Source organism: Megascapheus bottae, chromosome 10 (genome assembly GCF_031878675.1).
Source record: "Megascapheus bottae isolate mThoBot1 chromosome 10, mThoBot2.hap1, whole genome shotgun sequence".
Lineage (NCBI taxonomy): Eukaryota > Metazoa > Chordata > Mammalia > Rodentia > Geomyidae > Megascapheus > Megascapheus bottae.
Genome location: NC_143518.1, coordinates 61,035,666 through 61,612,381, shown reverse-complemented (window position 1 = coordinate 61,612,381; position 576,716 = coordinate 61,035,666). Strand labels below are relative to the sequence as shown.

Below are 576,716 nucleotides of genomic sequence, written 5' to 3'. Positions count from 1 at the left end.
TCTCAAAGACATTCTTTACTGAAATAGAAGATGTAATCCAAAGGTTTGTATGGAATAAGAAAAGACCTAGAATAGCCAAAACAATTCTAGGCAAAAAGAGCGATGCAGGTGGTATTACAATACCAGACTTCAAATTCTACTATAGAGCCATAATTACAAAAACAGCATGGTATTGGCACAAAAATAGACCAGAAGATCAATGGAACGGAATAGAAGACCCAGAAATAAAACCACATACCTATAGTCAACTTGTATTTGACAAAGGAGCCAAAGATATACAGTGGAACAAACACAGTCTATTCAATTATTGGTGATGGCAAAACCGGGCAGCCACATGCAGAAAACTAAAAATTGACCCTAGTCTTTCACCATGCACAAGCATTAACTCAAAGTGGATCAAAGACCTCAATATCAGACCAGAAACCTAGAAACTGTTACATAATAGAGTAGGAGAGAAGCTGGAACTCATAGACAGGCAAACACTTCCTGAACAGAGTTCCAGGGTCACACAGATAGGAGAGAGACTCAACAAATGGGACTACCTGAAAATAAAAGGCTTCTGCACAGATAAAATCATAGCTACTAAAGTAGAAAGACAACCAACTGGGAAGAGATATTTACCAATAATGCATCAGACAAATTGCATAATACCCAGTATCTACAGGGAACTCAAGAAACTAATTCCCCCCCACCCCCGCAAACCCAACAAACCATTCACTAAATGGGCAAGGGAAATTTCAAAAGAAGAGGTTAAAATGGCAGAAAAGCATATGACAAAATGCTCATCATCCATGGTCATAAAGGAAATGCAAATAACCCTGAGACCATCTTACCCCAATTAGAATGGCCAAGATTCTGAACTCAGACAACGACAAATGCCTGCGGGGTTGTGGAGAAAAAGGAACCCTACTGCACTGCTAGTGGGATTGTAAACTAGTTCAGCCACTCTGGAAAGCAGTGTGGTTTCTTTAAAAATTGAAAATTGACCTTCCCTACGTTCCCACCATGCCACTTCTGGGCATCTACCCTGAACATCATAACCCAGGATATGATAAGGACACCTGCTATGTTTATCTCTGCACTATTCACAATAGCCAGGTGATGGAAACAATCCAGATGCTCTACTACAGATGAATGGATAAAAAAAAATGTGGTACCTATATACAGTGGAATTCTACATAGCCAACAGACAAGATAAAATAATGGCATTTGCTGGGAAGTGGATGAAGCTAGAGCAAATCATGTTATGTGAGACAAGTCAAGACCAAAAAAAAAAGGCGCATGGTATCCTTAACATGTGGATATTAGATCCAAACAGTACAAGAGCGAAAACTCAATATTTGGGTACCCAAGGTTGTGGACATGGTCTTGGAGATGTAAAAATAACTACATAGACATAAAAATCTCTGATGGGCTATATACTCTATAGACATAATATTTTATTAACATAGATGAGTATGTATCTACAACATGCATACCCTCAGCCTAATTTTAATTATGTTCTAAAATCTAAGTGCCAGTGATTGTATATAGAAATTCCCTTCTTGAATCCTTGTTTGTTAAACATGACATTTGAAATATGATATAAAATCAATGTTAATAAATTTTTTCCATTAAAAAATTCCTAACCTAAAATAATTCCAGATCCAAGAGGATGTGGTGAAGATGACACGGGCTCAGAGAATGCATCTCCACGCTGGATTAACAATGTCGAGACACATTCCTCCCCGCATCTGTGTGGAGAAGAGAAAGAGCGTTCAAATCCATCCAATCTTCTAGAACTTTATGCACAGGCTAGTTTGGATATGACCTGTTTTGTAGAGAATAAGCTAGTGGATGAAGATTTTTCCTGAAGATTCTTCACAGAACGTAAAAGAGCTAATCAGTTTTCTTTCAGAACCGGAAATTTTAGTTAAAGAAAATAATGTACGTCCCATACCTTGTGATTTGCTTGGGGATGAGCTGCTGGCCGGAAGCCCTGCTCTACATGTACTGTCATTCTCTGACGAAGAGAAAACAGTGTGCTTAAAAAGTACCTTGTTGATGGAATCAGCTACTTGCTACAGATGCTAAATCGTCGTTGTCCTATCCAGTTCAATGAAGGAGTTTCTTCCCAAGATCTGGGCACAGCTAAATTACTAAGCGCAGGAGTATTTAGTGATCTTCACTTGCTGGCAATGATGTACAGTGGAGAAATGTGCTCTGGGGATTGAAGGATTGTGCAGATTAACACGCAGAAAATCATGAAGTGGACGTCTCTGTTTCATACATTTAAAATTTCTATTTAGGTATTCAATACAATGTTTTCCAGTGATTTTCTTATTTTGTTTAAAATGAAATACATAGTTTCTCAAACAATGCAGATAAAAATCAATTCATAGGGCCAGGAGTTTGGCCTAGTGGTATTGTGCTTGCCTAGCATGCACAAAGACCCGAGTTTGATTCCTCGGTACCACATACATAGAAAAAGCCGGAAGTGGTGCTGAGGCTCAAGTGGTAGAGCTCTAGCCTTGAGAAAGTCCAAGGACAGTGCTCAGGCCCTGAGCTTAAGCCAGGACTGGCAAAAAAAAAATCAAGTTATGTTACTACATCATTAGTTGCAAAGTTTTTAGAGGATCTTTTCATGTAGAATTGAAATTTCCATATTTTCTGTCTTTCATACTGGAGGTGAAATCTTAAAGGCCACAGAGCCTCATATGCTGTCCTACTTACTGTCTTTCTGCCTACCTCACCTGTTGTCATCTTGGGATGCTCTGCCTGCTTCCTTGCTGATCTAGTGGATGTCTGTCCCAGTGACTTCAACGCATTCCAGCAACTCATTTCCAATGATCCCCCCACAGGGAACGTTAACGTTCCTACTTTTGCTCTGGAATTTCAGTAGCTGATAGTAATTCTCATCTTTCCACCTTACCTTTCTTGGTTTTGTTGTGCTCTTTTTGTTCTTTTCACTCTAGAACTTTAGTGTTTTTGCAGCCTTCCTTTCTTGACTTCCAGCCTTACACCTGGAGTATTATATTAATCTTTTTCAGCTTCATGGACACCATATGAATAGAGGTTAATTGTTGTTTTCCTCTTCTGTCATTTTTTCACTCAGTCTTTCTGTGAGCCCTTTATGTTGAAAACTCCTGTTACCAAGTTGTGAATGCTAAGTCCATGGGAAGGTCATGCATCCCTTCAGAGTAGAATCAATACAAGAGTGTCACTTGACTTTAAAGGACCCTTACTGAAAGCCTTTTGTTTTTTAGTAGAGTGGTCTCTTCCCCCCCCCCCCGACTTTTTCTGTACCATACTTTCTGATCTTCCTTTCTGCAGGTCCTTTGTCTTTCCTCCTGTTATATGGAAACCTGACACCATAAAGAAGTCAACCAATGATTTCCAACCTCACTCATTTTCTCCTGTTTTAGAGGAAAAGAAGTGGCTTACTTTCTATGGAAGACTAATCAGTTCTACAGGTTTCATTCCTGATATGTCACTCGTTTGTGATTTCTCTTTTTTTGCCTAGTTTTCTTGTTACTGATCTCCCCAGAATTCTGTTCTTCATTCTCTCTTTTCCCCCCTCTATTCCTTTTGCTGTAAAATATTATCTGATATCATTCATAACCATAAGCATTACTTCTAGCACCATAGCAGAAGGTTGGGTTGGACTATAATCTTCCTCTTGCTTTCTATTGAATGTCTTCACTTAGAGAAACATTCCATAGTAATTTTCAATTTGGTATGTACAAATAACATCTTCATCTTCCTAAAACGTTTATATGTTCATATTTTCTTGTTTTCTGGTCTTTCATCAAATAAGGAAACACTCTGTCTTCCCAACTTCATTTATACAGGCCTTATGTTCAACTTTATGATCCTCACATATCAAAAATAACAGGTTGCCTTCCTAAAATGTGCTTATTGTTTATTAACCTTAATACAGTTGTACAGTTTAGTACTTTCATGTTCTTTTGTATGGAAAGCAAATTCCTACTTATTTTTGAGATACAGCTTTCACATCCAGTGGTTTTGTTCGCTCTTGTGCTCCAAATCAAATGCTCTTGTTATGGTCCCTCATTCCGCTTTCCCATTTTATTGAACTTATCCCATTACTTTATAGTTAGTTTCCATACTACTGAGAAAACTTCATATTTCCAAAATTTACTTTTAATGCCTAATGGGTGGTAGGCCCCTGGTAGTGATTTTTGAATTAATGAGGCAAGATTTCAACACCAAACTGCACAAAAGGATTTCAAACTGCCATCCCCTCTACACCAGTGGCTGATGAGGCAAATAGCGATGTGTACAGCCTTCCCAGGAGGCAAGTGTTATTTGTGTTCCCAACCCGGGATACCAGCTTCATCGGAAGAAGCAGGGAACTTGCCTTTATGGCCCTGTTGGTTGGTATAATAATAAGGGTGTTTCGGGTGCTTTTCGTATAGCACACAGTCATCCATCCTACATCCTGGGAAACAATTTGTAGGCCATTGTAGTTATAATGTTTTTTACTCTGCTATATTATAAACATGTTTTTGTGTGCATTAAAGCTCACAAAATAAATTTTCTCTCATTTAGACAAAATAACTTCAAAACACCAAGTATTCTACGCAAGGAAACCACTATAATTGATTCATTCAGCATCTACAGTGGTCCTATATGTCATATTTTTTCTTAGGTGCTGAGGGATGTAGCTTTGTCAGCACTTTCTCCTTTTGGAGCTTATATTCTAGTACAGGAGAAATATGCAGTGTATCAAGTGATGGCTGCTATGAAGAACGGTGCAGAGAATAAAGGGCGAATGTGACATAGGGATGGGTGCTTTTTTATTTCCAGAGGTTGGGAAGGCATATCTCAGGACTTGTCTTCTGCTTTAGCCTGTATGTCTTTATGTCTTCACATTACACCTTGTTGCGTAATGCCATTAGCATTCAGTACATTAAGTGGAAGTTCTAACAGTGACTTATGGAATGAGTGGTAGTTTTGACCTCCTGTTTGCTATATATAAAGGTAGGATTTATTAGTGTGTGTGTGTGTCCCTCAAAGACCTTGTTGCATTTTTTTAAATTCTTTCTTCTCTTTCTCTACTTTCTTGGGACCTATTCCTACCCGCCCCGCAGTGAGGGTACCCCATTTGTCACAGACTTCCTACAGGACTCTGTAGCTGTCCAGTGTCTATACTCTGTCTAACCATATGAGGTAGCATCATGAAAGTATTAAGATACATTTAATAAGGCTACAATCAAGTATGAATTATGTATCAATGTTGATTTTTTCTACTTCTAGTGAAAATCATTTTTTTGTCATTTTGAATGATGTTTATTAAAATTTAAACTCTGCTAAAGGGTTTCTATGATGTTTAAATTTGTTTGATTCATTACTGGAAATTTTCTCACGTGAACTATGTTGTATGACTTGGTTAAGGACTTTTCTGTTTGGGCACGTTTATAAAGTTTCTGACTACTATGAATAAGTTAATGCTGACTACAATGAAATTATGACCTTTTTGTGTAAAGGGATTTTGTATTGTAATTAATAGAAGTGTTACATTATATCTGCCAGATAGAAGGTGCATTAATTCACATACATTGATACCCTTTCTCATGACTTGGTCCCCATTTCCCTCCCCCCAACCCCCACCTCTCATCTTGGTTTCCCCCCTTCCCTATCCAATTTCAAATAACCAAATACAAATATATCCAATATATCAGATAACAAAGTGAGATACTGTAACAATATGAGACAACCAAGGGACAGCAAAAGGGATGAGAGATAACATAGTACATTACGGACAACAATCACTCATTATATGGTTTTTTGTTAGGAAATGAAAGACTTAGAAAAAATCATATTAAGTGAAGTAAGCCAGACTCAAAGGAACATAGGCTCAATGGTTTCCCTCATTTGTCATAATCAGTAGAAACCTTGGGCTCTCCTAGCAGAGACTTGCACTAGAGCAAAACCTAGATACATAAGGCCATATAGTATGACACTAAATGAAAGGACCTCTAGGATATAGAAATTATGACCTTTTTATGTAGTCCTCTGAATACAGTAGAGTGAGATGAGAGTCATGACTAAAAAAAATCTTACCATCAAATTACATTCCTAGCTTTGTAGTCCTATGAATTCTCTGATGTTCATTCACTTGTGAGCTATATCTAAAGACATTTGATGGCATTAAAAAACCAACTCTAACATATTTTAGATTATTGTTGTTCTGTGGCTATGAGGTACTCGTATGCCACAGAAACCGCATTCTCTACTTCTTTAGTATCCCTTCCCTGTAAACTTTGAACACAGTATGAAATATCCTGTTACTGAAGATACATTCAGTATAGCCACAGTTAAAGTATCAATGATGTGTTTATCCTGGTTTTAAGTATCTAGGGTTTTTTTTCCCCTACTTTGACTTAAAATTTCCATGTCAAATATTTTAGAACACATAATTTTTATTTAAAAATGAGATCATAATGGCAAGTTCAAAGCCTTTGTCAAAATCTATGAAGTTAATAATGTGGTCCTTATCTGTATGTCTTCTATGTCTGACCTCCTTCACATCCTTCACACTATGCTTGAGATATGAACTACATTTTAACTGCATTCATGGAGCAGACTATGTATTTTTTTAATTGTATTTAATAAAAGGATTACATGATATTTGCCAGATAGAAGGTGCATTAATTCACATACATTGATACCCTTCCACATGTCTTGGTCCCCATTACCATCCCCCCTTCCCTGTCCAATTTCAAGTAACCAAATACAAATGTATCCAATATATCAGATAACAAAGAGAGATATTGTGACAATATGAGATAACAAAGGAACAGCAAAAGAGATGAGAGATAACATAGCACCTTAAGGACAACAATCATTCATTATATGGCTTTTGTTTCAATATCCTAGAGGTCCATTCATACTATATGGCCTTATGTATCAAGTTTTTGCTCTATTGCAAATCTTTGCTATTAGAGCCCAAGGTGTCTACTGGTTATGATGAATGAGGGAAACCATTGAGCCTAAGTTCCTTTGAGTCTGGCTTACTTCGCTTAATATCAACAGGAGCAAGGACAAAAATCACATGATTGTCTCAATAGATGTGGAAAAGGCATTTGACAAGATCCAACACCCCTTTATGTTAAAAGCTCTGGAGAAACTAGGAATCCAAGGAACATCCCTCAATATAATAAAGGCTGTGTATGACAAACCCACAGCTAGTATTATACTTAATGGCGAAAAGCTAAAGCCATTCCCTCTAAAATTAGGAACGAGACAAGAATGTCCACTCTCTCCACTCCTCTTTAACATAGTATTAGAATTCCTAGCCAATGCAATAAGGCAAGAAGCAAGCATAAAGGGGATCCAAGTAGGGAAAGAGGAAGTAAAACTATCCCTCTTTGCAGATGACATGATTCTGTATTTAAAGAATCCTATATACTCTACTCCTAAGTTCCTTGAGCTGATTCAAAACTTTGGAAGGGTATCAGGCTATAAAATTAACCCTCAAAAATCAGCTGCCTTCCTCTATGCCAATAGTGAGAAGAACCAGACTACGTATTTAAATGAACAACATTGAGTGATTGTTGTCCTTAATGTCCTGTGTTGTCTCTCATCTCTTTTGTTGTCTCTTGCTTATCTCATATTGTTACAGTATTTTACCTTCTTATCTGATATATTGTATATACGCTTATTACTGAAATCAGATAGGGAAGGGGGAAGACAAAATGAGGGGTGGGGTCTAGGGGAGGGAAATGGGGACCAAGACATGAGAAAGGGTATCAATGTTTGTGAAGTAATGCACCTTCTTTCTGGTGAATATAATGTAACCCTTCTATTAATTACAATAAAGATATATTTAAAAATAAAATAAATCATATTCCCCTAAAACAAATATGACATCCTCTCTACATGATGAGCAAGTAACAAAGTTAATAGATATTAAAAAGGATTTTTCCTCTGAGAGCAGGGTGGGATGCCTATGACCCCCTTTACTTCAGAGGCCAATCTGGGAAGCATCAGAGGTGCATGCCAGCCTCTGGAAAGACTGGCTGTGTGATCTCTATCTCAACTAGAAAGCCAGAAGTAGTGGCGTACATCTGTGTTTCCAGTTGCATAGAAAATCTAAGTCAGAAAATCTCAATCTAAGTCTGGCCCTTGGTAAAATCACAGCTCCATGACAGAAAAAAAGGAAAGCTGCCAATAATAAAGAAAAGAAGAGAGTGAAGGAGAGAGTGAAGGAGGGAAGCTAGTAATCAAACAAACAAGAAGGAAACAAAGAAGAAAATGATTTATTTACTAAACCATCTGTATCGATCATTGGAAACATTTTATTCAAAAATTTGATATTAACAATGTTTTATTTGTACCATGATAGATTCAGACTGTGCTTCTATATATGTATTTATGTTCATTAAGCTGGGAACTGGTATCTTACACCTGTAATCCTAGTTACTCAACTGAGGATCGTGGTTCAGTCAATGTAGGCCAGAAAGTCTGAGACTCTTATCTCCAACAAACTAGCCAAGAAAAAATCTGGAAGTGAAACTGTGACTCTAGTCGTGAACATAAAAGCTCTGGGACAGAACCTAGACCCTGAGTTCAAGTCCCAAAACAGTAGCAAAAGCAACAAAGAACGCATACAAATTGTAGTTTGGAATATATTGTGTTTCCAAAATCTTATAAGCAAAAATGCCTCTGCCATGTACAAATGAAAGTGACTTGAAATGCTAACACTCACAGATACATCAAATGACAAAGCTCACTAGCTGGGCCTACAGTTACAGAATTCAAAATCTGGCTTAGTATCCTTCTTTGTAAACCAGTGCTTCAAAAGAGAGAGATTCGAGGTGAATCTATGAACATAAACTGTATAATAATACATGTAAAAATCATACAAAGTGCCTTGCCTTGGTTATCTCATATTGTTACAATATTTCACCTTGTTATCTGATATATTTTATATGTGCTTAATTGGTTATTTGAAATTGGATAGGGAAGGGGGAAAATCAAGATAAGCGGGGGGAGGGTGGGAGGGAAATGGGGACCATGTCATGAGAAAGGGTATCCATGTTTGTGAAGTTATGCACCTTCTATCTGGTGAATATAATGTAACCCTTCTATTAATCACAATAAAAATATTTTAAAAAATCATACAAAGGGGGCCGGGAGTTTGGCCTAGTGGTTAAAGTGCTTGCCTAGCATGCATGAAGACCCAGGTTCGATTCCTCGGTACCACATACATAGAAAAAAGCTGGAAGTGGTGCTGAGGCTCAAGTGGTAGAGCTCTAGCCTTGAGAAAGTCCAAGAACAGTGCTCAGGCCCTGAGCTCAAGCCCAGGACTGGCAAAAAAAAAATCATACAAAGGCACCTATTCTTTGTAAAATATAGTACTTTCTCTTAAACCACAGATTCTTTACCTGAAAATTGGTCCAAATTGCCTACGACATACACCAGTAATTCTTAAGGAAAGAGGGAACCATGATAAGTATCAACATCTCCATTATGCTGAAAGAACCACAGCTTCCCAAAGCTCAGTAGAAATGAAGAAAGCTCAACATCAACTTGATTCTTTTTTTGTAAAAATTACGTGCTGACGATATGGGAAGATGAGTTGCACTTTCAGGTTGAAGTAAGTTTTGGGTTTCATTGTAATCTGAGTGTGAGGGGTCAATCTGGGCATGGTGATAAGGATGAGAAAAAAGATTTCAGAATCAGGAATAAATAATCATGGAAGGAGCATGCATCACCCATAGGTAGACACTATCTCTCCCGCAGTGTCTTTATTATTTTTAAAACATGACACCATATTCCTTTTTAACCAAATTTGAAAAGCACTCTACTTTACATACAATGCCAAATAAAATGGTTCCTCTGGCCCTTCAAGTTAAACAGATATATTAATAAAAGAAAGGCACATGTTTTGCTTTACATTTCCTGATTCTGTCTGGAACAATCATACCCATAAGTACTTTAAGAAAATATTATGTGCCCAGCTCTTCCTGGACCATCTGGTAGTCTTTTTCCACACGTGCTGTCAGATTATTAAGAGGGAAAATCATAGAAATGAAGGAATAACCCAACTAGTACTAAGTAAGTGACTATCTCCCAGTGTTTAGCAAATATATAGTGTTCAATTTCTATTTTAAAATTATATAAATAAATACCTATACATTTATTGACCAAGAACATTCTATCTCCTGTGCTCCTCTTATTCCTCACAATGGTGGTTCCAGAAGAGGGGTCATACCTTGCATAGCCACAGGACCAAAAAAACAGTTCTTCTATTCACATATCTATGGTCAAGCTATTTTAGGATATTCAAAAAAAAACCAGAGACACACACATGAAATATTCTTTTTTGTTCATGTTTATTTGTTTTTTGCTTGCTTTGTTTTTACCCAGTGATATCTGTGAGGAATTAATTTCTCTATTTCTAAATGACAACCAGGACACTGGAGGACCTAATGGAGCAACACATAAATATTAATGCTTCACTCTCCAGAAACACTAAAAATAGATAGTCATAAATATTATGACATAGAAGATTCTCATGGTGATGTGGTAATGTCTAAGCAGAGAGTAGCACATAAGATTTGAATTTCTAGTGGTTAATTTGACCAGCGCAGCTTCTCAGTAATCAGTAAACCCGGGTGCAGAAGGTGTAGAAGTTGGGTGAGAAAGCGTATTTGTCCATCTATGTGGAATCACAAACAATCTCGCATCTTTTGACAGATACTGCAGGTTAACTTGCAACAGGCTATTGCACCAGGACAGCCCCGAAACTGCCTCAGAGAATCACATGACAGATACAAAAGTTGTCCCGTTAAACATTACAATGGTGTGCAATTTCTCTAATCTGTAGAATTAAAATGGCAAATGCATATTAAAATGTCATTATTATGTTAATCAAATTGAAATCAACAAATTATCTATGCTTTGTAGGAGTATAGTGACTATCAAAATAGATTGAGCATTGTTTTATGGCGTATAAAAACCCACTATGCATCATAACTTCATATACTGAAACATCAATTTTATCACCTAACATAAAAGTCAATTTTGCAAGATTAAAAAATTGATTAAAAATTCTTTTTATTGGTTTAGGAGCTGAGAAACAGAATGTAAAAATGAATCAAAGTTCATTAGGAAAATAAAACATTTATTTTCCCATCCCCAAATGTCAAATTGAAATTGTGGAGCTCTTTTCTGTGTATGATTGTAGTGAAATTAAACAGGCACATGAATTCTCCAGGGGCATGCAGTGGAAGATGTCCAAGAATATGAGATGATTTCCAAAACTGAATATTTAGAAAAGGGAAGAGTGTTGACAATTTAAGACAAATCATTGGAAGTCTTTATTTAACATTGGAGATCCTATTTCATGGAGAAAGATATGAATTTATACTATATTTTTATGTCAGATTCTAATGACCAAAGGATTTTGAAGAGAAATCAGAACTGTTGAACTATTTCTGTCTCTTCTTTTGCTTTAGGAATAGTACTTCATGCTCTACCTGGCCTCCGTTGAAATTCTAATATCAAACTGCTGCCAAATTCTTACTACTGCCTCAAAATGAACTCTAAAGCTTTTCCCTCATACCTACAAATCCCCAATGGGTTTTGCCTGGCTGCCCTCTTTTCCCACTTGCACGTGTTTCTCATAATTGCTTACTGTTCTCCAGCAACGACATACTCCTTTAGAAATTGGTGCTGAGTCTCTCCCTGAAATTCTGATCAACCCAGGGTTTAAAAAGCAAGATCCATCTTTCCATTGTGTCAGCTCATTATTAAGATTCAATGTCTTAAGAAGACTCCCCCGACATTGCTCTTCTCCCCCGAAGGGGTCTCGTTTTCATTTCGCACTCCGCCTTATCACAGTACAATGCTTTGCATTTATGGCACTGAAATTCTCTTTTTCTTCATAAATCTAAACCTACAAGATGGAAACTCAGTCTGCTTTGCTCAGGGCTGAACAGCAGCATTCCTCAGGAATCCTGGAGGTGATGTATCATTGAATGAATGTGTGAAAGTCTACCATAAGACATGGGAGATGAGTATGGTTGGAAAAAGATCTACTAGGAAAATGTTGAACAAACATTTATGCATGTATACAGAAGTAAAAATTGAATGACAAATACTATATGTTAATGACAAAGACAACCAGCAACATAAACATGCACCTCAGTCAACAACCACCTAATTATTTAAAATCATCAATGTTAGAGTCCATATTTATTATATATAATATGATATATTGTTAATATATATTATATATTATTATTTTGAAGGTGATATACAGAGGGGTTACTGTTACATAAATAATTCAGGTAATGAGTATATTTCTTTGTGAGAAATGCCACCTTTTCCCTCTCTTTCTTGCATATTTTCCCCCGTGCTGCACCCACATACCACAAGGTATAAAGTTCACACTCCACAGTGTCCAGAGAGCAGCACTGACATATTTGTTCACTCTTTGTACCCCATTTCTGTGCTACCTCTCACTCTCCCCAAACAGATAAACTGACAACCAAAACAAAAGGTACAGAAGACAAAAACACCAATAAATAAAACAAAAGAACTATGCTCTCCATTTCTTGAGTTAATTTTAATAAAAATCATTTTATATGATCATACACACATAGCTCTTGATCCTTTCTGATCCTTTCTCTTAAGAATATCCACCTTTAGTCTCACTGCCATGACCAAATGTATTTAGTAGCTATGTCTAAGACAAGGTCCTCATATCTAAAATATACTTAAGAGCTCAACAAATTAAACTCTTCCAAAATAAACACTCAAAGAAACAACAACCCGATTAATAACTAGGCTAACAACTTAAAGAGAGATTTCTCAGAAGAAATAGTAAGAATAATCAATAGACACATAAAGACATGTTCAACTTCTCTGGCCATCAATGAATTGCAAATCGAATCCCAAAATATCAATTAGAATTTTCCTTATCAAGAAAATTAACAGTAACAGATGCTGGCAGGAATATGCCAAAGGGAGCATTACTACATTGTTGATGGAAAGATAAACTTGTTCAACAACGTTTGAGAGCAGTATGGAGGTTCCTCAAAAGACTAAACATAGAAAGCTTCCCCGTGACCCAGCAATCCCACTCCTGAGCATTTATCCAACTGACTACAACCAAGCTATACTAAAGCTACCAGCACAACAATGATCATTTAACGTAGCCAAGACATGAAATCAACCCATGGAATGCAGCAAGAAAATGTGATAAATATAAACAAATGCATAGAAAATTCACATTGGCAACATAATCTATACTAAACAATAGGGACTGAATGAATCTAACGTGTAGAAGAGGGCAAACACAAGCAGTGTTATAAATTAAAAGAAAAGGCTAGTGCAAAAACTAGCTATAAAAGTCAACACTTGAAATTTGAAAGTTAAAGTCACTTTACGCCATTTGCTTTGAAAGGAGTGAAAAGTTACAGAAATCATACATGATCAGATCATTTGCTCTGATGGGCAGAGAATTATGAAAGACATCAGAAGTCAAATGAAAGCCCAGCTCCTGAACTACATGTGGTTGACTGTGTTATATGGTGTCTTCTCCAAATTTTCCAGAAGTATGCATCCAGAAACAAATTTAAGAAGCAATAATACATAATTTATTACCTAGAATGAAAAGGTACTAGTGATTCCTTATTCTGTTTCAACAGATGCTCCCTGAGAATTCTAGATATTTGGTAGGACAGTTAAAGCTGCTCAAGCCAGAGGCAGCATGGTGCCTCAGTTTTGGGAATCTGGAGCTCTTTTGGGCTAAGGTCCTTCTTGTCTCTGCACTCACACAGAAAATCAGCAGCAAACAGAAGAAGGAGTCTGTGAACTTGAAGATGGGTCTTTAGAGAAGACTTCGGGGAGGATAAAGAAGGAAGAAAGAGTCAGGAGAACATGAGTGATTCAGGAGTCACCTCTAAGTGAAATCATTTTCACATCATGGAAATTTCAGAATGGGAGGGACCAGAGAGAGTGGCAGGCAGAAATGTCATCTAAGTATGCCAAGTAATTGACAATAACTCTTGTCTCGTGTGAGATGCAGACAAGCATGACCCATTAAATGCAAACACCCTTCCAAATGTGCAGACTAACAAGATTGCTCCCAAGACACAGTATAACCAAACTAAAACTCCAGAGAAGAAAAGGAGAGAAAATGCTATCAACAGTTTAATGTATACCCTATAAAATTAGCAAAAATGAGGGAAAAGGTGGGTTGAGAGAGATGGGGAAGATAACGAGAGGAGTAACATTGACCAAGAGGCATTGTAATCATAAACTGCTGTGATGCAACTTTTAAAGATAATAAAAATAAAAAGACATGACCTTTTAAGTATCCAGAAAAGTAATTAATTCAACTCTAGATGGTCTATAATATGTGTAGACCAGTGAGGGAGAAAGAGGCGATATATTCAAAAGGTTTGAAAACAAAATGAACTACTGCTAGACAGAAAAGAAAATACTATCATAAAAATGCAGTTTTTCAAAGAAAAACCACAACCAATAAAAACCTTTCTCAAATAAGAAAATTCTGAAGGTTATCAGTGTCTTAAAATCTGCCTTCCAAGAAACACAAGACAGTTCCTCAGGTGGAAACCAAGAGAAGGTAATTAATATCATGAACATTAATGAAAGTAGACACCTGAAATCCAGAATACTATGCTACTGTAATGGTGGTGCTTGAATAACACACCACTAGCCCTGAGGCAAAAAGGCTAATCAGTGAAATGTAATTCAGCTATAATAAGTGTGGAATAAATATACATTATAAAATATGTAAATGCTGACATTCAAACCGTAAGTGTAGTAAAAGTCTGAAGCTGTTGTACACAACTGCAATTGAATGATTGTCAGCCTAAAAGAGTAGATCACAACTATCAAGTGTTTGATGTAAGCTGCATGTCCTCCTGACCAAAATGACAGCAGATATACAAACATGAAAGCACACACAATCAGAGCTAGGAACTTAAAATTACTTTCTTAGAAATGCTGAAAAGGAAAGAAGCATAAACACAGCCACAAAGAAATAGAATTTAAAAATAACCAGCAGTAAGTCCTTGCAATAAATCACCTTGAGCATAAGTGGCTCAAATTCTACCATTAGACCATGTAAGGTAACACAATGGTTATTTTTATATATTTTATCTTTTGAATTTTTTTGTGCCAGTCCCAGGGCTTGAACTCATGGGCTGGCCCTGTCCTAAAGCACGGTTCCACCTCCAGCTTCTTGGTGGTTAATTGAAGAATCTTTTTTTTTTTTTTTTTTTTTTTTTTGCCAATCCTGGGCTTAAGCTCAGGGCTTGAGCACTGTCCTTGGACTTTGGACTTTCTCAAGGCTAGAGCTCTACCACTTGAGCCTCAGCACCACTTCTGGCTTTTTTCTATGTATGTGGTACCGAGGAATCGAACCCGGGTCTTCATGCATGCTAGGCAAGCACTTTAACCACTAGGCCAAACTCCCGGCCCCAATTGAAGAATCTTATGGACTTTTTTTTTTACCAAAACTGATTTCCAACTGAGGTCTGAATTCAGATCTTAGCCTCCTGATTAGTTAGGATGAGAGAATTTAGCCTCCAGTGCTTGGTTTGTTTTTACCTTAAAGTGAAGTTTACTATTAGTAGTAATTGTAATATCTTTAAGTGAGATTGGTAAAGCCAATGTAAAAAAAAAAACCACATGAAAAGAGAATTTTCTAAAGGAGCTTTTAAATTACAGTTACCATCTAACTTAGCAAATCCTCTTGGTGGGGACCCGGAGAGGAGCAACATGTGACAAAGGAATTGAAACATTCCATTGTGTCCTATGGAGTTGATTTCAATAGCAGAGACATGAGAATTTCCTCAGCGTCCCTCAGTGGGTGAACTGAAGTAACGGGGTGATGTGGATGTGGGAAGCAGGATTTCTCGGCCCCGGGATGGATATGCTGACATTTACCACACTGTTGCTGACTGTGTGGACACGATGCTAACTTAAGTGGGGCAACAGAGAGAACAAGGCTGCAGGAGCTCATTTAAGCAAAATAAAATCCGCAGCTTGGAAAACTGTAATTACCAGGCCGTGAGGGGTGGATTAGGAAGTCGGGTTGATTAAAAGACACAAAGTAGCAGATCCATGGTGTGGGCGAGCCTTAGCAATAATGGGTGGTGTAGGAGGAATCCATGATAAACGAATGCGTTTGAGCTTCTCTCATCACACATTCAGGCAAAAAATGAATAACCACGTGGGATGATGAACATCCTCATTTGTTTTACTACAGAGACTTCCTACGGAGCACATTTCTTAGAGCATTTTGTTACATGTCTTAAACATGCACAACAAAACATTTTAAGAGAAGTAACATTAAAAAAAGAAACCAAGGAGAATAAATTCCCCTCACTGAAAACGTCTACGTGACAAAGGATCCTCTAGAAAATTAAAGCACAATTAGAAAAATCTTTGCATATCTTTCAAGTAAATTTCAAAGTTTCAAGTAAGGAACAGCTAATACGGAAAGTAAAACCACCACAAATAAAACCTCCACCTGGGTGCAGAATACAAGCCACAAACACTAACTCCCAGGAAATGTTAAAAAATGATTAAAAAAAACATAAAGTCAAAAAGAGGGTATTCACCCATTTGCAATTGATGACAAACCACGTGACTCAATGAAGTCAGGCTGGAAGCCTCGCCTTAGCAAGGTGCTGGAGCTGGGGCTTAGGCTTTGTCCTCAGCTTGTGTGTCCAGTCCAGGGAGATGGTGGAGCGTTTAGGAAGCAGCTGATGGAAGCATGTCCTGGCTGACCAGCTTCTTAAGGAGAGACTGAGAGGTAGCCCTTCCCTCTCCTCTCCAACCACCTGCATCCACCTTGAGCTGAACAGTCTCCTCTCTCTACCACATTCTCCCAAGGAAAAAGGGACCTTAGGAGGAGGCCTGAGAAACACCTTCTCACAAACACCCTTGAAAACAGGATAGCCAGGTACAAGGAAGAGAATACGGAATATTTCAGGACAGGGCATGATTAAAAGGGTGGAGTGACTGGTAATAAATCATTTCCTATGTTATGCGCCATAATATCTCGGTTTAAACCGTTTTTTCCTGTGGTGAATTATCGTGGTAGGCAGTACTTACCCAAGTGTGAATGTGTTCGGATGGAATTTAATTTGTAGATAGGAAATGTTAACGCCACGTAGTTTTCACATCTGGTGAAGTATACTTTGATCTTTCACAGAGTTTAAAATTTTACAAGAACATTATTAGTTCATGACTACAAAGCATGGCAGTGTTTCTGATTTGTCTGCACCGTTTCTAGCCTTATTTAAGATAGAGTCAAGCGGATTCAGCCCATACCCAAAGGCTGAGTGTTTCTGTAGATCACAGCATAGCCCACAGGGCTCCTTGGTGAAATCCAGCTCATATTCCTTATTTTTCATATGGCTACTATGAGGAGTCTGTTTTCAGTTCCTGGTGTTGCATACACTGATGCAGGGTTTTGTTTTGCATTCAATGCTTGTCTGAAAATGCTAAATAGTTCTGAAGGATGTTAACTTACAAACTTTTTATCCTGTACCTAATAAGATTTTATATACTCCATACAATTCATTTGTAGCTCTATTAAAATAACATACCCTTTAGGTTCCCAGGAAGTAGAAAGAAAATGATAAAAAAAATACTGCAGCACTTTTTTATCTCTTATTTAAATGAGTGTACACAACCTACTAGGAGCTTCTAATGATTTTGTTTGGCTTTGCTTATTCTCGTCATTTGAGATATTTCAAAGAGGAAATTCTAGAGTCTAATTTGTGAGCTCAGAAGCTTCAGACATAAAAACTTTTGAAAATTTTCCAGAACTATCCTCTAAGCATCTTTCACCACGGACTATATGCTAGATATGCTTTCTTCTGCTCCTTTTGCCGCCTTGGTCTTTCCCTGGGAAGTTTCTGTCTGGTTCTGCACTGTGCTTCTCCCATAGGAGATTTCACACTGTTGAAGCAGAGAACGAGTCCGTAGTATTTACTGACCTTTAGCCTGAGGGCATGATTCCTTTTCATTTTGTTTTCAGCTGCTTTATATTAATTGCACATCTATGAGGCTCCCTGAGATATTTCATTACAAGCACTCAATGGGTAACAATTCAACAGTGTGAGGATGCTTCTCATTTTAATATGCATTATTTCTCTGTGATGGGAACATTTCCACTATTACCTAGCCATCTGAAATTACCAACGCATACAATTCTAGACCAACAATGTTATCCCCCCTCCTTTCCTCCCTCTTTCCCTGTCTCCCCTGACCCCTCTTCCCCAAGTTTTAAAGTTCATTTTCAACATAATGAGTATCATTCTTGCATTGGGTCACCTTGTCCTTTGTCTCAGCATTTCTAATCCCCCTTCCCCATTCCCAAATCAGATAACCTTACATACAAGACAAGAGTACTAGAATCAACAAAATGATCACAGGGGTACGCCAAATGAAGCAAAAAGAAAAAAGAAATAACAGCAAACACCACACATACACACACACACACACACACACACACACACACACACACTTCTCTCGTTTCCATATATTCTAGTTTATTTCAATTAGCATCATTTTATATGGTCTTAGCTATTGAGCTATTGTAATCCTCTGCTAGAACCTATCCTAAACATATACTAATGATTACAAATGAAGGAAACCATGGAGCCTATGTTTCTCTGGGTCTGGCTTACTTTACTTAATACGATTTTTTAACAAGTCCTTCCATTTCTTTATGAAGAGAACAATGCTTCTTTCTATTGGAAGCATAGTATTCCATTCCATATATAAACCACTTTTTCTTGTTTCCTTCATCTACTGGGGGGCATCTTGGCTGATTACATATCTCAGCAATGGTAAATAATGCTGTAATGGGCATAGTTGTCATTTCCTTATGTATGTAGCATAACCTTCTGTACATCACCCTCACAAAAAATTAAAATATACATAAAAATAAAAAAGAAAGGGTAGGTCAGATTTAACAGTGATCCATCAACATATAAGATTCCACATATGTATGAAAACACACCATTGGATTTTCTGTGCCTAAATAATACCATTTTAACATGATGTCTTCCTGAGAAATCCAGGTTGCTCACAAATGTTAGCATGACTGTAAGATAATCTACTGTGTATATACACTTATTTTTTATTCACTAATTGTTAGAAATTTAGTTTGATTAATTACCTTGCCTATTTTGATATATCAATGACATATCCAACAGAGGAATCGCTAATTCAACAATAATTCTCTTTCTAGTTTTTTTTTGAGGAACCTTCATACTCGCTTCCATTATGGCAATACTGATTTACATCAAGTCCAAAATGCACAGATTTCTCATTTTCTGCATAGCCATTCAAGCATTCACTCTTTTCTTTTTATAAAGGAACCATTGATTAAGGGTAAAGTAACACCTCACTGTTGTTGCAATTAACAATTCCCTGATTATGAGTGATGCTGAACTGCTTTCCTACACCCACCCAGTGATCCTTTTTGTCATTTATTTGTCCTCTTTCATAAAGGTCTATTCTGGATTTTGTTCACTGTAAATTGGCTATTTTGTATTTTGAGATTGTTTGGGACTCTTCAAACTGTGTAAGATATATGTTCTCACTGTAAAAAAAAAAAAAACACATGCAAGACACAGACCAAATATGGCCCAAACATGCCATAAAGTTGACATGCTGTGCTCATGGAATGCCAGAGTGCACTGGATATCCACAGTTCCTGTCCTGGAAGCTTGTTTTGATTCATCTCAGCCCATGAAATAGGGGGTCTGAATTCAAAGTGGTTATTCAGAGATCCATCCTCCACCGCCTGCATCATTCCAAAGCAACTACTAACGTCACAGAAATAGTCTGATTTGAAACTAATGTGATCTCTCTGGTTTTCCTTACCCATTAGCATGAATAGGCAACTATTTTTACCTGGTGGCAGTGCCTTATTTTGTAGAACTTCCTTCGAATTTTTATAACAGCTTTCAATAGTGTTCTGATTTCTGTTCATAAGGAACTTCAAAAGGTAACTTAGCATCGTCTTGTTGAGGCTGTGAATGTATTCAATTATAAGTTAATATGTAAATTGAGGAGCTATCATCAAAAATGGGAAATGGGAAATATTTCTTTTCTCATAGTACTAGAACCTAATTCTGGATACATACAACTCACATTCCTTTATTACATTCTTCCTCTCAGCTGAGAAAATTTTCACAATCTAGATGAAAATCAATCCCAAGCTTTCAGTCAAAGTCAGTCGTGGACTATATCCAGTCACCTCTTTTTATCTTGTCACTGAATTCAATAAAATAGCAGCAGAAGTTCAAGTCTCTTATTACTGCGTGTGCAAAAGAACAGAGGAGAGAGCAGGGCATTAGATTTTATTTTTAGTCTGCATTGCGCACTGGAGCGTCCTACATGTCTTGTACTATAATAAGTGCTTTAGAATTTAAAAAAGTTTTTGTTTCTATGTGAATGGCTTGCTGTTCCCTCCAGCATTGTTCTGAATATGCCACTTACTCTAATTATCAGCTTTCAGTAATTAAGTGACTGTTATGTAACTATCCAACACTAATGGAATCTGCTTCCTGAAGAACTTTAGTGATATTACCTATAGACAGGATGCATGACTACATTCAGTAGATGAGGAACAAGGCGATGCATATACATAAAACAACACAGTCCAAAGGGTTGCCAGCAGAGCCTTCCCCAGCTGTCTCGGAAGGTTTCAGTTCTTAAGGACACTTCCACTCTGTGAGAGTGTTACTCTTCCATGCCTATGCAGTACCTATTTCTCCTCACCTTTCTGCTGTTGTTACTCCCCTTCTACCTGTCTATTCTGTATCCACCAGACTATGTATTCCTTTTGAGTTTGAATAAGGAAAGATGCTCTTTTCATTTACTATGTCCAGGGACTACTCGCAGCTCAGAGGTATAAGAGAATGGAAAGTGGAATACTGAGTAACAGGACAGGGAGGAGAGCGGAGTGAAGAGCAAGGAAAGGGAGATCCACAGAGACTGACTCAACAACCGTTCTTCCATGAAGCATCATAATCACCCATCACTCTGGCACTTATCTTTTATTAGAATCTAGTAAAAATTCTACTCCCACTCAGGGGGAAGAGAAAATACAAGGGAATGAACAGGAGAAAGCCTGTCTCCCTGAAATTATGTAAGACAGATTAAATGATATAGTCAGATAAATGGTAGTTAATTTTTATTTTTTTTATTTTTATTTTTGCCAGTTGTGGGGCTTGAGCTCAGGGCCTGAACTCTGTCCTTGGACTTTTCTCATGGCTAGGGCTCTACCCTTGAGCCACAGCACCACTTCCAGTTTTTTCTTTTTTTTAACTTTTATATTTTTTATTGTATTTAATAAAAGGGTTACATGATATTTGCCAGATAGAAGGTGCATTAATTCACATACATTGATACCCTTCCACATGTCTTGGTCCCCATTACCCTCCCCCCTCTTGGTTTTCCCCCCTTCCCCGTCCAATTTCAAGTAACCAAATACAAATGTATCCAATATATCAGATAACAAAGTGAGATATTGTGACAATATGAGATAACAAAGGAACAGCAAAACAGATGAGAGATAACATAGCACCTTAAGGACAGCAATCATTCATTATATGGCTTTTGTTTCAATATCCTAGAGGTCCATTCAATTAGCTTCATACTATATGGCCTTATGTATCAAGTTTTTGCTCTATTGCAAATCTTTGCTATTAGAGCCCAAGGTTTCTACTGGTTATGATGAATAAGGGAAACCATTGAGCCTAAGTTCCTTTGAGTCTGGCTTACTTCGCTTAATATGATTTTTTCTAAGTCTTTCCATTTCCTAACAAATGGGCGATGTCATTTTTTTCTGACAGCAGCATAGAATTCCATTGTGTACAAATACCACAACTTGTGGATCCATTCATCAACTGAGGGACATCTAGGTTGGTTCCTTCTACACCAACTTATCAAAAAATTATACACTATGATCAAACAGGATTCATCACTTCCAGCTTTTTCTATGTATGTAGTGCTGAGGAATCGAACCCTGTCTTCGTGCATGCCAGGCAAGCACTCTGCCACTAGGCCAAACTCCTGGCCTGTAATTACTTTTTATAAAGATACTGTGATGAAAAGATATGAATCTAAAAACTTCATTTTCTGGCTTTATTTCTCAGCTTTGCCACTTAGCTATGTAATCTTGGAATCTCCATCCAACTCCATCATTAACTCTATAAATAATTTTAAGATTATGATGATTTGTAGCTTTATTACTTCTGTTTGAATCTTTATCAGGAACAAAAATATGAGCCAGGTGATGGTGGCTCACACCTAGATCTCAGATGGCTGAGATCTGAGGGTTATAGTACAGAGCCAGCCCAGTAATACAAATCCTGAAATCCAAAAGACTCTTATCTCCCAATAACCAGCAAAAAGCTGCAATCAAAAATCTGTCTCAACCACATTGAGAAAATTCAAAAAAATTCGAACCAAGTGAGAATCCAATGCCTTGAGTTCAAGCCCCAATATAGGCAAAAAAAGACAGAGACAAAAATTAAGATAGCAACCACAAAAAGGTCCCATCCACATTAATATTGCTTGTTATATTGTCAAAAGAAAAAGTAAGATGTTATATCACTATCATAATTTACACAAAGTAAAATGCACTAGTGTAAAAAATTTACACAATTATCAGTACTACAGAAAACATCATAAGGCAAATAGAATTATTGCTGCAGGCAGCTTTTTCTGTTATGTGAATGTTGAAATCTTTTAAAACATTAAGCTATAATTTGGGAACTCGGTTGTAAGAGAGATCACGCTATATCGGCATTCTACAGGACATCCCCTCCCCATTATTTTATCCATGAAACTTAAGGACAAAGATGAAGCTTAAGCAATCTCCTGCTTAAACTTGTTTCTTACTCATAACACCTAGGAATAATGTAATTGCTGCTATAAATACTCTGTTGTGCCTATTACTTACATCTCTGATTTATAATTCATAGGACTAACTTGATTTGTATGTTTTGTTACTTATTTAGGCTGTGTAGTAAGTTGCCACCATTAAGGAGACATAAAAATTAAGCATTAAAATTCCAACACTTACATTTTAAATATTTCAGTGATTCAGAAGAATCTGAATGCAGACATGACACTACGTTAAGGGAATGACTCACTGGGTATAAACAGAAATGTGAGAATAAATCCATATTGCTTTAAATCATTAATGATATATATGTTGGTGACATTATACATCTTGAAATCCTTGATACCCTCATATTCCTAATACATGGAGTTCCTGTATATAAACTTTGATTTGTGGGAGGTGGCTAGTAGCTGATCCTACACCCCTTTAATAATTCCTTGTCATTATTCAGAATATGTTGACCAAAATATATTCTCTTGTAGAGATGATCAAAGTTTAATTTTAAGATCATTTTATTTTTGCATTAAGTGTGATGAGTGCAGTGGTTATGAGGAAGTTTCAGTTCAGTTGTGCATGTGAGTTCGTAACTATAATAATATATCTTGAACAGTGTGCCTCCCACCCTTTTCATTCTCCCCTTTTTCCCAACCCCCCCCCCCCATCCCTTCAAATTCCCTACTTCCATTTTCACATATGTACATTGAATCTTGGGCCTAAATTCTCCCACGCTTTCTCTCTTCATTTTCCATCCCCTTCCCCTAGCCCTGAGCTTCCCCGGACACCCTGTTTTCCCTCTTCCTGGTACTCACTTTTTAGATGAGAAGTTAGGCTTTCAAAGGAGTTCCATCGCTGGAGTGTGACCCTGCAGGCACCCTGCATTCGGGGATGTTTGTGCTCATGTGCACACATAAAACCTAATTAAAAAACAGTTGACGAGAAGGACCTCCACTCCTGAGTGGAAATACCTTCACTTAGGTCACTTGCAGTCTGGGGACAGAGGCTGGTGGAAACATTAAGATGCTCAGAGGTACAGAAGGAGACCGCCATGTCTTTAAGGATAATGATCCACACCTGGCTTCAATCACGACTTTCCACTCGAGCACCATCCACCCTTGAATACAAATGTCCCCTCTGCACAGCTGGAAGGCTGCACTGCTTTGCAGACAGTGGCCGGGCATTCGGGGCGTGCCAATCACTTCAGTAGGATTTTGTGAGCTTGTGTGATAGAACCGAGTGAAGGGTGGGACAGAGGCACATTTTTACTTTGTCCCTCATCACTTTTCTTGAGTAGCCTGGAAGGAAGTATATAGATCATCTCATCGCCTGTCTGTGACTGATTTACAAGGAGATTATGAACACAAGAATGATTGCTGTCTCCTGTGGAAGCTACTGCTGCTGAACAAAAACAAGCATCCCGGTGTGGCCCCGAACAGGAGATATTCTGCTACCAAGAGACAGACGCCATTTCCTACTTCTCCTTTAATGGCTTCCTGCAGGCAACAACCAGAAGCCAAATCCTAGCAAGAGCTGTTTGTTGGTATGGGTCTTATTTAGTAACTCAGTACTAGGAAATTATTTGATATTTGTTGGCACTGGGATTGTACAATGTGATGTTTTGCAACAGCTAAGTTATAATGCTAGAGCAATAAACTCTTGTCCAACTCTCATTTATATACAACATCAGTTGAACAAATGATAGAGGATCATACCATTTATTTGTAGATAAGCACTTCTCAAAGTTCACATTTATCATGAATAAATGCACGGAAGAAAGCTTAGCTTTGTCATTTTAAATCACATGTGATATTTTAATGATGAAGGGCACTTGTTATTGCAATTTATGCAAACACTGTAGGTCACTCTGCAAAGTGTTTTACTCTTCTGATATTTACGTTTGAGGCATTGTGATCTTTCTTTACATAAAGGGCTTTTAACCCTGAAACAAATAAATAGGTTAAAAGCTAGTTCAGATGATGGAAGTCTTAGGAAAAATCTCTTATTAATCTCTTTGAGCTTCTCTGTTGTGGAGATAATGATATTTATCTCAGAAGGTCATGGCAGCAAGCGAATGAGCTCATAGACATAAAATACATAAAATCAAGGTCTGGGTAATTATTTCTAAACTCTTCCATTGCTTGTGGGAAGTACATAGTTCTAAGAATACATACAATACTTACAAAATGCTGTCTAGCACTGACAAGCAATTCAATTTCAGTCAATTAAATGCCAACATATGTACGTGGGTTTACCCTACATGGTAAGAATATTGAAGCACTTACAATGTGAAAATATTTAATTATATTTGCATATGTTTAAGTGTGTTTGAGGAGTGTTTATAGTGGATTGAAAAATAATATCCTGTATCATGAATTATGTGACTAATTTGGTGATGTTGAAATGAGAATGGCATCCTGAATAATTCAGATGGGCCCTAAAGGCAAACAACCAGAAGGAGGGAAGACAGAAAGCCTAGCAGACAGCAGAAATGAAGTCACACAGAGGTCACCGAAGAGAAGCCTACATCTCCAAGAAGGAAGAGGTTAGAGTGCTGTGCCTGCAAGCCCAGGATTGGGGCAGGGGAGCACAAATCTAAGAAAACAAGGATAAGATAGCCCTCCAAAGACTGTAGATGTTTGACCCTGATGACCTCTTGATTTCAGCCCAGCAAAAACAGTGATTTTGAATTTCTTTTACCCCAAAATATAAGAAAATATTTTTTCTTATTTTCTACTCATTCAATGGAATTTACTATAGAAATCTTTAAAAATGAATGCATTGGGGTTTTTTTTGTCATTTTAATCTCTTCTTTGGATAAGTCTCTCTTTAGTTCCCTTGCCCATTTAGTGATTGGTTTGTTGGGTTTGGGGGGATTAGTTTCTTGAGTTCCCTGTAGATACTGGATATTAAGCATTTGTCTGTTGTATTATTGGTAAATATCTTTTCCCAGTTGGTTGGCTGTCTTTCTACTTTAGTAGCTATGCTTTTATCTGTGCAGAACTTTTTATTTTTAGGTAGTCCCATTTGCGAGTCTCTCTCCAATCTGTGTGACGCTGAGACTCTGTTCAGGAAGTTTTTGCCTGTGCCTATGAGTTCCAGTGTCTCTCCTATTCTATCATGTTTCAGAGTTTCAGGTCTGATATTGAGGTCTTTCATCTGTTTTGAGTTAATGCTTGTGCATGGGGATAGATTAGGATCAATTTTTAGTTTTCTGCATGTGGCTACCCAGTTTTCCCAGCATCAATAATTTGCTCATCATCATAAAGGAAATGCAAATAAAAACAACCTTAAGATGCCACCTTACCCCAACTAGAAAGGCCAATATTCTGAATGCAGACAATGACAAATGTTGGCAGGGATGTGGAGAAAGAAGACCCTTACTGCACTGCTGGTGAGAATGTAAACTAGTACAGCCACTCTAGAAGGCAGTTTGGAGGTTTCTTAAAGAACTGAAAATAGACTTTCCCTACCATCCCACCATACCACTCCTGGGCATCTATCCTGAGCAACCCAGGATATGATAAGGACGCCTGCTCAGCCATGTTCATCTCTGCACTATTCACAATAGCCAAGCGATGGAAACAACCCAGATCCCCTACTACAGATGAATGGATAGAAAAACATATAGTAAAAATATACAATGCCAACAGACAAGATAAAATAATGGCTTTTGCTGGGAAGTGGATAAAACTAGAGCGAATCATGTTGAATGAGATAAGACCAAGGAACAAAAGGCACATGGTCTCCTTGATATGTGGATATTAAATCTGAGCAGTACAAGAGCGATTACTCTGTTATGGACATGGTCTTGGAGATATAAACATAACTACATAGACATAAAAATTTTGATGGGATATACACTCTATAAACATAATGTTTTATTTCATAGATTAATATGTATCTATGACATACAAACCTTCAGCTTGATTTTAATTATGTTCTAAAATCTATGTGCCAGTGATTGCATATAAAGATTTCCTTCTTGAACACTTGTTTGTTAAACATGATATTTGAAATATGATGTAAAAAATGTGTTAATAAAATCTTTAAAAATGAATGCAGTATTCTTTAATAATTTATAGATAAATGGGATTAATTATCAATGATCCATGAGTTGGATGGCTTACCAATAGATGACTCAAATGCTAGAGGGCCATGAGGGGATGTCAGCTGAATAATAAACAACCCTTGTCAGTGCACTATTTTAAGGGATCACAAGGAGAAAAAAAGAAAGGAAAAGGCACATTGTAAATGGATTACAAACTTGAAGGAAAGACATGGTGGAAATGTCAAATAAACACTTGCATTGATTTTTATGTGAAGTTCTTTCACTGAGATGGGGGGCTGGTGAGAGGAAATTTAGTTCTGAAGCTCAATCATAGAGAATGTAATGGGAACACCTCTGGGGCATTGGAGTGAGGTACTAGCAAAGATACATGTGTGGACAAATGGAAATTCACTAAGCTGAAGAAGGGGCAACATATATATCCTTCACTTCTGGAATACGACCTACAGAGATACTTTTCTCCATGTCATGTGGTATAAAGGCAAAATAGAACCTTAGCTTCTTCAGGGGCTGAGATGTGGAATACAAACTTTAAAGGTCATAAAGAACTGTAAAGTCATCTCTAAAATAATTAGCAGAAATCCAAGCTCGAGGAGCGTTGAAGCAGTAGAATGCCATTGCGGCGAATGAGGTAAGTAGTTGTCTGTCCTGAGCTCAAATCTCAGTATTGGCTGCAATATTTTTAATGCAGATAAATCTGGAATAGTGCACAGAAAAACTGTAGTTGTAACAATGCCTTGTAAGAAGTCAAAAGAGGCCAAGAGTGATGTGAAATGCAAGGAAACTTCTGGCAATGTGTTCTAGCTTCACTCAAGTAAAAGAAACAGAAAGACTATGACACTATTATCTTTTTATGCATCTGTTCATATGCTATTCCCATGTGATGACCAGGAGTGAATAATAATATTTCTTACTTAACTTTAATAAATTAAATTTATTTCATTGACTTGCACATTTTGTTTTTCCTGACAATTAATACCCATCAAGTAATTTAAAGTAGAAAAGACTATTTCTAACAGGATAGAAAACATCACACACACACACACACACACACACACATACACACACACACACCTTAAATGAGAATGCACAAAAATATTCTGAACCATTTTCACACTAAAAGGAAATAACATTTTTGCCAGTCCTGGGGCTTGAACCCAGGGCCTTAGCACTGTCTTTTGACTTTTTTTTCTCTAGGCTAGTGGTCTGCCACTTGAGCCACAGCACCACTTCCTGATTTTGTCTATGTATGTGGTACCAAGGAATCGAACCTGGGTCTTTGTGCATGCTAGGCAAGCACTCTACTACCAGGCCAAACTCCCAGCCCTGAAAATAACATTTTAGTCACAATATTTAAACTAGTGTTCTTTCTTCCTAATTTTTAGGGCTTACTCATGTAGGGAAAGAATACCTTACAGATGACAATTAGGTGAACGGTTCTGCTAAACATTTTAAAGGAAAAAAGCCCAAGTAATTCATGTAAATGTTGAGAAGGTCTTATTGAACAAGATAGAGAATTAAAGGCAATGTATTTCAGATGAATTAATTGTGGGAAAACTGGAGAGTTGCCACACAAGATTATATAACCTAAAATCAGAAAATAATTTTACAAGAGAACAAAGGTCACGAAATCAAGACAAAGCTAAAGTAATAACAACTCCAAAGAAGGACATGTTATTTTTAATATAAGGAGATAATTTTGAAAACCTTATTGCATGAGAAAATGAAACAGCCAATTCTTCTCCTCATTACCTTCCCCTCAGCATAGTTCCTTCTTATTATTCAGATAGTACTCAGATCTCTAGGTTTCAATTTATCAAGCATTTACAGTATAGGTGACTTTAATATTAAAAATTTAAGGCATACACAAGGGACAGAAATCAAAATGACAATCTACACAAGGCGAACTTCTTAACTATCTCAGCAAAAAATGTAACTCAGAAAGGGTATAGAATTCTCTAACATAAAATTATTCAGTAACTATTGCCTCTTGAAGACAATATTTAGTAGAGATATCAAAGATGATGTTTCATTGTAATCCAATCCAAGTTGAAAGGAAAAACCTCTTTCAAAAGCCAGGAGCATGGCGGGAGTATAGAGTAGTGGTAGTGGGCTTGTTACCCAACATGCATGAAGCCCTAGGTTCGACTTCTAAGTACTCAAGTGGACATGGGTAAGCACTGGAAAACAGATAAGTGAGACATATTTTTGTGACTTCACTCATTGGCATTGAATACAATTTAGAAAAGAAAGGAACCTGTTTATTGATTTGGGAAAAGAATAGCAAAAGTATAAATAAAAGTGTCTGTCTCTTTCAAAATAGAGATTTTATTCATAAATGGCATAAAATTCATTATTCTGTTAAAATAGTTTACTGATTTCAACAAACGCCATTTGTATTAGCTGTATAAAAAAAGTCATCAAAATTAAAGCAGATTGTTTCCAACTAAATGTAGGTAGAAAAAAAGCAATTGGCTCTGGAAATAAGAAATACTGCCTCTCAGCAGGCCATACATATCCATTTTGAATACTCAGACAAAATAATTTAAAGATTCCATTTCATTTGGTACAAAACTCACAAGATAATACAGCTGGATTGTTTATTTTGACTAATAAAATTTTTCTTAAACTTCCTAACAAACATCTTCACTGGTGAAGTTTGATAAATATATAATATAAAATAATTACGTTGAAATCAAAATGTACATTGGAGTTTTTATATCTTCTTAAATAAGACAGTTGTTTGCAAATATTCCATCTAATGTTAAAATATGAAGCTTCTGTGTGGCAGTTCATAAAAAGCCGCTCGGTCAATATACAACACAGATTTTGATTTTGTTTCTTAGCAATCTGAAAGAAGCTTTTTTAATTCAAAACAGAGTTGTCACTTGTGAAAGTCAGGCTAAGGACCTTTTCTTAGCCCCTAAACCTGTGTAGAGTCATTGATTCATCCAGGCCAACTTACTATACCTAATTTGTAACCTTTGATAGATTGATCAGTCAGTACCATGTTAATTGTAGCTTCTAATTATGCTTTGTCAAAGTCTCTTCTTTGATAGAGAAATTTAAGTTGTCACACCTTTTCAACCAAATTGAAACAGTTCCAACCTCACAGCCCAGCCATTGCCTCACTGAGTGTGTCAACAGGAAGCTGAACCAAACTCAGAGTCTGTTTCTATTTCAATGGGGCTATTATATACCTGTATCTCTGATATAGAGATGGTATAGATGATAGAGCTACATCTCTCTATGAATCTCTCTGCATTAAGAAAGCAACAACTCCATGCCATTTCATCATGGCCCCCAGCTCATGGGGCCAGTAGGAGATAGTGATGAAGGGAAAGCTGATCACCTGAGCTGCAGGGATGATAAAAATTGGCAACTCTGCTGTGCCCCAGATGTTACACTTTGTTCTACAGTCTAGTATCTCCAAGAAATGTCTTCAAGGTTAAAGGGTTTTATTATGAGAATTAAAATGAACTATATAATAATTTTATTCCAGATTATACTTAACTTTCAATGAGACAGATTAAGATTTGTTTAGGCTGGAGAGATATTGAGTTAAATATCTTGTTTGCTTTTATTCAATCATGTAAGCAAATAATTCATTAACGTTAAAGAACTTCCTCTACTAGAGTGTTAAAAGTAATTAAGATATTTTATGAAATGCATATAAATGTACCCATTCGAAATGTGTGCTAGTCTATATTTTTATAAATCGGTACATAAGTTTCAATTTTTTATAATTTTTTAAAAGATGGTGTGAGGTTATTTTTTTGTAATCAACCTATTAAGTAATAATGCAATACGAATACAGCCATATAAAAATCTAGCCACTCATCTGCAAGGGTACGCAGCATTGTGTTCTTAGAAAGCACACTGGCTGGTAGTTATAAAGATGCTGTTAGATGTGAGTGAAGATTTTCAGTGTGCTATTTCACAGTACATTGAGTATAAGTAGAAATAATATATAGCACACTTGGACAATCCAGAAGGAAAAAGAAACAAACATTGAATGTAAGATGCTATTTGAAGAGAGGGACAAATCCTGATTTTAACATGACATAATGTACACATTTATCCAAACATGGCATTCCTATAAACATCTCCATTTTTAATGTGAAAATGAAAACAATAAATATGAAGAGCAGAATATTCTCTGAGGTGGAGGTTACACTTCTGAGGCAATTGGAATGCTAGCACACAGCTTCTGAACATTAGATTCTTGCTTAGTGGCGTCTGGTCCCTTCTGAATGGCAGCAAACCTTCCCCCTGTCACATGGGATGCAGCTGGATTGTGTAACTGGAAGAAGATCCCTTAGCACAGCAGATGTTTTGTAACCTGAGGCTCTGCAAGTATTTTCAAATTCTAAAAGTCAAATTTTGCATAAAATGGGAGCGCTCAAGAACTTTTTACTAGGGTCCTATAAAAAGTATAACCTGAAATTCAGAAGAAAAGATCTGTGCTTTTCTTTACCTGGGCTGTATTTACTCCCCTAAGGCAGAAAATACCAAGGGAGCTGAAAATCACGTGAGGATGGGCGTATAAAGGAATGACACATGAAAGAGCATTTCTGTCAACTACGCTCACATATTATGTTGCTCCACTAGCCCCAGTAGATTTAAAAACAAAAACACAAGATCTTCACAAGAAATTGTAGCAAGACATAAAAAAATAATTGAAAGATCCAAACAAAAGCTTGGCTCAATAATTTGGTGATAGAAATATGAAGCAAATGCATGTACATTTTGTACAAATGGAAAACAAAAATTTGAATCTAGTCTACAAAGCAGGAATATTTACTTATCTCTGTTTCTTTCTAGAATTTAAATGTATAATTTTTTTCTATTCCAAAACATTCAAGTATGATAGTAACTATATATAAAGAGATGCCAGAATTTGAACACAGAGATGACAAATATAAGATTATAAATTACATGCAATTTATCATGGATTGTAGCGCATAGTATACTATTGTTCCATTTAGGATATTTTGTAACATTGGAGAATATTACAGCAACCTAACACAAGATTCCTAAAGGCTTAGAAAAAAATATAAAATTCTTGTGAAAATATAGCCTCTAATTTTTGTTCTATGCAATGCCTTAAATGCAATAAGATGATATAACCCAGAGCAAACATCGTTCATGGTGTACACTCTGAACTAATGATGCGCTTCTAAATAACTGATTCTTCCAGCAACTTGTTCTAAAGGAACAATGTTTCAAAGGTCTACGAATTGTTCAGCACCTCTGAAAGCCTCAAATATCTCAATTTATATTTTTCCTTATTTTAGATAAGTACATACAGGTGGTCCTTTAAAACTGATGCAAAATAAAAAAAAAACTTTTTAGATGCATGCAGGAAATCTGTGAGTGGGTCTGAAGCGATTCATTTCACTCCTCTACAAATTGAAGAAAAACAAACGGGAAGGAGCAGTAATTCAATTTAAGGCAGCAGTTTTGTGAGGCCTGCTCTCTACTGCCGAAGCAAAAGTAGCTGCTTGGATAATGTGACAAAGACTTTCTCTTACGAGACCAGCAGAAAATCTCTTAAGTGAAAACCAATGAGTGCAGTAAGCTTAAAATATCTATGGATAAACAGCCAAGTTTAATTTGAACAAGAAGAAATAATGTGTTAAAATTATCCCAGGTTGAGTATCACTCATACTAACTGCTTCAGTCTAGATACTAATCAGATTTTGTGAAACATTATCGTTGATAATAGAGTGTTTGCACTTAGATAATGGCATACATCAGCAATAAACCCCAAAACCAAACATGGAGTTTACTTGTGTTTCAAATATATCTTATACACGTAGTCTGAATGTAATTCAGGCAGAATCTTTAGCAAGTGTGGATTTGGGCTTTAACTCAGCATGTAATGTCAGATGTGGAATTTTCCACTTGTGGAAGTTTTTGCCATCAGAAAATTTAAGATTCTAAACACTTTCAGAATTATGATTGGAATGTTCACCCTGTATTGCCATTAATTGTTTCTTATACATTTTCAGTTATAGCACTAATTTTTCAAGCTCTCTATTTTCTTATTGCTGGCACAAAATGCAGTCTGAGAACACATAAATACTGAATATAAAATCTAAATCTCTAACATAGGTCAATAGGTGATGCTAACAAGTATTTTAAACTTATTTTCAGATCAAATCTCCTGCAACAATTTCAAAATAAAGTACCTTATCTAAAAACTCAGCACATCTTTTATTTGAACTTGAACAACTTCCAGCAGAGTCACTTTTCTCTGATTAAAGCCTTAGCAACCACCACTGAGAGCTTGCTCTGGAAATGTCAGTTCACAAAATCCAATAATTGTAAAATTTTTGTGTAAAGTTCACTGGGAGTTTGACAAATAATTTTCAATTCCAGGTAGAAATGGCATCAAAAGGATCTACTTAAGGATCATCTCCTTTCTCCTATTCGTTACTGCTATTGAAAAACTGGTAAGTCAAAAAAAAATTAAGAAAGAGACTGTGATAAAGAAGAGTTCATCAGAAGGCACAGAAATGAAGGGGAAAGGGATAACCAAATGCAGCAGTGGCAAACACTAGACTCTCTGTGGAGATGGAACTCTGCATCTTGAGAGTGGGGATTGGGGTGGGGAAACTGGAAGAGAGTGAGGGAAGGGGTGACAGTGTTCAAAAAGAACCACAAAGCCTCGGTACATCACCCTTACAATAACAATAAATCCATTTTTAAAGAGAAGAGTTTATCGATGTGTATTTGACTCCTCTCTTACATCTTCAGTGACAAGTACAGGTTGACATTAGCACATCAGCGCTGCACCAGTCACTGCAGCGAGTAGGGATGGTTTGACAGCACCAAGACTTGAAAGTGGCCCTTGGAAACCTGGCCACGATGTTGAGTGCTGTGTGGCCAGAAAGGCTGAGAGCTGGGAAGTAGACCCTTCCACTCCAGGTGTGAAGGAGGTGGATGAAAAGATTAAAACAAATTAGACCTGATTTGCTGGACACAGAGCTCAGGAGTTTAATCAGAGAGGCCTGGAGGGTAGCTGAGAGTTATAGGACACAGGCACCAGGAAGGTCTCTAATTCACTTAAGGACGCCCCATGCTCCATGTGGCTCAACTTTACCCAGCACATAAACCATGGGGCACTGGTGGCACACCATCAAATAGGGTCCTTTATGGAAAGGTCAGTTCATTACCTGAGGGTTTGTATGAACAGTGAAGGACTGATACTGAACAAGATGCACCATGCTGAATTGATAGCCCTCGGTACAACTACTTAAAGATAATTTTAAAAAATCTTAAAAATTCAACTGATAGGGGAAGGCACAGAGCAAAGGAGGACCTCTTGCCTTGGGTGTCTTCACAACTAGATGACAGCAGAGTCCAGAGGGATAATGAAGAACTTGTCAGTGAAAGGGACGGTACAGCTGGACAGACTGGCACACAACTCACCATTACGTCTTCTGTTTCACTCAATCCTCCACCCATCTCCATGTCATGATTGTGGATGGAAACTTGTCCGTAGTGAGGTGGCATCTCCTACTCTAGCCTCCTAGTCCATGCAGAATTCTTAACCAGCCTATTTGCTTCTAGAGAATGGAAAAGGAGCCGCTCACCACCTTGACCAGAATGGGGTGGACTCATCGTAATATGGCCACAAATAATTTCACACAGAGAGGAGGAATTGGTGTTTCCTTTGACCTCCTAGAAAAAGTCATCTTCCAGAAAGACACATCAAGACCATCATACCTGGACCTCTGTAATCTGGAATAGGCACACACTCGGGCCTGCTGGGTAACAGAGGCTTTTCCCTGGTCATTCCAGGGCTCTACCGCACAGTCAGAAGAAGGACTGCTTTCCTTTGAGGACCCATGGAAGGGCCCAGAGCGCCAAGATTTGCAGCTGTTTATTTCTCTGGTGATGACCTGGGAGCCATTAGAATCTGCTACCCAAAATGAATGCTAAACAAAGGGTTGGAAGTGGGTGTAGTTTCCATGCATTCCACCTCAATGTTTCACATGGATTGGAAACTTGAATCTCCAGAGTCTTAGAGAATAGTATTTGAATTTTTGAGAAGTGATTCGGATTAAAGGAGTTAGTAAAGGTAGGGCTCAGGAAACGGCTAAGGTTGTGGCACAGGATACTGTGGCCTGGGGTTACCTGTCATGGTCTCTCCCTCACTGCAGCAGATGTCTTCCCTGGGGATTCACTGGTAAATAGCAAACCTGCTCTGTGAAACTCCAAAATAAAGTGGCATGACTTTCTTTCAATGCAGGATAATCTTCTCAAATATTTTGTATAGCTTTTCTCTTTGCGGAAACTAAATAGTCACAGACCTTCTAAAATGCCGTTAACAGAGTAGACTCAGGAAATGAGTGCTTTAGCGAGGCTACTCCACATCCAAAACCAAACTCTTACTTGTGGGGGATTCTCCATGACAGCTATCCAGAACTTACTTTTTCATTTATGTACCATGAATAACGGATTTCTTATATGGCAGCTAGTACAAAGTGCAACGTTAAACAGGATATTTTTAAAAATCAGAGATGCCGTCACTCCGGGCATAAACTTATAGAAATGGACAAATGAAGTTATCAGAGCAATCAAATAAAAATGGTAGCCTAAATTTTCCCCTGAAGGCAGATTTATTTCATGTTAGTGCAGTTTATTCAGTAAAATACCAGCAGGAATTCAATGGTTTAAATACTTTCCAAGAGAAACCTTTTTGATCTTATCAATGAGAAGGAAAGAGCTGTCTCCACAAAACAGTTAACAATGCTACTTCACCTTTAAGTATCATTTTTCCTTAGGAATGATGTCTTGTGGGTGAAAATTCTTGTTGAGAAAGTGGCGTTGATTGTGCTGTTGGCCTTTTGTATATTTAGGGCATGAAATCAGTTGTTTAGGTAGACTTTATCCAGCTTACTAATAAATACTACTGATAAGAAGAATATTTCTCCCTAGTTAAGTCATCCAATCACAAGCTTATTGTACATCATATAAATTTCTATGCATTTTCTAAGAAGCAGTTGAACCAAAAATTAATAATTTCCTATGTCACTAACTTCCTCACTAACTTTATAAAAGTATCTATCTTTACCAGTTTTGGATTAAAATATGTAAGAAAGAACTTCAAGAGAGCAAAATTCAAATTGTAGTTAAGATATCGCATGCACTCTCTGGATTAAGTAATGATAAAAAGTTATCAACGTAATATCCTTCTTATTTTTCTCCAACTGTCATTCTCATCTGAGTTCCTGAGATGGCCTCCAGAAAAAGCTCTGATGATGGGATGGAGACGCGAACATGGCAAATAGACAATATATACATATAGGATATGAGTTTCCCCTTAGGCCATTAGGTCAGGGTACATGTCTTAAATCCCATCACCTCAAACGCAAAGGAATGATTGTGAGTTCAAGACCAGTTTAAGCTATAGAACAAAACCTTGTCTCAAAAGGGAAACAAAACAAATAACAAACTAAATACCTAAATCACATTAAGTTAAGAAGAGTGCTTTCAGTTAAACTAGTTTTGAGGCTAAACAAGACTACCAGGTCCTTCAGTAGCAGGAAGCAGTGTGGTGCCACATATATTGCTATGAACTGTAGCCAAAAACTTTTCTTCTAAGGATAAGCAATTTTGTCCTTTTATGTGTTGTAGAAAATTAGTACCTTGAGATGAAAAATCTTTGGCTTGTGAGTTAAGTCTTGGTTGAGTTCAATTCTAAATCAAGAGTATTCTTGGAAAACAATGAGAAATTCTATTACTTCTAAAAATGCATTATAACCTTCTATGATGGTCTGACTATAACTTCTTAAAATGCTAGGAAGCACAAATGAGTGTCTCACACAAAAGCATTTGAAAAGAAAAGATTTTTTAAAAAAACTTTAGTTTGTGCTGATGGTTTTTAATCATGATAATAAATTTTCCATTCAAAAAAATATGAACATTTGGAAATTCAGAACTTACAAGATTCTAAGCAAGTACTAAGATATTTATCTTTTTTCATATATTTTTTTGTAATTAATGGAAGGGTTACATTATATTTGCCAGATAGAAAGTGCATTACTTCACATACATTGATACCCTTTCTCATGTCTTGGTCCCCATTTCCCTCCCTCTTCTTGTTTTCCCCCCTTCCCTATCCAATTTCAAATAACCAAATACAAATATATCCAATATATCAGATAACAAAGTGAGATACTGTAACAATATGAGATAACCAAGGGACAGCAAAAGAGATGAGAGATAACATAGTACATTAAGGACAACAATCACTCATTATATGGCTTTTTTATAATAAATGATTTAACTTACTATGGCCATCACTAAATTATATAATAAAGAAATTTCCAAGAGTTAGCGATGTGAATTCAATGAAAATTTTAATACGCAGTAAAGAATGCAAGAGTCTTAACAAGTGAGAGTTAAAACAAGTGATTTGCAAAGAGATGTTTTTGGCTAAAACACTAATATAAGCCATAAAATATATACAAACTAAAATGTTCCATTGAAGCTGATGGAGTTAATAATATATACCAATTGCTTTGATAAGAAACACCTTATGTTCTGGAGTTGACACACTGATCCTGTGACATTCTTATGTATTACGAACTACCCATGTATTTTGATCCTGCTTTCTCTCCAGTATAGTTGCTAAGCACTTACAATTGGTAGTAAGTGACCTGAACCAGTACCCCCACCCCTTCAATCAAAATATCTGAGCCTTTGTGGGATGGCCTTCCCTTAGGATGGGTTGACCGATGGATTTCTATATAATGTAAGGAATATGAAAAATGCCACAAGAAGGTCACCCCCAGAGACCAGGCTGCTATCCTGTGTACCCCTCTCCCTTTTATTTGCTGGTTCTTTAATTGTCCTGTGGTAAGCTTCATGGAAAAGTCAAAGATTTGGGACCTGAAAAGAAAGGAACCATGAGACTGAAAAACAATGGCAAGATTATTTTTATCATGCAGTGTGACACAGAGATGCCTGTTAGGACATGTGAATTACAGCAGTAGACCTTAAAATAGAGATGGACGCCCCCCCCCCAGAGCTGTGAAGAACAGACCCCAGGAGAAGCTGGCCCCAGAGTCTTGAAGAAAATGTTCCATTGTCTATTCCTTCCCATTCAGTTAGAAGAACAGATCAGAGAGCCGAAAAAGGTAGCAAATCCTGAGGGATTTTACAAATTTAGGGTACATTGTCATGGAATAAAGGCACTATATGATTCAATGCTTGTTACTAGGGAAATCAGATGTTGGGAAATGTGAATTTGTTCATTTTAATACCAAGAAAAACTCAAGAAGATGTTTGGGTCAATATTCATCTATTCATCCAACTATTAGTTTTAGATGTTACTCTACCACATTCTGTGATCTCACATAATTTCCTTATGGGTTTTAAATTTTCATTTGTAATAAGACAATAAAATGTCAAAAATATTAGATGCATAATTTTTGAAATGGCAGGAAGCAATCAACACTCAACAAATGGTGAAAATGATAGTGAATATTTAAAGCAATTAACACATGCATGATATAGTCTGGACATCAGAACAATAGACTTTAAATGGTTATTCTCTTTTCTGGTAGACATGTAATTTTATTATCTATTAATAAGATTGAGGTTTGAAGAAAATGTACACTGACCATGAATCCTATTAACACTCTCTGCCTTCTTTTATTTTTAACCACAATTATATCATTCATGTCTACAAAAACTAGACAGGGCTAAGACTCTGTCCTTATGCATCCAGGAAAAATTAGACTCTTGACGTCTAAAAGAAGTGTATAATTATGTATTATGTGAAAGCTCCATCTACCAGACTAGTTCTACACAAATAAACACAGAAGTGGCAAAAACATTTAGAACAAAAACAACATATTTCAGAGCAAGGTACAGAAACCAAGCTGTGGAAAGTAAATGGAAAAGGACAGAGCAAACAATTCATGAGACAATATCAGTTTAAGATATATGCAATTAGCATCCAAAAAGGGAAGGATGAAAATATTTTAATAATATATGAGGTGATTATGATTATACTGGTTAATTTTAGATGACAACTTGTCTGGCTTGAGAATGGCCAGGCTGCTGATGTAGGGCTTAGGGGAGGAGGGCACTTAAGGAAAACTAAACAATGAGCTTAAGAGCCTGCCAATTCTACAATTTCAGTAAGTATTAGACATCTTTCCATTGGTAAAGTTCTATGTGTCCTTGAGGGATTTCAATGAAGAGGGAAGTAATTGAGTTCACAGCAATTGAGTATTCTTTTATCAAATGTCTTCTGAGTTTTTCATATCCATATTTTAAAGCAGAATATTACATATTTAAGTCGGACATGTTTGACGTTTAGATAGCATAAGGTATATGATGGGGAAAATGCATGTGGTTTTTGTCTAATCCTCCGGTTCTGATGAACCCCAGTGTAATTTAGACTGTTTAAAGATAATTTCAAGATCTTAATAAGAAGATCATATGGAATGATCTCTACTTCTTCTTTTTCTATGCTTCTTTCAGATATTCCCATTATTTGCTCTTCTCCAAGGGACATAAATTCTTTTATGATTTGAGTTTTTAATTATGTTGTTCCCTCTGTCAGAAATACCTTTCTTTACAACAGATTATAAAACTCACAGGGCAGGGACTATTCTCTCATTTATATTCCTTGTCTAACTCGATGAGCTGCTGCATGATACACATAAGTATCCCTCAGGAGAATCCCTTCTTTCTTAAGCCTTTTCTCAAGGTATGTTTATTCTCCATCCTTGGTGAAGCCTAGTATAACTTTTACAACAATGTGCAGAATATTTCTTTCATCCTTTGAACTACCAAAGCATCATATTTTTGTGGCTAGTGTAATATTTAGGATCAGATGGTGAGTATAGGAAAAATGCAAGGCAGAATTAAACTCTAAGAAAAATGGTTACGATTTAAGAAATATACATAGTAACGCCAGGACTCATACTTTCAGATTAAGAAGTCAATATTCTCAGGCTCACTTCTTGTGAAGTTGAAGTTTGTTATTTGTGACATAGTCTGTGACAAATCATGATCTTCCTAAACAAACCCAACTTTCTTCAAATTGAACTGTACACAGATTTTAATTAAAACATGCCTTATAATAGATGCTAAATATTTTAGTAGATCCATAACAACTGTAAGTCAATGCACTAAAAACATGATAGCTCTACTTGATTTTAAGCATTAAGGATTCTGGTTATCATATATTCTATTTTAAAGTGTTATTTAGTAATCACAAATTGAATTATTTATAGAAAAATGCAATTAGTTTATATATAATGATAATTTCACTAGTGGGAGAAACAAAGGCAAAATAGAAAGTTAACTCAATTACTGCATAATGGCAAAGCAGAAGTTTATAGCAGAAATTAAAGGCAATCATACCAACTATTTCTTGTTCTTCTGAGAAGATTATGATAAGCAAATGTAACTTGGAGTTTTCAACATGTGCTAAATTGGTCAAAAGAAGCTCTTTCTACATTCCTATGCATCAGACATTTTGTAGATAGATTTCCTTTTCCATTCTGAGATCAGCAATTAGAGGTAAATTGGTCAAAAGAAGTTCTTTCTAAATTCCTATGTATCGTGCACTTTACAGTCAGATTTCCCTTCCCATTTTCAGCTTAGGAATTAGAGGTAAAATGCACTGCATCTTGAAATCCTGGTCATCCTCCAGGGCTTCATATTAACTTCATTAACAACATGCCCCAACTCATTATTGTCAATGCTTGTTTTTAAGAACTGTTGGCTAGAGTCTGTCATCATTGGTGTTAGGGTTTTCTGAATTAATTTAGATCCTCTGTGCTACCTCTCCATGCTTGTCTCTGTCTTTCATTTCAACTTTTCCAAACTGTGTAGGAAATGGCTTGAAAAAAGTCTGCACAGGTGAGCTGAGGGGCCTGCAGCCATTCGTCACCCTGTGATTTCTTTCTTCAGGCTGCAGTAACTTTACAGAAGCTACAAATCTGTGCACTGTGGAGCAAGGAGGAAGTGAGAGAGAGGCCATTACTTTTTGAGATTGTAGGATAAGAGTTTTGCCTTTGAGCCCTTTCCAATTTTTCATTTGAGAAAGGCTTTTCTTTTTTATGTATGTGAATATTAGAGTTTGGTAATTGTAGCAAGTACCAAGAGATTTATTTAACTCAACTGAGTCCTAAGTCTGATTGTTCCTGAATAATTTTCTTATTTTTTTCTGCCAGTGTTCAGATTTGATTTACATCATCTGCAGGAAAAATACTATTCAAAACAAATTATTAATGTTTAGCCTTCCTCCTATATTTGTGCCTTTTATTGTGGACATTTTAAGTGAATTTAGCCCTAAAATAAGGAGCAACTTGTCATTTTTATCTCAGACATTTTCATTTTCTATAACTTGAGATTTTTGGTTATTTTGGGTTCTTTGTTGAACATTATTACAAAAGAGTATTATTGTTTCAATACCAATAGACAAAACTGGAATGGATTAATCTTGATAACTGAAAATCTCCCCTGAGTATAACATGATATTTTATTAATCAGAAATACTATTGAATAATCACAGAAAGTAAATAGTAAAGATAAGCCAGTTTGTTTTTTAAATCCATATTTAAATTAATAAATAACTCATGATTAGTGAAGAGTACCTCTAAAAAGCATTGTTTTATCAAAGAAACTCATTGAAGCATTTCATTAGCAATATTACAAATAGAATTTTAGTATGCCTCATAGTATTTTAACCCTCAAATTAGATTTTAGAATAATAATTTCCAATTTTATAGCAAGTGCTTAAGTCTTTAGGGGTGCATTACATCGAGGATTATCACAATATAGTCTATGTACTCTTTAAATCATTTTAATCATATTAGTCTAGTAATTTGGGGTTTATGGCTCATCAAATTTGAGTCAGTCACCAAAATTCAATTAGATGTCTCATATTTCCATTAATAGCTCATATACGTATTAAGCTTCTGAATTCATTAGTCTAATTTCTTTCAATTATATTTTCCTTATTTGCTTTTTACTCTGAAACTGTTTTATAAAAGTAAAAACATGCAGACAAAATACAGCAGCAAATTTAATCCTCTGTAACACTCGTATTTTTTCTACTAGATAAAAGCCCTTAGATGTATCAACTTATGAGCAATTTTCTATTCATATATAAGCACATACTTTGTGAGAAGTTGTTATCCTCCTAAGCATATATAATCTCTCTGTAACATGCCATATATTAACAGAAAAAAGTGAACAATTTTATGATGCAATCATTTGCTAATTTCTTCTTAAGGGTGGACTCCCAGCTGATGGCAGCTACTCTGGGTCCTTTCCATCCAACTCCCCCTTCTGTCTCTCTGTCTCAAACATAAACAACACGTGCTGTGTAAAATGGCTGAACATCTCTGATCCTAGCAGATACTGGATAAAGCTCTCATTCAGTGTGAGATTCTATCAAAAAAAAGCTGGAATGATGTTGTATATCTATCATCCAGATTTTTAGGCTAAGAAGAAACAGAAGTGTCAAAAGGAGGATTGCAGTACAGGCTTGCCTATGAATAAATATTAAAATGTAGCTGAAATTTAAAATCAGTGAAGCTCTTGATTAGCAAACAGAAGTTTCAAAGTTCAAAATCACATCGTTACCCACAACCAATATTCCTCACACTTTCAGTCTGATGTCTTCTAGCCAGAGAAAATCTCAGATACCATGTCACTAAATCAAAAGAAAAAATTGCCATAATTAATATCAACCACTGGTTAACAAAGTATAACTCTAAAGCATCTGTTACATGAACCTCACGTAGTCACTGCAGTAACACCAAAGGTGGAAGGTTATGACAACTCTTCATGCCACATCTGTCCACACTGGCACTGAGGAGGGAGCAGTAGATAGCTGGTATTTTGGGAATGTTTCTTCTTAATAAAGACTACTTTTTCTTCGCTTTTATTCTAGAAAGCGGCATAAAATATTGTTAAAGCAAAGCTGGTTCCTTGATCTCTCAATCAGCTCTGTGCTTCTTCCAATAGATCTATCACCCTTACATCTCTACAAAGATCTTGAAGAAAGGCAAAGCCCTTAGTTTATAGAGGCAATTAAAGTTCAGGAAATTCTGTAGTGTCTATAAATCTGTAAAGCATCAAGGAGGAGTTGAATTAACGTTTATGTAGAAGTTGAATTAACTTTTATTTCTACTTATTGATTTTGTGAATTTCTCAGATTTTTTTATCTTCAGCTCATTTCTATTTTACATTCCAAAATAGAATCAGAGATGGAAACAGTGGTGTGCTTTTGTGACCCCGTGCACTTGAGGACTTTGGTGTGAGGCCAGCTTTGGAAAAATCCAATTTTAAATAAGCCAAACATGTGGGCATATGTATGTGAGCCTTTCTTTGCTTTTGGGAATACTTTATAGAAGAAGATCAGAGAGTGTTGCCAGCCCTGAGGAAGAAAAATGCAAGAGTACAAGATTCCACCTGAAATAAATCAAACTCAAAAGGGTGGGAAGCATAACTCAAGTTGTAGAGCATGGGCCTAGCCAAGTGTATGACCATGAGTTCAAGTCCCATTACTACCAAAAAGAAGGAGGAGGAGGAAGAGGAGGAGTAGGAAGAGGAAGAAGAGGATGGGGTGGAGGAGAAGAAAGAAGAGGAGCAAGAAGAGGAGGAAGAGGAGGAGGAAAAGGAGGAGGAAGAGGAGGAGGAGAGAAGGGAAGGGAGAGAAAAGCAGCTCTAATTTTGTTCTGGAGGTTTTCTTGTGCATTGCCTAACTTTTGATTTTTAGTTGGAGTGAGTGAAACTATGAGCTCTGGGTCCCATGAGATAACTGGAGAATCTGCGGGACGCTCTTCGGATCTTCGGATCGTTTCTGCTGGGCACAGGTTACAGAGAATCCAACCTTTCAGATACTTGGTTTCTTAGCACCTTTCCAGAGCCAGGCCCATGTAGCTCGAGCGCCATGGTCGGGTCCCCCTTCCCGTGGTCCCTGAAGCCCTGCGCACCGCCTCCATCCACAGAGCTGTCCCTAGCACTGCTCCAGTTGTGACATGGTGGGAAGCAATGCGAAAGCCTTTCTCCTGCCCAGGTCTGCGCGGGGACTTCCAGAGAAGACGCAAAAACCCTCAAAGAAGACGCAAAAACCCTTCAAAGACTGCAGATAGCCGTGCCTGACAGCAACTGCTTAGAGGAAGCCGCCAGTAGGGAGAAGAAAATTGGAAAGAGAAGGATGCTAGGAGATTTTCTTTCTTTCTTTCTCTTTCTTTCTTTCTTCCTTTCTTTCTTTCTTTCTTTCTTCCTTTCTTTCTTTCTTTCTTTCTTTCTCTCTTTCTCTCTTTCTTCCTTCCTTCCTTCCTTGCTTGCTTGCTTGCTTTTTCTTTCTATTTGATTTTTATTTCTGTCAGTCCCAGGGCTTGAACTCCGGGCCTAGGTGCTGTCCAGAGCCTCTTTTGCCTCTTTTTTCTACTTCAGCCACAGCATCACTTCCAGATTGGTCTGTGGTCAGCTGGAGGTAGGAGTCTCACCGACTTTCCTGTCCAGACGGCTTTGAACCACCATGCTCGGATCTCAGGCTCCTGAGGGTTATAGGTGTGAGCCATCGGCGCCTGGTTTAAGATTCCACATTTTTGTGGCTTCTACAATGAGACCAAGAGAACCGATCACTTTATACCATGTAAGGAGTCCCTGGCTGCAAGAATTCCTTTCTTAGGAATCACAGAGTGTGTGGGGGGGGGTAAATATCTTCATACTGGTACAGAGTGCAAACTCCAGGAGGTAGGGAGGTCAAACTAAGCTATGCCAGAGAGAGAGAGAGAGAGAGAGAGAGAGAGAGAGAGAGAGAGAGAGAGAGAGAGAGAGAGAGAGAGAGAGAGAGAGAGAGAGAGGAGGGAGGGAGGGAGGGAGGGAGGGAGGGAGGGAGGGAGGGAGAGAGAGAGAGAGAGAGAGAGAGAGAGAGAGAGAGAGAGAGAGAGAGAAAGAAAGCGAGATTGAGCAACAATATGAACAACTGTAAATTTCTACTTTATATTTCCCAAGAATATTGCATACTTCAAATTCATCTTCCTTAGCGATTACAGAGCATGCATACAGTTCTGTTTTCTTCTGCAGATGGAAACTCCATGTGTTTAATTGAACTTTCCTAAAATCAAAGGCACTTGAGATAAATGAGTAGTAGAAGCGCATTACCCAGGTTTCCATTGTGTGTTGTTCCCCAGTGGTTCAGTTTTGATTATGTGATGGGATGTGGGCCCTCAACTCTTCAACAGGTGCATCTACAATTCATGTCTTGAATGAGGAAGTCAGTGATGGTAGTCAGAAGGGATTAGAGTGGCCGAAGGGCCACCCCAGTTCTGGAGGCTCTTAGTTCTGGCTCATTGTCTACTTTTGATCTTCCCATTTCCTTGGCCAATCAAAGCTAACTATTCATTTGAAACTCTTCAACTGAGTCAGACTTAGTTCCAAGAACTTGTAGACATGTTCTCTCTCAGGGCCTATTGATGCAGCTGCCACCGGCTCTATTGTAAGTGAACATTCTGCATTTGTGAGAGGCTCAGTCAGTAGTTGTTCAAGTACCACAGGAAGAAAACATGTGAATTGAAGCCTGTTACCTTCTTTCTAGTATATAGTGCTGTGCTTCTAACAGACTTCTGAAAATTGTGGTGTTCATTTGCAAGAAAATGCAAAATAAGGAGAATCACACAAAGAAGGAAGAATTTTTCCCTTGAACTTATTTAAAAATAGTTGTACTAAGTAGGCCAGGGGCAATTTTCTTAATCAGGAAATTATTTTGTGGGAAGGACTTTTTTCAACTTCTGCTTTCACTAATATCTTAATACTGGTCAATCAGCTCCAAAGTAATTTCTGATATGTACAGAGGAAAGAGCTTATTTAATATCCCAAATATCTCCAAATATCTCATAATGAGTTAAAAATTGGAATTATACAAATGAATTTGTAATTACTGAATTAAATTTCTTTCATTTCAAAAGAAATTTCACCAAAAATGGAAGCTTTTAATAATTCATTCTAGCATTTTTAACTGTATTTTCCCTGTTAATGGTATTCTCTGCATTTTCCCCACTGAGCTCTCTAGCTATCTTGCTTGTAACAACTCCTGCAAGAAAAAATAGTCGAAAAATATCCATTCCCTCATTGAGATAAAACCAAATTCACAAGATTTTCCCTTATTAGAAGTAAATGCATCATGATAGACAATTCTCTAATATTAGGCTTGCCTTGGAACCTGAGCTGTGGAAGGTAATGTGAGGAAATGGAAAGACTTAGAAAAAATCATATTAAGTGAAGTAAGCCAGACTCAAAGGAACATAGGCTCAATGGTTTCCCTCATTTGTCATAATCAGTAAAACCTTGGGCTCTCCTAGCAGAGATTTGCAATAGAGCAAAACCTAGATACATAAGACCATATAGTATGATGCTAAACGAAAGGACCTCTAGGATATAGAAACAAAAGCCACATAATGAGTGATTGTTGTCCTTAATGTACTATGTTATCTCTCATCTCTTTTGCTGTCCCTTGGTTATCTCATATTGTTACAGTATCTCACTTTGTTATCTGATATGTTGGATATATTTGTATTTGGTTATTTGAAATTGGATATGGAAGGGGGGAAAACAAGATGAGGGGTGGAGGGAGGGAAATGGGGACCGAGACATGAGAAAGGGTATCAATGTATGTGAATTAATGTACCTCCTATCTGGTGAATATAATGTAACCCTTCTATTAATTACAATAAAAATATATGAAAAAAATGCAAGTCTAACACTAAATCCACTGTGAAAGAGAAATAAAAATATCTGCTCTAAAAATTTCCTATAAAGAATGATGAACACACATGCCAACAGTTTTTCCTTAGTGAAAGAAACTGCCTTAAATAGATTCTCTCTTACCTTTGTGATAATTTTAAGGGTTTTATTTGGTAGTAGTTTAGCACATTAATAGTAACTACTATGGCATAACTATTGTACTTTCCCAAAGAACAGATGTTGGAAAAACCTAAGAATTTGTCAGCATTTAAATCTCGGTACTTCCACGGTATTCATTGCAGCACTATTTACCATAGCAAAGATATGGAACCAACCCAGATGCCCCTCAGTAGATGATTGGATCAACAAGATGTGGTATTTATACACAATGGAACTCTATGTCATCATCAGAAAGAATGGCATAGCCTCATTTGTAAGGAAATGGAAAGACTTAGAAAAATCATATTAAGTGCAGTAAGCCAGACCCAAAGGAACACAGGCTCAATGGTTTCCCTCATTTGTAATAATTAGTACACATCTTGGACTCTCCTAGCAGAGGATTACAACAGCGCAAATCCTAGGTACATAAGACCATATTGGATGAGGATAAATGAAAGGATCTCCAGGATATGGAAACAAGAGTGTTACCTTGTGTGATTGTTGATCTTAATGTACTATGTTATTTCTCTTCCCTTTTGTTGCCTTTGGGTTAATCTCATATTCTTACAGTATCTGACTTTGTTACCTGGCATATTGTGTATATATTTGTTTATTTGAAATAGGAAAGGGTAGTTGGGGGAAACAAAATAACTGGGAGGGTTGGGGGAGATAAATGGGGACAAAAACATGAGAAGAGGTATCAATGTGTGAGAAATAATGCACCTACTATCTAGAGAATATAACTGTAACCCCTTTATACATTACAATAAAAAACATAAAAAAATCTCAGTGCTTACATTAGAGTTTTAATAGTCTCAGTTAAACTGGAACTTGAATGTGAAGATTACTTGTAACATCAGAGAAATTTCAAGCCACTCTTCTTATTAGCAAGTCTTTACAAGCGGACAGATGAGCTGTGTTGCTCAGCTCCTGATAAACCTTTAAGAACAAGTGAAATATTCATTTTTAACCTTAACCATAGCTTTTACTCTCATGTTTTAATATTAAGTAATAGTAATATATAAAAGCTGTCTAATGCAATGAGTTTGCACAGATTATATTTACTGAACTAAAACTTGCAATTTTCCAGTCACCAGAATAACATTATTAAATGTACGAACACTTAGTAGCGCTGAGCAGGAATTCTGAAAATGAATTCACTTTTTTCCGGCTCATTTATCATAGCTTTCCCAGTAAGTCCTAATGTTGGAAAGAAGTATGGACTCTCCTGTACGGTAAGTTCATGTTGCAGCCTTAATTCCCCAAATTTCATTCTGAAACTGTGAGTTCAACAATGCTTCACGAGATTAAGTAATGTCATATTTCTAAGTATACATTCACCATTCTCAAATATTAGCCCATTATTATAATTCAATTCATGAAGATGTTTGTCTCTGCTGTGTGTGTGTGTGTGTGTAAAACATTCTTGAATTTGAACTCATATCCTTGAGCTTGCTAGGAAAACACTTGAACCATGCCCCTAGCCCTGATGCTGGTATTTCAAAGAGTCAGTTATTCAATGTGTAAATTATTTAAATATTTTAACTTCTTGAAGAGGGGTGCTGAATTGTGGTGCCACATTGCATTTTATCTGATGTGTGATAAAAATTCTCGTTTGATGTTAATTGAAGAAATAGATCACAAGAACAAGGAAATTATGTACTGTGTCACTTTAATTTTCATTGAGAGAAAATACTTTTAGCAAAGGACTGAGCTGTGGTTTTTATCTACATCTTCTTCCTTTCTTCCCTGTCAAGGTTTACCCTGACTCATGTGATCCATTTCATGGTATGGTTTAGAAATGAGGAAATATGTTTTCAAGGCATTTTTGTGTATTATACTTGCCTTATACTAAATCCTACTTGAAAACTTAACTGGATCATGTCTTAATAGGAGAGGAATAATTTGACTGGTTTAATGTATGCTAAAATTACTTCAGAACTATAGCATTGTATAATAATGGGTTGGAATCTGCTAATATTTTAAAGTATTACCTCCTAAGACTTTGATTTATATCCACTCTGGGCATCAACTCAGGGCCTTCCACTGTTCCTGAACTTATTAGACTAGTGTTGTTCATCCACGCCTCCCGGGGGCACTTCTTCACACATGCTCTCTTCTTTCTAGTCTTCCATGTTTCCAGTGCAAAGGTCCAACTGCCATTGGAGGACAGTCCTGCACTTGGCATCTCTTTGGCTGGCCATGGTCACAGCGTCTGCTGGGCAACGGCCCTGGAGTCTCCCCGGCCCACACTGTCCATGGCGAAAGCAACGATGCTTTCTTCTGCACATCACGGGGTGTGGTGGAGCTGTATCCCGTCCTGCCAGGTGCAAGATCCATCAAGTCTGCATTTTTTTCTTTACTCTTGCCTTCATTAACCATAAGAAACACCTAAACTATCTCAATTTCAGTTTCTCCAGTGCATCAGAGGGAACTGTATGAAAAAAATCTTTTTTTGAGGAGAATTTGGAAAGAAAACAAAGCTTTCTGTTGTGCACAATGGATAGCATTCTGGGACACCTCTTCTGTCTCAAGAAACAAAATGCCCTGTCATGGACTGTTGATAGCCTGGCCATGGGCTAGTTTAAGTAATATGCGAGCTTGGTGTGAGGTTCTTGTGAAGTACCTTTTGAGACTACCTTCTACATATGAAAGGATGCGATCAAAGTTAGAAAGTTTGACCAATTTTCCTATAGACAGATAGACCGAAAGAAGAGGATGAGAAAGAGAGCAAGAGAGAAAGAGAGAGAGACTGACAGAGAGAGAGACCGAGCTGAGAACTGTAGATTCAGCATCTCTCCGCTTAATTACTCTATTTTGTCTCTATTTGTGAATCACCACTGACAGATGCGGGAACCATAAATGTGTTTCCTTAGCTTCTGAGGGCAATGTCTTTCAGGATATATTTCATAATTAAAGTTTCGTTAACTAGCCAGCATTTTCTTCTTTCTAATTCAAACAGATGATAATACATGGAATAGCAATTGATGAATTTAGCCTGTCCAAGTGCTTAGAACAAATGAGAGCAATTTGTAACCAGGACTGAAATTTCTAGTTATTCTTTTTCTCAAATTTAATAATGTTTGCTTTGTAACTTTACAAAACTTGCCCAGAGTATATTATTAATGATGTAATTTATGAATTTTCAGGGTATGTTATTAGCAGTTTATGTTACAGTTATTTTAGCAGAATGTGTTTGTTTTTGATGTTCTGATCATGCATTTCCTAAATTACTCTACAAATAAGTATTAATAGAATTGTTCCTCTACAGTGGCAAATGTGATAGGCAAAATACTTTATTTTTTATTTATTTTACTTGTTATTGTAGATTTGATATACAGAAAGGTTAGAGTGACATGAATCAGGTATAAGCCCAATTCTTTTTGAATCATTTCTTCCCTTCCCACACTCTCTCCCAGTTTTCCCTCCATCCCCACCATAACATATATAGTTCATTTTCTCTATAGTGTCTAGTGAATGCCATTGTTGTGTTTGTTCACCAGTATTCCACCTTTTCTGAGCTCCTACTTTCCTCTGCTGACTATAAACTAACAAACAGAACAAATGAAAAGGAAACCAAACTCAGCAGCAATGGCATCTAAAAGTAAGTCTTGTTCTCTTTTCTTGGAGTCTTCATTTCATAAAATATTATTTTATATGATCATATGCACGTAGCTATTGAGCCTTTGTCATCCAATTCTATACATACACTCCTTTGGCCTCAGTGTGAATGTCTAGAGTCCTATATAATTTATCGTATCCCAATGTGCGTGTTTGTGTGTGTATTTATGTACATATACATGTACATATACACATATATATACATATGTACATATGTGTATATATATAAATCACTCCATGTGTTTAGTCATGGCTTTATAGGCACATTCTAGTTACCAAAAATAAGGGAACCCATGAAACCTATGTTTCTTTGGCTTTGGCTTACTTTGCTTAATGTTATTTCCCAAGTCTTTTCATTTCCTTGTGAATGGTGCCATATCGTTCTTCCTGATGGAGTAGTTGCAAACCACATTTTCTTGCCTCATCCATTCACAAGAGCTGTGGCTCAAAATGGTAAAATACTGCATTTTAAATATGATATTTTTTAAGTAGATGGAAACTGGACTTTAAGGAATAGGCCAATGTAGGATAGTTTAGAATATTATAGCCTGATGTGATGACCATTCTCTAAACTTTCTAGGAATGGTCACCATAAACTAATAGTGAGATCCATCTGGTAAGGAACCATATTCGCCACTCAGGAAGTAACCAGATGGCTTAGGAAAGTGAAGTACTGACTGATCTGTTGATGTGATACACAGAATCAAATTATTTAGTAATGTAAAGCTGAATGTTATGTGACAGATAGGGTTACTTGGCTTGTGTCTTTAGGAATTGTGTTAGGTTGAAGAGTTTCCCCTGAAATAGCCATGTCTTAATCACTCAACCTAAAAAGGTACCTGATGTGGCACAGATTCAACAGCCATCCCAACAAACCTGAATCCATAATACAGCTAGTATTCCTCTCATTTCAAGTTGTGGACTCTTTCCTGCAAAAACTGACAGAATCTCAATTTCTACCTTTTTCCAAAAGTATGTTTTATGTAATAGGTGAAAAAATGTAATCAAGTATTTTTTTAAAAACTTGATACATATTTGAATGAATGATCAATGTAGTCTATTTTATTTTAGAAAAAAAGGGCTTGATTCATTGGGAAGAAATAAGGTAATGTCATTACACATCCAGATTATATATTCTCAATGCTGATTACAGAATGCAACTGTGATGCTTTGCGAAATATAAATTTCTGATGGAACACAGTCCATTCAAGTGCAATTTTCTTCTTGTGGAGAGACAAATTTACTCACTAAAATGTTGAAGATGAGGCATAAATATTTTTCATTTATAATAGGCTGATTATAAACACTATCTGACTCTTTCCATGGTAATTCCATTTGCTGACAAAAACTAATCATAATTATAATCATTTATGACAGTTGTTTACATTTTAGGATAACTCCACTCAGATAAAGTATCTGTTGAATGAATATAAATCAGAATAGATTTTATTGTAACTGCTAATTCATTGAAGCACTCAATTATTGTCACAGATATTCATGTGATCTGATTGTTTCGCTAACAAAAAGTAAAATATTATCTATATGAATAGCTTCATATTGAATGCCTGAATTTCTGCCTTTTTAATCTGTAACTTTTAACAACTAAATTGCTTTGTATAACACTTACTTTTATTAATTTTAAAAATGTGCTGTTAGATTTAACAACAAAATATAACTTAAATTGCCTGTTACCGATTTTGCCCATTAGTAACAGCTTTATAAAGTAGGGTAAATGGAGTATATTAGAAATAATTGAGAATTTCTCAGGTACAGCGTATTATAAAAGTGGTGGTGAAAGATTTCCTTGCTTATTTTCTTTAAAAATGCTGCTGTGAATTACTTTGTTTTATTACAAAACCGATACGTGAGAGGTCAACTTCCAAGGAGGAAAGACGGGCAGTTCCTCATGGTTTCAGAGGCTTCGTTCATTTGAGGTTGGCGCGGTCTGTTGCTGGTGAGGGAGAGCATCATGGTGGGATGGGGAAGCTTAGGGCAAACTGCTTCCCCCACTCCTCCTCGCATGGCAGAGAGGAGTCCTTTAATGCACACACCCCCAACACTGACATACCCTCCAAATAATCAGTACTTCTAGACATTTTCACCATATTCCAATAAAGCCATCAATTGATTCCCTCTGTTGATGCAGACAGAACCCTCCAGATACAGCTGCTTCCTCACGCCTCAGCTCTGATCACGGCCTGCATCAGGGACCCATCCTGAAATCTGTCACCTGCAGAGTAGACGCTTCATGGTAGAACCATACCAGAACATGCACTTGTACCCTCTACACACCTCATGCATTTCTTATCTTTCTCAGGAGGGACGCATGGAAGTTTAAAAAAAAAAGATCCTATTTTTACATTAAGGAGATTCTATTGGAAGTGGTTTGGTGCAAAGAAAACTAAATCTACTTTTGTGATCACTAATCTTAATTTTCACCTTGAAACACCTAAGAAAATAGTAAGGGGTTAAGAAACACCTAAGAGGATTATAAGAGGTTACCTATAGGTCACTGTGAATTTGTGAATGAATTATTGGGATGTGGCAGGTTCCAGTTGGAGAGTCACTGGTGTGTGTACTTTAGGGCTAGATCTTGCTCTAGCCTGGTGGAAGGTCTGTATGCTGCTGTCTAATACTTTTCAAGTAGCCAAATACAAATAAATTATTTCTTTAAGTTTTGGCTATCTCTATGGGGATAGTAATGTTTTTTTTGCAAGTCTATCATATTTTTTCCAAGTTGGGCTGTCATTTTCCCCCAATGCCTTAATGTTGAAATCACTTTCCGATGATTTTAACATCTCATTCTTTTCATTGATCCTTCTCTCTGACAATATTACTATTCAGATACCAAAGCTGAGCCTCTTGAAATTCAGTCCCAGATTTTCTCTGGCTGGTAATCGTTGTACTATTGGAAATGAATCTTTTTCAAAAAATATTTGAAGCTATCATCTCTTATGAATATTATTGCTTTTTATTGGGCTCTCTTTTGAGAGAGAGAAATGAAACTATGCTAGGCAAAAGGCAATTTTTTACTGATTTTAGGAAAATTATAGAATAAGACTTGGAAAGTCTGATGTTCTTGTGGTATTTTTATTGACATGTTCAGCTTAAGTACATTAATTTCTTTGGGAAAGCATAAAGGGCTTGTGAAAGGACAAGTAAATTTTGAGACATTGTCTCAAAATAAATTTCCTTTATTTTCCCACCTTGTAGATATAGGATACACTTGTCTTGTTTTAGGGCTGTTTGACAAAATTATTAGCTCTGTTAATAAAATGCATTGTATATATGTCTATTTGAATTAGGGAAGGGAAAGGGAGCAATAAGATGATGAGACAAAGGACAAAGGAGGAACTCACAAGACAATACGTTGGAAATGAGGTTTAAAACTTGGGGGGTGGAGGGAGGGAAGAGGGGGAAAACGTGGCAGAGGCAACAATGTTCAAGAAAAAATGCACTCATTTCCTTCCGTATGTAACACTAAGCCCTCTATACCTCACCCTGACGACAAAATTAAAATGAAAAACATAGGAAGATAATCGTTTAATTGGTTAAACATAAAGCCAAATGGGGTAGAACCTTTACACAGGTGTATGCACAAGTGCAAGGGTTCTGTTTTATATATAAATTATATAACTTCCGATAACATAATCCAACCTCCAGAATTTACAATCAAATACATTATAGTTTGTCGCTAGAGTCTCCATAGCAAACAGTTCTCTCTCAACAAATGTCCCCAGAAGTTCATATTTGGGGTTCACTGAGCTCTCTTGTGTCCTCCTAGCACAGGGTCATTTTAACGGTGGGAAGAAAGTGTTGAGATATATTTAAGTCGTGTTCTCCAGAGATTTCTATGGTCATTCCTCTCAAGTGCTTTGCGAGCATCTAATAACACGGCTTGCAATTAATGGCACTGGGTAAATTGTGTGAGCTCTGGCAATGCTCAAATGGCACTATGGTAGAAGCCTGGATACAACTCTCTTACATCCCTGACCCAGATCTGTGTAAATCCATCTCCCCTGTTGCCGTGACCCACTTTGACACATTCATCAGCCAGTACATGTAGCAACTAAATACATCCATCTCCAGCCACCCATATGTTCCAGCACACACAATTCTATTCATAGCAAAATGATGTGTCAAGTGGTATATTTCAACTAAGTGGTAGCCTTAAGGGCTTTATCCCTGTGTTATATGAGTGATAGACATCTATGTATCAATTGTAACTAACTGTACCTAAACACCCAAGGCCTAGTCTAAAGAGGAGCCTTTACTAGGCTTTCTGAGTAACTGTGGGAACCAGTTGTATTTCAAAATTCAGGCTTTGGTGAGGGCTTCATTAAACAATTTCCTCATAGACATATACATAGCAAGTCATTATCATGTCAATGGTCTCTGAGGATATGACCCTCACAAAACACATTTATACTTGTGTGCACGTGTTCCTGCTCACAGACATACATCCAGTATGCACAGATGTGTAACATACAGAAGTATGCATAGATGCATAATATACAGAAAAATGTGTAGATCTATAGTCAAACTCACCCATGATGTGTACAAAGCCCAGAAATACAGCTCACTCCCTGCAGCTCCAGTCAGTATCTGCTCAGATCGGGCCTTGGTAAACTCACCACATCAGACACCCTACCTCCTGGGAGGAAAAGCTAGTTTAGAAATTCTAGTTCTGTTTTAAAGCCAAGCTGTCAACTCTTTCTATTGCAAAAGGGTCAAAAGCTTCTTTCCCCTGCCCTTGGGCAGTAAGTCTTTTGGTCTCACCTTATCCAGGACAGACTGCAACGACATTATGTGAAAGGGCAGTGAAGTCGCCACAACTTAATATTTGTCTTCTCTCCTGTAGACTCCATAAAGTTGAGTTGAACTCTTGACTCACACTCTCATTTCTTTTGCTAGAGAGCAGTAATCTTAATCACTGTGTTGCTGCTCAAACACAGGCGAACTTTCCTTCTGCCTACATTATTCTCCCTAAACCTTCCATGAGTACTTGGTGATCTAACCCCACAATGACTTTAGAGGTTATTCTTATCAGCATTTCACAGATGATGAAAGGTCCCAGATTTGAATTCACAAATCACATCATTTTTTCTGATTTCTCTCATAATGGGTCCATGAGTCTAGTTGGAAAGCATTCAGAAGAGAGACCACATGAAATGAGGGAGCAGTAGTGAAGAGTTGTAAATTGCTATGTGCTAAATAGAAAGCACTCATTATCAGTGTTGCTTGCTTTATTTTTGGTGATGATTGCACTTGAAGTAAAATATTTTCTTTTGTGATGTTACCTAGAGATACCTCAGTCTATCTTTGTTTCTCTAGCCTGTCATGAGACTATTGTGTGGCATTGAACCCTCAAGACACAATGGAGCTGGTAGAGGATAAAGAATAAGTAAATGGTATTAATTAAATAAGATGCTCAGGTCTCTTCATTCCAGATTGTCCCTGATGGCTCTCAGAAAGCTTTCTTGGCCTAAACTTTATTTAAGATCAGCCAAGCATAGCACTATATCCAAAGAGAAGAATACATAGAGATAATGTATAGAGGTATCAAATTTTCACTCCTTCCTTCATTACTTATGTGCACTTGTACAAACTGTTTCACAAAGGATTTACAAATTTTTGATGGAATTCAGGACTAAACATATAATGTACATTTAAAATAAAATTATATATACACCTATGTATACATACATACATATACATATATAACCAATGTGCATAGATGCACATGTGTTGCAGCCAATGTCCAATTACTAATTCTGAAGTTAAAATAATCAAAAATTATTATTGTATTCTAAAGCCCTTGAGTTGAAATATGAGGTATTCAAGCATCAAAATATGTCTTTAAAGTTTGCTCATTAATTTCATTGAGTGTCAGGAAGGGAAGAAACTTTGCAGTGGAGATATCTAGTGCATGTCATCTTTAAAAAGTTTTCAGAACAGTAGTATCAATCACAAGCACATAAAGATGAATATAAGTTGTGTAATATTCTTTAAGAAAAAATGATCATCATTGTACAGTGATGATGATTGTTAATGAAAATATATTTTAAAGCTCTTAAAAGACTGAAAGAGAATAAAAAAGAACTTGATAATTATATGCATAATTTAAGGCACCTGGATTTTTAAACTGTAAAATATTATTAAATCCATATACAAATGAAGCATACCTGCAAAAAATTCACAGTAGTTGAACTCCCTATAAAAGCATAGAAATATTGACTAACTCTTAAAAAATATTCTAGTACAACAATATCTACATAGATTATATATACAGAATGTCTTAAAACAGATAAAAATAGATTCAAATTTAAATTGATTCAATGAAGGACAAAGACATATGTTTGTAAATGAGAAAAATGAATAAAAAAAGAATAAATGATTAGAAAAATAGAAAGAGGAATCAGACAAAGATAGCAAAATGATCATTGGTAAATATACTAGAAAGGGATGTAGGTGATTATAACAATGTTCTTTCAATCAAGTGAATGTCACTGTAAAGAGCCAATGTGTATTTATGGTTTGGTGAAAAGATTTTATGAGGCCTTTAGGCAGTGTGGGCTTTAACTATATAGTGGTCATCTTTCAGCAGAAACTTTCCTCCATTTCACATTCTTTGTTAATCATGTAAGCTCCAGAGTTCTTTTTTTTAGTCTAAAATTTTGTCAATGCAAAATATCACATTTGAATTAGTTAATACAATTCTGAGAAAAACACAACTGAGGGAAACATCGAGCCTTGTTCACTGTGGCAGACACAAGATCTAAAAACAACTGCCCTCCTTTTAGGAACAAGGGCAGGAGAAAGTACAAGCTTGCTCTGCCTCTATTCATTATTTTCACCTTATATTCCTCCATATTCCCTTGTGAAGATTCTCATTCAAAACTTACTAACAATAAATGTTCATCTTTATGAAAAGTATTTTCCAGTACAAACTTGTCGACAGCATAAGAGAATGCAATATAAATCACTGATGTTTTTCTTGCTTACAAGAGACAATATGGAACCCAATTTCAATACACCTAGATAAAATATTCAGATCATCAATATAGAGTTTTGAGGCACATTAAAAAAAACTCATGAGGCTCAACAGATCTTCATGCTACACCATAATAGATTGATTTTTATATAGTGTGCTGATTAGTCTCAGAATAGAATTACTGACTGTAATTAGTTTTAGTGACTTAGAAAAAATATTATCTGTGGTGATTGATGATTCCATCTGTGGATGTGAAAGTCAATAATTAAATTAAATTGGTTCAAAGCATGGAGGGACTTTATGCCATTTTATTTACTTACCATCTATGGCCCTTTTCTCTGATTTTTTTTTTTTGGTAATACTTTAGGCACTCCCAACTTCTTTTCTCTCTCATTTTTTTTCTCATGGATTATTATAATATGAACTTATACATTAACTACTCATTAGTTGGAAATTTTCAAATTTAATGTGCTTTGTGGCTTCACATAAATATTTTTGATAGTGTCTCCAAATAACTATTTTTATCCAGAGAGAAGTTTGCAAATTTCTCCTATTGCAAATCATCTTGTATTTTCCCATTTTTTTTACCCTTTTGAGACTGGGATTATATTTGTGATCAGTCCATTGCTTTCCTTGATTCATATTGCAGAAACTGCTATCAAACATGGGAAAATGGTATAATTTATTATCTAAATCTAATCTGTATTCTGGTTACCGATACGATAAACTTCAGTGTGGTGCATTTCCAAACTTACGTGTGATCACATCTCATCTCCCTTCACAGACTTCATACATAGTTTATGTTCGAGACAGAGTGATTGAATAAAGAAAAAAATATTCTAAAATACAGATGTGATCATGTTCTCTTTCTCACATTCTCTTCATTGTGCTTCACATTCAACCAAGGGGAAGGGTAGGAGAGGGAAATGGGGACAAAATCATGAGAAGGGGTAGCAATGATTGTTAAGAAATTTACCTTCTATCTGGTGAATATGATGTAACCCTTCTATTAATTACAATAAAAAATATTAAAGTAAAAAAAAAGCAGAACTTGATACTCAGTAATGAAAATCTGATTCTGTCAGATGTCTTACTCTAACCCAGTGCAAACATGAGGTTCACACACCCAGAAGTGCCATCCTAGGACACTCCACATTCACAGGTAAATTCTTTTATTTGGAATGATTCCAGTAGGCTTGTAAGTGTACTTGGTTACCTCTTTTTGTAAGAAAATGACAAGCATGAACTTTAGTGCTCCATTTCAAGAGAAGTATTGGCATTCGATTTACCTTGGCTACGCAGACATCAGTAGAAGTACACTGATTTCAGGAAAGCAAGTCAGAGCCAGTCAGGCACTTGCTATATTCTCTTCCCTAATCCAGTGCTCCTAGAGGTGTGTGTTGCAGTTGTGTAGAAAGGAGTGGAATTTATGTAAGAAGTTAAGTAACATTACAAGCTGTATACATGATGACCTTTTTTTGCTTGAAGCAGCTCCACACTTCCCCTAGTAAGCCTGATTATGCTCACTTATCATGAATACCTCTGTAGGAAATGATTGCCTGTGCCTATAAAGTCAGGGAGAACACCTGAGAAATAATTGTAAAACAGAATAAATGACCTATGAAGTGTTGCACATGCTGAATGATGCTTAGTACATCAGCATTGGTTTGAACTGTCCTCACCGGCATTCTCAGGCCATCATGGCACATGCGCCCTCAGGTGAGAACCAGAGCTCCACTTGTCTCCATGTGATAGTTGCGTCTCCTTCTACTCTCACTTTCATCTGTTTTTATAACGGTAAGAAGTCTACCTTGCTTACTTAGATGAAGCATCTATGTGTTTATCAGTGAAACATGGACTATAAATGTGCACATATTTCTTATGAGATCAAGTCAAGTAAGAAATGAAAGTGTCAATAATTAATCAGGGGAGAGGGAACAAGGCCTAGAGGAAGAGCGCTTGCTTAGCATGCATGAGACCCCGGGTGAGACTCCTGGATACCACATACATCGAAAAAGCTAGAAATGGTCCTCTGGCTCAAGTGATAGAGCGCTGGCCTTGAGAAAGTCCACGGACATGCCCTAGTGCTGAGTTCAAGTCCCAAGACTGGAATAATAATAATATTGTAAAATTCAATACAGTCACCAAATAGTGTAGTCTGTGTTGAAGGAAAACAGAGCTCTGTTTCAGATTAAAGAATAAAGAGTTAATCAAGTTTTCTTCAAAGCTACTTTATGTCAAGAAAAAATGAAAGGTAAGAATTATCTTTCCCCGCCTCCTGTCAGATATGTGATAAATGTGTACATGGAAGAAGTGGTGAGAAAATGTTGCAGAGCCCTACCCACTTCTAAAAAGAATAAGCTCAAGAAGCTGTGGTCATTTTGCATTTAAGAAATATATTAGATCCAATTGAAAATTTAAAAAAAATATATTAAAAAGAAATATATTTACAAGATCCACAGTCAAGCACTCTTCAAGTAAACATGATTTGCAGGACATTACTCAGCTGGAAAAGAATAAGCAGGGGAGTACTTCAAAAAAGTTTAGAGAGGTAATCTTAAGGACTAGGAAACATGAGATTTTTTTTTTCTCAAAAAGACTTTGGGTTGCTGATGTGAAAGATAAAAGTTTGCATTTCTCATAAAATAAGGCAAGTAAATATTAAAACTAGAGAAAATCACTTTTCCTTATAGGCTAGTAAGTTGCAATCAGTGTACCACTTGCCTAGTAAGTGCAATATTTTTATTAATTTATCTGCAATTGCTAAAGGGATATCAAGCTGGGGTAATTACATGTTGCTCCCATTTTCTGAAAAGTAGCATTTTGTCCACTAGTGCTGGGATATATCTATTAGTCCTGCACAGATTTTTAATGAAATCTGTGGACACTACTGAAGGAAATATATTAGGTTTACAATTTTCTTCCAGTGATGACTATAAAACAGCTATGCACAAATGATGGACTAGGTTAGTTTTCTTCTAGCAGCATCTCTGTGGTGGTCTTTACTTAAGATACCTTAACTTACTTTTATTGTCTGAGATCTTTATTGCTGCTTGCTTTTGTTGATTATAGACCTTGCATTTTAGATCCATATATTTATAGGTTATTTTTTCTAGCAAATAAAGACAGTATTATGAGTGGCATTTATAGGTTATTTACCATATGCCAGGTGCCCTTGAGTGGATATCACTTGAATTATCTCATTTGGTTGACACATTTGATCTGGAAATAGATATTTTGCATCACTTTAGGTGGGCAATAGAGAAGAAATAAAGCAAATATTGTTATGTTCTACTTTATAGAAGCAGCAAGCAGATCTCATGCTAAAATCACTGGCTGCTCTGAAGGCTGGTGCTCTACTGCATGGTCATATTCTGTCTATATTTTTCTCTATTTCCTTTGTTATAAAATACCCATCTATATCAAATAATGCTTTTCAAAAGGAGTTCTAACAACCTTGCCAGAAGCCAGAAAAATGTAACATGTAATGTAAATAAGTAAAAAAAAATTCTCATAAAGTAAGGACATTTTATGTAGGCCAGGAATAAAATAAAAGGCTAGGCATACATATATAGTTCTCGCATTGTGCTCAGGGACAATAGACTAAGATTTTCCCCCCAGTCTCAGTAATGTCATTGCTGGTTCCTATATACTATTGCATGAAAGTACAGTGCATCAGTGTCTTGACAAATGAAACATGATTGCCCATTTGCTGTGCTAGTGAGTGGGTGGGATGCAAAAGAAATTATCACATTATCATTTTTCCAGTAACTACAGAATTATTTGTTGCCATGCTACAGTATATAATTATTATTTTATGATGTAATGTTTAATACTGAGAGAAAAGCAGTAGAAACACACACACAGTAAACACTAGAGTTTATAGGAGCTTTTAGAACTGCAGTTTTGGCAAATATTGTAGTTCTAAGGCTGAGAGCACCGCTCAGTGGTGGGAACACATTACTATTTCAAGAAGGAACAGGAGCCTGCTCTGAAATTCTCCTGCATGCACATCTCTTCCATAAACTGTCCATGCCATTTTTCTTTGCCTGACTCTTTGTTTTTCCTCTTTTGCTTTCTGATGGTTGCAAGCACAATAAAGACAATAACATTAACTTTTAGGAAAAAAATGTGATACAATTCTGAATCCTGAGGAGTACTGATGATAAATAGGATAAATAGGACAGATTATATATGCGTATCTATATAGATACATACATACACATAAACAAACACACATATATCTATTTATAAAGATTGACAAAGAGATGATAGAATGATGGATAGATAGATAGATAGATAGATAGATAGATAGATAGATAGACAGACAGACAGATAGAGGCAGACATATAGGCATATCTCCACCTTCCTGTCTATTGTCCTGTGGATTAAGAGGCCCATCTACAGACACAAAGTTTAAATATTACTGAGAAAACATGTGTCGTCAAATTTCTGTGTGTTTGATGCTGGAGGGTAGTGATGGTGGCATACATAGTTGGAAAAAGAATTTAGATATAAAGTAGAACCATGCAAATCTGAAACCCTTAACTCAACCTGGAGTTAAGAGCTTGTGGACACCCCTGTCAATTTTCGTTGCCCTTGGCCCTTTTGCTTGTAGGATTGTTCTGCAGAATGCAATGACGTTGTCTTATAGGTAAATATCTTTCCCTGCCCAAGAACTAAAGAAGATGGGAGAAGGCACTGTGCTTGGCAGGATAGACAGGCACAAGTACTAACACACAGCGGGCTGCCCTGCACACTCCTACTTCAATGAGAGAGAATGAATGTACAACGTGGGTTTTATTTTAGAACATTCTAGGAAAGCCTGTAGAATTTATGATTTTTTTTGCCAGTCCTGGGCTTGAGCTCAGGGCTTGAACACTGTCCTTGGATTTTCTCAAGACTACAGCTCTACCACTTGAGCCTCAGCACCACTTCCAGCTTTTTTCTATGTATGTGGTACCTAGGAATCGAACCCAGGTCTTCGTGCATGCTAGGCAAGCACTCTACCACTAGGCCACACTCCTGGTCCCCTGACTTCTTTATAACTTTTAAGAGAAGAAAAAACAAGGATTCGCAGAACTAGAAATCTATTATATGGAATCCAAAGAGACACACACAAAAGAGGGATGAATTTAGATTTCCTTCAGTTTAATTTTTGTCTTTCATGTTCTTAATCCAGATACTATACACAATTCTGTCCATGGTACTTAAGATTAAGGTGCAAGCGGTACTTTCAACAACTAAAAGGGCTGCTATCAATAACATAAACATGAGCTATTCTATCCGATTAAGAACCTCTTTCCTTCGTTGCCGGGTCCTTCGCAGCCTCCCAGCTGGGTCTGGTCCTCTTCCCGAGGCCTCCCCGTGGTCTTCTCCTTGGAGAAGCCCTCTTCCATCTTGCACCCAGGCCAGCAAAACCCTGGCAGGAACACGGAAGAGGAGCTGCCAGCTCCTGGGCACCGCAGGCGGCAGCCAGCCGTGTCACAAACAGGACAAATGTGTCTCCCTCCCATCCACCAGAGCTATCCTTGGGTGGGGGAAATGGTGTGTTTTTGCCTTCTTCCAGAGTTCAACAGTTTATGGAATCTGACAAAAAGGAGCACACAGCAAAGTCCTTTGGGACACAGCAAAGGCAGTACTCAGAGGACAATGTATAGCTCTGAGTGCCTACATTAACAAATTGGAGAAATCACAAACCAACAATTTAATGGTGTGCCTTACGCTCTAGGAAAAAGGGCAACAAACCAATCCCAATTTCAGTAGAAAGAAGAAAATCACTAAAATCAAAGTAGAATTAAATGAATTTAGAATCCAAAAAAGCCTTAGAAAGAATCAACAAAACAAGGAGCTGGTTCTTTGAAAAAATTAATAAAATTGACAGACGCTTAGCAAATCTTATCAAAAAAAGAAAGAAGGGAGCATTCCCAATTAAATGGACAAGAATGGAAATATCATGATAGAAATGACCAAGATCCAGAGAATCATAAGGGAGTACCTTTCAAAGCTTTCTGCCAAAAAATTTGAGATCTACAAGAGACAGATGAATTTCTAGCCAATATTATAACATATTCAAACTGAATCAAGAAGAACTAGACCAACTAAACAGACCTATTTCAAATATTTAAATATTTTATCTTAACACACCATCGGTAGGAATGTGGCAAAATGCTAGTATGGGTATAATGCAAAGTAAAAAATAATGTGTATACAATCTTGAAAATATGGACCAGTAGTTTTGCCTAGTGATAGAATGCTTGCCTAAGCATGCACGAAAACCTGGGTTCGATTCCTGGGTACCACATACATAGAAACAAGCCAAAAATGGTGCTATGGCACAAGTGGTAGAGTGGTAGCCTTAAGAAAGTCCAAGGACAGTGCTCAGGCTCTAGGACTCAAGTGCTAGGACTGGCAAAAATAAATAAATTAATTAATTAAATAAAACCTTGAAAATAAGCAAATATTACTTCCAATAGGTTAAAAAATCACATGTTACCACATACCACACATGTTCTTCATATCAGTCATAAATTCTAGTGTCTCCACTGATGTATTTGTTTTCAACTGTATAAACTGACATCAAATTTCTGTGTCGCATTTTTAAAACTACTAGTTCCTTAAGATATTAAGTAAGGAGGATGAGGATGGAAAATAAATACATACATGAATAAAAAAATAAGCCACAACAAGTTCTCCTGAACTGCTGTAGGATTTGGGAGACATTTTTTTTTGCTAGTTCCCACTAGCAAGTCAAAAGAAAAAAAACAAAACCATAAGAGAGGGGAAGAAAGGTAGGAGACAGAGACAGAGAGATGAGTGAGGAGAGGGAAAAGAAAAAAAAAGAAAAGAGAGAAGGAAGAAGAGGAGGAACAGAAAGAAAAGGAGGAAGAAGAGAAACAAAAATAGGAGGAGAAAGAGGGGAAAGAGAAGCAAAAGGAGGAATAATAACCTTTTTAAGAAAACTGAGAAATTATATGTTGAATAAAAGATTAAGCCATGAAAGCTTTGCTTTTCAGAGATGGAACAGTATAAAATTTTATTACAAAATAAATTTGGCCAGATACAATGGTGCCTTTTTAGGTTCAATAACTGCCAAAGATACTTTTTCTCATTTCAAAGGTTGCTTCTTATTCCTGGTAATTGTCTCTTTTGCTAAATTCGATGCAGCAGCATTTGTCAGTTTTCATTTTTATTTCCTGAATAATTGGAGCCTTATTCAGGAAATGATTCCAGATGCATGGAACTTCCAGAAATTTCCCTTTTATTCTAGAGCAAAATTAAGGTTACCTGTCCTTTGCTCCCTGCTGAGTGGAGTAGTGTTCCCAGTTGAGAGCTCTCCAGTTCTTATTTGGCATTTTGATTTCTGTAATCTCGGTGCAGTTGAAACGAAAAGTCTTTTCATGGTGGCTGAAGTACAGTTTGATTAATTAAACCCATAATTTATACTGAAGATCATAATCTCTAGAATAAATGATTAAAACTTTTATATCTTCTCTAATGTTTATCATCAGACTAATAATATGAAGGGATTCATACAGTTTTATCATTTGGCTTAGAAGTAAACTGTAATACTTTAAAACCATATACATGGCTTCTAATGAGTTATCTTGATAAGATAATACAAATCTTATAAGGAAAAGTACTAATAAAATCCCAGTGCACAGCGGACCTCTGTCATGAACACTTCCACAAAAGTCTCCTCTGAAATATATAAAAGACCCATTTATAAAATGAGCTCTATTTCAAATGGTTTTTTTAAAAACAGTATCTTCTAAAAACTGGCTACTTTTTCCACTTAAGAAGAACTTAAGAGTAGAAAAAAATGTTGCAGACTAAGTATTTACTGAAGATAATATATGCATTAACTGAAATTTACAAAGTCTGTTAAGATTTCCAGTTAGTATGTGATGGGCATTGAAAAACAAATATTAATTTCCATTACATGTCACTTGCTAGTTTCGTTTCAGAAATAGAAGTTTTGTTTCATTGGTTTTATTCTCTTAAGGGGAATCAATCTAATTCATCACATTAACTCTTTCTTTCAAGTTAAACTCTATCTTAAAACTATGCTACATAGAAACCTCCAAGTGTGGTATGCATTTAATGATTACAATTATATGTTTTTTTAATTGTTTTCTTTTACTTTGTTTTCTGTAAAAGCCACCAAATGTTTAAAAATAATGAGGCATTGTATTCTGGAATCAAGCCCCATAGGGGTATGGAGCCCTCGCTGCTGGTGGCTGTTGGTCAGGCCCAATTCAAGATGGTGCCATTACAGCATTTATAGTGTGGACATCCATTTGCTCTCTGCACTGTGTATGGAAGAGCATCCTTCTTCTTGCACAGCCCTCACTCCTATGGTATCAGGGGAACTCTGGCTGTCTTCTCAGTGCCTACTCTTTTGCAAGAGGACACTAGGCTTTTCTCTTCCAAAATGTAGTGTGTGCATGTCAGTTTTCTTGAATATCAATCTATTGTAGGTCCTAACTGCACTCACCTCCTGGGATCTGGGGTCTGTATGAGGGGCTTATCAGCATCTTTGTTTCTCTAGTTATTTGAGGGAAGAAAACCTCTTAGTATGTCCCTCACTACCAGCTTCTATTTGCAAAGTAGTCCTGACTTTGATCCAGCATCTTCACGACCCTCTGGATTGCCACAGAGACTGGAGGTAGCAGTCCATGGCAAACTGTGGATTGTTCCTTGATCTCTTTTTAAAATCTTTCTGGCATGTTGCCATTCCTCTTCTCGAATGAGTGATTATTTAATATGATTTCCAACATAGAAAAGTCAGGTAAATCTGTGAGACAATGGAGGAGTTATCTAAAGAATTTAAATTGCAGCAGATCTTCACAGCTTCTCTATGCTATGACAAGACAGTGCCCTGAGGACAGGAAGTAGCTGATCTAATATGTAGCATCCAAATGGAAGATGTTTCAGAAAGCCAAAGGCAAATTTCTAGAATCAATAAGACTATTCTACAAAAATAGCCTTATCAGCTACATAAGATTATCAGTGTATGGTAACCAGAATTCCACTCGAAGTTCAGGGCAGCGAAGCTGATTTCCAGGTTCATCATTTATCAGAGCATACAAAGACACTCACCTCTACTGGACTGTTAGATTGATTCAGAGAGGACAGTGCATGGTGAGGTTCTTCAGGTCTTGATTAATGAGACAGAATGAGGCAGGGTCTTTTTCAGGAAGTAAAAAAGAAACATTTTATTCCCCTCACTGCATTTCAAAAAAAAGATGAGTTGTTATCATTCATGTGGCTTTTCAAAACAGGGTTACCATGCAGGCAATCCTAATACCATTTCCTAGACTACTGTCATCATCTAGGCTAGAGAAAGATTAGTAAATGTGTGATCAGTTAGAAAAGGGCATTAGGGAGAAATATCACCATTTGGTAGCTCCATGAACTGTGACACATTTTCACCAATCTCAAGGAACACTGACTATGCTTTGGATGCGGTGTCTCTCCAAAATCATGTGCTCAGATCTTTCTTTTTGATTGTAGTTTATTGTTGGAGTAACATATAGCGAGGTTACAGTTATATTCATCAGATAGTGGGAACATTATTTCTTAAACATTGATAGCCCTTCTCATGTTTTTCTCCCATTTTTCCTACCCTACTTGTTTTCCCCATTTTCTTCCCTTTTTCAAATAAAGTATGTATATACAATATACCAGGTTCCAAAGTCAGATTACAGTAACATTGTGAGTTTAACTGTAAGGAGAAAAAAAGAAAAAAGAAATAGCTTTGCATAGTACATAATCAACAACAATCACAAAGGTAAACCTCTTGTTTCCATATCTGCTTAGTTTCCTCCTATATGGCCATATGCACATAGCTTTTGAGCTATTAAGATCCTAGATGTGTAATGATTATTACAAATGAGGGAAACCATGGAGCCTATGTCTCTTTGGGTCTGGCTTACTTCACTTAATAAGATTTTTTCTAAGTCTTTCCATTTCCTTACGAATGGGGCCATGTCATTCTTTCTGGTGGCAGCATAGAATTCTATTGAGTATAAATTCCACATCTTCTTGATCCAATCCTCTACTGAGGTTTCATATCTTAGCTATGGTAAATCAATGCTGCAATGAACATCATTGAACTAGTGGCTTTGGCATGGCCTTGTTTCTAGACATTTGGGTAAAGACCCAGAAGTGGGATTGCTGGGTCATAATTCTATGTTTCATCTTTTTAGGAATTACCATACTGCTTTATCTTTACTGGCAGGCTGGCAGGTAACAGTGCCAGGGAGGGAGAGTTTGGATGTATTTCAGAAGTGATATGGCTATACAAAGAAAAGATGAGTTCTTACAATTTAGAAAGGTATCATTATGAAAGTCTGCAGTGAGTCATGGAACCACTTCTGCCAAGTGAGGACAAAGCTAAAAGAAACCGCTCTGGGAAGAGGAGGAACCTCACGTGACCGAAAATCCATAATCCTTCCCAAGTCTGTCTGTGGCTTAATAATCTCTTTCTTCCTCCTTTTGTTGTCTGCTATTCCCAGGAAGCTGCTCAACTGCAATCTGTTATTTGTCTACAATTTCACATAAAGAACCATACCTTTTTAGTTCATAAGATCTGGTTTCTTTTACTTCATGCAACAATTTTTCAGGTTTACCCTGTACTGTGCCCATCAGAGGTCATTCTGCTGCGGTATGGAGTAGAATCCGTGGCATGGGGGCGCCATGACTGTTCTGTTCAGCTTTCCATTTGTCAGTGGACTTCTGAGTTTTTTCTAGGTGCAGAATTATCATTCTTCAGGTTGCTACGTGCACTCAGGTGTAAATCTTTCCATTTCTTTTGAGGAAAATGCATTTGTGAATCCTAAAGTAAGCAAAAGTTTAACTTGTGAACTCTCAATTTTTTTTACAGTCATTATATTCTTAAGCAATGGAGAGTTTATTCTATTAATTGTCAATATGCCTGGTCAGTATCTCAATCTAGTGAGAATTATATTGGCATAAGAATATTTCTAAATGTTAATAGCTCTTCTATGGTGCTACTATAGTCTTACGTTACAACAGCTAAGCTAAGTGTTTTAACATTGTAAGAAGATCAGCATGAGGGGATTTGAGTAGATCTGCAGGACTGAGAGAAAATAGCTACCTTTCATTTCCACTGTATAATTATTATAAAATAGAATGAAATAAAATGTTTCAGATATAGTATGAATTGAAATTATAGAATATTTGCAAGAACTTGTGTTTCGTGCTATATTGTACCTTGGGCTGGGATGTAGTTCAGTGGCCACATGCTTGCCTATCAAATGCAATGTCCTGGGGTTTCCCTGTACCAAAAAAAGAAAAGAGAGCAAAAAGACATATTGTACTCTATCCAAATTTTATCCCAGATGTTTACAACTGAAATGAGCATTTGCCTATAAGTAGTCCCTGCCACTTTGAAAGCTCCATCTTTTGTATATGATTCCTGTGCTTTAGCAATCAAAACTATTAGCTCTACCTACATTTTCCCATCAGAAATGAAAATGTTCCTACAGCTAATCCTCTGCACTTTGAAAGCTCCATCATTTACATGTAATTTCTAGGCATTAACTATCAAAGAAATTTGTTAGCTGTAGCACTGGAGCTATAAAATAGTGAGAAATTCTGCAGCACTGAGTCTGTACTTTGTTCTTTTTGTGTGGAAGGTCATTTATCCAGCTCCAGGGGAACCATAAGTCATGACACATACCTTCAATAGGAATATTTCAGAAATCTTCCATACTGAATATTAATTTTAAGTATACCTTGAGCCTCAGTCCTTTTACCACTTTAGGTTTTAAAATTATCCACATCAATAGAAATATAAAGACAGAAGGCTTTAAGGAATTTAATATAAAACAATTTTGGGGCCTTATCCTGAAATAATCTTAGTATTAATTATTATATATTTGTGTATTTTTTCTAATAGATCAGCCCAGTTTATACAACTTACTTGTATTTGTCTTGGTAAGGGAGCTAAGAGTTATATTAAGAAATATTTAAATAAAAATGAGTTAATGGCTGGTTTTATTTATCTATGTTTTGAGTGGTCTGGTAAAACATTTAAAATTAATATAACTAACATGATAATTCAAAGATGTATCTACAAATAATTATGTGATCTAAATGAAGTAATAAGCTTCTTATTTGTTAATGGAAAACTACCATTTCTTAAGTGACTGTTTTAAATGGTCTTGTAATTTTCTCTGATCCTCTCATGGTGTGTTCTTGTCTCTGTTCAATGCCCAGATTTAATTAAAAAGTTCAAGACTTGCTTATCATGACTAAACAGTTTCTGATTTTTACATTCTCCCTTTTCTCCAGGGAACTTGCTACAGCAAAGAATGCAACTGGGGCTGCAAAACAAAATATGTTCATGATTCTTGTCCATCACTGATTACTTGAGCAAATTAGCTTATTTCATCTCTGCCACCATTTTGAATCTAAAAACGCAGATAGCTAAAAACATTCTAAACTTAAATTCAGAATTTTGAGAACAAAATTGTTAATTATCTGCCTCCCTTGAAGTTTTTACTAAATGTACCATAACAGAAGCATTCTGGTAGAAAAAGAATTCGACTTCAGATAGTATAATTTTGGTTTCAGTCCCCACAAAAGCAATCACTGGATATTTGATTTTTGCATATGACACTTCTGAATGCCTGTTTTCCTCTTGATTAAATTCAAAGACAAAACCCTCCCAGCAAATCTTTGAACACCAAAATGAGACATTGTAAACAGAAAAGCATGGAAATACAGAAAAGCATGGAAATACACAAATGCAATGAAGGTTTCTCACCTGGTAACCTCTAGAGCTCTCCTCAAAACATTCATAGGGTCATTGCTTGGCCAAGAAAATAGTCAGAAAAGAAGGAAATTGACAAAATGGGCTGGAACTAGCCAGGAGTTCTCCAAATGTCTGAGACAAACATAACTGTTCTTGTTCTTAATTTGGACCCAGCCTAACATAGTCCAGATTCTTTAATGCTTTAAATGTTACCAAGGGTAACAAGAGTTGACAGATACCAGCACCTATGTTTGTTGGTTAGGGTATTGCACAAAAGGGCTGTCTGCATTCATACCCTGTTTTTCTTTCTATGATATTATATTATTTTACTTACTAAGAAAGTAATTTTATTCCATTAACAGAACAATAGTAATTTTATTTCAGTCTATGTTGGCATAACTTTAAAGGGATGTGAAAGGAAGATAAATGTGTTTTCCTCTTGAAAACAAAACAGGTGAGTCTGCATGATATCCTGTCTAAAATATTTTGTGTGTATTATGTGTAGCCTGTGACAGTTGGTAACTGCATAAACCTGCAGAAGAAAATGAAACAGAAATGAAAGTAATTTTAATGTTTTAAATTATTGGTCCTGATAATGTCCTTAAATTTTTATGTCCATATGAAAAAATGGTAAAGGAATAATAAATTTCTCCATCCTACTTTGCATTACTGCATTAATAAACACATAAGCTAATATCATGGACATATTCTATTTATTAAAAATGAGGGAAACCAAGCAACCTAGATTTCTTTGGGTCTAGCTTGTTTTGCTTAATATATTTTTTCAAGGCCTTTCCATTTCCTTAAGAATGGGGCAGTGTCATTCTTTTTGACGAAAGCACAGAATTGCATTGTGTATAAACTCCACATCTTCTTGATCCATTCATCCCCTGAGGGGCATATGGGTTGGTTGCATATTTTAGCAATGATAAACAATGCTGCAATGAACATGGTTGTGGTGGTAGCTTTAGTATGTCCTTGTCTCTGGACATTTGGGTAAATGCCCAGGAGTGGGATTGCTGAATCATAGGGACGCTCTATGTTTAGTCTTTTTGAGAACTTCCATACTACTTTCCATGGTGATTGCACCAATTTACATTCCCACCAACCAATGGGAGTAGAAGCATTTCCTTTTGGCCACATCTCTGATAGCAACGGATTTCTTAATAATAACCATTCTAACTGGGGTTAAATGGAATCTCAAAGTTATTTTGATTTGCATTTCTTTAATGGCCAGAGAAGATAAGCATTTCTTCATGTGTCTATTGCTCTTTCTTATTCTTATTTCAGATGAGTCTCTAAGTTTTTAGCCCACTTGTAAATGGGGTGATAGTTCCTTTGATGGTTTGTTTGTGGAGAATTAATTTTTTGAGCTCTAAGTATATTTTAGATATGAAGCCCTTGTCTATTGTATGGCTAATGAAGATCTCCCAATCTGTGGGCCTTTTATTTATCTTACTAGCTATATACTTTGCCATACAGAAGTTCTGTAATTTGATGCAATCCCATGTATCCAACTTTCCTTTGAATTGTGCATAAGATCTTGTATAATAAAGTGTATCAAAATAAACGCTAAGAATTGGAAATGAAGTTCTTATTATATCTTGTATGCAGTTATTCCCATTTTTTCTTTTAGTTTTCTGTACCCATTGTCTTATGCATAAGCTTATCTTATCTGTGGAAGGGAATGGGAATCACAGAAACAGCAAGACAAAGAATGAACTAATACTCACTAAACATTATGACAGAAATGAACTGTACAACTTAGGTGAGAAAGGGAGAAAGGAATGGTAAGCAAGAAGAAATGAGGGAGGGGGTAACAGTGTTTAAAAAGAAATGTACTCGGGGCTGGGAGTTTGGCCTAGTGGTAGAGTGCTTGCCTAGCATGCACGAAGACTCAGGTTCGATTCCTTGGTACCACATACATAGAAAAAAGCCAGAAGTGGTGCTGAGGCTCACGTGGTAGAGCTCTAGCCTTGAGAAAGTCCAAGGACAGTGCTCAGGCCCTGAGCCCAAGCCCAGGACAGGCAAAAAAAAAAAAAGAAAGAAAGAAAGAAATGAACTCATTACCTTATTTATGCAACTGCTCACAACTCTTACAGTAAATTTTTGAAAAAATAAATCTATAATTGTGAATTCATGCACACACAATGTCAAAGACTACCCTCACTATTCTACATGATGAAGTTTATTCACAATATTGGATTATATTTTCAAAGGAAATGCGTGGATATTGTGTTTCTTCTAGTTACGTGTTGCTCAAAATATTCTATGGTTTAAGTTTTGTTTCTTAATTGATTCTTAGAAAGTGAAGATGAGGGGGAAACATAAATTTAGATTGAAAGAGATTTAACTGAAAAGGAAACAGTGAATTTCTCCCTAACTACTTCCTAAAATCCCTATGGTGTATTTATGAGACATTTGGAATTATTAATATTCAGAAAGTCTAAAAGGAAGTACGCACTCACAGTCAGATTTAAAAATAGATTTCTGAAAGGAGTATCTCTAGGGACTTAACACATTTTGACTCTGACCAAAAGTGAATAAATGTGCGCTTTCCTGGGCATTGTAATCAATTAATTCTAAATCATTTGCAGCAAGAAGCATTTCTGAGGGCATCAGGGTAATTAGGAAGAAATATCTTTTCAGACAAATGGTTTTTGGTATGCAATACCCTGTCTTTGCTAGTACAAGTTTATAATAAAGCATTTATTGAAGATTGGGGAGAAAGAAAAAACTTAGGAATTGAATATATCAAATGTTTGAACATCTATCATAGCAAATACCTAAAAGAATCAAATAAAATACGGTTATGCTACAATGGAATTCCAGTACTTTTCACTGTTTTGTACTACTTATATGTAGCTTTCTAATTTTGGTGTCTTTATATGAAATTGCAAGGCTCATTTTAAATCTCCAAATAAAATGCAATGCTTGCTTTCCAGTAGATGCACATATTCTTTCCTTAAGTCTCTGTGAAATCACATTTAAATACAACTGAATGAAAGTATAAGTACTGCCACATTATAAAAGAATAAGCACCAAACCTTCGTGAATGATTTCACAAAGTCTTAGGATACAACAAATGTTTTATCAAAATTACTATTTCATTGTCTTGGAGCTGGAGATTAGTAAAACAAAAAAAATTATGCACAATAAGATTTTGTAATTTATTAAATGATTTACACACGCAAGACTATATAAAAACTGAGAATAAAAATTCAGCCCTTGGTCTTAATCAACCTTGATTTGATTTTGTGCCATACCATCAGACTTTGAACACAGAGCCTCTCTTGCTCCTTGCTTGGACATCTTGAGCATGGCTAGGACTTTACAACTTGAGCACACTTCTAGTGTAGAATTTTGCTGGTTAACTAGAGATTGAATTCCATACTTTTTCTGCAAAGGCTGGCTTCCAACTGCAACCCTCCATGTCCCAGCCACTTGAGAAACTAGGGCTGCAGATGTGAGCCACAAAGTGCCTGAAGCATTTTCAAGTGATCACAAGATGTGCGGCTGCATTTCCTCAGTTTTGTGCACTTAAAATGACCACAGGTAACAACACTTTCTTTAGAAAGATATTTAATTTTGTGGGGGAGCTACATTTAGTCTTTGGAGGAACTGCCATACTGTTTTCCACAGTGGTTGAACAAGGACATACTAAATCCCCTAGCACAATGATGTTCATTGCAGCACTATTTACCATAGCAAAGATATGGAACCAACCCAGATGCCCCTCAGTTGATGAGTGGATCAACAAGATGTGGTATTTGTACACAATGGAATTCTATGCTGCTGTCAGAAAGAACAACATCGCCCCATTGTAAGGAAATGGAAAGACTTAGAAAAAAATCATATTAAGTGAAGTAAGCCAGACTCAAAGGAACTTAGGCACAATGGTTTCCCTCATTTGTCATAATCAGTAGAAACCTTGGGCTCTCCTAGCAGAGATTTACAATAGAACAAAACCAAGGTACATAAGGCCATGTAGTATGACACTAAATGAAAGGACCTCTAGGATATAGAAGCAAAAGCCATATAATGAGTGATTGTTGTCCTTAATGTACTATGTTATCTCTCATCTCTTTTGCTGTCCCTTGATTATCTCATATTGTTACAGTATTTCATCTGGTTATCTGGTATATTGTGTATATGCATATTTGGTTATTTGAAATAGGATAAGGAAGGGGGAAAAACAAGATGAGGGGCAGGGGATGTGGGGAGGGTAATGGGGACCAAGACATGAGAAAGGGTATCAATGTTTGTGAAGTAATGCACCTTCTATCTGGTGAATATAATGTAACCCTTCTATTAATTACAATAAAAAATATGGAAAAAAAACAAACTGAGTTTCAGGATAAATTGCATTAAAAACTGTAACCAAACTGCACTCAACAGGTAAAAATGGTAAAATTTTATGATACATACACATTATCATAGTGAAAGAACTCAGCTGGCTGGGTTAGAATAGTTCTATCTCTTAACTATCTAGAACGTTCTACAAACTCGTATAACTTCCTTTATGACAATATCATTGGAATCTTACAGTAAGTTCTGAAATCAGTAAATTCAAGTGTTCCAATCATTTCTCCTTATTCAAGATGATTTTGACTATATTAAAATTTTCATATTTCAAAAAAGAAAGATATTTAATTTAGGACTGCGTGCACTGTACTTATTGCCTATAGAAGTTCAGTAACTCCCAGTTATTTATTTTTTACAAAAAGGGTAATATTTAGCTCCTCCTGGAAAATGACCAGTACTTCCTCATGGAGAGGAGGAAGATTCCCAAACCCCAATTTTAGAGAAAATTAGTAAGGAAGGAAATATGCACTCTCACATGGCTATGAGCTGTGAAGATGCTGGGTAGAGAGTCTGGAGAAGCAGACTGGGTTCTGACAATAAGAAGCCAAAATGTCCCTTTTCCAAGTGTGGCTTGCCCAGAATAGATAACAGGAGCCAGGTTAAAGGGAGAAGAGCCAGAGCTGCCAGTGAAAGCCCTGAGTAGCATGGGAATAAAATTTAATGTTCCTAATGATTAGTTCTGGCAGATCATGGTGTTATCATTTACCTCTCAAACATATGCTTTGCATAAAGATATAAAACAAATCAGCCAGTATCCCGATAAAAAATATTCATTAGTGTCTTACTGACCTTTTGGTTATATAAGATTATAGAATATTATGAAAATAGAAATTATGAAGAAAATATCAGATCATTTAAGCTAAACGCGATGATGAAAGTGAAAATGTTATTGCCTTCTTACTTCATCTTCACTAGCTTGCTTTCTGGAGCACTACCAATTGAACCAAGTTTCCAACGCTACATTTTGTTAGTTATTTGATGATGGATTCTTGTAGACATTTTTGCCTCTGCTGACCAAGAACCATGAACCTCTGGCTCTCAGCCTCCTGAGTGCCTAGGATTACAGGCCTAAGCCCCAGGGTCTGGCTAGGCATCCTCATAGCTTTTACATGAGCTATAGAAACAAACACAAAAGCAAAATTTTATGTTTAAGTCAATCATAATTGCTTGGTGACGTTTTCCACAGGCATATACGCATGTCAAAATTACTGAACTATGTGAACTTATTTTAACTAATTTATGAAATGAACTCAATAACAATAAATTTCCAAAGGTGCATCCAGCAAAAGGTATGACACCAAAGTCTGTTACTTCTAAAATAATATTTTAAGGGAGTAATTGGTCATTGAAGAGTAAATTTATTCCATGCCCTTGCTTGTAGAACAATTTGTTGCTAGAGCTGTGACCTTTGAAATCCTCAATTACCTAATGGTAACTGAATTTTATCTTCAAGTTCCTTTACAGAGCTTGCTCAAGAACTCCTTTCTGAGCAAAAGGTCAGAATGTTCTGCCATGTAATGTGGGTTTTCATTATTTCCTGTAAACTATGACCTTTTCAAAATGTCAGCATTGCAAAAAGTGAATATTCTTCATTCCTCCTTCTGGTTATATGCTATGAACTATATAACATGGAATACATATGAAATTATTATTTATAAGGGATGACATGCAATAAGCACTGAGAAGTAGTATAAAGTACTTAAAGGATTTTTCTTTACAGAATTTAGAACAAAGTAAACATGCCTCTAACTTACATAAGAATGTTGATTGCATGAATATCATCTAAAAAAATATTTGTCACAATAGAATATTTCTCAATTTTCTGTGAAATCTAACATTTCATAAGCATAAGTTAAATCCATCATCTTAAAAAATAGAAATAGATAAATATGCTGTATTATCTGGAACAATTATGTATAAATAATGTTTTCACCATTGTAAAGGAAAAACACTTTTAGATGTTTTCTTTCAATAGATAAATAACATGTCTTAATCTATTGGATTGATATTAATACATACCATTCCTGATATTCACTCAGTATAAGTTTCTAAGTATGATTTCCTTCAATCAACTTTTTGTCACCACCTGCTATTGTTACAGTGCAGCAGTAATAATCAGTCAGAATACCAGAGGTAAATAGAAATAAAAACACATCGTGGTGTCCATGAATCCACTCATCTGCACAGCTCACACAGCTAAAGCACCGAATTCCTACCACTGCACAGACTGACCCAGGGGAAGCAAGTCTGGTTTTTATCTCAAAGATGGCCTTGCCTTCTCTTGCCTAGGGCACCTTGCAGCACCATGGAGAACGACAGAGTCTGAACAAACACATTGCACTGTGCACTCAAGAATCATTTCTACAGAGGGATTGGGATGTAAGGACTAGAGAAAAATACCCCACACAGAGCGGGATACAGATACCCCATGGGAATTCTGCATGGGCCTCACGGGAAGACATGGGTATGACATCAAAGGAAGACTTTATGATGACCACTAAGCATGGCTGCTAGGGTTTGGCAGCCAAGGGGAAGTGAGAGGTAACTTAGCACAGGGGAATGCATGCATAGGTGCAAGATGCTTGTAAAATTAGTTGGAAAGGACATGGGGAGCCCTTTCTTATTACTAGTGACAAAACTATATGAAAAGTCTGGGAGTATAGCCCAGTGGTAGAGTGCTTGCCTAGCATACATGAAACACTGGGCTCAGTTCCTTGTTACCTCATACAGAGAAAGCCAGAAGTGGTGCTGAGATCAAGTGGTAGAATGCTAGCCTTGAGAAAAACCAAGGACACAATGTATTTGCAAAAAGTGGGGAAAAATACCATCCTGGTAATTAACATGAGAAAAAAATGAGTGGATTTATTGAGATCAGTCAAATTAAAATAAGATATTAACAATGACAAAGAGGAATATTTTATAGTTACAAGAAAATCATTTATCAATTGTAAAAATGCATCTAGTATTATTACAAAATTCATAAAACAGAACCTTGCAAAATTAACAAGAAGGAAGGAAGGAAGGAATTAAGGAAGGAAGGAAGGGAGAGAGAAAGGGAGAAATGGAGGGAGAAAGGGAAGAGGAAGGGAGGGAGGAAAGGGAAAGGAAGGGAAGGAGAAGGAAGGGAGGGACTGTGATAGTTAAACGTTTCATTGCTTCTTAGAAATTGACATTCAAATAAACAAACTATGACTTACACAGATCTGAACCACATACTTTCAGCTATAAGTTCAAGTTCCAGATTGTTTAGACTAAGTAAATTATGTCAGACCTTTAAGGAATTATACATCAGGTATTGAAAGAAGAAAGATAACAATGCTAGAAATGTAATGTGGCTAATTGGTTCTATTTAGTAAGAATATTCCACACATATTTCTGGTTGATCTCTTTATTACAGAGAGGAAAGAAGACATTAAAATAATAACCCTATGCCTCCTGTGAAAGCTACTAGCTAGTGACTTTGCAGTACTAATCTATCTTGAGGTCATTGACATACTCATGCACTGATTTCTGATGTGAATAAGAATTGAATCTTTTTTAATTCTTTTTAAAATTTTTATTGCCAAGGTGACGTATGGGGGTTATGCTTACATACGTAAGGTAGTAAGCACATTTCTTCTTGAACATTGTTACCCCACACACATTTTTTCCCACTTTCCCTCCCTTTCAGCCCCACCCCCGAAAGTTTTAAAGTTCACTTCCATGATATAATGGGTATCGTTGTTGCTTTGGTTGAAGCTTTGTCCTTTCTCTCACTATCTTGTTGCTCATCTACCCTTCCTAATTCACATAAATATATGTACAATACAGCTGGGAAATTTGCACTAAGCTACTGAGATTTCGAGTTTGTTCTATAGCATTTAATCCATCTGAAATAAAATCATCATCATACTTCACTTCCACATGCCAAATATTGTAATTAAATACAGACTTAAGAAATTACTAGTTGAGAGCTTTTAAGTCACGCTATGGTCATCCTAAATGAAGGAGACATTTACTTACTGAGCTAGAACTCAGACTTCTGGCTCTTTTATTACCTCTGTTTCCATTTCATCAGAAGCAAATGACCTTCCTTCTCTCTGAGAAAAGAGGGCCACATTCACAGAACCATTAATGTCCCTCTTTCATACAGTTTCACAAGTTTCTGTGCACAAGGAACTGTGTGCAGCTATCACTTTATCTTAATTGTTGATCGTGCAAGAAGACGACTATTTCTAAATATAGGTTATTTGAGAGCTAGTCAAATGCATAGAATCTTACAATTCTGGTAGAAATGCAAACATGTGTTTGTATGTATTCATACTCATTGAGAAAGAAATGAATAAACAAGAGTGAGATGACAGGAGAAAGACATTGGTCTCAGATTCTGAAAATTAATTAATAATTCTAGCTTTGTTCATAAAACTGTTTCCTGAGGCAAGTGTTCTTAACACAGAGATTCCTCTGGGTAGGATAACATTTAGTGAGATGCGAGCACTACATCACACTAGGATCTAAAAAACCAGCATCAATAACCTCAGTGTCTATGTCACTGGAGCCCAAGCATCCTAGAACGAGCCTGATGTATGCTCGTGATGCTCTGCCTAGAAAATTTCCTCCTCTCCTCTCTTTTCTAGACAACAAACTGTGGTGCAGCCTGGGAAAGACAAGAAACTGAGTTACTAAGAAATCTCACTATAGTGCATGAAAACAATGAATGACTTCATAACATGTTAATGGAAGTAAAAATTACCATCTGTCAGCACACCAGACTGATGAATTGTTTCCTCGTGCCAGTAACAATTAGATGGCACACATATCAGTGCATATCAGAAACATCAGTCTCAAGCCTATGGGACACAGCAAGCCCAGTAATTCCATCAACTGTCTTACCCAAATTAGATGAAAGGAGGAACTCTGAGCACTGAGACACACACAAGGCACACAGTCAGTCACACACCCTATGTTCATGCAGCATGATTGTGGGGGGTGGCCAAGTAATAAACTCTGTGTTCCTGCATGGGTTAAAACCATCCAATAGAAAAGAGTGAGCTGGCATGACATCCAGAAAGTCCGTTCTCTCCATAACCTTCGACGAATAGGAAACCAACGAGAAGACCTAGTTGTTTCCTGCAACCATGAAATCATCTTGCAAGGGTATTGTAAAGGTCTCATGGCTGCTGCAGTTCTTGTCTAGGATATATCTCTTGAGTGGGGATCAATGGTTTAGCATGTTATGCAAATTAATGACTACAATCTTACCTAAATGAATGAATAGAATCTTCAGTTACATAAATTAACCAATATCATATCTATGTAAATTAACCCACGTGATCTTCTTATCCATTCTATCGGTATGAGAAGATAGGTAGGTGTAATAAGAGAAGGCCATCCAGACCCCATTCCAGCTCTCCGTGTTAGACACTTTTCCACATACTCTCATTAAAATCCTAGCATTGAGTTCAATATTTGCTAGAGACTGTTAGAAGTGTGCAGAGAAAAAAGAAGTAGAATTTTGTGTTAAGGGAGTAAGATGTGTAGTTTAAAAAAGGCAGTCTAAGGAGGGAAGGGAGCCAAGCAGTAGGTTAGTTCAAAACTCTGTTACAAGAAGTAAGACCCTAAGTAATGTCCAGGTGAGAAGAAAACTCAACAGACTTGTCATAACCTTCAGACTTAACCAAGGGTCAACAACTGACCGCGCATGTGCAGGGAAGAGACGGATAGGGCAGTGGCCACCCAAGAAGACAGCTGATGGTGGATTTGTTCCTCTGAGCTAGTGAGGAAATAAAAAGGAATATTTCAACTGCAAAATCACAACCCTAAGTTATCAGAAGAGAGAAATAAAAGCCATGTAGGATAGGCATTAGCAATAGCCTTGAATATTAAGATACAAATAAACACCCTGGAAAGCTCTGGCAGCTCATCTGTGAAAAATATAGATCAGAGGTGGAAAGGGTTTATGATTGACCTGACACATGTTTTTATTATCTGCAAGGAGTTTGGGGGTATTTATAAATGAGTCAGCAATGAAACCTTCAGCAACACCCTGCTGCTTCTCATATAGACAGAGAACCTTGATAGTTGAACTATTAAAAAGTGAACCAATGCCAAAATTCCAGACTTTTACTAGTCTCTTTTCAAAATTAAAACAAGAGATAGGATTCATTATTTTTATGATAGATTGCCATTTTCAATGAAAATCTCCTCTGCTAACTGCGAAACAATATTAACATGGTAACAATTCTTTCAAACATACCAGGATGGTCTCATGCCTTTTAAACCCATGTTTTACAAATTAATATAGCAAATTTAACTAGGCAATATTATATAGTTGCTTAATGCTATCAGTCTACTTCTTGGAAGGAGTTATGTTTTGATCTGTATTTTTAAAAATTGTAGGAAATGTTATCTGGGCAAATTATTTAATTCACCCAAAGTTTGAATATCCATAATTTATATTATTTTTCCTAAGCTGAAGTATGTATTTTACTAATAAAAATATTAGATCTGCCTAATATTCTTTTTCTTTCCTATCTTCATCATATCTGTATTTTTAAAAATAATTTGCTAATGCTCCTTTAAAAGAGATATGGTATGAATATCTCTTATACATAGATACAATCAAAATGATGTATTTCCACAGATATTTGCCACCAATTTCTTAGCATTTATATTCAATGAATCAGTAACAAATTCAGTATATGTTTTAAATCTGTGTGTGTGTGTGTGTGTGTGTGTGTGTGTGTGTGTGTGTGTGTGTTTGTATGCTAGGCATGGCAGAGGTGACTGATGAGCTTCTTCAGGTCATCACGGAGAGGAAACAGGAGAAGGAGCTACAGGAGTGGAACTGGACAGGAGAGGAGAGGATAGAGGGCCCCTGGAAACACATCCCAGTTACCTGCTCCCCCCCCACTAGGTCCCACCTACCACTCAGCATCTTCCACCAGTACCACAGTGATATTCATGCATCAAGGGAATCACTCCCTCGACTCAGTCAAACGCCTGAGGATCCCACTTCGTAAAGGACTATCAGCTGATACTCAGGCCCCCCAAAACAACACCTGTGCACTTTCGGTGGAAGCTCAGCAAAGACTAACAGGCCTTCCGGCAATAAGAAGACTAAAGGTTTTCAATGTAAAATACAATCCTTGCTTTCAGTACAAGAATTAAGTAGAATTCTGAAATTTGAATGTCTCCAAACTATGGATAGTATGTCATTTTATCACCTGGTAAATGGCTCACAGTTATATGCATGGAATGTAAACTATCAAGAGTCACCAATTTCTAGAAAATTACAGCACACTCTGTTATTAACACAATCACTAGACTTCCTTTCCAGTACACAACTGTAGAGTGCTTCTTTATTATCGCCAGCATTTGGCTTATACTTCTGGCATTTCTTGGCATAGATCTTTTTTATGCTTACGCTTCAGAACAGACTAGACTTCCTTTTTTCTTTGAATTCTCAGCAGGTGGGCCAGGGCTCACTCAGTGAGAGCTCCTTGGCTGTCTGATGAGACTGATACCAGCCTACACTCTGATTTGATGCCTGTCCCTCTGAGCCGCAGCAACCTACTCAACCTCTTTGGAACAAAATTGTTCATAGAAGGTCAAGTAGGACAAAATGTGTGAAATCAAGGATCCATATACTTAATAAGTTTGAAAATGTGCTCATTGTTGTTGTGTATTTAGAGTTTTAAAAAATCCTGAAAAAATGAATTTGACAAAACTTAAAAGGTCATAAACATTCAGTGGAATATGTAACGTAGAAAAATAGAATGGGAATGTCACTATAATATTCTTTCAGAGGATGGTATGTCAACATTAATTAAGTTAATTGATAATTTGAATTAATAGTAGTGACAAATTAATGGATCATTTCTATCTATTCCTTTCAGTGTAATATTTATTTGTACTATGAACCAAGTACCAAGATATCAAAACATTACACAAGAAAACAGTTACTACAGTCATTTTTATTCCAAACAGAAATCTACTCAATTCCTAGCACAATGCCAAGATGACAGACACTAAAAAGTATTTATTGGAAAGATAATGAAGGAAATATTCACTAGTGAGTAAATTAACCAGTAGCCATTCTGTCTTCTAAATTTTAATAGCATGTTCATATTTTAATTCAGCAGACATTGGATAAAGGTTAAACAGATAACAATGAACTGCAAAGAAAACAAATCCCCCAAAATATGAACTTTGTAAATTCAACTGCAAATTGAAATAGGTTAGAAACGTATAACCAGCTAGAGCCGATCACGAAGATTTCTTGAGGTTTCTGTACATATAGTAAATGTTAATGAGACAACAAAGTAGAAATTTGAATATGTAAACAAAAATGAGATGATGAGTAATGGGAGAACCAGTGTAACAGCGATATTCACGAGATGATATATTGGAAAGGAACTCTACAACTTGGAAAACGGGTAAGTGGGAGAAAGACATGAGAAGGGGTAACAATGTTCAAGAAGTAATGCACTTACTACCTTATAAATATAACCATAACCCCTCTATACATTACTCTGATGAAATAAAATTTAAAAAACAAAAAATATTTTGAAATACCAACTATATTTGAAAAAAATGGCCAAAGGGAAGTTATGAAATATGGTACACATATCAAAATCATGAGAACTTACAGAAATACCTTTGATATCTATTTCTTTGGCCTTTGTATTTATAGAAACAAAGAAAGATAAACATTGGAAATAAGATAAAGACTAGACTGATGGGATACAATACTGGAATATTTTACTGTGATTTATATGCTTCAAAATCTATATTATATGCATAATATAATTGCAAGTCATCTTGTGTATTGCACATACATAGTAGATAACTTATATTCTCCACAGACAAGATTGTTTTAACAAGGTTCAATTCTCAGTAATAATCACTTCTTAACGTTCTTTTGAAACGAAGAACATTTTTTTGAAATGTCAAATTTAAAGACTTCACTCAAGCTCACTAAAACATTTCGCATACATATTCCAGTAGGTTCAAACTATCAAAAATATTATATCTTAATGCCATGTAATATTTCATTATTTTATAACTTAAAAAACTACCTCCAGGGCTGGGAGTTTGGCATAATGGTAGAGCACTTGCCTAGCATGCACAAAGACCCTGGTTCGATTTCTCAGTACCACATACATAGAAAAAGCCAGAAGTGTTGCTGTGGCTCAAGTGGTAGAGCTCTAGTCTTGAGAAAGCACAAGGACAAGCCATGAGTTCAAGCCCCAGGACTAGCAAACAAAATTTAAGAAGAAAAGCTCTATCCTTATTTTAATAAAAAAAAAAACCAGGTGCATAATTTTATAAATGTCCAAAGTCTTCAATAAAAATGTCGTTTTCTATGATGAAAACTTGATCTTTAATGCTTTTTTTTCTCCAGTACATTTCTGGAAACATATGTTCTGTCTTGATTTGTAGTCCTCTGTGCCCTGACCACATCCCTTCACTATGTGACCCAGGCTTCTGAGCACAGTTAGTTGAGTGGACAGTGAATGAATTTGTGCTAATAGGTTCTTTTTCAGCAAATTAGAATGGATACACATTTTCTTCTCAGAATGGAACATTTTATAAGGTAGAAAGAAGTTATCACAAGCAATTTTTTGTTGCTGTTACCGAATTAAAGCAGTTGACTGAAAGCTCAGGTTGAAAGAAAGGAGGGTGAGCTAGGGTCCTCTCTCCCAGGGTCTCTTCCCAGACCTGGACCCTTTGTATCTAAAGCCCAACTGTATCCCCTCTGTTGATTTGTAGAAATGGCCCTGAAATTTTCTCACTTTGCCATCACAGTGTTCCAAAATTGTTTTTAAACTACCAATTTAAAGATGTGGACTGATGACTGATAGTGCTTACACCATTTTCCCAAGACACAAGCCAGGAAAGAACAGAATCAGGGCAGCTGATTGTGTGGAGTCCAGCTTTTTTCTGCTCCTATTTGTGAGTAGAGTGGGTTCCAGGTCCACAGTTCACCACATGAAGAGGACATGGCTACGAAAACATACAGGATTCACGGAACTACAAGAGATGCTTTCATGTCAATGATTTTAATAAACATTCTATTAAAGCACACATGGCTCATGACATTCATCTTCAGGCTTACAAAATTCAAGTTGCTAATTATCTGAAATATATGATTTTTACAAGAAGAAAAGCAATATATGTTCTCAGCCTAGGGGAAGAAGCCCACAGGCCTTCGTCTCAACTCAGTAGGAATCCAGGTATGGTGACACCCACTCGTCACTCAGTTATGTAAGAAGCATAAATCTGATGATTTCCGAATAGGGTTATCTGGCAATAAAAAGATAAGATCTTCAAAAAGTAACAAAGGAGAGCACAAAGGGATGGAGGCATGAATCAAGTGGCAGAAACACCTGACAAGACCCTGCGCTCAACTCCACTGACAAAACCTGCAGTCACTGGTTTGTCTCTATGGAGATAACTGACTCAGGCTGCACATACTTGGCGATGACAGACTGTGTGGTGATCTATTCAAGTCCTTGATTTAACTAAGCCTTTTGTACTTGAAAAAAAAAACAGCGAACTCAGTGTGGTTTACTAACAGCATCAGCTAAGGCCAGAAGAGAAATCATCTTGAAGATGATGATGGCACAGGAAGATCTGGTAAATGAAGCGTGATGACTAGGTAAGATTTGAACAGCAATAACTTAATAACCAGCACAATATGCCTAAATAACAATGTATAAAATATACCTGAGTACATGTTCCAGAAAAACTCATGGGATGCCATACCTATATGACTATTAGCTATGTGTATATATAAACATGTTATGTGTGTATATCTAAATTTATAATGCACGAGTGAGTGTTTATGTGTATGTGACTACAGGTATTGGGTGGCTACACATGTATTTCAGAGCTCTGGAGTATAATTTTTAATTTTTAGTCTTTTTTATTGTAATTAATAGAGAGGTTAGAATTATATTTGCCAGATAGAAGGTGCATTACTTCTCACACACTGATCCCCCTTCTCATGATTTTATCCCCTTTTACCTCCCTTCCCCTTCCCCTCATCTTGTTTCTTCCTTCCCTTTCCTGTTTCAAATAAACATATATACAATATCCAAGATAACAAGATCAGATACTATAACAATATGAGATTAACCAAGGGGCAACAAAAGAGATGAGAAATAACATACTACATTAAGAACAACAATCACACATTGTAAAGCTCTTGTTTCGACATCCTGAAGATCCTTTCATTTAGCCTCATCCTATATGGCCTTATGTATCTAGGTTTTGAGCTATTGTAATCCTCTGCTAGGAGAGTCCTAGCTGTGCGCTACTTATTACAAATGATGGAAACCATTAAGCCTATGTTCCCTTGGGTCTGACTTACTTCACTTAGTATGATTTTTTCCAGGTCTTTCCATTTCCTTACAAATGGGATGATGTCGTTCTTTCTGATGGCAACATAGAATTCCATTGTGTATAAATACCACATCTTGTTGATCCACTCATCAACTGAGGGGCATCTGGGTTGGATCCATACCTTTGCTATGGTAAATAGTGCTGCAATGAACATAATCTATCCTTGTTTCATCTGGAGTATAATTTAAAAGGGAAAAAATCCTTTTGACATTTATCTCTCTTTGAGATGAACCACTTATTAAAATGGTTGCACTAGCTGTGCAGTTATTTCAATATCTGTTTGGCTGGCAATGCCACCTTACCTTTAGTAATCTGATTTAACATTCAAGTAAAGTCTCTGATGCGTGATAGCAGGGAGAAACAGGCCCACTGCAGCAATAAAACCACATTGTCCTTAGTCAATGGAAATATGTGTTCATTCCTGGCTTATGCCTCCTGCCTCCTTGTGGGAGGAAGCACTGGGCAGGTGTGCCTCCTCCCAGCATTTCCCATCTCTCATGCACTGCTTCCTCCTTCCTCCTGCACCTGTAAGCTGAATTGTCAGACACAGCTTCCTAGGATGAACACATTCTGCTTGGAATCCTGTGCACGAATGCGTGGTAATCCCTGTTCTAACTGTCTTAAATCCTACGGTTTGTATATTAAAATAACTTTTCATTGTATATTTATTCATCAAGCACAAACGAGCATCCTTTTCCCCTTTAATTCAAATTTCTACTCCCTGGAGTGGAGGTAAAATGGCAATATTTATATGCATATATCAAAGCCATCAGTAGAACAGAGAAGGGAAAGAGACAAACACTTAGGTTATCCGAGTAATTTTATTTCTCAAGAACTTAAGCTGTTAGACACAAAGCAGGGTGGATTCTATTGAAATTGTGCTCTATGAAAGGAAAAAGCAATAAAAGCTTTAAAGAAGTAAATCTCTCAAAAGAATAATGCTATCTAAAAATGAATTTTTATTCTTCAGCATTAAATTTACTCACAGGGCATAAATAATGAAGTGTTGCCATAGGAAAGCAGACCAACAGAAAAGATGTATTAAAATTAAATTAAGTTACATATATCTTGTTATCAGCCTTAATATTTTAGTATTTATGTACCCCAACAACATTTCAGATCTTGAATATATATTAGCTCATATCAATTCATCTTAAAATGTTCCACCGGAGACAATCAGACTCACGTGCCTAGCTATTTACTATTATTTTTGAGTCAGTCTCACTAAAATGCTGGACAGTCACACAGAAAAACTGAAAAATCAAATGACTTAAAATTAGTTCCATGACAGAATAAGGAAGAAAAAGAGTGTAATATTTAGCGCTTATTCATACTAGTTCTTCATGGGGTTTTAAATTTTATTTAGGGAAACACTGCATTTTGATCATGATCTCTTCCAGTTTCTTCCCCCTCCCTCCCCATCCCAAATCAGGCCCATCAAGTTTCCTTGTTCCAGCCCTACAGATGTGCATAAATAATCGATGGAGCATTGCCAGCTCATCCCTCAAAGCCTGTCTACTGAGAAGATAGAGCTGAGGATCCGAATTGGAAGCCAGCCCCGGCACAAAAGTCTTTAAGACTCTTAGCACTAATTAAGGACCAAGAATCCAGAAGTGGTGCCACAACTTAAGCACTAGAGTGCTAGCCTTGAGCAAAAGAAGAATAGGGACAGCACCCAGGCCCTGAGTTCAAGCCCCATGACTGATTGTTTAAAAGAGGAAACAAAGAATTACAACTCTTGAAAATATGGAGGATCCAAATGGATGGATGGATGGGTGGATGGTTGGACTGATGGATGGTGGCTGGGAAATTGGAGGGATGATTGATGGGAAGGATGGATGCATGAATGATGGATGGATGTGTTGCTGGGTGAATGGAAGGGGGTCATTTGTGCTGGAGACTGAGTTCTGTAGATTTACCATGGCCAGTTCATTTATAAACTACTCAAAGGTAAAATGTCTGCATTTAGCATGATAAAATACCTTGAGCTTTCATGATGTATTGAAAGGACTTGAAAATATAAATGAAGGAACTGATAAACAAATCCCTTGGTGTTGTAGACAGAATAATAGCTTCCCAAAATATTCATGCCTAACCTCCCATCCAATGATTAGAGAAATTAGGTGTATCCAGCATTATCTTAGTCAATTCAGTGTAGGCACGAGAGTCCCGTGGAATGAAGGACATAGATGTGGGGAGGGAAGAGAAGATCGGAGGAAAGCAACCACCAGAAAAGAGATACGATCCAGAAAATGTAAGCAGCACCTAGAAACCAGAAAAGTCATAGAATTCTCTCCTGGAGTCTCCAGGAAAGAAAAATCAGCTTTGCTGCCATCCTGACTTTAGTCACTTTTAGAGTTGATTGAGTGTTCTGACTTCCAGAAGTGAAATAAAAATAAACTATGTATTAAAAACTCAACTTGTGGCAATGGGCTCCAGATCCAGCAGTAAATTGATAGCCACAGAAATTAAACTGATTATTGCCTGAGACTATAAAATTGCACTCTTCACCTCTGTGTCAGACCTGAATGATTCCAAACAAATATTACCGATGTGAGGTGGAATTTCTATCTCACACATATACTCTGAAATGACTTCCTTCTGTCTTTTATGACCCCATCAGTTCATCTTGAATTGAGAATTAAATGAATTTCACTCAGATAGAAAATAAGTATAATACACTTACAGTTCCATATCATCTGTGATTATAAATTGGTAGCAAATCCCCAGCTTTATAGACATTCTTTATTTCGTGGATAACATTGACCCATTTCCACTCTTAGACATATTATAGCAGATTTTATGGGATTTAGTATTAGAAACTGCTCAGCAAATGGCATGCAGGTAGCTTCAGGTCTCAGAAAATATTGGCAACTGTCTAATAACTTTTTGGCACACTCCATTGTGAAAGTGACTTACAGTGACAAACTATATTATACACACTCAAATATGTAAGCATTCTGGACATATCGTGAATCATAAGGCAGTGGGTGTTTTATTTTTGATACAGCTAAATGTGTCTGCAACTTGATGAACCTCATGAGTAATCATCTGAGTTGCCTATCAGAGGAAAGTGCTGGAGTTATTTACAAAGGAAAAGCTAACCCACTAATCCAAAGTGTCACCATATTAGGCAGAAATAAAATGAATCCGGCAGCAGGAATAATGAAGTAGTACGAACTACACACTTGAAATCTTACATTCCATGTTTAAGAAAACACTCATACAAACTTAGGGAAATGTAATTCATACGCCTGTAAAGATGATCAGGCAAAGTGATGACTCTACTCTAAAAATCTTTTCCTCTCACTCTCAGCATGCTCCCCACTTGTCTCCTGGACTCTGGTATCTGCTAACCCTCATGCCTGAGGCTAAGTACTGCTGAGATTTTCCTTTCCCTCAATTCCTCTAAATGAGACTGGTTTATCTGAGAAATAGAAAGAGGTTTTCTTTTTGTAGAAATATCTTATATCCCCCATCCCTTCATTGCTCAACCAAGCCATGCATTCCCAAAGATTTGATCTCCCCAACGTGTAGCTTTAATTCTTGTGCTGATTACACAAGAGTTTGTTTACCTGATATTAAACCTACAACTTCTTTTTCAACTTCCTCACTTTAAAATGATAGCTTCTTTAAAAATACAAGTCCTTTAAATTTTCTTTAAAACCTGTTTCATGTTTACAATTCATCTTGATATTTTTCGTAGCCCATAAATGTTGCTACCTTATATAAAAGGGGGAGAGTATAAATGGTGCACAAACAACAGAGCCTTGGGCAGCAGACTTGGTTCTTGTTGAGTTGGGCACCAGCTGTGATGAATCCATCTCTTCCCTCTGTTACTTCATTATCCTCCTGTGTGATAACGGGTTGTCTCACTGTCTCTTAGCAGGAAGAACAACTCCGGGTGATATCTGATGGAGTCCCTCATCTATCATACCTCAGGTGGCAAAATTATAAGAAACTGGTGCCAGAAGCAGGTTGATGTTGACGGGTGATATATGGAGGAATATCATATTTAATTTCTGGCAGTGACATATCCAGCTGCTAGAAAAATCTATCCCAAGCTTCTGTGGTTCTCAAAGTGTGAATTAGGAAACCTAGGGTTTCTTTGATCTCTGACATCAAAATGTTTTTAAAATAATACTTTTTAAAAGATTTTATTAACACTGATTTTTACATCAGATTTCAAATGTCATGTTTAACAAACAAGTATTCAAGAAAGGAATCTCTATATACAATCACTGACACATAAGTTTTAGAATATAATTAAAATTAAGCTGAAGGTTTATTTGTCATAGATACATATTTAATCTATATAACGTAACATTATGTCTATAGAGTATATATCCCATCATAGATTTTTATGCAGTTATGTTTATATCTCCAAGACCATGGCCATAACATTGGGTACCCAAATATTGAGTCCTCGCTCTTGTACTGTTTGGATCTAATATCCACATATCAAGGAGACCATGTGCCTTTTGTCCCTTTGGTCTTGACTAATCTCACTCAACATGATTTTCTCCAGTTTCATCAACTTGTTTATAATTTTTAATGTTCATTCTTTCACAAGTGTGAGTAGAATTTTCCAGAAATGATACAATGCTTGTATTGAGCTAGTATCTACATGAAATAAGTATGACAGAAAATTTATTTTTATTTAACCAGGCTTCACTGAGCCACAGAGCTGTAAAACAACACCACATTTTTGAAAAGTAGGTATATTTCACAAATAGGTCACATTGTATGCTAATATAATGAATATATTATTGTTAATTAAAAATAAATTAATATTTTCATCTAGCTCAGTTCTAATTGCTGATACAGTAACTGAGGAAGAAAAAGAATTGGGGAGGGGACTACATAAAACCCAGAGATGAGATGATACAACTCCTCTTTGGATCCCATCTGGAGTTACAGTTGAAAAAAAAAAAGAAAGGAAAAAATTGGCAGGGAAATGTCAGTAAGTTTTACAGGTGTACAGTTGTCCTGAAGGGCAAGAGATTGTATGGGGACTTCATCTTCTCCTCTTGGTAAATCACTCTTATTCAATTTTCTATACGACAGTCTGCTCTTCCCGTTTTCAACTGTACTGTGTGTGTGTCTCTCACCCTATGAACATTAATCCATGGCACAACTCCTTGAGCATAAACGCACTCATCGCATGTACAGCTTCCGTTCAAGTCCTGCCATACCACAGAGCTCAGAGTCACCGACATCTAGTTTGTCATCTATGAAGGAAACCTGTTTAGAAGAGAGAACAATTTTCTCTGGACTCCTTGATCATCATTCTGAAACCTGACCTTTTCTGGAGATGCAGCCTTGCAACTTGTCTCTGAGTTTGTCTCTCCAACCAAGGAGGAATTCTGGACACTAAGCCCAATAGTTCTGGTCAGCATCAAGACCTGACCTTTCTCAAACTATGATAAGCACTTTGAATTCACATCCTGCTGTATGGTCCTAGCTCCCTCATTACAGATAGACTTAAACCCAAGGAATGACTTAACTTACTTACATCATGTGGCAACAATGCAGTATACAGGTAGAATAAAACTGAACGTTTCAGTTTCATATCGCTCACTGTTAAGAGGAAATACTGGATAAGATAACTAAAGCTCATTGTGAACATTATATTCAAGCAGAAAAGCTTTTAATGAATAGAACAATGATGTCAGAGCCAGACATTCTGCACTGATGATGGGATTAGGTGAAGATTTGGACCAGAACTGCTGTTGTGACTCTTGCCAGATGCGCTATTAACTTTCTGTTGTGCTAACTGGTGTGTCAATCAGCTTTCCAGTAGTTTAATAAAATGGTGGAAAAAATAATGATGTGTTTATTTTGGATCAGGAGTTGGGAAGTGTTAGTTCTTGTACCAGCCTGAGTTAAGTCAGCACTTCATGGCTGAAGGGTGCAATCCAGAAAGCTTCTCAGGCAAGAGAGGACAAGACGGGCTGGGGGTTCTAGATCCACCCAAACCTCACCTCAAATCTTTAACACAGGGGCCTGTAAAAGACATTTCAAACCAAAGCTGTAACAACTGATAGGTGCGTGAATTTCTACCTCCTTCCCACCATGGGTGTTCAATTACTACAGAGTCAGTAGAAGAGTGGATCTCCTGATTAGCCCATCCCAAGTGCAAGGAGTTCTGGAAAAAATATTAATGACTTCAGCTTCATTGTTCTGTTCTTTTTTCTCAGGCACATTAGAGTGATTCCCTCAAATACAGACAAGGGGTTGAGATTCAATGGTGTATTGATAGCATGCCTTAATATAAGTATATTTTCCAATCTCAGATTACATACTGATTGTGTTTCCTTATTGAGGAATATTTTCTGGATCTCTCATTATTGAAAAGATATGTCTGTAGAGCTCAGGTAGATAGGTGATAATTCAAAGATCTTTTTTGTTCCATGTGTATGTTATAAACCAACATTTTATTACATCTTTGTAAATATATCATAATTTAAATTAGCTACTATGTGCTGTATTACTAGACTAAGGAAAAAATGTCAACCACTATTTCTGCTAATCAACATGTTAACATCTATCTCTATTTCCAAGTTTCCTATTTAAATTAGAGGACTGTAGTAGGTTTGATTATAGATTGAAATTATACTGCAATCTCTAAGTCATATTTAAACTGTGCCTTGGCACCAGAATTATCTTGTTTTATCTCTAATAGAAATAATAAAGCACACAGAAAATTCAAAAATAAACCAATAAAGCATAAACAAATGAGCCATGAATTCAATCATAATGCAATAAAAACAGGTATTCTTCTCATAAGGTGTGCATTCAAATATGTTAAAGGTCTTTTTTAAGGAAATTTGAAGGAAAAACTCTGAGACATTCTTTTTTTTGCCAGTCCTAGATTTGGGTTCAGGGCCTGAGCACTGTCCTTTGGTTTTTTTTTCCAAGGACAGAGCTCTACCACTTGAGCCTCAGCACCACTTCTGGCTTTTTTCTATGTATGTGGTACGGAGGAATCAAACCTGGGTCTTCATGCATGCTAGGCAAGCACTCTACCACTAGGCCAAACTCCTAGCCCTGGCATTTTATTTTTTATAAAGCAGTGATTAGTTGACACTCAGGAAATGAACCTTAAATTATAAGCTGAAAGTTACAAAGAAAGAGAAAATTGAAGAACATGAATTTTAAACAATGGTAGCAAATGACTCACAATAAATAAATCAGAACACTTCTTGGCTGGAGACTAAACGAGAGTATTCTACCCAGTAAATTCCTTCTGAATTCCCTAAGAAAATGTATGCACAGAGAACAAAGACAGTTCAGTAACACCAGTAACACTTTGTCATTAATTAGAATTTTAATAGCGCATATTTAAATCGAATTCTCGTAAGTTCACGGGACCCCCAAATTATCTCATATTTTCAGGGCATTGTATCTCACATAAAGGAACAGCAATTTAGGAATCTTCTCGATACATTATCTTACAGAGCTTATATTGCTGGTAAAATCAGACTGATGAGACAAAGCACCCTGAACAATTATCATATCTGTCGTATGCACTGAGGGACTCCTTCACCCTGTAGAGTTGAGAAGGATCCTGAGAAGGTGTGACCACAGCTGAGACTTAAAGCACAGAAAGGAGTTCCAGAAGGAAAGTAGAAGGGAAGAGAATTGCCTCTTCTGTGTTTTTTATTATTGCTAAAGTCACAATTTTTAAAATGAATCAACGAGTAAATAATTTCCACACATTTGAGAAAACAGAGAGAACTGCCTCTTTGAAGGCATGAGATTGGCAAAAAATGCATAGTTAAACCGGACTCCAACAGGAAGACTGAAAGGGAGTATAAGAAAAGACATCTAGGCCGGGAGTGTGACCTAGTGGTAGAGTGCTTGTCTAGCATGCACAAAGACCCCGGTTCGACTCCTCGTTACCACATACATAGAAAAAGCTAGAAGTGGTGCTGAGGCTCACGTGGAAGAGCTCTGGCCTTGAGAAAGTCCAAGGACAGTGCTCAGGCCCTGAGTTCAAGCCCAGGACTGGCAGAAGAAGAAGAGGAAGAGGAAGAAGGAGAAAGAGAAGGAGAAGAAGAAAAGACATCAGGCACACTTGGCAGTAAATATCTCTTGTCCCAGAGATATGAGAGCCATAGGTAGGAAGACATGGTTAGAGGCTGGTCTGGTAGAAAATAAGAGACCCTCTCTGAAAAATCACACAGTGATGAAAAGGGGAAGGGATTAGCACATGACTCAAGTCAGCACCTAACTAATAAGAATGAGGACCTGATTTCAAGTTCAGATATGAGAGAGAGAGAGAGAGAGAGAGAGAGAGAGAGAGAGAGAGAGAGAGAGAGAGAGAGAGACAGAGACAGAGACAGAGAGACAGATAGAGACAGAGAGAGAGACAGAGAGAGACAGAGAGACAGAGACAGAGACAGAGACAGAGACAGAGAGAAAGGGACAGAGAGAGAGGAAATAAAAAGAAGCACAAACTAAGAAAAGACTTTTAAGGACAAAGTCAATCTTACCTTGCATGGAAGTGATAAACGGAAGGCTTTTAGACTGTGTGGTTGAAATCATCTGCTGCTTTGCAGTCTATGAAATGTGTTTTGCCAAATTCAAAAATAAATTTGAGTTTTCCTAACCTGAAATATAAGTGTACCACTTACATTCAGACTTGAAAATGAAGTCTAACATCAAACCTGAGATATCAGGATATTTTGACATGAAATTTACTCACTAAAATGGCACAATTTGCACATGAATCTGTAGCATATTTTATAAACTTTGGACATTTTCAACAAATACATATATGTGTATATATGTATATATTATATGTATATATACATGCATATAATTCGATCAATGGGGAAGGGAGTAAGTGGGGAAGAAAAGAATGATAGATCAAGATAGACACACCAACAGACATGTTGAACTAGAATTCCTTTGTACTACTATCAAAAGATATAATAATAATTAGCAATAATAGATCATTAAGATAATTGAGAACTTTCAATATATCCACTGCAGAGGATTGTTTCCATATATACATATGTGTGCATATATATAATTGTTTAATTTTTTTCCTCAGTACATAACTCTAAGCATGACATGTCTTACACGCTAGCAATCAACTCCAAAGTTACTGAGTTTCACATGGCTTGGCTCAGGCTATGTGCTGAGCTGCTGAGACCTTACTAATAAACGACCAGGAGTGAAAGAGTACTGAAATGCCCCACCACACACTCTGAGTCCTTAAAACCCCTGGAAGAAGTCTGAGATCAAAAGCCTCCTGCCCCTTTGCAGTCACTCTGTAGGAACACCTAGGCTGGCCCTTCCTGGCTTGATTTGTAAGAGTGGTGTCCAGGCTGCTCTTCCCATCAATCCAAGCAAACGGTTGACAGTTGTGCAGTCTCTTGCAGAGGTCTGATTATTTTGTCGTTGAAAAGAATCGTAGGCCACTTGAGAATGCATTTGAGGTGTATGTAGCAGCAGCCACATGAAACTGTGTCCTGAGCCGCTGGGAGGAGAGCATCAGGCAGACACGGAGGCTCAAAAAATCCTAACGTGCAGGCAGCACCTGGGGGCCTGGGGTTGCTCTGCCCCTCTGATTCTGTAGGTGCATCTAGGAGTCTCCTGCCGAGAGGAGCTTCTGGCACAAGTCAGACATTCTTTTAGATGAGCTGAGTATCTGCAGCAGTTCCTAGCTACCCGTCCTTTGAAAGATTCAGAGGCCTCACGCTGGGTCTCAAGTGATGGAGTGTTAAGCAAGCCTGAGGCCCAAGTTCATTCCCCAGTGCTATGCAAAGGGAAAAGAAAGAGAGGAAACCATAGCAGACCCTACGTAATGGGTCCAACTCACTGCTGGATGTGCTGCTGAAGACATCAGAGGACTTGGGAGCAGAAATTGTGAACATTTTCTCTTTGGTCAAGAACGTATTTATAGTTGGAGAAATTTTAAATGTACTAATATTAATTACTGATAAATCTATCAGTAACATCCCAAACAATCCTAACATAATAGTCTTGGATTTTGGAAACTGTCATCTTATTGTCATTATTATCCATGGTACAAATGGTTTACCTCAGTCAGAGAGACTGGAAGATGCAGACTCTCAGCAGGAAGTTGATGATCAGATAGTTGGACACAAGAAAATGCCAGGTAGACTGCAGTTCATCTTTGCTAAACCAATAATTTAGGTATTTTATCTGGCAAAGGTGCCATTAAACTTAAGAGTAGCAAATTTTGGTGCTCTAATGGATGACTGGACTTCAGTAAACACTCTTCAAGACAACTCCTACTCACCCACAAGACACCCTGGAACAGAATATCCTCGTACTGGGAAAATCTATCCCCAAGCCTCTGCAGCTGAGAGGCATGTGACTGCAGACACAAAGCCATGGGTTTGGCAAGAGGCACTCACGACTCCTTTTCTAAAACACTGCATCTGAAGACAATTTTAAGACACTATAAGAAAGGAAAGGTACTCATACCCTGACTTATGTAACAGAGAGCCAGCACTGACCTTAGCTAACACACCTATGACTCCTTTCGTTGAAGAATGGCATTTCAAAATGGAAATATGTGGGCTCCCATGCTTACAGCCAGAAAATATTTTCATGAAAATAAAGAGCTACTGAGTTTCCTTGAACTTATCAAGGAAGTTAAAGCAAAGACCAATCAGGATGCAGCTAGAAAGCAGAAGCAAGCAGGTTTATGTCCCAAGATCTCCACAAAGAGGAAACATTAGGAAACAGGTGCGGGGAGGCAGGGAGAAGGCAAGTTACTAGGAAATATTGACACCAGAAGTCAGCACTGGAGAGTTGTATGCTGATATGGATCCACGTATGTGTATTTGGTACACGTGTGCAAGCCTGACCTTGGATAAAAATAGTGACCTTCGTGTTTAAGGTAGTTTATTTTGCTCTTGGAGAATCAGCCTCAAAGAGTCTGGTTTGGGGAAAGTGCTTCTGTTTGGATTATGCATTTCTTCCATGGAAAAGTGCAGGGGAAGAAGCATCTTCAGTTTCTTCCAGATGGACGAGCCTCTGTGTTTCCAGGTGCACATAGAGAGGCTGTGTACGATGCTTAGCGAAAGAAGCATCATGTGAGGGTTATGGGAATGAACATAAGGAGGAAGTTTGCAGCAGGGCACTCTAAGTCCTTAACCGCCATGCTGGGAAAGGATGTGAATTCTGTACTGCTTGATCAAAATGGCCCCTGATTGCCCCTAACGAGGCAGTGAGGGGAAACCTCAGATCAGGGGGGTTTGTTGTTGGCTCTCTTCTAAAACTTAAGAGGACCAGTACACATGTTCATGGTGTTTTACTTATTGCGTTTTTTACACTTACTATCATTGTGAAAAGGCAAATTTGTTGTCCTTTGTAATAATCTCTCAATGTCTAAATATTTTACAAATTTAAGGACAGTATACTGCGTTCAAGTTTACTTTGTATGTTTAAAAAACAGTATTGGCAAGTTAAAGAATGCTCTTCTATATATCATGATGCCTTTAGATTTTTCCTTATTCAAGTGTATATGACTTTACAAATCTTTTTAAAAAATCACATCAGGAGACATTTCTAAATAATTTATAACATTTATTTTTTAAGCTTTGTTTTGGAGATGTAGTTCAGGATTCACAAACATCCTGACTCATACCCCAGTGTGCTGGAATTATAGGCAAAAGCTACCATACCTGGAAAATACGTGAATTTTACATAAGAAAAATTAATTTCTAAAATGGTACCAAAATCAAATTAAAAGGCAATCCTGCTTATAAGAAAGTAAGCTAGCCGGGAGTTTGGCCTAGTGGTAGAATGCTTGCCTAGAATGCACGAAGACCCAGGTTTGATTCCTTAGTACCACATACACAGAAAATGCTAGAAGTGATGCTGTGGCTTAAGTGGTAGAGCTCTAGCCTTGAGAAAGTCCAAGATCAGTGCTCAGCCCTGAACTCAAGCCTGGAACTAAAAAAAAGAAAGTAACTAAGCTGTTCATAAGAAGTTATGTACACAAATTTTAGACTCTATTACAGAGCTATAATGACCAAAACAGCTTGGTACTGGCACAAGAACAGGCCTGAAGACCAATGGAATAGAACTGAGGACCCAGATATCAACTCACAGACCTATGACCACCTAATTTTTGATAATGAAGCCAAAAAATTAGAATGGAAGAAAGACAGCCTCTTCAATAAGTGGTGCTGGCAAAACTGGTTAAGCACCTGCAGAAAACTAAAACCAAATCCTTCTTTGTCACCCTGCACCAGGATTAACTCCAAATGGATCAAAAACATTGAGGTAAAATCAGATACACTGAAAACTTTACAAAAAGGAATAGGACATACACTAGGTCTCCTTGGCACAGGTCGAAACTTTCTTAATAAGGACCAAGAATCACAACAAATCAGAGAAAGGCTGGATAAGTGGGACTGCATTACACTGCGGAGCTTTTGTATGGCAAAGGACATAGCTAGCAAATTAACTAGAAAGCCTACAGAGTGGGAGAAGATCTTCATTAACCATAAAACAGACCAAGGCCTCATATCTAAAATATATCAACAGCTCCAAAAATTGAATCACTCCAAGACTAATCTCCAAAGAAACAACCATCCCATTAAAAGATGGGCCAAAGACTTAGAGAGTCTTCTCTGAAGAAGAAACAAAAATGGCCTATAGACACATAAAGAAATGCTCGACATCTCTGGTCATAAAAGAAATGCAAATCGAAACAACTCTAAGATTCCACCTCACTCCTGTTAGAATGGCCAGGATCAAGAAATCTAATAACAACAGATGCTGTAGGGGATTCAGCCAGGTGGGATCACTACTACACTGTTGGTGGGAGTGCAAACTCGTGCAACCACTATGGAAAGCAGGATGGCAGTTCCTCAAAAGACTAAACATAGAGCTCCCCTATGACCCAGCAATTCCACTACTTGACCTTTACCCAATCATTCAGAAACAAGGACATACTAAAGCCACCAGCACACCAATGTTCATTGCAGCACTATTTACCATAGCAAAGATATGGAACCAACCTAGATGTCCCTCAGTTGATGAGTGGATCAACAAGTTGTGGTATTTGTACACAATGGAATTCTATGCTGCTGTCAGAAAGAATGACATCGCCCCATTTGTTAGGAAATGGAAAGACTTAGAAAAAAATCATATAAAGTGAAGTAAGCCAGACTCAAAGGAACATAGGCTCAATAGTTTCCCTCATTTTGTCATAATCAGTAGAAACCTTGGACTCTCCTAGCAGAGATTTACAGTAGAACAAACCCTGGATAAATAAGGACATATAGTATGACACTAAATGAAAGGACCTCCAGGATATAGAAACAAAAGCCATATAAAAGGTGATTGTTGTCCTTAATGTACTATGTTATCTCTCATCTCTTTTGCTGTCCCTTGGTTATCTCATCTTGTTACAGTATTTTACCTTGTTATCTGATATATTGTATATATGCTTGTTTGGTTATTTGAAATCAGATAAGGAAGAGGGGAAAACAAGATGAGGGAGTGGGCATGTGGGTAGGGAAATGGGGACTAAGACATGAGAAAGGGTATCAATGTTTGTGAAATAATGCACCTTCTGTCTGGTGAATATAATGTAATCCTTCTATTAATTACAATGAATATATATGGGGGAAAAAATAGAAGTTGTGTACATAGCTAAAGTAGTCTTCACTAGATAGGGTGAGAAACTAAATGACATTTGGCCACAAGGTGGTGCCATCACAAAACAATTTTAAGATAAGACCGACCAATTATTCTCTAAACTGTTCATAGCGTCTCCTCACATAATGACTTTCAACTTTAAAAATCTTCTTAGTTAGTGACTTCTTCCAATTTATTTTGTACTCTGAATGTACCTTTTTCTGTACTTGCATTACTGAAGATTACTTACTTTTCCTAGGAATTCAGCCAATCTTAAAATCAACTTTTAAAAGCAAAATATTCCCTCAAAAATAAGAAAGAAGGCTGAGCCCCACTGATGCACCCCTGTTATTCTAGCTACTCAGGATGCTGAGAGCTGAGCATCGGAATCCAAAGCCAGCCAGAGCACGACAGCCCAAGAGAGTCTTATCTCCAACTAACCACCAAAAAAAACAGGAGTAACGATGAGGCTTACAATGATGCAGTACTTGCCTTGAGGGAAAACATCAGGGACAGCCTTCAAGCCATAAGCGCAAGCTTTATGAATGACAAAAAAGAGAGAGAGAAAGAAGTAGCATAATTCTACTCATACAGTTTGTCATTTCCTTACTTTTGTTATTTAACAAAATAAATATTTCCATCTCCAGTACCCAGAGCATTCCTTGATAGATAAAGGCACAGAGTGAGGGGCTAAGAAAATATCTTCATCGCATACCAGACCTCTGGGATCCCATTACAAGATGAACTGAGGGCATCCTGGGCATAGAAGGAGGAGAATTCAAAGCTAAACCATGGTGGATACAATAATGGAAATTTCCCTGAATCTTAGAGAAATAGATGAACATCCATGAAACTTTGAAAACTATAAATAGATATGGCCCAAAAAGAACCTCTCTGAATCCATTTGTGCTTAAAACATGAAGTGCAGAAAACAAAGAAAAGGTGAGAATGAAAAGAGATTGCTCAGAAGTACTAGAAGATTTTGTTTCCCAACATTATTGTTTTATTAAAGAGACAATTCTTTACCCATTGTGTCCTTGACATTTTTTTGAAGAGCAATAGACAATCTGTCCATGGGCTGTTTCTGAGTTGTCTCTGTTTTTCTATTGTCTTTTTGTGCTTGGTTTATTCCAGGGCAAATCTCTTCTGAGTACTATGCTTCATAATTGTTCTGCCTGGGAGAACAGCTGGGGCCCTCTTCCTCTTCACCTGCCTGAAACCACTAATCACCTGACTGTCAGTCACCAGAATGTGAGAAAGCACAGGATCTCTGACTATGAGGCACCCTTCTTTATCAGTCTGCTGAGCTCATTTCCTAAACTGTTTTGGTCATGCCTCCCTGAGGTCTGAGATCACTTCTGCATCTGCTATGGCCCTGCCTCCTACCTTCCCTATATAATCCAGCTCAACACAATTCTCCTTCTCTCTCTTTCCCTTTTTCTCTTTTTCCTTCCCCTCTTGCTCCTGGTGCCTCCATCTCTTGTGGGCGAGCAGTTTGCTATCCTCTAGTAAACTCTTTTCAACCTTAAGCATGTGGTGGGTTTCCTTTCTGAGAAACCTCACAAACCTTACCCCAACTTGCTTTAGCTACTCAGTATCTTTTGGAGCTGTAAAAGAATTGTAAGACTGTTACTTTGGAAAGTGCCATTCAAATTTCGATAGTCCTTGCATTTGATAATATTAACTTTATAATCAAAAAATATTAGGCATTTTTCAAGTATTTATGATGGTATTTTATTTCCTCCATATTTTATACACCATAATGCATAGATCTTTATCTCCTTGGCTAAAAGCGCTGTTGTATTTTAAATGCTATTAGAAGCAGACTTTTTTTCCTTAATTTCATTTTGGAATAATTTATTGCTACAACATAGAAATGTGAAGTATGTCAATTTCATTTCTAAAACCTTTAATGAATTTATTTGCTAGCTACTGTGAAAGTTTTACTGTAGTTCCTAAATCATGTCAAGAATTTTCATTTCTACTTTGAATGATTTTTTTTATTTCATTCTAATACCTAATTGCTCTGAACAGAGCTTCAGATATGAAGTAGAACAGAAGTAGTGAAATTAGGAAACCTTGTCCTGCCTCTGTTCTAGGAAAAGACTTAGCATTTTCCAGTTGAATGGAATATTATCTGCGCCTTTGTTAGGTGCCCTTTCCTGGGGATGTATATTCCTTGCACATTTGCCAGTCTTCAGGCTTGAACTCAGGGCCTGAGCAGTGTCCTTGGGATTTCTCAAGGCTAGTGCTCTACCACTTGAGTCACAGCAAGGAGGAATTGAACCTGGGTATTTGTGCATGCTAGGCAAGCACTCTACCAATAGACCAAACTCCTGGCCTGCAAATTTAATTTGTATGAGTTGTTGTCGCCTCATTGGCTTTCCTAACGTCAACACTACAGATTTATAGAAGTGTGACTTATCAGTAGTCTCAGTTCTATAGATTTCTTTCCTTCCTCCGTACCTGCCTTTCCTTCTTTTCTCTTCTTTTTAATTCAACCAGAATAATTTGGTTAAAGTTTATTACCAATGGTAATCATTTAAGTGTAGGCTTTTCCTAGTATCTGCAGGATACTAGTTAGAGCGTTACAAAAGATGACTCAAAAATATTAAGCCAATTGTATGTAATGATTACAATTACACTATTTGCCCTATGATAATAACACAGAGCTCTAATGAGACGGTAAAGGCTTGGACCTGCTTCACAGTATATCCTATAAACTCTTAACACGTACAAGCTCTGACACCGAATTTCTATAAATAGCAGCTCTATTCTCTGCCTGAGCACTGAGCCACCAGAAGAGTTTTCAGGGAACATACTTTAGTTATGTGGCAACATGGAGTTTCTAAAGCTCAAAATCAAAGGCTTCTCCATCTCACCCCTGACTCCCCAAGAAAACCAGGCAGGACAAAGACACATCAGGAAACCCAAGCATGAAAGCCAGCTGGAGCACATGCTGTTGCAAGATTGGAGGTTTCAAAAGGAATAGGGAAAGGACAGGACGGAGATCTAAGCGCTTGCTCATTTCCAGCTTCCAAAATTACCCTCCTGACAGGCAAGAAAGCTCCTCGAATGGCTGTCTCCACTTCTTGATAAGCCTGTAAACATGTATATCACTTTAGAGTACCTTGCACATCTTTTGCCATGGGTTAGTTACCATTCTTTTCATGGAATAAAGGGAGCTTCAGGATGACACAGACCTTGAGACTGTTGTTCTAGAAACTCCATGGCAGAGATAGCCAGTGTGGAGCCTGTTGGTAGAGAAAGCCCATTGGCCTGGCATGAAATTGTCTTTTCTGCTGAATCCAGGATCTCAGGTTTTGTGAGGACTCATAGCTGTACTGCCAAGTCTGGGCTACATACAATAGAGGAGAACACAACCAAAACAGAACAAAACAAACAACAGGTAAAAGTTTGGTTTGTCAAGGGCTTCCGAACAGAGCTAACATAAAGCACTCTAAAACCATGGGAACTTTCATGTTTGAAGAGGAAGATAAGATAGATTTGCCTGAACCTTAATCAAGAGTACAAAGATCCCCTTCCAGTACAGAGTGTCGAACAGACAAGACAGTGTAGACTGCTAAAGAAGGAGCTGTGTGGGAGACAGCAAGGAGAGGAGCTTACTTCCTTGGAAGACAAGAATCCATTGACAATGTGAAGTGATGAACACGGGGAAGCCGTCCACAGATCCAGAGTGCGAGCCACTTTGCACCCGAGCACGTCTAGTCCTGCACGGTAAGCAGGAAAATCCACAGGTTCAGGGCTAAAAGGGACTCTATAGATTGGAACCAAAGAAAGCTGAAGAGCATCTAGAAATTTCTAAATAGGCAAGTCACCCCTTTTGCAGTTAGTTTCCTGAAAAGGAGATATTAAGTCCTGGAAAAAATGACCTGAGATCCATTTTTTTAAAATATTATAATTGATATTTCTGTCTGGAAACCATTTTCACTCATCTCCTAGCTGGTGTTTAGGTCCAACACAAGTATAGCAGATCCTTTTTTATTTCATTTGTTTTAGTGTTTGAGATTCAAAAGAGTCCAGTTTTTTCACCATGTACTCTATGGACCTATAACAATCTAAGGATTATTTCTTGTTCCTACACACAGCAGTGTGCGCATCTCCACAGCTTCCCCTCCTGGTCCCTCTATGCCAAGACTCCCTGCAATGCTTCATTTTCTGCATGACTGGAAGGCTGTGGCTGCCTCACTCCACCACACTCACTGGGGTAGTGACAGCTGTTATGCAGTCTTCTGTCAGTGAATCAGTGGGCATGTTTGCTTTCTTCATCAGCAGTTACCAGAAGGCCAACAAAGCTGCCTCTCAGAGGGCTGTGGCCAGCAACTGCCTGATTCTTAGCATGGCTAAGGAGGACCAAAGCCATTCTGCCTTCTGGTGGCCTTGATTGTTTTAGCTTTGTCTGAATGTGAAGAAAAGATCTTGGCCCATAATGGCAAAGCTGCACTGCCTGGTGAGCCAGAGGCAAATTTTCAATTCTTGATTTAAAAGAGACATATGATATCTGACAGTTCTAAACTTCCAGCTTCCTGAGTGAGAGAATTCAAGCCTGAAAAAAAAAGACATCTTTTTTTGGGTAGAAAGTATAAAGTGTGACTTTCAAGGGCTTGGCTCTTCATCCTAGTCAAAGCTGCACATCAAGAACAGGGCTAGGGTTCAGGCATGCTTATCCTTCTAATGGTCACTGTCGCCTCTGTGTTCCCGCTTTTGTCCTCTGAGTCACGAGGCAGGGAAGCAAGGATCTGAAATATCAGAGGACACACAAGAAGCCAAGCAAGTTAGAAACTCTCAACAGTAACCTGTGCTCGGAGCACAGGCAGACACGGATGACTTTACTTCCACATCTAAATCCGCACAGCCTGGAAATATCAAAAAATGACAGATAATTGATTTTTCCCCTCTCCATCAAGCCAGAAGAAAAAGCAATCATCCAGGTTTTGTGATCATTAATATTTTCCACTTACTTCTTATTCTGTGTCTATAGATAGTCTGTGTTAGACAAGCAGTGACCCCGTGACACTTGCAATTGTGTAGACAAGACTCAGAATTAACTATAATTGGATGTTCAAGAAATAGTAATAGTGCATGACATTCTAAGTTTCCAATAGTGTTGAATGTTCTGATTTGTTTTTGTGTGATTATTTGCAATACTTTGTGTGAAACTCAGAAGCCCCAAGATATTAGGAGATTAAATCTTTGTGAAGCAGCAACCTTTACTGGGAAAATTCAAGCTTTTTATTAGTTCTACAGAGCATTGATAAATTATAAACATTTCGTCATATGCTCCTATTGGAAAGGAATGTTTCCTTTTAAGAGGTTTATCTTCATTTCATGATTGTCCTTCAAGCATGCTTTGTAGCTTAAAAATGTTGCATTTATTTTGCTCAATAACCTTAGAATACATTTACAAACATTAAAACATATATACTTTCTACAATAGTTAATATGTATTTTTAAAGAGAGAGAAAGAGAGAGAGAGAGAGAGAGAGAGAGAGAGAGAGAGAGAGAGAGAGAGAGAGAGAGAGAGGAGACAGACAGAGAGACAGTGAGAGAGAACAATGACACTTCCAGCATGCTTTCTGAAAAAAATATTCTTAATTGGGTAATCTAACACACACCAGTTTAATGATATATTTTTCTACTCATTAGTCTATCCTACTGTATACCTGAGGATGTGCAGAAAGTGTATTAAATTGTTGTGAAAAGCTAATTGCTGCTACATGAATATTCTCTCAACAATTTAGCAGCCTGTCACCAGGAAGGTCCCTTGTTAATTCTAAATAAGCATTTCAGAATATTAAAGTAAAATGGGCTTGATCTCAATTGTATCCATTCATAGAAAACTTAGGGTATTCATTCAGGAAAATTTAACATACAAATTCAATTGTCAGTAAAGACTATATTTGAATAAAGCAAAATGAATGATAGACAAAATGGAAGCCTATATTTTAGAATTCTAGTATCTAAAAATAAAGTTTATCCACTTCATTATATGAGATTTCAACAGAAAAATAAACTGGAAACATTTCACCTAGATTTGAGACAGTTTTCCCCTTTCAATTTTTGGGATGCCAAAATTTTGGGCATATCACCATATGAACAATGTTCATTTATGGTAACTCATTTTCCTCTTACCTGTAATTTCTACAGTTCTTAGCTTTATTTCCACAGTTCTAATATTAAAATAATAGGTAAAGTGCCTCGTAGATATATTAAGTAGAGATTGTACAGATATTAATTATCCAAAATGAATGTACAGTAAATGTTTGTTGACTATTGTGTGTCTGCAACAGTGTTGAATTTAGATTCAGTGAGTGTGGGAGGCAGGACTCAAGTGATAGAATGCCAACTGAGGAAGCACGTGGTACTGAGTTCAAACCCTAATACCAACAACAACAACAAAAGCAAAAATGATTGGATGACTAGCCAGGAGGGAAGGAGTGCTGTGCAACTGAGTTAAGCCAAGTAGAGAAGATACAGTGAGATACAAAACCTAATTCATACGTCTTTAAAGATGGCATTTGGGGAGACATATGTGGTACATCAAATAATTGTATGGCAAGTTTAAGAAAATGAAAAAGTTGACATTGTGTTTTAGAGCTCTTGGTCAGAACTCAAGAGTGTGGAATATGTATTCTTGATTAAGATAAAGATACAACTTGTTCTACCAGAAAACAAAAGAAAGCATCTCTTAGCAATGATTTTTTTATTCTCTTCCTGTGGCTGGGGAAATAATTGATGTGAAGGTAGAAAAGGGAAATGATTTACCCTCCTTCTTGTATGAATTTAGTATTTATTTATGGTCTTTCTTCTATAAACCAGATTTTGAGGATAGAGTGACAAACAGTATTGGCCAAGAAAATGTCTAACTTATGAAGCTCATTTGAAGAACAATAAATGAGAAAACTAAAAATATGACCTATTTGCTGCTGCTAATGTTGTGTGAAAAAGAGGAGGAAAGGAGATAAGAATTGAAATGGAGTTGAAGCTCTTCTATAAGGTGTTCAAAGAGAGGCTGAAAAAAGTGGGGCAACAAGCCAGTCACTTCTCTGGAAAAACATTCTAAGGCGAGAGGACAATAGATGCACAGACAACAAAACAGAGCATAATTGGTTGATTTTTTAAAAGATACAATATGTTTTGCTAGAGCAGAGGACCAAGGAGGAGAGAGGAAAAAATAATTCAGGAGTAAATGAGAACCTATATTTAAATATGGGTAATTACACACATGTGAGATTTTGCTATGACATCTTGCAAGGATTTGCTGCAGCATAGCGACTTATTTTAACAGGGAGACACAGTAAAAAGAAATGGTGAGGGCAGAGTGTGTATTAGGAGGCTCATATAATTATCTAAGAGAAGTTAATAGATTTGTGCCTGGGAAAAAGCTAAGATTTTTTTTTCAGATTCCACACAGACATTGAACGAAGATTTGTTGATCATTCTGGGTAGTCAATAGGTAAGAAATAAGGATCATTGTGAGTTTCCTAACCCAACCATCGAAGGTATGACAATAATACCTAATAAATTGCTGTGCACTGATGATAAAGAAGCTTCAATACTTCAATTTAAATAGTACTCTAAATATAATGGGAATCAGAAAAGCCATACAATGTGAATCTAGACCTGAAGGCACAAGTCTAAATGGAAGCCAGAGGCTTCTTTAATGAGGAAATACTGAAATGAAGAGAATGTGTGGCACCCCACAAGTCTCACAAACAGCCCTAAAAGCCAATTTTAAGGGAGAAAGGAGGTGAGGAGAAAGCAGCAAATTACTCCCTATGGTGGACACAGGAACAAATCACATTGTGAGGTTCTGTTCTGGAGGACAAAGCAATGAGTGTTCAAGACAGAGGATGCACTAAACTTGCTAGGAGATCATCAATGGAATCTCTGCAGACAAATTCCATGGTCAATTCTCAGTCCCCCTCATATCTGAGCTATCAGTGGTGTCTGTCATAATTAATATTTCACTTTTCTATCCAAGGAAGTTCCCAGTCTAGTGAAAAGAAGACAGATTTGCATGAACAGGTGGGTAGGTGCAAACCTTCGAAGAATATGTCATTGTATGTTGCAAAAGGAAGGGACAGAATCTGGAGGGGAAATCCAGAACTCGGTCAACCAGTCTCTTCCTGTGTCCCTGGGCTACAGGATTAAGAATAGTCTTTAAACATTGTGTGTGATCATGGGCCAATCAAATCCTATATTAGATGGAGAGTTAATCATGATAAATTCACCTACTATATTTGAATAAGGACCAGTCGCCACAAAGCAAGAAGAAAAAAGTAAATGGATCAACCAAATACACACATGAAACAAAAGAAGAGACATAATAAGCCATTGAATGAGGACAAAGAAAAAGGAAAAAAGAAAAGACATATGTGGAAGGAGGAAATAACAGAGAAAGACTAGTACATGAGACTCAATGAGATGAGAAAGGAAAGGAAATTGACCCATGACCAAATCTAAAGAGAAAAAACAGATGCAGTGAAAAAGGTTCTAAAAGGAGCTTATTGTGAAAGATGAGCTTCTAGTGAGAACAAGATTCAGTGAGAATAGATTTTGAATGTGAACTAATATGGCTGAATATGTAACAGGAGAGGTATTGCAATAAATTGATTAATTAGTTAGTTTTAAAACAACAGGATTTGTATGCCAATTAAGACTACAGTTAGAGAAGGGCATCTACTAGAAATCAAATAAAGCTTGGAAAATAGCAATTTAGTGGAAAAGAGAGGCATATACACAAATGCTGAGCCTGTGACCTACAGGAAAGTCTAAAATAACCCAAGAGGAAAAATGTAAAGTAATTGAATTTATAAAAAAAGTAAAAATTCAACCATGTCTCAGAATACTACTAAATAAAAATTTCATTTATGGTAGGAAATTAAAAGACACAAGTAGAGCAGAAAAAGTTCTTGCTGATAGGATTACTTTTCTTAAAAAAGAAAAACAAATCTATTGCATGAAAGAGCACGCAGTATTTCATGATAAAACAGACAGAAAAGTACTGAAGCATATGCTAATTAAATTGCTAAACTTCAGTAAGCAAGTCTCTTTTTGTGATACATCTTAGCAAAAATAATTATGTTTCTTACAAACACAGATTCAAAATAACATCAGACTGACTTGAGGTTTTCACAGTGTTTTCATCAACACCCCGAATGCCAGTGGGTAATGGGAACATTTTCTTCAGGTTCTGAAGAAAGAGCAATGTGAAGACAGATGAAATCATGCTTATTTTACAAATACAGTTTATAGGTATCACAAAGGCAGTCATTCAAGTGCAAGGCCAATTCTAGGCATTCTCATATGTATGAGCACCAAAGGGACCCTGGGAAAAGACTAAGCACAGAAGACAGTAAAAAATAAAAACTTCTTATTATCGATTTTGAAAAGTCTAGCTAGTCAAATATTGCTAAGAGGAAATCATGGCAAAGTGATTTTACTCTCTGGCTATAAGGACTTACTTCTAAAACCAAGATGAAACACAGGCTAAAATCTTAGCTACGCCAGACGCTGAGATCTGAGGATAGTGGCTCAAAGCCAGCCGTGGCACTAAAGTCCATGAGACTCTTATTTCCAATTAACCACTAGAAAATGGGAAGTGGGGCTGTGACTCAAGGGGTAGGGCGGTAGCCTTGAGCTGAAGAGCTCAGGGAGAGCATCCAGGCCCAGAGTTCAAACCCCATGGCTGACAACAACAGCAACAACAAAGACTAAAAGCACTCTCCATGGCAGTAAGAAAACAAAAATAAAACAATTGTTGGTCCCCTTAGGGAATCGGGTGGATTGGACCAGGAAGAACTACATAGACATTGTGTTGGATGGTCGGAGGTTGACCAGTTGGAGGTCAACTAATTTCCTGCGGCAGGAAATTAGTGTTGGTTGATGGGTTTCAGGGTTCTGAATACCTAAAACTAGTAATAGGAGAGAGTGTTCCAGGGATGGAGAAAGGAAAGTTCTGGAGGGAGAGCCACAGCCTCCAATTCTGGTGGAATGAGGAACAGAAAAGGGGAGCAACGTCGCTAGTCATGCTACAAGAAGTGTGGCACGCCGTGGAATGGTCTAACTCGTCTTTGGAGAAGAAAGGCCACGATGTTCTTGCAGGGAAGATGTTGACGTTTACCGGGGCTTTGCTGCTGTTGGAGAAAACATCTCCAAGAGCCAAAACCTATTCAGTAGGTGGGGGTGCCTGTGGCAGGAGCTGAGTGATGAGGGGTGGACTAAAATGGAGAGCAGACTATGGAAAGGAGAAGAGAGCAGGACTTCCTGGGATGACCGAAGAAGAGAGAATCACAAGTACAAGGGTGATATCAGATCCTCTAGCCAGCTTCTCCACAGCACACACAGAAAACAAACCACACACCCATCAATTTGCAGAAACAACAGCAGTGTGTGTGTGTGTGTGTATGTGTGTGTGTGTGTGTGTGTGTGTGTGTGTGTGTGTGTGTGTGTGTGTTGAGGAGAATTCTCTATTGGGTATGTCTGTGTGGTTGTATATTACAGTGATTTCAAGTTCTTTCAGATATAGGAATATTCAGACATTTCCTTCAGAGATCTCTGCTAATATTCTTGATGAGCTTTGATTATTGCTATATTTTATTTTTTTGTTTTCATATATTTTTATTGTAATTAATAGAAGGGTTACATTATATTTGCCAGATAGAAGGTACATTAATTCACGTATATTGATACCCTTTCTCGTGTCTTGGTCCCCATTTCCCGCCCCCCCCACCTCCACACCTCATCTTGTTTTTCCCCCTTCCCTTCCCTATCCAATAGGGATATTCAGATATTTCCTTCAGAGATCTCTGCTAATGTTCTTGATGTGAGCTTTGATCATTGCTATATTTTAAAAGCTCCCCTTGGTAATTCTAATTTCTAACCATGGTGAGGCCACAGTTGGATAAAATTACAAAGCACATTACCAAAACTAGAGTGTTTACTATTGCAACGATATCATTTTTTCATTATTCCTGTCTCTAGAAGGTAGCTGGGAAGGGCTAGGCTTTCAGTGAGCTAGCTGTAATGGGGATTGGGGAGAGCAAGGTGCCAGGACCCACTTACTTGAGTATACCCGCTGCAGTAGGTTGGAAGTGTTACCTCCAAAGACATGAGACCTCATGTGACGATCTCTCTTCTATACAGTTTCATTGCCAGTACTTAAATGACTCCTGGCTTTCTAGAAACAAACTTGATAAGGCAACCCTCCCATCCATGAACGTGTCCATAGAATAAGTGGAGTCTTTTGAGCAAGAGGGGATCAAGTCACCTGGAAGAACAATGCTGTTTATGACACTGAGAACTGGATGGCAAAACTGAATTTCTACTCAGTGCATACCTCACTGGTAGCACATGTGGGAGCCTGAAACAATCCACTGTTCCAGTTTCCTCTTGTCACTCTGTCTAGTTGAAGAACATTAAGTGTATTCTACTTGCGATTATTATGTACCTACTCTCCACCACGATGCTATCTGACCAAGAAATTTACCTCCAAATAAATAACAAGGACATGTATAATACATGAGATGCTATATGCATTAGATTACTCAGACTGGCACAACAAAATATTACCCTATTTGGTGACTGAAAACCACAGAAATTGTTCACTCAAAGTTCTGAAGTTTAGCAGTCCACAAACACATGATGAACCAGGGCCATTTGTTCTGGAAAGGGAACCAAAGGGAAAAGAAATCTAGCCTCTGCCTTCATCACCACGAGCCTCTTCATAAAAGGCCCCCAGTGCTAAAGGATTGAAGGTCACTATAACCCAGTGTTCATTCATCTTAATCCTGCATTAAGTCACATTCACAGGAATGGACACCAATTTCAGGGTACAGAGAGGGACATGCTTCCACCTAATACAGTAGCTCATTTTACACTGCTTACTGCATGTAATGATAGACTTCTCTTAAAAAGAGAAGGAAAAAAGGAAAGAAAATTATTTTCTTTGTTATTGTCTTTAGGTTTTCAGATTAATGACAATAGCACCTAAGGGGAAAAAAACTAAAAATAAAAAAGAACATTATCCAGAGATTCAAAAAAGTCAGGTTGGTCAGTTCTTGGTATATTAACCAGTTTTAACCAAATAATGAGTAAAACCAAACTACTATGTAATAATACTTCGTATTAGTATCACGTATTAAGTTTTGACTCTGTAAGACACTTGACTCTTTTTTTTAGCCTCTTCTAGGTTTTCTTCTAGATCCTTGCAGCCACTTGAAAACCTAGCTACTGTTGCCAGATGGCATTGCTCACGTCTGTAATCCTAGCTACTCAAGAGACTGAGATTTGAGGATTGTGGTTTAAAGCCAGCCCCAGCACTAAAGTCTGGCCACTAATCTCCAATTAACCATTAGAAAATGGAAAGTGGGGATGTGGCTCCAGAGGTAGGGTGGTACCCTTGAGCTGAAGAGCTCAGGGATAGTACCCAGGCCCAGAGTTCAAGCCCCATGATGGTCAAGAAGAAATAAAGAAAGAAAACCTAGTTGCTGTGTGGTCAGTCTCACAGAAGTGTTTGGGAGCGGGTTCCTGGAGCTGGGTAACCGGTCCCTCTGCTTTACACAGGACCTCTCACCGCCCAGATCAGCCAACTCATCTGCAACTGACACAGTTGCTTTTAGGTCAATAAATATGTGCACACAGTTGAATCAGTTTTGTTAATAGAAATCAACAAAATGTAAAAGTAATGAAATCCAAGACAGAAGGAAAGGTATGTTTGTATTTTGGCTAGGAAAAAAAGAAGTTACAGGGCCTGGGAGTTTGGCCTAGAGGTAGAGCACTTGCCTAGCATGCACTGAAGACCTGGGTTTGATTCCTTGGTACCAGAAGTGGCACTGTGGCTCAAGTGGTAGAGCTCTAGCCTTAAGAAAGCCATAAGAACAGTGCTCAGGCCCTGAGTTCAAACCCAGGACTGGCACCAAAAAAAAAACAAAACTACCTATCAAAATATGGAGAACTGTGAAATGTGAGTAAAATGCAGTAGTAGAAATGAGCTAAACAAGGAAAAGCTGGCACATCGCACTCTGTCCTCCCTATGAACAGGCCTGCTAATAATGCGCAACTTTTAGAATAAGAGCAATCTTTTAAATAACTTTGAGACAAATTCAAAAATTAAAGAATGTTTCTGACAATATTTTGGCAATAAATAGAGGAGAACAGGAGGCTGGGCCTGGGAAAAGCCTTAGTAGAGCTCAGGACTGAGATATGCTACCTCCGTGCTGTGGTCTCAGGAGGCTGTGGCAAGAACACGGGATCCAGGATGCTTGGAGGAACAAGAAAGGATAATCTTATGACTAAACCAGTGCACAGAAGTTGTGAGGAGGATTAGAAAAATGGAAGACGGCCTGTGTTTGTCTGCTAATATAAAAGACAGCCTTGCGTTTATTTTCCGTGAGCTCATTGTGCTCGTGGGATCAATAACCAAACAGAATGAAAACGTGTGATCCTTCTCAACAGAGAGCCACATCCACCCTTCCAAGTCTTACATATACTAGTCCATGTACCTATCCGGCCAGCTGCCACATGGACAATCAGGGTATATGAAGCAAGAGAAGTTTTTTTAACTTTTATTTTATTATCTGAGTGATGCATAAAGGAGTTACAGTTACATTCACAAGAGAAAATGTTTATCCTACAAAAGTCCTTTGCAGTATTTTCACCCAGTTATTAAAGACACTGATATCCTGTCTCTTTTAAGCAACCTGGATGGCAACTGGCTGAAGAGTCAAGGTCGAGATTTTCTCTGTTTCTCAGAGCTTTGTGTGATACTTTAAGCAGTTCCCCTTCACTGGGTTGGTAAAAACATAAAATAAAACAACAGGAAACAAAAAAGCAAACACAATAAACCCTCATCTTCTTCAGCTCTCAGAAAACCAGCCCTATAAAGGCACAAGCCTGGAGTTGAGGCTTATGGAGAAACGCCTGCCTCCTATGAACTCTTATGTCATGAAAGTCCCTGAGCTTGAATTTGCTGCCTCTGTGTGAGTGGGGCACTCCATTGTCATAGATGTCTGCCAAGGCGGTCCATACTGAATACACAAAGCAATTACTTACCTTGTTCATCATCCGTGTCCTATCATGTATTCAATGATGACACTGTGTTGAATTACAGAGAAAGTATTGATTTCAGGTGCTGATGAAAATTGGCATTTATCTAGGATACAAAGAAATGTTAAACTGCTTTGCTAAATGACTTCAAAGTGATATTAACTTGGTAATTGCATTAGGTGGCTACTTTATACAAAAAAGTAAACAGAGGCTTTTAGAGAATACTAAAATGTGTTGGGGAATTTGGTTCAGTTAATTCCGAGCAATTTCATGTTCAGATGATTATGAGATAGGGAATGTCATTTCAATAGCTTTTACTAGTGGCTGCTGAAGGAAAACTGTACAAATAATACAGAAATTGTTTCAAAATACAAAATCATTATTCATACATATCCCTAATAACCAATTTCTAATATTTAGTTAGTAACACATTATCAAAATGCACAGTACTTATAAACTGCTTTGTTGAATGGCAACTATTTTGTAGAGTGATGTAAAGATAATAAAAATACTTTTTAAAAAGTACAGTAATATACTAACGTAAAACATATCAATGTTTTATCAAGACTCAGAAAAATAAAATAAAATGTTTAAATGGCCTCCAAATAACATTTCATCAAAGGGAAATCATTTATTTTGGTGATACTTTCATTTGTAAATTTGCAAATTTGTCATTTGTAAACTGACAAAGTGTGTAGCCATTCTTTTTGTCTTTTTACAAAATGTGATGCCATTTCTCCAAGATTATAAAATGAATACACTGCATCTTAAGTGCCCTTAACTTTTGTATTATTAACTAGCACAGCTACATTGAAGAATATATACAGAAATGTTTCAGCAACATTGAAGAATATATACACAAATGTTTCAACTAGCAAAGGTCTATTTTTAAATATATATGCTGAATATTTTACATTTCTGATTGGCAAAAAGCAAAATAAAATCCAATCCTTTTCTTATTGAATGATTTATGTGTGTAAATGTTAGCAGTGCCCCAGAAGCAAGCAGGCCCTCTGTGTCTGATGTCAGGCTGGATTGCAACTTCCTGACCCCTATAAGGTGAATAATCTCAATTTTTCTGACATGGAACATGAGAAACGATCAAAGATGTTGTGTACCTCGGGCAAAGAACTCTTCTCTTTAAGTTAGAGATTATAATAAAGCACAGCTGCTTTATCATGCAGAGCAACACATTTCCCATTGTAAACTATCAGTTATTTCATCATCATTTCACAGCATGCTTTCTGCCAAAAATCACTCAATTTGAACTTGTTTTCATTAAAAAGTAATCATAAGAAATCTCTCTTTCAAATCCAAGTCATTTGTAGCCTCATTGGCCCAAGAATATCTACAGCTAAAGTGCTTTTAAAGTAGTCATTTTCTCCCCTTCATTTTATATCTAAATTCTTAGTAAAAGTAATGTGTTTGTTTACATTGACAGTATTCCAATGATTTGAATATTTAGCCATTCCAACGTACGCATATCTATATAATTGATGTAGGCTAAAGCGGGGCTTATGTAGGTGTCATTATTTGAGATAACTCTTTATTACGTTAAGCTTCTAAAACACTTGTGATTATGGAAGCTCCAGTGCTAAACCAAGATAGCCTAGTATATACCATAAACTGCTTGTGAAATCAAATGGTACAATGATGGTTATGCAAGGAAAGTGTCATTCTGCAGTGCACATTGAAATGTGGGATTCAGTACATGGGATACAGATTGATATAAATGTCCAATGTGATAATATTCTATATTTGAGAAGTGCTTAGATTTTCAAAATTATGACCAGCAATGCCCAATTCAATTGTCTGTATGTCTATGAAATGTTCTTATGGACATCATTTACTTCATAGAGAGAAATAGTAGAGTCTCTTAAAGTCCTTTTGTTACATGTGCCGGTTGAGAATTTTTTCAAGAAAACACATTGTAAATGTGTGGGGATGTGACAATGAACTCACCCTGTCTTTATCTAATAAGAGACATATTAAAAATAAAAAAAAACAGGGGCCGGGAGTTTGGCCTAGTGGTTAGAGTGCTTGCCTAGCATGCACAGAGATCTGGGTTAGATTCCTCAGTACCACATACATAAAAAAAAAAAAAGCTGGAAGTGGTGCTGTGGCTCAAGTGGTAGAGCATTAGCCCGGACGGAAAGCCCAAGGACAGTGCTCACACCCTGAGTTCAGGCCTCAAACTGGAAAAATAAATAAATAAATAAATAAATACACAAATAAATAAAATCAAATATGAACATAGGTGTTTCTTAGTCTAGAGGATGGCCAGCAGCTTTCAGAGCATTGTGCAGAATTCTTCCATTTAGAAAAGCTCTCTCTCAAGACTGCAATTCATTTCTGAGAACATTCCTGGTCTGGAATGGAACATTCTGATCATCGTACACAAAAAGAAAACCTACATGTGTATGCTGAACTGTACACTTCTTTTGAACCTGACTGCGATGCCATTGGTGAGAGATTTCTTTCTATTCTATTCATTATCCTGCAAGACACATCGTTGCTATATTTCTACTGAAACAGTCTAGATTTCATGAATAAAAATCAATTCCATGAAGCCACAAGATAGCATGCATGTATCTTTTAAAATCCATTTGGTTTTTTTATCTTTGATTGACCTACAATAAGATGTCTACCTACCTTGAGCTTTCTGTGAGTAATATACTCTTGTTAGTGCTCCCATAAAATAAATAAAAGGAAGAGAGAGAGCAGGAAGAGTGGATCACAGTGAAGCGCAGATGGTCTAGCTGCTAGGGTGGCTGGGGCAGCATGGAGAAAGAAGAGTTTCCAGCAGGAGTCAAGTCTTCCTGTACCTGTGCACTTCCCTGCTCACCCATTCCTGGAGCCCCCAGGACACCCCTTGGTGTTCTGCCAGGGAACCCTGCACCCCGCCTGCCCCCAAGCTGCCCCAGCCTGCCTCTCTTTGGTCTTTGGGAAGAGGGAGCAGGCTGTTTCAAGGACATGAGTGCCTCCAGCCACCCCTGTTTCCCAGCTGACCCTCTGGATAAACAAGGAGCACAAAGAAAGCCCAGGGACCCGGCTCCCTTCCTGGGGCTCCCTTTCTCTTTCAGCTCATATGGACTGTTCTAGGTCTTTTTTTTTTTTTTTTTTTTTCAAATTAAAGTCTGGGCTACCATGACGGGAAGAATAAAGAGAAATAGGCCTACTCTATTTGCTTGCACCCATATCTATTTTCACGTTCCTGATGTTAGCCAATACCTTCATGGACTTTAAATCTGGGACATTATTCCTCTACTTTAGCTTTCCATTCCTCTATCTCTTCTTTTTCTTCCTTCATTCCATCCTTCACTTTCTCTCTTCTATCTCTCCCTTATCTCTTCTTCCCTGTCCTCTTGTCATTGCACACTAAGTATCAAGAATCTATTATATTATGCAGTCATTTCAACAATAGGGTTTTTTTTAAATTGCTCTGTTTTCTAAAGAGATTGACTTTGTTTATCTTGGGTTAGAAATGTGAAATTGAGAAGAAATTTTCCGTTTTAAGACATAATTCATTTAAACAAAGTTTTGACAGTCCCACACCCAAAAATGAACCCTAAGGATATTCATCATCAGAAATGATTTTATTATTAATTAATTTAAAGCAATTCAGTGTAACTTGTAGCAAAATTACACATAGACAATAAACAGGACCAATTTCTATAGGATTATAAGGACAATTACTGACTTTATTTCCATGTGCAAATGTAATTATTTTAAAAAGGCAACAGTTTGTTAAAAGTATTTTATAAGCATATTTTATTTTTTAAATAACCAGAAAGACTAATAAACTATCAATATTACAGCAAGCTGATATGAATTCCTCCAAATATTAAATTTGGATTAATACTCATAATCAAAAATAATTATTTTAAAATTTATGAAAGAAAAATTTTAGTTTTATAGGAAATATAATCATACCCTAGCTTAAAATCTCAGTCATAACTGTCATTTGCAAAAATACTAAACTTCAGATCTCATTGGGAAATAGAAGATTTGTAAAATCTTGGATATTTTTGCTAAAAATAATTGCAATGGAGTAAAAATGTCAACCCAAAGAAATATCATACTTGACTATTGGTATTGCAGCTATGATGCAAGTTCAGTAAATCCATTCTTTTCTTAGATACAACCTCTGATAGGTGCTTCAGTCAAACATAGTTTATGTTTATAACGTATACACACAGATGCCTACAATCATTACATTTTAAGGCATGCTCCTGATTTTAAATAATTCATACTGTTCTGAAGACTAAAGAGAGCCATTAGTTGTTTGAGGGGAAAGTCTTGGCTCTCTTGTCATCCTAAAATGTGGGTTACATAAAGTACTCAAAAAGAAAGAAAAGGTGATACATACTCTGCAAGCCAAATTAAACTGTTTAGAAACTTTGATTTTTTGCCTTTTCATGTTTTACATTTTTTCTGTATAGTTACTGGGATAAAATAAGGTTTTTCTATTCATTCCATTTTGCTTACAAATCACCTGCTTCATTTAGGGAAAAAAAGGATAAAGTGATCTTTCTTTTTATTATGGGTCCTAATTTTGTTTAATTGAACATCTACATCAAGTCCTCGGAAAACACACACGCACATTTCTCCCTCCTGGCCATCTTCATGTGCTTGTCTTGTGATTTTTGGTCTACTTACAGTAGGGGAAAGGAAACAATTCTCTTAATATCATAATACAGGAGTCCTCTATTCTTATTTAAATTTATAATCATTAAATTCTGAATGATTCATGTTCAATACAAAGGATGAGGATTTCTCATTTTAATGCTTTCACTTCACAATGCTAAAATATAGATACTTCAAAATAATTAAATTGGGATTTTCCACAGAATATAGTTGAATGTTATTACATAAGGGCTTAAAGAGCTTGGTAGTCCATAAAACTATTAACGTTATTTTCATCTTAAATAACTTTTAATTAAATTCACTCCATGGAGACATGGAAAGTATTAGAGCGCCAGAATCTAATGAAAACCATTCCTGCTTATTTCAGAATTAAGCTAATGTTTTTAATTCTTGAGTTAAAATTAACAAGTGTGTTTTATTTTCTCTATGATAGGCATTTTTTGAAAAGAGAACAATACATATGTCCTTTTTGATATATTTCTCTTGGCATAAAATGTGTAGATGTCAAGTTACTGAACAGTTCAAGGTATGTAAGGTTCACTTCCTGGTCATTTTTTCATTTCTTCTGTGTAGCTAAGCATGCTATAAAATCTCAAATTGTGAAATGAACATGATGTTGTATGAAAAGACAGACAAGAAAATGGCTGACTAAAAACTTGTATTCTATGGTAAACTATGATTCTTCTGCAAAAGTTAGCCTCAAGATGTGTTAGTTAATCGCTAAGTAGAGAAGACAATCAGAATATCAATTTTATAAAATGCCACAGTTGAAGATTATAATATAACACGTTAGATTTTAAGAGGAACAACATTTTTGATGCCCATTGCAATCTATATACCAAATATAGATTTTTAATTTACTTCCATAAACCCTTAGCCAGTACTTTTAACTCTTTTTTTACCATTCAGATTATGCTCAGTTAAATATCATATTCAAATGTTCGTGTTTTCATTTCAGTTTTGAGAATCATTGCCTAGATTTATTTAGTATTAATAAGGGAAGTAGCAATACCCAATACATTGCCTCAAAATGATTCACACCTTAAAGAAATTTTGATTTTCAAATATGAGAGAACTGAATATATTCAATTTGTTTGCTTTCAATGCCAGCAATACTTTGATAGTTCAAATTAGGTTCTTCTAAGAAAAAAAGAGTCTCTTATTTTCTTCTTATCAAAGTTGTGTTTCCTCTCGAGAGTCGTGGCCTGTGATATTACACACACTGTTTTTCCGACTGGCTTCGCTGTTTGGAAGGTAAGACAGGGGATCTGGCCGGATTAAGTATCTAATGAAAAGAAACAAAAAACAAAGCATAATTTATTGTGATATGAAGTGCAGACCACATTAACCCATCATGTCATGGGATAATATCAGGTTAGACCGCTACTTTGCTCTGCATTTTGCTTTTAGGTTAAACTGTTTCTTTACATATGACAAGTAAACATGTCAGTTAATTAACCAGCAGAAATTTTCAAAGTCTGTATTATCATTTTCAGGCCTGGGAATATTTTGTTGACAAAAAGAAGATCTATGAATTTCTGATAAGAAAGTGAAAAAAATTCAACATCTCTGGATTTCAGGGGCACATAATTTATCATCTTAGCCACCCAGGAAGCTGAGATCTGAGAGCTGTAGTTCAAAGCCAACCTAAGCAGACAATTCTGAGAGATTCTTATTTCCAAGAAACTAGAAGTGGAAGTGTGGCTCAATTGGTAGAGCCCCAGCCTTGAAAGCTAAACAGGAACATGAGGCCCTGAGTTCAATCCCCAGCAAAAGCAAACACACACACACACACACACACACACACACACACACACACACAAGTTGACATCATTAACCTTCAAGGAAATGCAAATCAAACTGCAATTCTCTGTCAGAATACTAAATTCAAAAGACCAAAATTGTCAAATGCTGATAAGGTTGGTTCAAACAGAGTGTAATATACCCAGAAGAAAGAACGATATGTATATTTTCCCCAAAACTAGGCTAGAGCTTTGGGAAAAATGTCTATATTTAGGCTATATAACCATATAAATGTCCGTATTGTATCCTACATGCTGCTTATGTAGTCAAAGGAAATAAAAAACAATGTGTCAGAGGACTATCTATCTTCACACCTATATTTACAACACCCATGATGCAGAGTGAACCTAGGTCCCGTCAGTGGGTTGCATAGATAAAGGAAATAGAGTATATGCACACTGTGAAAATCCACATACAGTGCATGTTTTCAGTGATTCATAATACCTTTGGAGAATGTTTTCAAAAGTTTTTAAACCTCGTTTAGTTTGACTCTTAGGAAGTTTAAAGTAATTAAAAATAGCAGTGTGAGGACCAAGAGTTTGGCCTAATGATAGAGTGCTTGATTCCTCAGTACCACATCTATAGAAAAGGCCAGAAGTGGTGCTGTGGTTCAAATGGTAGAGCTCTTGCCTTGAGAAAGCTCAAGAAGAGTGCTCAGGCCCTGAGTTCAAGCTCCCAGACTGGAAAAAAAAATTTAAATAGCAGTGTGGTATATTTTAGATTTTCCTCAGGCCTGTTCTCTTATTATTCCTATTGTTTTCTCTTTTCTTTACTTGAAATATATGTTCATTTCGAAAATACTGAATTTATGTCATTGTTTCTTATTTTATACTCCTTTCAATAGTCTTGCCTCTTGCATGAAATATTATATATGATAGTACAGTAAATACATTCATTTTTTAAAAGAAATTTAAAAAAATATTTATTTCATGAGAAAAATCAAGCTCTATCATAGTAAAGGCTAACGCTTGAAGTTAAATCAGTGGTTTGCTTAAAAATAAGAACCAAGAAAACCCCACACTACTTTCCAATGTGACCAATGAGGTCAACTTACACAACATCGTTGAGTTCCAGTCTGGTGTCTGGGGATGGGTTGATCAGGATGTAAGAGAGAGTGCTCTGATGATCATTCATTTCGTCTAGAAGACAAACACATGGCAGGTGCATGACACCACTGACAGGAAATGACAGGAAATAATGTGCATTCCTCGTCTTCCAACCAGGAAGCCATCAGGAAGCTCTTGGTCCATGGTGTCACTCAGACTAGAGCTGGGCACAGAAGTTTACTATTGTTCAAATTACCTATCACTGAGAATCATGGGCAGATATCTACTTTGTTCAAAGAGAAGAGTAAAACGAAGTACTTAGTTCTGTTCAGAGGAACCATGGTTAGATGCTACCAGATTAATCCATTTTTAATTCCTTTGTTATGCCTTGGCCAATCTTAGAAAATAACTGTAGCTAATGACAATCACCCCAGAAATGTTTAAAGAGAAAAGTATCTGAAGCGCGATTGAATCATATTATATTATAGAAGTCTGCTAGAAATGTGTAAACATGGTGGAATGTGTAAACACTAGTGAAGTTTGGCCTCATCTGAGACTTCCAATATCATACATTCACAAGTCCTTTGTGGGGTACAAGAGATTCTACGGAACAGTATAGAAACCAACATTGTAGGGGAATTCTAATGTCAAGTCTCTTGTTGCTGCTTTGAAGCAATATATACTGACAGGATGAATGGTGAAAAATAAAAGGTGGTGTCTTTTACAATTTGTCACTTGAGTTGGAAACACATAGAAGAGACAATTTCTACAGTTTCGGTGTAGTCAGAAGGTGTCCCTTAGGATGCATTTTGGATGTATCCGACCTTTAAAAGGCGAACCTAGAGGGAGACTCAGGAGGCACAGCCTTGGAAAGGGGGAGCACGTTCCCTCCATGAGTTTTCACTGGACTACTAGAAAAGAGCCAGGGTGGCCCCCAGGCTCCACAAGACAACTCAGGGTCGTACATGGGTCTCACAGGGTCTTACAGGGTCTTCCCTCCTTTGTGCATGTGCACGTGATGGGATCCCAAGCTCCTTCACCACTGGCAGAACCACGAAGGTGCCAGCCTTGGTCTTTCTGACCCCACACTGTGAGTTACAGGAAACTCTATTCTTTAAAAAGTGCCCAACCTGCCGGGAAGTTTGGCCTAGTGGTAGAGTGCTTGCCTAGCATACATGGAGATCCAGGTTTGATACCACATACACAGAAAAGGCTAGAAGTGGTGCTGTGGCTAAAGTGGTAGAGTGCTAGCCTTGAGTTCAACCCCAGGACTGGGGAAGAAAGAAAAAGGGCAGGGGAGAAGAAAGACAGGAAGGAAGGAAAGAAGGAAGGAAGGAAGGAAGGAAGGAAGGAAGGAAGGAAGGAAGGAAGGAAGGAAAGAAGGAAGGAAGGAAGGAAGGAAGGAAGGAAGGAAGGAAGGAAGGAAGGAAGGAAGGAGAAAGAAAGAAAGAAAGAAAGAAAGAAAGAAAGAAAGAAAGAAAGAAAGAGAAAATGTACTCAACCTTAACTACTGTTGGTCAGTCAGAGAAATGTGGGCTACCAGAGCAGGGCATCAAACAACACAGAAAACCACTTTGGTGGCTCTGTGTTTCAATTCCAAGGTCATCATGGAAGGCAACTATAAAGCCACGTGGTCATGGATGGACTTCTGTAAACAAGCTTTAGTTTCTGTGCTGCTCTTAAAATCACTGCAGTGTGGCCGTGGGCCTTTCCAGTGACCTCAGTTGCAAAAACGCAAGCTTTCTGGAAGAAGTACATTGGGCAGTTGGAGCAAAAAAAAACAAAACAACAACAACAAAAAAATTCTCAAATTTCTTACCAATGGAGATATTCCAATACTTAAATAACTACATGAAAGATCTTCTCAGAATGCGTAAGGAACTTGATGCTCTGATTTATTTAATAGTGTTACAAGGAAAGCTGAGTATTCTGTTCATCTTACACGATCTTTTCAGTGGGAAAGGCTTGATATTTTCAGTTTAAATATCCCAAGCTGATGTGCCTTAAGGTCTATACACCAAAATCCTTATCTACAATGTGGGGTAATTGAATCTACCCTAAGTTTGCCAATAAAACCTTTATTCTTAACCTCATCAAGTTTTATAGTCAAATAAAATGATGTATTTGATCAAAAATCTATGAAATATCTACAACAATAATAATAATCCTGCCATAGGGTTAGACTTGCTAGGCAAAACAGAGATTTCCCAATGAAATATGAATTATAAAGAAACAACAAACTGATGTTTTTGTGCCAGAGATCATATTTGTATGAAATGCCATGGGAGATGCAATATTTTTCTTGATTAAATCTAATAATTATCACTAGGTTGATGACCAATTCATTTGGGAGGAGCTTGGAATTACAGTGAGTGCACATCAAGATTACTGCAGAATGCAACCCCATCGTAAAATGTCTGCTCCTGGCATGAGATATTTGCATCTTCTCTCTGTGTGAAAGGCAATATTCACATGTCCTTATTGTGAGAAACTCTTCGCAGTGTGGTTTTCCAAAATTGCTTTTCAAAGGAACTGAGTTTGGTGGTGTATTGTAGAAATGAAGCCATCACACTCATCGTAGGTCTGATGGAAAATAGGAGCATCTCATTCCATTTGCCTATGGACAACTCATTTCACACCTTAACAACAGTGCTAGTTTGCAATAATTCAAAAAAAATAAAAGGTAATTCCTTTGCAGATAATGGCCACCAAGCTTTCTCTTTATTAACAGGATATTGGATGCTATATATTTTGTTTCAGCATTCAAGCCGAAATCCAGTAATGACCTGGTTTGCCTACTGAAAATATTTTTTAAAATTATTTTGATAATTATAGCTTATGGGAATAGAGAATGCGGGCAAGAATCCACTGAACATTCCACAGAATTGAGAAATAGAAGGGAAAGCAAGGTTGTGCGGGAAGATGTTGAAGTGATGATGCAGATCAAGACCCATGGTACATGTGCACTGTGGTGTTAAATGGCAAAGATGTCAATACATAAGCTAATACTTAAGAAACGCGGGTGAAGAGGTGGGTTGACAGAGGTGGTGAGAATGTTGGCAAGGGTGACACTGATCAAGGTGTACCATATTCATAAATTGCTTTGGTGAATAGTAACACCTTTGTATAAGTACTTAAGGATTACAAAAATATTCCAAAAACTAGATAGCTAAGAATTCAATAGTGAGTGAATCATGGCGTTATTCTGTTTGTTTGATTAGACTGTTTTATTCATGTTAACTGTACCCTGAGATCTAGGAATCACAGCATATGTTTTGCTAAATGGGCTGGATCTAATGATTCCATTTGGTTAAAACCAAGATCTAAAGGACATCACAACCAGAGATAATCAAGCCTGGTTTCTTTCCCCAGCCTCACGAAGTTTCCCAGGCACACAGAAGGACTGGTGTTTTTGATTTAGGTCAAAAGAAGTTGCCATTTTCAAATTCATTTTCTCTCTCTTTCATGTCTGCCTACCGAGCAAGTATTCATTTTAACCTGCTTTCTCTCTGCCATAGTGATGATTCTTAAGAATTCATGAGTGAGAATTGTTTTTAAGTATATTATAGGTACATATCAAAGTCACGTTCAATATGGGTCAATTTATAATCACAAAGACACAAGATCTATTTCAGTAGACTTGATATGGTTACTGGGATTTGAACTTTGGGCTTTAACTCTTATAAAGCAGCTCTGTACCACTGAAGTCACACCTGAAGTATAAGGATTATTTCTATATACTATATTCTATATATCAGGATATACTGCTAATTAGAAGGACTATTAATGAAAAGAATGTATACTAATACCATTGCATTTTAAAATATATTTAGACAGTGGAACCATAAACCTTAGCCTTGAAAATAAGGTTACCAGGAAGAGTTTTTACAGTGTTAAAAGAGATTGATGTCAAACTTCCTTCTGCATAGTGTCTATTGGACTCAATCAAACTGTGTAAATAATTTTAGAACTATAAAAAGAAATTCAACTTTAGAAAAAACAATCCTTAAGCACTGAGAGTAAAACTGGGCCTGATTTTATATCCTGTTGATGGTATAACCACACCAAGGACAATGCATTAGGTCAAAAGGATCCCTCATGGAACATGCCTTAAAAAATGTACACACAAAAGGAAAATAAAGACCTCTTAACAATTATATTGTTGATACTGGCATAAAATTACTCTGAGACTTTTGTGTATTGTGAGATAACAGGGTATAGCATATATTACCATACATACTATGCTTTCTGTTGTCAATGGTTGCAAAGTCCAGCACTGAAAATAGTACTTATGAAATATAAAGCGAAATAAGAAGCGTTAGGCCTGTATTTGAATTTCAGTTATCAACTTGTAGCTATTTCCTGTCTCTTGTCTATTTTCTAGCTGGCTACCTGGCTCTCTGTCTGTCTGTAGGTTAGTCCTGTCTTTGTACCCACCCACCTACCTAACTTCCTAGGCATCCATCGATCTATCTTCTATCTCTATTATTTATCATCTCTCTATTCATCTATCATCTATCTGGATATATCTACTTATCTGCCTAATTTTAGCTCAGCCTGCTGAAAAGACATTGAAATAATGGCAAACCCAGTAAAAATGAACACTTTTACATTGTGATAATGGTCTTCACATCATTTTTTCTCCTACTGAAAGAAATGGTAGACCTACTTAAGAGTGTTTACCTGAGTGGAAAGGAGGTCCTGTTTTAAAATCAACGTGTGGTAACATGCCACTGAATAATGGCAACAATGATAGTAATAATTCATAGTCATAACATTATCCTCACCTGAACATACTTGCGTTGTGACATCACCTCTATGAGTACTAACTACTGTGACACACTCAGGGCTCATCCCCAGGTCCTTCCAAATCACCCTTCCTTTCCATTGTTTTTGAGACACTGTTCTCCCCTGTAACCCAGGAAGGCTTCCCAGTACCCCCCCTTCCTCAGCCCCTCAGTGATGAAGACTGCAGACATGGACAGACAAGCTAGTTTCAAGAATCATATTTTGATTCTTTCATTCTAATCTCCCATAACCAGTGAGCCATAATTATGTTTAATTCTTTCAGAGCAGCCAAACTTCAGCAAAAAAGAACATATATAGATAGATATATATTATCATTCATGATTAAATCAAGGCTACCAACAGTACAAAATATTTTGTTTTGTTTTGTTTGTTGTGGAGGTTCATCAAACTCAAAGCCCATATTTAACGTACAGTGGCAAAGTGTCTTATGCCATATAGTTAGCGTGTTTCGAGAATTCCAGATGTAGGCCACGTGCTATGTTAATCATAATACCATTTGTCTTACAGCAAACCTAAAATCATGGCATTAAATCCATATTATACACACAAAAGCAGGTTCAGAGAAGTTCAGGAATTCCCCAGTCTACAGAGCGGGTCTTAGAGTGTGAGTTTCATAATCTAGAAGTCTCATCTGGAGACTCACTGTCATACTCCTGGTGCCCAGAGCAACACCTGACACTGAAAGGGTAGCAGAGACCCATTACACTACCTGAGGAATAAAAAAATAAATACATGATGCATTAGTTTCCAAATCCTGTGGGTTTTGTTTAAAGCATTATTATTCGAAGTTTCAATCCAGTCTATGACCAGATAAATGGACAGAATAGAGAGAGAGGATAGAATGTCTTCTTCCATTTTATAAGAGTTATCATGAGTAAAAAATAAACAACTAAAAAGAAATGCAGCCAGACAGCACAACAAACCCAAGGTACTTGGTAGAGGTTTCATTAGCAAAACCATAATATTATTCTCTGTTTTCCCATGCAGTTATTCCATTTTTATGGCTCCGAGAAGTTAATCTCTTTATTTCATGGAACTGCTCTGGTGTGGTTCTGGAATGCTTACACAAAGCAAATGAGACCTGGATGGACAATTATTTGTTAGAATTTCTATTGGGAAGAGATGCATCTTAATAAAAAGTAACACATAAATAGAAGAGCTTCATCCTGTGAGAATTTAATGATATTGAAAGGCATTGAATTAGCAAATAGCTACTAGTGAATTTCAAAAGTGAAGATCATTTTGTTCCCTTAATTTATTTCTGCATGTAAAATGTGGTGTATGGCTATATTAAAATTACTGGCACAGATGAGTTTGTACAGCATTTATGTAAATGAAACAAAACTACTAAAGGAAGCTACATATGGAACCCTGACTCAACCACATTTTGACTACATGTCCTTGAGTAAACCGCCTTTAACTTCTGGAACTCAAATTCTTACAAGAGCAAAGCAAATATAACTATCTCATTAGAGGTATAGTAATTAGGCAAAGATATTCATAGTTCCAAGCATAAAAATACTTTGAAAATACACTTTTCTTTCTATCCAAAGAATTACATGAAATTTAGCTTCAGGTCTAATTCAGTAATTAAAATTGCTTCTTATAAGCCTTGTCTCAAGTTGAGACTTTAATAATGAGCCAGAAATGGGGGAAAGTGAGGAAGTGTCCTATCTTACCTAACTTAATCTGAATGATACTGACCCTACCTGGTCATGGGAGTGTGTGAACATGGGTATAAAGGAGACTGTATCGTGTGATAAGTCTCCGATCTTTGGAGCTAACTAGCAGGGGAATTGAACATTTTTTCTGTTTAATAGAAACAAAGGCTCTATCTCAGAAATTTGGGGGGAGAATTAAAATTGAGATCATTTGCATAATACGTTCAGAATGAGGCCTCTGAAGCTCAGTGGCTGTTTAAAGCAGTCAGCGTTGTCTTTCTGTCATTATCACCTGACATTCCTCTAGATCAGGTACCAGTCTCTCATCCCTATCAGCCGACCTGTGGAACGAAAAGGCAATTGTTTTCACCATATCAGAGCCAACTTTATAAGTACGAAAGGCAAGCAAGGACAAGTCCACAGACACAGTAGTTTTAAAGGGCATACCATATCCCACCGTAGAAAGACCCAAGTGTTTCATTCTATTTTTCACCAGTTCAGCAAGCTCTTGTCTTTCTGACCTCCTGTAGAGGTTCAGTCGCTGCTGGGTTATTTTTTCAGCTGTTTTACCAGAGTGTTTAGGACCTTTCCTGCTCAGTCTGCGTGCCCACTGCATGCTCTTCCTTCGCAGTAAAGGGTGCTCGGACTGGTCGCTGGAAGTGGAGTTGCGGTGAAGGCTGCGGTGGTGTCCTGGTTCTTTGCAGTCTTTTGTGTCTTCCCACTCCTCCACATTGATAGATATTTGAGACTTCAAAAGAAACAGATATTGAAAATTAGGTCTGGCAAGAATGATCACAGCTTGGAGCTGACAACTGCGGTCATTTGCACCATCTTAGCACTGGTTATCTATCCACGTCCGGGCATTTCCACAGGAAGAGCAAAAGCATTGCTGTTGGTTAGATAAGTCTGTTACTACAAACTGTGATAGAAAACATTTCCTTGAACTTGAATATTGACCCACCAGCAAACATGTCAGCAACTCCCAATGACATTTTTCAATGAAGAGATGCTCATTTGTTTGAGTTTTTAATGTATGAGATGTTTCTCATAAATGACTGTTAATCCAAGGTTGTTTGAAGCCTGAAGCTGTAAGCCTCACTATGTTATATCTTCATTCACGTAATGTCCACAGAATAGACTTCAAAAGTTCATTACAGGTACTCTACATTCAACTTATATGACTTGTGCTTAAAAAAAAAATCTGCAGCTTAACAATCCTGAAAAGGTTTATCTCGTTGCACTTTCAAAGGGTAAAATTAGCGTAAATTTTAAAATGGAAACTTGTTCATTCTTTCCTCTGGCCATAAGAAAATAGAAAGTACTTTTACTCATTCATTAATCATTCAACATATAAACACTTCGCTGGTTAAATGACTTGTTTTAGAACACATTCCAAGTAAAACACTGCCAGTGGTAATGTTTGGCAAACATCTTGTAAAATCACAGAAAAAAACTTCAACTAAGCCTAACGGGCACTGGTGGTTCATACCTGTAATCTTAGCTGCTCAGAAGGCTGAGATCTGAGGATTGCAGTTCTAAGCCAGCCCCAGGGCATGAAATTCCTTGATATTCTTATCTCCAGTTAACCACCAGAAAACCAGAAATGGTGCTGTGGCTCAGGTGGTACAGCCAAAAAAAAAATTTAAACTAGATCACCCTCCATATGAAAGCAAACAGGAATCAAATTCCCTAAGCTTATACTGACTTGGTCTTTAGGTATTGAAATAGACTTTTTACAATAAGAATCTCTCTAGTGTCAGTCCTTTGTACATCGAAGTACACAGTTTTAATAGTATGACCTTTCCTACAGGAAGTCTTTTGAAATCTAATACCCACGAAATCAGAAAGTCCAACATACAAATGAACAACTTCTTAATTCTATTATATTAGAAAGCAGAAGTGATGATTCTGCTGTCCCCTTCTGAGGATGGCATTTTTGGTTTTCGCTGCAACCTGCATGCAGTCCTAACTCTCAAAGTCAAAGAACTAAAATTACCAATTGAAGGTCAGGGAGTAAATCCAATAAAACTGTTTTTTATCTTTTAAAATATCTTTGAGGTTTATTTTTTTTCTTTTCAACTACTGTAGCAAAATACATGAAACATAACAATCATGTTGAAGTGCTGCTGGTAAATGCGTTCATAAAGTTATGAACAAATCACCATTGACCTTCTACAGAATTCTATTCCTAAGGAAGAACTTGTACTATTTACCCACTGAACACAAACTCTTGTTCATCTCAGTCACATCTCCTGACTACCACCATTCTTTCCAATCCTGTGATGTTCTTACTACTCTAGAGACTGCCTGTGTATTAAATCTCATGGCATTTGTTATTTCCTCTGTGTCTCCATATTTCACTTGAGCAGACTATCCTCACAATTCATCTGTATACTCTAGAAAATAGCAGACTTCTCTTCCTTTAATATACCAAATACTCCACTTGAAAATATGCTAACAGTGAAAGCTTGGGAAATGCCTTCCATTCAAAACTGTAACACACTAGGCAATGATCTTGCACTGAAAGTCAACCAAAACTGTAAGTCTCACTAGCAGTTCTGCTACAGAATGGTAGTGGCTTACAGAAGAGCATCAAATTCTTCTGATCTGCATAGCTTCTTGATGATATGTCATTTGACTTAAACATTTAAAGACTATATTTTGTCTCTCAGAATTCAACATGGAAGCATGAAACATTGTAAATAGCATGTTTTTACCATAAAGGACACCTTTAAGAGTCTTTAACATATTCTATTCTCACTCAATTGACAATATCCTGAAAATCCTCTTCTTTGTAAAGAGAAGGAACATTCTTGAGTGATATCTATAGTCAATAAAGAATATCAATCTTTGTTCAGTAATTTATGTGTTCTTTTTAGCAGAAATAAAAATATATCAGTTCTCTCCTATTTAAATACCCATTTGCAAAGTTTAATCATAGCTTCAATATATTTGAAGTGATTTTTTCTGGTCATATTTTTCTAGACATGTCTCCCTATAAATAAGAGAGAGTTTGATTTCCTTCAAATGAGTAAAACCAATAATGTTTACAGAGCAAATAGCAAAGGAAATAATTTATGTCACTTATAATTTAAGTCATGAAGCTGTAACCTAAGAGATGGTTCAGGGGAAAGTGAAAATTTGCTTCTCTTTCAGTAGGAAAGATGACTTGGCTTTATGAATGCTTCTCCCTGCCTTGTTTGTCAACAATTATGCAAGATATCCATCTAAACTTTAAATACACATGAGTTATTCAATATTAAATATGGTGATTATCAATGACTGAAATTTCCCAAGGACATGAATTACATATAAATCATTAAGTATTACAAGTAATATTTTTTTAAGTGCTAGGGGTTTGGCCTAGTGATAGAGTGCTTGCCTAGCACACACAAAAACCCTGGTTTTATTCCTGGGTATCATATACATAGAAAAAGCCAGAAGTGGTGCTGTGGCTCAGGTGGTAGAGCTCTAGCCTTGAGAAAGCCCAAGGACAGTGCTCAGGCCCTGAGTTCAAGCCCCACGACTGGCAACAAAAAAAAAAGAATTAAAGTAATTTTTTTGATAATTCAATAAAGTAAGTGAACATCTCTTAGGAAATTTCAGTTCAGCTAAAAGAAAAGGAATGAGAAGAATTTGAAGTATTAAGAAATCCAAACAAAAATGGATTGCTTTTACGTGTTTGGAATGTACATAACTTTCTTCTATCCTTTCAACATCATATAATAAAAAGTACAACTGGATATTTGCATAATAAGATATATACATTTGAGGGATGCTTTGGATTTTTCCTAGCTCTGTACAACAAAAAAATCGCAGGCACTGGTGGCTCATATCCTATACTCCCAGCTACTCAGGAGGCTGAGGTCTGAGAATCAGGATGCAAAACCAGCCCAGGCAAGAAAGTCCAAAAGATTCTTCTATCCAATTAAGTACCAAAAATAGCTGAAAATGTTGCTGTGGCCCAGAATGGTAGAGCAATAATATTAAGTACATAAAGGTCAGGGACAGTACCCAGGCCCTAAGTTTAAGCCCAGGACCCACCTAAAAGTAAAATATTCATAACTTCCACGTGAAATTGAAATACCAGTACTCAACTTCTGCCCTATAGAAGTCTTGTGAAAATTTAGAACACATTATTACAGAAGAAAACAAGCCAACTCTAACTTCCTAAATGATAACTTTACATTATCTGATCGTTTCAACCTCTAGCTGGATTGCTGTTTGTTCTGAAAGTCCTCTTGTAACCTGGGAGAAACAGTGCAGCATGGGAAAAACGATAGCGCTTTCACATTGGGACATTTTCTGAGCAAAGCATCCATTCAGCAGATTGGTTCCGGTGGGTTCCTGGATGATGAGTCTCTTGGATTTATTTGTCCAGGGGTTGATCTCAGCCTCCTGAGCAGCTAGGGTTCTCTATGAGAGCTTCTAGCACTCAGCCAGACAGAAACTTTTTAAATAAAAGATTTCTTATACTTAAATAGCTGGATTCTTTCATTGCTTAAAGAAATGTAGGCACTTGGGCTGGGAGTTTGGCCTAGTGGTTAAAGTGCTTGCCTAGCATGCACGAAGACCCGGGTTCCATTCCTTGGTACCACATGCATAGCAAAAAGCCAGAAGTGGTGCTGAGGCTCAAGTGGTAGAGCTCTAGCCTTGAGAAAGTCCAAGGAGAGTGCTCAGGCCCTGAGCCCAAACCCAGGGCTGGCAAAAAAAAAAAAAAAAAAAAAAAAGAAATGTAGGCACCTTGAGCTCATTTTATGCAAATACATGTAATAGACCGAAAGGCACCAAGATACACATAAAAGGAAACCACAGATATTTGCCAACTGAGAAGCTCAGCAAAAATCCTCAAATATATAATAGAAGTTCAGAGACAACTTTAAGATATTAAAATAAAATAATATAATGCCTAGTTATTGCAGATTTTCTGTCCAGAAAAAAATTAAGTTTTGGAAAGATAAATTTGCAAGGCAGACAGGTTGTTAGATGAAACAAGTAAAATAATCAAATTCATGTGTTTGTGTTAATAAAATTTATAAGTTTTTTAGCCTGTACTCTGTTCTTTTTAGAAAACAAAACAAAATCAAAATCAAAAAGTAACCACTTTGTTTCTATAACCTATTAAATTTTATATTATGTTTTAAATTTAGTTCAGGGTAAATATATTAAATATCATTCATTATAAAAAAAGAAATGTAGGCAATGCCAGATTAGCAGAATATAGCAAGCAGTCTTTGCTGTGCTTCTCACAGTACCCACACATGGAAAAGAGTCCCATCAACTGTCAATTTTTATTGAAGAGGAAGGTTACTGAAAGAACAAAGTAGTATTTTGAAATAATGACTGCTTGTAATCTGGGTTCATGATTCCCACTTTTTTTAAGGAAAAAAAAGCTTCATAAGATTGCCAGGTGAGTGGCTCACACCTGTCACCCTCCCTACTCAGGAAGCTGAGATCTGAGGATCAAGGTTCAACGGCCAGCCCAGGCACAAAAGGACCTGAAATTTTATCTCCAGTAGAGATAAGAAAATGGGGAGTGGGACTGTGGCTCAAGGATAGGGTTGTAGCCTTGAGCTGAAGAGCTCAGGGACAGCACCCAGGCCCAATTCAAGCCCCATGACCCACCAAAAAAATAAAATAAAAGATTTTCAAGACTTTAAATGGTGCTTTATGATTTATGATTGAGGGGAAAGAAAAGATTGTCCTGAAAGAAGAAAATGGTTCCTGGTGATGTGTTAATGTTTTATTCATGGTTTCCTACCTAATATTTTCTATAAGAGAAAGATTCAATTATAAGAATAATTGACAGATTGTATACATTCAATCTCATGTAGTTAGAGGAACGCGTCCTGTCTTGAAAAGCTCAGTGTAATATGATTAGATAGTTAAACGTGACTTCAGCCAAGACAGAAAATAAGTAGTTACATTGTAATTGCAACTTATTTTGAGAACCTAAGAGGTCAATAAACAATAAGGAATTACATAGTGTAAAAAACAATACATTTTAATTTGAATAAATACCCCTATTCTCTAATTACATCTGAAGCCTTTTATAACCTTAATTATATCAACTGAAGTCTTTATGAAAAAAATACCAATTTTTACAAAATATCCCAAACAACCAAACTTCATGAAAATGTAATAATAAAATTCTAAATGCTAAACTTAATACTCACTAAAGAAGTTCAGCAACTGGTGTCTCACATTTCTAATCCTAGCTACATTGGAGGGTGAGATCTGAGGATCGTGATTCAAAGTCAGTCTGGGCAGGAGAATCCATGAGACTCTTATTTCCAATTACGATCAGAAAATCACAAGTGGCACTGTGGTTCAAGTGGCAGAGTGATAACTTTAAGCAAAACAGCTCAGGGACAGCACTCTGGCACTGAGTTCAAACCCTAGGACACTATCCACATCCACAAAAAAAAAAATTCCAGGGTTACATACTAGCTTTTAAACGTGAATAATACGGTGGAGTGATGAAAATTATTTTCTTCTCTTGGAGAATGAAGTCTTTCTTCTGTGGTCTCTTAGGTAACTTTCAGCTTCATCTGAAATTTATAGTCTATGTTTAATAAGCACAATAGCCTTAAGTTTGCTTTTCAAATGCACAACTTGAAAAGTCAAGGTGTTAATGTGATACCATGTAAACACCTGATAAAGTGACCATTGTCATCAGGAATGCCAAAGCCATAAAAATGCTAATATGAAAATTTCTGGAGCACGAGACTTAAAAACATGAGCCAAGAAGATAGTAACGATAACAATAATAGCATCAGCAACAAAATGGACACACAAGAGGAAACACACATTGATGGAAGTCCGTCATCTGTCCCCCAAGGGAAAACGTCCCACTGTGATTTTCAGATTTTGTGAGATAATAGATGGGGAATGAGGGAAGCTGTGATGCTTCCACTTCATTTCCAGATTCACTCCATCATCTCCTGAGGTGTATCAACTGGTAAAAACTTCAGGGTACTTTCATGATAGTAGCATTCATAGCAAGGTTGTTGTATTTGTGAAATGTGTTGAGAGTCAGCTGATAGCTCACTACAAGGGCACCTGTAATAACAGTGTGAACACCAGATTCAAACGGCCTCTGAAATTCTTCATCTGCCACCTGCCAGTGTTTATGTCTCCTCAGAGAATGGGACAAATGCCACATATTCTCCAGGAGAGTGGAAGCACTTGATCTGAAGCACATGCCAAACCAGTGACCACTAGCTTCCATTGCATTGCCATAACTATTATCCCATCTTGAAATAGCTTTGTTTACTAACCTTGATGGTACAGAATATTAAGATAGAATTACACCTTAGAGTCTGAAAATGGCAGCTTTCAGGGCAGGCATTAGCATAGTCTTTTATTCCTCAATTTTAACCTTTTCCCAAATCATCAGTTTGTGTTTCACATCCAGTTTATGTGGCTTGCAAAACAGAGGAAAGCAGATAATTGTGGATCATACAATAAAAGTCTGTCCAAATAAGTGAGGAATTTAAGAAATGAGAAAAATAGAGCTGAAACCTTAGACTTTCAGATATGCGATGTTCATTCGTTTCTAATGCTTGCTAAAAGACTTGGGCACTTAAAGTATTAGAATTCCAAAAAAGAGTCAAAATGGGGGTTAATAAACACAAAGACTACAATTTCTGGAGATAAATCTATTACAGAGCAATCAATCTAAATCTATACACAGAAAAGAAGGCATTTCAGCATGCTATATTTTCTATCTGAAATACTGAATTCTATCTTTAGTATGTTTTCATTTAATAGTTATGAAGAATTATATTCCACCATCAGAGGAGCAGGAGACAAACAGAAGGTACTTACTTGTGATGCTATTTCTCGAGACTGATACAAGAGAAAAGAAAAAGAGACATATAAGATTCAGGTTACATACTGACTGAATGATACAGACATGAACCAACAAGCGACAGGGCAGAGACAACATTTAACATCCATTACTGTTCATTTACCATGAACTTTTGAACAAATAGGCAGAGCAGAAGATGGTAGTTAAAATTTTATCATCTTTAGTGTCTGGGAAATAGTTTTAAGTAGCAATAGTCCAGTGGCAGTGGTAGAAGTTTCTGGAGCAGGATGCTGTGTGCCAGGAGCACTGAGACAAGGACACATTCGTTTCTGCCCTGCTTCCATAGACTGGGGACTGATTTCCTTTGTGGTCTACAGACATCTTCTCTTCTCATATTATGTGGATATATGTCTACTCTGAATTTTAAATGAAATTCTAAGTCTTTTTGAGTTTTATTGATTTGCTTGTGACTCCTCCTCATTTTTGTTTTCAATGATGTACAGCAAACTATTCAATAATTCCCCTCCAGCTAAAGTAGTGACATAACTTGTCATATAGTTCCCTTTCCTCTACACAGAACATGCCCAAATATTGAAGACAGGGCAATAAACAGATGTAGCATCAGTACCTGCATTTAACTTTAAAGTGCGGAACATCTAAGACTTGTCTGCATACAGCTTATCACTACTGCATCCTTCACACAGTAGCATCACAGTTCATACAGAGCAGCCCAGAATTTAGTGCTGGCATCTGGTATAAGCAATAGATGTCAACGTGTGTTTGCTGTTTCACTAGTTACAAATGCAGAGTTCATAAAGTAAGGAGCTTATAAATTAGAACATTAGGATTTTTTTAAAAAAATAGTAGCACCTGTTAAAATCTCATTCATTAGACATTCACAAGAATCATCCAATTTTGCCTGTTCTATGTGGGCTTTAGTATTTCTCAATTCATGAGATTAGCTTCTGCTTCTCTGTGTATCTCTCTGTGCCACTGTCTCTGTCTGTCTCTTTCTCTCTCTCTTTGGCCCCTTCCCTCTTCATCTCCCAGCTCTACTCATTCCCAGATTGTCTTCCAACATAAGATTCTCTTTTCTTTCCTTCCGCAAGTGCTGATTACAAAAATGAGCCTTATATCCAATTTTATTGTGTTTTCACTTTGGAAAATTTGAGGAATTAAGATTTTCATATATTCTTTTTTTTTGCCAGTCCTGGGATTGGGCTCAGGGCCTGAGCACTGCCCTTGGGTTTTCTCAAGGCTAGAGCTCTACCACTTGAGCCTCAGCACCACTTCTGGCTTTTTGCTATGTATGTGGTACCGAGGAATGGAACCCGGGTCTTCGTGCATGCTAGGCAAGCACTCTACCACTAGGCCAAACTCCAGGCCCTATCTATTCTTATATATGCAGAATGTTCCATCATCTCACAATAATTTTGATTGGACCATACTCTAAGACATGTGAATCCCAAGGACATATGGAGTACACATGGATCATATCTAATGGCCCAACTTTCCATCTTCATTTGTTTCCTCAGTTATTTTCTGCAATACTCACAACATTTAGGTAAAATGCAGGTCCAGGGATTGAGTTTAATACAGGGAAACACAAAATATCTTTAACTTAGTTTGCTTTAATCTTTTAAAGATGTTATTATAAGTGGTACGCTTGGAGATTTAGAAGCACTTTATTGTGGTCATTTCTTATTAGGTGGTCAAGTAACTCCTTGAGGATGCTCCTACAGATAGGGAGAAATTCTTCCATTATGCCTTATAACTCACACAACACACAGCAAGGTTTTTTCATACTTCAGGGAAGCTGAGATGGCTAGAGAATGACCCAAAACAGCATGTACTGCAACTAACTCACAGTCCGTGTACAACAATGGAATTCTGTATGGACATTCTCTTCATACTAATCATAGGCAATTAATAGCTGCACTGAATGACTGTTGCAGAGAGGGGGGAAAGGGGGGAGGGACAGGTAAACAATCTACTATGCAGGGCATCTGGAGAGATGCTTTGGGATGGTGATTAAGTTGAGGAATCTCCAGAGACAAAGCTTCCCATCCTTTCTGCCCTAAGATAGCTCATGGGAAAGAATCAGACCCCAGGCCTCACCAGTCACTGAACGGATGGTCCCCCAAACTTCTGTCCTTTGTTCTAAGCTACAGCCCAGTATTTTATTGTTGGAACTCTAAGAGGCTGGGAGAAAGCTAAATTACTTAGGTATTAAAGTGCTTGTCCTTTTTGAACCTACAGTCAATGTTTTTAAGTGCAATCTTCTTAGCTTTTTGGTCATATGTGCCAACCCACCTTTAATATTGTCTGGAACTTCTCTACAGTGAGTCATTCCAGGTTGCTTTTTTTTCTCCTGATTTGGGATTGCTGTTTGTAATGTAAACACAATTTGAAGAAAAATCCAAATATAGTTGGATAGATGATACAAGCTCCTTTTTACTATCCCAGAATTTACTATGAAACCACCAAAAGAACGCTTGTGGAAAACTGAATACATTCCTGCTGCTTAAAATATCCACCTCTGTTAATGCTTACCTATTGATTTCAAGAAGAAAATCACAATCTACCCTACTAATTTTATGTTTTCTAGAAGCTCTTGACACGTGTATTTTATTTTTTAAATCATGAATTAACTTAAAAAATAGATTACGGAAATCACATATAATTGAGAGAAACTTGATAACAGGTCATTTTGCCTAAGAACAAAAAATAGTAAGAATTAGCTGAAGTGATTTTGTAATTTATACTCACTTTGGGGTACCTGGAAAAATTACTAAAAGGAAAAATAAAGATTTTGAAGTAAACTATTTAAATTAAATCATGTTATAGATATAGAGAAAATAGCACATTTACCTGAAAATCTTTATTTCCTAAAATGATTCCATTTAGGAGGTTGTGGTTTGTTTCAAGGGAAAAAGAACTACTTTGAACAATAGAATGGGACTAAATCAAAGTACAAATATATTTTCAGGGGCTTTCATATCATATTCATAAGCTCTGCTGTTAAAAATACTGAAATCCCCTCTATGACATCTTACTACACTACCCATGCAGGTTTGTTGTTGTTTGTCGGTTGTGGGGCTTGAACTCAGGGCCTGGGCACTGTCCTAAGCTTTCTCCCTCACAGCTAGCCTCCTACCATTTCAAGCCACGGTGCCACTTCAAGTTTTCCAAGGATCAACTGGAGATAAGATTCTTACAGACTATCTCTCCCTGGTTGGCTTTGAACTGCAGTTCTCATGTCTCAGCCTCCTGAATAGCTAGGATTACAAGCATGCACCTGTAACTTTTTTTCAGGTTTACAGGGGTGGTCTTCAATGCACAGGTAGAGAAACATGAATTTCAGGACTCACTTTTCCTTTGTTTTGCTTCCTTCTAAATGCTAATCTGTGTTCACAGATGTGGGTCATTTTCTCATCTGTCACACCTCAAGGTTACTTAGTTTGATCTTGGCAATATTCTAGAAATAGCCAGGGCTGATCATACAAGAGTCATTCAGACGTCTTCATGTCTTTTAACTCTAACCAAGGACACTTAGCCACCAAGCATTTGTGAAATTAATTGCAAGACATTCTACTAGAGGAGCTGGGAAGATTTTATCTACGGAGAGGGCACGATATCAAGAGTAGATTCTGCCATCTTGTGGAGCATCTTTCAGCAATTAGCTTCCGAGTTTATGAACAACTATATTCACCAGAGGAAAGCACGCAAAGAAGAAGAGTCGGGTAATTCCAAACCTCAGACGCAGTAAGTCTCTGAGACTCGGTCCTGTAGACGCCAATGGGGACATCACCCGTGGAGGAGCACAACTTCTGGTAGAGTCGGGCATACGTTCTGATCCACAGGTCTTCCTCTGTGATTTTCATCTGCAACACACACCATTCAGCTCATGGGCAGGGGTTAGGAAGTGGCCTTTGCTTTGGTTTTCACTCTTCCAGGTCAGTTTAATATTTTAAAATTTCGAGATAATCCTTCATAAATGTTTGTTGATGCTTTCAGCCTGCCAACTTACTTTTGTCAGCATCCACATCTCCTGGAAGTCTGACCACATTGGAGAGACATCAATTCCTTCACTTGGGGCAAGAGGATATTATCTAGGGACAAAATGAGTGGCAACGGGACACTGGCAGTTGGCAGAACCCTGACATTTGTCAGGGTGGTGATCACCTGAGGAGGCTACTGGAAAACGTGCTCTGGGGCTACAACACAATCAAGAAAACAGGACAGGCCTATGACCCACTAATCTTCCCATTGATAGAGACCAAGAAGCCAGGTGTGACAACCTCACACCTATGACCCCGATTGAGAGGGAGAGATTAGGAGGGCCAGAGTTCAAGACCACTCCAAAGAAGAAGTTTGCGAGACCCCATCTCAACTTCAACACATGACTGTGATGGAGCATGCCCGCCATTTAAATCAGAGCCTGGGCCACGTTCACCTGGGAGCCAGCGGTGCTTATCAAACAGCATAGCAAAGCGCCTGTCTGGCAAGTGTGAAGCTCAGAGTTCAAACTCAAATACGATCAGAGAGAAAGAGAGAGAGGGGGTTGAATGAAGGCAAAGCTAGCAAACGGGAAAGGACAGTTCTGGTCTACTTTTGCTCCATATAAATCCAGACTGGAGGCAAACACTTTATTCAATGTATTTTGCTACAATACTCACTTCTCTAAAGCAGTGTTAGTGAACTAGCAGGGTGGCCTACCCAGAGAAATTGAGTCACTGGGAAGGAAACCGCCCCCCACCTTCAGCCCAAGAATTTAAAGTAAACCTGAGCAGCAGTTCAAGTTTACCTTACCTCAGAGAAACAAACCCGGCGCCTCAAAAAAACAAGCAAAGTTAAACTCAATGAATATTCTGGAACTGTAGAGAGAGTAGAGTCCCAGGTTTGAATCTGAGTTTCCAATTGCAAGCTAAAAATATAGTCTGTTAGGAATTCTGTGCTAGATGTGTATTGGTTATGATGGTTATTAATAAAAATAATGTTTTATCTGAAATTTCTTATGCAATTTAAAAGTATCAGGTATAAACTCTGGACACACATTAGAAAAAGAAATGAGAGGAGATACAGCCACAGAACAAGATAGTTTCTCCACCATGATGAACTTACAGAACAAAGAAAGCCCGATCCAGGAATTGTGTCCAGTCCTAATAGAAGTCTGGTGATAGAAATCATGTATTCCTTCACAAATGACTGCAATGGAAGAAAAGATACATGGAATGTTACACACCTGAATGGTGTAAAAGTGCTAGGAGTGTAAACATCTGGTATGTGTAATAAATAAGTGAAGTTCAGAAATTTATTTTACTAGAAGAACACGTAATCCTAAAAAAATAGAACTCTGGCTGAAATAAGGCAAAATTTTAAAACTTTTGTCAATTCAGCATTTTATTTCTAATTAGAGATTTTCCCAGCCAAGCTTCTGCACAGGAAATAAAAACGAAATCTACCTATTGTCTGAAATGACAGAATATCTCTCCTATGGAAATATTTGCAATCTAGAATAACTTTTATGGGCAAAATCATTCTACTTTTAGTAAACTATTTCAGACAGCATGAGTAAAATGTAGTCTCATTCAAAAACTTTGAATTTTTAGTTCTAGTTCAGTCATTCTGCGTACTTTCAGAACATAAGATAATGTGTAAAAAGAGAAGAGCCAGGAAAACTGTTTTCCAGATCTATACAATTCCATCTGTAATAACTTTTACATGAACCCTTCCTTCCTTCCTTCCTTCCTTCCTTCCTTCCTTCCTTCCTTCCTTCCTTCCTTCCTTCCCTCCTTCCTTCTTACCTTCTTTCCTTTTCTCTCTCTTTGCATTCTTTTTTTGGCTTGAATCCAGGATCTGAGCACTTTTCTCTGAGCTTTTTCTCTCATGGCTAGCTCTATGCCTCTTGAGCCATACCTCTACTTGAACATTTTGTATGATTAATTGGAAATGTCTCATAGACTTTCCTGCTCAGGTTGGTTTTGCACATCCATCCGCAGATCTCAGCCTCCTGAATATTTAGGATCACAGGCATGAGCACCAGTACCCAGCTCTGAATCTTTCTAAATATGCTAAGCTACTGACTGAGCTTTTTAAAGGGAAGGAGAGCCAACTGTTTCAAATAAGATCCAAGTGTCTCTTTCTATTGCTCTGAAATCTTCAGTCTCAAACCGCCATTCCGGAAAGCCTTCCCATGTCATGATCTAAATATGTGTGAGTGGTAGTAGAGTTTGAGATGGGAGCCCAGCCTCCAGAAGAGCCCAGATAAAATGTCTGGACATAGACACACAGCGTGCGTGTTCTTCCTTGAGGGATGTGCTCTGGCACTCATCTGCCTAGACAGATGGTTCCTGGTTTCACGAGGGAAGCACATGGGCAAAAGGCCTAAAGGCCAGCAGAAGAGCTTGGCTGTATCTGGATTGGGTTATTCAGTCAAGCAATTACACAAGAGTTCATACAAGCAGATAACAAAATAGAATATGAGCAGTGAAATGCTCAAATGCTTCATTTGAGATTCAAGCTATAAAACAATTTAAAGCCCTATGAAGATCTTTTTTTTCCCTACTCTTTACTAGAAATGCTTAGAGTGTGTCTCATAATTTGAATCAAAAAGAAAGAAATGTGGTGATGATTCAGTTGTTGGCAGAGATGATAAAAGAGTGTATGTAAGTACAAAATGTTTTTATAAATCACTTAGCTATGATAAAGTGACAATGTAAAACTAGACACCAGGAACAAACTAAATGGTTTGCCATCATAAAATCTTGTTCCCATCTAAAGTAAACAATAATTAGCAGAAGTTTAAAGGATCTTTAGTTTGACAGTTTATTGGCAAAGACATGTTTGTTTGTTTTCAAACTGAGGCTGGAAGTATATTCCATAAGTGCTTTGTCCTATTTTTTATGTTAGTTGTGATTTTTTACAATTCTTTCAAAGTCTCAGTGACATTTTAGAGTAATATAAAATGTGTCAGAATTCAATTACTTCAAACTAGTTTTAAGTCATTGGCTTAAAATGTTACTATAATTTATTACTTATTTGCATGAAATATAAAATAGATATTTTGGGGGGAAAAAAGGGGATCACATACCTGATAAAGAAGGGTATCCAACATACTGATGCTAAACACTCTTCCAGCAGCAAAAGGCAGTCGAAACATAAAGGCCAAGTTTGACCCTCTTTCCCGCTCTTTCTGTCCAGAGATTTGAGGTTGAAAACTTTTGTAAGCATTCTATATTTTGTGCCTTGCTGCTTAGATCAATTTTCTCAATATATATGAGGGAGATATTCTCATAAATACTGTCTTTCCTTCAGTTAAGCATTAAATTTTATGTATCCTTTTCATTATAATAGACAATTTTAATGAATTAACTGAAGCACCAAGTCATTAGATGATACAACCTTTTAAACAATAGAAATCCATTTATGAGGAGGAGGGAAAGTGGTAGAAAACAAAGGAGGGGGTAACAATGTTCAACAAGAAATATACTCATTGTCCTATGTGTACAATTATAACCCCAATTTGCATTACCTTGACAAAAAATAAATTTCAAGAAATCTATTTATGCCTGATATAGTAGGGAAATAAAAGAAACCCAACAAAAGGTGGTTTCTTTTCATGTTAATGTAACAGAATGCATCCTGAGGTTTAGATTTATCTGTAGGAGCCTGCTTCTGTCTGGTAAGCATTAGGCTTCATATCTTCCTCTATCTCAATAATGAACATCATTGTAAACTTAATCTCATATTTTACTAGGGTAAACATGAAAAACACTCTAAGTAGTAAATCGGGGTTAAAAATAAGGAAAAGTCAATGCAAGCACCTCTCACTCCCTTCCTTACCCAGTAAATATCTCAAGTATCCAAAATTCCATCAGTCATCCAGTCAATTATTTCACAGCTGCTCTGTTTTCTACATCCTATTGTATGACCAGTGACTGAGGCTCCAATTTACAATCAACTTTCTAACTTGGGGTCTTTATTACTCCAAGGCATTCTCCATTATTTTGCCTGTTGATCTCAGTGCAGTTTTGATAATGTCACTTCTTGTTCATGCATCCAAGCCCAAATTCAGTTTAGGCTATTATCAGACTCTCCTGATAGTCTAAGAGGACATAACAATAAACAGTTTCTTCGTAGAAAGGTTTAATTTTGCATCAGAAAGGCTGACACCCCTATTGTTTCTTGGGTACACAGCATGTCTTTCCCTCAGATAATCTCAGCTCAACCATATTTTCTTTCTGACCAGCAAATACATTTATTTAATTTTTAATTATCTATAAGTAGTTGTACAAAGGAGTTGCCATTAAAAAAGTAGTTTATGAATACAATTCATCTTGATCAATATTGACCCTTTTAAGATTCTCACCTATCCCTCCCCTCTTCTTCCCGTACTCTTATTTTTATAGGATTTGCATTAAATTCTTGCCTGAATTCTCCCCTCATTCTCTTTGTTTTTCTGCCTACCTTCCTTTAGCCCACCCTACTCCTCTCAAGTATCTGTTTCCTGGTGTGTACTATGTTGATGTTTGACTTTGCCATTCTGTTATTTGAGTTATACATTTGCATACACTTGCACAGAACACCGCGTAAATACTGATGAATTCATCGCCATGCATAAGGGGAATCATGGAGCCTTTGCCTCTTCGGGCATGACAAACTTCACTTAACATAAATTCTTTCAAGGTCTTCCCATTTCTTCCCAAATTGTACAGTATCATTCTTTCTAATTGGATGAGTGAAAGTCCATGCGTGTGTACACCACGTTTTCTTGATCCATTCACCCAGTAAAGGGAATCTGGACTAGTTCTATACATTGGCTGTGGTGAGTACTGGAGTACAGCCATGAACATGGGAGTGCTGGCTGGTAATCTTTTGGATAAATGTCCAGGAGTGGAACAGCTGGATCATAGAGAGTTTCTGCTTAATTATTGGGGATATTCATATGTTAAAAAGTTAACTAACATCTAGATTATTCTTTATCATCTATTGACATGCACATGTATTGAGTCAAATACAATTACTGTCCCCTAAAAGAAACAGTTCAGATTCAGATTTCACTTTCAATGCCAGTGGAAACATCCATGTATTAAAAGCATAAACAATATACAAAGGGTTGAGTTCTGAAGTTGGGTCAAGTATTGGCTTTTTTGCTCAAGACTGGCACTCGACAAACTGGGCCATCCCCCTTCCACTTCAATGTTGAAGGAGATGAGTATCATGACTTTTCTGTCCAGCTTAGCTTTGAACAGTGAGCATCAGATTTCAGTATCCTGAGTATGTAGATTCCTAGTGACTAGTCTTTTAAAAAAATGTATTTCTGGCTGGGTACTGGTAGCTCACACCTGTGATTTTAGCTACTCAGGAGACTGGGAGCTGAAGGTCCCAATTCAAAGACAGCTAGGGCAGGAAAGTCCATAGTACATTTATCTCCAATAAACCACCAAAATCGGAAGCAGAACTGTGGCTAAAGTGGTAGAGTGCTAGCCTTGAGCACAAAAGCTCTGAGTTCAAGCCCAGGACCAACACCAACAAGTCAATCATCAATCTTATTTCTGGGCTGGGAACACTGCTCTTGGGTAGATTACCAGCCTGGCATGTGCAGAGCCCTAGGTTTGATCTCAAACCTAATACATACAGTTTTTCCTTGAAAGGGAATTCTGCTTTTGCAGGAAGTTGCAGTAATGATTTTCTGACTTCCTGATAATCATGGCTAAAAGAATTCAGAGATGTGTAAATGACTAGATTTTAATCTTATACTAGATTTTAATTTAATGACATTTTAATTTATTTGGTCTTACCAATCTTTTCTATTAAGTTTACTATCATAGATATGTATCTTTCTGAGAGGGAAAAAATTGCTTCTGGCAGATCATTTGTGTCCAGCCATCTATGTCCATCCAGCACCATAAGGATAGAGATTATGAAATGATTAGATGCAACAGAACAGTGTGGGAGGGAAACAGATCAAAAATTTAATTGGCACAGGGTAATTTTCCTCTCTGGACATAATCACAATGAATTCTCCTAAGTCTGCTTGCTATCCTCCGCAGTCATGTTGCTGAACTTTCCTTCATTGTTTTGGGGGTTGGGGGTAAAACCTATTCTAATTCTATAAACCAGTCTCAGCTTCCAGACAACTCAATTTCGCACTCACTTCTCTCATTCTACTTTTCCCCAGAGTCTCCTGTATCACACCTAGAAAAACTCTCAGCCAAACAGTTTCACCATAGTTCTTGTCTTTAAATTGCAATTTTTGCTTTAGGCTTTCTATTTATTCATCCAAATGCATACCTTTTAAACATAAATATGTCCATATACATTTACATGTCCAGTATATACATACTTTCATACACCTCCATATAAGATCAATGGGTATAGCTTCCATAACTTCTTTGAACTTCTTTGATATAATATTTCCTAATTAAGAAGTACACTTATATTTGTATTGAAGCTATATATTTTATATGCTTTATTCACTTTTCTAATTCATACTATCTAGTCAGGCATTTGACTCAACCAGAGGGTATGCATTCAGTTGAGTTTTCATTTTCATTGTATAAATCTTTATCTTTTTTCATAAAAAACATGCTGAAAATAAATAACTAATATTACCATAATTCTGATAGTGGCTATGCAAAATTTGCATATATACCATCGTCTTCAATGTGATTGCAAGCTAGCTAACGAGAGAACTGACATCATTTTTTGTTTTTTGAGGTTTTGTTTGTTTGTTTGTTTGTTTGTTTTTCCCCTTGGGGCCTAGGCTCTGTCCTTGAGCTTCTTTTTTATTCAAGGCTACTGCTCTACCACTTGAGCCACAGTACCCTTTCCAGCTTTTCCTGAGTGGTTTATCAGAGATGATAGATAGTCTCACGAGCTTTCTTGCTTGGGCTGCCTTAGAACCACAATCTTCAGATACCAGCCTCCGATTAACTAGGTGTGTGCCACCCGCACCCGCCTGAGAGGATTCAGTCTCACAACTCAAGTCACGTCTAACACTCATGACAGGGATCTGGTACAGACTGAGTGGGTTAAGGGATGCAGTTTACACCCTGATCCTCCTCTGCCACCTGTTGTTCCCAGACCAGCCATTACAAACATGGGGTTCCTGTGGGCCCCTCATCGAAGATCATGCTCTGAAACTGCTGTCAGGACCCACAGAAGCTCTGCTCTTAGTGATGCAATGTGCCTGTTGAGGGTCCAGTTAGACGAGACATGACGGGGCCTGCAGGGAACGTTGAGGAAGGGTCCCCAGCACAGGGACTTTTGCACTTTGGGAACTCCTAAAGTTTCACTTTTCAGAACTTTTATTGAGGTTTGATTTTGGAAGTGTGATCACTTGACTCATAAGAGAAATAACTGAACTCAACGTTTTCCTTGAAGGGGAGGAGGGCTGGGGAAGGACCTCAAGGATTCAAGCCTCCTCTGGATTCAAGCCTGTCTTCCTCCGAATGCACACCAGGCCTGTTGCAGCCAAGGCTGCCTAGAGGCCTCCCTGAACCACCTCAGCATAAATCTGGTGTGCGTGAAAGGTATTAATATCACAGACATTCCTGCTATACAGGGGATCCTAACATGGTTTTTAATATTTCCTTCATTATCTTTAAGTAGTTGTAGTTACCAAAGCCGTGTATGAATACAGCCCCTCTGATCGATGCCACCCTTTCAACACTCTCGCCCATCCTTCCCACCTACCTCTTCTCTTACTTATCCTAACTTTAGCTTCTGTATGGAAACTCTTTTGCCTTTTAGAAAGCAGTTTATGGGTACAACGCCTCCTGCGCCAAGTCATCATTTCAATATCATTATCTCCTTTCCAGCCACCCCTTCCCTTATTATTCTGTTTTGCAGTATATACAATGAACTCTTGTCTGCTTTCTCCCCTCTGACTCCTTCATTCTTCCCCCCACCCTACCACCTGGCAAATACCCATTTCCTGGGACTTGGTTTGTTGGGTTTTGAATTGAACTTTATAAACAATTACATGGTTTGTGCTCTTCATAGAGTCTATTGCACTTCAATTAATTCATTTGTAGCCCCTGGCATACCCTATGACCCAGCAATCCCCATTCTGTGCATTTATCCAATAGAGCTCAAACAAGGCCACACTAAAGTTACCAGCACAACCATGTTCACTGAAGAATTATTTACAATAGCCATGATATGGATTCAGCCCAGATGCCCCTCGATGGAAAATGGTTCAAGAAAGTGTGACATATATACACAATGTCATTGTACTCATCCATAAAGATGAATGATATTGTGCCATTCATAAAGAAATAAAAAGACTTTGGGAACATTAGGTTAAGTGAAGTTGGCTATACCCAGAGAAACATAGGTTCCCCCCATTTGTGGTACCTAAAATATGCCTATAACAAAAACTAAATACACCACCCCAGTTAGCCTACAGTTTCATCACTTTGCTTCTTACATCAAGGTGTGATTATCATGATTGTGAAGAATAATTCCAATCATTGCTGGGGATGGATAGAGTTCACAGCGATTTTTACAGGGAGTGCTCTTGAAGCAAATGCAGTGCATGCGCGGCATGAATAAAAGTTATTTTTTTCTCTCAACACATGAACATAAGAGAAACTAAATAGGCCTTTAAAGGGAAATGAGATCCATTCTATTGTTTCTCTCTTCTACGTGTCTTTAATTCCACTCACCTTCTGCTCTACCTAGCTGTCACACACTGTTTCTGATACTTGGTTATGCAAAGAGGGCAGAAGAGAGGGGAGCATATTGGCTTTCAAATGTGGGAAACAGAGAGAGAACTGGATTAGCTCTGGGAGGACCTAGGAAAAGGATCATGGAACAATTTTGCAAAAAAAAAAAAAGACAATGATGAAATAAAGGTCAGAAGAAAAGGAGAGTGTTTTTAAAGGCTACAAGTCTCAATGCCATCTGTTGGCTGAACAGTGCCTTTATGCGGACTCTAAATGGAGAATCTGTTGGGCTTCCTTCTGCCTCATTGTTTCCACAAGGTGTCTATTCTGCGATGTGCAATCCCAGAGCTCAGAAAGCTGATGTCGAAAAATCCTATATTCAAAGAGTGAGTGAAGGCATGGGTAGGAGGAGAAGATGATGAAAAGGGGTGACATTAATCAAGATATATTGTGTTCATAAACTACGGTAAGTGGCAACTCCTTTGAACAACTACCTAAAAGCAATAATAAAAAAATAACAGTGAGCTAGGACAGTTCTCCAGAGAGGAATTTGAAACAGAGTGTTTATCCTTACTGTGGTTTGGCATTTCTTTGCATGCATAGGTATTTTGAATTGTTCATTGTACAAAAGTAGTTCATTCCAATGCCCATTATGTGCATCTTACCTTTTCCAGCTTTGAGAGAGCAAGAGAATAGCAGTCTTTGGCTCTGAATTGCATGAATCTCATGTTGGCCGGATGAGTAAGCTCTGTGATGATACTGAGACTAGAAAATAACCTATATTGTAGAGAGAAAAAAATGGGGTCATCCAAACAATCCATTATGGCCCTTCTTATTACAGTGTATTTAGGGTTCGTGTTTCTAGGCTGGGGCATGAGAAGTGTCGCATAATCTACAATACAAGGAAAATAAAACACTATATCCAAAGAAGGCTTTAACCACCATTTTGCCACAATAAGGAAAATCAAGTCAGTACTTTGGCTTTTATTAGATATTCTGACTCTATATTTATGAAGCCCCTCAGAAGAAAAACTCATAAATCTGTTTTTGTTTTATTTTTTATTATCAAGGTTTTTGTTTTATTTTTATTATTATGGAGTGATTACAGTTACATTCATCAGAGAGTAGATGTATTACTTCTCACACATTGATACCCCTTCTTATGTTTTTGTCCCCATATCTCTCCTCCCACTCCTTCCCAATCTTGTATCCATCCCCCACTTCCCTTTCCCAAAGCTGTTTTAAGTTACACAATTGCTTTTGTGGGCAATATTAAAACAGAAATATGTACGTTCACAAGATGAGTCACTTAGCCCTTTTGTGAGATCTGATGCCCTTTGCTACTCTTTCTTATCCACTACAACCATTGCTGTTGCTGTTGTTGTCTTGGCAGAATGGGGGTTGGAAGTCAGGGTCTTACTTAGCCATGGTTCTAGTTTCCTTTGCTTTAGATTATTTTTGGGACTAGATTTCATGTTCCTTCTTGCCGGGCCAGCCTCAAACCCATATCTTCCATCTGCCCGGGTTCCTTCCACACACCCCTCCACACTTGTCCTAATTTTGGAGATTCTGAGGTCTTGTTCACTTTCTGTCCGGATTGGCCTCACATTTTGATCCTCCTATTCTCCAATTTTTGGCTAGCTGAAACTACAGGCACCAGCCAACCTGCCAGGCCAAACTGATGTGATTTTTTTAAAGGTCAAAACTTGCTACTATTAACCTCTGAGATGAAATAATTCCAGTGAAACTTGACCCTCACGTGCTTAGAGGCAGCGGGTACAGCGGTAGCTGTGGTACAAAAGTCTGTTGGTCAAATGTCATACTTTCATCATGCTTTATCATGCTTATCAAATATCTAGCTTTGCTTTACCTTACACAGGTATTTGTGGGTCATTGAAGTTGCCATTGTAATTTGTGTTTTGGAGTAATATCGAAAACTAATGGGTTTACTGGTAGGAAGTATCTGTGTTCAGGAGATACCAACACAATAAAGGTACGAGTCTCTGCCCTAAGGCGCAGTCTATAAACTCATAGAGGACACAGTAAAGAGAGAGAGGTTCCTGAGAGGCTGCACCCCACATGTCCTCATACACTGCCACACACAGGAGTTTATTTTTTCACGCATGGGCAAGATAATACCAACTACCTTTACAAATGTCTATTTTTGGATCCAATCGATGCAGGGTTAGAAGCTTTGGGGGATTCAAATCCTTTAGGATTTTCTGCAGCAGCTACTTTCTTGGCCAATCTGCCTGGTTTCTATGCAGTGTGTTTCAAGTGCGTGTGCCTATGTGGCGGTCACATAAAATCCTTGCTTCTAGATTGAACCTATCTCTTGAGCTCCCAGCTCAGCACCATCTGAAAATGCACTACACATAAATGAATCAGCTCTGCTGCTCTGTGAGTAATAAGGGGTTGGCACTGTGCCTGAAGGTGGGATATGGCACATTGTAAACAAATGTGCTTGCCCAGGATCCCTGGCCCTGAACCCTGGGTGTGACAGGCGATTCTGCACTGGTCAGGTAGCTTTGTGCTGAATGATGATTCCTGTCAGGCCAAGTGGGCCTGCGACCCTGGAGCTACCTACAAGGGAGTGACTTCCCAACTCTTGGCTCACCCAGAAATAGTAAAAAGTCACAAAATGTAAGACAATCTCTGTTCTAGCACCAATAGATGGAGGCTGATCAAATGTTTCTAGCCTACGTGGCATTCAGGTGTAACTGAGCGGACAGCTGGTGAGGACCAGCTCAGCCTGGGAAGAAGGTTGTATCTACACAGATGGAAACTTGAGTGTCTACCTGGATTCCTTTGCATATAGTCCTTATTCTATGGAATAGAAATACACAGACGTGTGTGTGTGTGTGTGTGTGTGTGTGTGTGTGTGTGTGAAATTTCAGTGAGAATCAAGTGACCCTGTTGTTTTGTTTTGTTTTGGTATTGGAGCCATCTCTACAGTTCAAATTAGATTGTACAACAAAATGTATATGGGTACCTGACATGTCTATAGTACATCAATGGTGCTAAATCACTTGTGTTATTTTAAACTAGGAAATTCAGTGTATTAGCTAAGTCTGCCACCTAGTGAAATTTTAGATTTCAATAGTATTTAGAAATAAAATATCATAGTGCCTGTTTTCTATGTTCAATTACAATATTTTACATTTTTATGCATGTTTACCTAAAACATTTAAATATGCATCTTCTAAATTATAATACATGAAATCTATTTCTGGCCCTTGAAAGTTGCTAAGCATGAGCCAAGTGCCAGTGGCTCATGCCTGTAATCCTCACTATTCAGTAAGTTGAGGATCGGTGTTCCAAGCCAGCCTGGGCAGAAAAGTCCCTGTGAGACTCTCATCTCAAAAAAAAAAAAAAAAAGCCAGAAGTGGTACTGTGGCTCAAGTGGCAGAGCACTAGCCTTGAATACAAACAGTCTAGGGACAGTGCCCAGGCCCTGACTTCAAGCCCCAGGACTGGCAGAAAACCAAAGTTGCTAAATATATTTTGAATATAGAATAAAAAGAAATGTAATAATAATCTAAATTGAAACATCCATCTTATTACTTATTCTGTATTACACATTTTTCTGTATGCTCTCCAGAGAATCCTTTTCCAATTGGATGTTTCAAGAAAACTACCTCATCGTCAACCAACATTCAGATTGTAAACTTTAAACTGACTTTTATTTTCTTTTTAACTTTTCTATATGGGTTGAGACTAAGCAACCTGTCCAATATGGATCCCTCTTCTCGCTCCGGGCCCATTAAACTTGGGGGTAGCTAACGCGAAACTTTATTATGAATTCCTTAGTAAAGGATGAAAAAAGATAAATTACAATGACACCCAAATACTTGCAAAGGAGGGAGAAGATTTTAATCAGCTACAATATCATGGCCTTTTTGAGGTGAGTGTTATAAATCTAAGTATGCTTTGAAGTGCTTAGTTCAGTTTAGTATAGACAGTAATACTTGTTCATAAATGTATAAATACATGAGTATGTAGCTATGTAAAACTTTAGCAATAAAAATTTAAATTTCAAAACCAGGGTCTTTTCACTTTAGAAATCAAAAATGCACTCTCCAGGAGAACTTCGTACTGGCAAAAATCACTTCAGTATTCCCTGTTCAATGTGTAAATGGAAGCCCTCGGGCACTGGGGAGAAGAAGGTGTAAGTGTATTTGACAGGACAACGACTGGCACTTCATACTGTTGGTATTCAGAAATGGTCTCTGAGGAGAGGCTGCAAGGACTGTTTAGAATTCAAGAGAAGGCTTCTCAGAAAAGGAATTGTTTACTGTATTCCCATATAGAACCTCTGGATAAATGTATCCAAGATAGTTCTTTGCCAATAAAGGAAAATTCAATGTGAAGAGTATTCACAAATCATGGTAACAAGTGAACAACTCCTGGTCTGGGTTGTTCCGATGAGAGCACATTTCTACCTAAAGGCTGGAGACCCCTGCCACCAGCCGTCCTGGCATGATTTCAGGATGACTGCTCAAACATTAAAATACTAGCAACTATAGTCTTGACTTGGTCTGTTGCAGAAGAAGCTCTATATAAACCATCCAGAAGAATGGCTTATCTCCTCTCAAAAAAATATGTAATTATCCCACCTGAATGAAGGGTAGCAGAATTTGCAAACCTCAATTTGCTACTTTGTTTAATGGTTATTTCCAGTGTGGCGACAATGGAGAATAAGTAATAAATATTAAAGCAAGCAAACAAACTTCTTGGCCATCCTTTTCTTTGCCTAAACATATGGGCAAATATATCCATCTACCCTCTTTTCCAAGAAACTGTCTAAGAGGGATTTTAAACTTTCACTCCCTATTTCACCTTTGTTTACAAATAAGTCTGGATGCATTTCTCTTACTCTGATCTTCCACCCATGGAAATTCAGAATCTTTTCCTTTTGATGGCCTACTATTCTACTGTTTCTATTAGACTACTGTTCTTAAGATCTAAGGAAGACCAGTCCGAAGCTATTTTCTTGCCTTATTCTTTCTAGAGGTTTCTAGACGGTCAACTGAGAAACATATATGTTAATAATCTTGTCCCTTTCGCTTTTGTTGATCTCTCCTCTTGATCTTGTCAGCCTACTTTGATAACTCATTACAGGAGTCCCAAGTGAACATGCAGAAGAATAGAGGGGAAATTGCTTTGTCTTCCTCCATATAATGATAGCATATCAAATTGTAGGCCTCAGTCTTCAATTGCAGAACCATGCTAGTTACAGGGGAAAAGTAATTCTCCACATGCTGCTAATGTGCCCCTACTGACACCATTTCCTTTCCTAACAAACACGATACTCCTAGAAAATTAATCATAGCCTCCAGTTTGGGGCCCTTGGGAACTGAATAACACTAAAGGGTCTTTGAACAATCTGAAGGGGGAAAAAAGGGGTCTAATAAATAAAGTTGTAAGTCTCAGTAAATCAACAGGTTAGGAAGTCAAGTGCTCTGTATTCTGAATAAGAAACTTGACCTTATTTGAGCATATGGTTCATGAAGAGATGATGAGTCAGAACACCTCTACTGTCAGTGTATCCTTGAATTACATTTCTACCACACATAAGTCTAAAGATTTTTCTGAAAATGTGTCTGACCTATCCACTTTGAAAACTAAAATTTAAAAGTCCAAATAGTTCCCATCAAAATGGAATGTAGGTAAAAGTAATAAAAAATGACATGAGCCCAAATAATTTTCCAGTCTTTTAGTAATGCTAAAATAAAGAATAACATCATCCACACAAAGCCACTGTGTGGGATTTATTCATGAGCAATGGAAGTGTGCAAAGGGCCCTAAACTGGAGCATAGGATGTCAAGATCTCTGAGAAAAAATATTGTGATGAAATTTTCCAAATCACAGGTGATCACTCTTGGTTAAGATGAAAACAGCCCATCAAGACTTGGGATGTCATAAGTCTTTGAGTTATCTATATATCTCCATAAAGAAAAAGTAAAGACTTTATTCAAGCCCAGCAATAGTCATTAATGTTACTAAAATATATGCAGTTAGGATAGCATGATGATAACCCATGGAACAAATAATCTATACAAAAAATGACAACAAAAGAAAATAGATTCTGCTAGAATATAAAAATAAGGAAGCCAATGAAGATGTTAAAACAGGGTGACTATACAGTTTCCATTGTGTTTCTCAAAACAACAACAACAGAACTATTCAATAGCCAAACTCAAAATAATTTATCGCTCTACCTTACTTTCCTATGTCCTGTAAAGTCATAACCACTATTTCACTAACTGAAGGGAAATAGACTTTTTGTTGTTTTTTTGCTTTTGAAAATAAAGCACGAATAATCTTTATAGGTTGAATTATAAATTGTTCATCTCTGAGTGCAGAAGCAAGCAAATTTCACATGATAGAATGTTAAATTTATGGAGAAATGTCTCTCAGATTTTCTGTAAGCCGATAGAAAGTTCACTTATGAAACTGAAATAGTGATCTCCTGATATACAACGTTTAAAATGCTTCTATAGAGAATCATCTCCAGGATCACAGATATTTTGACTTCTACATGACTCTGAGTCGGCTGATAACAAGGAATGTCTGTACAAACTCAACATAAGAATGGAGCTTCATATCTGAGCCAGTTTAATTAATTAAAACCCAGAAAATAGTGAAGGAATGGTTATGAATTTGTTCTTCACCTGGACAAATTACCTGCTCAGAGCTTTGCCACTTTTTATATCCTCATGAGATGCGTATTTCCAAGTAGAACAGGGATAGGCTGGTGTTTAACCACGTCCTACAACGCTTAAAATGTGTTATAATTAAATTGTCTGAGAAAATAGTGTTCAATTTTTCATATATATATTTCTTTTGAGAAGAATTAGAGATGCAGCACTGGACATCTAACTTTAGGCAGTGTCACTCACGTAGAGGGTGTGGAAGGATCTTTGTGTGTGTTGGTTTTGGAATAATACGTGAGTGAAGACAAGGTCTACGTGAGTGTCTCTCTCATTCCTTCCTGCACTGGAGCAGGCTCCTGGGGAAGCCCCCAGAGCAGACAGGCCAGGCCCCGCCCCCGCCCAGGCCCCGCCCCAGGCCCAGGCTCCGCCCCAGGCCCCGCCCCTGGGCACCGGCCCCGCCCCCCGCGCATGCGCACCTACCTGAAAAGCGTCTGCACATTGACGATGGTCTTGGCGTCCGCCATGTAGTCCTCCTCGGCACTCATGGTGCTCTCCTTGTCCACCACCACCATGTTGGCCGCAAAGCTGACGCCGCACCTGAGCAAGTCATCTAGGCTTTCGTAAACACGGACAGACAAAAGCAGACTTTAAATACACCCGGCGTGGCCCCTCCCCACACCAGGGACCCACGCGGGCGGGCGGGGCCGCCCGGGCCTGGACCACCAACCGCCACTTCACTCTGTCCAGAGACACCAACAAGAGGAGCCTCGCGAGCTGCCTGCCGTGCTGTGCTGCGAGGCCTGGGGGAGGCTTGCGAGGCCTGGGTGAGGCCTGTGCGGTGAGGCCTGGGTGAGGCCTAGGTGAGGCCTGTGCTGCGAGGCCTGTGCTGTGAGGCCTGGGTGAGGCTTGCGAGGCCTGGGTGAGGCCTGTGCTGAGAGGCCTGGGTGAGGCCTGTGCAGTGAGGCCTGTGCTGAGAGGCCTGGGTGAGGCCTGGGTTAAGCCTGTGCTGTGAGGCCTGTGCTGTGAGGCCTGTGTGGTGGACATGGGGGAAACCCAGGGATTGGTTTATTCAGGCCTGCTACTTAGCCAGGCCAAGTTGTGAAGGAGCCACTGACTGAACCCAGGGGCTGCCTCCTCCTCCTCCTCCTCCTCCTCCTCCTCCTCCTCCTCCTCCTCCTCCTCCTTTTTCTCTTCCTCCTCCTTCTCCTTCTTCTCCTTCTTCTTCTTTCTTCTTCTTCTTCTTCTTCTTCTTCTTCTTCTTCTTCTTCCTTCTTCCTTCTTCCTTCTTCCTTCTTCCTTCTTCTTCCTTCTTCCTCCTCCTCCTCCTCTCCCCTCCTCCTCCTCCCCCTCTTCTTCCTCCTCCTCCTCCTCCTCCTTCTTCTTCTTATGAAGGAAGTGATTTAGAACTGAAAAGGATACCCTGTGCTCTGTCCTTCCATCAGTCTTTTTTCCCTACCTCTGATAAAAGGCCTTTCATGTTCCTCAGAAACAAAATACTTGATATCCTCCCAGGGAATGAAATGGATATGGACCAACAACAGGGAAAGGTTTCTTCTCTTTGCCTTTACACTAAATAGAATTGGCCAGATCAAGAAAATCAACTTGACTGAGCGGTGACAAGTATATGTTATGTTTGAAGTTGATGAAAGACAGAGAAGGAAAGCTAGATTAAGTGACCGACTGGACTTCTGATTTAAACTAGGAAGGATAAACGTAAAGAATGGCCATGACTTTTTAAAAGCTTAAGTCCCTGAAAAGTGTTCACAAGTCCATGCATGGCTGGTTGAGTTGCACATGAGTCCTTCCCCTTTTATGGAAGGGTGGAAAGCAGAATCTCTTACTCTGATGGTGTGAGAATATTACCAAAGTTCAGAAAAAAAAATAGCTCATTTGCATCAGAAGCAATGTTCTGTTGCAGAAATTTAATGGCTAACACTGTGGACACAAAATTTTATGGTAAGTAACTTATTTCAAGTAATTTATAAATGCATTTCATCACAACTAATGGAGAAGATGATCTTGAAGTTTCCACCCAAGAACACTTGGGAATTACTTAGGATATTTATCATATTTTTCTTAGATCTATTTAGATGAATTTATAAAATGAGTTACTCGAGCCAGGACCTGGTGGCTCAGTTCTGCAATCCTAGCTACCCAGGAGGCTGAGATCTGAGGATTGCAGTTCAAAGCCTACCCAGGCAGGAAAGTCTATGAGACTGTTACCTACAATTAAATCCTCAAAATCCAAGGTGGAGCTGTGGATCAAGGGATAGAGCATAAAAGCCCAGTGCCTAGGCCCTAGGATCCACATGAAAAAAATCAAATCAAATATAAAGTTACCCAGAAGCTGAGGGTATAGCTGAGTGCTTGCCTTGCATGTACAAGGTCTGAGTGCACTGCTAAATAAATAAGCAAATAAATAAGTAAATAAAATGTAAAATTAATGCAATATGGTACTTTGTGAAGTATAAACTCATGCCTTCAATCCAGCTCATAATTTTTAATCCTACCCTCTCAGCTTTTATAATTTTTACCATTTTAAAAGAAAACATTACTGTATTGTAATTTTATAGAAAATGGGAGTAAGTTAGGCTGGAAAGGGATATTTAAATAGAAGTTAGGTTAGAAAACATGGATGTTGAATCAGCAAACGTTTAACGCAGCTGAAGTTGATATTTAACAATGAAAAGATTCACTCTTGAGTTACTTGTATTTGTAATAGCTACCAGTATCCATATAAATCAGTTAACTTCATCCTCAATTTTTTTTGGTTGGTTTAATTATTCCTAATTAAGGTAAACTGTCATTAATTGCCATTAAATATGAGCTTAAATCTACAGAACATGCATACCTTTAAATGACAATCATGAACCCTGTGGAAACTTTGTTCTTCATAAAAAGATGACTTTATTTTTTAAATTCCTTTAATATTACATTAAGTCCTTTCTTCTTTTTCCTGAGTAGGCTACTGAGTTCTGGTATTTCATCTGTCATGATTTGTCTCCAGCATCTCATTTCAACATGGCTGTTTGAAGTGGTTCTGCCACCAGGTGGCAGCCGACAAAGTCAAGTTTTGAAAGATTTTTTTTTTTAATTCATCTAATAGTCATCTTTTTATCTCCTTTTTGCAAGAACTAGAATGTGATATCTACAAGTTTAAGTTTAGCCAAAGATGTCAGACCTAAGCAAAATAAAATCACATAGTGAAAATTCTACATTCCTGTCTGCCTCTTTCAACAGTCATCAGTTTACATTCCATTTTGTTGTGTCTCCATCCCTAGGACCTGAACCTTCTCAGTTATTCTTTTCCTTAAGATAGTCTAAATAGAGATTTTGCTTCTTAGTTTACATCAGAAAATGCAGGTAGGGTTTTTTTTTTGCCTTTTTCACGTTTTTTCTGATGAATGTTTAATAGAATGATCACTTAAAAGTAGCACTACCAGTTATGTCATAATCATGTGTAGGATTAAAGCAGTATTTTATAGACTATCTGACAACATTTTAGCTGGTTATTGTTCTGATAGCGCATAATATAATGCTATTTTAAAAATAATAATATATTTTCATATGTAATAGGGGATTTTACTACAGTTTGGTATGCTTCACCTTTCTTCTGTCCACAGCTAAGAAATAGTTTTAAGGTGATGTTCAGCATCTGAAGGATGAGCCTAATTACAAGCATTCTCAACTGGTCAAGGTATGACTGAGCTTTTTTCAGTGGACAAAGTGACATATTTTACTTTTTTCTTTATTACTAATGTTTCATATTTTTACATTTATTATCATGGCGAGGCATAAATACGCCTGATTTTATGTGAATGCATACAAGACTTTTTCTAAGCACACATTTTAAATTTCATCAATTCTGATATCAGCCTGGAATAGTTAAGATGTTGCTATTTAGGACTCCAAGTGAGTGAGCTCCTCTAAAGTATCTTAAAAGAGTCTCAGTAAGTTTTGTTACAGGTATCAGTCTATCACCTTGGTAACTATTTCAGGCATCTTCCTACTTTAATAATAATAAAATAATCATCATAACCACGTTAATTCAGTAGAAGACACAGAATGGGAGTAGCTTTGCACACTGACAATATTAGCATGCAACAGGATTGTTGGAATTCAACAACAGATTACTGCGTAGGAAGCTTAAATAAGATAAGTAATGTATGAACTTAAGCTGCACATGCAGGGTCTGTCATGACTGCAGTGACAACGGAACCACACGCATCATGCATGGGACACGCCACAGGACACCACACAGTGAAGTGCTGAGGACTTAGTCACCTACTTGTCAATAGAGCCCACCATGTAGTAAACCATTGGAAACCAACAGATGGCATCCAGAAAGTGCATATCTGGCCTAAGTGGCAGACGGGTTACAAAATGAAACACAATGTCACAACAGGGGCAGCACTTCTAGAGAAAGGAGGCAAGTTCACTTAGTTTGCATTTCTAAAACTCAACAATGATGACAAGAGTCTGTCTTTCTTTTGCATTATCATTCATTAGAAGTTGTCATTTGCCAGTTGTGCAAAGGCACCATGCATTCTGAATTGTTAAACATGAGAACTTAGTTTTTCTAAACCAGAAACATTATGGTACGAGTGTACAAAAGGTACTGAATTAATACTCTTAATGAGGATTAAGATATCATTTCAATATACTATAACATTGCTCCTTCAGAAGAGGCCTTGAAAAGGAAGACTGGAATTTTGTTTTCTGCTCCTAAAACTTGACCTAAGAGGAGAGGTTTCAATACCTGCCACGAATAATTATTAGGGTGTCTCCTCTGGGGCTGTTGTCTAGGGAAGTTGTGATTACAACAGCCTCCAAAGAGTATCAACATGTCAAATAAAAAGACACTATATCCCATGCAAAATAGGGGCTATTACAATAAAAGTATTTCTTTATCAATTTACTCAGCCTACAGCAATTTGAGTACTTTTGTTATGCCTGTAATGTTTACATATATACATCTGAGGAAAGGACCATAAACCTGAAACCACTCAATATATTATATTTCTTTTGTGATTATTAATTTATTAATGCATCTATTCATCCAGCATGTATGTATCCCAACTCTATCTTCTTAATGTGTATTTACAGAAGAATAACAGATTCATTTAGATACACAGATTTCAAGTACATATGCAAAAGCACAAATTGAAATATTTTCTTAACCTAAAAAATAGTATGTTGTACCTAAAGGCAAGCTTGAAAAATGGTGCAGTTGGGAGATAAAGAGTAAGAATCTAGTAAGAAATTTTGGAGAGGAAGTCCCAGCTAAAGCACAATTTCCAGCACATACAATTTCCCATATGCTGAGCTCCAGAGAGACCAATTCTCTCCTCCGTTTTCTTCCTATTGATTGTTCCCCTACCTCCTTACTCTCCAAGAAGAAAAAAAATCTGCATCCAGTGAGCGATGTATAAAAAAATGACATCTTTCAAAGAGTATGACTGTTGTGATTTTTGACCAAATTAACTCCACAATAAATTCCTTTATAGTCATTTAAAAAGACCAATATTATCACATCTATTAAATATACCCCAGTTCATTTTGTCAAACTTCAGTTATTCAATGTATACATTATGTTACTCTACACTATTAGTTGTTACAGTCAGTTTTAGGACCTGGGTTTTAGACAGGGCACTGGCACTTCGTTGTGGCTTGAGTGATAGGGCACTTGTCATGCTAATAAAGGCCCTAAGTTCAAACTACACAAACACTACCACAACATCAACAATAATAATAACAATAAACTTAGTTTATATAGATCACTGGTATATACAACTTCAGATAATATTTTACATTTTTATCTATAGCCCCAAATACTTACAGAATATTCTTAAATTATCATATACGCTTTAAAGCTTTAGTAAATGCTGCTTAGAAGAAACATAATAACATACACTGATTACATCATCTGATGGTGATGGACAGTAGAAATTTCTAGTTCTCTTTGCCTAGGCACTATCTTCTTTCTTTCCTTTTTTTCTTAAGATGAAGAAAGCTGTTTGCCCTGAACATTCAGGACCCTTCTATATCTTTTAGGTTGCTTTGTAGAAAAAAAGTGGAAGGATGCAAGATGGAATCAACTGGGATATTTGTGGGGATTGCAAAGTCCTTTAGCCTGTGTTGCGCTTTTTATTTTTTTAACCTATTTCTATCACACTCCCTTTCTTTCAAACTTTTCATAGTTTCACCTAAAATGAACATGTCAAGTGCCAATAATTTATCTAACAGACATGTGTCCAAAACATGTATATATATATATACACACATATCTATACACGCATATATGTATGTATATGCATACTAGATAGGTACATAGATGGACTAAACCTCCTTCTACATTTGATCCATTCTTTCAAGTTCAGATAATGTCCATTTCTCCAGGTTATTTTCTCTGAGCATTTGTCCACCATAATATTATCTTTATTCTATAGGCATTTAACATTCTTTAGTAGTACTGGATTGTTTATCACTAAAAAGTTGAAAGAGTAGCCTGTGTAATAATGTCACAAGTCTAGGGAGGAAGAGTGTAAGGGTTTACATTATCCTTTGTTACGTGATAGTGTACTACCATTCCGTGGAGAGAAAACTGAACGCAGATCTTTGCATGCTTGGCTTCATCTACAGCTCACTGGTCATCAAACTTATTCCTTGCTTTAGAAAACAAGTGATTTCTAGTGGCTGGCATAATGTTCCATGCATGTGTTTGCGATACAACCAACCTTTCAGATTCTTAGAAGTTGTTTTTAATGTGGGTTTGAATTCTTCATCTTTACATAATTTTAAACTGTATTACAGGTAAAGCAAGTCCCTTAAACTCTGAAAAACATATAATCTTGACAAGCTTCATTTAACATAAAGATCTTCCAATTCTGTATTCTTTGTGATTTCATTTTTAAATAAGTAGATCCTTCAACTACTGCTATTGAAAAAAATGATTCAAACCTACTCATGAAATGTAATGAAAGTTTCCATTTGACATTCCTAAGTATTGTGCCTGCTTATTTAAATAAACTGACAACAGTGTTCATGACACACTCTGCTTCAAAATTGAGGAAAACTAATTAGAACTTTGGTTATTTATAGACTGATCTTTTCAGTCTTTGGGAGACAGCCGATTGATAAACATACCTGAATAATGAGAAGCACTACCTTTTAGAAATACTAAACGGACCCATGAGACATTCATAATACAAACACCAGAGATGTCTCTTTATGTTCTATCACTAACACAGATGCAGAGATGTAAACAGGATACTTTTCTGCTACAGGGAGAATGCTTGTCTATACTATAAGAAATTATGTTAAGGAAAACTTTTCAAAATGATAGCTTCAATGACTGACAGTTTTAACTAAAGAGCACTACAAAAACTTTAATGTCTAAGAAACCAGTTTCAAAAATTGTTGGTTATAAAACCAAGTGCCAGTGGCTGGCAACTAATATCCTCGTTTTTAAGGAGGCTGCTGCCAGCCAAGGCAGAAAAGTCTGTGAGACTTCTCTCCAGTTAATCACCAGATAACCAGAGGGGTGCTGTGGCTAAATTGGTAGATCAATAGCCTGGAGTGCAAGAGCTCAAGGACAGTTTCCAGGCTCTGTGTTCAAGCCGTGTGACCAATAAAAAACTAAAACTAGGGGCCGGGAGTTTGGCCTAGTGATAGAGTGCTTGCCTAGTATGCACGAAGACCTGGGTTCGAGTTCTCGGTACCACATACATAGAAAAAAAAGCCAGAAAAGGTGCTGAGGCTCAAGTGGAAGAGCTCTAGCCTTGAGAAAGTCCAAGGACAGTGCTCAGGCCCTGAGCTCAAGCCCAGGACTGGCAAAAAAAGAAAAAAAATCCTAAAATAAATATTTAGAATCAATATCAGAGAAAGATAAGGTAGGAAAACAAATATAGAGCAGGATAAATGTACAAACCTAAAATATAAAGTCAAACAATTAGTAATAATTGAAATAAAAATATAAAGAATTAGTAAGCGGAAGAAAATAAACATTCATTAATTAGTCCCTAGTATAATTCTACAGAGAAGTGTAACTTTTTATGAGCCCCAGACTTCATCTCCTTAAAAATTTTTCTCATAATAAAAATTGACTCTTGTACCTAGTGCGCTCCAGGAGCTGAATAACTCTCTATGGCACTCATAATCCTAATAATTAATGTGTTAATTTCAACTTCAAGAAACAAGTGTAATATTTTTTATGAGCAGCTTACTTTGTCAAAATTTCATATTTGTACTTTTAGATGGTTTAAGTTTTCACACGCTATTAAAGTTTAATTGCAACTACTTGAAATTTATTTCTCCTTCCTTCCTTCCTTCCTTCCTTCCTTCCTTCCTTCCTTCCTTCCTTCCTTCCTTCTTTCTTTCCTTTCTTCTTCCTATTTTGGGACTTGAAAGCAAGTCCCCAGGCATGCTAGGAAAACACTTCCTCCACGAGCTACATTGCTGCCTGGAGTTCTTTATAACTGAGTTTTCATACCAGACCTTCTGTATATTTGCAGAGTAATAACACTGGGTTTTTCGGGAAGGAAACTCAAATCTCTCCACTGCCTTTTACATACCAGATCTTGCACTACTACTTTCTGTATTAGTCTCATAAAAACTTGGGGAAAGTTCTAACCATTTCACATACCAAAAGTCCAAATTGACCACAGAGATTCAATGTCCTGCAAACAGGTCTATCAAAAGGGAGAAATGTTGTGCATTATTTCAGATCTGTATAAGGCCATATGAATTTCCCTAAGAAGGGCATTGAGATACAAGGTATCTTGTCATTACTTTAGGGCCTGGGTACTGCCCAGGAGATTCTTTTGCTCAAAGCCAGCACTTGAGCTGCAGTGTCACTTCTGACTTTCTGTTTATGTGGAATCTGAGGAATCAAATCCAGGGCTCCGTGCATACTGCAAGCACTCTACCACTAAGCCACATTTCCAGTCCTGTCATTATTTTAAAATAAGCTAAAGTTTTCTTGACAGACTTTACAGATTTGATGAATAAGTCACACATCAGTTAAAAGTTAGTAGTATAAACTTGGACACGTACATGTTTTTGTGTGTGTCCAGTTTTAAACAAAATGTGTAAGACTAGAAGTGCTCTGATGAACTAAGTAAATGATGTTTTCCGATAGCACCATGTTTTATTTAATTATCATTTTGACTGTGAATGTTTATTTATACAGACTCTATGTATGGACATTATATGTTTAATTACCATTTAATAATTCCATATTATGCTATATTTTATTTCTGATATGTTAAATTGATTGTTTTTATGCTAAATTTCTTAAATTCTCAAGTACGTATTATTAACTTCAGCCTTACTCATGGGAACTTACAAGCTCTCAAGCTAAGTAATAATTATGAAAGTACATATAGTTATTGTAAAAATTCTCATGGCAAGGGAAAATGTTAAAGAAGAAAGCTCATTTTGTGTTATGAAAAGATAGACTGAAAAACGTGAGTCATTTCAGAACAAAAGCCTCATTATTTAAAAAGGAAAGAAAAAAGAGGGAATTATGTAAAACTTTCAGGAACATTATTTATTGGTGTTTACATTCTGTTTCCTCATTCTTATCCAAGAAACAGAGTACAACAAATGCCAATGTTAGACATCCCTAGAGAGTATGCAGAAAGCCAAAAGGCATTACAGCATGTACTGCAGCTTAATGAACAAAGTAAAATAGTGATCATGTATAACATGCCATAATTTAGTGTCTTCTAATAAATCCCCAGAATCATCAACCTGCAGTATCAGGCAAAAAATTAGATTCCAAATTGTAAACCATGACAAAGCTAAGGAAATGACTAATGCAAAAGCATCTGCAGTTAAGATATGGAATCAACCTAGATGCCCCTCAGTTGATGAGTGGATCAACAAGATGTGGTATTTATACACAATGGAATTCTATGCTGCTGTCGGAAAGAACATCGCCCCATTTGTAAGGAAATGGAAAGACTTAGAAAAAAATCATATTAAGTGAAGTAAGCCAGACTCAAAGGAACATAGGCTCAGTGGTTTCCCTCATTAGTCATAATCAGTAGAAACCTTGGGCTCTCCTAGCAAAGATTTACAATAGAGCAAAACCAAGGTACATAAGGCCATGTAGTATGACGCTAAATGAAAGGACCTCCAGGATATAGAAACAAAAGCCATATAATGAGTGATTGTTGTCCTTAATGTACTATGTTATCTCTCATCTCTTTTGCTGTCCCTTGGTTATCTCCTATTGTTATAGTATTTTATCTTGTTATCTGATATACTGTATATATGTGTATTTGGTTATTTGAAATTGGATAGGGAAGAGGGGAAAACAAGATGAGGGGCGGGGGCATGGGGAGGGAAATGGGGACCGAGACAAGAGCAAGGGCATCAATGTTTGTGAAGTAATGCACCTTCTATCTGGTGACTATAATGTAACCCTTCTAATAATTACAATAAAAATATATGAAAGAAAAAAATTACCTGCAGTAAACATATATTCTTGCCTCTAAAAATAACTGACAATTCATATGTACTTTTTCCCATATCAAAGACTTTTAAGTAAGATTGTGCAGCCAAATGCACAATGAAGTAGAAACTGCATAGAAGGCTCTGATGCTGGAATTCAACCTTGGAGAATATGTTTGGATGCCCTGTGACTTTTTAGACTCAATTTTCCATCACTTATAAATAAAGATGAACCATCAGAGCCACTCAGCTTTGCACTGTCCGTGGCAAACTTCAGGATGATATACTTTTGTATGTGCTTTGATGGTAAATCTCTCTGGGTCATGAGAACCTCTTTCTTGCTACACTAAGATTTTGACATGGCGCAACATCATCTGACGATAATGAGTAGAAATGTTCAATGGTTTTCACTTGTAAACACGTTAAATAATATTAACATTAGTATGTGATCCTTATGATCACATTCAAATGGCATACCCTTGGATAAGAATATTATATATATTTGTACAGAGTGGTCCAGTTTATCAGTCCTCAGAGAAGTTTTCAGATTTCCTGTGGTTGTGCAAATTCAGGAATTATACTGCACGAACAACCCCCTGATCCTAGTGTACAAACTCAACATTCAATAAACAGATATTTTGGTGACCCAATTATTTAAAACCAACAGAGATAGACCATAGAGTGCAACTTCTGGAACTTCTTACCCCTGTGACCCTGCTTTAATTATATGGAGGGTAAAGAGAGAGATCAGGCTCCTTAGCAAGATGAAATGGAAACAGAAGCCTGCCATTGCTTTATGTGGAGAGTCATGCTTCCGCAGTGTGCAGACTGAGGTTTGCGGGGACAGTGGCAGGGCAATACTTCAGGAGATGAAATCTTATACTGAAATAACTCAAAGAAGTGCAAAGTGCAGCACCAGCCTTAGCCCTACTAGAGAAGATGCTGTGCACACAAACTGCTTTCCTCTCGAGCTTGCTTCCTCAACTTCTCTCAAGCCTCATCCTGTCTTTCCTCCTGTGAGCTGGGGCTTGAACTGATTCAAACCATCCAAGATGGAGCTACTGTAAGACTCATTGCAGCCATTCATGACCCTAGTAGGTATAGATGTTGTAAACGAACACACAACACAAGCTGAAATCTCACAGATTTGCGTTGGCATGCTCTATTTTCTCTATGCTGACCACTTCAGCTATGCCCTGGCAGCCCGTATTCCCTCAGAAAAGATTCACCTATAAGGCTGTGTTCGAGGAGTTGGGAGGGGCTGGAGGCCAGGCTAGCCCAGACTGCAGTGGCACTGCTACCCTCCTGGGCTTTGTTTTAATATACTTTCATTTTTTTCTGATACTGGATCAAACTTTTTTTTTTGCCAGTCCTGGGCTTAAATCCAGGGCCTGAGCACTGTCCTTGAACTCTCTCAAGGCTAGAGCTCTACCACCTGAACCACAGCACTACTTCTGGCTTTTTTTTTTTATGTATGTGGTACTGAGGAATCGAACCTGGGTCTTCGTGCATGCTAGGCAAGCACTCTACCACTAGGCCAAACTCCCTGCCCAGGATCCAACTTTTTGTTCTGCCAAGCATACCTGCAATGGCTCTCACTTCCTGGGCTACCAAGAAGGTACTGTGTCCTGATCCTTGGGAATTCTTCCACTGACACTTCTGCAAGATTTTAGCTACCATTTTGCCATTGTGAAGATACTGCTCTTAAAAAAAGATATGGATGCATCAATAAATCTTTTGATGTTGATATATTGAGAAAAGCAAGGCTGTGCAGGTCCAATGTATTGGGGGTGGGGAAATCTCTTTGGAGAAACTTTTATTTTAGAAGCCAGACACGATGGGATTTAATTTACCCTGAAATTTGTATCACTTTGTAATGAATAAAGAATGGAAAAAATCCTAAAATAGATTTAACTAAAGACTACCCACTGTCAGTTTCTAGTCATAGGAAAAGTCATCATAGTTTCAAAATATAACGATGTTGACTATTATATTCTGTGACATATTTGTGGGATTGCTTTCTGAATCTTAGTCTTTAAATTAATCCAACAGTTTGACACAAACATTATCTCCACTATGTTATAAAGTGAACCTCTTACAGTAATGCAGTGAAACTATAGGACCATGTTTCATGATATAACAGATAGATGTGGATCAATAAATGCTTCTCTGATATTTAATGATTCATTTTATAGTGGATCAATAAATGTTTCTCTGATATTCAGTGGTTCATTTTACAGTCAACAAAATTGTCTGATTTGAAAAGAGATTATTTTCATGTCAGTTTGATTAATTTAGCAAAAGGGAAATAATTATTTCAAGTGTCTATTTCCCATGGAATAATGAATAGATTTTAACTTGTATAAACATGTTAAATAAAATTCTCAGAATATTCCAGTGATGTTTTAAGTAGTACTTACAAAGCACATCCATATTCAATGACACTTTTAAAATTATTGTAACAGAATATAACTCCCTATGAGTTGTGTACCATAATGTATCTGATTCAAAATACTCTAAGCAAATTAAAGTCATTTATTTTATGTACATAAAATAATATCAAAACTCTGTCTTGTTTGCATACTTTAAAACATACTTACGGGTTATCCAACAGCAGTACTATGGGATTAAGTTCTTTCTTTGGTCTATAATATGCCCTGAGAGGTACGATAAAATTATACAATCCGTTTCCAGCTGTTTCAGCTGCAACTATAATTAGCTTATTTTTGAATCCATAGGCTTTTGCGTCCTCATAGTAGTTATGCTGGCAGCTCTAGAGAAAAAAATTACACAAGGAAATGTCATTTTGTACTTCACTATAATTTGGTGGAAAAAACTTAGAATATATGATGATGTAAAATCTATCTGATTTAACTTTCTCACAAATCTGACAGCTGTTACATTTGTTTGGGCTCTATTCTCTCACTTGAGATAGGAATTAAAGCTTGCATGCAGAGGCAGGGTGGGAAGGAATTCTGACTATACAAGTCAATGTGAAGCAGTCTACTTTACTGCAAGATGATACATGTATTAGAAATTATCTACTTAATGAAGTAAGACAGACCCAAAGGAACATAGGCTCAGTGGTTTCCCTCATTTGTAATTAGTATTAAAAACCTAGGACTCTCATAGCAGAGGATTGCAATAGCTCAAAACCTAGGTAACATAAGATCATATAGGATGAGGTTAAATGAAAGGACCTCCAGGATATGGAAACAAGAGCTTTATCTTGAGTGATTGTTGTTCTTAGTGTACTATGCTATTTCTCTTCTCTGTTGCCCTTTGGTTAATCTCATATTGTTACAGTTTCTGACTTTGTTACCTGGTGTGTTGTATATAAGTTTATTTGTTTATTTGAAATAAGAAAGGGAAGAGCGGAAAACAAGATGATTGGGAGGGAGGAGAGGGAAATGGGGACAAAAACATGAGAAGGGGTATCAATGAGTGAGAAGAAATGCACCTTCTATCTGGTGAATATAACTGTAACTCCTCTATATATTACAATAAAAAGACAGAAAAGAAATTATCTACTTAAGTCTTCAATTTCTATACACATCTAGTATTGGCGTTAAATGGCCTCAGCAACATTTTCCATAATGCCTAGCTAAATAACTGAGGAAAAAAAGCAAAATAAAACATAAAACAAGCCTACAAAGAAATCCACTCATTCTGTGTGGGTCATAATGTAAGTTCTCAAAAGAAATCTAGTAATAAAAATAAAAGCAAGAACCACACATTCCTCAAATCCATTATTGGCCTGAGAGAATTTAACTTCAGAACGAATTTTGCTCTTTGAGTTTAAGCTGTACTGAAATTAATTAATATTGATAAACACAGACTACTATTAAGTATAGAGAGCTGCTTGGTGCCCTGTTTTTTACCCTGATATATCTCTACAAGGTTTTCTTTTTATTTATTTGGACTGAGATTAGATAGTTGTCTGTGGATTCATCAGTTTTAGAATATTCTTTGCTATTCTTGTTTAATAAAGACTTACGAAACCCTGACAGGAACCAGACATCATGAGCAAAACAATGAAACATACAAGATCATCATCCCTTCAAACACCACCGCCTCTGCTATGGTTGCATTTAGAATGTAAAAGGTATTAACTATGTTTAGAGAAATGAGAGAAAGCAAAGGACAAAGACCCTTTACAACAGCAAAAAAAAAAAAACTTAAAAAGTATGTCATATCTATTTCTGTGTGTCTCCTCTAACTTAGCAGTAAACACAAAAGATAATTAAGTGACATAAAGAATTCAACTAAAAGGATCAACTTCGGGATAGAATTGAAGATATCACCCAAAATTCTAGACAGGGAAGAAAATAAATGCTAAGATAGAAAAACTAGAAAGTATTAATGAAAGTGTGAACTATCTAATATACATTGAATCAGAATAACTGAAAACCACCAGAATCCCAAAGTTTATCCAATCAAATATTGATAGATTATTCTTCAAGTGGAAAAGAAACCCAAATCCCAAAAAAAGTCAATGGTTACCAACCCAAATAAATAAAAAGAATGCACAACTAAATGTATCATAATCGATCAGTCTGCACAACAAAGAAATCTAAAAGCAATAAGAACAGAGAGACTACTTACAAGGAACAAACACTGTGAATAAGGCTGTCTTTCAACAGTAAAAGTGAGCAAAATGGATTAAAGATGTGGAAATGCTAATAAAGAAATTAGTAAATAGGAAAGTGGAGAGCAAGGAAGGAAGGGAATGAGAGTGAGATGGAAGAAAAAAGGGAAGAAAAGGAAAAGAAGGGGAAAACGTATAATCATCCGGCATTAGACACCAAGGAAAAATGTCTTTTAAGAATAATCACAGGGGCTGGGAATGTGGCCCAGTGGTAAAGTGTTTGCCTAGCATGCATGAAGCCCTGGGTTCAATTCCTCAGTAGCACATCAACTGAAAAAAAAGGTAGAAGCGGTGCTGTGGTTCAAGTAGTAGAGTGCTAGCAGCTCAGGGATAGCACCCAGGTCCCGAGTTCAAGTCCCAAGACTGACAAAATAACCACAGACACAAAGTAAAAGGGCATTTGTAGGTGAAATATAATTGAAAACATTTCCCAACAGTCTTTTTAGGAGCAAATTTAATGGACTTATTCTGGCCAGTATGAAAATGAATTTAGAAAAAAATGAATACACAAGAAAGAGAGGACAAAGGAAATAGCTAAGACCAAACCAGCAAGCCCCTATTGGACAGGCACCTGGAAAATTATTCATGCACAGAGAATCTGAATTCATAAAAATAATTATAGTCACTCAGAAAGTGGAAAGTACTAAGGGAAGGAGAATAATGACAAGAGGATGCTAGGTCAATTTGATCTTCAAAATCTGTGAGGATGAAGCATTCACTTCACTAAGGAGGAAAATCCAAGGGAATCATCTACAATCTAGGGTTTAATCCAACCAATTGCCTGTTGAGACTAGAACAGCGTGGCTTGCATCAGCTGAACCAGAACTAACACACTGTACAGACACAGTTAACTGTGCAATCCCAGCCCATAATCCCTTAGCAAACCACTCCTACCAGTCTCATGCTCCCCCAGTAACTCTAAACACCAAGCTTCAACCAATCAGCAGCACTGAGAAACCGAGATTTATTAGAATGGTAAAGAGACAGCTAGCCATCCTCTGACTTTGAGAGAGCCTCTACTGCTGTCACACAAATTCTCACCGGTCAACTTAGCCTTCCAATGGGATCAGGTTCCTGGCTTGAGGATAAATGATCTCCTGATACTCCCCCTTCACACACACCGTGAACATATATATTAAAAAGAAGTAAATATCATCAGAAATAAGTCTAGATTTTGAAGTTTCTAAAATGTACTCAGGAATTTTTTTGAGGAAAAGAGCCACAAAAGTTTTAATAATTTTATACTATTTATCTCAAAAAGTAATGTCATAAAACGTTTGGAGGGACTCAGGGCAAGTCAGTCACCTTGAAATTTAGCATTTTACCAAGAGTACACGGCTGGGCACAAAAGACTACAAGACAATAAGGCTTTGAGAGATGGAGAATTCCCTCTCTCAATGGCTACGTGAGAATATTTAGAAGCAATACCATCAGCACTAGAAAATTTTAGTGCCTGTTTCCCCTTCCTCTAAAATGGCAGGAATAGCTAAAATTTACAATGTGTTTTTTATGTCAATAAACAGCTAAAACTTTAACAAAGTGAATTGCATCTAGTCAGTTAAATCAGTCCCTTTAGAGTTTAAGGTATTTATCTTAAAGCATGTATCACATTATTAGTGGATATAACCATAGCAAAATGTTCTTTGAAATTAATTATGTTAAATTGAAAGGAATATTTTTTAGTGTGGATAATTGGCTAAGCTGCACATCTTGTGAATGGAGAAATGGGATCTTAGCAAAAATTCCAAAATTTGTAATAGGGAAGTCCTGTCTAGAATTAGTAATATAGTTGAGTCTCTGGAAGGAATATAATATTCTTTATCAGTTTTCTTATACTTCAGAAGGATAAACCATATAGATCAAGCTCTGTGATCTGCATTATGAAAAAGGTTCAAAGGCTAACATGCGTGGTTTTCAAACACAAGGAGGGAAAACCTGGTAAAAGTTTGGAGAAACAGTCCCATACGGCTGTGCAGTCTACCCATAAATGTGACTTCCTGTCTCACATGTTAAAACCGGATCATATTTAAAAAGTTCCAACCTGAGATCCCATGTAAAAGTAGTTGACTTAAAAATGCACAGTTAGCTAAAGTGATTTGAGGGAATTGAGTCTTTCATGCTTTTCCATCCTCTTTAAAAAGAGAATTGACTAATTGATTTGGTTGATTTAGAGGAACCGTGCACTTGGGTATGTTTTAATGAAGTGAAGTGGTACGTGTAACCAAATTTACATTTGAATGATAATCGTCTTGGAAGTACTGTCATCCAAATCCTGTAAATACTATAACGATAAGTAATTGAAATCTCTACCATTACATTTCAGGGGAGGGGAAGCAAGGAGAACAAATGCTTACCTTGTCTAGTCTTAAGCAGCAAAATGGCACCTTTTCCTGGAGGAGATGACAAAAGGTGGGTGAACTCCCTATGTACGGTGAGTATGGTGGGTAGCCTTTAGCATACCTGCAAAACACCACAGAACATCACCCCTGGGGGAGTCCTGCAAAGCTGGAACTTTATGTCACCCTCCTCCTCCCCTGTGTTCATAAAGTTAAGATGAATTGCAGTTTGAAAAAGAGATAGTTTAGAACACAGGCAAATCATGCCCAGATCAGGTCTGGCCCACTGTAAGATGTCCAGCGTTCACAGTAATATTTTAATATTTTTAAGTAGTTGAGAGAAATTTTTAATAATTTTTCAAATGTAAGTTAAAAATACCATAAGAGCTGGGTGCGGTGGCTCACGCCTGTAACCCTAGCTACTCAGGAGGCTGAGCTCTGAGGATCTCAGTTCAAAGCCAGGTTGGGCAGGAAAGTCCACGAGACTCTTATCTCCAACTAATCACTAGAAACCAGAAGTGGTGCTGTGGCTCTAATGGTAGAGTGCTAGCCTTGATTTGATGAGCTCAAGGACAGTACCCAGGCCCAGAGTTCAAGCCCCATGACCAACTAAAATCTAATTAACTAATTAATTAATTAAAATAAGAGCTGGATACCTGGCTCAGTTATAAAGGACCAGCCTAGTAAGCATAAGTCCCTGAGTTCAAACTTTAATACCACCAAAAAAAAGAAAATCTAAAAAGAAATTGTATTTCCTATCATGTGGAAATTCTTTGAGGCCCAAAAGTCTACTTTATTGGAACCTAGTTGTTATCATTTCTTTATAAATTATGTTTGAAACAACAGAATGCATAAGTTCAATAGACATTTAAGAGTTTTTTCCTAGAAAATATTTCTAAGCCAGCCTCCATTTTAGAACATGTAGATATACATTTTAATAAATATTGACACTTTGATGAGAAATATTTAAAGTAAAACATATCATCATGAGTCACTCCATCAATATTCATTAGCCAAAAATACTCCGTTGATAGTGGGGAAGAAAAGACACAATTGCTTTAATTACTTAAACATGGAGTTTTCCTGGAATCATATTCGAAACAGTATCGAAGATATTTTGTTGGCTTGCTGACTTAAAAAAAATTACCACGTGCACTTTTTGGCTAAAAATGGAACTTCTACAAGGGCAGCATCAATGACAATTAAGAAATTTTAAAAAGGCTCTTGATTTTCATCCCTTTACCTGCAAAACCATGAGTTGCAGACTCCAGCACATCTGTTTTCTGGAGCTCATAGCTGAGAGCCAGAGGCAGGGAACTCTGACTTGAAGTGGGCAGTGCCCCCCTGGTACATCACGATCACTTTCAGTTTTCTTGAATAAAACCTTTCTCCTGCTCCAAGTTTTAGAAGTATAAAATTCAAAACACCATCACTGACCCTCATATCTCCCTTTCCCCTGACCTTCGATCCCACAAGTATATTCATGTACATCTGGATTACTCCCTTCACATTTGGGGGCCTTCCTGGGTCTACCAATTACTTCAAAAGGTGTGAGTGTTCTAAAGGTGTGCGGGGGAGGTAAGGGCTTACCAAATACCAGTAACACTTCACATGAAATGCAACAAACTTCATATATATGTGTGTGTGTGTGTGTGTGTGTGTGTGTGTGTGTGTGTGTATAGTATATGACATACAAAGTTATATAGAGGGATACGGATCTCTCTGCATATATCTGTATATATATATGATATATATAGTATATATGTATAATGTATTTATCTATACATAGTATACGATGTGTGAACGAAGTATTTATCTATACATAGTATATAATGTGTATATGATGTGTGCACGCTGTATTCATCTATACCTAGTATACGATGTGTGCATGCTGTATTTATCTATATGTAGTATATGATGTGTGTATGATGTATTTATCTATACGTAGTATATGATGTGTGCACGCTGTATTCATCTATACATAGTATGGGATGTGTGCACGCTGTATTCATCTATACATAGTATGGGATGTGTGCACGCTGTATTCATCTATACATAGTATATAATGTGTGCACGCTGAATTCATCTATACATAGTATGGGATGTGTGCACGCTGTATTCATCTATACATAGTATATAATGTGTGCACGCTGAATTCATCTATACATAGTATACAATGTGTGCACGCTGTATTCATCTATACATAGTATAGGAGGTGTGCATGCTGTATTCATCTATACATAGTATAAGATGTGTGCATGCTGTATTTATCTATACATAGTATAGGAGGTGTGCATGCTCTATTTATGTATACCTAGTATAGGATGTGTGCACGCTGTATTCATCTATACATAGTATAGGATGTGTGCAGGCTCTATTTATCTATACATAGTATGGGATGTGTGCACGCTGTATTCATCTATACGTAGTATATAATGTGTATATGAGGTGTGCACGCTGTATTCATCTATACGTAGTATATAATGTGTATAGAATGTGTGCACGCTGTATTCATCTATACGTAGTATATAATGTGTATACGATGTGTGCACGCTGTATTCATCTATACGTAGTATATAATGTGTATACGATGTGTGCACGCTGTATTCATCGATACGTAGTATAAAATGTGTATACGAGGTGTGCACGCTGTATTCATCGATACGTAGTATATAATGTGTATACGAGGTGTGCACGCTGTATTCATTTATACGTAGTATATAATGTGTATATGAGGTGTGCATGCTGTATTCATCTATACGTAGTATATAATGTGTATATGATGTGTGCACGCTGTGTTCATCTATACATAGTATACGATGTGTGCACGCTGTATTCATCTATACATAGTATATAATGTATATATGATGTGTGCACGCTGTATTCATCTATACGTAGTATATAATGTGTCTATGATATGTGCACGCTGTATTCATCTATACGTAGTATATAATGTGTCTATGATATGTGCACGCTGCATTCATCTATACGTAATATATAATGTGTATACGATGTGTTCACGCTGTATTCATCTGTACGTAGTATATAATGTGTATACAATGTGTTCACGCTGTATTCATCTGTACGTAGTGTATAATGTGTATACGATGTGTGCACGCTGTATTCATCTGTACGTAGTATATAATGTGTATACGATGTGTGCACGCTGCATTCATCTATGCATAGTGTATAATGTGTGTACGATGTGTGAACGCTGCATTCATCTATGCATAGTGTATAATGTGTATACGATGTGTGAACGCTGCATTCATCTATGCATAGTGTATAATGTGTATACAATGTGTGCACGCTGTATTCATCTGTACATAGTATATAATGTGTATACAATGTGTGCACGCTGCATTCATCTACACGTAGCATACGAGGTGTGCACGCTGTATTCATCTATACGTAGTATATAATGTGTATACGATGTGTGCACGCTGTATTCATCTATACGTAGTATATAATGTGTATACAATGTGTGCACGCTGTATTCATCTATACGTAGTATATAATGTGTATACGATGTGTGCACGCTGTATTCATCTATACGTAGCATACGAGGTGTATATGATGTGTGCACGCTGTATTCATCTATACGTAGTATATAATGTGTATACGATGTGTGCACGCTGCATTCATCTACACGTAGCATACGAGGTGTGCACGCTGTATTCATCTATACGTAGTATATAATGTGTATACGACATGTGCACGCTGTATTCATCTATACGTAGTATATAATGTGTATACGATGTGTGCACGCTGTATTCATCTCTACGTAATATATAATGTGTATACGATGTGTTCACGCTGTATTCATCTATACGTAGTATATAATGTGTATACGATGTGTGCACGCTGTATTCATCTGTACATAGTATATAATGTGTATACGATGTATGCACGCTGCATTCATCTACATATAGCATACGATGTGTGCACGCTGCATTCATCTGTACATAGTATATAATGTGTATGCGATGTGTGCACGCTGTATTCATCTACACATAGCATACAATGTGTGCACGCTGCATTCATCTATACGTAGTATATAATGTGTGTACGATGTGTGCACGCTGTATTCATCTCTACGTAATATATAATGTGTATACGATGTGTTCACGCTGTATTCATCTATACGTAATATATAATGTGTATACGATGTGTTCACGCTGTATTCATCTATACGTAGTATATAATGTGTATACGATGTGTGCACGCTGTATTCATCTGTACATAGTATATAATGTGTATACGATGTATGCACGCTGCATTCATCTACACATAGCATACGATGTGTGCACGCTGTATTCATCTATATGTAATATATAATGTGTATACGATGTGTGCACGCTGTATTCATCTGTACATAGTATATAATGTGTATATGATGTGTGCACGCTGCATTCATCTACACGTAGTATATAATGTGTGTACGATGTGTGCACGCTGCATTCATCTATACGTAGTATATAATGTGTGTACGAGGTGTGCACGCTGCATTCATCTACACGTAGTATATAATGTGTGTACGATGTGTGCACGCTGCATTCATCTATACGTAGTATATAATGTGTGTACGATGTGTGCACGCTGCATTCATCTATACGTAGTATATAATGTGTATACGAGGTGTGCACGCTGTATTCATCTATACGTAATATATAATGTGCATACGATGTGTGCACGCTGTATTCATCTGTACATAGTATATAATGTGTATATGATGTGTGCACGCTGTATTCATCTATACGTAGTATATAATGTGTATACGAGGTGTGCACGCTGCATTCATCTATACGTAGTGTATAATGTGTGTACGATGTGTGCACGCTGTATTCATCTGTACGTAGTGTATAACGTGTATACGATGTGTGCACGCTGTATTCATCTACACGTAGCATACGAGGTGTGCACGCTGCATTCATCTGTAGAGGGGGGCAGGTCAGGGAAGCCAGGCCCAGAGTGCGGCAGCTGGGGCAGTGTCATGGAGAGGTGTGGAGGAGGCTCCCGAAGCCGCCAGGGCAGACCTTGACCCGGCCCCCGCTCTCTGCCCACCCTCGCAGCCCAGCGGACAAGCCTCCACCTGCGCCCCGCCAACCTACTCGGCGCCGGCCGCCTCCTCGTCCGGCGCGGCCTCGTCCTCCGACTGGTCGCTCAGCAGGTCGCAGGTCTGGATGGAGGCCGCGTCCGCCACCTCCAACACCGGGGCGATGCTGGGCCTGCGCGCCTCGCGGCCGCCCTCCACGGGTAGGGACAGCGTGGGCCCGCTGGCCGGCCTGCAGCTCGTGTCCTGCAGGTCGATGGCCACCGTACCTGTCGCGGAGAGGCGGGGAGGCCGTGAGGAAGGCCCGGGCCACCGCAGCCACCCCTGTCCACCCCGTCCACCACGGCCACCCCTTCCCCCCTGTTCCCCCCATCCACCCTGTCCACCCCCATCCACCCCGTCCACCCCCATTCACCCTGTCCACCCCGTCCACCCCTTCCACCCCATCCACCCTGCCCGCCCCCCGTCCACCCCATCCACCCCCATCCACCCCATCCACTCCATACACCCCGTCCACTCCATCCACCCCGTCCACCCCCATCCATCCCGTCCACCCCGTCCACCCCCATCCACCCCACCCCGTCCACCCCCATCCACCCCGTCCACCCCATCCACCCCGTCCACTCCATCCACCCCGTCCCCCCCATCCACCCCGTCCACCCCATCCACCCTGTCCCCCCATCCACCCCGTCCACCCCCATCCACCCCGTCCACCCCCATCCACCCCGTCCACCCCATCCACCCCCATCCACCCTGTCCCCCCCATCTGCTCCGTCCAGCCCCATCCACTCTGTCCACCCCTCCACCCTGTCCCCCCATCCACCCCGTCCACCCCCATCCACCCTGTCCACCCATCCACCCCATCTCCCTGTCCACCCTGGCCAGTCAGCGAGGACCCAAGTCTGTGATAGACCCTCGGCCGGGCATCAGCGTCTCGTCGGGGACTCTCCACCCCTGAAGAACATGGGCCCAGGTACGGCAGGCAGCGCTGTGGGCTCCGCTTGACTGCCAGCTCTGAGTCCTCCTCCTCCCTCATCTCCCTACCACCTCCTCCCTCATCCCACCACCTCCTCCCTCATCTCCCCACCACCTCCTCCCCATCCTCCTCTGTCATCTGCTCATCACCTCCTCCCTGTCCTCCTCCATCAACTCCCCACCACCTCCTCCAGGTCCTCCTCCCTCATCTCCCCACCACCTCCTCCTGCACTGCCCTCATGGCATTTTGTGAAAGGCCATGTGTCACATGTATTGCCTAAGAGTTGTTGGATATATGGAGAAAATCGTGTTGATATGGGATAAAACCATCACCATTTATCAAGTATACATAGGTATTTTATAAAATCTGCCCAGGGCTGCAGAGCCATTCTGGAAGGAGGATTATTTAGACTGAAACAGCAATGATTAGTTACTACTCCTTTGGCCAAGTTTGAGAAGTGCTTGTGGGAGGAATATTATGTGTTAATAAGATCCACTCATTTTTAAAGTATGTGAGGAGTGAAAGGGATTTAGTGTGGTTTGGGATTATTAAGAGAAATGGTAGGGCTGGAAGTACTTTAATGGATAAAATATGTAAGCATTATAAGTTTGTAACTTATCTTCTAAACTAGGATATTCCAGAAGGAAATAACAATGGGTACTCTCAACAATTATACCCTAACAATGTTTAAAAACTGAAATGTTCTGGGAAAACTGTACTTACTTCACACAAATAAGATCTTTTAGGCATCCTGTGTATAAGCATTTATAAGGACAGGATTTAGGTTCTTTTCCCCAATGGGTAATAGGAAATGGTTGCAGTTATCTATTCAGGAGCATGACATTACCCAAATGATAAAGGATGATCAAGGATGAAAATGAGCAAGGATGGTTTAGTCTGGCTTTTGATGGAGAATGCTTGTAGGCCAGCCAGACTGGAGCCATGAAAAGGGCACGGGGAGAGGCTGAGCCTCCAGAAAGGAAGATAGAGGTGGTTGGCATGACATCATTGCCAGTGGACCTGCGGCGACCCGAAGGACCCGGGCTTGATGTCATGATGAGATTTCATAGAATCTGGTGATATGTTTTTGAGGTATGTGGGGTGAGAGCTAATGATAGGTTAGAACCATTATACTATAACTCATATGATAATGGTATAAATGGATTTAATGGGTAAATGAGGGTGAGCAGACAAAGTTCAATGGAATATTCCATCTACATCACTGTAAGATGCCCTCATCACAAATATTAGTGGGAAATTTAGGTTAAAGATTTAGGCAAACAAATCATGAGTGTACATGCAGTTCAGTGGCCTGGGGGAGACAGGATGGATCTGAGGGAGGGAGGGGGGAGACTTAACTTGTACAAATCAACCAGCCCTTATCTTCGTTTGGTGTGAAGCAAGCCACAGGATATAGTGACAAGGAAACGAGAGGTGACCCTGCCCCAGGAGCCAAGTCATATGACAGGAGACCCAAGGAAGAATAGATTGTCTTACTCATGACAAGAGTGGTGGCAAGTTGTGCCTGAACTGAAGACAGCTCTGGAGGAAAGATGTGAGAGCATCTTCAAAACTGTGTGTCCAGAGCAGCCTCTGCCAATCGTTCGATTGATAACTCATGAGAGAAATATGGAGGCTGTCCATTTACAAATAATCACAAATGAAAAATGAGAATGGCTATTGCTGGGATATCTTACTTTGCAACCAAACTAACAGCTCAGCAATGCATATAGATGAATGTGTGTGTGTGTGTATACATATGTATGAGTATGTGTGTGTGCAATATATATTCTGTTATATATAATACATGCTGGTGTATGGTGTATATTATGCCCACATATATTTTTGCCACATATGTATTGCACATATCTATGTGGTTTGTAATATGCACATGCCTGTCTTAAACTTGTCCTGTAACTGTTAGTGAAATAGAGTCCTTTCTCCCCCTGGCCCTGGGGTCTGCGGAGCGGCTGTACTGACCCATGCTGGCAATGATGCTGTGTACGGGGAGTCTGGAGGGACCGTGGTAAAATGACCGTGGGATGTTGCTTTTTCTCTGCTGGTCCTGGTTCTTAAAGGCCGAATTCTCTTCTTTGGTAATATTAATGTAGAAGCAGATGTCGGTGGCATTCAGAATGTACCGAGGACCAGGATTCAGCAAAATGTTTTTGTTGTCTTCCCTCCTCACCCCAATCAAGCAGACACCAAACCTGAATATAAAAAGAGAATTTGACTTCTACAGAGGTCTTAGTTTTTCCCCTTTTCTTTTCAAGTAACTGCTCATAAACCAGGACAAAGTAAAAACTAGCAATCAATAGAATTAAGTACCCTGAAAAGCTGAAGATTCTCATTTTCATAAGAAATAAAAAAGCCCTTACAAATCTATACAATTGATTATGACTACTCTAAATTTGCACATAGAAACAAAAAAGGATAAAGAATAGAAAACATACTTTCTGTTATAAAGTTAATACAAATATTGGTTGTGATTTTTATGAAAACTTTACTTCTGTAAAAAGTATAGGCACTATTCTTCATTTTCATCAATATTTTACAATCTGGAAGTGGCACTATGGCTTAAGGGGTAGGGCGGTAGCCTTGAACTGAAGAGCTCAGGGATAATGCCCAGGTCCAGAGTTCAAGGCACAAGACTGACAAAAAAAAAATCCACATTGAAAATAACCCTTCTAAAGAAAATTTATAAGCTATTGGATATCTAATAAAAGAAAGTAATAATAACATGAAAAGGTAATTAAAAACAGTTTTATATGCTTCTCTGGGCTACATCTGCTTAAAAATGAAATTTTCTCCTGATAAGTTTAACTTTTAGAGACCACACAGTGGCAGAATTCAAATGTCATGAGCTCCAAACCCACAGGTGCTATGTAGGGATTGTGTTTTTCGCAAAACTATGTTTAAATGGCATGACTGATTGACCAACGTTTTAATTCCGTTCTGGAAGGAGAAACATACTTTTTGTGTGCGTGGAAGGAGGCGTACGTAAAACTCTTCCCTTCATATTCTGCAAAAAACGTGCTTTCTTCCAAAACGATGTGGTAGACTTCATTTCCAGAGCATCTACCGTACGTCTTCTGCCACTGTTCTGGCGACTGTTGGCCTTCCCTGCAGCACACGCACACACACATACACACACACAAGCAGGAGAGCACAGTGAGTGTGATCACATGACGGGCATTTCCTTCCCAGCACCCCCTCCCCCAAACAATCAGCTGAGCCTGGGGGCCCGCAACGCTGAACACACAGGAGTTCTCAAATACATGCAGATCAATGTGACGCTTGGACAGGCTTGAGAAATACACATCCATTATACACGTGTGGGAATCTTGTTTTATATGTTTAAGACCTAGCTGATCCCTAACAATTTCCTCCGATCTCAAGATGGGATCCAGCATTTCTTTTCCATCCTGGGGAACAGCTGTCATGAGCACATCAAACAATATTTGCTTACTGTCTCTGTGATGTGGCCTGCATTGGCTGGCACATGGGGGTATTTGATGTTACTTTTGACTTTCAATTGTGTCCTTTTCCAGTTCAACAATTTGGTTTCATAGGAAGTATACTTGATTTCCTGCATGGTGTGACTTTCTTCAGATTGTGTAGAAAAAAACTCTGCTTTGTGGAAAGCCACGTTGGTTGTGTTAAGAACTTTGCAACAGATCTGATGTTTGTGACCCCCCTCCCTATCTGTCTGAATTCCTGTACAGAGCTGGGGCCCCTGGGAGGAAAGCAGGCCACTCATAAATGAAATATGTGCCATGACTAGTGCAAGCTGCCTCTCTCTACTCTACAAGAAGTCAGAAGCCGGTGGGTCTTCCTTCAGGACCATGTTAGAACTCAGTGCTGAGATTTCCAGCATCCTCATTTCTTTTGTTCATAAACCACTGTCTGTGATGATTGGTGTCAATAGCCCTATCAACCAAATATCTCTAAAAACAATCCCAGAAATCTTTTTCCAAAAAGAAGGTAAGTTCAAGCCAGGCACAGTGGCTCATGCTTGTAACCCTAGCTACTGAGGATGCTGAGATCTGAGGATCACGGTTCAAAGCCAGCCTGGGCACTAAAGTCTATGACATTCCTATCTCCAATTAATCACCAGAAAATGGGAAGTGGGGCTGTGGTTCAAGGGTAGGGCAGTAGCCTTGAGCTGAAGAGCTCAGGGACAGTGCCCAGGCCCAGAGTTTAAACCCCATGACGGACCAAAAAATTTTTTAAAAATAAGATAAGTTCATCACAAAATGTATTTTCTTTTCTTGTTACTTTTTTGGTTCCAGGACCTTCTGGTTTGGCCTGCCTACCCCATGGCTTCCGAAATATAATGAAAACTCAATTATTACACAATTTATAATGGACATATACATTATTCTCCTTCATTATTTATAATAAACTAACTTCTATTGGACAAAACTTGTGAGTTGTATTAGACATGTAAATTGAGCAGCAGTTGATAGAAAAAAATAAAGCTATATCATTATAGTTTCTATAGATGGTAGACATGCATAATATAGGACATCACATTTAAAATTTAAAAAGTCACTTTAATTTTGAGTGTTAACTAAAGGATTATGACTGACATATACAATTCCAAAGTGCCAGTTAAAATACACTTTAAGCATATCACAGTTTATTATTGTTGTGGTTTACTATTATTATAGAAGTTTATTCCTTCATAAGTACATTTGAGAGTCAAAGTGAAACTTAACTGCGTGACCTAAATCACAAGTCTGAGTCTCTATCTCTTCTGTAAACAACAATGAACATCTGGTTATGTCAAATAGAATGAGATAAAGCCAGGAAATCACTTCAGAGACATCAGGATCACAAAAGGCCCTCAGTAAGTGTTACATGTCTCTATTTTTTCTTCTGTGATTTCTTGGGAGCCATGATTGATCTGTCTAGTAAGCCGGTTAACTCACCTCCAAGCCTTTCTTCATTCTTCTATTATGTTACTATATTGGAAGAAATAGGCAAAACAATAAAACCAGACACTTTGGACTGTTGATTGCAAGTGGCTACTTCTAATCATTGCTTCCTAAGAGTGATTTCTCTTGGTGGACAATTATTGCTTTTAACGAACACAAGTAACATTATCTTTTTGTGAGCCCTGAAATCACTTAGCAGGAAGATACTCAAAAATCAAAAGTCATCTGAGTGTTTGAAAACGTAAAATGATAGTGTTGGAATTTTATCAAGATTTTTTTGAGTGTGTAGGTGTGATCTGAAAGTCAACATGGGGTCAGTGCAGTATAACTCAAGGATTTCAACAGCTAATGGAGAGAACCATCTAATTCCAGAAGCTGAGATGAGAACAGGAAGAAAAGAGGAATGGGTATTGCCATGGAAGAGAAGAGCAATGAAATGGGGTCAAACAAGGACAGTTCAGATGAATCTGCTTACACCCATTGCTTTTTTAATCTGCTGTGAAGTGCCTGTTGGTACTCTTCACCTCAGAAAGAATCAGTTCTTGAGGGTTTCCATTCTGTGTGGCTTATTTAATAGGCAAGAGAGAATCTTTGCAGTCTGCTAAGGGTCAGTATGCTAAATTTTGCCCTTTAGATCTTTTGTTGGAAAAAACTGTTAGATACAGCAATTCTACTAAATACTGTTGACTACGTCCCATTCCTAGCATGGAAACTTTACTGAGTGATTACAAATTGGCAAGAAAGAATTGGGATTGAAGGTTATGAGCAGACATGCTTTCTTCTCAAGGAGGTGAAAGTATTTGTTCATGACCTGAAATAATCATGTGCACCAAAATATAGGCAGATAAACAAAGAAAGAAACATCCACATAATGAAGGAACAATGAAAATGAAAGCACCAATACTTATAAAAACATCACAGAGAAATATTAAGTGTGAAGTATGAAGTACAATAAGAATTCACAGATTCAACAGTGCAACTAAGTTTGTCCTTACAAGAAATCCATCAGAGACAGTATAGGTGGGTCTTCATAAACATTTGGTATCTTTCCCTTTAAAATGTGCATGTTGGAGCCAGGAGTTTAGCCTAGTGGTAGAGTGTTTGCCTAGTATGCACGAGGACTGGGGTTCGATTCCTTGGTACCACATACATAGAAAAAAAAAGCCAAAAGTGGTGCTGTGGCTCAAAAGCCCAAGAACAGTGCTCAGACCCTGCGCTCAAAGCCCAGGACTGGCAAAAAAAAAAAAGTGCGTGTTAACTTCACATAACAATATGACTTTGCCTCCAGTGCAGATCATTTCAAGTTCACTTATGTTGTCCTAAAAAGAAAAAGAGTTCAAAGATTCTCAATATACACAGAAGATAATATTTGAGGAGATGGATGTATGAGCTATCCTGATCCAGTCATAGCAAATTATCTTCAGGAGCTGAGGAAAACATAATAAATTTCCTAAGTAAGCACAGGTATCATATGCTATTTGCAAAGGTACTTGAAAGTCAGTCCATTTCACTAACTTTACTATGCTATTGAAAAGGCTTAAAGGGCTTCCTTGCTCTATTGGGTTAAAGCTGAAGATATTTCTGATTATAACAGTCATCCTGACCTACAGTGTGACTGTAAGGCTTCATCAATCCACGTCCTCCTTATCTCTTGTGCTCCAGGCAAGAGCAGTCTTGAATTTCTGTGAACAAAGACACTAGCTCATACATAGCTTTCCAACCTGCTGTTCCCTGAAAAGTCACTCCCAGCCTTGACCCTCCTCTTAAACATGTCTTCCTCAGTTTGGCAGCAGTGCCTGTACTTTATAATCCTGCATCTCTACACTGTACTAATTAGTGCTATTCTGTTTCCCTGGGAAATTATCTCTAGGAAAAAAAAAAGGATCATGTTGGATTTGCAGGTAAACACTCTATGTCACATCCCTTCTGACACACAGAAGGTGCTTTGGTTAATGTGTTGTTATGAATACAAATGAGTTTAATAATGTTATGTTCAGTTTCAAATGCGCTACTTCTCTAGTTATTTGAAATTCCCTTTTCCTTAACAAAAACTCTTCTCAGGATCTAAATAGTTAACTTTCCTATTCTGTTCAAATGAAAGAATGATGATTTGTCGATGTATAATGTTACACTAATTGGACATTATAATTAAGTAAAACAGTAGAGAGCAAAAACAAAAAGACATGAGGAACAAAAAATGACAAAATAGGAAGCCAATAAAAATTATGAAAAGCTATCTAGTGAAGATTTAAAATGTGTTTATACCAATTAAATGAACATTCAATGGGGAAAAAAATGTCCACAGATTTACTACGTACTTTGAACCAAAAAGAATGCCTCATTGCGTGAAGAAATATTGGAGATTGCTACTCCGTAGCTTTCTGAGGTTGCTGCCTTGAATTATGTCTCTACTCTCTCCCAAATAAAGAAAATCCCATGGTTCAGAATTCAGGCATCCAGTACCACAGTCATTAAAAAAAAAACCTTGGTAAATAGTTTGGTGGGAAGGCCACAGGGGAAAAAGAAGCTTATATCTGTGATTGTTTTCATCATAAACTTTAAATGAACATCTCAATGGAGAAAGTAATTCAACAGACCCAGGGCAGTGTCAAGACTGTACTTTTCAGACATGCAAATGCCTGCCTTACTTCTTTTTTTTTTTGCCAGTCCTGGGCTTGAGCTCAGGGCCTGAGGACTATCCTTGGATTTTTCTCAAGGCTAGAACTCTACTACTTGAGCCTCAGCACCACTTCTGGGTCTTGGTGCATACTAGGCAAGAACTCTACCACTAGGCCAAACACCTGGCCAGGGGGTGGTTTTTTTTTGTTGTTGTTATTGTTGTTGTTTTTTTAACTGCATTTTGTTTTGTCTTTTCTTTTTTGGCACTGGGGATCGAACCCAGGACGTTGCACTTGCTAGGCAAGGGCTTTGCCGCGGAGCTACATCCCAGCCCTCTTTTCTTTCTTTTTTTATTCATATATTTTTATTGTAATTAATAGAAGGGTTACATTATATTCACCAGAGAGAAGGTGCATTACTTCACATACATTGATACCCTTTCTCATGTCCTGGTCCCCATTTCTCTCCCTCCACCCCCATCCCTCATTTTGTTTTCCCCCCTTCCCTATCCAACTTCAAATAACCAAATATGCATACATATATATACATATATATATACACACACAATATATCAGATAACCAGGTAAAATACTGTAACAAGATAAGATAACCAATGGACAGCAAAAGAAATGAGCGATAACATAATATATTAAGGACAACAAGCACTCATTATATGACTTGTTTCTATATCCTAGAGGTCCTTTCATTTAGCTTCATTCTATAAGGCCTTATGTGTCTAGGTTTTGTTCTATTGTAAATCTCTGCTAGGAGAGCCCAAGGTTTCTACTGATTATGACAAATGAAGGAAACCATTGAGCCTATGTCCCTTGAATCTCTTACTTCACTTAATATGATTTTTTCTAAGTCTTTCCATTTCCTTACAAATGGGGCGATGTCATTCTTTCTGACAGCAGCATAGAATTGCATTGTGTATAAATACCACATCTTGTTGATCCACTCATCAACTGAGGGGCATGGCAAAGGACATAGCTAGCAAGTTAAATAGAAAGCCCACACAGTGGGAGAAGACCTTCACTAAACATAAAACAGACAAAGGCCTCATATCTAAAATATATCAACAGCTCAAAAAATTGAATCACTCCCAAACTAATCTCCAAAGAAACAACCATCCCATTAAAAGATGGGCCAAGAGAGTCTTCTCTGAAGAAGAAATAAGAATGGCCTATAGACACATGAAGAAATGCTCAATATTTCTGGTCATACAAGGAATGCAAATAGAAACAACTTTGAGATTCCACCTCACTCCAGTTAGAATGGCCAGGATCAAGAAATCTAATAACAACAGATGCTGGAGGGGATGTGACCAAGAGGGATCACTACTACACTGCTGTGGGAGTGCAAACTCGTTCAACCACTATGGAAAGCAGTATGGCAGTTCCTCAAAAGACTAACCATAGAGCTCCCCTATGACCCTGCACTACTTCTTTTAAATCATGTTCAGGTTCAAGTGCCGGGCTACCCACTGTGAGTTTCTAACTACACTACCTCGGGCGTGGTTTCCCTGGGCAGTGGGAGATCTCTGGAGTAACTGGCCATTGGTGGTCACTGTGATGATGACCAAGTGCTGGCTACCTTGGTGAGACATGAAGATGACTTCTGGGGGTAGTGGTGCTGGTACTCAGCGCGGGAAGTCCTGATGCCTTGATTTCTCCACAGACTTCAAAAAATCCTGAGTTTTCTTCACCTTGTATGGAATATTAACAACTTAGCTCATACTTTTCAGAACTTTCATTTTGCCATGGACATGTGTGCTGCTCTACTGCTGTGAGTGTGTGTGTGTGTGTGTGTGTGTGTGTGTGAGAGAGAGAGAGAGAGAGAGAGAGAGAGAGAGAGAGAGAGAGAGAGAGAGAGAGACAGAGAGAGAGAGAGAGAAGAGAGAGAGAGAGAGAGAGAGAGAGAGAGAGAGAGAGAGAGAGAGAGAGAGAGAGAGAGAGAGAGAGAGAGGTTTGCTTGGTTTTTATCTTCCCTGCCTTCTTTTATTTATTCTTTTTTTCTTCAAAAAGACACAAGATTACAGAAGCGGGTGTCTCGCCGGCATTGAGAAGCTAGGTCTACTTTCCAGTGAACGATTTCTTCTCAGAACAATTAGCAGTTCTCTGATCTTTGCTTCCTTTGGCTGGGGTGGAAAACACAGGCATTGTCCATTTATCCCTTCATCTGATCATCTTTTTATAGAAGGGTCGGAAGATTGGAAGATAAAGCAGGTTACTTTATTCTTTTTTGTTAAGAATTTCACTACCTAATTTTATTATATATATACATATACGTATATATTATGAGGTATTATGTGTGGTATCAAGTGTTTAAATCTTGAGATAATATTTTATAATAAATATTTTAGCCAAAATTAATTAATTAATTGTTTCATGTAGTCAGTTGTAAGACTTAAACTCTGGGCCTGGGCGCTGTCTCTGGGCCTTCTTTATTCTTTTAGAGCTACAATCAACTGACTACAATCAATAAACCCAGGACTTGTGAGAGTCCCTGTCAACATAGCTATTGATTTCTAAGAAATATGCTCTATTCTGTTTATTATTTCCAACTTAGAGACATTACTTGCCTAGTTAATTTTGGATCATGTATAACTCAATTCTGACAAGGTAATGTGTTTGAAATTCTCAAACACTTTCTCATTAATCCATCAAGGCAAATTGATATGTATAACCAGAAAACAAATGAACTCACATACCAGTCTCTGCTTCAACAGAGTAAATGGCATGGAACCTGGGGTAAGAGCTACTATTACTTCAGTCTGTTTCTACACAAGTGCGTAGTACACAAATTCTTTCAGTGAAAGAATTTGAGTTTTTGAGTATTCCTCCATATCAAATTGTGTCACAGGGAGAAATAAATGAATTAATCAGAACTTTCTGCTCTGGATACAATATGTTGAAACCTTATTATGTTGTATAGTCTGTTCTAATTTCAAATAGCATAGTGAATTATCCTGGCCAGCCATGTTGTTTGCATCTTTTTTAAAATATCATCAAACCTTGTTCTACTGCCAAGTCTTTTTAAAAAAATGAAGTGGTCTGATTTTATGCAGTTCAGGCTAACAGATGTCAGAAAGTAAATTTTTATTTTTATTTTTCATGGTTTCTTAATGCTTATATGTTTTAAAGGTTGTCATACTAAAGGAAAGCTACAGAACAAGGGCATTATTTTGAAACATTTCCTTTAAAGGTTTAAAAGGCAATCAATAAAGGGAGTCTGCCTCCTTGGAAATATTATATTTGTTGTTTTAAATACCTCTGGGTTATAATTACTGGGTTTACTTTCTCTGATACATTTTGTTCTTCTGAATCATAAATAATGTCTCTAAACACATGCTAAACAGTCCATTACAAATTTAATGAAACAGACAAGTATTATCTAATTCTGCGCTTATATACTTATCCATGGTATCAAGTTAAAGTAATTTTACAGCAAGGAAACTAAGAACGTGTTGTCACAAAATATCTTTACCATTAAATACATTTTCAGTAGATAATAGAAGGCATCATATAACATTATGCAGGTTATTTTGCCTTAGGAAAAGAAAATCACATGTCTTTATTTGTTTGTTTGTTTGTTTGCCAGTTCTGGGCTTGGGATTTCCCAGGGCTAGAGCTCTACCACCTGAGCCAAGGCACCACTTTCGGCTTTTTTTCTATGAATGTGGTAGTGAGGAATCGAACCTGGGTCTTTGTGCATGCTAGGCAAGCACTCTACCACTAGGCTAAACTCCCGGCCCCCATTCAAGTCCATTTTTAAATAAGCAAAATAAAATTTCCTCCCCAAGATTCGACCTTAAGGCAATATTAACGTTCTTTTATTGACTAAAAGTAAATCTAACAAGTCTAAAACAAAGGACTAAAAGAGTCAACCCCATGGAATACAATTTCATACTCTGGGTATGTCTTCCTGATTCCACTTACCTATTTACAAGGTCCTTTTTCTTCTACAAACACACGTGCATTACGATATTTCACAAGGGTATTGGACATTCACTTACAAGTTAAACTACAAAATAAGTGGCACCGCCTTTGGGTGTCCACGACAGATAATGTGTATTTGAATGACTGCAGGCAAAGGCGCCAGGGGAAGCAAGCACAGCCTGGAGGCAGCCTGGCCTGGCAGTGTGCGTTCTGAGGGCAGTCACTGCCTGGGCCGTGGGGAAGAGTGAGATGGTCCCAGCGGTGCCTCGCGTTGGCACTCAGAACTGAGTGCACAGATGAAGGAGGGTGCCCTCTACAAAGGGAAGAAAGAACCCCTGTTTCAACTCTGAGACCAAGTTAGGCCGCGGGGCTAAGCAGAACAGGGCTGCCAGGACTGGCTGCAGACAGAGGGTGGACAGGGGCATTTAGGGGTAAGGCCTGAAGAGCAGGGGGACAGTCAGGACACACCTCTCCAGCGCCTGTGCATCCCTGGGCCAGTCAGGCACCCACTGAGGGGCAGGAGACAGGCCCTGTGTAGAGCAGGAGGTGGTGAGGGGACCCTGGCCCTCCAGCCCTGGGGGACACCTGGCCCCTTCCAGGCTGCTTCTGCTTCCCTTTCATGGTTCTTCTGCTTTCACACAAACCTGCTGTGTCCTGCCTTCCATGCTCCCATCAGCTGAGGAAATCAACTCAAACCCTGCAAGGCACTCACTGGGGTTTTCTCCCATGCCTGTGTCATTCTGATGCGTAATTAACAATAGCCAAGGGCTTAGCCTCCCAGCCAGGGCCTTGTCCTCTGCAGCCCCCCGCCCCCCCCCCCCCCCCCCCGCTGCCTTCCCTCCATGCTGAGAAAGAGGGAGACAGTTCTAGCCACCTTCATGGCTGCCATTCAGCCCTATTTCTTTTAAACCTAGCTGCTATTTCTTTTAAAACTACTTATAACCGAGAAGGTATTTGCTTTCTCTCCACACCATTATTTGATGTATTCTAAAAGAATGCGAACTCTCCTTACCATAACGAAAACAACATCTGGACACATCCTAACTCTGCGTGTATGTGGCGTCACGCCTGCGTCCCCCGCTGCCCGCACCCACAACTGGTCATCCAGTCCCCTCATGAACTTTATTTAGGGAATGAGCCTAATGAGGAAACTGGCAGGTCAGAGAGATTCCTTTGTGTGCCAGCAGACCCTGAAGAGGAAGTGTTGCTCACCAAGGTTGAGTACCCATTGCCCCCTTGCCTGGTTTTGCAGTTGGTGTGGTTGTGAGAATTTTTCCTCCGGTGTGGCCTAGACAGAGGCTAATGTTTGTGTTCACCTAATGGTTCTGGCAAACTACCGACAGTTCCTTTGTAAACCTCATAATACTGAAAAACAGCAAAATGGGCAGTCAAATCTGAAGGTTCGGATCTCTAATCTGTATGAAGGATGCTCTTTTCAGTTGGCTCTCCTTTCAAATGTTAAAGCTTCGAAGAAGCTTTCTAGAGAAAAAAGTTTACCATTGGGTATTGGACAAAGCTAAAAATCTTCCCAACGGGCTCTCCACAATTCCAAAAATATACCTTACTGAATGCACCCCCATTCCACCTTGTATGCTGACAGTCAACAAATAAGAATTCTGAAGGTGGGACCTGGGATAATTCAGAGATTTCTTTCCCGGTGAATATGGTTTGGTGAAATGCAGTGTTGAGTGGGCAGGAAAGGGTCAGATTGTTTAACGCTGAGTCCCACCTTCAAATCACTTCCCAGCGTATACTTTAAACCGTTTGTTTTTTTTTCCCTTTAGAAGAATCATCTCCTTTTTTCCCAGTAGTAAATCTCTGACTAGACGTAATTGCAAGGAATTGACACTGTGGTGAATTAAGGAGAGGACCGTCCTTGCTCTGCATACAGAGATTTAATTTTCCTGTGATCTGTTTTTCTGGGGATCGTGTTCCCTAGAATCTCACTGGGGCTGGCATGCCACCCTGCCATATCACTCTCCAGCTTCATTCTGGTCTCAAGGTCTTATTTCAGAAATGCATTAACATCCTTCACCCTTGCACTTAATTTTACACAGTGAGGTCTTATGAGTCTACTTTGCCGTTATTATTTTGATAGAGTCTCATGATGGATTACAAAAACACACATTTATGGCCCATGAAATATTTTGAACCAGAACCCTCTAAGAATCATCTTAATTTATTTCACTGAGTATTGACTGCCTAGGTTATTTAAAAAATTATAAAATCAAAAATAATGTTGAATATGTTATCGACATTTAGTTGAATCATCACCTATTAGGTAGGGGGAAAAGAAAGCAAAACCTTAATCACATAAAACAACACCACACACAACGCATGCCCTGACAGAAAAAATTGTGTGCACGTTTACAGAAGGGAGAAATCACTTTAAATTAGGGAGTTTAAAAATAGTGAGGAGAAGAGTGAATTTTGATATAACAAAATCTAGGAAGACGGCAGGAAAGGATGAAGGGATGTGGAAGGCACAGGGAAGGCAGGAGCTCCAAGTCTATTTAGGATGGTGTTATTTGGAGAATGTGCTATATGTGCACAAAACCCAGGGGAGATATGGATGTAAAAATAAATTAGACTTGAGCACACAGGGCTTGAAAGAAGTGAAGATCTAGTTAGGCTGGGAATGTGAGTGATTAAAGGCTGATCATGGAGAGGTTTTGAGGCTGTACACATTTCCTACAATGCACTTGATACAATGGCCGTCCAGTTGACCTTTCAGTGAGTGTGCTTCGGACATTGTTTCTCAGGTCACATATGGCTGCTGATATTTTCCTGCCCAAACCTCCAGTACACCTCAGCTTATCAAAAAGAAACCAGTAATAAGAAGAGAAAGTTTAAGAGTATGTCATTTTCCCTTAATATAACTCAATTTTTAGTCGTTAACTGGAGATAAGAATGTCATGGACTTCTGTGTCCAGGCTGGGTTTGAACCTGGATCCTCAGACCTCAGACTGCTGAGTAGCTGGAACTACGGGTGTGAGGCACAACTCCCGATTTAGGGCCTTCATTTTCATCTCCAGCCTTGTAGTATTTAATTGTCATTTGATGTTTGGGAAACAGATGGAGAAAGGGCCACAAGGAACATGCAGACCACACCGCCTTTCTTAATTTCACGGGTTAAAGAAGCCGGGTTTCTGTAGAGAAGAAAAATCGTGGATGGGTTTCCTGGCACCTCCACAGAGCTTCTGGGTGAACTGTGGCTCCAAAAATCCTGATGTGAGAGCTTGAATCCCCTGTAACACATAATGAGATGGCATTCGGAGTTGGGCCGTGTAACTGATGTGACAGTTGACAGGAAGCTGGGCAAGTGAGCCTTGCTTCCATCTGACATACATCCTGGAAAGAAGAGGAGACGTGGGCACGCAGAGGAAGTGCCATCCGAGGACACAGCAAGCTGGAGAGAGGTGTCACTGGAGAGAGCCAGCGTCACCCAGGAGGGCCAGCATCCGGGAACTGTCAGGAGAAGCATTTCTCTTGAGGAAGCTGCAGGGTGCCGTATTTGGGGGGCAGCTTCATCACCCAGTCCATGGAGCACTGAGCAGAGCGGTAGGGTGAGACTGAGCTGGTCTCACCCAGAAGGTCCAGAGTGAACTGCTGCACAAATTCCAGAGGCATTAGGGAGAGAGGCCCCGGGCAGAGAGCAAGGAAAGGGGGCAGACTGCAGGGAGAGGAACCCCCTTTCCTTGTAGTTCAGAGGCCTGGCCACAGAAAGTCAGTCCCACATCCATACAACTCCCTAAGCAGAGGCCTGCGAGATACATGAAGCAAGATAAGACAAACTCTCACCAAATACACTCACACTCACGCACATACACACACACGTTTGGCACAGAAAAGATATCTGTCTATCTGCCTTTCACCTGTGTATCAACTATGTATCATCTATTTATGTACAGCAATGGATCCACCACTCCATCTCCAACATACATATCACCACTCGAAAGGGAAGCATGGAAGCACACCCACAGTTCTACTCTGATAAAGCCACCCCCCCCACACACACACACTCGCTGCCTGGAAGGTCCTGAGGTCAATAATGTTACAGCAACCAGAGGTGGCCCTCGGGGAAGAAGTTCCAGGAGGACAACTCTGGACAATGAGCTAGTCCCAGAAAACTAGGACAATTGAGGGCAGGAATTAGGTTGGCCAAGATGAGGGAGAATGAGGGTGACATCAACAAGGTACATGGGACTTAGAAAATAATATCTTATATGGCAACTCTTTTCTACAACTACTTAGGAAGAATAAAGATGTAATTTAGTCAGGCACGGGTGGCCCATGCTTGTAATTCTAGTTATTTAGGAGGCTGGGATGTGAGGATCACAGTTTGAAACCAGTCTAGACAGGAAAATTCCTGGGACACTGATCTCCAAATAAACACACACACACACACACACACACACACACACACACACACACACACACGCACGCACATCATATGCCATACGCACACAAACACATACACACATGTACACCCATACCATACACCATACCCCCCCCACACACAAAGATGGAAGTAGAGCTGTGACCCAAGTAGTTGATGCTAACCTTGCACACAAAAAGCTCAGGAACAGAGCCCATGCCTTGAGTTCAAACCCCACGAATGATCAAAATATAAAAATAATGTGTGTGTGTGTGTTTCTAATAGTATGAGAGACACTGACACAAAAGGAAACATATATATTCCAAGAAATAAAAGTTCCGATTTTACAAACTTATATGAAAATTGTCTTCTGAAAATCAGCTGATAGAAAGTGACTGAGCATATTAAAATTAATCTGCACATGTCTCCATTCACTCTAAGGAGAAGTCAAGGTGCATCTTCTCCTCGACTCATCCATCCACAGGAGGAAGGGGATTGGGCTGGATTTGCAGAATGACAAGACGCAGTCCCCTGTCACCTTGTCCCCAGTGTGAAACTTCCAAGGGGACAAAAGATAGCACGTTCGGGCATAGGCTGCTACTTTTTCCTTTTCCATTCTGGTAGTCAGGATGGTCATTAGAATCGCTACGACTTTTGAGGAAATTTTCCCTTGCACACACATGGCAGCTGATTCTGGGGGCTCTTGAGGAGGCACTGAGGATTGAAGGGCCATGCTGTCTTCCTTCTGTTGTCCTTGTCCACTGCTTCTCTCCCTAGGGGTTTTGCATGGTCTTTGTTCTATTCTTTTTCTTTTTCTGGTGACAAAGCATGAAGTTAGGTTTTATCTTGGTCTCATCACAGTGTTTAAATGTACAGACTTAGTAGTAATTGAGGTATAAATGATAATGGTGGACTCATGGCTGATTTTTGTTTTGTTTTGTTTCTTTGCCCCAAAGAAACACTGGAGATGTCATGTGGCCAAAAGCCCTGGAGTGATGCCTCGTTTGCGCTTTGTCTTCCTTTTGCTTGGTCTTGGTTTTAATCAAATATGTGTTTGCTTTCTGCTGAGTGAAGTCTTCCAGCAAAAATAACAAAAACAACCACAAAAAATACTAGCCAAAATATTTAAAACTTTGTGAAACCAAGTGGAGTAAAATGCCTACAAATGAAAATGTAGAGCTTGTCTTTCCTTGCATTCTCTCCTATCACACTTCAAAGAGAATGCCACTCAGTCATTTTGTGGGACCCCTTACAATGGGGTCACAGGTGACTGGAAAATGTTGGCAGGGAAGCAAAGCCTGGGTGCTGGGTTCCTAGTGTTGCAGTGAGTCACAGTGTCTTCTGGATGGTGTTTCCCTCAATCCCTTGCCAAAGGTGGCATTCACCGGGCTCAACTTCACGGTTGTTAAAGACCTTGGGGAGTGGACTCGAGATCAGGCAATTACGTCTCTCCTTAAGTTTTCACTCATATTTATAAGTGTGCATATAAGGAATCACAGTTTACTATCCATGATGCTTGCCTAATGGCTTAACGGCTTAATGTCTGTCTTCTGTCTGTCTGTCTCTCTCTCTCTCATTTTTTCTTTGTGCTTGCTAGGTAGGTGCTCTACCTCTTGAGCCACATACCTAGCACCTTTTGCTTTGTTACCTTTTAGATGAGGTCTTACAGTATGGCTCAGGCCCATCCTGGGACTGTATTCTGCCAACCAATTTACTACCAAGTCTAGCTAATGGACGGAGCAGGAGTCTTGGTGACTTGCGCAGGATGGCCTGGATGCACAATGGCCCTGATATCTGCCTTTCTTCCACCAGTAGATGGACTCAGGCGCCTGGCTTACTGATAGGAAATCTTCAGTAAGAAAACATTATCTGGCCTCTGTATTTTATTTCATCAGTTCATATTGTTACTTCTAGTTTACCATTACTGATGGGTCAAATCGTTCCTTTTTAAACATTAGCAGCGCTTTCAGCTGGTTTTGAGGTCATTAGACAAGTTCTCAGTATTTTATCTTACTGCCTGTTCCCAGAATGTTTTTTCAGGATCGCATTGGTATATTTTGTGCATTAGTCATCATATCAACCCAAGCTGGAGGGAACACTGGCTCATTTTAGTGAAGAATGATATTTAATGCGCAAGACCTAACCAAGAGGCGTGTTCATTCCTAAGGAGGTGCCATCACTTCTCAGCTCATGAAAATTAACTTTTTCCAACCCTTTTAACAGCCATAGTGGAAATACATACATTCATACCTTTGTATTGATGTATTATGCAGGGTGTAAAACATCCAAGTTTATATGGACACAATCACATCTCAGAAATGGCCACATGGCTGAAAGAAGCTAAAGGGAAAACAAATATAATATATGCTAGGGCATTGGCAAGGGCTCCGAGTTAGAAAACGCAGGATAGGGATGAGTAGAGTTCTCAGAAAGTGATTCGTGGATTTGAGACTGCCCCTCGTACAACATCTTAAGGTAGTTTTAAAAACTAAAAAGGTGAATCCAAAAAGATAAAATACTTTCTAGAAAGTGGGCAAATCATTTTACTTGTTAGAACTACAATAAAACTTTGAAAACTAAGGGAAAAAATCTATGAACCATGTGTTCTGATTGTTTCCTCCATTTTTAAAATAATAGTTATTTTGCAAACTGTTACAAAAACTGAAGTTAAAATAATTTTGTGGCCTGGGAGTTTGTCCTAGTGGTAGAGTGCTTGCCTATCGTGCACAAAGCCCTGGGTTCAATTCCTCACTGTCACATACACAGAAAAGACCAGAAGTGGTGCAGTGCTAAGCTTGAGAAAGCCCAAGGTCAGTGCCCAGGTTCTGAGTTCAAGCCCAAGTACTGGCAAAAATTAATAATTTTGTAACTTGGTAGATAGTTATGTACCAGTATTAAGTCCTCACATGGTAATTGCACTATAATCAAAGAAGACATAAAAATATTAAACAAGGCACAGGGAGAAGGTATGTAAGCAAATTTCTTGACTATTTTTTGGAACTGTTCCATAGGTCTAAAAGCTATTTAAAGATAATAAAAGTGTGTGTGTTTTTTTTTAAATAAATCTTGGGGCCTGGAGCTTGGCCTAGTGATAGAGTGCTTGCTTAGCATACACAAAGCTCTGGGTTAGATTCTTCAGTACCACATACACAGAAAAGCTGGCACTGGTCTATGGCTCAGGTGGTAGAGTACTAGCCTTGAGAAAACCCAAGGACCCCAAGTTCAAGCCCTAGGACTGGTAAAAAAAAAAAGAAAAGACCAATAAAGAAATAAATCTTAAGCTAATATTTCTCAACTTTCTTTAAGTATGCAATTTTGTTTTTGAGGAAGAGTGTCAACATCCATCCAAAACTGTTAATTCAGTCATAGAACACAAATTTGGCAATTGTATAATATCACAGAACCACAATTTACATACCACACACAAATTAGCTCCATGGCATTTGACATAATCATTTTCTACTGTGCGTTGCAGATTTTGCAAAGTGTTATGCAATATCTGGTGAAATAATTATTTGTGAAATCCTAAAATTCATTTAGATTTTAATGCTTATAACAAAAATTGGAACAAATCACTTCTCTATAATTTTAAATATTTTGCCTTTTGTTAAGTCTGCTAAAACTTAGAAAATTAAGTAGAAAAACGATGAACTGAGTATTCTGATTTTGCTCCTTCCATTTGTAATATACTAAATATTTTGAAAAGATTCTTCAAAACTTGATAATTAGTACTTCTAAGTTAATTTTCTTTTTTATAAAAGGGACATTACAGAAATATCCAAATCTGCTATTTGATCCCATTGAGGAGGAAAATAATATTTTTTGCTCAGTAAATTAATGAAGGGTTTCTCATGAAATAATTACTCCCAAAGACTATATTTACAAAATTATAACTTTTTAAAATAGATCCTGCTAGAATATAAATGCTACTTACATCTACTTATTTTCAGTGTTTTCTCATGGAACATAGTATTGGTTCCCTCAAGTTAAAGCTTTTAAATTGTCTCTAACTTGTTGTACAAAGAATTTTCAATTTACATGCCAATTTATGTGAACAATGCCTACTGATCAATGTGAACCCTTCCATCCTTCTCCCCCACATCTCCCTCAGTCCTATCCAGACATATTTTAATTCATTTAAAGTATATAAAATATGCATCCATATCAAATGCTAACCCATTAGCATTCCCAGTGTTCTTGTCTTGGTAATGTAAAGTAAAATGACATCATTTCAACATACTTTTGTAAGACTGTGTTGTCATCCAAATCTACTAGCAACTTTTTAAAAATCTGCATTTATTCTTCTACATTTTCCAGTAATGTTCATCTCATATAACTCTTAAATAATTCATATAACTCTTATAATTCATTTCCTCCACATAACCTATGTGCACGTGCGTGTGTGTGTGTGTGTGTGTGTGTGTGTAGGCATATGTGTGCAGGTATGCATACTGACCTTGGAGCTTGAACTCAGGGCCTGGACACTGTCCCTGAGCTTTTTTACTCTAGGCTAGCACTCCACCATTTGAGCCACAGCTCCATCCAGCTTTTTAGTTGTTAATTAGAGTTAAGTCACATGACTTTCTTGCTCAGGCTGCTTTCAACTGAGATCTTCAGATCTCATCCTCCTGAGTAGGTAGCATTACAGGTTCAAGCCTCTAGCTTCCACATATATGTTAAAAAGCATGGATATCTTTCAAGGAAATTAATGATTTTCAACCCTCCTTTAACTCAATTTGGCACTCTTCCTTATAATTCCTGGGCCTGAATGTTTGGCCACTGGAAAATGTAAAGGTCCAACATTTTAGGTATCTCACACATCTTCTTCAAAATATACTTCATTCTATTTTCTGTAAAATCTAAAACAGTGACTCCCAAGTGTAGCCATGAGGAAGAGACATACTATGATTTTTACTACTTCAGAGGCCATTTACATCTATATGCTCGTGAATAGCATCACTCCAAGAAGTGTCCAAATAAAGTAGCTAGCATTAATTCCTGTGCCATGATGATAATTGCTACATTTTGGCATAGGCCCTGAATAGTCTAACTGAGACAGATAAGATATGTGAGGGAGGTTTCTTTCACTTTGTCACATATCACACATAAGGTCTTACATTTCTCCTGCTTTCCCCAACCTGTCCAACCTGACAGCAAATTGCAAGACTGATTTTGATGCTGAGTATCTGACTGACACATAGTCATACAACACACAGCAGAACTGAACCTTCTGTGATGGCAGCATCATCGAAACCTCAGGGAGGTTTCCATCGACTGACTTCCCCAGATGCTGACTGCAGAAATTACCCACATGTTGGTGACAATCAGACCCACACTTGATCACATCTTCAGTGCATACTTAACTCTACCTCATATACCCATCAAAAGGTGAACATTCTAATAAAGTATCTATCTCAAACGTAATTTGTGCCAAGTAAAGATCTTCCTTATGCTCTCCAGGGCAGCAGTTTGGGTTGTTCAGTCCAATTGAAGTCTACTCTTCCTATCCCCCTCTCTGTCTGTCCCATCCTACATGCAATAGATCTACAAATCTTGATAGCACCTTCTGAACATTTCTAGAATATGAATAATTCCCATCATCCTCACAGCAAATACTCTAACTTGAATTATTTGAATAACCTTTATTTGTATTCCATTTAGAGAGATAGAGGGAGTGGAGAGAACCATTCTGATTATGAGAACACACAATAAGTGATCTAGAATGCTGGCTGACATCTTTCCAACAACATAAACTTCCTACAAAATCTGGTACTGTGCTTTACATGTCATTTAGAAAAACAATGTATGCCAGGCATGGGTGGTTCACTCCTGTAAAACTAAGTACTTAGGAAGCTGAGTTCAGAGGATCTTAGTTCAAGGTCAGCCCAGGCAGAAAAATGCAGAAGTTTGTATCTTAGATTAGCCAGCAAAATGTTGGACTTAAGGTGTGGTAGAGCCTACTTCGAGCAATTAGTTGAGTAAGAGTGGGAGGCCTTGAGTTTAAGCTATGGTACCAGCTTACAAAAAATAGGGGGAAAGGGAGACAGATGGAGAAAGAGAGAGGGGGACAGAGAGCAGGCATATTGATATAAACATGGCATTATGAAAAATGAGAAGATACTAGTTTTATTAGCACCACAGAAAAAGTTCTGAGAGGCCATAGGTCTCAAGTCATCAGGACTGCCATTTTCTCCTGGGTGGGTTCCATAACCAGCTCTTCACAGGATTCCAGAGTGCCAGCAATTTCCAGCACCAGGGCTGTTCTCGTCAGAGCACAGGCATACCCACTGTAAACTCCTTTACCTTTCTGTCAAACCATGTATATAGTTCTTTCCCAATGACTAATCCTTACACCAAAAAGTCACATCTTTTGTGTAATGATAATAACAATAATAATTTCATTAAAACAAATAGAAAATGGCTAAAGAAACAGCCCAATGATAGAGTATTGGGCTAGCCATACAATTTCCCTGGGTTCGGTCATCAGCACGGAACAATAAAGGACAGGAGAAAATGGAGGAGGGGATGTGTTAAAGAAAGAATGAACAAATATGAATTGCCAAAGTTTGACAATTTTGGTAAGAGTAAAATGTCACTGAGTCCATTGAACCGACCAGGTGGTTTGGAATTTCATTGTCCCAGAATCTATATTCAAGGCATTACAGTAATTTTATCTAAAGAATAAGCTTATCCTTACCTTAAAAAAAAGGAAACTAATATGCTTATCAATAAGAATTGCCAACACCAGGGGCCGGGAGTTTGGCCTAGTGGTTAAAGTGCTTGCCTAGCATGCACGAAGACCCGGGTTCGATTCCTTGGTACCACATACATAGAAAAAAGCCGGAAGTGGTGCTGAGGCTCAAGTGGTAGAGCTCTAGCCTTGAGAAAGTCCAAGGACAGTGCTCAGGCCCTGAGCCCAAGCCCAGGACTGGCAAAAAAAAAAGAATTGCCAACACCACAAGCACTGAGCAATAAAATGCAAGGAGAGCTCAGTGATGAGGAGGGGATAGGGAGGCTTGAAAGACTAGGATGAACTCCCAGCCAACAGCAGAAATACTCATGTGTAAGATCACTAGTGTTTGGAACCCACCTAGTACTAGAAATGCCTAGGGAAAGAACATGGATGAGCAGAGGAGAACAGGCCTGGAAAGCCATCCTAGAGTATGAGCTAAGGATTGGAAAAGCATCTACATGTCTATTACATGGCTGGCTCCCCTTAGACAAGCATTGACAAGGCAGCCTCGGTGTGTGTCTTTGTCATGAGTCTGTCTGTCCACATGCAGACAGGCGAGGCCCAGCAGGAGAAGGAAGAAGGTCCCTGGACAGGGATGTAGCTATACAATGCTAGAATGGAATCGAGAAGTCCATGATTACTGTGACACCAAGGTAGCTCTGTCACTTGAAGAGGTGACATTTGGCTATCCAAGGACTGCTGCTACTGCATCAAAATGCATCTTAAAAATGGTTCATTGCTAGATTTGTTGACTTTATAGCCTATCTATTTTTACATATTGTATCAATAATAAGGGACACATGGCCTGGGAAAATCAATTCTCATACATAATCATTTATTGTAGTGTGGAATGGTAAAATAATCTTACTACTTTTAAGAGAGAGAGTTTTAATACTATTTCATTGCTTTGTTTTTAATTAGCAGTCTTCTAATACTTGCATATAAAAACACCCAGACTTGTCAGTGCTATTTCCCATTATAATACTTAATTCAGTTTCTTACTTTGTTCTCTTATTATTAAATCAATATATCGGAGCTTTTTAAATTTCTACTGATGCTCAAAGGTAAAAGTACAAACATTCTTTTCATTAGGGAATCTTGACTACTCAATTAATGCATAACAGAAATGCTTCGATTAAAAAAAATACTCCAGGAAGTGGTGCTGTGGTTTAGTGTGGTAGAGCGCTAACATGGTAGAGTGCTAGGTTTGAGGTGAATTGCTCAGAGACACACAACAGTTCCATCACAACAGTAATCAAGCCTAGCTACTTAGTGGGTAAAATGTGAAGATATCAATCCAAAGCCATTCTAGGCAGACAGGTTTATGAGACTCTTATCTCAAATTAACCATTGAGAAGCTGGAAGTGGAGATGTAGCTCAAGTGGTAGAGTGCTAACCTTGAGCAAAAGAGCTCAGAGCCAGTGTCCTGGCCCTCAATTAAGTACCTAGACTGGCATACACACACAAACAATTTTGTCAAATAACATTTAATGAAGTAGGTTAGAATGTTAAATTAAATGATCTCCTGTTTGGATGGTTATTTGTATTCAACTGATGGTTTATCTCTGAGAAGGTATATGTGTCCCGAATATGTACCTCTTATAACTTACTAATCGAAGATGAAAACAGGCAAAGGATCTGAGTATGCTTTCATTCAACGATGACACAGAATTTTATCTTCTTTGTGTACCAATAGATGGATAAAGTAGTGCTCTGCATATCACGACAAGATGAGGTATCACCACACACGCACAGGGTGGGTATCACAAAAAAAAATCCATATGGCTGCTGCGATTGGGAGCCCAATACACTGCAGTTAAAAATTCAATAGTGCAGCCTATCTACACAATGCTCTACGTCACTAAAGAAAGGATGAACAGAGTGGTGATATGATCCACATCTTCTGTCTTAGCTATGCACACGCAACAACACCAAAGCATACATCCATGCATTAACTTTGACACAAACACTAATGCCTGCATTCTCCATGTGAAAAGCAACCTGGATATCCAGCAGTGATGGTGGAAAATGAAATGGGATATATCCCACCATGGGCCAGTAACCAGCTGCGGAAATGAATGTAGTACAAAGCATCGATAAGCTTCAGACGTGTGTCTCAAGCCAGAGATACCAGAGCAAACCAAACGTGTCATTTTGTGATTCCATGGATTGAAAATGTACTGAGTAGGAAAACCTATAAGAAGAGATGGAGTTTTGTGACTGCCCAGGGTTGAAATGAATAAGGCAGTGTGATTGTAACGTGTCTAGATTTCTTCATGGTGTTCGGCAATTACAAAGTGGTAATGTGCATCTTGCTGGGTAAAGTGGATGGTGTATGACTTAATCTCAAACTCTTTAACAAAGAAAGTAATGGTGGACTACAAAATGTATGGTGACCTAGTTGTGAAATGATTTTTCAAGTTAATCTTTTGAGAGAAAATTTCCTTTTCAACATATCTCAGGTACAAGTTTTTTTTTTTTAAATCTGGCAATGTTCTACCTCAATGATTGATATTTACCAGGGGTTGTGTAGGTAGATCAAGTTGAGTCTGTGGTCTGTACTGCATTAGATATAATCAGTGGACCTTGGGGTATTAGTTGAATATCCAACAGTGAATTGGACTAGGTGTTTGGCATGAAAGTTAACTGATCAAATTACAAAGATGTATGGAAAAATGATGAGCACATGTGATGAGCTCTCATTCTGTCAACTGCTGTCTCGATGAATTTGTACTACTTAGTTTAATTGCATCACAGTTCTGGGTATTATTTTTTAGAAAGTCTCATTCATACTCTTGTTTCTCTGTCCCTATTAACAGATTGAACTTTTGTGAATGTACAGAATCAAAATATCCCCATTAAGAACTGGAGAAACTCACTGCTGAGAAATCCTTACCATGGCTACTGAGCAAAAACACAAGTAGAGGTTATCATCTACTTCAAAATACCACTAGGCATCTATTGGTTTAATATCAGCAATTTATTCTACTTTATATAAATCCCAAGAAAGAACTTTGCTCATCCAGGATTTGAATTGCCAGCTCATTTAATAATTCTCTCAATTAACTTTCAGAATTTATTTGATCCTAAACACGTTTTCACAGTCATCCATATGTACTTAGAAATTCAACATTTTGTCTGTGGTATCAAGTTAGCAATTTGAGAAAAATATGAAATGTGGTAAAATATGTGTCTCTTTAAGTAAGAGCAGTAAGTTCACTCCCTGGTATTTCCTTAGTCATCCAAATTTTTTAATCTGCATGTTATAAAATTCATTAAAATAAATACAAATAAAAGATGGTTCTGGTAATATTTCTTTGTCCCAACTATTTTGAAATGCATGCTTTGAAAAAAATCACAGAACTAAAAATTGAGCTTAATCACATCACAAAGCTTTAAGATAAAAATCTACCTTAGGAAAATACTTATTTTTATGGTCTTATACTAGTAATGGTTAGTATCCTATTTTTAAAATGATATGTGCATATGGAATATTAACTGTGAATAAAAAAAACCATGATATAACTCTAAACTGAAGAAATGATGCATAGAATTTATCATGCAACAAGCTATCTCAAAGATTACTGACACAGGACATCAAATGACTGTTAATTTTGTCCACTAGACTCCCTTCAAAACACAGTACACATCGGTGGAAGATAACATACCAATGAAAATAAGTACATATTACATAATTGTACTTATGGCTATATAATTTAAAAGAAGTTATCTCAAAGGAAAAAAATACTTACTGCCCTCTCGAGGTATGAACCAGTAGTGTAATAAGAGTAGATGTGGCTGGACATACACAGTTTAAAGCTAACATGGCGTATTTAAATTCTTCTTCACAAACAACGTGATCTGTTTGAAATAAAATGAGCCAATTAGAATGGTTGACCATGAGGAAGGATGAGACTGGACAATTACACAATGATGAGTTACAGAAGTCTCCATATAAGCACACTTGATTTAGAAATGGTTTTACATTAGCAATAAGAGACTGCTGCTAAGGAACTAGGTTGGGGGTAGGGGGGATGAGGGTCTTCTCCAGTTCTCCCTTCTCCCGCCTCCCGTTAACATGGGGATATTTGATTAAGTACTGAATTTTCCTCTGCCTCCCCTCCACCATGAAAGTGTAAAGCTTTCTTTAGTCCAGACCATTCTAAGGTAGGAAATCCAATGGTATTGACTTTCTAAAAGCGTAGCCATGTAACCTTGGCCTTCATAATTATTAAAAGCTGGGTTAGACCATATTAACCTAGTCTAGAGATAAGAGAATTCAACTTATGAAAAAAAACTGTGACATTAATCGACAAAACGAATGCCAAAATACATTGGAAGGACTGAGATTCATGGATGCAAAGTATGATGAGGATCAGCCAGGAAAGATGATAAATGGTGACTAAAATGCAGGTATATGAAGGCAATAGAACATGTGAAGGTGCTGGCTGTTAGGGGAGCAGGCTATCCTTGTAGGGGCCAGAGCCACCGCCCCCAAGGAGAATTGTCCTATGGGAAACAGAAATCCAGCTGCCAGCACTAGATCCTCCACAGATATCAGTTAAAGAGAAGTGAATAGACTTGTTTATTTTGAAAGCAGGAATGAAAACCTCCTTCCCCAATGGGCAGTTATGTCTGGTATTAGAAATAAAGGTACTGTTAAAATTCTAAGAAAAACACATTATCTTAGGTAGAAAATAGCAGTTTTAGCTACAGTAAGCAATGAAAGATTGGAGTTGCCAGTGAGAGTGAGCTAGAAAACAATTTTAAAAAACACATAATTTAAGATTCTGAAATACAAAAACGTTACTTGGGAAGTGGGTTAGCAAATGCTCTGTATAATTTTTGACCTTAGTCATATTTTGAATAATATTTAGCATATGAAAGACCCCATTGTGATTTTTTTCTTTGTTTAAGTGCTTTATTGTTTTAATTTTCTCACTCACATTTCATGGAAGAAATTATGCTTAGATAAAATAAATGAAAATGGATAGCATTAGGATCTCCTGATAATTATTCTTCACACTCTCTCTTTCTTCTCTCTCCTACACATGCATGTACATACACATCTGCTTGTCAACATATAATATGATCTTTAAAGAAAATTTAAAAATATATAGCTATAGCATCTAAAAATTTGCAGGAAAAGCAAGCAAGCAAAGTGTACTGAATTTTAAAAGAGCAGTACATTAAAACCAGCATTTCAATATTTCTCAAAATAATTGTTGAATGTGTGTGCCTCTTGTGTGAACATAATGCAACAAAGCTGCTAAGCAGAATGCTCTTACTTGAGACTCCTGTGCTAGGATTCCACAGGGGACTCATAAGTTTCAGCCCCAAAATTGGAACATACAATCTGAGAAAAAATATGTACATGTATTATAGCACAACATAAGGCAGATCTTTGTAACAGCACGTTTGGAAGGCTGATTACCACATATATAATAACACATGTAATTATTAACTTTCTCTTTCAGTAATGCACAGAATATGGTTCTTACATGGAGGATACGAATGAATGTAGATGTGTGATCTTTGTAAGAGTCCTGTTAAAATTTCCTTCAATAGCTAAAAGGAAAATATTGGCTCCCTTCATTTTTTTTTCTGGAGCTATGTCTGTGAATTTGAAAGTGGATAGTTTAGGGGAGAATTATACCATACTGGAGAACTTTGTAGTTCCTTTATTACCTTTATGTAGTTGTACAAAAGTATTTCAATTCAACTTATGACTACAATGCCTTTTTTTTTTTTTGCCAGTCCTGGGCTTGAGCTCAGGGTCTGAGCACTGTCCTTGGATTTTTTTCTCAAGGCTAGAACTCTGCCACTTGAGCCTCAGCACCACTTCTGGCTTTTTCTAAGTACGTGGTACCAAGGAATTGAACCCGGGTCTTCGTGCATGCTAGGGAATCACTCTCCCACTATGCCAAACTCCCGGTCCCTACAATGCCTTTTGATCAATGTCACCCCACCCACCATTCTCCCCCAATGGTCTCAGCCTCCCCCATCTCCTCAAGTTTCTTGCTTCTTTATCACACCTGTGCATTGAATACGGGTAATTAAAAAAAACTATACTAATAATATCAGCACAAACTAGACAGGAAGAAAGGACAAATCTACTTCAGGTAGCTATTTTTCTATGTACATGTCTTTTATTCTTCATTAAGTAAAAATTTTCTAGGATTCACTGGCCCTTCCATCAAAAGGCACTTAAATTTCCAGATGAATTTAAAATAATCTTTTCACTATATCACATAATCATGTTCTGAATTATTTAGGGCCACAAGTGCTGTACAGATTCAAACATTTCTTTATTTTGTTCATTATGGCATGTGACTCACCAGGAAAAGTTTAAGATAGAGTGGTTAGTATTTATTATCAATATCAGCTTCTATTTTTTGCAGTTTGGGGTGTATATTCTCCCTTTAACTGAATTCTTTTGGGTATTCATATTTGATCCTTTGTGTATTAACAAAGACGTCTCATTATTTTGATTTTCATTGTTCTTCATGCTATAATTCAGATGTTATATTAATTAAATTTAGATGTGTCAATAGTTCTATTTAATTTGAATTACATTCCAATATATTAAAAGAAGTGCTGGAAAAAGAAGATAATATATCAACAGAAGCATTTTTTAAATGAAATTCCTTGTTAAATAAAAGTAAAAATCACTAGACTTCATTTGAAAAAGTCTAGCTGGAGTCAGATGGGAAACATAGCCATATTTTACAACAAACAAAAGTTAAAATAATTTATCATCACTAATCCAACACTACAGAAGATTGTCAAAGATAACCTTCACACTTAAAAAGTATGAACACATAAATATGAAAAAAGGGAAGAAAATGGGAAAGAACCTAATAAAACTTAAATGGCATGAACTGCTAGATATCTTTTAATTTTAACACTCAGTATCATTAAACTAGTTCCCCAATTAAAAGGCAAGCTGGATCAAAAGACAAGACCTTACCATCTGTTGTCTACAAAAAAATTCATCTCTCTGACAAAAACAAATATTGGCTCTTGATGAAAGGGTGTCCAAAGAAGACTGTAGCCAGCAAATGGATCGTGGAAACAGGCAGGACTTGTCTCCTTACTTACATGGTAAAACTTGAGCCAACGCTTTATAGGGACAAAAGTCACTTCCTATTAATAAAATGCATTCTCCACCAAGGTGCACCTTGCTGGGTGCAGTGGCTCACGCCTGTATTCCAGCTACTCAGGAGGCTGAGATCTGAGGATTGTGGTACAAAGCCAGCCTGGGCACTGAAGACCATGAGACTCTTATCTCCAATTAACCACTTAAAAACCAGAAGTGGTGCTGTGGCTCAAGGGGTAGGGCGGCAGCCTTGAACTGAAGAGCTCAGGGACAGCACCCAGGCCCAGAGTTCAAGCCCCACCCTCCCCCAATAAAAGAAGAAGATGTACCTTAGACCTAAAATGCAGTCTCCGAGGTGAACACCCAGGTGCACCACCTCATACATGTGACCCACGGGCCCACGGGCCTGCAGTGCTCTACATGTGGTCAACCCTATGAACAATTAGCAGGTAGTTTAAGAGCGTGAACAGTGGACAACCGAAAGCCTTGTGAAAGGGAAGGCAGTGGATGAATGGGAGTGGAAATGGTGGATGAATAAACATTAATACTTAATGCACATATGTGAGAAAAGAAACAGAAAACCTGATGTGATGGATGAGGGGTGGGGTGGTAGTGGTGGTAGGAGGAATGAGGGAAAGAAGGGATGACTCTCACCAAGAGGTACTCGCTGTAGGTATTAACGAGCATGACAAATTATAACCCTTTTCTACATCCACTTGTAGATAAAAATAAATTTAAAGTATATTAAATCCCCACGGGTAGAAGAAAAAAACTAAAAAATGAGAAAAGTAATGGCATCATATACAGGGTTATGACAGAACCAACCCAGATGCCCTACTACAGATGAATGGATACAAAAAATGTGGTATATATGTGCAATGGAATTCTACATAGCCAACAGACAAGGTAAAATCATAATGGCATTCGCTGGGAAGTAGATGAAACTAGAGCAAATCTTGTTGAGTGAGATAAGTCAAGGCCAAAGGAACAAAAGGCACATGGTATCCTTGATATGTGGATATTAGATCTAAACAGTACAAGAGCAATGACTCAATATTCGGGTACCCAAGGTCATTGACATGGTGTTGGAGATATAAACATAACTCCATAGTCCTCGTGGACTATAAACCAACAAAAATCGTGAAAATGTTCATTCTATGACAGTCAGAGCTTATTAATAATACACCATCAACATCCCCTCCCTGGAAATCTCTTTAAAAGTTCAGTCCTCAGACACAGTTCCTGAGGATCAAATACCAGATTTTACAATAATTTATTTACCCATCTTTATTAGCACTCATTAGTATTACAAAGGGTTTCCATTTTGCCCTGTCCATAAAATACATCTAGGGAACAATCTGATCTTAAAAGCACTATTATTTCTCACTGTGATATGTGAATCTTTATACTAAGTTGAAAAATAAATAAATAAAAGATTAAATTCTTCCATAGTAGCTCTGGGCAGGATCTTGCCTCCAAAGAATTTACATCAAGTCAAGTTCATATTTTTCTACCAACAAGGATACACATATACTTCCAATTTTCAACAGTTTTTTTTTTAAATTTGGAAATGATGCTAAAAGATCAGGAACAGTGACTCAAACCCAGCATCTCACCGAAGCACACACAGGAACTTCTTAATGCATCTTCATGTTTTCTAGCACCCGGCCTTCCACCCACGGCCCTCCAAAAATGATACTGCCCCACTAGCCATGTGAAGCTACTTAATAAATTAAAATTGCAGACAAAAAGAAGCTCCGTCCCTCCATCAATCTAGCCACCACTGTGGTTTATGGCTACAATATTGGATTTGGTTAGATGTTTCCACTGTCCTTAAGCAGTCCTTCTGGACAGCACTGCATCAGCCCAGCCCAGTGAATTTAATGGCTTTTCAAAAGCCCTAAAATAAATAGGACATACTCTGAAGTCTACAAAAATGACGTTCATAACAAGTCAGGATTGGAGAAAGGCCATTTACCAAAATGTACCCTTTCCGTGCACTTTTTCAGTCCTATGTGCAAAAATTTCTCATGGGTAATTACAAGAGGGAAGAAATAACCACATGGAGAAATGCTGGCTCACAAGTGGATATGTATATGGAAGATTATGAGACTAAAACTTTCCATCCCATAGTCCTACTTTTCTGAGGGAAATAAGTGTAGATAGGGAGGATGGGATTAGAAAGTGGAAATTTCAGATAATCTTTTACCTATGTGCTTTGTTTCCAGGAGTCATACTAAAATGCCTGGAAGTCAATAGTAAGAAGACAAGAGAAGTAAATGTGATTATGTGCGACTTCTGACAAGCAAGTATAATCAATAGAAAGAGGTAAGAATTGATCACTTTAGCAAATACAGAATCATTTTACATCAGCAGGCCCTGGCTTGCTTGCAATCAGAAATCTATTCAAGGGTCTAGAAATCTGGACACCTGCAGAGCTGGGGAAAAAAAAAAAGAACTGAAGCTAAGTAGCAGAAGCTGACACTTCTTTCCAAGTCTTCATCAAAGCCCTTTCCTCCTACTAAGATTTTTTTCAGCCAGACTATAGGCCTGAGCTATGGCACGAATCAAATCAAAGCACTGCACTCCCTTCCCTCCCAGACTTGCTATTTTAGACAACCCAAGGTTCCTTGGATTCAAAATGGAGAGCAACAAAATCCATAAGATAAACAAAGGTTTAAGACAGTCCTTAGCAAACAGCTTGGAGTGTAGGTACACACACTTCACCTAGACTGGAAAAAGTACATTGCAGCTTCCACTCTCGCCGTGGCTACAGCAAACGTTGAACAGAGACCATGTAAAGAATAGACAAAGAAGTCACGTTCCACCTGCCGAAGTGGGCTTCACTCCAGCATGGTCTTGCCGGGCTCTGGGGGTCCCTCTGTCCCTGGGGGGATGCCCTCCCTGGAGGCATGATGGCTATGTCATCAAGAAGTTATCTCAGTGAGCTAGCTCCAACTTGTTGTGCTTGTGGAATGGTTGTAGCATGGAGCACATGGCGTCATTTTCACTCGAGTGGGAGCCATATTCACCAGATACCTGCAGGTCAACTGGGACTTGATCTCAGGACCTGGGCACTGTCTCTGAACTTCTACTCTCAAAGCTAGCACTCTCCCACTTAGAGCCACAGCGCCACTTCCAGTTTTCTGTTGGCTATTTGGAGATATGAATCTCTTTCTTGCCAGGCTGACTTTGAACCATGGTCCTCAGATCTTAACCTCCTGTCTAGTTAGGGTCACAGGTGAGAAGCACCAGCACCTGGCGCTAGCTGTACTTCTTGATGGGGCTCTGAAGTAGGGGAGGGCTAAAGAGTCAACAGTATATTATTTGCTAAATGCGTACACTCATACAGCAAATATTGAACTATGGCCGAAACTACTACCTCATTCAATACTGGTTCTCCTTCCTGTTCATTAGAGGAGACGCCTATGTTTCCCTTCCCCCACCATTGTGATGGACGGCTGGCTGTTCTGGCAGGAATTATTTTTTCCAGCTTCCATTTAAATACATGATTTAATTTGCAAGATTAGGGATGGGAAGGAATATGCAGTTTTTACTATTTTTTTAAGAGAAAGCCTTATTCTCTAAATGTTTTTCTTACTGCCAATACCATCTATGGGTCACAGCCCAGTTTTGATGATGCAAACAAAGATAACTCATTATCAAATAAAAAATTTGTTCTTAGAGATTTTATTATTTTTTTCCTCTATGGAAGAAAGTATTTCCTATTCCAATACTGCATATATTTAATCTTGTGTTTCCGTCTTATCCTCTTAAAGTTTCTGGTTTGATTTGGGTTTTTCTCCTCTGTTACCATCTGATAGATCAAGCAGCACGGACACTGAACATGACAGGAGGCACCTAAATTCTTTCATTGCTCCAAACTTAACTGACCTTATCTCTGAAATATGACCAGCAATGGCATTTAGTCTATAAGGTTATATGGAAAGATGCATAGATGGAAAGATGCATAGACCCAAAATGCAATCGGCCAGCCAGGCATAGTGGCATAGTAGTCAGAGGAGGAGCCTGGGAGGTGGTGTGGCTCAAGGGGAGGCAGAAAGTTTGTTAACAAGTCCATTTCAACAACAGCAGCGATACATCTGCATAGAATGGCACACATCTGTTACCCTTGCTCTAGCAGGAAGCATAAATAAGGGAACTGTGATGAACTGGGAGAATCTGGGAGAAAAGCCAGAACCCTGTTTAAGAATGGCCACAGCTAACAGGGCAAAGGGGTGTAACCCAGCTGGTAGAGCACCCATCTAACGAAGCATCAGACTGAGTGTAAAACTCAGTATCGTCAGCCAATACATACATTTGAAACAGGAGAGGCAAATAAAATGTCCCATTGTTACACAGTGACAACAGGATCCCGTTCTGGTAAAATGGGTGATGAGCATGAACGAGCACAGGACAGGACCTGCTGGGTTTGGTTCAGCTAAGGCCGCTGCCACAGCCCTCTCGGTGTGTCCCAGCTCACCTGCGTGGAAGGAGGCAGGAGGTTTAGGAGTCGGGTCTCTTGGAGGTCTCTGAGTCATGGCAGGGGGGGAAGGTGGCCTTGTATGGGGACTGTAAGACCCTGGCCTTTTTGCCTTTTCTCCCTGCTTTGTTTCCTGCCATGCCATGCTCATCCTGATCCAGAGAGAGACAACCCTCATGGGCCGGGTACCTCCCCCATGGTGTGACACACCAGTCCCTTTATCTACCTCAAGGCACACACAGAGCTCGCAAGGATGGGAATTTTAGATTCTTGCCAGTGGCTATTTTTATCCATTGAAATTTGCACGTTTTTAAACACTATCGTTAGAAAAAACAAATCCATAGGTATGGTATAACAAGTTTGTCTGTCCCCCCACCCCAACCACCTTTTTTTTTAGCAAGTCAGAAAATATTTTCCATTGTCTGCAGTGTCATCTTGTTTCCTGAGTTCTTGTGAGATCTGCCCTGCTAGAAAGTCTCCTCAGCACAGTTGCTAGGTAACAGGCCTCTGGAAAGCAGGCAACCATGCAACTAAACCGGTCCAGTCCTGGGCTTGTGACTTAAAAAAAGCAGAGGTCCTTGGGGAAAGATCTTATAAACAGAATCAATGTAAATAAGTTAAAAGCAAAATTGTGACTTACATGTTTCTCATATACCCTCTGCCTTCTAGATTGTATTTATAACTAAGAGCAGTTGATTCTATGAAAAAGTCTTTGTTTCTTACAGAAATGCATAATGCCTAGCAATCAACTGATTTTAATTTTGACCTAGTTGCTTCCATTGATAAAATTACCCAACTCTGTCTGTGTGTGTATGTGTGTGTGTGAATGCTTGTGTCTGTATGTGTGTGTGTATGCATTTATGTGGGAAGGGCCTATGTGTGCTCATTTGTGTGTGAAGTGTGTATTTTGTATTTGTGGGGAGGAGTGTGTGTGTGCGTCTGTGTTTATGTGTGAGGTGTTTATATTTGAGTGGTGTGTGTTTGTGTGGGGAGTATTTGAGGTTTGTGGGCATATGTGTGTTTATGTGAGTTGTTTGTATTTGTATGGTGTGTATCTGTGTGGTGAGTGTGTTTGGAGTATTTGTGAGGAGGTGTTTGTACGCGTGTGCTATGTGTAAGGTGTTTGTTTTTTGTGTAGAGTGTGTTTGTGTGGGGAGTGTGCATTTGGGGTGCGGGTGGGGAGATGTGTGTGTGTTTGTGTGAGGTGTTTGTATTTGAGTGGTGTGGTCATTTGGGGAGCATGTTTGGGGTGTTTGTGGCAGGTACACACATTAGAGATTTTTGCCAACTCAAGGATTAGAAATCATTCAACTACTAACCAGCTAAAAATAGATGAAAGTTTCTTAGTTTCACAAGATCTAAGCAAAAGAATGCTTACTAAGTAATATAAAATGCAAAAATATTCTGTGAATCAGATGTGTTTCATTTCAGTAATATGCATTAAAAGCACATTTGCATTTTCATAATTATTTAAACATCCATTTTAATGATATAATTAATTGCTCCAAAGAACCAATTTCCTGGCATTCTAGTGAAAAATTCAAGTTCATTATCCCTTCATTTTTACTTCTTAGTAAAGCATAAAAGTCATAATAATAAATTTTTAAATTATTATCCTCCAAACTCCAATCTCTCTGGATTCTAACCAGAAGTATTCTTTTCTTATCGATTACAGTATTGCAAACTATGGATGTTGAAGCACCTTATTAGTAATATAATAACAGTAATACTTCAGCTTTGTGCTAAATGATGCATGTATGTGAATTTATAAACTTCCCAACAAATTGTATGACATAAACATTGAGGAAAAGTTTCTAGGTAAGTAATGAAATATTCTGAGGGGTAAATTACTTGCCTAAGTCTATCACCTAATTAAATTCAAACTCTCTATGAAGAACTGTACAAAACCATAGAGTTTAAATTTGTCCACGTCCTGAAAATCAGTGGAAATAATTACTTCCTCCCAGGGAGACAATGACAGTAGTAGTTGTTCATGTTTTCTAATGGTTGAGGAAATAAAACCAGGAAGCTCCAAGCTGTAGGCTTGTTTTCTCTCCTCCTTGAGTATACACACACATACTTTCCAGAGCACACATGATTACATGTATGCACGCACATGCCCAGGAACATTCACACATGCCTCTGCATATGCACACACGCACGTGCATATGTGCACACATGCACATCAACATACAAATGGTAACTGCAGTAGCATAATTTGAATGACTCATGAATGATGTCTAGGAAAATTATTAGTAGCAAATAAATACTTTCTAAATGCAACAACAGAAATAGCCATTTGCCAGTGTATTTTATTGTCTCTAAGAATTAGAAAGCAAGGTCGAATGTGAAAGTTTAACTGCCAGAGAAAGCGTGATTTGAACAGAAATCAGTCCACAATGAGGATCTAGCCCTTTAGAATTTAAGTGTATAACTGTTTGGTAGAAACCAATGTCGGGGGAGGACAAATATCAGAATATTGATGGAATAAAATGATGATGGTAGTGTTCTTGTTATGATAAGAAGACGAAATAGAAGGGATCTGAGACACAGTTTTCACAAATGATGTGTTCATGTTTCCCACATGATCTGTGAGGAGCAATCATATTCTTTGCTTTCTAATCTCCATCCCAATGCAGACATATGGAGTTCAGCTCTAAGACTGATACCTAACTGGATAACGACTCTTGCCGTGAGATCCATGGATTGATAACACCTGAGCCACTCTGTAGGGTTTCTAAAAGGGAGTCCAGAGATGTCATGGCTGAAAGTCTTGGTGATGTCAAATTGCTGTGCAAGTTCTAAAAGCCCGTTCTCAATGGCCACGTTTGTAAGTTAGTATCCAGAGAGTCTGTGATGATGAAGCTGGCCTCTAGACCACATTTTGAAGTGAACTGTGTATGAATTTTTTGCAGAGTATCAAGGGACTTCTAATCAGAACAACACAGTGTATATCACAGGGACTGAAGAGTTTGAATAGGAATTGTGGGATGACCTAGGTTGATCCGACATCTAGTTATCTTTTTGCTTCTCTAACTCGGGAAATTTTTCTCAACATAACAGGAAAAACATTCAGTGAATCAAATCATTCTGTAAGGCATAAAATACCACATAACCCTAACACTTACAAAAAAACTCAGAAGAAAGTACTAAATTAAGTAAAAATGTCCTGTACTAACTTGAAGCATTGTTCTTGATGTGACATGAATTCCATTTCCTTGTCTTTAATCAAGTTAACTCTGAAAAATTGTATCATATTGGATCAACAGACAGCAGCATCTCAAAAGGTGCAGCTATTATACTGATTGTGATACTAAGCCGTGTTGTTGGAACTTGCAAAGAGATGCTAGCATATCACTCAACACACACACACACACACACACACACACACACACACACACAAATGAAACTCCTGGAGCTGATAAAAGTGTGACTTGATGTGTCAATTATTTTGTAGGCTGTATTTTTCAAACTGTTACATTACTCATCTCATACTCATGTAATTTTGCTACTTTTGCCACCATAGATCTGTACCAAAACGTGTTTGCTTCAGATTGAAATGATCCAGCAAAGCTCACAACAAGTACAAAATCCCATGACAACTAAAGATGACTTTTTTTTTTACAAAGAGGTAATAATTGGCATAGGCACTGATAGGTGCTCTGATCTTTCTCACACCAAGGAATAAGCAGCAACCCTCACCCAGACTTAATATCACCACATGCCATCTATATAACTGATGTTCATGCCAACATTATTCTTCTAAACAAAACGAAAGGAATTATCTTTTGTATTCGACTTTTAAGAAACACATTTTGGCCACTAGCTGTTTTTGGATCACACTCATTATAAAAAAACATGAATTTCTTTTCTGGCCAGAGACACTGAACATTTTTTCATGCATCTATTATCTTGGAAGAGACTTCTAAGAAGTCTCTCTTTAAGTCATTAGCCCATGTATTTATTGAGTTGCTGTTTCTTCGAGGGTTTATTTTTTGAGAATTCCATTTTTTGAGCTCTATGTATATTTTGAATATTAGGTCCTTATCTGATGGATAGCTGGTAAAAAAAATCTTCTCCCATTCTGTCATCGTTCTTCTTATTTTGCTTGTTATCTATGTCCTTTGTCAGTAGAAACTTTAAAGTTGGATGTGATTCCGTTTATCAACTCAGGCCAAAAAAGAAATGTAAATCAAAACAACATCACGTTTCACCTCAGCCTAGCTAGATTGGTCACTATCAAGAAAACTAACACTAACAAAAGTAGGCACAGATGTGGCAGAAAGGGAACTCTATTACACTGATGGAGGGAATGTAAACTTGCTCAACGACTGTGGAAAGCAGCATGGGTGCTCAAAAAACGAAACATAGAGCTTTCCTATGACCTAGCAATTCCACTCCTGGAATTCCACTCCAACAGACCACAAATGAGTAAATACGAAAGCCACCAGCACAATCATGTTCATTGCAGCATTATTTACCATAGCTCAGGAATCGGCCCAGAGGCCAGTCAACGAATAAGGGATCAAGAGTGGAATCCCACTCATCCATCAGAAAGAGTCATATATTCCTCATTCATAAGGAAATGGAAAGGCTTGAAGAGAATTGTGAGAAAGGAAGTGTGCCACACACCGAGAAACACACATGTCAGTTTCCCTCATTATAACTATAAATCTAGCAGTGGTTCACACGTGGTTATAGACGATCACAACTAGTCTAATTCTTTAGAAAGACTAAGTCAAAACCTAGCAAAATGAGTACTAGGAAATGGGTGTTGGTGGCAGGTGGTGGTGGCGGAGGAGAGGAGTAGAAGAATGAACAGGAAATGAGTTGAATGCAAGTAAGAATGCATTGTACAGGCCACAGAATTGAAAAAAAGGGAAGAGGTGGGCCGAAAGGGGATAAAGATGTTGAAATCATGATATATCAAAATGTGTTGCATATATAATTACACTGTTAAATGACACCAATTTCAATACATAACCTAAAAATTAATAAAAGTGAGGGAAGAGGTGGGATGGGAGGGGTGGGTGAAAGTGTTGAAAAGGGATGATACTGATCAAAAAGCACTGCATTTACAAATTGTTCTGTCGAGTGGAAACTCCTTTGTATACCCACTTACAGAAGACAAAAAACGTCTTTAAAAATGTTACAAATGAAACACGGAGGCATATTTGGATTTCTGATATCTTTTATAGTTCCTTACTTCTCTCCAGAATTCTCCCTTGTGGTTTCAACATGAAGGAATAGCACTTGACTATCTGCAAACAATTTCCTGTATTTTGACATCTTTTACTACTATTATCTAGTGTTATTTTAAAATATTCTTGTGGGATCTTTTGAGTTTTAAATCATAGCAAATGCTCTACTTAGTAATAAAATGCAATGATTGAAGCACTATGTGTTTAGTGGAAGGATAAAGCACAAAAATAAGACTTCAGAGTCTTATATTCGAGATGTTTAAGCAGCACTAAATTACATAGTTGACTACCATAATAAAATTCTTATTAATGGTGAGGATACACAAATAAAGATGAGTTATCCAGAGTTAAAATGACTTTTCATCTTTGGGTTCCCAGAGCCACTTGATTATTAACTTTATAGAATATCTAAGACATTTTTCATGAATCTGTTCTCACTTTCCATTTCTATGATCACCACGTTGTTTCAGTGTCTCAGAGTCTTTTACCTGAGAAACCGTAATGGCTTCCTAAACCACCATTCTTTGAGGGTCTTTTGTAGTTTGCGTTGCATTCTTTTCCCTCCAGTCACTTTCTGACCTAGCTAAAATTTTATGTTTGTATTTAATACTTTCATTAGCCTCTTATCCTTCTATACATAACAAAGCTCCAAATCCTTTGTCAGATCTAATCATCATCACCCAACATGGTCATTCACATTCACATTGTACAAACATACACATATACATAGATGTGGGTACACATACACCATGAAAAACGTATGCACAGTTATGACAGAGTCAATTATATAAACTGAACATTATTATAATTCTCATGTGCACTTACTATAAATCCTATTAGAATTCTGTGAAGTTAAAAATTACAGTTTTAAGAGAGTCTTGTTAAGGAAAAGGCAATTATTTCAGGAATCAAGAAAACTTAGAAGAGCTATCGCAGAGCCATCAGATTGACCAAATTTATCAAGCAATATCCAGAGGAACTGGAAGCTAAGTGTGTGTGTGTGTGCGTGTGTTACTCCAAGAAATGAAACAAATAAGTTATTAAATTTTTTGTGAGGAGAAATGACACCCAATAGCATATTTCAGTTAAAAATAATGTAGGTCGGGCACGGTGGCGTACACCTATAATCCTAGCTACTCAGGAAGCTGAGATCTGAGGATCAAGGTTCAAAACCAGCCTGGGCACAAAAGGACCTGAGACTCTTATCTCCAATTAACCTCTAGAAAAATGGGAAGTGGGGCTTGGATCGAGGGTAAGGGGGTAGCCTTGAGCTGAAGAGCTCAGGGTCAGCGCCCAGGCGGAGTTCAAGCCCCATGACCCACAAAAAAATAATATATACCCCCATAACTAACAAAAGAAAAAAAGGTAAATCTTTGATATGCTGGATACTGGTGGCTCACACCTGTAATCCTAGCTACTCAGGCAGCTGAGGTCTGAGAATCACGGCCCCAAACCAGACCAGGTAGAAAAGTCCATGAGACCTTTATCTCCACTTAACCACCAGAAAACCGGAAGTGAACTGTGGATCAAAGTGGTAGAGCACTACTTTTGTGCTAAAGAGCTCAGAGATAGTTCCAGGCCCTGAGTTCTGATCTATAATTTTATGATACATAAATATCAGATGGGAGAAGCTATGAAACAAGAGGCTATATGTGAAATTTGCTAGTTACACCAATCTTATAGAATATTAGAAGAAAAAGACTGACCATTATGAAAATTAAACTTGGTGATTATACTGAACTTTAAAAACAACTTCAAGGTAAGCTTGGGTGATCAACTGTATACATGAAAATCTGAACTGGCTGTATGGAACTATTATCATTCCACACAGAGTAAAGATGTTAGCATGAGGTGAATGTATAATGCCTATGTCTGACATATATTTGTTATATAAGTGTGCTCGATGTGTACAATGTGCATGCGTGACATGCTTGTGTAATGTTTTCATTGCATGCAAGGGACAACTGTGCATATGACAGATGTGATGTATGCATGTGTGACATATGTGAACACAAAGAGAATACAAATGTGTAAAATGTCAACAATCCCTAAATGATCACAAAATGAATGCAAGTTTTATTGTCTGTTATTTTTAAGAACTATAGATTTTTTTCAACGTAAGAGAATACCAAGGAATGTTGTAAATAAACACTCTCTAGCTGCTTCTTAGATTGAACTTGGTCTTATGGTAGTTTCTGATAATCTGCAAAGTAATTTTTAAAAAGTCACAGTTCTTTCTGAAAAATGGTGAGCTGTTTGTTTTAAAATATATATATATATATATACATTTAACCTATGAGCTTGTTGTTCCGTTTTGTATTATGAAAATAGAGGCACTCACAGCATTGTGTTCTTCAGTAGGTTGTAAGCCTGAAGTTTCAGATGTGGACTGTAGGTGTCACAGGGGAAATGGAAAAAACATTCAGCAGGGAAAAATCACATTTGTCTGTTTGCTGGAAGTCAGGCCTGTACCACCATATGTGATTTAGAAACAGATAGGACATTTCCCAGTATTTATATTGCTTGGGATTTTTTTTTCATTCTCTCTTTTTGGGACAGGAAAAAGTAAAGCACTGAAAAGTCTCGAATTCCAATAAAAGCCAGTGGCCAGGCCGAGAGGCCGGGAGCCTTCCACGGTGCAGTCACCAGACCCAGGCCCCGCTGCACTTGCACACAGGGTGTGGCTCTGTAGCACAGCGGAGCCATCTGCGTAGGAAAAGAATGTTCTAAAATACTGTTGGGAGCAATGCTCCGATCATGCTTTCTGTACATCACATTTCCTACTGAAATTATTTAATTTCTAGAAAAGGAACTGAGTCTGGCATGATGGCTATCCTTTCTGGGCATGCTTTTCTTAGGAAGTGTTGAGCATTTCACTACTGAAATGAAATTCTGCCTTTTCATTCTGGAAGGACAATCACATAAAATATGAATAAAACACTGGAAGATAAAATTCATGTAAGATTCAGGGAAATCCGGGGACTTCATAGGTAATCAATAATTTTCATTGGCTGACACACTGGTTGTATTATTTCTACTGTAAGTGAAAATTTGACAATTTTTTTTTCATTCCAATGTCTTCTCATATCTTTTAAGCTGCAATAGAAAATTTTCAGAAGATCCTACAGAATTAACTATAATAAGCAAAACTGAATAATCTAAGATGGCCTCATACATTAGTTGAGGGATATAAACAGAAGTTGAACTTAAATTTAGCAATCCATTTACTAATATAACATTAATTTCCTTCCTTCTGATCTTAGGGGGAACTTTGGCTGACTTTGGCACAAATAGAGAACTTGTTTTAAATGAAACTGATTACTTAAAGAATACAGTTTATTCTGAAAGTTCACAGAAGATCATCCAGGGTTCTCTTCTTTTCTCCTTCATAAAACATATTCCCCCCCCCCCTCTCTCTCTCTCTCTCTCTCTCTCTCTCTCTCTCTCTCTTTCTCTGCAGTTGAGGTTGTTTAACAGTTTTGCAATATAGAGAAGAAAAATAAATATAGGCTTAATTTTTGTCTCCTTGAATGCTAAGCTTACAAAAACAGATCTAAAAAGCAGAACTCATCTTTCTGCCCCCTTCATCATCATTTTGGAGCTAAAGGAAGCAATTTATGAAGGATTTAACAACATGCAAGGCATTTTATTTTTCCCAAGGGATTTTGTATCAGATTTGATTGGAACTTAGCCAGGCATCAGCTAATATCCTAGCTACTCAAGTGGATGAGCTCTGAGATTCATGGTTTGAAGCCAGCCTCAAAAGGAAAGTCCATGAGATGCATAACTCCAATTAACCACCCCTCAAAAAAGCTGCTGCTCCAATGGTAGAGCACTAGACTTGAGCATAAAAGCTCAGAGACACTGTTTAGTCCCTTGTATCCCAGTAGCAAGAAGGAAGGAAGTCAGGGAGGAAAGGAGGAAGGAAGGAAGGGCTGGGCTGGGCTGGGCTGGGCTGGGAGCTAGGATTGCAGGAAAGTGGATCCAAACTAATCCAAGAGAAGAAATTCTGTGAAAAGAATGATATTGTAAAAAGAGGTGAGTATGTTGATACTATGGAAAGGAAAGGTAGGTTTTGTCTGACGCTGCTCTTGGAAACACTCAGTGACAGCTACACTCATTCCCCCACGTGGGCTGGGGGACAGGAGCAGCCAGAGCACTTAGATCAGCTCCTACAGAGCCAGGAAAGCATGAAGAGAGAAGATGCTGCAGGGGCCAGGGGCACAGTGAGCTCTTCCGGGCTGGTAACCTACAGGGCGTGATGATGGATTGAGTGCAGTAGATGAAAGACTCTGAGTTTCGTGCTTGAGCTCTAGGTAGATAATGCAGAAAGGAGTGGCTAAAGAACATAGCCCAGGAAATCAATAGCTGCTTTTACACAGCCTCGTCTTGAAATCCTATTAGAAGGGTCACAAGATGGAATGACAGTGAGGTTGGAGACAGAAAACCGAAGTTCATAATGGGTTCCAAAGACGGCATTTATTTTGAAAATCGTGTAAATTGTTGTAATACCTCAAGAAGAGAGTGTGTATGTAACTCTTGAATTCTCCCCATGGAGGGTCTGATAAGGACAATGACAATTTTGTATTTTTCTTTCAGATGCCAATCACCTCCATTGTTCTACATACAGAGCAATCTTAACAGTACCCAAAATTTCTGAATGAATCTGCTTTATGTAGATAAGTATGTTTGTACCAAATCTTAGAGACACATGTTCAGTATTGATCATTAGATTTCATACTGACGCCGACTTGCTTTGTGTTAGTATTTTGTTCTTGGCTCTCCAAAGGTTGGTCTTCCTTCCTTTCTTCCTTCCTTCCTCCTTTCTTTCCTCCCCTTTCTTTCTCTCTCACTCCATTCCTCCATCCCTCCCTTCCTTCCTCTCTTTCTTTTCTTTCTCTTTCACTGTTTCTTTCTTTTGATGCATCCAATAAAACTAAATCAATATTAATTCTTTTCTCCACAGATCTGAGGAAAAAAACACCATTTTATTGCCAATTTCCTAACAATTCAAAGCAAAATCTCATGTGACCAATTATTTTAAAATCAATGCCACCAAAACAAATACTCAAATGTATCTTTTTCTTTCATTCTCTTCAGTCTACAACACAATAAAATATTAAATATCAAAATACATCTGAATTTATTATGTAATAAATTACATAGTAAGCCTATCCATTACATATACAAAGGTTATCTATGTCTAGAGTTAAAGAGAAATGAATAAATAGAGCATTTGAAATCTGTGTGTGTTATATAAAAATCTCTCCCAATGTTAATTTAGTTAGGTTAACAAAGTTGCCCTGATAGTTCAACTGTTTAAAATGATCAGGTTAAATTAAAAGGTAATGACTTGTCCTAAACATTATCTTTCCTATATTAAAATGAAGAAATCACAGTAAGTAAGTGATTAAAAGGAAATGCTTTGAACCTATAGACTCATTACTATATTATTGGGAATACCTTTAAAGAAATAGCTCTGAATTTGCAGTGGGAGTCTGTGAGAATTCAAAGAACCTCATTAACAACAAAAATATCAGTAAAAAATAAAAGTAAAACTTACCAGCAAACTTAATATGAAATTTATTTTCAGGCTTTAATATCTGGACATACAAAGGGCAATTTGGAGCAAAATCTTTTACAGCCCAGGCTCTCAAAATTGTTTGGTGATCCTGAAACAGTAAAAATCAAAATATCATGAGATTGTAATAGGATGTTTATTTATATGTAAAGAAGAAATAAGCAATCCATGTAACTGGTCAGATCACATTTGAAAATTAAACACATCAAATAATTCACCTTGAGATCTTACCTATATTTATCTCTATGAAATAAGATAGCAATACTTACCTAATCAGTGCTCGTTAATATCACTTAGAAAATTTGTAGTGAGTAATAAGTCCATCACTAGCAAAAGTAATTTTTCCAAACAATTTTTGTAGTTAGAAATTCTCAGGATTTCAAAAAACTAATAATAACATTAATTGCATGTAGCAAAAATTTTCATAGAGACAGAAATATTAACTCATAGAATTAACATATTTAGGAAGACAGATGAAAGGAAAACAGCTACAGTGTCCATGCATGTCTCCTATGCTTTTAATAGTATAGTAAAGGGGGAGAGAATTTGGGGTGTGTGTGTGTGTGTGTGTGTGTGTGTGTGTGTGTGTGTGTGTATGTGTATGCATAGAAAGATGAAAAGGACAGTGCTCAGGCCCTGAGCTCAAGCCCAAGACTGGCAAAAAAAATATTGAAAAAGTAGGATATTCTGTTCAGAAAGAGGATCAAACTTAATGAATATGAAATTCTGCAAAGTACTGATCCCTATAATTATCTATGGATTGGATTAATTAGGAAAGACAGGTAGAGAAACATGGCGTGGAGTTAGCTAAAACATTTTATACAAGGATATCCTAATATAACAGTATCTGGATAATACTTAAATCCAGATATTGATGCTAAGTCTAAGGCAACTAAAATTGAAACAGAATTCAATACCTTCAACCAAATAGCTGCCTACCAAGGTTCAAAGCCACAGATGGAGACACAGCAGCAATAGTGGAGGGTGGAGACTCAGGGAATTTTCTTCACAGTATAAAGTTCTACTGGGCAATGTTTCTAGGGAGGAAAAGGAAGATCAAACCATCCCCATATCCATGTGTGATGCAGTTGACTGTTTATTCAAATGCACAAAAGAGTTAGTTAATAGTTGGACCTGAAATGAACTACATATGCTGCCTGCTTCCCACTTGCCGTGAGTGTACAGGGCCACTGGGAAAAGATATAATCACTTTTCAAAGGAAAACATTCTTATAGAGAGTGCCACAGCCCTTTCAACCATGAGCCACTATAGCAAGAAGTCAGTGTTCAAGAGCTGGGACATCAGGCTTCCCTGACAACAAACCTGTCAGAACCATGGATTTTCAACTCGCCACGAAGATGGAAAATGCGTATTTTTTAAAATCTATCCTGATTGTGTAATTGAATCTGGACAAGATAGAGACCCTCATTTGTAAAACGTGGATATTTCCTGTCTCTTCAGATTATTAGTAAAAATAAATAGTACACATAAAATTCTTCACAAGTTAATTTAGTATAAGCTACTTTTATTATTCCATGAACTAATTCAACTATATTCAAATTAATATAATTTAGCAGAAAAGTTAAATTTGTACAGATAAACAGATTGCTAAATGGTAGACAATAGGAAGGTAAATGATAGATAGGCAGAAAGAAAGATAGGTAGACACATACATACATACATACATACATAAATTTTCAATATAAATATAGCATAGACAAGTGAAACAGGAAGACTGAATGCTGTATGAATTCAACTACATGACAAAACCATGAAGTCAGAAGGTCAGGATGGCCAAGAACTGAGATGAAAGGAAGAATGCCAGGCCACATAGGTGTAGCACTGTAGGGATTTCAAGCCTTGAAACTACTCTTCACCATAGAAAAACCCAGGTCAGACAACACTGAGTGAGCCACTATGGGTATCCACTAAACAGCAATTAAACTTCACTTCCTCAACTGCACAATTACAAACAACAGACCATATTATGGTAATGGAAGATTTTTTAAGGAGATGACTATTGAGGGAATGGATATGGAAATCTATTATTCTGCAATGTTTTCTGCTGAAAATTCAAGTGAATTAAAAAGAATAAGTGGAAAATGTGTGATGTGTTTAAATCACAAGTCCTGGGCTCTAATCTTCACTGTGAAGCTTATAAAATAGGAGTTGAGAAAAGTTATTTTGGATCTGGTTCTTGGGATTGAAGAGTTGATTGTAGAAAATATGGCTTGCTGACACTTACCTAAATGATGGCTGGTCAGATATCATGGAGACTTTTCCCTCCTAACTCACACTCATCTTCCTACTGAGAGTACCTGCTTTTCCTACATTCCTAAGTCCTCAAGTACTGACTGCCTCCTTCCTATAAATTCATTCAACCTCGAGTTTCCTTGCTTGTCTTCTAAGTCTTGCTATGATATCGATGGCCTCCCCAACACAGCATGTCCCAGGCGTCCATGTCCTAAACACCAACAATTCTAAGTTTAGATGCTGCCAGGGCTCCATTTCCAACTATCTTATCTATCACAGCTTGACTTTGTCGTTGATTTCACAATTCTGCATTCCTCCAAGATGAAATATAACTATGTATGAAAACCAAGTTGTTGAATTTGGCATCCTAGAATCCTGGTTCTTTCCCTTACTCTTAGCATCAAATCCAAACATATCAAGGCTTACAACATTTATTAAACGTTGCCTAAACTCTTTCCCAACATTTGCAGACATTTCTCCAGTGAAGATAAGTCTTCTCTGCCCTGAAACCTCCAGCATTTCTGACATGGAAAAACTCAAATCAATCACCCCTGCTAAGAAGTTGTCTTTCATCTAAAAAAGATTTTCTTCTGCCCACACACAAGCATTGAAGTCTCTAGCAGTTGGTTGGATTACCCTTCCACTATGATAATCCTATCTAATGTTTCTTTTGTATCTGTCCTGGAATTTGAACTAAGAGCCTGGGCTCTGTTCCTTAGCATTTTTGGTCAAGGCTGGCACTTGAGCCACTCTACCACTTCCACTTGATCCACTTCTTGCTTCTGGTAGTTAATTGGAGATAAAAGCCTGGTAGCTATCCCGGCCTGGCCTATCTTTGAACCTGGATCCTCAGGTCTCAGCCTCCTAATTAGTTAGGATTACAGGTGTGAACCACCAGCATCTGACTAATCCTAATTTTTATACCTTCTTGAAAGGAAAGTCACTGAGAAGTAGAAATGATGCTAAATTAATTTTTTTTTTTGCCAGTCCTGGGCTTGAGCTCAGGGCCTGAGCACTGTCCTTGGACTTTCTCAAGGCTAGAGCTCTACCACATGAGCCTCAGCACCACTTCCGGCTTTTTTCTATGTATGTGGTACCGAGGAATCGAACCCGGGTCTTCATGCATGCTAGGCAAGCACTTTAACCACTAGGCCAAACTCCCGGTCCCAATGCTAAATTAATTTGAACAGCACCAGGAATCACAGGACACATTGCCATACAATGAGTCAATACATAACATAAAGTACTTCTCCTGGAAACCACAAAACTTCCATTTTTGTGTGGTCTATACCCTCTCAAGACAGAAGAATTATCAGCAACCTTGTAAATGGATCCTTAATTGAAATACAAAACGAAATGAGCAGTGTATGAAGGCATAATGCCGTACGAAAAGTAAAAGGGGACAAAACCATTTTCCTCATGCATACAATAAAGAAACATAGAAACAAGATTTTAACTGGCTCTTCCAAAAGCCAAGGATGAGATAAATTTTTAACCCTCACTAGTGACAAGTTCATTCTTTAATCATGCTCATATTTCTATCCAAAAAGTAAAAATATTGATAGTGACAACATGGGAAAAAAAAGCTGTCAATATTGAAGCAGAGCCATCAGGCCAAACGAATGTTGCCCACTAGAAAGACAGAATGCTTCAACCAAAGTCACAAAGAAACTACCAGCAGAAGTCAACTTATATTGGCAAGGGAGGAGAGAGTGAGAGAGGGGTGAGTCTGTTCAAGTACATTGCAGGCATGTATGGATGTGTCCATCTGAAAACCCCTTCTATAATACTTTAGGCTAATAGAAATGTAGGAAAAGAGAAGACATAACTTTATAAAAGAACTTGAAGCACTTGTCAGTGTTCTATGGACTAAAGTAAATCATTTTTCCTTGACAGGTATTGCTTGATTGAAATATAACCACTCATGAAGAATTCAAACACTTTTTAGACAAAATTTTATGCAAGAATTATCTATTACCCATCTATGAGAACTTGTCATTTTTAATTAGACTCTTGAACCAAGTCCAAAACTGATCTTATGAAAGATCATTTTCAATGCAGTTTTCAATTTACAAATATATAGTAGCTGCATTCTACTAATGATAACATGATTTTATATACTTTTAAGAGTTTGTTTCCTAACTTACCTATTAGGCTGTATTTCTTATGTTTACTAATTTACCAGGTAAATTGAATTAAAGTTTAAATTAATATATGCAAATTAATTTTCCCCAAACATATAGGCAATTGAAAAAATAATCACAACTATTAAAAAATAGAGAATGGAAAGAAGACCACTTAGAAAACAACAAATGGTTATTCTACTCCTTAGTTCATTTTTTAAAACAGGCTATACATTTATTTATTTGTTTGGCTATTAAGTTATAGAGGCTCCTGATAGATTTTTGAGCTAAATCCTTTAATCACATATACAGTGTACAAAGTATTTTCTTCCGCTCTACCAGTTAATTTTTTTTGTGGGTCGTGGGGCTTGAATTGCATCTGGGCACTGTCCCTGAGTTCTTCAGCTCAAGGCTACTGCCCTACACTTGAGCCAAGCCCCACTTCCCTTTTTCTAGAGTTAATTGGAGATTTGGAGATAAGAGTCTCGGTCCTTTTGTGCCTAGGCTGGCTTTGAACTTTGATCTTCCTGTGTAGCTAGGATTATAGGCATGAGCCACCACCCCAGGCCCAGTTTCCTTTTTAATTTCTCTCTTTCTCCTCTCTCTCTCTCTCTTTGGAACTTTTTTAGAATATAAACTCATATGCCTATTTCTTTTTATTTTATCACCTGTGCTTTTGGTATCACAGTCATGAAATCAATTCCAAAACCAAGACCTGTGAGCTTGCCCTTACTTTTCCTTTTAGCTATATTACATTTTGGGTTTTAGGTTAGAATATAATCCACTTTTAGATTATTTGGTTTCTTTTCTCTCTCTTTTTAAGTTAAAAGTCTTTCTGGAAGTGGAGTTCCCAACTACCTACTGTGATTTCTTTCCATGACTATCTCTTGACTTTTTGCCTGTTTTTGTTCTTGGTTTTTGTTTTATTTTATTACTATTTTAATTTTATTATTCTTAAGTTTATTCTTTAACCTTGTCAAAGATTACCCAACCACTTATACTTAATTTAAAACTCTTATTCTGTTCTGTGCTGCTATATGCAAGTCTTCAGGCCTGTGTCATAATGTTTTAACAATTACAACTTTGAAATATGCTTTTAAATCTGGAAGTAAGTATGACAATTCCAGCTTTCTCATTCTATCTCAAGATCACATTGGCTATATCAACTGTTATAATTGTATAAGATTAAGGATTGATTATTATCTCTGTAAAAGAAGGATTATTACTAGAACACACTAGATCTGTGTGTGGAACAATTTGAAAGGCACACATTCTCCCCCACACACACACATACCCGTTTCAAAATTGTTTTTACTAAGGATTTATACAAAGGTGTCATAATTCTATAAGTCAGGTAATGATTAGAATTCTTCTCGGACAATGTCAACCCTTCCTTCATTTTCCCATATTCTCCCTGCCCCCCCCCCTCCCGTGACTTCCTCCATCCTTGTCAACTTCATCTCTGTCCACAAGTTGCAAAGCTCATTCTTTACATCACGTATGTGCAATGCCACTACTAACTGGGACAAGCTTCTACGACATATTAAGTCTTCTAATCCATGCATACGAGTTGTCTTTCATCAGTGTTTTGTAGTTGACTTTTGTAGTATAACTTTTCATTCCTTGGTTACATAATATTCCTAAGCCATATATTCTTTATGACACATTGCAAAGGGTACTTTTTATTTATTTGTTTTTCAGAGGACCTATTGTCACATCTGAATGAACTTTTTACATTTTTATTTGGTATTTTGCAATTTTAATGAGTTAAAATGTATCAGTTTTAATTTTTCCCTCAGGTTTCAGGGTCTTATACCTGAAAGATAGTATCATTAGCAAATGATGAATTTTTTACTCCTTCCTAGGATTAAAAAAAAATGCCTTACTTCCCTTCCTTGATTAGTATAGCTAGAATTTCTAGTATGATGGTAAATAGAAATGCTGAAAACAGTAGCCTCTTTTTCCATCACTGATCTTAGATTTTAGGGGAAACAAATCTTCCAGGCTGGTCATAGGTGGCTCATATCTATTAATCCTACCTTCTCAGGAGGCTGAAATCTGAGGATTGAGATTCAAAGCCAGCCCTGGAAAGAACGTCTGTGAGACCTTATCTCCTCCAATGAACCACCAAAAAAGTGAGAAAAGCAAGAAATGCAGCTGTGGCTTAAGTAGTAGTGCATTATCTTTGAGCAAAAGAAGCTCAGGGACAGGACCCTGGGTCTGAGTTCATGCTCCAGGACTGGCACTAAATGCAACCACTAATAGCAACAAATAAAAATTTACTTTGTTTTTTTTTTCACAATTGATTTCAATTCTAGCTGTCTCTTTGACATAAATTATTTAGAGTTAGATTTTTCCCTCCCTTGTTCATGGCACTTCCTTATCATAAAAATGTTCTTACTTCTGTGTTTGTTCTGCATTGTTTGAGATGGCTATGAGATGTTTATCCTTCAGGCAGTTGATGTGATCTATCACAATTATTATGTTCAGTTGAACCATCTTTATGTTACAGGGAAAGTGAAACTGGACTATGATATGTGATTCTTTTGAAGTGCTATTGCATGTGAGTCGCTTGTATTTTTCCTTCTAGATTTTTACTTCTGTTTCCTAGGGAGACTGGCCTGTTTGTCTTGCCTTATCTGTCTGACTTTAGTATCAGAGGAAAGCTGGCCTCAGGAAGTGGGTTTGTTTATAATGTGTTTTAATTTTATGAAAGAGTTTGAGAAAAAGTTCCATTTAAAAAAATTTTGATAGAATTTTCTTTTGGAACTGCCTGATGCTGATTTTTTGTCTATTTTAAAGTTTCTAATTGTTCCAATCTTCCTTTTTTTTTTTTGTCTGTCCTAGGATTTGAACTCTGGGCTTGGGCACTATTCCTGAGCTCTTCAGTTCAAGCCTACTCCCCTACCCCTTGTCCTGGGCATTGTCCCTGAGCTCTTCAGCTCAAGGCTGCTGTTCTGCCCCTTGAGCCACAATGCCACTTCTGGTTTTCTGGTGATTAATTGGAGATAAGAGTCTCATGGACTTTTTAGCGCCCAGGCTGGCTTTGAACCGCGATCCTCAGGTGTCGGCCTCCTCAGTAGCTAGGAATACAGATGTAAGCCACTGCGCCCACCTGTTTCAATCTTCTTATTGATGTCATCTGTTTGAATGTTTAGGTCTTCATGATGTAATCATAACATATTGCCTGTATTTAGAAAATTTTCTAAAATTTTTTCTACACAGAGATGCAAAGTTTAACTTTACAGTAATATCTTGAAGTTTTGATTAATTTTTGTGGCTAGTTCATGTCTTCTCTTTTGTTTCTGAATTTTAAATTTTAGTTTCCTCTTTCTGTCTCTCTGTCTCGTTATCTCTCAGCCTCTCTCTCTGTCTCTCAGTCTCCCACTCACTGTCTGTCTGTCTGTCTGTCTGTCTGTCTGTCTGTCTCTCTCTCTCTCTCTCTTCCTCCCTCCCTCCCTCTCTCTCTGATTTTCTCAAGGTACAATTGAAATTTTGTCCATTTTGTTGATAATTCCAGAAGACAGTGCTACATGTTGCTCCTGTTCCAATCTATCTGTTATTTATTTATGTTTTCTTCTTTATTTCTTTCTATCAGCTAACGTTGTGTTTGGTTGCACCTTTTCCCATCTCTTGGTGCTGAGCTGTTTGTTCTGTTTGTTCTCCTCCGAGTGCTTGCTTGGGATGTGATAATGGTGAAATACGCTTGTTATTTTACTGAACAGCACACTGAATAGCAGTATTTCACCTCTCAACTCTAGATTCCTCTCTGTGATCATTTCCTTCTTCAGTGTGTCCATGATGGCATTCACTCCCTGTAAATTTATTTAGCAATTCATTTTAAAAGGTTTATTTTTTCTATATATTTTATTGTAATTAATAGAAGGGTTACATTATACTCACCAGATAGAAGATGCATTACTTCACAAACATTGATACCCTTTCTCTTGTCTTGGTCCCCATTTCCCTCCCCCCACCCCCACCCATCATCTTGTTTTCCCCCCTTCCCTATGCTATTTCAAATAACCAGATAAGCATATATACAATATATCAGATAACAAGATAAAATGCTGTAACAATATGAGATACCCAAGGGACAGCAAAAGAGATGAGAGATAACCTAGTACATTAAGGACAACAATCACTCATTATATGGCTTTTATTTCTATATCCTGGAGGTCCTTTCACTTAGCATCATACTAATAGTGTCATATTTGCCATTTCTTTGTCTTTTCATATGGATTTATTTTTTTGCAGCTTACCAAGTAAAAGTTTTGCTTTTCCCAAGTCTAGTCATTTCTTTGAGGCTGATCATTTTTGAAGGACATATTATTGATTCTCCACATTTCCATTATTCTTCAAAGATTTTTAGCTTTGCTTTGGTACTTACTTGGAAAGAAACCATATTTTGTCAATAATATTTGGCTGTTGAGCTCTCATTTTTAGCTATTTTAGATGATTTCAGTCAGTATTAGGCTTTCCCTATTTTTGCAGAGTGAGCTTTCTTGCATCTAACAATGACCTGTGTTATTCAGCATGGCCCACTGACTTTTTGTAGCTATAGATACATTTTGTTCTAATCTCCTACAACATGTGGTTGCTATTTTGCTTCTCCCTGGCAGTTTTTTTTCTTTTCCAAATTATTATTATTATTCTTTGCTGCAGGTACTCTCCTCTCTGCATACACATGTCCTGCTATTCAGCCAAATTTCCCACAGACAGAGGCAGATTGCTGCAACCAGAGAGAGAGAGAGAGAGAGAGAGAGAGAGAGAGAGAGAGAGAGAGAGAGAGAGAGAGAGAGAGAGAGAGAGAGAGAGAGAGAGAGAGAGAAGGTATCTCTCCTTGTCACTTCCATGCAGGTCTCTCTCTTCTCACCTCCCTGAGGCCATCACAAATTGCTTCCATTTTCTTGCTTGCTCTTCACCAGAATCGTATTGATGCTTCCAGTACAGAGTGAAATTTCTTTCCGGGTTGGTCTCTCTCTGTTCCTTACTCTCAGCTCACAGGCCCACGCTACATGTTGTTCAGTCTGAAAATAATTGCCTTGTATTTTCTTTTATGTCCAGAATGCTAAACATTGGCGTGGGATTGCTATTCTGGATCTGGCTGCTTCCATATGGCTGAAGGCAGAAGGGATTCCGATTTACTTGGAAGCTCACTTTAACCACCCAGTGTTTACCAGTCTGTGGCTGACAATGACCTCCACCTTGGCCGAATCTCATGATAAACATTCAGTGCCAACATTCAAAATATATGTCTCTCATTTCTTGAAACACATCCTTCACTTAGTTTGTATATCTCATTCTTTGATGGATCTTCTTGTACTTTTTTTTTGCCAGTCCTGGGCTTGAGCTCAGGGCCTGAGCATGGTCCTTGGACTTTCTCAAGGGTAGAGCTCTACCACTTGAGCCTCAGCACCACTTTCGGCTTTTTTCTATGTATGTGGTACCAAGGAATCGAACCCGGGTCTTCATGCATGCTAGGCAAGCACTTTAACCACTAGGCCAAACTCCCGACCCCTTGTTGTACTTTTTTAGGTCTTCTCTGCTGGATTCTCATCCTCTATGACAACTCAAAATATTAAACTCTGTTTGGGTTTAGTCCAAAGACTCTTCTTTCTAGCTCCTTCCAGGACATCAATGTAAACTAAACCATGGGGAATGGAAGGGGCATTGTAGAAGAGTAGAACGGATTCACTTTCTGAGCAAAAGTACAAGAAGTCTTTTAATTGCGTGTGTTCTGACTCCATTGTAGCAACATTGGATATCCAACAACATTAAGAAAAGTGAAGGAAAGACAGCTTGGAGAAAAGGGGTGAGAATGCTGAAAGAGATGACACTCACCAAGACACATGGTAGTCATACAGTGCTTTGTTGAAGGGCAACTCCTTTATATAAAGATTCAAAGATATTAATAGTAAAAAATTAATCCTTAGGCTGGGTATAGTTCAACGTGGTTTGAAAACAATGTGAAAATAGAGAGGAAGATTTATTCATTCTCTTCATCCTCCTAACTCCCTAAGGGAATTATTTGCTTAAGATACACAACTAAAAGAATTTTCTAGAATAAGTTTCTATGTATTTACCAGGCAGTCTCTGGAAAAACAAATATAAGCTAGCCTAGGTACTTTGCAAAAATGTGCGAGCAATGCGCATATTTACTTCTGGAATCACAGAGCAGCTACCTCAGCTCTCCTAAATGGAATTCAGCCGAGTGCTGGAGCAGGCCAAGTGTGGGTTATGGGAACTGTTGAACCGCCCTCTGGATGGAACAGAATGTGCTTGCATCCACACCATGCCAGATCTTTCCCAACAAATCATCTACACCACGAGTTTCTGTTCATTCCCAAGCAATATGACGTCCTCCCGGCTCACACTGCCAGCTGGTCCTCACACTGCACACAAACACACACAAATGAATGTGTCTAGGTGTTGCTTTTCTAAATAAGTCTACTTTGTTTGGATCATTGTGTCCACCTCTAGGTGAAAGACTCCTCACGAGTCACCATGGGATTCTATCTCCACCCGGGCTTCTGTGGGTTCCAAGCAGAAACAAAGGGGGATGTTTTGATGCTTGGGGACCGTAGATGCATTGCACAGTCATTGCCTCTCATGGACATGTGTTTATTTGCTTCCTGTCTCTCAAGACTTACAACACCATCCAGTTACCTGGACCCAGGGGTACTGTCCACATTCCCCTGTTCAGAATGACCTTCACTGACCTTCCCGGCCATGGGCACCTAAGGACTGGCTTGCTGCCCTTAGTTATCCTGGCTGCTTCCTTCCTGGCATGCTCCTTGAAGATAAAATAGCTGTCTGATTCTGCCTGTGTCATTATACCTCACTAGACAGGTCTAGTACGTGCCTCTTCTGAGCTACAGGTAGTGAACAAGCCTAAATAATCCCATCCAGTTTGAGAAAGTTGAATTTTTGTGTTCAGTGTGTGCAAGCAAATAAAAATACATGAAAGCATGGTATATGCCAAGAGGAGTGCCAGTGGTATAAACCCTCTAAACGAATTTTCCTTTCCACAAAATGAGCTTCCACAAGCTGAAACTCTAGGTGTCAGGAGGGGAATCAGAGATCAAGGGCAGGTGGGCAGACAAATGGAGAGAGGGCAGGTGGTGAGGGCAGTCATGATATTTGAAGCACATATGTGAAAATGGAATTTGGAAAACTGAGGAGGGCTGAGAAGGTGAGGAACTGTGAGATTGACATTGATAAACATGTATTGTATTCATACCCTGATATGGAGAATGGAAACTCCTTTGTGCATATACTTATAAATAATTTAAGCAAAAAGAAAACTATTTTTAAAAATAAATGAGCTTCTGTAAAAATATATGAAAAAATAGATGTGCTTTGACTGAAAACTCCTTCAATATTCATCCATCATTTCCCAGGTCACCTCAAGCTGGGAGGACCAGAAAGTCATTGATCACCTCAAAACAGTAGGTGGCTCTTTGAGGTGAAAGAATTTTAGCCTAAACAGTCACAAACTAAATTCTATTTAACTAAAACTGCTGTCAAGCCTGTGCTTGTGCTTCATTCATAAGAGTAGCAGCATCACAAGTTCCACACCACCAGTGTCCCCCGCTTTCCACTGGGGGCCCCAGTGAAGCCCTGACACTCATTCTCCCGTTTATCTCCTTATTTCTAACTGTGGCTGATAGTATTATTTCCTGATTTTTCTCCTATTCGTGTCCCAACACTGGGGGCTTGAACTCAAGGACTCCCAAGGCTGGAGCTCTACCACTTGAGCCACAGTTCCACTTCTAGCTTGCGCTACAGGGACCTGAGTGAAAAGTGTAGAGCCTTTCAAGTGAGTTTTACTATGAAGAATCTGGAAACTCCAGATTTCTATGTTTATATGAACATACACATTACACACAACACACACTACACAACATGCACACATCAGACACACACTACATATCAGACACAAGTACAACACATACACACACACAACACCACACTCCACACATAAACGCACAGACCTTGGTTTGATGGAGATGGGAGTGGGCTCCTAGGATTCAAACAATGCAGGAAAAGCCTGGCATTTTCCCTAAGGCGTCTTGTTTCAACTTCTCCTAAATTCAGGATCTCAGGATCCCCACAACTGTGCCTGGTGTTTCAGAAAGGAGGGTGACCCCAACTCGCACTGAGTAAATGGTAAAACTTTTGAGGTATGGAGAGTCATTACCAATATATCTGTGAAGAAATCCAGGGCAATTTATTCTCTTCCTTACAGTTTTAACCACTACTCACACAGCGAGGCCTGCATAGATAGAGCCCTACTTTCAAAGGCATCTGGCACGCCTATTTTCTGAGACTTTTGAGACTCTCGGGTTCTGTTGTAAAAAGCACCCTCTGTCTTGAGTCTTTCCTCTCACAGCCTAAATTTTAAACTCTTTCCGTCTCAGTCTGCTGCCATTCACCTATCGTTCTTAAACTTCCAAAATTCTACCATGGTGAACTCACTTAGCCAATCTATTGTCTTCACATTGTAAACATACTCATTAACTTCTCACCAATTGGGTAGATTTTGTGGAAAACAGAATGTATTGTTAAGTGGCAAGCTCCCAAATTCATTTTATATAGAGAATGTTAGAAGAGGTTATGTATCCATTTCTTAATGTGTTCACTGTTCTCACTGATCACCATTACGAAAGAGAACAAAAGAATGTTAAGTATTTTACAAAAAATGAAGGTAACATTTGAGGGAGCAAGATTCAAATTTACATTAATGAGATAATCAAAGAAACACAAGAACATTCTCAACTTGAACTCATTTTCTTGTTAAATACGTTTAAACCACTAACCATGCCAAATCCGTGAGGAAGCTATTGAAATTGTACTCATGTGAGCTGAGAAGATCTGGGTTGAAAATAGTAAATGGAGAAAGGAAGTGATGACTTTTAAATATATACATGTGCGCACGCGCGCGTGTGTGTGTGTGTGTGTGTATGTGTGTGTATTTAAAAAAACAGCATTATACAAATGCTCTAATCATTTGTTTGATTTATACCCAACTACTTGCTTCTGGGCTTCTGTAATGAAGAACCACAAACTCTGGGTGAATTAAACACAGGAATTGCTTGTCTCACAGCTCGGCTGCTGAGGGGATGTTGGCAGGGTTAGTTGCCTCCAAAGCTGGGAGGGAAAAATCGTTCCAGGCTTCTCTTTGGCTCCTAGCAAGTTGCTTTCATGTTCATTTGGAATCTTTCCTGTATCTGCATCTGTCTTGAAAGTCTCTTTCTTTTTTTAAAAAAATAAGACATCAGTCATCTTGGAGTAGACTTTGCTCTGTGACCTCCTGGTAAGTTGATTGTGACTTTCAAGGTCTTCTCTCCACATCCACCCAGGGTCCAAGCTTCTTTAGGGGTTAGGAATTCTAACATACAAACTCGGTGGGGACATAGTTTAACACATTGTCGCCCTCTTCAAATGAGCAGTAGAATGTCAGTTTCATATTTATAGAAGTGAGTACAGCACTGGGGGAAGTTCGAGGGCTTGCCTTCACAGAGGAGGACCTGGCGGACACAGATGGGGCCCGCTTGATAGTCTGTACATGCTTGGCGCGTGTCCATGAAGGCCTATTTTCTATATTTAATCTTTTCTTCATCATTGCAGACATTATCAAGAGTTCTAGTTGGTGTGAGCACTGCACACAGAACAGTGCTCAGATGGGTTTATAAACACAGCAGCTAGAACTAAATACTCACACACTTAAAACACATACAATGCACTTCAAAGATACTGTGGAGCCAAACTGAAGTCACAATCCAATCATATACTTCATTCACTTAGGAGTTTGTGGAAGATAACACCCATAACACAAATCACAGAGGCCCAACAAGTGCAATGTGCCCTAACTTAGCAGCTGGCTATCCTCAAAAACTTTCCAGACTCCCAATCCCCATCCTAGGTGCCTGGAATGAGATTTTACTAAATGCATACATATTTTCAGAAGTCAGTCCTTGAACCAAAAGCACACTTTCAGAGTTGAGAACAACGAGGCCACTTGAATGACAATGGACATAGTTCATAACAAAAAAGTCATCTAGCTCTGTTTTAATTCTCATCAGCTGAAGTCCAGAGGATTAGGAGAAAACAAAGAATGCTTTCCTGGATCAAAATAAGTGGTGAAAGGCTGTAGATGGTGGTAAAATGACTAAGAAATAGTTGCAGCTCATAAGGAAACATTTTTAAGCTGGCGTTTTTTTGTGTGTGGTTTTTTTAACTAAACTCGCAAAAAGTTTCTGCTGTGGAAAAGCACAACTTACAGATGAGGTTCGGTCCACTTCACAGCGGCTGCTCAGAATGAAACAGGCTTCAGCATCATCCATCCTGAACACAGACAGCAGAGGAAGAGAGTCACACCCTGCAACCACACTGCGGTCCATACAACACAGAATTATCATGCGCTGTTTGTTTGTTTGTTTGATTGATTGATTGATTGATTGATTTGCCAGTCCTGGGCTTGAGCTCAGGGCCTGAGCACTGTCCTTAGACTTTCTCAAGGCTAGAGCTCTACCATTTGAGCCACAGCACCACTTCCAGCTTTTTTTTTTTCTATGTATATGGTACTGAGGAATTGAACCCAGGTCTTCATGCATGCTAGGCAAGCACTCAACCACTAGGCCAAACTCCTAGCCCCTTAATTTATTTATTTTTCTCTCTATATATGTGTTTATTTTTTGTGTGCTTTCACTGAGGCTTGAACTCAGGATCCGGCACTACATTAGCTTTTTCACTCAAGGTAAGCGCTTTACTACTTGAGCTACAGCTCCACCTCCAGTTTTCTGCTGGTTAATTGGGGATTCAAAACTCACAGACTTTCCTACTCAGGCTGGCTTTGAACTGTGACCCTCTCATCTCAGCCTCCTAAGTAGCTAGGATGACATGCTTGAGCCACCAACTCCTGGCTGCTCAGATCATTCAGTACAGGTGGAATGTGTTCATGTACCCATAACCTTAAAAAAAAAGTGAATTTCTAGTACATCCTGACAATATTTGATTCTGCTTCAAAGAACCCTAATGCAAAAAGCAAAAGTTTGATTCTCCTATGATTGTATATTTTCACATAAATGATTTGCACAGATTATGGGATGGCATTGGACTGTGCTTTCTGATTATTTTGATCTCAGCTACAATGTCTGAGGTAAATTAAGAGTGGGAACAAAGCAATCTGGTATTGGGACTCAAACTCTACTGCATATTTATTTTTCCTGAAGATGACTCTTCAACCTCTTCCAGCCTCCTCCCCTTGTGTTAAGATTTGCTGTATCTTAAATAGTAGTACAATAAAGAAAAATCTTTTGGTGTTTGATATATGATGTTCAAAAACACAAAAACATTTATTTATTTTCAAAATAAGAAAGGTCTTATTATTCTATTATAGTAAGATAGAATAAACCTTTACCAAAAGTATTTTCAACAGACAGGAAAGATAAAATGTTTGTGCAATTTATCCAAAGCACAGTTTGGGGAAAAATACATGTGGAACCACGGCTTTTATGATAATGAGTATTGCATGGCATTTGAAAACATTTTCAACAAAGCAATCCCAAACTCAAGCTTCTGTGGAGGCCCTAACTCCTTCTTTTTCCCACTGGCGAATCTACCCAGGTTTTTTGACTCAGTAGCTGGCTATCTCTTATCTTCATTCCTTTCCTTTTAGTTATTTCTTTTTCTTTTTCTTTTTTTTGAGGGGGGGGTGTTCTCATTTTTGAGCTCTTTTGGTCAAGGCTAGCACTTTCCCACTGAAGCTACAACGCCACTTCTAGATTTTAGGTGAGAAATGAAGATAAGAGTCTCGGGGACTTCCCTGCTCAGGCTGGCTTGAACTGTAATCTTCAGATCTGAGTAGCTAAGACTGCAGGAGTAAACCAAGTACCTTTTCATTTCTATGAAAAAGAAAGTTTCCCATAAATGTGATTGCCTTTTCTGAGCACTCATGATAATATTCTTACTAAGAAATTGATTAGGTTGATTGAAAATAGTATTTAGCTTAGCTACTAATGACTCAACTTACTTCATAGGGGAAACTGCCATATTTCACACAAATTCATATTAAACATACAGTGGGGATTATTCGTACTTACTGTGCAAGGAATTTAACTCATCTAATACATTGGGCATACTGATTGTCCACTCAAGGCCATCAGCATATCGAGAACATTAATTAGTGTCAAGCAGTAACCCCTTCTGGACTCTCAGATAATGACCTGGACTGGGACTGAGCCGGGTCTGGAGTCTTCCTGGGATGCACAGACCACTGGGAAAGCAGTGGTGACAAGCGGGAGGAATCCAGCCAGCCTGCAGTAGCAGTCTGCCCACACACCCGGTGCCCAGTGGCTGTCCTGACAGGGTCTAGGGATTATGCTGTGGAAATCCAGCGAAAAGACTTCTACATCTAAAAGAAGGCACAGGGCGACTTGAAGAAACATGGAGACATGTTTGCAACTTCCAAGGCAGTGGGAAGAAGCGAGGGAAACGATCCGCTGCGGCTTTCTGCTGGCGTGGGAGGCCAAGGAGTTTTGGTTCCCCAGGGTGGGCTGTCTGCGCCTGCGCGGGACCCTCTGATCCGGGGCCCTAAAGGCGCTGCATCAGCCCGGAGCAGGCGCAGCACAGAGCCGGAGCGGAGGGAACCTCCTGCGCCTGCGCCAGGCGGGGCCTTTGGGGCTCCATTCCAGCAGACCAGGCCAGGCTGCGGAGAAGAGGAGGAGGAGAGAGCTGGGCGCTGGGTTTCCCACATCTTGACCCTGGTGAGTCCCATCAAGGCCGCCTCCATGGAGAGATTTACAGAGAGAGGAGACATGGCGGCCCCCGCGTGCCCGGAGGCGCCAACACCTACTTTGCTCTCAGCAGATCCTGGTCCTTCAGAGCCGAGCCTTGCAGGTAGATGACGCGCTGGGCCCACATGGGGATCTGCAGGACCCTGCGAACCTGCGCGTCCATCTCGGTGGGGCACAGGATCACCACGTAGTAATCCTGCTCGGGACAAAACAGGGCCGGTGAGGAGCCCGATGGCCGCGTGGGGGAGGACGAAGGCTTCCCAGACCATCAGCTGGGGGGGGGGGGTAGGTGTTGTTCTGAGTTTTTAGTTTTAATAACAATTAAGTTCAACGGGGTGACAATTCCATAAGTCAACTAATGAGTCAGCTGCCTGGTTGGTCCAGGTCACCCTTTCTTCACTTTCTCCCATTTCCCCTGAGACACGGTTTCACACAAGCATCTACAAAGACTGAGCAGGTAGGGTGCATCTCCATTATTATATTAATCTAAAAATGGGCTGGATGAAGAAGCCAGGCACCCTGGTTTACACCTATAATCCCAGAGACTCAAGACCATGAGATCTGAGGGTCAAGATTCAAAGCCAGATGGGAGCAGACAGATCTGGGAGACTCTGACCGCTGGTTAACCATTGAGGGGTCAGGAGTGGAGCTGTGGCTTATGTCATACTCTGGAACGGAAAGGCCCAGGTAGAATGTGAAGTCCTCAGGTCCAGCTCCAGGACTGGCATGCGCGCACGCACATGCACACACACAGTCCATATCGATATTAGATTACATTATTTATTGAAGGATCAGATTTTCCCCAAATAGATTTCCTTAATATACAAAGATCAGATTATAAATGGCTTCACCATGAAACGTGATAAAGACTTTCTATAAGAAATGAAAAATTATGAATATAAAAACAGAGGAATGTATGTTATGGTTTTCATTTATAAATTAATTTTGATGTAAAAACATACTAGTTAAAAGAGCCTTCCAAATATTTTCTTTATTTTAGGGGAAAGATAATTAGAAATTCTTATCAAGGTATTGGTCTTTGAGATTGTTCTACACCTTAATAAAAACTAATTGATGAGGTACAAGACCGGTAACCTTTAGTTCTTTAAACTGTACTAAGTCCAGTAAACAGGAAAGAAGAGAAGCTAAACCTCCATTGACCTTGTACTCTGAAAGCAAAATTAGCTGAAGAGTTTTATCTGTATAGACAAAAAGACCTTTCTGCATTTACCGTTTTAATTTGCCTAGTTCTTGTGCCAATCTTGATCATTTATTGCAACTGTAAATAGAACTTCTTATATTCCTGAAAACAAGCACAGAACATTCCAGACTTCTAGAATTCACTCAGCAGTATTTTGTACAATGTTTAAGTATTCAAGGGAATAGATGACCTTATAATGGATTCCTTATTTTTTATTACATTTTATGTTAAAATTCACTGTTCCACTAGAAAAAAAACTATCATTGATAATTTACCCAAGGAAAGAGAAAGCAGTCTTTTAATTAAAAAAAAAAAATCTTCGGTTTCCAGAATTAACATAATTCCATCTGGCTTTAAGTATAAAGAAAGAACATTAAAGCATTGTTTATCCCTTCTGCATTTTTCTATGTTCCCAGTTATATTTGTATTTCATTTACTGCTTCTAAATTTAGAAAGGCAGATATAAAAACCCTCCACAATGCTGGCTGGCCACACAGCTGCTTAGTTGGCTTTGACAAGATGTACGCGGCAGTATTGTGAATAATACAATCTAAATGTACCTGTAGTCTTGGATGGGCATAGAATTCATTTAAGAAATCCATCAGTAAGTCAATCTTCAGTGAGCTGACACACAGGACAACATGCTTTTCTGTCTGGGCCCTGTGGCGGCTGTAGTTACCTCCTGACTTTTGTCTCTCCATCCACAAGTAGGCCAGCTGCTCGAACTGCAGTCGTGTTTTTCCACATGTGAATAAAAACACCAGAAACACACAAACACACACACACACATACAAAATCCTTTAAAAAATCAATGCAGTACATCTATGGTTCATTTCACTCAAGTTTCTTCGATGGGAGGCAATGAGAATCAAATCATGATCATAGGATTTCCTCAGAGTTCACCGATGTCACTCAGAAGCGTGTAGTCTCCGAAGAAATACATGAGCATGATTTTACTACGGTGTCCTGTCAGGCCAATAAGATGTTTGTCCCTCTGGTCTTGGCTTGCTGTGTCATGGGCTGAGGGTAAAAGGAAAATTCCATGTGTGTTCATACACATTCTTCTGCCTAGCTACACTCATGTGTCTTGCAAAGGGCAGTGCCAGAACCTAAGTAGCCAGTGCCACCTTCCAGCTGTTCAGAAGCTGACTTTATGGGAAGTGAGGGCACCCTGGGTGAATGTCAGGAAGACATGAGGAGAGGGATGCCACATTTGAGGTGCTTCTAGATACACTGGGGATAATGTTCTAGAATAAGCTTGCAAGGTAAAATTGCATTTATCATTGACTCCCTCATTGTAACACCCAGGACTCAGGATATTAACCTCAGAAGTTAGAGACTGGTTCTACGCATTTGTAATCACATTAAATAATTAATATTTCTGTCCCTTTGGAATCACCATAGTCACTGCCCAAAATATTTAAACTGTATGTCTCAATTTTGTTTTAGTTGACCAATATAACCAATAAACCTTCAACCTATTGATGTTTATGTGTTTATGGATTATTTGCAAGAATGAAGAGAAATCAATCCTTCCTAAATTTACTTCTTTGGTTTATAATCCTATAATTAAAAACTATCTTATCTTATAAATGAATGTGGTTAACTCTGTTTAAAAGGAAACAGCTAACTGAATTAATATGTTACCAGCTGTAATTGGAGGGAAAGAAACAATTCAGTGTTTGAAGTAAAATATCAAAATAGGCACTTCTGAAATGATTTAAATATCTGACCTTATTATTAAATAAATGAAACTGTTTATCATAAAATATGACCGATTCGATCTGCCAGGAGTTGCATGATGCTGAAAAATGAATAAGGTCATGCTTACCTGGATGGGTAAAACCACCAGAGCAACACAAATCATAGCAACCACAAAGAGCTTGGAGGGCCATGTCTCCGGAGTGACATCCCCGAAGCCGACTGTAGAAAATGTCACAATACAGAAGTAAAGGGAGTCGAAGAGATTCAGCTTCTTTCCTATTCGCTCCAGATGCTGGATTCCACAAATGCTAAAAGAACACGACACGCATTTCCATTACAGTGTGAAAACTGGACACATGGTCTCTCATCCTTGTTCTCTCAAAGCCAAAGCATGTGTCATACAGCCATTTCACAGCTGCTCTCATGTTTTACAATCCATGTTCTCAGAAAAAGATATTGGATTGACATGTTTACACTAATCAGATAGTCCTATTTTGGTTAATAGCCAGAAACTGCTTAATTTCATTCCTGCCCCAAACACTAGAAGTTAGGAAGAAAGGAGACATTTTACTAAGTCTATGCCTATGCATAGACAGATGATGGATGAATTATTTGTTACTGAAGAAGCCATTGATTTTTCTTCATTTCCTCACCGTGGGATGCTTTAGTGAGAAGACCCCTCACCAGATGCAGCACCTGACACTGAATTCAGAACTTGGTATAGCCTCCAGATTGATGGGATGAAAAATACAATTTATTAGGACTTGCTCAACACCAAGTAGCACAGCATGCCAAGTAACTCTGAAAAGCATTTTTAAGAGGGACAATCACTTATTCAGGACAATTAAGGATATGGAAGCAAGACAGCAGATGGTTACAAGACGTCTCCAAAACAGAGGTATTAAATGGTATTACAAATAGAACTATTCCTTATTCTATGGAGAGAAAAACGACAAGTGGCTAGTACATCACTCCTGTTGTGGGTTTGTGTAAACATGCCAATCAGTGTATATTTCCTTTATTTGAATGATGGCCTGACCTACTCATGTGCAACCAACCCCAAATTCTCAATGCAGCAGTATTAAAATGTGGAGCCTCAGGGAGATAATTAAGGGGTTGGAAATGGGAGCCCTTCAAGCAAGACTGGGGAAAATTCACTGAGCCCCTTTGTCTTCTGCTTTCTGCACTGTGAAGATGCAGCAAAATGATGCCATCTTGGAAGAAGTCAGAGAAACAACCACTAGCTAGACATTTGCCTTATAGATCTCAATGCTGGAAATCTCAGCCCCTGATTCTATTAGCAATAAATTCCTGTGGCTTATAAATTGTCCTGTCTTCTTGAAGATTCAAGAAATAGACATAACTAGAACACTGGTAGAAATAGGGACCATAAAAACCATTCTAATGACTTATTACACTGACAAAAAGAATATATTACTAGAAAGCAGAAGAAAGGCCATCTCTGTCACAAAATGGAGTAAGTTGGCTCAATTACTTCTGTGTCTTGGTACTTTGAGAAAGGCAGAACTTAAGAATGATAATGGAACTAGAACGTTTGGCAAAAGGAATCTCTAAATTAAGTAAGTGCTATGCGTATTTCAAGGCATCTCCCGGTGGCATGCTAAAATGGGAGAAGACAGAAATGGATTAAAGATGGCATTTATAAGCAAAGGGTGGCAAAACACAGATTTGAGAGATTTGCATCTTCTCCAACTTGTGAAGAATGAAAAAAAATGGGGCCTAGGAGAAAATACAAAGGGTTTGAGAGTCACATGAAAAGGGAAGTGATGCTCTTCACCCAGACAATGGCACGTGACTCTGGAAGCATTTTAGTGAGCTTTTAGACTGCCACATCTGGCACAGGCCAGGACTGTCAGGCCTTGGGCAGAGATGTTTTAAGGTAAGAGCCCAGAGTACCTGTGGTATTTCTAGTTTCATCTCTGAGACCCTCCATCTTTGCATTGGGGTTCAATATTAGGGAGATAACCTGGGTACATGGCAAGTGCATCCAAGAGCTGCATCTGAGCACCGTGAGAGGTCAGGCAGCGTTCTCATGGGCAGGCTGTGCAGGTGTGCAGCATGAATGACCTCTGAAGGAAAGCTAAGCATGGACGTTTCAAAGGATGTTTCTGGGACTAGGGAGAGTAGCACCACAAAGGTGGGATCCGCTGTCACAAGTAGGCAACAACTATTGGAAACCTGGGCATACACCTTCATCACTGGTCCCTTAACTGCTAGCCATGAAGAGATGGGGCCCAGACCCCATCCTGGAAGAGTGGGGGCACCCCAGGGCCTTGGAAACAACCCATAGCCACAGTGTTTAGCAGGTCTGATAGGGAGCCAAAAACAATTTACCCTTTAATCTCAGGATTTTGTATTGTTTGCTTTATTGGGTAATGGTGCCAGTCTAGCTACCAGAAGGTAGTGAAATGTATTCTGTATGAAGATAAAGGGCATACATTGTGATAGCCAGGCTGAAACATAATGGTTTGAGTCTGTGCCAACCCCCATATGAAAAATTTAGGTTCATGCTGGAACCTAAATTCCCAATGGAACAGCATTAATGATGCAAAGTTAAACTGATGAGCTCATGAGCAGAGTCCATATGTGAACATGAATACTGGTATCAGAGCAGGGCTAGCTGGAGAGAAGGTCTTCACTACACCCTAAACTTGAGGCAGCTAGACCTTGGGCATACCAGTAAGAGAAGGAAATGGATGTTTTCCATAAATTACCCAGACTCAAGTACTTCATTATACCAACCCAAATGGCCTCCACAAGAATATAATCCTATTCAAGGAAAGAAAGAAGGGAGAAAGAATGGAGGAAGGAAAGGACAAAAGAAAGAGAGAGGAAGGGGAAGGGAGGAAGAGTGGAAGAAAGGGAAGGGAGAAGGGAAAGAGGATACCTGGAGAACAGAAGGGAGTACAGAGTGGAGCCCTGATACATGCTACCACCTCCGTACACTGCGCTGGGTGAAAGACAGTGACAGGAAAATGAACACATATGCTGGTGTTTATATGAAATGTGAAGTAACATAAAGCAGCTCAGTGGTTGGCTGAAATCATGCTGGGAACTGCATGATGGACTTACTCTAAAAGTGGATGCTGGCTGTGACTACACAGCCCAGTGAATACGTTAACCTGTGATTTAATTCACACTCAAGTGAATCTGATGATGTGTAAATGAGCTTTCTGTGAGGCTTTCAAGGAAATTCAGGCAAGATTTTGGACATCCACTATGATTTCTGTTGCCAGCAAGTAAACAATTGATTATGCCCTGGAAGAAATAAAGTAATAGTTATGTCCCAGAAATACATTTTCCAACCTTTTATGACAATCTCCCACTTTTAAGTGGCTGTTAATAACACAGAGGCACAAGGAGGGGAACAGGACAGAAGAGAGAAAACTGGAAATTACCATTTTCCTCCTGAGGCAGGATCAAGTCCTGTTTGAGTTTGTTTTCATTTACTTCTGGTTTCCAAATCAATTCAGGAAAAAGTATTTTAAGAAGAGGAGGAGAGCCAGGCGCTGGTGGCTCATGCCTGTAATCCTAGCTTTTCAGGAGGCTGAGATCTGAGGATTGGGTTCAAAGCCAGCCCAGGCACTAAAGTCCCAGAGACTCTTATCTCCAGTTAACCACCAGAAAACTGGAAGTGGTGCTGTTGCTCAAGTGGTAGGGCAGTAGCCTTGAGCTGAAGAGCTCGGGAACAGCGACCAGGCCCAGAGTTCAAGCCCCATGACTGACCAAAGAAAAAGAAAAAGAAGAAGAGGAGGAGGAGGATTACAAGTATGACACCAGCAGAGACAAAGTTAGTGAGGCCTTCTGTCAAAGACAATACTAGGTTCAAGTAGTCAAGTACCTACGGGGTATGTGCAAGGCCCTGGGTTTGATCCTTTGCTTTAGATCCTAAGAAGTCTAAATCCACCATCCAGTCAACCAATGAAAATCTCAGCAACAATTTTTCATAATACTTAAAAGTTTACTGTTTCCAAGTAAACTAAACTATGTCAGAGAATACATATATGTATAGTCTAGGCACAGCAAGATGGTTTTACATTCCAGGATAGATGTACCTCACTTTGTGTAACTCTCAGTGTATTTTATTATGTTCAGAATAAAATCTGAATGCCTGTTGTCTTCTGCGATCTCATCTTTGAGCGCCTCCTGTACCTTACTGCATCCCACCACACTGACTTTGGTGTTGTTGCTTATATATGTAAGCATGCACAAACTCCACTCTCAACCTGTAAACACACACAAATTCTTGTGTCGTGAAACATAGAAGCATGCATAAACTCTACTTTCTCTTTTTCCTCTGTGTCTCTGACACAGCCTTCAATGTGCACGTGCAAGCCGAATCCCCTGTTTTTCCTCTGTTCTTCCCAGACTTACCAACGTCAGAGCATGGTAAATTTAGGTCTCCCTTTGCCTCAGCCAAAATCCTGGATCCATCTACCATTTCTAACAATCAACTTCCAAATTCTCAGCAGCTCTTCCTTCTCTAGCTCAAAAGATACCCAGGTCCTTAGTCACTACCCACCAACTCCACAGTTCCTGCAAGGAGGGAGCCAGCCATCTTTGCTTCCCCAAACTGGAACAGATACTCCAATTCTTCCCCAATGACCTGTGATCCATATTTCAGGCTTGGAAAACCATGATGTTTCCCCTGTGTCACTTACACTAAAAGCCAATGTTATTTCATGTGCTTCTGGCATACCCTGTGATCCCAACCCCTCGCTGTCATTGGGGCTCACTTTTTACTCCTTTGTCCAGGGTTATCCATGGATAAATGGGATTTGCTACAAAAGCTTGAAATCTGTCTCACCCATCACATATATGTCAGGCCTCCTTACCCTGTTTTACAGTGATTAATGTACATTGAATGCTTTTCGCTATAGAAGAAGTTCAGGGAGTCATCTGCTTACCATGTCAGTGGTACAGAGCATGTAAAATAGAGTCCAGGACGTAACATCATTCATTAATCAGAACATAAAATATGTAGGCCTTTGCTGCTTAAACTTAAATCACCAAGCCATTTAGATGGATGGAAAATACATGAAAACTGATTTAGGAAAGAAAAGTAAAACCAAGTAATACTGTTTATCAGACTGCTGACTTCACTGTTGAATCAAATACAAGACAGGGGCAAGATTAAATACCTATTAGTCAATAAAATCGGACGCTTATGCAATATATACAAATCATCTCAAAATGGATTGAACATTTGAATTTAAACTGTACAACTCCTGGAAGAAAATAACACTTGATACTGGTCTTGGCTATAATGTATTGTATTTGATATTAAAAACACAAGAGAAAAAAGTAGGTGAGTAGAGGCACAGCAGTCTATAAAGCTCTTATGCCACAGGAGTAGCAGAAAATATTTGTATATGGAAAAAAAAACTTTGATCTAATGAGGGTAAAGAGAGAGAAAAAGGGAGAGGAAAGAGATAATGTGGGGAATGACAGGAAGGAAGTACAAGAAAAGGATCAAGATTCAATTGCAGCCTAGGTAAGAAAGTCCATGCGATTCTTCTTTCCAACTATCCACCAAAAAGCTGGATCTGAGCTGTGGCTCAAGTGGTACAGTGCCAGCGTTGAGTGAAAAAGTTAAGGCACAGTGCCAAGCTCTGAGGTCAAGCCCCAGTACACACACACACACACACACACACACACACACACACAGTCAAAAGGACGAAATGAATGCCAATGATCTCAACTTTAAAATAGTGCTAATACTACTATAAATTAATGTGCAAACACTTTTTATTTGCTCAGTTACTAACTTAGGTAAATTGCTTACGCTTTTTAAATGCCATGCTCAATTGAAAAGTCAATGTAATAATATTAACTCCGTTAGTGGCTGTTATGAGGACTAAGTGAACTAATGTTCCATGAAATGCATGGCCCATACTAATGTTCAATGAATTCATAATAATTCTCTGATGTACTTGTAGTCAGTCTCTGCAGCAGAGACACAGTAACATAAAAAGAAGCTCAATATCCAATAATCAAATACAAATATATCCAATATATCAGATAACAAAGTGAGATACTGAAATTGGATAGGGAAGGGGGAAAATCAAGATGAGGGGTGGGCGTGAGGGGGAGGGAAACGGGGACCAAGACATGAGAAAAGGTATCAATGTATGTGAATTAAAGCACCTTCTATCTGGTGAATATAATGTAATCCTTCTATTAATTACAATAAAAATATCTGAAAAAAAGAAGCTCAATATAAAGACCAAATATATGCACTGAAGTATTACAGAGCTCTTGTTTTACTTGAGCAGAAAGGGCTGCAATCTTTAAGAATAGAGCCAGGGATGAAGGACAGTGACATAGTGAGATAAGAAAATATGGTCTGTGTCCCTGTCCTCCACGTATACAACCAGGATTCTTAGCAGCAGAAAATCAGGCCCAGCTTAATAATAATGAAAAAAGCAACAGTCTTTTCTACTGCCTTTTGAATACCACAACCCAACAGCTTCAGGGAACAACTATAAGTGGCCAGAGAGAAGCCTCCAGAAGAATTAGGCAATGGCAGGGTCAACTTGCAATCATTAACTATGTAGAAAGAGGAATCATTTGCTAAGATTAGGTAACCTTCCATGGCTCTCTGACATCATTTACAGAAAATGACAACTAAATGCTTGGGAAAACAGCATGAAGGAAAAAGAATTTTCAACAGAACAAGAGAATCAAGAACAATTTCTGGGCCCAAAATGTCAATAGTAGGGGAATGACATGATTTAAACATCTTATCACTGACATAACTTAAATGAAATAACATTCTTATGTGTATATGTGTATATGTGTACATATGTATATACATATATACACAAATATGTATACACATATGCACATGTGTGTATATACATCTATGTATATACATATACACATATACATGTACACATATGTGTATACATATACACATATACACATATGTATATACACATACTTATTAAATTATGTAAGAAATAAGAAAAATAAGATTATAGTATTTAGAAAATAGATGTTAAAATATTCATATTTTGAAAAAATGAATTTTCTCTTATATTACTTTATATATACATTCACATTCTTTACTAACAATGATGGAGATTTTTTAGTTTTTTTTTGTTGGTTGGTTGCTTGTTTTTATTGTTCTTGCCAGTACTGAGGCTGGAACTCAGGGTGGGGGCACTGTCCTTTAGCTTTTTCTCTCAAGACTTGCACTCTGTCACCCGACCCACAGCTCCACTTACAACTTTTCACTGCTTAATTAGAGAAAAGAATCTCACATACTTTCCTACCTGGGCTGGCTTCGAATTTTCAAACTCAGATTTCAGTCTCCTAAGTGACTAGGATACAGGCATGAGCCACTGGCACCAAAGGATATGCTTTTGTAACTTTTATGGCTTTTACATGTTTTGAAGGTGAAAGAACAGCGCCCCCCTCCTCAGGCCCTTAGTTCAAGCCCCAGTACTGGTGTCCTTGCACAGGCAGCACACACACACACACACAAACACACACACACAGTTTGAGAACAAATTAATGATTTCTGCCTATATCTCAAGAGACATGATATTTTCAACAAGTATTCAGTGAACATTATTGCTTCACAAAAGTCACTCTGGCTACAAAAAGTTTGGAACATACTCACAAGTAATATGGAAAAGCCACATACCCAGCTCTTGTTACAAAGAAGTTATACCGTTTGATAAACAACATAGTAATTAAGAGAAACAGAATTAGAGTTCAAATCCATAGGATTCATTGATGATATATGGTGTAAAAGACCAGGAAATATTAAGAATAACTCCTATAAACCAGGTATCATTGGTTCATATCTATAATACTACTACTCAGGATGCTGAGACCTTTGGATCTTGGTTCCAAGCAAAAATGTCCACAGGGTTCCGTCTTCAAAATAACTAGCCAAAAGCTAGGCTGGAGGCATGGCTCATCTTATAGAGAGGCCAACTGTGAGCTGCCTGGCCAAGCAAGAGGACAAGAATTCATACCACAAATAGCACTTGCACACACACACAAAGCACAACTCCCATGCACCTAGGTATCCCAGAAGAATGTAGGCCATTTTGGAAATAGATATTATAGAAATTAAAGTAGAAATTGTCATCTTGGAATAGGTTTTTTTTAAAAAAAATAAGATGGTATGTCACAGAAACAAGGTTGTGGGGCGTGGGAGGAAACCAAAAGAAAATTGACCTAAGAAAATTTTACCTTTACATAAATGTCAAGTTATTTTAGGAGCAAAATTTAACCTCCAGTGGAAAGAAGAGTCCAAGCATCAACTGCCTTGCCACCAAACTGACACTGAGAAAATGTGAAATGGAGTTTAGCACATAAATTACTAACCCCTTGTTATTGAGATCAGATACTTGTTCTCTGAAATTCTTGTGTACAAATGCACATTAAAGGGAAGATCTTCACCACTAAAAACATGAAACTTTGCTGTGGCAGGTTCAGCTGGCTTGTGTGTGAAGTCAGATGACACACACCTGTCAAATAGAAACACTTGAAAAGTCCCTAAGAAATGTCATGTCTGGAGAATGGAAATATCATGACAGAAATTACCAAGATCCAGAGCATCATAAGGGAATACTTTTCAAACCATTAGGCCAACAAATTTGAGAATATAGAAGCGATGCATGAATTTCTAGCCAATATTAACATACCCAAACTGAATCAAGAAGACCTAATTCAACTAAACAGATCTATTTCAAGTACTGAAATAGAAATGGCAATAAGAGACCTCCCATACAAGAAAAGCCCAGGACCTGATGGATTCACAGCTGAATCCTATAAGTCCTTTAAAGCAGAGCTCACACCAGTACTCATCAAATTGAAGGCTCTTTGCCAAGCTCATGCTACAAAGCCACCATAACCCTCATCCCAAAGACAAACAGGGTCTCATCAAAGAAAGAAAATTATAGACCCATTTCTTTGATGAATATTGATACAAAATTCTCAACAAAATACTGGCCAACCATCTTCAGCAACTCATCAATAAATTATACACTATGATCAAACAGGATTCAACACAGGTATGCAAAGCTGGTTCAACATATGCAAGTCAATATAATTCAACACATCAGCAGGAGCAAGGACAAGAATCACATGATTGTCCCAATAGATGCAGAAAAGGCATTTGACAAGATCCAACACCCCTTTATGCTAAAAGCTCTGGAGAAACTAGGAATCCATGGAACATTCCTCAGTATAATAAAGGCTGTGTATGACAAACCCACAGCTAGCATTATACTTAAAAAGCTAAAGCATTTCCACTAAAATCAGGAACAAGACAAGGATGCCCACTCTCTCCACTCCTCTTTAACATAGTATTAGAATTCCTAGCCAGAGCAATAAGGCAAGAAGCAAGCATAAAGGGGATCCAAATAGGGAAAGAGGAAGTGAACCTTTCCCTCTTTGCAGATGACATGATTCTGTATTTAAAGAAACCTATAGACTCCACTCCCAAGCTGATTGACCTGATTTGAAACTTTGACAAGGTAGCAAGGTATGAAATTAACCCTCAAAAATCAGCCACCTTCCTATGCCAACAGTGAGACATTGAGGCAGCAATCAGGAAAGCAACTCCTTTTGCAATAGCCTCAAAGAAAATAAAGTACCCAGGAATTAACTAAGAATGTAAAGGACCTTTATGATGAAAATTTTAAAATCCTGAAAAAAGGAAATTAAAGCAGAACTGAAGAAATGGAAAAACTTCCCATGTTCCTGGATTGGAAGAATTAACATCGTGAAAATGGCAATCTTGCCAAGGGCTATCTACAGATTCAATGCAATAACCATCAATATCCCAATGTCATTCTTTAAAGAAATAGAAGAGGCTGGCCAAAATTTCATTTGGAATAATAAAAGACCCTGTATAGCAAAAACAATTCTTAGCAGGAAGAATTTCAGTACCAAACTTTAGACTCTATTACATAGCTATAGTAACCAAAACAGCTTGGTACTGGCACAAGAATAGGTCTGAGGACCAATGGAATAGAACTGAAGACCCAGAAATCAACCCACAGACCTACGGCCACCTAAGCTTTGATAGGGAAACCAAAATAAAGTAGAATGGAAGAAAGACAGCCTCTTCAACAAGTGGTGCTGGCAGAAATGGTTAAGCACCTGCAGGCAACTAAAGTTGGATCCTTCTTTGTCACCCTGCACCAGGATTAACTCCAAATGGATCAAAGACCTTGAGGTAAAAGCAGATACACGAAGTTACAGGAGATACACTAGATCTCCTTGGCACAGGTCAAAACTTTCTTAATAAGGACCCAGAAACATAACAAATTTAAAAAAGTTTAGACAAATGGGACTGTCTTAAACTGCAGAGCTTCTGTATGGCAAAGGACATAGCTAGCAAGTTAAATAGAAAGCCCACACAGGAGGAGAAGATCTTCACTAACCATACAACAAGCAAAGACCTCATATCTAAACTATATCAACAGCTAAAAAAAAAATTGAATCACTCCTAAACTAATCTTCAAAGAAACAACCATCCCATTAAAAGATAGGTCAAAGACTTAAAGAGAGTCTTCTCTGAAGAAGAAATAAGAATGGCCTATAGACACATGAAGAAATGCTCCCATATCTACGGCCATAAAAGAAATGCAAATCATAACAACTCTGAGATTCCACCAAACTCCAGTTAGAATGGCCATGATCAAGAAAACTAATAACAACAGATGCTGGAGGGGATGTGGCCAGGAGGGATCACTACTACACTGTTGGTGGGAAAGCAGTATGGCAGTTCCTCAAAAGATTAAATATAGAGCTCCCCTATGACCCAGCAATTCCACTACTTGGCATTTACCCAGTCGTCCAGAAACAAGGACATACTAAATCCACTAGCACGATGTTCATTGCAGCACTATTTACCATAGCAAAGATATGGAACCAACCCAGGTTCTCCTCAGTTGATGAGTGGATCAACAAGATGTGGTATTTGTACACAATGGAATTCTATGCTGCTGTCAGAAAGAATGACATCGACCCATTTGTAAGGAAATGGAAAGACTTAGAAAAAATCATATTAAGTGAAGTAAGCCAGACTCAAAGGAATTTGGGCTCAATGGTTTCCGTCATTTGTCATACTTAGTAGAAACCTTGGGCTCTCCTAACAGAGATTTACAATAGAACAAAACCTAGATACATAAGGCCATATGGTATGACGCTAAATGAAAGGACCTCCAGGATATGGAAACAAGAGCTTTATAATGTGTAATTGTTGTTCTCCATGTACTATGTTATTTCTCATCACTTTTTTGTTACAGTATCTGTCCTTATTATCTGGTATATTGTGTACATGTTTATTTGTTTATTTGAAATAGGGAAGGGAAGGGGGGAAACAAAATGAGGGGTGGGGTGGGGGTAGGGAAATGGGGACAAAAACATGAGGGGTATCAATGTGTGAGAAGTAATGCACCTTCTATCTGGCGAATATAACTGCAATCCTATTAATTACAATAAAAAAGAGAAAAAAAGAAATGCCATGTCTGCAAAGGGCACTGAGCTCATTCTGTTCTTATAATTGCACAAGGCAGAACCACACACACACACACACACACACACACACACACACACACACACACACACCTGCCAACCACATGCTTTAGAGAAGGCTTCTAACTTCCTCTGTTCATTTGTAAGGATTCTGGCCCAAACTTCTGGGTGCTTTTCAAAGCCACAGCCTGCTAATGGAGATCTGCATATGATAAGGAGATGTTCCTAGATTTTTACCTTGTACAGCCACCAGTGTACCTCAGTATCTCTGCTGTTCTATTGACAGAGGAGAGACAATCAAACAGGATCTATTATATTATATAAGTGGTATGTTTTACAGGCAATTTCTTGGGTATTTAAATTTTCTTAGGAAGAAAATATGAAATGATGGAGTGATGGAAATGACTTCTCAAAAGTTGTCCATGAAGAATTGCATTATGAAAGGATGCATTGCGATGGATGAAGAAGGATTAACAAGAATGTTGTGGTGGGTACATCTACGGAATGTTCAAATATGTGTCTGCTGGAGGGTACTGTTGGTCCAAATCCACACTCATGAAGAAGATTTCTTCATGTGAACATCCCTGACTTTAATCCTATGGTTGATCTAAATTTTTTGAGTCTTGTTGAAACATCAGAGGCTTTCTAAATATACCGTCGTTCCCTTTCCAGTAATAGGCTAATAGTAAAATGTCAGTAGTTTGAAAGAACCATATTCGCCAGGTCTCTGTTTTTCTTGGCTTCAATTTTAAAACAAAGGAAAATACCCATCCCTCTTTCTACTTGTGTATGTTTCGTTTTCCTAACCATTAATTTATCATTAAAAATTGTATTCTAGATGGAATTAAAGAATTCTTAAGAAAATGTCCAGTGCAATACAACTTGTGGTAGTAAGGGATTTTACATTAAAAAGGAGAAACTGCAAGTACAAAAGGCATAACTACAGCCCACAAAGGCTAAAGAGATCGTCTTTAGAGTATAAATGAGGCTACAAATTCGCAGAAAGATCATATATTGCGTCGTTTCAACACCAAGAAGTTGACATCACTCTGAAGACTGAAAGCACAAAGGAATAATTTAAAGCCAAAAAAAAATGAAGTCATTTGAGATCAGGGGGAAAAAAAAGGTCACAGACATCCAGAGCAGTTTCTATTGTCCTGCTGCAGACTGCAACTCTATTTATGCTACACCCTGAATCTCAGGATGAAATCACTCTTCAGACTCTGCTCACAAATCACCCAGGTGAAGACAGAGCTGAGCCTGGAGGAAATCATACATGCAGAAAGCACTGAAGTTAGCCCTAAAGCAGTTTACCGATTATGAGCGCCGGTTTGTAACCATTTATTTTCTTGGAGAATTTTTTGGGGGGTGCATTTGTTCATTTTACTTATTGCATTCAGTTTTTAAAAAGTAAATTGCCAGAAGAAGTGATCTACATTTGCTAATTTACATAGCATTGATTGACTCTGTATGTTTACATAAACTCACAAAATGGATACAACCACATACATAAGAACCCTGGTGGTCTTCTAAACCTTGATTCAGCAATGTATATTTTTCATCGCACCAAGAATTTAGTAAGATGTGTCCTTGTACACATAAATATGGCATGGAACCATATAAATATAACTAACTGAAGCTGTTTTCTACTCATTTTACATGTTTCTACCACTGCATTGTTCCAGTTACTGCCAGGTAGCAAGACCAAATACTTCCTGAAAATGGAAACAGCCACAAAACAATGTTGACAATTGTCTATCAAAAACACCTCACGTTTTGTTTGTTTGTTTGTTTTATTTTATATTTTTGTTGTAATTAATAAAAGGGTTACATGATATTTGCCAGATAGAGGGTGCATTAATTCACATATATTGATACCCTTTCACATGTCTTGGTCCCCATTACCCTCCCCTTCACCCCCCCCCCCGGTCTTGGTTTCCCCCCTTCCCTATCCAATTTCAAATAACCAAATACAAATAAATCCAATATATCAGATAACAAAGTGAGATACTGTAACAATATGAGATACCCAAGGGACAGCAAAAGAGATGAGAGATAACCTAGTACACTAAGGACAACAATCATTCATTGTATGGCTTTTGTTTCAATATCCTAGAGGTCTTTTCAATTAACTTCATACTATATGGCCTTATGTATCAAGGTTTTGCTCTGTTGCAGATCTCTGCTAGTAGAGCCCAAGGTTTCTACTGATTATGACAAATGAGGGAAACCATTGAGTCTAAGTTCCTTTGAGTCTGGCTTACTTCACTTAATATGATTTTTTCTAAGACTTTCCATTTCCTAACAAATGGGGCGATGTCATTTTTTCTGACAGCAGCATAGAATTCCATTGTGTACCTCATGTTTTAGCCACTGAAAATAAAAAGGTTAATTTAACAGTCTACTTCTCATTATAAATAGTGGGGAAAATGGGTCTCGAAAAACTGATTTGTTTTAATGTGACCACATATTTGAATTCGGGTTTGCATGTAATATTCAAATGCAATGTGCGCCAACAGAGAAACTCTGTCTCAGTGAAAGAACTTCTCTCAAAATTCTGTTTGCAAATGAACACTCTTTCATTCTAAAATATCGTTAAAAATCTTACACCTATTTCAGAGTACAATAGTCACAGATCATTCTTTAATACATAGCCACCTGTGAAAAATAAAACTTAAGCAGTAGCTGACTGGTTTGCTTGGACATTTGACTTATAAATCCCTATCAGATAGGTGAATGTCAGTGTAAAATGGTCTCCTAGTTCATTCTTTTCCACTGGAGATTAAAATTGTTTCCCTGATCGATAGGATTTGTTCAAAGAGCAGTGTTCAAAGGTGAATGGCATGGTCATCCAAACCCAAGGAACTTACTGGAAACCGTGGCTCGTGTCAACACTGACCTAGTGAATATTGCTTTCCTGGCTCTGGGGTTTTGAAAATGTGTAGGTGCTTCCTGTCAGATTATATAAACAGATTAAAGATAAAGTCAGTATTTCAATTAAGATGGTATTGAGAAAAACTTCTTCCTTTGTTGTGTGCACTTCTTTTTTTCCACATGAGAGGAAAAGCAACAGAATAAGATTTCTGAGTCCCACAGTGAAGGGACAATGGAACTGGTGTCATTGAGGAATGTGAATTCTCTTCTTTCTGATCATGAATACCAACTAAAATTACCTAGTTTCGTCTAGCTCAGCTGCCTGGAAAGTTTTATATAAGATTTATACTTAGTTCCCATTCTGTAGATTATCCTTCTGTTGTAAGAACCCAATTCCATGTCTATTTTGAAAATGCCTAAAACCTTTTCTTGAAGTTTATATAATATTTGTTCTTTCTTTATCTGACAAGTAAGTAATCAAGGCTAGGAAAATCTATCACTTCTCTAAAGTCATGGGCCTAGGATGTTCCACAACCAAGATATGGTCAGTTCTAATCTATTTCTTTTTCACCTAATGTCCATATAAATTAATAAATATATATGTGTGTGTGTATCTATATCTATATATGTTTATTAATAGGTATGTATACTTTTGGTAAAATGTTCATATATATGTATATGTACACTTAAACACTTGTATACATATAAAACACATATATACACATATATAATATGTGTATATATATGCATAGATGTATATATGTATGTCATCTGAGAAATAAAAACCTTCAAAACAACCATGTTTTTTTCCCAAGTAGGAATGTTTCCAGGAAATGTACAGGCTACTTTATACTTGAACAGTGCCTTATAATTTACAAAATGCTTTGTTAGAAATAATTTTCCTCTTTGTGGCTTCTCTATTACAAAATAGAAAAGATTTGGAGAAAAAAAATCAAACAACCAAGCAAAACAATTTGCTTGGAGGGAAGCAAGCACCCTGAACCATCCACATAACAGATAATTATAACGCAAGGGACTGAAAGTGGTTTTCCACTTTCCAGTAGGTGTGCTAGAGGGGACAGACTCATGAAATTCAAATGAGATATTTAGAACATCCTAAAATCACTCTTCTAACAAACCAAGAACCTAAAATTAAGGACCTGAAATGTATACATAATGCCACGTCAATATCGATAATAAATATAATTCATTTGGAGAATAGGAACTATAAGAAAGAAATAAGAAGAGTTCTGAATGGCCCAATGGGCCTGAATGATTACAGAAAGCCAGAAATGTTCAGCCTAACATTTACATAGCAAATTATAAATGCAGCTTAACACAATAGGGTGGGATAGGAGATTGCATCAAATTTGATAAAATCTATAGGAAAAGGCAATAATAAAAATGAATTAGCATTCTAGATCAACATACTATACAATACATTGGCTGAAAATAAAATGATTAAGTAATTTAGAGAATGTACGTGGGAACCATGAGACACACAGCAAAGAAATTTGTGTATGAGCCAGAGGATTCTAAGGATCTGTTCAAGTGCAAGTGGCTGGATGAATTAGAGAAAGAACCTTGATAGACAGAGAACAATTAAGAAGGAAAAGACCAGATGAAAAATGGGATAAATATTGAAAGAGGAAAAGAACCAAGCTCAGGGTGCTCTTAAAAGATGGTGAATTTGGCATGGATTTGGTTGCTTGCTGACAGGAAAAAGTGCTTTGGTGCTAATAAAAATGAACTATGCAAGCTCTGACATTGACTATGGTTTAAAATAGACAGCCATCTGGGTTGGGTGGTATAGAGAGTGCTATGTTCACAGCAGTGGGAAATAAAAAGTATTCTCAGATCCATTTTAGTCAGATGATTCTTCATAAAAAATACATTGCTGAAACTATATTGTGTGTGTGCACACGCACACACACACACACACACACACACACACACACACACCCCTTATTCCAGGGCTTGAACTCAGGGCCTGAGCACTGTTCTTGAGCTATTGTGTTCAAGGATAGTACTCTACCACTAGAGCAACAACTCAATTTCTGCTTTTTTGGTGCTTTGCTGGAGATAAAAGTCTCACAGATTTTCCTATCCATGCAGGCTTTGAACTGCAATCTTCAGATCTCAGCCTCCCAAATAGCTAGGATTGTATTTTTTTTACTTGATTTTTTCTTGTTTAAATGTTGTATATTTATCAGCACAGTTTCTTGACCCACTAGTCAGTGAAAGTCCATTCTGCTTCTACAAGTAGCTTTTTCTCTTCAATACGATGTACCTGCCAATGACTTGTTTATTTTTTTTTCCTTTGAGAACAGAGACAGTGTCCAGTTGCTTTTGTCTGGATTGCACTCAGTTGACATGTCTAGTTCCGGCCCCTCTTTTATTTTTTTAATATATTTTTTATTGTAATTAATAAAAGGGTTACATGATATTTGCCAGATAGAAGGTGCATTAATTCACTTACAGTGATACCCTTTCACATGTCTTGGTACCCATTACCCTCCCTCCACCCCCCATCCCCCCCCAACCCCGTCTTGGTTTTCCTCCTTTCCCTATCAAATTTCAAATAACCAAATACAAATAAATCCAATGTATCAGATAACAAAGTGAGATACTGTAACAATATGAGATACCCAAGGGACAGCAAAGGAGATGAGAGATAACATAGTACATTAAGGACAACAATCATTCGTTATATGGCTTTTGTTTCAATATCCTGGAGGTCCTTTCAATTAGCTTCATACTATATGGCCTTATGTATCAAGATTTTGCTCTATTGCAGATCTCTGCTTGGAGAGCCCAAGGTTTCTACTGATTATGACAAATGAAGGAAACCATTGAGCCTAAGTTCCTTTGAGTCTGTAGTTATATGTTAATTTAACTTCTCACCTGGAGTGGATGCTGGTGTATTATGCCAGTGTGGGGGCTTGCACCCAGGGTCCAGGAGCTATCCCTTAGCTTTATCTGCCTGAGGATGTTGTTCTACCCCTTGAGCTACTGCTGGCTTTTTGCTGGTTCATCGGCTATAAGCGTCTCACAGACTTGGGTAGATGAAATGTCTTCAAAGTGCAATCCTTACATCACACCATCCTAGGTAGCTAGGATTACAGCCATGTAAAATATCTGAAATGCAATGGTTCCCATTTCTCTTTTCCCCAGGTCAGCTTTCCCATCCTGCTCCAGGGCACCCAGCCATCATGGTTTTCTAGAATACAACTTACACAGCCATGCTCACTACACATTCCTTCCCAGATCCAAGACACCAGCAAAGCCACCCCTCTGCAATCTTCAGAATGGATGGAAATCTAACTGCTTCCCACTCCCTGGCTAATCTCTGCCTGGCCGAGCTGCCATCACCTCCTTCCCAGAGTCCACCATCATCTGGCCAGGATGTCTGACTTCCTTTCTCTCCTCACAGTCTATTGCTCTCTGTATGGAGGCTTCAGTCTCTTCATTATAACGTTTCTCAGGGGAGGCAGACAGCCTCAGCTCCACAGAGCTGCACCCTGGCTGTTCCTAAGCTTCCCTTGGAAGATGCATAATTCCTCTACTTACTTCCCTGAAACCTCAGTGGAAATAAAATAGCCATCAGGCTCATCATCAACATGGATTTATTGTCTTTGCTCTTTTCTACTCACTGACTTTATTTAAGTGCCTTACAAGTCTACTGTCACTTATCCCTTCCTCCAGTTCCACAGAAAGATTCAGATCATTTTAATTAGTGCCCTAGCTTAGCACCTAACTGAAAATTATGTCGAATGAGTGACAAAAACGTAACAAACTTTAAGCCCGGTATTTTTGGATTCTCATGCTCTTCCTTTTCAATCCTTTGAGCCTCTGTAAATAGCCTCCCTGTACTTCTAAGCAACCATAACTTTATTCTCTGATACACATTCTTTTCTTCTGCATGCAGGAAAATTTAGTCTCTTTATAGATGGGCACATAAGTAACCAGTAAAATAGTATCCAGAAGCTACTTCTGTGCAAGAATGCTGACTCCTTCCTTACCTGAGCCTATGAGTTACCTAGAAGCAACATCAAAAGTTTGACATTCCTTGCCTCCTCTGTGTCTAGGTACCTACCCTATGGCCACCTGGTCCAGGAGGGAGAGCACTGGGGCAAGAACTGCCCCAAGCACAAGAGGTCTATCTCCCCATGACCAAGCTCTCTGACAACCCTGAGATCAGTCAAACTGCACAGGTTACCAGAAACATCCAATATTTACATCGTCCTGCACCATTCTTGCTTCATTGGCACCTAAAGCTGCATTTCTTTCTTAGCCTTTTCCTCAATTCAAAACCAAATTATTTCCGAAACAAAATACGTCTTCTCCCCTATCTCTGGATTCAATACTGATATAACTCACATCTTTGCTGATGAGACTGTTTTAACAGGGATATAGTTTAGAAAAGAAATGGCCACCTAATCTTTGACAAGGGAGCCAAAAAAATAGAATGAAAGAAAGACAGCCTCTTCAACAAGTTGTGCTGGCAAAACTGGTTAAGCACCTGCAGAAAACTAAAGTTGGATCCTTCTTTGTCACCCTGCAGTAGAATTAACTCCAAATGGATCAAAGACCTGGAGGTAAAAGCTGACACACTGAAAACTTTACAAGAAGGAATAGGAGATACACTAGGCCTCCTTGGCACAGGTAGAAACTTTCTTAATAAGGACCAAGAATCACAACAAATCAGAGAAAGGCTGGATAAGTGGGACTGCATTAAACTGCAGAGCTTTTGTATGGCAAAGGACATAGCTAGTAAATTAATTAGGAAGCCTACAGAGTGGGAGAAGATCTTCACCAACCATACAACAAAGGCCTCATATCTAAAATATATCAACAGCTCAAAAAATTGAATCTCTCCAAAGTAACAATCATCCCATTAAAAAATGGGCCAAAGACTTAAAGAGAGTCTTCTCTGAAGAAGAAACAAAAATGGCCTATAGACACATGAAGAAATGCTCCACATCTCTGGTCATGAAGTGCAAATCAAAATAACTCTAAGATTCCACCTCACTCTAGTTAGAATGGCCAGGATCAGGAAAACAAATAATAACAGATGCTGGAGGGGATGTGGCCAGGAGAGATCACTACTACACTGTTGGTGGGAGTGCAAACTTGTTCAACCACGATGGAAAGCAGTATGGCAGTGCCTCAAAAGGCTAAACACAGAACTCCCCTATGACCCAGCAATTCCACTACTTGGCATTTACCCAACCATCCAGAATCTAGGGCATAAATCCACTAGCACAACAATGTTCATTGCAGCACTATTCACCATAGCAAAGATATGGAATCAACCTAGATGTCCCTCAGTTGATGAGTGGATCAACAAGTTATGGCATTTGTACACAATGGAATGCTATGCTGCTGTCAGAAAAATGACATCGACCCATTTGTTAGGAAATGGAAAAACTTAGAAAAAATCATATAAAGTGAAGTAAGCCAGACTCAAAGGAACTTAGGCTCAATGGTTTCCCTCATTTGTCATAATCAGTAGAAACCTTGTGCTCTACTAGCAGAGATCTGCAATAGAGCAAAACCTTGATACATAAGGCCAAATAGTATGAAGCTAATTGAAAGGACCTCCAGGATATTGAAACAAAAGCCATATAACGAATGAATGTTGTCCTTAATGTACTATGTTCTCGCTCATCTCCTTTGCTGTCCCTTGGGTATCTCATATTGTTACAGTATCTCACTTTGTTATCTGATATATTGAATTTATTTGTATTTGGTTATTTGAAATTGGATAGGGAAGGGGGGAAAACCAAGATGGGGGTGGGTGGTAGGTGGAGGGGAGGGTAATGAGTACCAAGACGTGTGAAAGGGTATCAATGTATGTGAATTAATGCACCTTCTCTCTGGCAAATATCATGTAACCCTTTTATTAATTACAATGAAAATATTAAAAAAATGTAAAACAGATCCCTGCAAATATTAGCCACCCTTGCATGAAAACCAACACTTTCTTTCTAAGCATTAAGTCATAACACGGTGCTGGTTTATTATGTCACACAACGAAGTATCTTTTCTATTACTTTCTCTACTTGTAGTAATGATTTACACAGCGGTCCCCATCCGCAGTATCCACATAGTACAGATTTTTGAACTCAACTTTGAGAATCCAAAGGTAGGAGTAATGAAAGCCATGGATGAACACGAGCCTCACAGTGCCAACATTGCAGGCCTTATTCCTAAACCAAACCCATCACAGAGCCAAGTGAAGGAAGCTCTTCTCTGTGCTCATTCGCACTGAACATTGCCTGGACGAAATCCATTCAATGAAAAGGGAGCTCGTAATGGACCTGTGCTGCAGATTGCTATCTATTTGTACTGGAGGCCTCTTAGCCTCATCTTGGAGAAAGCCGAAGTTACCCTAAGCCAGTGAATGGCCTGTCCCAAGCTAGCAGACACTACCCTCTCCTGATGCTTCAGAACAGAGTGAGGGCACCACTCAGGGTGAGGGCATGATCGCAAAACACAACGTCCACACCAACCACGGGCCAGGACTCTGTGAACAGTGCTCAAAACAAGGAGGGCTTGATCGATCAGAAGATGGAAGAGTGGCCACTTGGAATTCCATCATTCAAGGCAGAGCTGCAGGTTCCGATAAAGAGGAAGCTAAACAGATCTAAAGTGAAAGATAGCACTTGAGAACCCTTCGTAGCCACAGTCTGAAAGTGGGCCCAATCTAATTCATTCCAATGCTAGAGGTACTGGCCATTATATTTACATGTAGATATTAGATATATATAGATAGGTAGTTATTAGACATAGACAGGTATATATCTATAGACATCTATTTGTATATCAATTTATTATAAACTCTATTCTATATACTGCCATGTGTTATACAGTATGTTATAAAATAGAATAATACAAGTATTATATAATATTAAATATAAAGAAAGGCAATATACGCAACATATACAGGATATATAATAGTCATTTATGACTGTTTCATAGAAATCTAACAGTAGAAAACAAAATTATATACTACTGTCTTCACTCTAAATGTTAGAGAATTTTAGTCAATTGTATATAGTGATCATAAGGATTCATTGTTAGGATAAAGAGAAAAATGCATTTTAATTTTTTAAATATTTCAAGATAATCTCATGAAGAACATGATATTTGAGAATATTGTGAGTTTTGCCTTTTTTAGCAAAACATTAATAAACGGTATCTTTGACACAGACAGACCCATAGAAAATAACTTCGGTGTTGAATAATAACAAATTCTCATGTGACCCTCTTCAACATGTCTGAAAAACCATAATTGACTTCTTTCTTTACAGGCTCTCTATATAACCACAAAGGCACATTAATTACTAATCACTTGCTCCATGCTTTTGAAAATTTGCTTCCTTTAAAATGCTAACTATATTTTCAACAATACAACCTTTTTAAGCTTTAGAATGCTTTAGGTAATAAAAAAATTAATTTGAATGGAATGAAATATTGAGACTGCAAGCTTTTGCCACCACCTGGTAAATGTCAACTTGTACAAGTGTTGTACAATTGTGCAGTGTTTCCAGAGGAACAGAAGGTCACATGACCGAAACAAGATTCCTGCTTCCCTGGAATCTGAGGGCTATGTAGAGTTACTGGAAAAATTTAATTAGCAATGGCCTTCTGTGTCGAAAGCAGCTACCTCTTTGATTTTATGCCTGTAATTCAGACATGAGCATTCAAATCAGACCACATCTTACACTTTGGTATTTATTAAGGCAATATCAAATAAACCGCTCTAAATAATCATTTTCCACTCCTGTAGACTATCGGCCTAATATCTAACACTTCTGTGAACATTAGATAATTTCAGATGTTAAGATTTAACATTGTCTTAATAGGAAATTTTTTATCTTAAAGCAAGGAGATAAAGCAGTGTTTTCTATTGCTGAAATTGAGGATTCTTTCCTAAGGACTTTGAAATTTTGTAAATATTAATAATAATACCCACAATAGTGATTTAGTTCATGCTTCCCCTATTTGTGAAAAATGTTCACATCTCACATCCCACCTCATCCCACAAACACCGACACCCATCTTTTTAATTGCACATAAGGTAAGATGAGAAGATTTTTCAGGAGGGAAAGATTTTTCAGATCAGATAGAAGTCAACTGAAATTTCAAGAGTAAAATCAAGAAAAAAATTGAGCACAATTGTTGGAAAACAAAAAATAGATAAATAATGGAGAATTAAAGGCAATGCTTCTAGTGTTTAACAGGATGGGGTTCATTTTTGTGTGTAGGTGCTTCACAAAACAGCTAATGATTTCAGGAACTGATTGTTATGTCACATATTCTAAAAGTAAGAGAAAAGAAGGGAAATGGATCAGGATGTATGTACTCAAAAATAAACAACTGTCATCTTTGAGCAACTACTAAAAGGTGATGATAATAAATTTTAAGAAAAAAGAAGGGAAAATCCTCGAGGCATAGATTCCAAAGTTGTAAAGAGACACAATAACAGCTAAAACTTGATTTATCTAGAAGTTCCTTTTAAAGACATATGTGTGTGCAATCCTTAAGAATTACTGCAAAAGGTACTTCTTTTTGTGTTTTTTTTATTAAAACTTATAGGAGTTATATCTCCTTGTCAGAAGCAGTAATCTCGGAACATCATTTCCCAGAACTGTGCTCTGAATGAAACATTTATCAATATAAAGATAAGATTGCTCAAGTTCCATCATCTTCCACAAAAGTTAACAAGGAAAAGGAGGAACATTCTCAAAATTTACTGTTGGAAGTGCTGAGCTTACAATTTATTCCCCATAAATAAGGACATTTTATTATCACAGTCCTTATCTCTCAATGACAGTATTTGTCATGAGAGATGGCTAGAGAGAAAATGGTAAGAGAGAGAAATTGAGTCTTTCTCATATATCACAAAGGCTAGCAAGAATCACTGGTAATTAAATAATTATTAAACTAATTTTTTCAAAAAAAAAGCATAAAGTTTTTCAATTCTCCTAGGTAATATAAGTAAGATCTGCCAGTTAGAAGTTGAAAATTAAAAAAAAAAAAGAGAGAGAGAGCCGGGAGTTTGGCCTAGTGGTAGAGTGCTTGCCTAGCATGCACGAAGACTCAGGTTCGATTCTTCAGTACCACATACTTAGAAAAAAGCTGGAAGTGGTGCTGAGGCTCAAGTGGTAGAGCTTTAGCCTTGAGAAAGTCCAAGGACAGTGCTCAGGCCCTGAGCTTAAGCCCAGGACTGGCAAAAAAATAAATAAATAAAAGTAAAAAGAAAGAGAGAAAGCTAGGTAATGACAAAGATTGAGAATGATTTGATTAATAGTGTTTTGTGCTAAATTGTGCTGTCTTTTTTTGTATTGGTTCATTTTTATATTTTTGTCTGGTTTTTTGGCATTCAAAAATTATATAAATGCACAATAAATATTAAAGTGCATAAAAATAAGAGTTAAAATTCACATATAATCCTATAATTATAGGTAATTATTTGAGGTGTTATCATCTAGCTCTCTCAAGGAACATATAAACCTAGGAAGGTACTACAGCTATAATCCTAGCTACTCAAGGAGGCTCAGATCTGAGGTGGGTAAGAGCCAGTCAGAGCAGACAAATCTGAGACTCTTTGTTCCAATTAAGCAGCAAAGAGCCAGAAATGGAGTCACAGCTCAAGCAGTAGAGTGTCAGCCTTGCACAAAAAGCCAAGCAAGAGCTCGAGGCTCTGAGGTCAATGCCTTGACCTTATCACTTTATAAGTTCAGTACATCTTGATCAAGGATATGTTGAACTGAAACCTCTTTGTACACCTATTTGAATATAGGCCTGGCTCGCTTGTTAGCGCTCCAGCTAATGAGTGAAAGCATTACATACCATGGTAGAGTACTGCCCTTGAGCCAAAAAACTAAAGCCAACAGAAAACAAAACCCATAAGAACAACAACCAATACAAAAATATAACAACCAAAGAAAGATGTGCGGGAGGAGATAGAGAAAAATGAACAGAGCAGACAAATGGAAATAATTTTGCCAAATTATTTAACATAGCTTCATCACATTAATGTATTATTTCTAACAAAATTAAAAAGCGAGAAATTCAATCTTGCTCAATTTTTGACATATTTACTTAGTCACACAAAAGTCCTAAGTCATAATAGTGAATAATATATTCTGATGCAGCTTGTCACAGCCATTTTGAAAAATTAAGGCATTGCCTTCCTAATGTCTTTTATTCATTATGGAAACAGCAAGTTGGAATAAGAATGTCATAGTTCTAGCTCTTTGAGCTCTTACTTTTCCATATCTGGGTTAAATACTTCTAAGTCATGCATGTGTGAGGCAGCAGTTCTACCCTGAACTTTGAATCCAAAGCTAAATTGTACTTCTGAATAGTCTGGCACCTTAGACAAATTACTTAACCTTTCTATGTCTCATATTCTATGGAAGTATTCAATTTTTAAAAAATTTAAAAAAGACTTTTAGTAATAAGGTGTACAAAGAAGTTAAAATTCCATACACTAGGTGTTGAGCACAATAATGCTAAGGATATCTTGATCAGTGCCCAGAACAGCAAAAGGTTTCCCCATGGCTCCTATGACCACTTTGATTAGAGCCTACAGGAAGTTATGCAGTCTCGGTTTGTGTGGTGTGATCATCTCAGATTCTGCACCTCACCACCAGTGGTAACTGAAGACCTGCTTTGCTGGAAATCATCTAGCATTTAAGAATGAATTCCCCACCGCCTCATATCCTTGTGTTCATTCGGGCCTCAGGCCATGCTCAGTACTAGAAGATGGTGGATAGAATCCCTAAGCTGCCTATGGAAGGAAGTTATCACAGTAGGATGTGCTCTAAGAGTGGATATTGACAGCCTGGCAACTTCTTGTTTCACTCTTAAGCCCTCTAATCAGTAAGGTGAGCATGTTTTTCCTTCCACACCCTCCTGCCACGTTCTGTTGCCCATGGCAACAGGACCCAAAACCACCATACCTAAAACCCCAGATACAGTAACACACAATAATCCTTCCCTTCCAGTGATGTCATCTCTGATGTTTTCTCACAGAGACAGAGCTGACTAACTAGGAATCTCAAGCAAGAAGTATAAAAATCATGACTCTGCCTGCACTGGGTAAGCCTTCTCTACTTACATAGACAAAACAGTGTCAGAATGGAATTTCCCTGATAAAGACTCAAGCAATATGTTACTATTGACTGTATAATTGTCCATTCTAGCATGTTTTTCCTATGTTTTCTTTTTAAGTCTTTCATTGGACTGTTTTTGGATCACATCCTTCCTAATACATTGTCAAGTTCTTATATGTTCAAAACTGCATCAATATTGCCAAATTAAAATGATGGATTGGTTTGATAGAATTTTAGATGCTAAAATTTTCCTGGAAACTTGTAGACAATTGCTAGCTCACAGAAGGTACGGCGCAGACATCAGATTTCTTTTTATTCTTTTTATAAGTGAAGCCTTTCTCCAAAACTGTTAACATAGTTCCCAAAAAATCAGATAGCCTTTAATAAATTCCTTACCTATCTGACATCACAATATCTTCATCTGTAAAATTACGATAATAATGGAACTTAATAGGTGGTTGAAGATTAAATTAGTAACTGTATACAGAGTGCCCAGACACAGTAAAAACTTGAAAGGCTGTTATTCTCATGTGAATGTCTGGAAATGAGGATGATAGATTGTCATCATAATTCAAAAACATCTTGTTTGAGGCAGAATTTTAGTTTCAAAACTATGCTCCTTAGAGATTTATGTTGCTAATACAGATCTATAAATTGGTTTGATTTCTGCATGGTAAATGTCACATCCTCCTTTTTCCTTCTTGGGCTTGTCTTCATTGGCTAATTATTTATCCACAGTCTGTTTTGCTAAATGTATAAAAATTTACTGAGACAAATGGCTTTCTATTTGTTCTAATATAATAAAAACCGGAGGTTATTAACCCATTATCTACTCACCAGAGAAATGAAATTGATTCAAGTGGGATATAAGTAAAACACTTGAAAATTAAAATAAAAATCCAATCAGGTGCAATGATAGTAACAACACTATTAGAACATATTGGAATGCTTCCTCCAAACTACAGGCCTTATCTTCTCACTCTCCACTTTCCAAGTGCTTATTTATTTACAAATAGAAATCAAAAATTTTATTTCAATGGGCAGGGAGTTTGGCCTAGTGGTAGAGTGCTTGCCTAGCATGCACAAAGACCCAGGTTCGATTCCTCAGTACCACATATATAGAAAAGCCAGAAATGGTGCTATGGCTCAAGTGGTAGAGCGCTAGCCTTGAGAATGCCCAAGGACACTTTTCAGGCCCTGAGATAAAGCCCAGAACTGGCAAAAAAAATTATTTCAAAAATAATAGAACCAATGGATTTTTTAAAAAACCTAAATAGCTAGCATTCAAATAAGTGCACAAGAAAATTCCAAATACTACCATGTTATGCATATAATAATAATTAACTAGATCACACCTAAGCAGATTTATTTTCTCCTGAGAGAAGACTGAGAAATAGAATTTTTGTATAGAAGTAAAAGAGAGAGTATTTCTATAGCTCTATCCATGGAATAATGTGGAAATTTATAAATATGCAATTAATTCCAACAAATGATTGAAGTTTGAAACAAAGCAGTGGCAAAACAAGTCTAGGGGTATAAAATTAGAAACACCAAATGCATCATCAATGATGGCACTTGTTATTGGTTAGAATATGTTGATAATTAAGCTAAAAATCACCCAGTTAATCCCCGGATATAGCCGCTTCCTCTGCTTTGTTTCCGAGGTGCAGGATGAATCACAATTCCCAGCTGTCTTGGACGTGAGTGTCATTGATCAGGAAGGAGGGTAGAGCCAATGTGTGGACAGACGGGCCCAATTTCACGACAATGACAGGAAACACAATTCTGAGCACATTCTCTGAAGGGAGGGTGTCGGTCGCTTCATTTTTTAACTTAAGCTTGGCAGTGAGCATGTGAGCCTCGTGGACTGATCCTTATTGAGAGCCCTCCATGATGCCAGCCGAGGGGAAGACAAGATACCCGCGAAAACTCCACGGCAGCTTTCTCACTAGCAAACAGTGAGCTTCGTGGAAAACACAGCATTTCTTCCCAACATTAGTTTCTGAATTTTCAAACTCTAGCTATAAAGTATTTATAATAATAATAATAATGATTATTATTATTATTTGTATGATTACTATTGGGCTGTTACTAGTGTTTGAAGTACGGGCCTTGTGCTCTTGTTTGGTTCTTTCTGCTCAAGGCTGATACTTTACCACTTCAGCCACCCCTCCACTTCCAGTTTTCTGTAGCATAATGAACAATAAGAGTCTCATGGACTTTCCGGTCCACCAAGATTTCAACTGTGATCCTCAGATCTCAACCTCTGAAGTAGCTAAGGTTACGGTTGTAAGCTACCGGTGCCCAGCTAATGTGTATTATTAAATGTTCTCACTGAATGTTTGGCTCTGTGATACTGTGTCACAGTGGAATAAAATCATTTGTAAGAGAAATAACACACACAAACACACATACATCTCGATGGTTTTGTTCACATACATATACGTGTGCGTCATACCGTTTCATGAATCAAGTAAGATAAGTATCAATTTCTGTATGTGTGACTCAGTATTCAAAAAGGGGATTAAATTGATAGAACCCTTGCTTATTGCAGAATTATTCCTAAATATTCCCAAACTATGCTTTTCCTTTTCTAATGACAGAGCCTGCATTACGTCATCACCCTCTCATTTACGGCACACTTGGTTTTCACTCGTCATTTCTGTTGTCTTCTATCTTTCTTGATGGCATGACCAGTCAAACGCAGGGTCTCACACACAGCACACCCAGTACCACAGTCATTTCCTTACTACATTTATTTAATATTGAAGGATTTTTTAGCCAACCACCAGTGGCTGATGCCTACAATCCTAACAACTGAGAGGCAGAGACGTGAGGATCACAATTCAAAGCCTGCAGGGGCAGGAAGGCACACGAGATGCTTATTTCCAACTACCCAGCCAAAAACTTTAACTGGAGATATGGTTCAAGTGGTAGAGTACCAACCTTGAATGAAAAAACTAAGGAAGGAAGAGTGCCCAGGCCCTGAGCTCAAACCCAGAAAACAATCATGCCAATATTATCATACCTATCCTCAGTACAAACTTTAACCACTTACAAATGTATCACTCTGTGAACTTAAAGACATCACCATCATCCATCTCCAGATTGTTTTGTTGTGTGTGATCTGGTCCTGGGGCCTAGACTCAGGACCTGCGCAGGCACTGTACCTGAGTTTTAGCTTTTTGCTCAAGGTTAGTCCTCTACTTTTTGAACCAAATCTTCTGTTTTTTGGTTTTGGTTTTTTTTTTTCCTGCCTGAGCTAGCTTCGAACTGCTATTGTCAGATCTCAGCCTCCTTAGCTAGGATTACAGGCGTGAGCTACTGATGCCAGGCTATTTTTCTTTATTTTTGATTTTCAGTTTATCTCTTGCCAAGAACCTGCCTTATGTGTGAGATGCCACTCTGCTGTAGAATTGTCCAAAAGGGTCCATGTGTGGCTTGCAGAACAGGAAGACCCGTGGCTCAGGAAAGCAGAGCGCAGACAGGGCCCTGTTTGGGCAGAGATGCCCCTGAGCTTTCTGTGAGGCTGCACACAGAGCTTTGCAGACGGTCTGGGCAGAGGTTGCAAGGAAGATGACAGCTTTCATAACACTGTGTCTGATTTGCCGAAGGCGGAAAGTTGAGCCACCTCTGTGCCAGTAATGTGGAGGAAACCTTCTTGTCTGACAAGCAGGGCAGACAGTACAGGATCATGTGATCTGGCGGTTGGCCGCACTTGGGGAAATGTCAGAATAACAGTCAATCTCAATTCGAACACAGGCGATTCTAGCTCTGACTGTCAGATAAACGAGGGACCACATTTATGTGAATGAGCCATTACAGTTTATGGTGAGCATTGATTTATTTATTTTAACCAACCATTAGCAATAATGGGTTGTAACGTGCTGTCCTTTAAAAACTATAATTAAATGAAAAGAAAAATAAAAATGTTGATCAACTTGAACTTACCATGTGAAGATGAGACAGAGTAATGTAGATATCAAAATCAAAACTTGATTAAACATTGCAGACTGAGTACGCTGAATGGCCCTGTGTAAATCATTCTAAAATAACAAGAACACATACATTATCATTTCCATAAAGGCAAAATATATGCATGAGCTCAATGCAATTTCAGTCTTTCCCTGTATGCTCAATGTAGACATTTTTACTAAATTTAGCAGTATTTTGCCTACACCCAAATGTAGTTACTAAAACATCCATAGTATAAAGCTAATAGGACAGAAAGACCACTAAAGCACAAAACCTCAGCTTCCTTCCCTCTTACACTTCTGAAAACTTGTTGCATCTACTACCTGAAAAGCCTCAAGCTGGGCCCTAAGGCTACATGCAGGTTTATAATCCGAGGATACAGGAAGGTGATGCAAAGAGAGTTGTAAGCCTGAGTTCAGCTGGGATTCATAACCTGACTTCACGACAACATTAAAAAATAATAATAAAAATAAAAACCTCTCTCCTTTAGTGACAATGATTACCATGCAAACTCTAATTTTGAAAAATCACATAATAATATATTCAATGAAGGTGTGAGTAATAGCTAAGTGAAACTATAATCAAAACTCATTGTCAGAAACATAACGAAAATAAGGCCAGGAAGGTGACCTAGTGGTAAAGTGCTTGCCTAGCATGCACGAAGCCCTGGGTTCTATTCCTCAGTTACTACATACACAGAAAAAGCTGGAAGTGGTGCTGTGGCTCAAGTGGCAGAGCGTTAGCCTTAAGAAATCCCAAGGACAGTGCTCAGGCCTTGAGGTAAAGGACTGCTAAAATAATAATAATAATAACAATAATAGGAATTCGAATACAGCTTATCATCAAAAGAAAAAGTTCATGAAAAAAACTTTAATGTTGTATTTTTTATTTTTAAAATTTATATTATCCTTATGTAGCTGTACAAAGTACTAGTACTGGGGCTTGAACTCAGGGCCTTGTGCTACTGCTTGGCTCTTTCTGCTCAATGCTGGCTCTCTACCACTTGAACCATACCTCCACTTCAAGTTTTTTCTTGGTTCATTGAAGAAAAGTTTCTCACAGAACTTTCTACCCAGGCAGGCTGCATACTGGCATCCTTAGATGAGTAGCTATACTAATAGTATAGGAATGAGCCACTGATATCTAATATAATTTATTTTTTACATTAAAAGAAATATAAATTCAAATCCCTTTCCAACTGACAGTTAAGTAGTAATAATAACACCCATTGTTGTTTAAGCTATAACAAGTGAGTAGTCACAAGCCTGTACTATTCAGGTAACTACAAATTTTAGGAAGATAATTTGGTAATGCATATCAAAACCCAGAATATACCCTTTCTAATTAATGCATACATTCATTCAGTAAGCATTTAGCCAATAACAGAATGTCTAAAATGTAACAACATGAAAATCACCCCAGATGGGCAACACTGTTTATGTATGATAATCTTTATCACATTATTATATTTATTATCTGACATAATGAATGAGTAGCCATATTTAAGGGAATAAAATATGCAATATAAGACTGGTTATGTAAATTAATATTTAATTATAGATTTAGTCATATCTGATTAAAAAGTGTTCTTTATTTAAAGAAATAAATTCATCTCATTTTTTAAGAATGTACTTTTAACAGTCTCAATGCAATATAAGAGAAGTAACCTTACTAATGGGAAATATCTCAATGAGATATCATTTTATTTTCCCTTACCACGGAGATAAAGAGAAGTCCTATAGAAACAAAGAATTAGAGTGACTGATTAGAATTCCATTGCTCATCCTTGAGTTTACTACAGAAGAGGTGCTAATGAGCAGATAAACAAATAAACATTTTAGAATCCAATGATAAATCGAAAAACAAACCATACAAATATAAGGGAAAGGAATTCTAAGCTAATATCGTAAAACATTCCTTTTTACCTCCGTGACTGACTAATGGATCTATCTTGGTTATTTTTTCACAACTAATTTCATAGTAATTAACACAGACTTGTTTTTTGCCTGATGTACTTTTTTTCATTAGCAATTTGGCAATCTATATATAGTCAACTGGAATTGCTTTGAGGATAATTAAGTCTGTACAGTGTTTTGGTCATGAGACTCAAATGTTAATTGATATAAATACTCACCAAGAATATTCAAATATTTTGGGAGGAGCCAAAATTTTGGTCACAATATCTATTCAAACACAAGCTAAATTAAAAATAAATGTCTCCAAAAAATTTGATTTATAGTGAAGAATAATTAATACTATGAAGCCCTTTCTGGTTTTCTGCCAGATACAAGATTGGATAAAATCATGTTGTATATGTGTATGTGCGTTTGTGTGCACATACACTCAAAATTACCATATATATACCTGTCTTTTCTCTTGCAAATAGAGATATTGATAGAAAAATTAAGCAGTTTGCCCATTAGAAGGTGTGGAATATAGTGAAAAAAATCTCCCTATCTATAGAAAGAATGAATGAAAGCTATCTACAAAATGAATGCGCAAGCAGAAAATGTCTCAGCTTGCTTGCAGGTCTTCCATGAGGCCTCTGTGAACACATTTTGTTCCTAAATACATGACATTCACTTCAAAGTGAACCTTGAGCAACTACATTGTGGAATACGCTCAGTCTTACATCTCTTCTTCTGCCTGGTTTTCCACTTTCCTTTCTTTTTTTTCCATATATTTTTTATTATAATTAATAGAAGGGTTACATTATATTTGCCAGATAGAAGGTACATTAATTCACATACATTGATACCCTTTCACATGTCTTGGTCCCCATTTCCCTCCCCCCCACCCCCACTCCTCATCTTGTTTTCACCCCTTCCCTATCCAATTTCAAATAACCAAATACACTCTCCTTTCTAACAGCTTACACACAACTGAAATCAACCAAGTCAAGTCTAATAGGATGGTATTAAATAAGAGACTTACATAGCTCACCTAGGGCCCCATAAATTGTGTGGCTTGGAAAACTACTCAAAATTAAAAGCAATTTGACAAATCAATTCCCTGAGTCCTTACAATCAGGGCAACCCCTTCTGGATGAACAGACTGCCTTGAAAGGGAAGGGGATTTGTCCAGGAAAACCAGGTCCAAATAATATTCAGATAGTGTTTTATGACCGGTCGAAATCTAAGCCACTTTGATTTATGAGGCATAGGGCCCTAAAAAGGAAGCCATGTGTCTCTAGAGAATTTCACACCTTTTCACATGAGTTTCACTGTTCTAGAGAGACCACTTCCAGTCTCTTAACATACACATAAATACAAAATACTGTTCTATACACATTGACATTATGTACATAATATTTTCATATTATATTTATGTATATTACATATAAATACACATAGAACATGTACATAAAACAGTATTTTAATGTTACATAAATGAAAATTAAATGTTATATATTAATAAACAGAAATCATGTTACATATTAATAGATATAAATTATATGAATTTTCTATTTTATGTATTCTATTGTATATGTAGTTCCTACTTTATGGGAGAGAGTAGAATGGGAAACAAAAGATCAAACCCTGAGACAATTAGTTTTGTTTATGTCTAGAAAATCAGTAAGACAAAAACAAAGGGTTCAAAAGTATGTTTTCGTATTTTGTCGTAAGAGAAAATTACTTACAATCATATTTTCCAAGGCGTGTTTTGCAAGCCAACAGTTTAGAAATACTGGAACAAATAGATTCCTTAAGGAAGGCCAGAATATCTAGAAAACAAATCAAGACTAAACTTTTATCTCAAAGAAAAACATTATAGCCAACAGAATAAAGAGTTAATTTAATCAGATTAAAAGTTAAGACAATGAAATGATTTAGTGGCAAAATATTTAAACACCTATTTGTTTGTTTAAGAAAAAGAAAGGTCAAGATAGGACCTTTTTCCACTAAGTTTTAGAGAAATTATTGCAGGAGTAAAGAAAATAATGAGCTCTCATTAGGTGTCAGATATAACTATGCTAATTCTAGTATTAGGCCTTTTGTGTAATGCTTTATAATAAGCAGGAAAGCTGAGAGAAGGATAACACTTTTATTTCCTGTCTTCTCAGTCAAGAACTTTAAATGACCCGGAAAAACTCTGTTCCACTGCAATTATTCTGAGCTTATTGCCACCTGTTGTAGATGAGTTACTCAAAATAAACTATAAGAAGTAACAGTATCAGAATACATTGATTTATTACCTAATTTTTCCAACAAAAATCCAAATCCTATTACATATTAACAGGACCACAGTTAAATAGGATTATTATGAGCATGGTAATAGACAGTAATTGGTGTCTGGCTCGTAGAAGTTTCTTACTAACAGGAGAAATGCATTTAGTATATCCTATGGTTAAATGAGAGATAAATCCATTTTCACTATGACAAAATTGTATAGATAGTTCATCGTAATTGGTTTCCATTTTTTAATATTTCCACAATATAAACAAGAAAAAAGCTGGGAGAGATGGCTCACACCTATAATCCTAGGTATTCAGGAGGCTAAGATCCGAGGATCAAAGTTCAAAGCCAATTGGGGCACAAAAGGACCTGAGACTCCAATTAACATCTAGAAAATAGGAAGTGGGGATTGGCTCAGCCTTGAGCAAAAACAAGAAAGGAAGTGTGTAGGTTCAAGTACTGACAATTGTTCAATGGCATCGCTAGAGCAAGACTTCATTTTGTAGTTGAACTGTCTCAGATTTCATTGAATTACACGATTCACTTATCCAACTGCCTTTATTCTTTAGTGCTATGATTCTAACCAAAGTGTCAATCCATTTATCTTTGCTACAACAATTATTTACAATTATATAGTTTTAAAAATTGCTTAAATATAATATCATTTTGATTGTGAAGATATTGTTACTTACTGAGATAATAAAAGGAACTGCGTTGATTATCTCTAAGATGAACGGAACTCGTAAAATCTGTTCCCAGATATTTCCCTAAACAAGAAAGAAGGAACAAAAACGATGGTCAATTATACTGAATCCTATTCAAAAATGGAAAAGACTGGACTTAGAATTTCTGTCATAATAAGAAAGCCTGTAACAAGAGAAAGAAAACTGATCTGCAGTATGATAATCAGTGTCGTGGTGACCTGAAGATTTGTTTCAGTGCCACTGAGTTCTCACTTCTGTAGCAAGTCCAAGAAATAAAAGAAAAATTTTATAGTAACCCATATAAAATTGCACTCCTAAACCACTGGATAGAATTAAAAAGTGACAACAAAAAAATCAGCCAGGTACCACTGGCTCAGTTCTGTAATCCTCGTTGAGATCTGAGGAACATGGTTCAAACTGTGTGTGAGCAGGAAATTCTATGTGACTTCATTTTTTCTTCAGTCATGGGACTTGCTCTCTGGGCCTGAGCACTGTCCCTGAGCTCTTCAACTCAAGGCTAGCATTCTATCACTTGAGCCACAGTGCCACTTCCAGTTTTCTGGTGGTTAATTGGAAATAAGAGTCTCATAGGCTTTCATGCCCAGGTTGTATTTGAACCACAATCATCAGATCTCAGCCACCTGAGTAGCTAAGATAACAGGCATGAGCCACCAGTGCCCAGCTTTTATATGTGACTCTTATCTCCAATTAAGCAGCAAAAAGCTGGAAATAGAGCTATAACTCAAATGGTAGAACAGTGGCCTTGAACAATAAAAGCTAAAGAATAATACCTAGGCCTGACTTCAAGCCCCAGTATCCTCCCAACCCCCATAATATAAATCTATAGAATCCATTATAAAGTGACTTAATCTTTTATACTGCAACACTGGCACGAAATGTTTTCCAAGCAGTTTTTCAGCCACACAGTTTATTAAAAATCACTGGTACTGTTTTAACCTAAATCAATCTTAAAGGAAGGGCCTTTTTAAGCACCTACTCATAATCTTCCAACCCACCAAAAACGGTATTCCTCAAGACTAAGCAAAGTTTGCAGAGCCCAGTACAAAAGGAATGTGTACAACAGTCCCTTTAACAAACTGCAGAAGGGGCTCTCACAACTCTAGACCAGCCACTCTGTGCTTCTTGCTGTGGATCTCCATGAGAGCACACGCGTCTCACCCAGGAAGTGAATCCTGGTATTCACGGATGGCCCTTGAAACTGTCCCTGCTGGTTGCTGTCATGAGTTGGGGGCAGTCTGTGTGCTGGTAGCTGGATGTATATGGAAGCATATCGACAGGCACTGCGGTCTAAGATGCTGGGCTGAGGGAGGTAATGAGGTCAGGACACGGCACCCTGGAAGGCATTTCCAGCGTAGCTGGGGCTCCCAGTCTGCCTTGGCAAAAGCAGGTTTTCATAAGCCTGACTCCTGATTCTCTGTGACATGATTTGCTGTCACTACTTTCTAGGTGGTACTTACCACTGTGGTATCATCACCCACCGAGTGGACCTCACCGAAGCCCAACAGAGAATACTCCATCTTGGACCTTCAGGCTGTAAACCTGGGTGACACAAATCAGTCACCCTCTTTTTCGTTATGACTTACGTAGTCTCAAGTGTCTTGTTCTAGCAACAGAAAACGGACCAATACAGTACCTAACGCCAAACAACTGCAGATTGTTTTTCTAAGAAACCTATACATTGAAAAAGCAATTGGAAATTTGGCTTCCCAGTACATTTCCAAGTATGGTATAACACTTGCTGTTTCAATGCTTTACAACATTTGAGTCATAAAATACGTCCAAATCACCAAACGAGTTGGAGGAAAGCTGTTCTCCAGGAGCTAACGTACTCAAGGGTGTTGTGGCAGCAGCAGATCACCCTCCAGGCTCTGGACCAAGTCCTACCCAGGGAGCAGGAAGAACCCAGCTGCCCAAAGTGGGCCAGGAGCTCCACAGCCCCTCCCATTACCTCAGTGAGAGACACCCAGGAGAGTGAGCAGGAGAGATCAGCGTAGAATTGTCCAATCCTAGCGCTTTCTCCATCATCTGCCCATCTGCTGCAGTGTGTGTGTGTGTGTGTGTGTGTGTGTGTGTGTGTGTGTGTGTGTGTGTGTGTATGTGTGGGAGGAGGTGGCCAGTGAATGAACTTTCCACGGGGGACCAATTTACACAGTCAAAAATTATGCAGGAGAACAATGTTTCTTGCTAAAAATAAATGCCCACATTTTCAATTACATTCATTAGGTTTCATTCTCAGATCCCGGGTTGTCCTCAGAACAGAGCGATGCACTGTAAATGATCTCAGATGAAAAACAATTACAGAAAGGATCTGAGTGCCGCTGTCAGTAGGAAATCCCAGCTGACCTGCAGCTCAGAGCCTACTGAACAAAAGCCGTTACTGTGAAAAAAAGAGAGCAAATCCACTCCACAGCCCTGGAGAGAAGCAGGAAATCAAATCCCTTAAATATTCATCTCACTTCATTTTATTATCAAGGTGGAGTTAAAAGTTATTCTTCTTTCTTCTGGAAAAATATAACTTCTTAAAAATCAATTTAAAATTAGTAATGGTAAGTTCTGAGTAGTACTAGGCTCTCTTTAGAATTCAGTAAAAAAGAAATGTTTCAATCCAATCATTTTCTAGTTTGCATGGACATATTATTTCTTGGTGAAAATGTAGCAAAATATGGGATTTTTCTTTTAAAAAATCTATTCTGTTTTTATTTTTGCCATCCAAGAATGGAAATCTGATGCTAAAAATAATTTTAAAAAGCACTTGAATGAAGAATTCCTTGAGTTGTAGTAGTTTAATTGTTGTAACACCAGACTGCACCAAAGGATTTCTTGTATTTTTTTTCTTCCTTTATTTCCTTGTTCTTTTAAGGCAGAGACTCATGCCATATTTCCCAGAATGACCTCAAATTTACTGAAATTTGCAGGAATCCTCCTGCCTCTACTTTCTGAGGGTTAAGGTACTAACATGTCATCACATATAGATAAATACTATATTCTTAAACGATAAGAATACCAATATTTACATGTAATGACAAAGGCTCATCTCACATTCTTAAAATGAATTGCAAATAGTGAAGTAAGCCCAATCTCAATAATAATTCAGACTTACCTTTCCAGCATCTAGCAGACAGAATTAGTATTACTTAGAGTATGCATGCATGAGACTTGAACTAAATTCTTTGTTCCTTTTTAGAAAAAAGAAAAACCTTCATGGATGGGGCTGCATTTTTTGATAACTTTTTATAAAGCGATTATAAGAAAAACAATTGTAAATTTAACAGAAGCTTCTAGGTATGCTAAATGTTGGTGTGCAGAGGTTTGAGGGCTGCGAGGGAGTTTTTGTTTCTCTTGGACTTAATGAATATGTGTGTATAAATAGTTCTATTTTGAAAGCAGTTGATAAAGAGTTAGAGGGTATTTATAGTGATCCAGTTAAAACTTTACTGTTGGGAATTACTGTGTTCACTTTGTCAAGCTGTAAGCATGAATGGAGAAAGCATGAAAGTAGAGATGTACGCTTCGGTAGGACAGCTGATAAATCAGTTGATACAGTGGATATTATTTCATTATCTGCTAACTTCAAAACGCACTCTATGTGTTTGCTGATTCTTAGTCTTTATGATAGATTAAACTGCTTTAATTGTTAAAAGATTAGGTCATTGCTGATTTTATAATACCTAATTTTTTTAAATGCCTAATTCCAAGGAGGAGAGAGTACTTGTAAAATAAGGTATTTGTTCATATGAAGACATTTGGTGTATGCAATATTCATGTAACTACATATAGGAAATATGTAAATAAAAGTGAATTGTGCAAATATGCAATAATACAAATAAATATGAGGAAAAATATATGCTGATTTGCTAATCGCATTGATATTTTAGGAATATCAAAGAAATATTAGGAAGGTATTCAACTGCTGATTTAATAAAATATCTATTTCTGCATAGGTGGTTATGAGTTTTCTTGAAAACACAGTTTGAAGAGAAGAGTACATTTCCAGTTTTTTAGGTTCTCTTTTTGGAATTCATTTTGTGGGTTGTGGGACTTGAACGCTGGGCCTGAGTGCTGTCCCTGACCTCTTCAACTCAATGCTATCACTCTACCACTTGAATCATAGCACCACTTCCAGTTTTCTAGTGGTTAATTGGAGATAAGAGTGTCACAGACTTTCATGTACACACAATCCTCAGATCTCAGCCTCCTGAGTAGCTAGGATTATAGGCATGAGCCACTGCTCCAGGCTCCAGTTTTTATTTATAGTCCACGAATAATTCCCAATTATTTAATATCTACATTCTAAAGAAGTTTCCACAGCACTGTAGAGGAATCAAGAGTTCAAGAATTTCACAAATTTAGGACAGGGAAAGAAGATAATTCATAGCATTTTACGCTTCTATGGTCATAAGTCTTTTTTTTCTCCTTTTTCTGTCCTCCATAAATTACTGGACTTTCACATCTCCCTCTCTCTCATCTAAGCCATTAATGTTTATGAGGGTCAGAGTGGAAAGCTTATGTTTCATCCAACCCTGCTTGCTAAGTCTGACAACGTTCTGCTGGCATTTTATAAATGAGAGGAAGTAATTCATTATAAATGCCATCATCCTGTAATTGCAGTGGAAAATTATCTTGCATCTCTGTGTGTTTTTAAACGACTTTTCAAAATTAGAACTAAAGAGTTCTTTCAGCAAGAACACCGAAGTGGTTTTCACATAACTGTGTAGCTAACATTTGAAGCTAATGCATTCACAGATGAAGAATGCCTTAGCCTTGTTATGTTTCTGCAGATATGCTTATGTTACAGGCAGAGAGATGATACTTACCCATAAGACTCAGGTCTAGTGAATTAACTGGATTGCTTTCTACATATTATTCAACACACAACCCATATTTATATTAGCAGGAGGTCAATAAATATACTAAGTTTTTTTTTACATTGAGATTTTGATTTATTTATAGATGTTGGTTCTGTTTTATGAGATTGCAAAGGGAATCCAGATATTTTGATCAGGATGGAGCTATGAAGTATGTATTTTGACAAGGAGACATAAATCCAAAGCCTGTCTCCCAGCCCCTACAGCCTACAATAACCTGGTTCCCTTCAGGTAAGGTACATATCCTATACAGGTATGTACAACCCTATACAGACCCAGACCCTCCGCCCCCTAAAGCTTCAAAATATCCCCTGATGGAGAATATGGCAAGTTCTCACTTCTCAGGAAGGAAAACTTCCTGCAGCTCATCTTCAAGCTCACTTTCCTTTTCCACTGTTTTCATTAACCTTCCTCCTCTATTTTTCCCTTTCCCATTTCTTTTGGTTCTAACACTGCAAACAATTCTTAGGGAGTCATTTCTGCTTTGTTCATTTTCTCTAGAAATCTCCTCCATCGGCAGCCAACATTCTCCATTCAACAATTTTTCATCTCCATTGACGTTGGTCATTTGTGGGCACATAGCAAATGCTATGCTTATTTCTAAACTCTCTGGCCTTTCAGAAGCTCCTCATATTTGCTACAGGTGAAGTGCTCTCATAAAATACTTTTCTTCCTAAAACTTTATTCTTCTCATATATATTTAATTGTCCCTTCCATATTTCAAAATCCCTGCCATCTCCTTTCTGTAAGTTCTCATTCATTAATCTAACCTTCATACAAATTAGTGTTTCTTTAGATGACAGTAACAAAAATACATTTTTGAAATTCCATGTTTGAAAATTTGGCCTGATAGCCCATAACAGCCTGCAATCCCAGTGTCGTAGGAGGCAGAGAAGCAACGCGCATGGCTGCAGACCAGCGTGGGTACCAAGGCAGCTAGGTGTTATCTCAAAGAGCATGGCAGCTTTCTAGTACACATCTGTTGCCATATCTAAGTGAGAGGCAGAGGTAGGAAGAGGATGGTCCAAGCTTAGGACCAGACCAAAGTTTGAGATCCTAACTAAAAGACAAACAAAAATTAATGACAGCTAAAAGTTCTGGAGGCCACAAATTTAACCCTTAATCCCAGTACTATCAAGTATATCTATAAATAAATAAGAATAAATGTAACTAAGATAGGACTATATATTTTATATATAATTATATATAAATCATATATAAATTGCTATATATAATTACATTTATAAAATATAAATAAATAGGAATAAGTATTCATAAACATAGCTTTAAATATGAGGAAAGAGTTCTTGAAAGATATAGACTTGATATAAATGTATAAACTGTTGGGGAAAAATAGTCATTTTAACCCCAGGGGCAGTGTCTGTGTCTCCTGTACTTGCTCTGCTCTTCCACAGGCCTTCTCTACTCCTGTGGAGATTCTGCTCTTTAAGACACTTTTGTTTTGTTTTGTTTTGTTTTTTTGCCAGCCCTTGGTCTTGGACTCAGGGCCCAGATCCTGTCCTTACTACTTGAGCCACAGCACAAAAAGTGTCCTGTACTTCCTGCCTCAGGTAGTTTCAAGCTATGATCCTCAGAAATCAACTTCCCGAGTAGCTAGGATAACAGGCGTGAGGATGCCCAGCAGCTGGACTTTTATGACTCTTCCCGCCTCTGTAGGAAGAATGACTAAAACTCAATCCCTGTTCATCGTCTCTGTTCCTCACCCTCAACTCCTCCCGGATCCAGCTGCTCTGGCCCCTGGAATCCATCATCTCCAAGTCTGATTCCACTATTCCCCTTATCTGCACAGGAAGCTGCCGTGTTTCTTTTTTTTTCTATCACAATGGCTGTCATCCAGACTCACCACTCTTAAACAATGCGCTCATGCTGCTTTTAGCTTCTACCTTCCTAAATGTCCACCAAACCTGACGCTTCGCCTCACCACCAGAATCCCACCGTTGGTTAACACTGTGCATCCACTAAGCGATGTGGCTTGTCATATCTCTTCGACCGGAACTGCACACAGGTTCTGCATTTGAATTCTGATTGCCAAATGATCATATTAAAATTAAAACATGAGAATAAAAGAATAAAGCAGAAGAATGCAAGCCAACCATCAATGGTTCAAGCCTGGAAGCCTAGCTACATGAGGGTCTCCTTTCCATCTCTCTCTCTCTCTTTTTTTTAAACCAATCCTGGCCCTTGAGCTCAGGGCCTGAGCACTGTCCTTGGGTTTTCTCAAGGCTAGAGCTCTACCACTTGAGCCACAGCACCACTTCTGGCTTTTATTTTTCTATGTATGTGGTACTGAGGAATCAAACCTGGGTCTTCATGCATGCAAGGCAAACATTCAACCACTAAGCCAGACTCCTGGCCCCCTTCCATACCTTTTTATCCATCCAACTCAAATGCATTTTCTGTATTAATGTCTTTGCCAAGTCTATCAAATCCTGCCAGCCAGTCTTTGACTCTTGCCTTTTGTGCAAATCACTGTGATTCCATCCAAAGATACAAGCTCTGTCTTTGAGCCTCATGGCCAGTTTTATTTCCACATCTCAGAGAGCCCCTCTTCCCTTCTGCTCTGCATTGGGAACTCCCCGTGGAAAGAGCCATCAAATTCCTCTTCCCTAAACAAGGCCAGTAAATCCGTGTTAGGCGATGCTAACCAAAAACAAAAGTTTCACCAGTAATTGGCATCATTGACTACAACATTTCATGAAAGACATGGCTTAACTCTCTCAAAAACATTTTTACACACATTATGAGCAGAGATTAAGGAACATAAAAGGGCAGACTCTTCCCCCTGTTTGCTGTAACTATAACAAACATGGCAGACTAAGTAAGCCCATTAGAATTAGTGAAGTGACTCAGAGGCCGCCAAAGGCAACCTCCTTCTATTGTGATAGCATTTAGCACCTTCTGGAGAGTCCCAACACAATTATGGAGGCTTAAGAAGTGCCTGCCTGATGCCCAAGCAAGAGTCATAAGGAGAAGAAGTCTCGGAAAACACAAGCAGTGGCTGCTGCAGCCAAGAGGCGCTCATGAAAATCACTTACCTTATAACTGAGATAGCCAAGCAGAATAGTTTCAAACAGACTGATCAAGGCCACTGAGACCTAAAAATATACATAGTAACTCAATTAGAAAAGGCAATAGAATTAAAATCCATGGTCAGAATTACTCCATTAAATTCACATAAATATGCAGATACTTTGTATGTATGTGATACGTGTATTTGTGTGTGTTTGATATTTCCACTGGTGACAGAGGTGGTTTATACACCTAAACTTGTATAAGTACATGGCAGTGTGTATATGCTAGTTTGCTATCTCCTCTACTTCAGCTTGCTGCTTTTTTTTTTTATCATTTCTAGCATCTGTCTCAATCTTCATTGATAATGTAAAGAACTTGTTCTTCAACTCTGCATGATGGGATACACCCCTGCAATACCAGCTACTCAAAAGTAGATATGGGAGGGGGAAGGGGGCGGGAGTTTGGCCTAGTGATAGAGTGCTTGCCTAGCATGCACGAAGACCCGGGTTCGATTCCTCGGTATCACATACATTGAAAAAAGCTGGAAGTGGTGCTGAGGCTCAAGTGGTAGAGTGCTAAGACTTGAGAAAGTCCAAGGACAATGCTCAGGCCCTGAACCCAAGCCCAGGACTGGCAAAAAAAAAAAAAAAAGCAGATATCGGGAAGCTCTTGATTCAAGGCCAGCCCAGACAAAAGTGATGGTGTGACCCTCAGCTCAGCAAACAAGACAGGTATGATGTTGTGTCCCTCTAACCCCAGCTACATGAGATATACAGATTGGAGGACTGAGATCTAAGACCGCTCTGGGCAGAAAGACAAGAGGCGAACCGAAAATAAATAAATAAAACAAATGACGCAAAAAGGGTTAAGTGTATGATTCAAGTGATAGAGTTCCTGCCAACAAATACAAGCCCTTATTTCCAATCTGATTACCACCAAAAAGGAAAAAGGGTTTAATATTTGCACACGTGCGTGTGTGTGTGGGGGGGGGGTATGTGTGTTCCTAGCCTGTACAATCACATACAATTGCCCGCCCCCAAAAAGTGCCCCTTCCTAGCAACACACCCCCAGAATCAGCATTTTCCTTCAAAAACATACAGAAAATAAAAGAATTTGAGCTACACACTGATGATTCGCATCTGTAAATCTCAGAGTCTACCATCTAAGGGGTTGCTATTCAAAAACAGCAGGGAAGTTTACGAGACTCCTATCTCTCATTAACCACCAAAAAGCCAGAGGTAGAACTGTTGCGCAAGTGAATGAGCTCAGAGACAGAGCCCAGCCAGACCTTGATTTTAAGCCCTAAAACCAGCATTAAATGTGTGTGTATGTGAACCTCCTATTGAATAGATTTAATTCTGTCATCCACCTCAGAGGGAAATCTAAAAATAGAACATCATCATCAACACCTCGAAATACTTTCAGGCTTCATTTTAAAGAAATTTGTAAGCAATCCTTCCTTCACAGCTGAGGAACAAAACCCTCATAAACATGCTTCTTGCCGAATTCCCTGCTGCAGACCCGATTTCTACCATTACTGTCAGAAAAACATCATCATAACAGAAAACAAATAGCTAGAAAAAAGAACTGCAGAAATTATTCTGTTAAGCATCTCAATTAATTTAAATGAGAAAAGAATATACTCAAATAAGCAAACACAAAAGAGACTCAAAATAAACACATTTGTTCATAGATTTATTATTTTATTGTTATTATTATTATTATTACTATTATTTTGTTTTTGTGAGTAGGGGGGCTTGAACTCAAGACCTAAGCTGTGTCCCTGAGCCTCTTTGTGCTCAAGGATAGCACTCTACCATTTTAGCCAGAGTGCTACTTCTGGGTTTTGAGTGATTAATTGGAGCAAAGAGTCTCACGGGGACTTTTCTGCCCAGGCTGGCTTTGAACCATGATCCTCAGATCTCAGCCTCCTGAGCAGTTAATATTATAGGCATGAGCTACCAGTGTCTGGCACATTCACAGGTTTTTAGGATATGAGGTTTTAAAAAGGCCAGTTTTAATTGTTGTCTAGTACTGGAATGAAAGTTTTGAATTTATATGAACATTAAATATGGGTACGGGGAGGGGAGGGAAGAAAATAACTAACCAATCCCTTGAAGCATGGTTGAGTTAAAGCAATAGCCAATGAGTAAAAGCACCAGGTAACAAATTTAAGTCCTCATCTTGGAATTTTAAAAAATAGAAGAAATAAAAATAGACAAATGCTTAGTGGTATAAATAAAAGATGCCACAATCACATTCAAGAGCCAGGCATGATTACAATAAGAAAGTTCAAGCTCCTTGATTTTCTCCACAAGCCACTAAATTAAAATCAGCCATGCTGCTTTCCTGAGGTGCATATTGCTAGATGAGCCTTAAGATATTTTTAGCACGTTACTCTGAATTCTTTTCAAAGAGAAGCATTCTTTTTAAAACAAGACCATTAAATAGAAGGAATCTGAATAGATCAAAATATAGCTAAGACAATAGATGAATATTCATAAAATTACTAATTCATTTTAGTTGAAAGAGAGACAGAAATCTAGGAGTGAGAGTGAAAGTAAAAGACTATTTTTTGATGAAAACATAAATATTGAAAAATATTTTTTTTTGTGGGTCATGGGGCTTGAACTCTGGCCTGGGTACTGTCCCTGAGCTCTTTAGCTCAAGGCTACCACCCTACCCTTGAGCCATAATCCTACTACCTGTTTTCTAGTGATTAATTGGAGATAAGAGTCCCACAGCTTTGTATTGCCTGGCTTTAAACCATGACCCTCAGATCTCAGCCTCCTGAGTAGCTACGATTACAAGCATAAGCCACTGCACCCGGAAAAAAGAATTATTTATATAGGAATGTGACATTCAAACAAAAATCAGTGGAAAGCAACATAAAAATCAACTTGACCTCAATAAACCATGGCATGTCCGTAGTAAAATTGTGATTGCATAATTATCATAATGCAGATTCATTATGACATGTGTACGCTTCACAATCAGAACAGCATTAAAAAGGCAAATATTTGATCTGAGAATGTTTGAAAGAAAGCTCACAATATGTGAATCTCAAAGTTCTTCCACTTCCCTCAGACTCAATTGCTTTTGAATCTCCAACTGGATTCTCCCAATTACCCAGAATTCTGGGTAATTGCCTAAGAATGTAATTCAGACATGCTGATATCTCTCAGATTCTCCTACTCTTTCTTAAGGACTCTTCTTAAGGGAAGAACAAATGGTTCTTCTATTTGCACAATTAGCTGCTTGGGAACTAAGCTCTATCTATATCAGGACTCATTCATTCGCTGAAAAACTATATAAGGGTTCAACCATGTACCTGGGAGGATATGAGGTAAAAAGTAGAGGAAATTTATAGGCTTTCATCTTGATTTTCAAGGAAATACAAAATGGAAATATGCAAATAAGGAAGTTTAAAATAAAAGAAAGCCTTATTTTTATTTTTTCCACACTCTTACAATGTTTGGGATTTAATCCTAGTCAAGAGTAAATTCTCAAAAGACAGAATGCACAACTGAGGAAAACAAGACAAAGGCAATGAAAACATTAGTGCAAAATATGACTAAAAGTTAAGGGGAAAGACAAACTTATTTTGAATATGAAACATGCTTCAAACCAGAAATGTAGGAATAAGACAAAATTGGACCTGACCTGCAATCCCCACAGAGGGAGACTTCTATTCACCCAAAAGATGTGAGACCTAGGAAAAGAAAGGTGTAAACGTTAGCTTAAAAAGCAAATAATGAAAAAAAATCCATTCTTTTAGAAATTTCCATTAATGTTTGAAGTGCTAAAATAGTGCTAGTAATAAAAGACAATGAGATATGCAAATTTCCTTTAGAAAAATGTTACTGATCTTTGCCTTTCTTCATAAAAATTCTCAGCCATATCCCAGCAAAATATATTTTATTATATTTCAATTCTTTTCCAAAGGACTTGACAAAGCAGTTTATGATTCCAGTCCATTTTGATCAGTCACCCCTTTCAACATTCTCACAGGTCTCTCTCAACTCACCCTTTCCTTCACTCTTAGTTCTGTAAGATATGCCTTGAATATTATGACTACAGTCTCTCCCATTTCCTCTCTTCATTCCCCCTTCCCTCTCTCCTTGACTCCAAGCCCCACTTCTGAATATCTGCTTCCTGGTGTTTATTTTGTTAAACTGTGAGATGGTCTCTTTCTATTTCATTTTTTTAATGTTAAAATGAATGAAAATAAAATAGGTCATCACTTCAACAGTGATATAGCCTACAAGGAGAAAGAAAATCAAACCGAACCCTTTAGCAGATAATTCTTCACTGAATACTCATATAAGGAGCCTCTACAAATCTGTTTCATTTTTCTTTGAGGCTTGTATTGTTGCTCTTGTGGTTTTGTATTGATACTGGGTTAGAACTCAGGACTTGGGCTCTGTCCTTTAGCTACTTCATTCAAGGTTGTCTGCAATCTATCACTTGAGAAATATCTCCTTTTCCAAGATTCTAAGTTAGTCTTTCCTGGAAAAATTTAGAATCATAATAATCATATCCAAGCCTCCTGTACAGATAACATTATAGGCATGGAGCCACTGGCACTCAGCTACTTTTTTTTTCAAGTTTTAAATGTGCTAATAGTTGTACAATACAAACTCAACATTATAAATAATCAGCATAATTTCAGTAATTGAGAATAGAGGGCACATTACTATTTCAGATTTGTATTATTATAAAAAAATTTAATACATTACAAAAATCAGTGACAAAAATCCTTGGCACAAAACATCATATAATAATAGCCCCGTTATATAGTAATAACCCCAAATACACCAAATATTGTTTGTAAGCAGAGCTCTGTGGCTCATGCCGGTAACCCTAGCTACTAGAGAAGCTGAGATTTGAGAATCATGGTTCAAAACCAGCCCAGGCAGAAAAATCCATGAGACATATCTCACCTTAACCAGCAAAACCCGGAAGTAGAAATGTGGTTCAAACAAGCCAAAAAGAGCTGAAGGCGTTGAGTTCAAGCACCAACACACACACACACACACACACACACACACACACACACACACACACACACACACTAACTGAAGACCACAATCCCAATCCTTGTCACAGAAATCCTAGATTTATTCCATCACCCAGAGAAAGCTCTGAGAATTCCAGTTGACAATGGCACCAACCACTGTCTTAGTGGGGTTTACCATATCTCTCCATTGAAATGTGGTAACGATTCCAAAGCTTGTATCCTTAATGGATGTCACCACCAACGTGACAAGTTCTAGAACATTAAATAATAAGTCTATTTTACCCATGGGTATGTAGTAGATTATATTTTAATGCTACACAGCACCAGGCAAGATACAGATAGAGATGATGAGTTCATTTCCCAACACATTTCTCTTATATTCTCAGTAACATTTGAGAAATCAGACACAAACAAGGAATGTCAGAGTGGAGGAAGACATATGCTTAGTGTTGGCAGAGAGAGAAATCATGGACTTCCAAAACTTCTAAACAACCAAGTCGAGCAGTCCCTGGAAAACTATTAAATACAACGCTAAACCTAAGTCTGTGCATACTTTCACTGGGAAATTGATAGGTAGCATAGATTTACTAAGATCTGGTTATTCTTAACCGAAGGCATTATTGTTCATCTAGGATATTTTCTTGTATACAATGGAAATGCTGTAATTGTTAAATTAAATAAGATTATATATCTATATGACAGATAGATAGATAGATAGATAGATAGATAGATAGATAGATAGATAGAACAGTCTGGCATGAGAACCAGGAATGGTGACTCAAACATGTAATTCTAGTTACTCAGGAGTTGAAGCTGGAGAAGATCAAGGTTCTAGGAATAACCTGAGCAAAATGTCACTGGAATCTCCCACGAAAGCACCAGAGCTGAGATGGCTGTGTTTTTCTATGGCTACTGCATTCAGGAGGCATAGGTAGGAGAATCATAGCACAAGAACTCATCTGAGAGGAAGAGATTCTACCTAAAAAGAAAAAAAAATAACTAAAGCAAAAAGGCAGAAAACATAATTCAAGGGCTGCCTGCCTAGTGAGTGTAATTCCCCAAGGTAAAATTTCAAAAAAGACTATGTCATGTAAAATAAATAACAACACATGAGAAAATTTCTACATACCTTTAATATATACATTTCTAAGAGAGATGAGAAATTCCAATGAAAAACTACCTTGTGACCAATCTCCTTATTATTAAACTGGATTTTTTTAATGGGAAGAAAATGTATACATTTAGTAGAAAGCTAGTATCCAAATTTTCCTTCAAAAAATGAATTTCTTATGGAAACCTAATGTTCATGTGCAATCTGATCTACAAACTCCTATATAAGCTGCAAAACAAGGAGCAGTGAAGACAGAACTGAGGCCATAAAGTCCTTCCAATCTCATGGATGAAGAGCACAGGAAGAAAGAAACCCCACACAGGCACATGCTACTGCAAGATTATTCACAGCAGGGAAGTAACTGGAATATAATAAGTGAATTAAAGTATCATTCTCATCATCTTTTATAACAACATCACCACTGAGAGAAAATAACTAGCTAATATTGTGAGTCACATGTTATGTGCCTATGTGCATAAAAACAGACTTCATACATGATATTTTTAAAATACCCAAGGTACCTCCTTCTAAGTGTTGAGGTCTTAAGTAATTTCTACTTTTTTCTTCCCGTCATTTGGACTCATGTCATCTTAAACATGGGTCAGTCACTAAATCATTAATTACTGAACAAAAATCACCTGATCAAAACATCACACAGTGAAAAGAAAAGAATCAACAAGAGCAAGCAATGTGAGTATTCAGCTCTGAGTATTATTAGAAAACTGGAGAGAAGCACCAGATGCCTCACACCTAGAATCCTGGCTACTTATGAGACTGAGATCTGAGGATCACAGTTCAAAGCCACATTAAGCAAGAAAATGCCCAACTTACATCCAGTAAAGTACTCAGAAAATGCCAGAAATGGTGCTGTGGCTCAAGTGGTAGAATACTACTACTAATCTTGAATAAAAAGAATAAAAAGACTAAGACCCAAGTCCTGAGTTTGGCACCGAAAAGAAATAAAGAAATAAAGAAATATGCTTCCTACTTTCATCTTTGTCATTTGATGCACAGAGCACAGTAATCATTTTAATATTTTTAAAGTAGAACGCATGTGTTCTCAAGACTCATCTTTTGACCTGACTATCCTTTGTGAACACCTTAGAATTCCAAACTGAACAACGTCAGACTTTAAGAGCAAAATAATTTTCCTATCCTTCTGTTTGTCCACTGGGTGACATTTTCATTGAGGTTTTAATTCCTGAGGGAGATGAGATATAAAGCCAGACAGCACAAAATATCTGCCACCCTATCGTGTCAGAAGCTCTAATTCAATAAATCTCTCTGCTAAGTAAGCTTCATTATTTTAAAATAGACTCTGGGCCCATCAAGACTACTTCTGGTTTTCATTAACCCGGACTGCATTAACAATGAGATCTAAACAGAAGATGGTACTTAAAATGGAGCCATAAGTTCACTTGTGGTATTTCTTTTTAATTATAGTAATCTGATTTGTCAAATGTATATCCCTTATAATTATGGTTAAATACTCCTAGCAATATCACATACAAGTTAATTGTAGGAAACTTTGGTCGTCTTACTGTTTCCATATAATGTAATTTTACCCTGCTGGTGCTTTCCCCACCCCCACCCCACCTGGAAACGTTTTTGTGAATCATTTTATGATTTTTTAAGACTCTCTTGTCTCTATTTTCTTTATAAATCATCAAGTTCTTTTTTAAATCAACTGTGGTATGTTAAGAGGATTCTTTCCTGTGCACTGTTCTTAATATACCAGAGTCATCAATGATCCTCAATCATTTGCATTGTGTAAAATATCCTTGCAATTGTTGAGCGTAATTTTACTACTTCTGTATCATTGCCTGACTCGACAAATCTCATGCTAAGAATGAGAGGAAAACAGGCAGAAATGACACAGTCTTGGCCCTCAGTAAGAATACAGAGAAGGTAGAAAAATGGCAGAATTAAATGCGACACATTCTTGTGAGAATACTCTTCAGGCTGCAGCCAGACACCACTCAGAATACACACAAGGCCTAAAACCGAGTGAGAGCTTCGGACTAAGGTGTAGCCCAGAAATTGTGACCTCAGAAATAACACAGGTATCCCTGACACAAGCTGAACAAGGATGGCTTGGGGGTCTGGGGGAAGAAGGAGGAACTTATTTCTAAAAAGAAAACAAAAGAAGAGGGAGACAAAGCTGAGCAAATAACCTGTAGCCCCGCACTGGTCAGGAGGTATGAGGTATGAGGATAGATGACAGAGGAAAGTGTTTTACTCATATTCTATTACTTATGGGACTGGGCTGTGGAGATTCAGGCCAAACTCCTTAATCCACCATGAAATGTCTAGTCCAATAGAGAAAACAAACAAACAAAACTTGATCAATAAACAACCTATGTTCAATATAAGGCGCTTCTGGAGAAGACGAGTGGAAAGAATTCTAGGAGAACGTGAGAGGAGATTATAATTTTAAATAAAATGCTTAATATGAGTGTGTAAACACCTGGTGACAACAAGGAAGTGTGCCTCGTATCATCTGACGGCCAGCACACTAAAACAAGCAAAAGCCGGAAGACCCTGACCTGGCAGTGTTAACACTGTGATCTAGAAACAGAGGGGGGGCGGGGTGGGTGACAAAGGGTGGAGATAAGCTCAGGGTTGGCATTTTTGGCCTTCAAGGGACAGCTGCATCAAGACTGGTCTTATATTTTGCAGGGGGAATGAAGCTCACTGTGAGAATGAGCCAGAAGGGAGCAAAGTCCGAGTGGTAAGTATAAATGAGAGGTGGCTGAGACCAGGCTGGGAAGTGAGGATGGCCACACCAAGAATGACCAAAGGCTGGTTACGTCCCAGGCAGTATGGAAGACACAGGGAAGGTGCCTGGCAAGTGGCGAAGCTCAGGTGTCCTCAACAGCCAAGAAGCTGAGTATTCAATTGCCATTTGGGAGACAGAAAGGCAATGAATGGCCCCGCGATCCCTGAGTTAAAGGAGGCCAAAAGGCAAGGGATCCATCCTGAATGACGAAATGCAAAGAGGAGGAAGGATCAGAGTGTCTCTGATTCTTCCAGTTAACCACAGGCATGATAAAATATCTATTTCGGAACTAGTAAGTTGTACAGTCTTTTCACAGGTTGGAAATGTCCTTGGAGTGCTGGGAATATTGGCACACATCAAGCTGTGATCTTAGCAGCTGGGGAGGCACACATCAAGAGGACCATGGTTTAAGGCCATCACAGCAAAGATTTCCTGAGATTACATCTCACTCAAGATCTTGGTGCGAAGGCATGCAACCATCTCCCCAAGCAAAAGTAGGAGTGCTGTGTTTCAGGCCAGCTGGATGCAAATGTGAGAACTTACCTCAAAAATAAGCAGAGCACAAAGCACTAGAGATACGGCTCAAAGGATAGAACTCCTGATCAACAGGCAAAGCCCTGAGCTCAAATCCTTATATCACCAAAAATATTCCTCTGTGTATGGACTGGTCTTATCTACCTCTGCCTTGACAGGGCATGTTAAGTATTCAATAAAGGTATGGTAAAATACCTATCATTAAAATTCAGTAAGCAATTATTTTATAAAGAATCAGCACACAGATCACTGCCTGATAAAAATTCTTATAAGCTAATCTTTGCCTTATCTCCATAATTTTAAATAAATATGAAAAAGTCTTTACTAACTAAACATGCTAGAGAGTCCCCAACTTATTTGAATGCATATTACAGGCTATTTTATTTGAGGGTAAAATTTCACACTGAGAAAAATAGTTTTGAGTGAAGTTACTCATCATATTTAAGTTTCTGCTGAGGAAATCACTGTGAACTTTTGTTGTCAAGCATTGTGGGTTAGGGATGTCTGATTTGAGCATCTTATTCCATACCACAAATGGATAAACATTTAATTTAAGAGAAAGAAGAGGATTCTGGATGAAAAAGTAAGTAAAAGTCAATCAAGATGGTTTAATTCCACAGAAAGAACTGTATAGGCCACAAGTGAACCTGGAGATGTGAAATATGAATCTCCAAGCTTGCTTCTGTGCTTCTATTGAATTTCAAACATAGTATAACTCCAGCATAATTGGAAATGTGGAAAAATCCAGCATATTCCAGACTGAACCTTTGACCAGTAGACATAAATCAAGAATAGAACTACATTTGGGTCTTTAAAGACAAAGACAGCTCGATGCTGGTGGCTCACACGTGTAATCCTGAACTACTCTGGAAGCCAAGTTCTGAGTTCTGAGATCACAATTCAAAGCCTAGGTAGGAAAGTCCATAATAGGACCCTTACCTCCAATTAACCACCAACAGTCCAGAAGCAGAGCTATGGCCCACGTACTAGCCTTTAGTAGAAAGGATAATCTGGGCCTCAGACTTGAGTTCAAATCATTATGCTGGCACATGCACATGTATCAGGCACACACAGACACACACACACAGAGTGAGCCATTTTGAACAAAATTATCTCCAGCTTCTTAGATATCAATACCCCCTGGATTATTCATAATAACAGTATTTTCAATAGACAATAGGTAAAAGACAACAAGGCAAAGAAGACAAGACAAAAAGTATACACAGAGCCTGCAAAGATTCTGTTGATGTGTCACCTGAAAGCCAGATTGGTTTGTGACAATCATCTCCCATCCTTGAAAAAATAATAATTCTACAACTCTTCCTTCAAAATGTATGTAATACAATTCAAAATAAACACAAGAATATTCTGGAAGTTCAGACAAAAGTACCTTACCATTCATTTCCTTGTGAAGGGTTTTCTAGAAGCACTCGGATTATGTACAATAAGCAGCTTAATAATTTGAGAGAAAAATTGAACAGACGTATTCTTAGACCTTTGAACAAATAACAAAAGTTTGATTTTCATTTGAACTTAGTTCATGAAAGACTACAAAGGATTGTCAAATACACTGACTTTTAGTAAAGTACCTGCTTAGTTTGTATTTAGAAACTGCAATGCTATGATTGTCTAAACTCACTGAAGTTCCTTCGCGGAGAGCTCTACAGAACATGTGCACTGCAAATGGCAATCCATTTTCTTTCCTGAGAGGAACTGTGGGTTTGAGCAACTAGAAGCCACAACACAGGAATCCCATTGAGGCTAAATCGAGTAGGTGTATAGCTCTAAGCATTCTATATAGCCAATGAGTTACATTCTATTAAAAAAGCTGGCTTTCTATTATGTTCATAGAATAAATAATAAATCTTGCAGCTCCAGGACACCTTGTGGATTTGATAACAGGAAAATTTTAGCTACATTTGTATAATTATATGTAATATTTTAAATTATATGTTTGCATGATGACATATACCAATTTATATAATTACATGTTGCATATTAATTGTATAATTATATATATAAAGACAAAGCATGATAGTATGCTGAGCAACATACCAGTTCTCTCTCTCCACCTTCTGCCTCTCTGCTCCCCTCCTAATTTTTGAATTGAGACCACTGATCCTTGTCATTTCATCAGGATAAATGTCAATGAAATGTGGTGAGAATGAAGACTTCCACACACATCTCTCTCTTAAACTATTTAGGTCACAATTGGACAGCCCATAATACTTAATGATGATGAAGAAGAGTAATTAAAACTTAAGAAAAACATACTTAAAGTCTGATTAAAAGCATACCTTGCCAGCAATTAGACTGTGGTATTTGATTTGTACATTTTGAATAAAATTTGGGAAAAGTGCATCCTATAATTATTTCTTAATAAATCTAGAAGCAAAATGTCATTTTATTTTTTTACAAGACTGGGAGTGCATTGTGTAACCTTTCTGTAGAAAGGTTAATGCCTAATTATATAATGTTTCTATGTTTTCCTATTAAAATACTGAGCATATTTGATGAGTTAGCTTCTTTATGAAAGTCTTTTAAATTAGTAATGGATGTGCCTTTGTTTCATGTGATTCTCCTTGATAGTCAAGTGAGGATTTAAATAATGCAATTTACCTTTTCTGGCCTAGAAACACAGGACCATGACTATTAAACACCTTCATTCAGACAACATGGCCTCTTGAGGTAATTTTTACCCAGGGGCTTTCATGGGGAAGTTGTAAATTACCAGGCTAGGAGGGCTGTAGTTATTACCAGCTTTAACCCTGAAGCTAATCTTCCATTAATCACATCTAATGGAAACAAATAGCATCTAATGGGCTGACTTTAAATAATGAAACACTTCGAGCAGCCAATCTTTGGAAAACTTCTCACAAATAAGGTAGTTCCTGCCTACTGAAGGACAAATTAATTTTGAATACTCGAAGAGGGCTCCATCATCAAACTTCAGGTAGATTAGTATCTATAGAAATACAATGCAGGGCTCCTGCTTTTGGGAATTGTAAATGATGTCTAAAATAGTCAATATTAAAGCAAGCCAACAAAGCTATCACTGACCTTAAAAGGGCAGGGATTACAAATATGTCACCTTCCTTTGAATTTCCAGTGTTCCCCAATTTTACTCCGTGGTAAGTGTCAGTGAGATGCTAAATTTTAAGATTCACCCTACGCTTACTGGCTAATTCAAATTCTCCATTGGAAAGATGCCAGTGTTCCGTACATTTATTCTTTGACTCTTCCTGATGGACTGTGAAATGTATCCCCCGCTGTTAGGCAGTCAAACAATGGAGCCCCATCAAAGTACAGTATTTTACATGCCCCTCCCACTCCGACTCCCCTTGTTTAAGTTAGCATCCTCAATGTTTGTACAAATTCAGATAGCTCACACAGGGGCCTACATATTTCTGTAGGATTTGGAAAAGTGAAAGTGTGCAAGAGATATTCCCTCTATTCTACTAGATTTAACATTTATAGCTCCTAAAACATTCACTCCACTAGATTTCACACCTATAGTTCCTATGATTTTATTCTCTGTCAAGCAGTCTCACCATATTTTTTGTTGCTATGTGAGAAATTATTTTGCACAGCTGGAAAATTGAGGTAGAAATATTTACAAGCACTAAGACAAGAATGAAAGAAATAACTTACTTGATCTCTGGTTTTTAATGAAAAATAGCTTTAATCTTTCTTTAAATGTATTTTCGTTCATGTAGAATTCAACTTGTACCCTGCAAGAAAAAAAATTTAATGCATACATTTAAATAAACTCAACTGTGTTTTAAGCCGATAAATATAAACCAACTTTGCCGTTCTCTAACTTAAATAGCAATATTCTAAGATAAAATTCTTTAATAAATGAAATTCAGACTGCATTACATAAAATGAGAATAGAATACAATATACTTCTGTTATTTTAGAAAGAAGCAGTTACCTTCTAAATTTAAACATTTTAGTAGTTCAAATGCAGTCATTTTAGTTACCTGTATTGAGTGTCATGATTGATAGAAATCATTCAAAACTCTCATTAAACACAGCCCTTTGGGATAACCAAAATAGTTAATGTCTCCCCAATTTATCTACTTTAAGAATCACATGAATGCTTGAAAACCTTATGCTGGACATTCCAGATTTGCTGAAAGTCAAGGACCCAAGATTTATTCTTAGCAAGTTCTTTACTTCAACTGAATCCTAGCAGAACTCACTATTTACCATGACCTTTTTTTGTTTACTAACTTGGCACCATATCCATATTATTGACAAAGGAATGCTAACACAAAGTAGAATATTAAAACTACCATAGATTATGAAGTAGATTGTTAATATACTAAATATTGCATATTTAGTCTACTATGGAATAAAATCAACAGCCAAAAAATTACTCTAATGCAAATATTAATATTGTTTCTAAACTCTGCTTTGTTCTATAGGTTAAAATCAATGTGTCTGGTATTTAGTAAAAAGAATACAACTGTTCATTGTGCAATAACATGCTGGCAATTATCAACCATATTAATTACTCTCAAGTATATTTATTATAGATTAAGAATGAAAGACTCTAAGAAAGCATTTTAATGCCTGCATAAGCAAAATTTTGCTTTCTTGTTTTGAATATCACAACATTTTGAGTATACTAGACAGGTTTGGGAGTTTGTGGCTGGGCTGGAATTGTTTTGTTTTGTTTTGTTCTTTGTAAGAGAACTTGTGAGAGAAGCTGAAAGAAGAAAATAATAAGTGATACATAACATGTTCTCATACCATGGGGATATTTCAGTCCCACTTTCTCCTCTACTGTCTTGTGCACCCAAGAGAACTTAAGAATAGCCAAAAGGTTAGCCTCTGTGTGCCACAACAGCAATGCAGTGTAGACATCAGTAACTACCCGTGCTGTAATTATTATATCTTCTAATATCGTGAACATCTTCTGCCTTTTTTCCTTTCCTCCCTAAATAATTTTCTACTTCCATTTTGCACTTCCTCCTTTTTTACCTTATATTTATATGGGGAGGAAAAAAACACAGGAAAGTAAGTTCTTTGTCGGATAATTTTTCCTGAACACTAAACTTTATGAAAGCCTATGAGCATACAGTCAGATCCAAACTCCATTAGCATCTTGGAAACGCCCACCCTCTCTTCACATACACATCCATACACGATTGGTCTGTTTTACTTGTTCACTGGATGAAAAATTAGTTCATTTAAAATTAACTAGCCACAATACAAACATCCAGCTAAACTAGTTAAAATTTATTATGGATACCAAAGCAAATTTGAGAGGGGACATGTGGCCATTCACAAGTCATTTAGCAAAGGGCATGCACATTTACTTCCTTGAATTATCAAATTTGTAAGGACGTGTATCCATCCTGCAGACAGTATCTGGAATTGAGGCCTGGGTTTGTGCAGATCGTCACTTTTCCTAAAAATGAGGTCATTGAGAGAATCCAGCAGAATGACAAGAACTCTGAAAATAATGTGGCACTTTAGGAAACATAGTAGGACCGGAAATAGCCCATAAGCATAAAGAATGAAGGATGAGGTGACATACTGGTTGTCTACACATATTGAGGTAGTCAATATGATTGCAATGGAATGAAGACATTATTGAATAAAGCCAGTAGTGGAGAGTATGAGAAATATCAATTACTCCATTTTGAAAGAGGCACCATTGTCAAGTGGAATGCTCTGCAATGAATAGAAAAATGACCTAGACTGCAATATACTCACAAACTGTGAGCAATTTCCAAGAAGCAAAGACCACTTTGCAGTGTCTGAGCAAAGACCATTTTGCAGAGCCTCAAATGACTTCTGAATCCATCCCTCTCCCCCTCCATCCCCCGCCCTCATAAAATGATGTGAAGAAAAAAAAAAAACACTGGCTAACCTTGTGTTCTGATTTTTGCAGAATTGTGGCTGACACACAAAAAGACACTGATACTATGGGGATTAGAGCCAAAACCATAAACAAATGGAAAGCTAATAGAATCTTTTTGGACCCATTCTTGTAGGTACAGGAAACAACCATCAAACTCCAGCACAGTACAGACTAGAGGCTTTTTTTCTCTCATCTACTGGAGTCTGCCAGCAATATGGCTCATCTTAGAAAATTTCCCTGCTACCAAATGGTTCTCTGGGACTCAGATGTGATTGTTTTAGTGGTTATTCTTTCAGAAATATTTCCTTATCATTTTAACAACTTGTAAATACCCTTCCTTTTCCACATTTAAATATGACTCCTCTAGTTTCTGCTCATTTTTCCTTCCCTCCCTTCTCCCCTTTCTTTCCCCTCCCCTCCCTTCTTTCCCCTCTGTTCCTCCCTTCCTGCCCTCTCTACTTCTCTTTCCCTTCTTTGCCTTCCCTTCCTTTCTGTTTTCTTTGCACCTTCGTCCTTTCCCTCCTTCTTTCCTCCATCCTTCCCTTTCCTTCTCTTTCCTCCCTCTCGCTCACTTCTTGCTTGCTCCATCTGACTTTATTTGAATTTATTTTCAGCTAGTATGCCGTGTTTTGAACAATACAGTTAGGAAAATCTAACTACAACACTTCTTAACATGACATTTTTATTACATGTTTATATAAAAGATAAAATTTAGGATCATTTTTGTCACATTTATCATAACTCACAGTTATTAGTCACTGGCATCTTCTATTGAACTATGTTCTCACACTCCTATTGAAATATGTTCTTGTTAACATTTTTGTTATTGTATGTATTCTGTTGCTCTGTTTTTGTGGCATTTGCTTCTTGGTATTTTATCATTACAGTTACTATTTTGTGAATGTTTTTCTGCACTTGGATGTGGTGAAGCCTCCCCTCGGGGCAAAGGCACAATTATCAAAACTTTGTGGCCAACCTAGGATATAAAGTGAGGTCCAGTCCAGGTATAAAAGCACCTTATATCGAGAAAGCAGAGTAACAGTGGTCTTGTGACTAAAAATAATTTTACTTTTGGTATTATAAATGGCAGATTTACTTAATTTCCTTCCATGTATCCATGCATCAATAGTTTTTCATGCTTCTCCTTGAACGTTTTGGGCGCCAGAAGGTGGTGGTATTCTCTAGTAATTCTATTTCTATATTAACTTATTTGCCATATGACATTGACAAATAATTTGTGGGAAAAATGTCAAGTAATTGTAGTATATATAAATTCCTTATAAGCGGATGACAGTACTGTATCAGCAATAATTTTGCTGTTGACTCTGGGATCACAACAAATACTTATATTTTACTAAAACTTTTAGCAGATTGTGATTTAAAAAAAAACTACCTTCCTCTATCAGATGGAAGGTAACTTGTAGCATTTTATTGTTGATTTATTGAATTATTTCATTTAAACATAGATTAAAGGTTTTCTTTATTATGTCTATTACATGACTATTCTTGACAACCTCTTCTGATGAGATCTTTGTTTCACGACAGTGCTAATTATCAACACCAGGACTACTACATCCGAGGCACATGTTGTACTGCTGAGCTCTACCTCAGACCTTAGTTTTCAAATTATCTTGGAAGAAGTGATTTTCCTAACAGTAAGCTAGGCAGTTAGCATACTAATGAATTATTTTCCTATATATTTTGTGAACTTCGCTTCTATTCCTACAACTGATTGGTTGGAATCCTCTTTAGATTATTTTTAATATCTTCAAATATGAATTGAAAAACATTTAGATTTTTTATACTCTAATAATTGTCATTACTGCTTATATTTTGAGAGGCTGTGTCAATTATAGATTTTATGCTAAACATGTTCTCTTAAGTTTTCTTCTCATTTCTGTGCTCTGGTACATGGATGGTGTGTAAAAACCACTCTAGATGCTGTTAGATAAATTGTAATTCGCCTATTTCCTGCTTAAGATGCTTACTTAATAATTTTTAAATAGACCTCGTCATCTTAACAACACAGAAGGTAATTTGGATACAGGTTCAGAAATGCACTGTTGTTTGGGAAACAGTGTTTTACGACATTTGAATAGCAATGCCTTGAAATCTATTTAGAGCTTTATGGATCCTAGGGAAGACACAGGCCAACACCACAGGAAGATATTCATTGCATCACCCCTTCTTCACGGGAGACTCTTCGTCCTCATTTACTCTGTTACTTGGTGCTACTGACCTCCAGCCTACCTCTGAGCAGGCAACGTGAGCATGGAGCCCACCACTTATTCAATTTTTTTTTTTTTATGGCCAGGTCTGATGCCTGAGCTCAGGGCCTGAGCACTGTCCTTGGGCTTTCTCAAGGCTAGAGCTCTACCATTTGATCCACAGCACCACTTCAGCTTTTTCTATGCACAAACCCGGGTCCTTGTGCATGCTAGGCAAGCACTCTACTGCTAGGCCAAACTCACAGCCCCACTTATTCGATTTTTAGCCCTGGCCATCAGGGCAGAGGAGGGATTCTCTGTCTGGACTTGAGGGTCCGAACAGGCTGGTTGCCCTTTGGACAGTGTGCATCTGGATATATTAACACACACAGCTCTCCGTGCCATGCTCAGTCCTGGAACCTGCTCACTTTGATGCATCTCTGTGCTTTTATGTCAGGGCTTCTCCTGAACCCACACCCGGTGCTCTGGTTTCAGAAGTAAAGTGGTAACGCAAAATCCCTTTGTATGGGGAAACCATAGAATTTATGTTTCTTTCCATCTGGCTTACTTCACTTAATATAATTTTTTACAAGTCTTTCCTTCATTTGTTGTAACTAAAAATGCCTATAAATCTACAAGTAAACACACTGAATGGTTAAAAGACAAAAAAACACACACTTGTCCATGAAAAATTCTACAGGAAGCTAGACATTCACACAGTGAAACCCACAGAGGATGTTTCTAGGAAAGGATCAAAATGGTTCAACAGTTCTGGGCCTACACTCACATAACATGATGTTGGTCAACACAAACCCCAAGAAATGGAAACAAGTGGTTTTATGCAATCTTGCTTGTTGGGGTTTTGTTTGGTTTTGACTTCTGAACCTTTTGCCTTGTATGTCAGTTTATCTGTGTGCAGGATGGTAAAGCAGGGCACAGAAATGGAGGGACAGAGGGTGAACCGACCCAGCAGTGATACTCACTGGACTCTATGTTGAAAATGAACGATACTTGTGCAGGAAGCAGTCCAGAGCAAAAAACTACAAGTACGCAGGGAAGAGGTGACATTGCTCAAAAAGCAATGGACTCATTCCCTGACTTATGGAACTGTAACCCCTCTGAACTTCACCTCTGCAATACCATTACAAAATAAACAAATAAATCTCCCTATGTACCACAAACCAATTCTGTTACTCTATTGGCAACCCTAAATTAGATTTATACTTGAAGAAATTACATGTTTCAAGATGTATTTTATTGCCTTAAGTTGACTTATTTACCTTTGGTGCTTTACAAACTTAAGTCACACACTCCAAACAATTTATGTAAGTATTACCCTTTAGTATTTCAGAATGTACCCTTACTTTGGAACAGAGTCGTGGCAGATATAATTAGTGGGGTTAAGATGAGATCAGACTGGAATGGATAATCAAGCCAATATGATCACTGCCTTCACAAGAAAATGAAGACTTGGGCACAGAAAGAGATGGATGAGAAGACAGCCCTACGTGGACAGCCAGGATTAGAGTGCATGCTAACCCAATTCAGACTTCCTAGATCATCAGAGGCTGGAGAAACCATCAAAGGGCATAAAAATCCAGACCTGCAGCTCAAGTATCTGGCCTGTAGACCTGTGGGTCAGTAATGTCTATAGTTTTCTGCCACCTGGTTCATGGTCCTTGGTCAAGGACCACCAAGTCTTTTCTGTGGTGGCAATGGAAGCATTCTCACTTGCACCAAATAAGTCCACCAGAGCAGGACCTCCAAGGAAACTGGCACTATGCTGAGTTCTGAGTGTCTCATACTTACCCTGGTATATCACATAGTACCTGGGACCTACTAGACAATGGAGATTGCTGGTCAGATGGTGGGACAGATGCTTCATGGGGTCTCCAATTCTTCCTGGCAGATTCTGAGACAGTAAGAGAGTGAGTGGAATAAGTCTCAAGATGCAAAATCCAGATTTTCAGTGAGTTAAATCTCTTTTCATCTTCCAATCTGATGTACCTAGTGACTAATGGTTAATTCTCTGCTGTCTTTCCTACTGAGTCTGGTGATTGGATCTAGGACCTCATGCTTCAATGCAATATTGCTTGAGCCATGCCCAGAAGTTCTTTAGGTCTTGCCTTGTTTGCAGGGTCTTGTGTTTTTATCCTATCCAATCACATATTGCAATCCTCCTACTTCCATCTCTTACGTAGCTGTAAATCCAGGTGTGTGCCAACGTGACTGCTAGAATGAAGCTACTCAAGACAATCCACTATTTGAGGCTTGGAAAAGCAAATCTGTAAGTAGGCCAGCCATCCAATACTATTTTATTTTCATAAAAGCAGCTTCACCAGTTTTGTCTAATGGCTCCCCATTTCTTGTTTTGACCTTCAAATGTGTGACCTCAGGTAGGCTCGTTTTAAAGTCTGGCAGGCTCTCCATTTTCCATGTTTTTTAACACTCAATTCTTTCACCACTATTCAAACCTAACTTTTCTGAATCTCAGCATTATAAAAAAGAAAAAGAGAATCAAATCATTTTGGACAAACTAGCCCAGCTACATATACATACACACATGTACATATGCATGCAGTTTCATATGGTATTATACACATAGATGCTCCTTGACTTAAGATTTGGTCATCCTCCATAAATTGAAAATATTGTCAGTTGAAAACGCAACTGAAGCTGGGGCACTAATACTCCTGGTTATCCAGGAGACCAAGACCTGAAGATCACAGTTCAAAGCCAGCCCAGGTAGAAAAGTCAGCAACCAAAAACTGGAAGAGGAGCCATGTTTTAAGTGGTATAATGCCAGCACTAAATGGAAAAGCTAAAACACAGAGCCCAGACCTTAAGCTGAATCTCCCAACCCATCATAAAAACAAAACAAACAGTGGGTGCGGTGGCTCACACCTGTAATCCTAGCTACTCAGGAGGCTGAGAACTGAGGATCATGGTTCAAAGCCAGCCCAGGCACCAAAGTCTGTGAGACTCTTATCTCCAATTAACTACTAGAAAATCAGAAGTGGCACTGTGGTTCAAGGGGTAGGGCAGTAGCCTTGAACTGAAGAGCTCAGGCCCAGAGTCCAAAACCCCATGACCGAAAAACAAACAAACAAAATAGCATTGGACAAATATGCTTCCAGACATCATAGCTTATTTAGCTTAGTCCAGCTGACCTAAAACATGCTCAGAAGAGGTACATTAGCCTACAATTAGACAAAAGCATCTAAAACAAAGACTATTCTATAATAGAATGTGGGGTGTCTCCTATATAGTTTATTGGATACCTGAATAAAAAGTTATAAATACATATTCATAAAAGTTCATAAAGAACATGATTGTTTAGCTTGGCCATCTCCTCCTGATGCTGACTGACCAAAACTGCCACCACCAGCCAGCTTCATCATTTTCGTACACTGTAAAACATCTTAGTACATTGTGCATCCCTTGGAAAGGTAGAAAATGAACATTCAAGGTACAGTTTCTGCTGAAAGTATGGGGCTTTTATTCTACCACATGGAATAAAAGGCATTCAGCCCAACCACTATAAAGCAGATACCACCTATGCATACATGTGTATAGGCACAGTGTGTGTGTGTGTGTGTGTGTGTGTGTAATATAATGGCAATAAGAGGAGAATGTAGAAAGTTAGACAAGTATCATCTTCATATCACTGTAAATAGGGCTGAGAGCCTACCAGTAACTACATTCACCCTGTGTCTGCCCTGTGATCAGGACATACAGGTAGGAGGAACTCCACAATCTGTGGTTCCCATGGCAAATGCAAAGCAAATACAACCTCTCTTCACTTTGAAAATGACTGTCCTCATGTACAATGTCCATTCCTGGACCAGCTCTCTTCACTTCCCTGCTTTACTTAAAGCCATGGAATTTAAATAACTTTAGTTTGACTTAAGAGTAAGTGTGGAAAGCAAAAGGTACCAAAAAAAAAAAAAAACCAAAAAGCTAGAACAAGTACAGTGGAGCATTTCATCATCCTTCAATTACAAAGAGATTCCGCCTCCTCAGGCCCCCTGCCCATTTGTAAGAGCAGGGCAAGCCTGGACTAAGCCATTAATGCAAAGAGTAAAAAGGGAAAATTATACAAAATAGAACATTTTGTCATTTTTATGGTCCTAAGTACATAATAAAGGGCAGTCAAAATACATCCCATTTAGGCTTATAAGAAATGGAGTCTGATAAGGATTATGCAGCCTTTTCCTCCCTTTACACCATCAGTCTCAATAAAGAAAAGAAGTCCCACTTCAGTATCGTTTCTATTGTTTTCCTCCCCACTCCCAGTGCCACTTCCCATTAAACACACCTCACAGGCGCCTACAGTAAAACCTGTGCAGACATTCACACACACACCCACCACATACACACACACCCCACATATACACACGTCTATGTACATTCTGCAAATACAAAACTGTTACTCATAAAAATGCTTATTAGCCTATAAAATGGCTACAGGCATTCACATGCTCACCATAAACCAGACAGCCTCCCAACCTAAATGCATCACCTCAGCACGCACATTTCCATTTTACTCTCCTGAGGACAAAGAAGAAACCCAGAATTCTCAATGTTGATCTTCTCACAGACGTAAAATTCAAGGTGACATTTTCTCAAGGTTGAGGCAACTACAGCAAGCTAGGGCTCCCACAGGCTCACAAACTCACACACGTGCATGAGGACACACACACACACACACACACACACACACACACACACACACACACACACTACAGGTAATGATGCTACTATGTTTTTAAATAATTTGAAGCTTTGCGCTAGTGCTGGTGTTCTAATCCTAGCAACTCAGGAGTCAGAGATCTGAGGCTTTAGTTTGAAGACAACCAAGGTAGAAAAGTCTGTGAGATTCCAGTCAATCACCAAAAAGTCAGGAGTTGAGGTGGGGCTCAAGTGGTAGAACACCAGACTTGAGCAAAACAGCTGAGAGACAGCATCCAGATCCTGAGGTTCAAGCCCTAGTACTTTCCCACCCCACATTCAACATTCATATCCCCCCTTCTCTCCCCCCTGTCAATGTCCTAAGCATGTTTACGGTAGGTTGGGCTAAGCTCTAGGCTAGTTATATGAAATTCAATTTTTGACTTGACAGTTTTGTGCAATCTACCACAGGTGCATTGGAACATAACTCCATCACGAGTCAAGAAGAATCTATATTGCACCAATCATTGAAAAACCTTCAGGGAAAATTTCATAGTACTTTTCCTAGAAATAAAATAACCAAGCCAGTTTGGGGGAGGAATGGAAAGCACCTGGTGTCAGGAACTCAGGTCATGTACAGCAGATGCCAGCCATCTGAATGAAACTAGAAGCTGAATGGAAACAAGATTACACAGCAGAGAAAGTACTTCAGTAAAACCTGTACAGCCTCCCTTCTGTAATATAAGATTTTAGGTCAGCACTTCAAAAAAACCTCTCGTATTTTTTTACTTTCCAAGAAGCAGTCATTCTTGAGTTCTGGACACTTCTTCCTCGGATCTCTTTTTCATACATGGCACTTAGTTTTTCCATTCAAGTTGAAAGGTCCATTTTTAATAGTACTTTTACTCACGTAGACTATAAGACTTGATAAGGTAAAGCCTCTTGTACGGAATATGAAAGTTGGAATAAGAGAGGAACTGTGATCAAAAGAATTTCACTCAGAAATTACAATAAAGTTCATAGGTGTTCAGAGAAGCTTTTTATCTAATCAGTATTTGCTTATTTTATTGTAAATATGGAATGCAAGCTTGGTTCTAGAATGAGATGACAGCGTGGACTATGGGCTCTATCAGTATTCTATGGAAAGGTTAAACATGACTTACATGAAGATGAGTTACTATGAGAATAAAGAAGGTATGGCACCGGGAGTTTGGCCTAGTGGTAAAGGGCTTGCCTAGCATACGTGAAGACCCCAGTCCGATTGCTCGGTACCACATACATAGAAAAAAAAATGCCAGAAGTGGCACTGTGGCTCAAGTGGTAGAACCCTAACCTTGAGAAAACCCAGGACAGTACTCAGGCCCTGAGTTCAACCCCGAGGAATGGCAAAAATAAAGAAGGTATGTTTGAGGAGAAACAAAACTTTGTGTGTGTGTGTGTGTGTGTGTGTGTGTGTGTGTGTGTGTGTGTGTGTGTGTGTGGTGTGGAGGGGCAGGGGGTACTAGGGCTTGAGTTCAGTGCCTGCATTCTCCATATGCTCAAGGCTAGCTTTGTACCACTTGCCACAGCTCCACATCCAGCCTTTTGGTAACCGAACATAAGAGTCTCACAGATTTTTCTGCTCAGGCTAGCAGTGAAACTCTATTTTCAGGGCTACTCAGTTCTCTGAGCAGTGGCTTGAACCACTAATACCCTTTTACATTTTCTTTTGATGGGTCAAGTAAAAAATAATTAGTCGTAAAAACAGTTCCTAGGAAAAATATTGGAGTTTTCATGGGAAAAGCAAAAACTTTTGCTTTATGGGTCAGTTATTTAATTTCATGCTGTCAACTTCTGTAAGAAAGTCTTGATCAACAAATTTGGCTCTGAACTTCAAAAGGACCTTTATAACATTGGAGGCAATGTGGAAATCCCCACCTTACAATCAATGAGACAGTAATGACTTTTTCACTGTGGTGCAAAAGTGGTGTGCAACCAGTAGAAATATACTTTCAATTCAGGATCTAGGTATTTTCCCAGGAGAGTGGCATGCACTGGGTTAAACCCAGACAGCTATGAGTGATGAGTGGTAGCAGTCACAGATAAACTCCTAACACTCCCAATCAGTGCCTGGTGCCTAGTTCATGTATAAATTAAGAATGAATATACAAGAGGACTCATTAGGCAGATTACTAAGCATGGTAGAATCTGTTCAATTAGCAGATCTTTAAAATTGTTATCCAGATAGCAATCAATCAATCAATATATAAACAATTGCTTCTTTCCTTCACACCATATTTCATTAAACCCAAATATAAAAATAATTAAAATCAAATAATGTATGTAGGAATATATAAACATCTGCTGAAATATATTTTCTATAGCCAGAGAACTTAAAAATAAAAAATACCCAAGTAATAGAGACTGCTTCTTGGAGAAAGCTAGGGAAGGAAGAGCAGAATCTTTAGTGAAATGTAAGTTATTTGGAAAGAATTAGTTCTGGGGTGTCCACGTATGCCTATATGGTATTAGTTAATTAATTAAGGAATAAAGAAATTAATGAATGGAGGCAAAGAATCTGTACATAGAAGACCAGAGAGTGTGCTACAAACTAAGACATTTTAATTCTGAGCTTTTGAAAATTAAAAAAAAAAACCAATCCACGAATATTTTATATTCATAAGAAAATAGCAGGGTGCGATGTGAGAAGAAATTAGCATATGCTTTGCATAGCCAATCAGCTTGTGGATCCAACCTCCCGCACTGATGAATGCTTAGTAGGAAACCACAGAGCAGAGGAGTGGCCCGCCTGGGGGGTGGAGAGGGCACACGGAGGTTGCTTCCTTAACTTTAAGAACTGAAAGGTACAATGGTGGATAGTGCACAGAAACATGCATATGTATATCACACAGATTCAAAGAAGGCAAACTAGCCTGAGCACAGGAAGTATATCTCATAATAGCAAGGAGGACATCAAAAGGTCGACAGACCCACACCGGGGTTCTAGGACAACAAATTGAAAGGAAGCTGAGCCATAACTCCCAATGGGACTAATGGAGCTGTGAAAGGTGGTTTGGGAAGTAGCCCAAGGGAGAGAGGATGAGCCTCACCTAGGTATGTGTATTATGTGGGTATGTCAGAATTAACGTCCCTTGTGACTATGATGATAATAAAAGGAGGAGGCAAAAGGGGAACTATTTGTTGAAAACGCTTGGTCATTCTGCTAATCCTAATACATTATATATGTATATGTAATGTATAACATATATAGTTTATAGTATGCTATACATATTTCATATACTATTATATAGTATAAGTACTATATAATGCTATTACATATATTATATATACATAATACATATACTATACATAATATTTGCTACATATATATTTATATGTACATGTATGTATATATAGTGCTAGATATTCTGATGATCATATGTATATGTATATGCAGTGTTATTTAATCCCCAGGACAATAGTTTATAATAACATCTCTAATATGTAGATAAGGAGATAGAAGTCTCATCTAAAGTCACAAAAATCCTAAATAGTGCAACTAATATTCACACCCAATCAATCTAAAGCTTAGACACACAACCTTGCCTTAACAAAACCATTTTTTTTTGCCAGTCCTGTGCTTAAGCTCAGGGCCTGAGCACTGTCCTTGGATTTTCTCAAGGCTAGAGCTCTACCACTTGAGCTTCAGCACCACTTCCAGTTTTTGTCTATGTATGTGGTACCAAGGAATTGAACCTGGGTCTTTGTGCATGCTAAGCAAGTACTCTACCACCAGGCCAAACTCCCGGCCCCATGTTTTTTAATATAATGTACATTATTTTTGTCTGATGGCAAGACATAGCTCTTAACAGACTATCAAATGTGTTGTTAAACCCAGAAAAACATTTTACAAATCATTTGGGATAAAATGTACCTACCTATGAAAAATACCCAATATCTTCTTTTTATTACGAACACAGGAAGCAAAAGAAAGTGCCCAAGGCCACCTCATGGGTTAGATACCACTGCCTGTGGCAGACATGGAAACATGGCACTCAAGTCCTCCTCAGGACAATACTGTTCCTCTCAGTGTCCCCAGTCTCGTGTCCTCAGCAATCCTGAGGGCACCCCTCCAATATGCCCCATATCCAGACTCTGTATTGTACCTACTAATGGAAAATCCAGGCAGAAAGTCAATTGTTTTTTTTTATTAGATTTCTTACAAATTTGATGGCTGCTTTACCTGATGGAAAAGCAAGATTATGGACAATGTACACATAAGAGCAAGATGCTCTACCCCCAAAGGATTCTGGGGATTTGTTTCCAGAGTCATGTATACCAGGTGTCATGCACAATAGAAATCTCCTCAGAGAAATCGTCTGAAGACATTAATAAATGGAATAAATCATCACATACACACACACACACACACTTAAAAAATATTTAACCAGCAAGAAAGGAAGAGGAAGAAGAAAGGAGAGGGAGGAAAAGGGGAAAAGGAAAAGGAGAGCAGAAGAGAAAGAGGTAGGGGAGGGAAAAGAGGACAAGAGAGAAGAAGGGGTTCCAGAGAAGTAAGCCTGGACTGAAGACACCCTTAACCTTTCTGTTTTCTACCATCTTTTCACAGTGTAGTTTGTATGCTGACAGGCCTCTATCCTGTCAAAGAAACTCTCCAAACAGAACCTCACAGAAATGCTCCCACTGGCAGGCAGAACCATAAATCTGTGACCTCAGAGAAGTGTCATACAGCAGACACAGACACTGAACACACGGCCCTGTGAACAGTATCAGAAAGACGACACAGAAAGGAGGAGGCTGTAACAAAATCCTGCTGGTTTCGGGGTGGTTTGAACAAATCTGTTTTCTCTTTTCTAGAGATGCAAGTGCTAGCTGAGGTGATTTCTCCTGCAGCCTCTGCTTGCTTACCGAGGGTCCCACGCTGTCTGATGGACCGTGTAGACTCACTCTCTCCCAGTCTCATTTTAAGTTTAGTCACCTCTTTTTACAGACCCTATCTTTAAATACAGTCCCAATTTTAGGGACTGTGGTCTAGGGCTTCAGCTTAATATTGAGTCACAAACACTTGTTCACAGTAAGTTTAACTAAAATCAGCAATTCCAGATTGACGCCTCCCCGGCTGTCATATGCCTGCTCAGTCTGTCCACAGAGGCAGCCAGGATCAAGGTCAGCAGTCCCCTCCCAGATGATCCCGCCCATGTTTGGCTCATCCCATTAGCATTAGTCTCACTTGGTGGGCTCAGGATCCTGGCCCACGTTCTCCAGTCCATGCCATAACACTCCACCTGGTATTCCTTGGAGCTTACAGTTTGCTCCCTCTGAGAGTCCTTGGCTGCTCCTGTCTCCTCTCCTGCTAAAAACAAGTTCTCTTTCAGAGTGAAGTTTCGAGAGGAGCCTGGGCATCTCCCCAGGAATGGAAGAACAATGATGCCCTACATATACTTTTTTGCAAACTCATGCAGACAACTGTGCATTTGACTTGTCTACGTGGCTCTCCAGTAAATGGTTCCAAGCCAGCATATCCAGCTGTAATGAAATCCTGCATTTTTATCTGGAAGTGCTTTTCTCAGGAAAGTTTCTCTTCCCATACATTCGTGTCCTAGTTCAACCAAAATCTTGTCTTTTTCACTTCAGTACCTAGTCAGCATAATTTCCTAGGGTTCTCTCTGTGGAGAATTAGCTTTTGACAGGATAAGAATCAAGAATAAAGGGAGGGGGGAGAAAACAATGTTTGCAAAAAACAATGGCCACTTGGTAATAGTGCTGGAAACCTGGAGATATTTATCCTTGTCTTCTGGCAAAATGCGCTTTCAACACAAGACATGGAAAGATAAATCAAAACAGTGCTTCAAAGAAAAATGAAAATCCTAGACCCAATCTGAAGCTCCATCCATGTGTCAATGTATAAAAATAGTGGCAAAATATTATACATCATCGAAAACACTGTGATGTATATTCTAAGCCATGACCTTTAATTAGATATAACTGCAAATAGTGACAGATTGGATCCCAGTGCTAGTGATATACAGTGACACACACCAAAATAAATTATTGGAAAGGAAATAACCACCCACTTTCTTCTTCCCATGATCTTGTACTTCACGTATCTGCAGATTCCTTTTGTTTTTCTCTTCCTTCCTTCCTTCCTTCCTTCCTTCCTTTCATATATGTGTACATGCTGGTTCTGGGACTTGAACCTAGGGCCTCTCACCATCCATATGGCATTTTTGCTCAAGGTTGAAACTTCACCTGTTCACCCATACATCCACTTTCTGTTTTATGCTAATAAATTGGGAGTTAAAGTCCCTAGGATTTGTTTCCAGACTGTCTTTGAGCTGCTATGGCCAAATCTTCTCCTTCAGAGTAGCTCTGAGTACAGGTAAGATACAGCAGACCCAACAACCTGCTAATGTGATACATATAGCCTCTCTTTCTGCCTAGTTAAATCCAATCCAGGCATCTGGGATTCTTTAAAAGCTCAGCATTGGCTTAAGCAGCAATAAAGTTTGTCATTGCACAGCTTGTTAAAGCCTTACTCAAGTTCAGACTCTGCAGAAGAGATGCTACCCAGTTTTGCTTATAAGTAATTGTACATCCATCACCTAGAATATAGTGGAGGCTCGCTAGCACATGCAGAATTAAAAGTTCCTCTACAGTGGCAATATTGGATAAGTATTAGCATGCAACACAGACAACTATCAGCACGCAGAGCCTGAGAGCTTGACAATCTGTGGATAATGCCATCTGGCATCTAAGCTGGGGAAACAGAAACTCCCAAATAACCTGGCTCCAAGAGGGAGAACACACTTGTTAATTTGAGAATGTGGGCCTCTGATTTGCAAAGAATAATGTGAATAACCTAGCTTACCAAGATTCCGCTTCAATTTCTCAGGCAGCTTTAGTTATCCAACAAGTTTTCAACAAAAAATGAAGCTTCTTAGCGTCAGTTACAATGGCTCAGGCATGTAATCCTAGCTACTCAGGAGGCTGAGATCTGAGGATTGTGGTTCAAAGCCAGCCCAGGCACTAAAAAGTCTGTGAGACGCTTATCTCCAATTAATCATCAGAAAACCAGAAGTGGTGCTATGGCCCAAGGGGTAGGACTGTAGTCTTGAGCTGAAAAGCTCAAGGACAATGACCAGGCACAGAGTTCAAGTCCCATGACCAAAAAAAAAAAAAATTAGGCTGCTAGACGTTAAGAAAATTGAACCACTCCTAAATTAACTAAAATTTTGCTTTTGTTTTGCTTCATTTTTTCCATTCTTCTAGTCTTTGCTATACTCCCTTCAGCTCTTGTTTTTATTGACCATCCAACCCTGCCTTCCTGAACATGTATTCTGCTGAGTATGGTCTATCTTCTTTATGATGGCACAATAGATTGTGCATGCACCCTGTGTGCTTCCTTCAAGTGGCTCTGATTGCCATCCAATGTGGAACACAAAAAGAGCAAAGGAAAGCAACTATGAAAATAGTTAGAAGACCAAAGAGTTGGAAATCTATGTGGACAGGATATGCTCCTCCCCTCTACCAAAGTCAAAGCAGTTGAGCTTAGTACTTTGCAAAAATCATGAGCAAAAATAGACCAAAATAGACAGGAAGCTACCAGATGGAATGCATCATTAATAACGCCCAACTCAGTGCCTCATAAGAGTTGATGTAAGGGCAAATTCCGTGCTGTGTGTCCCTCCAAAGCTGCCAGTAATGGCTTTTACTTGGACCGAAAGTGTGAGCAGAAACTGTGTCTATTTTGTTCATTTTGCTGGGGTTTTCAGAACCCAACACAGTATCACAGCACTGTGTAGAATGCCTAGATTTATTAGGTATTCTTCCATATCCATATCTTACTCAGTACTGACTCAATTTTGCTTAGTAAAAAAAAATGTATTCTTCCCCTCTTGTTCTTATTCACAGCTTTTGAAATCACATTGGAATTTTTCAGGATCTTCCAAACATTTTTTTCCTAATTTTCATTCTTTGTCATGTGCAGTGATAGGAAGGTTTATTTTGAATTCCCACTTAGCAATCTCCCTTACCTCACTCCTCTTGAGCCAACCTATGAGTTGGAGGTGTGTTCTGAGTGCAAGAAGCACCTCAGACGCAGAAATATATTGCTTATGGATACTTTTAGGACAGCTACTGTATTTCACACAGATTGCAGATAAGATGGGGCTAAAAAAAGTATACTATAGAAATATTTACCCTGTCAAAATAAATACATGTGCTATATTGAAATGTAAGTTCAGTGTCCCTTCTCTGAAATGCTTGGGGCTAGAAATGGTTCAGATTTCTGTTCCTTCTTAGACTTCGCAAATTTTGAATAAACACCGTGAAATAACTTGGGGATATGAGCAAGTCTAATCGTGAACTTCATCTGTGTGTATGCAGAGTCTGAAGTCATTCATGGGTGCTAGTCCAAGCTCCTTGGAGCTTCCCCTTAGCTTTGTCACTCAAGGTTGGCTTATACAACTTGAGTTGTTTCTGGCTTGCTGGTAGCTAATTGACCATAAGAATCTCAGGAACTTGCCAGGCGTGGTGGCTCACACCTTTAATCCTAGCTAATCAGGAGGCTGAGATTGGAGGATCGCAGTTCAAAGCCAGCCCAGGAACTCTGGAAGTAAAGTCCATGAGACCCTTATCTCCAATTACCTACTAGAAAACCAGAAGTGGCACTGTGGTTCAAGGGGTAGGGAGGTTGCCTTGAGCTGAAGAGCTCAGGGACAGCACCCAAGCCCTGACTTCAAGCCCTACAACCAACAACAACAAAAAAGAATCTCTAAAAGGGTATCAATGTATGTGAATTAATGCACCTTCTATCTGGCAAATATAATGTAACCCTTTTACTAATTACAATAAAAAAAATTAAAAAAAAAAAAAAGAATCTCTACTGGGGCTGTCTGCAAACCATGGATCCTCCAATGTCAGCCTCCTGACTAGCTAAGATTACAGGCATGAGGCAATGGTACCTGGCTAGGAGTCAGTCTTTATACAATAGTTTAAGTAACATTGAACAAGAAACCAAGTTTGATTTGGGGTCATATTCTTCCTTCAAATTGGGAGCTTGGACATGAAGAGGATAGAGAAGGACTGAGTTTGAGGAGAAAACATATAAATAGTTTTCCAGGGTAAAAATCAAGAATTGTTCCCTGGCTTAGGTGGGCCCTATAGTACCAGCTGCTCAGGAGACTGACAGAAACTAACACACACACACTCTCTCTCTCTCTCTCTCTCTCTCTCTCTCTCTCTCTCTCTCTCTCTCTCTCTCTCTCTCTCTCTCTCACACACACACACACACACACACACACAAACATCAACTACAAAAATAGTTACCCAAAACACAACAGTGGATCTATAGCAGTGAAAACAAAGGATGCCCATGGAAGAGGACTACAGGAAAGCAACTCTCCTCGCCTAAATGTTGTATTCTACAATAATTGTTCCTGTTCTGTCAAGTGAGGGGATCTAAACAGTACTGGATTACTTAATGTGGGTATTGAAAATCATCATGGAAGACAGGACATAGGATGCTAAGAAGCAAAGTTTACAGTGACGTCTTACATAACCACTTTTAGTGTTCAGAGAAACTGTGGTATATCAATATCCCAGATGACTGTCTGAAGGCTGAAACTGGCTGTGATGCATGCCCATAGATCCTATAGCCATTAAAGCCAACAAAAGCCATGAGAGCATGTTCAGTGGGGAGCCTATTGGGATATATTGGCTAATTACATTGTACCCATATTAGTTTGTGTAACCTAGCCAGCAAGACAGGGTGAATCACATACATTTTTTCTGAAAGGCCGTTATCCTTACAGTTTCAAGATGTTTGTAGGACCACACGGTATGGTGTCACATGTCTCTGCAGATGTTTGTGCAAGGCTTTTCTGCTCCACTCACTTAGCCCGAGGACAAATCAGTGGTTGTACCTGGAGTCACCAATGTGCCTTTCTGTGTTGTTCAAACGTAACCAAGTTAAAAATCAAGAACTGAGTCTTGCTGTTCTGTTTAATTGAACAACCTATCCTGCCACAGACCTTATCAAAGATTTGAAATTTGATAGGGAGAAAGGGGACTGGAAAGAGAGCTGCCGATTGACTTTTGGAATTTGTCTTCTGATGTTTTGGTCTAAGGTGTTTTAGAACAAAAGCTGGGAGGCATCCTATGGCCAGAAAGTTGGGAAATTATTTGAAATGTGTTCAGAATTGTCCTCACTAACCTAGCCAGCAAGACAGGGTGAGCAATGTAAGGGAATCACATACATTTTTTCTAAAAGGCCATTATCCTTACAGTGTCAAGGACTTTCAAAGCTGCTTGAAGTCCTTTCCCAGGGAAGAATATTAATAGGAAGCCATTATGCTGCTTGTGAATCAGCATGCATTCTTTGAAAGTAGTATATATTTCTAGCCTATGGAGGATATATGTTTAATTACTCAGAAACTGTAAATCAAAAATTGAAAGTCACTATTTAAAAAGTTAAACTAAATAATTTCTTGTGAGTTGAACTTGCCAATGCACATGAAGAAACATAATATTTCAAGTAAAATATGCATTATTGAATTCATCTCTCACTGCAATCAGCTATTGAAACTGATTCTTCATGTGTTTGGTGTAGCAAGTTCCATGGAATGATCCAAATTGGAAATGAAGACCTTTTTTACCTGCGCTTTGTTTGAAAACTAGCTAGTCCAATAGTTCAAACCAGTCATACAGGAAACTGAAATCATATAAGAAATTGATATAGGTGATTAGATTGAAAGAAATAAAAGATATAACCCAAATACCTAATATTAACAATATAAAAATATTTCAGCATCAATGCTGATTTTTTCTCTAAAAATGTGCATATATATTTACATATATAAATATGTAAGTATTTTAAGTATCCAAGTAAATGGTTATATTTTCATTGCATGCTATGTGCTGGCATTAATTTTCTTCATTGAACATGACAAAAATGCTTGGTGCTAAGAATTATTAACCTCATGCAGAAGACAAAGGAGAGGCTTAGGAACTTGAGCACATCACCCAAGAACACACCATGAAGAAGTCACAAACTGGGACCTAATAAAAATGCAATTTTTTATAAAAATCCAATAAATTTGAATATCCATTTCCCCCTGCCTTTTATCTTATAAAATGCTAGGCATGAAGAGTCCTTTTTTCCTTTTATGCATGGAGTTCTTCAGAACTACATTTCATACAGACAGAAAGCGTAAGCCCAGAGATAAGAATAGAAGGTGCTCTATTTTGCACTCAGTAACTGGAAAAGAACTGATCATTTTTAATTCCTACCAAGGTGATAATTTCCCCTAACATTCTTCCTTATACCAGTTTCTTAAACTCAAAAGAGTAGCCATTAATGACATCTGAAAGCTTTAAAAACAGAAATAAAAAACTACAGCATGAGAAAAAAAAACACAATGACAGTCATCAAGGCAATGGCCATGTTCTCCTTGATCATTTTAGAGGAAAATAACCATATAGGCCAGTTTTTGAAAAACTAATAATAAACTATTTGTCCCTTCTTACAGCAAAATATAATGTTTTATTTTTTCAGTTTTTATTTGTTTTGACTGTTCTAGTGGTTTGCTGTAAATCTACGAAAGACAATCCTTAGAATTATACACAAGATGGTAGTTTCTGAAAGCTAGAATCAGATGTGGAACCACTTTGAACATTTTTGTCCCAGTTACTCCAATCCTGGGTAGCCCCAAGTATTCCTAAAACATGTATAACAAAAGCCTCTTAGATGCCATCATGCCTTCCTCTGAACACAACAGAAAACCCTAAGCTGCCATTTCAGTTGCCAAAAACAAAAACAAAAACGAAGATACATGATTCCTTTCTTCATTTCTTTAGAAGTGTTCAAACAAGAGCAACAAGTAACGGACATACCTTGCCTTCTTGAGGCCAATCATACTGAAGACAAAGCAGGAGTTATAAACCAACAGCCCACAAGAAATGCAATCCATCTTCACTCATAATGAGTGATTATCCACACAGGTGCTTTCAAACAGTCCATTGAAGGAAGAAACATTTCAGTTTTAAATGTTGATCATTAAAAAACACACACACACACACACACACAGACGGCAATGGAATCAAGGTTTATCCTCGATGGGAGATCCCTTCTTGATAGCTCATGACTATTTGTCAATAAGAAAAAGTGCTTAGCGCTCCTCTTGCCTATTAAATAAAATTATTCCTTTGTCTAGTGACATCAAAGTGTATTTGTAACAACTCCCACCTGCCCCTATGGCAGCCTGGCCTAGAGCATATGGATGGAAGGACAAGAAATCAGTATTGGAGAGAAAGCTATCCCAACCATTCAAGACACACAGCCACAGTACCAGCATGTATTCGAGTCCCACATGCTTGTCATGCTTATAACTATGCTTCACATAAATACTGACCTACAGAATATGCATCTAAATAATGTAGCAGGGTGGCTTATGGCACAAATGTTCATAAGACATCCTAAATACCTTTCCGTTGAAAAACGCAAGCTAGCAATGACGTAAGAATACCACGTAGGTGCGCTTGTGCTTAAGAATCTCCAAATTGAATTGTGGCATCTAACACGACTAATTCAGGAAAGCTTTTAGAAATGTATGTCTTGTGCATCTTTGCAATAAACCCATTTGAAACATACAACATGAGCCCACTAAAACTACATATTAACAGTACTCTGTCTTGGAAATAAGGGAAGAGTCAGTCCATGTCAACAAAATAACCAGACCTTGCTTTATCCTTCTCCTTTCCAGCTTTTCCATTACCTTTTTCGTGAATCAGATATAGATGGCTGAAGTCGAGGAAAAGGCACAAATGTAGATCCACAGGGACCTAGCCGTGAGCACATCATAATCTTCCACGCAGGAATTTGCTCATGAGAATGAAGTCTACAGATGTAAGCAACTTTTATTCAGAAGTATGATCAAAGAAAGAAGAAGCCTTGGTTTTTATCAGGATTCTGTTTTGTTGTGTGTGTTTTTTTCCAAGCATGATGGTAGGATGTACACATTTCAGATTCAGCAGCTGACTCTAATTTCTTTAATGGTATCTTTGAATCAGCCTTGCTTGACAGACTATTAAGGAAATGTGGAGGATACAGGAAGGCCAGCGTACTGGGTAACGTGATTACACCAGAGAGCACAGTGCATTCATTAATAGCAAATAAACTGTCCAGATACTCTTCTCTGATTCTTCCTATCCATCTTTTGATTTAGGTTTACCAGGTCTCAAGATGTTTGGTGTATAGAATATACCACTAGCCTCAGAAAATATAACCTATAAGTTCAAGAGGATAATTTTAAGAAATTCTATGGTATACCTACCCTATCCAAGTCTAACAACTCAGAAGAATATTCAAAAGTACAGTGGTAGTATCTCAAACAGGCCAGTATAAGCCTTTGTACAGCAGAAATTATGTACATATTTAATATCAGCTTCCACAAGGGAACCAATGCTTAACACATAATCTATGTAATAATTAGGGACACCATAAACATAGAGAATGTTCTGGTTCACAAAGCCAGAAGGACAGGATTGTCAAAGGAAGTATGTACCTTGATGAATTCATAACTCTGCAGTGTCATGGATAAAATTTATAAAATCCATTAAAATGCATACCAAATGTGTGAAAGATATTTGAAATTTATGTTAGGATAATAGTGCACAGTAGTAGAGAAATACTTTTGACTCCGTCTCTGTGGAAAAAAACTGAAAGCAATGTAACAGTTCAATAACTAGAAATCAGTTCATTTGGGCACATAAATAGTATATAGTGGTTTTGCAATTACAAATAACATTGGAAAGCTATTCCAGTCCAGATATATTACCAAGCATAAAACTAATAAATAAATCACACACACCCAAAAAAATATTATCAAAGGTTATTGTAGTTTGGCCCTGTATGGGTAACACAAATATATTATATACACTTTACATATAAACTTGGTATTTCAGTATATCAAACTTCATAAAATCTATGTGAGCAATTTGCATTTCTAGTAGATACTTTCTTACCTTAACTATAGTAAGGACATAAATAAAATGTATAGCAATTTGTGATACACCAGGATCACAAAATTTAACCATGATTTCACTCATTAGCCTGTTTATCCTATTCAATTTAAACTATACTGTCTGAAACAATTCTCGTGACTTTCATTCTGTGTAGCTGAGCCTGCAGGCTTATTCATTCACCTACAAGGTGGCATAGAGCAAGATGCACTATGCTCACACACAGATATGTTCATTCGAAAACCTTGATATAACCACTGAAACATAATAAAAGTAAGAAAATAACATTTTTAAATGAAAAGAAAATGCAATGCCCAGGCTCTGCCTTTGACAGCTTTTGGTGGTATTTCCCTCAACTCAAATAAGGTAAGCCCGTGTCTACCAGCCACAGTGGTTAAAGGCTTTCCCTGCAGTTTCTAAAGCCAACCCCCCTTTGCAGATTTCCAAAGGCCTGGGCTCCACATAAACATCAAGCTGTTGAGGGATGTGACCACCAACTTTACAGCCACTTTGTTACCTTGTATTCAAATTCAATTGTGAGACTGCACAGCTGTGAGATTGTGAATACTCCTGGGACTCTACCTTGCCTGTAAGTAAAACAATGGTGGTAGTGATTTCTACATGAAGAATCCATGTGTAATATCTAGACTGACCTGTTCAGCTATTTCTTGTTCTCCCCTCCACCTCAAATCTTGTTAACTTGATATAACCAACATTATTACACACAAGTTTGATGACACTAGACACTAAACAGACTTCCAGTAAGGCCTCATGCTATTATTACCAAGAAATAGAGATTCCTGGTAAGTTTATTGACATAACGAAAATAGCCCCAGAGTGCAGTGATTGTCTCAAAAGTATCTCTCTAGTTGGTTAGCACTGGTATCTCTTTCTCTATGAAGTAATAAGAGATGTCTTGTTTCTGCAATTTAATGTAATTGCACTGAAATGTCTGCCGGTAGAAATAAAGAAGTGACTGGGAAAGCAGAATCTCCCAGTATTTAGAAGCCACAGAAAGTAGCAATTAGTGGCAGAAAAAAACACAAGTCAGCTGCTCACTCTTGATTATGCAAAGCCACCAACATTGTGGGATGAGCTTCCTTGGCTCAGCATTACAATAAAGTATTTGTTTTAGCCAACAGGCTTCTTTTCCCTTCTTCCTTTCCTTCTTAGAAGTGGGATGGTCTATTACATGTCTGTGCTTCTTTATTGCACAATGATCACAAATAATGATCAACAGAAATCATACTCTGACTTAAACTTTAAGCTCATGAGACATCTTTGCAAAACATCTGTTTGTTGCCAGGAACAACTCGTCTGTGACCCAAAACAGCTCACAAACACCAGCAGTAGCCAGAAAGAAGCAGTGAAAAGGAGATGATGTTTACAGTTCTCATGTAATTGATTTCTTTCCACACCACTGGAGAACTATTCAACAGCAAGTTCATTTTTTTAACCTTAATATTCTGGAAGTCTTTGACATTTCTAACCTCATGAAGAAGGTAAGACAATTAGAAGAGAAGGAAAAAGTTGAGATAAACAAGAGAGAACAACATACAAACATAAAGATGTTTCTTATGTCACCTTTGAAATGTAGCACCTAATAGAATTCTATGTGCATAGCATTTATGATGCAGAAGGGAAAAGAATAAGAAGATTGAACATGTACCAATTATTTATCATAAACATATTAATAATGCATCTTAGCAAGGTTATTGGTTCTTTTCACGCATTTTTTCCACTTCATTCAGACTTTCCTATGTGTTTAAATTATCATTTTATACTCTATTCCTATGATTTATGGTGAATAATCAAGTCAATGATCTCTTCTTGTAAACCAAGTCATAATACCATGCGAAAGACACCATGAAGAATCAAAACCCAATTGCTTACTTCTCTTTACAATCCTAGGAACATTGCTTCCTCATCTCAGATAATTTTGGTAGTAAAAAGTCATCCTCTTTTAGTAAAAAGGAGAAGTAAGGGGCCAGGAGTTTGGCCTAGTGGTAGAGTGCTTGCTTAGCATGAAAAAGACCCAGGTTCGATTCCTCCGTACCATGTACATAGAAAAAAGCTGGAAGTGGTGCTGAGGCTCAAGTGGTAGCGGTCTAGCCTTGAGAAAGTCCAAGGACAGTGCTCAGGCTCTGAGTTCAAGCCCAGGACTAGCAAAAATAAACAAACAAAAAGAAGAAATCAAAAGCAAAGTCTTCAAAAGAACACACATGGAGGAAATTTTAGTCACAGTTGAATTTCTTTTGTGTCCTGGGCAAATAAGACAGTCTAAATGATGCATTATAAAACTTGTACTGCCGAATTCATGTCTAAGGTAGATTATCAAGAATATCCCAACTCAAGCAGCATACAATTGGCTCATACCTGTCTGTAACCCTAAGTACTTAGATGGTTGAGAACTAAGGATCACCATTAGAAGCCTGCAGAAGCAAAGGCCATCGAAAGTAGAGACACAGTAGTGCTCCAGCTTTGAGTGAAAAATAAAATATATTGCAATGTAGGTATTACTGATTGATGTCTTCTACAACACAAGCCTGTCTTAGGGAAGCTAGCAAAATGACTAATGTCTTGAAGCATTTTCCTGGTGTATAATCACGGGCCTTCTTAGAATTACATTTGTCATAAGAAAAATCACCCCTTAATGACAAACAGAGGTGATGCTCCTCAATGCTCAGGTGATGGCTATTTATTTCACTACAGACAAGGATCATTTAAAATGAGAAATATAATATGAACAAATATACATATATATGTCAATTGCACTAGCATTATTATTTTACAGCACGATTATGAACCAAAACGTATTTGGGAAATTTTGAAGGTTTTCCATCTTCTAGAGTGTTTAATTTCCAAGGAGATTTAACCAGTGTTCTTGGCGGTTCGAAATGTACAAATTCTTTATATTAATCCTGTTTAAAGAAAAACCTCTACTTGTTTTTGTTGTTCCTTTCTCTTGTGGGTAGCATCGCTTATACATTTAAAACAATGAACATTTTTCTCATAGAAATGCTATTACTGACAAAAGAAATATTATATAACCCCTCAGGCTTAAATGTTTAAATACAAAAAGGAATAAGCTATAAATAAAAATCCCACAAAGACGGAGTATATTGCATAGGAAGACGGCAATAGAAAGCTCTCTACTTCTACAATGAAGCCCAGGAAAGAACTTTTTAATAGACAAACCCACAGTTAGTCTGTGAACTAAAGACTAGCTGTCATTCACAGGTGTGAAAGGATGCTTCTGTTCACTAAGGCCTTGTGAACACAAGCTTCGATGATGGCGTGTATAAAGAAGGGAGCATTTTGCTCATGACTTATTCATGCACTACCACACATTTTGCAAAGATCAGTTTTATTTAATGGTGTGTATTTCCAAGCTGAGTGCCTTTGATAGTAGCCATTCTCAGTGCATTTAAAGTTTGAGAGAGAGTCACAGACAAGCAAGGCTCCAAGGAGTAAGATGGTTCCCTAATAGATTATGCAGGCAATTGTCTGTGCATTGAAATAACGACATTAGCTTAAAGGATCTCATCTTAAATCCTACTCCGGGCAATAAATATATGCAAGCCACAGGATTATTATTAACATACTACTTGCTAAACTTGGGAGACTAATTATTTGAGCAGACGCAGAAGTGCCTGTGTTTTGAGATTGTTCTCAGATGAAGAATAAGAAGGAAATGAGAAGACTAAGGAATCTGTTTCTAACTAAATTACCATTAAGTGAAAACAACATTAAGAGAAAGCTTACATCTTAGCCTTTAAATCGTTTAAGAAAATAGAATGGGAACTTGTTTGGGAGATATTTGAGTTCAAAATCCATAATAATTGAATGTATACCATCACTGTGTATGAAAGTCTTAAACGTCACTGAAAGCAAAAGCAGGTCACTTTGTAGGCCTACCATAATTTCACAGGGTTTGGTTTGCTGAACCATTGGGAGAAGAGCTCCAAAAGCAGAAACAGCCAGTATCTCCCCACCTCCTGCACAATAGGAGGCTTTTCTATTACGATTTTCCTAATGGAAACTAGTCACGACAAGGAGTTAGTATTATATGTTGTTCAGTTCCCCCATCTCCCCTGTCTCTCTTTATCTTCAAGTTGTCAAAGTATACTTCTGACTATAATTATCCTTTCTACACTTATGATTCAATGTGGACAAAAGCACTCTCCGAACTTATGGTTTCGATCTTAGTCAGCGTATAGTTTGCTAAGTGTGAGACAGCGGCTATGAAATTACACAAGCCTGATGAGTCTTTACAAAATCAGGTGGCCAGGATTCCTGGAGTGGAAGACAAAGCACCCTGGGTCTCTCAACGCACCACCACTGTCTACACAGGCTTTGCTCTTTTTAATCCAGCTTTATGTATAAAATCTCAAAGGATAGGGGCCGGGAGTTTGGCCTAGTGGTTAAAGTGCTTGCCTAGCATGCATGAAGACCCGGGTTCGATTCCTCGATACCACATACATAGAAAAAAGCCAGAAGTGGTGCTGAGGCTCAAGTGGTAGAGCTCTAGCTTTGAAAAAGTCCAAGGACAGTGTTCAGGCCCTGAGCTCAAGCCCAGGACTGGCAAAAAAAAAAATCTCAAAGGATAAAATTCAGTAATCATCTGTTCTTAGTAATGTCTGTCCTAAGCAGTGCCCATTTAAACGAGCACCAAAGCCAGACACCAGTCACCCATGACTATAATCATAGCTACTCAGATTAAGATTTCAGAATCATGGTTTAAAGCTGGCAAAGTCCATACCATTCTGATCTCCAGCGAACCAACCCCCGCCACCAAAAAAAAAAAAAAAACAACAAAAAACTGGAAGTGGAGCTGTGGCTCAAGTGGTAGAGCAATGGCCTTGAGCAGAAAAAGCTCGGGGACAGAACCTGGATCTTGATTTCAAGCCCCATGACTACAACTGAATGAATGAATGAATGGATGGATGGATGGATAAAGAAAGAAAGAAAGAAAGAAGAAAGAAAGAAAGAAAGAAAGAAAGAAAGAAAGAAAGAAAGAAAGAAAGAAAGAGCACCAGTAGCAAATGGGAAATCAGAGGGCCAGGAAACACAAATTAATTCATGACAATTCTAATAAAAATGACAATTACAGGGCTGGGAGTTTGGCCTAGTGGTAGATTGTTTGCCTAGCATGCACGAAGGCCTGGGTTCGATTCCTTGTTATCACATACATAGAAAAAAGCCGGAAGTGGTGCTGAGGCTCAAGTGGTAGAGCTCTAGCCTTGAGAAAGTCCAAGGACAGTGCTCAGGCCCTGAGCTCAAGCCCAGGACTGGCAAAAAAAAAAAAAAAAAAAAGACAATTACAGTGAGGTGTCACTGACTGGTCCTTGTAATCCTCACTATACTGGGGTCTGAAGCCAGAGGACAGTGGTTCAGTGCCAGCCCAGAGAAGAAAAGGTTACTAGATACATCTCCAAACAACGAAAAGCAAGGCTGGAGATGTGGCTCAAGAGATAAACTACTAACCATAATCAAGCAAGATGATTTATACTCATTATCTTTATTGATTTGAGTACGAGGGTAATAGATATAAATTTTCATTGTAGGTAACTATGCTTATGGGGACTTTAATTTGAAGTATACAGATAAAAATTATGTCATGTTGTACTTTAATTTTACTACACTGTCAAATTCTGTTTCAACCAGCCATTTGACTAACAATAATTATTCTTAAAATTTGTTAAATCCTGGGCCTAATGGTAGAGTGCTTACCTAGCATACACAAAGACCTGGGTTTCATTCCACAGTATTACCTACATAGAAAAAAAGCTGGAAGTGGTGCTGAGGCTCAAGTGGTAGAGCTCTAGCCTTGAGAAAGTCCAAGGACAGTGCTCAGGCCCTGAGCTCAAGCCCAGGACTAGCAAAAAAAAATTGTTAAATCCTGCTTATTGTCCAATACTTTGCATTTTCCACACACAGAAAGTGATGTGCACATCAATGAAATACTATTCTAGTTGGGATAAGTAAAGATGGCTTTAATCTTTCTTTGTGTGTTTTTAGGCTACAGATTTACATTTCTGTCTAATCAAGGACATTTCACACATTGCATAAAAATCATTCTGAATTAACTCTCTGAAGACAAAAGTTACAAGTTAATGCAAAAAGAAAATAAGGAGCTTGGATGACATTTTCTATGATCAACTGAAAGACTAAATACTAAGCTGAATACTAAATACTAACTGAAATACTAAATAACTGAAGATAGCTAGAAAAAACTATTTTCATCAAGCAAGCAAAGTATATATTAGTTCATTCAAGAAATATGTGCATACCTTGTATATTTTTGCATCCTGAAACCATTATCGTGCTTGTAGAAAAAGTAACTGATGGAATATTAAAGACTTTAAATCACTAATAGTATTTGACTATGTTTCTTTTTTCTAGTAGTAACAATTTGCTATTAGTAGTAATTTTTTTGCCAGCCTGGGGCTTGAACTAAGGGCTGGCCACTTGAGCTTTCTCAAGCCTAGCACTCTACTACTTGAGCCATAGCACCACTTCTGGCTTTTTCTGTATATGTGGTACCAAGAAATCGAATCCAGACCTTTGTGCCACACTCTTGACCCCTATTAGTAATATTTTAAACAGTGGTCACAATTATAAAATCCCAACTAATATTCAGGTGATTTTGGACTATAATATTCTGAGTTAAAATAATAATATTATTCTACCTTCTTCTCAGCTCTTTTTTATTTTAGTGCAGTATTTTGCTTTGATTTTAATTAAATTTTAGTTCCAAACTAAGTAATTATCCTCATTGATCTTTCTAGTTCATCTTTAAGTAATGTTTATCACTTACCAATTTCATAAAGAATGATCTTAGTCTGTTTTAAATTTTCAAGACAGATATTAATTGAATAGTTTTCTTTAACATCTAAAAGTAATTCAGAAAATTATCTCATTATCAATCACTAAAAGTAATGTAATAAAATTCAGTTGCTTCATCTATAGAATCCTATAACTTGGAATCAAATGACAGATCATTCTTCTATTAGAATTCTCTCAGTAGACTTAAGATCAACCCTAAATCCAAAATATATGTTCCCTTGGGGAGAAGGGAAGGGAGGAAGAGATAGTCAGATAGACAGACAGACAGACAGACAGACAGACAGACAGACAGAGAATATTGTGTACAAGACACTGAACACTTTTAGAATATTTCAAGCTGTTAGTGAATTTAGATGTAAACTTAGAATTTAACCTTTTACACAACAAACAATAGTAGTTAAAAGTTATGTTATTAGCGTTTCTTATTACTTTAACATCCCTGCTCCAGTAGTTTAATGAATTCCTGATACAGTTTTCAAAAAAATCAGTATCTCTACATCAAAAGAATTCACATCTGAAGAATTATGAAATGAATTAACATGTGTTTCTTTTGTCAAATTCTCTCTTAAGAGGAGCTAAATTTTACAGACCATTAAAATTACGAGAGTAATTTAATGTTGTTGCTGAATAAAAGAATCACTCTAAGTAGTTTCTGAGGACAAAAGAGAGTACACTTTTGCATATTTTATACCCACATAAGAACATTTCTTGTTCCTCTAACCACTGTCAACAACAATCTCGGAAAACGAGTATGTTATTAATATTCTATGAATATCTAAAGACTCAAAAAATTGACTTGAGTTAAAATTAATACATAACTCAGATAGCTGATAGATGTGTAGATAGGTAAAGACATACACAGACAGACAGACCGATGGACAGAGACAGACAGACAGATAGACAGATAAGTCAAGAACCATAGGAATGTGGGATAATCTGTACTTCAAATACTATTTGTCAATTTTTCAATCCAATTCTCCTTAAGGAAGTTAGAGCAAAATCAATCAAATCACAGCTACACATTGCAAAATAAATATAACTTGTTTTTCCTTTTTGTTTTTTAAGAAAACACCAGCAATAATCATCAGTCATAAAGATAATATGCTTAAAACAAATCCATCACCTCAATATTGTACTACGTGGTGACAGCATATTTTTAAATCTTAGTGGATAGGAGATATTTTAAATCAATTATTCCATTATTTAATTAAATATACATGGACATGTATATATGCACAAACTATATACACATACGTTTATATACATACATATGTTCATACATACACATGCATGTAAGCACACATACACACATACATATATGCTTGTGTTCATATAGATTCACTGAGTACCATTCTTGTAGGTATGTTAACACATATAAAACTGCAACAAAATAAAATAAAGATGTCTGCCCATCCTTGCAGAGATAAGATACAGTAGTTCTATTGAAGGATGGTTAATCAATACCAAGGAAGCTCCACTCTCTCAATTATGAAAATTATAGTTAAGAACACAGAAGGAAAATTAAAACTGGCCAAATCTTTTTTAATTTTTTATTTATTGTTTGTTGCTATGTGACCATAGAACCATAAAAGACTCACCTTCCCATTAAATGACTTCAAATCTATGAGGATCAGAATGTAGAGGAAAAAGTATTGAGAAGAAAGAGCCTAGAGCATAAACCAAACAATTTAAAATTCCTAAAAGTAATCTTTTTTTGGGGGGGGGTAGTCCTAGGCCTTGAACTCTGGACCTAAACGCAGTCCCTAAGTTCCTGAGGCTCAAGGCTAGAACTCTACAGCATCATTTCTGGCTTTTTCAGTGATTAATTGGAGGTAAGAGTCTCACAGTCTTCCTGCCCAGGCTGGATTCGAACCCCAAGCCTTACATATCAGCCTCCTGCATGGCTAGGATGAGAGACATGAGCCACAGGCACACAGTTTTTATCTCTAATGTTTAATCCTTTAAAAATGTTGGAAAAAATGGCTGTCCACTTATAAAAAATATTTTTCCAGATTATTTTTAAGAAAGATTCAATAATTCATATATAAAATCATTCATATTTTAAAATTCTGTGATAATAACTCTGAAAATAATCACTGTCCACAGCAAATGCTATGAGGTGTGGAAAATTGGATTTCATGCACACATACACATACACACACAAACACACACAGCTAACAGCCATGGAAGTGATACAACCACTTAACAAGTTTGTCTCTTTGTTTAAAAAGCCCCAAACAAGCAATTATACTCAGACATGTAGAGGAGGCATAAAAGCGTTACATTTCCAAACCTGCACACACGTTTGTGGCAGCATCAATCCAAAACTGGGACCTTCCCAAAGACTGTTTTTTCTGACAAACTATGGAATCTACCTGTATTATGGAATATTATTCAGCAATAATAAGGAACAAATGGATAATAAAAAGCAGCATAAATAAGGTTCCAGGGCAACCCCCAAAGCAAACCTGAGGGCTTACTTCATGACCGACACCACACAAAAAATCAAACCAAAACATGGATGACAGGCCCTAGCTAAAGATCGATACTGTCAACGTTTAAAATTCAGAGAAGCTCCTAGTACTGTGGTGGAAATATCCTTTAAGATAGAATGCAAGGTTAAGAAACAAGGACTCACTCTATTTGGATGAGAAAGAGAGAGACAGAGAATATGTACACATATTTAACTTCAACTTCTTAGACTATCTATTGAACTGTATTCTAGAAATAGAAAATCCAGAAGGATTTTTGTTCGTACATATAAACTGGAGAGAAATCTCATGTTAATTCCTGTTTACATTTGTTTTCGATTGTAACTCGTCTACTGCCTATTCCAAAATTAAATAATTTCTTAGATAGACACATGTTAGCTATATATGTGTATGTATATATATGTATATATATATAGGTATGTATGTCGATATGGAGAGAAAGAGAGCAAGAAAGAAAACTAGAGATAATAGCAATAGAGATAATAACACAGAGAGAGACTTGTGCTTCAAATAACTCCGTGGAAAATAGAATATTGTCCTTATTAAGTGGAGCTCCAATTAGAAAAAGGAGACAAGAGAAGCTGTGAGCATTTTAGATTTAGTTTGATAACAGATTTGTCTAACATGCTTTCCGTCTAAACTGGAATTGCTGGATGTTAGCCAACTTCGGCTGGGCCCTGCCTTATCTTTGATAAGATTCCACATTCTCCTGCCCTCATGAAGCAAGACTTTCAAACTAATTTGTTTTCAGATGTGCAAGTTCAGTGGAAACAGAACACCCTGAGGCCCACTAAATCCACAGCATGGCTGGAGTGTGATGTCTTGTCCTACATGAGCACATTTGTTTTACGACACCAATCATGGCTCTCGAGAAACCAGACAGTGTGGTTGTCCCAGAACATGAGCAATTGAGAAACACCTAACTTTGAAACAATAAATGACATCCTAAAAACAAGAAAGTTTGCAGCAAAATTAATGTGTGTGAAATATTTGGGGACAAGAAGTAAGAAAGGAAAAAAAACATTAATTTTATTCTTAGCAAATAATATTTTCTTAAAATTCCAAGCTCAGTAAACTTCACAAAATCCCAGTAGATCTGAATACTGAATAATTCAATGCAAGAATTTTTTTCTCCACGCATGTAAGACCAACTAGCAGACTTTAAAATTATGGTGAGTTCTGAACCTTTCCCCACCGTCTTAATCCTAATTTAAAACTGCGCAGTTTTTGCTGCATAGTACTTGTAGCTCACGCCTATAATCCTAGCTACTCAGGAAGCTGAGGTCTGATGATCCAGGTAAGTTCAGGCAGAAAAATCCGAGAGACTCATATGCTGTTTACCACCAAAATGGCAGAAGTGACTAGCATGGTAGAGCATCATCAGCTTTAAGCCAGAAAGCTAAGCAAGAGTGTGAGGCCCAGACATCAACTCCAATACACGCGCACATGCATAAACACACACACACACACACACACACACACATACACACAGTTAAGGTTTAAGGTTTAGGTGTTTTACTGCCACCAGAGAATCTAGTGAAATAGCCATCACATTAAAGAGAAGAAATAATGAATATTGTAAACTGTATATTGAATGAATAGCAGAAGCCAAACCTGCGAAGAATCAATGAGAAGAAGAAGCTGAACACAGGGCGTTGGGGACACCATCAAAAAATGGGGGTTTCATGTGACTGAAATCACAAAGCATTTAATTTTTTTCCTGACTGTCTCTCCTCATGCCTGGTGTTTCCAACATTCATCCAAGATTGCCTTGGCACTTTATTCCCTTTTTATGTGCTGTATGATTGTCCTCTGAATCGACACACAGCTTTCCATTTATCTATCCATTTACCTATCTTCTGCTTTCTGACTGGCAGTATGAGCAATACTGCTATAAACGCCTTCATGTCACTGTTTGTTTCCATTGCTCTAGGCAGTACTGAGTTATGTGATAAACATAAATTGACCATCTGGTAGCTTGCCAGGTTATCCATGTGAGCATCTGCCCTATTTCTGTTCTCACCGCAAGGGGCAAAAGGGTGAAGGTCTAGGTATCTGAGGCTTCAATGGCACCAACCTCTCCACTCTACGCAAAGGGCTGTCTTGCACTCTCTTGGCACACCTCACCATGTTTCTTTTGTTGTTGTCTTTTGAAGTGAAAAGAAAACTTTAATTGGGAACAAGTCTCACAGAAAAAAAATATATATGTATATATACAAATATATGTCCATCTGCCTTAGGCATGTGTCACAGAAGACATCCTGTGTGCTCTGAGGCAGGGATGAGGAGTAATTGGCTTTCCTCCTCACCCTTGGGACCTTGGGTCTTCCACTGATCATGGGGCCAACCTGACAGCTCTGTTATCAAGAGACAACCACACCTGTGTCCTCAACAGAAGAGCAGTACTCCGTTACAAGTTAGGAGTGGTAACAAAGAAGGAAAAGCTAATCCTAAAAGAGTTTTGGGCAGTGAACTCTTCCCCTTATTTACAAAACTATGACACTGCAATGAAATAGAAGATGGAAGGAAAAAAGAGAGAGAAGGAGGGAGGGAGGGAGGGAGGTTTAATATTGAAATAGTGATTACAGGATGGAATGTGAACCTTATCACTATGAAAAAGATGTCTGTCATTCGTTGGACAGGCATCAAATGGCTAACCTTGAAACATCTCCCTCTCAAACTGCTATTACACTCCATGGCTCTCAAGCCGCGTCCACCCTCCATAGCACTCAAAAGCTTCTGATAGCTCTTGTTGTCAAGGAGCAAGCATTGTAAGCTCAGCAGTCAGTTCAATATCACTTACATTTTTTTTGTCTTCATCAATTCTAAATAACTCAGAAGTCAGGAATGTTAAAAATATATTTCATTTTAACGCAATATGTCAGCAGACCCATTCCATTCAGTAAACAAAATTCTTTGTCATTCTTTAATAGATTCATCCAATTCCCTCTATTTCTTTGTAGAAAGACATCTGCACCTGTACGTAGATACAGATGAAGTCACCATCTGCTAATAATGTTGTATTGATTAGTTGAGTGCAAATCCTTATATTTCCTCAACAAACTTAGAAGGGTGAGCAAAATGATACAAGCTGTGTGTTCAGGAATTGTTCGTTGAGAATTCATCATTTCAGGAATGAACAGAATTAAAATAAACTCTTATACAGTAAAAGTATTTTAAGGCACTCCTTTTCGAACTTCACAACTAGCTCAAATCAGAGATTGTCTGAAACATGGATTGTGAATGGGGAGGAACAGATCCAGGAATTAGCCATTTCTTAGTGAGCAGGGATACATATTGAGAATTAACTTGAAGGCCTTCACAGAGCTGCTCATTAAATAAACAGAACAGTTTTTAAAGCTGGGAAAATGAGCACATGAGGGTAGCATGGCTTGGCTAGAAAGTGTTTTCTCAAAAGGCAGCAGGGTGGTGGGGTTGTCCCCAGATATTTTGCTATTTTGGGAGGTTCTGACAATATCAAGCAAGAGGGCCCAGCTGGAGGAAGTGGATCCTTCAAGAGTGTACCTTTGAAGTTTGCACCCAGTCCTTGCTTCCGCCCCCTACTTTCGGCTTCCTGTCAGCTATGAGGAGGAGAACTCCCTCCACTGTGATGCTCTGGCCAAGATCATAAAACTTGAACAACAGACAGACCTCTCCAAAACCATGAACCAACATCAATCCTCCTGCTCTTTAAGTTGATCTATCACCCACGGGGATGCAGGCTGACTACTACAGAAGCAAATTAAAGAAAACTAGTAAATAAATAAAAAATAATACAACTTTTCTTTGGCTTCAACTTCTATACAGAAATGTGTGTGTACGTGTGCATGTGTGTGCGTGCGTGTGTAAAAATCTGTTTCCATTGTTCTTTAAAACATTCCACTAGGGTGTTGTATTCTGACAATGTAGAATTTCTATTCTATTACTCAAATGTATAGTTTAGGAAGTCATTTTTTTTTCTCTCTGCTGTAACCCTATTTTTTTTTCTTTTAACACATGAATTCTAAGCACCAAAGTAAAATGTCACATGTGGAATTTCACAGGCAAAATGTAACACCAAAGCTGGGGACAGCAGCTCCAGCCTGTAATCCTAGCTATTTGTGGAGTGGTGAGCAGCAAATAGCAGTTCCTTGCCAGCAGAAGCATCACAAGCTCACGTTCAGAGGGCTCCATCTCAGTTGCTGCATACAGGGAAGGACACATGCCTTTCATCCAGGCCAGCCTGGACACCATGCAATATTCGACCTCAGAAATTCCCAAGGGAGTAAGTGGGTGGAGAGATGGCCCAAGGGGAAAGGGTCCCTAACAAGGTTAAAGTCCTAAATTCAGGAAAAGAAAGGACAATACTACATAATCCTTCAAGAGCTAAGTCTACTTAGTCTGTGGCATGACAGACTTTCATACACTATGAAATCTGTAAAGAGAAAGAATGCATTTGTTATGGTACTAGATGCTGGGATATCCAGAATTTAGAGGCCCACATCTGGAGAGGACTTCTGTATTTTGTCACCTCCTGGCAGAAGACAAGAGTCAGCAAGAGAAAGAAATGGAACTAGATGAGACAAGGTTTTTTAAGTTTGCATTAATGTGTTCATAAGAATGGATCTGCATAACCTCAACCTCTCCCCAGAGTCCCTGTCTCACAGCAATAGTGCTTTGGGGGTTACATTTCTAATTTGAGGGCAACACATTCAACACATCATAGCTACACACATACAGAAAATGAACTTGGAAGTGAAACTGTACCTATAACCTCATTATATACCATTTTATTATCAAGTCACATGTATGTATAGCTTTTTTTAATGTGATCAGACTGATAGTGTCCCAAACAACAAGTATTGCATCGTTAGTTTACGTGTGATGAGTTACATCTTTCTAAAACTCTGATGATTGACAAAAATTATAGAATGCATTCTTTTCACCAGCACTAGAACCTTCTTATAGCTTTTGTTGAAAAGGATCGTAATAGGCTATGGGAACAAGTATCAAATATTCTCTCAACGGGCAATCCCAAACTTGGCCAAATTTATGAACCATGCAAGTCTCTTATTCAGATGCATTTGAGTATTTGTTCATTATTATTATTATTATTATTATTATTATTATTACTACTACTTGATGAAAAGGTTGAAGCAAAGCGGATCTGGCAGATTTGATGGAGTTTAAGTTCTAAACAGCAGACTGTACAGCACACTTGTCTAGAGACTTTCCGTTCAGCAGAAAGTTTCCCGAGCCCTGACTCCAGTTGACTCATGAAGAAAGATGAGGAGTACAAAGATAGATGTGAAGGAGGTAAGCTGCCTCCAGGACAGACAGATGTATTTGACAAATGATTTAAGACTGGTCAGACCACATAGAAGCTGTTGTCTTTTGCAGTCTAGCCAGACAAAGACGTGCATCACCTGTATCAAAGCAGGAAAAGACATACCAAATGTCTTCGGGGCTCTCAGTATCTGTAAGGTATCTGGTTTGCTTTCTCAAAAAGCCACGTTCCCAACAGAGAGATTTTTTTAAAAAAACTAAATTATAACATTTAATATCCCTAGATTATTTCCTATGTTTATCGTCTTCGTGAATCGTTGAAGAGCTGTAAATATGCTATGCCTAACTATGTGGTTCTGAAAATACCAAAGCAAAAGAGAGCCAAAGAATAATAGGATGATAGTTATGACAATAATTCTCTGTTTGCTCGCGGGAAGATTTTGGGTGTTCTGTCTGGTCCTAATTCTGTTTCTGGAAATGCCTGGCTAGATAACTGTAAAGACACAACAAGAAAATCAGGACTTCTCCTTGCTTTCCACAATCCTCACACCAGAATAATTTTATATCAATGTAACTAACTTGGGCTACATTTTTGCACATTGCTGGATAGTTCAATGTTTTCAATACCTTACTTTTTTTTTTCAGTGTTCAATAGAAATCAACAGCTTGTCTTAAATTCAACCCTACTCCCCATATGCTTATCCTCAGCTTAAGGAGAGAAAAAAGAATTTCACTGCTCAAGTAGATGGCCTTTCAAATGTATGCACTTTCTCAGAAACTACAGGAAGAAACAAAAAAATGTAAGTGCAAAACTGGCAAAAAAATTTTTGGAAAAATCATACATTGGATTGTCAAGTTCCTTTTTAACTGTTTTGCTTCAAGCACTATGTGTAAGAAAATATACAGAAAGAAGATAGCTTATTTTAAATGTGGCACATTTTGTGATTATTCTGTCAGGGAAAAATGGTGATTTTTTAGATTACATTAATAATTTCTGTTATATTATCATAATTAAGGAGTGATAAGGAAGAATGCATCTTTAGCCTCTGATATGTTATCCTTATGTTAACATACAAGATATCAGAGAGGATTTTAAACCTAGACCACATCTCTACTTATACAAGCTTAAAACTAAGCACAAGATCAGGTTGCCTGCAGAACTTCTAAAATAAATCAGCCAGCAGCTCCAGGAATTGAACAAGGTCTGTCTCTAACTCATATTCTCTCTCCTCTCTCCTCTCTCCTCTCCTCTCTTCTCTTCTCTTCTCTTCTCTTCTCTTCTCTTCTCTTCTCTTCTCTCTCTCTCTCTCTCTCTCTCTCTCTCTCTCCCCCCTCCCTCCCTCCCTCCCTCCCTCCCTCTCTTGCTCTCTCTCTCTCTCTCTCCCCCTCCCTCCCTCCCTCCCTCCCTCTCTTGCTCTCTCTCTCCCCCTCTCTCTCCCTCCCTCCCTCCCTCCTTCCCTCCCTCCACATTCCCTCCCTTTCTATCTCCCAACCCCTCTCCTTGCTCATCTCAACCTTCCCTCCCTTTCTTTTTCCCTCCCCTTCCTCCTCCTCCTCCTGCCCCTCTTTCTCTCAGTAGACTCCAAGAAATAAGCAGTCTGTTTCTAACTCTCCCTCTTCTCTTTCCACCTCCCCCTCCCTCTCCTCCGCCTTCCTCTCTCTGTTTCTCACTCCTTCTCTCCCTCTCTTCGAATCTCTCTCCCTCCTCTCCCCTCCCCTTGGCTTTCCATTTCCCCTTCCTCTCTGCAGACTCCAGCAAAGAACATGAGCTGTTTCTAACTCTCTCTCCCTTCACCTTCCCCCTCCCTCTTCTCTTACCCTCTATTTCCCTCTTTCTTTTTCTCTCTCTCCCTCTTCCTCTATCATAGGAGCCTCTTCCTTTAGAACCAATACATCTGTCCTCTGTTCTGGGGCTATAAAAGGGAAAGTGCATAATTAGGAAGTGAGCAGATTGCAAAAGGAAAATTCCTGTGAACCCCACAGAAACCTGAAGAACACAGGGAGACTATGTCTCTGACAATACTGTTCTCAGACTATAAAGAAACCTTCAACTGTGTATTTGATCGTGATGCAGATCTCACCAGAAGCTATGCAGACTGTGTTTTATCAGCTCTTAGTTCCTGGTGAATTTTTCTACATGGCTGCTCATGAGTGAAGGACTCAAGCCAGACAGTCTCCCCAGGCCTCCAGGACAGAAGGGAAGGCTGAAGTAGCCTGAGTCCTCTCCAGCCTGGTGCATCAGCTGATGAGGTCTAAGTCCTGCTCAAACAACCATTGAGACCACTAGTTCTGCCTTGCATCCATCCCCTCTTATAAACTTCTCTCATCAGCTTGTAACCAAGGACACTGAATAGTAATAAATAACTACTGTGGTTTTTGTTTGAATAACAAAGCATAAATGTAATATTCAGTAATTGTTTGTGAAAGCATAGACAAGGATTTCACCTCACTCCCATTAGAATGATAATGATCAAGAAATCTAATAACAGATACTGTCAGGGTTGTGGCCAGGAGGGATGCTACTGCACTGTTGGTGGGAGTGCAAACTAGTTCAACCACTATGAAAGCAGTACAGTGATTCCTCAAAAGACTAAACATAGAGCTCCCCTATGACCCAGCAATTCCACTCCTGGGCATTTACCCAACTGTCCATAAAGACATACTAAAGCTACCAGCACAACCATGTTTGTTGCAACATTATTTACCATACTATGGAACCAATCCAGAAGCCCCTCAGTAGATGACTGGATCAAGATGTGGTATTTATACACAATGGAATTTTGTGTAGCCATCAGAAAGAATGACATTGCTCCATTTGTAAGGAAATGGAAAGACTTGGAAAAAATCCTATTAAGCAAAGTAAGCCAGATCCAAAGAAACATAATTAGTGTACATCAAGGATTCTCCTAGCAGAGGATCACAATAGCTCAAAAGCTATGTACATATGGCTATATAGGAGGAGGCTAAGCGAAATGTACTGCAGGATATGGAAATGAGAGGTTTAACTTTATGGTTATTGTTCTATGTGATTCTGTACTATATGAAGTTGTTTTTCCCCCTTATGGTTTATCTTATGCTGTTACTGTAGCTGACTTTGGAATCTGGTATATTGTATATACATATGTTTATTTGTTCATTTGAAATAGGGAAGGGAAGGGGGAAAACAAGATGATTGGGCAGGTGTGGGGAAGGGAAGAGAAAAAGATGGGAAGGGCTACCAATATTCAAGAAGTAATGTACCCACTACCTGATGAATGTAACTATAACCCCTCTATATATCACCCTGACAATAAAGTAGATTTTTTTTAAGTAAGACAAGGTAGAAGAAGAGAACCAAAAGATAGGAGAAAGATTTTAGAATGAATATTCAAAGGAAAAAAAGTCTGAAAAACGAACAGAATTCTGATGTGGAAAAACAGGATGACAAAAATGAAGCATTTCTTGGCCGTTTTGTTAAGATTTTTAGGGACTTCCTTTTTTGCACAGCTGGCATGGCTTTAAGTAAGGCAGAACGACACTAAGTAAAATTGCCTTCTCCTATTTCTTAGACAGGGATATTCTCAACCATGCATGAGAAAGCGCTGTTCAGCTTTGGAAGTCAGAGCCCGTGACCCGGGACCCCTTCCTCGGTGTTCTCCTGGAGCATTTACCATCCTCAGAGTCATGGCCAAAGGAGAAGGTTCTTTCCCAGTTACACTAGCTCATCGCACAGCCACAGTGGGTCGCATTCAGTGCCATGTGGCCACCCTACGTTATTAATCAACATGGATGGCTTCCACTTCTCCCTTGGGGAGCCTTGAATGGTTCCAGGCACTTGAACAGAGCCCTCACTTTTATTGTATAATGAAGATAGTCTCCTATTCGCTCTGTTTAGTATCCTTGAGAAGATATGCCTGTTATTTATTTATTGTTTTGTATCAGTCAGTACTTGGGCTTGAACTCAAGGCTTGGGCACTGTCCATTAATTTTTCACTCAAGGCTGACACTCTGACATGAGCCACCTCCGGCTTTTGGTATCTAGATGGAAATAAGAATTTCAGAGATTTTCCTGCTGTACTAGCTTCAAGTAAGGACTCTCAAATTTCAGCTTTCTGAATAGCTAGGGTTACAGTCATGAGCCATCAGGACCTAACTGCATTCTTTAACTGAAAGTTGATATTACAGCTGAGTGATGGATACATTTTTCTAGTTAAAAATGGCATAATATAATAAAATAAAATACATTTCTGCATTAGAGCTAGTTGCCAATCTATCCTCCACTAGAGGATAAATTATATTATAAACTATATATAATTTTCATGTCATGAATATGTATATATTTGAGTCATTTATACAAAGCAGAACCAAATCACTAAGTGGAGAAAACCACTTTTTTTTCCAATTTAATAAATTAAGTAAAAATATTTTCCCTAATTACATATATATTGGGTTTTTTATGTTTGCTTGTTTTTTCAGTTGTGGGGGTTGAAATCAGGGCCTGAACACTGTCCTTGGGCTTTCTCAAGGCTAGCACTCTGCTACTTGAGACACAACACCATTTTTTTGTGTATGTGGTACTGAGAAATCGAACCCCAGGCTTCATGTGTGCTAGGCAAACACTCTACCACTAGGCCATGCTCCAGGGCCCCTAGTTATTTATTGTTAATTTTTTTAAGCCTTGAAAAATCTGGCCAAGTGTGTGTACATGTGTGTGCATGTGTATGAGTGTATGATGTGGGTATGTATGAGCATGTGTTTGCAAGTGTGTATGCATGTACATGCATAACGATAAATTGAATTTGTCATTTGATTTTCATCTGTTCTTGAGTCTGGCAAGGATGTTTGACCCTTTTGGAATATATTTTTGGCCTGCAGCAGAATGTAAGAGGAATAATATTTTCACAGCCAGTGCAAAAAGCCAAATAATATGTAACTTATCAGAATCTCTAGCATCTTTGGGAAGCTGGTAGATAATTTGTCAGGAAATTAGAACCAGAAACGAAATGGCTGTGAGCCAAGGGTAAGAAACCACAACATTACGTAAAATTCATGATTTATGTGTTAGATTTGCTTTCATTTCCAAAATATATTTAATGGACTCCTAATCAGATTTTCCTTTAAAAAGTTCAAATGTACCTCTTGAACAGTTTTGCAATAAGTATACTAAATGAAACATACATGCTTTAACTTTTACTATGTATAAAACTGCAGTTATCAAACTTCTGTTGTTTTCAGTGAGAACCTCATCCAGGCTTGTGCGCTATGTAAGTTCTGTGAAATGACTTGGTAGAGGAAAAGAAAGATCCAGATCCTGATGATTGGCTGTGGGTGAATTATGTTATGATCAAACAGTTCTTGGCAACAAAAAGGCCCACTAACAAGATGACAATTTATTATTATCAATAATAATATACGTTTCTTTCAAATCCATGCTAGGTTGTGCACAAAAACTGTACCTAAAATAGTTTAAAACAAAGGCAAAAGAAAAAATGTGAATATTTCTTTTAAATTAATTCCCTTACGTATGAGTTATTTATACAGTCAGTTAAATATATTCTTATCTTTTCCACAATTTTTCCCACACATATTTTCACGTATTAGAAGATCACAGCAAATAAATTGTATTTTTGTTTCAGTAAATACTATATAAGCCAGGCACAGTGGCTCACACCTGTAATTCTAGCTACACGGGAGGCTGAGATCTGAGGATCAAGGTTCTAAGCCAGCCAGAGCACAAAAGGACCTGAGACACTTATCTCCAGGTAACCTCTAGAAAACAGGAAGTGGGTCTTGGCTCAAGGGTAAGGTGGTAGCCTTGAGCTGAAGAGCTCAGGGACAGCGCCCCAGCCCAGGGGTAGGGCAATAACCTTGAGCTGAAGAGATCAAGGATAGTGCCCAGGTGGAGTTCAAGCCCCTTGACCAACAACAACAAAAAAATACTATATAATACTTATGTATAATCTTGCAACAATAGATAATAATGCAAAGAATATATTTTCATATTTAGAAAAACATATTTGGACTTTGGCACAGTGGCTCACACCCGTAATTCCAATTAAATGGAAAATGAAATTAGGATGGGGATCCATGCCATTCCAGCTAGAAGTTAGCAAGGTCCTGCTTCAACAGAAAAAATGGCGGTGTGATTTGCCCCTGTGATTCCAGCTACACTGGAAGCCTAGCTAGAAAAATAATGGTTCATGCTAGCTAGGGCAAAAAGAAAAGAAAGACAGACAAAGACCCTATTCCAAAAAAACTAATATATATAATATATATATGTATTTAAGAAATTCCCTATGAATATATATAAAATATATAACCATTCAATTAATAAGTCATTTCTCCACTTTTGAGTATTTACAGTACTTTCAGTTTTACCCTATTATAAGTAAATTTTGAATGAGCTAAGCTTGGCTGAGTTTCAAATATTACAAAAACTGATGAAAGATTCCCAAATGTCAATTTACATGGTCAAAGAGAAGAAACATGTCACTGCTCTGGAAAAAAGCAGTGACAAATTGCTTTTGAAAGACGTGTACACAGTTATGTTAGCAATGAAAGGAAGCCCCCCTTCCTATTCATACTCTGCCATGTTAAGTAGTGTAATTGTAAAAAGAAAATATTGCTAAATATGGAGCCTAGTTTTAATGAGTGGGTTTTTTAAGTTTATATGTGATAGCCTTTCTGTGGTTAGAATATATTTCATTTTATCTTTTCTGAAATTTTTATTTAATTTTTTGTATTAAACATTTCTCATAGCTATCGTAAAAGTGCTATACAGAGGGGTTTTTTTTTTTAGCAATGGGGTTTGAACTCAGATCCTGATGCTTGCTAGCCAGGTGCTTTACTGAAAGAGCCACGTTCCCAGCCCTATTTTTCTAAGGCTAATTTTTAGATAGGGTTTTACTTCCTGCCCAGCATGCACCTGGGCGCTGATCCACCTCTTTCGGACTTCTTGCATTTGCTGAGAGCACAGGTACCTGTTCCCACAGTCAGCTTTCCTCCATGGAAATTACTGAACTTCAATCTCTAGGCTGGTCTGCAGCCATAATCTTCCCAAGTAGCTAGGATTATAAGCCTGAGCCACCAGCATTCTACTTTAACTCCTTATCAAATAAACTGCAAAAAAATGTTTCAAAATAATCGTATGACTGGGATATTATTTTTGGTATATATTCTGCACATTCATAGATTGGCTCATTCATCTGTGTCGGTATACATGAGATATGTGAACTCATTTATTTTTCTTCTTTCCTCAAGCTACTAGTTCTAGCATCTATTTAATTTCTAAATCTTAGTGAGGTTTTCGCCACCCAGATATTTGATGAATGTTTAACTATTCTGTCTTGAAGCTTTTCAATGATTTATCCATTCATTTCCATTGACTAGTAAGGTATGGAGAAGACATACTTCGAACTTGACATAAAGCTGAGAGAGACACACCATGTTCATGTAGGCTCCACTGTGCTGAAGGCAGCTGTTAGCAACGGGAAGGACGAAGAGAAACGTGAGGAATGCTAACTACAGAAGGGAGAATGGGGAGCAGAACAATTTCTGTTTTGCTGAACAGTGTGGGGTGAATTGTGATCGCAAGGCAGATGGAAATGTGTGAGAAGAGAATGAGGAATCAGGTGAAAGCAGGAGTTTCGGGAACCACCAGTCCCTGTGAGCCCCTTAAAATTTCTAGGTTTTTGTCTTAGCCTGACAGGAAAACATTCAAATATTTTTTGTGCCGCAAAGGCAAATAGGAATTGAACACAGGAGGCTAAATTCCCCATGCTGAAAATAAAGACAATGATTCCTGCCTTTCATTGGATAGCAATGGGGACCTTGTACTCGCTGGACAGATATTCTACCACTTAAGCCAAACTTCCAGGCTCCCTTTAGCCTTATTTTCAAAGTAGAATATTTCTTTATGAGTGGGCCATCCTAGGCTTCTCCTTCGAGTTTTTCACTGTCATTGGGGATGAGAGGCTCTTTCACCATATCCAGCTTTTTTGCCTTTTCTGTAGCTAGGACAGCCAGCATATGTAAACTTGGCAAAGCCATTGGCTGGGATGGAGTCTCCGGAACTTCTTTGCTAAAGCTGGCTTTATACAGTCATTACCAGAAAGCTCTCCTTCCCATTTGATAGGCTTGAGCCACTGACCACGCTCTCTCTTTTTAAATTTATTTATTTATTGTATTTTAGAAATTTGTGATTAAAAAGTACTTTCTCCTGTCTTTGAAATATATGCACATTCTTTCTGAAAGATAGTTTAGTGTGTGTGTGTGAGAGAGAGAGAGAGAGAGAGAGAGAGAGAGAGAGAGAGAGAGAGAGAGAGAGAGAGAGAGAGAGAGAGAGAGCACTTTACTATCCAGGAATATATTTCTCAAGAACCTGGGAACTATCTCTTTGAAATTTAGACATTCTTCAATCTCACAGTTTCTGTGAGAAACAGGAGCTTTTCTGAACACCATCACAGTGGCAAAACTACCTCTTAAATCAACATAGGAGATGGTTGTTTATTTCTCTGGCTGAATAGTGCCAATTAATTAGCAACCAAATCACCACAAAATTTGTGGCAAATAATGCTAGTCAGACCTCTAACTGGAGGAACAATTATTACTTTGAAAACCTTGGGGTGAAAGGTTCTGTTTGGCTTACAGAATGATGAGATTTTATTTCATTTTTTGAAATCATTTTTTGTGGGTGGCCTATGGCATATATCACATTTAGGCCTGATATTTTTTAAATAAATGAAAATTCTGTTATCTACTTATCTTTCTGGAAAGAATTTCTAGGTTAGAGGGAGAGTTTTTGTTTCATTATGCTTGCCCAATTCAGAGATGAAAGAGGGCAAGGAATGCATAGTTTCATATTGTATAATATGGAGTTTTACGTAGTAGTTACGGTTATTTTTGAGATAAGGTCTTGCTTACATTGCCCAGGCTGGCCTCAAACTCCTGGGATCAAGCAATCTTCTTTTCTTAGCAACCTAGGATGCAGGGAGAGCTGCAGGTGTAGGCCAACACACCTGACTTGATGTTTACTTATGGTGACCTGTAGATCGATTTCAAAATTACTAAGACAGTATACTTCAAATGCTGACATGACAAAATGATAGTGTATCCACTTCTTCATTAGCCAGACTCAATCATTCCATAATGTTTGCCTACATTAAACATTCCATATTCCATAAATATATACAGATATTACTTGTCAATTTAAAAAAAGAAATGACAAATTCTATGGAGAAAAAGTATCACAAGAAGACAAAACTGGGTTGTAGGAAAGAAATGCTTTATCACAAATATTGAAGAGTTCAGAAGTGGGCCTTGGCTCAAGGGTAGGACAGTAGCCTTAAGACGAAGAGCTCAGGGACAGCGCCCAGGCTGAGTTCAAGACACATAGGTAAGTTTTACAGCATGATTAACAGTTCCCCAAGAAGTACAGACAGAAAAAAGAGCAAGAGTCTAGAAAGCTTACTCTAGACACTAATTCTTAGCCCCTTCCAACAACCTAGAGGGGTTATGAGGGGAGATGAAAGCGCCCTGTTTTCTTTTATTGTTTTCCTTGAAAACACACAGTTGTTTTATTTTCCTCATGCTCCATCCATTCCCTTTACAATCACAGACAACAAGTAAGTACAATTATTCTGTCATAATTGCAGAGCTTGAGTTACTAAGTTGCTATCCAAAACTGTAATCACCTTGAAGAAATAGGCATTGTCTTTATAATAATTGTGTGTCCAACTAAAGAAAAATCCATCTCAAACTCTTTCAATCTAATAGAAGGAAAGGACAGACACCCAAACTCTGTTTGCAAGGCCAAGGTGACACTAATACCAAAGCTATACAGACCTACTGCAACAAAGAAAATTACAACCACAAATTACCGGCAAGCTAAATCAAACAATACATTTAAATGATCATTGGAAATGAAGATCAAATGGTCCTGACTCCAGCAATGCAAGGATGGTTTGATGCACAGCAGTCACTAAAGGTGATACTTCACCTCTGCAGAACAATTATCACAGGGTCATCTCCATGTAGAACTCTGCATCCTTCCATGACAAAACTCTCAAAACAATGTGTCATAGCACCAATGGCCCATATATCACAGACCACCATGCTAACCATTACAGCTAGCCTCATGCTCAGTGGGAGAAATATGGAAGAATTCCCCACCCCAAATCCCATCGAAACCAATAAAACACGGCTGTGCACACAAGTCCCTTCATTCATTCATTAGCTTAAGTTGCATTTCACATGTAACACTTGAAGAAAACAAGTTCTTAACTTACCAGGAGTTATTACTGCAGAATAATACCAAATGATCATTACACACACACACACACACACACACACACACACACACACACACACACACACACCAACATTGAGACACAACTTGCACATTAGAAGTCACACACAATCTTCTCACAGCCTGAAGGGCCCATGGGGTGGGGCAAACTCTTCCTAAAGTTATTTTCACATCACTCATCATAGAGACAGAATGACACTGATGCTTTATAATAGAGAATTAACACTGTTACTCTGCTGACATTTAAAATGCTATGCCTGAGGTAATTTCTCCATTCATTTTCACAGTAATTAAATCTACAGTCTAAGCCTTAATGGGAAGGAACAAGTGCCTCTTTCAGCAAGGGCACGTGTCAGTGAAAAGTTAAAGGAAAGTTTTATCTTTGCTAGACACTAACTTAGAGCATTACAGGAAGAAGGGGGCAGTTCCCGACTCTCAGGCACATTATATGAGCTGCTTCCTGTACTGTGGGCCCTATGAGCCCTATTCTACATTATGCTATTGTTTGTTTCTGGCTTTTGGTTCTTTTGTGGGGTTTTTTGTTTGTTTGTTTTTTGGTGCCAGTATTAGAACTTGAACTCAGGACCTAGGTTCTGCCCCTTAGGTTTTTGCTCACGGCTAACGTGCACTCTATCTCTTGGGCCACAGCTCCACTTCTGGCATTTTTTGCTGGGCTAATTGGAGATAAAAAGTCTCACAGACTTTCCTTCCCAGACTGGCTCTGAGCCATAGCCCACAGATCCCAGACTCCTGAGTTTCTGGGATTAAAGGTATGAGCCACTGGTGCCAGCTCCTCAGTTTCGAGTTTTGTAACCTCTGAAGGCTTTCAGTGGAGGAAGTGACTCATTTCTGCCCACCCTGTGGCTTATGGTTTTTCTCCTGCTTTACTGTCATTGTATCTCTCTTTGACTCGGAACAAAAGTGACTAACCACTTTTATCCAAACTGGTGGACATCCTAGCTAGAGCAACTAGGCAAGAGAATGAATTAGAAAACACCCAAATTGGGGGGGGGGGTGGGAAGAGGTAAAATCATCCATGCTTTCAGACAATCAATCTAATCATAGCAAACCCTAAATAAAGCCTTCAACCATCCAATAAAAACCAGTGAACATAAGTTGCTAAAAGTTCTAGGAATCAAAACAAGCATATAAAAGTCAGTACTGCTCTGCACACAAACAACAAATTATCTTAGGTAGAGCATTACAAAACTATAATTTACAATAGCCACACAAGATGTGCAGTCTACATTTTCTAAAACATTGATAAAACTACAGGTAGTGCAAGTAAATATGAATATGTCATGCGTTCACTGAATGGAAGAATGAGAGAACATCCAAATATCTGTGCTATCCAAAGCAGTCTACAGATTCCTTAGAATCCCCTCCAAAACCCCAATGATGCTTAACACAGAAATAGAAAAACAAATGTTTGTATGGTGCTACTCAACTGAAAACCAAATATTTATATGGAGCTACACAAAACTATAGATATTCAAAGAGCTCTTCAGTAAACAAAAGTAAAAGAATTACAGTCATGTTGGCCAACACTGTAATCTACTGGCCAATCTACCCAAGAGGTGGGGTAAGAGGTTGAGAAAACCCCATGTAAAGTTTGGGAGACACTATCCCAGAAACAATGTATAAAATAATGGAATGGAGGTGTGCTTCAAGAGCTAGAGTGCCCAGCTAACATACAGAAGACCCTGCAATCAAACACAATTAACAACAATAGTAAGGTCACAAATTAATCACATTAACTCATTAACCCACTTCAAACTACACTACAAATGCCTATTCATCCATAAAGCATGATTCTTGACACCAAAACAGACACAAAGAACAATAAACCAGAAGAGGAATTCCAACTCTAAACTCACGAGTCAACTGTCAGCTGATTTTTAACCACAGAGACAGAGGAAGATATATAATTTTTTAAAAAGTAGGCTCTTTACATTGATGGGTGCTGTGATCGTGCATATTCACATAAAAAGAATGAAATAGGATACTTACCTCCTTCCTTCTACAAAAACCAAATCAAGAGGAATAAGAAGGCAGTGAAAGTAATTTGGGTCAAGAGATCACTGGAGATCCTGTCTTACCCAGAATAAGGAGACCGCCATTTCTAGATCAGATTTCCTGCCATCCAAACAATACAAGAATGACTTGCTAAGTAGGAAGTCTGTTTGCAACAATAACAATAATAATAAGGTAAGAAAGGAGGCCAGGACCAGTAGAGCAAGTTCCATGGTCCCACAGATCAGCTCGCATGGGAACTAGTGGTCATGAAATGCTAAGTTGAAGAATCTGGATTGTTCACTCGGGAGAGGAAGGATGCACAATGAAATTACTTTAGTGAGAAATGGCATCACTGATTCATTGCCATGGCTTGTACACAAGATGGAAGAACTGAACTGGCTTGAGTCCGAACCAGCTTGGCCCAGGAGCCAACAGATGTGGGGGTGACACAGAAACAGATGGAGTGGTGGGTGTAAGATGTGAAAACAGAAGAAATTATATAAAATCTAAATAGCTGTTTCGCTATAGTTTCACAATGAATAAGCTGACTTTAGACTTTCCCCATGCTACAGTGAACCAACAAAATACTATCTGCAGGACATTTCCTTAGAGATAAGAAGGAAATTATATATTATTACCACCGCTAAATGCGGTAAATGAATACTTCCCAAACATAATATAGGTGCCTCCTATGAGAAAAATGCAGCATGCACATAAATAAGCTTTGAGATTTAACACTGCCTTCTATTTTGAGACACCACTAAAAGCAAGATAAAAATATCACTAGGTTTTGATTATATACCTTAAGTGTTTGATGCAATACTTCCCAAAATCAGCAAGTATGCCTAAGATTCATGAGTAAAAATTTGTACTGAGATGTATAAAGATGTAAAGAAATGAGACGTAAGTGTACATATTAGATAGTATATAATTGAAAATGCTCCTAGCCTATATGATCTTTAATCAAAAATTTCACTGGCCCAACATAAATTATACATGAATTCCTTAATTTAGAATATGTTTGTGATAAAAGTTTGCTCTGTCTTCCTCTTCTCACCTTCTCTTCCCGAACACCAATGAGTTATGCAGCCTGCTATGCACAAGGTATGACTTCTCATTTTTGCATGTTGTTTTCCATATACATGAAAGATTGTCATGGTAGTAGAACCTCTTGTATAATTTCCTTATCTGTCAAAAGCAAAATTCACATGTGGTCTCTCGCTAATTGAACGCCCACTAAATCCTGTGAAGTCCCTGGGATGAGATTGAGCCTCAGATGCTGTCCTTGTCAAAAATCCAAGGCTTCTCTATGGCTTTTATAAATAGCATTGATAGCTGATGCTTTGTTGCATCAGGAAGTACAAGAAGGTGGCTCCCAAAAACATATGTGGTTCATGGGGAGAATTTCTAGTGAGCAATTAACAGGGGGGTGTGCTCATTCGGAGCTTGTTCCGAGGAGCTCGAGAGAAGCAGCCGTCTGTGATGACACCTGCCTTATAGCTGATGGGGAATGCTGGGTTTTCTGTTGGGAAAATGATGAAGAACCATTGAGGAGAGCCAAGAAAGTCTGAAAAAGGCTTGGGAAGGCATCAGGACAGTACACTGGAGCAACTGAATCGCTAGACAGCAAGCAGACCTGACACCATCTCAGTAGCAAAGGCTTCCTTGACTTGCATTGCATGCATGCTATCTCTGGGTCTTTAGCATTGAGTTTCCATTTACATGGTAGTGGTTTCTCTACCCTTCCAAGGAGCTCTCATTCTGGAACACAAAAGAGATGACCTCCACGGAAACAGAACTCTTCTCAACTGGCCAACTATTTCAAATAACATATTTTTTAAACTATTTTTTGTCTTTTCCTTTTTTCTACTGAGGATCGAACCCAGGACATTGCACTTGCTAAACAAGTGCTTTGCCACTGAGCTACATCCCAGTCCTAAAATGTTTTGTAAATACACGTTGCCATGAAATGTGTTGTAACTGTCTGGCAGGGATGTGGCCAGGAGAGAACACCACTACAAGGTTGGTGGGAGTGTAAACTCGTTCAACCACTATGGAAAGTAGTATGGCAGTGCCTCAAAAGACTAAAACATAGAGCTCCCCTATGACCCAGCAATTCCATTACTTGGCATTTACCCAATCGTCCAGAAACAAGGACATACTAAATCCAGTAGTACAACGATGTTCACTGCAGCACTATTTACCATAGCAAAGATACGGAACCAACCCAGATGTCCCTCAGTTGATGAGTGGATCAACAAGATGTGGTACTTATACAATATGGAATTCTAAGCTGCCATCAGAAAGAATGACATCACCCCTCTCGTAAGGAAATGGAAAGACTTGGAAAAATCATATCAAGTGAAGTAAGCCAGACCCAAAGCAACATAGGCTCCATGGTTTCCCTCATTTTTAATAATTAGTACAAACCTTGGACTCTCCTAGCAGAGGATTACAGTAGCTCAAAAGCTATATACATGAGGTCATATAGGATGAGACTAAATGAAATAAACTCTAGGATATAGAAACAAGAGATTTATCTTTATGACTGTTGTTCTTATTTCTTTTTTCTTTTTTTCCCCTTATGGTTAATCTCATGTGGTTACTATATCTTACTTGGTATATTATATCTACCTGGTATATTTTATGTACATTTATTTGTTTATTTGAAATAGGGAAGGGAAGGGGGGGAACAAGATGATTGGGAGGGAGTAGGAGGAGGGAAATGGGAACAAAAACTTGAGAAGGGGTATCAATGTGCAAGAAGTAATGCACCCAATACCTGACAAATGTAACTGTAACCCCTCTATATATTACCCAGACAATTAAAAAGAAGATTTAAGACAAGAAAAATAAAAAATAAATAAATTTATTAGGTGTCTTCAGGATCTATTTATTGTTGTCGCTCTGAAAGAAAATATTACTGACATTCTGACTTTTAAATACTAATAAAGCTCATTGGGAAGGAGAAAAACAGGACGAACTTCTAGCTCTACAAGCCTGGGACTAGAAGCCCCCATTCAGGTCTAACCAATATGCATTCAAATTGGTCAGGGAAAAAATTAAAACACAGATTTCCTGTGTTCCTTGAAACTTACCCACACACAGTGGAAGTCCTGAAGGAGGAGAAGACATATGTGATCTAGTAGTGCCTAGAAGAGAGTTGAGGTGCCACTGTGGGAAGGATGGTGCCTTCCATTCACGATGCTGGAATAGCTAGATATCCACAAACAAAAATAGGCAAATTCAGCCAAGTGCCTGGGGCTCATGCCTGTAATCCTAGCTGCTCAGAACATTGAGATCTGAGGATCACAGTTCAAAGCCAACCTAGGCAGGGAAGTCTGTGAGACTCTTGTCTCCAACTAACCACAAAAAGCTGGAAGTAGAGCACTAGCCTTGAACACAAAGGCTCAGGGACAGCACCCAGGCCCTGAATTCAAGCCCCAGGACTGACAGAAAAAAAAAATCAAACACAAAAATCAACCCCCAAAATGGATGGAAATTCAAAATATAGACATGAAAGCATAAATCACCTTTAAGAGACCATAAGCTACCAAAGTCATATTGTTTTGGTCAATCATTTTTGGATATCACATAAAAACTCAGGCTATTAAAGCAAAAGTAAACTGGACTCTGTGAAACTAAAAGCTTCCTCACAGCAAAAGAAACACTGAATACAATGAGAATACACCTGAACTAGAGAAGAGGTATAGAACAATCATCTGATAAAGAGTTAGTATACAAAAGGAATGAAGAACTTTTATAACTCAATAACAGCAGAAAATAAGCTAAAATAAACAAAAATACATAAATATATTTCTCTAGACATGATATAAACTGGCTAGCAGGCCGGGCGTGGTGGCTCATGCCTGTGAACCTAGCTACTCAGGAGGCCAAGATCTGAAGATCATGGTTCAAAGCCAGCCCAGGCACTAAAGAATATGAAGCTCTTATTTCCAATTAAATCACTAGAAAGTAAGAAGTGGGGCTGAGGCTCAAGGAGTAAGATGGTAGGCTTGAGCTGAAGAGCTCAGGGACAGCACCCAGGCCAAGAGTTCAAGACCCATGACCTACAAAAAAAAAAAAAAAAAACAAAAAAAAAAACTGGCTAGCAGGTATGTGAAAAAGTTCTCCACATCAATAAACATTATGGTGATGCATTAAAACCACAGTGAGGTGGTAGCTCATACCCATAGAGGTATAAAATAACAAGATAAAAGTGCTATTCAGGATACAGAACTGGGGAATTGTTCTAAGCTCTTCCTGAGGGTGTAGAATGGAACGGCCATATGAAAAACAGTATGAAGCTTTTTAATTAAGTTAAAAATACCATTTCCATAAGACCCAGCCCCCCTCTTCTTGGTGGAGATGTATTAACTACCTCATAGAGATATGTCCATTCCAGGTTTGCTGTGGCATTACTCAGAACAGCCAAGATAAGGAAAGGACCAAATGTCTGTTGAAAGATGAGTGAATTTTTTTAAAAATGTGCTCTATGTGTATGTATCATATGCACACATATGATGGAATATTACTCAAACTCAGAAAAGGAGATCCCACAATTAACAACAATACAGATGGGTGCAGAGGACATGATTACAAGGAAAATAAGGCAGACACAGGAACAACTTGAGTTTAATGCGCTCCAAAATAACTCCTTTGATAACTCAAACCCAATGAAACCCTGGTACTTTCAGACTGTTCAAGTCTTCAAACTAAGTTCATATGAAAGAAATCATTGGGCTAATGTAAACCATTTGAGATTTAGAAGCTGACATCCCCAGTTAGCTTAAACAAACCCATTCAGTGCAATGAGGAGAGGGGAGAAGACTAAAGAAAGGAAGGAAAGGGAGAGGGAGGAGGAAAGGAAAGGGTGAAAGAGAAAATAGAAGATGTAAGTCAAATTGTACAACATAACATGCATGCAGAGTGATCCAATTTAGAGATGCAATACATAACATGAGAACTGAAGTTAATACAATTGGATCTCTTAGGAACACTTATTACAACGTCATGTTCTTGTCACACACTGAATGTATCTCAGGTGCTATATATATGAACCTACTCAGTGGGGTATCCATGATACTGCCCCTAAAATTATTCTAGAAACCTCAAATACACAAAAGAAATGTGCTAAAAAAATTTTAAAAGAAACTTACCACTCACCATTCTGAATGGGGCGTAATTGTCCCACTGGGATATAAAAGTCCTCTAAAGATTGCAAAACAGGGACATATCATGACATTTCATCACAAAGTCTCCTTTAATTTAAACGACAAACACATACTATTGTTGTTATTTTGTTTCTAGAAGGTAGTTGAACAATTTGTAGTGGTGAAGGCAGAAACGGGATTGGGAGACATGAACAGAAAAGCTACTGACATTCCTGAAGGAAACTTTTGATTTTAAAGAGGAAACTCTAATTAATACAATTTCACTGAATGGGCAAGGAAAACCAAGACACACTCCACTCCACCTAAAGCAATCTAGCTCAACACAGTAATCACTGGGGGAATGGCATCACGTGACCATATGTAAATATGACCTATGACTGCCATTCAAAAGATAAAAATACAAGTGCTAGTGAGGAGGGGAAAAGGTAGCCTTGTTCTCTGTGCATAGGGGAGGGGGGTGTAAATGAACACAGCATTATAGAAGGCAGCACAGATAAAAATAAAAACCCAGGCTCAGTACAATCCAGCAATCCCAGCACCATTGTTTACCATAAGCAGAGAAAACAAGATCAATATGGTGAAGAATCAAGCAGACTCCCATCCATTCTGGCTCTCTGCTCACAACAGACAAGAAGCTAAAATAACTAGGCATTCATCAGTCATGAATGGATAAAGTAACAGGATACTGAAACATTCAGCTATTCAAAGACAAAAAGGAATGAAACCTTGTCATTTATGGTTGAAGCTAGAAGGCATCGTGTGGTGTGAAATCAGCCAGGGACAGAGAGACAGGTAACTCATGACCTCACTCCTGGGTGAAATCTAAAATAATTGACATCAGAATGTGAGAGCAGAATGGCAGGAGAGACTAGGAGTGGTGATAGATGGGAAAAGGTTGATTACTGCGAAGTAAATGATGGCTTAAAGAAGTCTGGGTGTAAGATTGAACGGAAGGTAGCTATGGAAAACACAGTATACACTAGCATTTCACAAGCTACAAGAAAAGGTTTGAAATGTCTTCCCCAGAAACAAATGATAAATTCTTCAGGAGATAAGTTAGCCTCACCTGATTCACAGATCACACAGAGTCACACGCACTGGTCATTAAATGGCACCCGGAAAGAGGCGTGCTTGTTACATTTACATGTGCTGAACAAGAGTTCTTTGAGCTACTGCAACAGATTCCTCACTGACAACTGTGTTCTGCTAAAAACAAGGTGAAAAGTGACTCTGCTCAAATAACTGTGTGTGTGTGTGTGTGTGTGTGTGTGTGTGTGTGTGTGTGTGTGTGTGTGTGTGTGTGTGAGGCCCTCTGGCTGATGGTATGATCAGGATACTCGAGAGAAAAACAAGAATCCTTCAAGAAACAGCTACATGGAGGCTTTCTGCTGGATCCTGCTAAAGACGAGCAGTGTGACCAATAAACATAGGCTGTCATCCCAATAAACTATTAATAACAGTTACCAATGATATAGCTGCATCTGGCGCATCCAGCCAAAATGTCAAAGCAGTCATCACTTCCTCTAGCAGAAGAAGCTACCCAAGCAGACACAGCTTGTCCCATGCCTTACTTCCTCTGCCGATGGGGTGGGAGGGGGAGGCTTCATGTGGGGGTCTCCCGGGATCATTATTTCAATCTCCCCTCTTTGGCAAGCAGTAAGCACCATCAAAACTAAAATGTAAACTGAGCTTGTGTCTCTTGAGTGACCTCAACCCTTGGAAGAAGTCTGGTACATAGGACACGCTCAATGCTTATTTGTTGAAATAATAAATGCTTGCAGAGTAGGATATTACTATCCAAAAGGGAAAGATGAGCTCAGTTTGAGAGAATGACTCATTTACACTATCTGGTGGGGAAAAGTAATGAGGGATTCCCCAAGCCTTTTCTACCTCAAGATAGTATTATTTCATCATTGTTTTTCTCAGTACTGGAGCTCGACCTCAGAGCCTCACGCATGCTTGGCTTTCTTGCTCACAGCTGAAGCTCAATCACTGGAGCCATGCCTCCTGCCATGCTTTTTTCTACTAAATTGAAGATGTCAGTTTTGCAGACGTTTCTGTGCCAGCTGGCTTTAAACCACAGAACTCTAGATCTCAGCCTATGGAGCAGCGAGGCTTACAGATGTGAGCCACAGCACTAAGAAATGGATTTTGTGACATTTTCATACCTCCCAATAAGGCATCTGCCCCTCAAACCCTTTTCCTCCCCTGTCCTTAAAGCAACCTCACTAGGTTTCATTGTTTGCATATGGACATAAAAAAGAATTTGACTACTCCCTCCTCATTCTCCTTCTTTGTCCCCAAAATCCCCTCCAGCTGAGCCAAGGTAGTGTTTTCAGGGAGAATGAATGTAAGATCCTATGGTTGTGTTCAGGAAACACCCCAGAAGAAAACAGCACTGGAGCCTTGCTCAGACATAAAAGAGTTAGAAGACACATAGAAATGGATAATAAAATGATTAAAAAAAACTGATGTCAAATATTTCATTCTTTAAAAACAGGAAGAAATGAAGCTACCTTTTCAATGAAAGGAAAAGAATCCTCAAAGGTGATGAGAACTTCATGAAGGATCTGGGGGAGACCCCTCTACTCACCCCTCTCAACCAAGATCATACAATGCAGGCTTTCCCCACTGATCTGGGATCTCTAGAACTCTGAACTAAACATTTTCTTCTTTATAAATGAGCTGCCTCTGGTAATTCATCATACTGATGCCACACGGGCTGTTACAGATCTACTTTGAGAGCTTACTCAAACTCCCAAGCAAAAGCAAATCCTGATAGTTCATGGATTCAAAACCCCTCCAACACTGAGGGGGAAGCTCTGTCCAATGTAAAATCCCTATGATTCAGGACAGTCTACTCGTGGGTGGTGGAGGCTGGGGAAGGCCTGATGACTGAGGAGAGGCTGTGAGGACCTCTCTGCAGCAGATAGACAAGAAGGCAAGTCCAGCTAGCCACACATAAAAGGGATGTCTGTGTCTTTACTTCAGCATTCTGGCATCCGGAGAGAATGTCATCCAGAAATCAGGGGAGGTGGAGGGAAAAGGATTCAAGAGAGAAAAATAAATTTGTTTTACAACACTGTCAGCAAAGCCCATTCCCCATCAGCCATGCCAGGTGGGATAATTACTAGGCCAAACCGATGGGAATGTAAATACTTTGTAATCAGGGTGCTATTCTTAAAAGGCAGTCAGTCTCATTGTATGGAGTACCATGATGCATTGTGAAATAGGCAAATATGGGCTGTCACAAAGGCTGATGAAAAGGGAAAGGGGAATTTACAGAGATGATGGAAGTTGGAGGGCTTTGTAGACCTGAGCCACCTGAGAAAAAGTGGTGCACAGATGTCTGTGGGCAGAAACCCCTAATGTATGATTTTCAGTTGTTTCCTGAGGCACAGCAATACTTTCTTCCTTCTCAGAGAACTTTGGGCCTTTGTTCCATTCCAAATAAGTGGAAGGGGGGCTTTACTATTGTAGTTCTAGATAGATGCTAGGAGAAAATACAGAAAACGTGTAAATCAGAAGGAAACATGTTCACTAAGTACATATCTAAACTAGTGTTAGTTATGGCATGACTTCTTATTTCAATGTGTATTTTTTAATTGGACTGTCCTTCACACTTGTAATCCTAGCCGCTCAGGAGGCTAAGGTCTAATGACCAGTTTAAAGCCAATCCAGGAAGATAAGTCTGAGAGACTTTTATCTGCAATTAACCCCAAAGTAGAGCTGTGGGTCAACTGGGAGAGTACCAGCTTTGAGCACAAAAGCCAATGGACAGCATCCAGGCCCAGAGTCCAAGCCCCACTACCCACACACATAAAATACAAAAAAATAAAATAAAATTGGAATGTCCATTTGGGTTTTTTTTTTTTTGCAAAGCACACAACAAAGTACCTGGCTAAATTTTTTTATTGTAATTAGTAAAAGGGTTACATGATATTTGCCAGATAGAAGGTGCATTAATTCACATACATTGATACCCTTTCACATGTCTTGGTACCCATTACCCTCCCCCCCACACCTGGCTAAATTGTTTTCAGAGAAAAACTGAATTTCTAAGAGTGACTATAGAAATATTCACTGAATAAAAACAAAAATGTGATGGTTATGATAATGTTTAGTTTCAGAATAAACTAGATCTCTAAATGAGAGGGAAATTTGAGAAATACATTTATTTTAAAAGAGCTGAGAATTCATGACTGGGTATGCATACATGCCTGTATGAATGTGGTGTATGTGTGTATTTCTTCTCTCCATAGCTTCTTGTATCTAAAATCAATGGCACCTTCGGTGGTGAGAATTGGCCAAAGTGCTTTTAATTTTGTTGTCTGTCCAGCTTTACGTGTGGTTATTGATTTAAGTGAGTGGTAAGAAGCTGGATTCCGGTTGTACTAGAAGAAATGTCTATTACTGTCAATGAGCTGTTCTGTAGATCTGGGAGAGCCTCAAGACTTGACACTGAGATCACTAACTTCATTCCCCACAAAGCGCTTAAGAGGGCATGGGGGGGTGATGTAAAAACAAAAGCTCTTACCAGGCAGGGTGCCACTGGCTCGTGCCTGTCATCCTCACTACCCAGGTGGCTGAGATCTGAGGATCACAGTTCAAAGGCAGGAAAGTGTGAGACTCTTAGGTCTCACTATTAACTGCCAAAATGCCAGAAGTGGAGCTGTGGATCCATTGGTCGAGTGCTAGCCTTGAGCTAAATAGCTACGGGACAGAACCTAGGCCTAAGTTCAAAGGCCCAGGCCAGGCATTCTAAAAGATGAAAGCCTGCTTAATGGTTGAGATGGAGTCTCACTAATTTTTTACCCAAGATTGGTTCAAAGTGCAATCCTCCATATCTCGGCCTCCCAAGAGCAGCTGTTACAGGCGTTAGCCACTAAGCCCAGCCTACACCTGTGATTTGAAATAAAAATTGTCTTTGGAAACATATGTATGCAGTTAAATATAAAGCCTTTTCATTCGTTATGCATTGTTGGCTTTAAAGTTCATTTTGCATACTTAATGCTTTTCTATGTATGTCAGTTCTGGGGCCTGGGCATTGTCCTTGAACTTTTTTGCTTGAAGAGCATACTCTATTACTTAAGCCCCAGCTATTTGCTGGTCAATTGAAAAGAAGAGTTAATTGAAGAAGACTATCCTGCCAGCCTGACTTTGACCCATAATCCTCAGATCTCAGCCTCCTGAGTAGCTAGGATTACAAATGTGAACCGCCAATACCAGAATAAAGTTCATTTTGCAGATTGCAAAGTGTAAGTTTATAGAGCAATCACACCATCAATGCATTTCTGTCTTCTTGTCTGTTCTTCCTTGAGCAAGAAATACAAAGAAGCTTCTTAAGGTCTTCTTTTTTTCAGACAAACCTTATTTTCACGGGGGGAAAATGATCTATTTATCTCTGTACAAGTCATTTCTAATTGGATGCCCATGGAAGAACATTTGATGATATACTGGCTAGAGAAAAGGTATTTCTCAAAGAAATTTCATCGTTTTTATTTTTGCCACCTGATCACCGTGACTGTGCCAACTGCTTGTGAAACTATCCAGTTCTCATGGTAAGAATGGACAGTCATAACTGAAAATAAAAATCCAGTCCACAGCTTCAAGTTCTGTCCTAAGTGGACTCACAGGCATTCCAAGAAACAAGAACAAAAAGCTGACAACATACGTACTCACAAAAGTTTCCCGTCCCAGTTCTGGACATTAGGTGTTGCAGAAATAGTGGCAGGAGGGAGAGACCAGCAAGGTGAGCCTGCTGGCTGCCTCTAAAGTTTTCCCTTCCTGTTTGAGGGTTTGATATAGAGGGGAAATCCCCAACGAACCTGACAAATGCAATGAAGTAAAATGGTAGAACCTTCCATGAAAAGCCCAAATGGGAGATAGTTGAGGAACACAGGCTCAGGAAGAAAGAACAGCACAAAGGATGAAGTGCAGAGGTCAGCCAACCTGCTCTAAGTCTGGGAAAGATATAGTTGTTGGGAGCTGCAGTGATGGAACTTGATCCTGATCAGAGCCAGCCAGCTGAGAAGAACGAGGGACTGATCCTCAGAACAGACTCCAGGATTGACTCTGCGGCCAGACTCCTCAGAGAGGCCGAGCACTGCCGTGTCACTGCCTAGCAAAATTTAAAAGCACAACCCAAAAGGATCAAACCGTCTTCTGACAGCATGTCAAAACAAAATCAATAGTATCTGCCACAAATGTGCAATGCTAAAATCCACGTTTACTAGAAGTACAGAGAAATGGGAAAACATGGTCCCCTAACATTGTGATGCTCTATTTGCCTCCCTTGCTTGCTTTTGGAATGTGCATGAGAGGCCCCAGAGGCATGAGAAATGCAGTCTGTGTGTCATGGCTTTAATCCTTTGTGTCCTCTGACACTGGGTGAGGACATGTGCAGTGATGGGTAACTGGAAATGATTTTCACTCAGAACCAGAATTTGGAAACAAGTGTTCATTATATATTCCATGGTTAAGAAGAAAGAAATGCAACCTTTATGGATCCATCACTGATACGGGGGTTAGATTGCAGGAGAGAAGTACCTCTGAATTAGAAGAAAACACTTACTGGGAGTCTAGGTACATGAGAAGAATTAGGGCAGACTGGGAACAATGCAAGGTCTGTGAGAGCCAGTAACCCCTTCTTCACCACCGCAAATCCACAGGCCAAGGAAGACAAAAGCCAGGAGGTAAGGATCAGGAATGCTGGGGGGAAAAAATACAAGAGAGGAGCTGCCCCCCTTTTATACTAAAAGCCTACATCATGCAGCTTATTGCATAAAGGGCCCTTTTCTGCTGTGCTTCCAAAAATAAGCTAGAAGATAGGATATTAAAATATTCAAATCTGAGCGGACCTGTTGGCTCACACTTATAATCCTAGCTCCTCTGTAGGCCAACATGCAGGAACCACGGTTCAAAACCTACCCTGGCAGGGAAGTCAATGAGACCCTCATCTCCAATTAATCACAAACAAAAAAGCTGGAAGTAGAACTGTGACTCAAGTAGTAGATGCTATCTTTGGGTAACTCTCAGTGACAGTACCCATACCCTAAGTTCAAATCCCATTACAAGCAATTAATTAATTAATTAATTAATTAATAAGCAAGCTCAGAGCCAGAGAAGTTGGTGCACTAGAAATGTTTGTTATGTGACATTGAGAAGGAAGAGAAGAATTGCTGAAGAAAGAACCAGCTGAGTTCCTCATCACCCTGATATACTCACAACATGCAGTCTCATAGACTTTCCTCCAACCATGAGACTGTCTTCCAACCATGAGCCTCAGATCTCAGTCTCTTGAGTAGGTAGGATTACAGGCGTGAGCCATTGGCACCCAGCGCTTCTACATTTTTAACAAGTGACCAGGTGGTGTGCTTGCTGTTTTGCTGGCTGGCAAACTCTCAGAACCACCACTCTGAGGGTAGATGTGCCAGGTCCTTCCTTCAGTGCCAGTGGGCCCATGCTGCATTCCACAGGTGCCAGCCTGCTCGCTGCTGACCGCACACAGCTGTGGTCCTTGTTGGGCTTTGCTCTGAGCTTCAGTGAATGACCTCGCCCACAGCTCTGCATCACTCTCTGAGGACAAATGACCATCTGCTCTGGACGAAGGCTTTTTCCATTCAATACCATCTGAAGAATCAGCTAGAGAGCCCACTGTGGGAGATAAACTCGCCCGTGTGCCTGAATGGTAAGCCAGATTTTTCTCCTTGATTATTGTTATCTTACTTCCTTACAGTGTGTGTTCCAAGACCTTGATAAATGTTTCCACACATACCCTCTCCACCCCACACAAACACTGAAAAGTCTATGATCCTGTCAACAGAAACACAGACAGAACAGCAAACGGGACAGCACCCTGGTTTCAGAACAGCCCCCCCTCCATCGTCCATGTGTTGGGAAGGTAATTATGCAGCTTCCCCCTCTTAAATTTCCCATCCTCCATCACTGAGACTTAAATAAACTTCTGTTGTTTATCAACTGCCCCACCTGTGATCTTCTGTTATAGCAGCACCAAAGAACAAACACAACTTCCAAATCGTGAAAGGAAGTCATTTTCCAAGCTAGAGTTTTCAGCCATGTGGAAAGAAAAAAATAAGTCTCTTTTGATATGTACAAGCTAAAAAAAAATGTTGCCTTCTTAAAAACCTTTCTAGGGAAACTTCTGGAAGATGTACCCCAATGACACAAAGAACCTCTGACCCCTATGACTATAAACCCTATCCAAAGGCAATGAGAAATCCTAAGAAGAGGATGTTGAGCTAAATAGAAATCCCAAGTTCACATGACAATGAAGAAATAATGAACAGAAATCCCAGGTCACCAGAGCAGAGATGACAGACAGGCCTAGAAAGCTGCCAGCCGAGAATGAGAGTTGAAGGTGGCTGGGAGTTCCTGCACAGGGGACCTGAGCAGCTGTACCACAGTCTGGAGCAGCCTGGCCAGTTCCTCCCCACGATCCTCCATACTTCCAAAGGCTTCCTAGTTTTGCCTCACTGAGGGTAGAACATTCCATGCTTTCTCTCATAGGTGGAGGCTAGAGTTACCTTTTAAACTTACAAGTAAATAGTTGCATGGTATGCCAGTGTCCACAGATGTATTAACTGAAATACCGTAGAGCTCAACGGGAGAACTCTAACCGTGCAATTCCTTAGAAAGGCTAAATCAAGGGCTAACAAAATAAACACCGGGAAGTGAGTACTTGAAAGTGGTGGGGTGTAGTCAAGATGAGGATGGTAGACAGATAAAGAGAAGTGAGGGAGAATGTAGTCAAAATTCAATACCTACCCTGCAAAATGCAGAAAACTGAGGGGATGGTGGATTGAGAGGAATGGGTGAGAATGATGAAAGGGATGACACTGACCAAGATGCACTGTATTCATAATCGGCTTTGTTGAATGAAAACTCCTTTGTACAACTATTTAAAGACATATATGTATATATATGTGTGTGTGTGTGTGTGTGTGTGTGTGTGTTTTATATACGTAGCCAGAAAGCTAAACAAGCAACAAAAGAAATTCAATAACTGAAAAATCAAGAATTGAACAAGAAAATTATAATCATAACACATTACATTACTCTGTATACACACATACACACACACACAAACACACACACACACACACAAAGGCACTGTCCCTGAGCTTCTTATGCTCAAAGCTAGCACTCTACCACTTGAGCCAAAGCACCACTTGCAGCTTTTTCTGTGTATGTGGTACTGAGGAATGGAACCAGGGCTTCCTGCATGCTAGGAAAACACTCTGCCACTAAGCCACATTCCCAGCCCTGATCTTAGCATTGTTCTAAGTTACATAAAATTCATACTTGGAACTCCTCTAAGCATAAAGCATGAATTGCCATGGATTAGGAGCAGACATGGTAATGATGGATACATCTTCATTGTGTATATTAGATGTTAAAAGATTTGCACTAAAACTGGAAAACTAAGAAACATACTGGACAGAGCTTACAGCTGCCACAGCAACGGAAAAGTAAAAAGAGTAAAGTGAAAAGGATGCAGATGAAGTGCTCAGGAAGCAGAGGTTGCCAGGCGCCTGGCTGCCACAAGCCAGCTTTGTGCATCCCATGGCTTCCACTGTAGTTTCAGCCATGCAGGAGACACAGGTAGAAGAATTCAGGGTGGGGGGCTACCCTGGGGAGAAATGGGAGAATTTATCTGAAAACCATCTAAAGCAAAACAAACTGGAGACATCACTTTTATAGCACAGCACTTATCCAGCAAGCTGAATGCCCTAGGTTTAAATCTTACTACCACCAAAGTAAAACTATTTAAAATATTTCTGAAAATAATGGAATGGCTAATAACATGAAGGCAGCTGTGAGCTGCTTCCATCATGGCTTCTGTTCTTCTTGGAATAGTTAACTTGGAGAAATACAAATACATATAATATACATTCAAATATATATGATATGTATTCATACATATCATATGCACACATATGTGTGCATATATGTATCTGTATATATCATATATAAAATATGTTCAAGACATTCATAAATATTCCATTCATATATATTCACATATAAATACATTTAAAGGTATGTATTCCTATATACTTTTGTATATATTTATATGTATATGCATAATTAAGAGGAACCCCATAAATCCTTGTTGAAGATATTCCTAAAAAGTAGATAATTTCAGACTGGGAGCATGGTCTAGTGGTAGAGTGCTTGCCTAGTATGCACAAAGACCTGGGTTTGATTCCTCAGTACCACATACATAGAAAAAACCGGAAGTCGTGCTGTGGCTCAAGTGTTAGGGCACATCCTTGAGGAAACCCAAAGACAGTGCCCAGGCCCTGAGCCCAAGCCCCAGGACTGGCAAAAAAAAATAGGTAATTTCTCCCTAAGGCTTCATCTTGATCATAGTTGCTGGAGTTACTTACAACACCTACGTTTTTCAAAACAGATTAAACCTTCGCACATTAGTGTATGGGCAGCATGGCCTCTACCTTCCTGTATTGGCTTCCTGTGTCTCTCTGGAACATGGCAAATAGAAAGGCCAACTCCCCAGCCCCATAGGTGGAGGTGGTGATGAGGAATGGACACCCCACCCCCACACAAGGGAAACACCAGTGAAGGTGCATGTTCCACTGTTTCTCCTTGTTACAAAGAGGAAAACAATTCTCCTCCGTAATTTGACCCTTGTGAAAAGTCCCAGCTCCCATGCTGGGACATATGTCTGCATGTGGTCTAGGCAAGTAAGTACAGCTACAGGTTTGTCTATGTGTGAAATACAAACACATACACAAAGATCACAGTAATTTTTATATGAAGGGTTCTGAATATTGTTTGTCCATCACTACTGTAGATATCTCACGAACATGCAAAAGTGGTCCCCCTCCCTCCTCCCCTTCCCCTCTTTCTCTCTGAAATCTGACAACTGTCACGCTGTATGTATTTATAATAGTGAGGAATTCCAGAAGATTCCAAAGAATAAGGATTCGCAAACAGGACAATGTCATCATTATTAAATCAACAGAGAATGAGGAAGATAAGACAGACCAGTTGGTTGATAAGAGGAGGTCTTGCCTGGCCTGGCCTTGAATTGGAATCCTCCAATTATCTGTCCCCTGAGTGGCATGAGCCACTGTACTTGATCTAAGTTCTCCTAAATTATTTGTATTTTTACTTTATTTTTTGCAGTTTTAATTTGTACTTCTCAGAGAATTACACCATTTCAATATTGTGGTATCTAGGAACAGTGCTAAAGAAAATTCCTATCAGTCTCCTGTAATCGTTATTTTCAGAGTCATTTTGTCCATGTTGGCTGTCCCTGGAGCCTTGGGATTCATGATTTAGTAAAATTGAGAGTGCTGATTGCGTGCTGAATAAGCAGGCATCCAAGCAGAAATATAATTCATGATTTACCAGTATATCACACAGTGTTGGGGATGCAAACAAAAGAAGCTCCGTGCTCGTATGCTGGCGTCTGTGTTGGTAGGAGTGTGGATTTTGGTAATAAACCCTAGGTAGAGCAAAGGGCCTAGGCCAGCTCTGAGCTCCCTGGGAGGAATCAGCAGGGGAGAGAGTGTCTCAGAATCGAGATCCACTCAGGACCAGGCATGTATTATTCTAATATAACAAGATAGAAGAGGAACGACCGTGGAACGTAGCCAGGGGAAATTAAGTCATCTTTTCTTTTTAAATGACAAGACCATCCTTGTAAAAATAAAATAACAAGCACAAGGTGGAATAAGAAGAAAGATCAAGCACAAGCAAGGGTCCTGGGATCCAACGGAAAGACACACTCAGCAATAATGTTCTTGAGCCCCTCAGTGGCCGAGCTCCAGATCCAGTCATCCAATCAGCTGGTCATGGGGCTTGAACCCAGGTCCAGCTGCAAGCCAGGGTGCTGTGCGGGGCCCGGGGACCATGAATGCACTCCCCATCCCACCAGGCTCTCCAGCTCAGCTCCCAATTCAGGCACGGCTTAAACGCTGGACGCATTTCATACTTGCTCCTCCTGGAGTTCACATGGTCTCTTCCACGGAGGGACCAATGACATCTCACCTGCAGTCACCGCTGCTGTGGTACAAGCAAGCTGGTCCATCCCTTCTCTACCCTTCTCCAGACTGGGTGTCCTGTTTTCTTTCATTTTTATTTTCATTGAGGGTTATTCAATAAGAATCCTAAGTGATGCAATCTAATACTCACCCATATGAGAGCAGAACAGCAAAATGCTAGCTCACATACACACATATGTCAAATACAGGACATATGAAATAGGAGGATTACAAGGCTGGTGCAAAAGGAAAACACTATCTCTCAAAAATAAATAGAGCACAATATACTGGAAGCCTGGGTCCAATGGTGGAGCACCAGTCTTTCAAACAGAAAGCCCTAAGTTGAAACTCAACAACAAATAAGTAAATATCTTTCCTCTTGGCAATTTCACAAAATAACAGGAGTCATTGCACACATACACCTAAAATGTTAACCATGAATGAAACCTCATTTACTTGCAATCTACCTTGAAAAAGTGATGTTCTCAATCTACAAAGAAAATCAAATAATAGATGGATGAATCCTTAATATTGATAAGCTAGCCTGCAATTCCTAACCTACTATTAATAAAGCAACAACTCATATTGATTCTGAGGCAATGATGACCCAGTGCTAAGAAATCTTCATGAACATCACTCCTTTTCCCAAGGCGATAAGATTACCATCTTCATTTTACTGATGACTCACTGATAGCCAGAGAAATTAAATAATAGCACCACATCATGCCACAACTAAGTGCCAAGGCGGGACACAACCTTAGCTTGAGGGGGTAACTATAGCTCCAGCTTCTCACTCTCTCTCCATAACATTTACAAAGAGCTTGACCTTTCCCCTCTAATTACTTAATTGCCTACTTGAATGCCACAGATCAACACATTATCATTGCTGGTTGACACTGCATATCATTATCCAGATGCCTAAGTATCATGTGTTAATTTCAGAGCCCTAAATTAGCTGACTATGTGATTTAGCACTACAGGTTTTAATTACAATAATTTGTAGAAAACATTTTATCCCTTATCACTATAGAAATCTTAATCTTTTTATTTAAATCTCAACCTTCTTTTTGAACAAGTGCCCTGAATGACCCACAGAGGTACAACTCCAACTTTTGATACTTACATTATTAATTCAAGGAAGGAATGAAATAGGATAATTTTTTATCGATTGCAGACTCCTCTTTAAGGGGAAAAAATACCGGGAAAAAATTAAAAAGCAAAAATTATCTCGCTGTTGTCCCAAGTATGACACAACACAATAAAAAGCAGAATGATATTTACATTCGTCATTAGTGTTCCCAGAGGGCAGAGCTAGTGTGGGACTCTTCATTGGTTTGTTTTTGTCTTTGCAGCACAAAGCAAAATTTCATTATCAACGGGAAAATAATATCTTATAATCCTTTTGTTGAGATAGTTTAAAAGGCAGTTACTTTTGATGTTAATGCTAATACACACATTAGGTCAAGATCTTGTTTTAGTCTTGTTTTGCCAATGATACAAAAACACAATGTTATAATAAAACCAGTGGAAAAGAAGAAGGGAAAATGCGACAGTCTCCAGCCAACCATATCAAAACTCTTTATTTCAAAGTGATCCAGGAGCTGAATAATTATGGGGACCCACTAGTATTTACCAAGTAGTAGTAATACATGGAATAAAATATTGTGAGTAGAAACTGAAACCCATCGTATCAATGTATGTGAATTAATGCACCTCCTATCTGGCAAATATCATGTAACCCTTCTATTAATTACAATAAAAAATATGAAAAAAAGAAATTGAAACCCATCTTTGTAACATGAGTTTTAAATATGCATTTAACCATGGTATGGTTATGCTGTTACTCAATGACAAGGAAATTCCATGTTTAGGAGTGTATTATAGAAAATCCATCTAGCCCTCAGGGACGCTCGTGAAATTGACCCAAGAAAGTATGCCATCAGCATAAAAGCAAACACCACCAACAACAAAGCTTAGTTCAACGTAGATGACACCCTGATGCTCTGGAATGTCATACACAACATCCCGCATTCAGAACCTGTGAGAAGCTGGGGTGGTGGCGTGAGTCTGGAGCCCCTACCACTTGGGAGGCAGAAATCAGAGGATCTCAGTGACAGACCAGAGTGGCATAAGAATTCAAGAGACCTTCAGCTAAGAGAGAAGCACCATGTCTGGGTGAATGTTGTGAACCTGTCATCCAAGCAACACCAGAGCCGGACCCTCTCAGACTAATACAGTGAAGGCTCTGTCTTAAGAGCAATCAGGGCTCAAACAGGCTGGAAATGAAACTCGAGTGGTAGACTGCCTGTCAGCCATGCATGGTAGAATTCAATCCCCGACTCTGCCCAATCACCTCCGAACATTTTCTCTCCCTTCTGTTAGTGTCCATTCTTCTATCGTCTCCCACCACCCCTCCCCAGCCTGCAAATAAAATACAACATTGGTCCTCATTCTAATCTACTTGTATCTGTTGTGGCTCTGGACTGACCCTGAACATTATTTTCTCTGTAGAAATCCCACTACATAGAATGTACTTTCTTTGGAGTTCTAAGAAGTTTTATTTCCCCTTGTTCTCTCGGTGCCATCCCTAGCATTTCATTGTGGATTTCATAGAAATTTGTAATTTTTTAATAGCTCATCTCCACAAAACAGAACAGTGCAGGACACTACATCGTCCATCCTTCTCCTGAGCATTACCCCATCTTCTAGGGCAGCAGAGTTGTACTGACTTGTTGGGGACACATGGAGGAACATCTTCTGAGGTCACTGTAAGAGCTTGCTAAAAAGGTCTCACTTAGAAGACCCCGACATGAGAGCAATATTACAAAGGCCACATCTGCCAGTCCTCTTCTCCAAGATATGTCACTCTATGTTCCTGTGAAGGAACAAGGGTCTCTCCCATGTCCCGTGATGGGGCAAAATACCCCAGTGTAAATAGATGATCTAGAACCTTCTTACTGGTATTGAAAGTGAGCATGAGGTGAAAGCAAGCTGGTCACATCATGTGACAGGAAAGAATTAACTTGGGAAGGAGAGTAAGAACAGGAATAGATGTGCTTTGTGTTGTCTGATTGGTTGGTTTTAGATAGGTTTAGATTTCAGATAGATTTAGATGGGTTCTCCCTATGTGGCCCAAGTTGGCCTCAAACTTGGGTCGTTCATATTCCAGTAGGTATGCGTCATCATAGCTGGCTATCATAGACATTCGAATAGAATATGTCTTTTACAAAGTCTTGGGTCATGTTAGATAACTGTCACAGGTGCGGTTTGCAATTTACTTTTAATTCTTCAAGAAAATCACTCTTATTCTTGCTAACGCTGCAAAACCAAACAGACTCTACAATCTATTATAAGCATCATTCCATGGTTTAAAAAATAAAAAGAATTTTTGTGGCATTTAAGATACACACGAAAACTCCGGTTCTGCTCATCCTGAGGAGGCTTCACCCCTCCACCCACGTCTCGGCCAGTCCCCCCTCATCGTGGGTCCCCGGATGGCGCAGGGCTGGCTGTCAGGAGATTGACGGCTTCCACCCAGGGGCTCCCCATGTAAATTTCAGCATTCACTTTAGCAGCCATTGAACTGTCACAGTGTGAATTATGGACTGAAGCACATTTTGCTCACTCTTTCCACAGGAAAGCTCTTGGCAAATATTAAGCTAGGTGTGGGAACGATATTTTTCAAGTCAGATGACTTAGACTATAGCAGTTGAGTTTAGAATGAACACTGAAAGACTCTTTTGTTTCCACAGGGGAGGAAAAAAATCTGAATTCAGATGATCTCTTATTTCTATATGTATTCAAGTGATTATATATACACATACATACATACATATCATCACAACTTATTTTCTTTTGGTGATATCTTTGTGTGTGTGTGTGTGTGTGTGTGTGTGTGTGTGTGTGTGTGTGTGTGTGTGTGTGTCAGTTGTGGGGCTTTGAACTCAAGGTGTAGGAGTTGTCTGCTTCTTGGTTCTCAAGGCTCGCACTCTACCAGTTGAGCCACAGCACCACTTCCAGCTTTTGAGTGGTTAATTAGAGATAAGACTCTCAAGGGGACCTTTCTGCCTGGCTGACTTTGAACTGTGATCCTCAGATTTCAACCTCCTGAGAAGCTAGAATTACAGGTGGAGCCACCAGCACCAGCTGCAAAATCTCGATTTAATTATAGACTTAAAATTCTTAAGAGCTTTCACATGTACACTAATGTAGGGAGACAGAAAAGGGATGAGAGATATGGCCTTTTCCATGGAAAATTGTATCTGTACAACCATGAGCATCATTAGAATACAACCTAATCACGTGCCAGATACATTGGGTTAATGTTCATTATACTGAATACCAAATTCAAATATTCCCAGCTTAGTAACTTAGTATTAGTCATGAAGGTTTCCAGTCCCCACAACTAGTTCTGGGGACTAGTTATGAAGGAAGTATGATATAGGCAAGAGGGGACGAAAGCCTCAGGGCATTGCATGGCACTAGTCAAGGCCCTGAGGTATCAGCATGTAAGACGAAAGATGGTATCAATGGGTAACAGTACAGATTAAATCTCCAGAAGCATTTGGGGGTAAAAGAAGTAAAGTCAATTCAGGAGACGCTCTGGCTGCTGAGATGAATAATTTAAGTTTCACATAATGAGCATTAGTGACATCACTTAGGCTTAGTACACAATGGCAGCTGGTAAGATTGTATGTCAGAGGATGACGGTGGAAAGGCATAGGGGAAAGAATCTTGAGTTGGCATCTGGAAGATCCTTATAGGTGATATAGAGAAAACAGACTTAGGAAGAAGAGCACCATGGAAAGAGCTGGAGCTGTCTAAATAAGAAAAGAGGAAACACAAGCAGGAAAACCAGGGGAAGGCCAGTCAGGAAAGCAATCTCGGAAAGTCAGGAAAACTACTGAAAAGCTGCAGAATGTAGAATGATCACACTGATGTGGTGGTGGCAGGTAAACTGAAGAGACTCTAGTTTGGCATCATTGACATGATAAACCTTTATGAGGTTACTATCTCTACGTATGGGAATGTGTCTATGTACATCTACAGGTATGTATTTGTATAAATGCTTACAAAAAGCTCCTAATAGAATATAGGTTGTACATTTATGTTCTTTGGAAAAGAGTCTAAAATAACCTGGAATCTGTAAAAAGTCAGAACAATGCTTAGAACCTTCATTTTTCCTGCTTCATTTCATCTCAGACTTGGTTAATGACTCCTGGCCTCTTTTCCTACTCAAGTCTCTCAGCAAGACGCTAACTTCACTATCTTTATAAAGTCTTAAGCACGCATCAAGGCTGTACGAGCTTGAAGAATATTTAAGGAAAAGCACACAGGAGACAATCCACCAACAACCACATGTGTTCTCTTCCTGTCCTACAAGATAGATAGAATTGTGCTGTGTGTTAACAACACACAGCACTATTCTAAGTGGATAGTTATCTCCAGGTATACCATGCACAGTGGTGGGGATGTGGCACTCATCTTAAGAAACTTGTTGATTTTGTGTGTGTGTGTGTGTGTGTGTGCGTCTTTGTGTGTGTGTCTTTGTGTGTGTGATAAGAGTAGATATGGGAATTGCACAGTGACAAACCAACAATCTACAGGAACAATTTCCTCTATGTGTAAAGAAGCCATATTCCCTCTGAACCATGTTTTTTCTCTCCCTCTGGGAAAGATCTTGATTTCTTCACTCTAACTTTGTGACCCATTCCAGTGATTCTGTAAGAGAAATTTATGGAATGCATACTGTGGATCAACTCTATGTACTTAGCCTAATTTTTCCTCCCATTTTCCGTTTACTGGTGCTATTGCCTCCCTTTCTGTGAACAATTGTAAATCTTCTTTGGGATAGGATGAATCTCTAGATCAAGCAATTTCATGGTACCTGAATGAAAGCCTCATAACATTGCTGCATTATCATCAGTACACTGGTTGAGAATCATGAGTTTTATTCAAGTACAATAATTTAAATAGGAAACCCCCAATTACTACTGAGAAGTATTGGCCAAAATAACCAACCATCAAAAACAACTTTTAGGGGCCAGGAGTTTGGCCTAGTGGTAGAGTGCTTGCCTAGCATGCATGAAGATCCTGGTTCAACTCCTCCATACCACATACATAGAAAAGGCCAGAAGTGGTGCTGTGGTAGAGTGCTAGCCTTGAGAAAAAACCTAAGGACAGTACACAGGTCTGAGTTCAGTTCCCACGACTGGCAAAAAAAAAGCAAGCAAGAAAAACTTTTAATAGATAAAAGTAGCAAAGAGATGACCTAGCCAAAACTTGCAAAACAAAGATATTAAGAATTGTAGCAGGTTAATTATATGATCTTATAAGAAACTTCTTTGATTTCTGTATGCTCAGAATTCATTTGTCATCTTTTTGTTACAGGAACTATTCTGCTATGTTATAATCGTTATTCCTCAGATACTAATTACTTCTACCTTATTACAAATAAACACATGGACACATGTAAATCTATATATACATATATATACATATGTATTCCTTACTTTAGATTTTTCTAATCTACAATTTCAGTCTACATCTTCAACTGTCAAATGAAGATGGCTCTAAATGTCTGAAATTGTTAAATGACTTAGAAAATATTATTAATTTCAAAGATTCCATAATATTGTTTAGCTAGATAGAAATACTGGGCTATGAGATGTGAAAGTTATATGATTTATGTGTGTATGTTGAAAGCTTTTTACATTTGTTTTCCTTTTGTCTTTTATGTTATCTAAATAAAATGGAATCGTATTTGTGGATGTTATAAACACAGTGGGAAGCATAATTAAATTCTGATTCTTCCTCTTATGGATGATGTGTGTTAGAACAAATTATACATTTCTGCACCTTGGGAGATTATCTACAAAATGGGAAAAGATAACAGAATTTTTTGAGCTGATATAAAGATTAATAACACACATAACATGCTTAAGCAATGATTGTCAGATCCTAAGCTCTCAGCAAACACTCCCTGTCTTATTAGAAATACTCAATTCAATATTACCAACCCTTTCAATGTGTATTCTGTGTTTTGAGTAACCATAGGCAAACTAGCCCATGCGCTCACTTGTGGGGATATAGGAAGACAACCCTAAAAACTTGCATCTGTAATTTGCCAATGTAATCTCCACATGGCTAGGTAAGGGCTGATGCCATCACAGTCAGTCGCCAGAGCAGCTGGCCGGCAGCCTTCTCTCGTGCCTAGGGGACTGAGTGGTATTTCAGATTAGGACAAAACTGAGACAGCAGGCTACCCATTATCAAACCACACATCTGGGCACCTGTTGTTAATAACCATTGGACTTTTATATTCTTGCAGTACAGGAACAATATACTAGTTTTCCCATGAGGAGTTAAATGAGGTTGAAATGTGTTAATCCACTTTTATGTCTATTCACAGAGATTTACAAGACCGGTTAAGTGTGCTCTTATAATAACAGTTTGTCATAATGAGGCTGTGTAAGTCCAAGGAAAGCAAGCCAAGAACAAGTCTATCCTTGTTTCTTAGATTCATTATGATTATTTTTTTGGATCTCTGCAAAGTCCACTCCTGACACATATTTACATACTGTGAAAATTGGAAGTAATACAACTCCAAGTTCAAAAATTACATTCACAGAAGGAAATTATTCTCCCTGATTAAGACACTGGCATAATTGAAATAATACAGAACCTAGAGGATGCTTTGAAAGAAAGGGCAAGCCAAGGCTCTAAACAGGTGGCCTATGAGCCAGTTCCTCACAGATGAGCCAACCCTGGCAATCAGGCCTCTGTTACTGTTCCTTTGATGCTTCTATGCTAGAAAGGAAAAAAAATGATCAATTCAAAATAATGGCAAGAACTTTCGCTGTCCCTGGTCTCTTGGTCAAGTTCTTCAGCCACTTGCTGGAAGTTTCTCCCTGAATTTTTTCCAGGCAATGAGGACATTCCAGACTCTCCCCAGTTCACCTGCACCTCTACTTCCCAAGCTGAAGAGACCCATGAATTCAACACCGTTGGTGCAGAATCTCATTTAGTTTACATGGACATTTTGTTTTTCCGATCTGTGCCGTGGTTCTTATTTCCCTTCATTTTATCATACAGCTAAAACTAGACTTGTGAGTTTGCTTGTGTGGGTTATAGCCAGTTATTAAGGAGTCAAAGTCAGAGACTTCTCACCCGCACCCCTGCTGCTGTTTATATAACAGCCATGAAAGGATCTAGCCGTGTGAATGTTCTCTTCTCATTATGGCCTCTTGGTTCTCAAACACCTTCTTCAAGTTGGACTTCATCACTATTTACATTTATCTACAAATATTCCAGTCACCTGATACTCAGGGATAGGGACAAATTATGAGGATAAATTCATCCGGGTAAAGTTTTGGACTGGAGAGCTGGGAGATGGCATGCGGGTGAACTTCAGCTCACCGTGAACTAACTACCGCTCTTGTTTATTAGCACACACATAAATGCTGAACTCAGAAAACCACAGAAACTCAACATGAGACATTAGAAAAGTTGCAGTCTTAAAAACCAATAAGGCCATTTGGCTGACTAAAGTAAAACTCATAATTATTTATATAAGGGGGCAAACTTGCAGATTATATGAAAAGCAGAAGTATGGTATTACTTATATGTTAGGTTTAGACCTTTAATATTGACTACATTAAACAATTGATATATTCAGTGTTCAGCCTGCATCAAATAAACATCTTAGCATAGTTTGCTTGTTGAGATTCACTTTGTATATTTGCTTACAAGTTAAAAAAAACCTCACACTCACATATCACTAGTGTCACAGAAGAGTGGGGGCCTCCAGGCGCATCTCTACCCGAACAGCACAAATGGTTCTGAAACGACTTCAAGTGCATTCCTTCCCATATTCCCCACCTACACCTGCACCCAAACAACCAGATTTCCCATACTCCCCACCTACGCCTACATCCAAACAACCAGACCTCCCACACACCCCACCTATACCTGCACCCAAACAACCGGACTTCCCACATACCCTATCTACACCTGCACCCAAACAACCAGACCTCCCACATACTCTACCTACACCTGCACCCAAGCAACCAGATTTCCCATACTCCCCACCTACACCTGCACCCAAACAACCAGACTTCGACTTGCGGATGAGACTTTTGTCATTGCTCCTATCCGCCCTCACCATCTTTGAACTCTTACCTCCAAAGTCTGGGGACTCCATTCTGAAGCTCTGCATAAGTCCTGAGCTCCATTGTCCTGTTCTGATCTAACTCAACTCCTGTCCCATACCAATTACCACCTGACGGTACTGAGTGTGATAAATGTAGGCCTTGCTCTCTCCCCCACTAGCCCTCCAGAAACACTCCCTATGACCGTTTTCCAGCTTCACCTACAATCAGCTTCTCCTTTAGTTTTAAATTTAGTACATTTCTTTGAAGTGCCCCAAACCACTTCCTAGCCAAGCGGAGGAAGAATGGTTCTCTTCACCATGTTCCTCTGTTGGCAGTCACAATCACAGTCCACTAGGGTATAATCCTAGCCTGTTATCCTAGCTACAAACGCCATTCAAAATCAGCCCAGAAAGGAAAATAGGTGAGGCTCTAGAGCCACTAAACCACCAGAAGGCCAGAAGTGGGGCTGTGGCTTAAGTGGTAGAGCACTAGTCTTCAGCAAAAAAGCTCAGGAACAGTGCCCATACCCCATATTCAAGCCTCAGGATGGGCCCACATAAGCAAATACATTTTTTTAATAATGGTTCTTTCTATAACCATAAATTCTTTGATGATCAGAACTAGATCTATTTTGTTTATAATATTATCCTAGAGTACAGTGTACTTCTAGATTGTTTTTATGTTTGAAATAGAATAATCTAATCCAAATAAGAATATTACTAAGTGGGATGAAATAACTTTGGAAAGAGAAAAGATCCAATTCTCCACAACTCTACAGAACTTTTTCCAGGGAACTCTTAAGTAGCCAAAATAGAATTGACTTTACTATTTTAACAATCATTGTAACCTATTCATACTATGGTATTCTTCCAATTTTATATCAATTCCACCATTTTTATTACTTTGTTTATTGGTAGATGCCTTTTTTAAAAATCAGCCTATCTCAATCTCCTTTAAGATTTTCCACAGTTGCCTTATATTACATTTTAGTTCCTAAACACCTTGCCTAAAACTCCTCTTTATTTGATAAGATAGCTCACATATTATCCTACTTTTAAAAAGAAGTTGAACAGAGTATGATAATAATTTGTTATCTGCACTCAATTCATTCTATTCAATGGGTCAAAATGTTTGCAAACATATTTTTTACTTAAATTGTAAGGTGATTAATATATGATGATCAAGATCACTGAGAAAAAAGATTAGCAATTTTCATGACCCATTAAATTATGTCATGTTCAATCAAATATGCAAAAAATTGGAAGAAATTGTCTTTCTTGATCATCATCTTTGGTATTGCAGAGAAAAATCTTAATCTAAAATTCAGAGAAAGTACTGACTTACAACAAAGATCTTTATGGAAGATATTAAATATTGCTTAGAAAATATTAACTTAATTTCAAGTATTTATTAAAAGCAACTGGCATAATTTCACTGAAAACTAATAAGGTTTTCTAAGCAAGAATGATGACACTGGTTATATATAAATGCACTAATATGAAACAGGTGAAGTATACATGACAAAACGATTTACAGATCCTCAAAACTTTTAATAACCAAGAACATGAAACGTAACAGCCAATAGAAATACTGTGTTCACTTTTAACATCACCAAGAAAAAAACATAAGACCCCATGAGCTAGATACTGGTACATGTTACTACATGCTGTTAATTTAATTTGGGGTTTGCGTTCAAAACTGAAGACTGAAGCTATCCGTATTTAGCCTTCATATTCAAAATGTCCCATATTTTCTTTAAACTATACTTCTGCAGAAATTAAATTACTGACAGAAAATGTAAATCGTATATTTTTAGGTTCATTGGTACAATAACTTAAGTTAGGCAAAACCATTTTCCTGGTCACTCACCTGGAAATAAATTTTGACTCTCATTATCAAGACTGAGTTGAGCTGGTAGGAAATTGGTAGAAACTAAATTTTCTCTATGAAGTGTTACGTTTATGTACAGAAGGAGATCACTACCTTCTAACTCCTCTGTCCAGGGTTTATTGCATATGTATTTACAAAGTTAAAAAACTTAAGACTTACAGAAAGCTATGAGTAATGAGATATGTAAGCCACATAAAAAGAGGCTATGATAGTTATTTAGAGGAATCAGACTTTTCAAATAAAACCTAAGTGATCTGAAAAGTCACATTTCAATGTTATTCAAAGGTACTTATTCAAAGAGGGGAAAACCTTATATATTGCCTTTAAAAATGTCAGCATTCTTGGTTACAACAGAAAAATAGTAGTGAATTAGGTATATAATTTCTCTGTATTCTATGTAATCCACTGTATGGATTTAAATCCAGGTATGCTGTTGTTTGCTTTTGTGTAAATACTGGGGCTTGAACTTCTGACCTGATTATTATCATTGAGCATTTTTGTTCAAAGCTTTACTACTTGAACCACAGCTCCACATCCACCTTTTCTGAGGTGAATTGGAGATAAGTGTCTCAGTCTCACAGTCTCACTGGCTTTGAACCAGAGTCCTCAGATCTCAGCCTCCTAATTATAGACCTGAGATTCCAGGGCCCAGCTTACAGTTTTTACATTAGTACTTTCAGTTCATGGGTTTTTATCTCCTTATTTCAGGATACTTCTCTTTATGCTATTGATAGAGCAAAAAAGAAAAAGTCATGAGACTTGAATCTCTAACAATAATTATTAAATAATTTTAATAACATGTGCATTTGGCTGGCCCCACTCTAAAAGTAAAAGTTAAAAATAACATTTGCATTCATTTTAATAGCACTCAAAATGTTTACAATGTAGTTTCTGGCCTGAATTGATAAATTTAAAATAAATACTTTATTGTAAATGAATACTGTTCAAAATAATATAGAATTATTGCAGAAGATAAAATTGATGACTGATAAAAAAAATGCCTCATCTGGTTTCTTAAAAAACTAAAAGCAGAGACCTATCAGAAGAAGAGATTAAAATGGCAGAAAAACATATGAGAAAATGTTCATCATCTATGGTCATAAAGGAAATGCAAATAAAAACAACCCTAAGATACCACCTTACCCCAACAAGAATGGCCAAGATTTTGAACTCAGACAATGACAGTTGCTGGCAAGGTTGTGGAGAAAAAGGAACCCTACTACACTGCTGGTGGTATTGTAAACTAGTTCAGCCACTCTGGAAAGCAGTGTGGAGGTTCCTTAAAGAACTGAAAATAGACCTTCCCTATGATCCCACCATACCACTTCTGGGCATCTATCCTGAACATCATGACCCAGGATATGATAAGGACACCTGCTCAGCTATGTTCATCTCTGCACTATTCACAATAGCCAGGCGATGGAAACAATCCAGATGCCCTACTGCAGATGAATGGATACAGAAAATGTGGTATATACATACAATGGAATTCTACATAGCCAACAGACAAGATAAAATAATGGCATTCGCAGGGAAGTGGATGAATCAAGAGCAAATCATATTGAGTGAGACAAGTCAAGACCTAAGGATCAAAAGGCGCATGGTATCCTTAATATGTGGCTATTAAATCCAAAGAGTACAAGAGCGAGGACTCAATAACTGCATACCCAATGCTATGGGTATGGTAATGGAAATACAAACATAACTATATAGACATAAAAACCTATGACTCTATAGACATAATGTTTTATTTCATAAATTAATATGTTTCTATGACATACAAACCTTTAGCCTAATTGTGATTAAGTTCTAAATACTAAGTCCCAGAGATTGTAATTAGAGATTCCCTCCTTGAACACTTGTTTGTTAAACTTGTCATTTAAAATATGATGTAAACATAAGCCATATAATGAATGATTGTTGTTCTTAAGGTACTATGTTATCTCTCATCACTTTTGCTGTCCCTTGGTTATCTCATATTGTTACACTATCTCACTTTGTTACCTGATATATCGGATATATTTGTATTTGGTTATCTGAAATTGGATAGGGAACGGGGGAAAACAAGAAGAGGGGGGGGTGGGGGGGAGGGAAATGGGGACCAAGACATGTGAAAGGGTATCAATGTATGTGAATTAATGCACCATCTATCTGGCAGATATCATGTAACTCTTCTATTAATTACAATAAAAAATATATGGAAAAAAGAATCAAAGAAAAAAAAACTAAAAGCAAACCTTCTTTATGATCCCGCCATACCATTCCTGGGCATCTACCCTGAGCATCATAACCCAGGATATGATAAGGATATCTGCTCAGCCATGTTCATCTCTGCACTATTCACAATAGCCAGGCAATGGAAACAACCCAGATGCCCTACTGCAGATGAATGGATACAAAAAAATATATGGTACATATATACAGTGGAATTCTACATAGCCACCAGACAAGATAAAATAATGGCATTCACTATCATGTTGAGTGAGATAAGCCAAGACCAAAGGAACAAAAGGCACATGCTCTCCTTGATATGTGGATATTAGGTCCAAACAGTACAAGAGCAATGACTCACTAGCCGGGTACTCAAGGTTATGGACATGGTCTTGAAGATATAAACAACTACATAGACATAAAAATCTATGATTGGGTGCCGGGAGTTTGGCCTAGTGGTTAAAGTGCTTGCCTAGCATGCACGAAGACCAGGGTTCGATTCCTTGGTACCACATACATAGAAAACAGCTGGAAGTGGTGCTGAGGTTCAAGTGGTAGAGCTCTAACCTTCAGAAAGTCCAAGGACAGTGCTCAGGCCCTGAGCTCAAGCCCAGGACTGGCCAAAAAAAAAAAAAAGCAGGACGTGGTGCTGAGGCTCAGGTGGTAGAATGCTATCCTTGAGAAAGTCCAAGGACAGTGCTCAGGCCCTGAGCCCAAGCCTAGGACTGACAAAAAAAAAATCTATGATTGGATATATACTCTATAGACATAATGTTATATAGAGTGATATGTATATTGTATATGATATGATATTGTATAGACTGATATGATACATATAGAGATTCCCTTCTTGAATACTTGCTTGTTAAAAATGATATTTGAAATATGAAAAAATTGCCTTGTATGAAAATACGAAGCCACTTCCCACAATTTAATTTTATTACAGAGAGTAATACATTTTACAATATATGGCTCAAGAGGTACAATATCTTCTGAGCAAATAGAAGACCCTGAGTTCAAAACCCAGTACTATAAAAAAGATTAAGTAAAAATTACATAGGGAGATATACACCCACACACATGCATACACAAACATACAGACTTCAATATAATGTTTCACATACTCCAAAAGTACATAAGACATATCATTGAAATCTTTTCCTTATTTTATAAATACTTCCTAACTGTTCATTGACTTGTACTCTGTTGAAATACTTTTATGGTTCCAGTCATAGGAAATTTGCTGATATTACTTTTAAGTGCTACCCTTAAGACATGAAAAATACACTTAAAGTTATTACAGTTAAAACAACTGACCTGGCTTTTAAAAGATGAGAACCATCTTAATTAAATGAATGTCCTACTGCTTTATGACTATCACTAAAAAGCGCCACTAACAATCATTGAAATTAAACCAATTTATCCACATCAAGTACAGTGTTCCATACTTTTAAAATGACTGACTCACGATGAAAGAGAATAAAGGCTCATATGAAGTGTCTGAACATTTTCAAAACATGAGACCTATCAGTCTTTTCTCTCAATCTTTGTTTTATAAATCATAGAAATATTAAAAGAGAATATCATGATTTAAACAGTACAGACTTAGTCACTCTTATCGGAGAATGGCTTCTATATGAAGCCTGTCAGACTCAGCATCTACTTGCAAATGCAAATTAAAGAATAATGACAACACAAAAGATTAAATATTGTAGTCAGAATATTTTGGATATCTTGGGCCATCTGTAATATGACAACTTCAGCTATTATATTTTCAAGTCTGCACTGAATACACTGTCTACAAATGATGAAGGGTGCTCTTCTTGTCTGAAAATAGAAAGTTTACCAAAGATATTCCATGACGACCTCATGGTAACATAACCAGCATTCTGGGAGACATTCACCTCCTATTATAACAAGAAACACCTGCACACTCCTATTTTTCTATGTTCTTTTCTGTAACCTAACTTAATGAGAGCCTGAGGCAAAGCAAGCCTTCAAATGTTAGCTGAATGGGTAAATGGCCATTGAATACATTCATAAAATGGTGGAAACAGGTTTGTGTCTTCTACTCAGGATGCCAAAGAAATGAATGCACACAACACGGAGAAACACCTCCCAAAGGCATAGGAAGAGTTCTTATTGTGCGATTCCCAGGTTTATTTCATAGTCTCATAGCACCAGCACTCTGTGCTCGATTCTCTGCAGCATTAAGTCTTCCTTCCCTGATGTTCTGTTCAGGAAAGGATGCAAGACAGCAAGTGAAGGGAGGGAATTATAGGAGGGTTTGGTTGTGATCATGAAAAGATACAGATTCTGCACAGATTGCATCCGCATTGCTCCTCTGATAGAAACACGATGCATATGTTACCTGGAGGGTGGAGGAGGGAATGCTACCTGCTCAAAGGTGGCACATGTAAATTAGGTGACCTATCTACCCACATTATTTTGTAGAAAATCTATGGTGTAGAAAATGTACTTCCTCCAGTATGTGAATGGGTTTGTCTTTATTTTCTCTTTAACCATCTCCCTCATATCTCTGTCTCACGCCTCACTGATTTTTCTCATGCTAGACAACCAGATCCTCCAAAGAGGATGCATATATATGCATGTAGGGGTATATGCTTTTGTAGATACATAGAGAGAAAATGTTTACTTCCTTTCAACAATTGAACTGAGGGATGAGTTTCAATTCAATGTGTTGGGCTGGAAATGTGGCTTAGTGGTAGAGTGCTTGCCTCACATGCATGAAGTCCTGGGTTCAATTCCTAGGTACCACATAAGCAGAAAATGATGAACGTGTCACTGTGGCTCAAGGGGTAGAGTGCTAGACTTGAGCACAGAGAGGCTCGGGGGCAGTACCCAGGCTGGCCCTGAGTTCAAGCCCCCAAAAAGGCAAAAAAAAAAGTTGATACCTCTTAAAGGGTAAGGTAGACATTGTAGAAAAGTAGACACAGCCTCAGCAACATTTACTTCTAGGTTCTAACTCAACACTGCAGACAGCCATGTTGATGTCTACTTTGAGCTAGGACTGGAGCTTAAGTACTTTCTTCCCTTGGAAACTGTTTAACCCAAATCGTGGCAGGAGAGCAGCAGGGAACTGGAAGGCGGCAGGGGCAGCTAGAATTGGAAGTGACTGGCTTTCACTCTCAGTGGACCCAATGTGTGCAGAGCATTCTTCAAATTACCCCCAGCGAGAAGTAAAAGAACCAAGGTGCTAATTACACATCTCTGTGTTCATTCAGTGGCTCTCCAGTGGCGTCTGCACCCTGCAGACTGGTAAGTGTGTGTTAGTGGAGGGGGCAGGAGTGGGGGGGGGGGAACGAGAGGTGGTCCAGGCAGAAGGACACAAGCAAGGACCTGCAGCATGATGTTAAGTACATCTGTTGGTGAAAACTATCCACTGGGACAGAAGACCGCTTCCTATTCAACTCAAACAAACGGAGGCACTGGTGACCTGATTGGAAACACGAGATGACTGTGCTTAGTGTGGGGTTGGGGATGGGGGGTGGTAATAAAAACAGAACTGCAAACAGCACATTAGAAGAAGGGAAGAAGCCACATTTCAAAAGAACGTACATTCTGCTAGGTGCCATTAAATGATTCGAGTCAAATGGGCTGGGAGTGGGGGAAGCTTAGGAGTTTCCTGAGAAACTGGACTCACCGAGATGTGTATTTGAGTTACCTTTGCCCAAAGAGAAATAATACCCAAGATGGGTGTGTACTTTCTCCGCCCCTGAAGGAATTCCCTTAGCCTCAAAGTCTGCAGGAGCATTCTGGAAATAGCATGCTGCAGGGATAACGCACCTGGCAGGCTTCGAGGCGGGACCGTCCTGTCCTCTCTGCACCTGTCACAGCACATTCCTGAAACACTTATACATTTCATGGATGAATGACTCCCCCAAACCTAGTCACTAAAAATGATGGACTTTATTGCCATGGTAAATGTGGATTGATCCCCAAGTTCAAGGATAGGGAGTAGACTAAACTTTCCTAGAACACTTAGATGACAGTGCAAAACTTTCTACGATGCCAATCAATGACTCATGTGGGTCATGTGTAACTAACCCACATTCTCAATTACTGAACTCTTTCCCCAGCACCCCTAGGAAAAAAAATGAGGCAGCAGATGAACAATTAGCATCTCGGATGTGAAGCAGTCCAGAGCATGTGTCCATGCGCCTCTCCCAGTCACAGGGCCAGCAGCCGGGGTGTGGAAACCATTCCTGAAAACAACGTTCCTGGAGATCCGGACCCCCCGAAATGACGTGGAGATTCCGAGGCGTGAGCCCTGAGCGGGGCCCATGCGCCTTCGGAAGACGGGAGCCCCACTCGTGCCCGTGCACGCGTGCCTGGAGCCTCCCGTGTCCGCAGGTAAGCAGAAGCCCATGCTGGGGTGGGGTGGGGGTCCCCGAATGGAGAGACTCCATGGCACAGAGCCGGTCCCGGGGCGCGGGCCAGGGTGAAGCCCCGCCGTGCTGGCTGTGTGGGCCAGGGCTGGCGCGGGGTGAGCACGGCAGGCCCCACGGAGCACCCGTCCGCGACGCGCGGAGCCGGCCGTTCTAGAACTCGTGGAACTCAGGGCGCGCTCGCCAAAGTGGTGGGACGAGACCCGAGGGGCACCAGACCCGGACCCCACGTCCCGCGGCGCTGCGTTCACGCGCGGATCCCCCCGGGCGCGTCACACACAATGCACTTTTACAACTCGGGGTCCGCGTGGCCACGCTGACCTCTGCGGGGAAGCAGCCCCAGGTGGCGGCTGCGGCCAGGCCGCCCTTCCCCGGCCCCGCGCTCCGACTACCTGTTACACGCCCGCCCCGGCCGGCATCCGCCCGCGCCCCCGTCCCCCCACCTCCTCCCGGGACCGCGGGGACGGACGCGGGGGGCGCCAAGTTTTCCGTGAACTCGGCCGCCCGCGCGCGTCTGCGGCGGATCCACCACACCTAGAGAAAATGACGAGACGCCGGGCTCCGCGGCGCCCCGGCTCTGCCCGCACCCAGCCCCGCACCGCACCCCAGCGCCGCTCCCGGAATACCTGCCGCCCAGGCATGGCGGGTCCCACACGTGGAGCCCGGGGGACTCCCTCGCCCACCGCCCCGGCTCGCTGCGGCCAGGATGGAGAGTCGCGTGGGGGCCCGCGCCCCGCGCCCCGCGCCCGGCCTCCTTTGTCAGCGCGCCGCCGACCCCTCACCTGTCGTCGTTTTGCCATCCCTGGTCCCCCAGCAGCAGATCCCGGAAGCGGTACCGGGGCGGCAGCGGCGGCACCTCGCTCTCCACGTCCACCATCCTGCCTCCCGGCGGGGAGCCGCCCGCGCCGCGCCCCCGGCGAGGAGGGCGACCGGGAAGGGCTCCGGCCGCGGCGGCGGGGCGGGAGGAGGGTGCGGAGGGAGGGCGGGCTTCCAGCGGGGGGAGGGGACGGAGACGACGCGAAAGCAAACCCCGGAGCCAAAAGTCCGCCTGAGCCCGGGATCCCCACGGCCAAGGAGCCGCCCCCGGCCGGCTCGGCGCCGCCTCTGGTCCCCGGGACTGCGGGGGGCGGCGGGAGGCAAAAGTTACTTCGCGGGGGGAGGACGGGGAGGAAGGAAAACGCACGGTGCCTAGAAAGAGGGGCGAGGCGGGGTGCGCGCCGCGGGATGCCGAGGGCGCCCGACTCCGCGGGGACAGCCCGGGCTCCCCGCGTGCGCCCCGCTCGGCGCCCGGGCAGGCGGGAGCCCAGGCCGGCGCCACCCCCTCCCAGCCCCCGCCAGCCGGCTCGCGCCCCCCCTCCCCACCCCCAGGCTGCAGGCCCAGCCAATGGGCGCCCCCTCTTTAGCATAGCTCGGTGACGGCACGGGGGTGCCCCGGCACAGCCAATGGGGACCACCTCGTTAGCGGACTCCGGGGGCTCCAGACTCTCCGCTCGGAAGAGGGGGTGCGGGTGGGCGGGAGGAAGGGGGGATCCTGGCACAGGGAATCCCCGCTCTCAGACCCAGGAATTTATTTTTCTCATGTTCTCTAAGGAAAGCGGGGTTTCCCCGGTGTGGGTGCGGGGTGGATGGAGACGGGAGCCACCTGAGGCCGCTGGCCTGGGGCTGCCCGCCCGCGGGAAGCAGCTGGTGCAGACCTGCGCCTCGCTCAGAGGACGAAGAGGGACCCCGAGTGGGAGCCGGCTTCCCGAATCCGGGGTGACCGCGCCATCCCAGGTGCGCCCCCTCTCCAGTACTCGGGGACTGACTACTCCGGGGAGGGGGCGCAGACAGGCCCGGGGGCCCTGGCCACCTGACGACCGGCCCGAGCACTGCACGCAGGAATGAAGAGTCTCCATTCGCTTGGAACAAGCTCCTGCTGCAAAAGACACAGCCTGGGAGGCGATCCCGCAATATGCTCAGAGACCCAGGCTGGGAGAAGTCACACTGGTCCCCGCTGAGGTCCGGGGAGGTCACTCCAAATCGCTGGCTGCCGCTGAAGGGAAGGGAAGAAATAGGAAACCGTGAGAAAGACGACTGCGAGGAGAGGAGAGGTGGCTTCGTGAGGGATGGGGATTCGTTGCTGTGATTAATGCTGACCCTTTAGCAGAGTTTGGGGAAAGAAAGCTAGAATGCAGGATGGAATTAACAGTGCCATCTCAGATGAAATAGAATGATTATCGCAATCTGAAGAGTAACAGCTGGAAGGGGGTCTTATCTTCTGTCCACTTTCAAGCTGCTCCTACTTCTTAGAACCACCAGGATATAATTTCTACTACACTTCTTTTCTTTTCTTTATTGTATTTTATTGTCGGCATAATGTGTGGAGGGGTTACAGTTACATTCGTCAGATAATGGGTGCATTACTTCTTGAACCTTGATACCCCTTCTCATGTTTTTGTCCCCCTTTCTCTCCCTCCACCCCACCCAATCATCAAATAAACAAATAAACATATGCAATATACCAGGTAACAACATCAGATACAGTAACCACATGAGATTATCCATAAGGGGAAAAAAAAGAGAAAAATAATTTCACATACTACATAAGAACAACAATCACAAAGATAAACCTCTTATTTCCATATCCTGGAGTTCATTTCATTTAATCTCATCCTGTATCACCGTATGTACACAGCTTTTGAGCTATCATAATCGTCTGCTAGGGGAATCCTAGATGTGTACTAATTATTACAAATGAGGGAAACCATCGAGCCTATATTCCTTTGGGTCCCTGGCTTACTTCACTTGATATGATTTTTTTCCAAGTCTTTCCGTGTCTTTAGGGATGGGTGATGTCATTCTTTGTGAGGCAGCATAGAATTCCATTGTGTATAAGTTCCACATCTTGTTGATTCAGTCATCTACTGAGGGTTGGTTCTGGGTTGGTTCCGTATCTTAGCTATGGTAAATAGTGCTGCAGTGAACATCGTTGTGCTCTATATGCCCTTATTTCTGGACATTTGGGTAAATGCCAAGGAGTGAGACTGCTGGGTCACGGGGGAGCTCTACAGCAGGCAACATGCTGTTCTCTGGGCCGGAATGCCCTGTGAGATTTTCATTGGTGATGCTTAGTATGATCTCACCTATTAAGCCATTATCTGTGCTTTTTCTTTACTCGCATCTCTCTCCCTGTGGCCTGACTTTAGAGACCATTGCCCTCCAAATATCAAACTCTTATCAATTAGATGTTGAAAAGTACCAAAACTTAATAAGCTAGGAAATTGTTTTTCACAAAAACTGACTCCAGAGTTATATACTTATGAGAACATTATTTACAGTGAGTTTTTGTAATCATCACTTTGCACAGAGACAGACTTCTTTGTGACTTACATCTTATCATGTTATTAAAATGACTCGAGTGTTTATCTTTTAAATATCTCAGGTTAATATTTATACTAAGAACGTCTGGCTTTACACACTTGGCCTGCCAAAATTCTGAAATATCTGTAATCATTAATAGACTCAAGAAGAGGAAAAAAGAATGAAATATGAAATTGCTTCTGAATGTTGATTACCAAGAGAGCAAAGACCAAAGACTAAAGCAAAATTTTGCTTAAAGGAAAGCTGTGCATTTTATTCTACATTTTTATGGCAATCTTATTGAATTGGCTTTTAAATGCCAGATAAGTAAGTATATATTAAAAAGAGAAAACAGGCAAATAATATATAATCTTAGCTACACAGGAAGCTGAGATCTGTGAATTGAGGATTGATCTTTGATCTTACCTCTAATTATCCAGCAAAATCTCAGAAATGGTAATGTGTTCAAGTGGTGGCCTTGAATAAAAATGAAACTAAACTAGAAGCCCGGTATTGATGGCTCATGCCTGCATTCCTAGCTTCTGAAGAAGCTGAGATCTGAATATCATAATTTGAAGCAAGACTGAGCAGAAAAGTCCGTGAGACTCTTATCTCCAACAAACTACTCAAAAAATCCAGAAGTGATGCTGTGGATCAAGTGGTAGAGTGCTAGCCTTGAGCAAAGGAAGTTTAGGGACGGTGCCCAGGCTTAAGAGTTCACGTCTCAGGACCAGCAAAACAACAATGATGAAGCTAAAGTCTGAGTTCAAGCTGAACTTAATAGCAGCAGAATAAAAAAAAGATGGAGACAAAGTGAGAGAGAGAGAGAGGGAGAGAGAGAGAGAGAAAGAGAGAGAGAGAGAGAGAGAGAGAGAGAGAGAGAGAGAGAGAGAGAGAGAGAGAGAGAGAGAGAGAGAGAGAAGGTATCTACTCATCTAACAGTGTCAGGGTATTCATATTAGCAAAAAGCTATAATGTACTCTAATGTACTCTTGTGTGCTTATCAAACCAGCTGGACACAGCTATATTAACTCATATTCTCTGTCTTAATATTGATATAAAAGTTTTCAAAAAGTCTCCAAATTCTGGATTTAAGAAATTGTGTCAACAAGTGGGCTAAAGACTTAAAGAGAGACTTCTCTGAAGAAGAAATAGAATAGCCAATATATGCATGAAGAAATGCTCAACGTCTCTGGCCATTAAAAATGCAAATCAAAACAGCACTTAGATTTCACCTTACCCAGGTAGAATGGCCATTATCAAGAAAACTAAAAACAACAGTTGCTGGCTGGGATGTAGCCAGAAGGGAACTCTATTACATTAGTGCAAACATCTTCAGACATTCTGGAAAGCAGTGTGGAGATTCCTCAAAAGACTAAACATTCCTCTCCCCTCTGACCCAGCAATCCCACTCCTGAGCATTTACCCAAATGAATGCAAACAAGGCCACAATAAAGTTTCCAACACAACCATGTTCATTGCACCATTATTTTTCCATGTGGAACCAACCCAGTTGCCCCTCAGTAGATGAATAGATCAACAAGATGTGGTAGATATTCACAATGGAATTCTATGCTTCCATCAGAAAGAACGGCATTGCCCTATCCATTAAAAAAAATGGAGAGCTGGAAAAAAATTATATTAAGCTAAGTAACCTATATCCAAAGAAAAGTAGGTTGCATGGTTTCCCTCGTTGGTAATAACTAGAATACATCTATGATAGTCTTAACAGGGGCTCTTAATTACACAATTGTTTAGCACCTAGAATCATATATAATGAAGCATATGGACATGAATGCCAAGACATGGAAACAGGAGGTCCTTATTATAACCTGTTGGTAGTTATTTATTTATTTTGTTTCTTGGAGTTTTCTATACCTTGTGTCTTGTATATAGTTTATTAGGGAAAGGGAATCACAGAAACAGCAAGACAAAAGATGATCTAATGCAAAACAAGCATTCAACACTATGTTGGAAATGAACATTACAACTTGGGGGAGAGGTAGCTAGGGAGGGGTAAGTGGGAGAAAATGAGGGATGGGATAACTGTTTAAAAACTTACTTATATAACTGTAACTCCCTGCTCATTAACGTTCACTAAAGATTTTCTTTAAAAAAAAGAAGAAATTGTTTCAACTAAGGCAATGTATGAAATACTATGTGACTATAAATAGATATCAAATGGGTCCCTTGGAAAATTACAAGCAAGTGAAATCTCTAACTGGGGCTTTCTTTGCTCTTCTGTTACTTGTACTTTCTGTCCGCAGACTTTGTATTTCATGTCATTAATTTTGATTTCCAGCCTGCCCGCCTGTCGCTCCACACTGCTATTCTTTTATATTTCATCTTATGTCTTGTCACATCCTGCTGTTCAAATGTATTTCCCCTCTCACTCTTTAACTTTAGTTTCCTTTCTTCACTATGTGTGCTTTTAATCTCTTATCTCTAGTCCTCCTCACTGTGTGTGTAAAAGCTTTTATTCTACTTTAAACACGAGATTCAATTTTTGGAAACAATTTTACCATTGGTTCCACACATTACACTCTGTCCCTCACTGGAGCTCTGTTTTCTTTATCAACGTGAATTGTGGTGAGTAGGAGCAGAGGAGATGACCCACATGGAAACAAGAGGACCACTGAGAAAGTTCCGCCTGATTACACGGACAGAGAGGAAGCGAAACCGTCAAGACTACAAACACCAATCCAGTGTTTGAATTTTTCATTTGAATTTCCAGAAAAATCTAGTTGGAAATATAATGTATTCCTTTGTTTGGTATCAAAGGGTTATTTGTGTTCGTATTTGTTGGGGTTTAAATTTAAGCCCTTATGCTTGCTAAGCGGGTGTTTTGTCACTGGAGCCACATTCCACATCATATCTGTGATAGTTTTTTTGCATTAAGCTCTCATGTTTTCAGTTTTGCTTGAACTATGTTACCCTTATTTGCAACTGTCACATCCTGATGATAGACGTGTATCATCACCTCTAACTTTATGGTTGAGATGGGGGTCTTCTTAATGGTTTGCCTGGGGTTGATCTTAAAATGCAATTCTCATCTCTACCCTCCACACACAATGCTAGGATGAGCCATTACGCCTGGCAAACGTCTTGTTTGTAAATTGCTAATTGCTACCATACGGACTGATTTATACAGATGTTATATCACAAACAGAAGAGGTGAACAACAACAAAGCCAGAAGAAGTGGTAGACACTTGTTTTTTTGTTTTGTTTTGTTTTGTTCTTTTTTTTTCCCAGTCCTGGGCTTGAGCTCAGGGCCTGAGCACTGTCCTTGGACTTTCTCAAGGCTAGAGCTCTACCACTTGAGCCTCAAGCACCACTTCCGGCTTTTTTTTTTCTATATGTGGTACCAGGGAATTGAACCCAGGTCTTCATGCATGCTAGGCAAGCACTTTAACCACTAGACCAAAGTCCCAGCCCCAAAGTGGTAGACACTTGTAATCAAGGCACTTGGGAGGTCAATGCAAGTTGACAAGTTTGAAGCCAGTATCAGGGCTATCGAGTGAAACTTGACCACAGCGAATGAATAAGATGAATGAATGAATCGTCTTTACATGAGGCCACTTCAGAGTTAATTCAGGCAGCATACAATCTCAATGCAACTGTGTTCTATGAGTTTGCAGCCATCCAATTCCATCAAATTCTTATCTCTAATTAACTGGCAAAATCCAACTAAAAAGTCATCTTTCTGTTGTGTACAGGAGGACAGACCACCCAGGAATGACAGGTGAATGTTAGAGGTCATGGCAATGATTAGAGTTTGCTTCTGTGTTATTGAAGAGCACATAGAGAGACCTGTGTCTGCTTGGGGAAACCAAGGAAGGCTTCCTGGTGGAGGTACCATCCACAGTAAAGGGTGAAGAATGCACAGGGGATGGGGGAATGCAGAGGTGTAAGGAAGGGTGATGGAAAGCCATCAGGAGACAGTGAATGTTTTATTCTAGCAACAGAGATGTCCACTGTGCTTCTTCCAATGCCTTCCAAAGGCAGGAAGCAGCTTGCTGTGACGTTCTCTCCATGCCAACACAAAACATTTCCATCTATCTGCTACTAAATCCTCCTCCTCACTTTTTCACTCAATTGATGGAAAGAATCCAAGCCAAGGAGAGGTTATTTAATACCAAATGCAATTCAGTAACTTTGAAGTCGTTCTCTCACATCATTTTAGGAGTAATCTGTTCTTTGTGATACAGATCGATAGATAGATAGATAGATAGATAGATAGATAGATAGACAGACTAATAAATGTGTGGTAAGTATATGTGTCATGTATTATATGTTATAGAAATGTGCGTGTGTGTGTGTGTGTGTGTGTGTGTGTGTGTGTGTGTGTAAAACCCCTACCAGGTTACCAGGTTGGGAAAATACGAACCATCCTGTTGATTCTAATTCTCATTAGTATCTCAAGAGTTATTTGTTGATAGAGGACTGAGTTACCCATGTTCAAAATCATCCTTTCTCCTCTGATTTTAAAACAAATAACAGCTCATACCACTTCTTTGCCATCTCCAAACACTTGACGATAGTGGATGATGAATGACTGATCAATGAGTGAGTTATCGTTCTCACATTTAGGCTCTGGATGCCTGAAGCACATGCAGGTAATTATTTATTTTATTGTCAAGGTGATGGTACAGAGGGGTTATAGTTACACACGTAAGGTAGTGAGTACATTTCTTCTCAAACACTGTTACCCCCTCCCATGTTTTTCTCCCACTTTCCCTCCTACCACCCCCCCAAATTGTAAAGTTCATTTCCAACCTATTGTCTTGTGATTGTCCCTGTTACATTAGTTGACCCCCTTGTCCTTTGTCTCATCATTTTGTTGTTCCCCTTCCTTTCACTAATTCAAATAAACATATATGCAGTACACCAGATACCAAAACCAGATCCAGTGACAGCACAGGTAAGGGAGGAATCTCAAAGTTGTTTTGATTTGCATTTCCTTTATGGCTAGAGACCTTGAGCATTTCTTCATGTGTCTATTGAACATTCTTATTTCCTCTTTGGAGAAGTCTCTCTTTAAGTCTGTAGCCCCTTTTTGAATGGAGTGGTTGTTTCTTTGAGGAATTGTTTTGGGGAGATTTCATTTGGTGAGTTCTAAGTATATTTTAGATACGTGGCCCTTGCCTGCTGTATGGCTAGTGAAGATCTTCTTCCAGCTATAGGCTTTCTATTTAACTTGCTCTCTGTGCCCTTTGCTAGGCAGAAGCTCTGCAGTATAGTACAGTCCCATCTGTCCAACATTTCTTTCATTTGTTGTATTTCTGAGTCTTTATGCAGAAAGTTTTGACCTGTTCCAAAGATTCCTACGATTTCTCCTATTCCTTCCTGTAATATTTTCAGGGTATCTCAAGGTCTTTGATCCACTTGGAATTGATTCTGGTTCAGAGTAACATTCAAGGATCTAACTTTAGTTATAAGCGTTCAACCAATTTTGCCAGCCTCATTTGTTGAAAAGGCTGTCTTCTTCCATTTTATTTTTTGGCTCCCTTATCGAATATTAGGTGGCTACAGTTCTGCAGGTTAACTTCTGGCTCTTCAATTCTATTTCATTGGCTTCAGGCCTGTTCTTATGCCAGTACCAAGCTGTTTTTCTTACTATAGCTTTGTGATAGAGTTTAAAGTTTGGTACGGATGTTCCTCCAGGACTGTTCTTTCTGCTAAGGATTGTTCTGCTATTGGAAGTCTTTTATTATTCCATATGACTTTTTGGATTGCTTCCTCTATGTCATGAGAGAATAATGCTGGGATATTGATGGGTATATCTGCAGGTAATTCTAAAATGTATCCTACCTTTTACCATCTTTTCTCTCCTGTTCTTACTGCATTGACTGCTTACCCTTCTTTCCTTCAAACTACCTGAGAAGCAAATGTGCTGTGATCACATATACAGCTTCAGAGCCTGAATCGCTTTGATTAAATACTGAAACTGGACTCTCTTATCTACTTGACTTCAGGAACTTTGTCCTAAACTTCAGTTTTTCTGTCTACACAATGAAAGCAGCTTTTATTTAGGGAGAGATTGCATAGATCAAAGTATATTAAAATGTTGCTTCTTACATAATTCAGTAGCTATTTATGTGTTTGTCAAACTGTAGTCATCTGACATTTTAGAAACCTTCTTCCTAAGTTCATCTTTGCTGCTTAGTAACTAATGAATTTAATTGTGCTTTTCAAATTTTACACAATGGATTGAGCAGCTATGATTACCCCTGAAGAGATAAATTAAAGTATGTACCCCAAGAACAAATAAGAAAGCATAAACATACTCCAATGGAGAAAAAATATATCTTGGAATTCAGTAATTCTTCTGAACTCCCATGGAAATAATAAATAAGGATAATTTTTAAAAGCAATAATAAATATTCTCCAGGAAGCCACAGTTTGTGTGGGCTCTTACAATTAAAACAAGCATCTTTATTAATATTCACATGCACAACAATATGTGTGTGGATGTGCGTGCGTGTGTGTGTGTGTATGTTAGTATACCCACCATGCTAAGTTCTGCTGACAGTAATAAGTGAGTAAGGCAACCTTTTCAGAGCATCCATGTGAACTCTGTGATTGCAAAAATAAAGGTATTTGGAAGGGAAAAAACAATCTGGAAATGTCACAGCCAAATCAATAATTAAGGGAGAAGGTCACTACCTCCTCCTCGAATATCAATTCAAAGTATATTGAAATACTGATTTGTATGAAGAAATACAATATATGACTTTTAAGTTTGTTAGAACTAACCTTTTGACAAAGCATTGACAAATTTAGGAAATAAAGTTGAAGGCAATTTTCATAGCATGTACTGTTTTCTTTCCTTTGGTCTACAGGTTTATGAGCTCACTTAGATTTAAACCTTGAAAAAGTTACCCAAGTTGTGCAGCATGTTTCAGAAATACCAAATGGTATTACACATCAATATCTTAACAGCTAAAAGTAAGATTTCAAGTAATTTCCTGAGTCAGGAAGAGATCAAGAGTTAACTATAACAGATTCTCTAAGGGAACAAGTAGCTCCCCCACCCCATGGCCTATCAATTTATTTGCAATCAACATTTCAAAAATATGGCTCAATTAAAAAAGAGTATGGGCTAAGGAAGACCAAGATTGTGAATACATTAAATCAAAGAATGTTCTCCAAAATTTCCCACCTATTGTTTCCTCACATTTTATGTCACTGTTAAAATTTCTGATCACTGAGAAACCCAACTCAGACAGAAGCTGCATTACAAGGCAAAATTCAAACCATCAACCAAAAACCAGTTTATCCTTGTGATTTATGTGGGAATCAATGGGCCAGAGTAAGTCAAATAGGGAGGAAGTAGAGATTTCTGACTCCTAACCCAATGCAAACTAAGAGACCCACCTTAGAAATACTGTGGGAGCCTCACTGGATTAGAAAAGAATCCAGTGAGCAAGTCAAATCAAAAGAGAAATGTGATGACTTGGCTTCATGTGGCCCTCCTGTATCGTCACCTACTCGTGAGGAACAGAAAGGATTATGGTTCAAGACCAACCTTGGGAAAAAAGCAACATTACCTCAAAAACAAATTAGTCATAAGAGAGAAAGAAAAGGAAAGTAACAGATAGAAAAAAATTAAAGGCAGAGCGAGTTGATTCTTTTTGCTTAAGATGACCTGAAAAATATCTCAACTAATAAAATATGGTAATGTCAATAGAACTATACTTAATGTCCAGTCATTGGTGGCCTGGTGCCAGATTCTTCTAGTGAAACTAAGGAAGGAACCACTATCTAATTTTTTCTCAGAAAATTCCACTGATACTTGGAAACAAATTTTCAGATCTTTGGCAAGGACTAGCATTCCACCTTTCGGTCCTGACTTTTCCATCCTACGGCAATTACACCACAATAAATCAGACTATCTGATCTCCCTACAGAACTGTACAATTTCACAAGAGTAGCAGCTTTCAAAGTAAAACAGTGGAAAATACTTTTACTGACCAGTGGTTTAGTGAGTTGTAGTGTATTGTCCTTATTTCACTTTCAGCTGCATGATTTGAGCATCCTTACTTTGGTAATTTTATCCATTTGTTCTGTACTAACAGTAGACAAACGAATGTGAATATATATCTATGTAAAGATATAGAATACTGTAGCTTCAATAACTCAGAGACAGGCAGACCCTAAGTCACGAACTCTAGACATAATTTCACAGAGGTGTTGGGTGACAGAAGGTATCACTTCTACCGACAGTTTACTGTGGAAGGAATAGAGGATGTGTCCGTAAAAGGATCAAAGATACCTTACGTGGACTGGATAACGAGATACAGGCATGCTGAGGTACGTGATGAAGGAGGGAAGACTGAGAAGAAGTTCCATGGACAAGACATTTCTTTCAACAAAGCAGACAACATGCCACCATTCACACTCCATAAATGTCTCCATGACAACTCATCAAATCCAGCTGAGGATGAATTAGTATGTGCTACATGTGTAATGGAATGCTGAATGTACTGTGGAGATTCTGAAGACTCCCTTCCCAGTGGGCTAGGGGAAGGCAGGTCCAAGTAGGGCCCCCTCTGGGGGAAATGATCCATCAGACGTGATGACACTGTTCCTCTTGCTCTAGCTATCATCCCAAATATTCATCCTCAACTATACTTCCACAAAAATTGAAACCATGGCCAGGTGGCGCTCATGCCTGTAATCCTAACTACTCAGGGGGCTGAGATCTGAGGATCGTGGTGCAAAACCAGCCCAGGCACCAAAGTCCATGGACTCTTATCTCCAATTAACCACCAGAAATCAGAAAACCAGAAGTAGCGCTGTGGGGTAGGGCAGTAGCCCTGAGCTGAAGAGGTCAGGGACAGTGCCCAGACCCAGAGTTCAAGTCCCACGACTGACAAAAAAAAAAAAGTTGAAGCCACATTTGTATGACCCTTTCACTGAGAACCAGGAAGAAATAGAGTGACTGACAAACTCATGTATTAAACATAGTGATGCCAGAGGAAAAATAAGAGACTTACAAAATCACTAGATGAATAGTGAGGAATCAAAAGATAGTTTACAATGAAATCTCCCTGAATTGAAATAAATTAATAAACACAAAATTAAAAAATTATGAAGCCAGAAATTTAAGATAAATTTAAAGAGCTTATAGAAAGGTGGAAGAGAGAAATAAAATAAAATAAACTAATAACCACACACACACACACACACACACACACACACACACACAAATGCTTATTTATATTCTTTATTTTTGGTCACAAAAGCCAGCCTTGAAAGAATCAATGGAATGTTTTTAAAAGACTAAAACTGCTCAGAAACCTAAACACAGACACCACAATGAAGAGAAACAGGAAATAAAGTGCATGTTACTGAACATAAGAACAAACCATATACCATATAATAATTATCGGAGAAGACATGTATAACAACTTTAGGAGGATTCAGACAAAGATCTTAGGAACTGAAATGTTTCTAGAACTATACTTCTCTTGCAAAAGTAAAATCCTTTATTTTTAGATTAAAAGGGTATAATCTATTCTAGGAAACAGAACAAGAAAATACTGGAGGACCAGAATATGCACATAAGCTCTCAACATTGAAAAAAGAGCTCTTTGAGATAAACTTACAAAATCAATGGCTTTTCTTAACAAAGGACATCTGGTGAAAGTTATCAAATCAATGACAGATTACAGAAATCTGGTATTTCCAATAGTTAGTATCAAGGTGGGGTTGACTCAGAATATATAAAGGATATATGTCATAAGATATTGGTCATACCAACAGTATGAACAATTAAAAGTTGTGATTTCTCAAGAATTTTGCCAAAAATGGAATGAACAAGAAAATAAGCACAGGAAATACAGGAAGAAATATTTGTGTAGGTAAATCAATACAAGAGCAAGATACACCCATACAAGAACTCCTTTGAATTCCTATCGCTACTATAGCTGCTCGGCAGAGGAGTCTATTTCTATAAAGCTATATTTGGCATGCACACACTTTTTGGACCAGGAATACAGCTCCAGAAATAGTCCCAAATGTCTTAGAATCATGCATAAAGACCATGCACAAAAAATATATTTCATCATGGTTGAGCTAGTGAGAAAGTTGAAGCCATTTACACTACTCTCACTGAGAGAATTGGCAAGTGACATGAAATTGATGCACATTAAGGAAGTAATGTGTGTGTGTGTGTGTGTTAGGCGTGGGACTTGAACTCAGGACTTAGGGGATGTTCCTGAGCAGTTTTGCTTCAGGTTAGCACTCTACCACTTGAACCATAGCTCCAGGTTTTTGGTGCATGACTGAAGACTTTCCTGTCCACTGGTTTTAAACTGCAATCTTCAGGTCTCCCCCTGCTGAGCTGCTAGAATTACAAGCATGAGCCACTGGCACTTGTCAGGTCTCTTACTTATTCCAGGACCAGTCCCAACTAATTGGGAGGGTCCTTCTGTAAAATAACATGATAAATTTGCATGTAGCCTTCACACACGGTCCACTTGAATTAAATCTTAATACAATGTAAATGCTATGCATTTGTATCTTTTGTTTGTGTTATTTAGGGAATAATGGCAAGGAAGAAAATGTAATATTCAATACAGACACAACTCTTTCTCCAGATACTTTTGATCTCTAATAGGTCAAAGGCATTGATGTGGAAAGCATGGATACAGAGAGTGGTGGCATAATGTATAGTGAAAGAAACCATGAAAGGACACATAGCATATATTATTTATAGAGGGTACCAAAATACACAGAATATTCTGATTTCAAAAGCCCAAGTAGGGAAGATGGAAGTCTGGTGTGCTGGCTATTGTCTTTTCAGTGGGTCCTGTTAATTGTGACTTATGTAACAGTTAATTGAAATACCTTTCCAGGAAGATGTGTCATCACTAGCCTAAGGAAAAAATAAAACAGTGTTACTGGTTTGGACATGTGGCTCATGTGGTAGCCCAGAAAGCTCAAAATGCTGAGTTCAAACCTCAGTACAGTAGGTACAATACAATTAAACATGAAATTATTTCACTTTTCCTGATCCTCTGATTATAAGGGTACTGTGCAGGGGCTTCTGGAAAGCTTGTGTTTTACAATATTTTTAATCTATTGCCTTTTCAGTCTCATATGCTACTTGCAGGAATATTCACATTTATAAAACTAATTCACTTTTAGATATATACTTTCCACATTGTCTGTCTGTTATGATTCGATAAACATCTCTGCTTGAAGAGAAGAAAAACAAGCACAGGAGGTGAAATTTATAGAGGGTATAAAAATTTACTAGTCTTAATCTCTGTGATGCATGACTTATTAAAACAGTGTATCAACAGATGCTGGAGGGGATGTGGCCAGGAGGGATCACTACTACATTGTTGATGGGAGTGCAAACTCATTCAACCACTATGGAAAGCAGTATGGCAGTTCCTCAAAAGACTAAACATAGTGGGGTCCCCTATGATCCAGCAACTCCACTACTTGGCATTTACCCAACCGTCCAGAAACAAGGACATACTAAATCCACTAGCACAATGATGTTCATTGCAGCACTTTTTACCACAGCAAAGATATGGAACCAACCCAGATGTCCCTCAGTTGATGAGTGGATCAACAAGTTGTGGTATTTGTACACAATGGAATTCTGTGCTGCTGTCAGAAAGAACAACATCTCCCCATTTGTAAGGAAATGGAAAGACTTAGAAAAATTCACATTAAGTGAAGTAAGCCAGACTCAAAGGAACTTAGGCTCAATGGTTTCCCTCATTTGTCATAATCAGTAGAAACCTTGGGCTGTCCTAGCAGAGATTTGCAATAGAGCAAAACCTAGATACATAAGGCCATACAGTATGACGCTAAATGAAAGAACCTCTAGGATATAGAAACAAAAGCCATATAATGAGTGATTGTTGTTCTTAATATACTATGTTATCTCTCATCTCTTTTGCCATCCCTTGGTTATCTCATATTGTTACAGTATTTCACCTTGTTATCTGATATATTTTATATGTGCTTAATTGGTTATTTGAAATTGGATAGGAAAGGGGGGGAAACAAGATGAGGGTGGGGGTGGGGGGAGGGAAATGAGGACCAAGACATGAGAAAGGGTATCAATGTATGTGAAGTAATGCACATTGTATTAACTACAATAAAAATTATATGAAAAAAACAGTGTATCTTCTTTTGTAACTTAAACCAATGTAAGCTAAATTGAGTTTAAATTACTTAAAAAATGAAAAAAGTCTGACTGAACATCCAGGGAAAAATCACAGAAAGGAGGAAAACCTGAATGACATTAGGCTGATGCATGTAATCATATGCTAAAATGAGTGAAATGATTTTAACTTGTAAATAAAGTGTGACTCAATACTTTTTATCTTCAGTCAAGCTGACATTTTCATATGAAAGAAATAAACCCATGAATATGTAAGAAATGAAGAACCAGAGTCCAAGAGCCTATCCTGAAGCTTTCACTATGAATTACAGGGAGAGAGAAGGGGAGTGAAAATTAACACCACCACACCAGAGGAGCTAGATTTAAAACACACAAGCCAGAAAACAAAAAAAAATGTACATGGATATAAAAATAAGATTGAAAAATAATCATAAAATTAGAAGCTACTGTAGAGTAAATGGCAAGCCTAATATAACCCAGAGACAATGGAGAGCAAGGATGGGTTGAGATAGCAGACAGCTGCTGCTCACACTTCACTAAAAATAGATGGATAGATGAATGGATAGATGGATGGAGGGGTGGATGGATGGATGGATTTATTTATTGCCACCACTTTATCTTATAATGAGAAGCTTGGGACTAACTAGACATTTCACAACCTAGGCTGATTAAAAAGGTAGTAGATTCAACTGAAAGTCTCTTTCTTAACAAGAAACAATAGATCCTCCCCATTTCCACATATCAAGAAAAAAAATGATTGGATAGTCAAAGATAACTAGACATCTCAGGGATCTTGACTTACAGTTTGAAAGTAAAAGAAACAAACCCTGCAAGTTCTATATAATCACATAGGTCTCAAACCAGGAGGATAAAAAGAACAAGCAAATCTGAAGCTCACTCATTATGAGTGAGCCAGAATACAACACAGACCCAACTGCATGGAAGAGAAACAGAGGCTGGAAGCAGAGAACCTAATAAAACTTTAATGTGAGCTCAAGAAGAGAATATGTGGAATGAGACAGAACAGCTACAGAGATTGTGGCTGGGAACTTTTTTTTTTAGAGTCAATGAAAATATGCTACGCAGTGAAGAGCAAGAAGATATGTGACTATAGAACAAATCCTTACTTCTGTACATGTGTTAATAAAACTGAGACAAAAACAGCCCATCAACAAACGTTCACATTTGAAAACTATTAAAACGAATGACCCAAAAGAAAATGAAGAAGATAAAAGATATGAGCAGAAAATAGTGCAGTTGCAATAAAGAAGCAAGGAATCTTAATAAAGCCAAAATTAATTAATTTCAAATGACTAATAAAATAGATAAATCTCTGGTGAGATTAACATGGAACAAAACTAAGAAGAGAAATGGGTGGGCTTTAAACATTAAGATTCAGCAAGCAGTGAGACTCTTACAGATTGTGACAATGTACTTGAAACGTGTATGAAATAAATCCCTTGACAAAATAGAGATATTTACAAAACTGAGTCAAAATAATAGGAAATAGGAACAGAGTAATAAAATCATGAAAGGTCTTGAGCTAAAAGTTATAAGCTAATTACCAGCAGCCCCTGACTTCTTTGCTACCAGCTTGACTGGGCATCCACGCAGGCAGAACCATGGCGGAGGAGCCTAGCTGGGCAGGGAGCAGGTACCAAAGGCAAAATCCTGAGCTTTGTTTACCATTTCATGTTCCACATGCATGTCCAGTGCCAATAAATCATAACAATGATTTCATAAGAACGTACTTCAAGAGATCTCAAAGATAACACTAGGCGATGAGCATACTAAGCTCACACAACAAGCCCTCAGAGTCTTCCTCAGACAGGCCCGGGCAAGGGGCCAGGTCTCTGTCACCTGAAGGAGGAAGTGAATGAAGCCCTCTCTCCCTCCATGCCTTTCTTCTCTATCCCCCCTTCTCCCTTCGCTCTCTCCATCCCTCCTTTGCTGTCTCCTTTCCTCTCTCCTCTCTTCTCTATCTCAGTCTCTCTCTTCCCCCTCTTTCTATCTCTCTAATATTCCCTTTCTTCCTTTTCTCATTTCCTCCCTCTCTCCCTTTCTCCTCCTCTCCTCTTTCTTCTCTCCCTCCCTCTTATTTCTTCCCCCTTGCTTTCCTCAATCACAACAGAAATCCACCATGACAGGGTCTGAGCTGGGTGTGTCAAGACCAGTGTTTTTCCAGGCCTCTCCTCTTGGCTTGCAGATGGAAGCCTCTGACCTGAGTCTGCACCTAGCCCTGCAGGAGCATTACCCAGTATATTCTGAGAAGGAAACAGATTATCCAGGAGTGAGAAACCACAAGGCTAGATGGAGAGGGAGGTGGTACATCCAGCTTGTTAGTGATTCATATGGTGAGACATTGCCCAACAGATTAGGAGAAGGTATTTGAGGCTACTAGCAAGTAGTGGAGATAGAGGGAGGAAAAAAGAAAATTATGCTGTCTTATTTTCCCATTCCATCTGTCCCTCAACCAATGAAAATCTGCACTTCCTTTCAAGAATGAGAAAACCTGGCTGTCCTTGGTCAAGAATGATGAGATTTCAAGCAATCTGTGGAGTCGGAGGAAGAGATACATCAAATGAATTGGGGAAAACGTCAGTTTAACATTCCTGCTCGGGTGTCCTTGCTTGATCAACGGGATCTTTTGCTGCCACTTTCTTCCAAGGAAAAGGAAACATGTGAAAAATTGTTCATATGTCTTCTGAGGTCACAGCAGACTCCCCCACAAAAGGAAGATGTTACACTTATTTGTCAATGCTTTTATAAGAGCGAGGGAGGGAAAGAGTTTCCTTCTAAAATTCTCCATTCCTTGACTCATGCAATTCTAGGAGCATTGCCAGAAAAGAAGGGAGATTGGGCAGTGTGGAAATTAGAATGTGAAGGCATCTAGATCAGTTAGCCCTGTAGAAATTCTTACTTACACAGATACAAACAGCAAGGATTTTTAAAATAAGCCTGGCTTTGCGGTTTGTTTCATTTGCTGCATTTCACAATAAGCCCTGTCGATTACAGAATAGCTGAAAACCCTTCCATGCCCAAGATGGCTTCACGTGGAAGTTGGGTTTGTTTTTGTAATTGTTTTTGTAACCTGGGTTTGCATATGCATAACTTGAGGAAATTCTTTGTAGGTCTCTTATAGGCATATTTCTTAGAATTATACCCCTGAGCGTATAAGCCCTTACAATTCTTAGGCTTTTAGTGTTGCCCCAGGAGTGTACATAGGTAAATATTTACAAATATTCAGAAGATGTACTCTAAGTCCAGGAATGCTGTTTCCATTTTGGAAAACAGCCCATGTGGTGAGCTGTTGGCAATCTATCATTATTTTGAAATAGTGCATCTTCCCATTGCCTTGATCATATCAACAGGAAGGCTGATTGATAGTGAACCAGACTGTATCTCAAAAATAAATTATTTAGGGCTGGGAGTTTGGCCTAGTGGTATAGTGCTTGCCTAGCATGCATGAAGATTCAATTCCTCAGTACCACATACATAGAAAAAGCCGTAAATGACGCTGTGTCTTAAGTGGTAGAATGCTAGCCCTGAGGAAAGCCCAAGAATAGGGCTTAGGCCCTGAGTTCAAACCCCAGGACTGGTAATTAAATATGTGTGTGTGTGTGTGTGTGTGTGTGTGTGTGTGTGTGTGTGTGTGTGTGTAATTTAGAGTCACACCTTCTGTTGGCTCCATTGGAGTGACATAGCTTTATTTTTTACCAGTCCTGGGCTTGAGCTCAGGCCCTGAGCACTGTCCTTGGACTTTCTCAAGGCTAGAGCTCTACCCACTTGAGCCTCAGCACCACTTCCAGCTTTTTTTTCTATGTATGTGGTACCAAGGAATTGAACCTGGGTCTTCATGCATGCTAGGCAAGCACTCAACCACTAGGCCAAACTCGTGGCCCCCATAGCTTTATTTCGTAAGAAGATCTGAGTGAAGGAAAAAAACTTCACAGAATTCCAGGGGTTAAGGGAGTTACATTTTCCCTTCTATTCTGGGATTTAACCTGCTGTAGACTGGCTAGAGATGTTTGCAATGTTTGGAGTCTGAAGGACTAGGTAGTAACACTTGTAGTATTGTTCAGATTGCTTTCAAAGCCGCTCCCTGAGGTGATTACTTGATTTGTGTTTGGAGTCATCATAGAGGATGCAGCTCATCTTCAAATGTGGTATGTGTCAATTGCAATAACCAAAGACATGGAATAGGTATTGAGCTTCCTATGTGCAAATAGTTGACAGAGAATCAACATATCTTTCATTTACATCCAAATGGATTCCTGCAAGGTAACTGCTACAGTGCTTTGAGTTTGGGCGTCACTCAAAGTCCACCTGTTGTTGTCAGATGAGATGTGATGGCCAGGTGTGTAATGTGCTACAAGCAGATTGCTCCATCACAGTCATTACCCATTATAATGGAATCTGGACAGGCTTCTCATCAGACACTCCAAAAGTAAGTCAAGAGTGAAGTACCTAAACTGTTGCAGAGTTGTTGCTGAAACCCCAAGTTGTATACCCAGCAAAACTATCCTTCAAAAGTGAAGGAGAGTCTGGATAAGTGGGACTGCATTAAACTGCAGAGCTTCTGTATGGCAATTAACTAGAAAGCCTACAGAGTGGGAGAAGATCTTCACTAACCATACAACGGACAAAGTCCTCATATTTAAAATATATCAACAGCTCAAAACATTGAATCACTACAAAACTAATCTCCAAAGTAACAACCATCCCATTAAAAGATGGGCCAAAGACTTAAAGAGAGTCTTCTCTGAAGAAGAAATAAGAATGGCCTATAGACACATGAAGAAATGCTCCACATCTCTGGCCATAAAAGAAATGTAAATCAAAACAACTCTAAGACTCCACCTCATTCCAGTTAGAATGGCCAGGATCAAGAAATCTAATAACAACAGATGCTGGAAGGGGATGTGGCTAGGAGAGATCACTACTACACTGTCGGTGAGAGTGCAAACTCGTTCAACTACTATGGAAAGCAGTATGGCAGTTCCTCAAAAGACTAAGCATAGAGCTCCCCTATGACCCAGCAACTCCACTACTTGGCATTTACCCAACCATCCAGAAACAAGGACATACTAAATCTACTAGCAAAACGATGTTCATTGCAGCACTATTTACCATAGCAAAGATATGGAACCAACCCAGATGTCCCTCAGTTGATGAGTGGATCAACAAGATGTGGTGTTTATACACAATGGAATTCTATGTTGCTGTCAGAAAGAATGACATCGCCCATTTGTAAGGAAATGGAAAGTGAAGTAAGCCAGACTCAAGGGAACATAGGCGCAATGGTTTCCGCTCATTTGTCATAATCAGTAGAAATCTTGGGCTCTCCTAGCAGAGATTTACAATAGAATAAAACCTAGATACATGAGGCCATATAGTATGACGCTAAATGTAAGGACCTCCAGGATATAGAAACAAAAGCAATACAATGAGTGATTGTTGTCCTTAATCCACTATGTTATCTCTCATCTCTTTTGCTGTCCCTTGGTTATCTCATATTGTTACAATATTTCACCTTGTTATCTGATATATTGGCTATATGCATATTTGGTTATTTGAAATCGGATAGGGAAGGGGGGAAAACAAGATGAGGGGCGGGGGTGGAGGTGGGGGGAGAGAAATGAGGACCAGGACATGAGAAAGGGTATGTGAAGTAATGAACCCTCTATCTGCTGAATATAATGTAACTCTTCTATTAATTACAATACAAATATATGGAAAAAAAGTGAAGGAGAAATATTTCCACAAACAAAACTTTCAGGAGTTTGTCACCAACAGATCTGTTAGAGGATTTCCTTCAGGCAGAAGGAATGTAATAGTGTCTAAAAACATTTTAAAAAGAGGAAAGTTCTACACTGATCTCCAGTAAGGACGAATGTGCTGTTTTCAAACAGGTTACATGGCACAATGGAAAGAGCTCGATTACAAAATAACTAGACAACGATGGATGATTCCTGCTAAACTCGTAAGCCATTAGTTCAAGAACATATTAAGGAATCAAAAAATATTGTTCCTCTCACATTAACAATTACTTAAAGGTTTTACACTAAGCAATTTTAAAGCAGCTTTTATCTACTATTGAGGTCTGCATCATTAGGCTACCAATCTCTGGTGGTACATTAGAACAACTTGTAACACAAAAATGGGCAGTGTCTGTGGTCTCACAAATGTGCTTTTTATTTTAGACATCTCCTTCCTCGGTGCATTTTAGTTAACATGATCACATACAGTCATTTTCACAGTGAAGTTCCTCTTCAAGGGGCATTTTTCTCTTTTTCTCTCCCATTTTTCTCTTTCTTTCCTTTTCCTGCTGTGTCACCTAACCCAGCTTTCTTTGCAGCCAGTATCCTGTGCAGAGAGAGCCAGGATGCTGTTCTGTTTCATGTCACTGAGGTCAATATGTGGTTTACTCCTAAAATAACCTAAGGACTAGACAGATACATCTATACGGCAGCATGGAAGCCTGAAGGCTGCACGGCCCGACACATTACTGCTAGTAGACTTAGAACTAATAGCAGCCATTAAATCTTCAAGGTCACAAGTTCAGTGGACTTTTGGCCTGGTCTGTGCTTGTTCTTTTTAAAACCCATTCATCAAGCTGGAATTGACATATAAAACTATATATTTAAGATGCACAACTCATTTTCAAGAACAAAGGAAGGCATCTCCTGCAAACCTCATTGTGAAAATGTCACAGCACAGCCAGATCTCTCCTCTATTAGCTTCTTTCTAAAATCCAAATTGTTTAATCACTTTACGATATCAGTACTCATTCTTGTCCTGACTCCCACAAAATAAATCACTACAATTAGCTTGACTCTGAGCCATGCCTGGGATAGGACTAAAGATAACAAATGAGGTGGTGGGGGGTTGGGGGATAGATATTTAATTCAGTTGTTCAAGCAGCTGAATAAAAAAAAAATTGTACAAACTACCTTGGCACCTGAGCCTTTAGGAAATGACTAGTTTAGTCTATGAACAATTTTGAAGTTCTTTTTATATGTCATCTAAAGGACTCTTCGTAATTTGAGCATTCACATTAGTTTCTAATCATTTGCCTTGCCAAGAAAAATAAAACTATCTATTTTGAAGATGGTATCAATGAGGCATACCCTTTTTTGGGCATACGCTCTTTTGTTGCAACTTTGATAGAGGTACATTATCAAATTATGACATCTGTATAAAATGAACTTTAAGATACATTTTTAAATTATTGCTGAGAAGTACTCGGAGAATAGAATTTGATTTCCTTAGTTCTTTTGTTGATTTTGTTCATATATTTTTATTGTAATTAATAGAAAGATTACATTATATTCACCAGATAGAAGGTGCATTACTTCACATACATTGATATCCTTTCTCATGTCTTGGTCCCCATTTCCCTCCCCCCCACCCCCACCCCTCATCTTGTTTCCCCCCCTTCCCTATCCAATTTCAAATGACCAATTAAGCACATATAAAACATATCAGATAACAAGGTGAAAAATTGTAACAATACGAGATAACCAAGGACAGCAAAAGAGATGAGAGATAACATAGTACATTAAGAACAACAATCACTCATTATATGGCTTTTGTTTCTATATCCTGGAGGTCCTTACATTTAGTGTCATACTGTATGGCCTTATGTATCTAGGTTTTGCTCTATTGCAAATCTCTGCTAGGAGAGCCCAAGGTTCCTACTGATTATGACAAATGAGGGAAACCATTGAGCCTATGTTCCTTTGAGTCTGGCTTACTTCACTTGATATGATTTTTTTCTACGTCTTTCCATTTCCTTACAAATGGGGTGATGTTGTTCTTTCTGACAGCAGCATAGAATTCCATTGTGTATAAATACCATATCTTGTTTATCCACTCATCAACTGAGGGACATCTAGGTTGGTTCCATATCTTTGCTGTGGTAAAAAGTGCTGCAATGAACATCATTGTGCTAGTGGATTTAGTATGTGCTTGTTTCTGGACAATTGGGTAAATGCCAGTAGTGGAATTGCTGGGTCATAGGGGAGCTCTATGTTTAGTCTTTTGAGGCACTGCCATACTGCTTTCCATAGTGGTTGAATGAGTTTGCACTCCCATCAACAATGTAGTAGTGATCCCTCCTGGCCACATCCCCGCCAGCATCTGTTGTTATTAGTTTTTTGTTTTTTTGTTTTTGTTTTGTTTTGTTTTGTTTTTATCCTGGCCATTCTAACTGGAATGAGGTGGAATATTAAAGTTGTTTTGATTTGCATTTCTTTTATGACCAGAGATGTCGAGCATTTCTTTATGTGTCTATAGGACATTTTTGTTTCTTCTTCTGAGAAGACTCTCTTGGAGCTGGGAGTTTGGCCTAGTGGTAGAGTGCTTGCCTAGCATGCACGAAGACCTGGGTTCAATTGCTCAGTACCACATACATAGAAAAAAGCCAGAAGGGTGCTGAGGCTCAACTGGTAGAGCTCTAGTCTTGAGAAAGTCCAAGGACAGTGCTCAGGCCCTGAGCCCAAGACTGGCAAAAAAAAAAAATCTTTTGTTGATTTTTATTAGACAGGAATGTAGGTAATACAGGATGGTCAGCTATAAACAAAGGATGTTTTAGTAGCATTAAATCTTAATGGTACTAGCATTAATCGGAGATTTTTTTATAATGTTGATGCAATCTTATATCCAATTTCCTAAAGCTGGTCATGTACTCAGTATCATTTTAAAGTTTGTGTAATTGCTTTTCTTTCTGTTCAATGACTTAATAGTTTTTATTCTCAGGAGAAAATATAACTAAAATAATGTCCATCAAAATTTCATTGAGAATGTTCAAGAAGCATTTTGAATTTGAAGTTCATGTGAAGGTTGACATATAGGACAATTAATGGACTTTTTTGCCAGTCCTGGGGCTTGAACTCAGGGCCTGGGCACTGTCCTTGGGCTTTCTCAAGACTAGAGCTCTACCACTTGAGCCTCAGCACCACTTCTGGCTTCTTTTTCTGTGTATCTGATACCGAGGAATCAAACCCAGGGCTTCATGTATTCTAAGCAAGCACTCTCTCACCAGGCCATGCTCCCAGCCCAAACTAATGGACTATTTTAACTGACTAATTACTTCCACCTAATAAATGATCATTAACTACTTCATTCCAGCCACTCGCTAATGGTACAGTAAAGGCACAGTATTTTTCCTGAGAAACATTTACCTCTATCTGATATGCTGCTATGCATAATTTATTAGATATTTTTAGCAAAATAACTTGAGAAATGCAGTTGTAGTCTACTGTAATCACACAAATTATTGAATTGTGTGTTCTCTGACTCTGTTGTTAGACTGAAAGGACCAACTTGAGAAGTTTTCCTCTGCCCAGAGCAGCGGTGAAATTGGAGCCTCTCTTGAACTCAGCTTCCTTGCGCAAAAAAACAAATTGCAAGTATGTCATGAGAGATTTTAAAGCCTCACAATGGGCTGTGTTGTGTATTATACATTAAGATGCCTGACCCAGAGCCTACAGACAAGTAGCAGGTGCGGGAGGAGCATGACATGGGGTGGGGGAGAGGGGTGTCTCCACAGGGAAAGCTTTTTGCCTGCTATCCAGGACAATCACAGAAGTTCCTCCCCTCCCTCTCTTCCTCCTCCTCTGCCTCATCTCCTCCCTCTCTTTCCCCTCCCCCTCCTCTTCCTTCCCCCTTCTCCTCCTCCTTCTCCTTTGTCTTTTCTTCCTCCTCTCCCTCCTCCATTTCCTCTTTTTTCTTCTTTTCCTTCATGGTTGACTCATTTAAAGAGCTCCGGTCTCATTTTAGAAATACCCCTGGTAATGTGCAGAGACCATGTACAGTTCCACTGCAATGCAGCAGTACTCGATGAAGTCCCTGTTCTTCACTTCTGTGGGAAGTACTAGAAGATAGGCCCAACTAGTGGTGTCTCCTGGAAGAAGTAAAGCCCTTATCCTCCCCAGGAATTAGGACAAGCAAGCTCAGGCCACGTAAGTAGGGCCACGATCTAAGATAATTCAGAAAGGATGGTATTTATCTTTGTCTTGTGGTATAGTAGGAGTCATGGGCATTGTTTTCCATGTGATCAAAGGGAAGAGATAGGGAGTAGGGGGAAGGAAAGATAAGTCTTTAGGATATTCCAGATTTTTCTATTTGGTGAGAAAGATCTGAATCGGTAGAAGAGGAAAATTCGACCTAGAATCCGAAAATTAGAAGTTGTTTATGACTTGAATTCATAGCAAAAAGCATACTGGACTCCACCAGTGTTGTGTATTTGTGCCTCCGCTGTGTTTTCACTTGTGTGAAAACTGTTCCCACCAGCCTGCAGGCCCTGCCCAGACAGCAATGACCAAGCCTGAAGACGCAACACGCACAAATCACACCTGGAGAGGTAGATGGCTCAGTCTCCACATGGGACTCCTGCTACTCAACGTCTGCGAGGACAGGAAAAGCCTGCCTTACCGGTCGTTCCAGCGGATCTACCAGCTCCATTACTCAGAGACTTTGGCGATCTCTGTCCTGCTCTTTCAAATCTGTATCAAGGTCAACTTAGGGGAAATGAAGCCGCTTCCGTCCATCCTCTCACGTGGCTCTGCCTCATAGTAGCGTCTGTGGGCTGTGATGGAAATGGCCCATGTTATCAGCCCATCACCACCAGCCCCATCTCATGAACCTATTGGGATCTTGAGAGGCTCTAGAGAGAACTGGTCCTAAAACTTTGCATAAAGAACTTTTAAAAGGGATGCCAACATAGAGTAAACTCTAGCAGCAAGCTCCACTGACAATGTTCTTCAGCCCTTTGTGAGACCTAGGGTCATCTCATTTTCCTTCTCCCTGAACTCTTCCTATATCGTTGTTTGTAGCGTGGCTCAGCTGCAAATGTTAACTTTTCTATATGCAAAACAACCCTAAGTTTTGTTCCTTACAGGGTTTCTTTGTTTGTTAGTTTTTGCTGAATAGAGAATTGTAGGTTGACAGTGTTCAGTAGTTTAAAAATGCTTCAGAGAGACATAACTTGCCTGTGTGAGCAAAGGCTGAGGAAATCCTCATCATGAGGCTTGCTTTGCCAAAACTGCTAAAGAAGTTTCCGCAGCTTAAACAAAAGGCTGCTAATTATTAACCTGCACCCTGCGAAGTCTAAAGCTGAATGGTACAAGTAATAGGCAGTCATATTTCTAATACTCCAGTCTTATAATGGTAAAACAATGACCATTTCTAGGGCTGGGACTTTGGCCTAGTGATAGAGTGCTTGTGCAGTATGCATGAAGACGCGGGTTTGATTCCTTGGAGGGAAAAGCCTTGGTGCTATGGCTCAAGTGGTAGAGCTTTTAGCCTTGAGAAAGCCCAAGGACAGTGCTCAGGCCCTGAGTTCAAGCCCCAGGACAGGCAATTAAACAAAAAAAAAGAAAGAAAAAGAAAAAAAAGTAATTACCATTTCTAGAATATGGGTTAAAAGGTCACGGTTGAAGCTGGGCAGAGCGGATCACGCCTGTGCTCTCAGCTGCTGACATGAAGAGGATTTCCGGTTGAAGCCAGCCCAAGCAAGAAGTACATGAGAGACCATTTCAGTCCGTTAGGTGTCATGCCAGCTACAGGGAGGCTCAGGCCATTTCAGGCCAGCCTGAGGGACGCACAGTTCCAGAGACCCCATCTGAATGGAAAAAGCGGAATGGAATTGTGCTCATCAGTCGTCCCCGCAACTACAGAAACCATAAACAGGGGGGGTCACAGGCCTGCGTGGCCTTCTCAAAAACAAAACCAACAAGACTCAAGGTGTGGCTCAAATGATAGAGCATATACCTGGCAAGATTGAGGACTTGAGTACTACCAAAAAAAAAAAGTACTACCCCCAAAAAAGTCACAATGAAAACGTACTCATATTCATGTCATGCATATACAGAGCCTTTTATTGCAGTTTTTTAAACTTTGCTGTGCACTTAAGGTATTTAGACAACTATATTCATCCTGTATCAGCTGAGACAGTTTTCTTTAGAAAACTGATGCCAAGAGTCAGGGCACAAGTAGTAGAAGATGGATGTCAGGAATTGCCGGAAAAACACTCTCCTGCCTACCCCACCCTCACCGCTCCACGGCTGTCCTCACCCCCCAGTGCCACCCCACTTCAGCCCACAGCACAGTGCATTCCTGGCAAAGCATACAGAAAGTCATCTGGTGTTTGTTTATTGTGGAAATGTTGCCTAAGCTCGAATTCTTCCATCAATGATTTTTAAAAGCGCTTCCTTTATTTCTGGTCTGTGGTTTATACACAATACAGCACATTTTGCACAATGGGCAGGTTTAGGAAATCCAGAGACTGTCTTCCCCAACTAACAGTATTCCCAGAAACCTGAATTCATTTCAACACAGGCTCAGCCCCGGGTCAACCAGTACTCTGCCAAGAGCAGGTTAACACCAGCCGGTCAAAGTCAAAGCTGGGATCAAACACCAGCGCTGCTAGGGCAGTGGTTGACTTTTTGTGGGTTTTTCAATTTTCTTTTTGTTTACTTTGCAAAAGTGTCTGGTGGGTGGAGTATTTAGTAATCCCTCTTTCCTACACTGGGTTTCAACTTCCTTTTGAAGCAAGTATTTTGCTACACTAATCAAAACTTGTGGCAGCAGACAGAGCTGCACTCTGAGAACTCTGCTAGCAAATGTATTTCTCAGGCTTGAGCCATGAGATCGCCGGCTGAGATTGTTTGGTTTATCTTATGGACTGTTTGTGTGGCGCAAGGTAAGATTAAAAGAGAAAACCTTTTTGGTTTTTTTCTCCTCTTTCCTCTCATATAGAACATTGGTGGATGGTGTTTTTCACAGTGATTCCTAGGGCTTTTATCTTGGGGGAAAAAAAGTGTGCTTTAACTACTTCTAGCTTACTATCTGATTGGCTTTTGACATTAAGGATGAAAAATACAAGTAGCTTGCGTATTGTGCTGGCATAGCTGATTACCTATGATTGTTTTATTTCCTATGATTGTATAATTTAAGAGAGTACTTTAAAAAGTGTTTGTGAAAACTGTAATCAGGCATAATCCTTCATCTTGAAATTACTAGAGTCTCTTGTTTTCCTTCTGGCTTAGAAGTTTCAGCAACATGCGTCATGTGAGGGTATTTAGATAAATGTAAATGCACAGGCAATAAAAGTCTTCAAATCATACAATGAACTGTCCTTAACAGTATTATAGAAAAGCTGGAGTTGTATTAAAATGGGAAAATTGTAAACACTAGCAATATAACTGAACATGGGGAACTTAGTACAAATTTGTAACATAGAACTCTTGACTTGCTCTTTTGTTTCCTGCAGTTATGTTAAATATAAGATAACACATAGTCTCTTCTGAGAGAAGGCTTTTGTGTTTATAAATTTGAGGGGGTTATTTTTTCTAATACCAGTAAATCAAATTCAGAATGGCTAATTATTGAATTACATCAGTAGTTCTCAAAGGATTAAGAATTTTATCCTCACAGGAAGTTTGCTTTCCTAGTTTATAACCAGTAGCTAGTTATCAAATATGGAATTGACTTTTAAAAACCAAATGAATAGCATTACTGCTAACTTCATCAAACTTCTAACCAAAACAACCTATTTTTATAAAAGACTTGTATGCACTGCACATACCAGGGGAGAAAGTTTCACTAATTTTCCATGTTCCCTACTTGGCATAAGGCTCTGCCACAAAACCCAGTGGATGTCAAGCGTCTCCATTGGTGGTCACACATCACAGAGCCTGCACCCTGCCGAAGGGCCTGCATCCACTAAACACAATCGCCTACACTCTAGTATTTGCTTTTCTGTTTATTCTCATGCTCACCACTGATACTAAGTTGAAAAACTGAAAGAAGACTTTGTTTATGGCCATCACCATTGCAGACCTAGACAGGAAATACAGCAGCTCAAAATGCTCACCAGCCTAGTAAAAGTACGCATTTATTCTAAGGAATGAAGGAGGAGTGGGAAGGGAAGGGAAGGAAGAAAAAGAAAAAAAAGAAAGAAAGAGAGGAAAGGAAGAGAGGGAGGTAGAAAGGGAGAGAGAGAAAGAAAGAAATTACTGTAGCTAACAGGAAGAACTTCAGCTTCCTCTGTTTTCTCCTTTTTGTATATTAACTACTGCCTTTGAAATAGATAGATAGATAGATAGATAGATAGATAGATAGAGAGGGCAAGAGAGGGAGAGAGAGTGGGAGATTGCATTACTTTTACAGTCTTAGCTGTGTAGGAACATTAGTGGATTTCCGTGTGTCCAAAATCCTGGCAGCTGAGATTCAGGTCAAGTTTCCAGGATAAAGTGTAAAATAACATTTTCTCTATCCAGCCATGTGTTTTCAGCTTTGGGGAATGTATTATACTCAAGCTTTTCAAGTAGATCTTTCAGATTTAAGGTCTGACAAATGAATATTGTATAAAATTAGGTCAAAGTGTACAAACTCCTGGAGAACAAATGAACACTGTTGTGAAACAGCCTAAGCAAGCAGTGGCTATGTTGTTTGGAGAGAGGTGTTTTCTAGTCCTCACACTTGATGTGTTTTCTAGTCCTTGTGGGTTATGTGTTTTCTGGTCCTTGCATTTTAGAGGCCAAAAAATGTTCTTTGAGGACAGGTAAGATGAGTACAGTTCAAAGGACTGAGGGATTCCATTTCAGGGTGAGCAAAGAGGATAGGTTTTGGTAACTATTATATTGTTTCAAATGCAAGATGCTTTCCAACTTTTAACTAATGCAGAAAAGGGTTTATGTTAAATGTTATAAAAATAAGTCAATAACAATTGTTCTTTTAGAACAAGGCATTTTTTTGGTCAAATGGAGCATCTATACCTAAATAATAATAATGAAGGGAGACTGTAAAAGGGAACTCTTTAGGGGCACTAGTATATCAGAGGAGGAAAGAGAGTGATAATAATGATACCAATAAGAGTAATGATAGTAATAAATATCCCCAAAAGACAGGCTTGTGCTGAGGCAAGCCTGGAACCTCCAATAGCTAGGTGACTCTTTTGCCATCATAGAAAATTGTAAATTCCAACTCAAATATTGAAGTGTTGCAAACTGAAGTGATCCTAAAGTAGAAATTCCCATTATATGTTTAAAAACGATGTCGTAAATAGCTTTCATTTTTGGTCTTTGGTTGCTGAGGTCTGATCTAAATGGAGCACTGGTTGTTGTTGATTGTTGGTTGTTGTTGGTTGTTGTTGGTTGGTGGTGGCTGGGGCCTGAAGCATTTGTGCTCAAGGCCAATGCTCTACTGCGTGAAGCCACAGCACTTCTTCCGGTTTTCTGGTGGTTAACTGGAGATAAGAGCTCTATGGACTTTCCTGCCCCAACTGGCTTTGAACCACTGATCCTCGGATCTCAGCCTCCTTAGTAGTTAGGATTATAGGCATGAGCTGCCAAAACCCAAGCGATCCTTTTCTCTCTCTCTCTCTCTCTCTCTCTCTCTCTCTCTCTCTCTCTCTCTCTCTCTCTCTCTCTCTCTCTCTCTCTTTTCTTTCTGCTGACTTTCTGATTATTTTACAGTCATCTCCAATTCCCCCTACTTTTCTGGCTAAAATCTCCTCCTCTGCCATCACCCCAATCCCTACTTGCCTGGAGATCCACCCCCCCCCCACCCCGCACATATTTAACTACCACTCTATTTGACTTATCTCTTCCAACTTCTGCAAACCCCGACTTTAGTGCACAGAGAAATTAGTATCATTGGACTGTGAATGTTCCAGATTGGGTTAAAAATCGGGTTAAAATGCATCATTGGGGATTGAAGAAAAAAAAGGGCTCTAAAGTATCTGAACAGAAACCAATAAAAACAGCATGAAATAATATAAAGAACAGAGAGATTTGACAGAGTACTTTTATTTGTTTTGACATTTTTAACTTAGAAAGCCAAGTTTCTCAGAAACCTTGTTAACTGCAGATGTAATAGATAGAAAAGTGATTATTGAAAGGTTTCTCCAAGGCTCCTAAAAGGTTTTTCTTTTCTTTTCTTTCCTTTTTTTCAACCTAAATTACAGTGATTTCTGACTTCAAAGCAACCAAATAAATTCAAGCCTGGAACACACAGATGATGGAATTATAGAGTTTGTAGGTCTGTACCCTGCTCTTCTTTTACCCTTATCACTTGACTGCTGTGGGCCGTGATTGTGGGCAAATTACATAGGAGAAATGCCTCTATTCCTTCATCCAACGATTCCTTTCTCAGTGATTTGTTAAGTCCCAGGCAGTACAAGGACCACTTCCCAAAAGGTTGCTTCATAGAAAAGAAAAAAAAGAGGAATTATGATGTGATTATGCTGTGGAATTATAAAATATGAACTTAGGATATGATTCATGTCTGAGGTGAACAAAGGATGCCTATAGGAGTCTTCTGGTAAGGCAGGAAGCTGTCTCTGGCTTACTACTACAGCAGAGCCATGCTGGGAAGTTGGTTCATGAGAGACAGAAAGAAGTCCAGAGTCCATGGCAGCTGGAACGGGCTGGCCGCTGGTTTGACACAGGTTCTTGCCCTATAAACCAAGCTGGACTAGAACTCACAGTGCCCCCATGTCGGCTTCCCCAGGGACCGAACTGGGGAAGGTATGCAGCACCAGGCTGGTATTCCTGGGTAGGTTTTGAAGAGTGAGGCCGATGAAGATACAATAGTGGCTACGGATGGGAAGGGATCATGGATGCATAAAGAATGAAAAGCTTTTCCATCTAACCCGAGAGGAGCCATATCAAGGTACTGGGGGTGAAGTTTGGTGCCAAGTATTGCTTCTCTTTTCTGTCTCTTTTAATTCGTGTTCCCAAGATTCTACCAATGCTAAGTTGCCCCTGCTGCAGAATATTTAAGGAATCCTTTTACTGTCAGTCAAGCCCCACAAAAACCTCACTGGAAACATAGCAACAGTTTAAGAAGCTAGGGCTGTGACTAGAACAGAAACTGACTTTCACTAAAAGCTTTTCAATTACTTCCAGAAACCAGATTCCAAAGCTATTTCCAGCTATATCCTGATAAGGACTTGAGTCAACCCTAATTACAAAATCCCTGTTGTTCTGCCCAATTTCCTTAGGGAATCTCTCTCTCTCTCTCTCTCTCTCTCTCTCTCTCTCTCTCTCTCTCTCTCTCTCTCTCTCTCTCTCTCTCTCTCTCTCTCTCTCTCCCTCCCTCCCTCCCTCCCTCCCTCCCTCCCTCCCTCCTCTCCATCTCTGTCTCTCTCCTACTTTTTGTGGTTTGGAATCATTGTCTATTAAAACTTTGTAAAGGAACCAGGAACCACTGCCTCACACCTGTGAGCCAAACTGCTCAGGAGGCTGAGATCTGAGGTTGCCATTTTGGAGCCAGCATGGGCAGAGCAGTCCAGGCAACTCTTATCTCCAATTCACCACCAGAAAATGGAACAAGGCCCTGTGGTCCAAGCCCTGAGCAAAAAATGCTCAGCAACTACATGCGTGGGCCCTGAGTTCAATCCCCAAGACTGGCATACACACAAAAATTTAGAAATACATACACATTAAAAATAATTAACTTTGTGTCTATGTGTATCCACAACAGCCCCTTACAATTTAGAGAACAGAGGGGGGAGAACAGTGAATTATGGTTTAAAAATATCAACTATATTTGTTTTGGGCTTCAACTGAGATTATATAACAATTTCCCTCAAGCTAACACAGAAGATTCTTATTCTCCGTTAGCCAATTTCATTCACAGTTCTTATTTCTGAACTAAAAATGGTTTTAAATTGGCACACAAAGGCCAGAAAATAAAAGTTCACCAAATAGTGTTCTATAAACAAAACTAATTGGCCCTTAAATGACTGCGAGCCCTGAGAATGGAACAGTCATTGCTAACTCCAGTAAGTATCTCCAAGTCAGAAAGCCAGCGCGTTCATTAACTTAGAATGGAAACAGGGGGCCTTGTACTGTTTGTTTGTTTGGTTTTTTAAGTTTTCGGAACAATCATACTTTCCAAGACATTTTGTGCCTTTAAAAACATTGCTATGCTTCCTGCTTGCTGAGCCTTAGCCCACCTCAGGAATGCCAATTTAATTCAGCTAAGTGAGGTTTTGTACATACACGCTGACAGTTTGACTACTTGAACCGAAATAGCTCTTTTTTTTTTTGGTCTAATTAGAAGTCTTTTACAATGTGTTCACTGAGTTGTTTTTCAAGTCAAGCAAACCAAGACCATGTCATAAGATGCGCCTAATTATTGTTAGAACTCAGTCCCCAGACTCATGGATTCCCCCTTGGGGACTGATCGATGGTCCTGGGCATGAGAACACACATGGCAAGAGGGCATGCACGCTTATCACACTTGCAGGTAACAACACTTGTCCTACCAACTGTGAAAATCAGGTGGTTCTCCTGAGCAGAGCGTTATCTGCGCTCCAGGTGGAAGAGACCAGCAGCTTGCAGGCCCCACAGCCGTAGGGGTGACAGCGAGCCATGCGTGGAGGAAGGACCTGCAGATGGGAGGGGGTTGGGGACACGGTGGATGGATGGCCCTGGGGACACTTGTGAGAAAGGCCAAGCCATATCCAGAGAGAGACCAACTGAGCCTAAGACCCAGCGGGAGGGAAGGTGTGTGACACGTTCCTCAGGGTGGCTGAGACCAGTCCACTCAGGGGTCCCTGAGCAGGTGAGGTGGACAGGGCGGCCAGCAGGAGGACAGTGGAGATGGTCAGAGACACCCGCCAGACCTCGGGGTCTCCAGTCCACCAGCGAAAAGCTGGAACTGGAGGTGTGACTGAAGTGGTGGAGGGCCAGCCTTGAGGAAAGAGAAAAAGGGGAAAAAAAACAAAGCCAAGGGAAAGCTCGAGGCCCCGAGTTCAAGTCCCAGTGCTGGCACACATATAGAAAAGTGTACTGAAACTTCCAAGGGAAAGCAGTGCAGTGCTGAATATTACTTGAAGTTTAAAAGACCACTCAAAATCAGCAATCTTCTCATATGAGAAACAATAAATATTTTGAGGAAATCCTTGTCTTTGATATCTACTTGCTTGAAACAATTACCCTATTTTGAAAAGGCAGGAATTAAGAGTATACAGCTGTTATTTGGAAACATAATAATGACTGGAAAAAAAGAATCTCTTGCCCCTGGGAAGCCAGAGGGCTGAACTCTGTGTGAATGAATTTCCAATTTGAGGATTGCTGTGATTACAGCTAAAAATCTTTCTAATTAAATACATTGATCGGAAGCCGCCACGGATGGCTCTTTGGTTGCCCGAGATCAAAAAGGGAGAGCAACTAAATTGATCAAAATAAGGTTCTACTCATCCATCTTCTCATTTGGAATGTCTTTTTTCCAGTAACCTGAGCACCATGAAGTAGATCTCAGCTTTGAAAGGGGGAAGAAGGGCAAGGAAAGGGCAATTTTCCTTGCAAAAACATAAGCATGAAGTTTTAAGCCAACACAAACCCAGGCCAGATCTGGGTGGAGGCCTTGGGGGCGGAGGGGGCGGGTCCGCCTGGTGCTAGGACGTTAGCACCACCTAGTGGAGAAAAGTTTAATTGGCCCACCGAGCTGGACAGGGCGCTTCACCCAGGTCCCTGAAACCCATGGACTCCAACTTCAGCCCTGCAGCAAAAACCCATGGCCAGCTAACACACCTTCTGCCTTCAAAGACACAGCTGCAGGTGCGCTTTCGATTTTATGGAATGCAAAATGTGTCCCCATGGCTCTGCTCCATGAAAGGAGTTGGCTTTGTTTGATTTCCTTCCCTGCCTTTGAAAAAGAATTTGTAGCACAGACTATTCAACTGTTATTGTAAAACCAAGCAAGTGGGCTGAAGGCTTGGCTCAAGTGGCAGAGTGCCCATCAAGCTCTTCCACCCACAGAAACACAGAGAAAACAGCAATTAAAGCAGTAATATCAGACTTGACTTGTTCAATTATTTAGCATTTAGAGTCGGCCATTTAAAACACAAATGTGTTGAATTTGCTGATGCAATCATCCTAAATCAAGTTGCTGGTTTGTGAGCAGAGTATTAAAAGCATTGATGACTAAAATCAGTTGGTGTGAGTTGATCAGTGTTCTGTCTTTTCTTTTTCTGCTCCACATATTTAGTCTTTTGCAAAATAAGAGTAATATGACCCATGCAAATGTTGATCCTTTTATGTTTGATTGTAAAATACCCTGCACACACTTGAATAAAATAGGTGCGGGCCTTATTACAAATGCATACTGTCTTACAAATAGCTGCGATTGTGTATGGCAAGAACAATGTTTCTGGAATCTCAGGAGGAAACACTTTCTGATCTCTTTTTCACCAGTACCTCTAGATTTCTCCTAGGTGGTATTCTCTTTCTTTTTTATGCCACTGATGGAGTTTGAACTCAGGACCTAGGCACTTTCCCTGAGCTTCCTTTGCTCAAGGCTAGCACTCTACCATTTGAGCCACAGGGCCACTTTTGTCTTTTCCTGTGTATGTGGCACTGAGGAATTGAACCCAGGGCTTCATGCATGCTAGGCAAGCACTCTAGGTCACATTCCCAGCTCCCGCTCATTTTTAAAAAATATCTTCCTTTTCATTAATAGCTTCACAGCCAGTATACCCATTTTATTATGCCCAGTGACTGTTCTCTAATTTTATATTGATGTGGTATTCCTACAATATTTTATGTAAATTTTTGTTATTTTTTTATTAGTAGTATTTTATGTCAGTGGTGTAATATTCCATTGCATACTTGCAACATGCATGTTTATTTCTTCAACTACTAATGGATATTGGGCTTATTTTAGTGTGTGATTATTTACAATAATCATTACCACTTGTGAAATCTGATTCATCATGCATGCATTCTTCTAGGATAGAATTCTAGGTATGAGGTTACTGAACCATAGCTATTCTACTGTTTCCTCTCCAAACTAATATGCTAAAATACTAATGTGGGTCTCTGGAAAATAGTTAAATTTAAATGGTTTGTGGGGGAAGAGTCTCCAGGATGAGCTTGCTATACTTATAAGAGAAAGACTAAAGCTCCATTCTCTGGATCTGCCTCTGTATTGTTTGTCTATCTGGATCTCTGTGTCTCTCTCTCTGTGTCTGTGTCTGTGTCTCTCTCTCTCTCTCTCTCTCTCTCTCTCTCTCTCTCTCTCTCTCTCTCTCTCTCTCTCTCTCTCTCTCTCTCTCTCTCTCTCTCTCTCTCTCTCTCCACTCCTCCTTCCTGTCCGCCCCTCCCCCTGATTTCAGGATTTAGGGGAAAGACGGTCATCTATTAACAAGATAAATATGAGACCCATCATATATTTGACCCACCAGATGACAGGAGTTTTATTAAAACAGCACTGATTTCAGACAACAGTTCATATCTTCAACAACATTTTTCTGATGAGAAAGTTCCATCCCCCCCCCCCACACACACACACAATTCTAAATGCTCCACGTTCTTTCCAGATCTTGAGAGACTTTCAAGCTTTAACTTTTGCAAGTGCCTTTATTATTATTTTGTTGAGTTTTTGGACTTGAACTCAGGGCATGGGCACTGTCCCTGAACTCTTTTGCTCAAGGCTAACACTCTACCCTCTTTCAGCCTCAGTGTCACTTTCTGTTTCCTGGTGTTTAATTGGAGGTGGGTCTACATGGGCTGGCCTTGAACCAGGAGCCTCAGCTCTCAGCCTCCCAAGTGGTTAGGATTACAGGGGTGAGCCATGGCACCTGGCTTACAATTTTAATTTTCCTTTGTAGTCGGAAGAAGTTTCCATGTGTGACTCTCGGGCATTTCCATTTATTTATTTATACATTCATTCATTTATGTTTACTTATCCTTTAAGGGCTTAAAGGCAAGATTCGTTTTCTTCAATGCTGCACTGAAGCCAACCCTTTCTGTAGAGGCTAGAATCTCATTTATTTGACTTTAGGATTCCTGTGGCTTTCAAGTCTTTTTGTGTCTGTTTTGCTAAGATTTTTTTTAAAGAACCTATTTTATCCATATTCTCAAAGTATGATATTCTGCTAATATCTTTTCACTGTTCCCAAAATTCCTTAGGCTGTTTCTTTTTATTCCTGATTATCATATTCATGTGTTGCTTCTCTGTCTCTCAATTATTCTTTCTAGAATTATAATAATTATACTGATCAACAGGACCTACTGGTTAGCTTCGTTAGTACTTGGTATGTCTTGTGGGTTTTTTTTTCATTTGCTTTTGCTATTTTTATTTTTTTTAATTTATCCCATGGAGCTTTTGGAAGAGGTCTGTCACTTTATTCAATCTGTGCCTGCTCTCCTGAAATTTTATTAGATTTGCATATAGTTCATTTCAGAATATTTCCTAATTCCCACTGTGATTCCTTCATTTAATCCACTAAAGGAACTTTGCTAATTTGCAAATTCACTATGGTTTCCTATTACTCAGTAATTATTTCTCTTATCAGGTTGTTTGATTTGGGTGTTTTGAGACTTAGCAGAACGTGTACTATCACCTAATGTAATTTATTTCTAAAATAGTTTATTTATTCCTAAAATCTTCTTGGGCACAGCATTCTCTGTGTAAATCAGGTCAGTTGTTTTATAACCTTTCAAATCTTTGTGCCATTCTAATTTTCTCTTCTTTTTTCAATTGAGGAATACTCAAGTCTCTCATATTGAGTCTGTGTCCCTCATGTGTTTGTGACCTTGTTACTAGGCGCTCCATATTTAGAATTGTCACATATCTCTTTCTAGAAAAACTTTAGTCTTTGCGAAGCGGTTCTTCTTGTAATGCCTCCCCACGCTCCCTACGTTGAGTTCTATTTTACTTGACGGTGTTATAATAATATCGACTCTGCTGTGATAGTGTTTGCATGAATATTACTATCCCGTAGTAGATGTCACCTACAAGCGGTTTTAATGTGGTTTTGTGGATTTACATTGGAAACCATTGGCTTTCTTGTGTGCTGAACTCAGGACCTCATGCCTGCTGGGCGGTATGAAACCATTTGATCCATATCTGTAAAAGAAAATTAATCTGACATTCCAGGAAATCCCCTTTCCTCCTCATCCTTTCAGTTGGGGAAAGAGTGGGAGCACGGAGCTTGTTTTATAAGCACCCATCCCCACGCCCCCCCCCCCCCCCCCCGGCCCCTCTGCTGTGCTTGCTTGTTTATCTGCTCTTCCTGCACTTGAATTTGGACATTCTTTTATTTTACATCAAATGCACTGCATTCCCCACAGCAGCCACCCGAGTCTTCTTCACACGTGGATGCTGTGGTTTCAGGGCCCCTCCAGCGTGGTGCACATTTCCCTGCTCCTCCTTCAGCGTGGGGATGTCAAGAGAATCCCAGGAGCGGCTCCATCTCCTCGGAGGTCGCGCGCGCTGCCTTGGGCTTTGGTTGTTGGTTTGGGATTTGGGTCTTTGCTTCTCGGTTGTGTCTCCTCTCCGCGTGTGTTTTAATTTTCACTCACAGCCGTACACATGGTGGGAAATCAGTGTCAGGATTCTGTGTCTCTAGTCCTAGGGACAGCAGTGCACGCTCTCCAGACCCACCATGAAATGGAGCTCGTTTGGGCCTGGATGGCGCGTGCAGTTGGAATTACTCTACATCAGGCTTCAAATGGCTCCACCTCCTCCTCCCCATCCTCCTCCTCCCCCTCTTCCTCCCCCTCCTCCTTCCCCCTCCTCCTCCTCCTCCTCTCCACAGCCCTGACCCCAGTTCCTGCCTGCACCCTCAGGGTTGCTGCAGTCCTTGCTCCCGAGCTTGCCTTACACACACACACACACGCACGCACACTTACACGCACACACACACAAATACACACATGCACACACGCACACACACGCACGCACACTTACATGCACACACACGCATGCACATACCCATGGACACACACTTACACACTCATGCACACACACTTACACACGCGCATGCACACACTTACACACACACACACACACACACACACACGCAGTGCTTCCGTCTTTCCTTCCATCCCTGTCTGGATTTTTTTCCCCGGTTCATGGTGGGGAGGACGTGGACAGGGGCTGGTGACCTGGGTGAGGCACCCTCCCCACGCCTCTGCCCCCCTCCCCACCTCCCCAGTCACCTGGACAGGATCCCGCCGTGGTGCCCCTCTCGAAGGACCTCCGGGATCGCTGCCTGGCTGTAGAATTCCTGAGCTACAAGAAGCCTTTCCAGGACCAGACGCTGGGTCAGGTTCCCTGCTTCCCCTCAGGACTCCGAGAGTGTCCCATAAGTGTCCAAAAGGCATGTATGACACCTGCGCGCGCACACCCGTGTGTGTGTAAATGTATGCACACACATGACATACATTACAGACACATTCACAGCACAGCGTGAATGGAGCTGCCACTGGACCACCCACTAAATGACGGGCATCTAAGCACACCTTCCAGTCAGTGGTTTCTAATTTATTTATTTTATTTGTAGATTGCCAAGGACCTCCGCCCAAAAAACCCACAGAAATCCTGTCGGGCTCCTGGCCTGACCAAACCTACCCGGAGGGCAAGCAGGCCGTGTACAAATGCCGGCCCGGGTACAGAACGCTGGGCACCATCACCGTGGTGTGCAGAGCAGGAGAATGGGTGCCCACGAACCCAGCCAGGATCTGCCGCAGTAAGTGTGCCCCGCACTTCTGAACACAAGGAAGCCACTCCTGACGGAAGCACCCTGGGACAGAGCGGGGTCGTGGCATTGCTGAGACTAAGGTGTTTCCCCGGGAGTTCACATGCAGGCCGTGAGCCTGCCATGCCCTCCCTCCATCCCTCCCCACAGCTGCATAGCTCATTCTGCATGCAGTCATTCTGAATACCAGGACTGCACTCCCTCCCTCTCATCCCTGGCCACAGCTGCATGGCTCATTCTGCATGCAGTCATTCTGAATACCCAGGACTGTACTCCCTCCCTCTGCCTCCCTCCATTCACATCGTTATGTGAAGAGTGTTAGTTCTACTAAAATGCCTTTACCTGTTCATTTATTTTAAAAAACTATCTACCTATCATCTATCTATTTTTGTGCCAGTGCTAAGGATTGACCTCAGTCTTGTGCTTGCTTAGCTTTTACACTCAAGGTCCTTGAGCCACACTTCCATTTTCAGCTTTTTACTGGACCTAAGACTTCCTGCCCAGACTGGCTTGGAGCCATGATCCTCAGATGTCAGCCTCTTACACACATGAGATGTTGGTGCCAGGCCATCCTACAAAATTTAAATTGTAACACATTCATCGTTTCGATTTATTTATTTATTTTTATAATTTTCCTTGTCCTGTAGCCATCCTCTAATCTAGCTGGAATCTCCCTGTCCCCGGACTCTGTGTCACGGCTTTGTGTTCTGTGCTTGGTTTCCCCCTGTAGAGAAGCCTTGTGGACACCCAGGGGATGCCCCCTTTGGCTCCTTCCAGCTCACAGTGGGAAATGAGTTTGAATTTGGCGCCAGGGTGGTTTACACCTGTGATGAGGGGTATGTATTCAGGGTAAATAGGGTTAGAATCAAGATTGTAAATAACAACTCTTCTATTAAGTGACTCTTCTTTCCCTAGGTCTACTTTAAAAAAATACACAAGAAGCATGAAGAATTACACTGTAGCATGGACAGTCTCATTTGGCTGCCATACTGTCCTTCACATGGAAAAATTACAATGACTTTAGCTCCTCTGAGTGTTGTATAAAAGCCGGTAAATCAGTATTCACATAACTAAGCTTTCAGCCATGTCTTTACTGCACTCTACTAGTTAAAGAATAAGGGAATTCCACAAGGTTGGTGAAAATAATAACAAAATCACATTGTAAGGCATCGACCTTGCAAACTGAAAAGAGACAAGATGTTTACATTTGATGAAGGGCTCTGGCACACAAGTGACTTTAGAGGTAGACAATTAGTACTTCCACAATTATTAGTTCAGTGCTTCCAACCAGCCATTGGGTTTTATAGCCAATCTCCCAACTGGACTTCCTCCGTATTCTTCTCCATTCTGGAGAAAAAGTTATATATGGTAAAGCCAGAATAAGATGATTCCAATTTCACACTACATAAACGTAGACAGGATCAAGAGCTTACAGACAGGGCATTCTAATTGTCCCCTTGACAACATCTTGACTTGAGATGTTCAAATAAAAAGCTGTGAGCTCAAGTTGTAGAGTTAGCCTGTAGTCCCAAGTCCCAGAACCCAACATCTACTTGTATTTCTTAACGTATTGCTTCATTTCCATTCCTTCTGTTGCAAAAGCAGAAGCTAATACTATGTATCATTAGGATGGTGGCAGAATCCATATGACCCACATTAGAAGAGATCCTGGGACATTTATAAACACCATGAATCTGGCCTCTCATTGTTCACTACCCAAGGGAGAATTTTTCAAACATGCATTAAAAATAAAAGCAAAAAAACCCAACTTTCAAACATGACTGTGGATCTCATTACATATAACCAGATAGATTGATCCCTTTGGGCATGAAATTTAATTCACTCTGCTCTTCATCTGTGAAATCTCTCTCTCTTCTTCCAAGACAGTCTGCTACCCTTCAGGTTTCACCTTTGTCCTCACAAGAACAATTAAAATACAGACACTTCTGTCATTTAATTACCCCAGCCTCAGAAATTCATAGTGACAGAATGAACTGCATAACTTCCTCTGACCCTCAGTCTCCTTTAATGCCCTTCATCTTGTAAAATTTAGGAAAAATCTCTGACATACTCCAACAGAACTCCACCAAAGAAATCACTGACAACAATCAATGAAAACAAATGTCCTCAAACCATCCAGGAGCAGATATCGTTAATGACATTTTGAACCTTTGCTGAGGAAAGGTTTTTGCCTGTCTGAAGGAAGTACATCTTTGATCCAGATATGAAATAAGGAGATGTTAACTCTGAGAATCTGCTATCTCTGTTGGAGAGGGTTCATTTGGCCTTTAGAGGAGCTAGCAAACTGCCTAGATAAGTAGTTGTTTTGTTTCTGCATGAGGCATGGAGAAAATGTACATAAAAAATGACTAAAATGTACTCTCTTGAAAATTTTTCTTTCCTGAAACAAGAACAAGCCATGAACGGTATAAGAAAAAGCATGTTTTGAGGGAGAAAAAAATGTTCCCTTGTGTGATGAGCAGAAAAATCCATATTTGTAGATGAAAGAGATGACTATCCCGTGGAAATATCTAGGGCCTTGTAGCCTTTTAAAGGAAGAGGAGAGAAAAGAAAAGAACAAGAAATAAAAGGAAAAGGAGGGCAAAGAGTGAAAGATGAATGGAAGGAAGGAAGGAAGGAAGGAAGGAAGGAAGGAAGGAAGGAAGGAAGGAAGGAAGGAAGGGGTAGGGAAGGTAAGGGAGGGAGGAAGGAAATAGAAAAAAGGAGGGAGGAATGGAGGAAGGGTAAAAAGCAGGAAAAGAAGACAAGGAAGAAGAAAAATGAAGGAAGACAAAAGAAAGCAAAAAACATATTTGTTGTTATCTTTCCATGAAGTGGCGCTCCTACATAACATTGAGAATGGCATTGAGTTTAGAACTGCGCAGAAACACAGCCACCACACAGTATCTGACCATCTTATGACTCTGGGTTTCAGGTATCAGTTGCTAGGTGAAATTAATTTCCGTGAGTGTGCAGCTGATGGATGGACCAATAATATCCCTACATGTGAAAGTAAGTGTAAAATTCATTAACAATTACATTGAAACACCAGCACTACCTAAGATGAAAGAAAAACTGCTTTGCCTTGAAAATGTCCTTGAGGCCTATGATTAAAATTTTCAAATGGTTTTATGTTTCTAGAAGAGACAGAGAACCTGGTCACTTTATTGCTCCATTATTTTGTGTTTTAGTATACCTAATATGGGTGCTAAAGCTGTAGCTGAGTAGTAGAGTGCTTGTACAGCAAGTGTGAGGCCCTAGGTTTGTTCCCCAACACCCCCATTCCCCTAAAAAAAAAAAACAGGTCTAGAATTTCCATGTAACGCGCATCCAGAATAACTCTACAGTAAAATAAAATGTGAACACCATAACTGTGCACAAATTAAAACGCAAAAAATCAAATCGAACCAAAACAAGTCCTCAAACTAGTTTTGAACACTGAATGGGAAGAAAATTAAAGAATTCCTTGATTAAAGCACATATCATAAAGTTGGCTTTTACCACTCTGATGATACAGCATCATCTCTTTCTGGAGCATCCATAGAAAGTGCGCATTTTATTATCCCAGGATTCACACTTGCAAATTATGTGCGACCTCATGAAAACAGGCACTTACATCCCCCGGAGTATTTCTCTTGGGTCATCCCATACAACAGACTCAGAGCTGAACCTTCTATTCTTGCGTGGCTGAGTCTTTTGGAAGCCCTCCCCGCAGTGTCCAGTGTCCAGGGGGGCCTTTCCAGATGGAGTGAGGAAGCGCTGTGTTTGCTTTGCAGTCGTGAAGTGCTTGCCCATCTCAGAACCAGAGAACGGGAGGATTGTCAGCAGCGCCATGGAGACAGACCAGGAGTATCACTTTGGACAAGTGATTCAGTTTGAGTGTAACCCGGGCTTCAGAAGAGAGGGGTCGAAGGAAGTCCACTGCTCGGAGGCTGGACGCTGGAGCAGTGAGAAGCCGACGTGTGTGGGTGAGAGACCTCTGCTCCCTGCCAACAGCAGGCCTTGTGCTTTTCTTAGGACAGTAAATGTTCCAATGCACTGTTGCCTTGAAAGAACACGACTTCTGATAGTTAGCGAATGTTTCTGAGATTTGTACTGTTTTCCAGAAATTCATGAAAGATTTTTTTTGACATTTTTCTATGCAAAGATCATGTTATTTCATCTGAACAATAAGTACATGGCAGGGCTTCAGTGGTTGACACCTGCAATCCTAACCTCTCAGGAACTTGTGATCTGAGGATCATGCTTCAAAGCCAGCCTGAGCAAGAAAATCAACAAGACTCCTATCTCCAATTAACCAATAAAAAGCTGCAAATGCAGCTTTGGCTCAAGCCTTGTGCAAAAAAGGCTCAGGGATAGTGCCCAGGCCCTGAGTTCAAACCCCAAGACCAACACACACACACACACACACACACACACACACACGCACACACACACACGTGATTAATGCTCTAGTATCACCACATCTGCTTTAATTCTAATGTAATTGAATTGAACAAACTGTGTTACCCAGTTGAACCATTTTTCCCAGAAGTACTATGACACAAAGAGTCAAGTGGAAATCAAACCTGAAGCCAGGTACCAGTGACTCTCACCTATAAACCTAGCTCCTTACGAAGCTGAGATCTGGCCTATCATGTTTCTAGGCCAGGATGGGCAGAAAAAGGATCACCATTCTATCTCCAAAATAACCAGCAAAATCTAGTCTGGTGGCATGGCTAAAGTGGTAGAGATCCAACCTAGCAAGCAAGCTAAGCAACCATGACACCCTGAGTTCAAGCCCCGGGACTGCCAAAATCTAAAAAAGGTTCCAATTTAGGTCATTCTTTAATATACTCTCACTGTAAGTACGCTGAAGTTGGCTCTTGACAGATGAAATAGAATTTCAGAATTTTTCTTACACGTTGTAATATTAACTCCCAGAATACATTCGTCCCTATGGTTTTGACAGCCACTGATTAGGCATGAGACATTGTATTTTTGAACATCTGTAGCTAGTGAATATTATTTTTTGCTGTTTTAGTGCTGTAACTTTACCACAAATGAGTCACCTAAATAATTTTCTGCCTTTCTGGAAAGCTCTATAGTAAACTCCAGGTTAAGATTTCTTTAATGTTTTGTTTTGGGGTTTTTTTCTGGGGGGGGTCCTGCTACTGTTGACTTGTACATCATGATTAATATAATTTGGGTTTTTGTGCCAAACATTGTGGTCAACTAGATTATCAGAGTTTATTTTTTTTAATTCTATTAATTTGAGTAGACATTTCTGTCCTCTTCACTTGTTGACATCTCTCTTTTAGTCTAGTCTTACACTAAAAATACAAAGAGTTCTCCCATTAAGAAACTTTATAGCAACACTGATAGTTTAGAGCAATAATAATAGGCTAATAATATTTCTGTTCAGCATAGCAAAATTTGTATATCCTAGCCATTTAGGTGTTTGCAACCCTACAGCTAGCTTTCTGTAATTCGTGGAATTTTTCCTGGGAGAGATGGTTTTTAAGTGAAGAGGGTGGGGGGGTGGTAAAAACTCACAGAGAGGACAGCCAGGGTTAGAAGGACCCTGGTCTGCTGCCCTGGGGCCCTGAGCACAGCATGCAGGCAGGCAGGCAGGCAGGCAGGCAGGCGGCCTGTCAGTAACCGATGGAGGACTGGACTGGGCTGGCCCTGAGGCACTGAATGCAGAGGCTTCAGCGCTTGACTTGGCCTCTCTTCTCTGTGATTAGGGAATCCAGACAGGATTTCCAGCAGGGAAAGCAATGACCACTTGAAAGTTCTCTATGTCACACCCTAGGAGAATGGGTGAGGAAAAGAGAATTTGGGGACACAGATATCGTTGTTATAATCCCAGGGAGGGAAAAAGCTGCCAAAGCTGATCTCCAGTTTGTGTGACTGTATTATTTCGTTGGTATTTCACCAGCCTTTGAGGAGGCAAAGGGGAAAAAAGCGACTTTATTTTCTTTTGTTCCTTCCTTCCTTCCTTTTTTTTGTGGCTACTGCTGAGGCTTGACCTCAGCCTGGACTCGTCCCTTAGGTTTTTCATGCAAGGCCAACACTCTACCACCAACACCTCCAATTCTGGCTTTTTTTGGTGGTTCTTTGGAAATAAGAGTCTCACAGATTTCTCTGCCTGGGCTGGTTTCAAACTGCAATCCTCAGATCTCAACCTCCTGAATGGCTAAGGTTCCAGGCGTGAGACACTGGCTCCTAGCTAAAAATCACCTTTTTTCTCTCTCCTTATTTTTTAGCAAAACCAGAAAAAAAGTGGATGGTTTCATAGACAAAAGCCTCTGTTGATCATTTTTCTTGTTAATAGGAAAACCACTTTGGCAGGTGACTCAATGAAACTGTAAATCACAACATACTTCTCTACATTAGAATTTCATGCATATATCTGATGATGAACCAGCTGCCAAGTTGTTGTTTTTTTTCCAGGACTAATTTGTCATTAAGCAAAATAAAATTAGAAATAACTTCAATAAGAATTTCAACCTCTTTCCAAAGTGAATGTTTAGAACCTTAGGTAAGTTATCCATCAGAGAGTCGAGTCAAAGCAATGTTTTGTTTGGTAAGCTGATTTACCTAAGTAGAAACACCGTTTCTGACTTTATGCAAATAGGTTTTATGCATCGCTTATTAATTCCTAATAAGCACTTCAGAATAAACCTTTTGTCTTTAGAAATATCCTGCACATTGCCAGAAATTCACAATGGACAACCTCTGTCCAGGGGGAGAATTTTTAAGGAGAATGAACGATTTCAGTACAAATGTAACCCAGGGTTTGAATTCGTGGAGAGAGGTGAAGCTGTGTGCACCGGATCTGGCTGGAGTCCGCCGCCCGCCTGTGAAGGTATGTCATCCACAGCCTTACCTTGGTGTGTGTGTGTGTGTGTGTGTGTGTGTGTGTGTGTGTGTGTGTTCTGGATTAGTAGTCAGAACCTCCTAGGCGCTGCTCTTGCTCTAGCACCGTTACACACCCTGCCCCAATTATTCCCATTAATATAATCCCTTTAATTCAGCCATTTATTATTTTCAAAACTAGAGAGCACTACTATTTAAAAAACAAACAAACAAGATTGCACCGCATTTTAAGCATGCAAAGTCTCTTTTGAGACCATTTGGGATGAATTTTTCACTCATCCCAAGTGGTCGCAAGTGTCTCATCACACGATGATAAACCACGGTCACAAACCCACTCTGCCACCGAGCCAGCACGGTCACCCACGGGCTTCATGAGCCCTCAGAGTTGACAGTTCACCAACACCGATCCACGAAGGGGGCTTTAGGAAGCAATGGCATCCAGGTGAGGTGAGGAGACCCTCCTGGAGGAAGTGGAGGTGGTGACTGGCAGCCATCAGCAGTCACCCGCAGAACACGAGTGGACTCTGTGAGCTCTCCCTGAGAAGGGGGGAGTGAGTGCAGGGTCCTGCCTGCCCTGCCCCCGGACACTGTGTGCAGAGCCCGTTGTGCTACCAGCCTGCCCCGGGTTAACAGGGGACTTCTCAGACTGCTGTGACCTAGAAGAGAAGTTCTGCCTCAGATTTTCAGATATCGTGCCAGAAGGATAGCAAAAAAGGCATGGCTACCACGCAGTAAACATAGTCCAGAAATGTTTCTTGAAGCATTTCTGAACAGAAATAAGGTCATTATTTTAATGAAGGTTGTTACAAAAAGCAAACCACAGGACAAGAAGCCGAATGATGACATATGGTCCAGTGACCTGAATGTGTGGTGGACTTCTAGTGCCCCACAGTCAGCCGTGGAAAACACATGCTCTGCCCATGCATGGTTTCAATGCAAGAAATCTCTCAGGCGTGTCAGGACAACTTCTAGGCTTCTTTTTCTTCAATATTTGGATCATTTAATACACATACACACACATAGTTATCTCACAATTCAACATTCATATTTTCCATGTCTATTCATATCTCAGTCTCAAATACTAGACAAATCTTCAAGTTCAAGTCTATATTCTTTAGGGTTGCCACAAGAATTCATCAGGCCAGAACTGAGTTCTCCCTTTCCTGAGACATTAAAGTTCAAAGTAAATAGAGATTGGTCTCAACCTAGATAGGCATTCAGTCTTTCTGCAATGGGTTATATTGTAATGAAATAAACTTTATATTAACTAGATTAATATAAATAGTATAACATATAAATGTTAATATAATAACATAATAATGCTACATGCATGTAACAGTGTAATAATAATGTCAATATAGGAACATAAAATATGCTAATATAATATGTATATTTACTGGACTGTATTAATAGAGTTTCATGCTGATAAAAGCACTCTTCTTTCTGTACTTCAGCTAACATTTTATAAATACATTGGTGTCTTCTTGTACTCCAAATCTATATATCTGTTTCTTGGAATGTATATAATTCAAACCCTGCTATATCTAAATTTATAAGAAGCAGAGCAATCAGTAATAACACAACACGTGAGTAAAACCATAAAGGAGACCGTAGTTCAGCTGTCTTCCACGTTCATGTCAGAGGTCAAGCTGCAGGGATGGCTGAAGTGATAGGGAGGCAGCCACATGAGCAAATGGATTGAGCACAAGGCCATGAGTTCAAGTCTCTCACTGCCCAAAGAAAGATAGTCATCCAAAGTGAATTGTCAGAGCTTTGGCCACTGGACTCCTGATGGGCGGTCCTAGGCAAGCCATTTGCAGGAATAACCAAGATTACTGGGTGTGTTAAATAAACTTACTTAGCTTCTCGGGGCAACAGTGGCTCACACTGAGTCCTGGCTCCTCAGGAGACTGAGACCTGAAGGACTGAGCTGCTAAACCAGGCCATGCCTAGACTTTCTACATCTCCAAGTGACCAGCAAAAGGCTTGACGGGAGGTGTGGTTTCCAAGTGGTAGAATGCCAGGCTCGAGTGATCCGCCTTGAAGGACATCAAACTCCTTCCCCTGCTTTTCCCACCCTTTTGTGCTGTGTTAAGCAGGGACGGTAATGCTGACATCTTCCTTTTGATGTGCTTAATCACGTCTACCTCTCACTCGCTTCACTTCCTTTTCCAGAAATGACGTGCAAGCCTCCTTATATTCCAAATGGTGTCTACTCACCTCACAGGATCAAACACAGAACTGAAGACGAAGTCACATATGCATGCAAGGAGGGGTTTTACCCCGCCACGCGGCAGACCGTGGTGAAATGCACCAGAACTGGCTGGGTGCCGGCTCCCAGATGCAGCCGTAAGTGCCACTGGCTCTGGAATGTATTTCCTCTGGACCTGCTTCCTTCCAGGTGCATGAAGCCAGGGGCCTAACAAAAATGAAATCACTCAGATTGCATATGTGAAGTGAGGATTTGGGAAGGCCTTCTTTGCTTTTCAGAGGAGCTGATTATAAATAGGGCCCAAACCACATGGCCGTCTGCTCTAAATACTCCCAATTTCTCATCACTCAAAAATTGCATGTGTATTTGAGAAGTAATGTGTGTGTGTGTGAGAAGTAATGCACCTACTGTCTGGGAAATGTAACTGTAACCCCTCTACACAATACCACGATTATAAAAAATAAACATTTTTTAAAAATCAAAAAAAATGGAAAAACAATGCATGTGTGTATATAGATATCCATTTATCCAATTGAGAAAAAAAGTCTTTCAGTGTGTGAATTAAAACACTGGGGACGTTGAATGTGGTGCTGAGGATTGAACCCAGGGCCTTTCACATACTAGGCAGACAATTCACTGACCAGGCCACCACCCTGACTGTTTAATACTTCATAGGTTGTATTTAACATAGCATCCATTGCACTGCTACAAATTCCTCCTGGAAACAAATATCCTATGTTTTCTTAACATCGTCTTCGTTATCTGCTAGTGTGAATGGCTTGGCTGAGGGGTGGTGAGGCAGAATGCTCACGTGGGGCTCTCCGTGGGATGCTGACATAGGCTGTTGTGGGCTGAAGACTTGGTGGAGCTGTAACGTGGCTTCCTCACAAAGGTTTAGATGCGATGCCTGAGTCTTCTCCTGGGACTCCACCTGGGCTGTTTCACGAAGGCTCATTTCTTTCCAGGCTGCAGTCCTGAGTGAAGGTAGAAAAGGACCAGAAGCCATTTGTAACTCATTCCCACTACTCCTTCTACCATGTCTGCTCTTTAGAAATGAAACATCTCCCCAACATACGACCCAAGCTGAATGTATGCAGGAGAGGAAGCAATGAAAACTCTATTTGGAGGGAGGAAAAAAGGAAGGGCTTTCAAAATTCTTGAAATTCTTACACTTGAGTCAAGAGTATCTCATTTCTGTGATACCTCCTAGCTCCTTTCTAGCTTCCATCTATGATTGAATTCTTCACCTACTAGAACATTATAAAGGTGTACTACACTTACATGGGTTATTTTATAAAGGAAAAATGTAATGATACAATTGATTGATCAATGACCTTTAGTTACTGAGCTTTCTGTCTCCATCCCCAATTGCCTAAAATATGTAGTTTAGAGCATGCCCAAAATGCACCTGTAATCCCAGCTACTCAGGAGACTGAGACATAGGATCCCAAGTTTGAGTTGAGCCTGACATACGTAAGCTAAGCCTGTCTCAACACAAAACTATAGCCAAAGGGATAGGGCTATGGTTAAGTGGCAAAGGTATACTCAGATATCCGTACACACAAAACACATGAATGCGTAAGTAAGCAAGCAAGCAAGTAAGTAAGTAAGTAAATGAGAGTACAGAAGTTATCTATTAATGATAATAAGATATGTGGAATAAAGCCTCCAGTGTTTGTTACAGAAGAACATTGAGGATCAACGTAAATCCTAAATATGTCACCCACATAACAAGGTATACAAACTCTTAAAAAATTTTCTGGAACAAACTAGAAAAAAATGAAGACCCCACTTTTTAAAATCTTTTATGTAAGTGTGGAGGAAAAAGGAAACTCATGTAAAAATTTTATACTATCTCTAGATAGAATCATTCAGCATAAGAGACTAAAAGTACTATTCTAGCATGAATATACAAAGCATTTCTAAATTGTCTCATGAAAAGAGCACAGTTGAGGAAAATATCATATGTACATAATGCAACAATAATGAGTTTAAATTGATCATCAGAATTACTCAGGAAATTATCTTATGCCTCAACTTAAAACTAATTTATAACATTAAAAATGTCATTTTCCAGTTAAAACTAGAATCACACAGGTATCATAATTTTAAACATTTGGCTGTTAACAAGTTGCTCATAGGACATTTGCAGAGTGCCCTGCACAACTTCATTAGCAAACTAACTTCCTTTGCCCTAGAAATGTTAATTCTCTGTGTGTTTTGCATTGATGATAGGAAATAATTCATGGATGAAAGGGTTTGATTGATTAATCTATTGAGTTTTGCTTTCTTGTTCTCTATTTCAAGTGAAACCTTGTGATTTTCCCACAATAAAACATGGCCATCTATACGGAGAAGAGCGACATAAACCATATTTCCCCGTACCTATAGGAAAAGAGTTCAACTATTACTGTAACCACGGCTTTGTGACACCAGTGTCACACTCCTATTGGGGTACTATTTCTTGCACAACAGAAGGATGGAAACCGGAAGTACTATGCATCAGTATGTAAATACCTCTATAATCTTGTAATCCTATCCAAGAGTGAAGAGAAGATGCATGCTTATAAGAAAGAAGTCTAAGTTTGGCATAGTGGCTCATACCTGTATTAATAATCCTAGCTACTCAGAAGGCTGAGATCTGAGGATAGAGGTTCAAAGCCAGCCTGGACTCCACCAAGTCATGAGACTCTTATCTCCAATTAATGTCTAGAAAATGGGAAGTGGGACTATGGCTCAAGGGTAGGGTGGTAGCCTTGAGCTGAAGAGCTCAGGGACAGCACCCAGGCCCAGAGTTCAAGCCCCATGCCAAAAAAAAAAAGAAAATAGAAGGAAAGAAGGAGAGAGGGGGGGAGGGAAGAGAGAAAGAGGGAGAGAAAAGAAATAAGTCTAGCTGGGCATCGTGGCTCACGACTATAATCCTAACTACTCAGAAGGCTAAGATCTGAGGACCACAGTTCAAAGCAGGAAAGTCTATGAGACTCTTATCTCTAGATAACTGCCAAAACCTAGATGTAAAAGTGTGGCTCAAGTGATAGAACTCCACTCTGGAGGAAAACAAAAGAGAACAAGAGGACTTGAGTTCATCGAGCACTGAAAATTACACCAAACAATATATATAACTTATTGTAATTGCAAAGGATAGGCGTGGGGGCATATGCTTCTCATGACACATTCAGGAAGTAGGGACAGGGTTATGAGCTTGAAACCAGGCTGGCTATCTGGAGATCCTGTCTTTAAAGCAGGGGAGGGAAAGGAAGAGCAGTGTTGTCTTTAAAAAGGAAAAATAGTTTTCATGATTATCTCATGAAAAATAAAGACAAAGTCCTCACAAGAATACCTTCATCATTGGCGTATGTTTTAATCTATAAGAACTAGAGCTAAAGAAATAGTATTTGGAAACAAATATTTGGCAGTACTTTTCCTCTCTCTTTGTGTGTGTGTGTGTGTGTGTGTGTGTGTGTGTGTGTGTTGATCCTGTGACTTGATCTAAAGGCCTGAGTGCTAGCCCTGAGCTTTTTTACCTAAGGTTGGCTCTCTACCACTTAAGCCATAGCACCACTTCCAGTTTTCTGGTGGTTAATTGGAGATATGAGTCTCACAGATGTTAGTGCCTGGGCTGGCTTTGAACTGTGATCCTCAGATCTCAGCCTCCTGAGTAGCTAGGATTGTTATCCACTCCTGATTCATTTTTCTTAGTCATATATAAGTTGGGATGCTATGCATCCATACCTGAATATTGTAAAGTCAAATTTTTAATTCAGCATTTTAATCAACTAATATTTCCCCTTTTCTCATGTATTTGCATGTTCCTCAGAACAATGTGAATATGGTTATTTGGAAAATGGAGACAATGACCGTTGGGTAAGGTTCTATGTACAAGGTCAGTCTGTACAGGTTCCATGCTACTCTGGCTTCAGTCTTTCCAATGGACAGAACATAGCCACATGCACAGAGAACAGCTGGGAGCCTCCTCTCAAATGCATCCGTGTCAGTAAGTAAGCCCGATAGCTTTCTAAGATGTGCCCACATTAACCATGCCAAAGGGCACAGACCCTGTGCTTCAGCTTTGCCAGGACATGTAAATGGATCTCTCAGTTGCTTGACAAGTATTCCACATGACAAATGAATCTATTGAGGGGCGTTGAGCCCGTGGCACCATACATATTTGAATGCTGTGTTTGTTAAGTCAGAACATCCCTTACCCGTGTGACTTAAACCACCATAGAAACCCAGTGTACAACAGAAAATAAATGAGGGTGGAGCCGGCAGTGCCCGTGGCATTTTCCATGGGTGATAGAGATGTTTCCACGGAATGGCTACTGGTCTCAGAATGTCTCACAGGGGTGTGACTAGAAGTAGTTTCAGGGGACTTTGTCCTGTCCTGCTTGTACCAATAAGCATTTATGCAAACAGCTCCTTGGGAAAGACTGGCTGGTATCACAGATAAATAGTTGCACAATAAATGGCTAGCCAATAATAGAGTGCTGTGCTTCTTGATCAATTCTGTTATTATTAAATGGGTTAGCAACTGGAGACACCAGTTATTGGCAGTTCATTTTAATCTATCTTCTTGGAGGTTTGTCATCCAGTGTAGGTGTCAGGAATCCGCAGTATGACTGTCCTTCCGTCATATATCTTGCATAGGTGTTCGTTTTTACGGCTTGCATTTTATCCCTAATACTTACCATGCATAATGAGTGCATCTGTTATTTTTTGATGTTCAATGGTTTGAATTTCTCTTTAGTTCACTTTTTTATTCTAAAAGTTATAATAGTTTACCTTGCTTTTCCATGGCTTTAATTGCTTGATTGAAAGGACTTTTAGGCATGATAATAATCGTATTTTTCTTTTATAAAAATGGCAAAACATCTAACCTCACCCTAACAACTTGATATGTAGCTCACTTCACAGTTTTACTAAGTAAAATTTTAACATCACTGTTTGTTTATTAATATAGATTAACTATAATGATACAGATTGTTTTAGCATAACACAGGTGCCGCATAGATAGGTCGGTAGGTGAAACACAATGACAGAAGAACCAAAACTTGTTGAATGTCTTACTATATTGAATTATCACATTGTATATTTGTATTATATTATTATTGTATTAGAAGTCAACCTCAATGAACTCAAACCCACTTAACAGATGAGGAAACTGAGGACTCAGAGCCAGTGTTCTCACTTCTACACATGTTGAGGACACTGAGCATGGGACAGGGACTTCCTTGGTGCTAGGGATATGAACGGTAAGGAGAACATCACACCTGCACTCAGGAGAACCTGAGCCAGGAGAGTGGAGAGTAAATCTCAACCACCCCAGTGCTTGGATTACAGGCATAAGTCACAAACCCCCAGGTTTCTTTGACACAATGACCTGAGTGGGTATGATTACTCCAGGTTTTCACCTATGACTGTCTCCTTATTTTCTTGCCTTGTGCTTTTATAGGTGAGAATCTTTATAAAACATTATTGAACATGTGTTTGTCTTTTCTTTGTTCCTTTCCCTTATAGAAAGGTGCTCAAAATCAGAGATAGAAGTCAAGAATGGGTTTCTTTCGCAGACAGACTATACATATGCTGTAAATAAACAAACAGAATACAAGTGCAAGCCAGGATACATCACTGCAGATGGAAAAACGTCGGGAACTGTCACGTGTCTGCAGAGTGGCTGGTCAGCTCAACCCTCATGCATTAGTGAGTTATCCCACATAATCGATCAAAATCCTTCCAATACACTGTCGTTTAATTCCACTCGTTCTTCAGGTGGCGTATGGGATTTTGTTGGGGAGGGAAGGTGTATGTTGGGTGGGGGTTCCCTTTAAGATTAATTTTTAGTACAGTGGCATATCAATACATATTTGCCTTTTTTCTTTTTAAAGGCATCCATGATTTAGAAACTAGTTAGACAGCTGAGTGTCCCATGCAAACTCAAAACTTCCACAACTGTTAGTGTCTTGGCCTGAAGGTGAAAGTGTTTGCTCCTACTTGGAAACGTCACATTCACCTGGCACATTGTATATACACTTATTTGTTGACTTGAAATAGGAAAGGGAAGGGGGGGAAACGAGATGATTGCGAGGGGGTGGGAGAAGGGAAATGGGGACAAAAACATGAGACGTGTTATCAGTGTGAGAGAAGTAATGCACCTTCTATCTGGCGAATAGAACTGTAACCCCTCTATACATTACAATTTTAAAAAGATACTGGTACACGGTATATAGTTTCAGAGGAATTTAACTTTTATAATTGGTATTTGATACCACAAGGTTAATGTACTTCAGCCCACTTAGAAAACCTGCATCAACAACTAGATGTTGGAAAACAAGTCACGTTTCTGAACGTCACCAGCTTTTTGCTGGGTTAAAATTTTTTCTGCAATCCTATCTAGAAATGAATGAAGATTTCTGTAAGACTGATTTGCTGTTTCTATTATTTGTCAGAACACAGTGCTGCTTTTAAAGTGCTGTTTAACACACATTGTATGAATTTGCTAATTAAGCCATTTCCATTGTCTTGCTGCTTGCATTTCTTCACTTTCTATGCTTATTGCAGGGTCTAGATAAAGAAAATGTATGATAAAATGTATCCTCATACAAAACTTACTTTGAACCAAATCACAATCAATATTCCATCATAAGACTTTCTTATTATCAAAGAAGTATGTCTTACATAATAAATTCATTGATTTTGTAATTCCATTAACCAACTTTTTTCTTTTGTCACAACAGGTAAAGTTTATTACATTAATAAGACAAAATAATGTTACAGCTGCATAAAAATGTAATATCCATCCATAATGGCCTACTTACTTTAATCCTAGTATGGAATAAATACCTAAATATGACTGAATTGAGAAAAACATCAATAGTTCCAGAGAGTTTAGGTGATATGAAAATGTTTTTCATTTATAGTATTTTATGGTCATTGATAGATATCTTAATGTAATTAACATAATACAATTTATGTTACATACAGTACATATGACAATTTATACTCCATAATAACTCTGTAGTAACAAATCTGTTCTATAGTACTTAATTTGTTAGCATATGCTAATCAGTAAAGCCTTCTGGTCTTAATATGGAAATGACTCAGACTCTCCCTCGAAGTCCAGTAGGAATGAAATTCTCGATTTTTTTGTGTTAGAATTTTGTGATAAACCAGTACTTGAGAATGCCAGATCCAAAAATAACGCCTCGTGGTTCAAACTCAATGACAAGTTGGACTACGAATGTGATGTCGGATATGAAAACAGAAATAAAAGAAGCAGAGGTTCCATCCAGTGTGGACCTCAAGGATGGTCAGAGGCGCCTTCCTGCTACGGTAAGTACCCTTTGTGTTTTCCGGAATGTTTTTCCACATTATAAAACAGATTTTTATGTGTTCTAATTTGAGCATTTAAAATGTTTCTTCTGGAGATTTCTGCAAACAATAATAATAATAATACATTCAAAGTCTTCTTTTTGCTGATTGAATGTATAGGATGTGATTTAGTATATGTGTGTTGCTTTGAAAGCCCAAGATACTAATGTACTTTCAAAAGAATTCATTAGCCAAGCATGCTGGTACACAACTCTGGTCTCAGCATTCAGGAGGCTGGGCCAGAAGGTTATGAGTTTGAGACCAGCCTGGGCTATAGAGCAAGGAGATTGCCTCAAAACAAAACAAGCAAATGAACAAATGCATTAAATGGGGCTCCATGGCCGTATATAACATATAGTTTGGGTTGGAGTATAATGGCTTTTGTTAGTTTGAAAGTAGGAGGTTTTATGTGATTGAAAACCGGAAACTCACTGCCAAGTTATGGTTGGTCACAGCTTCTCTGTTTCTGCTTGACTGATGTCTGTCACCTGGAGAGTTAAAATGTATAGATCCCAAAGCAACTCTTTGCTCTCTAACTTTGGTAACTCGTGAAAAAGAAAATCAGTAAAAAGCAGTTGCATTGGCAGCTTACTAGTCAGGCCAGAGGAGTCCTGACGTCCTTCTCTTCCTGGGTGAACCATGGATTCCGGGGTATGTGAAACCCAGCATGGCTCATCCTGCAAGGAAAAGTTTAGGTTTGTCCCCTCTGCACCTACTTCCTTGGTTCACGACAAATACGAAAGTCAATCAGGCAATGATTGATTCTGTATTTTTCTTTTCCTTTTTATTCTTTCTTAAAAAAAAAAGAAAGAGAATGTAAGATTCCCAAAATGGGAAAATTCTTACGTGCTGAGCCCAAGAAAGAAAAATATAAAGTTGGAGACGTGCTGAAATTCTCCTGCCAGCCTGGACTTATAAGAGTCGGGCCGGATTCTGTGCAGTGCTACCACTTTGGGTGGTCCCCGAACATCCCGGTGTGCAAAGGTGAGTGTTTCCTACCATGGAGACCTGCAGCTCTGAACAGCAGCCTTTCCTTTTTCCTCTTAAGTCCTCTGTCATCAGCAGTAGATGCATAGCCCCAAGCATTGCGAGGTGCATGCGTGAAGGACGTGTGGACCCATTTACTAAGTGAATCACCAGTTGTTTCTGGAAATACACATTGGGAGTTCTAACACCTGCAAACATGGCGGCTCAGTGGACAGATTTGTTTCTTTTCTCAATGTGCACACTCCCACTATTAATACTGCAAACAAGCCATACAGCGTGGGACTTATATCTGGCTTTGCTGAGCATGCCTAAGAAACTGTATTAACGCAGCAGTGTATATTAGTGAATCAAAGTAAAATGTATTTCAGCAAACACCTGCCTCAGTAATGATGCTTTTTCAAAAGAGCCTTATAAAACATTACCTTAGATTATAAAAATGAGTGTATTTACGTGTGTGTGTGTATGTGTTAGATGACAAATTTTCCTGCATCCTGAAAACATCTAGATTGTTCAGCATATTTTAAGCCTTGAATATACTTCTAATGCTATTTCAGCCAATATAATATGAATCCAAATACAAATGTGTAACCAAATGCAAATAATATAACTCAACATTTGGTTCCAGCACGAATGAAATGCAAATATTCTTTTTAACAAAGCAGACTGTAATAAATTATGTGACTTGTCGATTTTTCAAAAGAAAAATATTTCATTACACTGGCTTTTAAAGTGGTGAACGAAAGCATGCAGCCATCACTGACTCAGTCCTTCCACTGTAGATACGGTCCAGCCCTGCGGGCCTCCTCCTGAGCTCCACAACGGGGAGATGAGAGGAGCGTTGGGAGAATACAGACATGGCCATATGGTGGAATACACGTGCAACTCTAGATTTCTCATGAAGGGACCAGAGAAGATTCAGTGTGTTGATGGAACATGGACAAGCTTGCCGACATGCATTGGTAATTAAAAATATGAATATTTGTTTTTCCTGGGCACCAGTGACGAACACCAGGCTGAGATCTGAGCAGCCAGTGTAAAGCCAGTCCAGGAAGACAAATCTTAAAGACCATTACTTCCAATTAACCAGCTTTGAAATAGGAAAGGGAAGGGGGAAAACAGGATGACTGGGAGTGGGTGGGGAAAGGGAAAGTGGGAGAAAAACATGGGAGGGGTATCAATGTTCCACTACCTGACCAATGTATGGTAACCCCTCTATACATGACCCCGACAATGAATTTTTAAGAATTAAATTTAAAAAAAATTAAGAAATGCTAGAAAATAAATTAAAATTTTTTTAAAAAATAGAAAAAGTGGAGGTGTGGCTCAAGAAAGCCCTCCTTGAGCAAAAAAGTCAAGTGAGAGCACAGGCCCTGAGTTCAAGCCCCAGTGCTTAAACCATTTTATACTCACTTGAGCATAAGCATGATGACTTAATCATGAGCACATTCTCATGAAATGTTCCCAGAGGAGACGAGAATATGCAGGGAGATTCCTGAGATTTTCCACGGCCTTGCCCAGCCCTCAGAGCCTCCCTTTCACCATGGGGACACAGTGGAGTTCCAGTGCATGGAAGACTTCGTCATAATTGGGCAGAAGGCAGTCACATGCAAGAGCGGAGCATGGACCCAGCTTCCTCAGTGTGTTGGTGAGAAAATCCTCTTTAAGCCTCTAATGAACACTTGCATGATCAAACCATTTACATGTCTATATTCAAGTTAGTGGTATTCTTGAGTCTAGGCTTAACGAAAAGGAATCCAGGAAAGGTTTATTTTTGTAAGTCAACATATCAACAGAAGAAAAGTAAAAGCTTCCAAGTTCGAATTTTGCATTTCTGCCATGAGATTCATATTGTTTATCTTACCAGTTGTCAATTCAGATTCAGCTTATAAGCTGTTATATTATTAAACTACGAATTCCAGTTACCAAGAAAATGTGAACGTTTTATCTAAATATCCTGGCGGTTTTCAGATCTTGGAAAGCAAAAATACACTGAAAGAATAGTCTCTTTTAGGAAGCATTATTCTCTCAAAGCTTCTTCATAAAAATCATTTGATCATCCTTAGCTATACAAAGGAGGCGCCATATAACAAAGTAGTTTATGAATGCAGTGCATCTCGAGCAGTGTCAGCCCTTCAGCATTCTCAGCCCCCTGCAGCCCTTGCTCTCATTCTCTCCCCCATCCTCCTTAATTTGTCTAACCCTTCCCCTGTCGCCACCCCTTCTGGGATGTACCCATTTTCTGGTATTGATTTTGATTGGATTTTGACCTAGTCTTTCTAAAAAGGTTATATTATTTGAACTCTCCATAGAGTCTGTTATATTTCAGTTCATTCATTTGTAACCATCAACATACCACTCAACCTATTTACTTATAATTTTATAGATACATTCTGTTTGCCACAAAAAATTAGGGAAATGGTTCACTCTGTTTCTCTGGGTCTCAAGGATCAGATTCATTGAGATGTGGCAAAAGATGGGCCCTACACTATTGTATTCTGCCAGACCTATCATTCAGGAAGCCTGGGCTGAAGCAAATCTCACGAGAGATTTCACTCGGCTCAAGGGTCATCCTGCATCTCTGATTCATTACTTGTGGGAAGGATGGAGGCTTGTGTTTGTTTCTCTCTTGGCCTGAGTTATTTCCCAGGGTACCCTGGGTCTTCAGGGAATCTTTGGTACCCAGTCTCATTCATTCACTGGATTTCTAGACATCAATTGCAGGAACATGCAGTCCCTGAGCCTAGAGATATGCCTTCTTTGTTCAGGGGATGTCTGATTGATACACAGTAAACATTCAAGAAGAGTTTGTCAAATGAACGTTAACATACTACTTATCAACCCTTATCTTACTTCCTTTTGTGGAACATACTTTTTTGTGTATCAAAAGCACTGCCTCCAGTCTTTTCCAACCTAAGCTCCATCTTTTGCCTTTTCTGGTTCAACAAGTAAGTTCAATGCATTTCATAGGGGCTAAACTTCCAAGCTCAAATCAGACACGAATACTCAACTTTTCACACTGTCTTCTAACAACACAGCATGTACATCGATGGTCATTTCTTCTTCTCTAGGAATTTCCCTTCCTCTAGTGAGTTTTCTGCCTCTGCTCAGCACCACATCGCCTCCTTCCAACATGGAGAAACTGGACTGCGATTGTTCCTCCAGTGATACTTGGTATTTTCCACTAATCCAGCTTCCACAGGCTTTTAGTATGTTTACTTTCCCAGTGAACAATGGTAGACATTATCATCAGTGCCCTTGACAGGGGCTTCTCCCGTCCCCGACTCCTACAGAACATCTGGTTTTTGTCTTGCTCGACAACCAGAACCTGTCCAAAGTAGGAGACAAATTTCCAGTTTTCTAGTGCGTTTTGAATTTACCTATGTCATTTTTCCCCCCATGATTGGCTCACAGTACCATTACAATGCTTTAGTTGGCTGCTTACCTTTCCTTTCTCTCTTCACTTTCATGAGACTCAACTTTTCAAATTATTAATAACAACCATTCACATAGACCAACACTGACATTTTCTCAGATTCAGAAAGAACTCTCACATTCACTAAGTAATGAAAGTATCTGGTATATTTAAATCTTTTCTGGTTCATATTTAACTCATAGAAGAAATAGTATTAATTTTATTGCTATGACAGAATAAGGTTATTGAATTATAGGATTATCTGGCATACAAAATAACTTCTTACAGCTTTAACCAAGAATTTAAAGAGAAAACATCATGCTTTTAAGAACCCAACTTCCTGCTGGATGTCAGTGGTTCAAACCTGTAGACGCTGGTATCTACAAGATCTGCCCCACCTGGACAGAAAAACCCATGAAATTCTTAACTCGGCTAACCAGCAAAAAGCCAGAAGCAGAGCAGTAGTTCCGTTGGTAGAGGGTCAGTCTTGAGCAAAAACAGCCCAGTGAGAGCTTGAGGCCCTAAGTTTACGTCCTAGTAGGCAAAGAATCTGATTTCTCATTCTAGGTCTCTGTCTCTATTTCCCTCTCTCTCTCCTCTTACTTTTCCCCTTTCTTTCCCATCTCTGTCTCTCTGATGGACATATAAAAACATCTGTTCAATTATCCATATACCATACATCTTAGATATAGTTTTCCTATTATGTGACTTCTCCTTAAAAGGTGCATTCTATCCCCATAAAAAGTTTTATTATTTATAATCCTACTTTATAATTGTGGGTTCAAATATGTGGGTTCAAATAACAGTGGTATTTATAATCAGGAAAATTTCCGAGATCAAAATTATACAATAAATTAAGTCATGTGATGATTGTGTACTGTATCCACTACCTGAGAAAGCAAAAATTATGTTCTTCCAGCATAAAACATCTTCAGATCATATGTTGCGCCCAACATTTCAGGTGCACGTGGTAGGATCAGGGACATTTGGGTCATGTCAAGGCATCCATCACTGTTGCAGTAGAATAGACCTCACGGCTCCATCTTGTGTGATTGATGGCTGGCTTCTTGTAATTGAACTCTTCATGGAAATACTTTCATTGTTACAGCAAGAGAGAAACTGGAGAAGTGCAGAAAGCCCAGGTCTGTTATACCTGTGGCAGGTCATCTAGAAAATCAAGAGTATCCTCATGACTTCGTCCTAAGTTACAGATGCCGTGGGAAGCAAGAACATTTACACTCAGTCTGTGTGAATGGAAGATGGGATCCTGAACCACAATGCCCAAGTAAGCTGACTTTCACCCTCTCTAAACTGCATCAGCTTGTTCCTCGTCTGCAAAAGCAGTAGTTTCATGCCCGGTTTAAAAAATAATAATAATGTAGCTATTTATTCATAGAAATACTTTCTAAACACAAAGACAACTTAGAAACTAATCACTGTTTCTAAATTCTAATTGCATCCTATTTGTTAGGTACTTGTGGTAGAAAAACACAAGCATAGGAACGGCAAGTCAACGTCTAGACAGATGAACTCATCATGAGGAAGTCCTGATGTTTCCGTTTCCTTTCTTATTTATACATGCTTATGTATGTTTCTGGGTGTCTTATGTATATATCACTAATAATCCATCTTTGTAGTCGTGCATCAGTTTGTTTCTAGCCTTGAAATCTTGACAAGCTGCAATACAGAGGTAATCTTTTTTATCGTAATTAATAGAAGGGTTACAGTTATATTCGCCAGACAGAAGGTGCATTACTTCACATTTATACCCCCTCTCATGTTTTTATCCCCATTTTCTCTCCACCCCCTCATCTTGTTTTCCCCTCTCAATTCTGTACAGACACAGACCTGAGTCAATAAAAGGGCCCCTACCCCTCTGCTAACTGTAACCACACTGGGTTATATAAGCATTAGCTTGGGCGCATGCCATTTATATACTCCTGAAAAAATGCAAGCACATTAGTAAATGTGCTTCATAAATTCTTCATAAACATCACAATTGACCAAGAGTTAATAACAAATTCATTATAATATATAATATATATTCCTTTTGCTAGTTAGCTTTAACTGGTACAATTATCTCAAAGGCTTTAATCTGATCCTGAAATATTTTGGTCACAGATATCTGCAAAAAGACCCTGATATCACTTTTATTTATTTGTTATTAGAAGGGCAAGTTAAGTTAAAATATCACAAAGACTAGGAATAAGTAGGTAAGTCTTATATAAAAGTCATTAAAGACAAAGTAAGGATAATTGGAAAAAAGAAAAACTACTGAAAATGGCCAGGGAGATAAGAATAGATCCTATTAAAACCACTATGCACGTTAAAAAGAAGTAAGACGGAAACACCGAACATGAACGACCCGCGTAGGATTCGTGGTTGGGGAATTCCTCGTCCGTGAACCTGTGCCTTTGTAATGAGGACGTGCGATGTCTGTGCTTCCCAGAGCCCGAGGGAGCCCCCTGCGCGCCTCCCCCGCAGATCCCCCACGCGCAGGCCCTGGACACCACCGTGAACTACCCTCACGAGGGCAGAGTGTCCGTCCTCTGCCTCGAAAACTACATGGCCAAGGAGCGAGACGAGATGCTGTGCCTGGACGGGAAGTGGGAGTCCCTGCCGCGCTGCGTGGGTCAGTGTCCTGGCCGTCTGCGCTCCCCAGACGCGTGGGTCAGCGCCCTGGTCCCCGTCCTCCCCAGACGCGTGGGTCAGCGCCCTGGACCCCGTCCTCCCCAGACGCGTGGGTCAGCGCCCTGGTCCCCGTTCTCCCCAGACGCGTGGAACAGCGCCACCCGCGTCTGCGCGGGGTCAGGGAAAGTCGGATCCAGGCGGGACGCGCGCCCCGTGGGAGGAGAACGGGTCCGCGGAGGTGGCCGTGGCCTCTCCCTGGCGGCTGTCCACGCCCCCCCCCCCCCGCTGCCCCAGCTGGCTGACCGCGGGGTTTCCCTGCTCCGCTCTAGAGAAGATCGGCTGCGCCCCGCCCCCCAGCGTCGACCACGGAGCCCTCCAGCCCGGAGCGGGGGCAGAGCCGGAGCACGCAGCCGGACCTAGGCCCTACAGGCACGGCACCGAGCTCCGATACGTCTGCCAGGACGGCTTCCGGCTGTCAGGGGAGGAGGGCACGCGCTGCCACCTGGGGAAATGGACCCCGCCGCCGCCGCAGTGCGTGGGTAAGCGGCGTCCCAGCTGGGGACACGCGGAGCGGGGACCTGGGAGGGAACCGCGGAGCCTTGAGAACGCAGTCGGTAGATGCGCGGAACCCGGGGCTTGAACCCAGGGCCGCGAGCGCGCGAGGCCGGCACTCTATCCCCAGCCCTATAAACATCGCTTCTCTGTTTTACCATGAACATACTTTTTATTATTATTATTATTTGTAGAGAAACCTCAGGTTTGTTTTCTGATTTTCTGTGCTTATTCACAGTTCCAAGTGCTTTTTTTTAAAGTTGGTTATTGTTTCCTGTAAGTAGTTAGTTTTCATTTAACAAAGCCGTTTGTGAAGGCAAGATGTTTCAATCCTAATTGAGTCAATCCTAATTCGGTCCGCTTTATTGATCAGTGACAGAATCAGTTTTAAATAAATGGGAAAAACGCAGCGGGGAGTGCACTCGAATTTGCTCAGACTTCAAGCTCTGCGATAGTTTTAAATACTTTTCCCCACAATGTCTCTTCAAATTCTTTATAATGTACGGTGCTTTTATTGAGATTATCAGTGCTTTACCAGGAGGTGGGGTTCACATCTGTTATCCCAGCGACCCGGGGCACTGAGATCTGAAGATCATGATCCAGAACCAGTCCCAGCAGGAAAGCTCACCAATGACTTCTCAGCTGTTTTAGTAATTCCCAGAACTGCGAAATATGACCCTGGCAGGTTGACTTGGGTTTGTGACTGACTGAAACTCAGGTTGGGTTTGTCATGTTGTTTTTAGGACTCCCGTGTGTGTCTCCACCTTTGATAGAGAATGGTATGGTGTCTCACCATGAAGACACCTATCAGTTCCAAGAAGAAGTCACTTACAACTGCTCTGAAGGCTTTGGATTTGAGGGACCTTCATTTGTTAAATGCATCGGAGGAAAATGGTCTACCCCACCAAGATGCATAAGTACAGTGCATTTCCGTTTTTTCTGTGTTAGACAACCCAGCTGGCAGTGTAAATGATGCCTGTAAGAAGGTCGAGGTGAAGCTGGGTGCAGTGGCTCACGCCTGTCATCCTAGCTACTCAGGAGGCTGAGATCTGAGGATCAAGGTTCAAAGCCGGCCCAGGCACAAAAGGACCTGAGACTCTTATCTCTAATTAACCTCTAGAATGAGAAGTGGGGCTTGGCTCAGGGGTAGGGTGGTGGCCTTGAGCTGAAGAGCTCAGGAACAACACCTAGGCCTAGAGTTCAAGCCCCATGACCCACAAAAAAAAAAAAAAGAAGGTATAGGTGATTCTAGAATGTCCTAAAATTTCTCTTGAAGGCCCTGGATTCTGGCAGGGAATTTGTTGTAGATTTTTATATGAGTTATTTTTACTATTTGACATTATGAGCAAAACTACTTCATTTTCACATCTCTAGTGTGAACATTCAACATCTCCTCAAATAGATTCTTGATTTTTGTCTCCAGTGCTTTAGCCTGCCTAGCCCCAACTAACTAATCGCATTCAATTTGTGAGTAATTTATTAGCAATTTCACTACTAGTGCACATTTCCTAAGAATTTTAAGCAATTATTATAAATAACTTACATGTAACAGAAACAAAAATCTAGGGATCAAGTATGGAGGGGAAATCCTTTAAACATAAAAGTGTGATGTCAAACAGCACAAGAAGTATGAGTTCTTCAGGCATCCAGTATCATTCTTCACTTACACTTTGAATAAGTCGAGGTCAATGTAAGTTGAGTTCAGTATAACTAAGTCACAACTGGGACCATATTCTGGTAAGTTATAAGAAATCTGTTGGGGGCTGGGAGTTTGGCCTAGTGGTAGAGTGCTTGTCTAGCATGTACAAAGACCAGGGTTTGATTCCTCCGTACCACATACATAGAAAAAGCAGGAAGTGGTGCTGTGGCTCAAGTGGCAGAGCTCCGGCCTTGAGAAAACCCAAGGACAGTTCTCAGGCCCTGAACTCAAGCCCCAGGACTGAAGGAAGAAAGGAAGAAAGAAAGAAAGAAAAGAAAGAAAGAAAGAAAGAAAGAAAGAAAGAAAGAAAGAAAGAAAGAAAGAGAAAGAGAGAGAAAGAAAGTGAGAAAAAAAGGAAGGAAGGAAGGAAGGGAGGGAGAGAGGGAGGGAGGGAGGGAGAAATCTACTATATAGGAATCATTGGATCTACACGTAGATATATTAGTTCTGCATATTATTTTATAATGTAAGCATTAGGTATTGTGTGCTTCAGAGTTACAGAAACACAGCATCTTCTTTTCTCTCTCCAGGAACAGACTGTTTTGACCCACCCAGATTCAATGTTGCCATACTTGCAGAACCAAAGAAGGCCTTGTACAGGTCAGGGGAACAACTGACTTACAAATGCCCCCCATCCTACCAGCTGAATGGATCCAGTACTGTGACATGTATTAACGGCAAGTGGATCGGAAGGCCAACGTGCAAAGGTACTTTGATAGACCTTTCCTAGCTCCACCCCATGCCACACTCTTGCAATCCCAGCTACTCTGGACGTTCAGTGCGGAGAATCGTGGCTCATAGCCAGTCCAGGCTGAAAAGTCTGTGAGATTCTAAATCTCCAATTGACTGTCAAAAAGCTGGACTTGGAGCTATAGTTCAAGTGGTAGAGCACCAGCCTGGAGCCAGAAAACTTACAGACAGCTCCCAGGCCTTGAGTTCAAGTCCTAGAACTGGCACCCCCACAAAACCTCATTTATTAAAGTGATATAGGAAATACCTACTTCCTAGGGCACTTTAAAAATCATTAAAAATGGGTATAGACGTATTTTTCAGGCAAAACAAAGATTTATCTTTAAAATAAGAGTGCAATTGCATTTCTAGTGGTTAATCCCATAGCTCAATAGTTCTCAAAGCGTGGTCCCTGAACCAGCATCGTCATCCTCTTCCTGTTGTCAATGAAAATCCCTAAGCTCATTTTAGACCTACAGAATAAAAGGTAATCAATAAGTAGGATCGAAACTATTTTAATGCCATCTTGTTTTGGAAACTTTTGCTATTGACTCATTAATTATATACCTAAACTCTACTGGATTCTACATTGTGTATTCTAGTCTCATTAAACAATAATAGATGATTAAAGAGTTGTTTTTACAGTTATATTGTATTTTTCTGGTATTTTCCTTGTGTCATCAACTAGAATTTTTTGTATCATCCTCCCCACCTTTTTAAACTATCGTATTCTTTAATAGCAACCTTAAGTCTTTTATTATTCCCCAAATAAATACTTCTGTGTGTTATTTTTTTTTTTTGCCTGTCTTGAGGCTTGAACTTAGGGTCCAGGCATTGTCCTTGGGCTTTTTCAAGGCTAGTGCCCTACCACTTGAGCCACAACACTGCTTTCGGCTTTTTCTGTGAATGTGGTAACAAGGAATTGAACACAAGGCTTCCCTCATGCTAGCTAGGCAAGCACTCTACCACTAGGCCATGCTCCTGGCCCTTTGTTACAAGGAGCAAAATTAGAATTAATAATCAAAGTGCTTGAAAACTGAAGACAGAGACCATAGATTTTACTGATTCTAGCTTTTTAAAAACTTTCACAGTATTTATAGAACTTGTAATATTCATGTCGCTAAACTACAAAGAGAAACATCCAGGAAGGTTTTATCTGAACTCTTCTTGAAAATGGAAACAAATCTATCCATAATGTGTTGAAAGATGGCAAGGAGATTTAAAGATCCCAAAATTTTATTTCACAAATAAGCCTGTAACGTCCTTGATATTACAAGTTAATTTATTTTAAAAATACAAAATGAGCACCAAGTGGAGATACTGTCATTGTACTTCTATTTAGATAATTCCTGTGTGGACCCACCCAGAGTGGGGAATGCTACTATGGTATCTAAGCAGATGGATAAATACCCATCTGGTGAAAGAGTGCGCTACGAATGTAATGAGCCCTTTGAGCTATTTGGGGAAGTAGAAGTCATGTGTCTGAATGGAACGTGGACAGAGCCCCCTCAGTGCAAAGGTACAGTGCCCACTTCCCCAGGGTTTGCCTGTTGGAAAATACACTGTGGATAAAAGAAAAACAAAGCGACATGATTCTTGCTGAAAAAAAAATTTCCAAATCCAGATGAAATAGTATGGCTGAATTCTTTATTCTTCATGTAACTGGAGCCTAGAATGATGTATTACTTTTTAAGAAAGATGAAGATGCAAGTGAAAGGTAAAATTGCAACCAGGGAAAATCCTTCCTTTTAAATGCTAAGACATTGTTGTTTCTTGAAAGATAACTGTGTAAAAGATAGGTTGCGTAGGTTTAACAGTCCTCTAAGATATCCAGTTGGGGATGTAGGGATGTAGTCAAACAATGGATGATGTAATGTGATATAAATTTGTTCATCCTCCTTGTGTCAATTCAGTTCGAATGACTTAGGTCATCAGACCCTGAGGTAGAATTGACCATATATTATATACATATATATATCTGGGCCCTTAACCATTCAAACTCCAATATGGAATGTTCAGAAAAGATGAAAAACCAACATTGGAGATATTGTATCATCCATTTACATTTTTTCATATATTTTTATTGTAATTAATAAACGGGTCATATTATATTCATCAGATAGAAGGTACATTACTTCACAAATATTGATACCCTTTCTCATGTCCTGTTTCCCATTTCCCCTCCACCTCTCCCCCCTCACAACTTGATTTCCCCCTTCCCTCTCCTATTTCAAACAACCAATTAAGCATATATAAAATATATCAGATAACAAGGTGAAATATTGTAACAATCCTTGATGTACTATGTTATCCATTTACATTTTTAAAATTAATTTTTGTACAGTGTTTTTGAATCTTTTACTTTTATCGTATCCATTGTATTAACTGCTGTTCAAGTGAATTTTATATTGTCAGGAGAAAAACCAACAATGGAGATATTCCGTCATCCATTTGCATTTTTAAAAATTAAATATGACTATTATTTTTTTGTCTTATGTTACTTTGATTATCTCTATCTTTTAATTGTTGTTGATGAGGTGAATTTTCACATTGACAGTAGGTAGTTGGGTCTTGTTTATGTCCATTTTGCCACTTGTGTTTTGATTGGTAAATCAAAACAGTTAGAGCGGTCATTTGTTGGTTTGTTTTAAGCAATCCTATTTGGATTGATGTTTACTCTGACTTTAACAGCTTCCCCAATCTACCATTTTCCTCTTGTTGCTCTGGGGATTATCATAGCCACACAATAATGTAGATTCTCCAAATGCACCCATGTTTGGAGAACGCTGTTTCTGTGGGCAGTGGCGTGTATTTTACCCCACAGTGGAAGGCTAGAAATACATGGTATGTATTTATGGACATGCCACTCGAGAAGCCTCATCATATACATTATATACAGTGAGCATCTAGTCATAAAGGTAGTGACTTCTGGAGAGAAGCTGCCTTGGCTGTCCCAGACTGTCTTCCTGCAGGCCTGCATTCTGAGGATGAGGTCCCAGGCTGCAGACTGGAGCTGGGCCATCCTTCCCTTCCCCTTCCTGGGGCCCCCGTGGTCACGATCTGGGGGTGTTGTCAGCCCGCGCCCGGATTGCGTCCTCTCCATAACGCCCCCCCACGGTGTCCTAGATTCCACGGGGAAGTGCAGGACCCCCCCGCCCATCGACAACGGCGACATCACCTCCTTCCCGCTGCCCGCGTACCCGCCGGACGCGTCGGTTGGGTACCAGTGCCAGTCTTTGTACAGGATGGAGGGAAACCAGAACATCGTCTGCAGAAACGGAAAGTGGTCGGAGCCGCCCCGCTGCCTGCGTGAGTACTGGACGCCACGCGTCTCCCCACGCGCGGGGCCCCTCTCCTCCTGCCCGGCCAAGGGGACAGTGGCAGGAGAGACCCAAGAGGGGCGGCGGTGGCGGGAACAGGGAGTCCCTGGAGGCTGATGGCATCCCAGTTCCCTTCGCCAGCCTTTGCTCCCGCACACTTGCTTTCCAGCCTCTCGGGGTCACTGGTCCCCATTCAGGTCCAGGCTGTGTGAGTGAGTGAGTGTGCGTCCATAATACTAAATCACACCTAACTCCCGCAGTGGAGAGGAAGAGTTCCTTTGTTCTACAAGCTCATCAGCACGTGCTAGGTTTTAGTTTTTTGTTTCTTTTACAAAAATAATAACCCTTTTAAGTAGCTGGTGTGATGTTCTGTCGTGATTTTTCGATTTCCCATTCCTTCACAGCTCATTTTCTCCACTTGGTATTTTTTTCCCCTATATTTCTTGGTGATTTGTATCTCTTTTGCTAAATTGCTTGTTTAGATCAATTTCCCCAATTGCTAATTGGACGACTTGCATTTTTGCGAAGAATAGTTGGATTCGTTGCATAATCTGGATACTAACCATCTGTCGGATGAATAGCTAACAAATACTTTCTCCTGTCCAGTCAGCAGTCCTTTTATTTTAGTCCTTGTTTCCTTCGTTTGCAGAAGCTTTTTCGTTTGAAGGGGTTCCATGAACCCATTTCTGATTTTGCTTCTTGAAGAGTTTCCCCCAAGAACATCTTTTTGTACATTTACTTCTAGGGTTACCCTTAGGTCCTAGATCTATCTGGAGGTGAGTGACTGTTTTCCTGGTGAGAGCAGTCAGGCCTCTGTCACGTGGATATCTAAGTACCCAGCATTCTTTATGGAAGAAATGGCTCTTTCTCCAATGACTCTTTTAGAAAGTTGGTCAAGAATTAATTGCATAAAGATTAATAGGTATATTTCCAGATTCCATTCCACTGCTTGTCTTTCTTTCCTGTAGTCTGCATGCTGTTGCATTGATCCATCTGTCATGAATGTCAGTGTCATGTTGTTTTGGATATCTGGAAATGAAGAACTGTGATGCCTCCAACTTAACATCTTCTGCTCAAAATTCCTTTGGCTATTTGGTCTTTTACGGTTTTCTATGTGAATGTTAAGATCGTTTTCTTTAGTCCTCTCATCATTGGAATTTTGTGAAGTATGGCAACCAATCTGCAATCTACTTCACGTATCATGGACACTTACCATTATTAATTCTTCTGATCCATGAATATAAGAGTGCCTCTTATTTTTTGTTGTTTTTCTTGACTCTTGGTTTCTTTCATCAGTTCACGTAAATTTCATGGATATATCCGGCTGCGGGCATGCTTTTCAGTCCTTGTGAATGGAACTGCTTTCTTTCCCAGCAAACTCATTACCTATTTCTAGAAAAGAATCAATTTCTTTTGGCTATTGGATTTTGATACCTTTTTATCTTACTGGTTTTGTCAGCATCTCTTAAGTCTTAGTGGAGGGTAAAATTTTTGTGTCATCTCTGAGCAGGAACACTTTGTCCCTTTCCTACTTGTTTGCTTTTTTTCTCCCTGACTGCTTTAGTAAAACTGTAGAACACCACTGGGTGTTCTCGATCTTAGAGGAAGCACTTCCAGCTTTTCCTCATAACGAATGGGGAAAAGCCCTTGTGGTGCTGAGGCTCGAACCCTCTACGCTTACATCGCACTGGACTTTCATGATGAAAGAATGTTCACTTTTACGTCATCTCTTTTGTGCATCTATTGAGATCATCACATACTCTATTATTCTGTGGATGTGACCTTTGATGTTCATTGCTTTGCATATGTTGAGCCGTCTGGGACTGAATCAAGTTGATTCTATCAACTTGAAGGATTCGTATGAGTCTCTATGGAAGTGGATTTTCTAGCACCTGTATGACATTCTGTGTGCTTTGCCCATCAAGGTTTTGTTCTCAACCTGCTGTGGCTGCTGTGGTTGTGTCCTGATCTTGTTTGGTAACAAGGTAACACAGGCATCATTCTGACCATTCTGACTATGATTTGAAAAGAGATGGCATGAAATCCTCAAGACACTGGGGAAAAAATGAACAGTAAAGCCATCTGGCTTAGAGCTTTTCTTTGTTGGGAGCCTTTATTACTCTCATTTCTTGGTGAAATCAAGAGTTCATTCTTTCAAGCACTTTACCACTTGAAACATGCTTCCATCCTTTTTGTTTTATTTATTCTTCAGGCAATCTCACATCTTCTCCCAGGACTAGACATACACTATAATCCTCCCATCTACCACTTAGCCAGAAGTACTAACGTAACCACTCTGGGCCCTTGTGGATAGAGATGTGATCTCAATAACTTTTTGCTGGCTGTGAGCTGTAATCCTCACAGTCTCCATCTCCTGAGAAGTTGGGATTACAGGTGTGAGCTAATTTGCCCAGTCTGATCAAAAGCTTAAACAGTAACAGCCATGGTAGTTTCTAGATTGAAAATCTAGATTATGCATTATGTGACTAAGACACAGGAATACCCATTAAACATCTAATTTTGACATTATTTGCTATTTCTATCTTTATTTCTAACTCAATATTTTGACAAGTTGCTTAGGAAGGGATTTGAGAAAGAATTCCTGAAGCATATAAAATGTTGTAATTAAATATTTAATAGTCTCTGGAGAAGAATTGTAATATTTTATGATCATTTTTTTCTTTAGATCCATGTACAATATCAGAAGAAATTATGGCAAAACATAACATAGTTTTCAAGTGGACAGGAAAGAAAAAGCTTTATTCTCAATCAGGAGAACCCGTTGAATTTTTGTGTAAATATGGATTTCATCCAGGATCAGCAGAACTTCGTGTGACCTGTCATGATGGTCACCTGGACTATCCCACTTGCATAAGACGTTACTAAAGGTCTGACTATAACCAGGCACCAGTGCACTCACCTGTCTTCCAGCCTACTCAGGAATCTGAGATCTGAAGATCGTGGTTCAAAACCAGCCCAGGAAGCAAAGTCTGTGAGACTCATGTCTTCAACTAACCACCAAAAAGCTGAAGTGGAGCAGTGGTTCAAGTGGTGGAGTGCTAACCTTGAGCAGAAAACTACATGGATAGCATCCAGGTCCTGAGTTCAAGCCCCAGAACCAGCACCAAAAAAAATGTGTGACTGTAAAATAGGCACTTTTATACAGCAATTGTTATTATCCAGTCAGGTGTCAATTTTATTTTTGAAATATTGTTTAGCATACCTCTGTTCAGAAAAATGAATTTTTGCTCTCTGTGGCAATGAATTTGGAATCTGAATCTGAGACTCCATTGTCATACTTTGCCAAAGATTGTCTTCAAGCCTTATGAACCAAGATGCTACATCTCCTCTTCATAACACACTGTATCAAGAAATTAGATGTAAATAGTTCAGTGATTGCCTTTGCCTATCACTCTTCTTTCTCCATGTTCTTGAAACTGTTCCACAAAAAATGAAAGAGCACTGGTTTCCATCTTCAAAATTATATCACTTCGCCCACACTTAGAATCTGGACCAAGTTACAAGTTTATTACATGACTATACTACTTTTGTTTAGAATAAAACAATGTGTTTTGCGATTATGAAAAGCCTGGTAATTGACTGTCAATTCAATGTGTGTTAGCATTTTCCTGACAGAAAAAATCTAGGCATATTAATGGAGGCCTGATTGCCAAATCACCAACTTACCCCATCTCATCCTTCTCCATGGCCAGGAAACAAAAATTTCTAAATTATGGCACTTGAATTTGGGCCTCCATAGCCTAATAGAAGATAAGATAAAAATGAGACAGTCTACTCTTCTTAGAAACACTCAAGACAGACTCCCCTGCCCAGAATTAATTAATTTGCTTTGAATTAATTTGCTTAGAAAAATAGTCTGCTTGGGCCGGGAGTTTGGCCTAGTGGTTAAAGTGCTTGCCTAGCATGCATGAAGACCCGGGTTCGATTCCTCGGTACCACATACATAGAAAAAAGCCGGAAGTGGTGCTGAGGCTCAAGTGGTAGAGCTCTAGCCTTGAGAAAGTCCAAGGACAGTGCTCAGGCCCTGAGCTCAAGCCCAGGACTGGCAAAAAAAAATAGTCTGCTTATGTAGCCCTGAAGGTCAATGAGATACTCACTAAATCATATCTCTATATTTCAAAATATGTAATACAACAGTCTCAGTGAGGTACAAATTCATTAAATTTCACCAAAAGGACTGAAATTCTGAGGAAATTGTTAAAGCAAATTGAACCATATTTAGAATGGTTTGTATGATTCTTATTGTTTACCACTTGGATCTTTTAATTAGAAATTACTGTTATATAAATTCAAGCAATCTCTGTAAAGATCTTGTGAACACATTTTACCAGTTCAAATCAGCAGCAAGACATTAATTTTTTGGTTTATGAAGTAAACTGACAATAAGGTTATACTTCTTTACCTTTATTTCTAAGTTCCTATTAGACTCAAATTTCAGAGCTTAACTGCTGAAAGCAATAGTTTTCTGTCATTAAAAACTGATGGCTTGGAGCCAGGAGTTTGGCCTAGTTGTAGAGTGCTTGCCTAGCATGCACGAAGACCCCGGTTCGATTCCTTAGTACCACATACATAGAAAAACCCAGAAATGGTTCTGTGGCTCAAGTGGCAGAAGTGCTAGCCTTGAGGAAAAAAGCTCAAGGACAGTGCTCAGGCCCTGAGTTCAAGCCCCAGGACTGGCTAAATAAATAAATAAATAAATAAACTGATGGCTTATCTTCATTTTCTGACATTTTATCACATTTGGAATCATTTGAGGACTCCACTTGAATAATGTTTATCATATGTATAGTTTTATTTTAAAGGTATTGTACATGGCATGGGTTAGTAAATGATTGCCCATGCATACATACACCAAGGTGCTGTTTAAAATGCAAGCTCATATTCGTCTCCTCAAATATAGCAGTCTATGGTGAAATATACTGGGCAGGAAGTGACTAGATGAGCCCCAGATGCTGGTGATAAGAACAGAGGTGAGACAGCATGTCAACCCTGAGGCAAGATAAGAGGCAGGACAAAAAGCGTGGGCAGAAGATTGGAAAAAGAGAACTTGGCATAGAGAAGAATTCTACACATAGAAGAAAAAAGGATATATAATCACAAAAGTTCAGGAAATAGTAAATCCTGTTAGGAAAGCATAAAAGAGACGAAGCTGTGGGTTCAATTCTTCAGTACTACATACACAGAAAAAGCCAGAAAATGATGCTTTGGCTCAAGTGGTAGAGCGCTGGCCTTGAGAAAGCTCAAGGCCAGTGCTCAGGCCCCGAGTTCAAGACCCAGGATTGGCAAAAAAAAAAATCCCAAGATGTCTAGATGTCTAGGTCAGTGAGTCAACAAATTTACTTGTAAATTAAATGAGAAAGAATATAGTATATTTGAAACAAGAAAAAAATATAACAGAGTACATATTTTAGGCAACAATTTCATTTAATTTAGGCCATGAAACAAGTTTTAACAAATATAAAAATGTTATGTAATGATTTCTTGTATCAGGTCATAAGGCTATAAAATGGAAATGTTGAAAAGAAACTTCAGAAATTATGCAAACACATGGTGATTGAACAATATAGTTTGGAACAATCAACAGGAAAATTAAAATTCCTTAATTAAGCCAGTCACTATCCAAGATACTTGGAAAATATGCTGACCAAAAAGAAGCTTAGTGAAGTGGTCTATGCCTTTAATCTTAATTTGATGGGAAATAGGAGAATCATTGTCCAAATTCAGCCCAGACATTCCCCCCCCAAAAAAAAAAACCCTCAAGATCCTTTATGGAAGATAAAGCAAAAATGGTTAAGTGAATGGCTCAACATGCAAGTGTAAGGCCCCAAGATGGAATTCCAATACAGACAGAAAGAAGAAAGAAATCCTAAAAGTCAAACAAAAATAAAAATATAGGGGGCCTGGAATGTGGCCTCATGGCAGAATGCTTACCTAGCATGCATGAAGCCCTGGTTTCCATTTCTTGTTACTACATACACAGAAAAGGCTGGAAATAGTGCTGTGGCTCAAAATGGTAGAGTGCTAGCCTTGAGAAAGCTCAAGGACAGTCCCTGAGTTCAAGCCCCATGACCAGCAAAAGCATAAAAAATAAAAATATAACTTACCAGGACCTGTGGGATAAGAACAATGTCAGATTAGAAAAGGAAGTTTATAGCTATGCATGCCTACATATATTTTTTACTAGTCAGTGAATTCTCCAGTCAATAACTTGATGATATACTGAAAAGTCTTAGAAAAGCAAAAATGAGTCATTCCAGAAATTTACAGAAGGAAAGAAATGATAAAGCTCAGAGTCAAAATCAATGAAGTGAAAACCAAAAAGTCTAAAAGATCAAAGGAACAAAGATATAATTCTTTGAAAAGAGAAATAAGATCAACAAACTCATATTCAAAGTTAACCAAGAGAAAGAGAGGACCCAAACAAATAAACTTAGAAATGAATAAGGATAGTGGAAAGTTTTTAGACACATATAACCTACCAAAATGTAAACAAAGAGATAGAAACAACCTAAAAAGAATCAATAACGAGTAAAGATAATGAATGCATAAAAATTATCTTACAATAAAAAGCCCAAGACCAGACAGATTAACTGCTGAATATCATAAACTTTTAAAGAACACCAATATTCTTTAAACTATTTCATGAAAGAGGAGGGGCCTCCCTCTAAATGCATTCTACAAAGCCAGCCTTAACTTAATACTGAAGCCAGTGATACACACAACGGCAAGGAAAGGAAACCATACACCAATTTCCTTGATGAACATAGATGCAGAAATCCCCAGTAAACTAAATGGAGCCACACATTTACAAGATTTTTCACCACGTACATTTTTTTCACGTAAAACTGGCTTTTATTTAACATTTGCATGACTTTTGTTTATAAATATTTATTGAAATAATTAAGAACAAATATTTTAGTCAAAAGTACAGAATACAGTATAATTTAGTACTTCTTCCCCTTCCTCTTCCTCCTCTTCCGCCTCCTCCTCCTCCTCCTCCTCCTCATCCTCATTCAGCTTATTTTTACTTTTCCGATATTATTGTCACCACGCACATTTATGTAACAATTCTTTTTTTTCTTTATAGGTCATGGGGCTTGAATTCGGCCTGGGCACTGTCCCTCAGAGCCAAGCCCCACTTCCCAGTTTCTAGAGGAAATTGGAGATAAGAGTCTCATGGACTTTTGTGCCCAGGCTGGCTTTGAAACTTGATCCTCAGGTCTCAGCCTCCTGAGTAGCTAGGATTATAGGCGTGAACCACCACGCCTGGCTTATGAAACAATTCCTTTCAGAGAACTGTGAGTAAAGGGAAAGAAATGAACAATTAAATACTTTAAAGTTTTTAGTAATTATATCAGGATAACAAGTTATCTCTGGCTAATTCTGTTAGATGATTTTAAATTGTGTACTTAAATGGATGGACTTTCTTATACATAAATAATGAAAAAATATGGTACAGTACAGATAAGCACAAAAATATATCTGACATTAACAAACACAAAATTGAGGTTTAAAAAGTTCCACTGATTCAAAATAGTAAATATTCTCCCATAGTACTTGAAGTCAGAATGGAGGACTGGTGTTAGGGATGGACTAGAATTTAGAGGTTTCAAGAATATGAACAATATTCTATTTTCTATGGTGGTGACAAAATTATATTCCTTTCATGATAGTGTAGGCAGAAGGTAAATCCCAGTACAATCCCGAGATAGCGCTCAGGAGTGGTTTGCCTGCGCTAATCGTGCTAAAACCCTAGGGGTCTTCCTTTCTCTTCAGAGCAGAGCACAGATCTGCTTTCTCTGGCTCTCCAGTGGGAGATGCAGCAGTGTGCAGTGCCCTTCAAAGGCTCTAAATCTCAAAAATCCAATAGACCTTTCCAGGGACAAGGCCCGGACCCAGGGTTCAAGCCCCATGACGGACAAAAAAGAGTAATGACACTAGATTATAATTTAATTGTGGATATCCACTTCTGTTTCCATCAACCTGGTTGAATTCCTGCATTGCTCCTAACATTGAATTTGGATATTATGTTTCTATAAATAATTACAATATAATCCTTTTACTGCTTTGATTTTCTTCAACTTTTACCTGGACAGGTTCTAGGGAAAAAAATTAACAGCCATGCAGCCTGGGGTCTATTAAATTGAACTCTATCTCAGAGACAAATGTAAATGTTGTGACAGTCTGCGGTCACTTCATTGTTATGTATGAACACTACATACTATCATTTTGGTGCTTGTAGCAAATATTAATAAATATTTGCAAGAATTGAACACATTGTCTACTACAAAAGAATAGAAGACTTGAAGTTTAAACAAACTTTGGTATAGAGCTTCTGAGATAAATTATTACGCTACAAAACTGTCCATACAGAATCCTCTAGAAATGTATAGCTGGTGACAGGATAAAAATTAAGTGAATCATGTTGAGCAAGATTAGTCAAGACCAAAGAAACAAAAGGCAGGTGGTCTCCTTGATATGTGGATATTAGATTCGAACCGAACAGTAAAAGAGCGATGACTCAATACTCAAGGTTATTGACATGGTCCTGGAGATACAACTACATACATATAAAAATCTATGATGGGATATGTACTCTATAGACATAATGTTATATAGCTTGATATGTATCTATGACATACAAACTCTCAGCTTAATTTTAATTATGTTCTAAAATCTATGTGCCAGTGATTGCATTTAGAGATCCCCTTCTTGAATACTTGTTTGTTAAACATGACATTTTAAGTCAGTGTTAATAAAATCTTAAAAGAAAAAAAGTTCTAAGGAAAACACCCGGAGCACCATTCTATGCTATTTGACAGTGTCAGGAATGAAGACAGAAAGGTCTCACCTTCCTTATACATTTTCCTATACTGTACAATTTGTTGTTTTAAAACCGGTTATCTTCGTACCAAGGAAGTTATGAAATCTGAAACTAGAAATCAAGGGTTTGCAAAACTTCACCAGCATGGATTGGCAATGGACACTTAGCTGTGACAACAAAAACATGAGCAAGCAGCAGGGGAAAAAAGATACTCTAATTGGGCTCCATCAAACTTCAAATTCTCCATGCTTCAAAGACTATTCATCATGAAATGTGAAAATACAGCTTCTACAAATCATATAGCTGTTAAAAGGCTTCACTTTTGAGATAGGGTCTCCCTTCATAACCCCAGCCTCAAATTAGCATTTCTTCTGTCTCATCCTCTTGAGTCATGGCATTATAGACATGCCCTAGCATTCCCAGCTGGTAAGGGCCATGTACAAGAACACATAATAAAGTCCAAACAGCTTACAAGTTCAAAGCAGAGAGGAGGATCTGAATCAACACTTCTCCACAGAAGCTAATTAGGCACATGAAAGATGTATATAACATCAATCATGAAGGAAATACAGGTCAAATCAATGAAAGCCTATTTCCTACTAGGCATTCAACAAATTCAACAAAGGGGCTGGGAGTTTGGCCTAGTGGTAGAGTGCTTGCGTAGCATGCACGAAGACCCAGGTTCCATTCCTCAGCACCTCGCATGCATAGAAAAAGCCAGAAGTGGTTCTGTGGCTCAAGTGATAGAGTGCTAGCCTTGAGAAAGCCCAATGCTCAGGCCCTGAGCTCAAGCCACAGGATTGGCAAAAAAAAAAAAAAAAAAAGAAAAAGAAATCCAACAAGTACCTGTTCCTGATGTCAGGGACAATGGAGAAGTCAACGTCCACGTGGCCTGCTGTGCAAATGTAGAGAAGTACCCCATTTGGAAAATAATCTGGCAGTTCCTTGCAAAGTTTCTACCAGTGTTATCAATTGTTCAACAGTCTACCTCTAGATCTGTATCCAAGAGAAATAAAACTGGATGCAAATACTGCTGCACGAACACTCAAAAGGATGAAACAACACAACAGCCCATCAGTAGCTAAGTAGATGTTTAAAAAATATGGTATATCTAAACAAAAATATGATTTAGTCATAAAAAGGAAATGGGGTACTTATATGTGCTGTAAAATGAATGAACTTTGAAAAACATTACACAGAATTAAAAGAAGTCAGTCAAAGCTGGGTGCCGCGGGCTCACGCCTGTAATCCTAGCTATTCAGAAGGCTGAAATCTGAGGATTGAGATTGAAAGCCAGACAAAAGTCCATGAGACTCTTACTTCCAAATAACTACTAGAAAACCGAAAGTGGTGCTATGGTTCAAGTGGTAAAGTGGAAGCCTTGAGTTGAACAGATCAGGGATAGTGCTCAGGCCCAGAGTTCAAGCCCCAGGACCAACAACAACAAGAAGTCAGTCAGAAAAAGCCATGTATGGGCCGGGAGTTTGGCCTAGTGGTAGAGTGCTTGCCTAGCATGCACGAAGACCCGGGTTCGATTCCTTGGTACCACATACTTAGAAAAAGCCAGAAATGGTGCTGAGGCTCAAGTGGTAAAGTTCTAGCCTTGAGAAAAATCCAAGGACTGTGCTCAGGCCCTGAGCTCAAGCCCAGGACTGGCAAAAAAAAAAAAGAAAAAGCCATGTATTCTGATACTCTCCTCATTGGACATGTCATTAAGATACATAGATATGTAATGTTTGGTCCTGGGTATCAGGAGATAAGATAAAGAACTGATAGCTGAAGGGTATGTGACTTTCTTTTGAGATGATTATGGTCTAAGCTTACTGTACTGATGGTTGTAGGGCTTCATGGTTATGCTAAATACATTGAATTGTACACTTCTTTATTAATTAGTCTTATTTATTTTTGTGGTACTGAGAAATTGAGCCCAGAGTCTTATGCATGCTAGGCAAGCACCCTACCACTAAGCCATATTCCCAGGCCCTAAACTGTATGCTTTAAATGGGTGAATTTTGTGCTGTGAATTATATCTCAAGAAAGCATGGCCAAAAAAAACCAGTGGTCAATATTTAAAACTGATGAGAAACTTTACAAAATTTTTAATTGAGAAAAATTTGAAGCTTAGTTTCAGAAGATGAGTATTAGAAGGAATGTCCCTAGGGTTGAATAAAAAGTTAAGAAGAAAACATTCATACTTTTAGACTTGTTTCCAACAAAAAAGACAAATGAGCTTTGTGTGGGTAGTTCTTAAATAACAGTTTTGCTTTATAAACAGACTGACTCCAACACTGGGGACAATTGCCAACATGAACAAAGACTGAGAACCAGCCACACTTGTTTAGGTAGAATAGGCCGTGTATTTACATGAATGTATAATAATCTATGTCAGCAGTATTGGCTGAGTCCATTAGCTCTCCAGTTGGTTTATTGATTGGGTTTTTTGTTTATTAAAAAGAAATGGAACTGTAAAAAAAATTATACTTGCTATCTATTGAAACAAATTACCTCATATCTAGAAATAAAGAAAGCAGGAGATTCATTTCTCCTAAATTCCAGGAATGAAAATATGAATTAGTTTTACTTGAAATTTCTGCAATAAAATATACCTATAAACATTTCAGTTGGTGAACACATAGTAAGTGGATATCCTTTTTCGGTTTCTGGGAATTTTTTTGGACTTTCTCAAGCTCTTTGGTGGTCCAATTTCTAAATCAAAGAACAATAGTTCTCACTCAAGGGAGGTCTGCTATCCTTTGCTTCCTCTGTCCTCCTAAGATGCAAATGAAGTCAGGAAAGGTGAAGGATGTAAGGTTAGAAATTCCAGAAAACTTTTCCTTGTTGGCATTTGCAGATGTTGTACATATTAAGCATTCTTATTATAAACTACTTGAGCGTGTTCATATGCATTCACAAGCACGTGTCTTGGGTCTTGGTTGGGACTAAGAAAAATTAAAGAGAGAAGAAGAAACCAGCAGAGAAGATGAACAAAAAAGCTGCCTAACGCACACCTAACTGGACTTTGTCCTGAAGGTCTATCTGTCCTCAAGTTGTACTCTAATGAAGAGTCACAAGATCCTGAAATGTGTGAGAGAGGAAAAAGGCTACAATAGTTGGACTAAAGGCATTGTCCACAATATATCAACTTGCCTTTCTTCTTGTTGATCCCCTTGAAGGGCCAAGAGCCATCTTTGTTGGGCTGGAGGTGACTAGTTAGCAAGATAATCATCCATCCCCTCCCCTTTCCCCCTTGACGTCACATAAAGCCAGCGCAGGAGGAGGAGAAGCCATGTTTGAACCAAGCTCTGATTTCTGTGTTGAAATTACTGTGTTGAATCTGACTGTAAAGCAACCATAGAGCCCAACAGGTAATATAGAAGTTATATGGCATTGGCCCATCTGTATGTCAGTACTTTTTAACAAAACATTTCCTACATTAAGGTTGAGCCTGAATGAGGCTGGGAAAGTATGAGCCATGCCGTCTAGGTTCCCTTCTATGTCTATAAAATATAATAAACCATTGCATTACCCGGGCAAATATCTAGTTTCTGTAAAAATCCATACAGATCTTATACTAGGTTCTGCATGAGTGCAAGGTGGTATAGCCTACTTGACTAAAATATCCAGTACACATTTCCTATCAGCTTTTTAAAATGGTAGTAGATATAATACTTGAATAAAATACTTGAGCCCAATTATTATTGAAACACTTAGACTCATCACTTACTAATAGTTTATCCACTTTGCTTCATCCATCTACTATATAAATTCATCTATATTTTCATTAAAGTCAGTCTAAGTTGCTGACATGGTACCATTCTGTATGTCATGTTCCACATTCTCAAATGTACATCTCAAACCCATAGTGTGGTATTCTTCTATCAGTTCTGCTTTGGATGAGTTTAGCCAAATTCTCTTACTGATAGTAGATGGGAAGATTTGGAAAAAATATGGAAAATCTGTTGGAAAGGAACATTGCCCTACAGAGATATTTAAGAATTGCAAAGCCAACAAAATAAAAAATAGTCAATAAATATGGCAAGGCCAGTATTTAAGAGAGAAAGAAAACCCAGAGGAAGTGTCCCAGCATTTACGGGGTGTTTTTCTCTTCAAACAATGGCATATTTAAAAGTAGCAGCAAGACAAACTAAGAATTATGAGTGTATCTATCAGCAGACCCTGGGGCTTAGAAAGCTGTACACTGGTTTTGAGTGTTAAAGTATAAAAAAATAAAAGGACTTAAACAGACTGTGTGAGCCTGAGCTAGAGATCAGTCTGCTGCTAAGAAACCAAACTCCAGCTCTAAAGCATATGAGTCAAAATTGAATCAAGGCAGTGTACAAACTGCTAGTGCTTCTAGCCTAGTGTCAGCTGAAGGTAAATCTCTATGAAGACAATATCCTGCAGAGCATAAAATGAAAGCCAGTTGATACTGAAGGCAATATTGGTTTAGTATTTTGAAGATGTGGAAGAATCAATACAAAAATATAGACTAAAAAGATCCCAACACATCATGAATTATGAAGACTTATCGATGATATACTGTTCTTGAACTGAATCAGTTGGGAAAATGTACACATCTTTCTCTTGATTGCTACCACCTTGTCAGTGTATTAGTGTTTTTAAGCCTGTGAGTATTTACTATAAGGCAATGAGAAAGCAAAACATCAAATATATTGGGTGTGGATGCAGAGATTCGGAGATGGAAGGGAAAGGCAAGGAAGACAGACACTGTTCCTTCTTCCCCGTGGCTTCAGAAGGGACAATAGCATGCAACTTATGCCAATGCTTTGCTAGCAAATTTTCTTTAAAACTCAAAAAATATAAGTTAGGAATTGTGAACTCGGGGCCAAAGGCGGACTCCAATTTTTCCTCTCAAAAGAAAAAAAGAACTCTCTGTGATATAGACTTCTTCAAAGCAGTGCCTCAAGTAATTTCAGACTAGCACTGGAAAGTTCTGAAAGTTCTCATAAGCCCATTACATTATTCATTTGGCTTACTATTTCTATCATGTCCTAGCTAAGTTACAGTGGGTGGAGGGTACTTTAAAGTATTATAAAAATAACAGTATGAGAATATATGGTCATTCTAGATGTAAATTTTAAGCAGGATAATATCCAGTAGATTTATTCCTTCAGTAAACAAGAATAACTTGTCCATAGTCTGGTGCAAAAGAGCATTCTGAAGACAACTACTAAATTAGCATCCTGGTCACTGAAAGAATGGTTACAGAATTTGATGTTTATTGTTTATCAATATTCATTTCTCACTAGGAAAGTCACAGATGCTTTCCAATTCCCCTGTATTTCCAATTCAATATTTCTGGATATTAGCATCCTTCATGTTAATAGTAGTTAATAGATGATCATATCAGGACTACAAATACATCAAAGAGGCACTGATTTATAAGTTGAATGAGTCCCTGAATTGGTAGATACATTTTCCACTGGATATATACTAGAAATGATAACATGGCTCTTGAATCAGCAGAAAAAATGCTTCAATTACTAACTGCATGTCAACTCCATGCAGTGCCCTTATTTATATTCTAATATAGGCTCAGTGTGCTCTTCTATAAACAAACTGTATTGCCCTACCCCTACCAAATTAGAAGAGTTTCCACCCAGTAGTGACAATCAACTCATCTCTTCATACTTTCTCAGGACCCCTTTTAATACTGTGCTTTCAGAGGAATAGAGCTATTTTATACACACGTACAAATATATATGTACATGTACTCGTGTAGATATACATACATATATGTATTTATATGTGTATATATTTGTATATTTAACTATTCCCGCATCTTACATCTGAAGCTTGAAATAACAATTCTTGGGAAATCCTGTCATAGCCATTGCCAAAAAGTTAGCAGAAACTGTATTTCTTCACCTAACGCGTTCTGCCTCTAGCTGTCCTTCAGCCTGGAGGGATAGATTGCAAAGTCCAAGTTTATACCCCACTACTTTAACTTACTGCAGCAACATTATCCCTGGAGTGCTTCACTACCCAGTTCCGCCATTAAGGAAGCATAGTTACTCAGAAGTTTGAGATATGAAGATCGCAGTTTGAAGCCAGCCAGAGCAGACAAACCCACAAGATTATGGTCTCCAATCGGCCACCAAAATGCCAGAAGTAGAGCAGTGGATCAAGAGGTTGAGCATTAGCCTTGAATGAAAAGACTCCGGGACAGTGTCCAGGCTCTGAATACCAAGGCCCAGAACCAGCAAAGAAAAAAAGCAAGAAGGAAGGAAGGAAGGAAGGAAGGAAGGAAGGAAGGAAGGAAGGAAGGAAGGAAGGAAGGAAGGAAGGAAGGCAGGCAGGCAGGCAGCCTCAGATCTATGAGATCATACACCTCTAACTTTCATACCACAGCGTTTGCTTAGTTCTTTATGTTTCTCTGTATCTATTTCAAAACCTTTGCAACCCATGGTCCTCCATCAAAAACCTTCCATGTCCTTCATCCTCTTATTAATATATTTATCAGCTTCTTCCTACAGGCTAAGTAGGCTTTCCTCCTTGAGGGCGTCTTCTTCCCGATGCTGTAATAAGAAGTGACTCAGAACACATTCTTTCATAAACTGACAGTGCCCATTTTTCAGAAAGGCAATTCTTTTTTATAGCCAATCAAGATACATTCATAGGATAGAGAAAATTGGTTTTTCATAGACTCTTCCATTTCTTTTGTTCATAGCTTGCTCACCTGAGGCATTGCAGGATAAAATATGTATTCAATTTCCATCCCATTATATGTCTTAGAAAGTTTCCTCATCATAAAACTTACTGCTGTTGTAATTCATGGGTAGGTATTTTTTATAACCGGTGCTCTAGGAAAGCTTTAAATTTTGCCTCTGTTTATTGTCTTCACTCTGGTATTCACTTTGTCCCATCTGAGATCCTGTGTTTTTCTGTTTCCGTGGTTGTGCTTTTATCTAATCGACATCCTGAGTTTTTGGGTGACACCGGTGTTTGATCTCAGGCTTCACACGAACACTCTCCCACTGAGCCATCCCTCCAAGCCTTTTTTACACTGGTTATTTTTGAGATAGGTCCAGGCCCGTGCTAGCCTTTCATCCTCCTGTTTTCGACTTCCTGCTTTAGCTGGCATGACAGCCATGGCAGAGCCAGGTATTGGTTGAAGAGACTTGTGAAATTCTTACTCTTTCCCAAGTTGACTTCGAACAATATGTAGGTTCTCAGCTTCCTGAGTAGCTGCTATTGCAACTAGAGCTACAACACGTGGCTCTGATATACATTTTTAGGTGGTGATATAATACACATCACTTAGTACCCTCCTGTTCTTATAGTGCACTTGCATTAAGTAATTTCACACCATTGTATAGACACAGCCAGAAGTCTTTGCATGTTATAAAACTGTGTTATGAAACGGGAACTTAATATTTCTCTTTCCTCCAGCTTCTACTTTCTATCTCTGCAAACTTGACAACTTTGGAAATCTCATACAAGTAGAATGATACAGGCTCTTTTTCCAATGCAACTGGCTTGCTTCACTTAGCACATGAGTAAGAAATCCTTTCTGTCAAAGGTCAGTCAGATAGTCCTAACATAGTTTTCAGGACATACAAAATGACCAATACAGGGGTCAGAATGCTTCAGCTGCTAAAAAGCATACATGACGTATGTGTGCCTATCTCATGAGCTACAGAATGACTTTGTGACCTGTGGGCCATAAGGTGCTCTGGTTGTTTTCTTAGTTTCTCTTAGAAGAGAAAAGCTAAGCTCTTCTCGAGTTTGATATATCTACAGTGTGTTTGCACATTTTGGCCTATATTCCTTAATATGTTTTTTTTGCTATTGCCTTTGCCAGTGTTTTCATATTCACTTTTTTGTTTTTATGGGTGAAATGTATTTTTCAGGCAGTTGAGCTCATACTCATATTTTAATAAAACTATATTTCTAAATGTTTTGGGTAAAGTCTATTTATACTTATCTGAAAATTGTAATACAAATAGCTTATAAATTTCCCTTCCTTTCTCTTATCGTCATTTTATTTTAGATTTTGAGATCTTTCTTTTTTTGAACTTATAGTTGTCTTTGTAAATCTGTTTAGGGTTCTTCTATTTCATTTTAGCATTCCTCATTTGACTTCTACACAATGAAGGAAGGAAGGAAGGAAGAAAGGAAGGAAGGAAGGAAGGAAGGAAGGAAGGAAGGAAAAGCAGAGAAAGACAGAAAGATTTAAAACAATTGAAAAGCCCATCAATCAAATAACTACATTTTGTTATCTCTAGATTATGCAATGCTCTTTCATTATCATAAAAAATGAAATAAAGAGCCAAGCTCATAACTCACATAATAGAACACCTACCTAGCAAGCACAAGTCCTGCATTCCAGTACTTCCAATAAGAAAAGAATTGCAATTATTGATATGGCAATAGATTTATCATATTCAAGTATAAATGCAAGTTCAAGAATAATATATACAATGTGATATCAAGTATATCCCATCTATGTTTATAAAGGCATATATAGTGAGTATATTTAGATCTGGGAAGACAGAGATAGGCTCTGGACTAAGAAATTAGTCTGAGGTATTAGAGAGAATAAAACAAATTCCATTCTTTATCCTGCTTAATTCATATTATTAGAATTGTTCACAATGCCAAAGGGCTGGCTTTATATTTGACAAAAATAAATACATTATCATTTTAATTTTGAAAATACCTACTCAGAGCATAATCTTCTTAGTTCCAAGTAAAGTTATGAGCTGATGTTCTCTTTTCATATTTTGAAAATGCATAAACACAAATTAAACTGCCTGAAAATCTGACACCTCGCAATAAAAGACTAATAGTTAGTCTTTCATTTATATTTTAAAAGAAATAGACTGAGCAAATTACTCAGGTTTGGTGAGACTTGCGGCTTCCGATTTTCTCCATTTTGCCTATAGGAATCATGCCAAGTCGCCCTGAATTCAGTTTTAGTATAAATGTCTCCAGTGTTTTTATCTTTCTTTTTAAAAAACAATAAAGAAAAAGATATCTATGAATTCTTCACTTCTTTTTGAAATATTCAGGATTGTCTGTCCTGAGCAAGGGAACAGCCTAGGGGAACATCAAGTTAGTGGTTCTTTGATCTTCGACTACAAGCCCAGGAAAATTACCTAAGTAAAGTGTGCTTTCATATTCACCAGGATGGAAATGTTCTTACAACCTAAGTTCTTTGGCGCAAAATGAGTGTCACTGTAACGTCCATACCAACATCTTACACAACTAACAGAAGTGACCCAGGGACGTTATTTTAGTCTGTCAAATCACTCTTGCGGGATTATGCTTCTTCTTTCTAATTCTCTCCCAGCTCTCTACCCTCTCTGCATCCTCAGCAGATGACCTCCTCTCTTTCACAGAGGAGACAGAAACCATCTGACCACGTGGCCTGCCTTCCAGCCCAAATCCAGTGCCATTTCCCACTAAGGGTGTCTGGTCTCATCTACTGGCTCTTCTGCAATCTACTAAGTAGATTCCCCCATACTCTCCCATCTATCTTCCTTTACCAACACATTCCATAGAATGCACACCTGCTCAGATTCCTCCTCTTGTTCAGAAATACCTCCTTTACCTCTGTCTCCCCTTGCTGTCAACAGTTGTTGAAGAGCTCACCACACTCGTGTCTGTGTCACTGTACATTATTCTGTGACCTATTCAGTGTTCATATCTGATGCTCTTTCTTTTGAGGGAATGAAGAAAACTCAACTGGAATTTTGAGTCTGATGTCTTCCAGCATTCCTTGTGTCCTTCCAGCCATTTCTTTCAGCTTCCTTTGTTGTCTCTGACTTACCCCCAGTCCCCAAATTCTGTGTATTTTTTCTAAAAAGTAAACATTGTATTTCTGTGCACTTTCTTTTGTGCCATCTACACTATAACGATCAATGCTTCCATGGTGGGGTTGTTCATGCCATTATTTCTCTGGCATTTGGCCCTTCCAAACAGGAAACCCTTAGCTATACCAACCACAGAATAGTTTTTTTTCCTACTCCCCAAAATAAAAAAATCAGCCTGTATTAACAACAAATTAGAAGATTAAGCAACACTAAGCAGTGGTCCACAAGCAAAGAAGCAACAATACAGAATCAACACCAATCCATCTCCAGTTCACCAGCATCACCACTAACATGCCACAGTCACAAACCCCGTGTGATGCCTGGAATATCACACATTTGACTTTGGAACAACTAAAAGACATTTTTCTGTTCCACTAAAGAAGTAGTTACTCTGTTTTTGAGTTCCTTGAAATAAAGAGGTGAATTTCACTTAGCCCTGCATTCTGCATGACCTAACATGTATCATGAGATAGAAACAATGCTAGTTATGGGATTGTCTGATGAATGGATTAGAAGAGTATTTTCTTATTGATGCTCAATTTCCAGTTTGATGGGATTTACTATGGGAAGCTACTGTACAAGACAAGAGGAAGTGAAAGATAGGTCTAACTGTATGGGCTGAACAGAGTTAGGTCTGCTGTGGCTTCATTTCTATACTACTTTGCAGCCTAACAGAAGAGAATTGTGACTTGGAGGTTTGAATAATACCATTAGAACATAATTGGAAACTGGGCTTGAGGCCCATGAACCAAATAGCTCTGGAGAGGAACAAGGTGTGGTTCCAGTGCCCTCAGCTGTCCTAACGGGGCTCTGGTATCCAGATGACACTACTGCACATACCTGTGAGTGAACGGAAACAAGAAATAGAGCTGCTGCTCCAGACGCGAAGAGAAGAGTAATGTTACCTGATGTCCACTCGGCTGAGTCCTCACCATATTGTCACTTTGCTGATAGGACCCACCGATGCCAGATTTTGTAATCTGTGAGGCTCCAATAATGGTGGCTCCGGCCTATAATCCTTGCTACTCAGGAGACTGAGAGCGGAGGATCACAGTTTGAAGCCAGTGCAGGCAAGTAAGTTAATGAGACTCTTATCCCCAATAGACTACTCAGAGAAAAGGAAGAAGTGGTAGACACTTGAGCACAAGAAGCTCAGAGCCACTGCCCAGGCTCTAAGTTCAAGCCCAAAACCAGCAGGAAAAAAATACTCCTAAAACATAAAAATGTCAAGAGTCATTCTCATTCTCTAACCATCTGGCTTTAACAACGTTTTGAGCATGTGGGTAGTTCAGTAACCCACAAGAACTATAACTGTTAGGCTTAAGTAAGTATTAATTCTGAAAGCACTTTGTGTTTTTAAGGCTAGTCTCTTCCACACTTAATAAACATTATACAACATTATTTACATTGCACACGGTTCTCTACTATTGACAACAATACTGAATTAAAAGTAACCGTAAAAACCTCCTAACAGGGCCGGGAGTTTGGACTAGTGGTAGAGTGCTTGCCTAGCATGCACAAAGACCCAGGTTCGATTCCTCGGTACCACATGCATAGAAAAAAGCTAGAAGTGGTGCTGGGCTCAAGTGGTAGAGCTCTAGCCTTGAGAAAGTCCAAGGACAGTGCTCAGGCCCTGAGCTCAAGCCCAGGACTGGCAAAACAAACAAACAACAACAACAAAAAACCTCCTAACAACTAATGGAAAGTGATAAATTCAAATGTTAGTGTAATTTTTTGTATTATATGAAGACATAGTCGAGCCAATAGGTCTTAGTAAACTGAAATACTTTGATGTTTAGATCAATTTTAACATGGGAATGAGATGCAGTAAAGATCAGCTGACATGTTGAATCATCCAAACTAGAAATGAAACATTTGGGCTTTATTTATAAATAAAGAAAATACAGAGCATATAAATTGGGATTCAAATCTTCAAACAGACAGAAATGTAAAGGTTTTAACTCAAAGTCATTTTATAAGGGATTTACTGATGTGCTGATATACTGTTCTTCTTGCTGACATTCACTGTGATGTCCTTGAGGGTCCTTGATAAGACAGAATCCTTGATGAGAAACAAAAACAGAATTTCTTAAAATAAGCATCAATTATAGTTGAGGGCGTATTATAATTTAACCACTCAGCAATTTCATATAATGATTCCCCTTAATATTAGGTTACAGTAACACTAAGAAATCATAGTTGGTAAATACTACCTCAGACCATCATGGCATTTACGATGCTAACACCATTTTTAAGTAATTTTCTTCTCAGCTTTTTACCCAAAAATATATCCTGAAAACATTTAAACACCATATAAAAATTTTCACTTTGATCATGTCAAAATTCAAAATAAACATGGAACTTTTCATGCCGCATCCTTTGAACATTTTGTGCTGGATGCCAGTCACTCATGCTGACAATCCTAGCTACTCAGGAGGCTAAGGGCTGAGGATCACAGTTCGAAGCTGTTCTGGGGCAGGCTGGTTTTCTCCAATTAATCACACACACACACACACACACACACACACACACACACACACACACACACACTAGCTGGAAGTGGCGCTTCGTCTGAAGTGTTAGAGTATTAGACTTGAGCACAAGGAGTTTGAGGACAGTATCCAGGAACAGAGTTCAAACCCCTATTTTGTTTTGGCTCATTTTGTGAAATTACTGGTCATACTCAATGCATTTTGCCATTTTGTTGTTGTTTGTGTGCTGCTCTGTAAATCAAGGCCTATACACTTTCCCTGAGCTTTTGTGTTCAAAGCAAATGCTCTACCCTTTGAACCTCAGTGCCTTTTTCTTTTTCTTTTCTTTTTTTTTTTTTTTGGTAGTTAATTGGAGGTAAGAGTCTCAAACCCTTTCCTGCCCAGGCTGGGTTTGAAAGGCAATCGTCAGCTCGCAGCTTCCTGTGTGCTGGGATTACAGGTGTGAGCCACTAATGCTCTGCCATTATTATTTTTTAAATTCCTGGTTGAACATTTGACCCTATTAAATGATACATACATCATTTTATTCTGTTTATGTCATTTTGTTTGAAGAACAGGATTCCTTTTCATTTACCAGGTAGTACAAAACATATTTCTCAAATTTTTTTTATGTGGAAACAGTTCAGAAAATTATTCCAAGGACTTATGCATAAATATGATCCTGGAAATAAATATCATATTTTGTCATTATTGTGAACCTGTTCTTGTCTCAATAGAAAGCTTACATAAATATATGCCCCAGCTTTGGTAGCATACAAACTTAGAACTTATCCTGGGAATGTGAAAAAATGTGATTAAAAGAAGAACTTTAGGATGTATTTAAACTTCGTACATGTACATGTCATGCAAGTAAAGTGATTTGTTTATCCTGTTGTCCAAGTGTCACTAATATGGCTATGTTTCTTTTCCAATAGCTATAACATTTAAGTACTGTATAACACAATATTTCTGAAGTTTTTATACCATTCATTTTGAATAATAATGTAAAGGAATAGCGATAGGTGATTCTTCTTACCTCTCTCTTTCAACACACGTTGGATATTTCAGCTGACCTCTGTCACACTGCACTCTAACTTCAGACCCAATAACAGATGACTGGGCTATGAAAGTATCTCTCATACAAAGAAACTCAATATATTCGCCATGGAAAATGAATGGTCTATTATCAAAATTCCATTTCAAGACTAGATTATTCTTTTCCATTTCATCAAAAGATAACGTGCAAGGCTCTGGAGGAAAAAAAACAGTAAATAGGAGAAAATATTTTTGATATTTCTCGGTATAAGAGTTACCAAGATCTCATATAATACCAATTATTATACCAATTGTTCAAGCTGACTTAAAAATCCTAGAGAGTGCCAAGTTAGTGAGTAAGAATTAGTACTTAAGTCAGAAAATCTATTCCTCCCTCTTATCCTCATGCACACACCAAAACCCAGAACTTTCATTTGCACCTGTATTCTTGGATATAGAGGGTAAGTATATATGTCTTTATAGTTTTAGGACATTAGATTTTCAAAGATAGCAAATAAACAAATAAGAACTATTTTTCACAAACCTTGGCGCTTTTTTTGCCAGTCTTGGGGCTTGAACTCAGGGCGTAGGCACTGTCTTTGAACACTTTTTGCTCAAGGCTAGTGCTCTGCCACTTGAGCCACAGTGCCATTTCTGGCTTTTTCTATGTATGTGGTAATGAGGAATCAAACCCAAGGCTTTGTGCATGATAGGCAAGCACTCTACCACTAGGCTATGCTCTTCCCCCCCCACACACACACACTTACTAATGGTCGGTGAAATTATGCTATTTTTCACTTTTCTTCCTCAGAAACATCAAATGAAATATCCTATCAAAGCCTTGACTATTAGATGTAGGAATAAGATTCTCAAAATGGATGCAGACTTGTCCACCTGATGTTTTTAAAAAGCCCCTGTACTTACTCTTTGAGATTTCCATTTAAGAAACAGGAAGTTTGCATTGTTTTGAGTGACAGGTATTGACAGTATCCCTATGTCCTTTCCCAAATGTTTAAAAAAAAAGAAAATAAAAACAAAAACTTCAAAGAATTAGGGCATCCAAGGAACCTATTTATTTTTTCCACAATAAAAGCAATTCAAAGTTCAAAACCAAAGTATTTCAGAATATGGGTTTCTTTTGTTTACCAACAATGAAAACTAGAAAATCTTCCGAATGCTTAGAACTTTCAAGAAACTACTAAATAATGCACACAGAGAAGATACATATACATATATAATTTTAGTACATATTAAAAATAATATGAAAGTGAAAAATCAGGAACCTAGGTTAACGGCAGAGCAAACCTGTAAAAGAGTAATAAAATGATCTCAAGAAAGCATAAAAGAGGTTTTGGGTACTAGTGGCTCATGCCTGTCATCCTAGCTATTTAGAAGGCTGAGATCTGAGGATCACAGTTCAAAGCCAGCCTGGGCAGAAAAGTCCATCAGACTTATATCTCCAATTAACCAACTAAAAGCCAGAAGTGAAGCTGTGGCTCAAAGTGATAAAGCACTGGCCTTGAGCAAAAGTTCATGGACAATGCCCAGGCCATGAGTTCAAGCCCCATGTCCATCCCCACTCTCAAAAAAAAAAGAGTAAAAGAGAATTTAGAGAAATAATAGGAAACAATATTTGATAAATATGATTAACAAACATAAAGATTCATCATTTGAGGAGAATATGAGGTAATGGTGCTCTAATAAAATTTATAAGATATGTCCAGAATGAAAGAGATGCATGCTAATAGTAATAACTAAGATATTAAGATGAGGATAAAAGGATGGCAACTAATTGGACATTTTAGATGTGATAGGTTTCACCGACTCTTTCCTATCCAACTGACAGGTAGAAGAGAAAATATCAGAACAAATTCAAACTACCACTAAAATCTCTCCACCAAGACTAAAATGTTAGATGGCTTACATGTGAATTCTTACCATCAATACAAAAGAAATACCAATCTCATAACCAATCTCAGAGAACTGGCAAAGAGGAAAAACTTCCAAAGTCAGCAAGGTGAGATCTACCAAAACATGATATCAAATCTGAAAAGAAAGTAACACCAATCTCTCCCTTATGAAAATAGATGTAAACCTTCCACATATTGGCAAACAGACCAACAGATATAATAAACATAATTCACCACAACCATGACATTTCTTATAAGAAAATACCATGTTTGGCATTCAAATAGTCAATATATTTCACTAAATGCACAAAATATTGACAAAATAATAATTATATAATAATGATAAAAAAACACTGGCAAGTTTAAAAGTACCCATTAAAGATGGTTTCTAAAATATTCTCAGCAAGATAAAGATAGGTTTCTGTATCTTTTACCTACTTTTGAAAAGTATTTATGATTTGACTCTTAAAGGTGATATATAAAGGTAAAATACTGAAAGTTTTATTGATGTGCTTGAGAAGCAAATAAAGATATCCATTACATCATCCAGATAACATTGTACCTAAGTCATAGCAAGTGAAATAAGATAAAAATAAATAAGTCTGCGGGGCCGGGAGTTTGGCCTAGTGGTTAAAGTGCTTGCCTAGCATGCATGAAGACCCGGGTTCGATTCCTCGGTACCACATACATAGAAAAAAGTCGGAAGTGGTGCTGAGGCTTAAGTGGTAGAGCTCTAGCCTTGAGAAAGTCCAAGGACAGTGCTCAGGCCCTGAGCTCAAGCCCAGGACTGGCAAAAAATAAATAAATAAATAAATAAGTCTGAACTGAAAACAAAGAAATAGTTCCATATTATTAAGATAGGTCCTTAGTGTACACTCTGAGATTCTTCATAAATGTCATTTGTCAGCACTTTACTAAGAAGGCATTCATTTCTCACTCTCTCTCTCTTCCTCCCTCTCTCCCTCTCCCCTTTATTCTCTCATCTCTTCCTCCTTCCTTCCCTCCCTCCCCCTTCCTTCCCTCCTTCCCACCCTTTCTTATTCCCTTCTTCCTTCCTCCCTTCCTCCCTCCTCCCCCCCTCAATCCCTTCCTCCCTCCCCCCCCCACCCCCCCACCCCCCACGGTCTGCCTGTCTTTCTTCTTTCTGTCCTTTATTTCTTTCCTTGTTAATTGGAAATAGAAGTATTATGGGCTGGATTTAAACTTCATTTCTTAGATCTCACCGTTCTGAATTAGCTAAGATTATAAAAGGAGCCCCAGTGCCAGGTTTGCTTCATCTTTCCACACTGATAACCTTGACATGACCTTCCGTAAGTCACCTGCTGCACTCAGGTTTTCTGTCATGTCACCAATCATTCTGAATAGTAATTAGCTACACTACTATGCTTATCCATCTCATTGCCTAACACCAAACTAGTATCTGATGTGTGGTTTACACTTAGCATTTATCAGATTAATTGACCTTAGTTACTTGTAGCCTGGAGGAAAGATTAAAACAACAACAACAACAAAAAAAAAAACAGCAAGGTAAGCATGGCATCGTAATCAAGGCAGGCGGGACAGGAAGTTGAACAGGTGCCATGGTTTTCCTTCCTGAGTAGGGGCATGTTCTATCTGTGCACATACCCAAGCACAGTGGGGAGGCCGTCCACTCTCCCTCCACACAGTGAGCCTCCTTAGGGCCTTGCAGGAAATGGTTCTCAAAGCATCTGTATTCCACCGAGGAACCATTTTCATAAGTATTTACAGCTGAACTTATGATGACTCCATTTTTAATAAGTGGAGGAGATGCACACCTTCCTTTAGATTCTGCAAAGACAAGTATATGATGAATTCCTATGATAAGCATCCAGGGTTTCCATAATTGCTACAGAAAGAAAACAAGACTACTTCCTTGTCTCAAAGGTCATTAAGGTAGTACTCAAAATATTTTATTTTTTGCAGTCCTAGGCTTGAGCTCAGGGTCTGAGCACTGTCCTCGGGTTTTTTTTTTTTCCTCAAGGTTAGAACCCTACCTCTTGAGCCACAGTACCATTTCCAACTTTTTCTATGTATGTGGTACCAAGGAATCGAACCCAGGTCTTCGTGCATACTAGGCAAACACTCTACCACTAGGCCAAACTCCCGCCTCAAAATATTTTTGTGCCAGATGCCAATGGCTCATACCTGTAATTCTAGCTCCTCCAGAATCTGAGATCTGAATGATGAGGTTTAAAATCAGCTCAGGGAGAAAAGTCCACAAGACTCCATCTCCAGCACAATGCTAGACCACTTGGTAGCACCAGTAGAGTACCTCACACTTGCAAGTATGAGGCCCTGAGTTCAAAACCCAGGCCTCGCAGGGCACACTGGCTCACGCCTGTAATCCTAGCTACTCAGGAGGCTGAGATCTGAGGATCAAGGTTCAAAGCAGCCTGGGCACAAAAGAACCTGAGACTCTTATCTCCAGTTAACCTCTAAAAAATGGGAAGTGGGGCTTGGCCCAAGGGTAGGGCAGTAGCCTTGAGCTAAAGAGCTCAGGGACGGTGCCCAGGCCAAGTTCAAGTCCCATGACCCACAAAAAAATTTTAAAACTTTTAAAAAAAGCCAGGCCTGCTAATGAAATAATGTAGTTCTACAATAATGTCATAGAAGTTTATTCTGATGATTAGAGTTCCATGTCATAAATTTCAAACACATATTAATAACTATCAAAGCTTTAGTAGTTATGATTTCTTTTCTTTACAATCTACCTGAAAATGTATGATTTCTCTTTTAAAGCCATATATATTATCTTCCTTTTGATTTCTTACTAAAATGGATTATTGGGGAGAATGAAGAAATTGTTCCCGATGCCTTGCACTCAAACTGACTTGCTGAATTAAAACCCCCTCCATACGTGTACTGAATAATAAAAATGAAACTGAAAATAAAAAGTAATGAAAGAAAAACATGAAAATGGAGGAATAATCTCTATGCTTTCCAGGGATTAAAGAAAACCTCTTTCTCCAGCAGCACCTTGCCTGAGACAATGCTCCCCACGAACTCTAAGCAGCTGATGTTTGGCATCATTGCAGAACACTGACACGACACTAAGTGTTCCCCTGATGGTCTTTTGATGGTTCCTCTTATAAAAATGAAAATGATTCATTTAATTCCTGAGTATTTTTTGAGGTTATACATATTGCAAACAGAGTTGCTTTCCTGATTTCAGTCTCCGTCTTCTCATTGTTGGCATATAGAAAAGCTTCTGAGTTTTATGGGTTGATTTTATGCCCTGCTCCGTTACCAAAGTTTTGAATCAGCTTGCGAGAGGAGTCTGTAAGGCTCCTTTGAATACAAGACCATGTCATCTGCAAAAAGGGACAGTTTTTACCTCCTTTCCTTATTTGGATCTCCTTTACGCACTTTTCTTATTGCTCTTGCTAGGAATTCCAGTACTATAAGACATCCTTGTCTTCATTCTTGATTTTAGAGGCATTGATTTTAGTTTTTCACCATTAAGAATAATGTAGGCTGGGGCCAGGAGTTTGTTCTAGCAGTAGAGTGCTTGCCTAGCATGCATGAAGCTCTAGATTTGACCCCTTGGTTACCACGTACACAGAAAACACCAGAAGTGGTGCTGTGATTCATGTGCTAGAGTGCTAGCCTTGAGAAAGCACAAGGACAGTGCCCAAGCCCTGAGTTCAAGCCCTGGGACAAGAAAGAAAGAAAGAAAGGAAGGAAGGAAGGAAGGAAGGAAGGAAGGAAGGAAGGAAGGAAGGAAAGAAAAAAGACAGAAAGAAAGAAAGAAAAGAAGAGAAAGAAAGCTTTTATAGAGCTTGTATCATACAGAAGGGTTGGATCTTGTCAAAAGTCTTTTTGCATCTACTGTTGATGTGTTGTTTTACATTTGCTGATTCACCTAAGTTGACCCAGCTTTGCATCCCTGGAGTGAATCCTGTTTGATCCCAGGGTATGAATTTGGGGGATTAGCTGTGGAATTCAGAAGAGAAAAGGGAGACAATTCAGACATGAATCTAATGTGTATCCCACAAAATTAAGAATGAGGGATGGGTGAAAATGGCAAAGGGGTTACATTGCATCCCTAAACTGCTTTGTTAAATGGCAACTCCTTTGTACAACCACCTAAAGGTACTAGAAACTAAAATAAAAATGAAAATGACTCCTGGGAATGTAAATGCGTTCGCAGCGTCAACCAAAGTCTATGTGCTGGCTCGACACTGGAAGTTGGCTCAACCCCAATTTATAGATTGAAAGTTGACCGCAAGGAATTCCTTAGTGACAGGTATGGACTCCAGGCAAGGTGGTGAACGCTACCAGAGGCTCCAGGGATGGACTGCAGCTTGGCTGTTACCTTTTCTGATGCAGAAAGGGTACTTCACCTCCCCACGGTGGCACTGCACGGAGAGCTCAGACGGAGGGGTGGATGGAGGCAGCCCGAAGCCCTGCTTGCATGCGAAGTCTATCAAATCCCCGTGCAAGATTTTCCCTTCGTATTTCCACTTCATCTCGATGTTGTTCCTGGTCATGTTGTCTGCATTCATGGTGCATGGCTCTGCAAGACCAAGGTGATTCCTAGGCTGTAAACCACCACACGAACAGCACGGGAAAGTGCAGACCTCCCAAAGGCCTGCCACCTGTCTTACCCAGGCAAGCAGGAGGAGGGGACCACGCTCCCTGCTCACAGCGCGCCGTCTTGGATCCGTTCAGTAGGTAATACTCATTGCACCTGTATTCCACCAAGGCTCCAGGCCTGTAACTTGCCAGCACCTCATCAACCAGAGCCCCGTTGCTCACCGCAGGCGGCGGCCTACAGCTCTCAGCATGTTCTGAGAAGAAGAGAGGCAGCTCTACAATGAACCTGAAGCTACACCAATGCCCTGATACAGCCCACTCCCCTCCACCACGGTAACATGTGATTTAGGACGATGGACTTCTAAAATCATGGGCTGTCTAACATTATCTTTAACAAAGCAATCCGACAGGGCAAGACAGGCAATTCATCTTTTGTCTCTTCTTGTTTGCGGAGGAACTGTGGCGGAGATATTAAAACGTGTTCACAGGGAAATGATGTTCCTTGGCAAAAAGGCTTGAGTCCGCCCTACTAGTGCTGCCCGGGTTTGGCTCTTATTATGTCCTTCCTTCTCTCTGCTTCTCATCTCAGCTCTCAGTGAAATGTCTTCTGTTTTTATCTTTGTCCCTCTAGAACCTTTCTCTCCCTCTGCTATCCGCATTCTTCTTAGATGGGTGTTCAGGGAGCTTGCTGCCTTATCTAATCCCGAGGCGGGAAGCCAGGCAGCCTGATGGAGCCTGGGGGGGCGGGGGGGACCCAGGGTCAGCCTGGAGATCCCCTCCAGTCCAAAGAGCAGGGCCAGGCCCAGAAGGCAGGACGTCCCCAAGGTCGTGGCACTCGGGCTGGAGGTTACAGCCTCTCCTTCCCCTCCAGTGGCGCGTTCTTGCTGGCGAGAGTCCTTCCCTGCTCAGGGGCCCTGGTCACGCGCGCAGGTAAACTCTCCCCACGGCCACGGTGGACCCCCCGACCCAGATTGGAGACTCCGCCGCCGTGTGGGGACCGGAGAGGCAGCCCCGGGGGACCCCAGGTCTGCAGGCCCCCGGGGACACTCACCCACGCAGGCCGGGGGCGCCGTCCACTGCCCGCGCCGGCAGGCCGTCTCCGGGGGCCCGCGGAGGACGTAGCCGCTGCGGCAGCGGTAAGCCACGCGGGCCCCGCCGGCGAAGGCCCCGGAGCCGCGGAGCAGCGGGGCGCCGTTCTCGATGGCCGGGGGCTCCGGGCACGCCAGCCTCGGCTCTTCTGCAAGGGAAAGGCAGAGCCGTCGAGGGCCCGCGGGGCCGCGCCACGGGCGGGCGGGCCGCGAGCTGCGCCTTACCGACCCACGCACTGCGGAGGCTCCGTCCAGCGCCCGTCCTCGCAGCGCATCTCGGCCGACCCGCGGACCTCGAAGCCCGGCTGGCACTCCACGCGCACCCGCGCGCCCTGGCGGTGGGCGGCGGCGCGCGGCCCCGGCCGGGAGTGCGGAGGCGCCGGCGGGGCGGGGCAGCGGCTCCTCCTGCCTGGGGAGGGAGACCCGGCGGGGCGGTCACGCTCACGCGCGTGTGCAAGCACGCTCACACACATTCACACTCACACACACCACAGAGAAGGCCAGCAAGGAAGACCAGGCAAGGGTCCAGGTCGAGAGGGACCTGTGAGTCGTTCAGATACACGCACACACACACTCATACATGCACACATCACATACACACACTCACACCACACACCACACGCTAACACTAACACACGGATACACACACAGACACACAGACAGATTCCCGTGTGATGGTAAATTCGCCCTGTGGCAGCACACATTCTACAGCTATTCTTGCTGTTAGGCTCTTCTGCTGGATTTGAAGAAGCATGGCACCAAGAGTAATATTGATATTGGGAGCTCTCAAAGGGAGGGAGCCACAGAGGCAGGTGTGTGTGTGTGTGTGTGCGCGTGTGTGTGTGTGTGTGTGTGTGTGTGACTACAATTTCATGTCAGCAATTTATGGCTAATGGAGAAAGGGTTCATCCAAAACTGAGAAATTTGGTTAACTGGCAATTCCCAGTGGGAAAAAAAGAAATTATTCATTATAATAAAAGATTTTAAACTTAGGATACATACTTTAAAATACTACAAAGTGTAAAGTGTTTAAAATGCAATAACTAGAGATTGCTGGAATAAAGAATTGATTTCAAAGACAAGATTTCATTTTGAAAACAGTACAAGAACTAGGGCTTGATCAGTGCAGACATTGTTTTCCAGAGCTCATAGAAATTAAAGCTTACTGAGCTATGAGACATCCCTTGTCTAGATATGAAATTTAAGCATTTTACCTTCACATACAGGAGCTTCTGGGTACCAGCCAAATGTATAGCATTGAATTAAATCAGATCCGCTTAGATAATAATTTTCATGACAGAAAAACTGAACTACATCTCCTTCCTCATAGGTTTGCTTCACAGGATGAAAATAGCCATTTTCTATTAATCTTAGAGAAGAGCATGTTAATCCTAAAAAAAAAAAAAGAAAAAGAAAAAAGAAAGGATAGAGAAAAATACAAAGTTGTGTTTATTTTTTGCAGATGGGGCAAAAATTCCCTATTTTTTCTATATTGGAACAAACACAAATAAATTTGCCTTAATCTGTTTTTATGTTTTTGTTTTTGTTTTTTTTTGTGGGTCATGGGATTGAACTCTGGGCCTGGGCACTGTTCCTGAGCTCTTGAGCTCAAGGCTACCTCCTTACCCTTGAGCCTCAGCTCCACTTCCCATTTTCTAGTGCTTAACTGGAGATAGGAGTCTCAAGGTCTTTAGTGTCCTGGCTGGCTTTGAACCTTGATCTTCAGATCTCAGCCTCCAGAGTAGCTAGGATTACAGGTGTGAGCCACCGTGCCCCACTCTTAATCTGTTTTTTAACTCATAAAGACAAACTGCAACTATATAAGAAATGAACATAAAGAATCGCAACAATAGCCATGGCTCAGTAGAGGATGGAAGAGGCAAGGAGAACAGCTCTGTTACAAGAGGTGGGGTATAGATATCAACAAGAGGGGGCGGGGCTAAAGAGGGGGAAAGAGCAAATGCAGTCAAGATTGTTGACACATATGCAAACAGAGCAGTAAACCTGTTCAAGTTGTATTGGGAAAAGGGAAGGAGGTAAGGGAAAGAAATAGAGGGGTACCTATTGGTGGGAATCTATTGTACATATGCATGGAAATATCACAATGAAATCCTCCTCCCTTGTATAGTTCTTGTCTGAGAATAAAAATTGCAAAAGAAAAATAAGCTTATAGGGTTATTTTCTATGTTATTAAATACTATTCAGTTTTAATTCTGGGATCTAACATGAAATTTTCCTACTTAAGAGATCTAAATGATCAAAGCCTACCACTAGCATAATTAAAAGAGAAAAAAAAGAGGGGATATTACTAGTGTGATAATTTAGTGCTCTTCAGGAGATGGACTTGTCTGAGGAGGAGGACTTACGGGTGCATTGTGGGGTGAGCGCCCATCCGTGTGACAGGCATTCTACCTCTTCTGCCTGTTTTCCTCCGGCTGTATAGAAACCAGCAGCACACACGTACTGTACTTTGTCCTTCACTTTAAATGTTCTCTGTGTTGTGGAATAGTTTCCATTATGCAATTCAGGGGCCACACACGTTTCTAAAAGGAAGTGAATTGTTTATTTTGTTTATTTTATAAATGCCATCAGTACCATAGAGTAATAAAAGAAATCTCAACGTGAATTTTTCAATAAGTGGCAAAAGCAACTCTTGGTAAAATCGTTAACATAGCCCAAATTTGCCTTTGCCTCTTCATTTTCATTTGCCTGCCTCCCTGCAAACTGTCAAATCTACCGTTGTTCACCTTCTGATCCACTCTATTGACCAAAGGCCACAACTCAAGTCTCGTGGCATGACCACTTGTCGCTCTGTGGACTTTTACCATGTAAGCCATTTACCACAGGCTAACAAGAGATTGTTTTATAAAGAAAAAGTTACAGACACGTTGTGAAGGAAATGTTAATTAACTTCATTTTGTTTCACACCGTCTTTCCTTACTAGGCCAAAGGAAATTGCTGGAAAGGGTATATGTTACAGGTGTCGCAAATCTGAAAATTAAGAAAACTTTTGGCATTTAAGAAATGAACACTAGCATCAACTGCCCATATTTGCAGAATTCATGAAAAATGAACTATATGAAATAGAAATCCCTCTCTGGCAAAGAGAGTACTAGCTAAAGATCTGTCCTTTCTTCAGTGCTGGGAAATGATTCTGACACACATACCGAGTTCCTCCCAGCAGGCTGGAGGAGAAGACCATCCCTCCGCAAGACACTCAACCTCTTCTTCATCCTTCCCACCTGTGGTTTTGTATCCTGAAGCACAGCCATAACGCATGGTCTCTTGAATTTTGTAGGACAATTTCACATCGGAAATGTAACCATTTCTTAGGTCGGGCTTAGTGCATTTTCCTATGGGGGAAAATACAATTCTTTGTTTAACGGAACAAAACCATGCTACAATTCCTTGATTTAATTTTAGAAATCTCTTAGCACATGCTGCATACTTTTTTTTCAGAAGTGGATTCCATTTGACATGGATTTGCTTGTTTACAAATTTTAGTTTTTGTAGTCATTCCTACTCTTTATCTTCTTTCAGAAAAATACATCTTCCAGGCTAGGAGTTTGGCCTAGTGGTAGAGTGCTTGCCTAGCATGCATGAAGACCTGGGTTCAATTCCTTGGTACCACATACATGGAAAAAGCAGGAAGAAGTGGGGCTGTGGCTCAAGTGGTAGAGCTCTAGCCTTGAGAAAGCCCAAGGACAGTGCTTAGACTCTGAGTTCAAGCCCCAGGACTGGCAAAAAAAGAAAATATATATCTATCTCTAATTGTCACTTTAAAATGAAAGAAGGGATTTCTTTTGCATCTAATACCTAATTAGTATGAATATACTGTGCTTGATAAACAAATAGTAACACACACACCTAGTCGACAGATGTTACATAGTCATTCTTAATATGAAAACTTTGTTCATTCTTGCTTTTGGCCAATATTTTGGAATCACCTGCCTTCACAGGACGCAGTTCTCAGCCCTTGTAAACTGATGAAAATTACTCCTCAAATCCTTTCAGAGTACAATTATTCTTTTTCAGTCAACATTTGTAACATTAATGGACAACATAATGAAGTCATCTGAGCATTCTATGAAGCTCTGTGTGTGTGTGTGTGTGTGTGTGTGTGTGTGTGTGTGTGTGTGTGTGTGTGTGTGTACTGGCCCTGGGGCCTGAACTCAGGGCCGGGGCACTGTCCCTGAGTTTTTTTTACTTAAGACTAATGTTCTACCACTTGAGCCTCAGTACCCCTTCTGGCTCTTTGAAGATAAGAGCCTGGCACACCTTACTGCCCGGGCTGGCTTTGGACTGCCATCCTCAGATCTCAGCCATCTGAGTAGCTAGGATTATAGGCATAAACCACCCATACTCACTCAGCTTGAGCTCTAGAGTTTTATTAGCTGTATTATTAGAGCTTCCTAACAAGTCCTCATGGAAGGATTAAGAGGCTAACGTTAGCTTAAATACATCTACCACTTGTGTGTTACTCCAACTCACTGAAGCAACAACGTTAACCAGTGCTATGTATGGGAAATGCCCGTCCAGAATGCATATGTTTTGCCTCTAGCCATGGAGCTAGGCCCGGTCATTCTGACTGTCAAGTTGTATCCTCACCATTACACTCCCCTGGTAACCTCTTTAATGTTCTATCTCCACAGATAGTGAATATTTCTATGCTGCAGATACCAGGGAGTTTTATTTATTAATGTTAATATGTGAAAACAATGAATGCAATGCCAAATTATGGTCTGTTTTGGGAGTTGTGGAATGACTAGGTATTTAGCCAATGAATAAACATTCATAGAGAATGAGGGTTTAGGTAAATATCCTAAACATATGTATTTAACAAACTCTATCAACCATACTTCGTATTAGACACAATTGCTCATTAGAGAATTCTTAGCTCAACAGTGTTCTGGTGAGATTAAATATTGTCATGACAGCATGACTTGACCTGAAATAAGAAGCCAAACCAATTGCAGCTCTTTCTCATGAATTGGAACTCAAAATTCAGAAAAATACTATTTTCCACAGATAGAATAAGAGAAGTTGGCATCCAAAAGAATGAGGAGTTTGCACGTGATAGAACACTGGATTAACAGTCTTATCCTTGAGGAGGCCATGGTCTTTAGCATTATTCTGGCTTCCAAATACAAAATAATGTGGACAACCAACTCCTTACTATTTAAGGTGACTCAAATGCATCTCTTGTCACTTGCAATGCAAAAACATGAAAGATAGTTATTATCCTTAGTCCTCTCACAGGGTTCTAGTAAAAACAAATAGAACACATTGTTTACAGAATTTCAGATTTTCCAAAACAAATACTTTCTTCCAGAGGGTTATTCATTTCCTATGTTATACAAACAGAATTCGGTTTCTTGTACAGACTAGTGCATCAGGTACTGCAGCATCACAATGACAAAGCACACAACTTACGGAAGCACCTTGGCTCTGGGACCCAGCCTTCTGCCGTACACCTGGTACTCGCTTCTTGTTTTCCACTCTTAGTTGTATACCCAGCCAAGCAGAAGAAAGACAATTTTTTGTCTAGACTCATCGGGAAGTAAAAGGTTTTGAAAGTGTAATAATATTGGGCAATCCTTCCATTTTCCACAGTTGGGAAATCACAGTGTTTCTCTGAAATCAATAAAATGGAAGCTGAAAGCAGAAACACAAATCTAGAACCAGGAAACCTAGGATCAAGGAGTGACAGTCAACGTATACTTAATTGATGACCAAAACTTTTAAAGAATGTCACGATACTCCAAGCCTCCCCACCCAATTTCCTCCCTGTCAATTGGCTAACACCTCTAAACAGATCTGCTAGTCAGGATAAGGCTGAAGGCATTTCTAACAGTATAGTTCAGTGCAGAATAAACTGCCTCTATGAAAGGCATATGTGCATTTTAAATTTTCTAGTAGTCACATTAAGAAAAGCAAAAATAGACAGTTGGGATCCATTCTAATAATATACTTTATTTGATTCAATACATTGAACTATTTTACTTTTTTTTTCTTTCCTTATTCCTTAAAATCTAGTATGGAGCCAGGCCCTATGGCTCACATCTCTCATCTCAGCTGTGCAGGAAGTATAAATAAGAGAATATTGATGCAAGATGGCTTGGGTATAAACTTGGCATGCTATTTGAAAAATAATTTTTTAAAAAATAGAAAGGATTAGTGGAGGATGGTTCACTGTCTAGCGAGTGCAAGACCTGGAGGTAAAACTCCAGTACCATAAAAGAATACATGCATATGTGCATGTATAAATATACATTTATAGTTATAATACATATTTATATACATTACAGTCTGATATGTAATATCAGACAAGTGGTTAGTGATGGAACAAGAACTTAACAAATGTGATAATTAAATGGTCAGAAATCATATTCAACCTTATTTGCCAGGGAAATTGAAATTAAAATCACTATAGGATAGGAATGAAAATGTACTAGACTTGCTGAAATGAGAAAGGCTGTAGCTCTTAATAAGTGAAGGTAGTGAAAAGAGGACCTCACACTACTACACATCAGAACACAAATTGGTGTCCAATGAGAAAATACATTGGTAATGTTAATTAAAGCAGAATATGTACCCTATATTATCCAACAGAAACACATTAGAGCCCAGATACAACTTTCATATACTGCTATTCATGGCTCTCCTAAATTGAAAATAGTCTAAGTGTTCTTTAGTGACAGAAAAATACAGACACCATTTAGATTGGGCATATAATGGGATCCTGCAGAAAAGTACAAATGTATGTGTGATGAATCTCCCAAGCATATTATCAAATGGAAGAAGCCAGAAACATGAATCATCTAACTTTTACAAAGAATAAGCTAACCGATGGGAAAAGAAGTCAAAATGGTGACATTCTTCTTGTACCATAGAAAGGACACAAAGAATGTTTCCAGGGTGCTGTTCATGTTCTGTGTCTTCAGCTGGGTGGTGTCAGATTGGATACATCTATATAAAATACATGATTTTTCTACTTTTCTTCACATTGTATCACCAGTGCCCATTTTACAAATCTATTTTTATGTTGGCATTCTTGACATAATAAAGACGCTGAAGAGAAAGTTACTTTGGGCCATCTCAAGAATTGTGTTGAGAAGAAATAAATATCCTGGGTAGAACAAAGTCAGAGCTGGCAAGATCATGTGGTTTTATCAGAGTCTAACTTCCTGCTGCCTTGGCACATAAAATGATAACAGCATCACAGCCAAGGCTGGAGAAAACATGTGTCAAACATGAGCAGCATACCACTGCCAGCATGTGAGCTGAGTGGAGATGCAGAGGATGTGCCACCATCCCCCAAGAACTCCTAGCACTTTCCATAGCCAGGAAATTCACAAAGGCCACCCTGCAACAATGGCCATGAATGATGAGTATGCGGTGTTGTCCCCAGGAGTGGCTGCTGCTCCACAAACTGGGTCAGCAAATGGCATTCTGTCCTAGGTGTGGCTTCAAAGGCTCTGCCTTGGGGCAGGCGCTTCCCTCACTAAGAGCACTTTACTGTTAAAGGAGGTGAGATGACTTGGAAAACACACATTCAAGAGAGAAATTAATAGAATTATAAGGATTGCAGACACAATGAAAGGGAATCAGAAAGCTGGACAATAAATGTTAGCTAAAGCAACTTTAACCCACAGGTGGAGACTTTCAAATCTGTGAAATGAATATCTTTAAATAGTTGAAACTATTGGTGATATAGACCAGAAATAAATAAACTGATACAGTGTGCATGAAAACATAATACTTCATGTGTATAGTCTCTTTTGTGTAGAAAAGAGCAGAACAGAATAATCTTAGCCAAAGAATAACTAGCACAGTAAAATATAATCATATCATATATAGTTTATAAATATAATCTTATAGTTTCTACTTGGGACAGAAAGACCCCCATCATGCATATTTCCTGAGGTCTGAACACACTGTAGGATTCAGAGGTACAGGAACAAGGCAGGGAAAAAAAGGCAAAAGTTAACAAATTTGATTGTGTCAGACTAAAGGCCTTTTTTTCCTATGACAGTCATTGTCCACTGTTTGCAATGTCTAAACTGACAAATGAAAACTTGGTGCTCACAAAGAGTTCCCACAAAGCAGGTATCAGAAGACACAAAGCAAAGGCAAAAGCTAATCAGATATAAATGAGGAAACCACAGAGGTTTCAATGAGATATTAGAGTGGCTCGTGCCTATAGTCCTAGCTACTCTGAGGATCCCATTTCAATGGCAGCCCAGGAAGAAAAAAACATGAGGTTCTTAGCTCTAGCAAAAAGCCAGAAGTGGAGCTGTAGCTCAAGTGGTAGAGTGCCAATCTTGAGTGAAAAAAACTAAAGGACGGAACCTAGGCCTAGTTCAAGCCCCAGAACAGACACAAAAAATGAGATACTACTTTATGCGTGATTAGCCAAATAGCAGGAAAGCAGATCATATGGAGTGCTGGTAAGGAGACTGGGAAGTGAGCACCCACATCCTCTTTGAAAACAACACTCATTGTAGTATACACAGCCATTTTGCAAAACATCTGTAACCATGCACTCTGAGCAACCAAGTTCAAGAATTATTCAACATTCCCACCTCTGAGTGAACACAGGATGAAGAAATTCTCACAGGGATACAAGGTGATTTTATACATCTATATCTAAACTATATATGTATGTATGTATGTATGTATGTATGTATAAATGTGTGTATATACATACATACATACATATAGATAGATATAACTTTCAGAAGTGTGGTGAGGTGTTAGAGCAACCAAGTACCCATGATCAAAAGAGCAGATGAATAAAACAAATGAAAGACTATGCAGCAGTTAAAAGCAACGAAGTAGGAAAATAGCACAGTAGAAATATATTGAACGACATCAAGTAAAATTAAACAATAGGTTCAAATCTACCATATGTTTCCATTAATGGAAACGCACGGTACCCTGCCAACCTTCATTCTCACTCCTTTCTGACTCAGTAGGAACTCTGCCTCTACAGATTTCTAGTCATTAGGAAATCCACAGGTACTGATCTGGCTGGACAGCTCTTATTAATAAGGCTGTCGAGACAAAATCTTTAATAGATCACATTTCTCTCTCAAAAGCGTTCTGAGAATAAATCACTAAAAGTCACAGTCGCAAAGGGAGAAAAATCTTTCGGATGTATGGTTCGCTGGCAAATTCCTCACATTGAAGTCTTCTCTTTTGAACAGAGAAGTAAAATGATATTCATTTTGTTAATGTGAACCATAGGTTCATTCATAACGTTCTAAAGTAAATATGCAACTTCTAAAGAAACACATTATAAACCAGAAAACCCTTTGAAGTATTATAGATTCAAGCCTTTGACCTCCCCAGTTTTAGAGAAATAAGCAGACTTTGTTGTGTTTTTCTAACTTACTCAACTACAAGACCATAAAAGGTTGTCTACATATATAGATAACATATTTATAAAACACTTTCTATAAAATTGACACATCAAAAGATTAGATCAAAATTCAAGATGCATGAATCAACTGTAGAATGAGGACTACTAAGAATTAATTTTACCTTCTGCTCCGATTTCTCCCGAGATCATTAAAATACTAATAAAAACCAAATCTTCCCACCTCATCTTCAATGGTATGTTTCATAAAGATTTTAACAACTCCAAAGCACCTACTGGCTTGTCCGTCATGTACACAATACTTCTTCTGAAAAAAAAGTTAATGATTTACATCTGAGTCCTTTTGGAACAGGCCTCATATTGCACAAAGTATTTTCCAATCATGTTAAAATGACACAGCTGTATGAAAGGATGTCCCTTTCATATCAAGTTCAGACAAGAATATGCCAGCCAACATGGGGATAGCAATGGCACAGTAGAAATCCATATAGGCTGCATAAGGGGCATTTTCAACCCAGATTCCCAAACATAAGTTCACAGAGTGAAGCTCACCTGGCCACTGGTGTTTACTACCATTGAGCAAGAGAAGGGATGAACTTAGGAACAGAAAATGCTGCAGCTGGGATCATACATCTGAAAGACCTAACTGTGGTAAGCAATGCTACAAGGGATTATGAAAAGCAGTCCTATGTAACACTTAAGAGTTTAGTCTTACCAAAGGCCTCATATCTAAAATATATCAACAGCTCAAAAAATTGAATCATTCCCAAACTAATCTCCAAAGAAACAACCATCCCATTAAAAGATAGGACCAAAGACTTAAAGAGAGTCTTCTCTGAAGAAGAAATAAAAATGGCCTATAGACACATGAAGAAATGCCCGACATCTCTGGTCATAAAAGAAATGCAAATCAAAACAACTCTAAGATTCCACCTCACTCCAGTTAGAATGGCCAGGATCAAGAAAACTAATAACAACAGATGTTGGAGGGGATGCTGCTAGAAGGGATCACTACTACACTGTTGGTGGGAGTGCAAACTCGTTTAACCACTATGGAAAGCAGTATGGCAGTGCCTCAAAAGACTAAACATAGAGCTCCCCTATGACCCAGCAATTCCACTACTTGGCATTTAACCAATCATCCAGAAACAAGGACATACTAAATCCACTAGCACAACGATGTTCATTGCAGCACTATTCACCATAGCAAAGATATGGAACCAACCCAGATGTCCCTCAGTTGATGAATGCATCAACAAGATGTAGTATTTGTACACAATGGAATTCTATGCGGCTGTCAGAATGACATCACCCCATTTATTAGGAAATGGAAAGACTTAGAAAAAATCATATTAAGTAAGCCAGACTCAAAGGAAGATAGGCTCAATGATTTCCCTCATTTGTCATAATCAGTAGAAACCTTGGGCTCTCCTAGCAGAGATTCACAATAGAACCAAATCTAGATACATGAGGTCATATAGTATGACGCTAAATATAAGGACCTCCAGGATATAGAAACAAAAGCCATATGAGTGATTGCTGTCCTTGATGTACTATGTCATCTCTCATCTCTTTTACTGTCCCTTGGTTACCTCATATTGTTACAATATTTCACCTTATTATCTGATATATTTTATATATGCTTAATTGGTTGTTTGAAATAGGAGAGGGAAGGGGGGAAATCAAATTGGGAGAGGGGAGGGGGGAGGGAAATGGGAAACAGGACATGAGAATGGGTATCAATATTTGTGAAGTAATGTACCTTCTGATGAATATTATGTAACCCTTCTATTAGTTACAATAAAAATATATGAAAAAAAGTTTAGTCTTACACCAAATAAATCTCCAGGATTTTTGTGTTTCACGTAATTGAAAGTTTGCATCTTTTGTACAATACCTCTCTTTTCCCATAGGCCACCCTACCATTTCCCGAGGCAGTGGCAACCTTCACTTTGCTGCTTCTATTTTAAATACCAGTGTGAGCAGATGGAGTATTTATTTCCCATGTCTGCCCATTTCAATCAACATAATCCAGGGCAATCATTCGTGGTGTCATAAATAAGCCATTGCAAGTATTTATTGCTCTTTTATCGATTCTCCATGGTCATTAGATGGTTTCTCTATGTGGATTGTTGTGTATAATACTGAAGTGAGCTTTGTTTTTGTTTTAAACCTATGGTTAAATAAGAAGCAAGACCAGGACTCACTCTGAGGGAGGAGCCATCTCACACTTCTCAGTCTCCACCTCTTGAAGGCTCCACACCTCAACCCCAACCGAGTGGGGCTGTGCTTCGGACAGACAGATCTGAGAAGCAAAATGCTTCTAAGGCCTAATCTTTGGTTTATGTACCCATTTTTATTTTGTCCAAACTGTTAGTCCACAGCATTGCTCATCATATCGTTCTATGATCTTTTTGATTTTTGAGAGGTCAGGACATTCCTTGGGTTTGTGTATCCTGCCAGGAACTGGGGGCAAAGAGCAATGTGTGAACTTCTCCACATCCCACACACATTCTGTCAGCAGTGTCCGTTTGCTTTGTACTGTTGTGCTGTCATAAACAAAGATTTGTCATTGGTTTTGCCATTGGCAGTTACTAGTATTCATTTACATGCCATCATGATACTACAACCATTCTTCATAATAATTTCTTACAATTACCTTCAGTAGTGACATTTATATTTTCATTTGCCTTTGTTGTTTAACATCTTTTTGTTTCAATGTCAACCATTCCCTTTAGTGTTTCTCATCAGGCTGATCTAGTGCCAATAACATGCTTATAATGGTCAATTAATTCTTAACTGTATCATTACAAAAATTATTTAAACTAAAATTCTGTTAAATGAAGAAAAACAAAGCAATGGGAAAAGTCACAATGAAAATACAGTATTTGAAAACTACTTCGCACTGCTATTATATACCAATATATAATATATTATATATAATATGTATACAATGTATATATACAGTATATATTTTATAGCCTGTCAGATTCTCCAATACAAAATTTAACATATATATTATTTATCCAAACCAAACTGTAAGTAAAAAAAAAAATCAGACTATTTAGACTTAATCCTTAAGCTGCCTCCAACAAATTATTTAAGTAAATAGTCTTTTTAGCTAATACTGATTTGTTTCAAACTGTTAAAATTTTTATGGTGTCCATACATAAACAGACTTTGGAATTGCAAACAGGCCCCACAATTAGTTTCTGTGGCCCCAGAATAATACAAATACTTTCAAACAGTGACCTAAAACTGTGCAAAAAAGATTTACTCTCAGAACTGGATAATAAGAAAAGTTCTTATTAAAAAGCAAGATATATTCATCCGATGTCAAGTTGCAGCCCAACCAGCTAAATGAAGAATGTTTGTCATATCTAGTGGCAGGACTGGGTGAGAACTTGGGCTGGGAAGCCCACTGACTTCAGTCAGTGAAGGATACATATGGTATACAAATCCCATTTGCGGGATTATTTTATAGTCTCTTCATATGTAAAGTGTGCAGGCAGAATCTGTAGTTTCTAACATTTGTTATTTTTAAAAATGCCTCAACTTATGAATAAAACAAGGATACATTGTTGGTGAGAATGTAAGCTTGTCCAACCAATCTGGAAAGCAGTATTGTGGTTCCTCAAAAAATTAAACATTATCTTATGATCCAGCAATTCTATTCCTGGGTATTTCCCAAAAGTTACAATCCAGGATGTACAGTAAAGCCACCAGCACGACCTTGGCTATTCACCACAGCCCAGGTATGGACTCGGCCCACATGCCCTTCAGTGGACAAATGGACCAAGAACATATGGTATATGTACTCACACAATGGAATTTCACTATCCATTAGAATGATATGATACTATTTGTAGAGAAACTGGAAGACCTGCAAAAATTATGCTAAGTGAAGTAAGGCCCAGAGAGACAAGGATGCATGCCTTCCTGTATATGTGGAAGCCAGATTTAGCTTACAAACCTACAAGTAAATACACTGGGTGGCATGCAAGTATATACAAATACTATAGGAGGTTCAAGAGAAAACTCAAATAGTGTAATTCCTTCTAAAGGCAAAACCAAAGTTCCACTAAACAAAATACCAGGAAGCATGATCTCAAAAGGGGTGGGTGAAACTGATATAAAGAGGAGAGGAAGGGCGAATGTAAATATCCTACAGAGTTAAGAAAAGCGAGGGAAGGGTCAGGTAGAGGGGAGAGATGGGTGAGAATGTTGAAAGGGATGACTTTGATCAAGATATATTGTGCTAATAAACTTCTTTGTTAAATAGTGACTCCTTTGAACAACTACTTAAAGATGATTAAAAAAAACAGCAACAATCTGTTTCTGGTTCCTTTTGGAATAAGATTACATTCATACTAATATAATACTGTAAGACAATAGATATGAATAACAGTACTGTCATCTCGTGACATACTAGCTTGTTATATGTAAGCCTAAAAGCAAGGAAGAATTTAATAAGCAGTTTGGGTTACTTAAAATACATGTGTTTATTTTTAATACAAAGTCAGATTTTAAAAAACTATACAGCAAAAGCAGGAAGATACTTTACATATTCATGATCAGTACAATGTTTCTTTAGATGCCCACACTGAAAATATGTACATTTACTAATAAGGAATGCCAAGTGTATCCATCAGCATTTGAATAGCTTGCAGGGAATTCCTTACTTCATCCATACTGTCTCTTCTCAAAACCCAAGCTGGTTCCAGCCTGTGTTAAAAAATGAAAGTCACATTAGTAAAGTCTTCTCCTCACCCATGTGGCTCCTCTGAAAACACCCTCCCTCCCCCCAAGATGTGAGAACGTCACAGCACTGACCCTTTCTAGTGCTAAGGCCCTCCTAACGATATTGTCTTCTTCAAAGCTTATGTTACTTCCACCACTTGACAATTTCTTTTCCTTGGCCTTTGCTCAAAGTCTTATCTCCATTCTCAGTAAGGTCAACCTCCTTCTGTTCTTCCTCATCCAATCCTTTCTCACATGGCCACACACCAGACATGGTCTTGATCTCAGAAAGCCACTGAAATCTCAATGTGAGAAATCTATTCTCCAAGCTGCTACTTCTCAGTCACTCATGTCACCCGCATTGGTAAAGGCATCGCCCTAATTCTGCACTCCAGAGATCTCCAGTTCACTCAGCCTCAACAAGTGACCCCCTGACTAATGTCCTTCTCACTTCCTTCCCCTACCAACTTTGTTCGCAATATCTTTCCTCTGCAGATGCCACTAACTCCACTTTTCCCTCATACCAGTCACCTGCAAAGTTCTATTTGGTCTCCAAATTGAACAAAAACACATGCTTCCGTCATTCTGGCACAAACAAACACTGCTCAGGAACCTAAGCTGGAATGCTGTCTGCCATTTGCAGGTCTAAAACTGAGCATATGAAAATGCCTCAGGCACTCCTTTTCTCTCCAGGATACACACTTAATCCTTTTAAAGCTGTGACAGTAGCCTATAATAACTAACAGAAGGTCTCACAGTGAACTTCCCCAGGAGAAATTTCCAAATTCAGGAAGATTGTAGGAGGATTAGAAACTGATACCTTGGATAAGAGATATACTATTTCTGAAGAACACTAAAAATTATACATTGCCCTGATATACCAAATTTACAACAGTCACCTTAGTGCTACCAAATACCCAATGTTACAGTAGTATTGTTATCTCCTTTATAGTTACCAAACTTCCACCTTTGTTCTCTGTTGTTTCTGCACTGTCAAGAATATTAGCTTGTGTAGGCAAGGTAGTTCATTTCTATAGTCTCACTTATTCCTGAAGACCTCAGTGCAAGAACAGCCATGGTAAAAAGTTAGCAATATGCCATCTCAACAAAAAGAAGTTGGGTGTGGTGGCACAGGACTAGAGTCCCAGCTACAAGTAGGTGGAAGGATCGCAGTTGGAGAGCTGCTTGGATAAACATGGAAACACCTTGTCTGAGAAAACAGTCATGGGTAAAAAGCGCTGGGACTATGGCTCAGAAAGTAGAACACGCAAAGCCACCCCAGCAGTAGTGAGACTTGTTAAAAGAAAAAACAAAAAACAAAGCAATGGTGACACACTGAACTGCTTACCTAGAGACTATCTTGGTCCTCAAGGGTGTTTCTGGAAGTAAGGGCATGCAGACAGTTGCACTTTTCTTTTGTTTACGAACTATTCTGTCAACATTTATCTTATGCTTCCGAGCTGTGAGTTTGTAGAGACTATAAATACAGTCAATAACTTTGGATCTAATTCTTACATCCTGAAAGAGAAAATGCACATTTATTAAAACCTAAAATGAAACGTTTCTGTATTTTCCTAGAATAATAAAATCAATTATCATCACTAATATGCAATAAGTGTTTGAGCTTTTAACAATCAAGAGCAAAGCTCCCTAAACTCAACAGGTAGACTGACTGCAGTATGAACAATCATAAGAAAGACAAATAACCAGAAGTTAACTTCCACATTGAACATAGAAGGGACACTTGATCAAGCAAGCCAGTCTTATGAACTTCACCTCGTCAAAGCTTCCCGGGCTACACTTCTGACACAGGCTAGCCAGCTAATCACAGCCTCCTGATCAGGCCATCACACATCTGCACCCCCCCTCCTTACATACGTCCTCCAGGTCCACTCCTCATTCAGTAGCCAGAATGATGTTAGAGCTTACATGGACAATCCCACCCTCAGGTTCAAAGTCTTCAGTGGTTTCCACTGTTACCAAAACAAAGTCAACAATCTCAACAATCTAGTCCCAGACTGTGGTGACTCTATTTTCATTGTTACAACTGGAACAAAAAGCAGGCCAGAGAATAATCTTGAAATTTTTATGACTGCTAAAGGAAGACAGCAACATGTACATATGCATGTGTGTATACACACACATATACACAGTCTTTCTTTTTTTCTTTCAGTGCTAACAAGTGAATAAATGTAAATCCAGGGGCTTGTGCGTACTAGGCAAGCAAACTCAACAACACCGCACCATATCCCTGGACTCCAGTTTTTTTTTAATATTTCTGTATTTTTATCCTCTCTTCTCTCTCATTCACTGAATTCATTTTGTACCAATGCAAACAGCAATTTTGAATTCATTACCAAACCCTATTTTGGTGTGATAACTACTATAGGAAAAGTTTAAAGTCGCAGACAGATAAATACTTACAGAGGCTTGATTTCTTGTTTTAAACAAGACAGCCAACAAACAGCAAGTTTTTGTGAAAATGCTGCCGCTCTTGTCTGCTATTTTATCACCAGGCTTCTCTCGGTACATCTGCAAGAGCTCCAGGAGCGTGTCCACACAATTTTCTACTTCGTAAACAGCTGAAGTTGTTTTTTCATACTTGAAAAGAAGAGAATCTAATTAGAAGTTGTGATAGAAACATTCTTTTACATTGCCCACACAGCAACGAAGTTCAGAGCCAATGTTTTGGAGTCTCTGCAGTCAGTGGACAGAACTTTTGTGAAATGACTGTTCGTTTCCACTGTAGCATTTTCTTTTATGCCTCTTCACTTTGTCTTTTCTACCATTTCCCTAGTCCTCTACTCAATCAATACATACCAACATGCATACATAAATGAAATAAATCAAAGCAATGTTTTAAATATGAGACCATTTTAGTAAATAATCTCTGTGGAAAAGGGTATTTTTTTCCCCCTGAAATAACTGCAATTTAACAAATAAAAAAGACCTAATTAGTTATTCTACTGCTGGCTTCTTGAGAGAAAGATGAGCTTACTTTAAAATAAAAAAGTAATTTTGAGTCTCCGACATAATATTGAATGACTCATTTATCTACTTTTAGACCTGTATTGAGATTTGTATTATAACAATGATACTAAGGCAAAAATGACAAAACATCAATAACCTTACCAAGCATATTTACAGAAACACTTCAGGTCTAGTAACTAATTTACTCTCCAGACAGCAGCATGGAGACAGATACTGCTACTCTTTTGACAGCTGAGGGAAGGGAAGAAGCACAGTGAGACTTGACAAATGGCCTGCAGAGCTGGATTTAATTCCAGGTCATTTGGTGTTAGTTCTGAGCTTTTAGTGACTCCTACTATAAAAGTATCAGGTAAAGTGGTCTAAGTTGTGGTTTAGGATGTGTACGAAACTAAATCTTCCATCCTAGTGCTTTAGATTGTGTTCAGCTTCTAGAAGAAGTAGTATTCCTTCTCTATAAAATGGATTAGGAATTACTTTACAGGAATATTAACAGGATTAAATTAAATAATGAGTGACGATATCTGCACGTAGGTATGCATAATAAATGTTGGTCACTACTAGTAATGTAAAAGAAGACATAAACTACAAAAACTTCTGCTTCTACATATAGCTAGGCTAACATTTTTATTTATTTATTTATTTTTTTGGCCAGTCCTGGGCTTGAGCTCAGGGCCTGAGCATTGTCCTTGAACTTTCTCAAGGCTAGAGCTCTACCACTTGAGCCTCAGCACCATTTCCAGCTTTTTGCTATGTATGTGGTACCAAGGAATCAAACCCGGGTCTTTGTGTGCATGCTAGGCAAGCACTTTAACCACTAGGCTAAACTCCCAGCCCCTAGGCTAACGTTTTTTAAGCATTTTTTCACCACTAAGACTCATGAGCATATATGAATGATGACATTTCTTGATAAGTATTTCATTGCTAACATTGAAACCTACCTTAGCAACATGAAGTAAGACTTGAATGGCATATCTGATGACTTCCATACAAGGAACACTACGATTACAACTCCGGATTAAAACAAATATTTTAGGCACTGCTCCACTCGTTGCCATGTTCTCACAACAAAGTGGAGACAATCTAGTCACTACCTCTGAAAGGGAAAGAGAAAGAAAAAGCACAATAAAAAATGGGTAAATCACATGTGAAAGGGTATCAATGTATGTGAATTAATGCACCTTCTATCTGGCAAATATCATGTAACCCCTTTTACTAATTACAATAAAAAAAATGAAAAAAAATGGGTAAATCTATGCCTGGCACTGCTAATGTACACCTGTAATCCCAGCTACTCAGGAGGCTGAAACCTGAGGATAACTATTCCAAGTTAGCTTGGGCAAGAAAAACCATGAGACTCATTTCCAATTAACTGCCCAAAAGCACAAAGTGGTAGAGAACTAGCCTTGAGCAAAAAAGCTCAGGAGCAGCGCCAAGGCCAAATGTAAGCCCTAGGACCAACACATTCTCTCCCTCCCTCCCTCCCTGCAGAACTCAGTGTTCCTCATTTTAAAAAAAATTTTGCTATAACACACTCACCTAGGTGCTTTAAAGCCTCAAGAATGACAGAAAGGTGTTTAGATGTGGAGAGATAATGAAGAGCAAGCACAGTTCTTTTGTAGAGTTTGTTTTCTTCTCGAATTTCCCGGTTCACAGCTTGAAGATTTAGTCGTATAGCTTTAATTTTCTTACAGTCATTTTTCTTCCTCAAAGAGTAACCTCTCCATAATGCCTTTGAAAATAAAGCCAAGAGACTCATAATTTTCAACATAGATCTATTAATACAATGTAAACAGTTTTTCTTCAAATTCATATGATACATCAGAGGCATTTCAATTAAAATATTAATAAGGTTTGTTTTTGTTTGTTTGTTTTGTCAGTTGTGGGGCTTGAACTATGGGCCTGGGCAATATCCCTGAACTCTTTAGCTCAAGGCTACTGCTCTACCACTTGAGCCACAAGGCACCACTTCCGGTTTTCTGGCAGTTTAATTGGAGGTAAAAGTCTCATGGACTTTCCTGCCTGGGCTGGCTTTGAACTGTGACCCTCAGATCTCAGCCTCCTGAGTAACTAGGATTACAGGCGTGAGCTACAGCGCCTGGCTTCGTATGATTTTAATTGCAAAGTAAAACTACAGAATTCTCACTTACCTGAATCTTAATGATATTACTATTCAATTTTTCCTGTCTTCTGCAAAGGAGAAATTGGCGCACTGCTTTCTGTATTACTGATGCAGCTCTGTTTTGGCATTTTAGACGCTCTTGAACTTCATGCTCAATTTTAATCAACCTTTTTTGTTGCATTCTTTTCCGAAACCATCTCTGTTTAAAACATAGGAAAGGGGCCGGGAGTTTGGCCTAGTGGTTAAAGTGCTTGCCTAGCACGCATGAAGACCCGGGTTCGATTCCTCAGTACCACATACATAGAAAAAAGTCGGAAGTGGTGCTGAGGCTCAAGTGGTAGAGCTCTAGCCTTGAGAAAGTCCAAGGACAGTGCTCAGGCCCTGAGCTCAAGCCCAGGACCGGCAAAAAAAAAAAAAAAAAAAAAATAGGAAATTTTTTTCTCATATTTACTTCCAGTTTTTAAATTGTGCAAATGCATGCACACACACACAAACATGGAAGAAAAAGAACAGAATGTCACAGTACCTTCTGATCTGCTCTGTTTACAATTTGCCCCTTTGGTGCAAACCCTCCCAGGCTGTGTTGGATGTATACTTAACTCTGTACAGTCCTGCCTTTATTTTACAATTTATATACAGTTTCCATCAAAGCACTGCTTTGCAATTTGTAGTTTTCACCCAGTACTTCATATGTAAAAATGCTCATGTATAAAATAAGATTCTTCTCCACAATATACCATGTTTATCAATCATACTAAAAAAGGACATCTGATAGAAAAATGGGCAGAGTACATGAGAAACATTTTTAATCAAATAAATCCAAAACAGAAATGAGAATCATTCTAATTCATTTAAATAGCAAAAAATCAGGATGTCTTTTGAGGTCACTGTTGGCAAGGGTGGAGAAACAGATGCCCTCAGACTTTAACAGCAGGCAAGTGAATGAGCCCAATCACATTCCAGAATAATTCAATGACAGAAAATATCAGCCAATTTCTACCCTTCAAATCATGCTGACCACTATGCAATGATAGATTAATATATGGCCACAGAAGAAGATATTTAGAAGTTGTCAATTATATATCATAATTTTTCGACAAAAATGTTGTATCCCACAATTTTACTGCAGAAGAGAAGCTAACCTGAATACAGATGACCGAATCCACATGCCTCTCAGCAGTCCTCACAGCCATGTGAAGTCTATATGCTCTTTGAATTCTGATGGCAGACAGGTGGAAAAATGCAACTGCAGTGAAGGCAAGAAGGCGAATTCGAATTTTCTAAAGAAGAGAATAAAAATGTACCACATTAGGTTCTAAGTTCTACAACTTAAAAAAAAAATCAGTGTTTATTTTGTACAACCCTCTCATCAAATTATTGAAACAGAAATGAATTAACTGTTAATTATCGCTATTTTAATCCAAAATGCCAATAATCATTTATTATGTAATATTTCTAATAGTGTTAACTCCTAAGTCAGGGTACAGAAGCAAAGTTATATTTTAGGCAGTATCCTAAAGAAAAACTGCATTTAGATTAAGCAGCCTATCCAGTTAATGATTAGGTAAGGCTATTGGCTTGACTTACAATGGGAGAGACAAAACACACACACACACACACACACACACACACACACACACACACACACACACACACACACACACACACACACACCATCTACCCTAACACTAACAATGGAATTTTTATAGTTGAATATAATATTTAATTTACTATAGATATGAGATCAATGCATAGTCAGGTTTTGAGAATATTTGTTTTCTGTTTCTGAAGCGGGTCTGCATAAATGAGATTTCTTTACCTTTTCCATGATTCGTCCACAAGGGACTCTTCCAGAAAGTGTCTCTCTCCATTTTTTCTGTATGATAACCACTGATGCTCTCATCTTCAAAAACCTAAAAAGTAGTTGTTAGAACTTTCAAAATGCTTCAATCTAGTCAATAAATATTCATTGCTGCTCACCCCATCTTTAAATACTAAGAAAATATAAGAATGGTGTATTGACATTATAAAAGCAAGTAGAAGTGTATAATTCTTGCAATCAGAATTGTACAACATATAGGGGACGGGAGAGGGGAAAGAAAAGGGGAGAGAAGAGGGTAGGGGAGAGAAAAGAGAGGAGGAGAGAGAGACAGAGGAGGAGAAAGAAGAGGAAGAGCTGATGACACTCACTGGGTACAAATGGGGTACGACAAATAATTCTAAACAAGATCAAAAGAAAGTAATGAGTGGGGTACAAATAAAAGCCTAGATAAAAGAGCTGAAATTAAGAATAAAGGCCAAGTCTCTGAGAAGACAGGATTGTTAAGACAGGTTGGGAGACAAGTAGCATCAAATCCAGCAGGGACAGAAAACAGTGCACTCTGATATGTCCTTGGGATCTGCAGGAAAAATGCAGAAGATTAGCTCCTCTTATTGTCATGTTTCTTAGAAAATAACACAGCATCACTGAGAAAAAGTCACCATTTTGGTACAGAGAAACAAGACAGCAGTCCTTAACACAGACAGTAAGAACTATGTCTAACTGAGCCCTGCTTACACCTATGGACCTGTCAGGGAGCTCCTCAAACTGTGACAGACCTCCGAAAATGGACTTCAAAACAAGCACTGATGCAATCATTCAGTTCTGGGATATGAAGAAAAATTCTTACACTATAGAATTAATAAGAAAAGAAGAACACTTAGTCATGTTACACTTTCTGCAAGTGTAACAGAGTGACTGGAAAATGCAATCTGAGTAGACAAGGGTGGATGGTGAGGGTCATCAGAATTGAGGGTGTAGACCTGTAATCCCTGCCCAAGGGAAAGAAACTAAGAGATCATGAGTTCAACACCAGTCTGGCCTACACACAGCCAGACCCTGTTCTCAAAACTCAAGGGATGACAACATATCAGTGAAGAACACAGGTCCAGCATGCACACCAAGCTAGGTCTGATCCCCACCACCATACAGAAGGGTATGGAGAATATAGAATTGGGGGGGAAAAAAAGGCATAAAAAGAAAACTTCCCAGAAGTTAACTTTTAAAATGGTTTAAAGCACTAATAAGGAATCAGATACCACTACATCATTTTATTCACTTCCCGCTCTCCATCCTTTCCTGCTGCATTCCTATGTTCAATTCCTTGAAGAAAACACACCCCCACCTCCTCCATACACATAAAGGGGGAAAAAAGCCACACAACATAAGCATTCTAAATATTTACAAGAAAAATCCACCCAGTGCTATCTGCATTAGAACTTGGCTACTGCACATGAGCTGTGATACATTACCGGGTCCTCTCTTGCTTGGCACGAAAGCAACGCTGAACAAATTTAACAGTATTTAATATGGCTAGATATTCTTGGCGCGCTCTCCAACCCCTATACCAGGCTTGAATCTTGCAGGCGGCATACACTTTACATAAGTACTTCTTAGCTTCGTATCTTCTCCATGCAGCCTATTAAACACATCAATAGGACAAAGATAAAATATTTGTCAAGCTCTCTGAGAACAGCACTTATTGTTGTGTGATTTATCATACATACCCTGTGGCTGGCTGCTAACCTACTAGACCTACTTTAACCAATACTTTACCAGGCTAGTTGTGTATATTTAAGTCTCTATCACCTCAGCCTATGTAAAGAAACTGAAAAGGAATGAGCTCAGCCCCTGGCCCACCTCTCAGGAGAAAAGGATGAAATAGTTCCCACACCTCAAGTGTTCAGCCTGCAGCAGACTCCTAAGAGGTCCATCTGAGAATCCAATTTTGGTAGCCCTGTGGCTATTAGCTACAATTTACTGAGATAAGCACCAAAAACTATGAATGAAAAACTATTTCTCTAACTTAGGGATTAGGAAATCAAGAACCTAGAGAAATTAAGTTAATGTCACACAGGAAAATAGAGAGCTATCTTAATGAATATTTGCAAAGATCTCATGAAAAGGTGATGAAGATTTCTATCGGTGTTCTCCATATTAATGGATGAGGGAGGAGTCGCAATTAGTACTACTAAAGATTTCAGGTGATCGCAATATTTGAGATGGCTATATGCAAAAAAAAAAACTTTAAGTAAAATATAATTTTATGACTTAATTCCATAAGAAAGTTGATTACCGCCTCCCCTCCCTCAGATTATTTTGGTCTCTCTGTAATTTCAACCAGAAAAAAAAAAAACTAGTACATCTAAATAGTCCACCTATTCGTTGTGAATATTTGTCTCTCAGTCCTTGGCTTCTAGACACCATAATCTTTTTATTTTCTTCTTTCCTTCTTAATTCCATTTGTTGGCGGCTTCTATAAATATCCTTGGATTTTTTTTTTTTAATGTTCTATGGACTTAAGTCTAAAGCTTTGCATTGATGAGACTCTTCACCACTAGTCTTAATTTAGGAGATTAAACACTCCAGGTTTTATCTTTATAATCTAAAGCTATTCACAATTTTACTTCCTCTAAAGCCTAGGTTTAAATCACTATTTATTGCTTCCCGCCCCCCCACCCACATGACCTCCCCATCTGTAATAGTCTTTCTACATATTTTACGTGACTATTTCCAACACATCCTTTAGCCTAACATTTCAGTTTAAATGGCATCCACTCTAGGAAGCTTTTCCGGGCCAGAAATAACTTAAGACAGCCCTTCTGTTTCCAGCAACATATACTCATTAAAATTGCCCTTTCTTGTTCACTTCAGTTCTCACTCAGTCTTCCTCATACTCAGCCAGATGTGTCACATTAGCAGCACAGACATCTTGAATGAAGACCTGAGTTTAACATTAGGAGGAAAGCAAAATATCACCTGCAAGCTGAAAGCCCAACCTACTGCAGGTAAAACAGAAACAGGTAAAGATTTCAGATTCACTTTCTGATTCCATTTCATTCTAACCATCACCAATTAATTCACCTTTTCTCAGTTCTCTGTTTTAAAAGACATATAATAATACTACACATGTCTTACACCCTGAGACATTGATTAAGTAAGTGTTTCAAAGCCAAAAGTGCTAAGACTAGCTATTTTAGTAGGTCTGGTTTACATATCAGCAGACAAATAATGTTATCCTGTTTGACCTATATTGTGTAAAATAACATTTCATCCTAAACTTTTTCACATTAAAAACAAGACATTCTCCCAGGAGCGCAGCAATAAGGAAATGCCGAGTCAAGCACAGGGCAAGTTCCAGAGGAATCCAGTTAGGCCATCATAGATGAGAATTACAAGTGCTGTTTCCCATTACCAAGTACTCCACTTCAAAACAATCAAAACATTATTCTTTACAACCTCAAGTTCATTTGTAAACAGCCTAGTAACAGGCTGAAAGTTGTATCTGTAAGTTAAGTATACAAATACCTGAATTTTTTTGGCACTATTTTTAATTTTCTGGAACTTCCTTTTCTGTATGAATCCTCTCATTCCAGCTTGAACAAAAATAATACAGCTCCTCGTTTGTAAATAGATTTGTCTTTGTTGTTTTGCACACAGAAAGGCTCTGTAGTGGTTTTGTAAAACCACCACAGCTTTTCTATAAAGCAGAAACTGGTTTCTGGTTTTCCATGTCCTGAAACACTGCTGTAAGGTGACAGCAGCTCTCTTCTGCTGAAGAAATCTCCTGCGATAAACAGCCATGTGCAGGAAGGCCTGAACCCTCTGGGCGGCAAGCACTCGTGTTTGCAGGTCAAGAAAAATGCTTTGTGTTGACACCGCCATCTTCTGAGATGGAAGCTCTATGTCCTGTGAACAAGCAAATCAACAGTGTAATCAACCATTTTCTACTCATAACAGCCCCACTTTGAACAGCTTCACCTGAGCTTTACTTCTGTAATAACAAAGTATAGGCTAGTTAACATGACTTGAGTTTTCGTTTATTTTGTGCCTGTCCTAGGGCTTGAACTCAAGAGCTTGGGCGCTAGTCTCTTAGCATTTTTTAAAATCTCAAGGATAGTGTTCTGGCACTTGTGGCCAATTCACTTCTGTGTATGTGAGTATGGTTAACGAGATAAGTGTCATAGGTACTTTTCTGCCCAGGCTGGCTTTGAACCACAATCCTCAGATATCAGTCTCCTGTGTAGCTAGGTTTACAGGCATGAGTTACTGTTCAGCTTACGTTTTAATTCTGTGACAGCCAAGTGCAATCGGTTAACATGGCCACATCTTTTCTTTTTAGACATATTTTTTGGCTTACAGATTTCTGAACCGTTTATTTTTATTTTCATTTTTATTCTGACGTACATCCCATACTTGTGTAGTAAAAATCAGGGGTGTGTTGTTTGTTTTTAAAACCAGTAGACAGGGCAGAATGAATGGCTTGGCAGCCAGAGGAATATGCTGCATGACCTTTCTTACCTTAAATCCCCTGTGAGATAACTCTACTGAGCCAGCTGCTTGGAAATGTCTTGTAGCAGATACACTGTATCTTCTCTGGACAGAAATTACTACTGCTCTGAGGAGGAGATAATTTCTCCTAGTTTGACAGGCTTTGAAATGCTTCTGAATCACAATGGCAGCCTCATGTTCTTTCTCAGCCTGTTTCCTGCTGGCCAGGTCCTGAACAATGAGCTCTTGAAGAGCTTTCTGTTTTTTATTTGTTCTATAATGCTCTTGTACTACTCTTGTAGCCCACTGAAGCTTCTGGTAGAAACAATACTGCTTAGACATTCGATACGTGCTTTGTATGATGACAGCGGCACTGTGTTTTTTCCTTAAAAGTTGTCTTGCTTTCATTCCTCTATATGCAGCTTGAATGACCACAGCAGAATGCCATCGTCTAGTAAAATACTCTCTCTGCAATTTGGCAGCTTGGTATGTTCGGTAATGTTGTTGAATTACAATCGAGGCACATTTCCACTGCTGAAATACCACGTGCACTTTGTGCATTCTAAAAGTAGCCTGAATGAGAACGGCAGCCCTGTGCATGTCTTGTAACTTCTTCTTCGCCATCCACCTCCGGTAAAATGACTGGATTGTAAAAGCTGCCTTTCGTAACTGTAAGAATTGGTGCCTCTTATGTCTGCCATCAATGGTGGCTCGGTATTTCCTCTGAACAAAAATAGTAGCTCTTCTGAGAGAAATGAATTTCCTCCTCATCACAAAAGATCTGAATTGACTCTGAATAAGGGTTGCAGAGAAATGCCTTTTCCTCTCGTGCCTTCTGGCTTTCATCGCCCTGAAGGCAGCCTGGAGGATCACAGCAGACCATCTCAGACTGATGAAATGCTGCCTCTGCCACTTCGCAGCTCTGTTTGCCCAGTATTGGTTCTGGATCACAGTCGAGGCCTGTTTCAAGGCTCGATATCTAGCATGTGCCCTGTGCATCCTGAAAGCAGCCTGGATGCAGGTAGCAGCCCTGTGCATCTCTTGCACCTTTCTCCTTACTATCCACCCTCTATAGGATGACTGGATTTGAATAACGGCACTTTGCAACAGGAGCAACTGTTGTGACCGAAGCCTGGCAGAGAGCTTTGCACGGTATTTTCTCTGAACCCAAATTACAGTTTTCTGGAGACAGAGGAATCTTCTTCTTATCATCAGAGTTCGAAATGTCCCCTGAATAAGAGTGGCAGCCAAATGCATAGTTTTCACATGCCTCCTAGCTATCATTCCCCTGCAAGCGGCCTGCAGGAGCATGGCAGAATGCCGCAGCTTAGTGTACCTCTGCAGCTGTCTCCTGCCTTCCTTCACTGCTCGATACCTTTGCTGCACTGTCCATGCCGCTTTCTTTAAGTTGGAGTAGGATGTTCGCTGTCTGTATCTTCTATAGTATGACTGAATGCACGTGGCTGCCGCCTGCCTCTTTCTCATAGCCTGCCTGACTCTTGCTCCTCTAAAACTCGCCTGAAGAGTACGAATGGCCTTCAAAACTCTAAGGTACTTTGCAAGCTGAGTTTTGCCTTCATGATAGGCTCTGAATCTCACTTGAATTACAATAGCTGCTCTTCTCATTGTGTGGTATCGTGACCTTGACTGATGCATTTTAAACACTGCTTTTATACATGTGGCAGATCTGTGCAGGTGCTGAATTTGCCTTCTTACTCTCACACCTCTATAGACAGCCTGGATTTTCACTGCTGCTTTCTTTAAGTTAAGATATTCCTTTCGTTGCTGGTTTCCAATTTTAATGTTTCGATACCATCTCTGAATTACAACTGCAGCACTTCTGTAAGTTGTGTATTTCTTTTGGGCTTTGTAAGTTCTGTATTTAGACTGGATAGTGAGTGCTGCTTTGTTCCAATCCTTTATTCCTTTTCTCACTTTCATCCGACGGTAAGCTGACTGCAAAGTTATCACAGCTGCTTTTGTTTCCAAATACAAGCGATGCTGTTCTTTTCCCATACGGTAAGCCCGATAGTGTGTCTGGATCAGAAGAGCGGCTTTCCTGATGCTTTTCCACCTACTGTGCTGAGCATGCATTCTGTAGTAGGACTGTATGACAATGGCACAGGTAAGCTGCTGTTGGAGCTCTCTCCGCACGGTCCTCCCTCTCCACACGGCCTGGAACACAAGCGTGGCTCGGAGAAGTTCTACATAGTCCCTGCGCTGCGGCCTTCCAGCCCTCCATGATCGCAGACGCTGCTGGATGAGCAGGGCTGCCCTTTTCCAGGATTTAAACCGTCTCTGTGCCAGGACCATTCGAAAGGCAGACTGGATCTTGACAGCAGCTTGATATTCCTTTCTCATCTGCTTCCGGACGTTCCAGCCACGACAGGCAGACTGGAGCACGATCACAGCTGCTCTAAGTTTTAAAAACCATGCTCTTAAACCCTGAGCAGCCTCGTGTGCCCTGTACCACCTCTGAATCGTGACAGCAGACTGCAGCAGAGATTGATACTTCACTCTTTGGCTATAGCCTCTAAAAGCACTCTGAATTTTAATAGCGGCAGCAGTCTGCTGTTTGATGAGCTGGCGAGTTCGGTACCTTCTATAGGCTGTTTGCAAACAGGTAGCTGCTCTTTTGACTTGCAAGAAGTTTCTCCTCTGGTTGACTTGTGCCCTATGGGCGCGATAGTGACTCTGGAGGAGCAGAACCGCGCTGTAGGTGTACAGGTAGCGCTGCCTCATCATTCTCATTCTGAAGTAAGACTGCAATACAACTGCTGCTGTTCTCTGCATCCTCATCTGCTTCCGGGCCAGCCATCCTCTACACAAAGCTTGCAATCTGACACAAGACTCCCGCATCTGTAAATATTCCTTTCTCCTGCAGGCTGTCAGTTTTTTGGCCCTGTAGTGTTGCTGGATAGACAAGGCAGCCACCCTTAAATGTGTATAGTGTCCACGTGCTTGCTTCATTCTGACCACTGACTGCAACTTTATGGTAGTATTTCTTAGGATCAGAAATTTTTTTCTTGAAATATAAGCACGGAAATATGACTGAATTTTTATAATAGATTTGCGGATATGAAGAAATGCCTTTCTGGCTTGCATCGCTCTGTAGGTAGACTGGAGAACAATGACAGCAGACCGTATTTTTTGGTAAGATGCTCGAACTCTCCTGGCTGAAATGCAAACTTGAAAATAAGTCCAAATTACAATGGCAGCTCTCTTCATCTTCTTGTATTTCTGCAGTTGCTGATTTCTTCTTACGCATGCCTGCAATTTGATAACCATCTTCCTAAGGCTTAAAAATTGAAGTCTGTCCTGTCTCATTCTCCAATATGACTGCAATACACAAGCAGCTCTAACTTGCCTGTGCAAATTACGAGCTTTCATGCTCCTGAAAGCAGATTGCAGTCGAATGGCTGCAGCTCGCTTTTCTAAGTAGCTGGTGCGCTCAGCCTTTCCCTTCAGATAGGCTCTGAAGTACTTCTGCAGAGTCAGGGCAGATGCTTTCCTTCTTTTATATGACTTCTGAGCCTGAAAGCACAGAAATCTTCTTTGAATGACAACAATGCAAGATCTAGTATGAATATATTTCTGCAATTGCCTGTGCATTCTGTACCATGATTGTATGATGATGGCAGACTTTTCCTTAGCTTGCTTCTGGACGTGCCATTTTCTAAAAGCTCTTTGCAGTGTTATTGCAGCTTTTACTTGTTGTTGAACTTTACGTTGCTTCCATCTTCGAAACATGGATTGGATTACAAGGGATGAAGATTTCAGCATTTTATATCTTTGTTGATCTTTTCTTCTTTGCACACAAGCACGCCAGTGCCTCTGTATTGTAACTGTGGCCCAATATTTTCTTTTGTAAGATGTAACAGCAATTATCATTCTTATCCTGGATTGTAAGAAGATTGAATAATACTTCAAACTCAAAAATCTTTTTCTAGTGGAATATTTTCTCCAATATGCCTGAGGAATGTAAGAAAGGACATAAAGTATTTAAAAAGTAGGTATACCTCTGTAAACATCACTTTTGAAAAGAATAAATTCTAACATTCTCCTTAAAAAGTAACACAAGGAGCTTAAAAAACAATGCATGTTTACATATAACTCCTCTAGAGCTTGTAGGTCTGTTTTTACATTGACTCATCTGTATCCCATTCAGAAATCCATCTTAATCTTAACTATATTGACAATGTAATTATATCATGGTCTGAAGACATAAAAAGTTTATATTAAATTAGAAGAAAAGAATCAAGTCTTTTTGATTGTCTATTGTTCTAAGTAATTTTCTAGGGGTTTCTAGATCTTCAGTCCTCTTACTTCACACTGCTAAGCCATTTTGTAACAATTAGAAACAGTTTATATGTGGCATCCTACAGTCTCAACTCTACAGGTCTGGTAATGCAAATATAGCTGGCTGTCTGCATCCATCATTCTTTCATCTATCAGTTCCTTTGAGAACAGAAAGGGTTCCAAAAGGAAAAAAAAAGTCTATTCCTTTTTTTTGGGGGGTGGGGGCGAAGGCAGTAAAATACCAACCCCTTTTTTAACTTTCTCTTGATCTTCATATCTTGCTCATACACACATTCTAACCAGAGTACTGAACATATACTCTTTGGTCATTATCCCCTAACAATCAAACATAACAACTATGCACATAGTCCTCTCATGACATTAGGTAATCTACAATTCTGTAGCAGAATGTGCACATGCACAGGTGTGATAAAGGTTAACTATGCTACTTTGTATAGAAATTTTCTGGTTTTGAAGATGTGCAGGTTTTGATACCTTCTGGGATACGCAAACAATTTCACTGTGGCTGGCGAGGGATGATGCAGAGGAGTTTGAGAAATACCTGTTAGATTTTTATCATGCTTCATAAGATAGCATTATGATCAGAGAGAACTGACAAAGCCTGTCCAGAGTGCTGAGAGAAAGGTAGTGTAAATAAGAATGGACGTTAACAAGCTGGGAAAAAAGTAAGGAAAAGTAACATCAGAAATGAAGGCGAAACAACAACAAAATGATAAAAATCTAACAGATAAGAAAAGACTTCATGTGCTTGTGACTATTAATTTCTACAGAGGAAATAATTGGACAAATACCTAAAAAGGTGATGGTCATATAGACTGTATAGTAGTACATCTTCTATAATGCATAGAAAGTAGTAAGATGTTGCTTCTAAAGTATACAAAAGATAGTGTATTGTGTAACCCCCCCAAAAAAAAATCACTAAAAAAAATATGAAGGGTACAAGAAGAATATACACTAGACTAGGATTCCAAAATGTGTTCAAGTAACTGAAACAAGAAAGCACAGAAGAGTAGGAATTTGGTATGGCATGCTGACATGTTCTATAGATTAAAAGACAATAAATATCTTAAAAAAAAAAAAAAAAACAGGGCTGGGAGTTTGGCCTAGCAGTAGAGTGCTTGCCTAGCATGCATGAAGACCTGAGTTCAGTACCACATACATAGAAAAAAGCCAGGAAGTGGTGGTGTGGCTCAAGTGGTAGCTCTAGCCTTGAGAAAGTCCAAGGACAGTGCTCAGGCCCTGAGTTCAAGCCCAGGACTGGCAATAAATAAACAAACAAATAAATAAATAAGACAACAGCAAGAGGTAGAGAATCAGAACGTTTTCTCCTTCAGAACTAAAAAGGCATCTTAATCTTCACAGAAGAGTTTTGCCAGTAGTACCTATCTTCTAGTTCCACACCCTTGAATTCAACTAATAAAAAACTGACATTACCTGAGAGAAGATAAATCTCTGTACTGAACATGAAGATTTTTCTCTTATCATTCTCTAAACAGTACAGTATAACAAAAATCTGTACAGCATGGTATTGAGTCATCTACACATGATTTGAAATACATATGGCCAATCATTAAGTCCTATGCATAAAAGACTCAAGCAGTCTTAGATCTTGGTTCCTGCAAGTGGTCCTACAGCCAGGTTCAGATTCCAAGGGGCAACATTAGACAAGATTGCTAAAACAGAATCAATCACTAAAATCATCTTTGTATCTGTCCTTCTTCCTGAAAGACTACAATTACTGATTACTTTAAAAAATTAGTCCACGATACTATACCTGAATAATTGTGGCTGATTCATTTTGAATTTTCTCCATTTTTTCCTCTTTTAAGATTAATAACTGTCGCTGTGCTAAGACTCTTCGCCAACCTCTCTGAAGGATCAGTGCTGCAGTAACCTCTATTTGCCATTGCCGTCTATTTAGAAAATGTACTACAGCTTTCTGGATAATTCTTGCAGCTTTGTCTCGAGCCTTAAAATGAATGAATGAATGAATGAACAAATAACAAAATTCATTACTTAAAACGTAAAACTGTTCTTTTTAAGATAATCAATCAATTGTTAAACTTTAATCAAACTGATTCTTAACTGCTTTCAGGCATGTCAACACAACTAGTAGATGGGCATTCAGGTAACTTGTTTGATGAACCAGATTCCAAAAAATAGTCTAATGTAAAGATTATGTTTGATCTACCATAATCCTCAAGAAATAAGTTAAAGGTAATCTGAAGTATAACAGGGTGTATTACTCAGATTAGAATCTAGAGAATTTATGCCTGGACTTCAGGGAAGGGATGTATGGTATGAAAAAGAAATGCTTTGCAGTATAAGAAAGCATTGATTATTCACTGGAACAAAAGAACTCAAAAGAGAAGACAGATAAAATATTACTTCTTCAGGATAGAAAGCACTGAAGCAGCCACTATGCTAGGCCCAAGCCTATAATCCTAGCTACTCAGGAGGATGAGATTTGAGGATTACGGTTGAAAGTCAGCCCTGAGCACTAAAGAACATGAGACTCTTATCTCCAGTTAATCACTTCAAAAGGGAGAGTAGAGCTGTGGTTCAAGGGGTTAAGGTGGTAGCCTTGAGATGAAGAGCTCAAGGATAGCACCCAGGCCCAGAGTTCAAGCCCCATCACACACACACACACACACACACACACACACACACACACACACACACACACACACACGCAAAGCATCGAAGCATTAAGCCATAGAGGCTCAAGAAGAGTTCAGCTTCATGAGCAGAGACCTGAGATGCCCCTGAGGCTCTGTCCATGGTTACACACAGAGGAGGCACCTGTCCCGAGAACTTGACAGGCCTCCTCCATACTGCTATTGGTATTACTTTCCTAACTAAACTGCTACACTAAGAGGAACAACATACTTTATATACATACTAATGACTGACATACTTAAACTTCATTGCAACAGATATGACACTTGGGACAATGAGAAAACTGAATCCCAAGAGTCAAATGGCTTCTCAGTTTACATCCAGCACACACAGGCAGGGTTTGAACCAGTCCATGCTCTATCACTTTGCTATACTCTGCAAGGACTTCACTTTGCCTGAATTGGATACTAGGATACCATTTATTTCTCCTGTTCAAAATGATAAAAACAATAACAACAACAACAAATATAAATATATATATATATATATTATATACTATGCATAACCATCTTTTTATATTGCTACCAAGGTCAAGGTACCAGACAAGCATGAGCTCTACAGAAAATCTAACCACAGGCCCAATTATTAAATTTACAACAATCAGTGGATGGTACGGTACACATGGAGGCTGCACAGTAAGGAAACACATTATGCAGAAGGCATTCCTAATCTCTGTGAGGCTCTGAGTTCAAACTTAGTACCTCTACTAAATAAACTAACAAACTGGCATCTTAGAACATGCAGTTTATACTAAGATGGTTTCATATTCAATAATTACCTACCTTATGGTATTTTAGATCTTTTCTTAGCTTATGTTTTCTCCAAGCTGTCTGTATGAGTCGAGCAGCCCTGATCTCTTTACGAAGATCCAAAAGCCTTGCACTGAGGAATGACAAATAGGTAATAACAACCTAAGGGAAAAGACAAGATGAGAGCAAAAGATCAACAGAGAATATGTGATATACTGTCATCTGAGACTTATACCCAGGTTCTTAATTAAGAGACTTCTTTCCCTTGCCTTTTCATCTGGAATTGTATTTGACATATCTGAATGATGGATCATAGCTGGTATTCCACCAAGGTCTCTTGCTGCAGATGTCACCAAATGAAAATTATTCTTTTCATTTTCTAGAAGCTCTTTGTATACTTCAGAAGCATTTTCTATTATGCAAAGTGAAAGGGAGAATAAATAATTAGACTGCTGTAGCTCAACTCACGTATGGCAAAGAATTAGAAAAATTAATCAACAGAAAAAGCGGGGAAAGAGGGCTGACCACGGTCTAGGGCTCGAAAAGACACATCCAAAGCACTATCATCACATTCCGATGAGGAGTTTAATACCACCGAGCCAGTTTGCGTGCACTCCACAGTCTGGGTGGTGCGCTGACATATGGCCTCCAAAGGCACATAGCAAGGATGGTAGTGGTGGATCAGGTAACACAACACACAGCCATCCGAGAAAGACACAGTAAAGTTCTCTACCTGAGAAGAAATACCAGAAGAATAATTAGCTTTATTTAGAGATGGATGTAAACATAATTTTCTAGTCTTTCTGTTTATGTCAGTGCTGAGACAAGCAGTCAGGCCTTGTGCTTGTTTGGTTATCTTGGTTTGCTTGCTAGGTTGGTACTTTACAACTTAACTCACTCCTCCAGTGCAGCTTTTTCCTGGTTATTGTCAAGATGATGTCTCACTGACATTTCTGCCTGAGCTGGCTTTCAACATACATCAAAATCTCAGCTTCCTGAAAAGATTACAGGCATGAGCTATCAATGCCAGGCTTCTATTCCCTTTAAACAGCTAACAGAATCACATCACTAACAACACCAAGGATAATATATTCATCCATTATTATTAATGATAAATGGTTAATCAATTGAACTTGTTAAATACTAAACAACTTCACAAATAGGATTTTATTTTTTTGTTTTAATGGAAAAATTTTATTATTGAAATCATTTAGCTAATTAAGCAATGGCAAAACAATTATTACTTCATGAAGAAATTCAGCATCTCATAAATCTTCCCCCAAAACAGTAGAGCAACAAGGGAATAGAATTTTATTTTAAATGAGTAATCTCCAAATTACACCTAGAGTGATAGAAAACAGACATATAGGTAAGTTGGATAGACAGACAGATGGACAAACAGGCCGATAGATAGACACATAGACAGACACACAAACATAGTGTCAGATACACAAACATAGTGTCAGACACATAACAAACATAGCTTTACATATCTTTGTCTGAAGAGCAGAGGATGAAAGCAATAAATAGGATTTTATTATACTATTGTTCCTATTAAATACTGTCCTCTAAAACTTCTTCCCCAAATCTTAGAAAGTGACCACATTCGAAAAACATCATTACACATATAATTAACATAAGATCATACTGGTACAGACAAGACTCTTGCTCAACATGGTTGAAGTACTCACAAGAGAGACACACAGAGGAAACAGTGATTAAAATAAAGATTTGGTGGCTACTCAGGAGGCTGAAATTTAAGGATCCTGGTTCAAAGCCAGTCTGGACACTAAAGACTTCATGAGACTCTTATCTCCAATTAATTACCAGAAAACCAGAAGTGGATCTGTGGCTCAAGGAGAAAGGTGCCTTGAGCTGAAGAGCTCAGGGACAACACCCAGAGTTCAAGTGCCACAGTGCCATGACCAACAAAAAAAATAAATTAATTAAATAAAGACTTGCACCAAGAGGCCAAAGAACATCAGACAGCCAACAACCACCAGAACTTAAAAGAAGGGCCTAGAACAAAATCCTCCTCACCCTCCAGCCACTAGTCAGAGTATTATCTGGGCAACATCTTGGTTTCAGACTTTTATCCTTCTAGAACTGGAAGAGAACACATTCCCGTTTCAAGACTTCCAGTCCGTAGTCATTTGTTATGGCAGTCTTGGATATACAATTATAGTCAAGTGTCATTATTCATGAACACTGAATTGGAATGCTGAGCCACTGCTGTTAGGAAACAGCTTCCTGAGAGCCTCGAGTCCTTACATTTTCATGAACCAATCAAATGATGACCTTGGTTTAAGGGTGCTTTTCATTCAAGACCACTAACTAATGGTCTATACCTGAATGAAGCTTTTTAAATTTTTTTTTACTTGGAACACCATAATTTTCTCTTAGGAGCCATACATGGTAACTTCAGTACAACCTGGAAAGTAGCACACAAAAATGCAAGCCGCACATATTTACACTTCAAAGTACACTTCATACAGAAATAACAATATCAACTGAAGAAATTACGGTGGTTCCCTTCTATGCGGTTCACAGTGCAATTCTGTGTAAACATCTTCTAGCAAAATTCTTGTGGGCTATTTGTTTTCTCACCAATAAAACATGTTTATGCACTGTACAACCAGGGAAAGATAAGATAAATTATATTTTATGACATTTTATGTCATCATTTGAGGGAAACCTTATCTGTATAAATTGTTTAAGAGATACAAGAAAATATTTTAATCATCTAGCAAGAGTTCAGCTGTTTTTAAAGATATTATGTTGAAATAAAAGGAAAACAACTTACCTTCCTATTGTAGAAGGCACACACAGCGTTTACCCACTCCATCAACAACTTGACACTGTCACTGTACTGTTCAAGAGGAGCATTGCTCCTTTTACTTTTCCTGTTCATAGTGGCATCATCAGAATGACAAGCTACTGCAGACATTGCTTTTCTTATGCTGTATGTGTTTTTCAGGAAGTCAATTTCTTCCCTTAATTGTTCTAAATTAAGGGAAATATCCACCTGAAACATACAAATATTTGAAAAACGACAATTTTTAACTCACAGAAATTAAAACGCTTTATTCTACTTAGAGAAATTATGGAAGACTGAAAAAAATCTTAAAAACAGAAATTTTAAGAAAACCAGCTCAACACTTGAAAAATAAAAGTGAGAAATCATAAGTGAAAAAAAAAGAAAGAAAATCAGCTCAAATATTTCTTTTTAGGCAAGCTGAACCTATGAAGAATAGGTAGACAGTTTGGTGTTAAGAATACACAATTGCATTCCAACCTCAACTCTTTTACTCAGGAATCTTTTTACTTTTTCCTCACCAGTGAGGGAGACTTAAGATTGCACTGTAACCATATAAAGCAATGATCACAATTCCTTAAACAGTATAAATCCCAGCAAGTGAATTACTTCTGCTAAGCTTCAGCTGATTCAAATGGATTTTCTAAGTCAACATTCAGAATTGAAATAAAGTATAGTGTGCCAAGTATACACCATACCTGAAAAGCACAGACGATTTTCCAAAGCAATGCAAGAGTCTTTTCTCTGTGCCTATCCACAATATCCTTAGATAAGATAGGGTTTCCTACAAATGAGAATGCAGCATATCAGCATGACAGATGGACACACTAAGGCTCAAAGGATAACTTGCAGTTCTATGCAGTTTTTACCATGTTCATCACTCAATTCAATTCCTCGTGATTTAAGAACTTGAAGGACAATGTCAACATTGTGCATCTTTTGAAGACGACTTATTGCAGGAATCCTGAGTTTCTTTGAAAGATTCCAGTTCTGTGTGAGAAGTTCCATTGTTCGTCTAGAGGTAAAGAAATTGTTTTCAGATAAAACTATCATATAAAAATATACATTAAAAAAAAATCCATGGGAGTGCTTGCCTAGCATGCATGAAGCCCTGGGTTTGATTCCTTGGTACAACATACACAGCAAAAGCTGGAAGTAATGCTGTGGCTCAAGAGGCAGAACACTAGCTTTAAGAAAGAGCAAGGACAGTGCGCAGGCCCAGAGTTCGAGCCCCAGGACTGGCAAAAAAAAAAAAAAATTTGGAGTTCAAACTTCAGTGCTACAAACCAAACTAAACTCATAAATGTATTATTCCCATACACAACAAACTAAAGGATGTTATTCCAAACTAGCAAGTAGCCATCTCTTATTTTTAATCTGAATGCTAATTCCTATGAATACACTTCAAAGAAGAAATAAATGAGCCAGGCAGTGGTGGCTCATACCTATAATCCTTGGTACTCAGGAGGCTAAGATCTGAGGATTATGGTTTGAAGCCAGCTCAAACAAGAAAGTCTGTGAGAGACTCTGGTAAGAGTCTCTGATAAGACTCTGATGAGTCAGAAAAAGCTGGGTGTGGTGCTGCAGCTCAGTGGTAGTGTTAGCCTTGAGTGCAGAGGCTCAGGGACAGTGCCTGGTTGGGGGGAACCAGCAAAAGCAAGCAAGCAAGCAAGCAAGCAAGCAAGGAAGGAAGGAAGGAAGGAAGGAAGGAAGGAAGGAAGGAAGGAAGGAAGGAAGGAAGGAAAGATAGATGGAAGGGAAGGAGAAAGACATATATATGCCCCAAATGCACACATAAATAGACTTCTACAGAAAAAGAAGCGGGCCTGGAAAAAAGAAAGGATGTTTAATAAGATGTGCCATATTCTATATATCAAGAAATGTTTTCTATATCAACCAAATCTTTTCTATCCATTTTTCTACAAATGAAGAAAACCAAGGGTCAGAGAAGTAAATTCCAAGGCTCAGAGAAGTAAATTGTCCTTGATCATATAACTAATAATGGTAGAACTAAGACTGGAAGTGAAATCTTGTTTCATTAGATCCCATACTCATTCTCATAGACAGATCAATAGAAAAATACACATACATATATATATATATAATCTCAGATTATTATAAAAATATAAAAGAGATGCACACCAGATCGTAAATTCAAACCTCCAATATCACCAAGGTTACAAGTGTTTTATCACTATACAACAGTCAATGTTTTCATAGAAAAAGTAAGCTTCAAGCCAGGTAGGCACAGTAGCTCACACCTGTAATCCTCGCTACTCAGGAGGCTGAGATCTGAGGATCAAGGTTCAAAGCCAGCCTGGGCACAAAAGAACTTGAGACTCTTATCTCCAATTAACCTCTAGAAAGCGGGAATTGGGGCTTGGCTCAAGGATAGGGCAGTAGCCTTGAGCTGAAGAGCTCAGGGACAGCGCCCAGGCCATGTTCAAGCCTCATGACCCACAAAAAAAAAAAAAAAAAAAGACAAAGAAAGAAAAAGGGCTGGGAGTTTGGCCTAGTAGTAGAGTGCTTGCCTAGCATGCATGAAGACTCAGGTTCAATTCCTTGGTACTACATACATAGAAAAAAGCCAGAAGTGGTGCTGAGGCTCAAGTGGTAGAGCTCTAGCCTTGAGAAAGTCCAAGGACAGTGCTCAGGCCCTAACCTCAAGCCCAGGCAAAAAAAAAAAAAAGAAAGAAAGAAAAAAGTAAGCCTCTACTATAGCTTAAAAGTTATTTGATTAAAGAATTCCTCCTAGAAAAGTAGTTAATCTTCAACTTCCCTTGAACCTTCTAATATTATGAACTAGTTTCTTCCTGATCTGATGATTGGCAAGTTAAATCTTCATGCATGGTTAATTTGTCATAACTTAATTATCCTTTGCATAAGCATGCCCTATAAACATCTGAAAATATTTATGCCCAATTACTTTTTCTTCAGTTCAGTTTCTCTAAATATTTATCCTTCAAATGGCCTTTAGGAGACATAGAGTTTTTAGCAAAGACTTAAGTATATTCAATAAGTTCTTTCCTGATAAGCTAAATGTTTAGTCAGAAATCTAGGAGGCTTTATTATAGCAGAAATATTCTATGTAGACAACAGTTCAGCGACACTATTTTAATGTTTAACTCGCTTTTTTGAGGCTCCTGAGAAATATGTCTTCAACTACTGAAGAAAAGTCTTAGTGCTTCGATAACTATGCATGTAACATATATTAGAGATTCTCTAGAAATAGGAAAAATCTCTCCAAGTAGAAATTATAAAGAAGTCAACTGTAATACAAAATAAAGGTTATCCCATTCAAAAAAGAAATGAAGAAGTGGGGCCGGGAGTTTGGCCTAGTGGTTAAAGTGCTTGCCTAGCATGCATGAAGACCCGGGTTCGATTCCTCGGTACCACATACATAGAAAAAAGCCAGAAGTGGTGCTGAGGCTCAAGTGGTAGAGTTCTAGCCTTGAGAAAGTCCAAGGACAGTGTTCAGGCCCTGAGCTCAAGCCCAGGACTGGCAAAAAAAAAAAAAGAAATGAAGAAGTCAACTGTAATACAAAATAAAGACTATCCCATTCAAAGAAGAAATGAGCACCTGTTGCTCAAACCAAAGCTAATTTTGAGGATTCCAGGTAGGAAAATATTTGAAGTCAGACATCATAAGTTTATGTCAAATTCCACTATCTAAAACATGGTCATGACGTTTTTCCTTCTCACCATATTTTATTCATGCACAATGGAAGAGTGGTAGAAACAGTGAAATACTTATGAAATTTTATGCTGACATAAAATCTTACTTAAGTATCTGATATTTTAATTAGCTTTCTGCCCTTTCAAACTACTATTTTGGGGCAGTAGTTATTGCCTAAAGACCCTACTTACATTCCAGCAAGGGGGGAAAGTCTGATAAGAAACAGGCATCTACATCCCCCCAACAATAAAATGAAATAAAGAAATAGGCATCTGAGCATAACAACAATCTTTTTTTCCTTTTAAAGAGAAATCTCAGTTTCCTTAACATTAAATTGATCCCACTGTACACAAGAATAAGCATTTCATAACAGAAATGGTAATATACAAGATTTTAGTTTATTCCATTAAACAAAATAATTCCATTTCTTATACTTACACAAGTCTCACTCCACATTGCAAATCCACAGCAAGATTTGAGACAGCAAAGTCAAATTCATCAAATGGCACCTGAATGTGGCTCACAGGAAATCCCAATAAGCTAAGGTGACGAGAAAGATCCCCTTCGCCACTCAGGAAATCTCGTGAAAAAGTCAGAAGAATATCTTTACTGGCCTATAAAGAAATAAGGTGCAGGTTCAGGCTAGGGCTTTACCATTTGAGCCACAGCATCATTACAGCTTTTTCTGCTTACGTGGTACGGAGGACTCAAATCCAGGGCATCATGCATGCTAGGAAAGCACTCTACCACTAAGCCACATTCCCAGCCCCAGGGTATTTTTATAAATTGCTCTTATTGAGTACTGGTGCTTATACCTGTATGTACTAACTAGCTACTCAGGAAGCTAAGATCTAAGGATCACAGCCACTTTGGTTGGTAGTTTAAGGCTTGTTCAAAGCCAGCCTTGGCAGAAAAGTCCATGAGACTCTTATCTCCAATTAATTACCAAAAATGTAAAAATAGAGCTATGTTTTAAATAGTAGAATACACCAGCCTTGAGCAAAAAAGCTAATGGACAGGGCCGGGAGTTTGGCCTAGCGGTAGAGTGCTTACCTAGCATGCACAAAGACCCAGGTTCAATTCCTCGGTACCACATACATAGAAAAAAGCTGGAAGTGGTACTGAGGCTCAAGTGGTAGAGCTCTAGCCTTGAGAAAGTGCAAGGACAGTGCTCAAGCCCAGGACTGGCAAAAAAAAAAAAAAAAAGAGAGAGCTAATGGACAGTAACCACACCCCAAATTCAATCCTTAGTAATGGTTTGTACACACATGCAAATACTGTTCAAAATTAATAATAACCACAATGGTATTTTATAATACAATTTATCAAAATTAGGGAAAAAAATCTCCAAAAATACTTCCTCAACAGTTACATTCATTGTCAAGTTACATTAAGAGCAAGGATGTGGATTAAAGATGTGGCTCAATTGTTAGAATACCAGCAAATGAGCAAAAGTATAAGGTACCGAGTTCAAGTCCCAGTCTCAGGCAAAAAAACAAATCCAAAAACCAAAAACAACAACAAAGAGTAAGGATGATGCTATCAAGCCATCAAGGAGTCAATAGACATGCATTCCTCTTCTACTCCAAAATAATCTTTTTTGGAAAATTAATTTTGTTTTTTTACAGAACATATGTCATAAAAAATAAGCAAAGATTGGGGCCGGGAGTTTGGCCTAGTGGTAGAGTGCTTGCCTAGCATGCACGAAGACCTGGGTTCGATTCCTCGGTACCACATACATAGCAAAAAGCCGGAAGTGGTGCTGAGGCTCAAGTGGTAGAGTGCTAGCCTTGAGAAAATCCAAGGACAGTGCTCAAGCCCTGAGCCCAAGCCCAGGACTGGCAAAAAAATAAAAAAAAAATAAAAATAAGCAAAGATCTCAAATGGGAAATATATAGAAAACAAAAAGAAAATTATACCTTAAATTCAGCATCTTTACAAAAGAGACAAGGATCATGATCAATAAGTCTGGAAATTTTAGCATGATCAAGGAAACAGACCAAAAGCAGTAATTTCTTCAGTGTAAACTTGGACAAAGCTTCTTCATGACCTGAAAGACACACAAGTTCATCTGTGAAAGGAAACTTCACCTGAGAATATGGTACTAACAAGCTAACAAAAAAACAGGAGCAGGCTGGGAGCACAGCCTAGTGGTAGAGTACTCGCCTAACACGCACAGATCCCTGTGTTTGATTCCTCAGTACCACAGACACAGAAAAAGCCAGAAGTGAGGCTGTGGCTCAAGTGACAGAGCACTAGCCTTGAGCAAAAGTGTCTAAGGACAGTGCTTAGGCCCTAGGTTCAGGTTCTAGAACTGACAAAAAAAAAAAAAAAAAAAAAAACAAGCACAAATAAAGAACCACACTTTTATCAATATTATCATTTATGAATCTAGTATATAATTATAAAAGGTATTTTCCATTTAATGTATCCATTATGTGATAAGGAGATGACATAATAACATCAAGAGATTTAACTCGTTTAGTTCAACAAATACACAATAAACACCTACCATATTCATGTTCCATCCTAGGTGTAACATGTAAAATAGCAAATAACAAAAACAATCCTCACAGTGTGAGGAACCTAGCTAAAATAATTATAATTATAATTATACTGATGGAGAAGCTGACGAAGAACAATGAGGTGAAGGAGGTGGAAAGAGACAGACTGACTCAGATTAGGTTTTTTGGACAAGGAAAATCCGCGTAGAGGACCAATGATTAGAAGACACATGCACGGTGTAGGAGACGACCTGGAAGCAGACGTACTCACCATCTCGGTAGAGATGAGGCACAGAGGGATGTCTGTACTCAGCTGCTATATCAGGATTCCAAAGTAAGCGATTCAAAATAAACACAGCCAACCCAGTGGCATCACTGTTGTCTTCCAAAGGGATGAGTTCTCCATAAATTGTCTGAAAAAAACATGAATGCCAAAGTCAAGCTTATGCATTTTCTAAAAAGGCAACAAATGCAATGCATCAGTGCAGAGCTGGCAATGCCCTACTCCCTAAATCATATAGATGTGACAGGCTACTTCACTAACCAACTTCTTTAAACTGTACGTGCCTCATACATTTTAGGGTATACAAAGGAAATGAAAAATGAGAACTAAAGACATTCTTAAAATCATCTGCCAAGCAATATTTACATTTTTCCTTTAAGCTAAAGAACTATCAAAAACAGGAATGTTGGTCAAATTTCACTGTAACTGTCCCTGTTATTGAAGTGCACTAAAGGCAAGACTCAAGTAGTACTGTCAGATGTCAGCAAGAAAGCCAAGTGAGAGTATAGAGTCCTGAGTTCAAGCCCCAATACTAGTATAGCCAAATAAAAAAAAAGAGTAAAAGGAAAAGGATATTTTGTCTACCCAATGATGTTATCTGCCACCTTTGCAGCAAGCTATGTCCCAAATATTGGAGAATGTTATTTCAACTAAGGCTCCAAAATGGTTTGACATGTGAGGCAGAACTGGTTAATATGTAACTTTCTGAGTGCCTAAAGTAAGGAAATACAAAAATCTTAGCAATGACACAACCAAGAAATGTCACTATGCTTATTCTTGGTTCTGACTGAGTCTCAAGTTATTGATACAAAAAAAAAAACCAGGTTATTACAAAAATCTTCAGTAGCCCTAAATATTCTTCTATTTTTAATCTTGGAATAAATAAAAAGAACAATGAAATCCCACATTAACAATTTAAGAAGTCTAGAAGACTAAAAGAAAAGAAACCACAGAATACATAACTCTGAAAGCATAGTGTTTCAAGCTAACTCCTAGCAGTAGCTACCAACTGAATTAGTTGTAACAAGCTAGATATTATAAAGCTAAATTCTAGATAAGTAATTCAAATTCTGATGATGAATTTAAGAGAAAGTTTCCATCAAAATACCTGGAAAACTATGCTCTGGCATCTATGAAGGTTTAAGGTGTGGCTAATTACATATTGGGCAGGTCATTTTAACATTATAGTCTTTATTAATGAAAATAGTTAATACATATTTCACTAAGTTTTGAAGAGATTTAAGTTAGAAAAGGTATGTAAAACAGTCTAGTCTTTTTATCTCTAAAAGTTTATAAATGAGCTGGCAATAGTTGTTTTTACATCTAGGCACCAACTATGCGTTTTTAAGAGTATACAGGTAACTCACTCATAATGGCATGGTCCACTTACCTAATGAATAAATGGTGATTTTATAACTTTTATAAGCAAAACCATATTTTATTAAAGACTGCCTTACTACATACACACACACACATACACACACACATACACACAAACATTTTGTTTCCAAATCTGAAATATATGCTCACCTCAAGGCCAATTCGAAGCCACAAAGGATTGTAAGACAACAGCCAATTCAGGATTTTCTGCCGTTCACCTGAAATAAAGTTAAGTTTAAATCAGGAATCACAGACAATAAATAAAACTCCATGGTGGGCCAGGAGTGTGGCCTAGTGGTAGAGTGCTTGCTTCTCATGCATGAACCATCAGTTCAATTCCTCCATTACCAGATAGACAGAAAAAGCCAGAAATGGTGCTATGCTCAAGTAGTAGAGCACTAGCTTTGAGCAAGCCCATGGACAGTGCTCAGGCCCTGAATTCAAGCCCCAGGTTTAGCAAACAAACAAACAAATGAAAACCCAACAACAACAAAATCATCATGGCAAAATGTCAATGCAAGTCGGGTGTCGATGGCTCATGCCTGTAATCCTAGCTACACAGGAAGCTGAGATCTGAGGATCACGATTCAAAGCCAGCCCAGGTACAAAAGGCTGTGAGACTCTTATCTCCAATTAGCCACCAGAAAACCAGAAGTAGTGCTGTGGCTCAGCGTGGTAGAGCACTACCCTTGAGCTAGAGAGCTTAGGGACAGCACCCAGGCTGAGTTTAAGCCCCACAACCGAATAAATAAATAAATAAAAATAAACGCAAAAACAAACAAAAAACTTAAAAGTAAAGATGCATCTCAAGTAGCAGAGCACTAGCCTTGAGCACTCAGACCCTTTAGTTCAAGCTCTAGTACCAGCACAAAAAGAAAAAGAAAAATCAACTCAAATAAGAAACAATTCTTAAATATATTCAAGCGTAAGATTTCAGGCAGGGAGCTAGGAGTTTGGCCTAGTGGTTAAAGTGCTTGCCCGGGTTCAATTCCTCGGTACCACATACGTAGAAAAAAGCCAGAAGTGGTGCTGAGGCTCAAGTGGTAGAGCTCTAGCTTTGAGAAAATCCAAGGACAGTGCTCAGGCCCTGAACTCAAGCCCAGGACTGGCAAAAAAAAAAAAAGATTTCAGGCAAGTATATTCAGGCTTGGAATACAAAATCTCTTGAGTATGTATACAAAGAAACTGAAATTACTGTCTGGAAAAGTTAACTCAACTGCCAACATTATGGACACTAGACAAGACATACATGGATGTAAAATGTCCACCAACCGATGAATTCATGAAAACAATATATTGAGTACATCTACACAATGGAATCTTCACAGCCCTGAAGTAAGTAAATTCTGTCATTTGGTGAAACACGGATGAACCAGGAGATATTGTTACATGAACTAAGCCAGGGACAGAAAGGGATATACCATCCAACCTCTCTTGTCCCTGGAGAGTACCCTGCTGTGTCTAGGGAGATGGTGAACAAATGAGTAAAAACATTGGGTATGCAAGAGGAATAGACATTGGAGATCCATTACACCATCCAGGGAATAGATGGTAATCCAGCATATGCAGCACTGTTCACCTGAATTTGCTAAGAGTCGACGTCAGGCGGCTCCCAGCCCTGAACCCTCCCATACCCAAGAACTCTGGTAGGTGGAGCTGGTAGGTGTCCACAGCTGGACTGCAGTCATTACTTCACTGGGGGGAAACAAAGCTATTTCTAGAATCTTTTCCAACAATAACTCTCAAGATTTGCATGAGCATCTTACCCACATCTTTCCAGAGATGTCTATCTCTTCGAACAAGTAACCGTCCAGCTTCAATTTCAATTTCAAGCCTTTTAATGGCTTTCACCATTTTCTCAGAAGTAAATAAACAGCATGCTGTGCGCCGCAATCTGTTCAGCCTGCAGCGGGCAGTATAAGCTCTGAGAGACACCTCCTCCTTCGTCGGTGCTTTAGGCACACTTACTTTATGTGGATTTTCCACTCCCAGAAGAAGAGAAGCAGCATTTACTGGATATAAGCAAAAGACAAATGGTTCTAGTTAAATGACATCTCTATATATTCTTAAACCTAGTTTAAAAAAAAGTAAATTAAGATAATCAAATCTACTCCCTCCAACCTCAAGTGGTCACCATTTAAATACCTTTGGTCATCTATCACCACAATCCACCAGCTGTACCAGGAGAAAGTACTCTGAGATTAGCCACTATTCACCATCTCACCATCACGTAATTTTAAGTATTAACATCTCTAATTCAGACTAAAGAAATGGTCTAACTGGTTCTGTTTCCATACTCTTTAAGAATTAACAAAAAAGTTAAATTTCTAAGGAATGTGTTTGTTTTTATGGCTTTTTCTGTGCCTGGGCACAGAAAGCCTGAGCTTTTATGCTCAAGGCTAGCGCTCTACCATTTTGAGCTACAGCTCCATTTCTGACTTTTTGGTGTTCACTGGAAACAAGAGTTCTTACTAACTTTCCTACGCAAACTATCTTTGAACTACAATCCTCAGATTTTAGCTTCTTAAGTAGCAAGGATTACAAGCATGAGCTATAAATGCCTGACAGAAATGTAATTTTTTTTGAAATATTGTTTAAAAAAACTTTTGTCCTAGGGATTTGAACTCAGGAGCTCATGCTTGGTAGACAGGTACTCTTCAGGTAAGCCACACCTCCACCCCCTTTTTACACTAATGATCTAAGTGGTAGATGCTTCCTTTCAAACCCATGAAGATAGGTTTGAACCATGATGTTCAGCTTCTTCTGTATGTGTTGTGTGGAACCAAGACCCTCCCAGTTTCACTCAGCCTTTCAAGTAGATAAATCCCTAGCTACTCAGGAAAGAGATTGTGGCTAAAAGCTGGTCTAGGAAGACAGATCTAAGGAACTTTTCTTCAATTAACAAGCAAAAAGCTAGAACTGGAAGTAAGGCTCAAGTGTAGAGTGTCAGCCATGAGTGAAAAGAAGCTGAGTGAAAGCACAGGGTCCCGAGTTCAAACTCCACAAGCATGTGTAGTCAAGCATTTAACTTAAAACAAGAACTAAATACTGGACTTTATTTCCTGTTGGGAAAAAATAAAGTCATTCGAGAGTTAATCCAAGGACTCCTTTGATATAGAAATTCTATGCCACTTCCCTAAGAAATACAAGCTACAACAAGAGCTGCAAAACCACAAAAGAAACCGCTGTTGTGCCAGACTGTCTCCTCAATGATTTGACAGCCACCTAAGGAGCTGTCACTGACTCTGATGGTGAAACACTGACGCAAGAGCTGCGCCAGAGCTCACTGGCCTCCTCTTTCAAAAGAAAATGCTATTTGACCTAGGTACATAAGGCCATATAGGATGAGACTAAATGAAAGGGTCTCCAGGATATGGAAACAAGAGCTTTATCTTGTGTGACTGTTGTTCTTGTGTGATGTTATTTCTCTTCTCTTTTTTTGCCCTTTGGTTAATCTCATATGGTTACAGTATCTGACTCTGTTACCTGGTATATTGTATATATGTTTATTTATTTGAAATAGGAAAGGGGGGAGAATAAGATGATTGGCATGGGATTGGGGGAGAGAACTGGGGACAAAAGCATGAGAAGGGGTATCAATGTGTAAGAAGTAATGTACCTACTAACTGGTGAATGTAACTGTAACCCTTCTATACATTACCCTGACATAAAAAATAATTTAAAAAAGGAAACACTATGTGTTTCCATGGTGTCCACATTCATCCCACACCCCTATCCTCTCTCCTGGAATAAACACCAGAACATCTTAAGAATTCCTCAGTGAACTGACTTTCAGTCTCCTCAGAATATGGCTCCTTTCCTACACACTTCTTTAAGATGTCTAACAATAGAGTCAATACACTCCCAACGATCACATCCCAGACTGCACTGGATGGCCAGGGAATGAAAAGCACCAAGAGAAAATAAATCCTAATACCATCAGTGCAGAAAACCTATGTAGGTAAAATTATTACCCACATTTAGCACAAGGACTCAGTGACTCGTGCCATTAAGTATACGGTACAGTAATTCATAATTAAAGAATGACAAGTGACCTGCTGAGAGTACTATTAAATTTGAACAGACATTTAATATTTACCTTCAGAAACGCTTGTTTTGACCGTGAAATCATCTGGAGTCAATATATAATTCAGCCACCAGGTGAAGCCCTGTTCCTGCTTTTCCTTCCAGCGTTCATCATAAAACATGTTTTTGGCAGCAAATGGCATTGGGTGCCTAGGCATAGCTAACAATGCAGGGAAATTATTGTATTACAAGACTTCCTTTAAATTATTGTATTTATTACACCAGCAAGCCCATCTTTAAAACTCTGAATCATACTTGCTTTTCATGACTTGCTAGAAGGAACGAAAAGTATTTTGTTTATGAAATACATTCAGAGTAAAAAAATGGAAAAGTTAAGGCAATATTTCTTGAATATCTAAAAACCCTATGCCATCAGGGGTCAATTTGAGTCAAGTCTGAAAGAATACCCGAATCATAACTTGAATACATACTTAAAACATTCTTCAAGGGGCCGGGAGTTTGGCCTAGTGGTTAAAGTGTTTGCCTAGCATGCATGAAGACCCGGGTTCGATTCCTCGGTACCACATACATAGAAAAAAGCCGGAAGTGGTGCTGAGGCTCAAGTGGTAGAGCTCTAGCCTTGAGAAAGTCCAAGGACAGTGCTCAGGCCCTGAGCTTAAGCCCAGGACTGGCAAAAAAAAAAAAAAAAAAAAAAAAAAAAAAAAAAAAACATTCTTCAAGAAAAAATTGACTCATTTCCACTTTTAATACAATTTATGTTTCATTCCATGTCACTTACTCAAATGCCTTAAATACAATAAACACTTACCTGTTTTTAATGGCTTGATGAAGGTCAGATTAGATTGTGCCACAGCAATAATTCGTTTTCTCCTTTTGCTTGTTTTAGAGATAGGTGTTTTAAGTGCTGTTGAATCTAAAATTAAAAAAAAAACAACACACATAGAATAGCATCACAAAAATAAGCTCCCCAGTCAACTGACTTAAAAGCTAAATTTGAGATCTTCACAATATTCATTTAAGCAAATACTCGGTAACTACTGTTTACCAGGTCCTACTGTCATGAACTCAGTGGTCAGAAACACCAGCACCTGCACATCATAGAACATGAACCACCATGTAGTTTTGTCTCAAGCACTACAATCCAGATTCAATCATGTATTCCAGACTCTGTGTGAAGTGCAGGGAAAATGCAGAAATGAAAGGTGGTCCCAGTCCTTGAGGGCAAGTCTTTCAGGCTGGTATAGAAGAAGTTTAGAAGAGGTGCAAAGGCCCTCAGCCATGGGAAGGCTCTAAGGCTGACTCGTAAGATGAAAATTTGGCATAAGGAGTATGGCCTGGTGACAAAACTACAGTAAGAACGGCAAAAAACAGAGGCGAGATATAGCATAAAAGGGGATGAAAGAGGCAGCAACATCAACAGTGGTGGTAGCTAATATCTGAATATTCTGTGCTATCTATCTACCATTAAATATTGGTCTTTTACTTATATAATTATCATAGCAAATCCATGAGTATGATTATTACCCATAATTTTCATAATTTGGGTACTGGGGCTTAGAGCAATTAAGCCACCTGTGGTGAAGCCCATACAAGGTAGAGAGTAGCAGAATTTAAAACTGGACTGTATTGAGCTACAGGGTTTGTACTACAAACCACTGATGCTTCCACTATGCCAGGGAGGGATTTTAATCCAGGAAGCAACACCGTTTACATTTCAGAAAACAGAAAAGGACTAGATGGGGTAAAGATCACAAAGCACAAGGCAGTAATCAGTGAGCCAAGTTAGATACCAAGAAACAAAGCAGGCCAGGCTGGTGGCTCACACCTGTAAGCCTGTAATCCTAACTACTCTATAGATTGAGATCTGAGGATCCCTGTTCAAAGCCACCCTGGGCACAAAAGATCACAGACTCTTATCTCCAATTAATCTCTAGAAAATAGGTAAGTGGGACTTTGGCTCCAGGGGTAGGGCAGTAGCCTTGAGCTGAAGAGCTCAGGGACAACACCCAAGGCCAGGGGTAGGGCAGGAGCCTTAAGCTGAAGAGCTCAAGGACAATGTCCAGGCCCAGAGTGTCAAGCCCCATGACCCACAAAAAAAAAAAAGGAAGAAACAATACAAAGGCAAGGAGACAAATTATATGAGTTATTTCAATCACAAAAGCAACAAGATGAAGTGCCACCTAATGAAGCAATTGATAAAAGCGTAAGAGGCTCATTGCCAGGTATACAGCTCAGGTAACACAATGGCAGTGGATTAGGAAGGAAAAGTACAGGACTGAGGACTTGGCTCAAGTGGAAGGATACATGTTTGAGGTCAAACTCCAACACAAACCCACAGAATCTGGTCAAAAGTAGGTTTCACTCCAGCACAACTACTAAAGAAAGCAAAAGAGAAGTGTGGGCAGTCAGCAAACTATAGGCTACCATATAGGATGAAATAAGAGTCTAAAGTGTTCCCGAAGGTCAAGGGTTAGGGTTAACAAGAAGCTTCCCACAAAGAAAACTGCAGGAGCCTCCCAGCCATGAAGAAAGAGAACTGGGAGAGGATGACATGATAGTATTCTAAGAAGGCTCAGAGTTCCAAACCGTTTCTAACAATTCAAGGTTTCTAACAATTCAAGAAGGGCAAACATAATCACTGGATTTACATACTCTATTCTTCAGTTTTAAACAACACTTAAAAGAACTGATATTCTCTTTCTGATAGTTCACTGCGAGATACTTATTGGTATACTTTTCTGTGTACAGATTATATTTGAGGGAAAAGGTATTTTTTGAAGTAAAATCTCAACTGGAATGACACTTATGTTGGCTGTTGCCCATTCCTCTTCTCTCCAATCAGTCTGACTCCATTCCTGGAACTTTTCTTATCAAGGTCAATGGCCATGGGTTAATCAGGCCAGAATGCCATTATAAGAAAAGGAGCATCCGTACTGCTATTTTCTCAAATCCAACAGGAAGATCATTAGTCTTAAGACCAGAGTGTGCTAAAACCTCAGCTACATCACTTACTAATTATGTGAACTTGTGGAAAAGGACTAAGTTTTATAATTCAAATACTTCTGCATTCATAGTACTGTACTTCAGATAAAGACATTTATTTCATAAGAACACTGTAAAGAAAGATTAAAGAAAGCAACAGTAAAGCACTCACAATTGTAAACAAAGTTTTCCGTAAATGTTAGCTACTATTATTAGGCCTGAGAGAAAAAGGAAAAGTCTCAGGAGAAAGGGAGAGATGAGACAAATTATAGCAAAGTGATAAGATTAATAAGCCAGGAACATATAGGCAAAAAAGAGCTGGCTTAATTGGTTAGTAGCTGTTCACATTCAGGCAGTAGACTGGAGCTGGAATTTGCTGGGCAAAGACAAGGAAGAGAAAGATGGATGAGTGAAGGGGGGATGAATTGTTGAATTCAAGCTGTAAGGAAAGGATGGGTATGTCAGAGGTGAAGAAGGTAGAAATAATGGATCAAGGAACTGCAAGTGTTGAAGGGTATGAAAAATGCTAGTGTGCACCTGTAGAGGAAAAGCTGAAATCAGAGAGATGGTTAGGAAGTACCAACCACATGCCAAGTTATTAAAAGACTCTCCTTATTATAAGGGTTTGGAAATCATGTTAGAGTAGTTTGGGAAACAGGATCATAAACCAGACTGAAAATCTGAGGAGTAATCTTTTAAAAATTCAGAATGAACACAGCCATTTCAGGAGCAAAATCTCAAGATTTCCTATTGAACAGGATCACCACTATTTCATAATTTAGTTCTATACTACTATGTCATTTACTCTATATTTCTCTACGCAAATTGGTAACAATATCAGTTAACACTAGTGACAGTAAGAGATTAAGCCAAAAGAAAGAGATTTACTAAACCAACACAGGAAATAAGCCAAAAGAAAGAGATTTACTAAACCAACACAAGAAATATGCCCCTTATGAGTATACTTTCACTAAAGACTTTAACAAAACTCACCAGATTTCTTCTTCAGGCTTAACTTCTCCTTGCTGCAAATATGTTTGGAGACAGGGGTTTTGTTTCTTCTAACAGCTGATGTTTTAGATTCCAAGGGAGAAAAATGGATTCTTTTAATTTCACACACTTCTGAATGTTCCGTAAGGACATCCTTCTCAAGTGGCTCTCCCATGCCTCCATCACTCTTCCGCTTACGAGCAGCCAGAGGAGTGACTTCGTGTGTGTAACTCTTGGATTTCCTTAGGCCAGGATCAATCACTGGAAGACGGGGAAGCATCTCTGTCTCTCTTCGATTACCTATCACCTTTTCACATTCACCTACCACACTGTGGAGACATCTTCTTGCTTGTGGCTTGGGCATATCAGTTTGGTTTTCCCTGGCACAGGTGGGCTTCCTTTTAACAACAGTGGCAGAGAGTATCGGGCGTTTCTTAGGTTGTTTGTCGTGACCTTGCTTAGGAACATCAACAGCATAAAATGCAGGATGAGTCTGTTCTGTACAACTGTAACAGTTTGACTTTTCTTCTACAGGTTTTAATTCCTCAAAAATCTCCTTGGGAGTTTTTGAATGCTGTTCAGGAACAGATAGTAAAACTTCATTTTCTTCCCAATCCTGAGAACATTGTAGGAACTGAGAAGTTCCATTTGCTAATGCTTTACCTGTTTGCTGAGATACACATACTTGTACCATGTTATCTTTTACAAATTGACTTGGGGATAAAATAGGACGAATGGATCCCAATTGTGGATCCTGATTTAGATCATAATTATCCTTTACAAAAGAATCTGGACTTAAAATTGTTTGGCAAATATCAGGTATGGTTATGGATTCCAAACACACAGGCTTCAAATTGTCCTTCATAAACATGTTTGCTGAGATATGTGTCATTAATCCTGATTCATTATTAGTTGTCTGGCTGTTTTTTACAAAAGAATCTGGACTCAAAAAATGTCCTTGGCTTTGCATAAAGTTCAAACTTGAAGAATGATTTGGGGTACAAGTAAGCTTACTATTCTCTTCACTTGAACCATGAATATTAATGAAATTAAAGGAAGTTTTGGTTATGACTCCCTCATTGAAATGAAAGTCTTTTGAATTACCAGCTCCTTCTACTTGTTTTCCATTTTCAGAGGCAGGAAGAGATGAGTAGGCAGTAGACCGACGTAGAAAAAGTGGCAAGCATGTTTCACCATCGCACTCTTTGAAAGCAGGGCTAATGGGTGATATTGGTATCTTATTTTCTTCGAGAGGAAAAGAATTGCTTTTAGTTGGGGAACAGTTCTCATTCATAGCAAGATTTTCACAAGCCTGCAGGGGGCTCCTAACTCTGGCTCCGTTTTGAGAAATGTTAAATGTTTCATTGATGGTTTGAGTATTTGAAATCTTTCTGTAATGAGATGAAGAGACTGGCATTTTCTTCTTGTTAATGGTGTCCCAAAGACTCCTCTGTAATAATAAGCGAATATGCTGATCAAGTTGCAAGATGTTGAATGTTATTTTCTTTCTTTCTTTCTTTTTTTTTTTTTTTGAACTTGGGGCACAGCTCTGTCCTTGAGCTCTTCAGCATAAGGCCAGTGCTCTACCCCTTGAGCCACAGCACCACTTCTGGTTTTCTGGTGGTTAATTGGAGATAAGAGTCTCATGGACTTTTGTGCCCGGGCTGGCTTTGAACCATGATTCTCAGATCCCAGCCTCCGAAGTAGCTAGGATTACAGGCGTGAGCCACCAGTGCTAGCTCATTTTTTATTTTATTTATTTAGTGCAAGTTCTGGAGCTTGAACTCAGAGCTTGGGTACTGTCCCTGAGCTTTTTTTTCTCTAAGCTAGTGCTCTAACACCTGAGCCAAAGCACCACTTCTGCTTTGTGATGCTTAGAGAGGTAAGAGTCTCATGGACTTTGCTGTCTGAGCCGGCTTTGAACCACAAACCTATCTCAGCTTCCTGAGGAGGTAGGATGATAGGTTTGCACCACCAGTGCCTGGCTATTTATTTTACTAATTTTTTTTTGTTTAAGTTATTGTACAAAAATATTACTTATAAATAAGAAATATTATATATGTTACTTCATTTATCAACAAAATAATTCTTATATATTACTGAACATTTCCCTAGAGTATATCATATGACAAAAATATTACCTTTCATGCTAATTTACTTCATATGAAATAATAAAGACCACAAAAAAGAGAATTACCTTTTTCTTTTTTTGTTCTTCAGCATTCCCTAGTAATATAGCTTGGTGTTTCAGAATATCATTGACAACAAATGTCACAATCTCTCTTACTCGGCCCTCCTTCACTGGTGTCCAGTTAATAGAAATAACAATCTTTTCTTTAGGCTATAATCAAAAGAATAAATTTGAAATAATTACAATAATAATAATTACGTAACAATCAAGACACACTGTATCTAAATTAGAATAGGGAATAATGGTTACTTGTCAACAGTCCACTGCATTTAATAAGTCAAATATACTCTCATTTTCCTAATTATTTCAAGATAAGAGGGGAAGTCACTAAGTAGAAGGGTTTATACAAAATGAAATAAAATCTCATTATATGAACAGATTAGCTTCCACATCATTTTAATTGGTTTTTAAAAAGTTCATTGTAGGGTCTGGTTTTCAAGTGTGTACCCTTCTGGTTTAAAAACAACTGTATATTTCTATTTCTTTGCTATGACTAGTACTTCTATGCCATATACAGTGACCCTGTATTATACTCTATGCAAAATGAAATATAAGTTGGACCAACTACTTTCACTCTTCCCCACAAACATCTTTACCATCCACATCTTAATACAAATATTTGCTAAGCAACTAGGTTCCAGACATGAGAACAGGTATCTCCTTTAATTCATTCATTCAATGCTCCCCTCTTCAGGAAACAGGGTCTAGGGTGACACATGTTTTACAGGTGAAGCTGTCCAGACAGCCTGGCCTCTGATTCAGAGTTCAGACTTTAACATCAGTACCACACAGCCTGGCACAGAGAATCTGTCAAACGCAAAACCTTGAAATGACAAACTTAAATCCTAGGGAAAAAGATACATTTCTGTTTGGGAGGAGAATAATTAAAGCATGATTAAAATAAAAATAATTATATAACTTTATTGTTGTTTGTTTCTCTGTCAGTCTGGGGCTTGGACCGAAGGTCTGGGTGCTGTCCCTGAGCATTTTTGCTCAAGACTAACACTGAGTCTCTTAGACTTTCTTGCCCTGGCTGGCTTTGGCTCACGATTCTCAGATCTAAACCTCCCGAGGAGCCAGGAGGCTCCTCATACACATGAGCCACTCACATCCAGAGATAATTTGAATTTTACTCTATAATCGCAGTCTAGAAACAATAAAGTAACTTACTTGTTCATTACAACAAAATAGAGAAGAGTAAAAGCATTATGTAGATAAGAAAGCAATGTATCTTTTCACACAAAACAACAGCTAACTGCCATTAGCTGTTCATGGAACAAAAGGGAAGTGGACAGGTTCTGAAGTATAGAAAGCCTAGTGGCCCTCAAGTGGCAGCTGCACTTAGCCTCTCCTTCCTTACTCCTTAGTTTCTCCTTATTTACCTTAAGAAGTGTTATTAGTCAAGAAGCTCAACCCACTTCCAACATTGGGTTTTATACTTTCCCAGGTCCTACTCAAAAAGGACAAAGTAGCCACAGAAGAACAATACCATGTGGATTTTGGTGAAAAAAAAAATTAGACTATTGCTCCAGGCAATGCAATGTAACGTTATTTTTTCTTAATGCAGTTTTTTGGAAATTCATGAAACTGAACTTGAAAACTGCATCCAGATCCAAGAAGGGTGTGCAAACACTCCACACATGTTATATGTATGAAAAACAACCCTGAGGAAGTCTGTCTGCTGTGTCTGTGCAGGCGAAACCAGGTTCACCACTTCATCAGAAGACGCAGTTGCCCCATCGGAAGATGGGAATGAAATGTACGCCTAAGACAGGAGGCAATTTAAATAAACGGATGGATGGATGGATGGATGACAGAATGATCTTACAAACGAATTCGGTATTATTGCAGAGCACCATCTCGGAAGGGGTGACACCGATCAAGACACACTGACATGCTCCACGGAACCACCCCCCACCCCCCCCCGTACGATTTAAAGCTAAGAAAACGAGTTGTTAGCGCTTATTTCCTGCAAGAGTAGCAGGATTCTTCACCTTTCTTCCTACTGCGTTCGGTGACGACAATATCAAAGAATTTAGATAAAAAGTCCAACACCACCATCGCCTATTCGTGTGCAGCAACGATGAAGTGTTTGTTTTATTTATTTATTATTTACTTATTTGCAGTCTATTCAACAGAAAGTGCCCAGAGAGCAGAGTCTAGGGATGCCGTCGAGGATGCTGTGCGCATGCGCACTGGCCCCGGGCCCGCGTTCTCCCCCCGGACCCGGTGCAGCCCACCCAGGTGTGTGCAGAAGGGCGGGGGGAGGGGGAGGGAGCGGCTACGACCCCGGCCCGCCCGGCGGAGCCCCCCCCCCGCCCGCCCCGGCTGACCCCACCCGCCCCCCCCCCGCCCGCCTCGGGGCCTCCTACCCGCAGCTCGCAGCGGCGCGGCTCCACGCGGAAGCCCAGGTCGGCGGCGGGGCCGCGGACCTGCACCTCGACCACCTCGTCGTGCGGGTTGAGCAGCAGCAGCGGCCGCGTCCGCGTCGCCCCCACGCGGACGTCGCCGAAGGAGACGAAGGGCGAGCGGCAGAAGTGGCTGAGCGACAGGACTGGCGGGGAGGCCGCCTCCGCCTCCGCCGCCGCGGCCGCCGGGGGCCGCCGCTCCGCTCCGTCGCGGCTGCGCGCCGCCCGCTGGGTCGCCATGGCCCGGTCCACTCACTCCGAGGTGGGCGCGGGGACCTCGAGGCAAATCGGCCGCCTCGGCTCCTCACGGCCCCCCAGAGCGAGGCGAACGACGCCCGCGGAGTCCCGGCAGCTCCGGCCCGGTGTTTTATTGCCTGCGTTTAAACTGCTCGTCTCCACCAATGGGCGCCTTCGGGCTCCGCCCACGTCGCCACGCAGCCAATCAGGAAGCAGCGGCCGCCGGCCAATCAGGAGGCAGCGCCTTGTTTGAATGACAAAGCCGCTCGCAGAGGTTCCCAGCTGGGACCTGGACTCTCCGCGCCCCGTGAGTCAGAGGCCTGGCTGCGGGTGCACAGCGGGCTCGGAGCTGGTGAGCGGGGGTGCCGCCCGGAGAAGGGGCGGCTGTCGTCGTGGCTGTCCCCGCCCAACCTCTCCTCCCACCCCTCCACTCCCTCCCGCCTCCGCCCTCTTCCTCCCCTCCCTCTCCTCTCCCTCCTTTCTCTGCTCTTCACTCTCTGTCCCCGCTTCCCGCTCCCTGCCTCTGCCAGGACTGGGGTTTGAGCTCAGGATCTGGGTGCTCCCTGGACGCTGCCCCTTACCCTTCTCACTCAAGGCCAGCGTTCCACCGCTTCAGTCACAAGCCTCACTACCAACTCTTTGATGACCGTTGGATAGAAGAGCCTGGTGGACTTTTCTGTCCAGGCTGGCTTCGAACTCAGATCCTCAGATTCCAGCCTCCTGAGTAGCCCCAGGCTAAAGGCTTGGGCCACTGGTGTCCAGTTTACAAACGGTTTCCCACCCTAGAAACCTAGACTACTGGAAGCACAGCTGGATAGATGAAACCCGAAATTCCCGGGAATTCCGAAGTGATGGTTCTATAGTGCCATTGACAACTCACTGATTTTTGTTTTGAGGATTGTACATTCGCATAGAACTGTGTTGTTTATTCCAAACTGGAACCTATGAGATACTTTGAAAGGACAGGCACCCAGACAACAGAATACAGGTGTACATGTCGTTTCTTGTAGAGAAAGAAAAATCCAAGTGGAAAAACAAAATGAAGAAGAACTAGGTATCATATTCAGTGTCACCCAATTTGAGAAACTGACTTACTAAACTGAGTTACCCTACCAATATTTAAACAAAGTTTTTCATACAGAATTATTCCTAGTCCTTCATGATTCATACACATTTTAGTAAAACTGTAAATATGAATTACAACTATTTTCAAAAACACTTAGTTTAGATTTACTACTTATGTATCAGATTAACATTGGCTAAAACACATTGTCGGAACACTTAATATTCCAATTAGTTAGTGATCCTATTTGTAATCTATAGTGATTATGTATAATTATATAGTGAAATATAATATAGAGACTTAATAGTTTCATTTACATTTGCTTTTGATCTTCATAGTTGTTGTTGACTAACATGGTTTTGATGAATTAGAATGACCCGTGCTCATAGTTTTTACTTGCTTTCCACTCCTACTTTCCACTGTTTATGAACCTGCTCTTTGCTGTGAGATGCTACTCTGTGTTGGCTATGACAATGGTTTTCTTCCTTTGTGATTGTCTTTTCTCTAAAAGAGGAGGCCATGACAGAGGAAGGGGTAAAAGTACTCATCTCCCACTGCTACCCACGTCACACATAGCTGTAGAGGTCGGTGTCCTCCCTGAGGGGCCCTGTCTTTACCCCTTTCCACCTCAGGGTCAGAATACCAGGTCCTTACTAGTCTACTGCTATTGATGGTTGCCTCACATCATGCCACATCTTTACAGTCCATTTATTAACATACCCTCTATTAGACTAAATAGAAGTGAGACAACAATTAACCTTGTGACCCTGTCTGACAGAACAGTATCCTTAGGGAATTGCCTATTAATATAGAATTCCAGAATAGAAAGGACTGAAGGTGTGCCTGCCTAGGACAAGGCCCAGTCGTTTCAAACCCCAGTACTACCAAACAAGAAGGAGGAAGAGGAGGCAGGGAGGGGGAAGTAAAGGAGGAGTAAATATTCTCGAATAGAGGCGATTCTATTTAAGAAAGCACAGGCATAAACTCATGCTATGGAGGAGCCACGTGGTACCACTGTGACTACTTGAATTACTCCTGCTGGTGATGTGTACCTGGAGAGCAATTTATTCAAAGACCAAGAGGCTCCAGGACTCAAGTGCTATGCTAACAGATTTATAAAGATTATAGTGTAACCCAGTTTTGCTTGACTATGCCAGACAACATATAGAGGAGGAAAAATGAAAATGGTTGAAACAAATAAATAAGGTTATTTTCTGAGAACCAGAAGCCATCCATAAAGCTTCGAAGACATCCCTCAATTTTTGTCGTTTTAGGAAGAGGATGGTCCAGGATTAAACCCAGATATCTGAAAGGAAACTTCAGGGTCTGATGTCGGGAGCAATACGATTTAAATGGCCCACTGATGCTAGTTCTTTTAGGCTGGTCTTTGAACAGATGTAATGGGGGAAGGAGTTTGGATCTGGAATGTTCCCCAAAGGTCCATGCAGTGAAGCCTTAGCTCTCAATGATGTCACTGAAGATGTCCTAGGAGATTTTAGACCTAATCCCAAACTCCCAGGATTCACAGGTGGAATCTAGTCACTTGCACCTGTACATCAAAAGATGAGTAAGGGTGAAGGGTAAAGAAAGAGAGTTTATGAGGCAGCTGTGAGGAAAAAGCACTTCATCCCCTCTTTCCTGGACACTCATTTGCTTCAGGCTTAAATAGCAAGAACATGGATGGGCTGTGAGAAGTCACAGGTGGGTTATGGCGAGCTTGGATGGCAGGTAACGTGACAGGTTGTCTGGAAGCACTTTGTCCCAAGATGGGTTAGGTAGAGCCAGATTATATGATGAGCCATTTGTAACTGCAAAGTGGGCTTGTTCTTTCTGGATTCCAAGATGGCAGCAAAGTGTCTGGCTTAGGAAAAATGACATAGGTATGGTATGGAGGGACAAATGCTTCGAGTTTATCCTGGGTTTTAGTGGTTTGTGCATCCAAGTAAGGATTCAGCCAAAGCAGCTGTGGAGCACAAGTGAAAAGTCATGTGAAGAGGAGAATCGGACCCTCGTCCTTCCTCTCTCTTTTGCTCCCTAGTGCACTCTGCCCTCTCTCCCCCACTACTGTGGGTGGCCTCAGGCCTGACCAGTCATCAAGTGAAGCCTTTAAAGGTGCGAGCCCAAACCGCTCCCTTCGTAAGCTGATTATCACAGGTATCTCTCTTAGTTATATAGAAAACTAGCCCAGTGACATTTGGACAAGACTGACAAGGAAGATCACTGAAATCTATATTTCCAGAGACTTCCCTGAGTCCCCTTCCCTGGTCCCAATTTGAGAGGCATGGTCCCTCAAACCTGATTCCCTAGTCTTTGATAACCACACCAGTTAACAAGGACTCATTCCAAATCTTCCTCAGTTTCCACCTTCTCTCAACCCTCATGAATTGTCACTAGCCCAGGTTCCAAAAAAATAAAATCTGGACAGAAGAACAAGGGAAGGACATACCATGGGAGGAAAGCCTACACTACAGACCAGAAGAGTTATGAGACTTTGACAGTCTAAAGTGGATTATAATGAGGTTGGACCAAAGGAGCTAGTCTTGAGAAACAATCACGTCAAATTTGTTGTGGGTACACCTTACCCAATCAATACATTGAATCAATGGCTTTAATGGGAATGTCTTTAATAGCTTGCTAGGTCCATTCGTTAAAGGCTAAAGTCAATAGTGCTTTATAGTCCAAAAGATGGGAGAAAATCTGTACAGCCTACTCAGCCAAGCTGCCTTTCCTCTAGTATAATCTTGTCTGCAGGACCTGTATCTTCTTGGTAGTTCTCAAAATATCAGACTGTTCTATCCTGTTGATAAGATTTGCCAGTTCAGCTGGCATGGTAGTGGTGGCTTATGCCTATGGTGGCTCATGCCTGTAATCCTACCTGAAATCCTAGCTACTCCAGAGGCTGAGATCTGAGGATCATGGTTCAAAGCCAGCCCTGGGCACTAAAGAACTAAAGAATGTGAGACTCTTATTTCCAATTAATCACTAGAAAACGAGAAGTGGGGCTGTGGCACAAAGGGGTATGATGGTAGCCTTGAGCTGAAGAGCTCAGGAACAACACCCAGGCCCAGAGTTCAAGTGCCATGACTGAAAAAAGAAGCCAGATCAACATACAGAACTGTGATTCATCTGAAAAGTCATCCTACTTGCAGGGTAGTTTCCTAAACATTGGCACAAGATATCACAGCCCTGAGTCAGAGACAAATGACTTCATTATGCAAAAAAAAAAACAAAAAACAAAAAAACCCCCAAAAAACAAAAAAAACGAAAACGTCTAGGATCCACTCCCATGGATTTGCCCTGTCTCCTGGGGCAATACAGAACACCTCTGCCGGCTGGCTGCCTGCCCGTAGGGCAAATGTGTTGCATGAGATGAGCACTGAGATGAAAATTCGACTTTTGAACAGCAGTATGCACAGCCATCATAGCATTCTTCAGGAATACCCTGAGAAGATCAGTCATAACTTTGCATTTTTGGCAAAAATCTTGAAAGCCTGTTCAGGGGCTGTGATGAATTGTGTCTCTTTAAAGTAGGACGCACTTTAGATGCCAGTAATAAGACAAGTCCAATGGCAGGCGATGAGGTCAAAGTCACCACATCAGTGAGGTGGTCTGAGAGATAGTCCCTTCTGAAGAAAGAGGAAGCCGCCGTGCTTTAGGAAGCAGCTGGTGGTAAAGCATGTCTCAGGAATGTGTGTATTATGGAGTAATGGAGTGTATGTGTGTTGTGTACAGCACATGAGTCAGCCTTTTTACTAACGAGGCTATTTGTAGATGCCAGTCCTTGGACTTTCTCAAGGCTAGCACTCTACCACTTGAGCCTCAGCACACTTCCAGCTTTTTGCTATGTATGTGGTACCGAGGAATCGAACCCGGGTCTTCATGCATGCTAGGCAAGCACTTTACCACTAGGCCAAACTCCCAGCCCCTCAAAGAGGTACTTTCCTTAGCAATGGCTGACTGCTAACCTTCCAACAGAAGCCAATGCTAAACCTCCACCCTGTGGCACCAACAAACCACTTGTAACACACTATCCCATCCAATTTTCCTGTCTTATGATTGACATTATTTTGCCTTTGTGGGATAAAAAGCACATAGTACAGTTATGTATGAGTATACAGTATATATTAGTACAGGATTTACAGAAAGCTCTGCCTTTAACCAGTGAATCTATGTTTTCCAAATGTCAAAAATTCTTTGCCTTTTCTTTCTTCCAACAGGTAACTTACGTTTCTTTCATGTGAACTGGTTAGTAACTCCTAATATGGCGGCAATGGTGGAATATTACTTCAATGTGAGGCTAAGATTGAACTTAGATCCGGGTTTGTTCTTTCTGGTGGGCAAGAGGAGAATGTAGGATGAGAGAGAGCTGCTGTATCATGTAGAGTCCAAAAGAAAGGCCTTATGGTACAGACAGGCCAATGCTCACATGAGATTGACTTTGGAAGTAAAGCATTCCCCAGAGATTGCTTTGCTGATTAACATTTGACTCCAACCGCATGAAAGACTGAACCAGATCCACCCAGCTAAACTACTCAAACTGTAGACTCACATTCTTTGAGGTAATATTGTTAAATTTGGTCTGACTTGTTGGATATTAGCAGTATTATATACCATATGTGTCAGAGTATATATTCTGCAGAAATAGGCCCCTGGACACAGTTTACTGGTCTTCTCATGGAAACAGTGACTTGATAGAATATGTAATTGTCTACAGAAGACTCTGTTGTGGACAAGATGGAGAAATATCAAGACTTTTGCACAGACCACCTGAACACCATTTATGTGCTAAAACCAGTGATTTCTCCCACAGCCAGAATGTACTGCTCTGACAATGAGGAAGTTAGACTTGTGCACAGACCAACTGAACACCATTTTTTTTTTTTTTTGTCAGTCCTGGGCTTGAGCTCAGGGCCTGAGCACTGTCCTTGGACTTTCTCAAGGCTAGAGCTCTACCACTTGAGCCTCAGCACCACTTCCGGCTTTTTCCTATATGTGGTACCGAGGATTCAAACCCGGGTCTTCATGCATGCTAGGCAAACACTTTAACCACTAGGCAGAACTCCCGGCCCTGAACACCATTTATGCGCTAAAACCAGTGATCATTTTTCCACAGCCAGAATGTACTGCTCTGACAATGAGGTAAGAGTGCCATTCTAATCACATAGAATAACCAATCTCATTAGCAGATCTCTGATTTCTTCAAGCAAAATACTAACCCAAGCACTGGTTACTCACCTCTTATTCTAGCCACTCAGGATGCTGAGATCTAAGGATCATGGTTTGAAGACAGTCTGGCAGGAAAGTCTGTATGACTCTTATCTCTACTAAACTACCCAGAGTTGCACGTGTAATAACAGCTTAAGTAGAGCACTAACTAGCCTTGAGCACAAAAGCTCATTGGAAAGCATCCAGACCTGATTTCAAGCCCCAGGATGGGCACAAGAAAAACTTATCTTTAATATTTAAATTTATATTCAATGGTTCAGCATTAGTTTAATGGCTTACACACTCAACATACACATATTGTCAAGTATTATGTGCTTTATAAGCTCCCCAAGAGCTTAGGGATAATATCCAGGCCCTAAGTTCAAGCCCCAGACCCAGCAAACACAAATGTCCCCATGATACTAAGCTTTCCATTTTTTTTTTTTTTTTTGCCAGCCCTGGGCTTGAGCTCAGGGCCTGAGCACTGTCCTTGGACTTTCTCAAGGCTAGAGCTCTACCACTTGAGCCTCAGCACCACTTCTGGCTTTTTTCTATGTATGTGGTACTGAGGAATCGAACCTGGGTCTTCATACATGCTAGGCAAGCACTTTAACCACTAGGCCAAACTCCCGGCCCTAAGCTTTCCATTTGTTCAATGTTTTTGTATTCCAGTTTTACAGAGCTTACAGAATACTGTTCTCATGCTATGAATAAGGAATTCAATAAAACTTAGACATATTTTATTAGGACCAAAGGACTTTCTATTTATTTTAAATATCAAAATAACACAAAGAACTAATTCAATGTACAAGACACTTCCTATTCTTCACAAATAACTGACGTTTTCTATAGAGACATTTATCCGTAAGGAACATTAAAATTCACAAGATACTTTACACACAGTTGACAGTGACTTTTTTGATATTTTAGATTTTCTTTTGTAATTGCTTTCAAGTGTCCTTTATTAAAAAAACAAAAGGTTATGACTTGAGACTGAAAACAAGTTCAAAAACATTTCTAATCAATGTACATCGTAATTCTCCTTTACCAGACAGTCACTACACAAGATGGAGCAGCTCAACCCCCAGCTTCCAGCTTCATGCTCTACACTCATCCACTGTAGCACAATTTTTATTTCTAGAATCAGAGGAGTCTGGTTGTTGGGAGGAATAAAAAATGTGTCATTACACCACAGTACACTGTCAGACTTTCTGCAAGCAGGAATATCAGAGGCACAGTTATACAATGATACGCTCATGCTCTTCATTCAAAGTAATGTTTTAGAATCAATAGCAGTAATGCAAGCACTGAAATTACCTTTCCTTACCTAAGAATTTGAAAAATATAAGGTTATTTTCAATCTTCATATAACCTCAATGATCTGAATATAATTCCTAATTTCTCTGCATCTAAATAACTGCAGTGATTGAATTTGAATTCTTTTGGAATTAAGCCACAATACTCAAAAAGTTGAAACGTGAAAAGAAGGAAAACGTAAGCATTTTCTCTTTACCAAAATCTCTCTCATGCTATTACTTCTATGTTACTAATGCTACTTTCAAAGAGAGAGCAGAACACATGCCACTGTTATCAGAGAAAAGTATCCCAAGTCAAAGTAACTTTACAAAAAACAAAGGTGACCTTCCCTTTCAAAAACACTAGCAGCTGTGCTGAGGAAAATGTACAAAAGAAAAGGGTAGGCTCCATACAATAATTGTCTAGTTCCCAGAAATGATTTAGAAAATTATTCCCACATTATTCACTATTTACTCAAATAACAAGTAACATTCATCATAATACTTCTTACAAGTTTTCTGAAATGCTACTTGTTCTTTACTAAAAATACATTTCCGTCATTTAAAATTTGGCACTAAATCTTAGTATATCCAGATATAACTTTGTTTAAAAGTCCTAATTTTTCCTGAGTTCATCAACTCAATTTACACATGGGTTAAGAGGTTGCCTCTCCTAATGAGAAACTCATCTCAAACTAGCACCCCTGCGAGGGTTAGGCAAAGTGAAACAAGAAGTCACTTAAGTACAGAGAGAGGTGGTAAGGAAAAATTATTTAGGAAAGAATGAGAGAGGAACAGAGACAATGACAGATACACAGAAAGAGAGAGGAAGAGAGACTGATGTGATGTGGCTACTCATCTGCTTTTTTAGATTCTCCCAATTAAGGATCTAGAGACAGTCCCAGGAGTGGCTTCACAGTAATAATAAAGGCCACCATACATATTAAAAAGAGGCAAATCATAAAAATAAATGTTAATATGTACTTAATATCAATATTCATACATAAACATAAAGCAACCTAAAAATAAATCATTGCCCAACCAGCAGGCAGCACAAACATAAGACCCCCTAATAAAAACCAAACAAATCAATCATTAACCCACAATCTAACCAGCAGAATCAACTGGAAGCTATTACAACACTTTGAAAAGGCACAAAGTATTCAATCCAGAAAAGATGAAAAGATGAAAGGTTAAAAATGTAACTCTTCATCCATAATAAATTAAAAGTGTTCAGCTAACTCAGGCTATATGCATAACTCTTAACTAGTGTTCAATTTTGTGTCAATTATGGTAAAAAAGAAATGAAGAATATTTAATTACTTATTAGCCCTTAATACTTTTCAGTCACTCTGTAAGGATGACTGAACACTTCTTAAGATTTGGAGAAAATTGTTAGTGTACTTATTTCATTACCAACCATCACTTAACAGTCAGTGTAGTCACAAAGCACCAGTTTAAAATCGTATTTTTCTACTTTTTTTTTCTCTAGTAATGTATGTTTAAATTACTAAAAGTATGCAAAGCTTACCACCTCTATAGTTGTTGGTTGTAGGTATCCTGCTGATAAAAGGAGCTGACCCTAAATTTAAGTGTTATTTAAAAAAAAACAGGTGGAGGTTTCTTATAAAAATAACCTCAATTTGATCTTCAAAAGAAATCTAAGGCAAAAATTATTTTGATAATGTAGTGTAAAAAATAAGCTACTATTCAGCATATAACAGTGTTCATTAAAAACATTCAATTAAACTGAGGAAAACTGTACTTGCAATTGGTTTGTCAGTACGACTATTCCCAGAGTATTTTCTTCTGCTCTTAGTTCTATACATATAAACGCAAATATTTAATACTTAATCTCAGTATTCAAACTAATGATATTTTTTCTTAAAAAAAATCCATTATCCTAAGACTTCAACTGTGCTTCTTTGGACAACATTTATTCAAACAACAGAGAATGTAAATTCTTAAAAACTATACCTACTAAAAATCTTTGGTGCATTAAAGTCAAAACCGATCAGGTTAACAGAGTTCTGCACTCGATAAATTATTCAATTTACATATTAAGTGCTAACTGCTATCAGCTAAATATTAATTTAAAACAATAAATTATACCACGAAATAAAAATTCTCACTGAGACTAAACTTAGTTGTGAGACTCAACGTTTTAAGTATAGTTACAAAATAAAGGGATTTTAGGAGTTACAGAAAAGTCAACTAAAAAACGTAGGCCTCATTTTATACTTTCTATGCCAACTTCAAAAATTTATATACATTCAATTTTGCCCAAATCCACGAAGATTTGTCCCAAGTAACTTTTTTCCTTCTATGTTTGGAAATTAGAGGCAGCAGATTTGTTTTCTTGTGGGTGTTGTTTGTCTTTTTTACGTGAGGATCGTTCAGCCTTCCTGTGAGAAGGATGGAGCGCCTGAGCACAGTGGGTGTCTGTCAGCACCACCTTCCTCTTCATCTGCCAGCAGCTGACCACGTACTAGCCATACTAGCCACAGGAGGCCACACCAGTTCTTCCATCCTAGCCTTGGAAGCTCTCTCTACAAAGAGAAATGCATCATATTGCTTCCATTTGGAGTGGATTGCGAGGGTCCAGTGAGATAGCATGTGAATGTAGTTTAGAAAACAGTAAACCACTATTCAAGTTCAAGTTATCTACAGTAAGAACAAAACCCAATTATTCACTTTACTTCAGAGCTATATTCCAGAAGTTCTGTGTAAATCCAGCATTACAATTAAGTCATGTATTTAAAGCATTAGAACATCATTATTAAAAGAATCCTAAATACCTTCCAAAAGCAAGGTATTCTTTTCAGTGTGAAAATGCAAATCCTCTTTTCCTGCCACCAAATATACATGATGCCATATACATACAGATATACCACTCGTCTTATTATAAGTCTAAAGTTTTTACATTAGCTTACACATAAAGTAGAATTTTTTTACATAAGCTCTGTTTTCATCATAGTGTTAAGATTTTGTCTTACTATAATCTTGCCAGTCTTTATGATAAATATCGCAACAGTCAATTTGAAAGACCAATAAGACTTACAGTACCACTCATAGTCAAGCTCAATTGTGTAAGTACCCAGATATAGCATTTCCACATAAAGTAAGAATGCTTTAAAATTCACAAATAACTCATTCATTATGTCTACTGGTCCTAAGATAATTACAACCAAACCTTAATAATGAGGCAAAACTCTGGTTGGTTTTGTTATTTATAAGAGTTACTTTGGTTAACAGCCTCAGTTACCCACGTTATTATTTCATGTAATCATCAACAATACAGCAAATGTTCCTATAAAGTACCTTCATTTTTTTCTTCTTAAGTGCTTCAGCAAACTGTTTCCTCCACTGCTAACTGGTTAAACTTCACTAAAAGCTTATTAGTTTGTGTTTTTTTTTTTTTCACATGGGCCAGGCCAGACTTTAGTTTACTTACACACAAAACACACACACACACACACACACACACACACACACACACACACACGCACACAAAGTGCTTAAAGCAATTAGGAGTGTAAACAAAACTGAATTAGAAAACTTTTAAAACTGTTATTTTTCCAGTAGTTTACATACAAATGGCATGTTAACAATAAATCGACCCTGCACCCTGCCTAATCTAACTCTTAAGCAATCTCACTAGGAAAATATCCTAGTTTAAATTGACTTGGAAAATTGGAAAGTGCACATCTTTATAAAGACATTTTATGAGTTTTTCCTCAAACTTAAAAACAGTGAGGTTTTTGCTGTAATTACTTAATCCCTTTCACCAAGTCCCCAACTTTTGTCTCCTACAAAAATAAGAAACAAAGATAATTACAGACATCAGGCTTGTATGAAAGCAAAAAAATAAAGATCTGGATTGTATGTAATCTGTACACAAGTTCCATTCAATTAAGACAACATGAAATTCAGCATGAACATGCTGAAATATGTTCAGTGCCTTTTCTGACAATCCTACATGAAATATCTAGGTTCTGTCTCCAACTTTCAGTTAGCCAAAGTAAATGAAACACGAAGTAGAATCTTGAGTTAGTAACTGTCCCTTCCTTGATAACAAGAAGACAGATGCTATGATATTGCTAATGACAAAGGTGAATTTACCTTGAAGATATCTAGTTAAAAGCGCACATATTTTTAACTCATGTTCAACCTGGTAATTTAATGATTACCTATGTTTGTATTTGTTATTTATAATAACTGGAATATACATAAAACCAGATTATCTGGATAGTCATTTCAATATTAAATTTCACTTAACATTCATTAATTAGCTTTTGGCCCGGCATATGTCAGAAATCCAATTAATGATAAACTAAAATTATGGGTAGGTAGCAAGACAACACAGAGACATCCAAGATTTTCTCATATATTCAAAACCTTAATTGATATTTTAAAAGTTTGGATAAAATAATAATAAACCTTAAGGTAAGAAAGAATTATGATTATCAACTTCCTTTTAAAGGCTACACATCCTTAAACTTGTTTATAAGAAAAGAAAGGGAGAAAAGAGGGATGGGACTAAAGAATAAAAATCTAGACTGATTAAAAAAATTGTCCCCATAATGTTAGCAACTAAAAAATTCTGAAAGGTTTCAGAATCCATTAAAATGAACACTAATCTTTAAAAATACAAAAAAGTTTACATTAAATGCTATGCCAAAATGTGTCCAAATAGCGTCATGGTCAATCAACAGAAACATGGTTTTCTTGATTTGATTTGAAACCGAGGACTTGAGAAACTTAGAGAAAGTGAAAACAGCAGCAGCTCATGAATTCAAATGCCACCAGCTCTAGCTACCCTTCCATGTTCGATCAGAAAGTCTGAGGAATGTTTCCCTCAGGAGTGATGATCCCCACTGGAGATGTTCTGGACAGCAGCTGTGTTATCAAGGCCCAGTAATGTTCCCAGGTAAGACTGCTCTCTAGGATCAAGCATTTGTTCAGGCCGGACAGGATGAACTAGATTTGCCGGTTGAGGAGTCAGAGTGTACTTTTCCAGAAAAGCTAAGTCGGCTGCACGTGGGTAATCAGTGGATTGTGTTTGGGGTGGTAGGATCTCATGGGAGGATGGCGGAAGTGTGGTAGTGTGCTGCACCATGTCACTGGGAGCGTCAGGCACCTGCACCGGAACCAAGGTAACGGGAACACACACTTCGGCAGATACATTCTGTAGCAGGGTCTTGGCTTCTGATTGATAAGCTTTGGGCTGGTCTAGATACTGTTTGGTTTCTGTCTGAAAGATTTTATCATCAGAGGAGTACTCTACAGGCAAGGACACCAGCTTTTCCTCAGAAGTCCCGAGTGGATCATCGGGAGATTTTATCCCATGAACATGGTCGATATGGTATTTCAGCTTGTCTTTCCGCTTAAATGTTGCATTACAGTGCTGACAATTGAAAGGTCGGGCATCAGAGTGAATTACCAGGTGTTTGGTTAAAGTTTTCTTAATTCTAAAAGACTGATTGCAAATTTGACACTTGTATGGTTTTTCACCTAAATGAACAAAAATGAAATTTAATGTAAAATATACCTACTTGTTAATTTAAGCAGCAAAATTTACACATGCAAACTTACTAAGAGGAAAAACATCTTATGCTATTACAAAATGGAGACAGTAAACTCATAAAGAGAATGAGTTCAAAATAAAAAGATATCAGTTTAGTGGACCAAGAGTTTGACCTAGTGGTAAGAGTGCTTGCATAGCATGCATAAAGACCAGGGTTGGATTCCTTAGTAACCACATATATAGAAAAAGCCGAAAGTGGTGCTATGGCTCAAAGTATAGAAGTATAGCCTTGAGAAAGCCCAAGGACAGTGCTCAGGCCCTGAGCTCAAGCCCCAGGACTGGCAAAAATAAAGTAGATAGATAGATAGGTGGATGGATGGATTGATAGATGGATAGACAGACAGACAGACATATTATCAGTTTAATTCTAGATACCCCTTTTATTAACCAGCTTGGAGGTGAACAGAATCCTGACAGAACATGACAGGATGAATGGGATACATTAGGAATCAATCTTCATTTATTTTGGAGATGCAAACTTTAATATTCAAACATCAATGGAACTGACCATATTATTACAATTTCTAAAATATGGCTGGATGCCTGTAGCTCATGATTGTAATCCTACCTACTCAGGAATATGTAGGATCTGTCTGAAGGCAGCTTGGGTAGAAAATCTGCAAGACTCCATCTCCAGAAAAACTAGCAAAAAAGCAGGGTTACAGGGATGGCTCAAGTGGTAGTGTCAGAAGTGCAAGCAAACTGAGTAAAGCGAGTTCAAACCTCAATAGCAACAACACTTGTGTGTGTGTGTGTGTGTGTGTGTATAATATATATGCATATACATATATGATAATTCAATAAAATGCAGAACATATATGATAAAATTCAACATCTATTCATGAAAAGCACTCTAAATGGAAATACAAAGTATTAAAAGCTTTCCCTTTCATTTTGAGACTGAAACAAGGATATCCACTCTCAAGTATTTCTATTTGTACACTACTGGAAATGTAAGCAAAGCAATATATACTTCACTTTAAAAAAAAAAAAAAACAGGCTGGGGAGAAAAAAATTGTCATTCATAGATGATCTAGTGGGGTATGTTTAGAAAATTAAAACTATCAGAATAATAAGTATTAGCAATATCACTGGACAAGTCAGTATGCAAATGTAACCTCATTTCTATGGCAAAAATAGGAATGAACATTAAAATGCAGGTCAGATTGTTAAAAGCATGAAAAACATGAAATGCATATGCATAAATGTAATGAAAGATATGGAAGATATATAACCATAAGAAATCACTAAGAAAAGAATCTAAAACAGTTTAGTGAAGACATAAGGAATACTGGTGATTTGGATGATTCAATACTGTAAAGATAATGAAAGACAAAGTAATCTGTGTGCATGGAAAGACATGGACAAGAACATGAACAGCAGCTTTACTCAGAGCAGTAGCTCATAAATACAAATCAGAGTCTGTCAAGTGCGTGGGTAAAGTACAGTGTATTCATATGGCAAAATTAAAATATCGCCACAGTAGAATCAGACATACTATTATTGAGTGAAAAAAGCCAAATGTCCCCTCCTCCTGCTCAATGAATACTATGGGACTGCATCTATCTGAAGTTCTGATGATGTTAAGCAACAGAAGTGATCTAAGTTTACGTAGTCATCATCTGTGCAAGGTGGTTACAGACGAGGAGGGGCTGTGGAGGGTGCTTCTGGAGCCTTGGTCATTTGCTGTGTCTATGTGAATGGTGGCTACCCTGAGACAGTCATAGAAAAACTTCACTGAGTTATTCATTAATAAAGTCAGCAAAACTAAAATCCAGTACTACACTGTCAACTTTACATCAATTTTAACTAACGCATTATGCTTCAATAAGAAAACTGAGGGCCGGGCACAGTGGCTCCTGTCTAGCTACTCAGAAGGTTGAGATCTGAGAATTGTGGTTCAAAGCCAACCCAGGCACCAAAGAACCTGAGATTCTTATCTCCAACTAATCACTAGAAAAGGGAGAAAGTGATGCTGTGGCTCCAGGGGTAGGGCTCTAGCCTTGAGCTGAAGAGCTCATGAACAACACCTAGGCCCAGAGTTCAAGCTCCAGGAGAAAGAAAGAAGGGAGGAAGGGATGAGGGAGGGAAAACTACTAAAATATAGATATTACTCTGAGAATTACACAAGCAAAATTCATAGATGATAATAAGCCAATTGAAGAAAATCTTATAAACTTTCCAACAAATTTCTCTGTGTAGCTTAAAATAGAGATTAGAAGGTAGTAATAGGAAAATAAGGTGGATACTTCCGTTCAACAAATACTTGAGACTCTTTTTTTTTTTTTTTGCCAGTCCTGGGCTTGAGCTCAGGGCCTGAGCACTGTCCTTGGACTTTCTCAAGGCTAGAGCTCTACCACTTGAGCCTCAGCACCACTGCCGGCTTTTTTCTATGTATGTGGTACCGAGGAATCGAACCCGGGTCTTCATGCATGCTAGGCAAGCACTTTAACTACTAGGCCAAACTCCCGGCCCCATCAACAAATACTTGAGATCATGTATTTTTTTTTTTGCAAGCCAAAGGCTATGAACTGACTACATTTATTATTTAAAGTATTGCTTAAATGTATGGACTTGCAAAATTAAGTTTATCTACTCACTGTACCCTTCATGAAGTAAGGATATATTCACAGAAGAGAAAAATCTAAAGAGGATTACAAAAGCCAATAATATGCTAAAATAAGGCTAACTACAGGAAACAAATATAGAGAACAAAACTGTAGTCGCCAAAGGCACACTGCTGTGAAGACAAAGATGGACTGTTTCTTAAATAAACATGCTATAAAATAGCTACTTAATTTTACTCTGTATCTAACTTTTGCAGTTTTCTTTGATTAATACATTTAGTACCAGCTGGAAGCATGGCCTAACACTACAGTATTGCCTAGCATGCACGAAGCCCTGCGTTTGATTTCTCAGTACCACGTACACAGAAAAAAGCCAGAAGTGGTGCTGCGGCTCAAGAGGTAAAGCATTAGCTTTGGGAAAGCCCAAGAACAGTGTCTAAGCACTAAGCTCAAGCCCCAGGAGTGCCAAAAAGGGGAAAAAAATACATTTAGCCACTCTGCTTCCTGGATAAAGGCACCTACCCACATCTCTTTCACTAGATGGAAATCTAGAAAGCTGACATCTTGCCTAAGATATATGCAGTGGTTATTGTGAAGTACACAAAATACACTGATAAAATTGAGTCTGTGAGGATCTATGAGTTTGGCCTAGTGGTAGAGTGCTTGCCTAGCATGCACAAAGGTTCAGATTTGAGTCCTCAATACCACACACATAGAAAAAAGCTGGAAGTGGGGCTGTGGCTCAAGTGGTAGAGCTCTAGCCTTGAGAAAGCCCAAGGACAGTACTCTGGCCAAGTTCAAGCCCCACAACTGGCAAAAATAAAAATAAAATAAAAATAAATTGAATGTGAATCTATACATTTCAGAGAAGGACTAAGAAACATGGTCACTGGATCTTAGAGCAGAAATGATATGTCTTTGTCTAAGAATCCTGCTGGTCATTTATACCCTGGAAAACTACAAGGTATAAAACAAATGCAGTTCACTGCCTGTCTTTACAGCTTTGTACAAGAATCACATTACTTTGTACAGTGTCTGAGGGTGGTCTCCTGCTATGGCAGCAGAGGTAAGTGTCTACAATGGCCAATCTGGTCTGCCCTACCCCACTATGTATTACCTGACCTGCACTTGATACTGTTTCTCCCTCATTCCATGTTGTTGAATACTAGAATTCATTTCCTCAACTCTCAAAGGGCAAAGAAGCTGGTCTCTGATTCCAATGAAGTAAGAAATGGACAGTTCTATGCTGTCAGTGGCCAAAAATCAGTTACCATAAATGAAGGTTTTCAAAAACGTTAATGCAACTTTTCTGACAGTACCGTACGATTCTTTTACAATAAATAGTTCTGTACATGTAAATTACTAATAGTGTCATATTAACTTCCCTTAAGTTCACTGACTTTCAAGTAGCACTCCTAATAAGTTTTCATTTATAACTGATATGAAAGATAGCATTGACATAGTTTCATTTTTATACTCGTATGTATGTACCCCTAAATTACAACCTTTTCTTTTGGAAGAGTACAATTTTGTTTTTAGCAATGGCACTCCATCAGTTAAAAATTCCTTACTGCCAATTCCTTCTTAGTTAAGTTGCCCAAATGCAGTTACTTCCCATTACGACATTTATGAAATCAATTTTTCCCTTCCAGAACAAAAACTGAATGTAAAGCAAAGCAATTATATATACACATAATAGGCTTCGTGTGTAAATTGTTCATTAAGTTTTACCTGAATGTGTCCGAAAATGCATTTCCAGGCTTGATTTCCCTTTAAAAATTTTCTTACAAACATCGCATTGATGAAATGTTGCTTTATATCTAGAAAATAGAGAAGTTTGAGTTCTTTCCTTGTAATGCCGAGAAAAAAACGAAAATCAGTTATAATTTTATAACTGTACGAAACAAAACATGTTTAGCCAGGGCTGGGGTTCATATCTATAATCCTAGCTGCCCAGAAGGCTGAGACATAGAAGACTAAACTTAAGAGTAGCACAAGCATAATAGTTCAGGATTTAATTAACCAGCAAAATCCTAGACTGGAGACATGGTTCTGGTAGAGCACCAGCCATGAGCAAGCGAGGCAAGAGAGAGTGCGAGGCCCTGAGGTCAAACCTGGTACTAGCAAAAATAAAGAAACCACAAGCAACTGTGCATTCAGAAAGCACAGAGGTCTCAAGGAACATGGATGATATTGAAATATTGGTTCTTCCTCAAAATAAGTCTATAAAGGAGATCTTGAAAACTGCTTTAAATTACTCACTTGTATTCTTTTTTTAAATTAAAAAAAATTTATTGTAATGTATGGAGGGGTTACAGCTGTATTACTTCTCACACACTGATACCCCTTCTCATGTTTTTGTCCCTATTTCCCACCCCTTACCCCCCTCCCAATCCTTGTTTTCTCTCCTTCCCTTTCCTATTTCAAATAAATAAACTTACATACAATATGCCAGCTAACAAAGTCAGATATTGTAACAATATGAGATTAACCAAAGAGTAACAAAAGAGAAGAGAAATAACATAGTACATTAAGAACAACAATCACATAAGATACAGCTGTTGTTCCATATCCTGGAGATCCTTTCACTTGAGCCTCATCCTATATGGCCTCAGGTATCTAGGTTTTGCACTATTGTGTTCTTTTTAGCTATTAATTATATGCAGGAAAAATTACATGAACTAAAATAGATTAGTGTGGTCTAAAGGGAAAAAGAATGGCTGGCTGTAAAGAAACAGCAGAAATTTTGTAGTGATGGAATTATTCTCTGTTTTGATGATTTTGATAAGCACACGACTCACAGAACTACACACTAAAAAGACGGAATTTCATTTTATATAAATTAAACTGAATAAAAGAAACAGAGAAACTGAAGCAATCTCAAAACCTGCAGGCATCAAAAAAACTGAGATTGGGGCCAAACACGTGATCAACACCTGAAATCCTAGCTACTCAGGAGAAGAATCATTAAGACCTCAACACAGATAAGGCACAGGTACAAGACCCTAATCGGGTAAAAAACAACTAAAGCCAAAGTGTTGGGAGTTACAAGAACATCTATCTTCCCTAACACAAAGCCCTGAGTTCAAACTTGAGTACTGGGGGTAGGGAGGGGGGGGGGAACAAAACCCAAACCCCTGTAAATTGCCCTAAGTTAGACTCAGTAAACAACACAGGTATCTTTGAAGTATTTTCAAGTTAATCTCAAATTCAAAATTTGTGAGGATCAAGGCACTTTTGAAACACATAGCACTTAAGTAAATCTAAAACCTCCTGGCCTTAGGATTGAGAAAAAACAGGAAAGGTGTAGGGGGGAAATACACTGCATTCAATGCATTTAGGACTGTTGAGAAGTTGGGTAAACTAAAGAAAAAGAGCCAATTAGCCTATCCCCAATTAAGCAAGACAAATAAAACAGTTATAACTTTTCTCAAATTAGCTATTCTGGCAATGATGATGAGTTGTGCATGCTTACTCACTTTTGCCACACTTTCTCTCCAAGGTGCACACTTTTGTAATGAACGGTGAGATGATCTCTACGACCAAAGCACTTTCCACACTCTTCACATTGGTGAGCCTTTTCACCTAGAAATAAAGACCCAGAGCTCTTCATCAGAATATGCATTTGCATTTTAGTTTTATTTTGCTTTTCTCCAGAAATAAAGACCAAACACTAAGATGACATGGTGAAAAGAGCAGGTAAGATCTGGTTATTTCCTTTGTATTTCTTACTTAAGTGTGATTCCTCAAAGACTCTTAGGTTTATCTCATGGGTGTATCCTATTTTCCCCCATGGAGAAAAAAAGAAATCAGCATCCTATGGCTACAGACTTCAAGCCTTACCTTTCAATAGGTCTGAGTTCAAGAAAAAAGTAAGTCAAGGGCCGGGAGTTTGGCCTAGTGGTAGAGTGCTTGCCTAGCATGCACAAAGACTCAGGTTCGATTCCTCGGTACCACGTACATTGAAAAAAGCTGGAAGTGGTGCTGAGGCTCAAGTGGTAGAGCTCTAGCCTTGAGAAAGTCCAAGGACAGTGCTCAGGCCCTGAGCCCAAGCCCAGGACTGGCAATAGAAAAAAAAAAAAAAAAAAAAAGTAAGTCAAATTTCAGAATATTCTTTTAGGAATATATGCCTGAATACTAAAACCTTTATGTGACAATGACACTACCTTTCTGTTTATAAAAGGACTTGAACATTTGAAAATGATCCTCCTACATTCTTACATTTGTACAAAGCCAAGATAGAAATACAATGCAAATTCTAGTAGATGATTCTATTCTTACATCTACTTGCAAGGTCTGGTTTTTAAAAATTGGGCACTGATGGCTCATACCTGTCATCCTATGCACTCAGGAAGTTAAAATCTGAGGACCCTGATTTAAAGCCCACCAAAGGTCAAAAGTGGAGGTGTGGCTCAAATGGTAAAGAGAATGAGGTTCCAAGTCCAAACATCAATACCAACACACACACACACACACACACACACGCACAATCTGTAACCAGATGCAATTACTGTAACTGCACATGACTTCTAGAATCCCTCTAGATTTAGAAAAATAATCCTAGAAATAGAAATGTATAAATCCACCAACATCCATTCAACCTTTATGATCCCTTTCTTCAGTTATCTCACTGAGATTACGTAGCAGGGTCAGCACCACTGTATACTGAATCTATGCTTACGAACTTCATCATCACTGATAAACTACTGAGAACATGGCAGAAGGATGCCCTGCCCCGCACCTCCCAGCACTTCCTGAACATCAATCTGAGAGAAAAACATGAGACAAATTCTGAAATATAGAGATTATGTTAGTATATGAAGATCTGAAATTAGGCAGGATTATTATGGCGCTCTTTTGTAAAGACTGCAAAACTCACTAGAACAGAAACTCATGGTAGCATTCTATTACAGTCATATGCCTTCAGACCAAAATTTCATTTTTTTCAATTTTAATCAAAATGAGAACGAGGTTTCCCTTTTTAAGAAAGCATCAGTAACAATGCCTGCACACATCATCACAGAGATATTGCAAATTTGAGAATCTGATTCATAGAGAATAGAACATCAAAAATTCAGCACACATGTTACAAAATTTCCCTTTCAGATGCTTTCTCAGAAAAGCTTTTAGAGCCAGAGTTACAAAGGATGATTTACTTCGTGAACTATTAAAATAGCAGCCAATGTAAACAGGATGCGGTTCTGTACTCTCAAAGGGTACTTCATAGAAATTACCTTGGAAATAGAAACAAATCATTTTTACCTGAATGTATTTTTTTGTGCTTTGTAAGGTGGTCATGACGAATGAATGTCTTCCCGCATTCATCACATTCATATCTTTTATCATCATGATGTACTCGTAAGTGAAGTCTGCAAAGAAAGATAGTGGAGACGATGAAACTGGTGAAGCCGCAGGAACATGCGTGATAATGAGCAAGCCATGAAAACTGTGCTCTCTATTCAACCACCCCATGTTTGCCTTGTCTCTGTGACTTCCAGGGCATTTCCCAGTCCTTACCAGCTGAGCCCAGTACTCCCAGCAGTCACCATTTACACATGCTCAAACCATTTCTGGAAGAGAGTTCTTCCAACTTAAATCTTATGTATTAAATCTACTTTGCTAACTCTGCCAAATGCCTGGGATTGTTAAATAACTGAGCAGTCAAATCCCAGAAATGTCGAAGTTCGAATATCAAAGTTGCCAAAACAAGTGCCATTCTATAATAGCCAAAATGAGTAAAATGACACTGGAACTAGACAACATCTGAAGTTTAATTATTCTGTTTAAACTAAAACAGTCAACAACAAATGGCAGTGTAAATATTAAAGCCTAAGATTAAAATTCTAGACAGCATTAGTAAAAATTAAACCTGTAGCCATACTTTATAATAAGTTACCCATTAATTTAGGAAGATCAGCTTTTCTTTTACTGAAAATATGGTAGACAATTCAGTCAGAAAACAAACAGCCAACAAGACAGAAAAGACTTTTGAAAATTTAGAGTGTTTAATCTTACCATATTTTTATGCTAAAGGTATTTTTTTCTACAACCAGGAACAAAGTTGGGTTCTGGTGTCTCACACCTGTAAGCCTATCTACGCAAGAGGCTAAGATCTGAGGATAGCAGTTTCAAAGCAGCCCAGGAAAAAAAAGTGCACAGGACTGACAAGGACAGAAGAGACAGGAAAGGAAAAGGAAAGAAAAAGGAAAAGAGGAAAGGAGAGAAGAAAAGGGAAAGGAAAGGGGAAAAATAAAAGGATAAGGAGAAAAAGTGAAGAGGTGCATCAGTGGTAAGGTTCAAGTAGTAGAGCACACACACTAGCATTGGATAATAAGGCCATTTGAGGACAGAAGGCCCTGAGTTCAAGTCCTGGTTCTGACCCAGAAGCAAAAATAAGAATGAAGAAATACACCAAAAGTTCATAACACCAGAGTTTTAATAAATTTTCACACATGCAAGACAAAATATTGAAATGACAATCCCATAGAAGCTTCAGTAAACTTGGTAATGAATAAACATTTAATAAACCCAGACGTAGGATGGGTAACCTCAAATGTTGTAGGGAAAAATAAATTTAGTAAGGTTTCTATACAACTTTACCTATCATATGGACTAACAAATGTTTTAATTGAAACAACAACTAGAGCAAGACAGGTAGAGTGGTGACTGCCTATAATGTCAGCCATATAGGAGGCAGAAGCAGGAGGATTTAAAGTTCAAGGTCAGCCACAGTACCACAAGAAAAAAAAAATAGTTAACTAACTATAGCAATTACAACAGAACTAAAATAAGAAAGAAATGTAACTTTATCTTACTTAACCCAAAGGAAAAATAGCTTTTACCTGTATGAGCTTCCATGACGAAAGCTTTGCCCACAAATACTACAAAGATGAGGCTTTTCTCCACTGTGGATTCTTAAGTGTTCTTTCAAAGTAGTTCTGTGTTAGGAAAATAAATAAATAAAGTTTGTCTAATGTTGGCATTCTGGGATCTCTGATTTATTACTTGAAGGATCATTTTCATTCAAAATCTTGCTCTATTTAGTGCATCCTGTATCACACTGACTTAGAAAAGTTAGTGATTTGCTTATTTTTTTAATTTTTCTTTTTTTTTTTTGGTTGAGGGACTCACTACTGGTCCAAGCTAGCCTTGAACTCTTAATCATCCTTTCTCTCTCCTGAGTGCTGCGACTTCAGTACCACAATACCCAACTTCCTTAAAATTCCTTTCCCCCTAGTTGTGTTGCACTCTATCTCCCATCATAAAATCTTTCCTCAGTCTTATTCAACTATTTGCTCATGATTGCTCAGACTAATAGGTAGACGGGATAGTGAAAGAACATGGTAGGCCTTGCTGACTCTGTGCTTCACTGCAGGTGATTTGGAAATACTACTCATTAGGAGTAAGTTTCTGTCAGGATAGTTTTAGGGAACAGCTTTCCAATATGCTGCTTGTGGAGAAATATCTAAAGTCAAAATTTTGGCAGGGATAAGGCACTACTTCTAGCATTCAACAAATATAACAGTATAATAAAATTCAGTCCAGTGATCCTCTGCTGATAGGGGCAGGTATCCAGCAGCCAGGACACATGTGGTCAGCAGAACTTCCTGCTTCCCTCGGCTGCTCCTTGCAGTGCCCCCTCTTTGCTGGAGTTCAGTGGTACCCGACACCGCCAGTTCCCATACTGTGATATAAACGAGGTTCTTGACATCCTCCAGCATGCCACTCTGGGATATGTCTCTCTTCTATCTGCTAACTGAGTTACCACAGATTCACCTGCTGCAAAGTTTCAGGACCCAGGTCATCCTGAACACTATTCTATGTTCACTATTTTGTGGCTTATCTTCAATGTATTTTTAGTGGAGTTTCAGAAAAGGATAATGTGATACGTAAGCAAAATCAACCAAGAAAACCTACAAATCTTGATTCTACATCACTTCTATAACATTTTTTGGAATTTCTTCTTCAGACATTTTAAACAAAGCATATCAAGTATTTTGTCTCCTGGATTACTCAGTCTGTCCCACCCCTCCCAGGCCATATTTATAATTCTACGTAAAAGCACTAAACTTTTCTGGGTTTTTCAGATCATTTCACCTTTCTCTCACTGATTTGCCACAAATAAAGCAAGTCCATTTTCTCTTCCCACCATGAGTACATTCGATATGACGTTTCAAATTCCCTGTGTCATTGAACTGGCGGCCACAAATGTCACATGGAAAAGGACCTAAAATTAAAAAAGAATGACATGCTTTAGAGTTTGCAAGTACATACTAAGTTCAATTTAATAGCTGTATCATAAGTAAAGCCTACCACTCTTGGTGGCAGTAGAAGCAGAAACTGTAATACACTAAAATCGTTTATTTTTCTGTTCCCTCCTAGATTGCTGATTCCAGCATATCAGGTGACACTCACTGCCACATCCCTAGGGTCAAGTACAAGGCATGGCATCTAAAAGACACAAAATAAATTGAAATGACCAATTTCTCCTTTCAGATGAAAACAAAGTAAAAAATACTGCATACTAAATTTCTGTGAAAAAGTGGTAAAGAGAAACTGTGAAAGGATAGGAAGAGGACTCCTGATATTTCTAAACCACAAGTTTAATAACAAGATGTTAACAGTACAAACTGAAAATTTTGTGGCATATTTCTGTTTAATTTTACAAAATGATGCCAGATGTCTCATAACAGCATTGACTTAACAGAATCCTACTCACAAAACTTCTTCTGAATTACTATCTCTACTTATTTGAAGGATTCAGCTGGATAGAAAGATAAATAAAGTCTTCTCTTAAGGTTCAGTTACTTATTATGGTCCTTCAACAACAACAATAAAAAAAACCTATGTTTTGTGGGTTTGGGAGTGGGAAGGAAGAAAAAAGGGTTGTTCCTACACTGCACATTCAATTTTGTATGCAGTCAAGTCTCTCTGAACTTCTCATGTATGAAACCAAACTTAAAACTAATACTCATTCAGGTCTTCATACTAACTCTCTAAACAGGCTAGAATTTAGGATCTAACTGAACTCAGGGCTAAACACCATTCCTTAGCTTTTTAGGTCAAGGTGGGGGCTCTATCACATGACCTATAGCTCTCCTTCTGAGCAGACCCAACAAATACAAAGAACTCTCAAAAAAACTCAACAAAAACACAATGAACAACAAGCTAAGAAAACTGGCTGAAGACAGAAGACACCAAACCACAGAAGACATATAAATGACAAGTACACAAAAAGATGATCCCCATCACATGCAATCAGGGAAATGCACAATTAAACAATGTGATACCACTAGACCATATTATAAGGGCCACAATACTACATGGTTGTTGGAAAGGATAGAGGTGCTGTCATTCACTGCTAGTGGGAATGCAGAGGGGTCCAGCCAGTTTTGAAAAGACAACATGACATCTTCTTACAAACAAAATATACATCCAATATAGTCTTTAAGCTCCTAGATATTTACTTGAAGAAGTTGAACACATTCATCCATTTAAAAAATAAACAAAACTTGCACACAAATAATTCTAGCAATATTATTCCAGCAAGAGCTACAAGCATTTCCATTTCCACCAATGTCCCATGTGGTGGGAGGTGTGGGTAGCAGGGATGACATGCACAATGAAGGTAGGATGTGAATATTGTTGACAACCTGAAACACTTTTAAAAACATTAACTTTGGGGACCAGAAGTTTGGCCTAGTGGTAGAGTGCTTGCCTAGCATGCACGAAGACCCTGGTTTAATTCCTAGGCACCACATACATAGAAAAGCCGGAAGTGGTGCTGAGGCTCAAGTGGTAGGTAGAGCGCTAACACTGAGAAAGCCTAAGCACAGTGCTCAGGCTCTTAGTTGAAGCCCTAGGACTGGCAAAAAAAATATTAACAACTTTTAAAAGAAAAAGTAAAGGTTAATAGTAGTAGGTTCTCTAGCATGATGGACTAAATAATTGCTATGATTTCTTTAACAAAACATAGTCTGCTCACCCAGATGGAACTTCTCCTGATGCTTCAACCGTGCAAACCGAGACTTGAAATGTTCTTCACAATAGGTACACTTGAAAGGTTTGTCTTGAGAATGGAGAATCATATGCTCCTCCAAGTGTGGTCTTCGAGTAAAAGATTTCTTACAAATCTAAGTGGAAAAATAGGTAAAAGAGAAACTGAATTAAAGTACAACATTCACAATGAGGCCTAGCATGCACAAAGCCCTGGGTTCAATTCTTTGGCAACACATACACCGAAAAGGCCAGAAGTGGCACTGTGACTCAAGTGGTAGAGCTGTGGCCTTAAGAAAGCCCAAGAACAGTGCTTAGGCCCTGAGTTCAAGCCCCAGGACTGGCCAAAAATAAATTAAAAAATTGTAACTTGCCAAATTATAATTTTCAGAAAATCAAAATCAAACTATAATGCAAGACTTGTATTAATTGATGCAGATAGCAGCTGAATTACAATTCCTTATATATAGAGCTACAGAATAATCTTACGAGCTCAGTTCTAAATAGCAATTTCCAAATTCATGGAATGTATATTCGCAAATTATATGTCAGGAATAACATTTTTTGTGTGTGCATCATTGTTGCTATACATTTGGTTAGGAAGAAGAATAAGAAATCACAGAAAAATCACTGGCTGGAAGAAAGAAATGAAACTCTATGGAGCAGGGAGTAGAGGGGACAGAGAATAAGAGGGCTTGAACTCAAAGCTTCACAATCATTTAGCTTTCGAGTACACCACTGACGGTCTACCACTTGAGCAAAACCTCCATCTAGTCCAGCTTTTTTTTTTTTTTTTTTTTTTTTGCTGATTTGGAGATCAAAGTTGTGTAGCTCTCTGCCCAGAGTTGGCTTAGAACCACACTATTCTCCTGAGTCTCATGAGTAACTAGGAATACAAGTGAGAAAACTATGAATGTCCAACTTAAAAAAAAAATGTGGTTTTTAAAGAAAGTGACACATACCACAATCTATAAGAGAGAAGCTACGGTAACAAAAACACAGATTATAAATCAGGCACAATGTTAAGTGATAAACAGATTATTTTGCTCAATTCTTACAATGATATTACAAAATAGGTGTAATTACAAACAACATCATACCAGAGGATAATGAAATTTAGCAAAGGGAAAGACATTATTTTATGTAAATCCGAATAATAGTTAACTTTAAGGCTGGCAGAGTGGCTCAAGTAACAGTATACCTACACCTAAAAAGCACAAGGACCTGGGTTCTAACTGGTACCTGGGTACCAAGTAGGTAAGTAAATAAAACTAAGAGGACTAGATTGTAGCTCAAGTGATAGAGCACTTGACTAGCAAGCATGAAGCTCTGGTTCAATGTTCAGTACTAGAAAATAAAGTAAAAATAAAACATTAACTTAAATTACTATAATAAAGAAGGTACAAATGATGAAGAACATTAACCTAAATATTGAAAAAAACCACATTAGGGGCTTGAAGAATAAAGAAATTTATAAATTCTTTCTAATTTTTCCTATTGAAAAATAAACTAGCCTCTAAATCTGCCTCCCTCACAAAACATTAGAGAAAAATTTATATAACAGAATCTAGAGGTGAAACAAACTAAGTTATGTTTCTTCTCCTAAGTAACATTATATTCGCTTTGGCTTTCTAATCTAAATAAAAAACACTTACATCACACTTCCAACTTTCACTCTTAGTCTTCTTGATGGAAATAAATTCTTGTGCATTTTCAGGATGAAATCTATTAGAGAAAAGGAAAAAGATTATTAAGACAAGTAGTATTGTCAATAGCCCATATGAATCTGTTAACAATGATTCCCAGATCCAGGTGTTAGCTGGGCTTGGTGGCACAACTATAACTCTAGCACTTAAGAAGCTGAGGCAAGACAGTTGTGAATTCACGAAGAACTTGGGCTACACAGTGAACCTCTGCCTCAAAACAAAAAGAAAAAGAAAAACCAGGCACTGATGAGCTAAGAATATAGTTATCAATATCATTTGGATAAATGTAAATGTGTATGCAGATACAATTATTCTAATCACATTTAAGCAGTCAGGAGTCTAATTAGCAAGTTAATTGCAACAGAGTAGTTTAGCAACAGGTATCTGCAAGATAATTTATTAATTCCAGATTTCAGAAAATTTAGTATTAATATTATTCATAACATATATATTCATAAACATTTACATCTTTATAAAATATAACGAAACTTAAATTGTAAAAAAAAAATACATTTGCTAGAGGTCTAAAATGATGTATTTCTGAAGACATACTTGCCAAAACCCAATACAGAAAACAGATAACCAAAATGCTCTATATTCAATGTTTACAGACCATATTATTGTTTCAATATCAAAACCTTCTCAAGGTAAGTTACAAGAGTTATAAGTTAAAAAGTTCAGAAAATGCCAGATACCAGTGGCTTATGCCTGTAATCCTAGCTACTCAGGAGGCTGAGAGCTAAGAATTGTGCTTTGAAGCCAGCCCAGGCAAGACTCTCTGTGAGACTCTTATCTCTCCAATTAACTACCTGAAAACTGGAAGTGGAGCTATGGCTGAAAATGATAGAATGCAAGTTCTGAGAAAAAAAAAAAAATTCCAGAATGGGTGCTCAGGGGTCTGAGTTCAAGCCCTACTACTGACAAAAAAATAAAAAATAAGAAAGAGGATGGGCATGATGGCTCATGCCTGTAATCCTAGCTATTCTGGAGGCTCAGATCTGAGGATCACGGTTCAAAGCCATCCCAGGCAGTAAAGTCTGTGAGACTCTCCAATTAACTACCAGGAAACCGGAAGTGGCACTGTGGCTTAAGGGCTCAGGGCAGTAGCCTGAGCTGAAGAGCTCAGGGAAAATGCCCAGGCCCAGAGTACAAGTCCCTCAACTACCACCACCACCACTACCAACAAAGTTCAGAAAATGAAAATGAAAGAATTGCAAATGGGCATTCCAGAGACATTCTTCATTGCTACCTGTCCCCATCAGAAGGCATAATGCACTTGAAACAAGCCACTACTTGCCTCTTGACATGCTTGGCTAAAGTCTTCTTGCTGGCATGGAGTTTGTTACAATAAGGGCACTTGTGCTCCTTTTTATGGAACTCGGTTTCATTACTGTGCTTCTTTCTGTGGACGGTAAGGTTAGACTTTGTAGAATAGCGTTGGTGACAGATATCACACTCAAAGGGCTTCTCACCTGTATGTACACGGGTGTGGCTTTCATATTTCCCTAGAGAAAGAAAGAAAACAAAATTAAATTCAGTGTATTTACTACACTGACATTAAAATCTGACCATGGAATAAAACATCATGATTTAGTAAAGTGACTATACATACCAAATTCAAAGCAAGAAAAACCTTACCTAAATTGCCAACTTGCACTAACCTCAAAGACTTACTTACTGCTTAGTCTTCACAGAAAACGTCCCCTCAAAAGCAGGCTGGCCAGGTGCCATGAGGCTTAGGTCTGAGGACCAGGTTGAAGCCAGCCCTGGCAGACAAATCTGAGAGACCTGTCCATAATGGCTTTTACAGTTTAGTATGAAGCACAAAGAAGATGAAACTGATAAACATCTAGACTGTAGAACCTTTGCATTACAATCTGAATCTATTTCTAAGTCTTAAGTACCTTCAAAATAGATACTATTAGGCATTTCCAAGAGACATAATAAAAAATAATTCTAATAAGAGTTTTCAAAAAGAAAACGCAACTGTAAATGAAATTAAAAGATACATTTTGGTTTAATTTCTATTTCAAATAAAATTCTCTCAGACCATTTTGAAAATACAAATCTCTATATTGCGGGGCAGAATAAAATAGTTTCACCAATTTCTTAGATTTACTTATATAGGACTGAATTTAAGCAGGTATTACTATGTCATCCATACATTAATTATGTATGCTGTGTATCATATAAGCCAAGGAAAAGAAATCAGGGTATGAGGCAGGATAAAAATCAAAGATAAAGAGGCTGGGAGTTTGGCCTAGAGGTTGAGTACTTGCCTAGCATGCACGAAGACCCAGGTTCAATTCCTCGGTACCACATACATAGAAAAAAAAACCCAGAAGTGGTGCTGAGGCTCAAGTGGCAGAGCTCTAGCCTTGAGAAAGTCCAAGTGCTCAGGCCCTGAGCTCAAGCCCAGGACTGGCAAAAAAAAAAAAAAAAAAAAAAAAAAAAAATCATCAAAGATAAAGAAAAACAAAAGCATGATAAAAGTCTATTAAGTATTTAAAAACTGACTATATAGATAATGGTTTATGTATTTTTTTCCAAGCACATAGCCAAAAACATACACAATCCCTGGCTAGCTATGTGATCTTAATTAAGCCAATAATTTCTTCTCTCTATATCTAAATTACTGGCATTATAGGACTGTAAGAAGTAAATGAACTTATACTGATAAAGCATGTAAATATCTTCTAGTACTAATAAGTCTTAGTCATTATAATTATTAACATATGGATTACCTGTCAGTGTAGATCTATAGGATTATCTTAAATTCATATCTGGATATATCTTATGCTTTCCCATCTACCACTGCCTAGAACCTAGAGGCCTTTGACATCCTCCCATATCCACAGGCACATAAATACTTTCACCATTTCCACTGTCTGCAAGAGATCAGATCTAATACTGGACAATAAAGTGCAGAAGTCTCTATGTAGAATTTTAACAAAAGTTTTCCATGAGTAAGCAAGCTTTCACCATTTCATTTTCTTTTTAAAATTATACAACACAAACCCACAGGGGAAAAAAGTGCATACAAATTAGGAGTGTTTTTTCCCATGGAGCTTGAACCCACACCCTGTACACTGTCCTAAGCTTTTTTGCTCAAGGTTAGCACTGTTCCTCTTTGAGCCACAATACCACGTTCGGTTTTCTGGTGGTTACTTGGAGATAAGAGTCTTAAGAGACTTTTCTTGCCAGGCTGACACTGAATAGAGGTCCTAGATCTCCACCTCCTAAGTAGCTGATCTGTAGGACAGTAATAAACCTCTTATACGCTATTATTTCAAAATTTGTGTACATTTGCACTGCAGGGTTTATTATCTCCACAGATTTGGGTTTCTGAAGAATAGGACTCAGGAGAGCCAGGGAGCAGTGCAAAGGGCATGTAGGGGCATGCCCAGATCCAAGAACAAGAATGACCTGTGTTTCAGATTGCATTCCCTCACATTGGTTATGCAAAAATTACTATTTTCAAATACTGACGTGGAGCTTATTGATCAACCTTAAACCATGCCTTGAATCCATTCACAGCACACACTGAGGATGTAACTAAAGCATTTAACCTCAGAACTGAGAATTATATCATTGTTAAAACTCCCCTCTAAAAATGAGGTAGAATGAATCTACCAGAAATCCCATGAAAGGAATGAGTTGTGATATGAGAAGAGCTGAAAGGTAGTTACTGAATTGATTTTGAGATAAGGCAGGACATTTATATGATACATATTCTACATATTCTTTTATTCCACCTACCACCATCTACTTTGTCTACATTTAGCCTAACACTCTGCCTTCATTCAAGTGCCCTCATGGTCCAGATCTCAGCATCCAGGTAGTCCTGAGTCTACTCCTTTGCTACAGCTCCTCCTATCTCCCTGGTTTTCTCATCCCTTTCCAATTTCATTTTCCACTCTGGTGCCAATATAATCTGCCTATAAATCCCAGCCTGTCATCTTCTTTGTGAATTTCTCTGAACAAGTTTTCACTGGATAAAATCTAAATTATTCTGTATAGCACACAAGCAAGCCAATGACTTGCCAAGCCTGACCCACCATTTTCACCGTCTTTCTGCATGATGATTCTTGGAAATTCCTTTTATCTTTCTACACTCAGCTCAAGAAAGACTTGCTTTGTGAAACCTCCCCTGTCTCCCTTAGGTCTCCATATTCATCTCTATATTGCACTATGATTGCTTTTTGCATGGACTCACTGAGTGGTAATATTTGTAAGGACAGAGGAGTGTGGCAGATTAGACACAAAAAGTATGTCTGATTAATGAATAGCAAAGAGCAGTGAATTTCTTGAACACTTTAATTTTGTGTAGTATCTTAAATGGTTCTCTGTCACTTAGTATTATTCATGCCCTTCCATAGGAAGGAACTGTTAGCATATTTCATTTTACTTAGGAAGAAACAAAAGCACACACAGTAAATAACTGACATTCTGACATTAGTTTAGCTCATGTTTTTCATCTTTAGAAAATAGAGAAAAACAGGAGACAAGACAGACAGACGTACTATGTAATGGAGATGAGAAAAACTAGTGAGAAAATCAGAAGCCCTAATCTGTATAAGGGAAAGAAGTAAAAGAGTATACTGTATAATGCATTCCGAAGATTGGTTAGAAACAACCCTGTAATGTGAACTACTGATTTCCACAACTACCAAAAGACACTTTGCTGCCTTTCTAGTTGTAGGTCAGAACCTTAATGTTCCTCAGTGTTCTCCCGATTTGTGTAATAAAACTCCAGCTTCCTGGAACATTAAAAGAAGTACTCTAAAGTACTTCTGGGTGAAGTAAAATGAACAGATTTGTATAATTACAGAATGTGATAGAGTTAACATAGGCCCTATAAATTTTAAAGCCCAGTGTCCCCCATCTTAGTGGGACCCAAATCCTCTTCTCTCATAAAGTCTGTCAGAGGTGTAGTGTTCAATGGGATAGCTTGAGATCTATGCTCTGGACCTGCACTGTATGTTCTGAACTGACTCCTGCTCACTCATCTCCAAGTCAAATTAGGTCGATAAAAGCAGAATACAGGAAGGGAAGCACATGCTAATAGTACAAAGTCAGAAGATGTACTGAGAAGATAAAACACTCCCAGGTATCAAAAAAGCATTTCTCTCAGTGTACCTTAGAGATTTGCTGACAGCTCTTACAATAGACTTAAGGAGCCCAACTCTAACAAGTTTCTTTTACATATAAGCTCTTCCAACTGCCTGAGTTACTCAGTAAGTTATTTTACTCATCTCTGTACAAAGTCTCAGAGTAAAAAGTATTAAAAATTATTGAGCTGGATAGTCCAGTGTATTCTAATTCAGAGAATATACTAAAAAGGCATGATTTTAAAAACAAAATGAAGTTATTATAATACCATAGTGCAGCTATACCTTAAAACTAATTTCAACTTTTACCAATAACAAAAGTAATCAACAATACAAGACATATGGGGTTGAATTTAAACTGTGTAAGTTAGATCAGATTAGGCTTTTATCATTATATATGTAAATATTTCATCTTCATAGTCTCAATATATATGTAAATAGCTTACTACTGTAATTAAAATTAATACACATTAATTTATTCAAGGTATTTCCCCGAATTATTTTACTAGCAAATTTTAAACATCTCAAAATTAAATACGCAGTGACAAAACTTCAGAATACCAACATACTCTTTTCTAATGAGTAAAAGTGATTTACTCACTAGTCTAATGTAGAACCTAAAATATTCCAATTGTAGATGCTTCTGGATATTGGGAACATGAATGTATATATAACTCACATGTTGTCATATGAAAATAAAATACTAGACAAGTTACATTTTCATAATGGCACAAAATTATCACTTCTGAAACAAATTGATGTATGAAGCAAAACTGTATATACTTACTGACACTCAGGTGTCTTTCATCCAAACACAATACTAATTATCTATTAGGACCTGAAGAGTAAGCTGGACACCGGTGGCTCATGTCTGTAATCCTACCTACTTCAGGATTTGAAACCAACCCAGCTAGGGATGTTCACGAGACTCTTATCTACAATTAATCACTAAAAAGTAGAAAGTGTAACTGTGGCTTAAGTGGTAGAGCACTCTCCTTGAGCAAAAAAAAGCTCAGAGACAGCACCCAGACCCTGAGTTCAAGATCTAGTGTGAGCACTAAAATAAAAACTACAAAAGGGCAAACACAGGGTAATACCATATAAAAAACAACAACAGGGGCTGGGAGTTTGGCCTAGTGGCAGAGTGCTTGCTTAGCATGCACGAAGACCCAGGTTCCATTCCTCGGTACCGCATACATAGAAAAAAGCCGGAAGTGTTGCTGAGGCTCAAATGGTAGAGCTCTAGCCTTGAGAAAGTCCAAGGACAGCGTTCAGACCCTGAGCTCAAGACCAAGACTGGCAAAAACAAAACAAAACAAAACAAACTCCACTGCACTGCTGAGGTTCCAACAATTTACAATAGAATAAACTTGTACCAAAAGCCAAATTTATATTCCATTCTAAATGCTCTTTTTGAAAGTTACTTTCAAAATTTAGCTTTTAATTATCCCCTTTAAAACATCCATGAAAAATGAGTAATTAGAGATAAAAAAGCTTTCTTTTCTTACCTATTCGGTCAAATGTCTTATCACACTTAGGACACTGCAATATTTTCTTGTTACTGTTCTGAATGATTACTGGTGTTAACCCCTCATGAATGTTTCCTACAGAATCTCCTGCCTCGGGTTCCTCTTCTGCCTCATGATCTCGGTCACTCTGTTCTTCAATGTCAGAGTATTCATCAGACATTTCCTCCTCTAGCTCATCTTCTTCAGCATTATATTCACTTCCAGCATCCTCAGAATCGTTTCTGTCTGACTTTTCCTTATCAAAGCTCTCTTGATTCAAACTGTCTGACCCATCTGCACTTTCTGGTTCATCCTCACTCGAGTCATCAAACTTCACAGGACACTTACGATTCCTTTTGGACCTTCTTGCCGAAAAACTTCTCTCCAGCATTTTTAACCCATGTTTCTTCCCTAACAAAAGGGACCTATGAGCTTTAGTCAAATGATTCTCTAAAGACTTTTTATAACAAAAATGTCTACTACAGAATTTGCACTGATGGTTATTTGACAGTCTTCCAGTTAATTCATTTAGTGTCTCTTCTGGCGATGACTTTTCTGTTAGTTCTGCCTGAAAAGCCGCAACATTTTCATTATTTAGCAGTTTAACTGCATCGATAATATCCAGAAACTTTGCAGCCTCTAAAACAAGAGGTATTTCATATTTGTACACAAAAAACTCGGATGTGTAAAGGAATTCAAGCAAATGCTGAAACACTGAATGTGTTACGTGATCCAGGGTGACAACATCAGTGCTGGGATTTTTGCTCAAGCAAGCATGAAAATAGCTACTGCCAACGGCAACTACTACTTTATGGGCACTAAATTCTTTCCCTTCTACTACGATAAGTAAGTCGCAGAAAGACGGCTGCTTTTGCCTATCATCATTTAAATATTTCAACAAATTCTTATTATACTGCAAGGAACTCAGCAGAGTTCTCTGATCTGGAGAGGGAGGAAGCTCCTGGTAACGGTGAAGAGCTTCAGGAGCTGGTCTTTCCGTGGAGTAAGGACAGGTCACTTGGTCACACTGCACTGTGACATTTCCCTCTGGAGACTCTTTATGATAGCCCAGATGGATCTTCTCGTCAAGACTGGAAGCAACCTTTCTCCTCTTCTTCATTGCAGTACAGCAATCCTCGAACAAGAAAACTTCATAAGTGTCTCAAGAGATTTCTGCAGGACAGCTAGATTGTCTTCGACCACAGCTGCTGGAGGGGCGTGCCCGACGGTTTCATGGTCTGCAAATGAGTGAGAATCACATCAAAATAACTCCACGGGACCAAGCAATCATCGTGGGGAACCAAAGGCCCATTCGTCAACTCATCTTTTCTAAATGTGTAAGGAAATTAGGATAAAGCCCCAGCTCGCACCCATTCGTGGCTCAGATTTTTTAGGGCGGAGAAAAAGGAGGGCCAAGGGTGTGTGTGTGTGTGGGAGGGGGAGGACAGCCAACAAAAGAATAATTCTAAAGGAAGCGGTGAGCACACCCACCCTGTGGGCCCACGGAGGAGCCGGCGGGGCGGGACCACACCGACACGGGAAGGGAGGGCTGCGCGCCATGCATCTCGAGGGGGGCCGCGGCCGCGATCTGGGGGCGCTGGGACTGTGACAATGAGGCCGCCGGCGGCCCGGACGCCCGCGGCCCCCCGGACACACGCCTTCCTAAGGCGGGCGAGGCGCGCTCGGCGGGGACGCCCCGCACGCCCCGGCACCGCAGGCCCCGGCGGGGGGCGGCCCTGGAGGGGCGCCCGGCCCGAGCAGCGCCCCGAAGGCGGCGCCACGGCCTCCCCAGGCCGCAGCCGGGCGGACGCCGCGCTCTCCGGCCCCCGACCCGCCACCCTTTCCCGCCCAGCTTCCCCAGGTAGTCGGCCCTCGCGCCCATTACCGGGGCCCCAGGCAGGGCTCCCCCGCTGGCTCCCGGCCGCCGAGCTCCGCTCCCGGCGCGCCCGCCCCGGCGCTCTCCACTTCCGGGTTCGGCCCCGCCTCACCGCCCGCCCCGGCGCTCCAGCCTTTGACGGAGTCCCGTCGCCCCCGCGGCAACCAACTACGTCACCCGCGCGCGCCGCCGCCGGCCTCGCGGACGCTTTAGAAACACCCGGCGCATGCGTACTGCGCGCGCGGGTGTCCTCCAGAGAACCCGTCGCGCGCTCTGGCAGCCCTACCCAAGACGCGCACGCGTGGGTGTAGATGCGTGTGCGTGTGTACGTGTGCGTCTTCCTCACGCATGCGCGGTTTCCCTCTCTCCCGGGGAATCCTTGCTACTCCTCGCATCCGTGCCTCCTGGTTTTCCCGGTGGTCCAGGGTGGAGGAGGCCGAGGTGCTAGGAGGAGGGCGGGAGAAATGGCGACGGTGGCTGCGACGAGACTGAGAGGCAGCGGGCCGGGGCTCCGGCACACGAGGGTCTCGAAGCCACGGGTGTGCCGGGGACGCGCGGTCCTCTGCAGCGCCCTGCGGGAGGCGGAGGAGGCGGGGCGGGCCCGGCCCAGCCGAGCCGAGCCGAGCCGGGCCGAGCCGAACCGAGCCGAGCCGAGCCGGGCCCAGCCCAGCCCAGCCCAGCCGAGCCGGGCGGAGACCAGCCGAGCCCAGCCGAGCCGAGCCGGGCCGAGCCGGGCCGACCCGAGCCGAGCCGAGCCGGGCGGAGACCAGCCGAGCCGAGCCGAGCCGAGCCGGGCCGGGCCGAGCCGGGCGGAGACCAGCTGAGC

The 576,716-nt window shown here is 38.9% G+C and overlaps 5 protein-coding genes, 1 long non-coding RNA gene, 1 other non-coding gene and 1 pseudogene across 15 annotated transcripts; 4 read left to right on the top strand and 4 right to left on the bottom strand.

Moving 5' to 3' along the window:
* Positions 1–2,275, top strand: part of LOC150058594 (RAB7A-interacting MON1-CCZ1 complex subunit 1 pseudogene) — a 3,377-nt pseudogene extending 1,102 nt beyond the window's left edge.
* An 88,566-nt stretch (positions 2,276–90,841) lies between these two features.
* Positions 90,842–90,960, top strand: LOC150058593 (small nucleolar RNA SNORA26). Its single transcript, XR_016536920.1, has one exon. It is a non-coding gene; the product is annotated as a small nucleolar RNA SNORA26 (small nucleolar RNA).
* A 26,458-nt stretch (positions 90,961–117,418) lies between these two features.
* Kcnt2 (potassium sodium-activated channel subfamily T member 2) lies at positions 117,419–384,624 on the bottom strand. 7 transcript variants are annotated; one of them, XM_090341474.1, is made up of 29 exons: positions 384,447–384,624; positions 298,775–298,854; positions 296,519–296,618; positions 289,343–289,391; positions 285,703–285,762; positions 277,749–277,823; positions 276,522–276,605; positions 272,858–272,952; positions 243,505–243,685; positions 242,234–242,398; positions 240,532–240,668; positions 237,959–238,022; positions 223,279–223,387; positions 204,685–204,793; positions 181,298–181,447; positions 180,305–180,534; positions 177,407–177,617; positions 172,314–172,419; positions 167,912–168,084; positions 159,142–159,213; positions 155,334–155,468; positions 148,862–148,973; positions 142,616–142,717; positions 140,647–140,730; positions 139,278–139,406; positions 135,540–135,560; positions 128,157–128,457; positions 121,248–121,332; positions 117,419–119,675 (listed from the first exon to the last, which is right to left on the bottom strand). In XM_090341474.1, the coding sequence occupies exons 1-29, from the start codon at positions 384,539–384,541 to the stop codon at positions 119,564–119,566; spliced, it is 3,426 nt and encodes a 1,141-aa protein (XP_090197600.1). In that variant the 5' UTR covers positions 384,542–384,624; the 3' UTR covers positions 117,419–119,563. The 7 variants fall into 7 exon arrangements, 6 of the variants coding, with proteins under 6 accessions (XP_090197600.1, XP_090197606.1, XP_090197601.1 ...); XM_090341480.1 differs by having other exon boundaries at positions 128,280–128,457; XR_016536895.1 differs by having other exon boundaries at positions 119,588–119,675; positions 128,231–128,457.
* Positions 384,625–411,567: 26,943 nt separating this feature from the next.
* On the top strand, positions 411,568–458,068 carry LOC150058591 (complement factor H-like). Its single transcript, XM_090341473.1, has 22 exons — positions 411,568–411,861; positions 423,463–423,648; positions 424,388–424,493; positions 426,593–426,669; positions 427,434–427,625; positions 430,337–430,507; positions 432,694–432,867; positions 435,038–435,235; positions 436,548–436,724; positions 438,248–438,430; positions 439,883–440,059; positions 440,906–441,082; positions 441,865–442,044; positions 442,551–442,730; positions 445,606–445,782; positions 446,947–447,129; positions 447,458–447,667; positions 448,424–448,597; positions 449,910–450,086; positions 451,451–451,627; positions 453,235–453,417; positions 456,115–458,068. The coding sequence occupies exons 1-22, from the start codon at positions 411,804–411,806 to the stop codon at positions 456,312–456,314; spliced, it is 3,717 nt and encodes a 1,238-aa protein (XP_090197599.1). The 5' UTR covers positions 411,568–411,803; the 3' UTR covers positions 456,315–458,068.
* A 15,918-nt stretch (positions 458,069–473,986) lies between these two features.
* LOC150058590 (coagulation factor XIII B chain-like) lies at positions 473,987–492,807 on the bottom strand. 2 transcript variants are annotated; one of them, XM_090339968.1, is made up of 12 exons: positions 492,720–492,807; positions 488,607–488,807; positions 486,341–486,526; positions 485,540–485,716; positions 484,388–484,564; positions 483,403–483,582; positions 483,137–483,322; positions 482,157–482,339; positions 481,865–482,065; positions 479,155–479,337; positions 475,620–475,833; positions 473,987–474,174 (listed from the first exon to the last, which is right to left on the bottom strand). In XM_090339968.1, the coding sequence occupies exons 1-12, from the start codon at positions 492,781–492,783 to the stop codon at positions 474,135–474,137; spliced, it is 1,992 nt and encodes a 663-aa protein (XP_090196094.1). In that variant the 5' UTR covers positions 492,784–492,807; the 3' UTR covers positions 473,987–474,134. The 2 variants fall into 2 exon arrangements, with proteins under 2 accessions (XP_090196094.1, XP_090196095.1); XM_090339969.1 differs by lacking the exon at positions 479,155–479,337.
* A 4,235-nt stretch (positions 492,808–497,042) lies between these two features.
* Aspm (assembly factor for spindle microtubules) lies at positions 497,043–539,979 on the bottom strand. Of its 2 annotated transcripts, XM_090341467.1 has the most exons (28): positions 539,704–539,979; positions 537,338–537,481; positions 535,144–536,590; positions 531,977–532,081; positions 531,221–531,367; positions 528,888–529,133; positions 527,272–527,339; positions 525,730–525,871; positions 524,874–525,004; positions 523,393–523,568; positions 520,148–520,293; positions 519,977–520,062; positions 519,267–519,488; positions 516,989–517,196; positions 516,733–516,875; positions 516,497–516,625; positions 514,810–515,004; positions 508,746–512,687; positions 507,753–508,133; positions 505,697–505,863; positions 504,225–504,318; positions 503,548–503,685; positions 502,434–502,604; positions 501,823–502,015; positions 501,225–501,379; positions 499,720–499,896; positions 498,644–498,813; positions 497,043–497,280 (listed from the first exon to the last, which is right to left on the bottom strand). In XM_090341467.1, exons 1-28 carry the CDS (start codon positions 539,977–539,979, stop codon positions 497,178–497,180), a joined length of 9,702 nt encoding a protein of 3,233 aa, XP_090197593.1. In that variant the 3' UTR covers positions 497,043–497,177. The 2 variants fall into 2 exon arrangements, with proteins under 2 accessions (XP_090197593.1, XP_090197594.1); XM_090341468.1 differs by lacking the exon at positions 539,704–539,979 and having other exon boundaries at positions 535,144–536,531; positions 537,338–537,461.
* An 11,728-nt stretch (positions 539,980–551,707) lies between these two features.
* Positions 551,708–575,985, bottom strand: Zbtb41 (zinc finger and BTB domain containing 41). Its single transcript, XM_090341466.1, has 11 exons — positions 575,900–575,985; positions 574,015–575,252; positions 568,693–568,900; positions 567,345–567,414; positions 565,679–565,826; positions 563,791–563,920; positions 562,536–562,631; positions 560,956–561,062; positions 559,173–559,278; positions 557,425–557,513; positions 551,708–553,053 (listed from the first exon to the last, which is right to left on the bottom strand). The coding sequence occupies exons 2-11, from the start codon at positions 575,132–575,134 to the stop codon at positions 552,398–552,400; spliced, it is 2,730 nt and encodes a 909-aa protein (XP_090197592.1). The 5' UTR covers positions 575,135–575,252; positions 575,900–575,985; the 3' UTR covers positions 551,708–552,397.
* LOC150058588 (uncharacterized) lies at positions 558,590–561,289 on the top strand. Its single transcript, XR_016536894.1, has 4 exons — positions 558,590–558,688; positions 559,196–559,264; positions 559,351–559,392; positions 560,984–561,289. It is a non-coding gene; the product is annotated as an uncharacterized LOC150058588 (long non-coding RNA).
* Positions 575,986–576,716: the final 731 nt, after the last annotated feature.

What these genes read in the sequence shown, in the direction of transcription:
- Kcnt2 (XM_090341474.1), bottom strand. Translation starts at nt 384,541, where the DNA reads ATGGTGGACGTGGAGAGCGAGGTGCCGCCGCTGCCGCCCCGGTACCGC. An exon ending in GGATGGCAAAACGACGACAG is followed by an intron (nt 298,855 to 384,446) that starts GTGAGGGGTCGG and finishes TTTTTCTTGCAG; the next exon opens with GGTACAAGTTGAATTCTACA. An exon ending in TCCTTCCACGCACACAAAAA is followed by an intron (nt 180,535 to 181,297) that starts GTATGTTTCTCC and finishes TTTTATATTCAG; the next exon opens with GTTTGGTGTCTGCTTGATTG.
- LOC150058591 (XM_090341473.1), top strand. Translation starts at nt 411,804, where the DNA reads ATGAGATCGCCGGCTGAGATTGTTTGGTTTATCTTATGGACTGTTTGT. An exon ending in CCAGCTTCCTCAGTGTGTTG is followed by an intron (nt 442,731 to 445,605) that starts GTGAGAAAATCC and finishes TCATTGTTACAG; the next exon opens with CAAGAGAGAAACTGGAGAAG. An exon ending in GGAGCCGCCCCGCTGCCTGC is followed by an intron (nt 453,418 to 456,114) that starts GTGAGTACTGGA and finishes TTTTTTCTTTAG; the next exon opens with ATCCATGTACAATATCAGAA.
- LOC150058590 (XM_090339968.1), bottom strand. Translation starts at nt 492,783, where the DNA reads ATGAGGTGGGAAGATTTGGTTTTTATTAGTATTTTAATGATCTCGGGA. An exon ending in AGCCTGCTGGGAGGAACTCG is followed by an intron (nt 485,717 to 486,340) that starts GTATGTGTGTCA and finishes ACTTCCTTTTAG; the next exon opens with AAACGTGTGTGGCCCCTGAA. An exon ending in AGAAGCTCCTGTATGTGAAG is followed by an intron (nt 483,583 to 484,387) that starts GTAAAATGCTTA and finishes CTCCCTCCCCAG; the next exon opens with GCAGGAGGAGCCGCTGCCCC.
- Aspm (XM_090341467.1), bottom strand. Translation starts at nt 539,979, where the DNA reads ATGGCGACCCAGCGGGCGGCGCGCAGCCGCGACGGAGCGGAGCGGCGG. An exon ending in AAGCCTGAAGAAGAAATCTG is followed by an intron (nt 532,082 to 535,143) that starts GTGAGTTTTGTT and finishes TTTTAATTTTAG; the next exon opens with ATTCAACAGCACTTAAAACA. An exon ending in ATAGTGCCAAAAAAATTCAG is followed by an intron (nt 505,864 to 507,752) that starts GTATTTGTATAC and finishes TGTGTTTAATAG; the next exon opens with GCTGCATGGAGAAGATACGA.
- Zbtb41 (XM_090341466.1), bottom strand. Translation starts at nt 575,134, where the DNA reads ATGAAGAAGAGGAGAAAGGTTGCTTCCAGTCTTGACGAGAAGATCCAT. An exon ending in TAAGACATTTGACCGAATAG is followed by an intron (nt 568,901 to 574,014) that starts GTAAGAAAAGAA and finishes TTCTTTCTCTAG; the next exon opens with GGAAATATGAAAGCCACACC. An exon ending in GGCAAATCAGTGAGAGAAAG is followed by an intron (nt 562,632 to 563,790) that starts GTGAAATGATCT and finishes TTCCTAACACAG; the next exon opens with AACTACTTTGAAAGAACACT.